The 555,628-nt window shown below is 44.2% G+C and overlaps 6 protein-coding genes and 2 non-coding genes across 13 annotated transcripts; 6 read left to right on the forward strand and 2 right to left on the reverse strand.

The window, feature by feature from the left end:
- The first annotated feature begins 34,389 nt into the window (after window positions 1-34,389).
- LOC127188685 (small nucleolar RNA SNORA48) lies at window positions 34,390-34,531 on the forward strand. The gene has a single exon (XR_007830544.1). It is a non-coding gene; the product is annotated as a small nucleolar RNA SNORA48 (small nucleolar RNA).
- A 6,300-nt stretch (window positions 34,532-40,831) lies between these two features.
- Window positions 40,832-72,780, forward strand: Fbxo3 (F-box protein 3). Its single transcript, XM_051144262.1, has 11 exons — window positions 40,832-40,977; window positions 43,497-43,586; window positions 46,622-46,785; window positions 54,977-55,091; window positions 57,850-58,054; window positions 59,288-59,333; window positions 62,266-62,350; window positions 63,183-63,305; window positions 65,681-65,796; window positions 67,055-67,245; window positions 72,419-72,780. The coding sequence occupies exons 1-11, from the start codon at window positions 40,874-40,876 to the stop codon at window positions 72,623-72,625; spliced, it is 1,446 nt and encodes a 481-aa protein (XP_051000219.1). The 5' UTR covers window positions 40,832-40,873; the 3' UTR covers window positions 72,626-72,780.
- LOC127188734 (small Cajal body-specific RNA 21) lies at window positions 51,516-51,654 on the forward strand. The gene has a single exon (XR_007830581.1). It is a non-coding gene; the product is annotated as a small Cajal body-specific RNA 21 (non-coding RNA).
- A 13,847-nt stretch (window positions 72,781-86,627) lies between the features above and the next one.
- On the forward strand, window positions 86,628-96,438 carry Cd59 (CD59 molecule (CD59 blood group)). Its single transcript, XM_051144263.1, has 3 exons — window positions 86,628-86,747; window positions 94,491-94,592; window positions 96,208-96,438. The coding sequence occupies exons 1-3, from the start codon at window positions 86,669-86,671 to the stop codon at window positions 96,435-96,437; spliced, it is 411 nt and encodes a 136-aa protein (XP_051000220.1). The 5' UTR covers window positions 86,628-86,668; the 3' UTR covers window position 96,438.
- Window positions 96,439-105,841: 9,403 nt separating this feature from the next.
- C4H11orf91 (chromosome 4 C11orf91 homolog) lies at window positions 105,842-107,863 on the forward strand. The gene is made up of 2 exons (XM_051145003.1): window positions 105,842-106,437; window positions 107,635-107,863. Exons 1-2 carry the CDS (start codon window positions 105,939-105,941, stop codon window positions 107,718-107,720), a joined length of 585 nt encoding a protein of 194 aa, XP_051000960.1. The 5' UTR covers window positions 105,842-105,938; the 3' UTR covers window positions 107,721-107,863.
- Window positions 107,864-131,082: 23,219 nt separating this feature from the next.
- Window positions 131,083-380,074, reverse strand: Kiaa1549l (KIAA1549 like). Its single transcript, XM_051144264.1, has 21 exons — window positions 379,336-380,074; window positions 235,235-237,757; window positions 234,175-234,789; window positions 231,723-231,838; window positions 228,612-228,831; window positions 227,706-227,839; window positions 221,489-221,651; window positions 219,418-219,477; window positions 214,728-214,879; window positions 211,252-211,423; window positions 202,471-202,634; window positions 195,724-195,908; window positions 188,116-188,243; window positions 184,437-184,618; window positions 180,325-180,542; window positions 172,105-172,234; window positions 150,547-150,897; window positions 141,294-141,391; window positions 139,517-139,665; window positions 137,397-137,548; window positions 131,083-132,122 (listed from the first exon to the last, which is right to left on the reverse strand). The coding sequence occupies exons 1-21, from the start codon at window positions 379,568-379,570 to the stop codon at window positions 131,841-131,843; spliced, it is 6,429 nt and encodes a 2,142-aa protein (XP_051000221.1). The 5' UTR covers window positions 379,571-380,074; the 3' UTR covers window positions 131,083-131,840.
- Window positions 380,075-397,503: 17,429 nt separating this feature from the next.
- Window positions 397,504-485,918, reverse strand: Hipk3 (homeodomain interacting protein kinase 3). Of its 6 annotated transcripts, none has more exons than XM_051144267.1 (17): window positions 485,895-485,918; window positions 443,460-444,558; window positions 416,701-416,824; window positions 412,093-412,212; window positions 410,638-410,724; window positions 409,493-409,677; window positions 408,050-408,206; window positions 407,546-407,669; window positions 404,764-404,885; window positions 404,409-404,533; window positions 404,159-404,320; window positions 403,951-404,013; window positions 403,388-403,681; window positions 402,992-403,132; window positions 401,209-401,444; window positions 400,761-400,900; window positions 397,504-400,335 (listed from the first exon to the last, which is right to left on the reverse strand). In XM_051144267.1, exons 2-17 carry the CDS (start codon window positions 444,554-444,556, stop codon window positions 399,859-399,861), a joined length of 3,654 nt encoding a protein of 1,217 aa, XP_051000224.1. In that variant the 5' UTR covers window positions 444,557-444,558; window positions 485,895-485,918; the 3' UTR covers window positions 397,504-399,858. The 6 variants fall into 6 exon arrangements, with proteins under 6 accessions (XP_051000224.1, XP_051000222.1, XP_051000226.1 ...); XM_051144265.1 differs by lacking the exon at window positions 485,895-485,918 and adding an exon at window positions 467,282-467,480; XM_051144269.1 differs by lacking the exon at window positions 485,895-485,918 and adding an exon at window positions 466,535-466,657.
- Window positions 474,944-476,205, forward strand: LOC127188406 (kelch domain-containing protein 3-like). Its single transcript, XM_051144873.1, is given in 3 exon segments — window positions 474,944-475,036; window positions 475,038-475,078; window positions 475,080-476,205. Coding segments are annotated over 3 exon segments (1,260 nt in total).
- Window positions 485,919-555,628: the final 69,710 nt, after the last annotated feature.

Here is a 555,628-nt window from a genome sequence, read left to right on the forward strand (position 1 = left end):
TGTATTGTGGGTGGGACCACTCTGGGCTGATGGTTTGGGGTTCTATACGAGAGTAGGCTGAACAAGCCATGAGGAGCAAGCCAGGAAGCAGCACTCCTCCATGGCCTCTGGGTCACCTCCTGCATCCTTTCTGACTTGAGTCCCTGCCTTGGCTACCCTCAGTGGACAGTGATTCAGGATATGTAAGCCAAGTTGGTTTTGGTTATGATGTTTTGTCACAGCAATAGTGACTCTAACTAGGATATCCAAGCTTCAGTCTTGGGCCTTGACATGCATGTGCATGTGTGACGCTCTTACATACATGGATTCCCCCTAAGACATCATCAGGTTAGTTGAGAAAGATGGAATATGAAGATGCATATTATTGAAAAGTGTCTCGTAAGTTACCTGCTGAATTTGATAGCTGTACTGTGGATTATATAAGAGCAAAAACATACAATAAAATATCTAGGAGTGAAGGGTCATGATATATCAAATTTATTTCCAAATGGTTGGGGCAAAAAAACCAGACATGTGCATGTGTGCATGAGAGAGAGAGAGAAAGAGAGAGAGAACTTAAATGTCTGTAGAGAGACAAAGAGGAAATGGGGGAAACATCAACAAAAAGATTAGTCTAGGCAGATGATAGGCAGGTGTGCTATTTTTATTCTTGAGATCGTTTTTTTTTTCTACCAGACAAAACGTTTTTCTTTGTTTTTCATGCAGGAACCTTAGCTTTTCCTTGTTTGGGCTTCTGGTCCAATTGAGGGAAGAACAGAGGCACCAGGAAGGAGGGAAAATAATCCCAGTTTGGAATCCAGTGATGCACAAGTGTTCATCTGTCACAATTCTCATGTGTAGTTGATGTTAGAAATAATCTGTGCCAGGAATGAGAGGCTGAGGCAGGAGGATTGCTGTGTGTCTGAAGCCAGTGTGGGCTACAATGAAACTTTGTCTTAAAACCCAAACACGTTTAGCGGGAACAGCGATGCTCCTGTCACACACAGTGACTACACTGCCTTTGGGACGATTCACTTAGAGCCAACTTCTGAAGTAGGTTACTTCTTAACCTTATAAGATGAACTTGCTAAAATTTTCATATCTCCTTTGTAATTAGGATGAGAATTTCATCATTAAGGCAAGATCATAAACCATCACCTTTGCTGGTATGTCTTAGAACTGACTTACAGGAAGTTCCAAAGCACTAGCCGAGGAGGCTGCTCTCTACCAGTGGCTGTGAGTTAATTCTCCTGGAGAAAAAAAAAATCATTTGTACAAGTTAATAGAATCTTTGAAGCTCAATCAAGCCAATTTTCATTGTGGAATTGTGTTGCCTTTGAACTTGGCTCATTGAATTAGCCTATTGGATGGCCACCTTGAAGGTGGTTTTGTTGGTGACCCCAGGCCTCAGCAGCCTCTGTAGCTCAGTGTCCCACATGGTCCCATTCATCTCAGCTGCTTAATGAACAGCTGCAGGCAAACACTCCATTTTCATTATATAGCAGCTAAAAGAGACTTGTAGCCAATGTGATAGAAACAACACTGAAATCAAGAATCCTGAAGTTAGTTGGGTAGTGGCAGCGGCAGCGGCACACGCCTTTAATCCCTGCACTTGGGTGGCAGAGGCAGGTAGATCTCTGTGAATTTGAGACCAGCCTGGTCTACAAAGGGAGTCTAAGACAGTCAAGGCTACACAAGAGAAACCCTGTCTCAAAAAACAAAACAAAACAAAAAGAATCCTCAGGTTACCAGTAATGAGGCCACCAAATCTGTTTTCTTATTTGCAAATAAAGTTTGGATCATCTCCAGGAATCTAGTATTCAGATCTTTTTTCCCATTGATTAATTAATTTATTTACTTTACATTCTGATTGCAGCCCCCTTCCTTTTTCTCCTCCCAGTTTTACCCTCAAACCCCCTCTCCCCAACCCCTTCTCTGAGGGGAGCCCCCTCCATGGGTATCTACTCATCCTGGACCATCAAGTCGCAGCAGGACTGCTCCCACTGAGGCGAAGACAAAGCTAGGGAAAAGGGATTCAAAAACAGGCAAGAGAGTCTGAGACAGCCCCACTCCAATTGTTAGGGGACCCACATGATGACCAAGCAGCACATCTGCTACATATGTGTAGGGGGTCTAGGTCCAGCGCATGCATGCTTTTTGGTTGGTGGTTCAGTCTCTGTGAGCCCCCATGGGCCCAAGTTAGTTTACTCTGTAGGTCTTCTTGTGGTGTCCTTTACCCCTCCTATTCCCTCAATCTTTCTCCTAACTCTTCCACAAGATGCCCCGAGCTCCACCTACTGTTTGGCTGTGGATCTCTGCATCCGTTTCCATCAGCTGCTGGAGGAAGCCTCTCAGAAGACAGTTTTGCTAGGTTCCTGTCTGCAAGCACAGCAGAGAATCATTAATAGTGACAAGGGGTCTCCCATGGGATGAGTCTCAAGTTGGGCCAGTCATTGGTTGGCTATTCCCTCAATCTCTGCTCTGTATATATCCCTACACTTCTTGTAGGCAGGACAATTTTTGTGTTGAAGGTTTTATGACTGGGGTAGTGTTATTTGGCTTGGTGGTGTTTAATTTCTTGAGTTCTTTATGTGTTTGGATGTTAGACCTTTGTTGGATGTTAGACTGGTGCAGATCATTTCCTATTCTGTAGGCTGCTGTTTTGTGCTATTGACAGTGTCCTTTGCCTTACAAATGCTTTTCACTTTTATAAGGTTCTGTTTATCAACTGTTGATCTTAGTGCCTGAGCTGCTGGTATTCCGTTCAGAGAGTTGTCTCCTTTACCAATGAGTTCAAGGCTATTCCTCACTTTCTATTCTATTAGATTTAGTGTATCTGGTTTTATGTTGAGTTCTCTGATCCACTTGCAGGGTGATAAATATGGATCTCTTTGCATTCTTCTACATGCAGACACTCAGTTACACTAGCACCATTTGTTGAAGATCTTTCTTTTTTCCATTGTATGGTTTTGACTTTGTTAAAAAAAAAAAAATCAAATATCTGTAGGTGTATGGGTTTATTTCTGGGTTTTCAATTCTATTCCTTTAACCAACCTGGTAGTGTTTATTACTATCGTTCTGTAGTATTTGAAATAGCTTGTAGAACTAGTACTTGTAGCAACTTGAAATCAGGGATGATGATACCTCCAGATGTTCTTTAAGTCTACAAGATTGTATTAACTATCCTGTTATTATTATTTTTTTCAATACGAAGTTGAGAATTGCCACCAGATCTGTGGATTCCCTTTGTAGACCAGGCTGGCCTCAAACTCACAGTGATCCATCTGCCTCTGCCTTCCCAGTGTTGGGATTAAAGGTGTGCACCACCACACCCAGCTGGTATTCATATTTTTAAAAGTATTTTATTTTATATGAACTGGTGTGTTGCTTTCATGTGTGTTTGTGCTCCGTGTTGGAGCCTGGTACCTGCGGAGCCCAGAGGAGGGCGATAGGTCTCCTTGAATTGGAGTTACAGATGTTGTAGCCATCATGTGGATGCTGGGAATCAAACCCACATCCTAGGGAAGAGCAGAAACACTCTTAGCCACTGAGACATGTGACCAGCCCCCAGCACTCAGAATTTGCTCTACAGGCACGTAAGTATTCAAATGAGGAGCAAGCATTTGCTGGCAGTTGGTCTGCAAGAAGCCCCAAAGATTTTTGTTTCCTGGGTATGAGTGGAATGTAGTTTCTGCCCACATCAAGTAAGGATGCTACGCTAAGGATATCGCAAAATTGATGAGCTATGATTTCTAAGACCAGTTCATAAAAGACTGTGCGACTTGAACACTGCTGTCATGTCATAGAGACCTTGTAAAGCTCCACAGGGAACTTCATGCGCGTGAAGAGGAACTGCATCTTCTTGCTCAGCCAACACTCATTTACCAAATTTCGCAAATGAGCTGCCTACAAAGTGGGTCCTCTCTGCCCAGACAAACTTTCAGATGACTGTAGTCCCAGTTGGTGTCTTGGACACAACCTCCCAGAATTTCCCGCATCCAGTGAATTAAGCTTCCCCTGAAGTTCTGAGTCACAGCAGTTACGTAAACTAGAGCATTATTACAAGGCACTGAGTCTTGTAGTGATTTGAAGTGTAGAAAGCTATGATGCTTAACCTCAACTGTTACCTTGACCTCTGGGTGTGTCTGTGAGATTGGATTAAAAAGGGGAAGACATGAATGTGGATGGCACCATTTCAGGGGCTGGGGTGGGGATGGGGAGGCAGCAAGCACTTACCTCTTTCTGCTTCCTGACTGTGGATACAAAGTATCCTGACTGTGGGTACAAAGTATCCTGGCTGTGGATACAAAGCACCAACTGTCTCATGTTCCTAACACCATGCCTTTCCCCATGATGGACTGCATCCTCAAATTGTAAGCCAAAATAAATTCTTCCTTCTGTCAGGTATTTTGCATAACAATGAGGAAAGCAACTAATATACAAGCTATAATTAAAACACATTTAGTAACTTTTATGGCAATTTGATGGAGCAATTTTACATCCAATGGCTCCAATGATAAAAATGTGGGGCTTTTATATTGCATGCTTTTTTGAAATTGTATGTTCCTTGTCATCGAATTTTTATGGTATTATACAAAAGCGTCAGTAAATGGTAGATTGAAGAATTAAAAAATAATTGGCCCCATTCCACAGTGAGTTTGAAAGCATTGATCAGAGTGTTACAACCTTTGTGGGAAGTTGAAAGGGTTTTTAAATTATCTGGTCTAACCTCCCACTCAGTGATAAATTGTCTCTTATCCTTTTTCAGCAATAAAGTTCTGATTCTTGGCAGTGTTGTTGCAATCAATGTTACTAAACATGCCTTTCTCTGAGTACTTGCCATGTAAGTGCCTATCCCACGTATTTATGGTCTGTGTAGCAACACTGCTCAGCAGGTATTTCTAGCCCAGTCTCACAGAAGAGGAAATTGAGGCTTGGGGTAAAGTAGATATTTTTAACTAACTCAGGCTGTCTGATTCCAACTCACTATCCATCATCTGGTTTCTTTAGTGTGTTTGTACCCAACAAACTTCATTTTATATAACAAAATGATATTTTTTTCTGACTGCCAAAAATTACTCTTATTTTAAGAAGAAAGAGGCAAAATTGAAATCGTAATAAAATCCATGAAAAACAGTGTTAAAGGGCTAGAGAGATGTTCAGTGGTTGAGAGCACTTGCTGTTCTTCCAGAGGATGCAAGGTCACTTCACTCTCTAGAACCCACGGCTTTGGTGCTGAAATGAAAAGAAGAGACAGGAGAGCGGGCTAGAAGCTAGCTTTGGTACCCTCAGCAGAAACAAGAGAAACCCTACCTCAAAAGCAAGGTAGAGAGAATAATTTCTAAAAAGTCACATGTGGGGGCTGGAGAGATGGCTCAGCAGTTAAGAGCACTGTCTGCTCTTCCAGAGGTCCTGAGTTCAATTCCCAGCAACCACATGGTGGCTCACAACCATCTATAGCCTCTAATCCCCTCTTCTGGCATGCAGATATACATGTAGATAGAGCACTCATATACATAAAAATAAATTTTAAAAAAGTCATGTGTGATGTACTCTCTCTCTTAAAAATGAATAAAAACAATAATCAGTTCTACCAACTCACATACCAAATACCAAAAGAGAGTCATTTGATAATAGCAAAAAAAAAAAAAAAAAAAAGAGTCTTAGAACATGCCTGCCACATAGCAAATGCTATGTTGTCAGTTCTCTGTATCCATGGTTTCCATATGCAAAGATTTGGCCAACCACAAACCAACAACCATCTTTTTAAAAACCTTTATCTATGTAGACGGGAGAGATGGCTCAGTAGTCAACAACATTTGCTATTCTTGCAGAGGACCTGGGTTCCGTTTCCCAGCACCCACATGATGGCTCACAAACATCAGTAACTCCAGTTCCAGGGCAGTCAACGCCCTCTTCTGGCCTCCAAGGGTACTACACACATACCACACACACGTAGGCAAAACACCCATATACATAAAAATAAATACAACATTAAAAATCTGTATTTATACTGAGCATGTACAAACTTTTCTGTCACTGTCTCTAATAGAGTATAATATTTATTCATGTAGTGTTCATGCTTTGTTACATATTGTAAGTAACCTAGAGATGATTTATACAGGAAAATGTGTGGAAGCTATGTGCAAATACTATGCCATCTTGTTGCATAAAGTGCTCGAACATCCATAGATTTTGGAGTGTGAGTGAAGCGCTAAAGCCAATCGCCTATGGATACCAAGGGATGGTTTATTATATAATGTTCACATTCTAAGAATTAACTATTCAGTTAAAGAAAAATCTAGTGCTGAATTTATTCAAATCATTTCAAAGGACAGTGGAGTTCTTTTGTAGGAAAGATAGACTAGAGACACCTGGGAGTTGGCTATGGCTATTGTCAGCACTAAGTTGTTACCTGAAATAACAGAAGCGAAGAATTGGGGAGCTGGAATGGGACCTGAAGAGTGGTTCTTTTCTTTTCTTTCTTTCTTTTTTTCTGTTTTTATTTTTTCTTTTTAAATATACTTTATTAATTTATTCATATTACATCTCAATTGTTATCCCATCCCTTGTATTCTCCCATTCCTTCCTCCCTCCCATTTTCCCCTTACTCTCTTCCCCTATGACTGTGACTGAGGGGGACCTCTTCCCTGTAAATGCTCATAGGGTATCCAGTCTCTTCTTGGTAGCCTGCTATCCCTCCTCTGAGTGCCACCAGGCCTCCCTATGCAGGGGATATGGTCAAATATGGGGCACCAGAGTTCGTGTGAAAGTCAAACCCCACTCTCCACTCAACTGTGAAGAATGTCCTGTCCATTGGGTAGATCTGGGTAGGGGTTCGAAGTTTACTGCATGTATTGTCCTTGGCTGGTGCCATAGTTTGAGCAGGACCCCTGGGCCCAGATCCGCCCATCATAATGTTCTTCTTGTAGGTTTCTAGGACCCTCTGGATCCTTCTATTTCCCCGTTATCCCATGCTTCTCTCACCTAGTGTCCCAATAGGATGTCCTCCCCTCTGTCCCACTTTCCTGATAAGTGAAGACATTCATGGGACATACCCCTTGGGCTAGTATGCAGATATAAGTGAGTATATACCATTTGAGTCTTTCTGCTTCTGGGTTAACTCACTCATTATGATCATTTCTAGTTCAATCCATTTGTCCACAAATTTCGGGAATTCCTTGTTTTTAATAGCTGAGTAGTATTCCATAGTGTATATGTACCACAGTTTCTTTATCCACTCTTCTACTGAGGGACACTTAGGCTGTTTCCATGTTCTGGCTATTATGAATAAGGCTGCTATGAACATGGTTGAGCAAATGTTCTTCTTGTGTGCTGGAGCATCTTCTGGGTTTATTCCAAGGAGTGGAATAGCTGGGTCTTGAGGAAACCCTATTCCCAAATTTCTGATATAGCACCAGATAGATTTCCAAAGTGGCTGTACTGGTTTGCATTCCCACCAGCAATGAAGGAGTGTTCCTCTTTCTCCATATCCTCGCCAGCATGTGGTGTCGCTTGAAGTTTTGATCTTAGCTATTCTGATGGGTGTAAGATGGAATCTCAGAGTTGTTTTGATTTGCATTTCCCTGATGACTAAGGAGGTTGAGCCTTTCTTTAAGTGCTTCTCAGCCATTCGATATTCCTCTGTTGAGAATTCTGTTTAGTTCTGAGCCCCATTTCTCAGTTGGGTTATTTGGTTTGGTGGTGGTTAATTTCTTGAGTTCCTTACTATATAAAGGAAGAGCGAGAAATCAGAGGGAATAAGCAGCACTCAATACCTGTCCGACGTTCCCCAGCTCACAGCCCTGGCTACAAAGGCTTAAAATAATAAAGTGCTTCAGAACCTCTCAACACTCCTGCGAGCCAGAGCTCTCTATTTGGGCAAATAATACCCTTAGAATCTGCTTATCAGCCCCACTAATGGAAATGACAACCAGCAAGCAAAATGCCTCTCGATTCTCAGGATAACAGAACCGGCTCACGGGATCTCCGGTTATTACTGATGGAACCCTCCCAGCCATTACACCTCGGAAGAATATTAACGCGGGCAGCCAGCGAAGACAGCTCTAACGGAGCGGGAGGTAAGGGCCGTGGCCCTGCAGAATGCCGCCGGTATTCAAATTGTGCTCTCCTGAGCTGTGTCTAATATCAGCATCATTTTTTTTTTTAAAGAGACATATCAGTTGCAGTCAAGGTTTTTATTTTACTTTCTCCATTCTTCACTGCCTGGATGAGGGGAATGGGGGGGGGGGCGGGAAAGAATCACCAGCTACATTACTTTTTAATTTAATGCCCTTGAGTAAGGGCAGTCGCAGCCGGGCGTGATGGAGACTGCCAGGAAAGCGGTGCGAAGGTCTTCACGTGTGAGTATGGGCCGCAGCAGCCATCCCCGCATCATTTTCTCCAGGTAAAGCCTTGCTTCCCATTGTCACGGCATCTCTGCATCAAATTATTTGAATTCCAGACACATCAACAGCACACTGAAGGGCCTCTGCCAATTTTTGCAGCTTGCTTGGAAAAGAGCATCACTAAGCCAGCGTTAGTCATTTATATGACTCCCAGGTCCCTGTTGTAAATTCTGCTGGCGGGCTTGCCTCCAGGTGAGGCCCTTTGGCTCCGCTCTCTAATCTGGTAACCCTTTGCGGCTAGGCTCTAACCGCAAACATGTGCTCCAAATTCTGGCTCAGGTTGTCGTCTCTGAACATCTTTGTTTTGGGGGGGTTTTTTGTTTGTTTTTTCTTTGTTATTGTTGTTTTGTTCTTTTGTTTGTTTTGTAGGGCTGGAATCCAGCTGCCAAGTGAGTACTGGACACAGAATTCAACTCTTGGTCCTTAACTAGCCTGAAGCTGTCGGCACAGCCATCTCTCCTGTTTTTTCATGCAGATGAAATCTGGTTAAATTTGACAATGGTCCTTCCACAGTGAAGAGGCAGAGGGTAGCCCACCTCATTAAAATAAGAGATTTTCAAGGTGCTTCCCCTCCATGTCTCTCTAGTTCTGTCTCCTCTCTCGGCTTCTTGTCTCCCTCCCACTCTCTCTTTCCTTCCTTTCTTCTTTCTTCCTCCCCCCCCCCTTTGTTTTGTCTTTGTGTTTTCTTTTGTTAGGGGCAGAGGCACAGGTCTCAAACTCACTATGTAGCTAAGGCTGGCCTTGAACTCTTGATCTTCCTGTATCCACCTTCAAAGTGCTGGAGACATTTTTGAAGAATTGTTTCTATGGCTTAGGAAATTTTTCACAAACATAAATAGGGAAAAATGCACGTGTCACACAATCCCAAACTTTAATATATTTTAGATATGCACAGAGACATGCACATACACATATTTAACTAGAAGAAAATGTAGCAAAGTGCATGGTGGTTATTCTGTTTCTTCTTTACCTCTTTATTTATTTTCTAAAAAAAAAAAAAAAACAATTGTTGCATTTGTATTCAGGAAAATAAACGCTACTTACAATGATAACGTCTACTAGAGGTGTTTTTAGATGAAAAGGATTGTTCTTTAAAAGGTTTATTATCTGGCCAACCCAGATTCCCATTGAATCATGGGGAAGGCTCCTACCACTGCCCCCCTCACCCCCGCCCCCAGCAGCAGAGCTGTTCCTAGAAACAGTCTCTGGAAACCTGGGTTCCGGCTTACAGAGCTTGGTCCTGCAGGAGCAGAAGCTTCATTCACCGGCGTGGATCCTCTTCTGTGAATCTAGTGGTCCAGAGAGCAGTCACAGGCGAGGAAAAGAAGGACAAGAAAGAAAAGAAGGAAAAAACTGATTTGTTAACTAGCTGAACTGTTATAGACCCTGGGTGAGCTTCCCGCCCGGTAATTTCATACCTCCAGAGCCAGGTCTTGGTGGGCGCTCTTCCTGAATCTGTGTAGCTCTCCTTGTTACTCTCTGGGGTTTAATAAAATCTCCTCCTGACTCAAGCCACATCTTGATTTTTTCTCCCCCACCCTTTTTTTTAGACAGCCTTGGCTGTCCTGAACTTGCTTTGTAGGCCCAGGCTGGCCTCGAACCCACAGAGATCTGCCCGCCTCTGCCTCCCAAGTGCTGGGATTAAAGGTGTGTGCCACCACCGCCTGGCTTATTATTTATTTCCTAAACTCACACACACAGTTACCAAAGACATCACTCTTAGTGATTGGAGAGTTGGCTCAGTTTTAAGAGCCTATCCTGCTTTTACAGAGGAAAGAAGTTTGGCTCCCTGCAGGCAAGTTTGACAACTTATAACCACCTGTGATTCTGGCTGAAGGAGATGCTCTGACCACTTCCAGCACCTGCATTCGTGTGCACATACCCCAGATATATATATAATTTAAGAATACAAAGATAGGGCTGGAGAGATAGATAGCCCAGTGGTTATGATCACGTGCTGCTCTCGTAGAGATGCAGGCTTTGATTACCAGCACCCAAATGTCAGCTCACAACTGTCTTCAACTCTAGCCACAGAGGATCAGACACCCTTCTGTAGCTTCCTTGCATACCAGGCATACACATGGTGCACATACATACATGCAGGCAAAAAATAAAAACCTTTAAAAAAGACAACACTTTAATATTAATTATACAAGTAGACTGTTCATTTTTAAATAACAAAAAATTTAAATTATTTACTATAATATTAAAATTTTGGAGTTATTTGTAGCTAATTGTTGTAGTACAACAATTGGGCATATACCCTCAAGAAAATAAAATCAGTTTTGATGTTTTTCTTGTGTTGTTTTTATTTATTTATTTATAATACATTTATTTATTTGTCTATGCATATGTGAGGTGCATGCATGGGGAAGTCAGGTGACAACTTACAGGAGTCAGCCTTGCGCGTGTTAGGCAAATGCTTCACCACTGAGATACAAACCACTTCCCTAAAGTGTGTGCTTTTACCTGCAGGCAAGCGGTCATTCTTTGGCTTATATGACGTATCTAGAACTTCATAGTGATCCAGCTGTTCAGCAGCAGGACCACCAGGCCCAGCGCTACCCAGTCACGTTTTGCATTTACTAGATCCCCAGTGCTTTTTATACACATGAGGATTTGATAAATCCTGATTAAAGATACCAGAAAAATATGTGTTGTTTCAGCAACAGAAACATGTTCTTTTCAAGTGAGGAGGTACTCACCTGCCCTCCTAGCTTCTCAGAAAATGGAGGCTGAAAAGACCACTGGAGAGCTTGGGTTCTAACGTGGGCAACACAGGATCTGTCTCAAAAAGTAAATAACAACCATTGCTTAAAAGATAACATCGTCTTGGGGAAAACCATCTTGACGTGGATCTGACTCCTAGATTTTGAAGGACCGAGTGTGAATATTTGAAAGGCTCCTCCCTCCATTCTCTCTGCAGATCTGTTGGTGGAGACGGTGGGGTTAAGAATCTATGCAGGTTTTTTTTTTTTTTTTTCATTTTAAAAACTATTTATTTTAATTAATTAAAAATTATGTGTACAAAAAAAATTATGTGTACGTGTGCGTGTCTATGTGGGGGTATGTACATGTACAAACAGGTGCCCATGGAGGTCAGAGGTGATGGGTCCCCCTGGAGCCAGAGTTACAGGCAGCTTGGTCCTGCCTGATGTGGGTGCTGGTAGCTAAACCCCGATTCTCTGAAAGAGCAGCAAGCTTGCTTAACCACTGGGCCATGTTTCCAGCTCCCAGTGCTCAGAATCTTAGCAATCTGCTCAGCAACTAATCTTTTGGTAGCTACCGTAAGTTAATTTTTCATGAGCTTCTAAACCATTATGTTTTCAAGGGAATGTTATGCATTCACTTTGTGTTTCCAATTTTGCTCAAAACATTAATTTTACAATCACTCTTCATGAGTGCTGAGCAATACATTTTAAAGAGTGTTTTTCAGAAGTGTGCCACTGACTTTCCATTTTGGAGGCTGTATTTTTCTGTCATCAACATGCATCACATACTCCCACTAATTAAGTTTTACCAGCAAGATGGCATCTACTCAATTCCCCCATCCTATGCTTAACAGTGACTTAAAATATTATGTCCCATAATGCCTTTCCAATATACTCCAACATTGGTTGCAGCAAAAAAAGAATCATTGTATAATTTCTTGGATGGTATAAAATATCCTTACTATCAAAAAAATATTGTTGCTACATCACTCAATACCAAATTTAAAGATCGAAACAAGAAGTGTAGAATAGCCTAGAATTTTCTTTAAAATTTTTTATTATCATTTTTATATCCCAACTACAGTTTCCCCTCCCTCATCTCCTCTCAGTAGACCCTTCCACAAGAATAGCCTAGAATCTTAAAAGCTCATCTACTGCAGGCTCTTACCTTGTTTGCCATATGTGTGGCATTGCTGTGCATAACTTTGGTTTTAGATCTATTTTATGCAAGTGGTGTTCTGAAAATGTGTCTACGCTTTCTTTTGTTACTTACCAGGAAGTCCCCCTTTCCCAGATACCCACAAATGAACTGTTTTCTTCTTGGAACTTCACAATTCTCTTAATGTTCTGTTTGTTTGCTTGCTTGCATTTTGTTTGGGGTGTTTTGTTTCTCTCTCTCTCTCTCTCTCTCTCTCTCTCTCTCTCTCTCTCTCTCTCTCTCTCTGTGTGTGTGTGTGTGTGTGCATGCGTGCATGCCTGTGTGCATGCGCGCACACTTGCACGCATGGCCATCAGAAGAGAATTTCAAGTGTCAGCCTTTGCCTTCTATCCTGTCTAAGGCAGAGTCAGGCTATCTGGTCCTTGAGTTTCCAAGGAGCCTCCTTTCTCCACCTTGATTTTGTCTTTGGAGCACCACAATTGCAGATGTGCCCCACCACACCCAGTTTCACATGGGTGCTGAGGATCAAACTCATGACCTCTCATTTATGCAGCAGGCGCTTTACCCTCTGTTTTAGTTACTTTTCCATTGCTGTGATAAAATACTATGACTGAGGTAACCTATAAAAGAAACCATTTAATTTGGGGCTTATGGTTTCAAAGGTCTAGGGTCTTTGTGGGGCATGGCAGCAGGCTGACAGTCATGGCACTAGACAGTAGCTGAGAGCTCATACCTTGATCCACAAACATGAGGCCAAGAGACAGCTGGTGTGGGCTTTTGAAGCCTCAGAACCCGCCCCCAATTACACTGCTCCTCCAGCAAAGTCATGCCCCCTAATCCTTTCCAAACAGTTCAAGCATTCAAACATAGAAGTGCATGGAGACCATTCTCATTGCTGTTTTGAGGCAGAGTCTTGTTATGTAGCTCTAGCTGGACTCAAACTCTCAATCCTTCTGCCCCAGCCTCCCAGGTGCTGGTCTTATAGTATACACTACTGTGTCCTGTTCACAAGTCTTAGAGTTTTATCCCTTTTACATAGGCAGGATATGGATCTACAGTCATCAAGGATAGTATACAACATGTCTTGCCCTTTTCAAAATTAGCTCATTTATTGCCTTTGCCATAATTTGGTTTTGTATTTCATTCCTTTAAAATGTATAGTATTGGGGCTGAGGAGATGGGTCAGTAGTTAAGAGCATTGACTGCTCTTTTAATGGACCCAAGTTTGATTCCCAGCACCCACATGGCAGCTTAAAAAATCTATAACTCCAATTCCAAAGAATATGATACCCTCTTCTGACCTCTGAGGGTGCCAGGCATGTACATGGTACACAGACATACAGGCAGGCAAAACCTCCATACACAAAAAATAAAATACTTTTTAAAATGTAGTACTCATTGGTGTCAATGTGCCATTATGTTATCAAATGTTGGATGGGTGTCATAAAAGAAGATGATGTGCATCACTGTCCTGCTTCCTGGATAAGCTTCTCCCTAGACATTGCCTTGTCAAAGCTGAACCATGTCTGATGTGCACACATTTCTCATTTCCACATCTATTTTGTTTGTCTCTCTCTATATATTATGTCGTATTTCAACCTTGATTTCTTAACATGCTATTGAAATGTGCTTTGCCTTCTGTTTATCTACTGTGTGATAAATACCGCCAAAGCCTTACTCTTATTTTCAGTCTTTAGTTGATACCATTTTCCATCCTGAAAGAGTTTAGAATATAGAGAACACATAGAGTAGTTATCAAAGGAAGATGATGGGGGGGGTTGTTCCACATTGATAAGAATTTATGAATTAAATTGTTTCTGAAAACCTCATACCTGTACTGAGAGTAGTTGCATTTGAAGAATATAAATGTGATGAAAAGTTAATTTCTTTCCTTTCTTCTTTCTTTCTTTCTTTCTTTTTTTTTTTTTTTTTCTTTCTCTCTTCCTGACACGATCTTAGTAGCCCAGAGTGGCCTTCAACTCCACACATTGTTAAACATGACCTCCGAGTTTTGCTATTCCTGCCTCCCCATCCTGAGTGCTGGAATAACAGGCATATCATTTTCAGTTATTAGCCCACCGCATCCGAGTTCCTTGGTGCTGAGGATCAAACCTAGGGCTTCATGCATGCTAACCGAACATCTGCCAACTGCACTGCAGCTCTGGCCTCAAAGGGTTACACTTCAGAGATAATGCGTTGTAGATAAGCTTCAGCTACGGATTCATGCTAAGTACTTGGACAGAAAGAAGTTCAGTTTCCTATTTGCTTTCCTGCTTGACATAAACACTAGCAGCCAATCTACCTCCTAACAGTATTCTTTGCCTTCCATCCTGCCCATTTTCTGCAAAATTGTAGTTCATTCTCTTTTATGTATTCCCCTCTTATCTGATTCTGAAATTAATTTAAAAAGACTGAGTTTCTAAACAAAAACCTCAGTAGATACTATTTTATCTGAGAACCTACGTGTATATAATATACAAAACATATAATTAATAATGTGTTCACTGTTACATTATTAATAAGTAGTAGACATTAATAACAGAATGGTCATAATAATGAGCATTTTATATTATGTAATTACATCATTAGTTGCTAATTTCTTGTTTATGCTTACTTAGTTTATTCTGTGAATTGCTTGATAATGATTCACAATAAAGCTTTTGTGGATTTCAATTGACAATTCAGCAATACCTTTGGATACAGCACACAGAGCATGCGGTAGAAGGTGTAGGAAACACTGAATTATTCAGTGCATGATGAACAGTGGGGGCGTGATTTTTTCTTTTAAAACATTTAATATGTCTTATATATTTGCCAGCCAGTAAGATGGGTCAGCAGGAAAAGAAGCTTTGCTGTGCAACCCTGAGAGCACGACACTGTTCCCAGAACCTGTACATGAGTGGGAAGTTTTCCTAAAGGAAAAAAAAAGCTTCCCCATTTTAGGGAGGAGAGGGAGCTTTACACATTGAACAAGTATCTATTCATTCCAAATAGGGAATCAATGACAAAGCAAAGTAAGAATACTATGAAAGTCCAACTTGAATCAATGAGTTTCATTAGGGTTAGTTACAGGAGTATAGAGTGCAAATGACTCAAAGGCAGATGCATTACCAAAAGTCCACTCCAGCATGTCTGATGGCTCATGGACTTCATTGTACAGCTGGAGAGAGTCTCTCCCTGGTAGCTCAGCTTGACCAAGCCTTTTCTAGACAGCTGGTGTAGTCTGAGAGTGTCTTTCAGCAGTCCTCACTGCCTGTATAAGGTTTAGGAGGAAGGGACCTAATGAGTCTGGTGAGTTTCAGGGACTTCCTGAAGCTATTGATTTGTTTGTTTCCTAAATCTTAAGGAGCTGTCCTGAAGGATGGAGTGTTTTACCTCCCTTTAGAATGGCCTGAGTCTTCATAAACATACCTTCACAATGGCATTTAAAAATTATATGCATGTTTTTTCTTTGTGTATGTATGTGCAATGCATGCATGTAGGGCTTACTGAGGTAAGTAGAAGGCATTGGAAACCCTGGAACTGGATTTACAGACCATCTGAGTACTGGGAATTGAATCCAGGTCTTCTGAAGAGCCACCAGTGCTCTCAACTGCTGAGCCATCTCTCTAGTCCTAAATGGAATGTTTTATCTCAGAGAAAATTACTACACACATCCACAGCTGATAACAGCCTCCTCAGAGGGTGTGTGATCTTTGCCAGCTGGAAAATACCCTTGTTGTGGACTCTAAGAGGGTATAAATAGGAGGAGGAGGAGGAGGAGGGAGGGAGAGAGGGAGAGAGGGAGAGAGGGAGAGAGAGAGAGAGAGAGAGAGAGAGAGAGAGAGAGAGAGAGAGAGAGAGAGAGAGAGAGAGAGAGAGAGAGACTTCAAGATGCTCCAGAGAAGGCTGCTGCTGGAGAAATGTGGAATGTTGCTTCAGTGGTTAGCTCAATGGAGGCGGCCTTGAGGGTAAGGAAGGTGTCTTTGCTGCTATTGCTGCAGCAAAACACAACAACAAAAAGAAGTTGGGGTGGAAAGGGTTCATTTGGCTTACACTTCTATATTGCTGTTCACAATCAAAGGAGGTCAGGACAGGAACTCAAACAGGACAGGAGCCTGGAGGCAGGAGCTGATGCAGAGGCCATGGAGGAGTCCTGTTTACTGGCTTGCTCCCCAGGGTTTGCGCAGCCTGCTTTCTTATTGAACTCAAAACCGCCAGCCCAGGAATGGCACCACCCACAGTGGGCTGGGCTCTCCTACGTCAATCACTAATTAAGTAAATGCCCTACAGCTGGATCTTGTGGAGGCATTTTTTTCTCAATTGCTGTTCCCTCCTTTCAGACAACTGTAGCTTGTGCCAAGTTGTCATAAGACTAACCAGGGCAGAAGGGGCTGTGGTTTGAATGAGAAAGCCCCCCCATAGCATCATGTACTCACAAGCTTAGTCCCTAGTTAACAAACGGTTTGGAAGGATTAGGAGGCGTGGCCTTGTTCAGTGGGTGTGGTCTTGCTGGGGGAGGTGTGCCTCTGGAGTAGGCTTTGAGGCTTCAAAGACCTATGCCAGGACCCAGGGTCTCTGCCTGCTGCCTGCAGATCAGGATGTAAAGCTCTCAGCCACACATCCAGCAGCATCCCCGTCTGCTTCCCACCGTGATGACAATGGACTAATGCTCTGAAACTGTAAGGAAGCCTCCAACTCAATGACTTCTTGAGTTGCCTTGGCTGTGGTGTCTTTTCACAGGTAAGATTTTATTTGTTTTGGCAAGTGGAACAAGCTGAGAGGAAGAGAGTGAACTTTTAAGAGGGAGGGAGGGAGGACCTGGAGAACTCACTCAGCATTTAAGAGCACATACTGTTTTTCCAGAGACTCCAAGTTTGGTTCCCAGCACACATGAGGCAGCTCATGGCCACCTGTAACTCCAGCTCTGACATGATCTAACTGCCTTTTCTGCCCTCCACAGGTGCCTGCACTTACATGCACACACAACCATCCAGTCACACACACATAGATATAATTAACAAAATATATTTTTTAAACATATAAGGGAAAAGGGAGAAATTGATGAAGCGTAAGGGTGTGCACGGAAGGAGCAGGTGTAAGGTCATGGCTGCAGTTGTTTTAAAATGACATTGGCTGGAGTGAAACTTGGTGGAACAGCACTTCACACACACACACACACACACACACACACACACACACACACACACACACGAGGCTCTGGATTTGATCCTCAGCACTGTGAAACAGCACGGCTTATATTAGTGTCGGCAGCACAGGACTACTAGGGGTATCAAGTGAGCTCATTTATATGGAACAGAAAGGTCAATATACAATGTGGCACACAGCTCATGACAGGTGCTAAGTGATGATGGTGGTGCTGATGCTGGTGAGAATGATGATGAAAGCCTTTAGAGACTAGAAAGATGAAGCTCACAGGTAGGGACATTAATGTGAGAATTCCTTCTTCTGAAAATGTAAACCAATTCTATTCTCTCTTTTTAAAGCTCCAAAATGACAAACCAGTTTTATTCCATCAAGTTCAACCTGGGGAAGCAGTCGGTTTACAAGGCATGGGCGAAGGAGTAATTACAAGCTGACAGGGAAGAACAAAAGCAGCCACACTGAGTCTTTGTTTTGTTTTTCGAGACAGGGTTTTTCTGTGTAGCCTTGGCTGTCCTGGACTCGCTTTATAGACTAAGCTGGCCTCGAACTCACAGAGATCTAAGAGAAGTCTTCAGCATGAGTGATGGTTTTCCTATAGAGACACAGATGAAGTCTCTCCCAGTTAGCTTTCCCAGCCTATGTACGTTAGCACTTCCATGAGCCCCAGACTACCATGTGCAAAGGGCAGAATTATATTCAGATGGTTGGAAGGTACAGAAGGGAGCCTTTGTAACCCCAGGAAAGGGACCAATGTCTTTTCCCACTCTTTCCCTCTCCAACGGATGGTCAACATCCATAATGTCTCGTCTCAGGGATCATTTGCAAGTAGCCAAATGTTTTGATGAAGCTAACAACTGTTTTACTTGGAGGATAGTGCACTTACAACTGGCAGGAATGAGATAGAGACAGGAGTAAATCACAGGAGTTGCCAGGCGTGGTGGCACAGGCCTTTAAACCCAGCATTCGGGAAGCAGAGGCAGGAGGATCGCTGTGAGTTCGAGGCCAGCCTGGTCTACAAAGCCAGTCCAGGACAGCTGAGGCTTACACAGAGAAACCCTGATTTGAAAAAAAAAAAAAAAACAAACCAAAACCAACAACCAATCAACCAACCAACAAAACAAAAACACAGGAGTTGACACACTCAGGGAGGCAGAGAAAAAAGAAAAATGCAGCATTGGGTAGAGTGGGGTGGGGTGGGGTGTAGTGTGGTATAGAAAATGTTCAAATAAATGAGACAAAGAAGAAGAGGCAGCACTGTCTATAGCCCACAGGCAGAGACCACTCTTTTGACTGTGCCTTTGCCTGGTCTTGAGCCCACCCTTCCTACTGGTTAAAAAATCCTAAGGACCACTGAGTATTGCACTTTCAGTCCCCTTTCCTCTTACTGGCTCATTAAATTGGAATCCGTGTCCCAGGAAGTCCACAGCCAGGAACAGTCCTATTCTGGCCATATTGACCCTCAACACCATCCCAAGAATTGGTGGGTACTCAGCTGTGTACACCCTAGTCTCTGAGTTGGTATGGTCCAAGCATTAATGTGGGAGCAGTGATGTCCATATGCGTGCTTTGTGGTTTCCTTACAACGATGGCAGGAGTTAGCTAGGCGAGATTTAGTCTGACAGGTGTTCTGAGAAAGGGACAGAGTGCCCAGGTGGCAGGAGGATATTTTTCCCCTTCCCTTAGGATCCTGTATGGGTAACTGCTGCCATGGTGGTGTTCCCTCCTTGTCAGTGTCTTTCTTGGACCCCAGACCCTGAAGTTTCTCAGTTAACCCAGTTGCACTGATATAAAAAAAGGGGGGGGGGGGGAGGAGAGGCAGTCCTCTGACCTCAACGTTCTGTGGTAGAACTGAAGGCCATGAATGGAATGGACGAGAAATCAATATCCACTTCATCGGATTCCCAAGGCACACTTCGATCTCTGAGCCTGGTTTCTGCCCCGCAGCCAGCACCTCAGGAGTGGGTGCCTCTGGAAGCTCTGGCATCAGCGCCCTGTCTATTTGGCCCTGAAAGCAAGTTTGCCCCACTAGCAAATCTTCCAGCCTTGGAGTTTCTTCCGGAGAGTCCCTTTCTGAGGGACTGCTGAGGTGACCTCTCCTGAAGTGGCCTCACCCAGATGCCAGGCATTCCAGGAAGCGTCCATGCAGGTTCAGCTACTGCTGCGCAGCATGAGTCTCCGTGCGCCTAGCGCCACCTTCCGGACATCGCCGGTTACTTCATCCATGCCAAAGGTGAGGAACCAAAGAGGAACAGGTAGTGTGGTCTGACTAGATGCCTAGGTGACACCCCTGAAAGGGGGTGGGGACATTAGGCGGTGACCCGGAGCAAGGAGGCAAGCCCCAAGGAGACTCCAGGCTAAATGCTGAGGCGCCTCTCTAGGACCTCCCCCAGTCACAGGGTGCGGGCTCCCCCCCCCCCCCCCCCCCCCCCGTGCTTCCCGAGCCTCCAAGCAAAGTGCCCTCCTACATCCATTCAAATAGCCCAGCTGCAGAGAACCGCTTCCAGCCGAATTGCATAGACTGGTTCTCTGCAAGTGGAGAGACTATATAACCTAGGTATTTTGAAACAAATGTATTACCTGCCAGCACAGAGATCAAGCGCAGTTTTATGTGGTCTACATTTAGCCTTTTGCCCATGTGAGAACAGTGTGGGTGCCAACAATAATGCACTGGGGTACCATGCATGCCAGAGGCCCTGGAGTCAACCCCAGCACCTAACACCAAAACACTCAACGAGAATCCTAGTGTGGCTTAGTGGAAAGATGACAGATGATACAGTTGGTAGCCCAGCGTTCCGGCTGCGACACCTTTTCATAGAAAGCATGAAGAGAATTATTTAATCAAGCTGTGTTGTTTCCTTCCCATCCTGCTACCGGGAGGGAGGGCCGAGTTACTGAATAGGTAGGTGTCTCTGCAAGCCTAGCGTGCCTTCCATGCAAGGATGGGGCGTGGACAGAGGAAGTGGGAAGGGCAGCTGGTAGAGGTGAGGAAAGAGGAGATAGAATCTGGAGGGATCACTGGGCAGTGCCGGTTGGCTTTGAACTGCACTGCTCCTCAGTGGCAAAAGACTTGTTGGTTTCCTGGCTTTGTTTTTGTTTTGTTTTTGAGACAACCTCACCCTATAGCTGAGGCTGACTTCGAACTCTGTGTAGTGTACCTTAGGCTCACCTTGAATAGGCAATGATCCTCCTGCCTCAGCCTCCCAAATGCCATGACTGCTTCATGGGGCAATCATAATTTCATGTTTTGTTGCCAGGACTCAGCAGCTTTAATACAGGGGAAGAACTAATAGGAAGTGGACGTTTGGCCACATACAAAGGAAAGGCCCATAGTTCTAAGGAGTGGGCAGAGGTAGGCCTGCAGGAAGGGTGGGCACCCTTGTGTCCTAGACAGAGAGTCTTGGCCGGAACTGTCTGTGGAAGCCTAAGGAGCCATCCAGGAGTTTGTCCTGCTGGGCTTTAAGACCAGCCTCTGCTGACTTTTGACTAGAGAAGCAGAAAAGTATCCACTTGGGTATCTGGTAGCAGCACCCTCCCTATCTCCCCCTCTGCCCCACCCCCATCCCCAAGCTCAGCCAGAAAGAATTTGCCTTTAAGAAAATGCAAGGTACGCATGGGGTCCCCTAGGTGAGAGGGTGACTCCAAGTGGCTTGGTGGGAACAGAAGTATAGTGACTGTAGTGGATTTTCTGGTCAGCCCTGGTGCACAAGAGCGATGTGAAGGTAGAGTGAGTTATCAACGCGAAAGATCTAGACTCACCTGGGGGATGGGGCTCTGAGCATGCCTGGAGGGGCATTTTGATTGCTAAGGAGGTGGAAAGACCTACCTACTGTAGATAGCGCCATTCTGTGGTGAGGAATCCTGGACTGTACAGAGTGGAGAAAGGCCGCTGAGCATGAGCAAACATAAATCCGTCAGTCTCTGCTTTTTAGCTACTGACACAGTGTGACCAGCGCCCTCAAGCTCAGCCATTCTGATGTCCCCACTACGATAGACTGGAACCTGGAGCTGTGAGCTAAATACACTCTTCCCTCTTATGTTGCTTCTATCAGAGTATTTTATCAGCTTGGCAGGAAAGGAGACGAAGACAAACCACCTTTAACACCATGTGCATGCCTAAGCACACACCTTTAACACCATGTGTACACCTAAGCACATCCCCTTGGTCGTGACAGAGGGGAGACTTCTCCGGCCACAAGGAGCCACGCCCCTGCAGCTGGAAGTAGTGGGCAAAGAGCTGATGTTGGCTGGCCTTGTGGTTTTCTGCATACATCCAAGGAAAGCTGTGGGTGTCTGGGCTACCAATGACAACCAAGAGCCATAGAACCTAAGCAGTGTTTGATAGGAAAAGCAGCAGTGAGGACACGTCAGAAAAACCATACCATGCGCCACTTGGACAAGGTGGGCATCAAAGCACACCCCTTGTGGGGTGCTGTGGGCGATAACAGTGTGAGCAGGCACTTCTGGTCTGTAAGCAGCACTAGGGGGAGTGGCTAGAGAAATCTCTCCACCGTTGTGACCAGTTTCATGACCTTTAACCTCTTGTAGGTCCGGGGGGGGGGGGGCCTCTATTCTCACACACCTTACGATAGGAGAAGGGTACTGAGACCCGAGGTATGGGCCCTAATCACTGTCCAGTTTGCAGGGATCTACCAAACATACATGTTCCCCAGGTCTGGCAGGGCTACTCTGATGCTAATTCACGTGTTGAATACCGTATTCTTCGGACCGTGAGATGCACCCAGTTTTTAGAGTAGTGAAACAAGAAAAACAGTAAAAACAGCAATGGGACCATAAGACACACCCTAAATCCCCACCCACACCACCACACACACACTTTTGGAGGAAAAAAGTGCATCTTATGGTCTGAAAAACGTGGGATGCTGTTTATGAGCAAGGGCGCTTTGAGAACACTCATGTCATGCTTTCTGTATGTGTAGGATTATGGAAACCAACTGTGGACACTGTCTTTCCCCATCCTGTCCTTCTGTCTGCCTCAGAGGGAAGATATAAAATCACATAAGGAGCTGAGGGCACCAGCCAGGTGCTTCTCCTGAGAGGGCTGAGAGACCTAAGTGGTACTTAAGTGGTCATTCACTGTGCCTCCAGCTTCTGGAATACTTTAGAAGGAGAGCTGCTGTCGGTCCCACCTCAGTGTTAATCATAGTCTCTCCATAAGAAGCACCTGGCACAGAGACCATGAACTAGGGATGGCCTTTGAGCCCGATATCAAACTCCTTCAAATCTCAAAGGCTTCCTTGTTGGGGCTGTGGAGCGGAGGAGTCTCCATACTCCAGAGCAGGGTCCTGCAGTTCAAAAGCATCAACTGAGCCAATAGGTGAACTTAATACAGATTAGACAACGGTTATTTAAAAGCACCAGCTTTGGGGCTGGAGAGATGGCTCAGAAGTGAAGAGCGCTGGCTGCTCTTCTCTTTGAAAGGTCCTGAGTTCAATTCCCAGCAACCATATGATGGCTCACAACCATCTATAATGAGATCTGGTGCCCTCTTCTGATGTACATGCAGGCAAAACATTGTGTATATATGATAAATAAGTAAATCTTTAAAAAAAGAAAAAGAGCCAGGTGTGGCGGCAGCATGCCTTTAATCCCAGCACTCAGGAGGCAGAGCCAGTAGGATTGATGTGAGTTCAAGGCCAGCCTGGTCTACAAGGCGAGTCCAGGACAGTCAAGGCTATACAGAGAAACCCTGTCTCAAAAACATAAAAACAAACAAACGAAAGCACCAGCTTTCACCAAGCAGTGGTTGCACACACCTGTAATCCCAGCATGCTGGAGGCAGAGGTAGGCAGATCTCTGTGAGATCGAAGCCAGCCTGAACTACAAAGTGAGGCCAGGAGAGTCAGAGCTGTTACATAGAGATACCTTGTCTACAACAGCAGCAGCAGCAGCAGCAGCAGCAGCAGCAGCAGCAGCAGCAGCAGCTTTCCCAGGGTGCTCCAGGCTGGTCACAGTGTAAATGGTAGGTGTGTCCTTAGTAGCTATGATGGTTAATATTGTCAACTTGACAATCTGGAGTCATGAGACAAGGGAGTTTTCACTATTGGGTTAACTGAAGTGAAAAGACAGATAGTAAATGTGTGTGGTACCATCTCATGAGCATAAAAAGGAGAAAGCCAGTTGTCACCAACAGTGACAACTTGCATCTCTCTGCTTCCTTACTGCAGACATAATGTAACCAGCTGGCTTACTCTCCTTCCTCCTCCGCTGTGCTGGCTGCTGTGTTTATGGTTCCGCTTTGCTGCTGCTACTGTTGTTTTATCAACTTGATATGGAGTCATCTGGGAAGAGGAAGCCTCAGCTGAAAAACCGCCTCCATCAGATAAGCCCGTGGGCAGGTTCATGGGACATCCTGATTGGTGTGGGAGCACCTGCTCGGCCACTGTTGGTAGTGCCATCCTTGGGCAGGTTCATGGGGCATCCTGATTGATGACTTGTGTGGGAGCGCTCGCTCGGCCACAGTTGGTAGTGCTATCCCTGAGAAGGTGGTTCTGGAGGAGATAAGGAAACTCGAGTGTATAGCTCTGTCCCACTGGAAGATTCCAGCTTGAGAGGTGTTGGGACTGGGTAGGTGAAGGGAGGATGGAAAGACAGAGGTCCAGCGGACAGGAGACCCATCTCCTAAGTGTTTCTGAGAACTCAGAAGTACAGTAATGGGCAAACCCCAGAATTACTGGGGAGGGGACCTGGAAAAAATGGTCAGAGAGAACAGAGGGACGGTGTCAGAGCACCAGTGAGTCCTCTCTGCAAGGCCCCGGGGGCAGTTAATGTTGGGGTTTATTATTGAACCCCACTGGAGGGATGCTGGACTTAATCTCTGCAGAATTCAGACAGAGTTGCAAAGTTAATCCAGGCCTTAGGATTGATGTGATGTTAGGATCCTGGAGGGTGCAGAGTCAAGATACAGGACCGCAGGACAAAGGAGGGCCAGGTACAGGAAGTCTCCAGCTGGATGAACAGGTGGACAGCTGGGGATTCACGTGTATTGTATCCACAGCTGTGGCTGAGCTGAGCCCTAGGGACAGCTGAGAGTTTCTGTTTGTCCTTCCTTAGATGCACAAGCCAGTGGGTCAGATGACAGGGCAGTTGTAACCTTTGCATTGCAGTGTTAGGTCTCCTCCTCCTCATGAAGTTTGGCAACAGCGTTGCATCCTTCTTTGGTTTGGTGTATTCAATAAGTTCACTGGCCTTGTTTTTCTCATTTGGTTTTACTATGACCATGAGTTCATATTTTCCCTCCGTAGCATACATGTAGAGATAGGAAGAGAACTTGTCCGAGACAGCTCTTCCTATGAATTCCAGGAATCAAACTCAGGTGATCAGGCTTGGTGGAAAAAACCTACTTGGTCATCTATTGGAGAATTTCTGCCCTTTGGGGAGAGTTGGGAAATGTCCAGCCCAGATAAGATCACAATGACAAACCAAAGTTCACTCTGGGGAACTTTGAGTTTATTAGGCTTGCTTACAGAGGGATGGATATGGGATTATGGGCAGGAACATAGCTGACCTTAAAACAGTCACCTTGGACAGTTTGCACCTAGCAGGTACAATGGCTTCCCTGTGATACATAGATTGAGCCCCCTCCTCTAGCCCTTCCCTGAGACCCCCAAGGCCAAGTACAATTAGGGCAGAATTGTCTATGTCTGCTTGGGAGAAGTGGCTTAATCATCAGGCAAAGGTTCCCTGATCCTTTCATCCCTTTCTTTTCTGAGGAAAAGTCAACAGTCAACAAACCCAGCTGTGATGATCTTTTGCAAGCAGGCCTGCTGAACTCCTGAAACTGGTGGCAGCTGGGCTTGGAAAATAGTCCTGTGCAACACCACCTCCCTGGCTGGATCTCTAGGATTTGAGTTCTCAGTCTTCTTAGGTTGCTAGATCTTTGAATGAAGCACAGTTTAAAGACTTTGCTCATTGGTGTTTGCAGTGACAGGCATCATGGCTCTGGGTGTGCAGCTTCTATTGATGTACTTACTAAAAAAAAAAAAAAAAAAACGAGCAAAGATGGGCTGGCAAGCATCACTGCTTTCCCCCTGAGCCTCCTTATATCTGGACCAATCAGTGGAAGGTACCATCCACTCTGACAGAAGGTCTTCTGATCTCAGTTGTTTCTGGACACAACCTGTCCTGGACTCAGCATCTCTCTCTCTCTCTCTCTCTCTCTCTCTCTCTCTCTCTCTCTCTCTCTCTCTCCTTCCATCCCTCCCTCCCTTCCTCCCTCTCTCTCATCACATCATATCAGCAACCAGGAAGCATAAATAAAATAAAGAGTCCTTGTGATGAACTGGCTTTCTCCTCATGTAGTCCAGACTCACCTCTACAGAGAAAGATCCTTCCCACAGTCAAGATGGGTCTTTTCACATCAATTAACCTCATCAAGATAATCCCTCATAAGCATGCCCAGAACTAACCCTAATTTAAACAACCCTTCCCAGGTGTGCCCAGAGGCTAGCCTCCTAGGTGATTCTATAGCCTGCCAAGTTGATTGCACTAATGACCACACTGTCTGAGGAAGTTATAACCCAAGCCTTTTGTGGAGGATTATGTTTTTAACTGGTGACTGAACCCAGGACCTTATGCATGATGCCAGGCTAACCAAAAGCTTACCTCCACAGCCCTTTTGATTTTGAGGTGTGGTCCCACATAATATAAACAATAAATTGAAATGTTTAAAATTAATTTTTATTTCATACATACATACAGATTATTTTGAGCTATTCAACTGCCCCACCTCCACTTCTTCCCCTAGCTCCCCTCAGATATATCTACATCACCTCATTTCCACCTACCCCTAAGTTTTTGTTTGTCTCACTATGTAGCTCTCTTTGTCCTGGAAGGTAGACAGGCTGGATTCACGGTCACAGAGCTCCATATGCCTCTGTCTCCCAAGTGCTGGGGATTAAAGTCATGTACCATCATGGCCAACACCGCCTTTTGAGAATCATCCACCAGTTGAGCTTGGTGGCGCAGGCCTTTAATCTCAGTATGAGAGATGCAGAGGTAGGCTGATGCATCTCTGAGTTTGAGCTAGCTTGGTTTACATAGTGAGTTCCTGAACAGCCAGACCTACATAGAGAAACCCTGTCTCAAATAAATAAGCAAATAAACAAATAACAAGTAAGTAAATACATTTATTTAACACCTAACAAATCCAATCTGTAGATGAGATTATCCAATGAAGTATAGTCATCCTGGGCCAGCTCCTTAAAGAAAACTGGATTCCCTCCCCAAGAAAACCTCAGCTGTCCTCTGTAGCTGGGATTGAGAGTGTCTGAGCCCCTCCTACCTTGCAGCTGGAAGGCTGAGTGCCTCTATCTTGTACAGGTTTTGTGTGGGTAATCACAGCTGCAGGGTTCCTGAGTGCAGGGATCCTGCCACGTCCAGAGGACACATTTTATTTCTGTCTTCCTCAGTTTCTGGATTTTTTTTTTCTGAGACAGGGTTTCTCTGTGTAGCCTTGGCTGTCCTGGACTCACTTTGTAGACTAGGCTGGCCTCAAACTCACAAAGATCCACCTGCCTCTGCCTCCTGAGTGCAGGGATTAAAGGCGTGCACCACCGTGCCTAGCCTCAATTTTTGGATTTTATAATCTTCCTGACTCCTTTTTCTTGACAATCTTGAGCCTTAGAGGTTTGCAACTTTTGACTCAGTAACTCTACATCTAAATCATACAAATTGAACATAATTCAAACAATCCAGAAAGCAAATGTATATAAGCATTTATCACAGTGTTGCTTATTATAAAACTTTGAGCCGGGTGTGGTGGTGCATGCCTTTACGCAGCACTTGGGAGGCAGAGGCAGGCATATAGCTGTGAGTTCAAAGCCAGTCTGGTCTACAAAGCCAGGACAGCCAAGGCTACAGAGAAACCCTGTCTCAAAAAAACCAAAAAGAAAACAAAACAAAACTTTGAAAAAATTATTTACTTTTTTTTTTTTTTTTTTTTTTGAGACAGGGCTTCTCTGTGTAATAGGCCTGCTGTCCTGGACTTGCTTTGTAGACCAGGCTAGCCTTGAACTCACAGTGATCCATCTGCTTCTGCCTCCCAAGTGCTGAGATTAAAGGCGTGCACCCAGCTAAATATGATTAATTTAAATATTAAGGAATAACCATGAAATCACTCTTAAGATATAGGTGAATATTTCCTAAGAGGGAGGTGCCCACATTTGTTAAGAAAAAAAGAAAATGGCCACAACAATATAAATATAGGCACTCCTTTAAAAAAAAAATAAAAAGGCATTTATACCTTTCCTAAATTCTGTTTATCTAAAGGTAATGTACAACTAAGATATGATAGGATTTGAGGGAGACACTTTGCAACATTTGGGTGGCCTGGTCTACATAGTGAGTTCTACACCTTCCAGGGCTGCATAGTGAGACCCTGCCTCAAGAACGACAAAGACAACAACAATAACAAATTTTATTTTGTGTGTGTGTGTACATGATATGTGGACGGGGTGGCCATATGCCATGGCAGGCGTGTGGGAGGCAGAGGACGCCTTTGTGGGTTGCTTCTCCTTCCACGTTTACATGGGTTCTGGGCATCCATCTGAAGTAGCCATGCTTGTGCAGCGAGTGATCTGCCTGCTGAGCCATGGTGATGGCCCTGTTTGCTTTAGACTCGCCCATGGATTGCTAATGTACTAAATATGTTTTTTTTTTAATGTATGGAAGTTTCTAGAAGACCTAAATTGCCAAGTTAAAAAACTGATAATGTATGATTGACAAAACATCATAACAGGATTTTTTTTTTTTTTTGAGATAGAGTCTCACTATGTAGATATGATCTGGATGTCTGGATGTCTGGATGTCGTGGATCTGGATGTCCACGTCTATCACTATGGTAACAATTTTTTTGTTCTGTTTTTTTAAAGCAAAGAACATAATTTAAAACATTGTATTAGACAGAATTATATGCTAAGCATGTACATAGTTTTTAAAATATAAAAATATAAGCCTATAATTGAGGGAAAGTAATTTGAAAGCTATTCTGACAGCATGAATAAAAGTAAGAGAAGTGTAGAGAAAGAGAGTGAGTCAAGGTGCAGTGTTTACTGCTTTAGCTGGCTGTGCGAGAGCAGAGCCTAACCGGGAGGTAGAGTAAAGCCTCATGCGATAGCCAACTTTATTCAGAGCCTCAGACAATTTACACTCAGGGTTAAGAAGTGTCACCTGAGTAAAGTGTACAGTCACAAGGACCCACGTGGCAAAAACATGTTTTTTTCATAGAGCCACATAAGTAACTACAGTTCCAGTAAACTTACTCCTATCCACTATACCCGGGAGAAAACACATTCCAAGAACAGTTCTCTGTTTTGAAGAAACTGAGGCCACAAGACTCTTGTTTTCTTGGAGTTCCTCACAAGCACTTAGACACTGCTTTATTCTTGGACTGTGCTCCAACAGTGCAGTAAAAGAGAATCCTTGATATTCCTAAAGGACACACTGAACATGTCATACTCAGTGATGACTTCTACTTTTCCCCAAACTTCTAGTAGTGACTGAATGAGGAATAGGGCATTCTGGGAGCCACCCAAAGCAAATTCAGTGTCCATAGTCACTGGGGTGTCCCAGTCATGAGAACTCTCTATTCTTCCAGTGATGTCAAAGTGAAGAGCATAGCAATTACCTTGTTTCTTGATCTTGTCCCATTTCTACATAATCTGCTCAGTGGTGGGAACCCAGAATCCTGAAAACTTTATTCCCATGATGTTGGTGTACACTGTGTGAAGGTGTGTCTCTGTCCTTTCTCACCTACCTGAGGCACTCTGATTGGCTTTAGTAAAAATCTGATGGACAATAATAGATGGGCAGGAAGTAGAAGGCGGGACTTCCTAGTAGGGAGAAAGGGACTCTGGGGAGGAGGAGGTTTTTTTCACCAGGAGATATGAGAGAAGACAGATATGACTATGGGCCTGGAAGGTATAGCTAGCCACATGCCAGGAGAGGGGTTAACTTAGATGAGCTAGTGGAGAGTCTGCCCAGCTAAGGCCTGAGCTTTAAAATATTAAAAGGTCTTGGTGTCTTTATTTTTGGCTGGTGGGTCACCAGAGTCTTACAACACCATGATGCTTTTAAGCTGAATTTCTCTTACATATCGACAACATACTCACAGAACAGCTGTTTTCCAGGCCTTGGAAAGGTTTTTAGAAAAAAAAAAAATGAACAGGGTCTTCTGAATCCCTGACTGGCCTGGAACTTGTAGCTGTCCTCCTGCTTCTGCCTTCAGAGTGCTGGGATTGTTGACGTGCACCCCATGCCTGCCTTTCCAAGGTGTTAAATTTCATGAATCCTAGCCCCGTTGTGATTTCAGGATCTAAGAGACCAGCTGTGATGTCCTAAGTAGAAGATTCAGGTACTGACCTGGAGGGGCCTCTAGTGTAACCTTCCTGGGGCTCAGTAGTAATCCAACGATAGAGGACATGTTCTAGGGTAACTGTCTGCATCCTTTATGGACTCCGTTAGGACACCTTAAATGCCTCTTTCTTTGACTGATTTCTTTTTAAAAATTTTTCTGCTAGAGCTATTTATTAAAAGTTAAATGCCACATAATAGTAGGAATTACAGGTGTTTGCATGTGCACCTTAACATATGGCAGTCCTCCATGCAGAGCTCTGAGCAGCTGCTGTGAGTTACCTGCTGTTATATCCAGGCACAGCGGTCACAGCACAAAGTTTAGGGGCTGCACCTCAGATGCTAGTTGAAGCCCTGTGTTATCTACCATCAGTTTGCTGGTGGCCCCTCCTTACAGAACTGAGGTCCCACAGCATTCTCTTTTCCTATCTGTTTCCACACCCTAGCTGTTACTCTGGTGCCCAGTCATAATCCCCAAACACGCAGCTGCAGCGCTGTAATCCTCAGGGATGAAACTCAGGAAGATCCAAACCCACAAGTCCAGAATTCTCAAAATTGCTTTCTCAAAAGATTAAAATTCTAACTGCCGAAACCCCGAGAAACAGAGTCTCCAAACCATAATTCTTATTAAAATAAAATGCTCTGTGATAGGAATGCTAGGCAGCTGTACTGTATCAGGTGGAACAAATACCTGAAAACCTAGTAAAGAATTAGCCTGGATGTCTGTGAGGAAATTTAACAGGTGCTTTAACAAGGAACTATAGCCCCTCTGATCTATCTGAGTCAGAGGTTGGGAGCTAAAGATGGGGAAACAGGAGATGTTTTCAACAGAAAACACAGCCAGCCCCCCACAGATGGAGAGTAAATGTTATGGTTTCTCTCTCCCTCCCCAGGATCCCCAGCATGTCCCATTGGCTGGGTCCAAGCATGCCAAATAAGAGAAGCCAGCAAAGGAGCTCAGAGATCAGCCTTTTAGGGCACAGAGAAAGGCAAAGACTACTTTTTTCTTTTTCCTGCAGTGTATGGAACAGGAAAATAAAAGCAAAGCACTAGCCATTCAAATTTGCATAGCAAGTGTTACTGATGACACCATTTTAACTTAGCCACTCTCATGACACAGGCCCTTGCTCACGGCAAGATTAACTATGGCCACCTACCTGTTTAGGTCTTGGCAGGACACATGAAGATTCCAGACGCTGGTGCACCCTAACTCTGCAGGACTTTTGAACAGGTGGGCACCAGTGTTCAGCATCCTGGCCCACTTCGCATGGAAATATTGCACCCCCGCCCCCATCTAATAAGAGGCACCATTTCAGTGATACAGTGTTGGCAGGCTTTGGGATCACAAGTCATTCTTGAGCACACTCTCAATCCACCACATTGGAAACAACCAATAGGGAACACCTAAGATGTATCCAACTGGCAAGACCACTCATCACCACCCGAACCAGGTGCCTGGCCAAGAAAGTTATATCCTTGGGCTGCAAGAAAACAAGAGGCTTGCCGCAGACATAAAACAAAATAACTCATTTGTTCAGTGAATTCAGAAATCCTTAAATCTCTGCCAAAGGGAGGGCAAGATGACCAAGTTCCAGGATTCAGTTTGAGTAGCTGTGATGACAAGGATGGCTCTGCCTATAATCCTCTTATGCCCTTCCATGCTTCTCTTTACCCATTAACTTGCTGTGTCCCACGAGAACAACTAAATCCACACCACAGTTTTGTATGACCTATCCACCTGGCTGCATTTTTACCATCAGTGGCAGCCCCTAATCCTTACTCACCGCCATAAACCATACATACACTCCTGGATTTTCTTGGGCTCTGCTGAGCAGGACCTATTCTGTACTATTCACCCAGCAGCCTTTTAGCCCAGGTTGTTCTCTTGATGATGTACAGCTTGCAATCCTCCCTTCTGTTTATTTTCTGGCCTCCTGCGCACACACGCGCGCACATGCGCGCACACACGGCTGCCTCATTACAATCAGGACGGTGCCAAAATCCCTCAGTTCTGAGACAAGACTGCAATTGATACACAACCTTCATATAACTTCAGTTCAGGGGCCAATGGCACACAGCTCCAGCACTGTGGAAATACAAATTGGGGGCTGGGAGCTAAAAATAGAGTCCAGTGCGCCTGACACCACTCCCCCAAGCTAACCCTAGCTCCCAGCTTTCTTCTTCCATTGAGAGGTGCCTGTGGGTTGGAAAGAGTAAGATATGATAAGTGCCAGAAAATGCTCATGGCCCCTAAAAGACCTCTAGAACTTCTCTTTAGAGGACCCTCTAGAGCTTGACATCAGTTACTGCCTGTCCCACCACCAATCAAGTCTTTCTAGGCCTTTTAGGGAGAGGAAATTAATCATTCAAAAATAAATAAAAGCATGTATTTAAAGGTACATTTCCCCCTTTGGCTTCAAGCTTCAGTATGGAACTGTGTGCTCCATATGTAAATAAAACCTTTTTTTAATTTAAAAATTGTCAACTCGACATAACCTATAGAGCTCTCTAGGGCTGTTTGGATTTGTCTCTCCCCAGCCAAATGTTGTAGAGTGACCTTCCACATTCTAAAGGGCAGAGCCAGTATTGTGTTCACGCCGGTACTCCCCAGTCTTCAGCAAGACACGTGTCCATGCTAAGATATGAACTGTGCATTAATGCCTGAGGGACTTACTAAAAGAGTCAATAAGAACCCCGAAGCCAGTGAAGCCAAGGGGTATCAATACCAAGTGGGATGTTATCTGCTAAGGCCTAATTGTCATATACAAGGTAGCACGGGAATCCTAAAGAAGACATATTTATTTCAAAAGCATTGAGGATAGACTATTCCAGAGAAAAGGAGGAACTTACAGATAAATTCTACACATGGGCCCTTCTTTCAGAAGCTCGTGCTTGCTGATTTGCCACGGCATCATAATAGCAAGAAGATGCTGGCATTCTTCTGTGCCCTTTAGAGAACAGCTTCCTAAATAATAAGCCAACCCGGATTCAGACCCAGTGCCCAAGGAATACCCCCGTCCTCTTTATACCAGGAGACCCAGACAGCTCAGTCCTAGGAACTCTTCCTGCTCCTTTGTTCAGCCATTATTGGGGGTAGTGGAGAGGGGCAATAGGGAGCCACATCCCAGGAAAAAAGTGTTCTTGTGGGTCTGCTCACCTATGTTGCTTCCCCAACCATCTCCAGGTCACTCACATTATGTTGGATAGAAAAACAGAGCCGAGGCCTGGGGGGAGGGGCTGGCAAGCTCAGGACACCTCCCATGAGACATGGCAGAGACTGAAAGTGCATGTTAGGACTTCTGAGCCTTGAGCCTATGTATCTGGGAGAAGCAAGCCCCTCATCTGACTGCCCCCTTGACTTTTCCAACAGGAGAGAAGAATCGTTCAAAAGTAAGCACACTTACACCTTTCTGCCTGGTGCTTCAATACGGCATCATGTGATCCTGTTTCCACTTACAATTTTGGCAGTTTTCTCCACTATAGATTTTTGGCACTAATTTTTTTTATTTCTAAATATACTGTATTAAAGTATTGTTTCTCTTAGTTACTCAGGGCATAGACAAAATAAATTATTCCATCCAAATATAGGTTAGTGAACCAATGAGCTTATTGGTCTTACTTACAGGAGTATGAATGAAATATTATTTCCAGAAGCAAGAAGAAGATGGAAGATGGCAGCTGTATTACCAAAAAAGCCAACCCTAGCCTGGGTGACAACTTGTGAAAGCTGTATTCTTTGGTGCTCACAGGATTATTTGCAGGCAGCTCAGCAGTTTGGACAGTCTCTTTTTTCTCCAGAGTTAGTTACTACCTTATAACCTTGGGGGGTGGGGAGAGTCTATAAATCTTGAAGATTTTAGGAATTTCCTAGGCATTGTTAGTGTCCTTTGTTTCCTTAGTCTAAGCAGTTTGCCTGTCCCTCTAGGAGGGAGTTTCACCTGGTGAGAAGAACTATGAAAACAGGCACTGTTCTTAAATTTTGTGCTTTAGACAAGTGCCCCTCCCCTGGCTCTGATGGTCAGATAACTTCATGCATTTGATATTCTGCATTTGATTATAGCTTAGACCAAGTCCAGGGAGGATGACAGGAGCAGGAGCAGCGCACCCAAAACCCCCATCAGATATTGTATTTCAAACAAGCAGCCCATCTGAGAGAGAAACTGAGACAAGTACAAATAAGGAATAATGCTGTTATAAGCGTTTGCCTATTTAAATGGACATAGTCCCTTTGCAACTAGAAATGATTGTTTTGAGCTGGGCAGAATGCTTGTACTTATAATTTTAGCAGGAGGTTGAGGCAGGAAGATGAATGTGAGCTTGAGTTCACCTTGGGGCTATACAGGGAGCCCGTGTGTGTGTGTGTGTGTGTGTGTGTGTGTGTGTGTGTGTGTGTATGAGAGAGAGAGAGAGAGAGAGAGAGAGAGAGAGAGAGAGAGAGAGAGAGAGAGAGAACTGTTATGTCTTTATGTCTTAATCAACCTGAATTTAAACTTCTACTTGTTAAATGATATATAGTGCCCTGAGTTACAAGGCCTAGTGTTAACATATTTTTAAAAAATAATACACATGCACACACACACACACACACACACACACACACACACACACAATTTACCCCCCCCCTTGTAATGGCCAAAGAGACACCTTGCTGGTGGTGGTGTTCTTATATCAGTCAGGGCAGAGCAGATGGCAGTCCTATGTTCATCCTAGCTTGATGCCTAGCTTGGCGGCCAAAGCTGTCTTATGCCTAGGACTCATAAAAATCAATTCATGGTGGTGCACACCTTTAATCCCAGTACTTGGGAGGCAGAGGCAGACAGAGCTCTGTCAGTTCAAGGCCAGGACAACCAAGACTATTATACAGAGAAACTCTGTCTTGGGGCGGGGTCGGGGGGAAGGCAAGTCAAATATAGGCAGTGCAGCACTGGAGGAGGAGGACAGAGCCTTGCAGACTGCCATGCCACGAATAGACCTGCCCTCCAGGTGAGTCATCGACTCCTGCTTGCTGTCATGCCACACAGCATGAGTAGAGAGCATCTAGGGGTTCACCAGCTGCATGCACAGTCTGTAATGAGAGCCACCACAACGTGTGAGTATGTGGTAGTCAACGGGAGAGAAAGAGAAGTGGAGCAGCTTGAACATCATGAAGAGAGATGCCACAGGAGACTGGAGGGTGCAGAGTAGCCGGTTGTGAGTGGCCAGCCCTGCTGCTTGGGGCCATGATGAAGTAACAGCCTGAGCTGCCACTGAGGACCATGTCTGGGCTTGTGGTTGTGCAGCAGCAGGGGTCAGATTGATGATGTCCATGACTCATATTATCACTAGAAAACATGGAGACTCCCAGGTTAGGAGCCACAGGGGGAAGGGTGGGAACCATATTGATGTTTTTTTGTTTTGTTTTGTTTTTGGCTGTGCATAGTTGGCCTGACCCCTCAAAGGATGTAGCACTCTGAAGAGCTGTCCCCCATCTCTCACCGATAATAGCAGCACTCCGCAGAGGAGACCCTGTACTTCTCCCAGTCAGCACAATGGAGCTGGCCCGGTGTGGAGATGATGCCTTCTCCTTGCCATCTCCAGCCATGAACTCAAGAGAGATATCCCTGCCCCTCACCAGTTGCAGCACTCAGGAGAGTTAGCCCTGTACCTCACCAGCTGCAGTACTCAGGAGGGATATCCCTGCCCCTCACCAGCTGTAGTACTCAGGAGAGCTAGCCCTGTCCCTCACCAGCTGCAGTACTCAGGAGAGTTAGCCCTGTCCCTCACCAGCTGCAGCACTCAGGAGAGTTAGTCCTGTCCCTCACCAGCTGCAGTACTCAGGAGGGATATCCCTGCCCTTCACCAGCTGCAGTACTCAGGAGAGCTAGCCCTGCCCCTCACCAGCTGCAGTACTCAGGAGAGCTAGTCCTGCCCCTCACCAGCTGCAGCACTCAGGAGAGCTAGTCCTGCCCCTCACCAGCTGCAGTACTCAGGAGGGATATCCCTGCCCCTCACCAGCTGCAGTACTCAGGAGAGCTATCCCTGTCCCTCACCAACTGCAGCACTCAGGAGAGCTAGTTCTGCCCCTCAGCTACAGCAGTACTCAGGAGAGCTAGTCCTGCCCCTCACCAGCTGCAGTACTCAAGAGAGCTAGCCCTGCCCCTCACCAGCTGCAGTACTCAGGAGAGTTAGTCCTGCCCTTCACCAGCTGCAGCACTCAGGAGAGCTAGTCCTGCTCCTCAGCTGCAGCACTCAGGAGAGCAGGCCCCGCACCTCTCCAGGACAGCACAGTAATGCTGACCCTGATGGTGAGGAAGCAGATGAGCCAGCCCCAGGGCAAGAGCCTGGGAGACCTGGCCCTAAGGGCAAGAGCACTGGAGAGCTGGTCTTGCCACTCATCTGGCATGAAGTGGTATGGGTGCAGGGGTGATGTTCCACCCTCCCATTCCCTTTGCCACCTGCAGTAGTGGGGAGCTGATCCTGGGGTCATAAAAGCCCCTTCACTGGCTGTAGCACTTGGGAGAGTGGGCACTGCACCTTGCCTGGGCAAAACAGTAGAGCTGGCCATGATGACAAAGGCAAGGGTGAGGGTTGGGGTCTGTGCAGGTGGAACAGCAAAACAGCTCTAAAACTCAAGGAATAAGGCCCACTGGTTAGCATACCAACAATGGGCATGTCTCAGTGAGGCATAACTATGTGTCCTGAGCACTTCATGCTGTTATGAAGCATAGCTCTGCTTGTTACACTTCCAGTCCTCATAATCCCCCTTAATATACAAATTGTGTGAGTACTATAAGGGGGGGCTTCCGGCCCCTTGCTGGGCAGTGTCACTGGCATAGGCAAGAGTAATGCTTGATCTCTTTCAGGCACTGCTGCTGGAGCAGATGAAAGATACAATCACCACCCTTGAAAAGAAGCTGCAGATGCAGATCACTAACAATGACCCTTAGAAAGAACTTGGGAAAATAGATTGCCCAACAAGGCTAGGTACAGAAATTTTTGCTAGTAGCTCTGACATAAAAAGTCTTAGGGAAAAATAGATTGTTTAGCAAAGTTAGGTAAAGATATTTTGGGTATTGGCTCTGATGCAGAAAATCTTAGGGGACAATTTGAAGTTTAAAAAAAGTACTCTGGTTTTGTTTTTGTTTTTGTTCTGTTTTGTTTTTAGTTTTTCGAGACAGGGTTTCTTTGTATTATCTTGGCTGTCCTGGACTCTCTTTGTAGACCAGGCTGGCCTCGAACTCATAGCAATCTACTTGTCCCAAGTGCTGGGATTAAAGGCATGAGCCACCATGCCCGACAAAAGTACACTCTTAATAGTAAAGCTAGGGACTGTTTGAGGTTGGTGAGCAAAGACAATACCCTAATTAGCACTAGCTGAGGAGACTCTCTCCCTGAAGCTGGATTTCAACATAACTAATTTCTTAAACTCCTTTTTGCACTCAGCTTCCTGATACGATTTAATATAAATTATTACTGAGTAGATGAGCACCTTTAAGATTTAAAGTAGAAATGGCTCATTGTTTTTTACATAAATGTTTAGAGTTGTTATTCTTTTAAGATCTTTATGAGATTACTTTTTAAGATAATTGATTCTTTCTTTGTAACCACAAATTGCAGCCTGTCAGTAAAGAAAAGCTGGCTGAGAAATTACCTTGCTTGTTTTATACTCTGTTAATATATAACAAGTTGCTTAGGTACAAATGTATGTGAGTTATTGGAAATAACTTGTTTTTTTCATGTTTGTTTCTCAGCCATAATACATAAAACATTTGATCATGTGACGGTATTGGGGAACATGTTTTTCTTGTGTGTGCTCATTGTAATCATTCACGTAAAGGAAAACAGAATGTAAACACATTGTGAATTTTGTACTGCTTGAAAGAGCTTGCTGAGATATATAAGCTGTGTGAGAAATAATAAAGCTGTTGGAATCTTTTTTCCATCCACAAAGATGTGTGTGCATGTACATGTATGTGTATAAGGTTGTTGGAACTCTTGGGGGCTACACCCTTCCCCAGTTTCCCCAGATGACATCAAATCTGCTCTTTGATATTTTGGTGGCCGAACAGCAGATCCTCGATAGGTACGCCAGCCCTGATTGAAGGTGTGAGAGCAGGAAATCTACCCCAGGATTGGGACTTGTGAAGGGGCCAGTCCTGCTGATCCAGGGCTTCAGAATCTCCATGACTCAGGGCAGCAACAGGATGGCCTGGAGGATCCCTGGTCAGGATACAATATTGATGGTGTCACAGATGCCAGAGATCTTGGGCCAGACTGATGACTCTTTGCAGTGAACATTTTCAAGTGAAGTGTGTGGACAGAGGGATATAGTGTGGGACATACACTATAGCTTCCATGATGAGATTTTTTTTTATGCTTTGGTTTTTGTTGTTGTTTGTTTGTTTAATTGTGTGTGTTTTATTTAGAAGGGGAAGTTGCAAAGGCAAAGGGCGAATATGAGGGGACAGGAGTTTGAGAAGGACTAGGGTGCACCATGTGAAGCTCATGAGTAATCAATAAAAAGTTAAACATATTTTATTTTATTTTATTTTATATGTAGGTATGTGTGCCTGAGTATATGTAAGCACATCACATTAAGTACAGACCTATGGAGGCGAGAAGAGGGCGTCAGTCTATGGAACTAGAATTGCAGGGGAGCGTGAGCCCCGTGTGAGTGCTGGAAACCTAACCATTCTTCTGCAAGAGCAGTAAACACCTTTAACCACTGAGCAATTCTCCGGACCCAGAGTTCACAGCTCTTTGAGAATCCAAGGCAATAAAGTATGTGCATTAACAAGTCTGGAAGTACAGGAATAGAGGCAGTGGATGTTTTGCTGTTCTGGGCAGAGGAAGAAGTTATAAAAGGCATTAATATGATGAATTGAGAAAATGCACTTTTATAGGGGAGTGGAGGGGACCATATTCACTTTTTCAAGTACGTGGGAGAAAATTTCTCCAGGATTAATATTACTCAAAAAATAAAAAAAGTAAATGGATAGATAAATAAATATGATTTTAAAAAAGGAAACTTTCTTTAGGATGTTTATAGTCACCAAGGAAATGTGACTGTTATATTTATAAGCTAACGAAATTAATGTTATAACAAAGGTTATTATCATTGACCCATGATGGGAGGGGTGGCTTTTGGAGATAAGGACCAAGTCACAGAAAGTAGATACAGATAACCAGTGCTCCATGGTATGTGAAGTCCTCGTCTTTTGGATTTCTCAAGCCTCTCTCGTCACACAGCCCCTGTGAAACTGACAGAAAAGAACTTACTCCTCCATCCATCATTCTTCACACCTCTCCATGGGCTGTGGTGGCATAAGCCTTTAATCTTAGCACTAGGGAAACAAAGGCAGGCAGACTTCTGTGAGTTCGAGGTCAGAGGCCAGTCAAGGCTACACAGAGAAATCCTGTCTCAAAAAACCAAAACCAGGGCTAGAGAAATGGCTCAGAGGTTAAGAGCACTGGCTGCTCCTCCAAAGGTCCTGAGTTCAATTCCAGCAACCACATGGTTGCCCCCAATCACCTATAATGAGATCTGGTGCCCTCTTCTGGAGTGCAGGCACAGGTGCAGGCAGAACATTGCATACTTAATAAATACATCTTAAAAACAGAACAAAACAGAGCTGAGGAATTGCACCTTCTCACCCTACAGTGATCTCTTTCAGTTCAGCCCCGTGTTTGTGGTATGAATCTGATTTTATGAAATAATTAAACAATTTTATTTTTTTAATAAAAAGATTCTATTTCCTAACATATTATTTGTAGGCTGAAAATTGGCAGTGCCAACCAAGTTAAGTGAAAGTAGCTGACAGAAACATCAGAGGCGCAGGAGAGATCATGTCCTCTGTCTTAATGTTAGAATGTTTGAGGTCCCAAAGAAAGAGACCACCATTCCAACACTAACTTGTCTGGACAAGAGAAATTTACTCTTGACCAAAAGGGTGTGCTTAGAGGAACCAACACCTCAAGTCAGGCAGTGAGTCTGGTTTTTATTTAAACTCTGGTAGTGACTGCGTCTTTCTCCATTGGTGGGGTCCAACCTCACAGTCTTAATTGGCTAGTCTGGAAAAAAAGATGGCGGATCAGGAAACAAAGAGGAAGGGGGAAAGCGTCACTGCTCCAGGCCATCAAATTACTGGAAGGTGTTTTTGTTTTGTTATTATTTTCTGAGACAGGGTTTCTCTGTGTAGCCTTAGCCCTCCTGGATCTCACACTCTAGACCAGGCTGGCCTTGAACTCCAGGATCACTTGCCTCTGCCTCATAGTTCCGGAATTAAAGGCATGCACCACCAACATCTAACTCAAATTATTGGTTTTACTTGGGGAGGGGATTAAAACATTTGTATAAAACTCTTACAAGTTTGGGGAGATAAAAAGAATCAAATCCCTTGTCCTAAACACAAGTTTTATGGTACTTGATGGAAAAGATTCAGCCACATTTGATTATTTCTTACGTTAAGTAGTCGGGAGAAACTTTCGCTGGGCTGCGGGCAGGTTTAGAAACCTGGTGGTTAAGGGCTGGGGAAATTAACATTTGTTGGGTAGCTAGACAAGGAATTTACCCAGAGGTTATTTTCATTTTTAGGACGATTTTGCTTTGTGGGCTGTGGTAGAATGATAACCTCCCCTGCTGTCTCTTTCCCCACCGTTTCGTCCTTACTAAAGTGGACAACGCTCAGAGCTGCGACGCAGAGTGCGGGTGGGGGCTGGGGTGGAGGAGTCTGAGTCGGGCCACGGAGATCACGAATTGGAAGTGAAGCAAGGAGTTTGGGACCGAAAGGTCAGGGAGGGTTAGTGTGAGGTTTAGGAAGAGACTTTTGAGGATATTAGATATAAGACGGCTGGAAGAAGAGAAAGAGGACTTGGAAACAGACTGCCAGGGGTCTGTCTGGCTAAGCTTAGGAGACGAAATGTGAAGGGAAATGCGATCAGCTGAGGATCCCAGGCAGAGCCAGACAGCAGCGCCCCCACAGGGCAGGCCGCGGGGTGGGCGGGGCATCCAGGGGGCGGGGCCGGGTGACAGTTACATAACTAACCTGTGCAAGCGGCCGTGGAGCGGTTCGGGCGGCGGGGGCGGGGCCGGGGTGGTGCCAGGCTGCAGCGGGCCGGGCAAGATGGCTGCCGTAGAGGCCGAGATGGGGCTGCTGACCCTGGAGTCGCTGCCCACCGACCCCCTGCTGCTCATCTTATCCTTCGTGGACTACAGGGACCTAATCAAGTAATGGAGCGGTTGCTCACGGCTCGGGTGGGAACGTGGGAAGAGGCGGCCGAGGAGGCAGGGGAAGGAGGCCCGGGGTCGCTGGCTGGACGCTGGCTGTGCTCCCTCCTCACTAGGGTCGCGGCAGGGCGGCCGTTATTCCGCAGAGCACCCCGGGGTGGGGGTGGGGGGCTGAAGGAGACTTTGGGGGAGCGGGCTGGCGAAGCCCTACTCCTGCTCAGGCCCAGGTCCCCCAGGGACTTAGCGCCCTCTCCCTCAAGCGTCGGGTAGGCCGGGTTGCGGAGCGGAGAGGTGGCTCCCGGGTGCCGCATGTCGCGGACCCTCGCTAGCCCTCTGGGGCCTGGTCTAGCGCTGTGGAAAGGCCGCTGTCCCGGCCCGTGCGCTTCCCTGTCGAGCCTAGGGTCCAGGATGGCCAGAGCCCGCGTGGGCAGGTAGAACGCGCGCGAGGAGGCCTGCGACCTTCTGACTCACTCCTGGTGCCGTGGTGATCACTGGCAGCATGCACTTACTCTCGTGTCTGCGACTTTTTTGGCTGTCAGTTTTCCTTTTTATGGTGGGTGGTTGGATTTTGTTTTTTGTCACCGACTTCCGGTGAGGCCTTACAGGTGACAGTAGTTACCTAAGGATTTCCCAAATGACCAGAATTTGCTCCAGAACTAAACACTGGGCATGCTAGTAAGTGTGGCCAAAAGCCCTTTTTTTTTTTCTTCAGAATTCAGGACTGTTTAAGCTGGAGGAAGAAATGGCGCAGCTGTGCACCCCTTTTTTGTCACTCTCACCCCTTGTGTCAGGGTTGTTTACATCCTTGACAGCATGGCCTGGGTTTCTTGTGCTTCCACGTCTCTTATGGGGAAGACACATTTTTGGTTTTTGATTGATTACTGTATCCTGGCCGTTTGATGATTGTGTCCTCTGTTTTTAGAGGCCATTTAGAGGTACAGATTTCTTGAAGTTACAGGTAGCAGTTGATTGGCAGAGGAATTTCCTGGGTTTTCTTTCGTGGCCTCCACTCCTACCTGCTAACACTTGTTAACACTTGTTTTTCCAGAAAACACATTTTTCCCTACTTGGGCTGGGCTGATACAGAGAAAGTTTTTCTGTAGGAAAGGCTGTCCAGCTCAAATTGATTTCATCTGAAACATCCTATTGCTCTAACTTCCTATATAGACAGCCCTCTTTGTTTGCTTGCTGGCCAGACCTATCTTCTGAAGACAGATGAGTCCATTATCCTTAGGGAGAGCCCATGCTCGCCCTGTGTGCCGACTGTAGCCTGGAGTTCTGCAGTGTTTAAGGCCATGGGCCTCCAGCTCGTTATCTAAGGCCCTTCAGGCGTCTCTCCACTGTCATATTCGCACAGTCCACTCTAGTGAACGCAGACAGAAGAGGGCACACCAGGCAGTTGCACAATGTGCGTGCTTCGCTCCTTGTCTGCAACACTTCACTCTGCTTAACTTGGCAACCTTACTCTCCCATATCTTCTTCAACTACAGCTTGTCATGACAGAGTGTGCGCTTCTAGGGTGTAAGGATTATGTATTTTTATATTCGTTTGTTCAGTCGATTATTTTTCCGAGTGCCTGCCATGGGCCAGTTAAATGTCAGATTACAATGGTGAATTAGAGAGATACGATCTTTTTAAATGTTGCTTGAGTACTATAGACAAGATGCAACGTCAAATAAGTGCAGAATTACAAGAGGGGCCGAGTTTTTAGGAAGGAATAAATATCTTGCACCCCTAAGGAATGTGGAGGCCAAGATGACCAACTCAGTGGAAGCCATGACGTGTAGCAGAGTGCAGCTCCGTCCTGGTGAAGGGAACAGTGTTGAAAGGCCAGTGAGTCTGTTAACAGTAGTGTAGCCTGTCCAACTAGAAGAACTAGAAAGTTTGTTTTTGCTAAAGGTAATAATGACTGACAGGCAGGCTGCATGAAGTGTGGCTGGTGAGATCATGTTCTCCAGTATTTATGTAGCCTCTGTGAGAAAGGGTTTTTAGTTCAAAGCTTTAGGAAGTAACCAGATTTTTTAAAGCTGAAGTGACATGGCCCCTCCATAAATGTTTATGGAAATGAGTGGAGTTGAACACTATTTTTGTCTGCAGACTCATCCAGCACACTGCAGCTTCTTTCTTGCCTAGTACAGTCTAATTTTGCCAAGTGTCCAACCTGTTGCCAAGCTCTAACGGTTTTGGTGCTTATTTGCTTAACTGTGTTAAGTTGAGCTGTATTAATCTATTAGGAGTTTGCTCTGAACCTGAGATGGTATGTTGCTTTTTCCTTATTAATCACAGGGCAGTTATACTAACTCACACATTAAATATATTTTAAGAGATACTGCAATAAAATAAAATAAAACAACAACAAAAAACCAACCAAACAAAAAAGATACTGCATTGCAGCTACATGGGTAGTAAGTAGAAATAAAAATAAAAATGAGTCAAAGAAAATTTAACAATGACTATTTTAATCTTTGTTTTTTCAATCTCCTCCCCCTTTTATACTAACTGAATCTGGTTACTGCCAGTTGTTGCTATGTCAGTCGAAGACTTAACCAGCTATCAACTCATGATCCACTGTGGAGAAGACATTGCAAAAAATACTGGCTGATATCTGAGTAAGTATTCTGTGGACATTTGTTCTTTTGTGAGTGTAGGACATGGTATGTGCTTTTTTCGTGTGTGTGTGTGGTTTTTTGTTTGTTTTGGGTTTTTTTTTTTTTTTTAGTAAAATTTTTCACTGTTGTTGGAGACAGGGACTGGTTCTCTAGTTGAGGCTGGCCTTGACCTCGTGGCAGTCCATCTGCTTCAGCCTCTTCTGGGCTGGGATTATAAGAGTGAACTACCACACTTGGCCCTAGAGCAATAGCTCCCAACCTTCCTAATGCTGTGACCCTTTGATACAGTTCCTCGTGTTGTGACCCCAACCATAAAATTATTTTTGTTGCTGCTTCATAATGTAATTTTGCTACTGTTATGAATCTTGATGTAAATATCTGATATTCAGGATTGTCTTAGGTAACTGCCGTGAAATGTTTTTTTGACCCTCAAAGGGGTCGTGACCTACAGATTGAGAACTACTACACTAGAGTAATTTTTAATTGACATACAATAATTGTTTATGTTTATGGATAAAGTATAATTCAGGCCACATATACAGTGTGTAATGTGACAGGCTAATTTACATTTCCATCTCCTGAAATGTATATTATTTCATTGTATTTGAAGCTTTCCAAAACTTTTCTTTTAGTTCTTTATAACATGTTATAAAACATACAGTAAATTTAAGTAAACCTAAGCCATTGCATGCTAATACTTCTCCCTTCTAGCTAAATTTCTTTCACTGCCCCTTGCTTTTTTTCCCCTTCCCAGCCTCTAATGCAGAGTAATATAGTTTTGAATCCTGACTTTTGGCTACCATAGTACTAGTATGTACTGGTTTTCCTTTCTAACCCTAGTTTCTGTTACTGGGTCCAGTCAAAGTTACCACGTTGCCAGAATAAAACTGTCGATGACAATGAGATTTAAGAGAAGTAGAAGGCAAGGCAGAGATGCCTCACATGTTTCTTCAGTTGTGGGAGTCAGGGCCGCCAAAGTTGGTGAGAACTATTGGGTCTAAGTATATTTTTTAAAGCCAAAAGTCTTTGTTCTACCAAAGGAAAAGTTAATTACAGTTATCAAGCATTGGGAGAAGGAACAAAGAAGAAAGGGGATTTTTTTTTTGACAGGGTTTTTCTGGGTAGCCTTGGCTGTCCTGAACTTGCTTTGTAGACAGGCTGGCCTTGAACTCACAGAGATCTGCCTGCCTCTGCCTCCCCGAGTGCTGGGATTACAGACATGCGCCACTGCGCCCCGCTGGAAGGGGGGCTTTTAAATGTTGTTATGTACTCAACTTTTACTTTGGGGCATCACCTGATACATGTAAAATTTATAAATCAAGAACCAGAGGTATAAGGATTTAGAAGTACAGAAACAATTTCCATAAATAACATCTAAAGGCTTAGAACTAAAGACTTTTTAAAAAATCAGAAGCTCAGATTTTACAGTGCTGGGGTGTACCCAGGACCTCACTCATCCTAAGCAAAGCATCTTGCAGTTTAGTTATATTCCCAGTTGTGTTGATAATAGCCGTATGTATTTATATTACTACTATATATTAATAAAAAGATGCTTTATTCTGTCTTTCCCCTTCCCCCAAACCAAACTGGAACCAAATAAAATGTACACCTAGTGTCAGTTGTGGTGGTACACATCTGTGGTCCAGCACTTGGGGGCACTGTGGTAGATGATGCTGAGTTTGAGGCTAACCTGAACTATAGATAGTCGTAAAAGAAACAAAATACCTCTGCTCTGATTTATTTGTTTTTTCTTTCATATCGAAACTTTTGATTCTACATTCCTACTCTTCATAATGGCACCCATCTGGGAACCCAAGTCAGAATTAGGAGTCATCCTAGGTCTTCACTCTTTCCTGGATTCACTTAACTCACCAGCCCTCTAGTTAGTGCTTCTGCACGGCCCCCATCTTCTCTCCCTTCACCTGGTTACCACAGCTTTCTTCAGTTCATTGCCCCTCACCAGGACTACTTCAGAACTTTCCTAAGTCTTCTGTAATGCTCCTAGTTTTCACCCTTAAATCTACTCCTGCCTCTCAAACCACAGCCGCACCTCCCTCCTTTCATCTTTCTCTTACGCCCTTCAGTGGCTCTGCATTTTCTGTAGGAAAAGTCTGAGCTCACTTAACAGGACTCTCAAGTACCCTTTGTGGTTGCTTATCCTCTATGTTAAGTTTATATTTCATTCTCTAAAGGGTCATGATTAGACTGTCTACTTTTTGAAGGGGGAAAAAGTACATTTTGTAATGTCCTCAGCGGCCAAGTGAACATTCAATAAATCTTTATGTAATTAAAGCAAGGAAAGGTGTTGAATCATCTATTTGTTTTGATTTATGATTCTCTGGCTGATCCAGTGTAGCTGTCCTAGGGCAATATTATGCCATTATGTTTTAAATATTCTCAAAAATGGGACAACTACATGTGCCTTTCGTATTTTTATAATTGAGGCCAGGTTTAGTAGCATATACACTGTAACGTCAGCATTTGGGAGGTAGAGGCAGGGGTCATAGGTCATGCCAGCCAGAACTGCATGAAACCCTGTCTCAAAAAAGTTTTTTTTCAACATATACATTTTTAAGAGTAAGTTGAAATTTGTACTGACATACTATTGATATGTTTTGTTAAGAACTGGGAAACTTGGAAAAAATTAAGTAGAAAGTAAGAAAATAAGTGACTAGAAACCCTATCATGACAGTAGTAACTGTAAAAGTTTCTGATATTATCACTTCTTGCTATTTGGTTACCTTTGTAGCCAAATAGGTTAAGAAAATAAGAGGCAGAGTTATCACAAACCCTCAATAATAATGTGTTGGGAAATATCAAAAATATATGCTAAGCTGGGTTTGTGGTCCACATTTCTAATTCTAGTACCTGGCAGGTGGAGGCATGAGAGTAAGAAGTTCAAGGCTTCCTTACCTGCACAGCTAGTTGAAGGCCAGCCTGTACTACACACGACCCTAGCTCAAGAGAAAAAGGAAAAGGAAAAGGTACGTTAATATCATTTCAAAAGATTTTTTAATTTTGTTTTTTAAATCTAGGGAAGAGAAAGTCCGGAAGAATCAATGCTGGAAATCTCTCTTCATAGATACTTACTTAGATATAGGAAGATACATTGACCATTATGCTGCTATTAAAAAGGCCTGGGATGACCTCAAGAAGTACTTGGAGCCCAGGTGTCCTCGGATGGTTTTATCTCTGAAAGGTACTGGAAACACGGGGTCCCCATGCATGTTTTAGTTAGTATAGAAAGACTGTTTAAATAGCTCTGGATTCACTGTGTGTCTGGGCTAATCCAGCCTCCTCTAGCTCACTGCTCACATTTGTTAGTAGCCAAGGAAGTATAATGCTGGTATTGTTCAAAGGATCTCGCCCTTTTTGGTTTGCCTGGGGACCAGTATGGTTATTAGAATAAAAAGCTGAACTACTTTATCTTTCCTATTTATTTATTTATTTAGGTTTTTCAAGACAGGGCTTCTCTGCGTAGTCTTGGCTGTCTTGGAACTCTCTTTATAGACCAGGCTGGCTTTGAACTCACAGAGACTCACCTGCCTCTGTCTCCTGAGTGCTGGCATTAAAGGTGTGCACCACCACACCCAGCTCTACTTCATCTTTTTTCTTTTTAAGATTTTATTTTTTTATGTATATAAGTGCTCTATCTGCATGTACACCATCATGCCAGAAGAGGGCATCAGATCACATTATAGGTGGTTGTGAGCCACCATGTGCTTGCTGGGAATTGAACTCAGGATCTCTAGAAGAGCAGCCAATGCTCTTAACCACTGAGCCATCTCTCCAACCTCTCTACCTTATCTTTATATTTGTTTTATATAAAGGCACAAATCTAAGATTGCTTGAGAATAGCCATTATGATTTATTTTTAATTTTTGGAGTGATGGGAGTTGAGCCCAAGCCTTATGCATTTCAGGCAAACATTTTACCATGGAACCATACTCTCAGTCCTAAAGGTGATTATTGCAGCTGGTCTTTGCTACTTTGTGGGTTCTTCTTTTTCCCACCCTTTATTCCCCCAGTTTCATCCTCTATCACTAGATAGGAGAGAAAGAAGGATAGAAGGGAAAGAGAGAGAGATACTCCTGAATCTAATTTCTTTTTTTTTTTTAGCACAGCTATTAACAAACCACAACCACCCCCCCCCCCCCCCCCCCCCCCCCCCGACCCCTTACAACCAGCAACCACCCACCCCACTTATCAGGGACTCTAGCATTTACATACCCTCTGAAAAATGCCCAGAATTGCATCTGCAATTTAGCTGGCAAAACCAAGCCTTTGCTACAGCATGAGGTGAAAACACAGTTAGCTGCTGTGGACAGTCCAAAACAGCTCCATATCCCCACACCTGGGATTAAAATGAAAACATTCTTATAATATGTCTGTGTTTTTAAAGAAACCAAGGTTAAACAGAGCATGGTGGCACACGCCTTTGATCTCAGCACTCAGGGAGACAGAGGCAGATGACTCTTTGTGAGTTCAAGACCAGCGTGGTCTACAAAGTGAGTCCAGGACAGTCAAGACTACACAGAGCAGCCCTGTCTTGAAAAACCAACCAACCAAACAAACAAACCCCACCAAAACTACAAAATTGTCACTACAGATTGTTGTTATTGTTTTGTGTTTATATTTATGTGCTATGCATTTGTGTATACATGTTCACATGTGTGCTCACATCTGTGTGGAGGCCACATGTCTTTTTGGATTGTTCTCCACTTATTTACTGAGGTTGAGACTCTTCCTGAGCTTGCTGTTGAGCTAGTCAAGCCATCCAGTTTACCAGGTGGTCATGTCTCCCTCCCAGTTGCTGGGTTCTTGAGGCTGCCACACCCACTCCTCTTGCATGGGCTGCTGGGGTCCAGACTTCGCTTCTCATGCTTATTTGACGAGTGCTTTCTCACTGAGCCATCTCTCTAGCCCAAGATGGTTTTTAATTGAAAACTTCTATCAGCACCTTTCCTTGTTTGTTGTCTGGCAGATGTTAGAAAAGAACATGGGTCATTAAGAATATAAGAGTGACAGAGTAAGAAAAAAGTTTTTATTTGGAATTTATAAAGTAATGAAACTAAGATTTGAACTGAGGTCTGCTTGACCCCAGAATCTGCTCTTTCTATTTTATTGTCTAATCATGGCTAGATATGTTAACAAGTCATTTCTGTTTGATTTGTTAATGCCTATAAAAATACATTTATAACAGCTCATCTGCTTTCCACTTTAAGTTTTTCAGACTTAATAAGTAAAACCATGTACATGCTGTGGTTTTGTTATACTAAAATTGGAATCTGTTCTTTTTGATTCTCTTTCATTAGAACCAGCCTTTTTAAAATAGCATTTTTTTTCTCTTTCAGATTTCCACTGTGCTTTCTCATGAAAATGTTACTTTCAGACAAAGCATGATTTCATGATGAAAGTGCTTAAATCTGGGTTTATTAGAAGGTAGAATAAGTGGTTTTAGTAGATGGAGTAGGGTGGAACACTAGGAGTCCGACATTAATATCTTAAATGAGTATCAACATTCACCTGGCATGGGGGTAAGCTACTTCAAGAGAGCATAATCTGAAAATAAGTATGCAGTGGTGATAAGTAAAATAGGTAATAGTTTATAATAGCTGTTAGTAAACACAAGGGTAGACACTAAACTAAATGTTTTATATCACTTCATTTACTTTCCAAAATCCCATAAGGAAGAGACTTATCCTCTCTTTGTATGGATCATATTTTCTTAGGGAGTAAAATACCAATTTTACCATCACACAGTAAAAGGCAAAGTCAGGAACTGACTAGGGCCTCATGTGGAAGTGCAATCTTCAGTTGTGGGCAAAGCTGGAGGGCTCAGCCCGTTCTGTTCAGAAGACCCTAAGGTCCCTTTAAAGGGTCACTCCGCAGTAGGGCATTTGGAGCGTGAGACTCAGTCTGATTGTTCTTTCAGGTAGACCTAGAGCTCCATTTTCTTTTGCCCTTTGCTATTCCTAGGCTCCTTGTGTCTATCTACATTTGGCTGTGGATTCCTTGGCCACGCCTGCTCCACTGCGAGGGGCCAGTTCTTAGGGCTTGTCATGAGTTTTGGAATAAGGTTAACCTAGAATGTCTACAGTGCTGGAGGTGTTAGAAGTTTCTGGCTTATGAGCTTCACAGCTAAGTTAAGAACCTCGCTGCTGACCTTAGGAGCCACAGCCCTCATTCGGTGTTAAGGTTCTAAGGTGTCAGATAGAAAGGGAAGTTAGCAGGCATTTGACTTGGGATAATCTTTATGGAGCATCTTGAGGTTGTGGTATATGAATGGTTTTTGGTGGTGGTGGTTGTGGCTTTGTTTTGGTTTGGTTTTGGTTTTTCAAGACAGGGTTTCTCTGTGTAGTCTTGGCTGTCCTGGACTCACTTTGTAGACCTGGCTGCCTCTGCCTCTGCCTCCCCAAGAAATACTGGGATCACCGGTGTGTGCCACTGTGCCTAGCTTTATATTGATGTTCTTAATTGTGTATTTTCAAATCGTATTTTCCTTGTGTTATTGGCTTAGAATTGAGTTGGGAGTTTAATAATCCTTCTTTAAAGGAACAAACAGTAAATATTTTAGAGTTGGTGGGACTCGTGTGTTTAACCCTGCTGTTAAGCCGTTGTTTCTGGAAAACAGCCATAGACAATACAGAAACAAATGGGGGGTGGCTGGATTTTAATGAAAAGGATTTACCTCTCAGCTATAATTTACTAAACCCTGATTAATTACTAGCACCTTTGTTTCATATTGGAGGAAGCATACAAAGAGAATTTGGTGGCCTGTTTGAGGTTAAGTAACTAGTAAGCAGCAGAGATACACTGTAATCTTGGCTTCTGGTAAGTTGTCATGGCTTCCTCTATGAGTGGGTAAAGGGAGAAAAGAGTAGATGAGTATTTATTGAAAGCAGTAGGTACTTTATAAATAAACACACACATAACCTTTCACTTAGTCCTTTCTGTAATTCCCTCAGGTGGGTTGTCTTGGGGTTTTTTTTTGTTTTTGTTTTGTTTTGTTTTTGAGGAGAAAACAAGGTCAAATGGATCTTTCAGAGAGAGCCATAGTAAGTAGTAGAGCCAAGATAAAAACAAATTTGGCTTATCATAGCAGAATATCTCTTCCAGTCTTATTTTGCTGTAATGTAAATATATATTTCCTTATGTCTCTCTTCTTGTTAACTATGGGTGTTTTTCTTAATCTTACACGTTAAATAGTCTAACATGTAGCACATAGCATGCATGTTATTTATCCAACATACTACTACTAGCTTCTATTCAGTTTGCTTTCTTTTCTTTCTTTCTTTCTTTCTTTTTCTTTTTTTCTTTTTTCTTTTTTTGTTTTTTTTGTTTTTTTGAGACAGGGTTTCTCTGTGTAGCCTTGGCTATCCTGGATTTTTAGCCGTGGTATACATTAATGGTATAGTTGTTTCTCCTTGAGTATAAGCAGTGATATAACAGATTACTTTCATTCCTGTTATTTAATCTATTCCAATTATTTAAAATAAATATTTTCTTTTTAAACAAAAGTTGAGAAGATTTTGCAGGTATAGTTAAGATTCCAAGTAATTGAATTTGAATTTGTTAATTAAAGGAAAATTAGCTTGAATGGGCCTGCCTTAATCAAGTAAGTTCCCAGAACTACCTGGGCTTTCTAGAAGGCAAAGAGATTCCCAATGTTCTTCCTATTGACTCTGAATAAGTAAACTGGTGTATTGAGGAGAACTGTCAGGTGCCTTCTAGGCACTGAAAGCCTCATTGGAAAAACTGCAGTTGCTGAGTTCTGCATACACTCAGGGAGCTTGGAAGAGCATTGGAAGCAAAAAATGTGTAAGATGAGCTAGCATCCCCAATTGACACCGTGATTTCAACATTGCGATCTAAACAGAGGATCCAGTTGTAGCTTTGATCTGCAGAAAGGAATAATAAGTGAATTCCTGGCTTGGTTTCCTAGGGGGTGGGCTCAGTGTAATCCACCTCCTCTCAGCTAAGCCTAGAGCAGAGGGGCCAGGTATGTGCCTGTCGGGGAGAGCTTCTTAAGCAGGAGCCTTGCCTGGACTGTCCTAGCCTCACATGTACTTGCAAAATAAACACATGAGTATTGTTTTAAGCTGCTAACACTGCATGCAGCAGTGGGAAGTTAATACATTCTATGCCTGCATAGTGATTTTAACCTTTTTCTATTATCATTATAAAACTTTTCTATTAGTTTTAATAAAGCTGTTTGACTTAAAATCTATCTTGAATGGATTGAACTAGAAATGATCATAATGGTGAGTTCACCCAGAAGCAGAAAGAATCAAATGTTCTATACTCACTTATATCTGGACACTCGCCCAAGGGGCATGTTCTATGAAAGTCTTCACTTACCAGGAAAGTGGGACAGAGGGGAGGACATCCTATTGGGACTCTGGGTGAGAGAAGCATGGGAGAATGGGGAAATAGAAGGATCCAGAGGGTCCTAGAAACCTATAAGAAGAACATTATGGTGGGCAGATCTGGGCCCAGGGGTCCTGCTCAAACTATGGCACCAGCCAAGGATAATACGTGCAATAAACTTCGAACCCCTACACAGATCTAGCCAACAGACAGGACATTCTCCACAATTGAGTGGAAAGTGGGGTCTGACTTTCACATGAACTCTGGTGCCTCATATTTGACCACGTCTTCTGGATGGGGAGGCCTGGTGGCACTCAGAGGAAGGATAGCAGGCTACCAAGAAGAGACTTGATTCCCTATGAGCATATACAGGGGGAGGAAGTCCCCCTCAGTCACAGTCATAGGGGAGGGAAGTAAGGGGGAAATGGGAGGGAGGGAGGAGTGGGAGGATACAAGGGATGGGATAACAATTGAGATGTAATATGAATAAACTAATAAAATATATTATAAATAAATAAACTAAATAAATAAATAAATAAATAAATAAATTTGGCCTGACAGAGGGTTTAAAGAACTGAGATTAAAAAAAACAAAAAAAAAAAAAAAAAAAAAAAAAAAAAAAAAAAAAAAAAAAAAAAAAAAAAAAAAAAAAAAAAAAAAAATTGCCAAATAAATATGCCTAAAGTCTAAAAAAAAAAACCAAAAAAACCAAAAAAACAAAACTATCTTGATTTAAAATATATCTTGTGTGATCTGAGTAGAGCCATCTTAGCTTTTTTCTGTGTCTACATTAAGATGACTCTCTTGGGTAGAATTTTTTTATTTCTTAGGTGCTGCCATTGAAACTGAGGCCTAACACATTCTAACTGCCCCCCCCATGCCCCCTCCGCACTGCACCCTTTACCTGTCTGCCTCTTCATTAGATTATTTGGCTTATTGATTTCAATTTATCTACCAGTGTATTTGAACTCAACCATGTCATTTAAATATATTCACTTTGCTTTTACAGTCTTTTTTTAAAAAAAGATTTATTTGTTATATATACAGTGCTCTGCTTGCATGTAACACCTGCAGGCCTGAAGAGGGCACCAGGTGTCATTATAGATGGTTGTGAGCCATCATGTGGTTGCTGGGAATTGAACTCTAGGTCTTTTGGAAGAGCCAATGCTCTTAACCTCTAAGCCATCTCTCTAACCCCTTTTTTATGTTGTTAATTATGTTTAATTCCTTTGTTTTCCCTTCTAGCGATCACAATATAGATTAAAAGAAGAATCTTTGCCAGATGTGCTGGTGTATGCTTGCAGTCCAGGCACTCAGGGAGGCAGAGGCAGGCGGATCTCTGAGTTCAAGGCTAGCTTGGTCTACAGAGTGAGTCCAGGACAGCCAAGGCTACACAGAGAAACCATGTCTCGAAAAACAAAACAAACAAGAAGCACGTTTACTTACTGAAATGAAATATTACTGAATTGAGTTACCGAAATTAAGACGAATAGAATTTAGTGTGTTTCCTACTTCCTAGACAGTTGTCATAATCTCCCTCTCCCTTTTATGGGAACGTATTTGGGCTCCAGCTCAGTCTCTGCATGTTAGTCCATCACTGAGTTCATCACTGTGTGCCTTTCACTGAGCCTTACTAGTTGAAAGTTTTTGTGATTTTTAATGTCTTATCCTGAAAACTTGTGGCTAGGATCACAGGCATGTGTCACCACATCTGGCTCTTGGACTACTCTTTAGTTGAACTTAGTTTTTTTTAGTGATTTCAAAGCACCAGTTGGGTGTTAGGGTAATTTTTCTTCTAGAGATTTCCTTCTGCTTTTGCAGCCCGTCATCAATGGGTTGATCACCTTAGTCTGGTTTTGGGTTGGTGAAACTGGAAAAGCTGAGCTTTTAGTCTGGAGGACTAGTTTGTTTCCAGTTCATTTTTCCCTAAGATTTGACTTCCTATAACCTGGCCAAGCCCATATTTGTTTCTTTATTTGAACAGATCCTTTTCTCCTTTTGGACTCTGAACCCAATTTTTATATCCATTGCCTAAAGCTGGGCTCAGCTTCTTGGCCATTTGTTTTAGAATTGCCAGTTGCTTAAAAACAAGGTGATTCTAGATACTTAATTGACCTCATGTTTTTGTTTGTTTGATTATTTGTTTCTGTCATTTCTTTTTTGAGTTCACTCAACTCCTAGGGCTACAGTCATGTCATATGCCACCACCTAGCTACTTTGTGGCTTGTTTTGGTCGTGGTGGTGGTGGTAGTTGATTGTTTAAAAAAAATTTTTATGTCTTCAATAGAAGTTTTGTCATACTCATTCAATATGAGAGGTTTGGACCAACAACCTAAGGGGCTGTTGCTTGGAAGTGGATCACTTCTCTTGGTATTTGTAGAGTTTTTCTTTGTTTTTGTTTTTCTATTTGTGGCAGCTTGAATGTTTCAAGTGTGCAATCAAGAATTCAACTTAGGGGCAAGAGAGATGGCTCAGAGGTTAAGAGCACTGTTTATTCTTCCAAAGGTCCTAAGTTCAAGTCTCAGCAACCATGTGGTGGCTCACAACCATCTATAGTGAAATCTGGTACCCTCTTCTTGCATGCAGGTATACATGCAGGCTAAACACTATATACATAATAAATAAATAAAAATAGTTTAAAAAAAAAGAATTCAGCTTAGTAATTCTCACAGCATGAACCTACATCTATCTCATGTCCTATATTTCTCAAAGCAGATTACATTGAAACTCTAGAATGACATCAGCTGAGAACTGCCAGAATTGTTTTTAAACAAAGTATGAATATATTAGGTTGGAAAAATTAATTGTTCGTTTCATTGGTGCCCCTCTCCATTTTACTTTGTGCCAGCGTTTTCCCTGTTAGAAGAAACTAAGGACTTTTTGTTCAGTGTTTAAAATTAATTTCCATTTCATGGCCCTATGTTTTGACAGTATATTCTGAACAGAATCTGCTGTAGTAAGACTGTTTTGTATCGAAGTCTGACTGTGCATACATACTTGTCTTTGGTGTACATTTGCAGAGGGTGCACGTGAGGAAGACCTGGATGCTGTGGAAGCTCAGATCGGTTGCAAGCTCCCTGATGACTATCGCTGTTCATACCGGATCCACAATGGGCAAAAGTTAGTGGTGCCAGGGTAAGGTGCTTGATGTTTAGTAATTTCCAGAAATGGACATTACTTTATAAGATGGAGGCACGCTTTATTTATAGTTTTCCTTTGTTATCTTTACTAAACATATAAGGAAACATTTTTATATAGTATATGTGTATATAGAGAGGGAGAATCCCCCTTTTTCCTTACCTACAGCTTAAGTTAAATTATAAAAAATAAACATGTCTCTTATAAACATTGTTTCTGCTAACACATTATTATGATTAAAGGAAGGTCTGGCTGGGGATAGAAGCTGTGGGACACATGAGAAATGTGTATGTGTGCATATTTGTGAGTATATCTAACTGAACTGTTAAGAACACTTGATATATTTGCTCTCTTACAAGCTAGGTAAAATGTTTGAGGAACACGATACAAGTTATATCTACTGTACATGTAAAAGAACATGATTTGTTCAGAGCTATATACACCAAACTAAGGAAAGTAGAGTTTTGTCATAAAAAACCTTTGTAAGTTGCATTCATTGAGGTGTTTAGTTGTTTTGTTGTTTGTTTTGGGTAAGAGAAGACTATCAAATTCATTCGCCGAGCCTGGTGTGGTGGCGCAAGACGGTAATCCCAATGCTCTGAAAGGCAGAGGTAGACCATTCATTGTGAGTTTGAGGCCAGCCTGCTCTACAAAGCCAAGAGTCCTGGACAGCCAAGGCTACACAGAGAAACACTGTCTTGAAAAACAAAATCAAAACAAAAAAATTGTTTACAGTTTTAAAAGCTGTAAACATTGAATGTGTCTATTCCTTTTGTGCTTTAATGGAATCAAACTTTCAAAGATACTGTGTTTATAAAATATTGAGTACAGTGCCAAGTGTGGTGACGTACACCTTTAATCCCAGCACTCGGGAGGCAGAGGTAGGGGGATCGTTGTGAGTTCAAGACCAGCCTGGTCTAGGAAGCTAGTCCAGGATAGCCAAGACTGTACAGAGAAACCCTGTCTCAAAAAAACAAAACAAAACAATAACAAAACAAAACACTGAGTACAAAAAGAATGCTGCACTGTTCTTGATGGAACCGGCTCTTCCTCTGTGTGTGAAAAATTACAGGAAACTGTTAATGATTTCAAATCTGGGTTGAGCATGCCCAGGGAACCTCCAAAGATATCCTATTAATAGTACAAAGTGTAGTACTCTGGGCAGGGTGGCACACAGCTTTAATCCCAGCACTCAGGGAGGCAAAAGTAGGCGGATCTCTGAGTTCTTGAGGCCAGCTTGGTCTGCAAAGTGAGTTCCAGGACAGCCAAGGCTACACGGAGAAACCCTGTCTTTTGAAAAACCAACTTGCTCAGAAATGAAGTATTGGGTGTGTCATCAATAGGCAGGTAGGGGCTGGAGAGATGGCTCAGTGGCCAAGAGTGAGCACTGCTCTTATAGAGGTCCAAGTTCCCAGCACCCACACTGGACAGCTCAGGACACACACACACACACACACACACACACACTCTCTCTCTCTCTCTCTCTCTCTCTCTCTCTCTCTTCTTTCTCCTCCTCCACCTCCTCTTCCTTCTCCCACACCCTGCCTCTCTCTCACACCTACAGTGTAAAATAATAAAAATTAAAAGCCTTTTAAAAAAAACAAGAAGAAAGAAAAATAGGCCAATTAGGTCTAGAGACACTTAAGTGACTGGTTCTGATTTTCTAGTCTGTTTTCCTATGAATTGAAACCTGAAAAAGCTGAAAAGTTTATAATATTTTAAGAGAAAAGAGGACAGAACTTTGTTAAGACTTGTCCAGAACTAACATGGTGAATAGCTCATGAATTTGAGCACAGGGTTGTTTATCTATCTCCCTATCCATACATCCCAAGACGTCAGATTTGGAGACGACTCTTTACCCGCAATCAGTATCTCGGGTTTCATGAGATAAGCTGAAAGTTAAATCAGGATAAAGTGTCAGAAAGTTTGCTCCTTTAACTATTACATTAGCTGTAATGTGCGTGTGCATGTATAAGTATATATACATACATAGATAGCAAATCACAGAAGTTCTGGAAGTTCAGTGTACAATAAAATAGATTTTTGTTTTAACGTTTTGGAGACAAAGTCTTACTTTGTAGTCCGTGTCGGTCTTGACCCTATTACCCTCCTCTCTCAGCCTTCTGAACAGCTGGGACTTTAGGTGTGAGCCATGTGCTGAGTTTTATATTTTGCTGTGTTTTTAGACAGGGCTACTGTAGCCCATGCTGGCAAAGAATCCACTCTGTAGCCCTACTTTCACTCTTTCATCCATCTTTCTGCCTTAGTCTTTCTAACTGGGATTACATGTGTGAGCCACCACACTAAGTCCCTTAAAAGCAATGAAGTTATGTTTCTTCTAAAAAGACTGGCATTTATACTTCAAACATTTTAGAAATTTAATTTTAAAATCTAAATTAGAATCTTTCTGATTAAAAGAGTGAATTTGACATATGAAAATTTTATTGGTTTTAATATTCTTGGTTTAGAATTTATATGCTAACCGGTGTGCAGCTGGTAACTTCTAGTGCCCATAATCTCAGTGCTCTGGAAGCCAAGATAGGAGAATTACCTCAAATTTGAAGCCAGAATCAACTATATAGCAAGTATCAGGCTGGCCAGGGCCGCATAACAAGACGCTGGTTCTGTTTGTTTTAAACAAAATGAAAAAGAAATTTTTCAGTGTGAAATTATTAATCAAAAAGATGAAACCCAGTTGTGTGGCACTGTTTGTTTCTGTTGTTCTGCTCCTGACTTGGGTCTGTGTTCTCCTCAGGTTGTTGGGAAGCATGGCACTGTCAAATCACTATCGCTCTGAAGATTTATTAGACGTTGATACGGCTGCCGGAGGATTTCAGCAGAGGCAGGGACTGAAGTACTGTCTCCCTTTAACTTTTTGCATACATACTGGCTTGAGTCAGTACATAGCTGTGGAAGCTGCAGAGGGCCGGAATAAAAATGAAGTATTCTACCAATGTCCAGTAAGTAGCAAGTGTGTTTGATTATGGCTTTAACATGTGTTCTGGTGATAATATAAATATATGCATCGGATGCTTTCAGGGATATAAAACAGGCTGGGCATTATACACTGTTTTAACTAGAGAACTAACGTCCTTACATGGTGATATGGTATACCAAAAGGAAGGCTTGCCACAAGACAAACAGTACAGACTACCACATGTTTGCATGGAAAGTTGTGAATCATGTTAAGGCATTTGAAGTACAAGAAAAGCTTAGGAACTCATCGTCAAAGTTTCTTATATAGCCCTTGACTGTAATATGTAACATATTTTCGAGACAGGGCTTCTCTGTGTAGCCTTGACTGTCCTGGACTTGTTTTGTAGACCAGGCTGGCCTCTGAACTCACAGTAATCCACCTGCCTCTGCCTCCCAAGTACTGGGATTACAGGCGTGAGCCACCGTGCTCAGGTGTAAAATTAATTTTTGAACATCCTAGAATTGTTCAGGTCTCTTGCCCTTGAACCCAAAGCCCTTTCTTCTACTTGCAAATTATGTTTTTGAAGGATTGTTTCTTAACTTGTCTTAAAAAGAGACTATATGTTTTCATTTTATTGAGAGGTGCCTCCAAACATTTTATAGAATAAGCCTAAACATAGAAATTATAATAGTTGGAATTGAAGGGTATTGCTAAAACTCCTTCTCAAAGTGAGACACAGTACTACCACCTCTCCTCTTAAGTTCCCAGTGGCAAACAGATGGACACGTCTGCCAGAGTTCCCTCTGGGGAACCAATGACTATATGTCATAGGTGAGGAACTACTCTATAGGCCTGTGGGTACCCCGCCAGCAGTTGGCCACAACTCAAAAGCTTTACCCAGCAGTTAGGAGGACTTCCTTATAGATGTATAGATGGAGCCCCAGCCCTAGTCTTTCCCTGCCTCTATATACACCAGGTGATAGGGAACAGCTGGACAATCAGGTAAGAATCTTGTACCCTCTGAGCTCCTCTATGGAGATGGGTTGTAAACCATCAACCAGAACAGCTGGAATGATCTTGGGGGTGGGGGTGGGGCTGGAGTGCTGCAGCTGGACTTTGCAAGGTGGTAGTTGCTTGGCTTGCAAGAGTTAAAACAAGACGGATTATCTGAGTGTTGATTAGAACACTGAATTTACTTTTATCTTTTTCTTTGTTCTCAGAGATATATAGTAAGGAACAAGAAGAAACTTATTTGTATCTTTTTTTCCCCACGTAGGACCAAATGGCTCGGAATCCTGCTGCTATTGACATGTTTATCATAGGTAAGAGAAACAGAAAAGTCTCTTCTTCTTGTCAGTTTAGAAAAGAAATTGAGTTGGTAAAACTTTGAGTTACTTGAACAGCTGACAATTTCGTACTTGGGTTTCTTAATACTTCCTGGCTAATGAAGTTCTATGTCTATGTTCTCTCACTGGACCAGCCCTTGTGCGTTCTTTGTATTCAGTTTAGAAGAAAAGCCATCTCCTGTACAGACATACGTTTTTAATTTTCTTTAGATAGTGAGATGCAGAATTGCTCTATGTTTATAGTTCCTGTAGTACCTTATTGTTGCTGTGATAGGAACCCTGACAGAGGGCAGCCTGGGGGAGGGAAAGGCCTTATTTCAGCTGACAGGCCACAGTCTATCACTGAGGGAAGTGACTGAGGGCAGGAATTCAATCAAGAGACAACTAGAAACCATGGAGAAATGCTACTTATAGTCTGGCTCACTCCCAGGCTTAGGCTTAGCATCTTTCTTACACAGCCAGAACCACCTGCCCAGGAAATGGTGCTGTGCACATGCCCACAGGCCCTGGGCAGTTGCTCATTTGAGACTCCCTTTTCCGGTGACTCTAGGCCGGTTCCCTATCTTCCTGATGCTTTGACCCTTTAACACAGTTCATGTTGTGGTAACTTCCAACTATACTATTATTTTCATTGCTACTTCATAACTGTTGTGAACCATATTGTAAATGTCTGGTGTGCAGGATGGTCTTAGGCCTTGTGACAGGGCCATTCACCCACAAAGTGATCAGGACCCACAGGTTGAGAACTGCTCTCAGCTGTGTCCAGTTGATAGCTACAGCTAACTAAGATAATTCCTAGAATGTATTCATGGACTTTCTGCTGAGCATACTAAAATATAATTGGAGGTACAATTATATAAAGTGATTATATTTTTTTCTCATTTAATGCTAATTAACAAGTCACAGTAGAGATGTAAAGGGGCATCATGCTTCATGATGGGTGTAAATTATATGCTTCATAAACTCCTTGGCACTAGTTTTTCTTGGCCATGAAGGTATTTCTTACTAATTTGGGGGAGCTCTTCAGTTTATATGTAAGTGCAGCTCACTTTTTGCTGTTCATTCAGTTTCCTCCTGCTGAGACTCTCTGCTCACTAGCAGAAGCTTCCTACATAATCTACTTTCTAAAGCGATTTCTGACGTAGACACACATTTCCCTATGTACTCATAATGTGGGGGCTGCTAAGGGATAGACTGTGTGCCTGGCATGTGCAAGACCCCAGTTTCCCTCTCCAGCACTAAGTAAACAAATAACTATTGGCATTTAATTTTATCTTCTAATTGGAACATTGAGGGGAAAATGAGGTTTGTTTTATTTGTTTGCTTTTTAGCTGTAACATGGTCTGGATTTGTGATGGACTTCACAGTATTTAAAAAGGTCTCACCCTTACCATGTGGTGCATGCTTCTATATTAGGCCTTAGCTTTCAGCTCATTCTGACTTAGACAGTGTCTTGGTTTTAATAAGCACCACCAGTATGTCAGTGTGTGCTCATGTCTTCATTGGCATCTTGGTATAGCATATTTCCAGAGATGACCATCAGAGCTCTAGCCCAGCAGAGCTGGTCAGCTTGTTCATTAAAGGCTTCCTGGTCAATAAGGAGAGTTACAGATAGGCTCTGAGTTTCTTTCTTTTTCATTTTTTCTGCTTTGAGACAGAATAAAGTCACCATTGCAACAAATACTAAGTTCTGGTAATTAAAAACATAATTAGTTGTATAAATTGAGCATCTGATACTCAGTAAAGAACTGGGCTAATTGAAACCAGGTTACAAAGAAATTCATTGAACAACGTGTGTGTGTGTGTGTGTGTGTGTGTGTGTGTGTGTGTGTGTGTATACATACATATATACATATATATAGCTGTACTATCAAAAATGATGAGGTTTAATAGTTATATTGTAATACCTAGAATGTTAAACCTACTTCATCTAAATAATTGTCAGGGATCCCTTTAGTACATCATGGGCAAGGTTGATGTAATAATAAATAATAAATAATTGTTTTGTGCTTTGCGTTGGTCACTGAGAATATGAAGGACCACTATGCAGCTGAGTCTGTATTTGGTATTGAACTGATGCTGAGAATTCCACAATGTCATGTGTCTAGAAGATGTCTAGACTGAGCCTGGCTTGTGCCAATGTTTTGAGTGTATGTCAGGATGTGTCTAAGATGAGTCCTGATCATTGACAGAGGTGCCTGGTTGGTTTTTTCCTAGATGTAACTGTTTCCTTTGTTCTGCAGGAAATCAATGGACAAATATTTTTTAAATCACTGTACAAAACCAATTATTTTGAATATAAAACAAACAGAAAGCAACATAGGTGGAAATAGCTTTAGAATTCCCTAACAAGATTTGGGCAAGGATCAGGGATAGTGGTGATAGGGAACACAAAAGAAGTAATGTGGATAGAATTGAGAACAGAAGAGCTGGAAAGTAGCTCATTTGGGTAAGGGTACTTACTGTGCAAGCATGAATATCTGAATTCAAGTCCCAGTATTCATTATAAGCTGAGTGTGGCTGTGCCCCTTCCTGTAATCCCAGCATTTTATGGGGCAGAGACAGAAGGGTTGCTAGGACTTGCTGGATGCCAATTTAGCTCAAGACTCAGTGACGGCCCTGTCTTAAAGGACTAAGGAGGAGAGTGATGGAACAGGGATGTGATGTCCTTTGGCTTCTGCATGTGTATATACAAGCACACACAGATTCATATACTTGAGCATACACCACACTCACAATAAATAAAAATTGGGGAAAGAGATTTGTCTAATAGAGTACTAGCGGAATTATACCTATACATATTTCTAGTTTTGGTATCATATCTTAAACATAGCAAAATTATAGTTGTTTGCTTTCTCTGTAGATTTTTTTTTTCCCTTTGCTTATTTTCCTTCTTCTTTGCTTATAGGTGCTACTTTCACTGACTGGTTTACATCCTATGTCAACAATGTTGTATCAGGTGGTTTCCCCATCATCAGAGACCAGATTTTCAGGTATTTCAGTTGGGACTTTTAAGATTGAAACAACTATTAGTCAGAAAAGATTAACTATTGCAGTTATCTGTTATGAGATGAGTTTTCCCCAAAAGGTTAAGAAGTGAACTCCCCTGTCCTATATCTCACTATCTCATTTTCACATCAAAGCCAAACCATCCATTTAATCAACCAGTGTTTCTCTTGTCTTGAAAATTTAAGAGAAAAAACTGTGATTTAGTAGCTTGATAGTAGCTACATAATTTCCCTTTGCAGAACAATTAAGTTTGCAGTTAATAGGTTTATTGTGAATAGCAAGTAAACAGCTAACACTGGTCAAACGTTTTTATCTTTAACTGGGACATTCAAATGTTGCAGTTAGTAGTAGAGCTGCAGGTGATGCTGGTTCATAGTAGACTTCATGGCAGAAACAGTAGGTCAAGTATATGTCACGGGCTCCTCTCTTAGGAAGGAACCATTCATTATGCATAAGAGGCTCAATAGGTTTACATTCTTACATATTTTCATTGTCCATAGTCACCATTTAATAAGAATAATCAAGTTTCAGAAGTCTCCCAAATTTTTGTAGCACTGAAACCAAGAGAAGTCCGTGTTGGCTTCTAGATTGTTTACTGATCCACAGTTTGAATCACTGACCATGGATCTTTGATTGCTGTTTATACTGAACCAGAGTCACCAAGGTTTTCCAATATTAGGAAATTCAAGTTTAATAGGATTGTATCAAATATGATGTTTGATTATAAAGTATAAGTAAGGCATTGTACATCACATCTTTAAACCTATACGAATTGAAGCCAGCTGATTGAAACATGTCTAATTTCCTTTTTTTTAGATATATTCATGACCCAGAATGTGTAGCAACAACTGGAGACATTACAGTGTCAGTGTCCACATCCTTTCTGCCCGAGCTCAGCTCTGTACACCCTCCACACTACTTCTTCACGTATCGGATCAGGTGGGAAGTCTAAAGGGCAGGGCTGTGGGTATCAGTTTGTTTCCATGACAAAACACCTAAGGATCAACTTCACAAGGGTTTATTTTGACTTAGAGTTTCAGAGGCTTAGTGCATGGCTACTTGGTTCTCTCATTTCTGCGCCTGAGTTTGTGATGATGCAGAGTATGGTGGAAGTGTAGAATAATGCCACAGGGCCACGCTGTTCACTTCGTGGTAGCCAGGAAGCAGAGAAATAGCCAAGCAAATCTTCAGCACATGAGCCTTTGGCACCATTTTATATTTGAACCATAAGACTCACTTTTCAATTACAGGACTGTGTTGTTCTTGCTCCGTTTGGACAAGATCTGTAAATGAATTTTATGGCTTTTGTTTTAGCTTTGTTTATGGTCCTATGGATCAGACCAAGAACCCTGTATATGTTTGGTGGGTGCTTTATCATTGAGCTACAATCCCCAGCTATAAAGTGCATTTAAGAGTTAATTTTATTTGATTTATTTAATGGGGGCAGGGGGAAGGACAGGCCAGCAATGGAGGCACACACCTTTAATCCCAGCACTTGGGAGGCAGAGGCAGGCAGGTCTCTGTGAGTTTGAGGCCAGCCTGGTCTGCAGAGTGAGTCCAGGACAGTGAGAACCTTGTCTCAAACAAAACAAAACAAAACGTTGTATTATTTCTTAGTGTATGTGTGTATGCTTGCACTTGGGTACATGGGTGTGCGGAGGCGTAAGGTTGATGTCAGCAGTCTTCCTCCATCACTCTCCACCTTAGTTCTTGAGCAGGCCTCGCAGTTAACCTAGAGCTTGTCAGTATGTCTGGACTAGCTGTCCATCTTGTGTTGGGAATCCTGTCTCTGCTTCTTGAGCAGGCAGCCACGTCCATCCAATATTTAAGTAGGTTGTGGGGCTCCAAACACCAGTACTTATGTCTGTGCCCACTGAGCCATCTCCCTAGCTCTAAAGTACACTTACAGTCTTCAAATTACATTTTTAATTCATTGTATGTGCATGTGTGAGTAGTCTCCAGAGGTCAGCCTATGGGAGTTGGTTCTCTCCTCTTATGGATCCTGGGATGGTTCTCAGCTTGTTAGATTTGGCGGAAATGCTTTATGCACTGAGCCGTCTCACCACCCTGCTAAGGCCCACTTTGTTCTTTGTTTTTGTTTTGAGATAGAGTTTCTCTGTGTAGCCTTGGCTGTCCTGGACTTGCTTTGTAGACCAGGCTGGCTTTGAACGCACTGAGACCTGCCTTCCTCTGCCTCCCAGAACACTGAGATTACAGGTATATGCTACTGTGCCTGGCTTAAGGTACATTTTGAAAAATAGTTTCTTGCTGAAGTTTGCAGAAAAGTTAATAAATTTTCAACCATACAGTGTTCACAAAGAAGTTTGAAAAGTTATGGGGGTTTTTTTGTATGTTTTGTTTTATTTTGTTTTTTGTTGCATGTGTCTAGAGTGTACATTATTGTTTCAGATACTGCAGGAACTGAGCCACTAGGTTATAATTATTAAAGCTCTATTTTCAATTTATAATGTAATTTAGGAGCTATTGCATTGCCAAACAGAAAACCATGCGTTTAAATTTTCATGTGGCCTATCTATCTCAATTTTAAAATGTAATAAATATGTATGGACCGTTTCATGTGTGTCATACATTGTATTAGATGTTTGACTTGATTGAATATAAAAACAAATGCTCTAAATTTACTGTATTTAGAAATGTTCTGTGCTTAGGCAGAAAGATAACCTGATGTTCCAAGCATAGTTTAGATATTTGTTTTTGTTTAGATCCTATCTAGAATTAAGATTTGTTTAAAATAGAAACACCTTCTGCATTTACCGGGTACTCAGGGTGAAAACAGAGACAGGTCCCTAGAGAAATAAGGGAATGAATGGTAGCATCTAGACACAGAGTTGAAGTGCGATCTCAGTAATTGGCTTCATTTTGCTTTTAGCTAAAATTAGCATGTTAGAAACTAATGGGAAAAAAAAAAAGAATTGTGTTGCATAGGCATGAATGAATGAATGAATGAATGAGTTCTTCAGAAGTTTTTCATCGCACTATATCCAGAAAGTGTCTGCCAAATGGATATTTATTTGTGTAGCCAAAGATAGTTGTTACTGCTATTTTGCATTCATTAATGAGGCCTTTCAATTGTTGGTTCTTACTGAATAATAGTTGCATAAATTGAGTGAAAGCATTTCCATGGGGGGGAATTAGCCCAATTAAAGCAATGTCTTTGAGAACTTATGGCTGACAAGGACTTTGGGTTAGATTCATTAATTTTCTCTGAAAGTCTTTCATAGTGTTAATTCAATGCTGTAGTACTTAAACAAACAAAAAGTAGACAAATACATATGCCCTGCTCTTTTTTCAAGGATTGAAATGTCAAGGGATGCACTTCCTGAGAAAGCCTGCCAGTTGGATAGTCGCTACTGGAGGATAACAAACGCTAAAGGGGATGTGGAAGAAGTTCAAGGGCCTGGAGTAGTTGGTATGTCACCAAGGCTTATAGTTCATGTCAGAGGCTTCAAAGGAAGTTTAGACTGTGTGCACATAAATGTAATTTGTGGAGGTCATTAACCTATCATTTTAGTCCCTGAAATGTCAGCTTTTCTAAAACCATAGCAAACTCAATTATTCAAGAATTGATTTCCCTTTCTGTGGATCACCAAGGGTTCTTTGATTGTTTTTCTTGTGTTCTCTTGTTTTGTTTTTTACTGTTATTATGTTCTGTGAGTTAGGTGGCACAGCATAGTAAGAAAATAAATTTCATATTAGTAATCTTTATAAATATTGGAGGTGCATGTTGAAGTTAACAGCACAGATTTGATTTTCCTTTGTTATTATTGATGCTGTCTTCCAGAAGACCCGAGTACAGTTCCTAGCACCCATATTAGGCCATTCATAATCACTTGTAACTCCAGCTGCAGGGATCCAATACCTTCTGGTCTTTGTGAGCACCTATATAGATAATTAAAATATAAACATTTATTTGTATGTTTATTATTGCTGGTCTGGCAGTCTTTATGTAGACTAAACTGGACTTGAATTCTGCCCCTGAGTGCTGGGACAAAAGATGTGTGTCACTACATCTGACTGAAATACAAAATAAATCTCAAAAAAGAGAATCTTATGCTAAGGAATTGCCTTAGAGCTGTAATTCTTTTCTGTCATTTGATTGTTGGTGTGAGGACCTGCCTCTGTAACTAACGTTTATCCAGACTGAATATTAGCCATGCATCTTGTAACCTTCTGTTTTAGTCTCTTACTGCTATAGGAATTAGGTTGCCTTTATGTTTGGTTGAACTACTGTCTCAGCTTTGACACTTTTCTATTATTTATGTTTTAAAGATTATGTCAACTTTGGAAAAAAAAGTGTGCCTCTTAAATTTTGTTTCACTATTCCCCACCTGCTACTTTGTAGAATTTGGGGAATAAAACCATGGGCTGGTGAGATGGCTCAGCAGGCAGAGGCGAGCGCCACAAACCTGCTAGTCTGAGGTCCATCCTTGGGACCCACATGATGGAAGGGAAACAGTTCCCACAAATTGCCCTCTGCCCTTCACACACAAAAGGTCTCCAGCCCCCCAAATCTGATTAATAAGTAAATATCAAGAGGAGTTAAACCATCATGAAATCAGCACTGTCAATGTTTTGTTGTATAACCTTTTAGAGTTTTGTTTCTATTTGTGCAATTTACTTTCACGCAACTTACATAGCATCTTGAGATGTTACTGTTTTCTCTGCAGGTGAATTTCCAATTATTAGCCCAGGTCGGATATATGAATACACAAGCTGCACCACATTTTCTACAACATCAGGCTATATGGAAGGGTATTATACCTTCCATTTTCTGTACTTTAAGGACAAGGTCTTTAATGTTGCCATCCCCCGATTCCATATGGCATGTCCAACATTCAGGGTGTCTATAGCCCGACTGGTAAGTTAACTTTTTTCTAATGCTGGATTATATGACTATAGAATTATCCTAAAGACCATCTTTCTTTTGGTAGATGAGTGGTTTATAAATGATGCCACCCCACCCCACTCCCCACCCAAAGTGGAAATTTTGAGGAAGTATCTTAGGGTTGTATTGATATATGAAGCCAGAAGAATAAGTTTATTTTAGATGAGACTGCTCTTACCTATTTTGCAGATTAAACTTTTCCACTGCTTCCAACAGTAGGTATGTGGCCTATTTATATTAGACGATGTGAAGACTTTTGTCATTAAGACTTAGAAAACAGTTTCTTACAGATTTACTAATTGCTAAGATTCCCAATTTAGTAAAATAAATAGTATCCTAGAGAAATCATCATATAGGGTTTATTTGATAGGAATATACTTTTAGGAGTCTTCTGTCATAATTTTTCAAGTCAACCAGGCATATTTTACAGATCTCTTTCTTAAGGTTACTCTGTGATAGGTGACTCTAATTTATGGACTGTAAAATAATTGCAGTGTGTGAAGTACTGTGTTACATATTGGGAATAATATATTCAGGATGCACCTGAGTTGTAGACTTAGAATGCTTGTAAAATGCCCTCCCAGCTCCTGGAATGGGTAGGTTTGAGGTAATTCTAGAACAGTGGACAAACCACTAGCATTACTGAAAGAGGACCCATTCTCAACTCTGGTTTGGAAGGGAAAGAATGATGATGAGCTTTTGGGCGCTTCCTTAGAACGTGGGGAAAGGACCAATACTAGTCCATACTTAAGTAAAGTTTGAGCTTTCTTCCCAGCAGGAGATGCTAGAAACTGTGTTCCCAGTATGGAGAATTTGTTACTCCCAGGAATAGACTTCCATTTTCTTTCTTGGGTGAAGAGGATGAGAAGGAGGGCTTGAGATAGGGCATCATTATGTAGCCCAGACTGGCCTCAAACTCACTGTTTTCTTACCTCAGCCTCCCAAGTGCTAGATGCGTGCCACCATGCCTACAACAGACCAGACTTCCATTCTCGGTTAGCCCAGAGTCTATATGAGCTTATCCTTAAATGGGTGACATTCGTCAGCGAAGCTGTCTGGAACTGGAGTTTACTTTATGGGGAAATTTTAAAATATGGACTTATTTCTTTAATATGTATATTTTCTATTTCTTCTTGTTTCAGTTTTGGTAATTTGTGCCTTTCAAGAAATTTGTTCATGTCATCTAAATGTTAGCTTTGTTAGCATAAAGTTACTCACAATATTCCCTTGATATCCTTTTTTTTTTTTAGTTCAAGACAGGGTTTCTCTGTGTAGACTTGGCTGTCCTGGACTCGCTTTGTAGACCAGGCCGGCTTCAAATTCACAGCAATCCACCTGCCTCTGCCTCCCGAGTGCTGGGATTATAGGCGTGCGCCACTATGCCCAACTCCCTTGATATCCGTTTAATGACTACAAGAGCTGTAGTCAAATAACTCTCTTTTATTCTTAGTACTGGTGATTATACCTTTTTTTAAAAAAATCATATCATTTTTTATTGACCATTCAAAAGAACATTAAGTTTTGATGGATTTTTTTTTTTTTTTTTTTTTTTTTTTTTTTTTTTTGGTACAGTTGTCTTTATTTCTCTCCTACTTAACTTGGATTTAATTCACTTTTGTTGTAATTTTAAAGGTAAAAGTTTAGATTATTGATTGTAGACCTTTCCTGTTTCTAAGCACTATTTTAGCTGTATTGTACAAATTTTTATATATTTTGTTAATATTTAGTTCAAAATACTCTCAGATTTTCCTTGTAACTTTGACTTATGACTGCATAGAAATGTTAATTTTTAAGTATTTGGAAATTTTTCAGTTATCTTTTGCTTATTGGTTTCTAATATTATTATGGTTAGAGAATTTACTGTGTGTTGCTAATATTTTTAATGTCTTATGGCCCCAAATTCTGTGAAGAATTTCTATATCTTGGTAAATGATCTTTGTGTATTTGAGAAGAATGTGTACCCTGCCATGTGAGAGCTTATTCCCGATGGCAGGCCAAGCTGGTGCATTGTTCTACGGCGTTTGTCAGTTACCTGTATATTTATTGCCCTCTTTTGTCCCTCACTTCAGACATTGAAGAGATTATTGTTGACATCTTTAGTTAATGTTATAGCTCTGTCTATTTCTCACTTCATTTTTGTCAGATTTGCCTCATGCATTTTTGAGGTTATATAATTTTGGGCCAGTGCTTAGGATTGTTGTCTTTTATGGAAGTAGTTCTTTATGATCATCATCTCGACTAACATTCCTTGTCCTAAAGGTAAGAGCATTGAGGTATGTTTGGGAGGCAGTTGAGTTGGTCAGCTTGGTCTTTTTGTTGCTTACTTTTAATATGCTTCAGTGGATGTATAAAGTATGGGTTTACTTAAGGACAGTGGGCCTCATCACCTCCTTAGATGTAGGAAATCATTGACAACTTGTTTACATGGTCATGCCAGTATTTACCCTATTAGAAATTAAAGCAGGACATTTTAAATAGTATCAATTCCTTTTAAAATCACAATAAACTTTTACATGTTCAAGCCTCTTAACTGTCTTTATTTATTAGAGTTTTAGTTTCAGTTTTGTTTTGTTTTTAACTACAAGAAAAAGTAGTCGACCTGTTTTACAGAAAATGTTTTTTTTCTTTTTTTCCCAATGATGGAGTCAATAGGAAAAAAGTGAGAATTGTGACTTATTTTAACCAACATAAAAGATAGTGGGATTGTATTTGTTGACCTTTCTTATTTCTATTCTCTTCCTTGATACAGAAGTTGAATTGTGTTTTGCTTCTTTTGTCTTCCACCAGTCTGATTATTTACTAGGCTTCATAATTTTTTTTTCCTTTACACTTGCCACTGTAAATACACTCTGCTTAGTTTAATGATGTCCCTGTGTTGGGTATTTATTGTGCTTGATTGAGGGCACTGTGAACATTCTTGATGCTTCTGTGGTCCATTCTCCTCTGTTCCTGTCTTATCTGCTGTTGGCATAGTACCCTTTCATCTAAGTATTTTTCTCTCTAACCACATTTGATTTCTTTTATAGTTCTTGTTTTCTTCATTAATATAATAATCATACTACCTGATGGCCATGTTTTAGGATCTTCAAAGCCTTCCCCATCCCTCCTTTTGTACCTTCTACAGAATTTTGAAGTCTTCATTCCTTAGATTTAAAAAATAATCTAAAATAAATAATAAATAAATAAAAATAAAAAATAATCTAAGGTTAAAATAATAAAATAACATGTAAGTCACATTTGTGTATATTTTTTGATTGTTATTGTTGTGTTATAATAAATTCTAAATGATACAATTTCTTTCTCCTACATTTTCATTTGCTCATTAAACAAGTGTCTGAGTATTGTAGTAAACAATATAATCAAAACCCCTGCCTTGGATTTTATATTCTATTTGGAAGAAACTAACATGTGCTCTTATGTCAAGTAACCAATGTGGTAGAGAAAAATCAGAGGATAGTACTCTGCTGGGTTCTACTATAAAGATGTGTCAGGAAAGATTTTGGTGCTATGTAAGTAGAGATACAACAGGAATGATGGGATTTGTGGAAGAATATTCAGCCAAAGAAGTACTTGGTGTGTGTGTTCTTAGGCAACTATGGGCTTATAGTGTGTTTGACCCAAGAAAGCTTGAGTGCAGGAACAAGGGGGAGAGAGAGACAGAGAGAGAGAGAGAGAGAGAGAGAGAGAGAGAGAGAGAGAGAGAGAGAGAGAGCGAGAGGAGGAGAGGAGAGGAGGGAGGGGCGAGAGAGGAGAGAGAGAGAGAGAGAGAGAGAGAGAGAGCGAGAGAGAGCAGTTAGAACTGAGATCAAAGTAGCCATTATAGACTATGTGAGAACCTGTCTTTAAAATAAAAATTGGGCATGGTGGCACACACCTTTAATCCCAGCACTTGGGAGACAGAGGCAGGCAGATTGCTGTGAGTTCAAGGCCAGCCTGGTCTACAAAGTGAGTCCAGAACAGCCAAGGCTACACAGAGAAACCCTGTCTCAAAAAACAAACAAAAAAGGGGGAATAGGCAGAGCAGTACCAATAATATTAAGAATGTTTGTTGACATCATGCACTAAATTTCTCAGGATTCAGATTACCAGCTGAGCCTTGGTTGTTCAAATTCTGGCCAATAAAACAACTCTTCATTGAGTCCTCAAACTTGTATAAGAGATTGGCAGCCAAGTTAAAGCCACGACCCAGTTAAGGATGTCTGCTTAAGCAGAATGGCATTCTGCCATTGCATGGTCATCATCACTCCTGTCCTCGAGCCTCCATGTCTCCTTTCAGTCTTGACAGATGTTGGGGAATCAGCAAAGTGACACTGTGGGTGAGGCAGCTAGGAAAGGGCACTGTGTTCTCCTGGAACATCTGCCTTTGGTGTCCTGAGACCTAGTGTGAGAAGCCCAGTCCCCATGAAGCTGCCATGCTGGAGAAGGCATGTAGAGAGCCAACTTCAAGGAACTGCCCACCAGGCTCCAGATATTTGGATCATCCCAGTCCAGGTACCAGACAAGTGTGTGAAGAAGCCCTTGAGGTGAAGCTTGGCTCCAGTCACCATTCAACTGTAGCATCATGAGAGACTTGAAGCCAGAAATACTCCACTGGGTACTTGCCAGATAACCAACCACAGGAGCCAGGAGAAGATAATTAATGATTGCTGTTGTTATAAGCAACTGAAAAAATAAAAATATTTTTTTCAAAAGTAGAGGCTACTGATGTTTAAATTTAGATAATGTATCTTTGTAACTCAATAAAAGATCTTTTAAGAATCATGCATTAAAATTACTAGTAGAGATCACATCTGACTAATATTTTCATATCTATTTGTAAGCAGATAGACTTAGAAGAATAATAAATATATTACCATAAGTTCATTAACTTTATTGTGGGTTATTGGTATACCTGCCTCCATGTATGAAGTACCTACAACTATGTGAAGAACAAGCAGTGTCTTAATGAACTGTGTTACCATTAAAACCATGTTGGGCGTTCTTTAACACATGGCACGGTGTGCAGCCTAGGACCTTACATCATGAGAGAGTGCTGTTCAGGTCTATGAAAACATGTGCCTAGCAAGTCTAGTTCTTTGTACTCTAGGCTATAAAATATTTTTCAAAAACTGATTATTTTTCTCATCAAAAGATTTTCTCTTTTAAGGAAATGGGTCCTGATGAATATGAAGAGATGGAAGAGGAAGCTGAGGAGGAGGAGGAGGAAGAAAATGATGATGACTCAGCAGACATGGGCGAATCAGATGAATCAGATGAGGATGAGAATGAATCAGATGAGGGTGAAGGGGAGGAGAGACGGAGGAGGGTCTTTGGTGTGCCCATTCGCAGACGCCGCTGCTCGCGTCTTTTTTAGCTGCCGCTGAAGGAAGCTCTGGGATGACTCTATTCTGTTAAATAGATTTGTCAATAATGTAAATAACTGAGCTCAGCATATAGCAGGAAACTAGCATGAAATGTTGTGCCAGACCTAGGCTGTACATGACACTACATTAGGAGTTGGATCGGTTTGGTTTGTGTTATAGTTAAAGAAAGAAATGGGGATCTTTTGTTTTCTTTTCTAGGAGTCAATGAAAGTAGTTCTCCAGCTAAAGATGTTTCTTTAAAATATTTTCTACTTAAAACACAACACAGACGTGAAGGGAAAATTGTTTTGGATGAGGATTTTTTACATGAAGCAGAAATAATCACACAAGGCTAGAAAGAAACTGTCTGATTAACTGAAAAGACGTTTTCAGTTGTTAAGAAACTAACCACATTTGTAGCTAGTTTAATCCTCTTTGTGGTTATTAGTATTTTATACTCATGGGGAACTAATTGACTAACTTGAATAGGAATAGTTTGCCCTTCCATAGACAATCTACCTTTGAATTTAGTCTTTGTCACACAAACCTTGAGTTGCAAATTTCATCATTACCTTTAATTTATAGTCTTCAACTTAATAACATTGGACTCTAAAGTTCTTACACTTTGACCTTTCTCACATTATTTACAGAGTCATCATTTTAAATGTAGTTTGTAAAAGTATGTAGAGTGTTGTTAAATATTCTTCACAGTGTCCCATGTAGTCGAAATTTGTAAATATGTATTTTGTTTTGTTTCTTTATACATTTGTCTAACTTTGTGGTAAGTGATCTGAATTTTATGTTAGGGTTAAGGATATTTTCCTGAAACATGACTTTTTTTTAACTCAATTATATAATTCAGAGTTTGGAATGAAATCCTTTAAGTGTCAAAAACTCCTATTTTAAAAACAATTTTGTGTAAGTGCCTATTTCCCATAAACTAGTATGAAGCCTGTGTTCCTCAGGCGGTGGCAATGGTACTCACTGCCTGAAGGTTCTGCTGGCTTTGATTATGCTCTTTGGTTCTCCATCAGTTTTCCTCTAAAACAGTTTTCTTGTGGAGAAAATTTAGGGAGAGCCATCTCAAGGCCAAGTGCCTGCTCTCAGGAACCATGAGCAAACTTGCTCTTTTACAGTGACAGATCAGGATATTCTGAGTCATTTTCCTACTTATTTTTCATAAAACAGTACAATCACATGGTGTTTCAACAACAGAAGCCAGCAGCAGCCTCGCCTTGTGTATACCACATCTGTTGAATGTCTCATTTCTCTTGTGCTTGATTAAATCTGATGTTTTGTTTGTTATGGCTCCAAAGCATACCAGATCCACTGCTGATGCTGATAGTAAGTTGTCATCAAGTGATTGATCCAGAAATGAAATTAAAAGTGATTAATGACCATGGGGTAGGGATCACTAGTGGCTGTTGCTTATTAAGTCAGCTGTTCCACCACAGCTGTATGCGCAAAGAATAAGAACAGATGTGGCACAGCTGTTGAGCATCTGCTTCATTGACAGCAGTCAGACAGAATAATTAAAGAAAGGTCAAAATCAGATCTGGAGCGCCTTGTAATGACCTGACTTGATACAAATGTGTCCTGAACACCATGATGACCACTGCCAAAGCAGGGTGTGTCTGCAGTGATGAAAGAGATGACTGGACCTGCCTAGGATATCAGAGTTACTGAGAGCTCTGGGTGGGTCTAAAAATGATTCAGTGGTTGTTAGAAAATGCAAACGAGTGGAGAATCTGAAAGCTTCTGTGTGGAGATAGGCCGATTAACTTTAAAGCTAAAAAACTGATTGTAGAAAGCAGTTACTTGCCAGAGTAAAACCTTCTTCCTCTATTCCATCTAGGTTTGTATAACATACATTCTCTGGTGTTTGCACAGTGATGAAGTCTCCTAGCAACACAGTCACCTAATGATTCATTTCTTGAACTATATACCCATTGTTAAATGGTAACATGACTATTATCAGACTGCTAAATACTATTCAAGCTACCCCCTTTTTGTCAACTGTTTTCACTTAGGCTGCTATAACAAAACACCTTTGATTGTGATTTACAATAGAAAAAGTAACCGGGCAATGGTGGCACATACCTGTAATCCCAATTTGAGAGGATGATTGAGACAGGAGGATTCCAGTGAGTTTAAGACCAGCCTGGGCTACAGAATAAAATCCTGTCTTAAAAAAAAAAAAAAAATTAAAAAGCTGAGAAGTTTTTAAGGGTACTAACACTACCAACCACCTCTCCAACCCTGTGACAGTATATCTTCCCCAAGCTGTGGGGCGCCCACTGCTCCACCCCACCCCCACCTGCCACCGCCTAACACCATCGTCATTCCCATAGAGCTATGTGGCCCTTATGCATCGGGCCACTAAAATTTAAAGTGGCTTGCTGTCAGTCGTCCTCCCTTCTTCCCGGCCTAGAGCTGTGGAGACAGGAGACAAAAAGGCCACCACTGCTGTCATCCCCAGTCCTCAGGTAAGGTTGAATGAACCAATTGCTCTCTCAAGTGATTATTAAACATTTTACTATTATTCTCCTTGCCCAACATTACCAACCCCCCTCCCTCAGTCCTTCAGCCTAGAGTGCCTAACACTATCACCACTCTCAAAACTTATGTATCCCTTAAGCATCGGGCACTAAAATTTAAAATGACTTGCTGGCAGTCCTTCCCAACTCAGGGCAGTCACCTCCTCCATTCCGCCCTGGAGCTGTGGAGATGGGAGACAAAATGGCTGCCACTCCTGTCAGTGCCCCAGCAGGCGCTGTCCAGGGTGACTATTCCTGCCTGAGCCTACTCTTGCCCTCGGCTTCCATGGGAGCTATCTATGGTGTCTATTCCTGCTTCAGCCGGCTGCTCAGTGAAAACCCGACACCTTTCCTGCCTCTGAATGCCTACTGCTCCAGTCACGGGAACTGTCTATGTTGACAGTTTTTTCTGCTTCAGCCTACTGCTTTCACAATGGACTCTGTAAATCTTTGATACATTGTAAACCTTATTACTCCTTAAGGCAGAAAAGTGGCCAGACCTCTGCCTGAGAAAGCTCTAGCAACCCAGCCACCCCCACCTTCCCTGTAACTGCCATCTCCAGCCCCTGAGTAGGACGCATCCCAGATTATGCTAATTTGGGATGAAAAGTCTGGACAAATCCACCAATCCCTGAGCATCACAAGGCTTAAAATCCCACCAATCCACACTCAGGAAATCCCTGCCCCAGAAAGCTCCGCCCCCTTAGAAACCCTATATAAAGGTTGTGTCTGTCTCGTTCTCTTCTGTCTCCTCCCTGGAGCGGAGCAGAGGCAGCTACTCCTGGCTTCCTTCATCTCTTTTAAGAGATTTACTGCCTGCTGCGACTCTCTCACTGGAGGAGGAAGAGGGAGAGAAGAAGAAGAAGAAGAAGAAGAAGAAGAAGAAGAAGAAGAAGAAGAAGAAGAAAGAAGAAGAAAGAAGAAGAAGAAGAAGCAAGAAGAGAAGAAGAAGAAGAAGAAGAGAAGAAAGAAAGAAGAAGAAGAAGAAGAAGAAGAAGAAGAAGAAGAAGAAGAAGAAGAAGAAGGGCGGCTCAGGTTCCAAGGCTCCTCAGTTACTCAGGGTTTAGGGGCAACGTTTCCCTGGGCAACGCTTCCCTGGGAGCTGTGTTGTCTTGTTGTCTCTATTGAGGAGGCTTCCTCTCAGACTGTGATGTTCCTGGGCTCTTGTGCCTCAGCATACCCTTGGGACACTGTCCCACCTCAGGGCTGGGATATTTTCCCAGTTCTCAGAATTGTGGACACCCTTCCACCCAAGTCCCGGAAGGCAGGCCACATCACCCACACAATGCACACAGCACACACCCATATCAATAGCAACATATACAAAAGTACACAAGAAGATGAAAGGGCACGGGAACCATTCTAGGATGCAGGCACACTTTAAATATCAAAGTAGTCCTGACTCAAAGGCAGGAAATCCAGGATCTAGGGAGTGCCGGTCCTGGGACTCATCAGAGGTTCACTGTAACAGGAAAATGCCAAAGACTGATTTTTCCTTCAGAGAGTATCTAAGGTTTCACTCCCTGCTTGTGATACTGGCTAGGAGGTGTTTGTCATCGACAGACAGACACACACGCACACACACGCGCACACGCACGCACACACACGTTGTATAGGACTATCCCCGGAGTCAAACTGCTTCCATCTGCAGTTCAGTTGAGCTTGCTTGCAAAAGATCATCCTAGTTGGCCTTGTTGACTATTTACATCGTCTCACAGAGGGCTCGGGAGAGTCACACAGCCTCCCTCACCTGACTATCCAGCTGCTCCTCTTAGGCAACGCTGCCCTTACAGCGCTTGGCTTCAGGGAGGAGCTAAACAATTTAAGCTTGGGAAGGCTAGAGCAGGGGCCCTCTGTGTCTGAGGGAAAGACATCATCTCTGCTAGGTAATGACTTTCCAGTGTGGCCTTGAGGGGGGCGGGCACTCCCAGGAAAAAAAACAATACAAACAACAAGAAAACGATGGCCTGTAAGAAAGCTGAATAAACACATGGGTTCCTCGTAGTGGATTTTAATGAAATGGTACCTTTCTTGTTTGTCATTGAGACTTTAGGAAGAAGGTGGATGTTGTTAGCCATCAACCCCGCCCCCAAGTGGGGATGGAATTTCAGCAATCCTCCATTGAAAAATGTCTTTATTGGTAAGCCTTACAAATTTCCAGAGTACAGACAGGGCCCCAGAACTGGGGGGATGACCTACTCTAAGGGGGATTGATTGGGCTTTTATATGTTTAGGGTGTCCTACTTGATGATACCGCCACTCTTCCTTTTTTTTTTTTTTTTTTTTTTTTTGTCTAAAGGTGTCTTGTGGACTTCTATAATAAGGATTGAAGCTCCATCTTTCTAATTGTTGATAGGTTAGGGGAAGAGTGGACATCCCAACCTTCTTTGCTATTTAGGACATGGCAGATACAGAGAGACCTGGCAATACGCCAGAGAAAATGGGTTATGTTTTGAGGAATAGATACAAGAGTGGATCGGGGGAGGCAGAAACAAATAAAACCACTCCACAACGAAATAAGCATCTACTTCCTATTGCTGAGGACCGAAAGACTTCAAAACAAAACAAAGCAAAGACATCTCTCACCGGGTCGTTGTTTCGTTTCCGCCGGCTTCTCTCGACAACTCAGCTCAAAGCAGGCCTGAGACCCTAAGGCGGTCCTGACTGGTGCTCAAAGACTGTCTCCTGTTCACCTAGGAGGCCAGCCTCTTGCAATGTTTATTCTCCTAAAATTATTGTTCTTGTTGCTTGCTTACTGAATGTGACTTTTTCCCAGTGATAAATGGCAACTTCGTATTACATCTTCAGGTGACGGTCTAAACGATAGTTTTAGTCACTGACCAGTCCACAAAAGTTTTCAAATGCACAGCAGAATTTCGTCTTGATAAAACACACACACACACACACACACACACACACACACACACACACACACACACACGCAGCAGTGTCTGAAGAGTATTTGGAGGTTGTCAGAACTTGAGATCAGGAGCAAGTCGCCACTGTACGGGCCTGGAAAGACACTCGTGATGGACCAAGAGAGAGCTCTGGGCACTAGCAAACATGGGTACAAGGTGTACTAGTTTAGGGTAAGGAATAAGAGGGAAACGCAAGCCTTTTCTGTTCCCTGGGTTTTGAGAGTCTAGTCCTGCCCCTACCACCCCCCCCCCCCCAGCTCTCTGCGCCTGAGGTAAAGGCTGTGACCCAGAATAGATGATGAGAGGGAGTGGTCATCAAATTCTTGGGAGTGGCCACTGGAGTTTGGCTGCGGTTCAGAGCTGCAGGAGACAGGCGGAGCTCCAGCGCTGGTGCTCGCGGTACAGAAAAGCCTCAGGGGCACAGGCCCCAGCTGACTGCAAGGTTGGAGGTAAGCAAGGGCTCAGAGTCCGTTCCCTGTAGCCGAGACTGGGGTGGGAGGTGGGGTGCTTAGGAGCGCAGGTCGGGGGCTCAAGGTGCTGGGTAAGGTGTCCTTGCTCCTCTCTCGGGAGGCCTCTCCCCGGCTTGTAGCTCTGCCGGCCTTGTTTATTATAGAGAAGATATCCAGTCGCAAGCCTGCTGCCGGAAACTCACTCGTCTTAACGGTCCTGGAGCTCCGCATTCCCTCGGCGGCTCCTGACTCCAGGGAAGGCCCTGCCTGTCAGAGAAGGCAGTCTTAGGGGAGCTTAGCCTCGATGTACTGGGCCAGGTTCAAATCTGGAACTGTTCTAGCAGGTACCTTGGGTGCAATGGCCAGGCTATCCTTCAGTCTGAGGGAGGACTTGGAAAAGAACCTTGGGCAATGAGTGCCCTTTGTTTTCGTTCTCGCTGCTTAACTTTGTTTTCTCGTTAGTAAAGGAAAAGGCCTTATTTCACAGAGCACTAAGGTGGCTCACGGAAAGCTCGAGTTGGCCTTCCAGAATGTGAAAAACAGCATTTACGAGGCACATCTTGGCGTGGGGGGGGGGGGGGGGGGGGGGGGGGGGGCGGTGGCGCACCTTTTCTCCCGTTCTCCAGAATGACAACTGAGGATGCTCACACTTGCTGTTAACATTCTAGGAAGGCTCTAGGGAGGCTAGGAGAAGTTACCTAATTATGAACCAAACATGCTGGAAAAAAATTTGGCATGTATTTTGTTATAAATGAAAAACAAAACAAAAAACCCCTTTCCATTTCACTGGGCAGGTTGAAAGGAAAAAGTAGGGTGGGAATACCGAGATGAGCCAGAGATCTGGGGTCTTGGAATAAGTTGGAAAGAGAGGGAGAGAGGGGGTATTGCAGGCGAAGCTTCGGACCTGTGGGATTTCAAGAGCTCTGGGATACTTCTCAGGGCCACCAGGAAGCTGGGAGGGGCTTTTCCATTGTGATGACGCTTTGCTCTTTGTCCCTAGCTGCTGATGTAATGAACTGAGTAAATGCTTTTTGGGTGGCTGTTGTGTGCTTATCTATAGCATGTCCAAGCGTCTAAGAACATACCAGCAGGGCCATGAGACTTCTAACGCTGGCTTGTATGAAGCCACTCAGTTCCCAGACCTCGATAAGAATGAGCAAGATGCATCCAAAGTGATTCTGTGACTATCCTGTTGTCTTGGGACAGGTCGTCCATCCCTCTGGCCCTCTCTGAACTTCTTAGAAGATGGTAATATTGCAGCTTTATTTTTTATGACATGCTCAGCCTTTAAAGTACGTCAGCCCCAAGTTCCCTAGAGTAGCAGTTATGCCCAGGAGCGGAGGTGTCTATGAATCCTATGGAAACTGCTGGCGTTAAAATCTCCAGTCTGGCTTCCAGTGTGGCTCAATGACAGTGCTGCGCAATGCTTAGGCTTCCATTCTTAGACTTGTAAGAGTTAAAAAAAGAAAAGCGGGGTGGGGGGGTGGGGGAGGGGGGTGGAGACTCTTCTGCAGTTTTCTGTTTGTTTGTTTGCTTGTTTCGTAGCTGTATTTTGGAAGCTGAATTACAATCTCCAGCTATGTTCATGGTTCTAGGCGCAATCAATCTATGCTTGAATGCTGTCCCACCATTTTCCAGTAACGAGGTTGCTGGTTATAGCGAGTTTGGGGCTTTTGTTCTCATTTATTTAGATTAGGGTTTAGCTTCATTCACCAAATGGGTCTAAAGCTCTTGGGTTCACATGATCTTCCCACCTTAGCCACTCAAATAGCTGGGACTTTTGGCTCACACCATAGTGCTTGTTTTTATATTAGCTTTTTAAAAATTGCTGCCAAATGAATAAAACAAATTATCTTAGAACACAAATTACCTTACAGTTCTTTCATCTACCTGCAGTCTGACTAGGGTCCACATACTGAGCTAAAAGGGACATGGAGGCCATGAGGGTCCCATGTTCTGACATCATTCAAGCACTGGCAGAATGAAGCCTTTGTGACTAAGAGCCCAGATCTAATTTCCTTGAGCTTGTCAGTTAAGGAGCGTTCTCAGCTTCTAGAGCCTGAGCATGCTATGGCCAATAGAGCTCGTCCTGTCCTCAAGGCCACAGTATTAAGACTGCATCATCTCTGTCTCCTGCCTTTGCTTCCGTTTTCTGACATCTGACAGGTTCTGCTTCCTTCCTCTCCTTTCCGAGCACCTTGTGATCACACTAGGACAACTGAATCGTTGACAATAATGTGCATATATTAGAGCCTGGAGTCACAGGTTTTAGACTGAGGGTCTGGATGTTTTTATGGAAAAGAGATGTTACTTTGCCTGCCTGCAGCAGCTGCCTTGTGACAAGCTCTCCTTCACTCTCAGCTGCTTAAGTGCAAGAAGCGATTATATTTACCTTAAACTATTATTGTCAGGATCAACAACACCATTATGTTAGGAATGCTAATGCTAGCATTGGACTGTAATATTTGCCTCCCCCCCCAAACAGAAGTTAACTAGCAATCAAGCTTAATGGTTTATGTTTGGTAACAAGCTGCGTCAAGTAGTGTAATCATATGAGCCCTGAAGAACAAAAGAGACTTCTAATTATTTAATTAACATAGCTCATTTTACAGTCCTGCTAGGAGAGTCACTTTCAACCCTTGGGCTAGGGCACTGAAACACACTGGTTCTCAGCCGTGGTCTCCAGGAGCATGCGCAGCACTTGGAAACTGAACAATGTTGTGCTATGGACTAGGCCTACCCAGACCTAAGGTGGAGTCCAGTGATTCTGCGCATAAATCCTCCACATGATCTATGGGGTCAAAGAAACGACGAACCAGTGTTCAAGCCCTCTTTTATGTAGCCCAGTACACCGCGCATCTGCTCATTGTGGGCTCCTAAGGTCCTGCCTTAGGGATGGCTGGGAAGGGGTAGTGTCTGACACCAGATCTACTTCCCAATAGCAAGTACAGCCTCAGGAAATTCCCTAAGCACTCCATCGGAAAGCATTACGGACTGTGACAAGTACTTTCTGCCTGATTCTTTGGATTTAGTTTTACATGTCCTTCTAAGTAAATGTATTATTTTAAACTTGTATTTGGAATGCTGGATTTTTCTTTCCCTTATTTCCTTCCTTCTTCTTTTTCTTTTTTTAATGGATTACCATATTATAGTCACACTGCATTTTTTTTTCTTTTTTAAAAAATTACATATATAGTGTTCTGCCTGCATGTATGTCTGCACACCAGAAGAGGGCACCAGACCTCATTAGAAATGGTTATGAGCCACCATGTGGTTGCTGGGAATTGAACTCAGGACCTCTGGAAGAGCAGCCAGTACTCTTAACCTCTGAGCTATCTCTCTAGCCGCCCACCCACCCCCAACACACACACACACACACACACACACACACACACACACACACACACACACACCATTTTCTATCTACCAATATAGCGAAAATATTTGCTACCCAAAACATCCAGCAACTTAGTCAGTCAGGCTTGTTGTCCCTTTTAAGTTTCTCTTGGGTGGCAATGAATAAGTAATTGTCAGGTTGGATTTATCATAGAATGCCTTTTTTTTTTTTTTTTTTTTTTTTTTTAAAAAAACTACAGCAATCTTTTGACTTTGTCTCTTTAAAAGTTTTAAAGTTACATATATTTCTTTATTTGTTGGTATTGATGTACCGTAGCACCTTTGTGGAGATTAGAAGACAGTTTACGGAAGCCGGATCTTCTTTTCAACCATGTGGACCCTGGGCATTGAACTCAGATCTTGAGGCTTGGCAGCAAGCACCTTTAACCTGTGGTTTGTTTTGCTTTTAACCTCTGTCTACTGTCTTGTAAAGGAATCTTGTGGCATCTCTGTCTGTATGACTTTCACTGTCGTAGAGAATAATAAGGAATTGCTTTCTGATGTGCTCAATCAGCAGCATCCCTGCATGTGGCAGGGCGGCTAAGGGATTGTGTCTGGAAAGTTCTGGATGAAGACTACGGATATAACTCAGTTGGTAAAGTGCTCACCTGGAGGATCCAAAGTGCTCCTAGGATCCTGTCTTAGGAAAGATGGAGAACAACTTCCTCTCTTTTTCTCTGCACCCCCTTCCTCTATTTGAAAACTGTCTATAGAACATCCCTGGTTCCTCTGGCATTTCCCCTGGCTCTAGAAGCTATTATTGGAAGAAATGCAGAGATGAAGTGCCATGACTCAGGGTCAGACAGGTATGAGCCCAGGGCAGGGTAAATTGCAGAACTGTGTATTAATCTACGTGTTTGTCTCTTGAAGTGCCACATGACACTCTAGTCTGTGCTGAATTTTTAAATCCCCCCCATCCCCACTGCCCCTGTGTATAGTGTGTGTGTGTGTGTGTGTGTGTGTGTGTGTGTGTGTGTGTGTGTATTTATTGGATTGAACCCAGGGCCTCCTGTCTCCAGTTTCATGTATGAAATGCCAGGCAAGCATATCCTTAGCCTTTAAAAAGAAAGTTTTTATTTGTTTTATGTTTTTTGGTGATAGTAGTGGTTTAATATTTTGAACTAAGGTCTTGCTAAGGTCTCATATTGTCTTTGAACTCACTCTAGTCCAGGAAGGCTTTGAACTTGTGACCTTCCTGTCTGAACCTCCCAAACAGCTGAGATCACAGGCCTATGGTAGCAGGCCTTGCTGAAGTCTTGTTTTTATGTCTTATTCTCATAGAAAATGATTATTAGCCATTTTACAAATTAAGAACTGAAATAAAGGATTTGGCTGTTTTCAGGTTATATAAATTGGAGACAAATTAGTATTAAAATGCAGTGTCACTTTTTAGGGTTAGTAGAACATCAGTCCTCATCTTTCGCAAATATAGGAGAATGATTAAAAAACTGTGTTCAGACCAGACACAGGAGCCTACACATACATCACACAGACACATACGTAAGCATGAAACACACACACACACACACACACACACACACACACACACACACACACACCACATCTATTTATATATACGACTTTTTCTTTAAGCTTATGATAACAAAATAAAACTGAAACACCATTAAATACATCATTTTGGAACCAAGCTAATGAGCTTCTCAGGAAAATATGTTCCTACTGCCTGAGGCTGACTTCAAGTGTGCTTTCTACAACCTCAAACACTGTTTCCCAACACACTTTCCATCCTTATTCTGGGGATTTTATTTAGAATGACTTTGGGCTGCTTCTGTCTTTTTTTTTTTTTTTTTTTTTTTTTTTTTTTTTTTTTTACAGGGTCTCACTATGTGAGAGCCCTTGCTGGCATAGAACTCACTCTTTGCATAGAACTCACTCTTTGGACCAGGCTGACTTCAAACTCAGAGATCCACCTGCCTCTGCCTCCCAAGCACTGGGACTAAAAGTGTGTGCCACCACGCCTGCCAAGAGCTGTTCCTGATGGTTAAGTCTGTGCACAGAGGAGAAAGCCTTGCCTTGATTACTGTCTTTGAAGATTAGTGTGTGCTTTGGAAGAACTAAATGTTTCTTGGACCATAGGGAATTGTTCATAGGAACAAACCTGCTACTGCTACAAGGCTGCAGGAGAGCAGGCTGTAGGGGAAGGGCATGCCTTGGGTAGAAAAGGCCAGTACTAACTAAATGTCTAAGAGTGGTAAGTCAGAATAGCCATTGGCTTGGAGGGGCCTTGTAAATGCCTTAAAAGCTAGACATTAACAGTTAAGCAAGCTATAAATCCTTTATTCTTCCTGATCCTCTACTTTTTGCCATCCCCCCAAGTGCATTCTAGAATGAACCAAATATTGTTTTAATAATCAGAAACCAGAGGAAAAATTTCACATTATACATTTCCTTTTTAATAGTCATCATTCATATTTTAGTAACTCTGTTTCAGAATTAAAAAAAAAAAAAAACCCAATTAAAAAACTTTATACAGTTAAACTGTAGAAAAGATCAGGGAAGTACTGCCAATCCATCTAAACCAAGCACCATTTCCAAGACCTGTCCAGAGGCTCAGAGACTCCCTTTTCTAAATATATCTTAACTACTGTTGTTGTTATTCAAAGAAACCACTGGTAGCAACAGGCAGGCTTAGGAAGCCTGGGGACTACTTTAGGCTAGGGGCCGAGATCTCTTCTGTTCATCCAGTCCCTAATGTTAAGGGTGGCTAACCTCACTCTTCCCACTGAAGCCCCTCTCTGCCTGGTTTCTTACTCTTGGGGACTGTGTGATTTCTTTGCCTCCGTGGTAGCGGCAACTCCTCCCCCTCTTCTTTTTTTTTTCTTTAGGGTGTTTTCTTTGGCTACAGAGTGTCCCTTGCAGTACATTGTAAGAGGCCCCACATTTACTAAGTAGTGGAGGTCAGAGGTAGCACACGACAAATAAGTATCCAGGACAGCACGAGAACTAGTCAAGACTTTGGGGAACTCTACCCTAGACTCAGAAGCCCCGCCCCTTACCAGATCTGTTTCATTCCTTCTGGTTCTTTCCACTATACCTTCTCACCTCCTCATCACAGAACAGATGTGGGGAAGGTATTATGTATGTTCCCACGGTGTTATTTATGTTGGGTACCTTTCCAAGGGAAGGTCTCTGGTGCTGGAAGCTCCTGCTGACCTGATACTCCCCAGTGTCTTTTAGGGTGCAGGAGCATATTCCCTAAGACCAATGCTCGACACAGCTGGTCCTCATTTTCAGAAGGCATCCGAGGTCCTCCTGTCTATTTGAGGACTTCTGGCTAACACTCTTCTTCCCTTTGCTCCCTTGCAGTAGTTTTCTGGACTCCTAGTTCTGCCTGACTTGAGTCTATAAATCATCCTTTGTTCTCAGAATCCTAGCTTGAGTACCAAGTGGGAAGCTGGCAGCACACTAGCACACTGAGTGACTAGATGGTACCCCACTTGTAAGGAGAGTGCCAGGCTCAATTTGTCCTTGAAATACACACACCTCATGGTGACTCAGCAGGACTCAAAGAACCATGTAGACTTTGCTTTTTTTTTCCCTTTCTCACTCTTTCCCTGACCTTGGTCAGCAGATGTCCTTCAAAGACCTGAGACTGATGGTACACACCCGCATTTCAACACTGACGACATAGGTAGCTTTCCCCATCACAAACTCCCTTTGTCTGCCAGGCCTGAGCCTTGGTCTGTGGTCTCAGAAAACCATGTAGAGCCTGTGGTTTAAGTGACTTGTCACTTCCCTGTTTCAGGATGGGTCCCAAGGTGTACAGTAGGGTTGGGACTTTAAAAATGTACTCCTGAAAGTTGGCATGTAGGAAAGTTTGAAAGCTTCTATGGCTTGGGTTGGTTTGTTTGTTTATTGAGTGAAAGGAAAGTTCCAGGCATTTCCACACTTGCCTTCTCACCTATTGCTTGTGGCTGGCCACTTTTCACTTATGTACTGAGGACTAATTACCATGTGAATCAATTGTCTCACATTTTCATTGGACTAAACAACTCTCATGGGGATGATAATAATTTTTTCAGTACTAAAGCCAGGGCCTTATGCATGCTGGATGAGCACCTCTGCCCAGGGGAAAATAGGTTTAATGCCTGTGTGGCCATGACCACTGCCTTGTATGGGCTATTTTGGTTTTTTTTTTTTTTTTTAGAAATAGGGTTTCTCTGTGTAGCCTTGGCTGTCCTGGACTCACTTTGTAGATGAGGCTGGCCTCCAACTCACAGAGATCTGCCTGCATCTGACTCCCAGAGTGCTGGGATTACAGGTGTGCACCAACTGTGCCTGGCTTGAACTAAGTTTCTTATGGGGTATGTGGCTATTAAGGGTTAGAGGTGGGTCGGGTGGAATTCCTGCCTGAGCCATGGACTCCTGTATAGCTGGGATTACAGGTGTGCACCAACTGTGCCTGGCTTGAACTAAGTTTCTTATGGGGTATGTGGCTATTAAGGGTTAGAGGTGGGTCGGGTGGAGTTCCTGCCTGAGCCATGGACTCCTGTATAGCTGCTCTTCTCCCCAAGATAAACATTTCCTACTGGCTGAGGTCTTGAAACAAGAGAAGACCATGACAGCCCTACTAAGAACTGCCCTTAGTTTAGGTGCCCTACCCCCCAGTGGAAGTTTCTTGCCTGTTCTGTTAGCCTTCTGTGCATTTCCCAAGACCTTCTTGGATTCTAGCTCACAGTTTTGCAAATGACTGGAAGGTGTCATCAGTCAGTGACATCTCTTGTTCATTCCAGATGTGGCGGATAGGCACAATGAGAGCTCAGAGGCAACTCATCTCCCTCCTGCTCCTTCTGGCTGCCCTCTGTTCCACAGGTGAGTCACCCGCACCTTCTAGACTACCTTTGGTCACGAGGCTACTTTCTCTCAGACCTCTGGGAATCTGAGGTGGTGCCACTGGCCTCTATTGTGCCATCAGGGCCTGGCTTTGAGTGTTCCATCTCCTGCTTGGGCAACATTTCTGGTGCTTTGTCTTCCATGCGGTGCCTGCCTAAACTAAAGCCCATCCTGGTTTACAAAACTGTTGTTTGAACAGTGGTGGAGGTCAAGTTTTTCTCTTGCTCCATCACATACCACTTTGGGATTCCAGCAGAGGTCATTCTTAGAACACAAACAAGTCCATTTTGAAAGATCTGAGGTGTGGGATATAATGGAGGCACTGGGTGGATTGTATTTTTGGGGTAAGAGTTTGTTAGAGTTATTAATGCCATGGATACACAGGCAGACAGCACATAGGAGGGACTATGATGAGGTCGGTAAAGTGGAGGTACCTTCTTACAGATCTCAAAGAGGGAAGGTTTCACTGCAGCCAAGCTGTCTCTGATAAGGAGGATATCACTTTTGTCACTTCAGAGTCTGGCAACCTGAGAGCTCTCAGCTTCCTTGGGGAGGTGAAGATGGAGCCTGCCATCCTATTGGAACTGTGGCTTCTGGGGTTAGGCATTCACATGCAGGCTGTCAGTGAGGACCGTGGTTACTTCCTTTCCAGAAGAAATTAGCATCAGCAGTCTAAAATTCTAACACCTTTGGGCCCTCTATGAGGTCAGCCCTCTGAACTCTGCTCTCCCACCCCACCTCTTTCCTGTGCCACCAAGATAAAGGACAGTCACATAGACTAAAGCTTACAGACATGCGAGGCTATCTTTAGTCTAAGCATTTTACACGCATTCACTTATCTAGCCCTCATGCACACGTAGCAGATTGTGTACCTATGTCCTTTTTACAAATGACAAAACCGAAGCCCAAAGGGATTATGAACTTATGAAATAATGCAAGCAACTTTGAATGCATGCAACAATACCCAGAAGTAGCATGTCAAAATGTGACCTCAGCCAGCTGCTTGAGTTCCTCTCATTTTCACCCTCTGTAGGCCACGCCCAGGCTACTGGGAAACCCTCCCTTCCTCTGACTTCTGAAGAAAGCTATTCTCGCTCTTCTGTAACCATGGGAATACCCACCTTGTGTTATTATCAAGATCAAGTGTTAGTTTTTCTGCCAAGTGTCATAGGCTTACAACATCCTAGCCATTACTGGCTTTTGGAGGCGGGGTAGGGAGGGGTTGGCATGGAAACAAACAACAACACAATGAGCAGACGAAAGTGGAAAGTTCCTGCAGTATTGGGGTGTCAGTAGCTGATATACCCTGACTGCTTATATGTCAGGGACTGTGCCAGGCCATCTCCTCTGTTCCTACCCAGACATTCTGTAAGAGATCAGTGAGACTGTGTCCACTGCACAGTGAGAGAATGGAAACAAAGTCACTGCCCAAAGGGGGCATCCACGCTCCGTCTCCTGACTTCCCTGCTTGCCTCTTGTCTGCTTTTGGTAAACCCTAGTTGTAGTGGGCTGGAAGGGGGGTCCACCTCTGTCAGATCACATTTCGTTCTTAATTCTTCTTCTTGTGGCATTTCCTGTCATTGTCGTAGCCCATCACAACCATCTGCCACTGTCTGGGGAGCAACCTTCAGTTTGAGATCACCAGCGGCCCTGTGACAAGGTTGGGATATACTCAGTCCCCTTCCTCAGAGAACCTGGGTGTGAAGCGAAAGGTAGAGAGGAAAGAAAGAAGGAACTAAAGCTTTTTGTTGTTTGTTGTTTTATTGCTTTTCTCTAAGACCCTAGGAAGCCTTCGGGAGATTTTTCCTGATCACAAGCCAGTGTGTCAAAGGCAAGAAATCACATTTGATCCTTTGTAACAAAGAAAATCAAGCAGTACAGGTTTTTCAGTTGTTACAGCAGTTCGGGTAGGATAAACATCTCCAGGAACTAGGGCAAGGAGTGGTCTAGAGAGTCAAGCCCCTCCCCTCCATCCTGGCTCAGCAGCAACCATATTGACTTATGACCTGACCTGTCCCCAACCACCACCCCGCCTCTCTCTTTGGTTTTTTTGAGACAGGGTTTTTCCATGTCACACCTCTGGTTGTCCTGGCACTTGCTTTGTAGACCAGGCTAGTCTCGAACTCAGAGATCTGCCTGTCCCTGTCTCTGCCTCCCAAGTGCTGTCTTCTCTTAAAATTTACATTGTTTACTTTTCCCAACCCAATGAACTTAGAAAATATCTTGGCTAAACCAGTCTTGAGTTTTAGAACTAATGGCTTGACTATGAGTCTCAGCTGTGTCACTGAGACATTTATCATGTAACATTTGTCATATTTGTTAATGTCTTAGCCTTGATTTTCCCTCCTAAATGGGGATGACACTACTTGAGGCTGCTACTCATGACAATTCAATGAAGGGCCTAGCATATAGGTACACAGACTTTGGAATGCTGATTGATGTGCTAGCGAGGGCTGTGTCTGCCCTACAGAAGTTCCCAAAGTTGACATTGGCCTTGACCTTTCCATCTAAAGTCTGAACCACATGAACTTTGGCTGTAGCTAGTACAGAAGTCACTTCTGTGGGCTATCTTATAAGCTGGCCCTCAAATAACCAGGCTAATCCTACCACTGTGTACCACCAAGACCTACCCCATGGAAGAGAGCCAACTCCTGACACTATTAACAGTACTCTGCTGTGCTTACAGACAGGAGCCTAGCAGAGCCGTCTTTGAGAGGTTGTACCCAGCAGTGGTTGGAAACAGATGCTGAGACTCACAGCCAAACACTGGGCAAAGCCTAGGGATTCTAGTGGAAAAGTGGGGGGAAGGATAAAAGGACCTGGTGGTGACAGGAACAAGAGGACCAACAGAGCCTACTAACCTGGGCCCAGAGGGCCCTGTGGAGTCTGAAACACCAACCAAAGACCATGCATGAGCTGGACATAGGTCCTCTGCGTAAAGAGAATGGGCAGCTCAGGCTGTGGGCCCATTAGTAAGGAGAACAGAGGTTGTCTCTGACATGGACTCTGTGGCCTGTCTTTTGATCACTTTTCCCTGGCGAGGCTGCCTTGCCAGGTCACAGGGAAGAGGATGTGCTCAGTCCTGATGTGACTTGATGAGCTTGGGTGGGTGAGTGGGTGGGGGCTCCCCTTTTCTGTGAAATAGGGGAGGAGGGAAGGGAGAGAGAGTGCGGCTGGGAGGAGAGGAGGGAGGGTGTTATGACCAGGATTAAAGTCAATAAAAATTTAATAAATAAATAAAAACAGCTAATGCAACACCTTTCCTCCCCCTACTCTTTGCTTCTCATATGTATGTATCTATAACTAGCAGAAGGAAGGGACTGTAGAGACACGGCATCCTTGGGGTTTTCATGCTGATTCTGGGGGAGATCAAGCAGAAATGTCTAGGGGGAGAGCCGCCTTCAGGCTTAGAGCCCCACTTTGACTCTGCCCCTTTCCAGTTGGGTGTCCTTCAGAGTTCACTCCACCTCTCAAGCACTGGTCTTGTCATCTGGAGACAAAGCAGAGAGAGGACAAGTTTTGTTTTGTTGTTACTGGTGTTTCAGGGGACTGAGTTGGAAGCTTTACAAATCAAAATGGCCACTGCATGAGATGCCACCTCTGTAAAGGCTTAGGTGTTAAGATTTGCTGGAGCACTTGTTCCGTCCTCAGAAGTGACCTCTCCACTCCTAGAAGCATTTCCTTCCCTCCTGGATAAACAGAGGCATCACTCTCAGAACTAAAGGTCATCGCTTGGGTTTAGTCATGACCTAGGCAGGGCTTCCTTCTATGAGACTGTACATATTTTATTTTTGGGAACATCTTTCTGTAGGTGAATGCTGCCAAATACTGCTGTCATGGTAGAAGCCCTGTGACAGGAAGGCCACTCACTCATTATCTCTGGCGTGGGGGTATATCTCCATACTCACATAAATTGTGAAGATTCTTTTCTGACTCTAGCCTTGGCTTCTCGATACATAGACTGACTATAATTCATATTTGCCTTGTGTTATAAAAAGGAAGAAGAAAACAATGTCAGTAAAAACCTGACTCTTAGTGTTCTACAGTGAATCGTAACTAGCTGTTTTTCTGGTTTTTTGTTTTGTTTTGTTTTTCGAGACAGGGTCTCTCTGTGTAGCCTTGGCTGTCCTGGACTTGCTTTGTAGACCAGGCTGGCCTCGAACTCACATCAATCTGCCTGCCTCTCCCTCCCGAGTACTGGGATTATAAGTGTGCACCACCATGCCCAGCTTTGTTTTTCTGTTTTATAGGGATCTAGACCTTAATGTTTCTGGTATGACTGGGTTGCCCAATCCACAAGAGTGTAGGGTCCACCTGCTGTCTTGTGTTGTCTGTGTGTACTCTGGCGCTGGCTCTGTCCTAGCAAGAAGCAGTTCAACGACAATATTCTATTCCGGTCTCATTAAACTTTTTCTCTAGAGGTCCAGAGAGCAAATACTCTAGGCTTCACATGGCAGGAGGCAAAAAATCAACTACACTCTGCCAGCCCATATAAATAACAACAACAACAACAACAAAAAAAAAACCAAATTTCTACAAGATTTTGATTGGCAAAATCCACACCGTAATATCTGCCTATCAATGTATAATGTCTATCTGCTAGTGAGTGGAATGATATTTTTCAGGAAGATAACATTTTACTTATGGTTTCAGAATTAATGTTCCCCATCATGGAATCAATTAGTTGTAAATGTTTATCTAAAAGTACTAATTGGTGAAGAGGTTTTTTTTTTTTTTTTTTTTTTTTAACCCTTGAAAGTGTTTTTTTCATACCAATAAGCACTATCAACCCAAAAATGTACAAGGTAGTAGAGTCTGGTTTTGCTTGTAAAGCTTTTATGGGGTTGTTAGCTCATTCTCTCAGTAATTTCCATTCAGTGTCATTCCATGGCAGATTATCACCTGCCAGTTGAAGGTAAGGAGGAAGCTTCCCAATTGCACAGTTATGTGGAGTTGTTGTTTAATTTTTTGGAGGGGGTATCATGTACTCCGGCAATCCTTGACATCAGTATGTGACAAGTGCTGGCCTTAACCTCTGTCTCCCAAACACTTGCATCCAGCTAGGTTGGATGGATTTGGAAGCATGGGGATTCTCTTTGCACTTACACATGGGTCCATCCTGCTCTTAAAACTGTTTTACAGATCATTAATTTATCCTCTCATTAAAAACCTACCTGCTGGCCAGGCATGATGGCACATACCTTTTCATCCCAGCACTCCAGAGGCAGAGGCAGGCAGAGAGCTCTGTGGGATAAGCCCAGCCTGGTCTACAGAGTGAGTTCCAGAACATCCAGAGCTATGTATAAAGACCCTGTCTCAAAAAACAAACAAACAACAACAACCCAAAACAAACAAACAAAACAAAGCACATATGCTGGTAAAGTCATTGAAGAACCTTCAGAACCACTCTTTGTAAGTGCCAACACAAGCCTTTGTAGTCCTCTGATGTTCCTCAGTCTCTAATTTCTTTTGTCAGTTTTATGAGGAATTAAAAAAAAAACTATACATGTTATGTCATACAGCTCTGCATTTGGGCTCATTTTTCTGCAGCTAATTCAAGGAATTCAATAAATCATGGTAAACAAAGTAAGTTGTCTTCCTACCACTAAAATAGATTATCAATCCAAATGCAAAGGAAAACAGCCCATTGTTGTTTTGAACACTTAAGCTAGCTTTTCTTGTAGTTTCTATCTTAGGTACTATCAAAGCAAAAACAGAGCTGTCATTTCAGAGAGGATACTAGGTATCTGGAGGCAAATATGAGTGACCATGGCTCAGGAACACATATTTATTTTATCCTAAATTCCATGTTCCAACATGAGAGCAATTTGATGAGCTTTTCTAGTAACTGAACCAAGAAAGTCATAAATCAAGCTGGGCGTGGTGGAGCACACCTTTAATCCCGAGCACTCAGGATGCAGAGGCAGGCGGATTGCTGTGAGCTTGAGGCCAGCTTGGTCTACAAAGGAAGTCCAGGACATCCAAGGCTATACAGAGAAACCCTGTCTCAAAAAACCAAAAAAAAAAAAAAAAAAAAAAAAGTCATAAATCAAGACACTACTGAAATACACTGGTGAAAACTTAGGTAGGTAGGGTTAAGTGAAGTGGGGGAGGGGCCACTCTCAGATGTTGCCTGGCTGTGTTTGTAGCCTTCTGGTTGGTTAGAAACCAGTGTTTAGCCTGTATGTCCCAATTTGGTCAAGTTCAGGGGAAAGCCATAAAATGGCTCAGAGGGCTAAAGATAGCTCAAAGGAATTTGGCTCTGGACTTCACATTCCAAACTCACCACAGTCCTTGAGGCTCTGATGGTTCATCGGCTTCAAACACGCTCACTTATAGCTTCAGTTTTTCCCTAGGAACTTTGGTTCACAGTATTGAGAGGTCTCAAATGTGATTTACTTAACATCAGAGAGTGTGGCAGAGTCTGAAGGAGAAGGGGAGACTTCAGAAGGCTTGGAGAAGCAAGGAACTTTGTTTTAATTAGGGTAAGGAAGTGAGGCATGGAGTGGGGAGTCTAGAAGGCGAGCGGGAAGTATGGAAGAATGCACCCCAGGCGCGTTCATTCGCTAGGTGAGCAGGAAATATGCCCTTGGACGGCTGAGCTCTTGGAAACTGTCATTCTTCTGGAATCCAGACACTTAGGGTGTCAGGCTCAGACAAGCTCTCTACCACTCCTTGGGGCAGCTGGGATTCCACAAGCAACTCAACTGAGAACCGAGGCTGCTGGAGATAGAAAGGCATATTCTGTTCCACCTGGATTTAATATTTCTTGCCCTGAAGACTGGGGGTGGGGAGCATGGCTGGGGTGCCTGTCACAGAATCACAGGGGTGGGGTGCCTGCTAGGACTGACAAGATCTGATAAGGCTGGATAGAAGCATGGTTTGAGTAGCCCCTAGTTCAACCCTAACAGGTATTTCCTTTCCAAGATGAAGGGCATCATTAGCCCCCATTTCCTCTGAAGTAGTTGGTTGGTTTTTATGAGGAATATCTTTGTTGTTGTTGTTGTTGTTGTTTTTCTAACAGCTGACAAGGGACCATATTTCCTGAACATCCCTCTTTCCCCTTTGTGCTGGATTAACCAATTGCATCACATTGTGAATTGAATTCCCACCAATGGGATGAAAGACAGTCACCACCTACATTGGAGTAGAAGACAGAGATGATTTTGGTGAGGCTGTTTGCTAGCCCATTTTTGCACACTCATTTGAATAAGAAGACGAGGAGGGGGAGGAGAAGGAAAGAAGAAGAAGGAAAGAAGAAGGAGGAGGAGGAGGAGGAGGAGGAGAAGAAGAAGAAGAAGAAGAAGAAGAAGAAGAAGAAGAAGAAGAAATAAACTTGCTGGGTTACTTTTGCCTTGTTCCCTTTCCTCAATAGTCATGAACTTCCTGTGTCAATCAATGGTGACTGAGTCTCAGGCAGCCCTGTAGGAAAAGAACTGACCTTCCCCTAACCCTAATTAAACTCAGTCACACCTGAAAGTAGGAAGGGGACCATTTGGAGAAAAGGGGTTCAACAGAAGGGGCAGGGAGTAAGGGAGGGCAAAGGGAGAATGTGCTCACAATACATTGTATAAATGTAGGAACTTGTTACCATTTTAACTCAAAGATAAAAATAAGAAAGCTGACTTGACCCTGTGCTCACTGATGGTGGCGAGGTCTGCCAGGGCCTACGTCACTGCTGGCTTAACAGAACCCAACAGTCTTTTTTTTTTCTGATTCTAGGTGTTAGCCTCAGATGCTACAGCTGTATAGACCCAGTTTCTTCATGCAAAGCAAATACCACTTGTTCACTTAACCTGGACTCCTGTCTCATCGCTGTGTCCGGTAAGAGCCTCTGGCTTTCCTGTCTAAGTGTGGTCATGGGTGTAAGAGCCTGGGAAGTGTGGGCCTCTCTAACTCCCTCTCAGTTTGCACTCACCAAGTAGTGGCTGTTATTTATTACCACCAGCTGGCCACAAAGTACTGGACACCAACATTTTCTGTATCCTTTTTTTTTTTTTTACACAAATGTAGCACTTCTCTCATAACCCTGGGTCAGTCTTCCTGTGTGACAGGTGAGAAAATGGAGGCTCAGATAACACAACAGGCAAAGGTCAGGTAACCAACATAGGACTTGAATTGGGAAATTCATCTGATTCCAAAACTCAGGCTTCTGAATAGTCCTAGTATGCCTACCTCCCAAACCTCTGGGGGCTTCCAGTGTACTAGGGCCCCGGCTAGGGGTGCAAAGATGAAGAGTGTTTGTCAAAACTTGGACCGTGGCCTTTTTGCCTGTGCCAAATGACTGTTTTATACTTTTGTTTGACTCTATGTATCTAATACATATGGAGTCCGAGGGGACCCGGGATGAACTCAGAGGATACTGAATGTCACGTGACTAATAAGGAAAATTATTCATTTGAGAAGCCACTGCAGGTGCCCAGGACAGTGGCCACAGAGGGCAGGATGCTGTGAGCAAGGGAAAGAGTGCAGTCTACACAAGTCTGCATCAGCTGCTTTTGCAAGTTGGCTGAACTTGAGAAATGATAGACAAGGAAGAAGCCAGCAGCCACGCCCTTTTTTCTTGATGGTTTATGGCTCTAAGACAGATAAACATTCTTGATTGATCATAGTAGGGAGCAATGACCATTTCATTATGGTCTGGCATATGAGATAAAGCCCTTTCTAAGAGCTAAGAATAAAAAACTGTCTTCAAAGGTATTTCCTCCCAGAAAGGAAAAACAAAACAAAGACAAACAAAAGAAACCTTTCAGTTAAGTCAGGACCAACCAGAAGTCCTTGTTTTAAAGGCAGGAGTAATTTTTATGTAAATTCCTAGAGTGTAGCTGAAAATCTAGGCCTTGTGTTCAAGTGTTGGATTCCACAGGAAGGGGAAGAGCACGTTAATTCACTGCTAAGGTAAGAAATGTAGTAAAGCCCCTTACCTTGGGTACTAAGATGACTCCATTTTTCTTTCTCTTCTTTCTTTCTTTTTTGTTGAACTTTTTTTTTTCTTTTGGTTTTTTGAGACAGGGTTTCTCTGTGTAGCCTTGGTTGTTCTGGACTCAGTTTGTAGACCAGGCTGACCTCGAACTCACAGTGATCCGCCTGTCTCTGCCTCCCAAGTTCTGGGATTAAAGGTGTGTGCTACCATACCCAGCCCTGAACTTTTTTTTTCATACATTGTTTTCATTTATTCCATTTTCTTGATATTAGCTTTCATAGGTATGACATAATCTTTATCTCTCCAGCTCTACCCTGCTGCCCAGGTGAGGTGCAGGGTCCACTCTCCCAAGTGTTGCAGCTAGTGAGGGACATGGCCAGTTCTCCCACTCTCATGATCCCTTGAGCCAGCTCTTCCACCTGCCTGCCATAGATGGGGAGGGATCTGGGAGGGAAGAGCATCTCTCTCTCCCTCAACTATTAGGTGGCTTCTTACCATAGGTGTCTCTCTCCATAGGAAGGAAAGCCTATCATCAGTGTTGGAAATTTTCGGATTGTAATACCATGTCCATTATGACCCGATTAGAACTGGAAAATGTACAATACAGATGTTGCCAGGTGGACATGTGTAACAAAAAGCTTGAAGAAGAAAAAGAGAAACCAAAAGATGAGGCAACTTCTTTATCCGGGAAGACGGCGTTGCTGGGGACCTGGGTTCTGGTGGCCATGTGCAAGCTTTGGTTGTAAGTCATCGCTAAGCTCCAGAGTGCCTCCTTTCGGTCTTTTTTTTTTTTTTTTTTTTTTTTTTTTTTCCTCCTGCTGATGCTGCAGCACGCTAAAGCCTTTATTATTTTCCAGCTATATCCTTTTAGGACAGAATAAAGTTCACTTGAACATTGAACACTGTGGCTAAAAAGAAGGGATCTAAGCAGCTGGGAAGGCCACCCTGCACTCAGGGAAGGCACATGTGAGATTTAAAGGTGAAGTACATGGATATACCAATAGTTTGTATAATCTTCCTCTGCCCTTGAGAGGACTGGCTTTCAGTTTCAGCTGAAGTGGGCTTTTGGCACCCCTCCCGGATGGCTCTCCAGTTCCTGCAATGTAGCTGCATAGTGAGATCAGTGCCTTTAGGACTGAGTGGGCCGGGGAGGTGGGGGTGTCGGGGGGGGTGGTTCTTTTCATCATCCTGTCACACTCATAAACTGCTTTCATAGTCTTCACAGATCCTGAATTGGTGTGTGAATATTCTACATGTGACCTGTCAGTCAGGAGCAGTGATGTTTGGTTATTTTTTTAAAATTTCTGGTAATGAAACCCAGGTCCTTGAGCATGTAGGCAAGGGCCCTACCCTAAAGCCACGCCCCAGCTCAAGCAGTGGTGGAGCGACTGTGTTCTCAGCTAGAACATGTAGGGCATTGAAACACAAGCTCTGAATCAGGTGTGATGATGCAAGCTTAGTGTCGCAGCACTCAGGAGGCAGGGACAGGAGGATTGCTCTGAGTTCAAGGCCAGCCTGACCTACATAGCGATTTCTAAGTCACCTAGTAAAACCTTGCCAGAAAAAAAAAAAAAAAAAGAAAGAAAGAAAAAGAAAAAAATTTAAAACAACAACCAAAAAAAGAAAAGAAAAGAAAGAAAGGAGGAAACACAAGAAAATTCCATCTGTTCTTTTTATAGAAGTACCAGAAGCTACAATTTGAGTTTTCTACATCTCTAAATATTGCATGGGCTTTGCTAGCTTTTATTAGAAAAATGTTTAAAAAAAAAAAAAGCTGGGCTTGGTGGCGCATGCCTGTAATCCCAGCACTCAGGAGGCAGAGGCAGGCAGATCTCTGTCAGATACAGGCCAGCCTGGTCTATAAAGTGAGTCCAGGACATCCAAGGCTACACAGAGAAACCCTATCTTGAAAAACAAAAACAAAACCAACCAAACAAAAAAGCAACTGCCTACAATAGTGTTGTATTGAAGTTATTCCCTCTTAGTTTTTTCTTAGAAAAGCAGAGTATCTTGTCTGTGCTGCACATAATGAACTGATAGACACTCTGCTATATGACAGAAGGCTTTAATGTGCTTACTTTAAACGTCATGGAGCAGGAAGACCCTTCATGTGTGCATGCACGTAGGATGAAACAGTGGGGCGAGACTATGGAGCTGCCATTTGAGATGTCCAGATGTTTTCATGAACAGCAGCAGGCCTGCATCCTGCCTGTATCCAGGTCATTGGCTTTCTGGTGATTCAGCACAGTTCATACACAGTATGTTCACTGGGGCTATTAGCACAGTGAGAAACACCCATGATGCTTTGAAAGCCTCTTTGCTAAGAAAGGAGAAGGCAGTTTCCCTGTGCACAGCGAAGAGTAGCTCACAAGATACACAGACTTAACCATATCCAATCTTGGGATCTTGGCTGTTCTCAGTGCCCTAGCCTGACCTTTGCACAAGAAGGAATTTATTAACTTCAAAAACTGGTTTTTTAAAATGATGTTAAATTAAAAGAAATTAAGCAAGAAACTCTTGATTATATAATCTGTTAGACAAATCATATGTAATTTAGACAGCTATGCAATAATGATGCTTTTCGGAAAGTAAAATCTCAGCTAATGGAAGACCGCGATGAAGCTCATACAGTGTGCTCAGTGTAACAGCAAAAATAAAGCAGTGCTGGGCACCTTCACTTCCTGTTGCCGTGGTTCTCAGTGTCTTCACCAGCTCAGCGGGGTGTTTGTTTGTTTGTTTGTTTGTTTTTACATCTTCATTTCATTCTCTCTGCCAAGTCAGACTGTCAGGTATGGCTGTTTCCTCAAAATGATTATTTTTTCCCCTTCAGCAACTGGTTGAGCCAAATAGCACATTCCACAAGAGTTCTGAGGAACAATAACTGACTTTAATTCATTTAAACAAAAATGAAATTTAAAATTTTATGGCTATGTATTTTGTGGGCAAGACACATCCAGGAGTCCAAAAAGCTGGGGATTTTGCTGCTTTGGAAATCCATCTCAAGATCCAGATTCCCGTATGACACTGACTGGCATCCTGTATCACGGATCTCCATTTAACGGGAAGAGTTCATCGTGGGTGGGCGGGGCATGGGGGATGTGAGGGAGGTAGGTTTTTTTGGGGGAGGGGGGTTGTTGTTGTTTTTAAAGCTACATTTGTAAGTTGGGTGTGGTGGCACGTACTTTAATCTCAGCCTGGTCTACAGAGAGAGTTCCAGGACAGCCAGAGCTATACAGAGAAACCCTGTCTCAAAGAAAATGTTACATTGTGTTTCTCTCCAGCCCCTGCCAGTGTATGTGTACATGTGTGTGTATACGTATGTGTGTGTTGCACAGCACACGTGGAGGGGGGTCAGAGGAGAATTTGGTCAAGTCAGTTCTCATGGGAGATCTGGGAGCTTTGGAGCCAAACCCTTTACCCTCTAAGCCATCTCACTGGCACCAAAAACGTAGTTTTTGAAAGCAGAACTTGGGTCCTGCTAGATAAGGAGAGGGAGGGCTACTGTTTCTTTCTGCAAGGTGAGATGGGAGTGCTGCTGAAGACAGACTTAAGGCCCAGAGCTGGCAAGGCCTGCAACCTGCTGCTGCCCTCACGACAGTGTCATGCAAGTGAGTACCTATTTGTCCTTATGGGTCGGGTGCCTGGACCCACAGTTTCATAGAAACTGTCAAAAACTGCTCAGTCCTGGGCAGTAACCACCCCCCTAGATTATCTTTAGGAGATGAGCCATCGGCTCAAAGGTATACCTTGTGGGTTTGTGAATAGGATTTATATATGTCCTGGAGGATGCTGACCAAAATCCCACTTAATCTTAGACGTACTAAGCATGTAGGGGAAATGCCTCTTGTATCCTGGCAATCAGTCCCTTGGTTTAACATGGTGTGTGTGTGTCCTGACAAAATAAGAGGCTGCCTGGCTCTGTTTTCTGTTTTGGATTTGAGACATCGTGAAAGAGTGAACCAAATGTCTAGGTGTATACACACCCTCATTCTTCATAGGGCCAGGTGACTTATCTTGCTCAAGGTAAGTCTTTTATCAGTCTTCAAAGTCGTTTAGCATGTCCTGGTTTCTGTTGCTTGCAAACAGATCTGAACTGGTGCAAGATGGCTCTCTCAGAGCTGCTTGTGCTGGGAAGACCATTGTCTACAGGTGGCACTCACCTGACACTGTGGTGAGGGCAGCTGCAGATGCAGGCCTTGGAACTCCGGGCCTTCAGTCTGTCTTCAGCAGCACTTCCATCTCCCCTTGCCTAAGAGTTGGACCTATAGGGGAGAAGGGTTGGCTCAGTCGTTAAGAGCACTTGATGCTCTTCCAGAGAGCTCAAGTTTGATTCCCACCACCCGCATGGTAGCTCACAACTGTTTGCAACTCCAGTTCCAGAGGATCAGATGTACTCTCCTTGCCTCCATAGGTACCAGGCACACACGTGGTACACAGATAGACCTGCGGGCAAACATATAAAATAATAACTAATGAGTTGGGTCTACATTTGGAGAAGTTAGTTGGATGCTCACGGTCACCAAAGGCAGTAAACTGACATACACTGAGCTCTGAGGTTACTCACCTTCAACCTTCCTTATGTGCACAGCCTTTGATGTACTACAGGGTAGCTTTGGAAGGAAACCTGGGATAGAGCCCTGATACTTTTTTTGCTTTGAAGAAATCAGTTCCTGTCTTTCTTTACAAAGAAAACCGTAAGCACTTGTTTTGTCCCTCAAAAGCTCCCCAACATAGCTGGGTATGGTGGCGCATGCCTTTAATCCCAGCACTTGGGAGGCAGAGGCAGGCAGATCGCCTGGTCTACAAAGCTACTCTAGGACACCCAAGGCTACACAGAGAAACTCTGTCTCGAAAAACAAAACAAAACAAAACAGCTCCCCAACAGTGTGAGTTTTACAGACCTCAGCAGGCTTTTCTAGAAACTTCATTTCCAAACACCATCATCACATCACATGATGTTTCTAAACGCCCATGGCAGGTGTTTTAATACAGCAGCAGTTACGTTTGTAGGTTTAGTATTTGGGAGCCATGTGCATCCTTGAGACCACCACTTGTGACCACCCCTCTACTTCTGCCTTCAAGTGCTGGGATGACAAGTGTGTGGCACCAAACCCAGCTTATGATGTGCTAGAGATGGAACCAAGAGCTTCATGCACAGCAGACAAGAACCTTATCAACTAGTCCTGTTTATTGGTTAAAAGAAAAACAAAACCCCAAAACCACCTATGTGGGCTTTCTGCATATACCTTGAAGGAACCTGAAAGGGAAAGCATTTGTGAAGTATCTAATAAGCAGCATGCATCCCATAATAGCTACATTATTGGGGTGCGAACATTTTAGTCTCCTGCTGATGGGGCTGTTGATTGGGCAGTGGTAGAACCTTTAGGAGGTGGTACCTGGCAGAGAGGCGTGCCCCTGAAGAGGATGCTGGCTCCTTGCCTCCCTCCTCTCTGCTTCCTGGATACTGTGAGGCAAACAGCTTTGCTCCACCACATATCTGTGCTCTGATGCTTTGCCTTGTCACAGATTGAAAAGCACTGGAGCCAGCTAGCCATGGAGCCTCCCAAGCTGGAAGCCACGGTAAACTTTGTTCTTTTTAGTTGTTTCTCTCAGGCATTTCATCACAGCCACAAAAGCTGCCTAACATACCAGAGATCAGGGCTGGAGGCCTCAGGCCTGCAGCAAATCACACCATATTTATCCCAGTGACTGACGCAAAGAGGACCGGACCAGACGTGTCCCTTTCGTGTTTCTTACGTAATTGAAATCAAATTCTTTGGTGAATAATCTTATCTCATGTAAGGCTTCCTGTGTAGGTTCCAGAACCTCCGAACAAAGTTAAGGACAGCTTATGCTCTACAGGGGATGCCCCTGCTGAAGCAGGAGCTGAAGCTTCCTTGTCTAAGGAGTGGACAATCACTCTCCTGAGCGGCTTCCTGTGGGGGAGGGGGGCATTACTGTTCCCAGCTTTGCTATTCTTGACTCCTTAAATCCCAGCTAATCTGGCTGTGGGGAAATCTATGTGTGGGTGTGGTAGATGGCAGCGGCTTATGTTGGGCCAGATCCAGAGGCTTGAGTTAGAACTTGTAAATTCTGCTACTATGAAATCAGTAAGACCTGGCAAACAATGACCTTTCAGCAGAGAGTGCAAATGGCTACATGCGAGCCCTCACAGTGTGAGGGATTGGACCCAGAGCCTTGTGCATTGCCAAGAGTTCTACAGTCAGCCACAACTCCAGCCCGTTTTATTTTGAGATAGGCTTTTTTTTTTTGGTCAAATAGCCCAAGCAGGTCTTGAAACTTTGTTCTTCCTGCCTTGGCCTCTGGAATAAGCTCTAATTTCAGGCCTATGCTGCTGGCATATAAATTTAAAAAAAAGTCCCAGTCATTCATTATTACTAGTAAAGACTCAGGAGCCAGATGCTGGGGTGAAAATCTGCTAGCTCAGAGAGGCAGAGAAAGCATCCAGCTGACCTTCCTACTCAGCTCACATCTCAGAGAAAAAAGCCTAAAAGCTCACTAGCTCGGCTGACAGCCCAGGAAGAGGAGGCAAAAAAAAAAAAAAAAAAAAAAAAAAAAAAAACACCCCAAGGCCAAAGGCTCCCTAGATCAAAGCTTGAAAGGCCCCTTCTTAGCCACACTGTCTTAAACACCCTTCAGCTCCAAATCCTTCCTATTCTTTAATCTCCATCAGCTGGTTTCTTGCTCTGCCTCTTGACCTAGGGTTAACTTTATTAAATCCTGTGTACAGAAAGCTCTTATATAAGGTGTGTACCTGGGCTGGTTGAACCATACCACAAACATCTGTTTACAATAAACAGAAAGTTCTTGGGTTAAAGGTGTGTGTCAGGGCTGAACCATGACAAACAAGAAACAGTTTTTTACACTTCACAATCTCAGGGTTCACAATGGGATTACATATCCTGCAACACTATGCCACAAGTCCTGGCTACAACCCAAGAGCTTTTGTGCCAGACGTTACTGTAAGCACGACTAATAAATATAGTGGCTCATGTAATTCTCCTGTTTTCAATATGAGTAGCATTGCCTATGTACCCGAATCCATCAAGCATTTACAGATCACAGATCACAGAGGGCAGCCTTTTTCCATGGTCAGGCTGTGGGGCTTTACGCAGCTCTGCCTCGGGATTCAGCAAGCCTTCCCTTTATTAATCCTTTCTCCAGGGTTCTGAGTTTTTAACTTATTTAACCAAGTTTCTATCTGCTGCGACCAAAACTACTTGACTGAGACAGTTACTAGTGATGAGAGTTAGTTAGCAGATGGGAACTAACCCATGCATGCACTGTGGGAGGCAGTGGAGAGAGCAAAAGAGCCTGGGCATTGTCCATTGTAATGAAGGGACCTACTGCAGTGGGAGATTTGGCTCAGAGTCACTTGGTCTCTGTTCCCTCCCTTCCAGTAACAGAAACTTCAATTACCTTTTGGGAAATTACGTCATTCCTTTCAGTCTTGGGAACCTATTAATTAAAGCTCCCACAACCAAAGCCCAGAGAACAGGCAGGTTTCCCTCTCGAGTGTCGCCCAAGTGAAGTCATGCAAGGGCTGGTGAAACAAAATACAGTCTGACTGTTTTGTCGTTGTTGCATGCACCACCCAGTGATAAGCGGCGGCTAGCTCTGTGTCAGTTGCTCAACACTGTCTGGGCTGCTATATTGGCAGCATTCTTGGTCTTTCCCTCACAAACACAAAGTCAATGCAGAGCTTCCTGCACTCCGTCCAGCTTCAAGGCAGAAAGAGATGATGAGAAAACTGGGTTTCAGTTTTCCTTCCTAGGAAATTAAAATCTTTCCCATAAGACCCCCAACTGTCTCCTTGCTCACATCTTCCAACTGGATCTGGGTCTTGTAACCATGGGAGCTGCAAGAGAGGTGGGGAGCGCAAGTATTTACTGTCTCCAGCCCCTGTGGGTGAAGGAAGCAAAGGAAAAGGACTGCAATTGGCATAGTCACTGGGACACGAAGAGGAAGTATCTTCTCTCCAGGGATGGCACTGAAGGCCACGCTGCTGAGCGGGCCCTACTCCTGAGTCTTTCTGCACCTCCCCAATGTAATCTCCAGCATTCAGTTCCATTAAGGTTTCAGCATGAAATGTCCCAACAGGCTGCTTGGTCTTCAGCTGGGGATGCTGTTTTAGGAGGTTCTGGGAGCTTCGGGAGGTGGAGCCTGGCTGGAGGAAGCACACCAAAGTTAGCATAGCTTGATGGTTCCGGTTGATGAGGTTTACTGGGATGTCTGTCCTTCCAGGCTTCTTTATACCCTACCCCACTGACCTAGCTCTCAGATTTCAGGTTCACTAACTTGTTGATAAATGTTTTAATTTTTTTTGCTGCTTCCACAAGCACACAGGAGCCCATGACTTAGGAAAACAAGCATAAAGGCTGGACTACATTTTTGAGGACTATTTTCTTTTTTTTTTTGAACTAGTAGGAATTGTGAAGGGGATGGGAATAACCAAGCCCACAAGTCCACACCAGCACAATGGTTAATTCAGATCGGTAATAAAGGGCTGTTTTGTGTTTCTTAGACTAGCATGACCCTTAGATTATGGCACAAACAGCCCCTAGCAAGAGTCAGCCTGCTGCCAGGAAGAGGGATTTGGTCTACTTCTGCGCCCATAGGCATACCTGCTATATATTTCTTTTCATTGTCTAGCTCTCTACGTAATAAGATAGCTTTTGCTTTTTGATGTAGGAGATGGAGGAGGAACTCTTAAAGGCAGTTCCCTCATGGTTCTCATATTTCTATTTTATAGACAACTAACTTATCAGCACTAATGAGACGGCTCATCCATTAAGGGCTCCTACCACTCTTCCAGGAGGCCCTGGTACAGTTCCCAGAACCCATATCTTCTTCTGACCTCTGTGGGCTTCTGTGTGCACATGTAACAGATACATACATTCATGCACACACATAATAAAATTTTAAAGAGGAAAGGAAAAACTGATTTACAAGTCAAGCAACATGTTAGGTTTAGTGATGCTTGCCTCTAATCCCACCAGGTAAGAGAGACAAGAAGATTGCTATAATGTGTGGCCAACCTGCTCTACTTAGGAAGTTCTAGGTCAGCTTGGGCTACCTTTTCTAAAACAAACAAAAAACAAAGCAAGCACACAACCTCTACCCCAAGTCAAACTACTTGCCCGAGAATACCAGTTTGGATATCAGACTCTAGTCTTTGCTGCCCCACCTCGTGTATGTGTGTGTGTATATATATATATATATATATACACATAGCATTCACGTGTGGAGCTGAGACTGGGAGAGCTTGCCTGACCTGTGCCTTCCCTGTTCATTCATGCTGGTGATCATTACGAGACCATCCTTAAGGAAGCTGACCTCCCCTTATTATTGGCTAATATTTCATAGAAATGAGCAGTACATGTGCCTTGAGCACAACTTCCAGTTCTTAGAAACGGATACGGTCTTTGAGGTGGGCCCATTTTCATTAAAAAAAAAAAAAAAGTTGGGCTGGAGAGATTGTGCAAAGGTTTAAGAACAGAGCTCCTGAGTTCAATTCCCAGCACCACATGGTGGCTCATAACCATCTATAATAAGATCTGGTGTCCTCTTCTAGCCTCCTGGCTCACATGCAAGCAGAATACTGTATAAATAATTAATTAATAAATAAAGTTTTAAAAAGCTGTTTGCTTCAGAGGCATTACAAATTTCCCTGCCTCCAGAATATTCCACAACATTGCTAAACGTATCAGAAAGATTTCCTCTTCTTCTGTAGAGGATGAAGTCAGCCACCCATTTTTTCAGTTCCTAAATAATGAGTCAAGTCCCCTAGGACAAAGGACCCGGTTGTTTGGAAATATTTTCTGCTCTCTGATAAAAGGAGAGAAAGGCTGAATTTCTCTCTCAGCTTTGGCCAATTCTGTATGCAGTATTACTGTGTGAGAGCAGTAGAAATAGAATTGAAGGACGCTGGGAGGAGCCTAGGGCCAAGACCAAAGTATGCCAGGCCAATTTGGAGGCGGGTGGAGGACAGTGGAGGAGGGCAGCAGAGGACTAAGCGGCCCAAATCGAAAGCTTTGCTCCTTGCCCGCTAGTAGGGCGGGGCCTACGCTCTCCTGAGCCCCGCCTTCTCAGGGTGGGGCCAGAGTAAAGGGTGGGGCCGCGCTCCGTCAGGGCGGGGCCTGTGGAATCTCCGAATTCCGAGACACGGGGCGTTGGCGCGTGTCTCCGGGCACGGGGTTCCTCTCAGGCAACCTCCCATTCAAAAGATGCCGAAGGGGCGGCGCGGCAGCCAGAACCCCAAGATGAGCCAGCGGCCGGCCCCGCCCCTCTACTTCCCGTCGCTCTACGACAGGGGGATCTCGTCGTCTCCGCTGAGCGACTTTAACATCTGGAAGAAGCTCTTTGTGCCGCTGAAGGCAGGCGGGACGCCGCCGGTCGGGGTGGCAGGAGTAGCGGGGGTCCGAGCCCTGCCTCTGGCACCCCCAGTCACGGTGCCGCCGCCGCCGCCTGGCCTGGGTCCCCCCAGCGAGCGCCCATGTCCTCCGCCCTGGCCATCTGGCCTGGCCTCTATCCCCTACGAGCCTCTGCGCTTCTTCTACTCGCAGCCGCCAGGGGCAGAAATGGCAACTTCGGCCCTGGTCCCCGGCTCCACGACCCCCTGGCTCGCCTCCGCCTCCCACCCGGAGGAGCTGTGCGAGCTAGAGATCCGGATTAAGGAGCTGGAGCTGCTCACAATTACTGGGGACGGCTTCGACTCCCAGCGCTGTGCGTGACCGCCAACCGAGCCCAACCCTAAGCTGCCCTAATTGCCCGCTAGATAGTCTGTCAGGCACCAGAATGTGACTCCAGATGGTCCCCAGCCCCAGGAGTCCCAACTCCCAAAAAAATCTGTCCACCAGAGGTCCAGACCCCCACGTGCTGAATTTTAACCGACCCCTGCCTCACCACACACCTAAGCTAATCAAGCCCTTTAGTTTTAAACTCCACCCCTCAGGGGCTTGCCCTGGCTGTGTTGTAGACTCTAGACTTCACACCTGAAGCACCCTTGCTAAACTTAACCTCCCTACACAGTAAGATCACACTTCTGTAATCTGGAGCTCCACCCACCTATCTCTAGAGACTTTAACCTTCAACATTCTATCTTAAACTGGGGTCTGGGGTGGAAGAAGATAGTAGGCATTGGCCAAACCTTAAAGGCCCACACTCACTCACTCACTGAGGAGCTTTGGTCTCTGTCCTTCCCTGGACCCCAAGCCCTCTGTCAGGATCCTGGACTCTGACATCTAATTTTAAGCCTGAGGTTTTAGGAATCTATACCAGAACAGACCAAGTGTGCTGATGTAAGCAGAAGTCCTCTGGTATATGAACGGATGGATGCCTCTCTATTGGACAGTAAGGCAGTTAAATCCAGCGGTGTTTCCAGAAGGACCAATTGCTCAGGAGTAGGTAGCCATAGTCTGCCCTTTTCCATCATCTGTTCTAAAGCTTGAGTTTGACTTACTGGAGAAGAGCAGAGGGCTCTGGGAAGATAATCTCACCAGTTCTGTACAACAGTTAACATTGGTCCCCTCTGCCCCACAGGGGGGGCAGTGTGTGTGTGTGTGTGTGTGTGTGTGTGTGTGTGTGTGTGTGTGTGTGTGTAAATGTATATACCTCTGTATGCATGGCCAAGGGAACGGTCTGCAATTCATCTTATACCCTGTAGGGTACACACATAGCCACAGGAGAAAAAAGTCATTATAAGAGATAGATCTTCGGGCTGTTACTTCTCAGAAGCTCACCCTGGAGATTAGAACATTCCTTCTTGGAGTGAAGGTGGTGCCCAGCTGGAGTCCCAGTAGTCTGGAGGCTGAGGCAGAGGGATCAAGAGTTCCAGAACAGCCTGGAACCAATTAAGAAGACCCTGAAAAACAAAACAAAGCCCTTCCCCACTACAGCTGAGTCTGTTTTGCTCTCCCACAGATAAGTTCCTGAAGGCGCTGAAAGATGAAAAATTACAAGGACTGAAGACGACCAGGCAAGCTGGAAAGTCGGCCTCCTTCTCCTGAGGAACTGCCCTCCAGAGCTGGGCAGCCGCCTCCTTAGGTGTTAGTGCTTAGATAACGTATCCCATTTGTTGTCATTTCAAAGATGGTTATTTTCTGTTCTGTATTTACTACTGTTATTGTTGCTCTCAGCACATACTAGACATACAGTGCATGATAGATTTCATGGCCTCTCTCCTTTGTGCTGATACTAGGGTATTGCCCTCATGGGATGTACAATTGCTGTCTGGCCTCCTGTTGAGAGTGTCCTGTGGCTCGAGGAGTGGACACAACACTACCACTGCCAGACATACCAGGAGAGACTCAAAGCACGGGCAATAGACCCTGGTCCTTATGTTGGCTGTCAGCCAGAAAGACCCTCTGAGGGGTAGAACTAAGATTAGAATTTGAGTAGCCCTCCATCTCAATATCTTTCGTTTTTAAGAAGTATTTGTTCTTCAAAAAATAGTTTTTTAACCATAAAACTCTGGTAATCTTTTTTAAAAACATGGCCCTTCTAAGAAATTCACATATGATAGTTAAGTATTTATCAAATGCTTATTATACACTTAGATGCCCCCCCCAACCCCATGTAAGTTGGTAATGGGGCAAAATAAAGTGGAAATAGAAATGAATGAGCTACAAGATGGCATCACAGAAAACGTCATGCCAAACAAGGCAAAGAGGAGTCCAGTGAGGATGGCCAGACTATCCTAAGGAAGGCAGTGGGGCTTCAAACAGGGTTTCCTTGAAGATGGGGTATATTTTGTTACTGTTTTGAGATTGAGACTATGTACCTCGGGCTGACCTTGAACTCCAAATCTTCCTTGCCTCCCAAGTTCTGGGATTACAAGTGAATGCTACCAGGCTTGTTCAAGAGGTAGCATTTAAACAATGCTGGGAAGTGATTGAAGATCAAGGCCCAGTGGAGGATGCCCTAGGCAAAGGGAGGGAGCATGCTAGCACCAATGAGTCCTAACAAACAGGTGGGATGGCAGAGCAGAAGGGGTGAGGGAAGAGAGGTAGGGGTGAATGCTGAGGAGCTCGTTCATGTAGGGTCTTATAGCTATGGCCAAGTCACAAAGTCTTTGTGAAAGGAGGAGAGTCCTCAGAGGTTATCAGCCAAGGTGTAACGTGCGGACTACAGGTTCTCCCTGGCACAGCAGTTAGCAATCAGTAGTAACCCAGCTGAAGAGAGAGTGATGACAATGGTGTTGAAACACTATCAGGAGTCACTGTGGGCTGAGCTGCAGCCACAGGTTGGACAGGCTCTGGGGGAGATGTGTGAAATGGAGGGTTGTGTAGCTGTGGGGTGTATGAGCCCAGAGATCTGGACAAGGCCCGTGCTGACGTATGAGTTAGGTAGTTACTGGCATGGAGATTAAGGCCACATGAAGCCGTCACAGGAGAGTGTACAGGGAAAAAGAGAACAAATCGCAGAACATCCCTGACCCAACAATCGCAAGTCCAAGATGCTCCAAAATCTAAAACTGTGACCACCAAGTCACCTAAAGTCACATCCTGAAACTTGTGTTCCATGCACAGAAGTACGTAACATACTGTCTAGACTTACTCCCAGGTTATGTATATAAGGCATAAACCAAACGTGAATGAGTTTCATCCTTAAACTTGGGCCTCATCCCCGAGATAATTAAGTATGCTTTGCACATTTTCAAAATCTGAAGGAAGAGGAGAAGAGCCAGGAAAAAAAAAAAAAAAAAAATCAGTGACACTTCTGGTCCCACTCACTTTGGCTATGGGATATGATAGCTCTGAGGCTGAAAGCACTTGAGATGAGGGAAAGATGCGGAACCCTGATAGAATAAGAAGCAAGCAGCCTTGAGTCAGTTGCGTGTGACACCAACTGAAGGAAGCATCTAGGAGGTGAGCGACCTGCTTTGACAAACAGTGATATCATGGGACTGGCGAGGAGGCTCAGTGGGTGAAAATACTTGCCGCCGAGTCTGAGAGCCTGAACTGGATCCCTGTGACCCACGTGATGGAAAGATCTCTCTGACCCGTGATAATTGTCACCTGACTTCCACACACATGATGTGGCACATGTGCACTGCACAGATTCACACACATAAATATTTTATATTTTTAAGCTTTAAAAGTTAAATATTTTTTCAATTAAAAAAAAAATACAATGCTGACATAGCAATAAGGTAAGCCAAAGAGTTCACCCTTAGATTTAGTAGCACACAGTTTGCACTAGTGATATCTTTAAGAACAATTTTGGTTGAGCAGTAGGACCAAGGCCTGAATGGGGTAATTTTAAGGGAGGCTGGGAACAGGTGAATTGGAGGTGATTGGCTCTAGGCACTCCTTGGGTTTGGTTGAGAAGGAAAACAGCTAGATCCAAAGCTAGCAGAGCAGGAAGTGGTAAGAGAAGACTGAAGGAGATGGAAAAAACCAGCTCTGTGTATGTGTGTGTGTGTGTGTGTGCACGTGCGCGCACGCGTACGCGTGCAATGTGATGGAAGTAGAGAGAGTGGAAACTTCTGTAACACCGTGCGTAAGTCTACAAGGAAGATGGTGTTTTCATCGGCCCCTAAAACATTACCACAGACCGAGTGAATTAGGAAAGACAGTTGTTTCTCACAGGAAGCCCAAAGTTCAAAGCACTGGCAGGTTAGGAGCCTGCCCTCAGGTGGCACTTTGAATGCTGCATCTGGAGGGAAGGAACACTGAGTTCGGCCTCATGTGGCAAAGATGCCCAGGAGGGAAGCGAACTCACTGATGCAAGCGGTTTCTACAGTGGCATTAATTTCATGACCTAACCAGCCCTGTAAGGACCTGCTTTCCGCCAAACGTATTTATGATGAAAGTTAAACTTCCAAGATAAAATTTGGAGGGGCAGAATTGCTCACAAGACAGCACAGGGCATCTAGTGCTCAGTAGGGAGACCGGCTTGAAGGGAACATAGAAGACTCATCTCAAATAATAGGGATTATCTCTGTAGTATGGAGTATAGATGCTGGGGTGGAGGTAAGTGGGGTGGAGGGAACCCTGGAAGTTGCCTACACATCCACACAGACTTGTGCAGCAATCTCCAGCTTGAGGATACAGATCTGCATGTCTATATGGCCTGGCCGGAAACCCTGGGGCTGAGGGTCAGGTGGGACTGGCAAACTGCAGGGCTTGATCCCAGTGTTAGGGGATCGAAGCGCTCCCCCACGGCAGCCAGCCATTTGTTGGCACAGCTGGAGTGCAAGCCCAGGGTCTGGTGCAAGTCCTTGGTTTCTCAATCTTAGCAACACATCCGATGGTCGCCAAACACCATGCAGGCCAAAAGGATGAAAGGTGAAGTTCAGAGGGCTGACAAACTTTGTTCTACTAGTAGGACCCTTGCTCCCTGGCTGTGACTCTGGATCGTTTCCTCCCCCTCCCCCCTACTCTTAGAAGATGATAGACTTGAGTCCAGGTGTGCTGGGTGCTTGTTTTCCTTGAGAACTTTGGGCTTCCAGGGCAGGGCCTGGAACAAGTGCTAATCAGCCAGGAAAAACCAGCACAGGGCTCAGATGGAGACAGAATGTCCCAGGGGACCTGGGCCCCATTACCTTCCCCAGAGTCCAGAGAGCCTCTCCCAGGCAAGTGGCTCCTGCTAAGTGCTCAGGTGTTGCAGTTGACAAATATCTCATTCAATCCTGTCACCGCATAGTGGGGCTAGGTCTCTCTCTCTCAGCAGGCTACTTCTCTATAGGCATAGGGCAGGGGGCCTGTAGAGCTGGGTTGGAACTCAGGTCTGCCAAGGCTGCCTTATATGCGTTTTCCTCAGTGAGCATGGCTGCAGAAGCCCCGGGAGAGCAGGGCGTGGTGGTCACAGTCACCTGACCTGGAAAGTCAGGCTGATAGTGCAGGACTGTTGAAAGGACTCTACCGTTTGAGGTTGCAGTCCTCCCAGTCCAGATAGCCTTTGTGAGCTCCGTGCTAGGTGGAGGACTCCCTCTCCCCAGCAGGGCTTCCCTGCTCTCTGCCTGACCTCATCTGCAGAGTGTCTTTAGACATAGATGCCCCTAACCACATTTGATAAGCTCCCTGCGCCTGTAGGATAATTAGGTTCTGTGTTCCTGTTCATATGATAGGAACCTGCTGCCAAACGCAAAGCAAGCATCCTTGGGGTGCCTCGCTCCAACCAATTATGTACAACTGTCTTGGGAACCCCATACCTACACCCCAAATAGTCTTTATTCTCCCTGACTGAAGTGGCTCCCTGAGTGGTCGTTCTCCATTGTGCTCATGGACTTCTGAGCCTTCAGCTTCACCTTCTGCTGCTCTTGCCTTCATGTCCTGGTGTCCAACAGCTTCCCGGGAAGAAGAGACCCACACAGGATGCCTGATATCTTCTTCCAGGTTCTGTACATATCAGCACACCTGAGCATATACCTCTTATACATACATAAATACACACACACAGACATAATGCATGCATACATGCACATACACACCCATACACACACACACACACACATCCCACACAAAACCCAACAAAACAAAACCCCCAAACTAGGAGCTATAGAAGTTGTGTGACACACACTGCAAGGACAGCTGGCATTTCTTCTGAGGAATTCTGACCCTGCCCCATTGTTTTCCTGGTGCTCTTGGACTGATAGATGACACACCAGGCTGTGGAGAATGGTAATCCTGGCACTGGCTTGGCCCCGACCCCTAAGTGACCTGCCCCCCACAGCAGCCAGTGCACTCATTACTGGGTGTAACCTCTTGCTCTGTATCCCTGAGATAGCCCGGACCCGCCCTCCTCAGACAGTTGCAGCAGGCGAACACAGCCTTCCTTCACACCCACTGAAGTGACCCCATTTCCTGAAGATTAGAAAACACCCGTAGGCTTTCATCTCAAGAACCAGCTTGTCTGTGCTTGGAGCTGTTGTGGAAAGCTAGACGCATTTAGTGGCTGGCTGGGAACCAAAGCCATCATGGAAGGGTGGCCCACTGTGTTATCCCCAGGGCACAGGTCCTTCCAACTCAGGCTTAGCTGTAGAGGAAAAAAATCTGGAAAAGCCCAAAGAAGAATCCACAACACAGGAAGGCCATGGTTCCAGACAGGGTTCATGATCTGGAGAGCCTTCACGCAAATAGTGAGTATAGCCAAACCCACGCACACTACACACTTTGAAGCAGTATATAATCAGAGCCTTTTGTATCTGCTGGCACTTTCTACACATCACACATTGTTTTAAGCTTTTTTGTTGTTTGTTTGTTTTAAGCTTCTTAAACGGGTCATCCCACTTTATCCTCACAATGATCTTATAAGGTAGAGATACTGGTTTTTGTAGGTCACCCAAAGGTGAGAAGCACAGAAGTAAACCAATACCACTCAGAGTACTGAAACTAGTAGACAAGCCAGGCTTATGGCTGACCCCCAGAGTCTAGGTTCTGGCTAGTGAGCCACAAAGACCCCTGGGAGGGATGTGGAAAGTACAAATGGATGTCAGCAGGAAACAGTGCCACACTTAAATTGGTGTGTGTGTGTGTGAGTGCACACATGTGTATGCCTTTATGTGCACAGAGGTACGTACAGATGCCCATAGCATGTCAATCTCAGATGTCAACTCTCAGTTGCATGTGCTTTAAACATTTTTTATTTAATTTTTGTTTTTAAAAAATTAATGTGGCGGCTAGAAAGATGGCTCAGTGGTTAAGAGCACTGTCTGCTTTTCCAGAGGTCCTGAGTTCAATTCCCAGCAGCCACATGGTGGCTCACAACCATCTATAATGAGATCTGGTGTCCTCTTCTGGGATATATGTGTACATGCACACAGAGCGCTCATATACATAAAGTAAATAAATACAATCTTTAAAAAATGTATGAGTATTCTGCCTGTATGTATCTATTTACACTGCTTTCCTGCCTTAGTGCTTTTAGAGGCCAGAAGAAGTATTAGATCCCCTAGGAGACACTCAGCGGGTACTGGTGTAGTGAGAATTTTTTGGAATTTTGGTTTCTTTCAAAACACAAAAATATTTAAAGACTATGTTTTAGTTTTAACCCCAGGTGTGGGGATCTGGAGCTGCTTCTCAGTAACTGACTATGACTTGCCTTATGGTTTTGCCAGCTGCAGATAGTTTCTGTGATTGTGGGACATTTGGAATCCTGGGGACTTTTTAGAGGGAATATAAACGCTAGTTTTAATTATCTTGTTACTGATCAAGGAACATCAAGGGGCAGATGCACCAAGAGTATCTTTGAATCATAAGGAGGTCTCTAGCACCTTGATTTGAGTCCCAACCTCCAGGGTGTAGGACGAACTTGAAGAAGAGCCAGGGGATAAGACACAATGGAAGATGCTGTTTCTCTAAAGAATAAGACACCTGGCAGATGAAAAGAGTTGTGATGGAAGTACCTCCCCAGGCTTGGAAAGGAGTAGAAAAATGTCAGCTTCAGGCTTAGGAGTGCCAACTGTCCACTCTTGAGGAGTTCTGTGAGCTGTTGGTCAAACGCAGGCATCATTAACAAACTTTTTGGGAGACTGACACAGAGGGTTAGGAATCGGAGGAGGCTTGTTTAGACTTCGTAATAAATTCAAATCCAACCTGAACCTCACAGCAAGAAGCTGTCTCCAGGTGTGGAGGGATGGCTCAGCGGTTAAGAGCACTGTCTGCTCTTCCAGAGGTCCTGAGTTCAATTCCCAGCAACCACATGGTGGCTCACAACTATCTATAATGAGATCTGGTGCCCTCTTCTGGCAGGCACACATGCAGGCAGATCATTGTATAAGCAATAAATCAGTAAATAAATCTTTTTTAAAAAGAGGCAGCTGTCTCCAAAATATAAAGTTAAGTTATATAGATTTATAACACAGTGGTAGCACAGCTCTGTGAACCCAGCCCAGGGAAGGTAAAGACAGGAGGGTCAGACTTTCAATGTCAGGTCAATCTAAGTTACCTGAGTCTCTGTTTCAAATAAAAACAACTTCCCAAACAATGTACAATTTAACTACACTTAAAACTCATGTAACACATAGGGCTGGATAGATAAGGTCAGTGGTTAATCTGCTCCACCTCCCCTCCCTTCAAGAGATCTGCCAGCCTCTGCTTCTGCCTCCTGAGTACTGGCATTAAAGGTGTGTGCCACCATGCCCGGCACACTTGCTGCTCTTAATTAAGGAGGACCCAGGTTCTGTTTCAAATATCAGTTTCTGGCTGCTCACAGCCATCTGTCACTCCAGTTCCAGTGGGTCTGATGCCCTCTTCTGGCCTCCTCGGGCACTGCATTCACATGGTGTACATGCGTAGATGCAGACACTCATAAATACACATAAAAATAAATAAAACTTTAAAAAATGCCAATATATATTAACAATTCTTCACTTCCTAGTTATTTTGCTATTGTCTATGCTCTTTAGATGATTACCCGCGTTGTGTCTGTAGGGTGGAAATATTGCATAAGTGCATCTCGTCTTAATGATGCAGAGGGAGAATATTTACACTGTGGAAATTGGCACAAGCACCAATGCAGGACTGTCTCCCCTTATCCCAAGAGTATGTTGTTAAACACTTACTAGCACACTGCCCCACCCCCCATCCCCCAGCTAAGTGGGGAACAGCCTTATTTGTAGCTGAGCTACAGGGACAGCTGCTTGGGAGCAATTAAGGTCAAGCTGAGGACATATATGAAGCTGTTTGCTGCCCCTGGCTTGATTTGGCCCCCAGTTATGGAGGAGACAGAGGCCTGAAAGAGGCAGCTGGTCCTGTCCACAGGGAAGGCCAGCTGACCTGGGACTGCCTAGCTACAGACACAGGAGATGAAGGACAGCACACAGCTACTGCCTGCTGACACGACAAACCTCGTAAGACAGGCGGAAGAATGCCCCGTGACCTGACTGGATTAACAAATTTTGCTTTAGGGAAAGCAATGTAAATGGTAAGGCGGAGACAGAAGCCTCTACATAGAGGTCAGATACCTTTGTCTCTCATTTGAACAAGACAGAATGTGAAACCTGCTAGGACTTGCAACCAGCTATTGCTACAGCGGCAGCAGAGTCCTCCAGTGGGAGGGGAAATCTCTCATTGCCTTATTATTTTAATCATTTGCGTGCTCCCCTGGTGCCAATGGAATCAGGTAGGATTTGGCTTTCTGGGAGAAGGGTGTTAAGAGAGCCTTTACAAAGTGCTCTAGCCGGGCATAGTGGCGCATGCCTTTAATCCCAGCACTCGGGAGGCAGAGGTAGTCAGATCACTGTGAGTTCAAGACCAGGCTGGTCTACAATGTGAGTCTAGGACAGCCAAGGCTACACAGAGAAACCCTGTCTTGAAACAACAACAAAAAACAAGCAAACCAAAATAAAACAACAAACAAACAAACAAACAAACAAACAAACAAAACTGCTCTAAGTTTTCAATTCCACTTCAGGTGAATGTGTTGTATACTTTGGCCTTTTTCCTTCAGTGGCTTCGGAGAGTAAATATGTAACCTTGGCCATGTTAACCTCTCTGAGCCTGCTTCCTCATCTGTCACAGGATGATTGCTGGCTGGGCAGAGATGGGCCACATATAAGGTGACAGCTGTGAAACTGCCCCATGTTGGGAGTGAAAACCTTGGGGTTTTCTAGTCCTTGTAGGCCATGGCTCTCAGTGTTGAGTCCTTGTAGGCCATGGCTCTCAGTGTTGAGTCCTTGTAGGCCATGGCTCTCAGTGTTGAGTCCTTGTAGGCCATGGCTCTCAGTGTTGAGTCCTTGTAGGCCATGGCTCTCAGTGTTGAGTCCTTGTAGGCCATGGCTCTCAGTGTTGAGTCCTTGTAGGCCATGGCTCTCAGTGTTGAGTCCTTGTAGGCCATGGCTCTCAGTGTTGAGTCCTTGTAGGCCATGGCTCTCAGTGTTGAGCCCTTGTAGGCCATGGCTCTCAGTGTTGAGTCCTTGTAGGCCATGGCTCTCAGTGTTGAGTCTTTGTAGGCCATGGCTCTCAGTGTTGAGTCCTTGTAGGCCATGGCTCTCAGTGTTGAGTCTTTGTAGGCCATGGCTCTCAGTGTTGAGTCGTTGCTGGTGCAGGGGAGTGATGTAGCCAAGAGCTCTGAGCTGCTAGGGTGCTGAGATACAGGGCAGAAAAAGCACTGGCCTGATGTAACCCAAGGGCTCCATCTCACAAATGGGGAGAAGATGGGTGTGACTAGGAGGCAGTTGGGGGAACTAATTCTTTCTTAATCCAGCCAACAGATAGGGCCCAGAGCTCTGTCTCTCTGTAGGTGGCACCTCAAAGGAAGGGCAAATGACTGTTGACCTTTTAATTCATCCAGACCAGGTGTCAGCACATCCAAGGTGATCCGACATTCCACCTGGAGGGGACGTGATCAGATAGGAATGCGGAGAATCTGTGGCACGATGCTGCATGGTCACCTGTTCTCGGCGCAGTTACGAATTCGCCTCCTTTGTTTAGTAGCATTATGGGTGACAGTACAGGTCTTCAGTCACAAGCCGTAGAAAGTAACTGAGAGAAAAACTTACAAAGGAGTCCTAGGAACACAGGAAAAGGAACGAAGAACCTGCCACTGCCATTTCTGTGGCATTTCCCAGCCTGGGCTGGGTCAACCTCCCTTCTCCTGGCTCTGTCCGTGTTGGAAAGAGAATGGTCAGGGTCTGTGGTTGCGGGCCCCCAGTGCTGCTTGGAGCAGAGGAGTCACCGGTTCCTAAAATAAGGAGTCCTGGGAGACAAAACACCTCATGCTCTTCTGGATCTCACTTGGACTTGCCTCTGCCCAGAAACCAGCAAGGATGCAGGCAGCTCATGTTGCTGCCGAACTCTGTTTCATTTCGCAACCAGCTTCCCCGCAGCTTAGCTGCAGGAGAGCCTTAAGAGTAGGGTGAGGTCCAGGAGCGTCAATTGTGAATTCTTGGCTCTTTAAAGGGGATGAAGGCCAGCATGTGTCCATATACGCCCAGCTTACCAATCTTCAAATTATGATCACGCAAGACCCTCTTCATCCCAGGGCACCGAGCAAGGAAAGAGGCAGGGAAGCCACGATAGCCGTGCTAATGTAACCCCTGCCCCCTCTCTCAGAAGCTGGCTGCCATTTCCTTCAGGAAGTGCCCCTCGATGCTTCTTCCCAGCCTAGCTTAGGTGTCCTTGCTCTGAGTTCCTTAGTGCCTAGAGGAGGATTGTCTGTCTGCCCTTCTCCCGGCTCTGTGGTTATCTTAGGGACAAGGGCTGTGTTACCATCAACACACCCTGAGCCCGAGGTTCTGCTCACACCACACACTCCTCAAGCGAACTCTGAGCACACTGCTGGTTACGAGCTCGAGAGGGAAAGCTGCCACTCCTGGTCTTATGGTCTGACTTCGGGTCCATCTTATTGAAACCACAAGAAAAATTGGTTTATCAGGGTGGCCACATGTGGCTGAGGATAACTGTGTATGCGGCCCAGTACAAAATCATAAGTGTATTTAAAAAAACTAAGAGATCTTTTTTGTTTGCATTTTTTTTTTTTTTTTTTTTTTTTAGCAACTAAATTGCATGGTTCTTGAACATGAATGTGAAAGACAACATTGGGGACGTTCCCTCTTTGAGAGCTGATTTGCAACAATGACTAAGACTGCCAGGTCTGGGCTCAACTGGGTCACAATCCCAGCACACACCAGCTGTGTGACACCAGGAAAACAGCTGCCCGTCCCCGGTCTTCTCATCTGAAGGGAGGAAGCCACAGGTGGTTCCAAGGTGAGTTAATGTATAGGAGACGCTCAGGCTATCACCTAGCACAAAGCAAGAGCTCTTCACCCCAGCTTCACCCAGGGCTGTGACTGTCATCTCAGAGTTTCAGCCCTGTGCAGACTTTCTGCAACTCTGAAAACAGGGGACATGAAGTAAGCCCGCATCCTCTCCCGCTTGCTTATTCACGTGTTATTCTTTCTGTCCTGTCATATGGAAAACATGCAGGATAACAGGCTGCTGCCAGTTAACTGAGGTAGTTGGTGCCTGCAAACTGCCTGAGTTCATCTTGTTATCTCGGTTTCCTGGGCAATGGAAACTCTTCACATGCTTTTTGCGAAGGGAGCCACTAGATGGCAGCATAGATTCAGAAGTGTGACACCAGCCCCCCCCTCCCGCCACAAACACACACACACACACCACACACACCCCACCATATACACACATACAAACACATACACACCACACACACACCACCACATCCACACACACACCACCACCACCACACATACACACCAGACACACACACACAAACACACACCACACACACACACACCACCATATACACACACACATCACCACCACCACACATGCACACCACACACACCACCACCACCACTAATACACACACATGTACATACAACCACCACACACATACACACACACACACACATAGACACACACACACACACACCACCACCACCACCACCACCACCACCACCAGTTCTTTCCCAGGCACAGGGTTGACATTTACCTGCCTGTTCATTATTATCTAGAAGATTCAGAAGAACTCTTTGGGGGGACACAGAGACACAGCAGCAGTTGAAAGCACGCAGTGCAAAAATACACACAGGTGTAGCACCTGGCCCCCCTCCTGGAGGCTGCAGGTGGACACCTGCTGAGGGACGTGTTCTACTTTCACCTGGAAAATATGCTCTTTTTAGATTTGGTTTCAAGGTGAATGTCCAGTTAGCGAAGAATGGAAGGAACTAGACTCTGGCTGGTATCACCTGCAGGGGTCTGCTCAGGCTGCTGCTGTAGAATGTGACAGAGCCAGAGCTGGTGGCACACACTCAGAATCCCAGCAGCATCAGAGGCTGATGCAGGAGGATCATCAATTCCAGGACAGCCTGGCTAAAGGGTTAGTTCAGGGCCGGCCTGAACAACTTAATAAGAGCCTGCTGGGGAAAAAAAAAAAAAAAAGCGAGGTGTATTGGCACACACCAGTAATCCTAGCACACTGGCAAGGCAGAGGCATGGAGTTTGCTATATTTTTAAGGTCAGTCTGGTATACACAAAGCTATCCAAGTCAGGTGGGGCTATATAGTGAGACTCTGTCCCTCCAAACTCCAAACAAGTCAAGAGTCAACTCATTCATATTTACCACCCCTACCTACCAGTAAAATATGTTCAAAGCCTAGGTTATATACACACCAAGAAGCATTCATCTGTGACATAGCCAAGCTCCCTAAATAAAGCCTTGGATCTTAAACCTTCAGTTAATTTTTTTCTTTTTCATTAATTAATTTACTTAATCAATTTATAGCTGATCAAAGCCCCTTTCCTTCTCCCCTTCCAGTCCCACCCTCGTATCTCCCTCCCCCAACTCTCACTTCCCCTTTTCTGAAGAGAAGAGGAGGCCACCCCATGGGTACTAACTCACCCTGGTGCATCAGATCTCTGCAGGACTAAGGGTGTTCTCTCTCACTGAGGCCAAAGAAGGGGACCCAGCAATGGGAAAGGAATCCAAAGGCAGGTAACAGAGTTAGAGACACCCCTGCCCAATTGTTAAAGGGCCCACAAGAAGAACAAGTTACATATCTGCTACATATGTATAGGGGGTCTATGTCCATGCATGCTCTTTGGTTGGTGGTTCAGTCTCTGTGAGCCCTCGTGGGCTGAGATTGGTTTACTCTGTAAGTCTTCTTGTGGCATCCTTGACCCCTCCAGCTCCCTCTCTCCTTTCTCTCCAGGCTCTGCCTGTGGGTGTCTGCATCTGTTTCCATCAGTTGTTGGGTGGAATCTCTCAGAGGACAGTTATGCTAGGCTCCTGTCTGCAAGCATAGCAGAGTATCATTAATAGTGTCAGGGGTTGGCTCTCTCCTATGGGGTGGGTCTTAAGTTGGGCCAGTCACTGGTTGGCCATTCCATCATTCTCTGCTCCATCTTTAACCCCTAAACTTCTTGTAGGCAGGACAAATTTTGGTCAAGGATTTTATGGGTGGGTTGGTGTCCCCCTCCCTCCACTGGAGGTCCCACCTGGCTATAGGAAGTGATGACTTCAGGTTCCATAGTAAGGCCTCTCCCAACCCAGTGATGCCCTGCTAACAATTTGCTTTCTCTCTCCCAGTACTCTCCAACTCCCACTCTCCCCATACCTGATCCTCACCCTAGATTCCCCTCCCCACACCTGATCCTCACCCTAGATCCCCTCCCCACCCCTCCTCCCTCCATCTACTTCAGATTACTTTATTTCCCCTTCTGAAGGAGATTCAAACATCCTCTCTTGGGCCCTCCTGGTCACTTAGCTTCTTTGGGTCTGTGGATTGTAGCATAGTTATCCTGTGTGCTAGGGCCAAAGGCTGTCTATAAGTGAGTACATAGTATAGATGTCTTTCTAGGTCTGAGTTATCTTGCTCAAGATGATTTTTTCTAGTTCCATCCATTTTCCTGCAAATTTCATGATGTCCTTGTTTTTCATAGCTGAGTGGTATTCTATTGTACAAATGAACCACCTTTCCTTTATCCATTCTTCAGTTGAGAGACATCTAGATTGTTTCCAGATTCTGGCATTTAACTTATTGGTAAGTGGTTTCAAACTATTACCCTCTCCAGTAGGTGACCCATGAGTGACATACGAGCTCCGGCAAGATGGAGATCCACACTAGTTTTGCAAGAGCTGTGTGAATAACAGCAACCACTATGCTTTCAGAGTGCCAAGCAGTTAGCTGTAAGCTTGCATTCTCCCTCCCCCTCTACAGTACCCTCTTCTGTAGAGAGGTTTTCAATGAAGACACAGAGATTTGACACAAGTTGCCCCAGAGTTACACAGATGGAATGTGGTAAAGGCAAAGTTCAAACCTGTATCTGGAAGGTCCCAGATCCTGACATGGGTGCTATGGTTCAGGTCTGGAATGTTCTCCATAGGCAGCATGTTAGTGGCAGAGCAAACTTTAAGAGGCAGGCTTAATGGTTTTAGGTCATTAGGGACATTTCAGGAAAGGGCAACTGTAGGATCCTGTCTCACCTGTTCATTTCACAGCTTGGTTCCACCATGGGGTCCCTGTCATGGTGTACGGCCTCACCGTAGGCCAAAGCAGTAGGGTCAATTGATTATAGTATGGAACCTCTGAAGCTAGGATTCAAAACAAACCTTTCCTCTTTTTAAATTGATTATATCAGGTATTTTGTTACAGTAATGGAAAACTGAGTAACACAGTAGGGATCCACTTCACATGTGGATCACATTGGCCATGAAATAGATTTAGAACTAGAATAAAATCTCTTTAGGACCCAACCTAAAAATATGTTGCTGTCATCTCACCTCATGTGTAATTTTAAACCAAAACAATGCTAAACTTTAAAACAAGTAGAAAAAAATTTTCAATAAAGTTGTAACCTTCTATTGCAACCACGGAGTACTGCTATTGATTTCCATCCAAATATTAAATTATATTAAAAGCCTCTCTATCCCTCCCAACCTCTTCACTCCATTTCATGTCCTCTCATTTTATTTATCTATTATCCATTTATATTTATATTTATGTGTATGTGTGTGTCTCTTTGTGTGTATGCCACATATATGTAGACACCTACCAAGGCTAAGAGAGGGCCTCGGATGCCCAGAGTTTCAGGCAGTTGTAAGCTGCCTTATATGGGTCCTGGGAACTGCACTTGAGTCCTCTGTAAGGGCGGAAAGTGCTCTTAACTGTTGTATCATCTGTCTAGCCTAATCCCCTCTCATTTGAGGTACTAGACTTTCAGAGGCTCTCTGTCTCTTTAACCTCTGACCAGGTGAGCATTTTCATTTACATAACCCAAGAGTCTTACCCTGTGGTGACTTTGGAATAGAAAGCTGAATAATATTTCACCTAATCCCCTCCCAAGCCTGGGTCTCTCTTCTTCTTCTTTATAAGGTTCATTTTTAATTTATGAGCATTTGCCTGAGATCCATGAGCATGCCTGGCTTTCTCAAGGTCAGAAGAGGGCTTTGGATGGCTGGAACCGGAGTTACAGACAGGTTGTGAGCTGCCATGTGGGTGCTGGGAATCGAATCCCCATCCTCTGGTAGAGCAGCCAGTGCTTTTAACCACGGAACCATCTCTCCAACCCCTGGATTCTATCATTTTAAAAACAGCTGGCTACACCAGTTCTTCCAAGCTACATCAGTGGCCGTGTCTAACAGTCTGAGCATAGTGTGAATGCTTGTTAAAATATTTCCTTGTGGAGACCGGAGAAACGCCAGAGAAGAAAAGCTGTATGCACAAATCTCTGCTGACACTTTGGAAGGAAAATGACCATTGAGAGGATGTGCTTTATTTCATATGTAAATTTGCCAAGAAACAACAAACACAATTTCCAGAAAGCTAAACAGACTGATGCAATAAAGAATGGTGTTATCACAAAGATCTAGCTGCTTACCTGCTTAGATTTGCTGTGCAGAGTGTATTTCAGAGGCTGAATAAAAAACCCGAACCCATATATCATAGTTATTGTTCTATTGCTGTGAAGACTACTTATAAAAGGAAGCATTCAACCGGGGGCTTACTTACAGTTTCAAAGGGTCAGTCTATGACCATCATCGAAGGGAGCATGGTGGCAAGCAGGCAGACATGATGCTGAGGCAGTAGCTAAGAGCATACATCTGATTTGCACGCTGTAGGCAGAAGAAAGAGATACTGGGCCTGGCATGAGATTTTGGAACCTCAAAACCTACCCCCAGTGATACAACTCCTCCAACAAGGCCACGCCTCCTAATCCTTCCCGCATAGTTCCACTAAGTGAGGACCAAGCATTCAAATATATGAACCTGGGCTGGAGAGACGGCTTGGAGGTTAAGAGCACTGGCTGCTCTTCCAGAGGATCCAGGTTCAATTCCCAGCAACCACATGGCAGCTCACAACTGTCTGTAACTCCAAGGTCTGACACCCACACACATTCATGCAGGCAAAACACCATTGGACATTAAAAAAAAAAAAAAAAAAAAAAAAAAAAAAATATATATATATATATATATATATATATATATATATATATATATATATATATATATTTGAATCTATGGGGGTCATCCTCATTCAAGCCACCACACCATACAACAATACCCGATGAGTTCTGATTGGCATATCACTAAGATGGGTAATCCAAAATGGCAGCTGTGTATGTGTCATGGATTCTGTCTTTCCTGAGGTCTTCCTGTAAGTTGTATAAGACAGTCCCCAAGAGGCTTTCCTCATTTCACCGGGTGTGACAGCTCCCAAATTTGGGTTTGTATATTCTTGGCAGTTGACAATTTGTTCTTTCTACCTGTGTGTGTGTTGGGGTGGGGTGGGTGGCGGGAGGTGTTCTCCTGGTGTCTTCCTAATTGGCTAAATATAATTTGGAGGGAGACCCATGTATCACCACGTAGCTTATACTACAGCAGTAAGAATCCTGTTCTAAACCTCGGTGTCTACAGAAAGAAGTAAAGGTTTGGGTTTGACTGCCTTTCATGGGGTAGAAAAGTGGCAAGCTCTTTTTATTTTAGGCTTTGTATTTCCAGGGCCAGTCTTCCTTGAGCATGAACTCTGAGAGGGGCAGAAGCTGTGACTTCCCCACCATGGAATCCCTGTCACCTGGGCACCAGTATTTGACATGGCACTCAGGAAATGTTTGCTCAACTGAGGGAGACCTAGAGGCCTGTCCACATGGAAGGTACCTCCTGGAGGGTTTTACTTAAGTAAAAGATTAGTGATCCATGGTTGGGGGATAGGCATAGCCAGACATGAATAACGGTGGTGTAAAGACAGCCCTGTTGCCCTCCTCCTAGGCTAATGCTGGCTCAGTTGTTGGCCTTGGTTTCTGCTATTAGATTTGCTCCTGCTTTACCGAAACCCACTCTAAAACACCAAGAAGACCAGTTTGGAACCTACTAGTGTGAGAAATAAAACCTTAAAGAGAAAGAAACTTTCAGTTCCCAAGTCCGCCAGACACAAACATACAAGGTGACACAGGCAACTTGGCAGAGTTAAGATTTAAGACAAGTTTTGAGACTACCCAAGTCTGTTCTCTGGAAGCTGCAAACTTAACCTACACAGTGGAGCTTACAACCAGCCTCTCGCTTCGTCTCCCTGAATCCTTGCAAATTAAGACCAAGTATAAGAAAACATTCAGCTGCTGGAAGGCCCCGGGATTCAGATCCAGCTGTTTCAAATGTCCTGTCAGCAAATCACCTGGGTATTGCTATCACAGGCATCACATAGCCTCAGGGGCTTGGCCTCTACAGATCCTGTGTGTCCTCTGAGGGCCTCCATCACACAGCTAAAGGGCTAGGTCATGGAGTGAGGAAGGGGCGCGAGCAAGCTGTCCCTACATGATCAGCAAAGGCGCTTCACGGTCCAGAGGCTTGGAGGACAGGGTGGCAGTAAACCTGTCACGCCGAGCAAACTATCTTGCAGCTCCAGTGAGTCGCTTGGTCTCTGTCCAAGTTTGGCTTTGTGCTTGCATATATATTAACACTAAGATGTTGACAACACAAATTGCCCAGCAGTGCAAACCAATACGGACCATAATCTCCCCTCCACATAGAAATGGACCGAGGCAGAGCCTTGCTTCCCACTGTCTGCTCTGTTTGGGCTGCTGTAACCCAAGCCATAAGTGGAGTGGCTTAGAGACGTCAAGAATTTCTTACAGATCATCTGAGAAGTCCAAGATTGCCTCATTAAAAGCTTTTTGTAAGGTCTCTACATTTATGACGACACATCCGTGGCTTTGGGCTCGGTCATGACAGCACGTCCTAGTCCTCTTTACAGCGTAGCAGGGGGAGGAGACAAAACTTGCTCCTTGAGTGCCTGAGTATTTTGTGAGGACCTGAAGAGGGTTTCAGGAAGTTGTGGGTGGGGCAGTGAAAAGCAGCCCCTGTCTGTTGTGTTACAGGAGGCAAGCTTCCTTTCTTCTATTCTAATCTTCTGGTCTCAAGGCTTTTTCTTACCCATTTTTCTCTTTCTTAGATCGTCCCTTTGAATTAGCCCATCGTGGCTCACGCTGGTCTTGACCTTCCAGTTTGGACACGTGCTGCCAACAGATTGTGTCTGGGCATTTCTAGCTGGAGAATACAGTTGGCCTTGTTCATGAACTGAGCCACACTCTTAGGGCTGGTCTCCCAGTTTACCCAAAAGCAGAGGGCAGAGCAGGCCGGAGCCCCTTGGTCTCTGGGTAAGGCTCACACAAGGCAGGCTTCATGACTGCTGTGTGTAGCATGGAGTGGGACAACAGGTTATTGGAAACCCATCTCCCGAAACCATTGCTGCCTTTGGACTCATCAGGAGCCCTGACCTCAATGGGACTTCTTTCTGTTCTAGAAAGCACACCCTAACAGACACTGGCTTCTGCTTGGAGCCCCAGGTGCTTCTGAGGATGTGGGGACCACACAAAAGTGAGAATTTATTTCTTACCCATGATCATAGGCCGAAGCAGGTTGGCTTCCGAGATCACACGGGGACTTTGAGGTTCGTCACTGCTCTGCAGTTAACACCCAATAGGCACTAGTGTGTGGATGGGTTGTAAAAAGACATGCCCTTACACCATCTGGAGGAGATGGAATGAAAAGCAGGCAGGTTTTGGGGTATGAAAGCCTTTGTCATTTTATTTTACAATAAAAAATTCTAATAGCACATGAACACTCTGTTCCCGGCAGAGGCAAAGGACGTACAAAGTTAATTAGAAAGCAAAGCATTAAAATAACAACAGCTACATTCAGAGCTCCTGTTCAGTACTCTGCCCAATGCATTTAAAGTGGTTTGAGAGAATCACAGTCTGGGTTTTTTCCACCCAGAGTCAAAGCACATGTGGAGACACTTATATACCCTCCAACCACAGGCGACAAACAACGATAACAGCAACTCCATGTGGCCTGACTTTTGTGGGCAATTAGAAACTGCAGAATTCCTTTGTTTTTCCTCGATAAGAAGTTGTGTCATTGAACACATGACAACACAAATTAATTCAATGGGTAGCAAGAGCTGGATCGAACTGAATCGTAAAACGAATGGCTTTAATAGCCAATTCTTCCACTATACTTTCCAAACCATGTTCAGACACATTGTACACATGCTCCTCGTGGAGGTAGGAGGTACAGGTGTTCGTATTTCCATCTGACCCACGAGGAGCCACAGGCTAGTTCAAAGCGAGTCGTTCAAGTTCTAGAATATTTACACATTCTCAAAATCCCCAGTCCAGTAGCACTCCTCTGATTTTGTTTCGTACATTTTTTCTTTTCTTCTCTTTCCTTAATTTATGTGAGGGTTGAGGTAAGTTTAGACCCAAAGAAGAGATGAAAGAGAGGAAGGTGAGGCCACGGTTAATTTATGTAAAGTACGTTGGATGGCCTCTTTCCATAATTTACAAAAGTCCGCTCAAGGCCAGCGGACAAAATAATTAGTTTCTAGATTTATCATAGGAGTGTTCTAGCCTTGTAATAGCATGGCTCTAACTCAAGCATGGATTTGACCTCTGAGGAAAATTCTACCTTCTCGAAATTTCCCTCTTCTTGAAACGTACAGAATCAAACCAACTCAGTATCTTCTAAGAGAATTTGTTTCTTGTACAATCACATTTTCTAATACCCCCTTTCAGAAATACCAACATCTCAGTATTTGCTGTCACCTAGGCGTCTATGACAGCTCACCTAAGCAGTGAGGAGACCCTTCCAGGTCTCAGGTCACTAACTTCTAGCCGGAAGCTCGGAGCCACAGTAGCATCGTTTTCACTTGAAACCAATTTTGTTTTAAAGAGACTCTATAGGGAGGCTCATCAGTTTTCTCATCCATGCAAATGTGTGGCCGGGAGCCACGTTAATAGCACCCGAGCTAAGATCATGCAATTCAATTTACAAGTATTTATTGTCTGCTGAGCTGAACAAGGCATAGTGTTATCCGGGCCTTGGTCAGAGATCTCTTCTGGAGGCCGGCAGCAGTATTCAGTAAGTAGTGTGGGTAGGGGTGGGGACTCTCTGGGGGCAGTCTGGCCAGTCTCCTAGAAGTTCAAGTGTGTGCACTCTCACCTGATGTATAAGTGAGAAATGCCTTTTCCTCAGGGTGAGGGCAGTATCAAGAGGACTGCCCTCTGAGTACTGGCTGCCAGGTGGTATCTTAGGGGTATGGTCAGTTCCAGTCTGTGGCAGGATCCTTTAAGGAGTCTAGCTGGTCATGCTCTTTCCTGGGGATACCAAGCCTTAACAAGAGCCCCTGCCCAATGGATCAATCCAGGGACCATGCTCGTACAACATAACCCTGCCTCTTTGCTTACAGATGACTGGATGGGCACCTGCCATGAGCTCATCTGTGGGCAGATATGAACTGGACCAATCAGATTCTCAAGCATTTGTATAAAGGGGCTCAAAGATACTAGTCCAAGAGTAGTCCGCACTGGGGAGAAAAGTGGCGTGAGTCTGGAGGTCAGTATTTGTCTTCATCTGCATTAGTGAGTAAGCTGGTTGGCCCAGGCAAGCAAGAGGGGGAAGCTGGTGTGCTGAGAGCGGTGTGCTGAGAGAAACACATGAAAGCTGGTGAGGAGAGAGAGTGCCAGAGACAGAGGCACCAGGAAGGTGGGCTGGCTGATGCCTCCCTTGCCCTTTGCCACATCTGTGTTCTGCTTCTGTAACTTGTCCCAGGGTCTTTCAGTCAGTCTTTGCGCTGGAGCAAGGCTACACAGGTTTCTGGTCCCTGAGACGGGAACTTCTTTGAGGTTGGACTAGATGGCGGCATGTAACATCTAATACTTGGACCCCAGTTGGTGACAAGCTAAATTATACCTAACACCTTAAGAGTCTTGGACTGTAGTTTGTAAGGGAAGTCCAAACTCTAAGTGTGGGTTTAAATTAAAATCTTTTCCTCAAAAACTTGAAAACTTGTGTTACATTCATTATTCACGGAACTTTGAGCACTGGGTGCTGTGCAGGGGGGAAAAAGAGGAACATTTATATGAAATCAATATTTTTGATCCATTTCAATTTTTTGCCTGGCAGGGAAGCATTTTCCTTAGATGTTAAGAACTTCACGCCTCTTCCAGTCTACCCACCCTCACAAGTTTTTATTTTAATCACAGATCTTATCATTTCCTTTCTTGACCCAAGATTATTCAGAAATTGCATGTTTTGTTTTGTTTGTTTGTCTGGGCTTTTTAAATAACAAGTGCACAGCATTAGTTCAGCCTGGGATTGCAAGTCATCCTGAAAACTTCAAGAGGCAAGGTCCCATTCCACAGCTTACAGCTGCCACCGTGTTCCACCATGTTCCTGCAGAAGGCTCAGATCACTGGTGCCAGGCCACACACAGTAGACCTTTATATTTTGGGTCCTACTGGGTCACCTGATGCAGTGACAGAGTGTTAGTGCATCCCTGTTTGCCTTTTTGACGCCTGGTGCTGACTGAGTAGGTTAGCCCCACAGGCTTCAGCAGCAACTAAAGGCATTGGTTTTTTTTCCCCCCAGTGGTACTCTGTGGAAAAAAGCCAGATTGCTCCCCATTGCCTCTGCTCCCCTACCCCCAGCCCCTTCGGCAAGAGTATTATGGAATCCTTCACATGACCCTTGCCTATTTTTTTAAACTTCTGGATATGGTTAAAGAAATGTGTCACCAACAAGTGGACAGGCAGCATGGTGAGATGGAGAGCAGGCTGGGCGGAATCTGCAGGCTTGGGCCCCAGCCTCTGCTTGTCTGAGCTTTGGCTTCTCTGTCTAGAAGATCATGATCCGAGCTCACTGCTGCCACCTCTGGGCTCTCATGGAACTCTGCTTTCACATCAGGTGATTTTTAACCATCTGAACTATCTTCTCTATAGGATTAGGAGACGCTTTAGGGAAGGAACAATATCTTAGTCCCAGATGCCTTTAACTATGATGGAAAAAAATAAACATATTAATTTTTCCCATTAATTTAAGGTTTTCTTTGCATAGACTTCTTGAATCCATGTTGTTTAATTTAAAAGAGTATCTGATTTATCATGCTATATTTTAGTTGTCTCAATGAACTAAATATTTTATGGGGTTCTGCAAAGACTCTAGTGAATGGTGGCTCCGTTTTCCTGGCAAACTGGATCCATACCACTGTTAACTCTAGATTCATAATCTGGAGGTTATTGGAACCCAAAGCTTAGACACTGTCTTTTTTAGGCATTCATATTCTACGATGTAGAAACTTCTTTCTCACTTTCCACGCATTTACCAAGCCCACACAGTACTGTGTTTATACCACTGCACTGATGAAATACTGATGCTTTTGATTAAGTGGAGCAATGTCGCTGGTTTTATCAGACTTACACCATTTGCATGAAAAGGCTGAGTTTCTTTGGCTCTTTGTTCATTCACGTGCATTGAATGAATGCCTGTTTGGATAGATTCAGGCACTGTGTTAATCTGTCAGTAAAATCTTGCACTGTCCACAGTGTTCTGCAAGCTGATTTCAGTTTTGGACTACAACTGGCCATTGGTAGAAATATACCATATATACACATGGAAATTACAAAAATACATTTTATTTATAGCTGATTTCTTATTAAGTAACAAAAAACTAACACTATGAAAGATCAACCAGCATACTAAAAGGACACTACCTAGCATCGTCCCCGTTAAGAGGCTTGTCTGGGGCATCCATGACATATCATTTCGGAACATCCCAGAAAGGACAATTTGCCAGAGGGAAATAAAAACAGCTTCCTGGGAAAGTCTGTGCTTTGACAGTTTGAATCTCCCATTCTGATCAGTTCCAATCCTATTCCTCTCTCAACCTTTAAATTTCCTCTCTCTTCTTTCAGTAAAGACCAAAGAAACTCGTGAGGACAATGAACAGATGGGGTCAGAGGGACATGGGTACAGCTGAAGCTAGATGGTCATGGGTGAAGGCAGGACAGGACCATGTTCTCCAGTACACACCAAGTAAGCCCCCTGACACCATGCATGGCTCCCAACATGGGGAAGGAAACTCAGGGGTCCCTTTTCCTCTGGTACCCCAAGTCAGTTTTATTTGCACAGAGGAGTAGTCAGTGGCTGGTACCCCAGAGCTGCAAGGCAGTGTTCCCACCAAGGACACTGTAGGTTGATGCTTCATGCCAGGGAGAATGACGTGGGGACATCATCGTCCCTTCCCTGCCATCTTAGCAAATGTTCTCCCACGTCCATCTGCCTATGGAGAACCGGTGAACTCTGGAGACTTTTAAGATGCCTTGCATTTAATCTCAGATCAGATTTTGTACATTCAGAAGTTTCTAGAAACAGAGGCTGCAGCTTGGGGTGACTGTGGATCTACCTTTCCCATCCCTAACGGCATCGGTGATGGTTTCCTTCCTACCACCCTAAAGCACGTGCTGGACTTCACCATGGAGGAGATAAATCTTGTTAAAGTTGACATGTCTGTTATTCCCCCCTGGATGGCCGGGTTCTCAGGCCACTGTCAACACAATCAAAGCCAAACCTCCACAAATAGCTGCTTCTCCTTTGTAGGCTCCCAAGCCTCTTAGCACCGATTCTCTCTCTCTTTTTTTTGGACCCCAATTTGCGGGAGACTCTATTTCCAAACAGACAACACCCTTTAAACAGCCTGTCAACCCAAGTCCACCATTCTGGCTCATCGTCTCTCTTTCTTGGCCATTAATTAACAGGTGGGGGAAGAAGGAGTCAGAACTATTTATAGGCACAGCCATTGGAACTGATTTCCATCCAACTCATTTGACTTTGAACATGAGCCTTTAAAAGCAAAGAGACTTGAGTTTCTTGGCTGGAGAGTCAGTATCTCCCTTACAGACTAGAGGTGATTTTTTAAAGCAACCACCGTCATGGCTCAATGAGAGAGTACAGTCTGGTTGTTAATCAGACTCCTGTGTTGCCTTTAACACAGAAAGAGAACATGCAGAGGTCACTGAAGACAGAGCAGCATTCTCTCTCTTCTGGTGATTTTATAAAAATGGACACTGGACAGGAACCTGCAGGCTAGGTGGTGCCTCTCAGGAGCAGGGCTCCTTAGGGAAACTCCACCCATGGTTCAAACATTCAGCCAAAGAGAATACCAAACACAGCGTCCCAGTTAGGGATTTGTTGACCCACACTTGGCTGCAGAAGGCAGAATTCAGTTGTTCACAAGCTTCTGTTTCCCAGCAGGCCCACTGTTGACTTTTTTTTTTTTTTTTTAGAATCTGGGGGTGAGAAAGATCCATACATTGTCTATTGTCTGGAGAACCCAAAGCCTGCTTGCCGCCTCACAGTCTCCAAGTACAGACTCCCTCAGGGTTGAGGTGTTAGACCTGGAACTCAAACATGTCTGTTTGCTTCTTGGCCAACTTGGCTACTTCTTCCCGGATGGCCTTCACGAGGGCTGCAGTGGAGATGTTAGTCAACGGAGCATCTGGAGGCTCGTTTTCTGTCAAGCTCTGCTGTGAGGCAGCTGCGGAGGGGCCAGGGGCCTGCTCTAGGCTGGGGTGGAGGTTGGTTGGCTGGCTATACTGGCGAGGGAGCCTGGAGGGTGAGCTTTGTGGATAACGTGACCGGGGGTAGGCCTCGATGTACCCAGGAAGAGGGACCTGCACAAGAGGTTGGAAGAGAGGAGAAGGAACTCAGGTTAGGGGGAAGCTCAAGGCACAGGACACACCCAATATTGGAAGCAGGAGGCGAGTGAGGTCAAGGAAAGAAGTTTAGAGGTGAATCGAACTCATGGGCTATCGCACAGCTGTAAGCCCCCAAACCTCAGTTTCTCTAGCAAATAGCTACCCTGTATTCATTAAGAATGCTGGCTGGGTACATTAAATAGGTGTTTTTCAACGTTGCTTGTATTAAGACTACACCCGAGCTCACAGGTGAATGACTCCCAGCTTTCTTTTTAACTTAAGCACAACCGAGTAAATAGAACTGTTGCATTTTTTATTAATAACAATAGCTGATATCTATTGAGCCCCAATGACCTTCACACAATATCTCATTTAATTCTTCAAGCAACAATCTACTGGTAGGTGACATCATCCTTGCTTCACCGATGAACACACTGAAGCCAAAGGGTTCTACCACCTAAAACTCATAGCCAATAAGACAGGCTCCCCACAGGTGTGTCCGGATTGAAGCATTGGCAATTCATCTGTGCACTAGAGTGTTTTGGATATGAGTACGCTATTCTTGAAAAAAACCTTTTCATTAAAAGTAGGAGACACATCATTCTCTACTTAAACATATAGAAGTCTCCAGGGATAATGATAAACAAAATATTTAGAATCTATGACTAATCTTGCCCACAGAAGCAGGACCCCTATGTGGAATCCTGTTTGGTCCACAAAGACCTTTAATATCTCAGGATGCTGGAGAAATGAGCATTGAGGATGCAGGTGCACAGTGCTGTGGGGGCAGACATAAAAATAGTGTGTTGGGAAAACACTTCCAGGTTCAAGGCAGGCCAGACAGCTGGGAAAACAAGAGTAAAGGGTCCAGAGGGGTGTACTGGGTGGGGATTATACTCCCAGGGTGTCCCATCTAAAAGCAACTGGGGCTAGGAAGATGGCTCAGTGGTTAAGAGCACTGCCTGCTCTTCCAAAGGTCCTGAGTTCAATGCCCAGCAACCACATGGTGGTTCACAACCATCTGTCATGTGATCTGATGCCCTCTTCTGGCCTGCAGGTGTACACACAGGAAGAATACTCTATACACAATAAATAAATATTTTTAAAAAATAAAAAATTAAAAAGTAACTGACTGCTGGCCCACAGAGCCTGTGCTTCTTCAGTGATCTGCTGCTGTCGTGGGCATACTTGTAAGCAGTAAGGGCCAAGTCTCTATAGTGGGCCTGGAACTCACTGTACACCATGCGGGCTTGGTGATCCTCCTAGCTCTGTCTCCTGTCTTCTGGGATTAGAGATACCCACTACCAACCCTGGCCTCCTTCCCGACTAACAGGCACGCTCATCTGGGGCCATTGGGAAGGACAGAGCAGGATAGCTGTCTTAATCTCTTCAGGCTGCTATAACAAAACATTGCTGACCAGGGAGCTTATAAAGAACAGAAGTTTCTTATGCTCACGATGGCTGGGTACTCTAGTGTCTGTTGATTGGGTCCTTCCTGGTTCTTGACAACTGCCTTTTCCTGTACCCACATGATAGAAGCAGCCAGGCATCATTATGGAGGTTTTCTTTATAAGAACATTAATCTTACATGTGTTTCACCCTCACCTCCCCAAGACCTACCTCCTAAAGCCATCACCTTAGCACTGTGGAACTCAGCACATAAATCACGTAGAGGGACACAAACATTCAGACATTTGGGATAGAGGAGTACACGGTAGGATATTGGGTGCTCTGACAGTTCCTCTCAAGAAGTCCCTCTGAGGTCATGGGATAGGAACCCTTCATGGGTGTCAGCAGAGAAGTCAACTTCAGCAAGGTCACTCTGGGTGGATCTGGCAGAAAGGAGCTCTGAGGAGGCTTACCTCAGTGGTCCAGGTGAGGCCAGAGGACTCACACAAGGAGAGTAATTGGGTTGATGTCTTAAGTTTGCAAATAAAAATAAAGTGGCAAAAAAAAAAAATCTGCTAATGCCTCTACACACAGGGGCTAGAAGGCTAGAAGGCTTTCCCTGGACCGTCCCACTTATCCAGCTGCCAGAGCTAGGAATGTATAGGTGACTAGAGTTGACCAAGAACCAAGGCTGGGATATAGGAAGCCTTTCAGATCACAGGTCAGAGTTCCATCCTTTCAGAGACCCTTCCTGGCCTGACAACAGCCAGGTGTTCCCATGCTGTTTCTCTAGTGTGGCAGGCATTCCTCTTGGGGCCATCAGCACCTGTCTCAGGCCATCAGTTCTGTGAAGGCAGGCCTCTCCCCACCCCCTCCCCAACCCCCCATTTTCTCACTGCCTTTGTCACCTGCCTAGCACATAGCAGGAAGTCTCTCAGAGTCTGGGGTTCTAGGCACAGTTAGGAAATCACTGAAGGATGGCCAGTAGGTGCCAAACGTGTGAGGAGGAAGCTGTTACATTTCAAACTTAGCTAACTCTATGAACCGGATTGGAGACTCAATACACACACCCCTCTCTCTTTGACATCAAGCCTTCATGCTAGTGGCTGGAATCAGAAAGGAACAGAAAACTAACCCAACTGGGGTAGTCTCAGGGTAGTGCTCGAAAGTGGGGGAGGTGAGGAAATAAACTCTTTGTAGGCAAGCACCATTATGCTTTGTTGGCTAGAATCCAGGGCTGCAAATATTACTTTCTATTCCTTGACAGACATCACCAATCAATCACAGCACAAACTCTTGATTAGTGTATGTTGTGATTCTGAATGTGAACTGCCTCTCACAGGCTCATGTAATTGAACTGATCCTCAGCTGGTGGTAATGTTTGGGAAGGCTCTGAAATCTTTTGGAGGTGAAGCCTTGAGGTTTTAAAGCTCAGCCTCACTTCTTGCTCAGTCTCTGCTTCTTGATTGCAGATGCAATATGCCCAGCAGCCTCCGGCTTCTGCTATCATACCCTCCTTGGCTGTAAGCCAAAGCAAAATCTTTCTCCCTCAAATTACTTCTTGTTAGATTATTATGTCACAATAATGAGAAAAGTAACGAATCTACCTTGAGGCCTCCTCCAGAAACTTATCCCTCTATCACAAAGGATAAAATCTATGTGGCACTCCAGATCTAGGTGATTTGGGGAACCAGGAAGGTAGGCAGACAAATGAAGGCAGGAGCCTTGTTTTGTTTTGTTTTTTCATAACAATGCATTGGGCATAGAATCTCTTTAGTCAGTCTTAATGGGGTGTCTTTCTCTAGCTGATTTTGTGAGCTTCCCGTAACATCTTTGGCATGCTATGAATCACCTATACAGCTCCATGCCTGGGGACACCTCTCAGAGAGCTACAGGGGATAACTAGGCTCTAAGAGAGACCCATTGAGTTGCAGCATTAAGAAGAGCTGGGGAACCAGCCAAGGAGAATATAGGCAGTAAACTTCGAACCCCTACCAAGACCTAGCCGACAAACATGATATTCTCCACCGTTGAGTGGAGAGTGAGATCTGACTCTCACACGAACTCTGGTGCCCCTTTTCTGACCACGTCCCCTGGATGGGGAGGCCTGGCGGCACTCAGAGGAAGGATAGCAAGTTACCAAGAAGAGACTTGATATTCTAAGAGCATATATAGGGGGAGGAGGTCTTCCTCAATCACAGACATAGGGGAGGGGAGAAGGGGGGAAGTAGGAGGGAGGGAGGAATAGGAGGATACAAGGGAAGGGCTAACAATTGAGATGTAATATGAATAAATGAATAAAAAAATGAAAGAGAGAGAAAAAAAAAAGAAGAGCCGGGGAACCTCTTTCATACTCTTGGGAATGACTCTGGAATGACTCAGTCACTCTCTCACGAAGGTTGGGTTTGCACCTGCTGGGGTCTTTTGCTGCGCTTCTCTAAGGTGTTGTGAACCCAAGGGCATCTGGATACAGCTGAAAGCCTAAGTGAGCTATGGGTGCTAAGCATCTTGAGGGTCAAGGATTTGGAAAATATTTCCTCTGAGTCCTATAGAAAACATGGCTGTCCAAGCTGCAGGCTTTTAGCCTGCCCAGTACAGGCTGCATGTCACCTCCTCTGAAAAACACAGACATTATTTCTACATTTTAAGACTTATAGAGTCAAACACACTCTGAATTAATCAGTTTCACCCAGTGATGCCAATTTTTTTAGAAACTCAGGCAATGGCAAAACCAACTGGGAATAAGATGGAGGGCTGAGAAAGGAGAGGGTTAGACATGGTGGCTGATGAATGCCATCCCAACGCTAGGGAGGCAGAAGGATCACCAGGAGTTTACAGCTGGCCTTGGCTTTGTGAATTCCAAAGTCACTAAATCCATTGTGAATTCAAAGCCAGTTTAAGCTTAGGAATCAAACCTTGTCTCAAAAATAAACAACTGAACAAATGAAAAAGCCAATAAAACCCTCCTCAGACTCCAAAACAAAACAAAACAAAAAGAATGAAAAAGAAAGAGAAAGAAAGGAAAGAAAAGAAAAAGAAAAAGGTAAAGATGAGCCTTCTCCCACAACCACCCAAACAGATGCTATGATGTCTCAGGTTAGACTCTCGTTCCTCTCCCAGAGCTACTTTACTCCAATTTTGCAAACAATTTAAGTGAGTTCAGGCATGTTTCATATGGAGAGAATAACACATGAGGAAAAACAACATGAAGGACATGGGGCTACTGACAGCATAAAGGACCAGCTGGGAGGAAGCTCATGCAAAGGAAAAAGAAAAACAACAACACATTAAGTTGTAGTAACAAGCTTATTAGTTTGCTATTATTAGTTTGGAAATACTTGACAAAAAGGAAGATCTTCAATGTGTTAAAGCCCCCATGCTTCCTGAGAACTGTGGACCTCACGAGGATGCTGAACTCTGGCTCTTTTCTAGATATGTGGCCTTAGACATATCATGTGACAGAGCCCCAGTTTCCTTATGTGCAAAATGGGAGTGGTCATGGGAATCATAAAATTCACCTGATCAAATGGTTGTGAAGATTAAATAAGACAGTGGAACATCTAACATGAGGTCTGGGGTTCAGAAGATATTACCCTGATGGTAGGCACTGCCATAGAACCTACTTAGTTAAGGTCTCCCTGCTAGGAAGGGTAGAATGTATGCTAGAAAACAAGTTTCAAACTCCTCCATCAAAGGTCACATGTTCACCACACCACTTCCTTTAAAATGGCTCACTTCATCCACCGGCATGGCGGGAGGGGTCTTCAGAGAACCCAACACTGGCCTCTGTGTTTCCTCTCACTTCTCCTAGAGGTATGCCTAGCAAGGGGAGTTTTATGAGAGCATCATCGAGGGTCTCACCGAATCAGCCCACTGGCTCGGGAGCTCATTCTCTCCTGCATAGGACATCCAGGCCTGACTCCTGTAGGATGAGGGAGGTGTTGGGATGAAGTAGCCAGTGAAGCCGGGTCTGTTGGCAGCTGGGATGGCAAACACCGCCGGCACCGTGTTACCTGCACAGAGGAAGTGGGTGGGAGATCAGAAGAGGCTGGACTCTGGATCAAGACCCCGGCCTGCAAGAGCCAAATAAACCCCAGTGCACAGACTACCTGGCTGCCGATGGGCCCGAGGTCTCAATGAATGAGGCCTGAGGTGATGGAGCATGTTCTTGGCTATAATATTGAAGCAGCTCCAAACAAGCCCGAGGAGACCCTGGCCACAGAGACTCCACCTAAGGCAGAGCAGACCCTGGCCACAGAGACTCCACCTAAGGCAGAGCAGACCCTGGCCACAGAGACTCCACCTAAGGCAAAGCAGACCCTGGCCACAGAGACTCCACCTAAGGCAGAGCAGACCCTGGCCACAGAGACTCCACCTGAGGCAGAGCAGACCCTGGCCACAGAGACTCCACCTGAGGCAGAGCAGACCCTCGCCACAGAGACTCCACCTGAGGCAGAGCAGACCCTGGCCACAGAGACTCCATCTAAGGCAGAGCAGACCCTGGCCACAGTGGCTGAGATTCTAGGTAATGCGTCAGCAAGGAGGGTGGCTGAGGTGGAGGGCACCTGGCTTTCCTTAGTGAAGCTCTTCCAAGGTTACTGTGACTGCCAAGGAGAGCAGGTGGTGCCCTACTCAGGGTGTCTGGTACAGTGGCCAAGTGGGGCTAAGATCCAGCCTGTGTTCTCATTACAGGGGTGGGGGGGCTGAATCCATTTTCTCTGTCTCTGTCTCTCTGTCTCTCTGTCTCTCTCTCTCTGTCTCTCTCTCTCTCTGTCTCTCTCTCTCTCTGTGTTTCTCTTTCTCTGTCTCTCTCTCTCATATTTCACGAGATGCTTCATCGGCTGGCAGTGCCTCACTTTCCCCACCCTCCCATGCCCTAAGAGGGAATGAAGAGTCCAGCTGGCACCATTCCCACTGAGCCTTCATGGACTCTAGCTCAGGAATCTGGAAACCCAGAGAGGCTTGACACCTGGCCCAGGCTAGGGGATGCAAGGGAAAAGGTCACTGGGAAGGAAATGGGCCTTATTCTGCGGCCCAGGCCCCATTACCTGTCTAGTCAATGTGGCAGGCATCGTCTGTTGTAGCTCAGAGCAGCTTTTTAGGCTTTGAAGGTCTAACTCCCTTTATAGAGCCCCTCTCCACTCCCTCATCCCACCCTAATAGCCTTGACCTTGTCTGGAGGAAAGCACACCCTGTGTGCAGGTGCTTTCTTCCCAGGAGGACATACGGTTTTAAAAATTCAACAAAAGCAACCGAAAGGAGTGGGTTTCACCAGAGGAATTCCTGGAAACCACAAACAGTTTAGTAAGTGTTGGCAACTGGTGCTGGCAGGTTTAACCATAAAGGTATGGCATGAATACAATAAAAATCCAACCAGGTCACGGACAAACTAGGGCATGTGCAAACCTCCAGTTCCATTTTGGCATTGCCTGCCAGTTAAAAAAAAAAAAAAGCCTGGAAATGACCCTTACTCCATCAGAAGAATGGACCGTGGCGGATCGTGTCACAGCGTGACTGAGTGGCTAGCCTGTGCTCATATAGCCACCTGAAGTCCTGCAAACAACGAGGAATAAAAAACAGTGCAAAAAGAAATGTGCAGCATATTATTTATGCAAATTTTAAATGCATATAGCGTTAGCATGGGTACACAACATACCACAGGTATAAAATTCATAACCTGAGGATGATGGTCACCTTGGGGGAAGATAGCTATATGTGTCGTACTGTGAAGGTAAAACAAACAAAAACCTGAAATATGACAAAACAGTAACTTTGACTTAAGCATACTAGCTATTTTGCCTGGTTTAAACTTTTTTTTTTTTTTTTTTTTTTTTAAAGAACTAAAGCCAGTAGCTCCTTTGGTCAACACTAGTGATGTCAGAGGAGCCGGATGTGTGGTGGTTCTGGTTCCTGCTAGTGGCAGTTTGTGTGGACTGGCCAGGGCTCAGCCCAGGGAACAGAGCTTTTCTCTTCTGGCTCACCTGAGTAGTTTAAAGCCGATTGATCCAACTGTGTTACTGACACGGGACCTCTGGACACCTGGGCGAATGAGGCACTCTCATGCAACTGGGAGGGCTCAGGTCCCGTGGACTCCGCCATCCGGGTCTTGCTGCCGATATCCGAGGTGGACCTGGGCAGGGCAGATGGACTGTGTGATGTGAGCATGCCTGAGGCATCAAACAGTCACATTGCATTTAGAAGTGGCCTGATGTCTTCAAGCCCTATCCTCATGAAGTCCTGGGACTGATTTGCCCCAATTAGCAAAAAGACTGCTGGTGGTGCCCAGCCCTGCAGCAGTGGGTTTGGGTGGTTTTTTGTTTTTTGTTTTTTTTGTTTTTTCCTTGTTTGAGGTTAGCTCTCTAAGGATGGTTCTGGGTAGTAGAATCTTTAATTTCCATGCAAAAGCAGCAAGGCAATTAGTTCTGGGTATTAGCTGGGGACGATGGATCTAGGAGGTGATGACATCAGCTGCAGCCAATGAGATGGACAGCTTTCCCTCTAAAGTGCATTCCTGGTCCAGTGCTCTGGGTTCTCATGAAGGGAAGTAACATCCTCGTCTTGGTGAGGATGGCGGATGGGGCAGAAGTTGGGGTGAGGCACTGGCAGAAGAAATGCTATAAAGGATTGAGGGGGTACCTCGCATCTGGAACTCACAAGAATAGCTCAGGCCTTCCCCCGGACACCTGTACGTCCTCAGGGAAGAACTGACAACACCATAGGGTGGGAGGTGAGGGGGGTGGCCAGGGTGGGGTCTCCCTTTCTCATCTGCTTGCTCCCACAGCTCTGCTTTCAGATGACGCTTCCCAGGGAATCTCCTGGCTCCTGCCTGCCCTGCACACTGTGCTGAAAGCCCTTCCTGAGGGCTCCTACAGCATTTACAAATAAGGGGTTACAATCAGGGTCCCAAGAGGCAAGGTGGTCTGCATGGAATCACATGGCAGACCTTTGGCAGCTTCTTACCGTCCACCCTGGTCACCACTGCCTTAAGGGGCATGTCAAGCCGGCAGGACACTGGACCATCAAAGCTGAAAACAGCGTCTTCTCTAGGGAAGCTCACTGTTAAAAATCTTCATAAAGTACATGCCCGTGGCCCACAGACGGGCTAACTAGTGTTGTGGGATGGGGCCATGACGGTGACCCATGCATTTCCCAGGGCAGGGTTCTCCCCTCCCTGGGTATCAGAATTAGTTTCCTTCCCTAGAGATCCTGTTTGTTTGTTTGTTTGTTTTCTTTTCTTGTACCACTTTATTAAAGACATGTGCTCGCTGCATCAGCAAAGAACAAACAGAAGGGGTAGCAAATGCCTCATACTGAGATGTAAGAGTTCATCCTCTCTCTCTGCAAAGTCAAGACTGAGAGTGGGTGCCCAGATGGACCTTCCTGGCCCCTGAGCCACTGTCCCAAGATTAACAAAGGGACTTCTGGGGGTGCAAACACAGCAGGAAGGAGCCACACTTGTCCTTTTTCTATCTTCAAGGTCAGGGTATGGGCAATGGAGGTACAGGGCAACCAACTTTGGGTAGTTTTTACCATGGGCCTCATAGACTTTCTATTTAGAAAGACATACAAATTGCTCAATGCGCTGTGGTCCTCGAGTCCTTCCTGGTACCCCTGTGTCCCAACCACAGGGGACACACCTTGAACACAGGCAGTGAATGAAGTGAGTTTACTGATGGAGCTGCCCATGGGACTGATCACCCTGGGGGCGTCAAATCTTTTCCAAATATCCCTAACAAATCCAAGAAAGGCATATGTTACCGCCTGAGGGAAGCCACAGCCACAGGGCCTGTCCGGGGAGGTACAGGTGGTGGGGGAGATCCCATGACCATTTCAGGAAGCTGGGAAAACCTGTAAGCCTGCGAAGAGACGAGCAAATTAGAGAGAGTTGTTAAAACCCAATTCTCTCAGCTCACAGCTTCTTATTTTAGGACAAAGTACACTTCCTAAGGCCAGGCTCGCCTCCGTCCTTCCTCAGGTGTGTTCCCCAGATCTTCCGTCACGCAGCCCCCAGTCCCACTTCTCCTGTCTCTCTGCTTCGCATTGATCCCTGCAGACTCAGAACCCTTCAGCATCCTTAGAAGACAGTATAAGACATGGTACTGGCGCACGCCTCTCCTTCTTCCCGGCATGGTTTTCTTCCGGTTCTGCCCATAGCTCGCTCCTTCACACCATTCATCCTGCCCCATAGTTCCTTCGAAGGCTCTTTTATCTATCTAAGGAAATGACTACTCTCTGGCTAAATTATATGGCTGCTTGCTTATTTATTATCTGCCACCAGCTAGATTGTAATCTGAGGTTCTAAGGGCAAGATTGTGTTGTCAGTAAAATCATGCCCGGAACAGTGCCTGGCAGCAGAAGATCAATAACCAGTGGAGTGAAAGAAGGAATGAATGAACCATTGGAGGGCGGTTTCCTTGCTCATGGAACATGGGCTTAGGGGCAGGAGGATCTGGAAAATGGACTTTAAACTCCTAGGTAAGTCTGGTGGCTTCTGTGGACTTTAATGTCCTCCACTTAAGTGGAGACATTGATGCTGTGATCAGAGGGCTACAGAGAAGACAGGCAAAGCTGTACATGTGCCTGTGCGTGTGTGTTTGTGTGTGCACGCGCGCACGCGCATGGACTTTGCAATGTACAAAGCACCTTTCAAAGATAAAGGATGGGCACTACCACCAAGGCAAAGACTTTAACATGTGAGGGGCTGAAAAAAAAAAATAAAGACAGACAGAATCAGAGAGGGTCAGGTCAGGGCATATTGTAGCAAGAGGAAATTTAAGATGCCCTTGGGGTGGACAAAGCTCAAATTTGTGTTTTTAGGGCAGTGTGCTTGCTGGTCAGACAGATCAAGATGGCAGGCCTTTAAACCCCCAAAGTATTGGGACAAAAATGCTGCAGCAAGGGGGACACCATAAACAGGATTTTTTTGAGCCAAAAGAGGTCACTTGTCCTACTCCAAACTATGGCAAACAACCTACCTGTCAGGCTAACCCATGTAATAGCAGCAAGGCCTTAGAGAAAACACACTTTTTAATGCACTATGAAAATTGTGAGCTGTAAGGGACATCTCTAAGGACAACCCTGGCATTCTTCCTCCCCTGCATCTCAGCAAACTAAAACAGAACTGCAAGCCGATGCCAGGCGTGGGAACAGACAGCAGGAAGCAAGTGCAAACTATGTGGCTGCCCAGAAGACAAACTCGGCAGCTGACGTCTGACTATGAGATCAGGCCTCAGCACAGAGCAAGTGGAGGCAGCTGTGCCTGACGTACACACATGCCGGGCAAGCCTTGGCCTCTCTTTGGGAGGGTGACTAGTGAGGCTCCAGAGCCCAGATGGCAACCCTTTTTAGAGTGGAATTTCCCTAACATAGGTTCACAGGATTAGGACAATTAAAAATTAAATAGGAACTTGTACTACAAACAAGAGCTTATGAAATATACCAGAAGGGGAGGTAAAAACCAGTACCAAAGACATAGACACAGTTTCAGCTGTCCAAAAAAAAAAAAAAAAAAAAAAAAAAAGTAACAAATGCTTTTAAAGAGTTAATTGACCTGGGCTGATGGCTCAGTGGATAAGGACACATAATATTCTCCCATAGGCCTCAAGTTCAATTCCTAGCATCCAAATCAGGCAGCTCACAACTGCCTGTAACTTCAGCTCTAACACCCTTTTCTGGTCATGTCGGAATTGCACTCACAAGTATAACAAACCCACATTCTCACATAACAAACATCACATAATTTAAAATAAAGCTACATTAAAAAAAAAAAGTATTAACTAGCCAGGTGTGGCAGTACATGGCCTGTAATCCCAGCACTTGGCGAGGCAGAAGCAGACAGATCTCTGTGAGTTTGAGGCTAGCCTGGTCTACAAAGGGAGTTCAGGACAGCCAAGGCGGCACAGGGAAACCCTGATTGAAACCCTCCTCCTCCTCCTCCAAAATATTAACTGACAAAATTGGGTTGTCATCAGGAGTGATCTAGCATACTCAAAACAACTTTCAAGTGTAAAACAGGGTCCCTTGAAGTAAAGCCCTCAGTGTTGGGGAATTAAAGTGTACATTAAGAATTAATGAAGAAGCCAGTTGAGGTGGCACACGCTTGTAATCCCAGTCCTCAGGGAAGCAGAGGCAAGTGGATCTCTGTGGGTTCAAGGCTAGCTTGGTCTACAAAGCAAATCTAGGAAAGCTAAGGCTACACAGGGGAAAAAAAAAAAAGAAAAGAAAAAGAAATCAATGAAGAGATAATTAAGAAACTTGGAAATATAACCGATGAACCTAATAAAAGTGAATTACAAAAAGGGGGTGGATTGAAAATACAAGGGAATATGCAGGCTTGGGGGATGAAGAGGCCTGACACTTGAATCTAGTGTGGAAGGGCAGAAGCGGGAGAGTGCTGTTGAGTGTCTTTGTACACTGCCCTCCACTTTCTCTTCTTAGGCAGGGTCTCCCACTGAACCCAGTACGTGCTTTATCCACGGAACCATCTTCACATACCTTTGAAATCGTTTTGACAGACCCTAAGAGGTACACAAGGGCAGTGTGTCTGATTGAAATTGGGGAGGGTAAATTTGACTTGGTAAATTTGACCCTTATTTCACGACGGTGTCCTGTGGAGCTCCCTGAACCCCGAGTGTATGGAGAGGTTACAAACCATTGTCCTGGATACCTTCCCAGCCATACTTTCCCCGGTCCTCAGCAATCCATCAAGTGAAGGACTCCCTTCCCCCAATAGAGGGGTTTACAAGCCTCTGTCTCCTCTCCTCTGGCCTCTGATGCTACCCAGCAAATGAGGCAGACATCTCTTTCAGTCTCTGGTTCTTGGGAGGCTTATTCTGTACTCAACATAGTTTGCCAGCCAAGAAAGAGCTCCCTATGCTCATCTGTCTAATAGTAAATCATTAAAGGATTGACAAAGAGTCCTGAACTTCTGTTGAGCGTTAAGAGTCCCCTTTATTACTAGGGGACTTTTAAGGCATAAAGCACACAGTTACACAGGAGAACAGACCCCCACACTCTTGGCCTATGGCCTTGGAACTTTGGTAGTCACTTTGGAACTTTGGCAGAGAGGTGGCCATTGCCATATGTGCGTGGGCTGAGAAAATCTTCCTGTGTTTCCTTCTGTGTAAATTCCAGAAGTTCTAAGTGCCCTTGCCTCCCACCCCAATTCCCTTTCTGGGTCCATGCATCCGGCACTTATTGGCTCTTGGGTGACAAAGATTCTGTCCCTCCTTCACCACTAGAAACTATTATTTAAAACTACCGATGGGCCCTAAGTTCCTAATTCCATAATTATTCTTGGTGTGCTCAGCTTGACACTGTCCTATCCACTGGAAGTGGTAAGAGTCAAGAAGCCGGCACAGCTGCTTGACACAGTTCCAGCAAAGCTGGGAGGATTGCTACAAGCGCTGCTCTTCTATCTGTAAATGGCACAGCCATAACTACTGGAAATGGTGAGAGTCATGAAGCCAGCACACAGTTCCAGCAAAACTGAACGGATTGATACAATCACTGTCTTTCCAGCTCTAAATTTTGGGTTTTAGTCTCTGTGTGTTGCATTATTGGGGGACTTTCTGTATTATGATTCAATTTATGTTTTCCTGAGGAAAATTATATCTGAGTCTTTTAAGGAAAATCTTAAGATTAACTTTACCTGGTTACTATTTGGAAGTCTTCCGTATGCCCTGGAGATCACTAAGCACAGATAAGCACATAGCTAGATGGGGTCATCACTTCAGGAATCTCCTTGGGGTATCTGCCCCTGAGCTAACTCAAACAGTATATTGGTGCAGGGTAAACAGGGACAGACAACTGACAAATTCTGACTGGCCAGGAGAATAGGTTACAGATTCAATACCTCTTTTTATTACTGGCTTAGAGCTCTCTGTGGGTTAGGCAGGCAGTGGTGGCCTACGCTTTTAATCCCAGCTCTTTGGAGGCAGAGACAGGTGGGTCCTCTGAGAACATCAGTCACTTGTAACCACTGAGCCATCTCTCCAGCTCCTCAGAGCTGTTCTAAAGACTAGTTTTCTAACGTAATCTGCGATAAGTAGGCACTCAGCGGCAAGTGTGGTGGCATTTGGGGGAGAGGTTATGGAAGCTGCAGGAGGTGGAGTTTAGCTGAAGGAAGCAGCTGACAGTGAGTCCTTGGGGGCTATCTCATCCCTAGTGCCCTCTTTCCTCAAAACATGGACCAAACTCTCTGAAGCCGCGAGCTAGATTCGGTTTTCCATCTTTAGGCTGTTCACGCAGGCCTTTGGTCAGTGACAAGGTGGTAGCTAATATAGTGGATAGGCAAGGCATGCTCTAGGTTTTTCTCTTCTCTTCCCATGCAGTAGCCCTCTGGTAGATCCCGTGACTAGTGACATTTCTAAGGTTAGTGGTGCATGCTTTGGCCACATAGTGAGAGCTCTGTGAGTTTTTGTGGGGAACGGGGCATTGCTCAGGGAAGAGCAAAGGCAGGGCTTTATATCTGTCCAGTCAGGCCAGTCCAGCACAGCAATCCTGCCTTCAAGGATGCTGAGAGCTCCACAAAGCATGACCAACAGTGACTGGTCGGGACCGCACCCACAATTCCTTACCCACCTCACCAGGTGGGAGCTCAGGACAGGTTCAAATTTTATTTGGAGAAATATGAGCAATGTGATATGTTGTGAATCCAGGCGCTCTGCTGACTATAAACATGCCTGATATGTTGGCATGGTTTATTATCGAAGGCTTGGGAGTGGACTCTTCTGTTTGTAAGGCAGAAGGTGAAACATAAGCTTTTCAATCCCTCTTAACAGGAATAGAAAAAGCTCCCCCAAACTGAGTTAGCTTCCTTATGAGAAGAGCTTATACCAATGGTGTAGATATTTGTATTTCCATTGGAGCTGGAAGGACATCCCTATTACTCATATTTAATCGGGGGATAGAAAATGTATGGGCGCCAGCGTTAGACAGCAATAGGTTTTCACCCTCTTCTTCCATAACGAGCTGTTCAGTTGGCCCCTGGATCCATGGATTCCACAACTGAAGATTCAAATGACTGCAGATGGAATGTCCTCAAAAAGTCTGCACTGAGTACACACAGACTTTTCTTTAATTGTTTCCCACACAAAAGAGATGACAACTGTTCATATAATACGTGGGTTATGTCATGCCAGGCCTTCTAAATAACCTAGAAGTGACATAGGAGCACATATGTAGGTTACATATGCAAATGAGGCCCATGAGGAGTTTTGTTGCCTTCTGAGGGATCTCCTGTCCCCTGTGGACATCAAGGGGTGACTGTTCAAAACTGGAAGACTTCTTTACTTCTCCAAACCTGTTTAATAACTGAGTACCTGAGGCTAATGACGTCATGGCAATATCATAGGAGGGTTAGTAGATTAGGAGAGATCACGTCTATATAGCGCTTATATCAGAATGCAACCAACAATAGGAACTCAGTAGATGGCAAGTGTTATTCTCATTATTACCGTTAATTCTTCTGTAAATAGTCTAGTGGGGGAAGATGTTTCAACCCTAATGCCTTTTTAAGAATCCTTACTCTCTCGCCAGCAGGAAAGTTGTAGGGGATTTTCATTCCATTTGGCATGGACCCATTATGGCCGCTAGCAAAATTGGATTGGTCATTATGTGTCGAGTCCAATTTCTTTATAGATTCAAGAGGTAAAATATGATCAAAAGCTTCCCAAATTGCACTGCAAAAATCCCAAGCTGCCGGCAATAACCTTTCCCATGATGTAAATGCCCCAAGGCTGGCCCTGGCACATTAAAACCACCAGCACTTTCTTTTTGTTTTTGCAAGACAAAAGTAATCATGGTTATCTTGCTAAATTCAAGGTCTTGAGTTAAACATCATCACCCCGTCGTGTATGGTTGGCTATTTTCCCCTTTTGTGGAGGCAGGAGTCTCCTGTGCACTTGGCAGAGAAGGAAACCTTGACAATGAAAGGATGTTCTTTAGTGTGTTCTGGCTTGATGGTTTGCCCTCAGGTTGGGTTATGCTTCAGTCCTTACCCCCACGAAACACCCTGATTTCTGATGAGTTTGCCCTGCTCATCACAACTGCCAATTCCCAATTACAACAAACAGCTGCCTGAATGTGTAGAGTCCCACAGTGTCTTTTAACTGGATTTACTGAGCTGAGGTGTAAGGACTACGGCAACATCTCACTTGTCGCTGGTTGGAAGTCTTGTCTGGGTCATCTAAGACTTTCTTTCTGAAACCCAGAGCTCTCACAGGTTCCTAGAATCAGCCTCCCTCCAGGGGAGCCCAGTGGCTCCTAAGACTTGCCATCAAACAAAAGCAAAGTTTCCTTGGGGAGGGGCGTCCCTGAGGTGGGGCATCAGGTGCTTGTTTTAAATGGACTTAACAGAGCAAGAAAAGAAGATGTGGTCTCAGAAAAGTTGAGAGGGGATATAGATGGTAGGCCCAACAAAGCAGAATAACTAGTCCAATAAGAATTAACACTGTCTGTCAAGTAATTTAATGGGCTGGCACCATGCCAAGCAGTCTGCTAATTATCAACCAACAGGTGTAGGGTGTTTGCTAGGTGTCAGGACTGTGCTAACCATTTTACAGGAACTAACAGCCCTCTTATCAGCACCATTTGCAGACTCAGAGACTCTGAACTGGTCCCTAAGATCATTTGGTTGGTAGGCACCATTCCACATTGGGCTAGGGGTCAAGTTCAGAGGCTGAAAATGAGTTATTGAGACAAGTTGGTAGCCATCAACATGGAATGGATATGAGTAGCCTTTTCCAGAGGGCAGCTTGCTAGGAGGGATACATCAATGTGTTAAGACACTGGGGTGTTTTATAGATCTCAGGACTGAAATTCTCTCCCCCAGTAGGGCACATGCTAACTTCGTGTGCATTCTCAGAACACTGTGATCTTGGAAGCTTTAATATGAATGATGATATGGGAAGGCATTTTATTATAGCAGATATATAATTCTGAGTGAGACTCCCCATCTTTTTAGATCCAGACCTTTGGGAATGTGACTGGGATGGTCTTAGAATTAGTGACATTTTCCAGGACCGGTCTGCAGGGCTTCTTGAATGTATCCACCAAGGTTCTCTAATGGCAGTGACAAATTTATATTCCTGAGACCTGGGCATTTCTCCAATGTATATTGTATCTTTTAAATTATCTTCAGGATACATATGAGGGGCTGGATAGATGGCTCAGCAGTTAAGAGCACTGTCTGCTCTTTGAAGGTCCTGAGTTCAATTCCCAGCACCTATATGGTGGCTCACAACCATCTATAATGTGATCTGATGCTGTCTCCTGGCCTGCAGGTCTACATGCAGGCAGAGCACTCATATACATAAAACAAATAAATATAAAAAAGAGGAAATACATGAGTGGCAAATGAAACCCTGGAAAGGTGCTCCACATCACTAGTCATTAGAGAAATGCAAAATCAAATAACAAACAAACAAACAAACAAACAAACAAACCATGAGCTTTATCTCAAACTCATTAGGATGCCTGCTCTCCAGAGACTAGTTGGCAACAAACATTGGTGAGATGGGAAGAAATCAGATATTTGTTGCCGGAGAGAATGAAAAAAATGGTACAGCCATTGCAGAAAAACAACATGTCAGTAGAAAACAAAATTCCATTTGGCTCAGCACTTCCATTCATGGGTAGGTACCCAGAAGAACAAGAGCAAGCTCTGGAGGAGACACTTTCATACCTGTGTGAGTAGCAGCACAAATTACTGCGGCCCAGAGGTGAAGAAGACAACTTTAAATTCAGACACGCCGGCAGACAAGCAGATATGATGTAGTATACACATTTGATTATCATTGGCCTTGAAATTTAGGAAAGGTCTTCTGATGCATGCTGCCTGGATCAAACTTGAACTCTATGCTAAGTGAAATGTGCCAATCATAGAAAGACAAATATTACGAATGAATTAAAGTAGCCAGCTTTATAGACAGAGGTGGAGCGGTGGTTTCCAGGACTACGGAGAGGGAAGACAAGGGAGTCATCTTTTTATTGTTGTTTTGGTTTTTTGAGACGGGGTTTCTCTGTGTAGCTCTGGCTGTCCTGGACTCGCGTTGTAGACCAGGCTGGCCTGAAACTCACAGAGATCAGCCTGCTTCTGCCTCCTGAGTGCTGAGATTAAAGGCGTGCACCACCACCACCTGGCTCAAGGGAGCCATCTTTTAATGAGTACAGAGTATCATGTCAGCAAGACCGAGAGTCCTAGAAATAGTTACACAAGAATGAGAATGTGTGTAATATCATCGAATTGTGTATCTTAAAATGGTTAGTGTGTTGAGTGTTGCGGGGCAGGAGAGGTGGCTCAGTGGTTAAGAGCCTGCTTTTTTGGAAGACCAGAGTTCCATTTCCGGTACCAACATGGCAACTCACTAATGTCTATATGGGAATGGAGCTCATATGGGATTGGAACCATTCTTCTGTAAAATGAAAATAACATTATACTTGTCTCGGAGGTTCATGATACAGACTGTGTAACATATAATTACAGCCCAGTTCAGTACAATGCATAATATCTAACTCAAGTATAGAGAGTGACTTCCTCCTTACTAGGCAGTAGGTTATTGTCATATTTATTTATTTTTACCAGCAGGAACTTAATGTGACTTCCTCAAGTTCCACAGCCAGAGAGTGGTCAAGGTGGGAGTCACAGTCAAGCCACAGCCTATGTTCTTAGCCACCAGCATTCACAGGGCCCTTCGGTACCTTTGACGCTTAAACTGGGGCTCATGTTTGAAAGTGGAGAAAACAACCAGTGAGTGGACAATGGGCCAACCCTTTCAGGAAGAATAGCAGAAAAGGAAATGCCTCTAAAATGTGTTAGCATTTCACATAAGGTTCCTTAGGGACCTGTCCCACGAGCACAAGGTTTGGCTGTGCATCATGAATGAAGTATGAAAAGAAACTCCAGGGCAGCTTGTCTCTAGATGCCCAAATCCTTGCTTTGGGCCCCCTGTTTGGAAACCATTGGGGAGAACACGCCCAAAGATGTAGGTGGGCAGGAGGTGTGACTTACCGGCCGGGGCAGACTGTACTGGTACATTTCTGGTCGGTAGGTGGGCACCCACTGCACTCCAGTTCTGGGCCTTGTCATGGTCCCTGGAGCACTGGTCACCACCTCTGAGTATGGCAGGTGCTGAGTAGAGCCGTAGGCCTCCTGGTGCCGGCTTTGGCCTGCGTGGCCAGCCGAGGCCAGGCTGAAAGCCTCTTCCAGAAGCATGTGCATCTGTTGCCGGACTTCGTCGATGGAAGGTTGCGAGCTCAGTGTGGAGGTCTCTGAATGGCCCTTCACCTGCCGGGCTCTGCCGTAGCCCCGGGGCTCATGGACTCTGTCAACATTGGTTTCCTCTATGATCTCAGGCTCAGTCTGCAGGATCAAACAAAGCCCAGCAGTTTGTTAATGCTCATTGTCATATCCTAAAATATTCACTGAGACTGATGAACCAACGAGTCTGTGCTAACTTAAATCATATCCAATGTGCTCCATCAAGGAACTCCCATAGCAGGAACTGCTGTCTAGGGTTTATGGAGCCATTGTAGCCTTCAAGTATCCACAGCTATACCAGTGCTGCCCTCTTGCTAATTAGCATAATAATGAGAAATGGCTTTCACTGATTAAATTAATGGCATTCTCAAAAATCTTTGATGCCTTTGGGTATAAGAATCTGGAGCAATCTGTAGGCTATACCCCAAAGGATGGCAAATCACTATAAATGAGCCTGAGTCCAGGATTGCTGGTTTCCTGATTCCATTTATCATGGAGAGCAACACATCTTCATTCTGCATACAGATGACTTACAAGGGTACTGTGACATGAGTGAGCCAGGAGATTCTGATGCCTGCTCAGGTTTGAGATCTGTTGATCTAGAACATTCTCTTTCATCTGTCCCCATCATTCAGGGAGTAGCTGCAGAACTGAGGCAGGCAAGGAGTGTGTGAGGGAGAGGTGGGGTGGAGGTGGACAACGGAAGTTCATTAGCTCCCAGAGAAATCTATATGGACTGACAGCTTGTGTCCCTATTAATGAAGGTATGTTTAGTACATTGTGTACACAGAATGCCTGTGAGTGTTCATTCTTTACCAGTTCTATGGGACACATATGTCACACTGACCAGGCACATATCTCAGAATGCAAAGAGCAGGAAGCAAGAGATGGCTCAGGTGATACAGTGACTACTATGGCCAGAGCCAGATATAAGATGTCCCAGGGTGGAAAGCTGCTTTGTAAAAGGATGATGTGCTACCTCAGAGGGCCGGACAAGGACTCAGGGAACGTCTTTGTGAAGATTTAGAGGAGTAGGAGGGGACAGACACGATAAAGGTAGTCACCACCATCGGCACTCATTATTATTGCTGTGACAAACACAAACGGTCGTGCATTTGAATTCGTATGTATGAGGCACCTCACTGCATAATATGGACAGTGCAGGAAGATGTCAGTAGGGAATTCATTCACACCGGCCAGTCCTGCTCTCAAAGATCACAGAAGTTAAGAGCTGTGACATATTCATGTCTGTGCTGAGTAGGTCTATGTCAACTTACACAAGCTAAAGTCATCTGAGAGGACAGAACCTCAATTAAGAAACTGCCTCTGTAAGATCAGGCTGTAGGCAAGCCTGTAGAGCATTTGCTTTTTGCTTTTTGGTTTTTCAAGACAGGGTTTCTCTGCGTAGCCTTGGCTATCCTAGACTCCTTTGTAGACCAGGCTGGACTCAGACTCACAGAGACCGTCCTGCCTCTGCCTCCCAGAGTGCTAAGATTACAGGCACGTGCCACCATGCCCGGCTTAGGGCATTTTCTTAACTAGTGACTGATGAGGGAGGGGCCAAGGCCATTGTGGGTGGTGCCATCCTGGGCTGCTGGTCCTGGGTTCTATAAGAGGGTAGGATGAACAAGCTGTGGGGGTCAAGTCTGTAAGCAGCACCCCCTCCGTGGCCTCTGCTTCAGTTCCAGGTTCCTATCTTGACTTCCTTCAACAACGAATTACGATACAGAAGTGTAAGCTTTTCCTCCCCAGTTTGCTTTTGGTCATGGTGTTTCCTCATAGCAATAGCAATCGTAACTAGGACGGTATTTTAAAAAGCACTTTTAATTTTCCTTGGTATTAAATTAGTACATACAGAAAAAATGCTGGGCATGGTGGAGCACACCTTTAATCCCAATACTCAGGAGGCAGAGGCAGGCGGAATCTCTGTGAGTTCGAGGCGAGCCTGGTCTACAAAGTGAATCCAGGACAGCCAAGGCTACACAGAGGAAACCCTGTCTCAAAAAAAAAATTAATAATTTTATAAAATTTTATAGCCAGGCTTGTTACAAAATAGAAGAAAAGAAAAAGAAGGAAATTAGTACATATACATTAGTGAATAAATTGAAAATACAGACAGCATAAAAGGGAAATTAAAGGTTTCTTCTATTCCCAGCACCTAGAGTTAGGGCTTGTCTTATGTAGTTCAAGAGCAAATATAAGGCTCTCCATGTAGCTTCAAGACTAGATTTATTAGCAAACAACTATAGTAAGCAATTTCAAGCAATAAAAAAACTAACTTATTTTTATTTTATGTGCATTTGGTATTTTACATGCATGTATGTCTGTGTGAGGGTGTCATATCCCCTGGAACTGGGGCTACAGGTAGGTGTGAGCTGTCATGTGGGTGCTGGGGATTGAACTCAGGTCCTCTAGAAGAGCAGCCAGTGTTCTTAACCACTGAACCATCTCTCCAGCCCCTCAAGTATTTTTTTTATCTTAACTTATGCAAAAGCAGATCATGGAATAGAACATAAAATTATCCCTTAATACAAGTACAGGCCATGCTGCTTAGACTATTTTAGAGAAAGGCTTTTGATCGTTGTCTGGGAAGTGGGGTTTCTAAGAGCCAGCAGACCTGACTGTTAAGATTTTGCCTGGAGATATCTTCTCGATAATGAATCCAATGTGTAGAAGAAAGTGTCTGTATAATCCAGAGAACGTTTGGAATTGAAGTTCAAAGCCTTAGGGTCTTCAATTCAAGCTCCATTGTAAAGGAGAGGAAGCTGAGGGGAAAGCAGTTACATGGTTTGCCTGGAGGTGGACGTGCCTGGGCACACCTCGCTGTGCCGTACTGCCTCCTCAGTGCTGGCTGCTACCCACACACAGCCTTCCTCCATACATCTTCAATTCTCCCTAGTACATAATGGATGTTTAGTGACAAATTACTCCCAGGTGGAGATGAATGGCACCAAGGTGAGCTGAGCTGTGATTTTCCCCCTTTCAATGCATCTGTAGTCAGAAGAGTGAGAATATTCTGTGTGGATTTATAGTTGTGTGCTGGGCAGGGCAAGACTGCACATCTTGGCAACACACCTTACTCTCCCTCTCCTCCTTAAGGGCCTAGGAGTGGTGCTGTGCAACGGGTTAGGGGCATGACACCTCTCTAAAATGCTAGGGGGAAGTGGACACATCTACTCCAGGCTCCCATTTGCCACCATACATGCTGCCCCAGGAGAAGGTGACTCTTGCATCTTACAACAGGGTTTTCATCTGGCGGTGTGTGTGTGTGGGGGGGGGGAGGGGCTTCTTTTAATCTGAGTGTCCAGGTCATGGCCCATGACCTTCAAAGCCTCCCAGTTCTGCCCAGTTGGTTTTCAGTCTTTCCTTATCCACAGATGGGAACAAGGCTAGCTTCTGCCCATTCCAGCCCTTTCTGGACACACTTGTATTTGTTTAACGCCCACCTTTCTCCACAACAGACACCCCCTGAAACTACTGCACTTCCATTTCCCAGGAGGCCACCATAAGGCACTTGGCTGGCCTTCAATAATACTTTGAGACTTGACCTGACTTTAAAATCCTGTCCAATTGCCCATGGGTGTGTTTGAAGTTAAGATAGAAGGTTCACTTTCCTTGTCACATTTCCTCCAGTGCTAATCAACTCTATGATATGTGTACATGAGCAAGCTGTATGGACTCTCTGGGATGCAGGGTGCTGCTCTCTGTAATGGCTGAGTTGAACTACTGTCTGACATTTACTATCTGTCCTGGCTAGTGTTAGGACACAAGCTAGAGTCATCTGCAGGGAGGGAGTCTCAACTGAGAAAATGTCCCCAGAATATCTAGCTGTAGGGCTCATTGTGAGTAGTGCCATCCATGGGCTGGTGGTCCTGGGTTCTTATTAATGCTGGCTGAGCAAGCTGTAAGGAGCAATCCAGTAAGCAGCACTCCTCCATGGCCTCTGTATCAGCTTCTTCTTCCAGGATCCTGCCCTGACTTCCTTCAGTGATGAACAGTGCTGTGAGAGTGTAAGCCAAACAAACCCTTTTCTCCCCAAGTTGCCTTGATCATGGTGTTTCATTGCAGCAACAGAAACCCCGACTGAGACACTGTCCCTTGAACACCGGCTGCCTAGGAAGGGACATATCCTTCCTAACACCACAGTTCTTTGGGTCATCTGATGTCCATTTAGGCAGGGAAACACCTTCCAAGCCCTCTGCGTATGGCATAGGTCATAAATTTGTCCTTTTTCTAACGGGACAATTACTGCTTTCAGAATACGGCAATTAATTAAATTGCTACCTGGCCCTGAAAGAGTATCCTATAGGAGAGCTAAATAACAACACTATGGATATCAACTGTCGGTGATGAGTAGCTTGTAAACTATGACTGTTCCCCGAACTTTGAATACATTGACTCTTTTCACTCTTACAAGAACCTACGTTGCAATACCATGAGCGTGTTTATTTCCATTGTACAGATGAGAAAACTAAGGCATTGAAAAGCCAAACAGAAACATCTTAACCACTGTACATATACAAACAGATCCTTTACCATCCCGTAGGTGTGTGCTCTGACCAAAGCAGGAATAGACTTCTGAGAGAAGGACCAAGACAGAACAATCACTAAAGTTATCTCAGAGGCCACAAGGATAAAAGCATCAGTGTAGAAACAAAAGTGCTTTGCAGCAAACCTGCCAGTGGGCAGTTAATGGGTACCACTGCTCCTCAGTGGACAGGCCACTCCTCTTGGGTTCCATCTATATCTAATGAGTTCTGGCATCCATACCCCACAGTTGAGGGCTGCATTTCTAAAGCCATTGATTAGCTGTTAAGTGAAAGAAATCCACATAGTGGGCACTCAAATTTGCTCAAGGATGTGAGTCCTGTGATATCCTGGCCCTGTAAGGAGTTTACCTCACGTGTTGCCTTGCTTGGCCTCACAGGTACATATAACAGATGTGTCTACTTTCAGATGATGGAGACCATGACCACTGGCTTACCTGGGCCTCGCTCTTTTCCTTCACTTACGTTCACTTACGATGCTTTATGGGTAGAGATATAAAACTAAAGTCTCCCTACACTGGCTAATGGTTGGCTTGAGTACAGTGTCTGTTTGGGGCCATATTGGCATAGAGAATGTATTTTTACGCCTATTTAACTTGGAAGTTAGCACATTTGCTTCTTAACTTCAAATTGAAAACTCCTGGGAAGCTATTTTTACAAATAATCAAGATATACTTCAATAGAAATTTTAAAAAAGGAAAAAAAAATCAAGGAATGCCTGCTGATAAAAACAAAAATAGAACACACAGATAAGCCAAACAAAGAAAATTAAAACCCACTGTAATCTGACTGCCAGAATACCTACAGCAAATGCTGTGACCTTCATACATGTCCTTCCATATATTCCTATACATATGAAAGAGGCGGTCATGAATGCTGAAACACTTTTGACATACTGCCCCTGCCCAACACCTCCAACCCCCAGTCCCAGACTGAATGGATAATGACATACTGGCCATGACAGCTGCTTCCCTTCTAAGAGAGCCCATAGCTTGGCACCCAGGTCTCAGGCTTTTGTGAGAGACAATAGGAAGTGGGGGCAGCAAACTTGAGAGAGAAGGGGGAGTAGATTATAAGTTTTTTTAAAGTAGAATTTTTTTCCTAGAGAAGAACAAAAGTAGTTGTGATATATAGAGGAGAGAAAATGACGGGGGGGGGGGCGCGGGGAAGGTGGCAAATTTAAAAAGGAACACGTTCTTAGTCTGGGTTTCCACTACTATACCAAAAGATCATTACCAAAATCAAACTGCAGAGGGAAGGGGTTGTTTGGCTTATACTGCATATTACAACCCACCATCAAAGGAAGTCAGGCCCTCACGGCAGGAACCTGGAGACAGGAACTGAAGCAGAGGAGGAATTCTCCTTGTTGGCTTGTTCTCCATGGCTGGTTCAGTCTGCTTTCTTATTCATCTCAGGGTCATCTGCCCAGAGCTGGCACCTTCCACAGTAAGCTGGGCTTTCCCACACCAATCTCTGATTAGGATCATGCTAAATAATAGGCTTGCTTATAGGCCACTCTCATGGAAGCATTTCTTCAGTTGAGAGTCCCTTTTCCCAGGTGACTAGTGTCTTAGTTAGGGTTTTATTGCTGTGAAGACACACCATGACCATGACAACTCTTATTTTTAAAAAAAAATTTAATTGGGGCTGGCTTACAGTTCAGAGGTTCAGTCCATTATCATCATGGCGGGAAGCATGGCAGCGTGCAGGCAAATATGGTGCTGGAGAGGGAGCTGAGAGCTCTACATATTGATCTGAAGGCAGCCAGAAGGACTGTCTTCCACAGGCAGCCAAGAAGAAGCTCTGATTTCACATTGGGTGGAGCTTGGGCATAGGAAACCTCAAAGCCCACTCCCACAGTGATGTATTTCCTCCAACAAAGCCACGCCTCCTAATAGTGCAACGCCTTGTGGCCAAGCATTCAAACACATGAATCTATGGGGGCCAAACATATTCAAACCACCACAACTAGTTTGTGTCAAGTTGACATAAAACCAACCAATATAACCGCTGACTATGATATCACATATATGAAAAATATGAGTAGAGGATTAGAGATATTTACCAATTATTGTTGTTACCATAGTTCCTTGGTTTAGATAAGGTTTCAGAATGTACTGTCTGTATAAGCATACACATATATGTAAATGGATATAAATATATGAGGTTTAAAAGTTTAACATTTATTTGTGTGTGTGTGTGTGTGTGTCTGTGTGTGTGTGTGTGTGTGTGTGTGTGTGTCTGTGTGTGTGACTGTGTAAGGATATTCCACATGCATGCAGTGCCCTCAAGGGCAGAAGAAGGTGTTGGATCCCTGGAGTGGAGTTCAGGTGGTTGTAAGTTAATCTCATGTAGGTGCTGGAAGAACAGCAAGGGCTCTTAACTGCAGAGCCATCTCTCCAGCGCCCATGTAAGGCTTAAAAAAACATTTATGTATCTATATATTATATAGAAGTACTATATATAATATCTATATCCATAAATATGTGCTCATAAGGAATAACTTATAGTTATTTCATAACTATATTATACGGAGTTATAAGATTACAATCCACAGTCTACTGTGTTAGGTGGTCTCCTGATATCTCACTATTTAAAGCAAGCTGTAAAAGCTATCCTTGGGATTAAACTTGTATACAGCCATGAATTTTAAACCTAGGTTAAATTTACACAAGTGGAATTATTGGTATAGAGAATATGCATATATTTAAGGTTTGGGGGGTAGTTATGGAATTTCTTATGATATATCACAGCCCACAGAAGAAATTGAAAGCATTCTTTCTTCCCTGGACACAGGCCGTGGTCTTGCACTTTGTAGCATTCCCACATGGACGTGTACCTACAGTTCTTGTCATGTTGTTTTCTTTCTTTAAAAAGACTTTTTAGATTTATTTGCTTTATTATTTTATATGTAGGAACATTTTGGCCACATGTATGTGTGTGCTGTGTTTGTGCCTGGTACCTACAGAGGTTAGAAGAAAGTTGGATCCTCTGGTACTGGAGTTACAGACAGTTGTGAGCTGTCACTTGGTGCTGGGAATTGAACCTGGGTCCTCTGGGAGAGCAAAAGTACTCCTTATCCCTGAGCCAGCTCACCAGGCCCCCATGTTGTTTTCCAAAGAGCAAGCCAGTCTCATACACCAAGGCTACCTACACAGTGGCTAAGAATACATGTGACCACGCTTTCTGAAATCCTATGGGAACAAATTTGAAGGACATAATACCTCTGCTGGGGACACCACCACAGAATTTCTGGAAACTATTTCACAAACTTAGTCCCATTGTTTGTCCTTGGGGGACATTTGCTAAAAACGTCCCCTAAAGTCTTCAACAAAACTAGGTAGTTTCGAAAAATAATACACTAATGAAAAGACAAGCTATTGACTAGCAGAGAATATTAGGGTCTGTCTGTATTCAGGGTGTACAAATAACTTCTACAAGTGAATAAGAGACACCCAACTTAAAAATGGTACAATCTGCTTGAAAAGAAACCTCAACAAGGGACATTATCATACTGTCCAATAGACACGTACATCAGCAGAGACTTCAAATTCAGTAGAATGTGTGAAATTTAAAAAGCCCAATAACAGCAAGTGCTGGTGAGGCAAAGAAGTAGAATTGACTAATCACTGCTGATGAAAGGGGAAAGTTTTCCATGCTTTATAAGCCTGACTGTGGTTCATAAAAAAGTCAGACCTATGTACTTATGATACAACCCAGAAGTGGGCCCTAAACCAACACCACCGGTGTCCTTCTAAGGGGGGACATTTGGACACAGTTATCTGCAGAGGGAAGGCAGCATGAGCACTGGGTAGGACTTCCATGTGCACGCCATGGAGAAAGGAGATCCTCCCTCCTGCTCTTCAGAGCAAAGTAAACCTGCCCTAAGATGTCTGGTCCCTAGGACTCCCCGGGGAAGCAAACTTCTAATGTTGACACCAGTTTGTATCTTAGCAACCAAGACATGACCTGGTGGCTAAAGTCCCAATTGTCAGGATTGGGACTGATCTCACAAGGGCCCAACAGTCCACAAAGAAGGTTGGACTGTTTTCAAGGGACAGTTGCCAATACCTAGAGATATCTAAGCAGGAGGAACATGTTGCAGGAATTTATTCGAAGTTACTTACGGGGCTTTTGCAATATTCCAGGCAAGGAGAGATGGCAGGCGTTTGATGAAGGGGGTCATGGGCAAAGACAATGCAGGTGAGTTCCAGACATATTTTGGCAAAGGACCAACAGGACTTGTCGATGGATTAGAAGTAGGGGAGACGAAGAGGAAAGCATGGAATCAGGCCGACTCCTTTCCTAAGATGAATCATGCTATATGTGTGCACTTGATGTTCCCTGAGCTCCCTGAGTCTGTGTCTTCCTCTGGGCCTTTCCATTACTGGGAACTCTCTTGCCTCGGGGCTAATGTATGTGGCTCTATGATTTGAGGTCCTTGCTCAGAAGCGACTTTCCCAGGGACCTTTACCCTTAGCTAAGACATTAAGATCCACCCCTGTTGTTCTCTACTGCCTCAACTGCTTCTTGGCTCCCCAGTGTCCCTCTGGCATTCTCCTCTCCATCTTTCTGCTTTTAATTCGGCCCCCCTACTGGACTACAAGGCCCTGGATTTGCCACACTCCCTGCTGAGTCGCCAGATGGCACATAGTGAGACCATAATAAACACTCATTGAGTTGAAATGGCGTAAAAATAGCTTTGAAATCCTAAAGAGCATCTGTTTCAAGGTCTTCAGCAGGAAAGGTATTGTCACAATTCTAGAATGAACTAGACAGTCACATTGCTAGTGGAACTGAAGGGCTTTGAGGAGCGTGCATTCTAGAATCCCAGTTATGAGACCCAATGTAGAGGAATGTCTTACAGGCCTCTGCTTTCACACTTGCCCTCTCCTTGTCTTTACATTTTAGAGTACAGGGCTTGAAAAGCCTTCTCCAAAATTTGCCACGAGGCTCTGCTTTCCTGCTTGGTGCTAATCGCAGCTCCATCCTGCCAGGAGAACAGTCTCCACAAACTCTACATCTGCTTGGCAAAGGCCCAAGAAAGAGTAGGCTGAGGGTGATGGTTAGTAAGATGGTCCCCAGGCATGATAAATAGATCTGGCTCTCTGTGATGGTTGGTAAGATGGGTCCCCAGGCATGATAAGTAGATCTGGCTCTCTGTGATGGTTGGTAAGATGGGTCCCCAGGCATGATAAATAGATCTGGCTCTCTATGATGGTTGGTAAGATGGTCCCCAGGCATGATAAGCAGATCTGGCTCTCTGTGATGGTTGGTAAGATGGGTCCCCAGGCATGATAAGTAGATCTGGCTCTGTTTTTCTTTTCACCAATCATGGTCCTGGAGCCCACATTCTCCCATTTAATGCCTGCTCTGGATCTCACAGGCCCACATGCTGCTTGCTTCACAGGAAGCAGGGATATATTTAGAAAACTACTTCCAGAAAATAAAGTCCAGGGGCTTTGCCTTTGTAGAATGCCGGCACAGGAGTGGAGAAGAGGCCTTTGCAGCCACTTCCTTCTGAGCCCACATCTCAAACGGGTCTCTACTAGCCATTAAAGAGAGGCAGGAACAGAAGCAGAGACTAGGGAGGAGAGCTGCTCACTGCTTTGCTCATCCTGCTTTCTTATAATAACCCATGCCCACCTGCTCAGGGACAGCACCTCCCACTGTGGGCTGGGTCTTCCCATATCAACCATTAATCAAGAAAATTGGTTAGACCTGGCGTCGGTAAATCAATCAGTGTTGGCTCCTACTGTCGCCACGGTTGACACAGAACTGGGCATTTACTTTATGGTGGCACAGCCAAAGTAAAACATACATTTGGCTTCATAATTTGGAAAAGACAATGTTCTGCTGTGCTGGTTAGCACAAGGTGCAGATACGAGGGCTGGGGATGCTACAGCCATTTGGTAGAGAGAAGCAAGCCTATAAGGGAACATAGTCCTATACAATAGAAGGATGAGCTGACATATCAGTCAAACCATCCCTGGACGTACTGTAACCAATGCATTTCCTATTGTTTTAAAACAGTTTGAGCTGGGTTGGTTTTTTCTGCTGCTTTTAGCCAAAGCATCTGAACTGATAACCACCACTCAGACTTACAAACAGCAGCACACACGAACACGTGTTTACAGCTTTGATGGTGCTTATGTGATTCAGAGGTGTACATGTGCCCACTTTATGTGTCTCAGCTCAGAAGTCACCTCTTCTGATTGACACCCTTGTTTGTCCATTTGCTCAACAAATAGAGACACTGCCTCTACTGTATGCCAGCTCCTATTCTGAGGGATGAGGTTTCAGGAATGAATAAAACATGATTTCTGCCCTTGAAGAGTCGAATGGAGAAATAATACAAATAAACCAAGAAGCAGAAGCCAGGGGAGTTAAGGACTGTGGGCTGAGAACTAGGTTATTACTGAAATAACAACAAAAAGGATGGGCATCTAAGCCACAGCCATAGATAGGCCTGGGAGTGGAGAGCCAGGAAAAGATTGTGGGCAAGATGGCATTTAAACCAAGTTCTGAAAGTCTTGCCCACACCAGTGTGTTTACCTTGAGGGCTATGTAGGACAATGTCTTGAGATATTTTTGGTTCTCACGACTGGGAGGAGCCACTGGCAACTACCAGGTAGAGCCAGGGATGCTGTCCTGCATCCCACAATGCACACGAGAATTACCCAGCCCCCAGTCTTAAGCTCAGATGAAGCAGGCAGGAAGACATGCTCCCTACAGAGTGATAAGCACAACCAAATTCAGAGAGCAAAGAAACCATGTGACACAAGATGCTTGGGCAAGGGCGTTTGGGTTGCAGCTAACGGGTTGGATGACGGAGTAGAAGCACCAGCTAGCAGAACACGGCTGGCTCAGCCACAGCACATACGTCTTGAACTGCTGGGAACTTAGACTTGAGATCCAGGCTCTGCAGCCAGGGTGTGTGGTATTGTAGGGGTCACTCAGTCACTGGTGGCAAGCAATGGTGACTAGTGTGGGCAGTGGATGTGGGACATCCAGGGGAGATCAGACCTCCTACAGGACCCTCTCCTCTCCAACCCAAGTTCATCATCATAGCAAACTTATACTTTTCTGTACCACTAACGACAACCTCGGACAGGCCCCAGTGTTGATTTAACATCTCTTCCCAGAGCCTCACCCAGGTAGGACAGGAGGACTGCATATAGGGGGCTTAGCTGCTCATGCCAGTGGAGAAAGCAAAACCATGCAGAGTTGAGCCTTTAAAAACCCTTAAATAACCCACGTAAGACTGCATACATGGCTTTGTGCGTAGTCTGATAGAAAGTAGTAAAAAAGAAGCGCGCACACACACACACACACACACACACACACGAACAGAATATACATAAAAGATTTTTTCTTCCGAGACAAGATATCTCTGTGTAAAAGATAATTTTGAGCAGCAGTCTAATTTTTTACTTTTCTTTGAGGCCATGCTATTGAATTCGAATCAGTTACATGCACACAGGCTGTGATACTCAGTAAGTGAGTATGACGGGTGCCGGACATAGTGGCCCATGCCTTCAGTCCCAGCACTTGCAATGCAGAAGCAGGCAGATCTCTGTGAGTTGGAGGGTAGCCTGGTCAGCACAATGAGTCCCAGGCTAGCCAGAGCTAAATCATTAGATCTTGATTCTCTCTCCTCCACAAAAGTGTGATGGGCAATGGAAAAGGCAGTGACAGACAGTGGTTCCCCAAAGGCTTAGTGATCCACAGGTAGGCCAAAGGGCACATAGGCATGAAATAAACTAGAGGATTTGGCTTGCTTCTTACTACAGGAGGGCCCGGGTGCTAGGCATATGTCCAGCTGCCAGCCTCAGAGATCAACTCCTCCTAGGAACATCCATCCGTGGCTGAAAATGGGACCTTTATCTAAAGATATCCAATGGCTGGTCTATAAAGCCAAGCTCCTTCATTCAAACCCAATACAGCTCTGCAGGGCCATCTATGCTCCAGTGAAGGTCATCTGAGACCGGACAGTATTTACACCATGGTCTGTCTCCTAACTCTGCCCAGTCCTGCTTTCATCCCTTCCACAGCAGGCATCTGTACAAAGATCATACTGTATTCAGGGGCTACGCTAAGGCCAATAGGCTGACAGGTCTGAGAGTCTGAGAGAAGCTACAATGGCAAGGCAGGAACCCAGGATAAGAGCAGGACCATCTAGACCTCAGGGAATCTGATGGGGTGAGCAGGTGGATAGCACCTGAGTGCTCCTAGCCGAGGGAAGGCTTGTCATTTGCCAGCGGGAAGCTGTCTTCATGGAAGAGAAGCCCTGGGCCTGCAGAGCCATAGTTATGAGAAAAGTTACTGGGCTATTCCAAAACTGCTGTTGCCTCACAACCACACTGTAAAGAATCCCATGTTCTACTCCCTTCCCCACACCTTGCTAAGTGACTTCCATCTTGGTAAAGTCAATGTCTTCCTGGAGAGCCACCAGCTTGATGAGATCAAGACTGTGCCTAAAGCTCCTTTGCCACTGAGTACCTCAACCTCTGTCTTGGGTTCTCCTAAAGAGACTTAGTTCATATTATCAGATATTTCCTTTGGACTGCAAGCCCCTAAAAAAATACAGTGAACTTAAGGTAATATATCAGTTAACTTAAGGTAATTATCACATTAATTAATATGGTAATATATCATATTAATTAAATAATCCATCAATATGACAATTAACACATCATATTAATTAATCTAGTATTAATCAATTAAGGTCATTACTGTGTAAATTAGCAGAACTGGGAGGAAGAAGTTAAATGCTGAGATGGGGACTATGTAGGAAAGCTTTAGGTGGGACAGGGGTCAACATAAAAGAAGCTAGTTAAGGGAGTAACATGCAGGTTGCTTCTAGAATAAAGAACAATATCACATAGAGGAAAGGGCAAAATCCCAATCTAGCTCTTCGCTTCTCAGTGAAGTCAAAAGCTGACTGGACCCTCAATAGGAGCCTCCCCAACACTGCAGAGCATGGCTGTGATCTGCCTTGGTCTCTATTAAAGCCAAAAGATTCTGGGGGAGAGGGAGGGAGCTGGGCCCAGAATGCTTTGCAGCCATAACAGGATGACTTAGAAGACCTCAGAGTTGCTGTGTCCTACTATATACAGTCACGGAAGCTTTCCATATTTTATCCCCATCATATTTTATCACTTTCTATGTGAAATCTATGAAAATAATTATTCCAATTATTTGGCCTTCTTTTAGAAGCCACTGCTTATCTGGGACAAGTGGGGGGTGGCAGTCCTGTCAGGATACGGTCATGTAAACACCCATCACACATGACAAAATGCATCCAGAGTTTATCAGCTGCTGGGGACTGAGCTCTGCACCATGGGTCACCACTCATCTGTGTGATAGTTAATTTTCATCGTCAAATTGTCCAGGTTTAGAATCATCATAGAAACATATGCTGTGTGTGTTTCTGAGGGTGTCTCCAGAAAGGCCTGAGTAGGGGAGACCTACCCTGTGTATGGATGGCACTGTTGCATGGGTTAGGGTCCCAGAAGACATAAAAAGGAGAAAGTGAGTTGAGCATTCGCCTTTCTCTGCTCTTGGCTGTGGACACAGTGTGCTCAGCTGCTATGACCTCCTGCCACCATGCTTTCATGGCTATTGTGAACTATACCCTCAAGGTGAAAGCCAAAACTAGTATCTTCTTCCTTGAGATGCTTTTGTTGGAGCAATGAGAAAAGTAGCTAGCCCAGAAAATTGGATAAAGTGGAGCCATTGCTGTGATAAGCCTGACCATGTGGTCCTCAGACCTCTGGAACTGGTTTGCAAGTGGGATGTGGAGGAGTTTGGAACTTTAAACTAGAAGAGCCTTAGAATGCTCTAAGCAGAACTAATGGGCCAGCCTGGTGGGGATGTGGGGGATCAGAAGCCCAGAGAAACATGAACACTCTAGAGTATGGCCTGTTCACTTCTGAGACCGAGAACTGTCTGAAAACCGTGGTTCGTTGCTGCTGCCCAGCATCATGGGGAACACTGGACCACACGTCATGAGCCCAGGGAAAGACCAACATTCAAAATCTGAACTATAAGATCTTCTGAATACATACTGTTTAATCAGTACTGTGAGGCAAAAATGTCACAAGAAAAACCCTCAGGCATCAGAGGCCACATAGTATTGCTCTGGTATATGGAACTTGAGAAGAACTGGAGAGAAATTTAAAGGAAGCAGCTTATAGCGAGGGGCTGGGAGTCAGACAGATCCCCAGCAGGCAGACAGATAAGCGAAGGGTTCCACGGACAGATAATGAAGATGGCAAACTTTCTGTTTCTTCTTTACCTTTCCTTATCTGAGGCAATAGCCTGGCAGCCTCTTCTGTCCCACCAACAGGACACATCTGCTAGCAGGTGGTTTTAGCAAGCTCAAGGCTGGACCAGGACATGGCTACCCAAAATTGTGGGCCTATCACCTTCCCTGTCTTTTTTTAAACTGACCAAATTAAGAGAAGAGCACCCCAATTCCATCCACCAAAGACTCTTAAAACCCCCTAGCCCTTGAGGAGGGATGGGACATTGGCTTAATGGGTTCCCTCCCCCTCTCTTTTGCAGGGGCTCTTTCTGTCTGTGCCTCATGGTTAACAGAAGTAGGGTTTCATCTGTTGAATCAGCCTGCTGTGTCTGAGATTTTCCCTGCTGCCACCTGTTGTGCTTGAGGTTTTTTCCCCTGCCCTTTAAGCCCTTAACTGGTAGAGAAAACAAACCTAATCCAGACCCCCAGATGGTAACAATGGCATTATTTCTGAAAGGTTAATATTTATCCTCAAAGCAGTAGTTCAAACAATCATTTCAGAGGCTCCCCTACTGTTAAGGCTTAGAGCTGTTTCCATTTCTGTCATATTTCTTTTCAACTCCCAGAAACACATCAGGTGGCTTCTGAGGTAAGAAAAGCCAGTTTTATTTAAGGGTTTAGGCCCTGGTATGCCAACCATATACCAGTGGATGGTTGCACACCCATGACTATATCAGTGGCATAAACTGGACTGGGACTAGAAGTTAGGCGGGGTTGGGGAATAGGAGGCAGACCTTGGAGGAGTTAGGGGGACAGGTGGGGGTTAATATGATCAAAAGAGACATGAGTCTGGTCTGGTGAAATACCTCAGTGGTAGAATGATTGTCTAGCCAGCATGCTGGAAGGTGTGGGTTACTTACCCAGCATTGCAAAGCAAAGAAACAAACATACCCCAAAAGGGATAAAATAACCAGCCACATGGGTGCACTTTTTAAACTCTGGGGATGATTTCAATGATCCTAGTTCCTGAGAAGCAAAGGCTGCTCTGTTTGCACACACCGGGGTGAGTGACTGGGCTGTGTGGAGAGAAGTCATTTCAGTGCCGATTCTGCCCAAGAATCATGGTTGGTGGGACATTTGTTTTATTCATGGATTCGTTATTTTGTAAGTAGTTTTCATTCAGAAAATAGTATTTTATTTTATTTTAAGATAACCTTTAAAAATGTTTAAAAAAAATTTTTAAAAATTCATATCTATGTGTGGCTATGTGTGGCACGTCATGGAGTGCAGCTGCCTCCGGAGGCCAGAAGATGGTGTCAGACGCTGTGGAGCTGGAGTCATGGTGCTGTGAGTCACCCGGTGTGGGTGATGGGGACCAGTCCTCATCCTCTGCAAAAGCAACACACACTCCCAACTGCTGGGCCATCTCCAGCACAGGGGGAAAAAAAATCAACATTTAAAGTAAAATTTATACATAGAAATCTAGAGAGATGGTCATCAGGTAAGAGTGCTTGATGCTCTTGCAGGAGATCAGAGTCCAGTCCCTGGTACCCACAGGGGATGGCTTGCAGTGGCCTGTGATTCGAGGTCCACTGACTCTGATACCTTCTTCTGGCTTCCATGGGCAGCAGCACACACACAAATACACATCAGCACATACAAATGAATAAACAACAAAAACATCACTTTTAAAAGGAATTGGGCATGGCCATATGTACCTGTAACCCCAGGGCAAGCAGTAGGGGTGTTGAGATTCCGGGATGACTGGGGCTTGCTGGTTAGCTGGCCTAATAGGAAAAGTGAGTTCCAAGGGAGAGACTTCATCTTGGGGGAAGGGTGGGTGCAGGATGGATAATGCTTTTGGAAGATACCCAAAGTTCTACTCTGGCCTCCACACAGGTAGACTGGGGTGCAAGGACCTAAACACAGAAGTGCATACACATATGCATGCACTCACACACACACACACATACACACTCACACACACACACATACACGCATGCACACACTATTCACAGCAAATGTGCAAATACACAAAAGACAAAAACATATATATGTATGTATATATACATATATATATACATACATATATATTTAAATTTTAGAGTTTTTTTTCCCCTTTCTACATTAGTTTGATACTCAGTTTTCTACCTACTGTATGCATTAGGAGGAATTAAGTTCAAAGCCAAAAAGGGTTTAGTGATCTACTCTGCCTATTAAGTGTGATTAGTTTAGGGAATCTTTTCAAACATAACTCATCCTTCTGTCATCAGTGTGTACTCTTAGAAAATGGCTACCACTTATGTCACAGCCACCCAGCATCCTGGAGGATGGACTGAACAGAACATTCAGAATTGTTGCTGCAAAACATGGCAGTGCCAAACTTCTGCAGTGCTCTCTCCTCTATAGAGCCAGCAGCTCTAGCTATATGGGAACTTTTTCCTTTAATATTTATTTATTATTAAATTGTCTTCATTTTTTTTGTTCATATTCTTCCCCCTGCAATTGCTCCCAGATCCTCCCTACCTCCCTATCCATCCAAATTCACATTCCCTCTCTCTCTCCCTCTCTCTCTGTCTTTGTCTCTCTCTGTCTCTCCCCCACCCCAACACAAGCAAATACCCCACCAAGAATTAAGATCAAAACAAACATACAAAAACCCCAATGCAACAAAAATTGCTAAAATAAAACAAAAAGCACACATAAAAAACCCCACAGCATCCGTTTTGTTCTGGCCAATTGTTCCCGGCATGAAGCCTGCCTGGAGTGTGGTTGATATAACCAGTGACACTCACTGGAGAAAACTGGTTTTCCCTTTCCAGGCAGTATCAAATTGCAAATAGCTCTTCCTGGCTAAGGGTGGGACCGTGTCTACTTCCCTTCCCAGTAGTGAGATTTCATCTGGCTTGAACCTATAGGTCTTATACATGCTGCTGTTGTCTCTGTGGGTTCCTATGTAGGAACTGTTGTGTCTGGAAGACACGGCTCCTAGGGATCATCTACCAATTCTGGCTCTTATATGCTTTCTGCCTCCTCTTCTGGATAGGTCCCTAAGCCTTGAGGAAGGGGAGTTGATAAAGACATTCTATTTAGGGCTGAGATCTCTGTACATTGTCCAGTTGTGGTCTCTGTAATAATTATCATTTACTGCAAGAAGAAACTTCTCTGACATGGGTTCAGGGATGCTGTGATCTGCATCCTAGTCTAGCATGGCTGCTGTCGGTCCCTAGCAGAGACCAGTTCTGTGGGTCAGAGGGAATCACAAATGAATGGCAATGCCCTAGAGAGAAAGGCTGAAGGGGCAGTGAGGAAGAACTGGGGTGGGGAGAGAGAGGACTGAGTCCAAACCAAGAGGCCCCTTGGGGTTGGAGATGGACTGGAAGAAGGCCATGGGAATTTTGAAAGAACCCAGGCTGCCTTCCACCCTGTGGCTAAGATTTGCTTGTGCAGCACAGTTCACCTGCTCATTTGTGTGTGTTTATTCATTTACTTTTACATGCAGACCTTTCCTTTGGGATTCTGAAGTAGTCAACGTTTGGTAAATTCAACATTAAATCAATCTCTCTGGTTTTTTGCTTCCACAGCATTGAGTTTTCTTAACCTGGTAGAAAGGACTGAATATGCTGGCCTAGTTTGAGAGCTCCAGACACAGGAGGCAGAATGGCGCATTTCCAGCCAAGTGACAGGTTCACTGATGGACTAGTGGATGCCTTTGCCAGGAATGCCTTGGCATTTTTGGGAAATAGATGCATTGTTTAAGACTATTACTCACTTCTTTCTCTTCTTAATTTGCTGGTCTTTTTATTTATATGTGAACTTTCCACATAAGGATTCCTCTGAGAAATGACATCTAGTCTCCACAGAGGCTCTGACATACAGGACATATCTTATGTGAGATTAGCTGTATAGCAAGGAAGGGTGTGTTAGGAAGTATGGTGCATGGGCTGGAAGCAGGCAAGGGAACTTTAGTGAACATAACAGGACTTGGTCTGTACCGTGTGGGCAAGAAAGACTAACTACTTTTCATGAATAACAAAAAGGTTCAATAAGAGACGAGAGAGAGAGAGAGAGAGAGAGAGAGAGAGAGAGAGAATCCTTAGTCCATAGCCTAAATTCTTACAATTATGTTCTATGTGAGCCTTTTCCCCTAAAGAAACTTATAATACTTTTTGAGATAACATATATTTCTCAAGAAAAAAATACACACGCGTGCGCACGCACACATACACACATGCACATGCATGCACATGTTCACACGCGGCTGTGAAATATGAGCAATCTATTATTCCAGGTAGTTTATTTGCCTGACCTTCTAAATAGGTAATGGATAGGTGCTAAAAGTTACGGCACATGGCTAAAAATATGCCGTGTTCTTGCATGACTATTGGGAACCGTCTGGCCTATTTCCTCATACCTGTAAAAGTGTCTCTGCCCAGACTCTTACAAGAAAGCTGTTAATGCTTATCTTGACTGAAGAGCCTATGGAGTCTTGGTGGTATAAGAGGAAGAAAATGTCCCCCAGACTATGCAAGCTTCTGGGAATGACTAGGTCTCCTGTTTATTTCATTTGTTTGTTTGTGTGTATATGTGAGGTGGTAGTTTGTGTGTGTGGTGTGTGTAGGTATGTGTGTGCATATGTGTGCTCCAATGTGTACGGGGATGCACACGTACCTGTAGAGGCCCAAGGTTGAGGTGGGGGAATTTTTCTCTGTTCCTCTCCACCTTACTCACCAAGGCAGAGTCTCTCACTGAAACCCAGAGCTCACTGACACAGTGAGACTTGCTAGCCAGCTCGCTTTGGGGATCCTTCCTCTGCCTTCCAGATCACAGTCAAGCTGCCATGCCTACCTGGCATGGAACACGGGTCCTGGGGCTTTTTAAGCCTGTCTTCCCATGTGTGTGGCAAGTACTTTAACTGCTGAGCCATTTCTCTAGTTACTTCACCTTATTTTTTAGGCAGGGTCTCTCACTGAACTTAAGGTGTATCTTTCCGGTTAGGCTTGCTGGCCAATGACCTCCGGGGCTGGGGTCACAGGCATTTGCAGCCATGCATGACGTTAACATATGTTTGAGGATCCAAACTCAGGTCCTTTTGTTTGCACAGCAGATGCGCTCTCTTAAGGAGAGAGTTTAACAGAAAAGCAAAGATGTAACATCAACATAGGTGGTCAGAGTGTCTAGAATTTTGTAAAATGAAAATCTCAAGATGTTTTATGAATAAGAAACAGGACTAGTATCATTGAAGAAAAAGGATGTGTGGGCCGGGGACATAGCTCAGCGATGAGTGCAAGGCCCTGGACTCAGGGCTCAGCACCTGAGCCGAGATGAACATCACTGTGCACACAACATTAGGCTTCCGTCGAGGAAGAGCATCAGAGATTTAAATGATCTGTTTTAAATTGGACCATTTTAAAAGCCCATTTTAAGCGCTTATGCTGAACAATGATTAATCTCAAGAGAACACTCTTCTTGCCTCCACATCAGCATGCTATATTAAAAAAAAAAAAAGCATCCTTTTCAAATCACTACTTCTCAAATTATAAGTTTTTCCAGTATTTGAATTATTACTCTTGTTAGAGAAAAATTAAATTGCAATTAAAGAAATATTTAGGGGAATGGGAAAGACGTTTTTTGTTTTTTGTTTTTTGTTTTTCGAGACAGGGTTTCTCTGTGTAGCACTGGCTGTCTTGGACTCACTTTGTAGACAGGCTGGCCTTGAACTCACAGCGATCCACTAGCCTCTGCCTCTCGAGTGCTGGGATTAAAGGCCTGTGCCACCATGCCTGGCTAAGAAGTATTTTTTTAAAAACTGCAATTACACCAAGATTCTTTGAAACTGTGAGGTAGGGAGAGGAGCAGTGGCCCCTCCTCCTCCAGAGTGGAATTATGGGTGTAAGGCGAGGTTCAGAATGTCTCCATCGTGAGGGCAGGCTGAGGATAGCTGCTCCTCATCTGGAGAAACCCTATGAAAGGACTAAATGGAGGAGTGTTTGCAGTCTAGTCTCACCACTAAGCCCAGGCCTACGCTCTGTCACGTGGCCCAGCCTCACTGGCGGACATCATATTGTTTCTATGGCTCACTAAGGAGTTATGAAGTCCGGAGAAAATTCAAATGTTCAAAACTGTTGTAGACCAAAAGCAGCCAGGGTTCCATGACCGCCAATGCATTGCTAGGTTCTAATCTTGTTTCTAAGGGGGTGGGGCTGGGGCGGGGCAATTAAGACCGTTCACAATCTCCCTTGAATTTCAGGCCAATAATACACTGTTTGCAGAATAGCACAGCTTAAAAATCACAATCACTCTCACATGTTCCAAGTAGCTTACTTTGCAAAAGAGGAAAATAAATAAACAAAACCCACCCCCCTACCACGTACACTCACCCCTCAGCATAGAAAACATTGCAAGGCATCTGGAGACTCCCCCAAAATGTGGTGATCCAGAATACTATGGAATGCTAAGTCTTAAGGCTTTCTGGAGAAAGCTTTCGTCCACCCGAGTCCACCAGACACTTACATCGTATCCGCTGTTTCGGATTCCACGCCGGGGTCGCTCCCGTGTGACCAGAAGGTCCATCTCTGTTTCTCCCGGACTCGGGCTATTCAGAGACTGCCGGCTTCGGTAGACAGAGTTCTTCATCTGTTGCCTGAAGAAAATCCAACAACTGTTATGATGCAGCAAATGTCCTGACAGATGGAATTCTCCACCGATCCAAAGCTACAGGCAACCAGTAGAGGGTTTGGATTGGCCTCAGAATCTCAGAACTGATGGTACTCGGTGCGGGGCCATCAGAAGAAGGGGGAAACAAGATACCCCACCCTCCTGCGCTGCCCCAAATGCTATAACTATTTGGCTGAATTATGTGTTCTTTCATATCAAATTAGGCAACTACAATCAATCGGAGCAGTGCAACCTCATCTAAAATTCTGCTGATGGCAAGGACAGGGGTTCTCTGTTGACCCTTGAGGACAGCTAACACTGCGGAACGAACTTGCCTTTGTTGACTCAGCAGCCTCCTGTTCCTTTTTCATCTTTTGCATTTCAGGCATGGACTCCTACAATGTGTTAATAAATGAAGCCTGTAGAGAGTGGGCCACGTTCACTGCTGTAATCCTTTGTACATTTCTTTTCTACAATTACCACGTAGATTGTCTCCTTAGCAAAGACCATAAGCCTGGAGGCTTCTTGGGGCCTCTTCAACCAGTCACCAATTTTTATTTATTTATTTTTTAAGTTTTATTTATTTTTACCAAGTGCCTAGTATGTGCTAAGTACCAGGAGCTGAGCATCCATGGCCCTGGTACTACCGCTGTCTGTATCCTGATGGGAGAGACAACTGGCATGCTAACTTCAGAGTGATTAGTGTTACTAAGGAAAACAAGGAAGGTTGGAAAGGTGGCTCACTCAGTGAAGTGTTTGTCTTGCAAATATGAGGACCTGTGTTCAAGTCCTACAATGTATACCATCACCATCACCACCACCACCACCATCACCACCATCACCATCACCACCACCACCATAATGCCAGGCATGGTGATGTTCACTTGTAATACCACACTGGGGAGGCAAAAACAGGAGGATCTCTGGGGTTCACAAGCTAGCCAGCCTAGCCTACTTGACAAGTTCCAGGGCAATGAGAGACCTTGTCTCAACACATGGTGGGTGAATACTGAAGGATGATACCCAGGGCACACAATGCACACAATGCACACACACACACACACACACACACACACACACACAAACATACACACCACAATAAGAATAAGAAGCTAAGACAGAGGGTAACTAGAATGGTGGGAACAGGACTCTCTAAGGAAGTGGCCCTATAGCTGAGTGTTCTTGTTTTTTTGTTTTCCCAGACAGGGTTTCTTTGTGTAGCCTTGACTCTCCTGGACTCATGTAGACCAAGCTGGCCTTGAACTCACAAAGATCTGCCTGCCTCTGCTTCCCTGAGTGCTGGGATAACAGATGTGAGCTACCACCCCTGGCTTCTATAGCTGAGTTTTAATAAATGCAGCCCCCGAGGTATGCACAAAGCCCACTTGTAGGCTTGTTCAAGTACAAAAAAACAAGAGTAGCTTGCTCAAGGTGTCAACTCAGCTACTTCTAAAAAATTCACACACTTGCCACATTCACTGGGGGATTCTCTACAGATGGGGACAGAAATCAGCCACATAAAGAGGATTCTAGCATGCTTCTTTTCCTCCCACAAGTGGCAACTTTTATCAGGGAGACTCATTAAAGACAGATGACTTCCATGGGATTCAGAATAACCAAGAAATTAAAATTCCCCTTCATCCAAGAGAAAAACAAGCTTATGCCTCCAGACCATCTTCAGAGAATGCCTAAGCATGATTTATCATATGTTTCAGTCCAAGCATTCTAGATATTTATGGCTGCTGGGGGTGAAAACCTGACACTATTTATTCCCAGTAGCTGTGGGAGGTCAGAGACCTGGCACATACACATATTATGTTATGAACACAGTACATTGGTTATAGCACTCAGTCACACACAGTCCAGCAAGAATTTCAAGGCAAGATTCCATCCTAGCACTTTAGCCACGAATACAACAGACGCGCTTAGATCTCAGCCATGACCACGAGGGACCACACCTATCCTTAAGAGAATCTGTTCTCTTTGCCTGCCTGGTCCCATGATATTTACCCTCTTGATAAGTAGAGCAGGATGCTTCTTAGGGGCTATCTTTCCTGCTGGAGTAAGCAACTGACTCAATCTGACCACCATAGAATCATGTCCCTACATCCACGTGATTGGTCAGGAAAGTGGACACACATCTTAAGTTGGGTCCAGTAAAACTGAGTCTCAGGGTTATGGCTAGGACAACTAGGAAAAAGGGACTCTTTTGGATTTGAGAGACACAAATCTGGGGTTTCTGACAGCTGGGTTGTGGCCATCACACACACACACACACACACACACACACACACACACACACACACACACATATATATCTCCTGCCTTCAAAAGAGGGTGTTAAAGACTGACAAGAAAGCAAGATCAAAATCAGTATGATTCCCTTGATCTAGCCAGACTAAAGCTTTGGCCTTGCATTAATGCTTGGCCATTTAGTCCCCTTTAGTTTAACCAGTTTGTGCTGGATTTTCAGTTTGCAACCAAAAGAATCCTGAATAACATGGAAGATTACAGCCTCCCATTATGAACCATACGCCCCAGCTATCTTCAACTAGAGGCTGCCTTTAGGAAAGGAGGCTGGGTGCTACAGGTTCGTGCGACTGTGTTCGGAGTGACTCATACTTTAAAGCAGATTTCAAAGGATTCTCATCCTTAATTATAACTGTGGTTTTGGGGGGGGGGGAACCCCCATACTTCCTAGCTACCCAGCCACTAGTCAATTAGCCCATTAAGAAAAGCTTTACTAATAAGAGTGGTGGTAGAACAATCAGGTAGACTGGCAATTGACAGTAGGCTATTTCACAAGTATTAGACATATACTAGTGAGGAACATGAATATGTTAAAAGCTTGGACACCGGAGCACCCTCTGTGTTTATTCTGCCTTCAGGGAAAACATTGCATTATAATGGCTAACTTTATTAGCAGTGCTGGGGGTAGAACCCAGGGCCTTGCGCATACTAGGCGGGTGCTACCCTGATGTTGCACTACCTCCTTACACATCCCAAAGACTTATTTCACACATTCCAATGACTCGACTCCCAGTGTGTGTGCCTGGTGTGTGACTATCTTCTAGGGGCTAAATCAGACTGTCTTGTGAATAGATGCTTACTTCAGTCAATCAATTCTACTAGGCATACTTGTTCTAATATTGCTATAATTTATAGCACATCAACCTGAGTCCTGCCTGCCCTCCCTCCCCCATGCCCCCCCCCCCCAGCAATATTGCTGGATGGGTCATGATGTGTTTCCCTTGCCATAAGAGCTTTTAATTGCAATAGAGTTTAAGAAGGCAGTTTTCATATTGCATTCTATGGAACCCTGGGGCTCTGAGAAAGAGGAGGATGTTGGGCTTCCGTCAGAGCAACTCTGGCAGGTGATGGCTGCCATTGAAAAGACAATTTATGACACCCACAGAGCCCAGAGAAAGATCCAGGCCATGACGAGGGAGAAGAGTCATGCAGACGTTGACTGGGTTGGTCAGAGGGCAGAGGGAGAGAGGAGGAAGCCAAAGAACAAACCTGTAAATTGTGGCTTCTGAGAGACACAGTGAGTCAGGCAGGGGAAGCAGGTGTGGGAGGAGCTGGTTTGAGTGCTTATGGCAGACTCCAGAAGCACACGGGTGGTCTTCATTTATCAAGCGCTTGGCTCTGGGGTGGCCCAGGCAGGTGGATACTGGCCTAGACCTACAGCCCGGGAGGCCATCTAAAGGACGTGGTGGTTGAGGTATGGGCTCTATGGTTGGTTTCATCTGGAATGTATGCTTGTGGGTCTTTGGCACTTGGCACTGGGTAATCCTGGGATGTCTCTGTGCGTGGTGATTCCTCCACCTGCTTTACGTACATGCAGCTCACACGAAAACTAGAAACTATGGCTATTATAACAGTTTCCAACACCCAGAATCCCCTGCCAGGGGTAGTGAGTGATCACTTCTAATCTGTCACTGGCTGAGGATAGCACGTCAGCTACACAACACTTTGGAGAAAAATCCCCAAAGAAGGGGTTACGGAGGCTACAGCCAGCAGGTGCAAAGTCATCTCAGCAGATAAACCCAACCACAGGCTGCCCAACAAGTGTACATAATGTGAAATAGGGCGTTTTAACTAACTTTAGAAAAGAAAAGAAAAAAAAAAAAAAAACTCTGAAAACTACTTTGAGAGATGTAGCGATCAGTTCACACGAGAGTCTCAGGTTTGCGTCTTCTGGCTGTTCCTCTGCTCTGAAGGGTAGTTAGATGTGCCTGCTCACCAGAGAATGGTTGCTTTGCGGTGCCCTGCTCACTACGATGGCCCAGAGCAGCGTCTCTGGGGTTTGTGCTGTGAACAGCAATGAACACCTAACTCCAACCTGTGACAACAGACACGCAGCAAGCAGCTGTGTGGAGCCAGCAGCAGCCGGGCAAGAGCCAGCACTGAGCTGTGAGGTCTAAGTTCTGTTGCTTTTCTCCGCCACCCCATCTCTTTCCTTTCTAGCTCTCATCCCTAGCTCCAACTGGTCGAGCTCACGGCTGTCTTCTTTCCTTAAGGAGTGAACATTTGAATGGTTCTTCAAGCCACTCTTACTTCTGTACAGACTGGACATCTGCCAAGAGTTAACTACGTGCGCACACAGCAGCGACAGTGTGTCACAGAACCATACGTGTCTGGCCTGAACTTAGGTTGAAGAATCTTGCACAGCTCCTAGGGAAAAGCTATGCTCAAAACCCAAAATCATTGAAAGGGTAATTTTTCCAGTAACTTCCAAGTCAAGGAAACCCAGGAAAAACAGCTCTCACCTCAGTCCATCAGAGACCCCTGAAGCAGCGTCCCCAAGAGCAAAGTGAAAATTAAAGTTGCTATCAGCCTCCCTGCCAAATCCATACCTTTTCCTACACCTGTTGATATGTGCATTGTGCACCATGTCATCCTGTGACCTTATGCCCTCATTTGTCATACCAGCCAACCAAGCCCCTGGCCAATTAAGCCCCAGCTTAGAATCCACTACCACCACCCCTGCTTTTTATTTTTTTAACTGTAAATAAATTATGTCAGTTCAGTTTATTCCCAGTCCCCAATTTGGTTTTTGTTTGTTTGTTTGTTTTTTGTTTTCATCCAATTCTGTTGAATGGTATTGTTTTACTATCTATTTTTATTTTTAAAGCAAAGGTCCATCCAGGCCAGGATCTGCCCAACAGCTACTAATAAGCCTTCAATGGCTTCTCCATGGCCAGAGTGTCAGCATGCCCAAAGCCAGGGGATCACCAAGGAGAATGTACCCTGCAGAGATGTGGTGTCAGATTGTGGAGGTGCTGGAGACAGGCAGGAAAGGAAGGGAGGTGGGCAGGGCACGCTTTGCTGTCTTTTATCTCTTTGCCCACTATGGGAGGCCACTGCCCCCATTATACAGTGCACTTGGAGACTACTGTCATGCTTTGAATGTTCTCCTATTCTAAAATCCATGTTAAAATTTAGCTGCTCCTGGAAACTTCATTCCTGCTGGCTAAACTTTCATAGTTCTAGAAGGTTCTATAGACACCGAGGGGGTGGTGGTTCATCATTAGTTTTATCCAGCTGTGAACCCTGCAAGCTACAATGATAACTGGCATGTCGAGAAATGTGCACTGGTGCAATACTGGCAGGAATGATATGAGAGGAATAAAACATTTTTTAAAAATTGGATTTATAGCCCACTCCATAAGATGGGCCCCATGCCTGGTATCATTAACTGTGGCAGAAACTCATGGCTGCCCAGTCTCAGCTCCTAGTACTAATCATTCTGCTAAACTGGCAAAGTAATAATTATTCCATGAATTCTTAAAAAAAAACTCATTTATTTTCATTTTATGTGTGTGAGTGTTGTACCTGTGTGTATGTGCCCCACATGCATGCCTGGTGCCCACAAAAGCCAGAGGACATTAGAACTCCTGAATGCGGAGTTACAGATGACTGTGAGCAGCTATGTCTCACAGGGACTGCGAACCAAGCCCCTGTCCTCTGAAAGAGCGGCAAGTGCTCTTAACTCCTAAGCCACCTTTCCGCCCCAGATCCGTGAGCTCTTATCTTGACACTCACACATCAGTGATTCACTCAGCCCTCATCAGAGAAGCTTCTCTCCAAAGACCAGCAAACAGCCAACATGCTGAGGATAAGAGACTGTGGAGTGCTCGCTCTAAACGGGACATCTACACTATACCGACTCCCCCCTCACTGAGTAGGAGGAAGGGGGCAGGAAGATTGTCAGAGCCAGAGGGAGCAGACATGTATAGCGAAACAGTGTTTACTAGATGTGACGGTGCAGGAACATGCATGAACTCACAGATGGCCGGGATGGCATACACAAGACCTGTACTAGATCAAACCAGCCAGAACCCCAGAAAGGGTGCAAGAGGGACTCATGAAGGCCCACCCCTAGATAGTGGAGAGGGAGAGTCGCGTCTCTTCAGGGATGCAGGCTACCCATGCTCCAGTAGATGGTCCCACACCCATGCACATCCAGGAGGCACTAAATGGATTCAGAAGATATGAAATTTTGAATAATAGAGAAGTAAAAGAGAGCACGTGCAGTTCAGAGGGGAAGGTGGGGGGATGGAAACAAACTGGAGGGAAATAAATGGCCGTGGTTTGGATTCAAATGGACTATATGCATGTATGAATATGAAATAAGACATTTAATTAAAAATCATTGTTGTTTTATCAGTGTTAGGAGGTGGAAACTTTGCCCGGTGATAGGGCCACAAAGTCTCATGGGGCACAGGAATGATGGGTGGCGTGGTTTGAATGAGAATGGTCCCATAAGCTCATATATTTGATGGTTTGGTCCCTAGTTAATGGAACTGTTGGGGAAGGATTAGGAGGTGTGGCCTTGTTGGAGGAAGGGTGTCACTAGGAGCAGGCTTTAAGGTTTGATCCCTCTCTCTGTCTCTCTCTGTCTCTCTCTCTGTCTCTCTGTCTCTGTCTCTGTCTGTCTGTCTGTCTGTCTGTCTGTCTGTCTCTCTCTCTCTCTCTCTCTCTCTCTCTCTCTCTGCCTGCTGCCTACAGACCAAGATGTAAAGCACCCCAGCTATTGTAGGCAAGTCCCCAATTAAATGTTTTCTTTTATAAGAGCTGCCTTGGTCATGGTGTTTCTTTGCAGCCATAGAACAGTGACTAAACAAATGACATTATAAAAGAATGAGATTGGCTTCCCTCTTGCTCAGTCCTCCTTCCACCATATGCTAACATAGCAAGAACACCTTTGCCACATTCTAGCACCTTGGTCTTGGACTTTCTAGCCAGCAGAATGGTTGGGAAATGAATTTCTGCCAATTATAAATTCCCCAATCTCAGGTGTTTTGTTACAGAAGCAAAGAACAGATGGAGAGAGAAACCAATTCAAAGCAGTTGGCCTAGCTCTGTCTCAGTGGGCCATGCCCCACTGGAGCTACAGCAGCTCACATTTCAAATGCTCATCAGGCTTGCTGCCACACTCTTTGGGGTGGACGGTATCTTTTTCTTTCATCAGCCCTTACGTTCCATAGGTTCAACCATTAGGCTGTCTTGTCCAACATAAAATATGGACGGAATGAGTAAGAAAAAAACCACATATGGCCATGGAAGCATACATCATCTTGACTGGTGTCTGATATACAACAGGTGACAATAAGTGTTGAATAACTGAACAGATCTACGATGGGCTAGCAAGGAACGCTGAGCCAAAGTGTGACAGGCACTTACTAAGGCTTGAATGAAAAAATGAGGCATGAAATTTGCCTTCTGTGCGAGAACCACTAGCGTAATTGAACAACACAATGCCCTTTGATCTGAGAGTTGCATAACTAGGTAGGTGATAATTATACTTTGCCCAGCTCTGAAATAGCTACAGGCTTGAAAAATATCATTAAGCTAAAGGACAATTGGGGTTGTTTGCCCTAGAATTCCTTAAAGGGCTTCAATTTGACTCTCTTTCAGACTCATTATTGAGTGTACGCTTGTGGGGACCCAGATCAAAAGCCTGAGAAGATCAAAGTCCCAAGGTAAGATCAAGGAACAATGCCCAAGGTGCCCTCCGCCCTCATCCCAGATGTGACACGGCGACATGAAGCACATCCACAGAGCATGTACCTGTTTTTAGATTCTGCAAAGGGAGCACACAGTTCTGGATCTGGGTCCAAAACATGCTCCATTTCCTTTGGGGCTTTCTCATACATCTTTTTCCTTTCTGTCAGGCCTTTGCTTGTTTCCACTGGGGGGAAGTCGTAATACCCCTTCCTCTTGGCTTTCAGGCGCAGCTTGTTCCGGTAGTGCTCAATGTCTGATTTCTGCTTCAGAGCCTTGTTCACCTTGGAAGAGAGAGAGAGAGAGAGAGAGAGAGAGAGAGAGAGAGAGAGAGAGAGAGGAGACTGAGGTCCACAGCCTGACTCAGCATGGCAACACACAAGAAGTGTTTTCTGCAAGGTTAGCTGACCAAACAGATCAGAGGTGAAGCATGGGAGAGCTTTTCTGTGACCTTATTGTGACCTTATACGATGTCTCCTGTCTGTCACCAACACCAGCCCTCATATACAGTGGGTCTGGCACTCATTGAACTATCTTACATCCTTGCCCCCACATCTGTCCTCACTGTGGAAGGTCTATGTCTGACTCACCACTCTTAGCTGAGAGACCTTACTGCGTGGTCTCTATTCTGCCTATGCTCTGGGGTTCCTCTGTGTGAGAGCCAGCAGCTTGCCTAGTTCTTGGTGCCCTGAGTCTAGCTTCAACTCTGAGTAACGTCTCTCATGGCTTTCTCTGTCCACTTAGCTGGGGCTCTTGGGATGAGTCTCAAAGTGGGTTGGGATGGATGTGGTGGGACAATGTGCCACTCCAGTGGGGCTTCTCATATGATCCACTTGCCCCAGAGACACATCTGTGTAAACCTATGATTCTCTTGAGAAAGACAGAGAGAGAGAAAGATCATTAGGAAATTTCATGTGGGCTGGACATCCTATGTTTTCTTTAAAACCACCTTTAAAAGAATTCCCTATAATTCACAAGGGAGAAATTTATGGCTTTATGGCTTCAGCTCATGAACCTCATCCCTCCCTACTTACACTTAAATCAGCCATCCCTAAGAGAAGAAGAATTGTAAAGCAGTCTGTGGCAAGCTCTGAGGGACAGCAGATTATAGAGAGAAAAGGGGTCAGGGCTTTTCCAATCTGAGTATCAGCAAGGTCTATTCCTTTAACTGCCTAAATGCAGCACGGATCCATTTCTGAATGAAGGAAATATTCATGTGTTCTCCCCAGGTGACAGACAGCTGGCCCTGAAGGAACAGGGATCTGTCCTAATATTGGAGTCTGTATGATGATCATATCATTAGGCTGGGACAAAGAGACCCAGGTATGGCGTCAAAAATGAGAGCCTTAACTAGGCAGACAGTCCTAATCAATGCAATTACCAGTGCATTAGTGCCAACTTCAGAGGCTTGTTTCTGTGTTTAGAGGCGGGGAATGGGGGGGGGGGGGACACAGAGCTGCGCCTCAGAAAAGATTACAGAGCTAAGGGGCAGAAAGGACACATTGTGACCAATTCTTCCTCACAGACAAATGAGCAATAATAAAAACAAAATGGTAGTAACGGTGACGATGTGTTCACATGCTAGTCACTGTGCTAAGTGCTTCATGTATAGTGGCCCATTTTGTGGATACAGGTGCTGACACACAAAGCACAGTTCTCACTTGGCTAGGCGAGTGGACAAGCTGAAGCACCAACTCTGGTGACAGAGCTTTCCAAGTACAACACTATTTCTCATGATGGCCTGGAGTATGTGCTAAGAGAAGAAAGGCACACTAGGCAGGAGTCAGGGTGTCTGAACTCATGCCATCAGCATGGCCTTGAGTCAGCACCTCACCCTTCAGGCTTTAGTTTCTTGACTTAAAATTTTTTTAAAAAGTTGGAATAGAAGGGTTGTTTATGTGTGTAATTGAACCTCAGTCCCTCATGGTTTAAGGCCAGTTCAGTCTTCCTGCTAAAAAAAAAAAAAAATGTCCCTCCTTTAGCGGGTACATACAACACTGTCGTACATATTCTGGGTGTGGGGAGGAAGGGTCTGGTGTGTATTTGTGATACCTAGTTGTACAGGTTGCAGCAGGTCCCTTGAGGGGTGACGAGAAAGCGGCTTTAGACTGTGCGAATCTCCCACCTGCTTTAGGCAGCAATAGTGCGGTAGAAATGAAATATACAAACCAACTCAACACATTAGCACCAGAGAGAACTGTGCATACATGTATAATGTAAATACACTCAAGAGGCCCCATGCAAACATTTGTAAAGGTTCATTCACATTTTTTTTTTTTATCTCATTGATAACTCTTCTGTGGAAGGAAGTTGGAGGTGATGGCATTTTCAACCCAGTTTCCTGTTCTTTGTCTGAGATAACTCTATTCTCTCTTACTTACTAATCAATCATCTATTGTCAATCATCTGTTTTCTTTATCTAATTTCCTTTGATATAAATCTCTCACAGATGTGACAGATGTTTTTAAGTCAACTAGACGGGTTGACCAATGAGCCCTGGGATCCACCTGTCTCTGTTCCCCAGCGCTTAAATTGCAGAAGTGCATGCATGCGCTCCATGGGTGCCCATCCCAGGTTTTCGTGGCAAGCACTTTACCAACTCAGCCACCTCCCCAGGAAAGTTGGTTGACATTGACATTGACACCACCTAGAAAGCAAGCAGGGGGTGATTTCAAGCTTCCTGTCAGAAATCAATGTCACTTCAGAGTCTCTAGTGGCCAGCTGCCTGCCCAAATGACAGCATGCTCTCCACTCTCCTCTCAGCCCACCCTCCTCTTGTTACCTAACAATATGGGTCCTAATGGAAGCTGAAATATGCCAGCATGCAGTATAGAAAGGCTAAAGGCTGTAATCATGAGAGATTGGGGAAGTGGGGGGGGGGGGTCTTCTGATGTTTGATTTTCTTTCTTTCTTTTTTTTTAATTTTTATTAATTTATTCTTGTTACATCTCAATGGTTATCCCATCCCTTGTATCCTCCCATTCCTCCTCCCCCCCATTTTCCCATTATTCCCCTCCCCTATGACTGTTCCTGAGGGGGATTTTCTCCCCCTGTATATACTCATAGGGTATCAAGTCTCTTCTTGGTAACCTGCTATCCTTCCTCTGAGTGCCACCAGGTCTCCTCCTCCAGGGAGTTCGTGTGAAAGTCATACCTCACTCTCCACTCAACTGTGGAGAATGTTCTGTCCATTAGCTAGATCTGGGTAGGAGTTTAAAGTTTACTGCCTATATTGTCCTTGGCTGGTGCCTTAGTTTGAGCAGCACCCCTGGGCCCAAATCTGCCTATCATAATGTTCTACTTGTAGGTTTCTAGGACCCTCTGGATCCTTCTACTTTGCTATTCTCCCATGCTTCTCTCATCTAGAGTCCCAGTAGGATGTCCTCCCCTCTGTCCCAGTTTTCTGGTAAGTGAAGGCTTTCATGGGACATGCTGATGTTTGATTTTCTAATCACAGGATTGTAGCGAGAGCTTTGGTTTCTTAAAACAAACAAACAAACAAACAAACCAGTAATGTTATGTGGATATGTTTTTGTTTTCATCCCAGGTGTGGAATATAGGGTTGCTCCAGATTGTCCACAGCAGCTGACTATGATTTGCCTTGTGCTCTAGGAGGGGCATGATTTTTTGCCAGTTGCAGGCAGTTTATGTTCAGGATTCTGGGGACTCTTGAGAGGGAATAAATTTGAGAGCCCTGAGAGAGCCTGTGGCAGCTGCTGCCCCCTCTGCCGCTGCTTTTTGCTGTTGCTGGATTGCTACGTTGCTGTTTTCAGGATTGCTGGATTGCTTGTATTCTGACCACAAAGACTGGACTTGCCCCAAGGAACTTGATGCCCCTAATCAGCAGGAAGTATATTAACCTTCTTTCTTGCCTATCTAGTATTGGAGGGTGGAAGCTGTTGGAGTGGAGAAGGTAGTAGATCTAGGGACCCGAATAAAGTAGCCAAGAGGCCCAGCTACACAGGGTTTTAAAGGCTTCATCGTAGGTGGAAAATGCTATGAACAGACTCACTCTGAGTGATTTGTATTTTATATCACTGAGGTCTAGCTTGTGCAGAGGTACAAATGGCCTCTGCAGCCTGAGGCTACTGGACACAAGCTGCACTCCACCTGCTGAGGGAGGATCACTGAATGCCTGTGTTCCAGCTGGACTTTCCACCCAGGCCAGGCGTGCTTACCTCCCCATTGAGTGCTGTTGAGGACTCCTGGCCCCTGTCTGAGGCAGGGTGCATGACTGGCAGAGCTGACGGTTTGATAGCGATGAGCTGCACGGATCCAGAAGATGTGTCAAAGGCGTCTGCTGCCACCTTGCCAGCACTGTCAAAGAGACCCGCTCCCTCCTCTTCATCACTTGCTGTCACTAAAGCCAGGCGTAAACACATGGGTTTTAATATAGGGAACTACAGGATTGAGATGCGAAGTATCTCAAAATGCACAGACAACAGTATGTTCCTCTGTGCACAGCTCACTTCTGCCCATGGCTTACCTTTAAGTTTAAGGTTTGTACTATTTATCCACTTACTGTGTTATCAGTAAGTAGGGAAGAATTCTAAAGGTTTCATTTAAGCAGAAAAAAAAAAATCTTTCAAAACAGGGCCAGAACACATTTGAAAACAGAAAAAAGTAAATTTGTCCTCTATGTTTATAGAAATGAGGAAAGTGAACCTGGCCAAACCTGCATCTAATCTTAAATCTGCCCCCTGCCAGAACAGCAACCTTCAGTGCAGTTTTTTGCTGATGAAGCTAGCACATTTTGCATAACATTAAGTGAGTGACAAGGTTTCCCGGGTCAATTAGCCGTACATACTGCTGCGGTTATTTTATTTTATTCTTTTCTGGAGGCTGATTCTCACATGACTCGGGTTTTTCATTCTCTTGTCTATAACAAAAGAAACCTACGAAATAAACACCAGAGATGCTAACTCTCAGCTACAGACACCTCCTCTGATCACACAGACTCACTGCCTCCTACGCTCTGGTAAATGAATTCTCCCATCTGACAGGCCGTTCTGCCGTGACGATGGCCGTTAAGACACAAGTTGGCTTTGTGATCCCATAGCTAAGCTGACAGAAGGTGCTTCAAGCCCAGCCATATCAAGCTGACTTACTTGTTTTTAAATCGTATTCTCACGAAGTAGGTAAAAGTGACAGCTTATTGAGCAGGCTCAGCAAGATAAATTAGGCTTGCTTAAGCAACTGAACTAGGAGGCTGCTTGGAAGCAAAATAGGTGTTACATAAAATATGAATGTAACCAAAGTGTGTTCATTTTTCCTCCTACCTGCTCAAGAGACTGGGGATGCTATTTAAATTATTGAGAAACATAGCATGTAGATATCACTCTGTCACAATCACAGAAGATCTGTTGAATTAAACCAAGGAAGCAGTTATTTTTATAACATAGCTAAGACAACTTACAGGCTGGCAATGGGTCATACTTGGATTTTCAAAAAGTTTCATGGACTGGTTTGCGAATACTAGGTCACCAAAGCAGCCAATGACAAAGGGAAATTTCTATCAGAAGTGTCACTAGATGTACATAGTGGGTAGAGGGTAGCTTTACTGCATAACGTATGCCTGGCCACCTTCATCACCTTCATCTTCCTGGTCAACTACTGCAAAAGCCTTCCATAGCAGCAGGTGTCCAAGATGGTCCCATTCTCAGTGCCTGATACTAACCCTCAGTGACGGCCCTGGCCTTTGTAACCAGAAGAGAAATGACAGTTACATTGACAGTGAGAGTGTTGCTTCTAAGCCTTGGTTATAAAATAGCATCAATGCCTTCTACCTTGTTCTCTCTTGAGCCACTTATTCTAGGAAAATCATTCTGAATGCAAGCGGTCCTATGGAAAGGTATGGTGGCCTCCAACCAGAAGACACGTGAGTGAGTCCTCTTTTCATGACTGTAGCTCAAGCCAATATGACTGTGACTTCCTGTCAGAACAACTTCACCAAGCCATTAGCAAGTTTCTGCCCCACAAACATTATGTAAAATGATAATGCATTTTAGGCCCCTAGTTAATGGTTGTTACCTGGCACTTAGCAGTTTCCTCTGAGGTTTAAAGACCCCATGCTACTTAAGCCAGAAGGCAAACAACTCAAAATAGCTTCAGGGAGTCCCTGAAACTGACCAGTTTCACTAGGCCCCTTTCCCAAGAGTAAATGATAAAGTCTACAGACGCTCAGACAAGCCAAGCTGCAGAGAAGGCTCTTGAGACCACACCAGCTACCTGGGAGAAGCAGAAACCAGCCAAACTGCCTAGAAATTTGAGTCTCTTGGAAGGCACATTCTGCAACCTGTTGAGATGCCTGCAAGCCGTGCAGCGTGCTCCAGGTTCCTTGCTTTTGTGAACTGTCTCCCATGCTGCAGTGGGCTTTGGTGATGCAGCTGTCTGCGAGTCATTTCTGCTCCTGTAAGCAACCCCTCAACCATAGTCCTGTAAATAAACCCCCTTTCCTGGAGGTAATGTTGCATTTGGCTTAGAAGTTCAAGTACCTGTACTTGTTAATTAATTAACATCTTATTTGTTTATTTTTATTTATTTATTTATTTATTGAGACAGGTGTTCTTGAACTCATGGTAATCTTCCTACCTCAAATCCTGAGTGCTGGGATTACAGGCATGAGTCACCACACTTGCCATCAAGCTGGTTTGGTTCTGTTTGTTTGTTTCAAATGCCTATCTGTTTCATCCATCCTCCTCACCTATATTTAAACATCTTCATGAAATGGGCTCTAATTGCCTGGAAGCTACGGTAATTAGTGAGGCCATGGAACCCCGAAGACCTACAGCAGACATTTTACTGGCAAAACCAGCATGTTTTCTTTTTCAAGTTCAAATTCACCAGAGAACAAGAGTAGAAGCTATAGCTGCAATAAACCTAGTGGAAAATAAGAATGGTCTGTATATTAACATGCATTAATTAACCTTAGTTACTCTGGCTTTAATTGGACACTAAGCCAGTAGGCGGTAGTATTTGAATACTCCACAGGGGCCATATTCACATACAAAGAGCTCAGTTCTTTTTGTAGCCTGGCCAGCTGATGAGGGATGCACTGCTGCTTTCCCCACCTTTCCATTCAGTGTTGATTTCTTCCTTCCTTTGTTCCAACCAAATATACATTATATTAACAACGTTTGTGTTTAACACTTACTTCCTGAGTGAGATGAAACATCAGTCATACAGCTTATTTAATTAATTAACTAGGGGTACTGGGGGTTGAACTTAGGGTGATGCAGGCATCCCCCCACTGTGATGTGTAATTTTGAAGTACGGTCTCACTAAGCTGTACAGATGAGCCTCAAACTTTTGATCCTTCTGCCTCAGGCTCCTAAGTAGCTGGGATTACAGCTGAATACAGCACCATGTCCAGCAAGGTTGATTTGCTTTTTTATTACAATACCTTTTTTTTTTTTTTTTTTTTTTTAATGACAGACCTGTTAGTTAGACTCTCTGGACTCATGAGTACACAATGAACCCCTGAAACTTGTTAAGTACAGGAAGTTGGGGGAAACCTTCAAGAGGAGCAGCATTTTGTAGATCTGTCAGTTGGTTGGACTTGGAGTTGGAAATCATGCCTAAGGCTCTAAACAAGCATCACTTTGTTCTGAAACATTCTCCCCCCTCAGGAAGTATATGTTTCTTTACAAATGGGGGCTGAGGAGGCAAGACAGACAGATTCAGAGAAGGATCCAGAAATCACTCCAAGTTCACAGCAGACTCCAGGCCTCATAGGGCATGAATAGAGAGGCCTGGGGTGAGCGCACACTGGGTGTAAGTGTGTGCATACGTGTGCAAGCATGTGCGTGTGCTTACATGGGAGAGGCGGGGAAGGTCCTGGGTAGGGAGGCTTCTCACCCGTTCTCTTCCTGGTCTCCTCCTTTGTCACTTTCTGCTGTGTCATTCCATTCTGAGGGGAGCGCCTCCCTGAGCTGGGCTTCCCTGATTCGTGGCTGATGACAGAGCCATTCTCACTGGGCGACCTGCTGGAGGTAACCATAGCAACAGGGTAGACAGTAAGTTTCGACCAGAACAGCCTCCTCTCAAGGTTATTTTATTTTCACAGTTTATGTCTGCAGCCTTTCATTCCAGTCTCAGTGGCAAAGAAGAAATGATACAAGAGACAAAAGAAACAAAAGCCACCCACACCTACGCTCGCTGGCTTAGAGGTGAGGCGGCAGGTGTTCTGGAGAGCCTTTGCTGCTCTAGCTTTCCTGACAAGCTCTGTGAGCCCAGCCCTAGTCTCATCTGGCTCATTAATCCATTACCTATCTCGGTGGCTTCAGAGGTCGTCGGAATGATCCTGTCTGGGCGGGCCCCCTCCCTTTACACGGCTCTCTGGATGTTGAGTGTTTGGGTCATAGGAACATCTTTAGCCATGCACAAGACACAGTTCTCTCTGGCTACATGCCACAGCACAGACCTACATGCCGATTTCAGGTTACGTCTCCCCACCACACAGAATCTTCACTTTGTCAGCTCTGCACGCCTGCACACTCTTGACTGGTAGCTACCCATATTTCAAAACATTAATTTCAGCCGCACATTCCTCCAGGAGAACCCTTTCCATTGGCTTTTTCTGTGCAAAGCATCGTGCCAGGTGTATGAGTCTATTGACATCTGACTGGGGCAGATGCTATTGACAAACTACTGGGGCACCTACTATGTGCCCGGGACTGTGTAGAGAGCCTCCAAACCTGGTTGTTCGTCATAATAATGGTCCCTGATCTGGAGATGGCCTGCCTTAGTCAGAGAGCTAGAAATGTGAAAGTCATGGAGGCCAAGGTAGTGAGTGATGACAAGTTACCCTCACCCCAGAACATCCTTGCTTCAGTGTCTCAGGCAGCAACCTCAGATAGGAGCAAGTCACAGGACCTTCACTCCTTCAGGATGGATTCTCACCTGCAGAACTCTGGGAAAATGAGCTCCTGAGACTCTGCTGCCTCTGGAGGTGTGCTCACCCTCATGCCTCACAACTCACCTGGGGGTAGACTAAGTAAAAAGACTGACCTCCAGGGCTGGGGGCGTGGTGGAGCAAATGCCTAGAGATTCCTTGTCCTACTGTCAGCTGTCCACGTTTAGGAAATACACTCAACTAGTGCTTCTAATGGGAAATGGAATGGAATCCATGCCCTTGGCCATTGGAGGGAACTGTGTATTCCATCGCACCCCTCCTCCTCCTTTCTTCCTCCTTTTCCTCCTCCTCCTCTTCTTCTTCCACCACCTGCGTGAGCTTAAAAATACTCGGTTCTGTGCATGTTGGCCCCTGTGCTGGCTAGTCTTTCAGTATGTGATACATAGACCAGCAAGGTGGAAGTACAAGTCAGATAAACCTTTTCCTCCCCAACTTGCTTTTTGGTCGTGGTGTTTCATCACAGCAATAGAAATCCTAACTAAGACAGCGCCCTAAAAGTCACCAAGAGTGATGGTTAGGATGTCTGAGGGATGAGTCAGCACCTGCCAAATATGTTCTGTAGGACCCAAGAACATCTGCACACAGGAAATGTTCATGGCATTCCTTCCCTGGGTGCCTCTAGTTGTGGTAGCATGGCAGAGGCTCTGATCACTTCTGTCATGGATTCATTTGGCTTCACTCCCAACTTCTGTGGCTGAAAAACCTTTAACATCCTGCCACATTAGGTTATAGGTGGGAAATATGGGTCAGGCATTAATTGATTGAATACAGTGTGTGTGTGTGTGTGTGTGTGTGTGTGTGTGTGTGTGTCCCCAACAGCTATTTGATCACTGAATGCAGGTTATATGTGTTGGGAGGACACACACATTGAGACAAAGAAAGAGACAGAAAGGAGACATACGCCCTTGAATTGTTTGCAGAATCTGAGAGCTAACAGCACCTACTCTCCAGCTGGCTTTATTGGATAACAAGATTGTCACTTAACTCTGGGGCAGAGGGAGCATTCTGTAATCTATTTTATATTTGTAAGCTGCTTAGTGATTTTTGTAACATTTTCATACCCTTTCCCCATTTGATCCTGAAAGAATTTTCTGATGTTTCATTCACCCCAAGGAAAGGTGTCAATGAGCACATTTCTGTAGAGAAAAAAAAAATCCAATCTGCCTTATTCTTTGCTCCCCTCTATGTGCCTCAAAGCTCCTGGTCAAAATAGATTATAGTGTATGCTCTCATGTGTGTGTATGTGTGTGTGTGTGTGTGTGTGTGTGTGTGTGTGTGTGTGTGCGCGCGCTTTATTATAGTGTGTGACGTACATGTTTGCATGGCAGGAGTATAAGTACCTTTGAAAGCTAATACACATCAGCTGTGAGCTTGAGATTTAAGGTTACGAAAGTCAATGGTCCCCTTCCTGGAGCTGTGGGTAGACGTGGAACTTGGATAAGGACTCACCAATTTCTAAACAGTGTGGCTCATCACTAATTTAAGAGTACGGTTCAAATGTCTGTTCCTATGAGGCTGATTATCCATCAGCCTTGACCTGGCCCATAAACCCCAGCCACAGATGAACACGACAGAATCGCCAAGACTCCAGACAGGAGGAAAGGGTCACAAACACCTATCAGGCAGCCTAGCAGTGACTAAATACTGAGACCCATTCTGGGAGAGCCTACAGTCAGTCCACAGGTAGCCGGAATGAGGAAACTCATGTGGCAAGATGGGGAAATCAGAAAGCTGATTCTTGACAGATTTGCTCTGAGTGGGCCTGGGAGATGGCTCAGTTGGTGAAGTGCCTGCTGTGAAAGCAGGAGGACCTGAGTTTGGTGGTGCACACCTATAACCTTGCCCTAGGAAAGGGCAGAGCCATGTGTATCCCTAGGGCTTAATGGTCAACTGATCTACCCAACTGATGAGCACAGGTTCAGTGGAGAAAAAAAAGGAGAGATCCATAAAACAAGACACTTTGGCCTCCATATGAATGTGGGCGCGCGCGCGCACACACACACACACACACACACACACACACACACACTCAAACACACATATATTGTATACGCACACATACATATTCAATCTCTACAGATAATCTTAGATTTCCATGATCAGATATACATGAACAGAGATGGCTCATATGACAACCTGGGCAATGCTATAGCCAGCCTGTAGTAAAATTATATTTTTATGATGAAATAATGAAGCAAATATAGAAATCATGCTGTAGTGTTGATATTGCTCCATTTCTATTTCATAAGCAAACATTTCGTTCCTTCTTTTCTTTTTTCTTTCTTTTTCTTTCTTTCTTTCTTTCTTTTTTTGTTGTTGTTTTTTTTTTTTTTCTTTAATGTAAAGTGTATTTATTTTTTAAAAAATACAAAATAAACTACAAGTCTGTCTTTGTTTATGCCCTTTCCTTGTTTTCTTTCACCCAAGTGGGGTTTCCCTCCTGTCTCCTCAGTTCTTCAGAGACCACGCATGACTTGTGAGGAAGGCAGAGCACTCCACAGTGAGAGAACACAGCCTTCCCACAGCACGTCCTCAGGGAAGACAGTGGTTGTCGCTTTTGCCTGGCCTGAAGTTGCTGGAGGCCTTGTGAGGATAACAATGGGGATGGAAGGGGTCGGGTGGCCTCCATCTCTGTCCACATGTGACCTTTAAGGAACATTCTGGCCACCCCTTGACTGGGATTAGGGGGACTTGAGCAGTTTTAGTGCTAAAAGTTGAGAGGTACTTGAGGCTTGGTCAGGCTGGACTTGCCAAGTATCAGGGGCTCATGTTTTGCTCATCCCACTTTTCTTTCCACAGCAAATAGAAAAGGCCAATCTCTGATTTTGCCCACATTCTGGCTCCTGTTTCTGTTACACAGCACTTCACAGCCTCAGACACACTTATCCCTTTTCTGTCAAGGTTGCACTGGTTATAAGGTAAAGAAACACAGAGCAGTGAAAACTCTGCAGGGGTAAGTAGTGCCTAACCTGACACACTGAAGTGGTTTGTACCAGAGGTGCAGCCTGGTCTTTTAAGAAAGCCTTGGCAAAAAATTGGCTTTCTGTTTTAGGTCCATTTAGGTCCTTACTTGCTTCATGCCATGGCATTAAATGGTTAACTGACACCAGCTGGTAGAAGGCTGATGCTGGTTCTGATTGCTGTTGTTGTTTTTCGAGACAGGTCTTCTCTGTGTAGCTCTGTCTGTCCAGGAACTCACTCTGTAGTCCAGGCTGGCCTCAAACTCAGAGATCTACCTACCTCTGCCTCCTGAGTGCTGGGATTAAATACATACACTACCATGCCCAGTTTAACATTTCTAATAAAAAATTGGAATAAATAATTGCATATAATTAGTAAGAGGGACTCCTTGGTGACTCAGGAAGTGCTTGTTTTCAAACAAATTTTAAAAAGTAATCCCTAGAGGACTTAAATCACTGAATTTTTATTCTCCCCAGAAGTGCTACAACAACATCTTAAATTAGTAAGTCTTCCCCTTCAGGTTCCTTTGAATGGGGGATAAGTTGTCAACATGGCTTTATTGTTCTTGGCAAGGATCATCACGAATAATACTCTAGGTAACACAGTGGGTGAGGCCTTCAGATAAACCGTCTGTTTTATGAGTTTCCATTCTGCTTTGCTCACTCTCCCATGCTGAAGAGACCACTGCTGTAACAGCCCCAACTTTTGTTCACACCTCCGGGCAACCAAAATTTGGGAGGTCTTCTACAGTGTCTCTGAACTTGACCAAGTGACTTGATTGGCCAACAGGAAGGAAATAAATACGACAGAAACAGAGACTTAAGAAATGCTTGTATTGGGGACTGTTTTTCTTTCTGCCCTTGGACCCTCGGAACCACCTTGTGAAAACATCTGGTGGAACTAGCCTGCTGGAGCACCAGCCCATGTGGCGAGGAGGCCAAGGGTTATGGGCCACCCTAGGCAAGGCTGTCGGCAGCAAGGTAGCCTCGCTGACTCAATTTCTACCAACTGATCCACGTGCTGGCGATTCCAGACAACGCCAGCCAGCTTGGAGCCAACCAGAACCATCCAGCAGAGCTCAGGCTACTGACCCACCCAGAATCATGATGGTTTGCTTTAAGCATCCAAGTTCTAGAGTGATCTGTTATGGGGAACCAGATAACGAATCTGTATGCCTTTACCTTATTTTCCATATAAGGTGAAATCCACCCCTCTGCTCCTTCTTACCTCATTTTAAGGCGCCAAGAGCTTCTAGAATAAAACAACTTTGTTGATTGATTTTAGTGCAGAGTTTATGTATTTGATATGAACAGCCCTTCTGCCTCAGTTATGTTATTGCCTGGCTTCTTGGCTTCTACTCTCAGCCTTGTTTATGGTTTCATTTTCCTGTGCCGACCCTTGCTCATCCTCTGCATCTCTCATCCCTGCCGTGCTCCCGGGACTTGGCTCTCAGAGTTCTTTGTTTTCTCTCTACCTTTCCCCTCCTGGATGACCCTCTTCAGTCTCATAGAAACACAGAACTCCACCAACTCTCATAACTGTATTCCTAGTCTGAGCCTCTCCTGCAGACTCTAGCCTGACACGGTTATTGATTCTCAGCACTTTCATTTGTGTACCTACAGGTGACAGACAAGCTGAGCTCCTTCCAGCCTTCGCTGACACAAATGCATGGCAAACGCACTTCCAAATCCTAGGGCAGCCTGTCACCAGCTTCCTTCACAGCATTCCTTAACAGTCAAACCACTCTCACACCATTCATGCTGCCGTTGTCTCTTACCTGGGCCTCCTGGGGCTACCTTCTTCTACCCTGACCCTACAATCTGTTTCCCCCACGGAGCCAGAGGGAACCTTTTCTATATCACAGCATGCCAGTCCTCTTTTCAAGCCTCCCATGACTTCTGATCTTTATTTACAACACAAATTCCAATCGACTCTAATACAGGACATGACCAGCTCCAGGCAGCTTCCTTGATTCATCTTCTGCTATTTCTTCCCTGGTACACACCAGCCTTCTTGGCCGGATTGCTCTGCTTCAGGCATGTCAAGAATTTCCCTCCTCTGAACTTTGCACGCCCTGCTCCATCTGATTGGAACATTCCTCCCCTGGCAGCTCTGTAGCTGACTTATCATGTCAGTCAATGGTATCTTTTCAAATGCCACTAATCAGAAGGGTCGTCCCTGATCCCTTATCTAAAGTAGCTCTCCCCCTCCCTCTCTCTCCATACCACATTCTAAGTTCCACAGAAATAGAAAGTTTGTCTTGTTCTCTGGGATAGCTGTAGTGTTTGGTAAACACCAAGCAAGCAGATCATACAAAGGGAAGGAGAGGAGAGGGAGGCAGGGCAGGGGAACTGTTTCCAGCATCCATTGTGTGTTTGAAGCTGGGGGGAATGGGTCACCCAGGAGTGTTGCTTCAGCTAACCAACGGGACCTGCCATTGGCTCCACTGCCTCTTTATGTGGCCATTCCAAAGTCTTTGCAATGAGTCTCCCAGCCCCTAGCCTAGTCTTTCCTATCTATCACCTATATTGCCTTGAGAATGGTTCTAAAGTACAGGCGAGATGTCACTGTTCCTTGGAGGAGTTTTCAGTAGCTAATTCTTATGGCCCATTGAGTCGGGTCAGCCTCCTGAGCCTGGCAGTCAAGGCAATCGATAATTTTAATCCATCTTCTGGTTTTCTATTTCACTATGTCCTAACCACTGTGAGGGCTGAATTCCAGGGAAATTCTGCATGCAGCTCACCTCAATTCTCTGACCACTTCAGATGACTCCAGCATCTTCACCCATGGAGGTTCAGTGCAATAGCACTGCTGTGTGACAAATGCCTGAATAGCACTGTGGGTCTTTGTTGTCTCTGCTCTCTGCCACTGTGCTTCCCTCGGACCCCACGTGGGTACCACACATTGTCCTGCTTGCTCTTCCACCACCAATCTCCATGTCTCCCCCATCACAAGATCCTTGGGGTCCAGAAATCAACCTGACACATTTTTACAGTCCTTCTAATGCCAAGGAGCTCTGGCTATCTTTCCTTTCTCTTTTCTCTCTTCCCATTTTCATGTGTATGTGGTGTGCAAGTGTGTGTGTGTGTGTGGTGTGCAATGTTTGCATGTAGGCACCTGTGTGTTGGGGTGTGTGTGTGTGTGTATGTGGAGGTCTGGAGTTAATGTCAGCCACCATCTTCAATGGCTTCAAAGAGCTTTGCTCATAGTAGAAACTCAGCATGTGACTCTGACTGAAAGCAGGAGCTTTACTGGGACAGTGCTGGGGGAAAAAAACCCCACTACTATCATGCATCAAAGGCATTGCTTTTAGAGGTGCTAACAGTGTGTGACAACAGAGCCGAGTTTGTTCCAGTAGATACAAAGTTACTTCTCCATTGTTGTGGCTGGTGAACCATGAGTCCTCACAAGGATAACGCCTGAAGGAAGCAGGCGTTATGATTTTCCTCTTCTCTCTTGCTCTCCTTTTTAATATTCAAATCAAGCACAAGGAAGTTTTAGAGAGAACAGTGGGATTCACTTGAGGGCCACAGTTCTGAGCATCAGTTATTTCTCTTGCTGACAAAAGGACAAATCTGGTCCATGCCTACCTCTTTCTGGTTTCCGTGGACTTAGCTGTCTTGATGGTGCTGCCATCCTGAGCCGTGTCTCTTTCCTGTGGAGTATCTCTGACAGGTATGGGGAGGACTACCGTTTCCTGAGTCACAGGGATGACCTCCTCATCCGCCCCTTGCTGGCCCAGATGCTGCTTGGCATAGTCAAAGCCTTGCACGGGCTGTGAGGAGGAAGAAAAGTTTGAAGTTAGACTTCTCCATGGAGAAGTTTCTCTTAACAATCGGCTTTGAAAAGAAACAGGCAGCAAAACACACGTGATGGGACCGAACCCAACTTTCTGGCCTATGAAAGTTAATTCAGATCAATAATATGCTTCGTCTTTAAAAATTAGCGTCGATGCTAAAGCTACTCACTTAAGAATCTCCACAGGTAAGATTTGTTCAGAAAAATGAAGAGAGGGAAGGAGATGTGATCTGGTGTTGGATAGGGAACCTCTTCCAAGGACCCTACACCACTCACTTTAAGTCAATAGATGCTGCTAATTTGAAACAACTCATTGTGGATATGTTGATTAAGATATCGCAGGCCCCACATCATGTGTGTGACTTTACCAAGTCAGCAGGACTAGAGAGGAAGGCTTTCTGCTTTGCTTTACACCCACCCCTCTGCACAGTAGAGCAGAGCAGCAGGAAAATGCCACCCAGCATGATGCTGCACAGTCATTAATAAAGACATGGAATTTAGGGCTTAAAAAAAAATCCAAACTTCTCCTGGAAGCATGCTGCCTCTGATATCATTCATCTCGGGAAATCAGCATGGCTTCATCGGTATCTAAAATTCTAAGCGGATGAGGCAGTTTCGAGCAAAATCCAACAGCCATCTGTTAATGGAGTGGTAAAAAGCAAGAAGTATGTGAGACCATCCCTGGGAGTGCCTCTGTGCTGCCTTCTACTGCAGGGTAGGGCCATGCAGGTGTGAGGTGGCCGGTATGGTGCCTGGGAGCTGCAGATATCAAAATACAATGCTGCCACTTCTCGGCTATATCGACCAGGGTGAGCGACTTCTGTTCTCTGACACCAGTTTCTTCATCTGCAAAGTACCAATTGTGAATAGGATGCAGCATAGAAGTAGGTTAGCTGTCCTCAAGGCAGTGCCATAGGGATAAGTCAGCAATGCGAGTCAGGGTCAAGTGCCTGGCATACACCAAACGCTCAGTCCGTGTTAGGACATAGCCATTTGCCTCCCTGCTAAGTCTCAGTCCATCTGATTATCATCAAGAAAACGTGTAGAGAAAACCCATCTGCTACCGTGCAGGCGTGTCCAACCATTAAGATGTCACCTTTCATCTATAAAGTTCACACTCAAGAAGTATGCAATCAAGTTACAAAAGTAAGTCTTAAAACAAGCAAGCAAGCAAACAAACGAACGAACTTGACAATGTTTTAAGTAAATCTACAATTTTGTGCTGGGCTGTATTGATAGCTGTCCTGGGGCACATATGACCTACAGGTTGCAGGTTGGACACACCTGTTAGGATCTATCAGACATACACCCGCCTCCGGCCCCCAGCAGGTAATGAAGCTAGGGTTACAACAGGAGTGTGCCTGCTTGGTTTGAGGTTTTGGCTTTTGTGGTACTGGGGAATTTAACCTTCAGCCTCATGTAAGCTAGGCAGGCACTCTGCCAACGAGCTATATCCCTGGCCTTGCTCTAACCAGATTTAAAACGCCACACTCTGGGATGGACGACAAACGTGTCACACCTCCCTTCTGTGCTGCAGAGCATGATGGGGTGTTTCACTGCTAGCCCAGCCGAGCTTCTTAACCAGAGCCACATGGGGCTTCACTGTGGACAGCTCTCCAGTTCCCTGTGAGGTTCAGCCTGGAAAGTGAGTTTACCCGAGACACTCTCCTGAGTACGACCAATTGCATTCTGAGGCCAGGACCTGGGACTGGGTTTCCTTAGTGACTGCTAAGGAAAGACATCTTTCATTTCCCTCTTCTTCATCAGTTCCACACGGAGCAGAATGGAGCCTGCAGAAGTCCCTAGAAGACAACGTTGTTGCTCCTCAAGCAGCTAGTTGGCCACACTAGGTTGAGCTTTTGGACTATTCCTGGAAGCTGCCTCTTTCTTTCCAGGTCCACTGTTTCTAGGCCCACCCCTGATGAGCCTTTGAACCCATGTCTGCCTGTGTCACTCCCTCTTGAGAACTGTCTTGTGGCATTCACAGTCTTTGCAAAGACATTCAAGGACTTTTACATTTGCTTGAGCCTTATTTCCTATGCACCCTCTTATTTCCTATGCACCCCCTTTTTTGGCCACACAACCCCACATCTCTATTATTCCATTTAGCTTTGTTCAAACAACACTCGTATATGCAAGGTACTGCGGTGGGTGCCGGAGTTACAGAAATGTATAATAACCGGTACTGACCCCCCAAGGACCTCAGTTTCCGATCCCCCACTCTGCTTATGAGGAGAAGCTGGGATTTGGGTGGGGGTGGGTCAAGCACTTTACTTCAGATCCCACAGGACTATGCTGATTGAATGACAAAACATCTAGCCACTGTTCACTGATTCATCCCACATCCCTCCTTCCCCTCGGGAGTCACCATCTCATCTGGGCATCACTTACTGTGCTTGGCCTGGTTTCTGCCCTGACACCAGGGGCTCATCTGTGAGGAATGAGAAGTCTCCAGCAGCCATGACTAAGTAACCCAGTAAAGGGACAAGATGGCTCGGCTGGCATCTGCACTCTCTGCTTGCTGCTCTCTCACCCTTCACACTTTTATCCAAGGGCTACTTCTGAAGTCCAGGTTACGTATGAGTGTATATAAGCAGAGACATTAAGAGATGGCCGCTTCCAAGGTGACCACTGTTAGCAAGTTCATCATTTAAAAAACCTTAGACATGTGTTTGGTTCAGCACATAAAACACTGATTTTTTTTTTCCTTTTATTCTCACAACAAGTCCATGTTGGAAGCAAGGTAAATATCGGTCTTCACTTTATAGGAAAAAAACATGAAAGCTCACAGAGGGCCCGTGAGTACACAGAGAACACAGTGAAGAGTTTAAACTGAAGCCTAGCTCCTCACTTTTCTGACTCTCAGGGCAATCCATGGGCTCAGCCTTTTACCTACGATCAATCAATTGCTCATCTGACACACATTTGTAACTTCTGACCCCAAAAATACAGTATTCCTCGTATCAGTTTCATACATTTACCAAATCAAAATAATAATTTGTACACTAGGGATAGATAATTTAGTGGTAGAGCACTTGCCTAGTGTGCACAGGGCACTAGGCTAAATCCCTAGTACCACTAGCACGAGAGCAGTAGTAATGGTCTTTAATAATCTTAAAGGCAGATGGTTATATTACTTTTTAAGACAAAAGTACACAACACAATACAGTCAATTAGGATGTGACATTTACTATAGACCAGGCATACCACAAGGCAACTTACATACCTTAATTCACTTAATCTTTACAACTATTTATGGACACACATAGTGCCACTATCCCCCATTTGACCGATGGGAAAGTTGAGGCACAAAGGTAACATAACTGTGCTGAAGTTATACAGCTAGTATGTGAGGAAAAGGAAAACAGTGACTGTTCTTAGGGGACGGACAACCTGTCCCAAGCAGTTTGTGCCAGCTACTGCAGGCCCTGCAAGGTCCACCCTGTAGGCTCTACCCAACCACTCTCTTCCTTCAAGATGCCTGTTCCCAGTGTGTTCTCTTCATATGTAGAAAGGCAAGGCTGCAAACTCATTGACAAAAAAATTAAGAGGAGTGACCTAGGAAGAAAGGAGGTAAAAAAAAAAAAAAAAAGCCACCAGCAGCATGCCCTCCACACTCTCCCTGCAGAAACCTAGCTGACAACAATAGCAACAGGGTGTGTCAGTGTACCTTGTCTCTGGAAAGGGTGTAGGCTCCTCACTCTGGCCTCATCTCCTAGAAAAACCTCACTCGCCTGCCCTGCTTGGCATGCTAAGTATATTACCGAGTCTTAGGAAGGGTCCCCGGGATCTCCTCTGGCTTGCAGGCTGCATTTTAAGGATGCAGAAAGTCCCGCGGGGGGGGGGGGGGGGGGGGGGGGGGGCGCGTCTGCCTTGGCTACTGATTGGTTGCCGTGGCTAACTTTCTTACTGTGCTTCTGCCCCTTGGCATTCGTTGAATTCTGCCCACACTTTCGATGCAGCAACTCTGTCTCTCAAACATTGCAGTGAACGTGACTCTCCCAAGTAGGACTGCAGTGCCAGGCAGTTCCACTCTGCTGGCTTCCTGCTACAAAGGGGCGTTGGGAGTTAAACCCCTCACTGCGGGGGAGACAACCAGCTGAGCCACACACTGGAGCACATGCAGTCAGCTCATGGAACATAGGTCAGCTTGATTTTCAGCACAGTGCCTGGAACAGGCACCCGGAAGGGGCTGTGCAGAGCCACCAACATTTCCTCTGTTCTAGCTCCAGAGGGCTCTCGGGCCAGAAGGAATGTCACTCATCTCAGCAGATGAATGAAGGTTTGGGGGTTAACTCAAAGCATCCCTTTCCAACTCCAGTATGGCGTGTTTTGCATTCCTGATTTGGCTGTGACTCTGGTAATTACTTGTTATGTCTAAAAAGGCTCACGTCTTAAGCAAGCTCAGATGGAAATGAAATATTGTGTCTTGGAGCAGTCTCATTTTTCACAGCTCGGCAATTCCCACTATGTCTGGAAAGCAGGTGCCTTATGTCAACAGACACAGAACAACGTTCTTTGTGTGTGGGGGGGTGTTGGTGCCTCAGGAGACAAGATGGTCTAATCAGGCTCCAGCTACCCCACAGATATATCCGCTTACTATGTAATAAAAGTACCTTTGATTTTTTATACTCAAGTGAGCTGCACTCATGCAGACAGACCCGAGGCCAGGGTGACCCTCCAAGGACAAGCTCCATGGCTGACACAAATTACAATGTGAGGGAAGTCAGAGGGAGTAGTAGCTTGCTGCCCCATGTCTACCCAGCCAGATGGAGTTTAGAGGTTCAGAGCTAGGAGCGGAAACCTTGCCAAGTCTGAGCGTGGGTGGGTATATTGTAGAGTAAGCGCCAAGAGGGCTGGGTGGATGGCTCGGTCGCTAAAGTGCCTGTTGTGGAAGAGTTTGGATCTCCAGAGCCCATGTAAAAGCTGGGTGTAGTGGCACATATGTGTAACCCTGGAGCTGACAGGGAAGGGCAGAGACAGGCCGGTCGTGAAGCTCACTGACCGGCCAGCCTGGGGCCATTCAGTGAGCTTCTGGCTCAGTCAGAGGCTGTCTGGAAGAATAAAGGTGGCAAGTGATTGAGGGTAACACCTCACCTCATATAAACTTCCGGTCCCCATATGCACATGGTGCATGTGCGCCCACATTAACAGGTACATACAACACACATGCACATTCACGTGCACACACACACATATGCATGCACACATATGCACATACACTCATATACATATGCATACATACACACACATGTACACACACACACTCATACACACACAGATGCAGGATTTAGTCACCGCTCTGTTGTTTGTGGTATGCCTGGACAAGTCCTGATATCTCTTTACTCCAGATTTCTTGGCAGTTAAGTGAGAATAATGAAGCCTGCCCTGACTGTGACCTACCTCCCAGGGCAGCTTGTGATGAACAAATGAGGTGATGGACCCAGAAGAGCCAGCAGATTGTAAGGCGTTACTTAAACACCGGGTATTACAGATTGGACATTTCCCGCAGGGACTATCACAAAGGCAGCTGTGTGACTGGAAAATTAGCCTTCGGACTGTCTTCAGTCCACCCTCCCTGCCACCAGAGCGCTTGGAGAAGAGACATGCAGGTGACAGAGGGAGGACAGGGCTCTCAGCCAGGCTTTCTTTGAGCGTCTGAATTGGTATTTGGTAGTTGCCAGCCTAACCCTATGTCATGACAGTGGCTGAAGCAGAGTCATTAGGGGATAAGAAACTTCTAGGAGTCTGTGTGCCTAAAGAGGTTTTGTGTAGGAGCCCAAAGACCTTGTCTTGATCAGTCTGGGCTACTACAACAAAATACCATCAATCAAGAGGTGTACAAAAGGCAGACATATTTCTGGAGGCTGGAAGGCAGAGGTTATGGTGCCGGTACATCTGGGATTTGGTGAGGGCTCACTGCTAGGCCGGACACTGCCCACTTCCTGTGTTGTCCATGTGGTGGGATAGGCCAAGGGTCTCCCCTAGGGCTTATTTCAAAAGGGCACTAATCTCATTCCTGGGAGCACCACCTTCATGGCCAGGATACCTCCTCAAAACAACCTCGTAACGCCTTCACGTCGGAGGCGAGGCTGCTCACACAGATGCAGGCTTAGTCTCACCATCAGTACTGCCGCCGGCTAACCACGCCCCGAGGAAGGAGCTGAAGGAGTTACTTCTCACTAGTACAGGAAGTGGATCCAATTATTAAATGATACTAAGGATCCAAGGTATTTACATGTCTTCCTTGCTGCCAGCTGTCCGTGCCTCGGTTTCCCTATCTGTATAATAACAGTCCTTCCTTGAGAGGGTATGGTGATGGCTAGAGGATGCTCTATGTGCCAACCACTTGGGAGTGTTTGTGGGAGAGAGTTACAGCACAGAAGCACGTGTTATGTGATGATTACGACAAAAGGGGTCTCCCTCGCATGAGGACTGTAGCAATGTTTCTGATGGTCTTTGATACGCTCGAAAGCCCTGGAGAACGGCAGTTGGGGCCTCTGGGCAGCGCTCCTGGCCCTCCCCATGCCTGTATGTACCTTTGCTCTCTGAGGCAGGTTTATCATGGTGTCCGGCTTGAAGTCGTTCTTGTTTTTCCTACAAAGCACAGCGGTGATGATGATGATGATGACAGTGACCACGGCGATGGGTGCCAGCACCGCGGCGATGATCCACAGGTTGTTGGGGGGATTCTTCACTACAGCTGTGGGAAAGAGCCAGGGAGAAGCACATGACAAGGAGCCCAGGTAGGGGAAGCCACCCAGACAATAACTCCCAACCCCAAGTCAGGAGGCAGGACAAGGTGGAACTCAAAGCCTCTGCTTCCACAGCTGTGTGGCCTTGGGCAAGTTGCTCCAGCTCTCTCTCTCGGTCTCGGTTTCCTTGTCTATAATATAAGAGTGCCACTTTATGGAGCTTTGGCGTGGCTCCTAGGAGAGCTCAGTTGACACTAGCCTCTACTGTTGCCAGGAGCAGAAAGAGGAAGACCAGTTAGTGTTGGGTTTTCTTGCTGGTGATAGTCAGGAGAGAAAAAGAGGGAAAAATGTGAGGATTAGAAATGCATGTTGGAATGGCCGGAGAGATGACTCAGCGAGTAAGTGCTTTTTCTTGCAAGCATGAAGACCTTAGTTCAAGTTCCCAGCACTTATATGGAAACCTCAGCATGGCCCTGTGTGCCTGCACTAAGCAGAGCGGGTCAGAAACAAGCAAATCTTAAGAGTTCACTGGCTAGCCAGGCAAGTTTACATACACACACACACACACACACACACACACACACACACACACACACACACACACGAAAGAGAGAGAGAGAGAGAGAGAGAGAGAGAGAGAGAGAGAGATATGTATGTTGGAGTCAGGAGGCAAGAGCCACCAAACGATGATTCAAACTGTAGTAGTAAAATCACCCTGTGAGTGAGCAGTGAATTAAATGCAACATGAGCAGACGGAGCTGCCTTAGACTGGTCTCTGGGAAGCTTAGAGATGCCTCAGACTAATCACAAGTATCAGGCTGTGCTCAAAACCAGAGTAAAGAAAAAGCAAAGTAGGAGGATAAGTGACAAGAACAGCCAGCGTCCTTAGGGGGCTGGGCAGGAATATAACCCCCAAACAGATGATGGGGAGCTGGCCACCCTCTGTGCCATGGTGATGATTTGGTTCATACAGCTATACGCATTTGTCAAAACTCACCGTATGACACATTTAAGATTTGTGCATCCCCACCGTGTGTACATTTTACTGCAGCACCACAAGCAGATAGAAAATTCTGGTCGATAATACGCATGCCAACGTGTTTAGAGTTGAGTTTGTGACTCACTTTGAAATACATGGGGCAGGGGATGGAGGGAAGAAAGATAAACCAACATGGGATTAAAAACAATAGTAAAGTGTTATCGGTGAGCCCTAGGGAGTGAGTACACGGGCGTTTACTGCACAAGTCTTTCCTCTTTTATTAGGTTGTGCTAGGAAAATGCGGGGAAAAGGGAAATTCCGTGATGTGAAGTGAGTGAGCCTCTCCCAGGATTACAAACAGGGAGTTTTAGGAAACATTTCAGCCAAATCTAAAGGACCACTTTCAGAAGTGGAATAAGAAAAACTGGAGCCTAGACCAATGCCTGCGGGACTCGCAACAGGAAAGAGGTGAAGTCTGCAGTGATCTTGAGAGAAGCCAAAGATGAAGAGGAACTCGCCCATGGGAGCGTGTCCTGGTTGCTAGTGTTGAGGCTTGGTGGCAGGCCACTGGGTTTCAGCTGACCGTCCCAGCTTGGTGACACTGTCACTAAAGCCAGAGGACAGAGGACAACTAATAGTTAGTTAGCTCTGTCTCTCCACCAGGTGGATCCTGGGGAATCAATCTCAGACCATCAGGCTGTGCAGCAAGTTCCATTGCCCACAAAGCCATCTCACTGGCCCCCAGAACACAACACTTCTTGGTTCTCTCCCTCCGTCATCTGCTCTTCCTGAGATGCATCCCTGTTCCTCTGCCGCAGCTAGGTGGACCCTCACCTCGCCAGCAGCGCTGACTGCTCATCCAGAATCCTGCACACGAATCCTGACACCATCATCAGGCCCTCCCAGGAGTCGGCCTTTCCTACAGGCTGCTGGTGATGTCTCTGTGCCAGGCCTCTGGTCACAGCAGCAAGGCTCTAAAACACATGTCACCATGGGCATTTGTTCATCTTCTGTCAGCGCTCCACTATAAGTGTGTGTGTGTGTGTGTGTGTGTGTGTGTGTGTGTGTGTGTGTGTGGTGTTCAGTGGGGCATCCTCAGGACCTATGACAGGGACTTACACATAATGGATACTTAACCAGAAGCTCAAGGGTTGAGAACGTAAACTGCTATTCTACCTGTCGCAATGAGACCAAGCTAGGAGGAAAAAAAAAATCTCATTTCTATAGTAATTCTAGTCTGTGTTTTTAAGTTAATTTACTTACAGTCTTATGTGTTTGGTTAGCATGAGTCTTTTTCCTTGGCTGCTTGGCTCTCCAAGCTGAGGACTTATACCCTGCAGCACAAAAGCCCCATGTTCCGCACCACATGGGGACAGTCTGTCTGAGGAGCCAGCTGGCCCTCCCCTGACTTCAACCACTTCAGCTGGTCCCTTGTTAGCCAGCTCCTCCTGCCTGCTATCTGGCTGCCCTCGGGCTCCTCCTATTAGTACAGAAGAGTTACTCTTTCCATGATTTGTATCAATCAGTGATTAATCACATTATTAACTTCTGAAAACAGCTCATTAGATAATGTGCCTCTGTTGACATTGCGTTTAATTGCCACTGCTCTTAGTAGCTTGTATTTATATGTGAGTCTGGGCCGTTAACGTTTTCTAAAGCTCAGAGCTTCTCTGGAAAGTCTCACCAGTGCCTTTTTCAGGTTAGGCTATTTCATCTTGATGGAGATCAAGGTATCAGATTCATCACGTGATGGAGATAGATGTGTGGTGCATCAGAGTATATTCTTCATGCATACATATTTACCAATATGTACAAACATAGCAAATTCTTACATATGTACATAAGTAGTGAGGATGGAACAGTTTCATGCTCTGATTTTATTTGGTTTTATTGTTTGGGTGAATGACTTTCCTTTTGGTACATTATGTAAAAATCCTTCTCTTCTACTTCAGTGAGGGAGAAAACAGATTTATCTTATGCACATTAATAAATTCCTTTAGTGGTGGAAATGATATTAAAATTAGGTCAACTGAAGTCATCCAAACCCAATGTATTCATTGGCATGGGACCTAAAATTACAAGGCCATGGGCAGTGTGAAATGGCATGAGTGGTCATTTAAATTGCAAGAGGGTCAGTAGAGGACACGGAAGGGGAGAAAATGATGTGTAAGCTTGGAGTGCCTCCTCGGCACCAGACGCAGTGACACAGCCTCTGCCTGCATACCGGGCTCATCCTGGCTCACAGGTGAGGAACTGGGAGCCAAGGTGATTGGGCAGGTTGTGAAAGTCAGGTCTTTAAAACCACTCTGGTCCCTTCTAAGCCATCACACATGAACGGAAGTGTGAGTCTACATCTGTCTGTGTGCTCAAGCTCGCACTTAACATAAGCATTTGCCAGGAGGATCCCAACAGTGTAAACACAGGCTAAAAGGATGCTAAAAGGAGAGGGAATCCACTCGACCGTGTTCCAAGCTTGTTTTCTCAAATGTTGCAGTCTATAGCTGGGTGAGTAGATAGAGGGTGATTCTGAGGAGTATGTGTTCAGTCTACACAGCTTTCCTGCCCAAGCCCTCCTGCGGCTTCTCCTCCACTCAGGGCCAGCCCATGAAGTCTGGTGAGGCCTCTGCTGTGCCTCAGGCCTCACCACTTCCACTCTTCCTTCCTGTGGACCCCCTTACTCAGCCTCATGCCGTACTCTGTTTGGACCCAGGTCCCAGATAGCTCCGGGAATCTCTCTGTCCCCTCCCACCTCACATTTAGCTGGCCATCCGCTGATCTTCTCCATATTCCACAGCAACTTAAACCACAGCTTCACCTCCTCCGTGTACACAGCCCTTCCCACAGCTTCACCTCCTCTGTGTACACAGCCCTTCCTGCCTATGCTCTCCATGGCACTTAGCACCATCTAGCGTATTTACTTGTCCTGTTTAACATGTCCACTCGGGACAAGGATGGCGAATAGTGAGCATGCTCTGGAGGCTGAAGCAGTAGACAGGAAGTGGAAAGCAGGCTGTGTGGCAGGAAGACTAGCCTGGTGTGCTCGTTTAGCTTTTTGTCAACTTGACACAAGCTATGGTCATCTGGGAAGAAGGAAATGCAATTGAGAAAAAGAAATGTCCCCACAGACTAGCAAGTAGGAATGTCTGTGGGTTATTTTCTTGACTGTGGGAGGGCCTAGTCAAATGTGGGTGGTGCCTCTTCTGCGCAGGTGGTCCTGGGTGGTATAAGAAAGAAAGCTGAACAAGCCATGAGGAGCAAGCTGTGTTCCTCTGCGATCTCTGCTTCACTTCCTGCCCCAACTTCCCTCAGTGATGGACTATGACATGGAAGTGTAAAATGAAATAAACCATTTTCCTCCCCGGGTAACTTTTGCTTGTAGTGTGGACCCCAGCAATAGAGAGCAAGCCAGGATCCCTGGAGACCAGGCTAGAAAGAGACCCGAGTTTGGGTTGAGCAGGAGCTACCGTGAAGAGCCACTTCGAGGAATCTCATTACAGTGATCCTAATGGTGGTGCAGAAGAGCTACTGACAAAGATGGAGAGAACAAAGAAATGAAGAATGGCATTTGATGTGCGGGTTATTGAAGAGACCCGAGAGAGCCAGGGAGTCGGAGACAAAGATGTGAGGGTGAAGGGTCAAAGTGATATGGCTTTGGGAGTGGGCAGCGGAGTCTGCATCCTTAGCCCAATCTCCCTGTCATCCTTCAACACCTGGACCTGTGTCCAGAAGGCTCCACCCATGTAATTTGATGTGAATCCCTCTTCTTTCCCTTTCTCTTATCACCTTCCATTGTCTCCACCAAGCACCATCAGCAAGGTCCGCCTCAGCCCCTTCCCTTGGTGCTTGTGTGGGAAGGAGTAAGCTTTGTCACAGGTGGGAGCAGTCTTGGTGGGCTTTACCCTTGGGCACCCCATGAATAGCTTGTGACAGACTGAGTGGAGCCATCCTGGGTTTGGAATTCTGGAAGCAGACCTGGGAACCCCACCTGGTCTATTGTCTTTCTAATGGACCCTCACCGGGAGAAGGAGCCGGTCCTTCCCACGTGACTGAGGGAGTTGGGGAAGGGAGGAAAACAAAGTCGGCTGCAGGGAGAGCGTGCAGGAGCAGCGGACAAGCTGGATCAGCACGCCGGCCAGAGAGACACCTAAGGATCCGTCCCGTGGAACGGCTACCGGAAGGTTCACTCTTTCGTCCCTTTAACCTTTTTCCTTCTTTTATAAGCTAGTTGGGTTGCATAATAAAGTTTAATTGCTAAGAAACAGAGTCAACATCTGGCGCCCAATGTGGGGCTCGAAAGCTTGTTTACTTCCTGCCCTCACTGAGGACAGGTCTCTTCATCCTTTCCCATGGACCACAGGTCTGGAGAAGAAAGGAAGTCCCAGAACAAACAGACCAAATGGAGCAGATAGCTGGGACCAGAAAAATGACAGAGAGAACGAGCCAGTGAGGCAGGTTACCCAATGCCCAGAGTATGGTGGAGTGTCCTTGGGTGTCTAGAGAGGACTGCAGGGGGATATAGGGTACTTGGGTATGGTATAGATGAGTACCCATGCTCCAGTATAGATGGAGGCTGGTGGAGGAGATTAGGTATCCTTCACGGTCACTCTCTGCCTTATTGCCTTGAGATGGGGTCTCTTACTAAACCTAGGGCTACACTGGGCCAAGAAAACCCCACTAATCCACTTGTTTCCACCCCTACTAAGTTTGGGTTATTGGTACACACAGTTACACAGCCACATTTTCATGTGGATATAGGGGATTTGAACTCAGATCCCCATTCTCTTACCCACTGAGCCATCTCCTCTGCACTGGGCCTGGGATTTCAAAAGAGGAGAAGGAATTACATGGACATTGCAGGGGAAAAAAGGATGAGGTTGCCTTGGCAACCCGCAATGCCCAAATCTGTCTCTAGCCTTAAGCTCAGCTGTCAACTTCATTTCATGATGCCCCGAGAGAACAGAACCAATTAGATCCCATCCTCAGACCTCAGTTACCAAATATACCCTGTACATACTGTTTTCTTTCTTCTTATAACAGGAAGGTCCATGTGGTATCTCCAATTGTGCGCTAGGTCCAACCCCCTTGCTCACTTGAGGACTCTGGCTTACAAATTTCCCCTCTCTCTTCCCTGTTTACCACCTACTCCCTCTTTTACAGCATCCCCATGAATAACCAAACTCACCCAATGTCTCAGTGCACCCCATACAACTGCCCTAGTCATCTTCCCTGTTGTCACTATTGCCCCATCACAAACCTCTTCTTACCAACCTTTCCATGAGTGCGCTCTCTCTCTCTCTCTCTCTCTCTCTCTCTCTCTCTCTCTGTGTGTGTGTGTGTGTGTGTGTGTGTGTGTGTGTGTGCGCGCGCATGTGCATGCACACTTCCTTTCTGGAGCTGAAGTTGCAGGCAGTTGTGAGTTTCCCTGTGTGGGTACCAGGAACTGAGCTTGAGTTCTCTGCAAGAGTAGTAAGTGCTCTTAACTTCTGGGCCATCTCTTCAGCCTCCCCACCGCCACACACACTTGTTTTCCAAGCCCTCCTGTCCCCTGCATCTCCTGCCAGCCCCTTGCCATTCCTCGGGACCCTCTGTTGACTCTCGCTCTTCCACACACAGACTTCCCAGGAAGTTTCATGGTCTTCCCTCTTGCTCAGTTGCTCTCTCATTCATTTTTACTTGTTCCCTCAGCTCTGAATGCTGATGTCACCTGACACTCTCTCTCTTGGCTCCCATGTGGTCCTCTAGCAGACATTCAAATTTAACATACACCTCCATCTCCCCGATTCCCATCCAAGCCATGAAATCCACACCTTCTGCATCTCAACAAATGACACCACAACCAGAGCTCAAGGCAACACCTACAAGTCTCCCCGATTTCCTCTGATCTCCTCCATCCCTTCTAGCCATAAAAATCTGTTGTTTGAACCCATTAGCCCTGTTCCACAAAGCACTCAGAATCCACCCAGTTCTCCAGGCCTAGCATTCCACCTCTTTCCTTTACCTGTGATTTGTTCTTCAGAGTGTGGGATGAGGGAGGAGGAAGAGACATGAACACTGAGGACAGAACTTCGGGGGAACTTATGTAGAAAAGACGACAGAACACAGGAAGTGGTGACCAGAAACTGACAAGAACAGAGGTCTTGAAGAGGGAAATGGAGAAAAGACTCACAGCTGAAAGCAACATTTCAAAAACAAGACTGCAGAGAAGGGCTGTCATCATTCCTTAGTACAGGTGTGTCTGTGATGATGTACCAGCCAAGCATGAGATATTTGTCACCCAATCATTCCCAGTGAAAGCAAGAGACAGGAGGAAGAGGAGAAGGGGGAGGAGGAGGAGGTAGTAGGTAAGGAAGAGGAGGAGAAGGAGGAAGAGAAAGTCATGAGTCAGCCATGAACCAACCTGATGCTCTTTGGGGGGAGTGGACACCATCAAGAAAGCCCATGGGAACTGCCCTTCCACCACACCCTTCCATGCTCGGCATGTTGCTGAATACTAAAATGCCACACACAACATCCCACTTTCATGTCCTGCCCTCTCTCTGTCCCACATTGGCTATAACTTTAGTTGGGTCCCCAATGCATGGGGCACCATAGAACGTCCTCACAGATCCTGTGATCACTTAACTACTTCCATCTGGGACAGCGCTGTCCACTTAGCTCCCCTTGGTAATGGGAACCTCTTATAGAACCAGTCTCCTGCTTAGAATCTTCTAGAGCCCCTCCACAGCCCGTTGTGTACTTCCATTCAACACTCCTTCCTACCTCCATTAAATATTCTACCTGATTTTGGTTTTGCCCTGGGCCACTCAAACTACTTGTGTCCCAGACACACCTGGTACATCTGCCCTGCATTTTAACTCAAGATGTTTTTCTGGAATACACACTTGCCCTCTTCCTTTAATGAGCTCTTAAAAGTATGACACAACTAAGAACATAGGTCTGAAGTTGGAAATATCCAGATTGATGTCTTGGCTAAGCGCTGGTTCTGTGTCGGGTAAGAAATAGGTTATTCTACTTTTTATGAACCTGTTTCCCCTCCTATGGTTTGGAGATGAATAAACAGAGCCTTAGTAGAATATAAGGTAAATAAGTGGAGCAAGTGGCACAATAGCAACCACAGAGAGAGCGTTGGTTTAATACCCTTCTTCTGTGCCTGGTTCCAGAGGCCCCTTCAAAGCAACCCTTCCCTCTGCAGGTCCCTCGGCCAGCCCTATGCATCAGCAACACTGCCCCTCAGAGCCGGAACCAGGAACCACTTTTGATGTTCTCCTGTACTAAACATAGTTCAAACAGAACTGAATGTTCACTGAGTCAAATCATCCTTAATTCCCTCAGCACATACATATGATCTCAGCTGCAGATACATTTTTTGTAGCTAGATTATCCTGGATTTGAGGGGGAAGAGCAGGAAGTACTTGGGGATAAAGTGATATTATTACCCACCATCTCCTAACTAGTGCAAGCCATATCCCTTTCCTAAAGCCAATTGCTTTAACGGGAAACACAGCCAATTGATTATTCAAACCTCACAGAACTGAACTACGCTCAGCTGTAAGACCATTGATATAGGCATACACAGAGAATAATCGTTATGTGATGCACAGAGAACATTTAATGACATTGAAGGAATGAATGAAAAGACTCCTTACGGTCAGCTTGTAGAAGCACAACGTGATGCAGGGTCAAGGCCATCCTCTGGGAGTCAATGGTGCTCAGGATCTTGGCTGCTGCAGTCCCCAGCAATGGCTTCCCATTGTACAGAGTGTAGTACGTCAGCTCTGCTGGGTCCTTTGGTCCTGGCACTCGCTGCATCTTTACCATCTTTCAGAAAAAGAGAGGGGGTGTCCTGCCAGAGCATCTTGGAGTGGCTCTGCAGGCCCCTGAGCCATCAGAAGGCTCATCTCAGGCCTGCTGAGGCCTGCTGTTCCCTAGTGGACCCACAGAGACAGGCTAGGCATTAGGCCTGTGATCCTCCCTAAAGACAGAGTCTCTGGAAGCTTGTTATCCCTGGAACGGGAAGCTGGGAGGAGAAAGGAGGCTTTGAAAAAAACGGCAACATCTGGAAAGCAGTTTGAAGCTGGGAAGAGGGCTGTTTCCCAGCCTCCACTGAGCTCTGGCCTCATTTGAAAATAGGCCTCCATGTTAATTCAGGACATGCTAGGCTATCCCCAAACAAGGTGCTTAATTTAAAAAATCTTCAATTGACTGAAAGGATGGTGGCGGGGGGGGGGGGGGCGGTGGGGAGGTGGGGGGTGTGGGAGGCCAACCTGTCTATATAATTGAGAAGATCTCTGATAAAAACAGTACTTGGAAACTGAAGTATTTTTTTCTAAAACAACTGTGTAAAGTCTGTTTGTTTACTTCAAAATTACATTCAGATGAAAAAGCATCAAGCAATTAAAAATTAAAATAATGTATAGCTCTCCCTCCAACAGCAAAGAACTATTACCATCTTGGAGCTTTTGTTTTTAATCTGTGGATTTTCTACACAAACCTTTTCTTTATTATCTTGTAAAATCACCATACTCTCTACATGACATCATACCTAATTTTCTTACATTTATGTGTGCATGTATACACACACATGTGACATGATGCATATGTGGTTAGAGGACAACTTGCAGGAATAGGTTCTCTACTTCTCTCATGTGGGTCCAAGGACTTGAACTCAGGTCCACAGGCTTGGTACCAGGGGCCTTTATCTGCTGAGCCATTTCAGAGGCCTGTAGCTCGCCATTTTTACTTGCATCTTTAAATGGCCTATTATGTTTCAAAAGCAGAAGCAGTCCTCTCCACATGACGTTCACTTATCTGCCTCAGAAGATTGCCTAACAGGCTCTATGTTGTTAGACTTTTAACATTTGGAATTACAAATTGACAATTATTAATAAAAAAGCACATATTTAGATATGGATATAGTGTTCTGTTGAATGGATGCAGAAACACTGAACAGTTGGGCTCCAACTTTTAGCTCTTAGAATTAGCAATTGATAAACATTACACTACTGTACTTTCAGAGTATATATTGTAGATGTTGAGTTTCATAGCACATAAAAAGATATTACAAAAATGTTTACAGTAAGATCATTCACCACCACCACAACCACAACACAACAAAAATCTCTGAAAAAATCTCTAAAAGTCATTAGTAATAAACTGAATAAATGAGTTATGGAAAGTCACATAATAGAATATAACGAACAAACTATTCCAGTTCATATGAATGTGGATCACAAATTATAGAATATAAAATTTGAGACAGGAAAAACAATATATCATATTTTTAAGGATCTGCACATGGGGGTAAAGTCTATGTAGAAAATTCATGACTGATTTAATACAAAATGCAGAACCATGGCCAACTTGGAAAGGAGTGTGTGTGTATGTGTGTGTGTGTGTGTGTGTGTGTGTGTGCGTGTGTGTGCGCACGCGTGCGTGCATGTGTGTGTTGCTCTTGCTTTAGGTGTCTTCCTCTATCACTACTCTCCCTGGTTTTTGAGGCAGAGTCTCTCACTGAACCTGGAGCTCACTAAGTTAGCTTGGCCAGCTGGTAGTGAACTCCCAGGATCCTCCTGTCTCTGCCCTTCCAGTCCTGGCATTACAGGTGTGTGCTGCCAAGCCCTGCTTCCTCTGTGTGGCCTGAGGATCCAAACTCAGGTGTTCCTGCTTGAGAGGCAAGAGCTTCATTCACAGAGCCATCTTCCCAGATACATCAACTGCAGAAATAACTTTAAATTCTAGCTACCAAAATCTCCATACTTATGAAGGGAAGTCATCTTCTATAATCATCTCAGCCCAGAAGAAAGACCTTTGGGTGGAAGGATAACGGAAGATCCATCGTGCGATTTTGGGAGGCGGCTTGGCCATGTTACTCCTTTCCCTAGTGGGGTAGGAGGTGGGCAGTATTTGAACAACCTGGCAGGGTGAGTGGTAATTTATATATTTGTTAACACCACTCATTTCCGACTTCTTACCAAGATTTACCCAGGTGTGATGCCAGAGGCAATTTATAGCTTCTATATGGAGAGACTTGCAGTAAGAAAGGAAAGAAACCCCACTTGCTTCACTCTGACTTTCTGGAGAGCTACAGTCTCTCTGGAATCTCTGAGAATGCGGAATTGTTAGGATTGCAAGTAGCACTGGGCATGTAAGATGATCCTTTCTCCCCTGGACTGATGCAAATCCCATTTCACAGTCAGGTGCTCACCAGTGACTTGCTTTCTGTCATTAGGAGAACCATGAATTGTAGGGCTTACCTGGAACAGACCTACAGAGGTGAAAACACAATCCTGTGACGTGGACCATCCTTTTCCCCAGGGATGGCCTGTCATGGAGCAGACATCCAACAGGACAATGAGCACAGAGCACCGTTGCTCATAAGGAGACAGAGTATCTACTGGGGTTGATGCAACTCATGCAGGGAGGGAAGATCTATGACCTTCAAGAAGTCATGGGGATGTGATCTTCAGACAGACTGTGCTAACGTCTGCGATTTCCACACAGGCAGCTTGACACTGTACAACTATGAAATACACAGCCGGCTGTCAATTAGCAGTTCATAGTGTGGCCGATGGAAGGCCACACTACCAGGAGGTCATCTATAGTGTGATACCAAGATCAACAGAGCTTTTTCAATTAGCATAACATGTTAGAGATGGGTTCTCAATGGTGAAGAGTGAAATTAATCATATTCAACCCTCTCTGGATTAGTTCAAATATGCTAAGGACATTCTCACTCTAGGAGGAACTGGGTCAGGTGTGTGGGGAAGGGGTGGGCAGCCCCTGCAGGGACAGCTGCTCTCCTGACGACTCAAGTCCCTTAAAACTAATTCAGAGAAGTTTGTGCTAGTAGTTTCTTTGGGAGGCACAAGGAATTGACAGGAGAGTGTGAGGAGACTTGGGAAACTCTGCTTCATGAATCCCTGAATGGATACAGACGCCTTCCTATAATCTAGTTACCGACAGCAAAGGATAAAGATACCGACTCAGCCTCAAAAGCTGCAGTGGAATGTTGATAGAGAAGCCTAAGTCAGTTGGCAGCATGGATGCACCTCTGGGCACATGTGGTTCTTTAGTCCCAGGAAACACCTCACGGTCATTAGAAAACCCCAGCACACACACTTACCTGCACAGTGTAGCTTCCCAAGGTGGTGGCCCGTTTAAACCGCCGACCCTGTTGCTGGGACATCATGAACAGCTGGGCCAGGCGCTGCTCCATGACTCGGGCAAAGCTCTGGTTGTGGAGCCCCACCAGCGAGTTGTCCACACCCTGCAGCACTGAGGATGCAGAAGGCAGAGGAGATGCTCAGAGCCCAGATTCCCTGCTGACTAGATAAATACACTACCGCTTGCCTTGCATGGCTGAGAAGGGCTACCGTGTCCTACCTTGCACTGGGCATTGGCCAATCTTACCAACTCCCTCTCCATACTCTGACGTCACTTCTCCTCCAAGGCATGCCATGTGTTAAGAATCCTTGCCTATGTGCTACATATGTTGGTAAAGTTAGCAACCAAGACAGCTGGTAAGTAGCAGAGTCAGGGTACGAACCCAAGCTCGTATACCTAAGCTTGTGCTTTTCTTCTGTGAGCTGTGGCATCAAGAACACTGCTGCATCAAACCTGAACTTGTAGGGATGATACATGGGGTAGAGTTCACAGGGACCACAGCCAGGCTGCAGATGTAGCTACTTAGGGTCTCACTTGCAAACCCTGACTCAGGGCTTGTCTTTCTCAACAGCTTTGTCGAGGGTTCATAGAGCCATCCTGGAACTGAGCACATGCATTTGGGCAAGCTATGCTGTTCAATGCCCTCCTAGGTAGGATCCTTCTGTTGTTTGTCCCTAAAGCTGCCCAGGGCCCCCTCAGGTCCTCGCCCGTTCAAGAATAAGACAACTTAGTGGATGGAGGGTGCTTTTCCTTCCTTCTTATCGATTATGGGGCCTTCAGCAGGTCACTGGAATCCAATCCTCTGTAGAAAGGCCAAGGAAGGGGACACGGCTAATGGGCTCTAAAGGTCAAAGGGAACAGGATGTATAAGGCAGTTTGGCCCTGTACGTGGAAGGCACATGTGATCTTTCCTTTCCTTGGCACTTTCCATCTCAGCAGCCATTACCTAGACTATCTGGGGGCACCAGGAGAGACACTGACAGTGGAGTTACAAGCCAATGCTAGTGCATGGAGGACAGTTGTAATGAGCGCTAGGGCTTCTCTGCAGCTTTCTACAGGGACAACTGCTCATCGATGTCCAGAGACCAACCCCTGTTCTATATCCCTCAGGAAGCAGCTTCACCCCAAGCATGCAAACAGTGCCCTCAGACACAGTCACACCCCAACTTTCAGGTGTTCAAGTTGATGATTTTTTTTAAGCAACGAGAACTCACAAGGGCTTGGGGGATAGAATGGAGGAGCCTTCATTTGGTAGAGTTGGTTCCAACACAGTCCAGCCAGTATCATGAACACCATCCAACCACCAAGATATGAAGACAACCTCTCCTAAAGAGCATGTTGTCTCTGTAGTGGCCAATCCAGCAGGGTGTTGCACTCAGCCAGCACCGATCACAGAATCCACACTGGGCCAGACCAAGCCATCAAAGACGGCACTCAAAGAATGATGTTCATATGAGGGTCAAGAGAGGAATAAAACCCACAGCTGGGTCTCTGAAATTATTTCTTTGAAGCCACACATGCCAGATGACCCCCCTGGAGGATATAAAGCATGGTTCTAGGGCCCCGGTGAGAGACTCTAGGTAGTTTTTTTTCAGCCAAGTCTCTGCAAACAGAGATAAACACTGCTGTGTTGCTCTCACTGTCAGAGCCACATAGTTTCCCGGGGACCTCAGTTTTCGACTGAACTACTGATTGGGAAGAAGAAATAATTCAGTAAAGAATGTTTAACAGTGGTGCTATAGGACACACTTGATAGAACACCATTACATAGGAGCTGTTGCTGGCATACCCACACCCCACCCTGCTTTGCTAGGTACATTCTTGACAGAGGAAGAAATGTCATGGAAGGACTGGATCTGTGTCCCTGCATGTGGTTCCCCTGCCTTCCCCCAAGGACCTCAGCACACTCTCCTCGACCTGTTGACCTCAGCACACTCTCCTTGACCTGTTGACCTCAGCACACTCTCCTTGACCTGTTGGCCTTTCTGGAAGGCCATGGAGGTGTGTGTGTGTGTGCCCACATCTCTCAGCACATCAGCCACGGCCTGCTTGCCACCCATTCTTGGTGGTCACTACAGACTCAGAATAGAGAGGGTCTTGCAATCTCTGCTGGGTTCAGAGAAGCGAGGTACAAAAGCCCAAGACTGTGATACTTCCCTTCTCATTGTATTTGTAATCACACTGGCCTCTAAGATCCATCGTCAGGCATGGGTCAGCCCCCTGCACTTGAGCTAAATTGCTTCATTTGTGGTTGAATCCCACACATTCAAACTCCAAGAGTCTTCGTGCTCAGCTAATACCCATCTCTCATTCTTCAGGTGAGCCTGTGGAACCCAGAGGGCCCAGGGGACTGCCTCTAGGACACACAGCAAGAAGCAGAAGTGAGAAAAGAAGAAAGTTAACTCATTCCTGGAGCTAGGACACTTTGTCCCTGGTGAGTGAAACAAGAGCAGGTGTATGCATCTGAGATGGGCTCTTACATCTATTAGTGGCCAATATCCTGTTGACTCAACGATAAGCTAGGCTGGCCAGTGAGCCCCAGGGATCTGCCTGCCTCTGCCTCTGCCTCTGACTCTGACTCTGACTCTGCCTCTGCCTCTGCCTCTGCCTCTGCCTCTGACTCTGACTCTGACTCTGACTCTTCTTTGATGTGAGTTCTGGGGAATCAGACCCAGACCCTCACAGCTGCATGACAAGCACTTAACTGACTGAGCTATCCTCCAGGCCCTAGTCACTAATATCTGGGTACCTCTATCTTGCTTCATTTCTCTAAAACCAATTGCAGGATCTGAAGATGGCAGAACAGCCCCTGAGTTCTCTGTAAAGTGAGACTGGGCCACTCATCGCTGGTGACATTCCATCAAAGAAAGACCCATCATCTGCAAGAGGGGGAAAGTGTACAATACTCCATCTAAGCCCAGTTGGTTTGCAATAGAAACTGCAGAAAGGGAAGTAGGCACAAATTGAAAAGGACAGAGCTTGCAGTGATGGTCTGGGGGACAAGGTTGAGCGACGACCCTCATCGCTGGCTCCCTGTCATGAGCCTTTATTTTGTGATAGAACAGATTGGCAGAGGCTTCTCAGGAGTTTGAAAGGAGTCACAGCTCCTCTGGAAGGCAAAAGAATCCTGCCAAAACACGACTCCTGTCCCTTACAAGTGCTAAGTGATTGATGCCACCACCAGAGAGACAGAATCACCAACTACAATGAGGAAAGAGGTTACATAAGTGAATGTGACGAGGGGCTAAGATCCAGGGGCTCCCAGAAGCAAGACTGAACGTGTGGCTTTCTCTTACAGTAATGGCACTAAAATGAAGGCGCAGCAAGGTATGGGGAGGTGAGGATGTGTGTGTGTCATCAGTGGCTGTCAAGGGCAGCCTGTGTGTAAGGATGGATTGTGATTACCAAACCTAAACTGTAAAGTTCAGAGAGAAGGGAATCCCTATGGAGGGAAAGGCACCATTGCTTGCGGAGGGTACACGATTGTGTATCGCTCTGTAACCCACAGGCTTATGTGTTGCTTGGTGAGCACTGTCTCTCTCAGGCTTGTATCCTAGTAGGGTGGTTTCTAATCTGCTAAAAATGTACTTCTTTAGTTACTCTGTTAGTAGTTAACTGAAGACGCTGCGATGAGCAGTGAGAGAACAATGGATGGATGAGGGAACGGGGCTCAGGGTGGCTGCTCACTCAAACACACATCCGTGTCTCGAAGGATCTCCCTGCCTCCTCACAGTAGGCGGCGCTATGTTCTCCCAGATTCACAGGGGGACAGTGTTTGGAAATAATAAAGGAATAATGAGAATTAAAAATCAGGTCATGAGCATGAGCCCTAATCCAGTGTGTCTGGTGTCCTTATAGGAAAAGGAAATCAGGACACAGACAGACTCAGAGGGACGAACAGGTGGGGACAGTGACCAACTTCAAGCCAAGGAGATGGGAGGAAGCCGCAAACCCATTGGCGCCTTGGTCTCAGAGTCCCAGAACACGGAGAAGGTAAGTTTCAGTTGTCAGTTTCAGTCAGATGGTTGAGCTGGCCACCTTTCCGCCTACGAACATCTGCCCTCTCTACTTGCTTCAACAATGTTGTTTCTCTCGTTTTAGAGCCACCGCGTGGCTTTGGAAAAACACAAACAGAATGCCTTTTGCTATTTCATAATGTTCAGCTGCAAAATGTCAAGAGAAAAGAAGAAAATGCCACCAGACCACTCTTGCTCTGCGGCTCCCACTTGACCTCATTATCAAGGTGCACGGGGACTGGTGTGTGGCGGCTCAGGTGCCCTGCCCGAGAAGGAGCAGTGCACATGTACCCTACTTTTGGCTTTGATTTGGGTTTCGCAGGGCAGTACAGAAAGGTCTGCTTCTGTTCAGATAGCCACTAACACAGGTGTGCCCCAGACGTCACCCACCAGTGCCATTGTGGGTGAATGGCTGAGGATGGGACCATTGAGGTAACAGCTTTGAATTATTTATCAGTAATTATCTTCAGGGCCCTTTCTTAGCTTCCCCATTCCCTTCCAGTGCTATAGAAGGAGCCCTTGACTTATAAGGCAGGGCCAAAGGTACCGATCCTGTCACCAAATGACACAACTTTAGAGAAACCAAACTGATGGTACAAGAGGGGATTAAAAAAAAAAAAAAAAAGAGGTTACCTGTGATGACCCAGTAGTCTCTCGTAGTCTCTGATGTATCGAGGTTAGGATATTCCAGGGCTAAAATAAATTTAAGGAATACATCAAATTTCTTCGATAGGTTTTATGAGTGAATACTATCATGGGAAACACAGAGCTGACAAGCTGGCAGGCAGTTAGGTCTTGCACTGCCGTTTCCGGGAACACTGTGGCACACAGGTCAAACTGTCTCATTGTGCAGAAAAGCGACTCATGAAGGGACAACCCGTACAAGGAGCTCATGTTCAAGAGTGTCTCTTTCTGAAGCTGTCCCTCCGAGCCTTCTTAAGTGGAGCAACTTTACTGTCAACATCCACAGTTGCAGCCTGCTTCAGCTGGGGCTTCCTCTGTACAGATTAGCTTATCCGGCACCATGGAGGTCAGAAGGAATGGTTACCTCTAAAAGGGATCTTTTCAACGATAACGGCTTACATGGGGTACTCCAGCGCTGGGAGCGGAAGTTAGCATTGCCTTAGCAGCACGGTGACTATGAGAAGTCACACACACGTAAAGGACTCTGCACAGTGCCTAACATAGTCAGTGCTCACTAAGTCCTGTGTGTGTGGGTGTGGGTGTGTGTGCATGTGTGCATGTGTGTGTGTGTGAGCCAGAGGATGATGGTAAGTGTCTTCCTCAACTGCTCTCCACCTTATTTTCTGAGACCAGATTCCTCACTGACCCTTGAGTTTGTTGGTTTGACCAGCCTGGCTGTGCAGGGCGTAGATCCTCTTGTGCCCAGGTCTTGTCTTATAATTGTGACACCTCATCATGCTTTCTTTTTTAAATGTGGGTACTGAGATCAAACCCAGATTCTTAGGCTTGCACAGCAAACACTTCACCAACTGAGCCACTCTCTCAACCCTTACCGCTCGGTTCAACTTAATTGATATTATGATCAGACTATCAAGCTGGTAAAAGAAAGTAACTCCTGCACCTGCTGCCCTGTGGCATTCTGCTATCTTCTATAACTTTTTTCTTTTGGGGGGTGGGAATGGGGGTGGGGGTTGAGACAGGTTTCCTGTGTAGCCTTGGCTGTTCTGAAACTCATTCTGTAGTCCAGGCTGGCCTCAGCCTCACCAGAGATCCACCTGCCTCTGCCTTCTGACTACTGGGATTGGAGGCGTGCACCACCACTGCCCAGCTGACGTAATCTTTTTAGAAAGTCCAGAGTCATCCTTGCTGCCTGAAAATTTATAAGATCTTTCCAGTAAACATATATTCCAAAAACTTCTCAGTGGTTGCTAAGTGACAAGTACACCTTTTTACACACACACACACACACACACACACACACACACACACACAACAATGACATTTATTTATAGTATCAAAACAACTACAGAAAGAAATTATGAAACATTTTGCTAATAGGTATATTTTTAAAGGAAACCTTTGCCAAAGACATTGTGAAACGCAATGATTAAATTTAGAGTACAGACCATCACTTCCTTTAGCTACCAGCAAGTGTCTAGTGACAAAACAGGGCTGCACTGTCCTCAAAGTCTATGTTGACTGTGCAGTAACAAGGATTACATAACAAACACTAGAGAGAGCCAAGGCCTCGGACTATGGGGACTCCAAGGGAAGTCACGACACAGATCGCAAAGTTTGCATTGTGCAGTCTGTAGCTAGCTGGACCTGAAGGTCTGGGAACATGTGGGGGAGGCAGGGAAGAAAACCATGGCAACCTGGGCTACCCCAAAGGACTGATGCCCTGGCAGGCGTTGCTCAGACCACGTGTCCACATCCCAATGCAACCTGCAGGAGAGTGGATACCCTGTGAAAATTTGGGGAAGGGAGGCCTTCAAGACTCTCTTTTCGTGTTACACCCACCTTGTAGGCTTATTGTAAGCATCAAGCACACATTTCTTGCAGTGTGCAATGTGCAATGAACTTCTTGTCAAGTCAACTCTCACTTTTGAGTATTTTCAAGTTGCTGAAGAGAATACACAGAGCATGTAGCATAGCACAACAGAGCTTCTGTTTTGTGAAGAAAGATCCCCAGGGGAAACCACGGGGCCCTTCTGCGTGAGGCTGAGGCGCACGTACTCACGTTCAGCGATGGTGAGTGGAGGGTAAGTGAGGTAGAATCCCACCAGCTCAGCTGAGAGCTGGCTAAGGAGGCTGCTGGCCACGGTGCCGTTGAGGAACGAGCTCTGATTGCCCACAGCATACACCAGTGTGACGGCTTGGGAGGCATTGGACGTGCTCACGATCTGAATGACACAGGAGCAAAGGGGAAGGAGACATGCCAGATAAGGTGAGGGTCTGTGAGAAGTCGTGGGGTGCAATGGAAGGGCAGTGGGGAGACAGCAAGGAGGAAAAAAGAACAGCAAGTCATTCTTTACAGACTGCAGGAGCATGCCAGAAACTGGGCTGTGGGCACATCATCTCCATCTTGAGCTAACCCTGGGAGAAGTGTCCATTTAGGACTGCCTTCCACAAAGGAGGAAACCAGGGCCTAGAGTTACAAGGGTTGATTTGCCCAGGGTAATACAGCTTCTTCATGATAGAGTCAGGATTTGAACCCAAGTAGTCTTGATTTCTGGCTCTTAACCACACGTGTGTCTTTTCTAGGGGATCAACTGACTCCAAGTGGTTCTTTAAACATCTGGAAATATAAAGCAGAGTGTATAGATATTAAAGGAGGGCCTGACTGTCAAATGATCACAGACCTTTTATATCAAAAGGAACATGAGCCTGGTGCTATGAGCAGGGTGGCTGAATATGCACAGAATGTGAATTCAGAAATACAAAATGAAACCCTTATAGAGCCATTGCTTTTCTTTGTGGACCATTAATTTGGTATGCATTATGAGGAAAAGTTCTATAAAGTAGCATGAATTTCTTCTCATACTTAGGCTTATTTCTCTTTCTTCCTTTTTAGCTGCTGGGGCTGGAAATGAGGTTTTCTAGGTCAATGTACAGATAAAAATATCTCAAACATTTGAAAAACATGAGCAGGAGAAAAATCACTGGGCTTGGCAAGATGCTTTTGTTGGCTTATGTGCAGTGTGTCTGCCCTTTCTCTGCAGATCTCCTTGTCACTGTCCTGTACATCATGAAGGGCATCCTGCAGGCTTAGTCCTCAAGGACTGCACAATGGTTTCTTTGCCCATTGGTGTTAGCTGAAAGAGGCTGAGTGTGCATGGGAGAGAAGAAGGAAGGTCAGAGCTTTGATGCCAGGTCGCCCTCCCTGTGGGCATCAGGGCTCAGGTACAGCCTGGGTACTGCACTGTCTCTGCCCACACGTTCAGCTGAGGCGCATTCAGTGCCTTTATGGAACTCGTGAGATCTCTTTGAGTTCTGTCTTTCCTAACTGGCTTGTTGGGACATTTTCACTCAGGCATCATCTCTGCAGCTTTGCTTAGTGTTGACGTTAAAGACAGCTGCTCAGAAGAGTTTCTCCATTTTGCTGTCTACTTTCCCCACATGAAGCAGTTGTCTCTCAATCAATCCTCTAGCCAAGAGCTAATCCCTTGATTAAGGATAACCCAGTCAACATTTCTGCTCAGCTCTTATTCTCCTCCCAGAAAGTATTTCTGGAATGTGTTTCAGCCACAGGTATTAAGACCTTGTGCCCAGGGGCACAGAAGAAAAGTTCTTTCTGATGATTCAAAAGAGTTCACTACGGACTAGAGAGATGGCTCAGTTCCTAAGAACTAAAGCCACTTGCTGCTCTTTCAGAGACCCCGAGTTTGGTCCACAGCATCTAGACCAGGTGACTCAGAAATGCCTGTAACTCCAGCTTCAGGGATCCAGAGCCTTCTTCTGGCCCCCTAGGGCACCCCCCCTCCCCCCCCCCACCCTACACCTACCCCCCACCCACACACACACCGAGAGAGAGAGAGAGAGAGAGAGAGAGAGAGAGAGAGAGAGAGAGACCCTACAACTAAATAATAAAAATAAATCTTAATAAAACTTTTTAACCTTTACCTTTATTGTGAACATTTGCTGAATACTTAGTCATCTTTCAATAGCACTAAATCTCCCTGGACCTCCAAGGAGCCCATAAAGCTAGTAATATATAAATATGTATATATGCATATCTGTAAATAGGTCATAGAATTTAATATTTTAACCACTTTTAAATTTTTTATACATATTTGTGTTTTTTAATTTTTAATGTTATTAATTTATTCAGATTACAACTCAGTTGTTATCCCATCACTTGTATCCTCCCATTCCTCCCTCCCTCCCACTTTCACCCTATTCCCTTCCCCTAGGTCTAAGACCGAGGGGAACCTCTTCCCTCACTATATGGTCATAAGCTATCAAGTCTCATCTTGGTAGCCTGCTTATTCTTTCTCTGAGTGCCATCAGGCCTCCCCATCAAGGGGAGGTGGACCACTTTTAAGCACATAGTTCAGTGGCATTAAGTAGACTGACATTTTTTGCCAACTACCGGCAACACTTATCTTCAGAACACCCCAACTGTAGCTCTGTACCCATCAAACAAACCCTGATTTCTCCAACCTCTTATCCTAGGTTGTTCTTGTAACTAAGATTACTCCACAACTCTAGGTTCCTGGCAGATAAGAAGCCATGCTGTGTTTTTCCTTCTGTGACTGTTTCTTCACTTAGCACAATGACCTCCATGCCACTCGCGCTGCAGTAGATACCAGAATGGCCTCCCCATTTGAAGGTTTAGCAACACCTCACATACATATAGACCACATTTGTCTTTCATGCATCAATTTTTATAGACACTTGGCTTGCTTTTAGCTTTTGGCCATTGTGAACAATGGTACAAATACCTATTTTAGTGTATCAATTCTTTTTGACATATAGATGGACATGGAGCTGTTTTCCCACAGTGGCTACCCATCACACATCCCTCTAGCTGTACACAAAAATCATAAACTCTCAGGATTCTTACTCTTTCCTAGGGCTTTGCTTTTGAGAATGAGCAGCCTAGTAAATGTGAAATGGTGTCTCTCGTGATTAAGTGTTGGGTCAAAGCCTCTGTATTCTCTATCTATCTATCTATCTATCTATCTATCTATCTATCTATCTATCTCTCCTGTGGTGACACAGATCAAACCACCCACGGCACTATGCATACTAAGCAACAACAACAACAACAACTGTCCTGGCCCTCCTTTCCATTCGTGGTCTTTTAGTGGATGCACGGCAGGGATTCTTTCTACGTCTTTAAGTTCTGGTTCTAGATACTAATCACTTATCAGATACATGATTCATAAATCTGCAGTCTCTTTCACTCTGTTATGAGTGTCTTTTGGTGGGCGGAGTTCTTGTTTCGAGGGTGGCCAATTGGTACACTTCCCTTGGCTGGGTGGCTTTCTGGTGATGTGCACCACACCCAGGCCTGTGGAATCTTTCCTTTATGCTCTAAGCCCTTTAGCTTTAGTTCTCACATGTAGGTCTTTGATTTACTTTGAGATGATTTTGGTTGATGGTATTAGGTACAGCTCCAGCTTCCTCCTTTTGTAATGTGGATGTCCACCATTAAAAATATTATTCTTTTCCCCATAGATCAGCCTTGATAAAACTCACTTGACCCTATATAAGAGTTTGTTGTTTTCTGGCCTCTCTAGACCATTGGTCTCTATGTCTGTCATAAAATTGAGACCACACTGTTTTGGTTAATATCATCTTTTAAAATAAGATTTGGAAACATGAAAGTGTGACACAAACTTTGTTCTTTGTTAAGATTGCTTTTGCTATTCAAGGCTCTATTTGAACTTCAGGATAGAGTTCTCTATTTCTGTCTTTGAAAACATCACTGAGAGTTTAAAAAAAAATCTTTCTTAAAAGATTTGGTCTGTGTGTGTGTATGTGTGTGTGTGTGTGCATGCACATGTGCACGCATACTCCAGTGTATTGGGCACTCATGGAGACCAAAACAGCGTGTCAGACCCCTGGAGCTGGAGTTACAGGTGGCTGTGAGCTGCCTCATGGGAGTACTCAGAACTAAACTTAGGTCTTCTGCAAGAGCAGGAAACATTCTCAAATGTTCATCTCTCTAGGCCCTGCCGCCCCCCCCCCCCTTCTCTGTTTTCTGAGACAGGACTATGTACCCTGGCTGGTCTTGAACTTGCCACGCAAGCTAGAGTGTCCTGGCATCTACAGCAATCCTCCTGTCTTTGCCCATCCAGAATGGGATTTTGGTAGAGATAAAATTCAGTTTACCTTTCCCATTGGTGACTATTGAGATCTTTATAGCTTAAGGTCTCCCAAGCAATGAACACAGCTGTTGCCATCTCTTTTTTAAAGTCACTTTTCCAATGACTCTGATATTTACATCTTTTTATTCCACAAAGTATTCAAAGTACCATACAAATTATATTTAATATAATAAAATGGAAAAGTGTTACAACAACATCAATTTGGAAGTCATATTATCATGACCCCAGGAAAGCATGAGTGAATGATACAGGGACCAAGAAAGGGGTGTTAAGTCCAGAGATGAGCCTGGTTCTGATACTTCATAATGGCCAAGGCCAAATGTGAAATGGGATTAATTAAGTAATTCATTCAGTTAATTTCAAAGGCTTCCAATGTGTCAGAGATCATCTCAAATCTAGTTGGATGCAATGGTCAAGTCGCCTGCGCTAAGTCTTTTCCAAGGAAGCTTTGTTGCTTATATCTCATCTGAGGACCCATAACCAGCTTTAAACAGATAGGCTAAAGGCGAAGGGCAACTTATTTATCTTGGTGTCTGATATCCCAGCCTCTGATAAACAGCAGGCACTCAGGAAAGCTCTAAAAGTGTATTCTGCTGCCAAGAACCACCTAAGTTCATATACCTGCTAAGACCATGGATCCAACCCTGAAGAAAAAGATTTCCCCCAAGAGCTGTGTCACACTGCCTACATAACTCTGACATCTGGGGCACATTTTTAGATCTTAGATTCATAAGAGCCGGGTTGTGGTGAGGCCCTATCCGCCATGTCATAATGCTATCCTCCCTGATCCGCTTAGCCTGAGTCTAGAAAAGGAAAGCTGTTCATTCTAATTAGATTGTGTGCTTTGTACATCGTATTGGCTTTGCTGCTAATTCACTTATGCTAAATGTCAAATTCAAAAGCCCTAGGTTTAATTGCAAAGGCTTTAGCTCAAGAGTCAAAACAGACAGAACAGCAGCATTAATTAGAGAAGTGGGCGGGCTGCACGAATATTAAGAAGTGTCTATCCTTATTGATACGTTATCTACATAACTGTGTGCATGTGCTCGCGCACACTCGCACACGCACACATGCACACACACACACACACACACACACACACACACACACACACACACGGTCTGAGACAGGCTTTTGGTGGTGTTCACACTTATCCAGGAATCCAAATATGTGGTGCATCAGGAGTTGGCTTTCCCTGGAAGTGCTTTTGTGCATTTGCTGAGGGCTCCGCGATGCCCTTTGCACACTGCATCAGTGCTGGCACATCTTGGTGGATAAGAAGAAAGAGTTTGTGCTCACGTCTTTACTCTGTTCTCTTCCAACCATGTGACCTTCTGCGAGTGCCGTGACCCTCTCAGCTCTCACTTGGACAGAATGGGGAGGATGTCTTGATCATTGCACAGGAAAAGGTTTGCAGAACACTAAGCACAGTTGCTGGCAGAGAGTGAGCCCACAGTATAAAAGAGGTGGGTGTGTTCTGTGGGTGTTTTTGTTTGCGTGTGATGATCATTTGTGTTGAAATTTGGAAACATCCCAATGAAAACCATACAACAGTCAATCACAGAAAATCACAACAGAGTTAGTAATTTGAGATCAATTCACAGGCCTCAAGATGCCTCAGGAGCTAAAGGCACCTGCCACCAAGCATGGCAACCTGAGTTTGATCCCTGGGACCCACATGTTACAAGGAAAGAACTCATTCTCTAGCCCCTGAACTCCACGTTTGCACCATAGCATGGACTCCCCCCAAACACACACACACACACACACACACACACACACACACACACACACACACACAATTGATTCATCTTATAAAGTATATTCAGGTTCAATTCTTTAATGATACACTCGTTAGAAAGGCCAGAGGAAACATTATACATTTTTTTAAAAACAAATTTAATGCCTGAACTGTGGTAGGTTCATAGTGCCATGGAATCCTAGCTGGCATAGCCAGATCTCAGCCACCCTCACCAACACCATGACTGTCTAGATCACCTGCCCAAAGGACAAATTTACATTTGCATGTGGCAGAGTTTAGATGTGGCCACTCACATCACTTCTGGCCAACATATGCACTATGGCTGTCTGTCTACTCAGCCCGAAGCCCCTGCTCCCTACCTGAACTGTCAGGTTGCTCCTGCTGTTGAGCACCTTCTTCTCTGCATCCTGGAATGCCTTCTGCAGCCTCTGCTCCATCGTCTGGGCAAACTTGCAAGACTGTATGTTGTCTGACTGGCTCACAAACTGCAACACTAGAAGGAAAACCACAGATCAGCACTTGCCAATGCTCTGTGTTAGCTCCTCAAATGTAATAACAGCCGTGATAGAAATCAGCATAGTTTTTAGATTACAGAAATTAGGCAATAAACAGAAAGACCGGCAAGCTTTAATTATAGTGTGAAAGTGTCTCTTAAGATGATTTATAGCAGAGAATAATTAAAACCATGATTGAATCCAAGGTTCTGTCCAACACAAAGGACACCATGACTTTATCCCATGAGACTATGCAGACATCTGCTCAAAGATGACAAACAGATGCCATCTACTTCTGTGGACGAGACCGTCAATTGTCCTCTATCACTAAGCTGATGGTTTCCACCGAAGTGGTTTCTCCACACCTGTGGTTTACAGACTTTGCAAATTGGAAATCACAAGGGAAATTGAAAGATGTCAAAGCACTTGTTGAGAGACCACTTCAACAACAACCAAAACCTGTTACCTCCAGTCTATAGGTTTTGTGGGTGCTCACAGCAGTAGCCATTGATAAGGGGGGGGACAGTATTCTGTGATGTGAAGCAATAAGCATTGAAGCAGTAAGCGTATAGATTGGGAAGAAAAAGTCTCTATGGTGGAATGTATCTAAGAAAGTCAGGATTACAAAGTTTAGGCAGGGGACTTTGACACCTGATGAGCAGGGAAGTTTGAAGGTTTAAGGAGTGACAAGCAGCCAGAAGTGGGACCTTCCAACAGCCATCTGCTTGTGTGGTCCTGAAATGATGAGACCTTTTCCTTTAGGTGACTTGCCTGTCTTCAGCTGGAAGGCACCTGCAGGCTGGGGCTTCCACGGGGAGGCGAGAACCGCCACAGACTGTAAGTTGGGAGTGTGCTGCTTCAGGTCGGCTGTGACGTTGCTGACGCCATACACACCCAGCAGGTCCATCACCACCACAGGCAGGTACACCAGCCTCCCTTTGGTCGCGTAATAGCCAACTGTGATGTTATGAGAGTATTCCAGGGTGTCCACCTACAAAACAAACGGGCCCCCAGGACCCGTTGTTTATCGTTCCCACAGCACTTTAAGTTCTTTGTGTTCTCAGAGCCTCAGCTGTTACTTAGTGAAACTGTAGATGAGGATGTTCTCGATGGACAAATGCCCTAACGGCCCCATAAGGTGCTCTCGTGAGTTCCAATGTATCACAATACACGAGGGTAAAACTCACACCAAAGCCACACGAGATAAAGCTGAGTGTGGTTTTTGGATCCCTTAGGTGTTTTGAGTTTAATCCAATGAGCACTATCACCAAAAAGTCAGAGAAGGGGCAGTAGGCAGAAGGGGTGTCTCAGGCACAGAACACTGGTTAGAGAAAAAGTTACACCTCACCATGCCTGGGAGGTAAAAGGCAGAGACGATAAATGAGGTAGGGCTCCTTCTGGGGATGGACCTCAAAGTAACCAGGGTGGAGTCTTCCCCCTTGAAGCAGAGAGGAGGCCTTCAGACTTGGCTCCCTCCTTGCCTTAGACATTGGTTCAAGGCCAAGGTAGGGATGAATCAGATGATTTCTCTCCCCTGTGAGTCTTAAGGGACACTGAGGGTCTGAGCACTCTCTGTCCCGCTGGAAAGACTTTGAAGCTTAGAACTTATTCTTGCTGCACTTTGCTTTGTAGCTGTTTAGAGTTTTAAAATGTGGGTTTTGTTTTTTCATGTATTGAGTGTGATGTTTAACATAGAATCAGAGTTTTAGAAAACGAAGAGAAGAATGACAACTGCCTCAGGTATTACCATGACTAGGTATATCTTCTTTCAATCATTTTTACCTAGGAATACATATTCTGTAGATATATATGTAAACAAATATATACATATATACATGTACATACAAATGTATGTATGCAGGGTAGATACTGCTTCATAATTTCTTCACTTCTCTCTACGCATGAGTGTGTGTGTCTGTGTGTATGTATGTATGTGTGTGTGTCTGTGTGTGTGTGTGTATGTGTGTGTGTGTGTGTGTGTTTTGCCAGAAGTGGAACCTACAGCTTTGTGCACAGTAGACAAAAGCTCTACTGCATGGCCCCCCCAGCCTCCCTGATGCTGCAACTACACAGATAACAGACATGACCAGCAGCACCACCCATGCCCCATGCACTTCATGCTGTGAAGCTGGTTCTCTATGTGAGGTTACTTTCCCTGACTCCTACTTCTGTGTGTATCGGGTAGGGCTGGGAAGAGAGGCTAGGGGGAAACCATTTCCCTAACATGCACATGGCCCCAGGGCACAAATATTTTTCAAAGAAGCCAAGAAAACTGACTTTGCCACATGATGGGTACAGTTTGGTCCTTCCAATGTGTGTTTTCCATCTGGTTCTTTTCTAAAAGTGACGAGCGAGGGAGCTTCAAGATGGCACGTGAACACGGCCCAAAGCACAACTTAACCAGTGAGCTAGCTGAGAACTATCTAGCCCTTCTAATTACTTCAAAGGGCAAGCCTTGGTTCAGAGACTGTTTGCTTTTAACACATTCATAACCCTTGTATATCTTAAAAAAAAAAAAAAAAAAAGAACCAATATTTAAATAAAGGAATTCCAGGCTTGGCCTCCCAGCTTTGTGCAGGCCTCGTCAGCTAACCGGAACTTAGTAGGCTAATTGTACTCACGATTCACATTTTTTCCCACTGCCTTTTACTCAGGGCAAATGATCCTGATTTACTAATTAATTGTATTGTGCTAATACAGAAATATCGAAAGAAATGTATTGTGTTTACAAAGTTCAGCGATTATTTTTTAAAGAATAATAACTGTCACGGAGGCGGTCTGCAGTGATGTACAGAAAAGGCCAAAGCCACAGAGGTCATCAGAAAATGCCTGTAGTTCAGTGGAGACTGGACCAGGCAACTGAAGGGGAGTAGTTGCGTGGTCACGCTCTGGGTTACGGTGTTTGATGCTCCCAGTGCAGGGACCACCCAGTGTAGAGTGCTTGTCTCTCCTGTTCCTTTCTTCCTCTCAATTTCCTTTTTTAGAATTATAAAAGAGAGATTGACAATGACCAATTGAAGATGTGCCAAAACCTTATCCCTGGTCCTCTCTGTGATGGGTGGGGTGGGACCACTAGGCTGAATGCAGCTGTCAGCCGGACCATCAAGAAAGGAAGCCAGATGATATGTTTAAGTGGCACAAAAGGGAGCCCACTGACTGCCAGTTGCACTTACTGCTCTAACATTTGGGATCAACCCAAGAGATGGTAGAACAATGCCTCCATTACTTGCCTGTGCCATTGAAACCAGCCAGCAGTTATTAAGCAGTACTTGGCATTAAAGTACTTGGAAGGAAAAATGTTTACTTCCCTGTCTGCCACTGGCACATCAAACAAAGTGGGACTCCTTTTACAGATCTGAGTAATTTGGGCTTTCATTGTTGTTAGTGGTAGTAGTGGTTTGGGATTTGGGTTTTTGAGACAGAGTCTGAATCTGTGATCCAAGGTAGTCAGAAATTTTGGTCAATCCTCCTGTCTCAGTCTCTCATGTTCTGGAATTATCTATAAGTACGCATTATCTTTATTATACCTATTACATGCCCAGATATAAATCACTGTTTATAACTGTGCAGAAGATAAAGAGAAAACAAAAACAAAACAACAATGGATGGCTTCTAGAGAATACTAGATGTTTCCCAAATGATGTAACAGTGAGACAATTTCTAAAAGTGCAGAAGTAATATAAGGTAATTAGTCTCAAGTTTTCTTCTTAAAGTGGCCTTTCTCTCCAGCCACAAGATGTAAGTTATATGCCCAAATGATGAAAGATTCCATTTCTGGCAAATGTGGGTGTGGATCCCACAAAGGAGGAAAACACCTACTTCTACTCTGGACGCAAGAATGGGGTGAGCTGCCCTGGGCAGCTTAGGGAGCACAGAGCTTACGTGAGCGGAGACATCACTCTGATGGAAAGCCTTCCGCAACGCCTGTGTGAGCCCTTTGGTTACACCAAGCTTCAAGGACTCGCTGCTCTGCAGTCTCCTCTGGGTTAGGAAGAAAACTGTGAGGTGAAACAGAAGCACGGTAAACAGAGTCAAGTGTGAACGAGCGAACAGCCCCTCCGCCACCCCCTATGCCCATCAAATCCAGAGCACAGCTGACTAAGCAAAGGCTCACCAATCAGGGAGCAGGCTGGGGAAGCAACTACTGGTCCTGATGAGAGCCCAGGCCATTTATGAGGTCCTAATGCCAAAGAGCTGGTGTGCTGATGGCACCTCATTCCTCACCCATGCTGCCTCTGACCTTGAGGACCAGCCTCTACGCCTGTTCCCGCAGTGGGTCAACATGCAACCACATTGCTCTAACAGCATCCACTGACAATGTACTTAGAGACAGGCCCTGAATTGGGTTCTACAGCTGTAATCGACCCTGAATCTAGAAGGGATAGGTCCACCTCACAGGTGAGGATGCAAACAGCATCTGGGACAGAATTGAATAGTCACTATTAGAGTTATGCCAGGGCTTCTAGAGATGGCTAGGATCAGGGAGGTAACAGCAGTCAGCTAGGTGAGGGGAAAAGACTACCGCCCCTCACCCCTCACCCCTGCCACCTCCCAGAGCCAGGCAGAGGGAAGGTGAATCTTGTAGGTGTACATGTTTAGCTAGGTTCTAAGGGAGAAGGAAAATAAGAGAATTAAAGCAAAGGAATGCATTCTCGAAGATTCCCTTGACTAGAGGCTGGTAAATCGGTTGAAGAAGACAGAGCTCTGATGATAGAAAGAAACGTGTATAGGGTTGCAGAAATTCAGGTAAGTGACGATGACAGGAGGTGCTAGGGAAGTAGAAGTGGGAGGCCGGATGGAGAGAAAGGATGCTCAGGAGTGAGGGTAGGAAGAATTGACTGGTCAGTGAGGCTAGTGCCAGAGGAGCAAATAAGAGAGGAACTGCTGCTTGGAGAGTGGCTGGGAGAAGGTGTGGATCTGGAGAGGAGAGAGGGGGGATAAAAGCCCAGATGGCATAATTTCGAGAAACAGAAAGAGATACTATATTTTTCTGCTATGCCTAGTTTCACAATTTCCCATTTTAGACTAAGCTATGTCTCAAGATATAATTTCCTCTCATTCTTTGTGGAGTGAGGAGGAAGGCGGGACGTGAGCACTGGCGTGCTCTTTCAAATAATTTGTGTAACGCTTTTTATAGAAAACACTACGGCACTATTAGAAGCACCCTAAGTCTTCTAGACTTGCTTGCTGCAACCAGGGAGCAAGGCAGAGAGGAGAGCAATCCCACTTTGCTCTTGGCTCCAGCATCACCTGCCCCAAGGAAATTACCTCACACCAAAAGAAATTCTAGCTCCCCACCAGTGTGGTTTAGCTGTCCACTTGGTATCTGCTGATTAGGAAAGCCTCTCGGGATGGTGCAGCACTTCCCAAGATTTCGTGTGAAATGAATCGCATCGTTTATTCATGCGAGACATGCCTGATGTAGTTCACAGAGAAAACACGCTGTGTTCTGGCATTTCCTGACCGGCTGGAGTAACTGTGGTTTTCCCGGGCACTTCTGATGTCAGAACCAACCCTAGGACTAGAATCCGTGTCATCTAGCATTCCTTTCTCTGACACGTGATGAGAGTCAAGGCTTCTCAACCTTCACATTCTAGTTAGTCTGTCTCTTTCTCTCCCCTGCCCCAGTGTGTGTGGGGGCAGGGGCAGGTGGGCGTGTGCAGAAAGCATTGCACACACTCACACCTGACTGGAGGTGCATGTATATATTCAGTTGTATTTCTATGTATGTCCTTATACGTGGAGGCCAGAGGACAACTCCAGGTTATTCCTCAGGTACCTACCCACCTTGATTTTTGAGACAGGGTCTCTCACTGCAGCTCATCTACCTGTGATTAATAGATAGAGAGATAGATAGACAGACAGAGAGAGAGAGAGAGAGAGAGAGAGAGAGAGAGAGAGAGAGAGGCTAGACTGACCAGTGAGCCCCAGGGATCTGCCTGTTTCTGCTTTCCTCTAGCTCTGGGATTATAAAATATCATACCTAGCCTTTTAAAAAAACATGGGTTCTAGGAAGTTAACTCAGGTTCTCATGTTAAGCACTTTACCAACTGAGTGTTATCTCCAGCTGCAGACAGTCCCTACAGCACAGACTGAGCACTGCGGAATGTTAAACGTAATCTCAGGTGCCTACAGATTCCAAGTGACACTCCGTTCCCAAAGTGTGTCAACCACTGTCTCCAGATATGGCTGAATGCCCTTTGGGAGGCGGGGGTGGGGTGGAGTGAGAGCACTCCTGATTGACAAGCACTGATCTAACGGAACTCATTCTAACCCGTCTCTGAGGTCAGGATTGCTCCATTATCCTCAGACCAATAAGACGGTGGCCTCTCACCTGTCTTCACAAGGAACCTGTGGGACAGCTGACACTCCAAGTTGGATGCCAATCTGCCAGTTGTGACCATTGCAGTAGACACAGCCGGAAAAGCAGCATCTGTGTTTCCTGTCTGCAGAGATGGCAGTCTCGTGGCCTTTACCGATGCTGTCATGGATGTCAGCGCAGCTGTGATTGTCAGTGGGCGGGGCGTGGATGCTCGGGGTGTGTCTGGCCTGGTGGGATTGGGGAGGCCAGTGTGCATGGCTTGTGGTCTCTTGGGGAGGTGTGTTGTAGACAACAGGCCTGACGCAGAGCCTGTGGTCCCTTGCATGGCTGTGTGTGTGCTCATGCTGTGTGCTGTCCGGGCAAGCATGTAGGTTGGTGTGAATGGAAAGGCTGTGTGGACTGTCCCTGCTGTCACCTTTGGGCCTGATGCTACCTTGTTGGTGACATTTTTAGCTAGAGCAGTGGTCAAGCTGCTCTTAGCTAAGCTGGTGCGGCCGCCATCAGTGCCCTTAGCAGTGAGGGCTGCAGACAATGGTTCTGGACTTGATTTCCTCAGAAACAAAATGGCGGTGGCGGCGGCTGCCGCTGTTGCTGTCAATTCTCCCTTGGATGACACTGAGGTTTCCGCTGCAAAGAGAGAGAAGGAAAAGTTTGTCATTGGCCCGGGATGCACACATCACTGTCTTGATGATGACTGAATGTCACTTATGGGCTTGCTAGTGTAAGAAGTCTCTATGCTCCAGGCTTGCAGTGGGGAAAGCTCAGGCGAAACAACCTTAGGGTCATTAAGTCAAGTAGCCATAATGAGAGTGCCACTTATAGCAAAGCCATGGTTGTTGATAAGAAGGACATACATTTTGAATACTTTCAAAAAAAAAAAAAATCAAGTAGGCAGGGAGGATCAGCGGCATGCCTAACTGGAGTTGTACCTCACTACTGAAGGAGGGGGAGGCAGGCTGCTTCAAAGCAAAGCTGAGCATCTGTGTTGAGCTTGAAGAGGCTTTGGCCGAAAAAGCAGTCATACCTGTTTTCTGGGTACCAGGAAACAAACTACCTGCATTAGTGGCTGCACCTGTCCATTTCTTGGGACGCCGAGAAGTTCGCGGCACTTTGGAGGGGGTCCTGGGAAAGGCACCAGTTGATATTGAAGGCGAGTCTGTGGATGGGTGATATTCCAGGACTTTCTGGAACTGTGGGGAGCCATTTTTCTCCAGTGATAGATAAATGTCACTGGAAATTTGAGAACCTGTGTCTACTCCATCCGAGAGCATTTGCTGCAAGCTAGCTGCAGAAGATACACTCGGCCAGGTTGGCCAAAAAGGATGGGCGGGCCGGATAGGCAGCTGCGACATAGGACGATGGCTTGTGGATGCGTAATAATCAACCACTGCTGTGTCAAAGTCTGTGACATGCTTGCTTGTGGGCCGGAGGTCTGTGTGGCTTTCAACTATGGCCTCTTCTGAGGACAGTTGGAGGGGCTGGTTGGCACTTTGACTAAGAACTAGATCCTGGGAGTTAAAGCTGCCTGCAGCCACCAACTGCCCAGCGATCTCTTTGAAATTCTGAGACTGCGGCACATTGGCTGCTGAAGTTGTAGCGCTGGGATGAGTTGCTGAGGCTGGATGAGGCTCCCAACGTGTGGAGTCGGTTGTGTGAGTGTTTATGTCATCATCCTCTTGCCGATGCCGCAAGCCAGATACCGTCATAGATTGTGTGGGGAGGGGTGCGGTTTCTGCTGGAAGAGAGCTCTGGAGAACATCTGTGGCTGCTGGCTTCCTCGCGCCTCCCATTGTTGGGAAATCATAGGCGGCATCGGTGGAGGAGAGAAACACTGTCACCTGTTTGGAAGCTGAAGCTGGCAACCCCGACAGGCTAGTGACAGCTGTGAGAGTCTGCAGCTTGGTTCTGGAAGAGGCAGGGGGAGGGGGAGGAGAAGGAGGAGGGCCTGCCTGAGGGGTTTGTGTGGTGAGCAGGGTTGATGGAGAAGACCCTGAAGGAGAGAGGTCTGCTCTTAGTGCTGCTGTGATGATAGGTGAACCTGTGTTAGCATCAGAGGTGAATCCACTCACTGCACGGAGACTGGGGTCCTCATTAGCTGGATGAGCCCACAGAGGAACTGTCCCATCTGCCTTTCCAGTTTTTCTGAAAGCGGCTGTGGCCCTGCCCTCCTCTTGCTCGGGAAATGTCCAAATTGTAGGAGGAAGATTTGGAAGTCTGCTTGAGAGGAGGTGCATGGCTACATCGGGACGGTACCCATTGTGTCCATCTTCCCAGGAAGCGAGTGCCTCTGGCACAGGGGCTGGAGAGGCACCATCTTTATTGGGCTGGAGGACAGTAAGTAGGGAGGGAGGGGCACCTGTCCCCTTCAGTGCTGACCCAGGAGCTGCCTCGGAAGGGACCATTTGCCTTTGACTGGGTGTGGTGAGAGGCAGAGGAGGAGGAGGCACCAAAGAGGAAGGGGCATTTGCAGGAAAGAGGGTAGGCTTTCTGGAATTCCCTGGAGCCTCTGACAAATGTGGCCGCTTGGCGGAGCTATTCGTAGGAGGAACAGGGGCTGGCTCTCTGATGGTGGTCATCGCTGACTCTACGGTCTGGAAACGTGGAGGCCAGGTCTCATAGCTTGCTGCCGCTGTGCGCAGATAAACCGGCAAGGAGACCCCACTGTGCCCTCTGACGGCCCCCGCTGTGTGGACTGGCTGGGTGGACGTAAGACTTGAAGCCTCTTCCAACGTGGACCATGAGGAGGTCCCATCTGGGAGGCCTCCTGGGGCTAGGGAAGGGACAGACAGGTGGTCCAGGTCTGCTATGGAGCTCAGAACCCCAGGAGCGGGGGAAGCTGCTGAGCGGGCACTCCCTGGTGGTGAAAACTTAGAGTACTGTTTTGTCAAAGGGGTGAGGGAGTTTAGAGGAGGGGTACCTATGACAGTCTGGGCATTTCTGGATGGAAAGAGGTTTGTTTTGTGAGTAAATGGGTTCAGGACATCAGCTGGGCTCTGAGCTGAAGAGGAATCAGCTGGTGTGATTTGGGGAAACAAAGGCACTTCGGGGCGCTGCCCTGTAGGCTTAGGAGGGGTGATGGAATGAGGTGAAGGAGGGGCCAATGAGGGTGATGACAATGGAGGGAGGAGTGGACGGCTCTCTGACCTCAAGGGATGCTTTGATAGGGAAGGAGGCTGTGATGGGGAGGTTGCACTCGAGGTGGCTGATGGGGCTGGAGGCAATGGGGAAAGCATGCTGGTGCGAGCCAAACCTGACATGTCCGCTGCTTCTCTTCCCCCTTCAGGCCTTGTTTGGACCAGAGTTTCAGTGGAGTCCTTGGCAAGATCCAGGGAGGCGCTATGTCCACTTCCTTGGTAAAGGGATGAAGAGAAGTCCACATGAGCCCTGGTTCTACGGTGTGCCTTGGGCAGAGGTGTCTGGGGCAACTGCAGCAAGCTTGTGTTGTCAGGAGGCTGTCCCAGCACATCCTTGATTTTGTCTGCTGCTGAGGAAGACTTGACTTCCAGGAAAGGCCATGTTGGTGAAATCGGTAACAATTTCCCGAGGGGAAAGGACTCTGAGGTCGGAGTGACGTGTATCTGTAGATTGTCTGTCCCTGTGAAGGAAAGCATCCACATGAGACATGGGATCAGGATGTGGCTACCACGGGCAGGTACTGGAGACAACGAGAGGCGAGACAGGCACTGCTTGGCCCCACATCCTTCCACTCATCACACGGCCTTCGAGAAACAATTTAAACTAGGAACCAAGTAAGTACAAGTGTATGTGTGCTGCAGAGAACCCACAGGGCAGTACTATAACAATTGGTCTTTGATAAAGGAATTTTCTTTGACACAGGGTCTCACTATATAACTCACAGAGACTCACCTGCTTCTGCCTGGCTGATGAAGGGATTTTTAAACAATGTTATGGAAGACACTCATGTATTTACATTTTTTTCTATTACTTACTAGGCTTAAAGCCTGAAAAAACGAGGAAGATGTGGCTACCTGCAGCTAGCAAATGACACCAAAATAGGCATGACCCAAGGACTCACGATGCACCATACTGACAAAGGACCATTCTCCACGAGGTCCCTAATGCGTCTCAAGAAAATATCTTCAAGGAAACACCTTGAGGGAAAATGACTTCAGTGAAGTGTAATTTCTCTGGGATTTAAAAGGATCCTTGGGTCTTTGTTCATGCTATGTCAAGGAGCAGAAGAGATTTCTTTCACATTGGGTTATTTCAAAAAGAAAAATTATTCCTACCTTGCCTAGGACAAGAGACACCTCTCAAAAGGCCTGGTGTCACTAGAAGCACCTGCTGAGACCAGAATTGTGTGGCACCCAGGCAGGGAGGTGAGGGATTGGCACACAGCAGGAGAGGAAGGTGGAGAGGATGAAAATCTGGGATGGCACACGTGTTGCTCTATGTTGCTTCTTCCTGGCTCCCCTGGCCTGATGCTATAAAGTGTTCTTAGCTAATCTTTCTTCTCATCCACCCCCCACCCCGAGTGTGTGTGTGTGTGTGTGTGTGTGTGTGAACACTGATGTCTGTAAGGATGTCCGTGCATGAGGAGGCCAGATGTTACCCTTGGGTGCCATGGATTCCTCAAGAGCTGTCTACAGTTTTCTGAGACAGATCTCTCACTGGGACCTGGAACTTGCCAAGTAAGCTAGGCTAGCGAGCCAGAGAGCCCCGGGGACCCATCCTCGTGTCTCCACCTCCCCCACGCTGGGATTCCAAGCACGCACCAGGGTGCTTAGCTTTTTAGTGGCCTCCGGAGATCAGACTCAGTCAGTTTCCTGTGCTTCAGGGCCATGGGCTTTGCCAATTGAGCAGTCTCCCAGGGCCCTAGTGCTTTAAGAGTTTTAAATGAAAGGAGTGATATTTGTACAACTGTCTACATTCTTAGCTGAAATATTAGAGCCATTTGGTAGAAACCACTTATTAGGAATTAGAGGTGACACTGATGTATCTCCTCAGCCACCCAGCGTTGAGCATGTGTCTACGGACTCTACTGCATATACAAGGACAACAGGCACAGCGGAACTACTCCACCCAGCTGCTGTGAGAGCAAAGGAACTCATGGAGGTGGACGGAGGAAACGGCTGTCTGTGCAGAAAAACCACGAAACAAATAAGCTCTGGTTACAGCCTGGACTTGTTTGTTTAAATCAGAGGAGCCCCGGGGCCGCAGAGGGGACGCCCTCTGCTGGAAGAGAACAGAAGCCAGTCGGTACAAGGGCTGGCTAGGCTGCATCTCCTGGAGAAAGTCTTAGGACACGAAAGCTTTGCAAATAAGCAGCAGCATCTCCATGACAAAAGCTAAGCTCCTGGTCTCCTGAAGTGGTCTTTCCAGTTTCCTCTCATGAGACTTGGAAAAGTAAAGGTAGATGGTGTCTTTCACTCTGAATAAGAACAGGTGGACAGTTTTCCTTTTGATCTTTTGTGCTCTTGTGGTGTCTTTTTTTTTTTTTTAATACAAAATTTAAATTATTTTGTTTTACATGTATGGGTATTTTGCCTGCATATATGCATGTGTACCACAATGCCTATCTGGTGCCCATAGAAGAAGGTATCAGATCCCCTGGAACTGTGAACCACCATGCGTGTGGGTACTAGGACTCAAACATTGGTCCTCAGGAAGAGCAGCAAGTGCTCTTAACCTCCGAGCCATCTCTCCAGCCCTGTATTCTTGTTTCAAAGACATAGCCTGGTAACTAACTAAGAAGGATGCTTAGACCAAGCAGCTTTTGCTTTTAACAAGGTGTTCTCACAAATGTATTGCAAACAAGGGGAGAAATGGGTGACAGGGAGTAACGTGAGGGTCACTGGCCACAACCAAACCAGGCTGATGAAAAACCCCAGGCAAGTCAAGAGCAATGACCTATAGGGATTTGGTTCTTCTGACTAGAATGCAGGGTTTCCCAAGGAAACCTTTATTCTCCCACACAATTCCCAATGCATAGACAAAGAGGGACCTATGAACAGTTTTGAGACATGCCATCTGCTGTGCTCCAGTGTGACACTCATTAATGCTATCTCTCCACCTTCTGAACACATGACATGAAGCTTCATGGATGAATCTCTTAAAATACCACAGTAATTGGCTGCATACCACGTGGCTAGCTCCCACTAATGAGTTATAAACCAACATGTCAAGTGTGGCTTCTTGCTAAGACACTCAATGCTGAAGGAAGACACACTTTCTGGGCCAGTGAGATGTCTCAGCAGATAACTTGAGATCACGTGTGTGATCTCTCTCACATGGGGGCCATGTAGAGGCCAAATGACTTTTAGGAGTTGTTTCTGTCCTACTATATGGGTCCTGGGGATCAGACTTGAGTCCCCAAGTTTGGTGGCAATCTCTTTTTTTGATCCCCTGAGCCATCTTGCTGTCTCCAAATGTTGACTATTTTAGTTCAATTTTATTTTTCAGTACTCAACCGTGGAATTTGTGTGGGATATTTCTCAAGCACTTTTGACATCAGAATATAGTAACTTTAAAAACTATCAATGGCATAAGGCTGAAGAAGAAGCCATATTCACCGATGAGCAGGGGATGAACATTTAGGAGATGATTTGTAGGAAGAACTGCAGAGAGCAGTGCTTCAAAGACATGCCAACAAACTGAAACAGACCAGGAGTAAACCTACAGGCTTGTCTGGGTTCAAAGCTTCCTTATGCAGAGGTAGGACTGGAAACTTGAAAAATAGTTTATGTTTTGTGTAGGAAGAGCTAGCTGGAGTTCACCATGAGCTTGAAGAAATTCAAGCCAGCAAGACAAAATCTTAGCCTGCATTAAAAATTCTGTTGTTCTTAAACTAGAAAGTATCTTATACATTGAAACTCATATCTATATGCAAGCTGTAGACCACAAGCACTGAAACAAACGTCCAGCTGCTGATTACACAAGAGAAGAACAGAGCCCATACTTCTGAGCCTTCTAAGCTCTCTTTCTCTCTCTCTTTCTCTCTCTCTCTTTCTCTCTCTCCTACTCATTTCCTCCTCCTCCTCCTCCTCCTCCTCGGCGATACCAGCATCATAGGTTGCATTTTAAGAAATGAGTGAGGAGGCTGGAGCGATGGCTCCTTAATTAAGAGCATGAGATGCTCTTTCAGAGAAGCCAAGTTCAGTTCCTCAGCACCCATAATGGGTAGCCCTCAACTGCCTGAACCTCCAGTTCCAAGAGATTCTGTGTGCTCTTCTTGTCTCTGTGGGTACTTGCATATGTGTACGTGTGTGTGTGTGTGTGTGTGTGTGTGTGTGTGTGTGTGAGAGAGAGAGAGAGAGAGAGAGAGAGAGAGAGAGAGAGAGAGAGAGAGAGAGAGAGAGAGAGAGGCAGACAGACAGAGAGACACAGAAAGAAAATAGTCGGGCAGTGGTGGCACATGCTTTTAATCCCAGCACTTGGAAGGCAGAAGCTGCAGGCAGATCTTTGTGAGTTTGAGGCCAGCCTGGTTTAGAGTGAGTTCCAAGACAGTCAAGGCTAAAAAGTGAAACCATGTCTCAAAAATAAAATAAAATAAATGAAAATAAATCTTAGGAAAAAACAAAGAAATGAATTAGATATAGGCAAGAACTTCCTGAATAGAACCCCAGCAGCACAGGAAGTAGTTTAAAAACTGGCAAACACTATTACGTGAGACTGAAAAGCTCTACCCAGCCAAGCAAAGTATCAGCAGAGTGGACGGACAGCCTACAGAATGAGAGGGAGGCAGCCCTGCATCAGACAATCTACATCTGGTAAATCTAGATAAAACATCCAGAATCCATGAAGAACTGCGAAGCTTAAACACCACAAAAATGAAACTGTCAGTCAATAAACAGGCCACTGAGCTAAACATGTCTCAAAAGAAGAAATACAAATATCCTATAAATAAGTTTTGGATACTAATTTTTTTAATCTAACACCTAACCATTAGGTAAATGTAAATTAGAACTACTTTGAAATTCTGTCTCACCACAGGCTGAGTGTTACTTTAAAATGTTGCAAAGATTTGAGGAAGAAGAAAAAACATATTCATTATTGGTAGGAACGTAGACTGGTGAAACCACTATATAAATCAGAATGGACTTTTTTGTTGTTGTTTGTTTTCTTGTTTTTTTGAGACAAGGTTTCTCTGTGTAGCCTTGGCTGTCCTGTACTCACTTTGTAGACCAGGTTGGCCTTGAACTCACAGTGATCCACCTGCCTCTGCCTCCCAAGTGCTGGGATTAAAGGCATGCGCCACCACCGCCCGGCTAGAATGGACATTTATAAAAAAAAAAAAAAATAGAACTACCATATGACCCGCCCACACCACTCCCGGACACATACCCACAGGACCCCTATATCCCGCTGATGAGATACTAGCTCATCCATATCTATTACTGCTCTGTTCACGGTAACGAGGAAACTGAATCGGCTTAGATGTCCATCAGCAGAGAATAGATCATGATTATTCAACTGTAAAGAAAAATGAGATATACAGAAAAAGATGTGGAACTGGAAAATGCATTGTAACCCTGGCAACAGGTAACCAGGTAACACAAGTACCACATGTCCTCTCCCATACTCAGGTTCTAGTTTCTAATCTGCTTATGTCTATATGTATGTGGGATGAGGGTGGGTGGAGGTCACGGAACTAGAAAGCGGGGAAAGAGGTTTTAGATAAGGGAGGTGAGAAGGATAATAGAAAACACGTGGCCTGGAGGCAGAAAGGAGAATAGTGCAGGCAGAAGAGTACAGAAGAAAGATGAGGAGAGAGGGGCAGGAAGACGAGGGCCAGCCACGCCTAGCACGTATCTTAACACATATGAAAAGTGTCGAAAGGGAACCTCTTATTTTGTATGGTGATTCAAAAATAAAACATCAGATTAACATTCTAAACACGAGTTAGGCCCCAACCCACTGTTCTCTCTACGGCTCCACCAAGATGACACCTGAGCGTCCCAGTAAGAAAGTGACATGGGGCTGGCAAGATGGCTGTCATAGGTCCTTTCTGTTGCTGTGATGACATACCATGACTGAGGAAACTGACAGAAGACAAGATTATTTGGGACTTACAGTTTCAAAGGGTTAGTTAAAGTGTATGAGCACCATGGCGAGAAGCAGACAGGTGGGCACCGGAGTGGTAGCTGAGACCCGACTTACATTGTAACACACAAGCGCAGGACAGAGAAAGCTCCCTGGGGAATAGTGTGGGCTTGGGCCTGTGAAGCCCACAGTACCTCCAGCATCATGCCTCCACTGACAAGCCATGTTCCCACATCCTTTCCAAGCAGTTCCACCACCTAGGGACCAAGTATCCAAATGTGCGAGCCCCTGGGGGCTGTTCCCATTCAAACCAACACGATGGCTCAGTACTTGCCTCCAAGCCTGACAACTTTGAGCTTGATCCCTATAATCCACATGGTAGAAGGAGAGAACCAACTCCCCAAATCTGCCCTCTGCCCTCCACACACATGCCACGCCATGCGTGGATCCCCTGCCACACACACAGTAAAACAAAAAGAAGGAGAGACATACTACAGAAGTTGAGATGAGAACAGTAGTTACAAGAGGCCAGGGAAGAAGAGTAGGTGTGTGGAGAGGTCAGTCAGTCGCACCAAGTCAGGGTTAGACAAAATCAAAATGTTCTGGGATACTGCTGTGTAGTTCACTAATGATAATGTGTTGTACATTTCACAAAAGCTACAAGAATAGACTTGGTGTGTTTCCCTATAAAGAGATGACAAAAGTTTAGGAGACGCGTTCAGCCCACTTTTAAAATTAGGCAATGTATCTGTGCATCATAACATGGTGTAGCATCTGGTTAACATGTACAACTTTCATGTTTTCATATATCCATTATATTGAAAACCATTATTACTTTCTCTTACATGCATATGTGTATGTGTTTTGCCTGGATGCCTATGTTGCGCCATGTGCATTGCAGTACCTGAGAGGGCCAGAAGAGGGCACCAAACCCCCTGGAACTGGAATTACAGGTTCCTGTGGTCTGCCATGTGGGTGCTGAGAGACCAACTCAGGTCCCCCGCAAGAGCAGCAAGTATTTTTCACTGGTGAGCCATAACTTTTGTCCCCTAAATTTACACTTAAGTTGAGGATACATTCTAGCAGATGATTTTGGTGGAGGTCTTACCTTCTAAAGAGGAAAGTATCTTGTAAAGAGAGGTCCCTGTCTGCCTGCACTCAGGTGATACTCAGAGCTTTACGAGTGTCAGACCACTCCCTGAAGTCTCAGTGTTGCTTAAAAGCTGCAGGCAAAGTGCTTATCTCTGAGGATGAAGATAGGATCTTGGGTAAAATACAAAATTTGCAGGACTAGAGCCTTCAAGAGGCATGTTGGTTAAGTGTTTGTACCTGCCATTGATTGACCTTAGGGACTCTTTAATCTTTCTCTGCTGTGGGAGTTGTTACAAACATTTGAAAAAACTCATTGATGAGGGTCAGAATCTCCCTAACACACATATGAAAGCCTCTCTTAAACAGTCGTGTGTGTGTGTGTGTGTGTGTGTGTGTGTGTGTGTGTGTGTGTGTCCACAGCACAGCACCCTGTGAGGTCAGAGGACAGCTTGCAGGACTGGTTTCTCTCCTGGGAATCAAACTCATGTCATCAGGCAAGGTGCTAAGTGCCTTTACCCATAAGCCATCCGACCAGGCCTGGGAAAGTTTTTTGGATGTGTTATTTAACCACAGAACCAGGACCAGTGGAAGAGAGATTATAGCTTAATAATAAAAGAGAGATGTCTCTAATTAATAAAACCACAGGGAGCCCAACACACTAGTGTAAGTTAATGAGCTTATCACTGCTACATGTACCTGAGTGTGCATCTTTCAGATTGACTCATCTCTTCCTCCTCCCCTCCCTTCATCGCTCCCCCTCTCCCCCTCCCTCCACTCTGTCTCCTGCAAATGTCTGCTGTATGCCACAGTCTGGAGAAAAGCATCTATGATGTCTGGCTTTATGGGACTTGCCGATCTATAGGAGATATGGGTGTAAAGTTAACATTCTCGCAAATGTAAACAGGAAGCTACTATGGACTGTAGATGCCCAGTGCTTAAGAGAATGCAGCAGGAAGGTGAGGGTTTGGTCTAGGAAGTGGGGAAGAACACCACTGGGAAAGTATCAAGATCCAAAAAACAAGAGAATGTGTGAAACGGTCCATGCTGAGGAACGTGTACACGCAAAGACTCTGTGGAAGGAAACAGAATTAAGAATACAAGGAATTGGGGCTGGACAGATGGCACAGTGGTTAAGAGCACACGTTGTCTCCACTGTGTGCTAACTAAATTCTCAAATCAGGGGCATGTTAAAGAGGGTGTCGTTCAGCACTGAGTGAAAGGGTGGGGTGCCAGGCAGAAATAATCACTGCCCTAGTATGAATGGGGTTGTGTCCTTCATTTCCAGGAATGGGGTCTCTAGAGCTTTTATTGAATTCTTGACAGGATCAAGGAACCAAAATCAAAACAAAACAAAACGAAAAAACCTTTCATGTCATTGAAAAATTGTTATAGGTTTTAGCACGATGTTTTTGCTAATTAAGCAGCTGCGTCTGCATTAATTAAAGTTGTTTCTTATAAAACCTTTTTTCCACTTTTTTATGGTATGGTGTGTGTGTGTATGTGTGTGTGTGTGTGTTGTATGTGTGCATATGCGTGTGAGGCCTATGTTGTTGTCAGAGATTATCTTTAATGGCTTTTACACCTTATTCACTGAGGCAGGGCTCACTGACATGGCTAGCCTCGTTCCCCAGCATGCTCTGGGAATCCTCTGTCTCTACCCTCTGAAGCTAGAACTGCAGGTTGTGGGCTACCACTCCCACCAGACATTTACGTCCAAACCCTGGTCCTCATACTTGTCTTCCATGCATGGAACTGCTGAACCATTTCTCCAGAGACGGTATTTATTAATAAGAGGAAACACCACATACCTGTGATTCTAGGACTTGGGAGGTGGATGCAGGAAAATCAGGAGTTCAAGACCAGCCTTGGTTACATACTGAGTCTGGGCTAAATGAGACACTGTCTCAAACATAAATAAATAAAAGGGGAGAAATGGATTTAGAAACAAATTGTCAAAAGCTTAAGACACACACAAAGGAAGGCAGTAAGATGAAAATCTGCCCTAGGTGATGTGTCTGGCCAGTTCTGGGGTGGCCATCTTGACGGTGGCCCTGGTGGTCACTCCTTTTGTGATAGCCTTCCTAGAGAAAAAGAGGCCAGGGACAGGATGTCACTATCTAGGTTGCCTTTGCCTAGCCGACTCATTCCCTTGCCATAGCTTCATGAGGTAAGCGGCTATATTGTGTGAGTATTTGTGAGAAAGGCCTGGGTGGCCTCCAGGCAGTGGTGAGGGATCATAAGTGGCTGGCCCCTGTGCCATAAGGAAGCCAAGCCCCCCAGTGTGGCAGCCATAGGAGAAAGCTCTGCCCACAGCCCCAAGTGAGTGTGCGTGTGGATTCTTCCCCAGTCATGCCTCCAGATGTCCGTGCAGCGAGTCAGCGCCAGAATTACAGGCAGGACCCTGTGCAGAAGACCCCGGTGAACTGAGCAGCGAGGCTTCCCTAGTCAGGTGACCTAGAGAGACTGTGAGATGAGCAGTTTGTGTTGAGCTATATAGTTTGTGGCAATTTGTTACATTACAATAGAAAACCAATACAGGAACGTGTGTGGTACCCATACCCACAATGCTTTCACTTGGAAAGCTGAGCATAAGATGTGGAAATAGTCTATCTTAAAATGGGAGGGAAGAAGTGGGGGGGGGGAGAGGGAGGAAAGAAGAGGGGGGAGAGGGACGGAGGGAGTATAGGAAGGGAGAAAAACAAAAAAAGAAAGAAAGAAAAAAAAAAAAACCTAAACCAGGTAGGAAGTAAGGGGCAGTGGAGGGCTGTGTGGTACAGCAGGAGTACAGGGAGGGTGAGATGGAGCCCAGGACCTTACGGTTGAAAGGTAGCATGAAGGACGGTAAAAGGTGGGGCTCGAGATAAGACAAAAAGCAGTTAATATATCTGCTGGAATATCACAGACAGTGAGCTGTGAAGTAACTAGTCTAACACAGCACCTGGGATTTTTGCAGAGGAAAAGCCACAGCAGCGAATGGTTCAGGATGTTACAATGAGACAGGCCCTCTTATGCCCGAATCCCATTTTTAAAGAAGGAAAATAGTGTGGGCCATTCTAGTAATACAACTTTATTGGTTTTCCCCAGTGAGGTCCCAAGATGGTGTGTGTGTGTGTGTGTGTGTGTGTGTGTGTGTGTGTGTGTGTGTTTTGATGGTCATAAGTGTGCACACACATGGGTATGTGTGTTTGTGTATGGATGCATGTGGAGGTGAAAAGTCACATTAGGTGTCTCCCTCTGTTGCTCTCTATCTGACTTTTTGAGCTAGGATCTGTCACTGAACCCAGGGCTCACTAGTTTGCATAGACTGTCTGGCCAATGGGCTCTAGGAATCAGCCTGTCTCTATCCACTTTTCCACAGTGCTGGGTACACAGGTACACACATACACACTCATACACATGCATGCACGCATGCACGCACGCACCGCGCACACACTTGCTACTTTGCCTGGGCTTGTCTTTACAGGAGTGCTGGGGATCTGAACTCAAGACCTCAAGTCTGCACTCCAAGCACTTTCCCATGGAGCCACCTCCACCTCCCCCACGCCGCCCCCCATTTTCACTCCCATTGACCACAGTCACGTCCCACCTCCACGACTTTTTTTTTTTTAGTGTAGAATGACACAGACTATCCTTTGAAAACAAATATGCCAGCGGTCTCTAAAATCCACAGAAAGCAAAGACAGGTCTCTTAAGCAAGAGGGGATACGAAGGGGGGCAAGGTTTTCTCACTTGACCCTTAACCACTCTCTGAATAGGAGCAAAGGTCTCCCTTCCAGGGACAGGCTAGCCATCCCTCCTGCTCTGACGGCGTTTCCTATTAAGGTGCTCAGAACCTAAGGCATTCATTCCGAAGGAGTAAAACACAAGTGTAAGAGCTACAGAGGTTATTGGTTTTTGTTTTTTGTTTTGTTTTTTTTATTATCTGTATTCCTTGTAGGCCCGGCTAGCAATCAATCAAGACACAGACACTTGTTATATTTTAAAATAGCCTTAGTTAACCTGGGGCAGGGCAGATATCAACCCTCTAAACTACCTCCCATAGTGGGGCAGGCATGGGATCCCTGCCTCAATCCCATGCCATCTGCTTCCAATAACTTCTATCAAGCTACCTCCCATCCATAATCCCAAATATTTGCTAATGTTCTTCATCTGGGCTGGATTCTCCATCCACACCACCGGCCATGTGCTTCTCCTCCAGCTAACCCATGGCGGCCTTCCTCTCCTCTCTTCAGGTCTCTCTTTTTCTCATGGCAGTCTTCCTTCTTCCCAGAATTCCTCTCTCTCCTAGTCCCACCTACCTCCTTTGCCTTGCCCAGGTGGGTTGGCTTTTTATTTAAGCAAATGGTGGGTCACACAGACAGCAAGCAGTAATTAGCATCAAAATACATCAGCCCATCCCCCAACAAGAGGTGTTGGCTGAGGAAAGGTAGGAGAGACCGTAGGAGAGATGGGGCATGAGAACGGAAGCAAGCGAGACTGAAGAGGCTCAGCTGACAAAAGGAGCCATCCTTTTCTGTCTCAAGGAAACAAGAATGAGCGGCCACGCAAGCCCTACTTCTGGACATGTATTTTAAGCTAAGTTTGTTCAAATGGGGCTCAGTGAAGTGAGACCATGCTCATGAAAGCTAATGCAAGCTTGGACTGAAAGTCTTGAGAAATAGTCTGTTAACATGGTGAAATCTGAAGGGGGAGAAAAAAAGAGCTAAGAGAGCACCAGGTCTGGATACACAGCCTGTCGCTGGCTAGTGACCAAAACACAAGGACTGCAGATGGGGGCGATGGCCCAGTTAGTGAAGTGTGTAGTGCACAGGCATGCAAGCCTGAGTTGGGGTCCCCGGCGCCTATGTAAAAGCTGGGCGTGGAAGTGTGTTCTGTAGCGCTTGAGGAGAAAGTCACAGGCAGGCACTGGCTGGCCAGATAGTGCAACCAGAGAGAAGAGTTCAAGGTTCATTGAGAGACCCTAGTTCAAAAGGCAAGGTGGGTGTCTGGAAAGGTGGCTCAGAGCTTAAAAGCACTTGTTCTTTGAAAGGACCCTGGGTTGGGTGTGGCAGCTCACAACCACCCGTTACTCCAGTTCCAGGGAATCTGACCTCTGTGGGCACCAGACATGTAAGTGGTACACAGACACACATGCAGGCAAACACTCATGTACATAAGATAATAATATGTAAACATATAATAGATAGATAAGAGTGGAACATATTTCATTTTTAAAATAAGATAGGGGCTAGAGAGGCAGTTCAGCTGTTAAGAGTGAACCGAAGTTTGATTCCCAGCATCCCTGTGAGGTGGCTTACAACCACCTATAACTCCAGCTCCAGGGACATTTTATGTCTCTGGCATCCTCTAGCACCAACATTCATGTTACATACATAGACACACAAACACACACACACCTCTGACCCTCAGGTCTTAGGTTTGAATCTGTGTCCTGATCCTGGCTGGTTTCGTCGCACAGACCCCCCCCCCCCCCCCAGAGCCCTGAGCCTGTACCTCAGACACATCCTTTCAGGTTCAGTACTGCCCTGGGCTGCTTCCTGATCTGGTCAGGATTACTAGACACAGTTGTGTGGCCCTCCCTCCCCCCCCCCCCACCCAACCTCCAGGGGGCTGCCTTTCTGTGACTGCTGGAAGCACTCAGAAGACAAAAGTCTTCCCTTGGCTAGCCCAGCTCAGATGCTAACCATGAGGCATTCCCCTAGCCCTGTCCAGCTTTCCTCAGTTACAGCCCCTGAGAAGCACCCCTGATCACCGGCACCTCCTGTGTGGGAAAGGAAGTCAACCGAAGAGTAAAGGGTCATAACACACTTGTACATTTCAGAGAAAATTGCCTGTAGCTTCCTATGAGCCCCACAGCTAGGATGCTGAACCTCAAGCCGTACCCTTCAATTTGCTAGCTGTGTGACTTTGAACAAGTTACTTAACTTCTCTGTGCCTTAATTGTCTCACCTGAGAAGTGAGAATAATTACAGTGCTTATCTCAGGAAGTACTGAGCTAAGCCACAAGATACCTGTAAAACCCTTAGAACAGTGCCTGGCACACAATGCCCTCACAACGCTCGTTATCTGGGACTCACAAGTGGCCAGACACAGAGAATGAAGCTGAGGTACGCTCAGCCCCAGATGGGACCTCTATAAAAGCTAAGAAACAGTATTTTCCAGACGTGGCAGGACCACAGCGCTAAGGACTCACAGTGACTGCTGGCTGCATATACACACACCTGCACAAGATAAGCCAGCAGAGGTTGCGGCAAGAATGTGGGAGGGGCCCCACAAAGCCCCACCCCTGGCTGAGAAGCTATTGGCAGTTGAAGGGGGAGGGAGAGCCAATTTTGTGTAGGGAAGTGGCTCTGGATTAATTGCTCAGGCTCCAAGGCATGGGCGCATTGACATCACTAAACAGACTGGATTAAATTAGGAGCACAGGACTCTGGGGGGTATCCGACTCTTTGGCCTACACTTGGGACCCTTTTCCTCCTGCTGGGTTGCCTTGCCCAGCCTCAGCATGAGAGTATGCGCTAGTCTTGTAACTTGCTATGCCATGCTTGGTTGATGTGCCTGAGAGGCCTGCTCTTTTCCCAAGGGAAACAGAGAAGGATTGGAGGTGTGTGTCGGGGTGTTGGGGAGGAGTACTAAGAGGAGAAGAGGGAGAGAAAACTTTGGTCAGGATGTAAATTATAAGAAAAATAAAATAAAATAAAAACAGCACATGGAGTTGGGAGAGATAGGCGGAGACAGGGTATGGGATAAGTTGGAGCAGAGGCAGCAGAAACACATGGTAGACACGTATGAAATCCTCAGACAATACATAAGCTATAAGATATATTGGATACCACTTTTAAAAGGCACTAGCTAGTATTACTAATGTTATTATTATCATCTTTATTAGGTAGGACCAAGATAGTCACGTGTGCACTCGGCAGCTTCTTCAGAGGACTCGGATGTCCTGCCAAACCCAGAAGAGCCTATGAACCATGTGCTATCAGAACCCCACGTGCCTGTGTTTCCCTTTTGCTTACATGCCCATCATCTCACCTCGTTCTCTCTGGTAGCGGTCTTATTTAGGGTTGCTACTGCTGACGGAAACATCACAACCAAAAGCAACTTGGAAAGGGTTGACTTTAGCTTACAGTAGCAGTCAGTCCTGTAGCACAGCCCGAGCAGGAACTCAAGGCAGCAACCGGGAGCAGCTGCGCTGAGAGGGGAAGGAGACACAGCCTCCATCCTAAGCCGGAAGCTCTCTCCCTTGATAACCATGCGCAAAGGAAAACTGAGTTCTCTCCCACGGACTCTCACTGGGTACACAAACCCATGCAAGGGCAGGCCCAATGCCCAGCAGCGGATGGCCAACACAAACTGAACTCAACATTATTTTTGAAGGTTTTTAAAATTTGTTTGTTTGGTTTTTGTCTTGTAATGCTTTGTCTGAGCTTTTTTGTTTTGTTTTGTTTTAACAGTACAGATCTTTTGCTTATATATTATGGTTTCTGTTTTTGTGTTTTTATGGGATTTCTTTGTATGAAAATGTGTGTATCTCTGTGTCGATATGTTTCTTATGCTTTTTCGTTGGCTCCTTTTTTCTTTTTCTTCTCTTTTTTTTTTCCTGTTTATTTTGTCCTATTCTAGTTTGTTTGCTTTTGTTTTATATCATCATCATCATCATTATTATTTTAGATGTATCTTTTTTAATGAGATAGAGAGAGCAAGAAAGAGCGTGGATTTCGGTGGGTGGGGATATCGGGAGGATCTGGGAGGAGTTGGGGGTGGGGAAACCATAATCAGAATATGTTGTCTGAAAAAAAATCTATTTTCAATTTTTAAAGAAGTAAAAATAAAAAATAAAGAAATTTGGAGATAAGAACTGAGGCAGAGGCCAAACAGAAGCACTGCTTCCTGGGTTGTCCCCTGTGTCCCTGTCAGCCCACTTACAAGGCCTGGGACTGCTGGCCCTGGGACGGCACTGTGCTCAATGAGCTAGCTGGCCCCTCCCACATCCATCACTAATCAAGACAATACCCCACAGACTCACAGTCAAGCCAACTGGACTGGGCCATTTTCTCAATTAAGATCCTTCTTCCCAGATCTGTCTCAGTCACTGTCAAGTTGACAAAACAAACTAGCATAGTACCCGGAAGGCAGATGACAAACACAGTCACCCCCACCTTACAGAACAGGAAGCCAAGACTCCAAAGAGTTCAAAGTGCTGGGTTGGCCGTGGTCACAGCATCACACTGTCACCCATGAAACTCACACACTCTGACCTGCTCCGGGGCCCTTGGCACCACGTGACAAAGAATGAACCCCAGGTCTGGGTGTGAGGAATGCTCTGAACTCCCAGAGCAACCTAACCAGATGGAGCCCACAGAGCAGGTGCCTCTCTTTTCCAAGTGTGATGCCATGTTGCCATGGTGCTGCTTCAGCAAGCACTACCCAGCACAGCTCTACATCACTGTGACCTCCATTCCCAGAAGGCCAGAAGAAATGGATTAAAAGCCATCACGACGCTGGAGCGTCCAGCCCACACCAAAAACTCACTTACGCGCTTTGCAAACCCCTGCGAGGAGCCTAAGTTCTAAAGTTTGGCGCCTGGAATCTGCCTGCCCAAGATGACTCCCCTTGGGGCTTTTTAAAACAAAAAAAAACGCACCAGTTAATAGGATCAGATGGCCATTGCTTGAAGGGATGCCAGCCAAAGAGGAGGCTCTGTTTACTGACTCAACAGAAGCATTTTAACTTTCAAAGCTCTTCCGCAGCTATTTTCTGTTTTTAAAAAACTTTATTGCTTGCAAATCATTTGTGAAATGGCTTTTAAAATAAAGCTGGCCCTTCCCCACAGACACCCCCCATCAGAAGAGTAATAGGATTACACTCTTCACTGGGCATATATATGATTGTTACGGTTTAAATGAGAAGCGACCCCACAGGCTCCTGTGTTTGAACACTTGGTCCCAGCTGGTGGCTGTGTTGGGAGGTTGTGGACCCTTTGGGATGGGACCTGGTTAGTAGAACCGAGGTCACCAGGAGTGGGCCTAGATCTTTCTACATACCCGTGTCCAGTTCCAAGCTGTTTCCTCTGTTTCTTGGCACCGTGTTTGTTATAGCTTGGCAGCCCACACCCCACACCAGCACGGTACACGCGACTACTCCTTTCCTTAAGTTGCCTTTGCCTATTATTTTGGTCACAGAGACAAGGAAGATAATTAGCTTGGTAACCATGACAGGAAACATAGAAGACATGCAGGTGGGGGAGGGGAAGGGTCCCATTCCCTGAATCGGACGCCAGGGATACTGATTCCTGGCTTCACTTCTCTCTCCAGACTGTGACCGCTGCGCATCCAGCTCCACACTGTCTTCTTCGCTTTGAGCACACTGAAAGCGTTGTTCCCAGTTGAAAGGGGCTGTTTATTAATAATCCCCAAAGGCCCAGAGTTAGAATTTGGTTAGCCACCCAGCTGTTGTCAGATAAGTCATGTATCAGCTCTCAGGGCTATGAATAAGCCTCTTCTCCTGAGGTTTCAGCATCACTCTAGGCAGTGGGTACACAGGGCACCAGTGACCTTTGGACCCCACCTCCATCCCCCCGGTTACCCCCCCCCCCCCCCGTTTCCAGTGAGACTCCACAATCATACCAAACAGTCCCCCAGTGAGTGTTCAAACTCACACGCCTATGGGAGAGATCTCACATTCAAACCACGGCATTGTTCTTTTGAGACAGTTACCATTGTGGAGCCCGGGCTGGTTAAACTCAGGGTCTCCCTGAGTGCTGGAATTACTAACCTCCCATTCTCAGCTTGTTCAATCATTTGTTATTATGTATTGAATGTGTTCTCTGACATGAAGTTCTCCATCCCAAAGATCAGTCAGCTATGAGCCTCACAGGAAGGCGGCCAAGTGTCACAGCTCAGGGTGTGGCGGTTGGAGTTTCCCAGTCCAACCACCTCATTCATCCGCGCTGTATAAACTGAGGCAGGTTCTGCACTGACTCTTTGGTGCTTATGCCTTCTCGAGGTGTGGCTGGTCATATCTGTCCTCCAAGGCTTAGAAACTTTAACCCATTAGCATAGCCTTGTATGTGGCTAATAGTCAATAAATATTATTATCATCAAAAAGAAAAAAAGCCCAATTAAGAGGTCTTGGGAACACATCTTTCCCAGACAATGACGGTGACTTCTTGCACTCACTTCTGCCGCCGCCGGCTTTTCCTATCCACTTGGAAACTTTCCCCTTTGTCACCATCGTCATCCTGCCTGTACCCTTCCAGTGAGCACCTGAGAAATTCACTCATTTAACATTTTTTTCTTTTTGAGCCATCATATGCCACGCTGGCCTTAAATTCTCTATGGAGCTTCTGAACGTTATGCCTCCACCTCCCAAGAACTGTGTTTACGGACCTTTACTACCATAGCTCATGTTATGTGATCCTGGGGACTAGACCCAGGGCACTCTGAGCTCCACCGCAGTCCTACCCAGCATCCTTCAGGTTCATGAGACTCCACGTGTGACTGCATTAGGTCTTTCCGCCTGAAGTCCTCTTATTTACACAAGCAAGCACCTGCCTGTGGAGACAAGGTACTTAGCAAAGTCATCAACTGCACACTTTCCCAAGCAAACATGCAACGTTGGGGGTAGAGTAGATTGTAGCCATAAACTGAAATCTATGCATGTCCATGCAATTACATGAATATTAATCAAAGAATAATAAATTAGTTAATAATAGTTAACTTCTCAAATAGCAAAATTTTTATAAAGTTCATGATAGCCAGCACAGGTACATACACAAATATATGCACACATGCACACACACACACACACACAGAGAGAGAGAGAGAGAGAGAGAGAGAGAGAGAGAGAGAGAGAGAGAGAGGCTTTCCCGTGTACTTAAGAACCAAATGATGTTCTAAACCACACTGTGACCCCTAATGTTCCCAGAGGCTGTGACATAGAATTCCAGCCCTGAGCCACTGACACTGGGACAGGGCATATAAGAACTTCTCATTCATTTTGTGTCTCTGAGAATTTTGTTGTGTTGAAAAGAAAACACGCCTCCTAGACTTGAGGCATCCCGACAACTGGGCACTCTCTACAGCTGACAATGAGCACAGTGGAGGGGAAGAAAGGCTTCTCTATCCGAAACAATTTAGGAACTCTCCAAGGGGAGATCCACAAAGTGCACTGGCACATAAAGGCTCAGAAAAGCCTGTAGTAAACAAAAATGCTGTTTAGCTCAGAGAAGCCCATAGAAGAGACCGTGGGACCCTGTGCTCTCTTCTTTTTATTTGGCGAGACCTACAACTATCTCAGGGAAGCAATGCTCTGAAGGTCACCTCGTGAGAATTCCAGCTCAGACCATTTCAGAGTCAGAGGCATTGCCCTTGAGTAATACTGGGCACTGGGGTGGGGGAGGGGACAAAGGAAGGTAAGCTAACCCGGTGGGTGGATTGAATGCATTGTGGAATCAAAAAGCATGTTCTTTCTTCCCGTTCCACCGCTGATAAATTCTACTGTTGGCTTGTTTCGCAGAGTGTGCCATCAGGCTTATTCACACACTAGTGACAGACCTCATCAACTCAAGGATAAAAGTGCTGTCACAAGCATGAAGAGCCAGCATCATCACCCTGGTGGGCCCTGCCACCGTCAGGCACAGTAAAGTGAGGGAAGATGGCAATCTAAGTCCTGGCGTGTCTTCCTGTCAGGCTGGCGAGGTTGCATGGGTGTTGATGGGTGTGTCTATTTGGAAGCCAAAGAAGCAAAAGTTGACTAATATTAATAGCAAACATGGTTCTTTCTTTTTTCTTCTGTTTCTTGAACTTTTGCTTTGTTTTGTTGACACAAGGTCTCACTATGTACCCAAGGCTGGCTTTGAACTCTCATCCTCCTGATTAAGTTATAGCCTTCTGAATGCTGAAACTGCTGGCATACATGGCCACACCCAGCTTTCTACGTTCCTCTGTCCTCAATGATGGAGTAAGTGTACATTTTACTACTGAAGTCTAACTCTATTAAGATGAACAGCACTATTTCAAGATGTGCTATTTCAGATTCTCTTTAAAAAAAAAAAAGCCCAGCTTTATTAGCACTGAACCATGATTGAACCGACTGCCTCTAAGATTAATATCAAGGAAAAGGAGATGTTATTTTAGGTGAATTAAGCCTTGATAGGTGTTTTTTTTCATCCCTAACTCTCCCCCACAAAATTTTTAATCTTGTTTGTTTTCATTTTCTGAGAAAGGGTTTCTCTGTGTAGCCATGGCTGTCCTGGAACTCACTCTGTAGACCAGGCTGGCCTCGAACTCAGAGATCCACCTGCCTCCTGAGCGCTGAGATTACAGGCATGCCCCACCACCTTTCTGTGTGCCAGTTACCTTGGTTTTTGTTTCCCACTCCCGGAGCTGAGGACTGAACTCAGGGCCTTGCACTTTGCTAGGCAAGTGCTCTACCACTGAGCTAAATCCCCAAGACCTTTAAAAGCACCCAAACTTAAAAGATAACCACGGGGGGGGGGGGGGCGGGGGGGGGGGTGAGGGACGTGGATGGGACAGGATCAACCAAAACAAAGTATGTATGAAAATGCTGTAAGGAAACCTGTTATTTTACAGGCTAATTTTAAAAATTAAAATTAAAAAACATAGAACCATCACATTTATAGTGGTTGATTTTCATTTATAGTTTATTTGTTTCAAAGTGTCACATACATAGTTGTATCAATATCACATTTACTTTTAAAATTCTGAAATTTAGGCATCTCGGTAGAGGGCTCCTTTGGTGTAAACTATACAAGATCTACTTCTAGTAAATTTACACATCAACAGAAAGCCACCTCCGTCTCCTAGTGCTTTGGCTTACCAAGCAATAATGAAAACCATCAGACACTGTGAGAAGACACTCCAGCCCACAACAGCCATGCATTTCTCTTTTCCTTCAGACGCCCCCCCACCCCCAGGCTAATCTGTGACTAGCAACTGAGTCTCAAGGGGTCTGGCTATGATGGGTGGGGGTGGTCATAGAGGAGAAACTGGGATCTCTTTATTCTTCTCCAGGAAAGGCCAGGCCAGCCTGTACACCACTGGTACAGTCAGGAAGAGACTCTCTGTCTGACTGCCATGTCCCCAGTCAGAGCATCGCCATGTATGTGAACCTATCCTTTCTGTACTTGTCATCAAGCCTGAAGAACGTCTACCTCTTGGCAGACACTAACACCGGCTATTAGTGCAGCTCAGCATCTCTCGAAGGCTCACAGATGCAAACACGTGAGACTTCTCTGAGACACTATCAGGAAGATGCTAATTTGGATTTTCATTTCTCACCAGCAGGTACAGAAAAAAAAAAAAATCTAGGGGCTAGAGTGATGGCGCAATGGATAAAGTGCTTGCTGTGCAAGCGTTAGGACACTCAGTGCCCATGAGAGTGCCAGGTAGCTGCGCTGGTCTATCTGTAATCTGAGTGAGCAGGAGGCAGAGACCAGGGACCCCCTAGAGCAAGCTGGCTAGCTAGGCTGGCTGACTTGATGAGCTCTGAGTTCAAATTAGCGACCTTGTTTCAGTATATAAAGTGAAGAGTGATCAAAGAAGACACCAGTCACCAATCTCTGACCACTATAGCATGCATGTCACGCACATATGCATACACATCTGTGCCCACATACAAGAGCATACACACACACACACACACACACACACACACACACACACACACGAGACAGAGAGAGAGAGAGAGAGAGAGAGAGAGAGAGAGAGAGAGAGAGAGAGAGAGAGAGAGAGAGAGAAACCATTTACATAAAGTCCTTCAGCTTGTATGTGGTACAGCTATAGCATTAACCCCAACAGTCTGGTCCTAACCTCAACCAAGCCCTGTCTCACTAGAGAGCAACTGAGCCTGCATCTCACCCCAGCTAACATTCTTTAAGGAATTTGAAAAGACCCTACCTTTAAAACGTTGCTTTAAAAAGCACATTGCTTAGCACACTGTTTCTACCTGCTAGTCCAAATACCAGACTTTAAGGTCATGCTTTCATATCCCTAAGACCAACAAACCTATCGTGTTGTGTGTACATGTGAACACAGACATGTGTGGTTGGTTATGTACCTATGTCCATTGACACACACTGCTTTCTATGGAGGCTTTAGAAAGGGAGCCTTGCTGGAGGAAGTGGGCTCTGAGAGTTTAAGTCCTCAGGCCCCTTCCCATTTGTGCTCTCTGCTTCCCGCTGTGGCTCAGGATGTAAACTCTCGGCATCCAGCCCCTGCCACCATGCCTGCTGCTTGCTACCACACTCCCCACCATTACAGACGCCATCTGGAACCACCAGCCAAAGAAAAGCCTCCCTGTAAGTTGCCTTGGTCATGGTGCTTTATCACAGCAACAGACAGGTAACCAACACATTCTCTCACCATGAAAGGTGGGGGAAAGGGGAGTTGGGAGATGGTTTTGGAGATGATGGGTACATTTAGGGCTCTGAAATGGTGATGCTTTGGTGGCCATGAGTGTGTGCTTATTTCCAAATGTATTCAGCTTCATAGGTGAAATAGCTTCAGTATTTGTACATTGATCTTATTGATAAAGTAGCTTTTTTTAAAAGATGGCTGGGCTAGAAAGATGGCTCAGTGGGTACCGTCTGAGTTTTAATCCCAAGAAACCACATAAAGCAGGGCATAGCTGTGGTCATCTATAGTCCCAGTGCTCCTCCAACAAGGTGGAGACAGAGACAGGATAATCCCAAGAAGCCCACAGGCCAGCCAGGAGAGACACCTTGTCCCAAACAACGTGAGAGACGAGGACCAACACCCTGAGGCTGTCCTCTAACCTATACAAGGTCATCACAACATACCTACACCCATGTTCACATGCATGTACATACATACATCATACACACAGCGGGGTAGCAATGATGCCCCGCCGTTGCACAGGGAAAGCACGGTCGAGAAAGTGCTTCGTATTTATTGTCACTGGACTAGAGGCGGTCAGGAGAAAAGGTGAGGAAAGGCCTGGCCCCAGGGGAGCGGCCTCTGCTGATCAAGGCCAAATATCATAAGTAAAAACGGCTAGGGAAAGTGACTGACATGCCCTCCTCTTCTAATGTCTTCCTGAGGTCGGGTTTTATCAGCTTTTGGTTTTTCCATCTCTTACACCAGTAGCTTTGTATGTGCACTGCTCCTTCAAGCTAAAAATGATCTGCTTCCCTCGGGATACATAACCTACAGTTCTACCTTCTACCCTGAAGTAATTGTTAACTATCATTTTCATAGTAAATAATGGTTAGAACCATTTGCCAGTGAAATGGGAGCAAGCATGTTTTGTTGATTTCTTACAAACATCAGGAGAAATTGAGTGCTTCTTGTGGCACACTGGCTTGGTTTTTTTTTTAACTGCATATAATTGAGCCTGAGATACTGACTCTTCACAAAATAAAAATAATTAATGCTAAACATATGTCACTATAATGTAGAAAATTCAACACTTTTATCATAATGGTTTCTTTACAATAGACTTTCTCTCTTAGGAAAAGTAAACAGGTTGAAACACAAATTTAATCCTGAATTTACTTCAAAAAAAAAAAAAGATGAATCTATTGGCTAAATTGCTCACACGGAAGCAACGAATGTGCCTTTCTTCAGAATTCTGGGAACTTAACCTGGTTCTTTTTCGCATAGGCATCTATCATCACTGCCACTGTTAAGCCACACAGCGTATTTAGGATTGGATTCCCCATGAAAAAAGCTCCACACTTGCAAAAATAAGTAATTTAATTCCAAAAGAACTGTTGGAGGGGGGGATGAAATTTAATAATAATGGTAAAAAAATATTTTATAACTTTAATTGAAACTCTAGAGCACTTTAATAATGGCGAGCAATGAGCCAAAGAAAGCCGAGAGCAACATAATGACTTTATTCTGTGAATCCAAAAGTCAGAGAATGTCACAGATCCCGGGCTTGCAGCCACAGCACACAGGCAGAGCCACAGCAAACCTGCTGGAAAAGTAATGAACAGGACAGAGTAATACAAAGCAGTTTCCACTTAGAAGTCAGTTCTGCAGTAATTTTACCTACCTTAGTGACCTCAATGATAAAGTTAACCTAAGAAAAAACAGTGAGTCAACACATCACTCTTGGGCCAGGAGATCTGTGTTGTGACTCCGGCCACTGCACTTGTCCCATTTTAAAGTACTGTTCCTCACTGAGACTTCAGGCCTTCCCCTATGACATAAAAGAGGAAAACTGAGTGATCTCTAAAAGGCTTCTAATTCTATTGTGACTGAAACCGAGAAATCTTTTCCTCCCCTGATGCTCAGGATTGAACCCACAGCCTTGTGCATGCTAAGCATTTGGCCTACAGCTGAGCTATTCCCCCAAACAAGGAATCATCTGTCGTTACTGTTATGTTGGGTTTTTTGTTTGCTTGTTTGAGACAACATTTTCTTACATAGCCTGGGCTGACCTTGAACTAAGCAACCTCCTGGCTCACCACATTTAGCAAGCAATTTTGTGAGGTGGTTTTATTATCTTCCACATAGATTAATCTCATCCAACAAGTTTTTTCTTTGCTGTGTCTTTCAAGTCTCTTTTGCTCTAAGAACTCTCCATGTTCTTTCCTCTCACGTGTACCTGATGAAGAAGTTGGGCTCCTACACTGGGGTTTCCTGCAACCCCAACCATGCAAGTGGCCGCTCATGACAGAGTCCCCCATATCCCACGTGCTCTCCCACAAAAGGGCATCTCCTTCTAGAATCAGGTGTGATTATCAACATGACACGTGAAGGTGGAAAGTACATAGCAACAGGTACTTCTCTTCAGATTGCTAGAGCCATGTCCCCACTTGCCTTCATTTTCCTGGGCACTGCCCCCTGCCCTGAGGGAAATAAGGCACAATGGCCTCAGTCTCTGCCTACCTCATAGAGTTCTTTTCAGTAGAAGGCCAGCTGGGCTCTGATGTATTAGAGATGTAGGTAACCCCGGGTCTGCTGCTTGCAAATTTTCCACCCTCATTTCTCTCTAGACCTATGGCTCGTCTCTCTACAGGGCCATTGCTTAAGGTGACCCTGCCGCATGGAAACTGCCATCGGTGAAGTGCCATGCAGCAGCACTGCTTCTTGAGTTTCAACCCAGTGATGTGGATGGAAACTTTAAGAACAGCTTCTAGTAGCTGGAACAGTTAACAGAAGGCTCAACAGTTAAGGACACTTTCTGCTCCTACAGAGGATCTGAGTTTCGTTCATAGCACCCACATCAGGCAGCTCACAGACATCTCTAAATCCAGTTCTGAGAGGAGGAGGGGTGGCGCGTCTAACAACCTCCTGCACACATGTGGTGTAATTGAACTCACACAAGCATACATGTAAGTCCAAATAATAAATAAATCCCATTTCTAAAACTTGAATCTAGAAAAATAATAAACAAAATTAAAACAACATATTGGGCTAGAGGGATGGCTCAGTTGGGAACCTGTTACACCAACAGGAAGACCTAAAACACAGGTGGTGACAGCCACCTGTAATCCTGGAACTGTGGCCCAACACGGATTGGGTTAGTGAGGGACCATATCAAAAAATAAAGGTGGGGGTGGATTGATAAAAGATACCTAATATTAACCTCTAGCCTCTACATACTGACATGCCGGGGACCACACGCGTGCATGCGCGCACGCGCGCGCACACACACACACACACACACACACACAGACATCCCAGCATCCACATCTTGCTGGAAAGGGGGCAAGAGAGTTGCTCCCCAGTATTTCACTGAGGAAAAAGCCCTGCCACTACCCCTTACATCTGCATCAGCTGCAACCATGGGTGCCATGTAGGCAGAGCAGGTGTCTCAAAGCTGTGTCATTTGCGAATCTAGCAGGGAACATGTGACTGAAGATGAGACCTCACTCAGTATCATATTTGAGCGTAACAGCAATTAGACACTTTGAATATAATTTGAGCTGAGCACTCAAGGCTCTTTCTCTAGTCTAAATATAGCTGCAGAAAACATATTTTCAAGAAGTAAAATAACACCCTCTGTTCATGAACACACAGTTGCAAAGGGAGCCTATCTACTTCTGGGAAACTCAGACGAATATGGCTGATTCCACATTGTGGGTTAAAAAATTCTTTATCCATGGGAGAAATCAAATGCTAGTTTGGGTGGAGGCTAGGAAGTAAATGATGCCTTAACTTTTTTTATCATCATCATCATCATCATTATTATATGTATGGGTGTTTTGCCTGCATGTATGTATGTGTACCACATGCATGCAGTGCCTGATGGGGACAGAAGAGGGCGTCAGATCCCATGAGGCTGGAGTTACAGAGAGTTGTGAGGCCTCATATGCATGCTGAGAATCAGCCTGAGTCCTCTGGATGATCAGCCAGTGCTCCTAACGGGGAAGCCATCTCTCCAATTCCATAAGTGGAGCTTTTAAAAAATAATTACTAATTTTAGGAAACTTGCTTAGGAATAATCGGGAAGAAAAGGGCAAATAACATTTGTTTTACTTCATCATTTCAAGAAATTTGGGGTGAAATGGCTCTACTTATCCCTATAAGGAAAGCACAAGGAAGAAAGGTGGTTACATACATGGGCCTTCGTTTCTTACTCAGAGACTGATCACATCTCAAGGGCCACTTCCTACTGATTGGTACTGGCTGCCTGAGCTGTTATTAAAGATTCTAAATCTTCATGAAAAGGTGCTGGCATTAATTAGCAATGCCTGCAAGGACGTTATAGGTGCAGACCAGCAGCAAGAATGGACAGGCATCTGCCATCCCTACACAAAGCAATCTCCGAGGTCTCTTCCAGCATCTAGTATCTTCCATATTTGAAAGCCCTATCCATAGTCCACACCCTTGAGATACCTTTCTCCACATGTTATCTACTTTATAAGCCACCAGGGGCTGGGGAGGTGGCTTAGCAGGTAAAGTACTTGCATGCAAGCCTGACATCCCGAGTTTGACTCCCAGGACCCACATAAAGGAAGGAGGAGAAAGCCATTTCCAGATAGTGTCCTCTGACCTCCACACACATGCCATGACATGTATGTGCCCCCCACATACACTAATTAATTCATAAAAAATAAAGAGCTGAAAGAAAATGCGTGTGCATGCACGCACACACACCTTTGTGTTTCAGTCATTTCAGATGGATTCTGTTCCTTGCAAGTAAGTAAGATCCTGACAGAGCCAAGGGAACTTGGTTGGTTTTCCCAGGGGATAGTGCTAAGGGAGAGGTGAGACTCAGTGGCCCATTAGCGATTTAATGTTTCCAGAAAGTCCAAATTAACATGCAAACTCTTTTCATAAAATATTTCTTTCTGTGAACCACATAAACATTATAGAAACAAAGCAAACGAGACAAGATTGGCTCCTTGAAATCCATCTTAATGATAGCTGCATAAACAAACAAGAAAGGGCTCTCCATCACAACCGTGCATCTCATGCATAGCCACCCTGGAGTCTGGGCTGCAAGATCCCTAAAACGTGGCTTCCATCTGCTTTTCACAGATCACTAAAACTCCCAGACGGGGAAAGTCTTTAAAATCAACTACAGGGGGGTGGGGTGGAGGGAATGCCAGTGTCTGTCTCCCAGGCACGACTCTAAGGCTGCAAAATTGTCTGCTTGGCGTATGAAGAGTTCATAAAACTGTAATTAAATAAAGGCACCAGGAAGTGCTCAGGGGAAGCCCACTGAAACCCTGCTCTGAGCCTCCTGGAATGAAAGCAAAGTGATATGGGAGTCAGGAGAAAGAATGCTTTGAAAAGACAAAGGGGTTTTGTAGGCCTTGGATTTTCATTGAAGCCCTCTAAATCTGGCATGGAAATGAGAGCACTGGGGCCAAGGCAGAAGAACTGAAAATTCAAGACCTGCCTGGGCTACAGAGTGAGTTCAAGGCCAGCCTGGACAACGCAGCTAGATTCTGTCTTAAAATAAAAAGTGTAATGAAGGGCTGGGAAATAGCTAAGTACAGTACTTGCCTGGCATGTGTATGGCTCTGGAGTTAATCCTAGTACCATAAAAGAAAGAAGAAAGAAAGGATAGGGGAGGAGGGAGAGACAGACGGGGGGGGGGGGGGGGAGACAGAGAGAGAGAGAGAGAGAGAGAGAGAGAGAGAGAGAGAGAAGGAGGAAGAGATGAGGAGGAGGGCAGAGGGCAACCAGACATCCCAGCTCACACCTGTAATCTTAGTACTTGGGAGGCAAAAAGATCGCTGCGTTTTTGGGGCAGTGGTGGCACAAGCCTTTGATCCCAGCACTTGGGAGGCAGAAGCAGGCAGATCTTTGAGTTTGAGGCCAGCCTGGTTTACAGAGCGAATTCCACACAGAGGAACCCTGTCTTGAAAAAAAAAATTGCTGAGTTCAAAGCCAGCCTAGTCTACATGGCAATTTCCAGACAAGCCATGGCTATAAAGTGAGCCCTGGTCTCAACAGAAACAGTGGCTGAGGATGGGGAACACTGAAGAGAAATACTTTTGAGATGGCTGCCCTTAAAGCCCCCCTCAGTACAAAGCCACGTGGTCAGATGTGGCTTGCAAGAGTCAGTGTCTGCGGCTCCATCATGGACTCACAAATCCTGGGAAAGACCTTGTCCTTTCTTTCATTGTCACAGGTTTTTCCAGTGGCTTCCGCACAAACCATCCTTTTAGTTTCGTTTGTTCCTCCCCTAGTCCGCTCCAAGACCACATCTAACGCTGCCTCTCCAAAGAGATAGCCTCTGGGGTTTTTCCAGGTTGTCAAGTTTTAAGCAGACCAGATGTCTCAAAAGAGATATATGGAGCTGGTGAGGTGGCTAAGCCGATCAAAAGCACTTGCTCTGCAAGCCTGGTGACTCATCAATCCCTGGAACCCACTTTTAAAAAAGCTGCATGTGGTAGTGTGGACCCCACCTCCCAGCTCTTGTATGGCAAGATAGGAAGCGAAGGCTGAGCTGCACAGAAGTTTACCGGCAGAAATAATGAGAGACCTTATCTCAAAAGCAAGGTGGAAGAAGAAAATTTACTTCCAAAGGTTGTCCCCTGATCTCCATGCTCTCCGTGGCACACACATGTACACATGCACACATGCACACACTACATACTTCAGCCTTCCAGCAAAATCCCTTGCAGAGCCAGCCTGACTGCTGCTAGCTGCTAAAGACTCCCTAGAGAACACCATCCATTGGAAGCTGAAACATTGGCAAGCCACGCCGCCCCACAGGGTTGCCTTTCATTTGTTTTACTTTCATTTTTCCCCCTATGTTGTGATGGGCTTGCTCAGTACAAGTTCAAATAGTCTATAACATAAAATGTAATGCTTTCTCCTGAAGATGGTAAGCGTGGTTCATTTCTGGTGGGCTGATGCTCCTGACCACTGTGGGGCAGCACTGGGAGAGGCACTGTCTGCTCTTTGTGCTGTGTCCTGAGGACAATGACATCACATAATAACCTAAGAGCCCCACGGGGTGGAGTGGACGTGACATTAACAAGAGTGCACAGGCTCGGATTTCTCTGTGTGCCATTTTCTTTTAGCTCTTTTCCCTCCTCAACATCAGTGTCTATGAAGCTGAGCCTAGGAAACAGACAGGATACAGGGTTGAACCTCAGCTCTCTCCATACTTAAAATGTGATCTTGGGCAAGTCAGTTTACCTGTCTGTGCCTCACATACATGCTTAGGTCAAAGAACAATTTGCATGCAGGAAGTCAGCTCTCTCTTTCCACTGCATGGGTTGCAACATCCAGCCCCAGCAAATGCCCTTGTCCACTGAGCCATCTCTCCTGCCGCAGTCCCACTTTTCATAATCATCTGGGAGAAATGGGAAAGTAGCTGTGAAAACTGCCTTAGGCAAGTTACTCAAACAAAACAAGCTTTAAATAAATGATTATCCCAGGCTAATAATAGCTTCATGGTTTAGCAGGGTAGTTTGAGCCTTACAGAAGTATCACCACATTCAAACCTCATAGTGACACCATGGAAAAGAGACCCTAAGGTTAAAGCTGAAACTGTGGGGCAAGAAGTTAGTCACTCAGGCTCAGGAGGGGAACATGGTGCCTGTATGGTCAGGTTGGAGGGCCAGGTACTAGACATTTGCCAACTGTGAGAAAGCTTTCTGCCCATGCACTCTGGATCATGCCAAATGCCAGTGCGAGCACAGACTTTCCCATCTTTTTTTCTGAGTGTTGACATTTTTGCATTTTGTGGCATACATGACCAGATAGCCTAGATTCACCTGGGCAACCATGGATTTCTGCTTTTGAGATCTGCACACAAGCATATGGTATCGTACTGCATGGCCGATGCCCTGATTAGCAGGGGCACTCCCATGGTCTTTCTTGGTGGCCTCTAGTAGAAAAACTAGTTATGTTCTGAAAGCTTACCAGTGTTACTGAGTACCAAGTGTTTGTTTCCAACCCTTTGATACATGTTATTGTGTCAATTCCCCAGTAACACCTTGAGAAAGATAATATTATCCCCGGGTATTAGTCAAAGTTGCATTGCTGACAAGCCAGAGTAAGCCTAAGTGGAAAGGGCTTACTAGCGATAGCACTTGGCTTAAGGACTTTGTTGAGAGGCTGAAAAAAATACCCTGCAGAGACCAAGTTGCAGGAACACCCCTAACAGCACACAGAAGATACCCCAGCAAGCAGACACACATGATCGAGTGGCGGGATCTAATAGGCTACAACAAGACTCTATGTCAAAAGCAAATAGAGAGGGGGAAGGAGGGGGAAAGAAGGAGAAGAGAAAGAGGATGGGGAGACGGGGAAGGCAGAGGGTAAGGAGAAGCTGCCACACAGCCATGCCATGGCTTGCTGGAGAGAGTGCAGGTGTGGAAGGCAGGCCTCCATCTCGGAGGTGCATCTCACTGGCACACTGTCACTCAGACCCAGACTTTGTTATACTGAAGTCACATAAATCGAACATTGGCGCTCTGGCTTCAGAGGCCAAGGAAGACACACAAAGTCTCCTCTAGTGGCTTGCCTCGGTGGCTTGCCATCAACGTGACTCCTCAGCCTGTGCCTTTTTTATAGCACCACACTAGTCCCATTTCCATTCCCTCCCTGGCTGTCTCCACGTTCAGGGTACTATCCTAGGCACCCCAGACTGCCTCTGCTCTTGCTGCACCCACTTCCTTAACCTGTCAGCTTCTCTAAACCTGTCTTCAGGGATGCCTCCGTACTTTCAGGAGCTTCTGGCCTTGTGATTAAGTATCCTTGAACCCTGAGGTCAATCTCCTACTCCCCCCAAGACATACAATGTCAAAGATAAATAGTACAAGGAACCTAGAACTAATAGCTTTCCCTGTTCTGTGGCACCGCTGGCAGCTCTCCTGGCGCGTGTGACTCAAGGCTATAATGGTATTTTCTTGGCCCGCCGTGATCATCCTGTGCTACTGCGTGCAGTCACTCACTCTCTCCAATCCACTCTCATCAGATGCCAAGTGTAGAATCCTCCCCAGCATAAATACATGGCATCAGTGGGGCAGTTGCTAAAGTAGGGAAATGAGTCTCCAAAGGCACTCGGAGGAGCATACAGAAGAGCCAGCTGGGGAGACATTTTCGAGGGCAGCCCGGGATGGCAGGGGTGGCTACAGCCATACTAAACACAAATCATACAGTGTCCTGGCTATAAATTTCCTCCAACAGCAGGTGTGCGCTTCGGAGGACTAGCTTCTGCAATTAAAAAAGTGACATTTTAATGGATTATGCAGATCAGCTAAGGTTCTAAATCATAAGCATCCTGCCTCGGAGAGAACAGAGGACGCAGGCCAAGCAAAGAGAGACCGCATAAACACCATGAGCGGTTTACTGCTCCTTCCGACCTTTTTATACCTCACTGTGAAACTGTACATTAACCTTTACATCTGTGGTGGCTCCTTGCTGCTGCTAACAAAGACAATAGTTCATCTTTGTAATAGCATGTGATCTGGATGGACTCTGTACTCCCTCAGCGTCTCCAATGGTACCTAATGTGGTCCCATTAGCATTGGAAACAAAGCACACAGTCTTTTTTAGTAACAGAGCAAGGAATGAGAAAATGAGGGCGCTCTCTGCATGTCAAGTGCATACATCAGAGCCAAAGTGGGGTCTATACCATTGCATTCTGAATGTACCTGCACTTGTCTGATCTCAGAATCCAAGCAGGCCAACCAATGGGTTTGGGGTTTTCCTATTTGCAAATCACAGACAAGAGGTTTGTTTTTTTGCAAAAACCAAAATGATAAGGCAAGAGGCCTGTCTTTAAATGCTGTGGAGAAGACAGAACTGCCAACAGGTCCTGCAAATACAATGCAGTGGGTGCAGAATGTTCCAGAAGACTGCAGAAACCAAATAGGTAGAAACTCTATCATAGAGTGGCAGGTGAGAAAGTAGGAAAGCAGCCCATTGGTCTCACTTCAAAACACAAGTCATTCCCTTTTAATTGACATTTTGGACTGGTCCCTTCCCACCAAAACAAAAGAATTGGAAGGAAGACATAGGGACCACATGCCCCAATCCTCTCATTTTATACAGAAATAAGTTGAAGTCATAGTTAAATGACTTGCCCAAGATCACAAAGGAAGAAAATGGGCTAGCCTGAGATAGAATCCCAGGCCTCCAACACCATGCTTTCGATTTTCATTTAGACAACAAGAAACCCTCAAAGATGTTTAAAGAGTTTATAAGAGATCTCTTGGATCTTCTACAGATATATGTTTTTTCCTGTAGTTATGCGGCATAGCATGGTCGATCAACAACAACAAAAAAAAGTAGGCTGAATGTAGGTGTGTTGGAAAAGCAAAGGGAGGTATGTCAGATATATCCGGGCTGTGAGGGAAAGCGTTTTCCACAAAGCCTGGGGTAGGTAGAAAGGATGATGACCCTGAGTAGACGCTCAAGTGTAATTTCTCAAGCCTGATGCTCAGTACATTATACCAGCAGCCATTAATGCTCACCTTTCCTCTCTGATCTATAAAGAGCAAAGTATGGCAATTCATTTCAGCTCTTCTTCCTGCCTCTGCTCCCTCTGAGGTTAGGAGTCTAATGGATGGTAAAATGATAAGGGGAAAGAAGAGCAGTCTGCGCTGGTGGCTCTCCACCCATGCAGCCACTGTGCCTGATGAGAAAATTTCAGTAGCATCTTGCAGTGAATTACGGGAATGGGCTTACCCCATACCGAGGGTGATTCCCTTCTAGCACGCAGGAACTGGAAACCCAAACTGGAGCCACCCAGTGCTGCTAGCAAGCCTGCGCAGTGGAAGTTTTGTGTACAAACTGAATTCTATCAATGGATACATGGACAAGATTTTGTTTCTGACTAGTGGAGTATAGAGATGCAGGATTCAATACCTTTGCCTTACTCCTGTGGGCGATTGCTGCAGCGGTGCATTCTGGGAGCCCCCACTATGGGAACAGCGCCATGATCATTGGACACAGCTATAGCTGGGGCAGCACAATTTTGCAAGACAGTTTTTAAAGATATTTCTGAAACTCCAGCTTCGAATCTGCTCCTCAGTTCTCTCGATAATTTAGTTACCAACTTCAGGACTAGTATTTTATAACACCTCAGTCCCATTCCTGTACAAACGCCCTACAGTAGACTCCACTACCTGCTGCCAAACCCTAACGGGGCCTTTTAACAATACAAAACAGTTTCATTTGTAGCAAGCTCTAGTTTGTGGAAACACATGAAGAAAAGAAACTAAGCATTCTAAACTCTCATTCTGTTCAAGGTATCAGATGACTGTAGGCTGGAAAAAATACCTGGGAAGGCAGGCATGAGTATTGTCTAGCTTACAAATAAATACTTGGGCTACACAGGTAGCAAGCCACTACCAAGATATCGCAGAAACTGTGTACACACACACACACACACACACACACACACACACACACACACACACACCTGCCTTCACCAACATAATCACTAAGCTGACTTTGAGGACAATACTTTCCTACTCCCAGGCAACAACTGTCTAAAAAAAAGAAAAGTTCCGGATATCTGTGGCACAATGATGTTTTGGCCAGTGCTGGACTTTTATGACTGTGGTCTCATAGTACTAACCTGAGTGGTGATTCTGTAGCCATCTCAGTTCAAGTTACGGATGTTCACACTACAGCAACCTTGCTTTTCTCAGACAGCACCCTCCTCTGAAAGGGCCATGAGGTTGTAGCTTTATTATTTATTTCAGGAAGGTCTCAACAGCCCATTTTAAATTGCTCAGGCTTCAACATAAAGTATCAAACTGAGACCTTCAGAATTCTCCCCTTGTCATTTCAGTTCATCTTAAATATTATGTCACGCTCCTCACCCACCCCCTCACACGCTCCTAGGCAGCCGCATTTGCTCTCCACTCTTTGAGATGCTCAGAGTCCATCACAGTGGTGCTCCCTGTGAGTGCTCCAAGCATGAGGTCCAACTTTGCCCCAGCAGATGGTGCTCTGCTGCTATCTGACTCAGTTTCCAGTGTTCTTCCTTCCACCTTGTTATTTCACACGTAGACTACTAGCATTTGATACAGCCCTGGAGGCAGCAGCTGAGGAGTGTGATGATAGAGAAAGCTAAGCAGGACCAGCCCCTGTTCTCTCCAAGGGCCTCCCAACCCCAGGCACATGGGCTCCATATTCACCTGCACCACTGCTGGGCCCCGGTTCAGGGGGTGAGGACTGCTGTGACAAGCCAAACTCTGACCTCACTCGGCTAAGTGCAGATTAAGGAAGGGATCCAATCTAAATCAGAGGCTAATCTTTGAGACCCTGAATACGTACATACGTGTGTGTGTGTGTGTGTGTGTGTGTGTGTGTGTGTGTGTGTGTGTGTTTGTGTGTGTTTGATTTTTTTTCAAGACAAGGTTTCTGTGTGTTACCATGTCTGTCCTGGACTCACTTTGTAGACCAGGCTGGCCTCGAACTCATGAAGATCTGCCTGCCTGTGCCTCCCAGAGTGCTGGGATTACAGGCATGTGCCACTGTGCCTGACAACCCTGCATATATTTTATGTCATTTTCAATGGAGCTTAACCTGAGTGTTTCTAGAATCTGTGTAGGTCAGAAGACAATTTTTGGGAGTCAGTCTCTCCTTCCACTGTGGCAGAAATGACAATGAAAACCCACATGCTGGGCAGAATGTCTCTAACTCCTGCGCCTTGCAGCCCCTTCCACCCTGCAAGTCAGATCTAGACTGAGGCTGTCTCAGGGAGAGGCATGCAAGAGGTGACACGGCAATGCTATACACAGCCAGCGTCTCACAGCCCACAAAGCACTCTGCACCTTCAGTCACTAGCATGGCAACTCAGCCTGGTCCCACTCTGCAGTGAAAGAAGGAACCCTTCGCTGTTACATGGCTGGCTGATGAAGAGAAAGGCGGGGTCTGTCCAACCTTCCCTAATTGCAGCTATGGAGCTCTTTCTGGAACCTTCTGCCACCACTGCATCCACTGCTAGGCAGGACAGCACAACAAGGAAGTCGAGTTAGATAACTTGAATGCCACCTTTAAGCTGACAGCTACGACTACCTTTACTGATTTTTTTTTTTTTTTGCCTCGATTTCCTCATTGGGAAGAGTACAGAATTCATAAGATTATTGTGTTCATAAACCGTGCCATATGTGGCTGGAAGGATGTCTCAGCGGATACAATCATCTGTGTGCAAGCCTGACAACCTGAGTTCAGTGGCAGAACTCACCGTGGAAGGAGAGGATGGACTCTGAAAAGTTGTCCTCTGGATGATGAGCATCAAAAATCCTCATTATGGAGATGGCTTCACATATGGCAAACCAGCCATGGGGCAAAATATCCTCGTTTCTGCCACAGACAGAATTCTGCCTAAAAACGAGCAAGCTTGGATGCAGGCAGAGTCGAAGGCCAAACTCTGGCAAGACAGGGTAAGCAAGTCCTCAGTAGTTCCTGCCTCACAAATATGTCTGTCAGATATATTGGGCCAGAAGGCTGAAGATGATGTTGCACCGTTAATGAGGGTTTTGGATGATTATTCAGGCAGCAAACTGTCTCTGTCATTTTCTCATTTTGGAAGCTGCTAACCTGCAGTTCCGGTTTACTCAGGTAATTAAGTTTTATTCCTTCTCAAGTCTCTGATGGGGCTGAAGATCAGATAGTATAATCTTACAACTAAGCTTAGTTGTTTAGAGGCTAAGATGCTTTTAGGTCTAGATAGTTGTTTTAAGTTGACTGAAATGAGATATGATAGATATTGATTTTCATTCAGAATTTCAGACTCACCAAGATAGGAAAGGTGCTTTCTTCAAGTTTGCCAAATACAAATAGCCAAATCACTATGAATGTAACATTTATATAATTCCTGATTGTTTTGTGGTTCTTCCTGCTGTATGTAGTTTATTTTATTTATGTGTAATAATATAAATGTATATGTAAAAACATATAATAAAAATTGTGGGAAAAGTTGTCTTCTGACCTCCACAGATTTACTATGGCTTGGAAAACCATATTCAATAACAACAAAACAACAACAACAATAATAATGTAAATTGAAAATATGGCATGTAGTTCTCTCTGAACAATTCCTAGCACATGGTAAGTATTCAATAAATTATTGTGGAGGATAATTTTGTAATCCTCAGATCCTGTTCCCAGATGCCAAAAATCTGGCCATAAGAAACAACTGGAGAACTGTACCCACTGGGAAAGAAGCAAGGCAAATGTGCCTTCTCACTAATCATTAGGAATATTGCTATATTGGCCTTTCAGAGAGCACGGTGTCCAGAGAAAGGAATCTCCTCTGTTGCTTTTCTCAGACCTGAGAAAATAACATGAGAAGCAGCAGATACAGTAAGTGAAGATTCGATTTAATGACTGAGAGGACATGAGTGATAATCAGAGAGAAATGAGGGAAGTCGTACAGGACCAGAAAATATCCTGGATTTCACACACACACACACACACACACACACACACACACACACACACACACACGATTTGGAATCTGCTGTAGTCATCAGCATAGAGGGTATCATGTAACAGGTCTGTTGGCAATAGAATTGTCAAGCTGGTTAGTGAGAAAGGAGGAGAGGCCAACCCACAGTTATAGAAGTTCAGCCATACCTGATTAAATGCATAGACAAGAGGCTTTCCCTGCAGGGTTTCCTGACAACTGACCCATGAGCTAACGGGCGCCCAGGACTTGCGTTAAGACCCCCTTTGCAGAAGAAAGATGCAATGCTGTGACAGTTTGTGACATGTGATTGAAGGAAGATGCTCTGACTTCAGGGCACTGGGTAACTCCTTTAGTGCCTCTTCCTACAGGATATAAGATTTGCAGAGAGTTACGTAACTCCTTTGCACCCTGGATTGAAAAGTTAAGTGACATCTTTACAGGGAGCTTGCTATGACAACCGAGGGAACTAATACACGTGAAGTAATGAAGTCACAGTGATTCACGCTGCCCTGCCCACAGGAGGCCATCAGGAAGGGACTGGAGAAATGGAAGATACTGAGTTAAGTCAGGAGGGTAAAATGATTAAGGTGACTCTAAAATTACAATTCCTTAGGCAGTTCTGAAGGGAAAACTGAAGAGGCTATGAAAGGCGACTCCTATGGCCTCTGCCGCCTGCATATCTGACTAGACGCCCAGGCTCTGTGAGAACAAGTAAATAGTTGAAGGGTTACAGGCACAGAAATGTATCCAGGAAAACTGGAAGTCAACATTGAAACTGTTGCTGGAATAAACAGTGTCAAACCTCCACCACATTTATAACTGTGAAGTGGCTTTTTGGTGGGCAAAACAGGAGTTCTCAGGTAAAGAAATCTCAGAAAAATAAAATTTCAAACATCCACATCATTTTAATGCCTGTTCATTCATTCATTCACTCATTCATTCGCTTGTATGTGTACCTGTGTATGCTTGTGGACCACGCGCATGCAGGACCCCATGGAGACCAGAAGAAGGCACCAAAACCCCTGGAATTAGAGTTACAGGCAGATGCGAGTCTTCATGTGTGTGTTGGGAATCAAATCCCAGGTCCTTTGCAAAAGCAGCGAGGTCCATCACAGAGCCATCTCTCCAGCCACACCTCACTTTATAGAGTGGGAATATTGCCAAGGGTGTAGACTATCGCCAAAATTTTAGCAAACATATTCTAAATCACTTTTGAACAGAATCTTGAGGTAAATTCCTTTGAGAAAAAGAAAAAGGAAGAAATAAATCACATGGCAAAAACTATTTGATTGCGTCTACCGAAGCCAACGAGATGCGTGATTTATGGCCCTAGCAACTCACTCTTAAAAATATGCTTAGAAAATGTACACATATGAATAGAAATGACTGACACATTCACCAAACAGGTTTACCAAACTAGTGATTAATCATAAAATGTATAATAGTTCTGAAGAGAACCATTCAGTTGTTAGCACTGATGAACTGATACAATGGATCAAATCTTAAAAGCTAAGTACTTCACATATATACATACATATACATACACACACATATATATATATACACACACACACATATATATATACACATATATATATCACGTGTTCTTTATGATATAAAATTAGAGATACCGCTATGCTCATCAAATTGTTATTCTTTTCAAGTTGTTATTTTGTGTTTGATATTTTGAATAAAATACTGAAGCTCCATAACAAATATCCCCCCACAAAATGGATCCTTGGTCAAGTTGAAAAACAGAAAAGGGCCATGAAGCGACTGTCCTGTTACTAAGTCTCCTTCACATAAAAGCCACATAAGCCAGAGAGCATAGAAAGCTTTCAATGCAAACCACTCCATAAAGCAAACTGACAGACTCGTTCCCATCTCTCAAAGTCCTCTGTAAGGTTGGAGGCAGTGAAGTAAAAATCTCCAATTAAAACTGACTTCCGAGTGATGGATATGGCTCTGTCCAGAGGCTGGGGTTCTGAATCTCATTAGAGAGCAGGCACAGTCGTGGAACCTCTGGTGCAACAAGAGGAAAAATGAAGATTGATACAAAAGACCAGACGTTCAACCGCTGTAAAAGCATATGCCAAGTTATCAAAGAATTTCCCTGAAACCCCACCCTGGGCCCCACAATCCCCCTGTGCCTGCATCTGAGGGGGCTGCAGCTGTTATTCTTCCATCCCATCCGGTCTTCATCCCCCCCTCACCACTCACTTCTGGCTGCCTGAGATTCTGGAGCAGCCTGTGAAACCAAACAGTCTGTGCTCTGCCACTAGAATATAACATGATCTTATGCAGCACCCAGCTTTTCCCTCAGCTGCCTCATCAACAAATCAGGGATCACAGCAGCAAGTCGCCTCAGAGTTGTATTGCGACATGAGTCAATGTAGGTAGACAGCCACAACAGTTAGTGCCTGGCACATAGCACTGACTGGAGGTTATCAGCTGCTGTTATTATTAATTACATATGATATTTTCTGTGCATATGGTTTCCAAGGGAAAACAAGTAATATTGTTTCTTGATAATTGCCATTAGTGCTTATTATTATTTCCAAGTACTTACATTTATTTATCTTCACTCTTCTGCCACAAAATGTCTCCATGACTTCATGGACCTTTGCATTCTTGCTCACTAGTCTGTCAGGTGAGAGTGATAACCACTACACTATGGAAGCCCACGCTCACTAGTCTGTATGTGACGGATGAGTAACATAACTCGAGTGGGTGAACTGCTGTTACCACCACCCTTTATCACCCAAATTGATGTGACTGAGCAGCAAGACTGGGTAGGGAGAGGCACTGTATTATCCAAATATGTATAACACCCCCCTCCCGTTCTGTGAAAGCACCAGGAGCCAGTTGGGAGAGCAGGGGAGCTATCTAAAAATGAGCTTGCGGCCTGCCGGCCCTCAGAGGAAGGATAGCAAGTTACCAAGAAGAGCATATATAGGGGGAGGAGGTCTCCCTCAATCACAGACATAGGGGAGGGGAGAAGGGGGGAAGTGGGAGGGAGGGAGGAATGGGAGAAAACAGGGGAAGGGCTAACAATCGAGATGTAATATGAATAAATTAATTTTTTAAAATGTAAAATAAAAAGAAATTCAAGAATGGAAAAAAAATAAAAATATAAAAATGAGCTTGCAGTCTTTGCTTTCTGGTTTTGAGTGACAAAGGATGAAGGGATGTCTCTATTTGAAAAAGCACTGATAAACAAAGGCTCTCACTATTCTCCCGAGAAATTTCTATAGGAAAATCGTTCTTTCCAGTGGCTTCCGCTCACTCTGTCCTCACATGCCTGACCCCTCTCTGTGCGCCCTGAGACTTAAATCAGGGCTTCAAGAGGAAAGTGGGCGGTCGGGTTTCAGCACCACGGACAGCGGTGTGACGGCTGGATGGGTTTGTGGTTTTTTCAGAATGGGGGGAGGGGTAGGGCAGGATACGCAGTTCTCAGAGTGAGCTGTGCAAATTCCTTTACTTGGTTAATGACCACACTGAATGTTAAAGGAAAATAATCCAGAAGTGTGTTTTGTCTACTTGCCTTATTACAGGGTAACGAATTAGATTTCTCTACCAGGAAACAATAGCTTTGAGTGGATTTATGTGCTAGGCGTTGTGTTTGTGTGTATTTGTGTGTGTGTGTTGTGTGTGTGTGTGCGAGCGTGCATGTGTGTATCATATATTTTATATTATAAAACACACACATACACAAACACACTTCAAAATCGACGTAACAAGAAGGAAAACAAGATGAGTATTGACTCACGAAAACCAGAAGCCTAAGCCCCAGCAAATGCAGGATGCCAGGTTCAAGCTGAGCTTCTCTGCCGAGGTTCTGGAATCCTTCCCTCTGACTAGGGGCTCCCTTCATCTTTTCTCACCATTCCACCTTCTATGGACACACCACCTATGCATCCATCATCTAGATCTACACGTATGCTTCACTTCAGGTAGCCTTGCACCGACACTGCAGTGGCATCGGATTTAAGCTCATAACACTCTAGATTCACATCCCAGACTCCCCTTTGGGAAATCTACTTAGCCTCTGCACAGTGTCATTTCCTCTCAGCCTGGGAAACCCAGACTAAAACTTCCCCAGACTAAAACAAGAAGTTCCAGCGTTTTATGTGTAAGACTCAGTTAACTTCTGCTTCCTGTAGGTTGAGTGGGAGGTAGGAGGTAACCGAGCACCAGGGAGAGAATGAGTGGGTAGACAATACTGGTACCAGTGAAAGGAGAGAGACAAGAGATGGGGGTGGGAGGTGGGAGTGGGGGGAGGGGAGTGGAACTGAATATGTCGACGGAGAAAAGCAAGAGCCAAATTCCAGAGGGCCAAGACAGCTAAACCAAACTACTCAAACATGCCAAGTTTGAAAAAACATTTCTCTAGTGGTCGGATGATTGTGTCCCTCTGTGTTTGTGGAGGAGAGGTGTGCGTGTCTCTGTGGGGTGCACATGTGTGCGCGTGCATGTGGCATATCATCCTCCATCACTTTCTACCTTGTTTTCTGACATCCTCTCACTGAATCTGGAGCACGCCAATTCAGCGAGACCGGCTGGCCAGAAAACCCTTGGGATCTTCCTGTCTCTGGCTCTCCAGCACCAGGATTGCAGACGTGTTGCCACATCCACCTTTTTTTTTTTTTTTTTTTTTTTTACATGCAGGCTGGGGATCTGAACTCAGGTCCTCATGCTTGCGCAGCAAGCCTTTTGCCAACTAAGCTATCTCCTCCCCTCCCCTGCACACAGGATGATGATTCCAGGCCCTCTTCCCACTCACATATAAACATAAGCTGCCATAGAACTAGCACGCAGTGAGTGCCTAATATGTGCACACGTATCAATGGATGGTTTTAACAAAGCCTGTGCGTGGTCTGAGCACCGTCACATAGCCTATGTGGTGTGATGACGGGCCACAGGAATGAGATTAGAGTCTCATGAGCAGTGCGCCAAGACGGAGATTTGGAGATAGTTATCCTAGCTCCTGGGGACAGTCTCTGAATCATCGTTGAGCACCTGCTGTTTGCCAGCCTTGTACTAAGCCACGGGACCAAGACAGATACAAACTCTGTCTCTAAGCGAGTTTACATTCTGATGTAGGAATACACATCTTTCCCCCAAAACCACTCAAATAGATAAGTTATCAACATAAACATGTAAGAGGCTGGGTGTGAGTATAGACAGAAAAGACGCTCCCCAGGGCAACGGCTGCTATTTGAGAATCATCCAAGGAAGAATCCAAGTTCTCCTGAGAATTTAAAGTCGGAAGCAGGGAGATGCTCAGTCGGTAAGAAGCTGCTCCGCCCCTGAGCTGGTGGAAGAGCTAACCTAAGCTGAAGAAAACAACCACGAGGTTAGCTGGAGTGGAGCACCTCCTTGTGCAGCAGGGTTCTGTCTTCCCATCCTGGAAGACGATGGCTCGGCAAAGGCTGCGAGCCACCTGCTGAGGTCCTTTGGGAGTTAAGAGGGTGAAGACTAACCCCGCTGCCCCTTTCTTGATCAGTTAAGAGGAGGATCATTAGTGTAGCGATGGCTCGGTGGGTCAAGTGCTTGTTGCTCAAGCATGATTCCCTCTGTCAGACCCCAGAATCCATGTGAAAGTGGGGCACAGTGGCACATGCACAAGTTCCAGCAGGGGGGCAGGGGAGGGGAGACAGAGACATGAAGTCCCTGGGTTTGACTGAGAGGTACAGGTTCAGTGAGAGATACCTCCCTCCCTCCACCCCCCCCCCCGTCTCCCTCCCCCCCCCTCTCACACACACACACACACACACACACACACACACACACACAGGCTTGCGTGCACATGCACTCTGTTCTTTATATACACCTGTTCTCGCTCCTTTCCCTTTAATTTGGGATAGGTTTGGTATAGCTCAAACAAGTAAAATATGGTGGGTGAGAGGTTCCAGGAATCCTGAGGAGCCCTGGCAACTTTCAAGAACTGTACCAAGCTTTCAGGGTCCTGGCAACTCCTGCCTTCTTGTTGGAAGAAAGCAATCTTCTACATAAAGAGCCCCATTACCTGAGACCCCCAAACTATGAGGATGCCTAGGCTGGTAGTGATGACAGACAGGTGAATAAGAATTGAGAAACTCAGCCGTGTGTGGTGCCACATGCCTTTAATGCCAGCAATGGGGAGGCAGAGGCAGATGGATCACTGTGAGTTTGAGGCCAGACTGGTCTACAAATCGAGTTTCACACCATCCAGGGCTACACAGGGAAACCCTGTCTTGAAATAAATATTTGAGTAACTCAGGTATATGACCTCACTTCTTTACTTGAGCCATCTAAGCTGGCCCTCGGCTGCTTAAACCATATAGGCATGATAGAACACATACTTGCCTTTTCTATGGTGCCCTGAGGAACTAAATACATCAGAAGGGTAAAAAGAGCCCAGCCAGCTGGATCTAAGTAAGCTAAATCACATATCATAGTCCAATGAGAACAGGAACAACTAACCATTCTGTCAGTGAGATGAAGAGAAAAAATGTTAGAAAGAAGGGAGACCATGAGTCCACACTCTGTAGAGGACTACAGAGGCCAGGGGTGTAGGAAGTCTCGGATAATACCAATATGCCTTGACATCAGTCCTAATCCCATTAACAAGGAATTTGTGTTAATATTAACCCTGATTGAGGACTTCCCAGAAACCAAGAATTGCATTAAGCCTGTTTCGGATAGACTCTTGGTTGAACCCAGAGTTCGCCAATACCTCTAGCTAAGCTGTTAGGAAGTTATGAGCTCGGTCGGCCAAGACGTGTGGTGATAACGTGATGGGTGGCAGAGGAGATGCTGACAGTGGGATGGATCTGGAAGCTATTCACACTGAGGCAGGAAGAGCATGCCGAGGCACAGAGTCCAGAGTTGTGCTACGGGTGCTAATTGGAGGCATGTGTTGGGTCTAGGAAGCATGTTTGCAGAAGGGATCGGCCCTGACCAAGCACCTGCTTAGATGTCCCTCTGGTGCCTTCCAACTGAGAGACTATGAGATCCCAAGGCCTCACATCACAGATCTCAGGAGAAAAGTCAGTGACTTCAGCGCCCCCGGGGGGCCATGCGTGTGTAGGTGGAGACAACCAACAGTTTTAAAGTGGCAATTGCCTTTCTAACTTCTGATCTCTAAAGTGGCATAAGAAGCAGGTTAACACACTTAACGTAAGTCCCCAAGGCCCGGACATGTGCGAATCATTTTTTTTCAGCAAGGTACAGCCGTCCCATCTTAGTGCTTAACGAGTAAATGTGTTTCTTCCCTATCGATATCACTCCGTTTCACATTTGACCATGATTAAAAGTGATGTGACTGTAAATGCAGATAAATTATTCACAGCATGGCCTACCAGATTACATTCTTTCTGCTCACAGGGACGCTGCATGAAGCTCCTCTGCACCCCTGCCCAGAGCCTGAAACTCAAACCAACACCCAGGAGGGAAGCAGCCAGCCAAAGAGCTCCCCCTCCCCACATCTGCAACACAATTGAGACAAAAAAAAAATCAGGTTTTCAGAAAACTTGGCATTTTTCACTGATCACTTCTCACACTCACTCTGTCAAATACCATTTTCCCTCCTGCGATGCCAACAGGGGAAATCTATGCCACTAGGAAGCTCCAGGAAGGCCCAGCAAGCCCTCCAGTCAGCTGCCTTCTCTGAGGCAGGCTGACTTACATGTGTCTGCTGCCTGGAAGCAGTCACTTGACTGCACATCCACTTACTCCTGGCACGGCTAGAAAAGCAAATGCTAGGGTTTTCCATTCTTTGGGTTAAGTCTTCCAAGGATTCTTATTCCCCCAAATTCCTAATATCATGTAAATCCCCTCTCTTTGTGTTAGTAGAATAATGGAGTTACCGTCCATGGGTGGATTTGACATTTCTATGAAGAAAGGAAGAATATCTGTTGGCTTTAAGCCTCCAAATCCATTCGTTTGGGTTTCCCTGGAAAGGCGGCTTACTCTCACTGGTTCAGAGAAAAATTGGGCCACACATTTTCTTTTCAATTCCAGGTCATTTGCTACAAGGAATAAACTGTCTCCTCTGGTTAATTTAAATAATCCAAACACTTCAAGGAAGAGTTTAAGGGAATCAAAGCCCAGTAGGAAGAGCAGAGAGTTAGGCATGGAAACCAGTGTTCTAGACTCTCTGGAAGTCGAGTTGTGGCTCGACACTAGGGGCACACTGGAAACATCAGGGCAGGGTTTAAAGTTTCTGGAGATTTCGAACCCCTACTCTGATCTACCCAATGGACAGGACATTCTCCACAGTTATGTGGAGAGCAGGGACTGACTTTGACATGAACTCTGCTGCTCCATATTTGACCACCTCTCCTTGGTGGGAAGGCCTGGTGGCATTCAAAGAAAGAATAAGCAGGCTATCAAGATGAGACTTGATAGCCTATGACCATATAGTGGGGGAGGAGATCCCCCTCAATCATAGGCCGAGGAGAAGGGAATAGGGTGAAAGCGGGAGGGATGGAGGAATGGGAGGATACAAGTGATGGGATAGCAATTAAGTTGTAATATGAATAAATTAATAAAATTAAATTAAAAAACAAAAAGAAAAAACTAATAATAATAATAACAACAACAACAACGTTCCTGGAGAATGTTAATGTGTTGCCCCCCTTCTTGGAGATCCTGCTACCTTAGCTAGTGTTCTATTGCTGTGAAGAGACACCATGACCACAGCTACTCTTACAAAAGAAGGCATTTAATTGGGGCTTGCTTGCAGATTCAGAGGTTTAGTCCATTTTCATCATGGCAGGGAGCATGGCTGCATGAAGGCAGGTATGTTGTTGAAGAAGGAGCTGAGAGTTCTCCTTTCAGATCCACAGGCAGCAGGAAGAAAAAGCCACTGAGCCTGGCCTGGACTTCTGAAACCTCAAAGACCACCCCCAGTGATGTACTTCCTCCAACAAGGCCACATCCCCTGATCCTTTCAAATAGTGCCAGTCACTGGTGGCCAAGCAAGCAAACCTATGAGTCTATGGGCCCATTCTTATTCAAATCACCACACCAGGTCTCACTGGCCCAGAATGTTCCTGCTCCTGTGGTCACTCCAATCATCCTCAGTCCTTGAGTCTGTTGACATTTCAGGGAAGTGGGGCCATCTTGTCTTAGTCTGCTTTACAAGGTTTCTCTGTCGCTAGAGCACCTCGCTCCAAGCCCTCCAGACTGGAGCATGGGGGAAGAGCTAAGCCCCCTAAAAGGAGAGAAACTGAATGCTCTTGGGAGGGAAAGCAGATGCCCAGTTGGCAAAACAATTCCCCTCCATTCAATGTAACAGTAATAATTTAACTCATGTGCAGAAAGGTGTTCTTTCCTCTTCACAGGAGACAGCTCTCAGGATCCAAGAACTCTGTTTTACCAAGACCACGCTATGCTTTCCAACTGACCAGGAACCCTGTCAATAGATGGGAAATGTCTGAACCTAGGATTAATGTACATAGTCAAGTTTTCCGTTGTCCCTGCTGAATTCAGATGAAGAGCTCACAATTGGCTGTGCAGAGCCAAGCCCTGGAAAGTCTCTAACATGGTGACCTAGACAGGTGACCTGTTGACATCACCAATTGTCCCTGAAATTCCCTCAGTGTTTGAGAAGAAGCAGTTTCCTCTGAGCTGCTTACAGAGCAACAAGTTAAGTCTGTGACAGGGACGTAACTTGTTGCCTAGCAAATGGCAAGAGACAGACAAGTAAAGTGTAGGCATAAGGTTATTGTGTAACTCAAATGCTGATTTCTGTACCATCAATCTCTGGCTATAAAGCTTAGTCTGAGAATCTCCTGTCTCAATGTTATGTAAATATTGCTCCCCAATTGTCCCCTGATATGCCAATAAAGCAGCTTACAACCAATCACTGAGCAGGGGAGAGAATAGGGCTGGACTTCCTGCCAGCCAGAGGAGAAGGAGTAAGAATAGGAAATGGGGAATTCAGACATGGCAGAGGTCCAGGAAGACATCAAACCAGAGGAGCTAGAGCAGGGAAAACTACCAAGTGCAAGTATCTCTGGGAGGAAACGAGGGTAGCTCAGTTAAGAATAGAGTAATAACTGCTCAGTTTTTATGTTATACTAAAAAATATAAAAGTCTCAATCATTTATGTGATAGCTAGGTGAAGAGAGAAACTAAGCGAAATACACACAGTTTTATAAAAATAACAGTAACAGTAAAACTCTCTAAATCATGTCCCATCTTACCCATACACTACTTTTCACTCCAAGGGTCCTTAGTCTAAGGATCAAAGACACCTTGTTAACCTTATGCAAAAGTTTGCATGCGTGTGTCTCTCTCATCAGAGGTGAGGTGCCATGAGTTGCAAGACATTGTGTGTGTGTGCATGTGTGTGTGTATGTGTGTACATAGTATATGGGCATGTATGTATGTATGTATGTGGTCAGGCCAGAAGAGGACATCAAATGTCCTGTTCAATTTAGCTTCTTATTCCTTTCTCTGAACTTACTGGTTGGCTAATGGCCAGCAAGTCCCAGTTATCCTCCTGTCCCCACCCCCAAAGCGCTGGAGCTACAGATACACAACTGTGCCTAGCTTCTTACATAGACCTAACAGGAGGTCACACTGCTGCTCGTTAGACAGTCCACCTTCTCCTTGCCGGTGCTGACCTTTCCCTGGACTTCACCCTGTCTAGATAGGTCTTGCCTCTAAGCCACTGGAAACCCCAACAGGAATCAGCTCTCTACTTCTGCACTTGACAGCTACATCATTTTTTTTTCTGACAATGGTTTGTCACTGGTCAGAATCAACATAATCTAAGGGAACAGCTGCCTGAAGCAAAGGGTATCTTTACAAAGCAGGGTGGCACCATACTCCTTTTAGACAGCTATAGCCTTCAGAGATCCAAAGTTATTATAGAAGGACACAGGCTGGGGAGATGTCTCCGTGGATAACATGCTTGTCGTGCAAATATGAGGACCTGAGTTCTTGTGCAAAGCCAGACACAGTAGCACATGCTATGGTGGTCATCCTTCTGCAAGTTCAAGACAGGAGAACCCATAGAAGCTCATGAGCAAGCTAGCCTGCTATATACAATGGAGACCAAGAAGAGATCCTACCCAAAACAAAAGGAAAGGCACAAGTGTGCCTGCACCCACACATATGAGCACACACATATACATACCTACATACATTCACATACACGAATAAAAAAATCAAAGCAGAGCTCTTTGTGTTGAGTACACAAACTGGATTTGTTGAAGGAAGTGTGTGCCTCAGCTCCTGTTTCCTTCAGCTGGGATGCAGATGTACCTCCACATTCAAAACTTGGTACACACACGGAAACAACCAAGCAGGAAATGTAACTCCTCGCTCTTGGCTGGTTGGAATGTTATGGGATGTGTAGGTCAACTTCTTCTTCCCACCCATTCCCAGGTTAACGTTAACCCCACACCTTCCTGTAAACCCCCCTACTGTTTGCTCTTACAACATATTGCAGGGCCACAGGACCCAAAAGAATCAGAAGCATCTGTCACTGTTGATGGCAGGGAATATAACACTCTATGCATGCCCTGCCCTTGGCAGCAAGTGGCTCAAAATTCTGCACTTGTGATCCTTGCTCATCTTTTCAGATCACATGAATTGAGTGTCTGTGATGAATCAGATGCCGAGCCAGACATCAAAGCTTTAAGTATAAGTGGTCGCAGTCCTCCATAATTTAAGATTCCAATTGAAGGGACAGGCACTTATTCCATTAGCTACTATGTGATACAATAAAAAGTATGATAGGAATAAAGTAAAAAAAAAAAACACACACACACAAAACAAAACAACCAAACCACCAAGAAAAAGCTGGCTGGTTCTATTTGATAGACAGTACCGGGTTCTTGCTATTTAAGTATGGCACTAACTGTGGGCACGAAGTGTAGGCCTATTAGAAATGCAGAATTCCAGGCCCCATCCTAGAAGGGCAGTCTGCATTTTAATGGAATTAAATGCTGGTGATTCATGGGCATATTAAGAGTTTGAAAATCATGCCATTAAATGAGAAGGGTAAGGCAAACACCTGAGTCTCCTGCTAACTCTCCTAATGGCAGCTGCCACTAACATATGCCAAGAATAGTTGGGGGAAGCCATTTTACATCTGTATGAGTGCTCATGGGATACAGAAATGTTGGATTTTTATAAGTAAAGTGAATAGTTCTACGAGCTCCCACAAGGATGCAACCCCTTCAGGGCCTAAGCTCTGGATGAAGAGAGACAAGGACAGTCAGTCCTCCCAACATTTCTTTTCAACCAATGTCTTGTAGCCTAGTTGAATGGTACTTGCCCAGCACACATGAGGCCCCAAGTCTCAGCCCCAGGACCCCGGCACAGCATAAACCGGGTGTGGTAGCACATGCCCTGTAATCCTAGCACTGGAGAGATGGAGGCCAGAGACACAGGAGCTCAAGGTCATCCATGAGTTTGATGCTGGCCTGGACTTTGTGAGACTCTGTCTCAAAACATAAAAATAGATAAATAAGTCAGAGTTTTGCTATATTGTCCAAGGTGGTATCCAACTCATAGGCTCTGCTGATTCTTCCATGTCAGCCTCTTAAGTAGCTGGGTTTACAGGCATGAGTTACCACACCTGCCTCCTCCGTCCCCATGGCATCTTAGCTGCCCAATCACCCAAGTCTTCTGTTAATGTTGGTGGCCAAGATATGAGGCTGGAACGCTGCTCTCCTGGCTTAACATGGATTGATAAGGGCTTATTGAGTAGCTAGGAGTATTGATCCAGGGTAATAGCCTTGACCTCAAGCTTTGGTACTTACCATCTGTCCCAAAACCCAGGGCAAGTCATACCCACCCTCAGGGTCCCTCAGTTTCTTTTTCTGGAAAGGAAGAGTCCATGGGAAACACTTAGAGTGAGATTGTGTCATAAGGGTAGGGCCCTCATGATAGGAAAGCAGCTTTAGAAGAAGCAAGAACGAGGTGCACCCCTCCCCTAAGCCTTTGCCTAGATCACTAACCTAATAATACCCACCAATGTTAAATGTTTCGCTGCTCTTTAACTGTTGTTGCGGAACCTGACCTGTCAGTCACCAGATCCACTTCCTTCCTAAGCACACAGAAGGACTTCATTTTCCAGGCTTCCATTCTATTTGGAGTGGCCATAGAAAGTCCTGACCACTGAAATACATTTAGAAGGCACAGTTGCCATATCCAGACCTGGCCTAGCTAACTCTCCTGCGTGAGCCTCTATTCTATTCTTCTCTCTTGCTGTCAGATGTCACTATCTAGGGCCACTCTGAGCACCATGGTATAAAGATGGCGGCACTCACATCAGCCTGGACCCTGAGTGACTATGTGGAGCAAAGCTGTGTCGCCTTCTTCGTTATCATCGTCACCATCATCACTGCTCCGGAAATGTCATTGCTGTAATGTGGGATTCAGCTCCTTGTGTGCTGTGAGGGAGCACATATTTGTGTCTCTCAAAAGTCATATGCTGAGCCCCTCCCAATGTGATAGCGTCAGGAGGTAGAGCCCATGGGAAACACTGCGTCCTGAGGGTAGGATCCTGGGGATAGGATTAGCAGCTTTGGAAGAAGCAAGAAAGAGATGTGCCCCACCCCTAAGCCATTGCCTGCTATGTACTGAGGAAAGCTCATATAACCCCAAAGTGAGAAGACCACTGCCAAAGGCAGAATCTTTTGCATCTGAATATGAACTGTCCCACCCCATGCTTGTGTTCTTCAACATGTTGTCCCGACTGGGGAGAAGCAGTAGCAGTGCTGTTTTGAGGAAGTGTAGAACTTTTGAGACAGAAGGCATGGCTCTGACAGTGGGTCACTGGTGGAAGGACCATTCACCTGCTGGTGAGCGTTATTGCCTAACTCCAGTTCTGGCTCAGCCTTTCTGTTTTCTCCTGAACATGGCGAGGTGACCAGCTGCAAGCTCCCACTGTCACAGCTAAGCCACTTAGGTCACCATCCTCTCCCTGCCCCCCTCCGCACCGCCATGATAGAACTGTGATGCCAAATGAATCTCCCCTCCTTTAAGATGCTTTTGTTGGGTGTTTGGCTACAAAAAAAAAAAAAAAAAAAAAAAATGAGAAAAGCGATACAGAGTTCTTAGCAGAAAACAACCAAGCCGGCTCCCTGACAGCCTGCAGACCTCTACAAAGTAAGTGCCTGCTGCTGAGCCACCCAGTCTATGATATTTTGTTATGGTAGCTCAAAGTGAGTGGTGAAGTCAGAAATTTCAGAATGCACCTGTTATAATGGCTAGCATCACATAACCCCAACTGGCCAGTACATGTTCAAATTACCCACAATTCACCTTTCAGGGTTCTTTTAAGGGCTTAACAATATCACTAATAGGAAAATGTAAACTTTTAAGTGTTGTGTAACTGTTTGGAGAAGCAGAAGAGAGCACCAGATTTAGGAGTCAGGACCCAATTTAAACTCAGACGGTGTGGCATATAAGCTGAGTGACCTTGTACAAGTCATCCACTCTCTGATTAGGTGTGGAAAATAAAGATGAGAACGGCCCAGTCCCTAAGACAGGCAAGACAGCTTTTTACAGATGAACATGTTTGAAAGGTGATGGATCTAAAAGCAGTGGGTATGACTTGGTGACTAGAAACCAGTCTTTCTGAGTTAAAATCTCAGATCTGTCCTGGTTAGTAACCTTGGACGAGTTAATTTGCCTTTTGGTTCCTCAACTTCCATACCCATCACACTGGGACACTGAAAGAACCTGCCTTGGATCCATGTTGTGAGTAAGGAATGAATAAATAAGCACAGGCTCCTAAAACAGCATTCAATACGAAGTAACTAAAAATGTTATTAACTATTCATATCTAGCAGGACACATTTATTCTTTTTATTTTTCTTTTCCCTTCTTCTCCTTCTTTCCCATTAAACACACAGTATTTGATGATTTTTTTTTTTAACAACTGAACTATCAGGTTTGATCTTTTTGCCATCCTAAATTAACTGTCTTTTCTTCAAGAAAATTCAGGGATGATGAGTTGTGCCACATTCTGGAATGTTCCGTGGAGTGAGGAAAGAGGGTAAGTGATTATAAATCCACTTCCCTTTCTCAGCACCATGTTTGATTTTGTTTGTTATAAACATCATAAACTCACACTTGTGAAAAAGGATCAGAATGAAAGCCCACACTTACCAAGCCACATCACACCAAAAACTTTCTAAAGGTCAAAGTCTTTGCTTTACCAATGAGAAAGTCAAGGTCCTAAGACGTTAAGTGGCATGGTCATGATCATAGCCCATCAGATCAGCAATCTAAGTTTCTCAGTACCCAGTGAGGATGACAATAAAGATGAGAGGCAAAAGGAAACACCAACAAAGAAAGGAGGAGGAGAGAGGAGGGGAAAAGAAAAAAGATTCTGGAAGATTATTGTAGGAGGCTCAATTTCAGGTCTTCTTCACACGTGTTTATCATCAAATCTCCCCATTCGATCCTAAAGTATATGTGGGTCGTCATACTGTGCCTTCCTTTTAGGCGGTCTCAATTCCGATAGTAAAAAGAGAAACTCATGAGAAGTAATGGCTACTTAACCCAAAATATAGGAGGATAAGACCCAATGGTTACTTTCTTGAGTGTTCCCAAGTGATTCTAAAAAGCATTCATGCTTTTAAACCAATGCTCAGCTCATTTATGAGGGCAGAATTGAGGGCAAAAAACAGCTGCCAACTTGGAAACTCTAGAGTGTTGCTAGAACAGCTCATTCTTCAAAATCTCCTTGTCATGCACTCCCTTGGAAGCACTCAAGGCCTCTCGGTACTAAGGTGCTAAGTGTGCAAAAGTGCTAGACTATGGCTCCCAGCCCCCAGGGCTTCTGTGTAGTGGACTAGACATCTTTTTCAGCACATTACACCTTCCCACGTGGCCCCGACTCCTGCAAAGTGTCAAACACCATCCGCAAGAGCGCTGCAGGTGGAGCGGGAGTGGTGGTAGGCTGATGAGCTTCTCAGATGCACCCACCCTTTCTGAAAGCTGAGTTCTACAGTTTGACACCTAGCAGAACAAGGAGCCTTCTTGTTGTCAGTTATCATCTTTCCCCCAGCAGCAGACCTCCTAAAGACCAAGGCAGAGTGAGGAAGTGCAATTTATTGTGGCTGAGTGAGCAATCAATCGCCATGGAGATCCGTGCAACAGTTCTTGATATTCATCATGCACGGGCCCTGTTGAAAATGCCCAAAGCCACTTGCTTTCATGGGTCCATAAAGCACCTGATGGTAATGTAGTGGTTCACATAAATGAGCCTGTTAAGAACTGATGGGCTAAAGGAAGTCTTGGCTCAAAGAAGGTTGAAAACACCTGCTCTGTCTTTCATAATCAGGTTTTACAATCTACCCACACACCATCAGAAACTGGGTTCAACAGGCAGCTCTTTAGCTGAGCTGTTCGGAGACTTATTTTTTTAAATCTGGGAAGACCTTGACATTTGAAATATGGTAGAAGACTTGCTAGGCATAGGCATTAATTCATATGATGATTTACCCTTCCTGAAGTGACAAATAAAAAGCTCTCATGGTGACACTACCATCAAAGGTCACTTAACAGACTTTAATAAAGCATTATTCTGAATATAGTTCTTTTACAAAGACAACTGCTTGTAAGTAGTGTAATTTAACATGTAAATTATTTGCATAAATAGTGTTATGTCACCAAGCAGTACTCACAGGGGATTTCTTCTGAACCTAATTTGCTAAACCAAAGCCCCCCACCTTCTCTGGCAAGTTAGAGGAATCATAGGGCCTCATACAAGCCAAGTGAGAACTTTTTCACTAAACTATACCACAGCCCCTCCAAAAATTCCCAAAACTTGAAACAATAATAAATCAAAAATAAACTATGACGCCAAAGCCAAGCTTAAAAGACAGAGATTCTAGGGAGGATACAAGGGATGGGATAAACATTGAGATGTAACAAGAATAAATTAATAAAAAAAAAAAAAAAAAGGAAAAAAAAAAGACAGAGATTCTAGTGAACCTCATGATCCACAGGGCAAGGTGACAAAGGACCAACACTCGCCCCCTCGTCCAACTTTTCAATGGACAGGTTGTGCAAAGACAGGAAGTCCTTGCCCATGAAAGCACCAAGTGTTCCTCAGCACAGATCCTATGGATTTAAGGTGCTAGACTGAGTGGCAACAGAAAAGAGGCTGCATCTGCACCAGGTCAGGGTAACACCCAAGTAAAGGGGCTAAAACAAGCCACCTGTCCTGGGAGACAGGAAAAGATGACAAGCATAGTAGAATCATAACAGCAAATGGAGATTGAAACAACGGCCTTGATAAAAATATAAGGCTGATGCTCTTCAAAGCCAGGAAGGACATGATACATAGCTACTTTTTTTTTTTAAGAGATATATTATTTATACAGTGTTTGGCCTGCATGTGTGTCTGCCCACCAGAAGTGGGCACCAGATCTGACTATAGATGGTTATGAGCCACCATGTGGTTGCTGGGAATTGAACTCAGGACCTTTGGAAGAGCAGCCATTGCTCTTAACCCCTGAGCCATCTTTCCAGCCCCATATCTACTTATTTTAAAGATGCAGGGAGAAATAAATTATCAAAGTGAGATGAGGCAACAAAGTGAAGAATGCACAATACAGTTATAATCCTACAGTAAGGCTGAAAGTGGAAAGACACAGTCATCGAAGCCCTTACTCATAACTTCACCACCAAAAAAGTCTCCAACAATACACTTGCAGCTAATATTTTTAAATATGTTAGTAGTTTGTGTTGGTTGTACAGAAAGATGGGTTTCATTGTGACCCTTTCTTATCTGTTTGATCATAAGCACCCTCTTCATATCCTCTCCACTCTCCTCCCTCCTCGTGGTCCCCTTCTTCTTTCCTAATAGGTCCCTCCCACTTTCAGGGCTTTTATTGTCTACACTCTGCATGTGAGAGAAAGCACGTGACCCATGTCTTTCTAAATCTGGCCTAGTTTAATATGATCTCCGGTTCCACCAATTTTCCTGTCAATGGCACAGCCTCACTCCTTACAGCAGAAGACCATTGGGCAGATCCATGCTACATTTTCTTTGTTCATTCATTTATTGCTGCAGCTGACATTTACGGGATGCTTGCCTCTGCCAAGCACTGCACAACATTCTCACAATGACTCCTCCAGGACAGACGACACCATCATCGTCTCGGCATTGGAGAAGCCAGGTTACACTGGAGAGCTGTAAATGGCTGGCCGAGGCCACTCTGATGAAGTGGTGGAGCTGGTTCTACACCTGCAGAGTGCTTACATATACATAACCACACCACACTGCCTTTGATAGAGAAGGCACAGCCACAACTCAGAAGAAGAAAGTCTACCCTGTGTGGCAGAGGGAAAGAGGGAAAGAGATGGACCAGTCCTGAGGGCAGTGGCCAATGAGGACACGTCCCATCTGAACTATCATCAACACTTGGGAGATGGGGCAGGTTCAGAACCAAGGGGTCGGGGGAAAGGATGGAAGGGCTTATACTTAACAGGTTTTGTTTTGTTTTGTTTTGAGGAAAAAACAAAAACAAAACCCAAAGTTATCGAGTGCACTGAATAGGAAGAAGATGGGGAGATAATGACAGTCCAGACTGTCCTCTTGTCAGGTTTCTTAATCCTAAATTCAAAAAAGAGATTCACCACCTGACCTCAATTTTAAATTTGAAATAATAATATCAAAACAATAGAAAATAATTATAGAAACACAAATAGGAATTCACCTTTCCTAAGAGCCATCAAAAAGTAAGTCAGATGTAACCCTCAAGGTATGGACAGTATTTGGCCAAAAAGAATCATTTCTAAGTTTAAAAGACCAAAACCAAATGGCCAAGCAAATCTCTTGGATGGAAAGACAACAGCAGAAGGCGGAGAGCCCAAAGCAGATCGTATCTGCCTCTCTCACTCCTGCTACAGTGTACTCCCTGGGCAGTGGAGGCACACGCCTTTAATCCCAGCACTTCGGAGGCAGAGGCTGGCAGGGCTCTGAGTTCAAGGCTACCCTGGTCTACAGAGTGAATTTGGGGGACAGTTAGGACTACACAAAGAAACCCTGTCTCAAAAAACCAAAAACCAAAGGAAATGGAAGAAAAGCACAGAAGGAAGGGAGGGAGAGAGGGAGGGAGGGGAAAGAACAATCACTTTCAAATGAGACATACAGACTTGCACACTGAGCATTATGTACATGTGGACTGAAGACACTTCCCCTAAATTTCTATCAGAGATAATACACAACATCCCAAACACAGAGTTAGCATATTACTCAGGAATTACACTTTTATGGATTCACCAAAGAGAGGAAGGATAGGGCAACCCAAATGTCCTCCAAATTGAAGAACAGGTAAATTCATAAGGCATATTCTTAATGGAATACTACTCGGCCATAAGAAGGCATGAAAAAAAAAAAAAAAAAAAAAGCCAGGCTCCAAGACATATGCCTGTAATCCCATCACTCTGGAGCCTGAAGCAGGAGGTGTCTAACAAGTTTGAGGTCAGCCTGGGCTACACAGCAAGTATCAGGCCAGCCTGGGCTATCCAGGGAGGCCTTACCTGAAAACAAAATAAGGAGCTGTACATGAAGTTGTACAGCATGCTATAACACAGATGAGGCGTGGAAGCAGCAATGTGTGGACTGAAGGTAGCTAATTGAAGAGACAACGCCACACAGATGGGAAATAGACTGGCAGGATTTTTAGGGAGCAGAGAGGAAGGGAATACAGTGGCTGATAAGGGGCATATAGTCTCTGTTAGGGTGATGAAAATATAACACTGGTCAAGGCAATGGCTTCACCACCCTGCAAATACACTAAAGGCCATTGAATTACGCACTTTAAATGGGTGAGCTCTATTCTGTGTGAATTATAAATCAATAAAGCTATTCTAGATGCATACACGCCATTCACACAAACCTCCCTCCAGTGCTCTTAAGTAGCTTGGAGGCAAGCTTAACTTGATTTAGGAAAATAAGCCAACAGTCTGTTTCTTGCAGCCCAGCTTTTTGGAACAGGATCTCGCCTATTAAACACACGCCGACTTTAAGTGGAGACTCTAGCGTCTCTGTCCTCCTCCCTTTGCTCCATCCTGAAAACTGTTCTTTTTTTTTCCCTCCCCCCCGCCCACCTTTGGAAGCTTTCAGTTCTCTATCAAAATGTGGTCAGCATTGGCTCCTGTTTTCTCTCCTGCTAAAAACAAAAACAAAAACAAAAACAAACCCACTCATCTCAAGTCCCTCTCCAGACCCAAGGTTATGGTCATCGCGATGGGAAGGTTTGAAAGCCATGTGCTCACTCCCTGCCATGCCAGCACAGCTGAGACATTTCTAATCTGCCAATGCTGTCTTCAGTTTGGACGTTCAAATTAGCTTTTAAATTTCCCACTGATACCTCGTTCCTGGCACTTCCAATCCTTTCTCTTTGGCTCAGCCACACCAAGGACCAGCTTGTCCTCTGTGCAGTCCAGACCCCCTGCCCAATGCTGCTCGGCCTTCTGCTTGAAGAGTCAGACCACCCTTGTCAGCCTCTCTCTGCCTAGATGTCCCCCAAGTGCCTTCTTCTACAAGGCCATTGTAAAGTCCACATTCTGGACTTTTCTTTCTAATCCTGGCCAATTGCTGATGAGGAAAGGCCAGGTGGTGGCTTCCAGGTGGTCTGTGTGCCACTTGGATACCCTCTGGCCTCTCCTCAGAACCTTCTTCCTGGTTACCATGCGTGCAGCTGAAGGTCTGTACCCAACTAGCCAAGCTCCACTTGGCAAATCCACTCCCATGCCCCTCACTCTGCCTCTTCGTCCAAACAAAGGCAAAAAAGACAGGCCCAGGCACAATGGCTAGTGAAAAGCCAAAGCTGAGCTATGCAGTTTTATAAGCACACTTAGGTCTTCACCTGCCTTGGGTTCAAATCCCCATCCTGTCACAAACTAACCAAGTAATTTCAGGGAACAACGTGCCTATGCGTCACTTATTTGTGAAAATACGACTCATAAGCTCCAAACTGCTGCTATTTTGAGAATTAACTGAGATAGCTCAAGTCCACATAAAACAAAACCATAGATTGCCCTTTACGAGAAGGACATAAAAATCAGATGAGGAAATGCCACTGCTGTCTGTGGCCAGCTCTTTAAGAGGACAGGATTGGAGGACTCCTCCCTTGTTGCTAGGCAGCCTTCTGCAGAGAGAGCGCTTAGCTCAGAAAGTGTGCTCCACGTGGTTCTGGCAGCCTTGCACAGCCTGAAAACCCTCCATCGCTGTGCCCCTCCCTTGCCTGGCTCAGGCCAATCTGATGTCCCCCACCCCGCCCGCCCCAAACCAAAATCCCTGCAAGACATGGCTCTGCGCAAACCTTTGCCCATTCTCAGGGCTACGCCTGAGAGGCTGAAACCAGACTCGCTCCTGGGGCGGGCAGCATGGGGTGGGGGACTGATGGCAGCAGCTGCTGCAGAATCGAAGGTGGTGGTACAATCAACACTGCCACCAGTGAGTGAGTTCAAGGTCAGGGGACTCTGCAGGTCATAGAAGTAACGATTTCCATGTTCCTGGTAGAAGCCCTGCTCCATAATTTTTTTTTACTGTAGGTCACTAAATCTCAGAGAAAACTTCTGCCTTGCCCCTCTTGTGATAAGCCAACACCATCCCAGATTGGACCATGACCTTCTGTACAAACACAGCCCACTTATCTTATGTATAGTTCACAGCTCTCACGCCAGACACCCTGAGAGAGAAGTGGGGGGGGGGGGAGGTCATCCTCAGGTGTTGATCTTTGGTCCATATTCATCTTGCTTTTTTAAAGACAGGATCTCTCATTGGCCTGGGACAGAGCCCAGAGATCCTCATCTCTATTGTGCCATACTGGCATTATAAGCATGCACCACCACACCTGGCTTTTTTTTTAATGTGGATTCTGGGATCCGACGTCAGATCTTCTTGTCTGTGTAACTAACATGCGTTTTACTGACTGACCCATCTCTCCAGCGCCCAGGTATCCTACAGCCTTGGGGCTGTTGGCTGGCTGTATGAACTTAGAAAGCTCCTGAATATTTCCCTCCAGTGATATGTACTGTGTGTGCATCCAGGGAGCAATTAGTAAGCACCTACTGTGTGTTGGATGACTGTGCGGAAGGAAGGGTGGGAGCTTATAAGTGATAACCCTAGAAGGGCAGATGTGTTCAGACATAGCTGCCTGAAGGGTTCACACTAGATAAACACACCATCCAGACCCCTGGTGGTTCCCAACAGCAAATGATGCTTTTAAGTGATGCTCAGAAAGTGAGACCCACATGCAAATGTGGGGGAGGGGTGTGCGTGCATGCACACAGGGGTGTGTGTGTGTGTGTGTGTGTCCATCACACCATACCCCCCCTACATACACAGCCATACCACCACCACCACCACCAACACCCCCGCTGCTGGTCATTCATCACTGTGCCTTTCGGAAAGCTTCCCATTAGATGTCTACATCTTAAAATTTATTGTGTTCCATCCCAGTGGGCAGAAGGTCAAAGAGAACATTTCTGTGAGTCATACCTCAGTGGATTTCTACATCTTGTTAACGGCACAGTCGGTTGCTCTTTCTGATGTATTAGAAACAGACTGGCTGGCTCCACTCCCCAGTGTGCCAAAAGTGGGTGGGTGGCATTCTTCTCCGGTGGACACATGTCCACCCCTTGGGCTCAGGTCCTCCTTCAGAGGCTGTCAGGGGACTCCTCCAGAGAAGGAGATGACTTAGCTCTCATCTTATGTGTGGCAGCCTAACTATTGCTTAGCAACAATCTCCTTGCCTGTATCTTGTGGGATTCCTGTCAACGGCCCTTGGTCACTAAAACTTCAGCCTGCGCTAGCACAGTAGCTAACACCTATAATCCCAGCACTTGGAAGGCTTAGGCAGGAAAATCACCATGAGTTCAAGATCACCATAGGCTACAGAGCGAATTCTTGGCAAGAGTAAGACCCCGTCTCAAAACAAAACATAATAAATAAATAAAGTAAGCAAACTCATAAACCAAAATCCACTCTGCTAGAGTCCTAGCTCTCTGGACTCCAGTTAGCTGGTTTGAGATTTGGACTCTACATTCATTCATTCATTCATTCATTCATTCATTCATTCACTACCTCGTTTGTTGGACTCCCACGCAGCACCTAGCACTTTTCTAGGCACCAGAGACACAGAATCAAAGCAGACCACAGTTCTGCTCTCACGCACTCTGCATGTCCCTGGAAGAGGCCTCTCATAGGCAAGTAACAATCAAGTCGACATGTGAGTGAATAGGTGAGAGGTGCCCTCAGAGTAACCAGTTCTATGGAAAAGCAAAGATAATCAGGTTATGTGTTTCTCCGTGCCACTGGGAGAAGCCCTTTCTTATAGGATGTATTAGCAAGGAAGCATTAAAATGACATCTGAGCTGAGACCCAAATGATAAGCAGGAGCCGTGAGGCATACGGTGAGGAAAGTGAGCCTAGAAGAGGGCATAGCAAGCTCCAAAGTGACGCCGAGAGTGGTAAGCCCCAGGGAAGGCAGCTAGAGAGGTGAGCAAGGCCAAGACAGAGAGGTGCCAGGAAGCCACTGCGTGGAGTCTGGGTGGCAATCCAAGTGCAATAAGAATCCCCTGGAAGTGACAAGTTAAAGGCAATGTGACTGGCTTTATGGGCTAACGGGGGGGGGGGGGGGGGGGCGCGGTAGGCTGCCTCTAAAGCTCTCTGCATCCCGGCCCCACAGCACCTCCTCCCCTCACTCTCGCTCTGGACTTGACCCCTTCGCTTATAAAATTGAGGTTCCTTTTAGTTCAGTGTCTCTCCCTAATTTCCCAGCAGCCCCAAAGAAACACAGACAGGAACCTTGACTGTGATGGCCCTCCCACTCCTCATCTAAATCTCCACTTCCTAACAGCGCAGCCCCTGAGCTCATTAGCCGCATCCCTGATTGCAGCGTGAACCTGTCTTTCCACACAACTGCAGTTTCTTTCCCTTCAAAGTGGCCGGCTTGGCAGCTTTCCCATTTCAGCCCAGTAACCAAGTGTCCTTCCCACTTGCCGTGCTTCCCATGGGCTGCCCCCAACTGGACCAGCCGTGTGGGGTTTCTAGTCTGTAAAAGATGGTGTGGGGACACTCTAGAGGTGAGCCCCTGGTACATCTGGGCACATCTGGACAGTTTTTGAAAGACATGGATAAATCACAGTGAGGGCAGAAGCAAGGAAATTATGTGTGTGTGAGGTGTGGTGTGGTGTGCATGTCTATGTGTGTTGTGCTGTGTAGTGTGGGGTGTGTGTGTATATATGTATGGTATATGTGTGGTGTATGTGTGTGTATGGTGTGTGAGAGTATGTGTGTATGTATATGTGGTGTGTGTCTGGTGTGTGTGGTGTGGTATGGTATGTGTGTATGTATGCATGGGGTATACTGTAGTTTATGAGTGTGTGTACATGTGTGTGGTATGTGAGTGTATGTATGTCTGTGTATCGTATGTCTGCCTGTATATGTTGAGGTGTGTGTGTGTGTGTGTCCAAATGTGTGGTGTGGTGTGTATCTGTGTATGCACTATGTGGTGTGATGTGTGTGTATATGTATGTTTGTGTAGTGTGTGTATATCTGTATGTGTGCTGTGTGTCTGTGTATCTCTGTGTGTGTGTGTGTGTGTGTGTGTGTGTGGTGTAGGTCAGAGGACAAACTAGTCAGCTAGGCTGGCCAGCAAGCCTCAGTGATCCACTTGTCTCCACCTCCTGAGTGATGAAATCACAAGTGCACACCACTATGGCCAGACTTTTAATGTGAGTTCTGGGATCCACCTCAGGTACTTATGTTTCCACGACAAGGAGCTATCTATCTCTCCATCCCCAAACTATATCTAAAAAAAAACAGAAATTACTTCAGCCAACACTGCTATGTACTTCTGTTTAAGAAATACCAAACTGGTAAGAAATGGGCCAGATGTATAGACTCATCACTGAAAACTCTTTGAGCAGGGATAAGTAAAACACACACACACACACACACACACACACACACACACACACACACACAGCCACAGAACCAGAAGGGTTGAAAATTCTCCCCCTTATGTGCATCTGGGACACCCAGGATGAAGTGAGAAGGTGAGGTGGCAGGGATATGTAACCCTGAGCAGCCTTAGTCAACCAGTCTTTGCAGGAGAAGGAGAAGTGCACCTCAAGTGCTCCCAGGTCCCCAGGTGCAGTCAGCAAACCGCTCAGCCCAGAGGTTCAACACCACACCCCCAACCACATATATTCTGCAAGGCTTTCCAGTCCCTCAGATAGTCTCCTGGATGCTCCAGATGCTGCAACCTTGCTTAATTGACAACAAAAATCACCCATAGCACCAAATAACTAGAATTTCTACATCCTCTCTCATTCTCCAGCAAGGATGGCAGGCTGTTGCCTGGGGGAAGGAGGTTACAGATAACCTGAGGAGCAGTAAGTTTGCAGACACCTCATCTGGCAGGCGTTTGCTGAATGACTGTTAGATACCAGTTTCTATGCAATAATGCTTTACTGGAACAATTTTAGTTGTTGTCAAAACCATCTCCAAAGCAGAGATCATTGTCTCTTTTATAATCGAGGGCTGTGGTGGGGAGGGACTTATTGGGTTGTAAGGGTCTTCTCAGAGGCGTAGTGTTAATAGCAAGGCTCAAGTCTTGTCTTTTCAAGTAGCTCTCTTAGAATCTCTGAGGTGACAGACAGTGTGTGGGATGTAAAGATGAGCTAGCCTTGCATCCACACCCTCAAGTTTCTCACAAAAGAGAACTGAGGAAAAACAGGTGTGTGACTAAAATTCGTGCTTGGCTCTGATGGATGCTTCGCAATGAGAGACATGAGCTCTGTGATCATGGAGGCTGGCAAAGCAAGTGCGATTCAGGATAAACCTGCGTGTCCGTGTGCATATTAGTTAGGACTTCACAAAGAGGACTTGAGAACACAAGGCTGGTTATTACATGTGGGTTATGCAATCGGCTGAGGTGATGGATAAGGAGCACACGCGCTCCATCGTGGCTAGAATGGGTGATGGGTAAATCCACTGGCAGATAGCTTCTGAATGCCACACTCAGAGACAGGAGGAACCCCATTTTCAGTCAGAAGGGATCACAAACTGCTGCCAGACTACGGAGTAAGAGGAATTAAAACAAGGGCTTTGAGAAGACAGCTAAACTCAGTCAGTGTGGAACCGTGCATTGGTGGTGACTGTCCGCCAATGAGTCTTACCTGACACCCAACGCCTTATACTTATGGCCAACATGGAAATTGTGCCCTTACTTCACGCCACATGCAAAAAATAATCCAAATTGCATCAGATAGCTAAATGTAAGAGTTAAAACAACAAAACTCTTCAGAGAAAATATATCATTAAATTTTCATGACTTTGGATTAGGCAATGGTTTTGTTTGCTTGTTTATTGTGTACTTGTGTGGGAATGGATGGGTATGTGCACCTGAGTACAGGTGCCTAAGGTGCCAGAAGAGAGGAAAGCAAGCTCTCTGACGTGGGTGCTGGGAACCGGTCTCAGATCCTCTTCATCCTTGAGCCATCTCCAGCCCCATAAATGTGTTTTTATCTCTTATTCTATTAGTATATGTTAATTACATGCAATGAGCTTTATTATAAAAATATTATACATCTATAGTGCAGCTTTATTACATTCACCCCACTGCCTTCTCTTGTCTCTCGCTACCTCCTTCCTCTTCTAATTTCACATTTTTGAAAAAAAAATTGGACAACCCAGTGAGTTTTATTAGTGTTTCTTACAGCAGGATGGATAGGCAATGATTTCTAAGGCCTGTCACCAAAATCACAAACAAAAATTTAAAAAAAATAGTAAACTGAACTTCAGTGAAATTTTAATGATTTTCTTCAAAGGACAGAATAAGAGAAAACATGGTCCCAGTGTATATCTGATAAAGAACTCGTGTCTGAAACAGAATATTTAAAAAGAACTTGGGTCACATGTTCAATGCTGTGGCTAAATATCTGAGGGAATAACTTAAAAGGAAGGAGGATGCAGTTTGCCTCACAGTTTTAGTCAGTGTCTCCTGGACCCGTTGCTATGGACCTATGCTAAGGCCGAGCACCATGACAGGAGGGTCACCTCATGAGCCACTTCCTACACTAAGCACCACAGCGCCCGCTGCGCTCCACAGCCTAGTCAAACCTTGAATCCACCAGTGGACTGTAACACACATCAGAGCCCTCGTGAGCCAGGCACCCCGGAAGCGCCCGCGCGCACAACCAGCGGCGTGCTTTAAGCGCGCGGGCTTTACTCAGACCGCTCAGGTGGACCGTCAGAATTAAATTACATCATACTTTCTCAACTATTCTTAATTTTAAGATGAGCTGAGAAAATTGGAGGCTCAATTCAGTATTACGGTGTGATCTCAGCATGGGCACGGCCCTGTGTTTAGTTCCTAGCACCAAAACTAAACAAACAAGAGTGGACAATGGAGCTGAAAAGGCATTTTTCCCAATGAAAACAGAAAAGTAACAAGCACAGGAAAAGACATTCTGTATCATCTGGTAGACTGAAACCAAAACCAGAACCAAACTTACTTCTCATCTACTAAACTGGATAAATTGAAAGTAACAAGTGTTGAAGAGACTGTGGAGGAACTAAAACCTTTGTGCATTGGTGGTGGGATTGAAAAAATGGCACACGCCTTTAATCCCAGCACTCGGGAGGCAGAGACAGGTGGATCGCTGAGAGTTGGAGGTCAGCCTGGTCTACAAGGAGAGTCTAGGACAGCTAAGGTTACACAGAAAAACACTGTCTCAAAAAACAAAGCAAACAAACAAACAAAAACCAAAGAAAAATGGTATAGCCATTGACAACAGGTTAGTGGGTCCCCAAATGGTTAAATACAGAATTACCATGTGACCAAGCAATCCCACTGTTAGAAATGTGTAAGAGAGCTGAAAGCATGTGTCTACACAACAACTTGCATATGAGCACTTGTGGAATAATAATAATAATAATAATAACAACAACAACAACAATAATAATAATAATAATAATATTATATTAGTAAAAATGTGTGGGGAACCTCAATCATGAACTGCCCGATGAATAGATGTGTCATATCCCTACAATAGACTAATCCTCAGGAAGAGAGTGAACTAAAGTCCTGATTCTTAATAAAAATATAGATGTATGAAGTCATATATTATGTGATTCTGTGTGTGTGTGTGTGTGTGTGTGTGTGTGTGTGTGTGTGTGTGTGTCCAGAACAGGCAAACCACAGATAAGAAGGTGGATTAATGGGGTTTACCTGGGGACTTGCAATGATATGTTAAGGTCAGACAGTGGTGATGGTTTACACAATAATGTGAGCACACTTAAAAACACTGAGTTGTATTCTTTAAGCAGGTAAATTTAATGCTACACTAGTCATATCTCATAAGGATTCTATAAGCAAAACAAAGCCTTCTCCTTAGCGCCCACTTCTGTCCAAGACCAACATAACCTTCTGGGTACCCTCTTCCAATGTTTGCTACTTCTACCATTCTGAAGACATTTTAAAAAGTGTTTGTTTCTCATCCCTCTGGCCAAAGGGACATATAGCTAGCGGTGACCAAATCTCATGCTTGCCTTCAGGCCTCCTCAGCATCACAAGTACCTGTTACACATTTCAGAGTCCATACTGGCAGCCTTCCTCTTCTCACCTCCTCCAGCCCACAGGCTACTCATGCCTGTTGTACCTGGCTAGTCTCACTATTCTCTTCCTTAGGCCCCTATTCTTTTCCATCACTTACGTACTTTATTTCCTGCTATGTACTCTCTCACTATGCTGTGTTCTCCATCTCTCGTTGTCTTGATAGCCCCACTATTCTCTCCTGCTCTCCTGATTCTCTAGCCTTGACCACGTCCAGTCTACTTCTCTCTTTCTGCTGCAGACTCTTCCAGATGCCTCTGGAGCTTGTTCTCCCTCTCTCTCTCTCTCTCTCTCTCTCTCTCTCTCACACACACACACACACACACACCTATAAGCATTAAAAACTATTTGTTGATGTTTCTACATTTTTTCACTATCTTCACGCTGCTCAGAACCAGAGAACAATAAAATATACTTACAGAAATTACAGTGGCACCCAAGCCAGACTTATGATTATGGAAAACTATATTTCAGTAGAGAAGGGTTTATTACAATATATATTTTTAAAGCAGTGCTGAGAATGCTAATCAACACTCACAAAATTTAATCTTCTCGCTGCATACATGATGTTTTCTACCCACGTTTTATAAATAACCAGCATCACTCACCAGGGAGAGCATGAAGGAGGATGGTTAGATGGAGAAAGAGGCAGGGTACTAGAAAACACCCGTGCTGACACAGCATCCTTCCAGATCCGGTGGCAGTGACGGAGTCTACAAGCATGTTCCAGGACTGGGACGAGACAGGCCTGACCTGGCCCATGCCACATGGACTGCTAGCCCAGTGACTCTGTAATGTTCCTTGCTGGAGCTTATTCTTTTGCACAACATTACATAGAGTGAAGTGAGGCTAATTCTCCTGTGATTTTTTTTTTAATTTCACAACCTCAAGACACCCTTAAAGATGACTGGAGCCGCTATGGAGCATCAACTGAAACACAAACACTTTGGTGCCATGGAAACTCCAGACAGGAGAGATATGTGAAAACATACACCTTCATGAAAGTTCCAAATGTGCTAAAATCAGCAGCTCTTGCAGTACAAGAGTGTAAGCTGAGCCAATCAATCTGTTTTATAATCCAAATGGCTTTGCCCAAGCTTCTATAGGCTCCACTGGGTGGGGGGCAGCAGGGGGAGAAATCTTTGGCAGTTAAAAAAAAATGATTTAAAACTCCCTGCTGTTTATAATGATGGAGAAACGTCGCTGAGAATCAAATGTTTTGTCAGTGGGGAAATGTGGCTGTCTAGGAAAGGCTGTAGACACACGCAGGGAGTTAACGACAGAGCGCTGCAAGCAATGCCCGACTCTGGCGAAGACAACAAGCAAGTGTTGAGGCGTTGTTTGTTGTGTTGTGTGTTTTAACTACAAGGTTTTCCGTCTCCTCGTTCACCAGACCTCCAGGATGAAATGAGACAAGTTAGCCTGCTTTTCAGAGTGCCACTTTTGTCGCTGCAGTGAGCCACCATTATGTTTTCCCTCCATTCTAAAACTCAAGCGAAGGCTGGGAGGACAGTTCCGTGGACAAGACACTTGCTATATAAACATGAGTGTGAGTGCCCATGACCCTCATAAAAGCTGGATACGGTGGTTTGCTCCCGTAACCCCAGCACCCCTACAGTGAGATGGGAGGCAGCGAGACGCTCACAGGCCAGCTTGTCTGGTGCAGGCAGCGGTATACAACAAAGAGAGCCTTTCTTTGTGCAAACAAGGTGCAAGACGCGAATGCACACCAGAGGTTGTCCCCTGCTCTCAGTGTGAGTGCTGTGGCATGTGTGCATCTATGTACACACATACGCACTAATTTTTTTAAATAGACACAAAGTGATGCACTGTCCCACCGTAGACTCTAATTTAAGATGATCTAGAAACAAGAGCTGGCTCTGCCACTGCCCAGACAGAGAAAGCAAAGAAGACAAAACACGCTGGCAATACCGCGTTGAGATCCGATGTTGTAGATTCTGTTGTGTATCCAGGAAGAACCACTCAAGCAGCAGGCAGGACTCCTCCCCGCTGGCCTCGACACTTCTCCAGGCACAACCTCTACAACTGCCAAGCCAATCTACTAACCTGTTGCAGCCTTTCCACTTTGTGCCCATATTAGACTTACCAACAGCATGGAGCACTCCAATTCCTTCTTTCACGCCGAACTTTCCTACAAGGAACCTTTGGCTTTGATGCTCTGTCATCCTCTGATGGGCTGTGCTTTTTCACAGAAGTGTCTGAGCTGTCTTATTAGAGTGAGTGTTGCAACATACTTTATTATAAAACAAAAGACACTGCATCTTAATAAATTCGAGGCTGCCTTTTCTACCCCCACTTCTTCCTCTGAATGCTGAAACTTCACAGATTTCTCACCTAGTACTCTTGCGTGCATTGATTGTTAGGAGTAGGACAATCAACAATTAAAAAGAAGTAGAAGACAAGGTTATCATTTTTCAGTTAATATTTATGCAAAAGTATAAAGAGTTCCTGGTTGCTCCATATTGGTATATGAAATTATGATCTATCCATCCTGTGATGTTTATCAAGCTCCTATTATGTGTGGGGTCAAGGAGCCAGCTGCTGAGAACTCAAATGCAGAAATAGGCCAAGCACCTGCTCATTAGGCATCTACAGAGACAAGTCCCTGAAAGGTTGGAAAAGTCTGTAAGAAATGCTCTACCTGAGACATTCATGCAGAGATAGATACTTACAACAAGACTTCTCTCAGGCTTGGCATCAGAGAACGCTTCTCATATGAAGAGATAGTAAAAAGAAGACAAGTGAGAGCTGAAAGGGAGCAGGGTGGGGGTTGGGGGAGTAGCTGTTTCAAGAAAAACTATGTGGAGCAAAGGAGCACAGCACAGAAACACGTGGAGTGTACTAGGGATGCTTGTTTGAGATTTGCAAGAGGTTCAATGGAGCTGGATCAAACACTTGGGAGCAGAGGAGATTCGGGATTAGGAAGGCTGGGCAGAAACATGACAGCAATGTGGAAATTCCATGCAGCAGAATTCAGCTCTCCAAAGTCGGAGAATTATGAGGACCCAGAAGAGACCCAAAAGCCTTGATAAGAAGTCCAGGCTTCATCATAAAGCTGTCAGAAGTCATCAGAAAAGTTGAGGCAGAAACTTATTCAGATGTGTATCTAAAAAAAAAAAAAAAAACCAGTCACTCAGCTCAGTGTAGAAAGTAACGCTAAAGAAAAATGTCAGGGACAAGGGGTTGGGGATGCTGATGTGAAGAGGTGAATGGCTCTCAGAGAAACAGTGCAGCTGAGCACAGAGAGGAAAAATGGGGGAGAGAGACAGAGAAGGAGAGAGACACACACAGGGACAAACAGAAAGAGAGCACTGTGCAGTCATTCATGTGGACATATCACCAATGTCTGTCTTCCGCTGGGATGTAAGGGGAGGCAGAATCTAACTCGTTCTTATATATTTGAGGGCCAGCATGATGCCTGGCACACGGTAGACAATGCTTGTTGGTTGAATGAATGAATGAATGAATGAATGCCCAAGGGCACAGATGGAAAAATGAATGAGCAATGGCAAAGGATATGGTCCAAATGTGAGCATATGTGTCTAGTGCCAGGTAAGAGACTGGGATGCGATGTGGTCGGCTGCTCCATGCTCCTGTACAGCTAGAGCTACTCTCACCACTTTGTCTTTCTCTCCAGCATGAACCTGTACCCTTAAGCTGTGAGTCAAAGTAATGCAAAGATTATGGTCTATGGAATCTGGATGGTCCTCACTTAAATCAGTGACCCGGAACTAGCTGGCAGCTGGCTGAATGACTTCCTGGGTAACTTGGTGATTGCTTGCTTTCTTACTTGTAAAGAAGACGTCTGCTCAAAAATGATCACAAGAATCAAATATGAGGGTGTATTGCAAGAGTCTGGCACAGGGTGGGGATGAAGTAGACATTTCTCTGCCCTTTCTATTGATGGAGCCTCTTCCCACATGGCACTAGCACAGAACTCCAGAAATACAGCACGCGGAGGGAAAATATACAGTGACTCTAACACTGTCCCTGGAGCAAACTGGAGACTTTTCCATTTTTCCTACTTATCACAATGGGCAGGGGCTGGACAGGCAGCTCAGTTGTCAGAGTGCTTCCCTGGCATGTACGAGGCTTTGGGTTCAAGCCTCAGCACCAAATAAACCAAGCATGGTGCTGTATGCCTGTGATCTCATTGCTCAGGAGGTGGAAGTAGGAGCATCAGGGTCCTCTGATACACATTACCCTGTCTAATGATGATGATACAAAGGTAGAATTGAATAATCACCCCCACGTGCAGCTACTGAGCCACTATGTAAGAAGAATAAAGTACTTGTTTAAAGAGAAAATTCACTGTTTAGGCCAGACGTCACAGCTAAAAGCTATCATGAGACAGTCTTCCTTTGCCATGCTTGTCTAGGGGGAAACGTGGTTAGGTTCCCTGTGATCTAGAGTCATCCACCAGAAAAATAATCCTTGATTTGAGCTGCGTCAGTTTTCTGGGGTAGCCCTTAGATTAACATGAAAGCAGGCAGTTGCTATTTCTCTTCTGTGCAACATAGGCGTATGGGGTGGGCTTGGTTGTCCCTTTTCAGTCCGGGTTGGTATTTAGCATTTCTATTACTTATGATTCCAGGGGGTGCACCTGACTACACCATCCGATTTTGGCTACAATTTACTTACCCTGGTTAAAACAAAATGGGTAAAGTTTAAATATAAAGGAGAGAATGGCTAAGAGGAAGAAAAATGAGTCAACAGCAAGGATGACTGTGGTTCCGGGGACTGGGTGTGAAAAAGGAAGGCAACAGCATTTCATGACACTCATGTGCCAAGTGATTTTTATATATGGTACCTCACATAGTTCTCAGAATAGCCCAAAGAGGGAGGTACTGCATTTAGATAAATGTTAGGCATCATTAAAAAGAAAAAGATGTGTTAGTTAAACCATGATGAACATTTGGATTTTGGAGATGTTGACTTTTTTAAGTAGGTTTGAGAATCAAGCAAACATAGTATTACTTCCATTATATATGGAAGAAAATTGCAAACCAGAGAAAGACCTTGCTGGAGGTCAGCAAAGGAAAGGACTGGGTGTGGAGTTTAATCTTCATTGTCAACACGGCTGTATTTAGAATCACCTGGGAGACACACCACTGGGCTCATAGGAATATGACCAGAGAGGTTGAACTGAGGAAGACCCATTTAGACCCACATTGTCAGCGCCATTCCATGGACCAGGGTCTCAGACCGGTTAAAAAGGAAAACTGAGAAAGTAACAAGGGCACCAGCACGCATCTCTCTCTGCATCCCGACATCCCGACTGCAACTGCAATGTGCTCAGCTGCATCACCACCATGCCTCCTCCCTTCCACTCAAACCTTGGGCCAAAATAGACCTTTCCTTCCTAGGGCTGCTTTTCCTAAGCATTTTGTTACAATAATGAGAACTGCAAGTACATTGGAACTACACCAGTCTAGTCCTCAGAGAGCTCAGGCCTCTGACTACTGAGCACACTGTCTCCCCAGTGCTGCTTCCTGGCAGTTATAGGAAGAATACGCACAGGGTGATGCTAAAGACAGACATAGGTTCATCATTATTTGAGGGGGAAAAACCTATTTTCTCAGGAAATTGAAAGCTTGCCCTAGTATAAAACTCGAGTTAATTTTCTTAGGGATGGTGCATAGGGATATATACAGATGATTTTACTGAGGCTTTCAAGGAGCGATTAGGAGGCTAATGGGTAAATATCAGCTAGTAAGGACAATTTTCCATGACTAAAGTCGGGGTCAAGAACTTATAGTCCAATCTGACCCATGGCGGAAGTAAACATACTCAACAAAGTGGATAATGTTACTTAAATCACCTTTCCTAAATAATATTGATAGCAATCTAGGGTTTTTTTTTTTTACTATAAATAGATTTATTAGATGGTTCAAGATACTTTCTAACAAATACTCAGCTGAGCAATGAACTATCTACACAGTCTTCTAATTGAACTAGGAAACAGCGGCATGCTAAGCAGTTCAGACATTCTCTGGAATTAAGCACAGACCATTCTGTCTTCCGGAAATGTCTCCCTGATTTTGGCCCCAGCTTGAGAGAGGCTCAGCCATATGAACGGGTAGGAGAGGATCAGATTTGCTTCAGCATTATAGACTAATGAAACACATTGCTTGGCCTAGGCCCTAAAGCCAGCTGGGAGACCCTCTAGCTGGGTGACCCTAGACAAGCTGAATTCTCTACATGCCTCAGTGGAAACATGTCTATAAAATGAGAGCTTTAATGATATCTACCTCCCAGGGATGTTATGAAATCATAAAAAGGAATTCACACAAAAGACTTAGCACATCTGGCATACGGTGATACTCTATAAATGTCAGTGGATTTTACTATTTAGTAAAATAGATTATTCTTACCCTGTAATTAATTTAAGAATAGTGACATTCAGCCCCTTTGGGAACAGAGGCTGCGCAGGTGTAAGCCATTCTGCTGTCCAGGCATGAGATAGAATGGAATGTCTGGGGATGAATAGCAATCTTCAGATTCGGAACATGCCTACAAATTCAGTGTTCCCAGATGCTTGTGTGCCACAGAAGACAGGCTGGTGTGGAAGAAAGGCCAACCTTTAGAGTCAGGTAATTTAATTGCTCAAATCCTGGCTTATCACTCACCTGCCTCGGTGCACCAAGTGTTTGGTCGAAGCTCTTTGTAGTCATTTATAAGTGGAGGTATGATGTCACTGTAACTGAGCCCGTCTGGAAAGCACCAGGCACACCATAGCTCCTCATTACATAATAGGCATCGTTATGCCAGCCTAGCCATTTTTTTTTAATAGACTTTCCTTTTATTAAAAAAGGTGACCTATACTTTTTCACTAAAATTCTGCATTTCTTATGGAAACATGAAGTAGAACTGATTATTCTCTAGAAATGAAGTTTTATGTATATAAACCAATCCTCCACATCAGCTTAATGCTATTCTGCTTATATTTAAGTATGCCCAACAAAGCAATTTCACTGCAGAAAAAAAAAAATCTAAAACTACAGATAAATAAGTGAAAAAAAGTTAGCGTCCAATAGCACTACTTTGCCAAGACAACCACATGTGACATGCTGGTGTCTACTCCTCCCAGAGTACTTTTCTCTGCATGTAAACATACATTCTTAACCATTGCACACAGCAAAAACCAAAGACCACATTTCCCTCACCCCTGCCAATCTCTGCAAAGGACTAAATATCAATGCTCAAAGGGAATTTTTGCTTGTGGTCTTGCGTAACAGAAGCACAGAGATGAGGAAAATCCTTTTAATTAGCTATCCTCTCCCAAAGCCAACAGCCCTCGTGCATGTATAAATCTTCCTGTAACCAACATCATGTAACAGGTACCATATTTACAGACAGATGTACATTCACAAATACATGCTCAAGTCTATCAACCAGTGGACATACACATCATCAAGCAAGCTTTGGGTGTGCCAGCACACGGATGTTTTTAAACAGCAGATGGCTCTGACACATTAACCCCACCCCTTTGCCCCGCCCCCATCTACAGGAACACGCCCATATAAGATCTTTTTCCCATCCACAACCCATCATCAGGACATCAAGCTTGGGCTACATTGCTGTGTAGCAATCTCCTCAAAATTAGGTATACTCCCTCACATGCTTACCGGTCCTCCTTTCCCCCCCACCTCAGCCTCAGGCTCCCACCCCCTCCTACCAAAAGACACCAATGAAGATCCAGTTTTCTGCTTCTACTCCTGCCTAGCCATGGCCCCTCTCCAAAGCCAGCAAGCATTTGGGACGGCCTGGTACCTGCCCTCTGGGTGATGCGTAAGCCCCACATGAGACAGCCATGAGCTGTTTTAATCACTTTCTTTGAAAGGAATTGTTCTGATGAGCAGAGGTCATAGTGAAGAGCACAGGAGATGTGCTATGAGGGAGAGACAAAACAAAGTTAAAAGGAGCGGGTGGGATGGAGGCTATTTCCACAAGCCAAAGGAGAGAAAGGGCTGATGGATGGTGCGGAGTCGGGGTAGGCCATGGATCCCAATCACTTTCCCGTATCCCCCAGGGCACTGCCACTTCAGGTCCTCATTCCTTTCACAGCTGTGACAAATAAGAAGCACTGTGTTATACTACTAACAGGATGTTGTTGTACCAAGCAAACCTCCTGGGCTGAGCATCATACACAGGCCTTGAGTGAGACAACGCACGAAGAAGTAGCCAAGGGCAATGCGACATCAGGGGGGCAGACCTGTCAAGTTACAGCATCAAATGTGTAAGCATTCCCAGAGTAGCTACCACAAACCACACTTCAGAAGGACCTGCCATGCCCTCTCAAAACAAACCCACGATAAAGGGGATGACTGAGAAGGAGCAGCAGTGTGTGTGTATGGGTGTGTGATATGTGTGATGTGTGTGTGTGTGTGATGTGTGTATGTGTGTGTGATGTATGTGTGTGATGTGTGTGTATGTGTGTGATGTGTGTGTACGTGTGATGTGTGTATGTGTGTGATATGTGTGATGTGTATGTACGTGTGATGTGTGTGTATGTGTGTAGTGTGTGTATGTGTGGTGTGTGATGTATGTGTAGTGTGTGTGGGGGTGTGTATGTGTGTGATGTGATGTATATGTGTGATGTGTGTATGTGTGATGTGTGTGTGTGTGTGTGTACGTGTGATGTGTGTATGTGTGTGTGTGTGTATGATGTGTGTGTGTGTTGTGTGTGTGATGTGGTGTGTGTGTGGTGGGGGTGTGTGGTGTGTTGTGTGTGTGTGTGTAGTGTGTGTGTGTGTGTGTAATGTGTGTATGTGTGGTGTGTGATGTATGTGTAGTGTGTGTATGTGTGGTGTGTGATGTATGTGTGGTGTGGGTGTGGGTGTGAGTGTGTAGACCCAAATGCATGCAGATGTGACACGATCACGGCACTGCCCCCACACAAAGGCAAAGCACAGTGTGAGGACTGGCCAGGGAAGCCTGACATCCTTCTTCATGATAATCAATTTCAGTTGCTGGACTGTTGAGACTCCCTCTACCCTAGCATCCAAATGCCCACATTTATACACTTAAAAAGCCCATCTCATGACATCTGGCAACTGCAATCAAAACTGGGGGATTCGGGATTATAAAAAGCAGTCTAAGTAATAAATGTGTTGTTAAAATCCTTATCTCACCATATTCCTACCATGCCAGCTGTCACTTCCAAGAGCCACTCTTTCCCCAATTCTCTGTCTTACATTCTCAGTACTAACACTTAATTCTATGCTTTTAGAGACACAAGTCATTTGGGAGAGTGCGTGTTTCACAAGGTCCTAGGTTCCGGCCTTAATATCACAGAAGAAACAAAAATTCTGGGGGTGTAACCCAATCCCTAAGTGCTTCCCTGACACACTTGGGTTTGATTGGGCACAAGACTTCCAGTGGAGGGTTTGGAACACCAACCCATCCACAAAACCTTCAACCTACAATTTGTCCTGCCAGGATCATCCTGCTAGGCAAAGGTGGCACAGAAATTGTGGGAGTGGCTAACCAATGTCTGGTCCAGCTTGAGACCCAAGCCATGAGAAGGAGCTCACCCTGACACTGCTTGACAGACCGGACACCAGAGGCTGGATGGCCCAGAGACCTAGGACAGAACCAAACATGACTGGAAAAAAAAGTCAATGAAATGATGCCCAGTGATATTCTGCTATAGTCAGATTGATGCCTAACCCAACTGTCATCATAGAGACTTCATCCAGCAACTGATGGAAACAGATAGAGACCTACAGTCAAACATTAAGTGGAATGCAGGGAAGCCTAATGAAGAGGAGGAGAAAGGGGTATAGGAACCAGAGAGGTCAAGAACACCACACACATACCAAAAAAAAAAAAAAAAAAAAAAAAAAAAGCCCACAGACTCAACTAACCTGGATTCACTGAACTGACAAATCAGGGAGCTTGCATGGGTCTAACCTAACCCTCTGTATGTATGTTATAGTTATGTAGGTTGGTGTTTTGTGGGACTCTTAACAGAGGAAATGGCGCTGTTTCTGGCGCCTTTGCCTGTTTTTGGGACCCTGGTCCTCCTACTGGGTTGCCTCATCCATCCTTAACAAGAGGGAGGTGCCCAATTTTATTTCAATTTGGTATGCCATGTTTAGTTGCTATCACTGGGAGGCCTGCCCTTTTCTGGAGAGAAATGGAGGAGGCATGGATGGGGAGGGAGGAGGAGGAGTTGAGGGAAGGAGGGAGGGAAGAAGATGTAATATATATGAGAGATAAATTAATTTTAGGGCACACACCTGTGATCCCAGCACTTTGGAGGTAGAAAGAAGGGAGAAAACGTAAGCACAAGGTCATCCCTGGCTGCACAATAAGTTCAAGGCTATGCTGAGTTGGATGAGACCCTTTTAGGGGAAAACAAACAAACAAACAAACAAACAAGCCAGAAGAGGAGCCTACCTGAAAAAAGAAAGATAATCAGCTGGAGAGAAGAAAGGGTGTGGGGGCTGGGATGTGCAGGAAGTGAACAAATGAGAGCAAATTACAATGGCACATTATGTATGAAGCCTATGTTGGTACGCTATGCCTTCCTTCAGTCTACAGAGAGCTTCTTATGGGAGACAAAGGTGGACCATCCCAATGGTCACCTGGCCTCTCATGCTGACACTAGACATTACAAGAATGCTGGCACCGTCACTGGGTTAATGCAGTCATCAGTGGAAAGCTCGCATGGGTAGATGAAAGTTATCCACTCTTTCTCCCTTCTTGGATATGCCTTTCTTCAGTTGCTCAGCCTTTCACTGCTACCGTCCCACAATGAGAAGGAACCATCAGACACCTGACAAGTGTTTATCCTCAAATCCTGCTCTGTGCAAGCCTCCAAGGGAGCCCAACCTGACACGGCTCTCCTCCTCCGATCACTTAGCCATAGGATTCTTGGATTCCTATCTAATTAATCCAGACCTAATTAATCTATGACCTGACGCCATACAATCATTTAAATAGATGTGTTTGCCTTTAGTGCCACTCCTAACGCTTGCAGAACCTGGATGGAAAAACTACAAATGGCAGCCTGTATACCATAAATGAAAGTTATGATGGATACAAATAATTAAAAATATGTTCTATTCTAGCTTGATGTTGATAACAGCCTAAAAGTCAGGTGTCAGATACAGCATTCACACTCTGGCACTTGTTCCTGTTCCTGTCCTGACCCTATCTTCTCATCTCACTCCCAGTTCTATCCGACACCACAAGGAATTATGGGAAGGGTTTGTATATGTAAACCCTTTTGGTGTCAGCCTTCTCAGACTGTGTTTTCCTACATCCCTCAAGGTTAGGAAGTACACGGTGATGCTGTGTCCTGCTATAAGGAGGAGAAAATAAGACCCACACAAGCTGTGAAGGGAGACATGCAGAGGCAATTCTAGGATTCCAGGTACCCAGAACATGACACAAGTTCTATACTCTAGAAAGGAAGGCATGGGCTTTAGATGAGAATTGGTCCATTAGCCCTGAACAATTCCTGCTCCCTGGAGACATACAAACCAAAGAGCATCAGGACCTATTGTCCAGGTCCGGGGATAGTACCGTTCACCTTCGTGGGCATAGATAGTCTTCTCTCAAAACCAAGGTTAAAGCCACCATCAACTCCAGGAAGTCTTCACAGGTCAACACTCTCTTCCATCAATATAGTAGGCTCAGCGAGTGCTTATTAAATGAATGCCATAGAGATAACCTGGTGAACATGGATGACCCCTGTACAGAAGGAACTTACATGCATCTGCCTGTTCTCGCAACAGACTTAGATCCTTATGGCAATGGCCATGATGAACTAAAATACCACAAAGTCCAAGTATGTGGGAAGTACAGCTCATTGCTGAGAAGCTGGCAGAGTAGGTAGATCTCCCCTTTATTGCGGGATCAAGAAGCTTTGGTAATTAAATGCTGACAGTTACTTGTTCTGTGGCCTCGGAGCTATTAAGAGGCCATGGGGCAAACCATTCAACAGGTGCCAGAACCCTTCAGTTTTACTGCACCTTTTCAGGACTGAATAGGTTTCTTACCCTTGACCTATGACCTTTCTCTCCCAGGTCTTTCCAGCACTCATACCACAGCAGCTAAGAAAGAACAAAACATAGCTGTCAAGCATGTCACACATGTTTCTTCTTCGGGGTCTATTTCCAAGACAAGAGGAAGCTGATGGAGAGATTTTTAGATCGGATGCATGAATTAAATTGATTTTGACATTACATTAAACTGATATGTCAAACCTGGGAAAGAGATGTGTTCATTTATTACCTGAAAGTACCAGGAAAAATAAAGGACTGAAAGGGAAGGACATAAACAGAGCGTAGGGGCTGCAGAGATGGCTCAGTGGCTAAAGTACTTGCCATGCAAGTATGAGGACCCAAGTTCAGATCCTCAGATCCCACATAAAGGTCAAGTAGATGTGGCAGGCCACCTATAATCCCAGACTCAGAAGGCAGAGAAAGGAGGTCTCTGGAGCAAACTGGATAGCAAGACTAGCTATGTCAGCGAGCTCGGGGTTTGGAGAGACTGTGTTTCAAAGAATAAGGTGAAAGAGAAGCCAAGGAAGATCCGGGACATGAACCCCAGGTCTCCACATGCATGCATACAGAGATGTGCGCACACACATGCAGGCACACATACCTACTCATGCACACCACACATACACAAATAGAAAAGGGGGACAAAAGAATGGCACCATAGCCTCCTTACATGAGCTCTACCAAGTTCAGCACATCCAATAAGCCAGTTACACTTTCACTAATGCGCATGCATGAAATAACCTAGGCAGCAGAAGATGCACACAGATCGTTATGAGAGTCTCACAACCCCCACCTCCAACACAGCTGCCTTTGGGGAGAGGTAAATTAGGCCATCAATATGAGTTTTGTAAAACTGAAAAAGTCATTTTGTTCCCAGCTCAAATTCTAAGTCACCTATTAAACTGAGTTTAGTTTCTCCTCTCTTCGTTTTCAATCCACATCCATTATGAAACCTATCAGCCAACTAAAGAGGGGTCCCCTTGGTCAGGAATTGAATGCCTTTATCTCCCCCATAACTCACATAATTCTCATCTTTCGTGAGAAATGACTTCTTTGTCCTGACCATCACTCACAGATCTGTCCACTGCTGAGCTGGTAATTCTTCCTCAGGTAATTTAAAACATGAGTTTCCTCTGGTTATGATTCTTCGAAAGACCTAGTTAAAAATTTCCCCTAAACATATATCTAATAAAATGAAGCCACAACAAAAACAAAACCCTGTAGCAAAGTAAGCCAGTTGCTTAGCACAGCATTAACACAGAACCTTGTGGCCTTTGAATATTCCAGAAACTTCTGTGCAATCTAAAGCCTCACATTTCGACTAGCTTTTCTAGCTGCCCCTAAACTATGAAGAAATATTCAGAAAAAAAATCACACATAGTATTTGTCTATAATTGTAAGAGAACCACACCATAAGCCAGACCAAAAAAAATACTGAAAGATATGTATGTGTGTACATATAGACAGACATGCACATTTTCTTTATTCTTGCATGAAGTCTTGCTGATCTACTCTAGCCTACAGGCGTCTTGTCCTTTCCTGACTTCCTAAAGATTATCCCCTCTCTCTGGAGTGGTGGGTGTTTTTATAATTGCATTATCCATTATTAGCCTTTATTAGTAGCCATTATTAGCCTTGAGTGGACAGTGAGCATTTGAATCATGGCTAGTGTATCTGAGGCACTGAGTCCTCCGTTTCATTTAAGTTCATATCATTTGTGACTATGGCTACTACCATTTTAGACAGAACCACTTGAAATCATTGTTATGGTGGGCAGCCAAGGGACCTGTCTTGGTGAATGAATCCTACAATTGGTCAAGCTTTCTGATAAACTAAGAGCCATAATTACATCCTTGCTTTGCAAATGGTTTTCAGGCCTCTTAAGGCATCAATTCTTTCTCACCTTACTTCTCTTGTCTTTTCAAAGCACATATCTTCTGTGGCAATGTCACTGCAACAGACATTAGCATGGGTGTCTCTCTAAAATATAATACACTCTTGTACTTTCTTAAATAGCATTCTCTGAGCATAATTGAATCTTTTCTGTAGGCCTCAGGGCCACTGTTATGAACAAAGGCTATCAGACTCAAGAAATACATCAATTACTATAATGCACCTTAATGCAATGAATCCTTCAGGGTCACTGAGCTGGGTGGGTCTATTTAGACCTACCCCAGGCACAGAGTTTTATAGCTTTCTGTCTCATCTGTCACCTAGCCATTAATGTCAAGCTCTATTACCATCAGGATATCTGTCTATATTTATTTATTGTCTACCTTGTTTCACAAAAGTGGCTGCTTGCAATCCTTGGTGTGGGGTTAGTTTGAAGTGTTTGTAAATAAAAGTAGGTTATAAAAAAGATAGAGCTATCAGCAAATTGCAAAGGCGCTTGTTTACTTGCTTGTTGCTTTGTTTTGCAGTGCCAAAAATCAAATCCAGGGCCTTGCATAGCTAGGCAGATTCTGTACCACTGAGCTACTCTTCAGCCCAATAAACTTCAGTTTAACCACCAGGATCATTTGTCATCTACTTCATGAGCTCAACGCCTCCTCTCTTCTTTAATCCACAGGCAGAGGACTTGCATAATAGCTGCTTGCATGTAGGTCTTGGTTTTCTGCTGGAGGGGAAGTTATTCTTGCCTTTAATTATTATATAACTTTTATTATTAGATATTACTTGTTTTCCCAAATAGAATATAGATATCTTGGTGGCAGAGAGATGAAAACCTAGGACAATAGAAGAAGAAAGAATTTACTATTCTTACTTCTATCGCCTACAATATTTTGCCTGCTACTATCCAGCTAGAAAAGATCAATGTTGGGTGAATTAATAATGTGTTTTACTTTTGGTTTTATTTTTATATAGCTTTTGCATAATAAAATAGTTTCCAAAGTGAAACATTACTCTAAGCAGAAACTGCAGACACTCAACAATGACTAAGCATCGATATTTCTTAGCTATTTTTATCTGATTTGATAGGAATTCAAATTGGCACTTAATTCCCTTGGCCATCTTCAATTATATTTACAATGTAATCAGATGCCACTCACTCACTGACAATCCTTGCTTTTGAACCCAGAAACATGATTCACAAAGATTCTAGAATTATCTAAGCGAAACAGAACTAGACTGGTAGCAGTCTAGGAATAAGCTCAGTATGCTTGCAGCCTCTTCCAGAACCCCAAAGTACAAGGAAGCGAGCAGCGCTCTGGAATTTAGGTGCTGCACTCTGATTAGTTCAATTAGCTTATTTAGGTGGCTGCATCATGCTGCTGTCTTATATTTAAACTTGCAATAATGCAATCCCTGATCTTGCTTTAATAAGCACCCTCCTCTCTTCTCTGTTCTTAGTAAGCACCCAGAGATTCAGAAAGAGCAGAAACAAATACTTAGAGCTGTCCCTTAAGCCCATCTTTCCAGAGTTCTTTCCAGCAAGAATGTGACACCATGAAGGCTTTAGTAGTCATAGCTCTGTGTGTAATTCATTGGCACTCTCAGTTTCTTGGTTGCTTTGTCCATTCTGCACATTTTTGGGGACCCCACTTTACCCTGAAAAAGCAGTGCTATCCTTTGTGAGCAACTCAGACCATGCACGCTCTTCCCAGGAAACGATCAGACTCGTAAATATATATGCATTATATATTTATTACATATTACAAATATTGCATGTATAATGTGTGTATGTGTTTTGTATGGATGGATGGATCACATGGAAACCCAGCTAGGAAGACTCCTATTTAATCTTTAGCATGAGTACATTCTAGTCATGTGTCAGTCATCGGTTTTAGGAAGCATGAAACTGAGAAGAAAAACCTTGCCTTCATAAAGTTAAAGGCACTGGCCCACAGTCTACACCCACTTACTCCAGCCTTCCTGTCCTAGTAAAGCAAAATGATCCACAGGGTAGTGGGAGAATGGACAAAACACAAAGAAGATGAGGTCACATTAAAAGGTTATTTAATGGGCTGAACTATGGGAGAGAGGCAAAGCTTGCTTACAAATAGCCAGAGTTTTTAGTGGAACTAAAACAGAACCACCTGTGAAGGTTGGTTTTAGTGTCAACTTGATACAATGCAGAGTCACCTAGAAGAGAGTCTCAGTGAGAACTTGTCTACATTAGATTGGTCTCTGAGCATGTCTGTGAGAAACTGTCTTTATGTTAATGCAGGTTGGAAGGCTCACGCACTGTGGATGGCACCATTCCCTAGGCAAGGGACCTCGCACTGTATAAGAGTATGGTTGAGAAGAGGGTAAACTCACATGCAGCTTACCTCTTCCCAGCTTTCACTTACCTCCTGAGTAGAGAAGAAAGAGAGAATGAAGGGATTAAGAGAGAAATGAGAAAACAGTGAATTTGTTTTTAAATCCTGTAATACCGGGAGATGAAGAGATGGCTCAGGGGTTGAGAGCAATGACTACTCTCCCAGAGGACCTGGGTTTGACTCCCAGAACCCACATGGTGACTCACAGCCATCTGTAACATCAGTCCCAAGGGATACAATGTCCTCTTCTGGTCTCTACACACAAGTGGTGAACAGACATACATTCAGGTAAAAAAAAAAAAAAAAATATAAATATATATATATATATATATATATACACATAAAACAAAAATAAATAAGTCTTTAAAAGAAAAAAAACTTTGATGTTAAGAGGCTCCTTGTGCTTTGCCTCAGTGTTGCCGTTGCTTATTTTGAAATGAAGCCTATCTCTCGCCAAGGATCTTTGACTTATAAGCAATATGATGCACAGGAAAAATTTTCATCTTTGAAATCATTCAGACTAGGACCCAAATGGAAGCTATGTGATCTAAGCAAAATAATTTGCCTTCTTGGTGTCAGTCCTTTAGCTGAGATTTTGGAAGATTTGAAGCAAACATATATGAAATGCCAGGGTCACGGTAGATGTTCAGCAAACGGGAGCTAACTGCTCTAGAACTCAAGAGGAACGCAGTGGAACTGAAGAGAATGAGAAGGGAGCAGAAGCTGGCTCCAAGGGGAGGAAGGTCCTTGCTTTTGAGGGTCTTTCTAGGACATTTGGTTCCGTTCCCTAAGTTGCGCGAGCAGCTCAGTCCACTCTGGCTATAACATGGCTGACAAAGGAGGGTGAAGAGTCATTACAAAGAGACGCTTCTGCTCCCTGTCTTCCAGACAAGATCCCAACAGCCCTTCAGCTACAAAGCAAACATGAACGCAAAGAGGAGAGTGAGCAGAATTTAATGACACTTTCTATGGTGATAAACTTGACACAGTGTGTAAAAAAAAAAAAAAGAAAAAGAAAAGAAAAGAAATAGTGCAGGGGAAATAGCCATATGTTAGAGAAATTCAGGAAAATAAACATGTAGCTTATGAGTGTATAGTTGCTTATAAATATATGCAGGTCGGCTGTTTATATCTCATCCTGTAAACAGCTGGGCCTCAAGTCCATAACATTTTTATGCTTTCCTGGAGACAATATCCATTTTCCACTCTGTAAAATCTACGTGTGTGAAAATTTCCTCTGTACCTCAGGGCTGTGAATCTCCTTGAGGGGGGAACCCACGCTGTCCACTCAAGGAGATGCACATAGTAGGCTTTTGTAGAGAGGGCTTCTAAAGGAATGGAGGAAAGGGAACCTATCGAAGAATCTACAGACACATATGTGCAGGTGTGTGCATACGCAAGTGCTTCAAGCTCACATCGTGTTTTTACCATAAGAAGTGGCTTGCACCGGGCGGCAGATGGGCGAGGTGTGGTTGAGAGCATAGTGTGTATCGACTGTGAAGAGTAGTGGACATTTGAGACAAACAGGGTGTGTTTGGAAGCCAGACTCAAGCGTCCCTTGGGTCCCATTGTAGGAATGGCCAGGTATGCTAGAAGCTACGTCACCAGTATCACTAGGGAATCCACCAAGAAACTTCTTCATAGTACGGTCCAGGGCACTGGGATCTTTCTGGCTCCTTGAGAAGACAGTAGCTCTGAATTCCTGATGCACGGACACTCCCTCCTAGAATCTGCAATTGTTATAATCTGCCCAGTGCCTCTGGAGAACAGCCGGGAGGGACCTGATGGGTGGCTCAGTCTATACACAGCTCTGTAAGTAACTCACTGGCACCCCCAGTTTCTTGGTTGCTTTGTCCATTTAGCCCATTTGTAGGGACCCCACTTTACCCTGAAAGAGCAGTGCATTCCTGGGTGAGCAACTCAGAGCATGTATGCTCTTCCTGGAAATGATCAGACTCATTTCTCTCTCTCTCTCTCTCTCTCTCTCTCTCTCTCTCTCTCTCTCTCTCTCTCTCTCTCTCTCTCTCTCTCTCTCTCACACACACACACACACACACACACACACACACACACACACACATGCATGCACATGCTCACATGCACACATACACATACCACATGAGAACCCAGCTTTAAAGACTGCTTTTTAATCTTTAGTGTGAGTATATTCTAGTCAGCAGGGACCTGATGGGCGGCTCAGTCTATACAGAGCTGGGGAGTTTTCCAGCGTTGGGGTAGAGAAAAGAGCATGTTCCTCTCTTTCAGACACTTCAGAGAATGCCCGAGTGTTCTACTATAGCATGGTCTGGTGCTTTGTGTTTGATTATTAATTATTTTTCTCCCCGAGGTCTGCTTGCCGTCTCTTAGGAGCAGACTATCATATACCCCAAGTAATGCTGTGTAACTTTGCCTCCAAAATTATCCTAGATGGGCTAAATAAAAAGCCTACACCTGGGCAGGGCAAAATAAGGTAGGCCTGGCCAAGGGTTGTAAGCTTGGCGGATGGAAGGCTCACAGGAAGGAGAGAGAGAGGTAAAAGAGAGGAGAAAGAAGCCAGACTGCCAAGGGTTAGCAAAGAAGAACCACGTGGCTGGGAGGAGTTTACTCTGAGGATTGGCATGGCTGGGGAGAAGTAGCCCAGGAGGAAAGAATGTGCAAGTATTTCTATCATTTTGGGTGGGAAGTGGCCCAGATAGGAATGATTAGAGCAAATGGCATGAGATGTGGGACTGGGAGACAGCCAGAAGGTTTAGGGGGTCAATATCTGCCCAGCCCCAGGTGAAATAAGGCTTATTAAAAATCTACCAGCTGTCTGTGTCTTTTCTTGATATTATAGTGGGGCAAAAAAACTCAAAATAATTATATGTAATTAATAATAGATATTAATAACCAATGTTCTACAACATTCTTCTATGGACAACTTGGTGGCAACCTGTACTGAATGCTTGCTCTGGCCCATTCTCCTCCCAAGTATTTAGGTGTCAGAAAGTTTTCTTTTTCTTTTCTTTTTTTTTTTTTTCATTTACAATTTTTATTATTTTGTGTAAAGGTGTTGTGTCTGCATGTATGTAACTGCATCATGCATATGCCTGGTACCCAAGAGGCCAGAAGAGGGCATAGGTTCCCCTGGCCTGGAGACATAGACAGTTCTGAGCTGCCATGTGGTATCGAGAGTCAAACCCAGGTCCTCTGGAGGAGCAGCCAGCGCTCTCAACCACTGAATCATCTCTCCAGCTCCAAAGGAGAGTAGGAGAAGACTTTTTTTAAATTTGTTGGTTTTTTTCTTTTTAAGGTAGTTGTGGGTATAACCTAAAAAGGGGTTCAGTCATGTGTGAGTATTGCCAGACTCACCTGATAAGCCTTCCTCTAAGGAAAAGCTACCGACCACTATTAAGCCATTCCACAGTCTTAAGCTACTGAAGCAATGTTCTCAGATGGCTTTTTGCTCAAGACAAATCCAGGTGTCTGGCTAGTGGGTTGGTTGGAGAGCTGATTTTACCCTCTTTGTCACCAGTACATGATTTCTACATGCACTGGAGCCTGGGAGTAGAAAGCTAGTATGCTGCTCAAACATGGAAGGCTGGCCCCCACCCAATGCCTCAGGCCTGCCTTCTTCTTCTTCCACATCTAATATTTTATCCAGCATGCCCTGTGGTCATCTTATTGTCTTGGGTCAGGCACAGACAGACAGTGTCACTACAAAGCACTTGACCTTTGTACTGTGGCGGTCAGAAGATTCTATTTCAAAAGTAACAGCTTGAAACCATATGACCATACAGACATACAGTAAGCAGGGTGTCACCAGGCTTCATAGGTTCACAACTTCTGACAGCAGAGAGTTCCAGGGAAAGGAGGAGGCGGCTTCTGGATTCCTTGCCAGAAGCTGAGAGGCAGGGGGTAGGGAACAAATGTCTCCTCTCTGAGAACCTGACCCTGTCCTAAATAGTCGAATTTTCCTGCCTCCAGATTTGCCATTCTAATTGTCTCCAGGCAAGTCTCAGCTAATATCAGGGTCTCATCCTCTGCTGCCTGAAGCTATGGCACAGCCCACCATTACTGACAACAAAAGGTGAGCTCCAAGGAGAAAAGGAAATGAAAAAGCAGCTCCATTCTGAAGCAACCAGCTCTATTGTCACAGACAATCCAGTTGAGAAGCAAATTTTCCTAAAAGTCTCTTACTTTAAATTTTGCACCATAGAACATTACATGCTTATTATTACTTTTAGAGGAAAATAAAAAAATTAAAAGAAAGGAAAAATATAGCCACCAAAGGATAGCCACACTTAAAAAACAAAAAACAAAAACAGGGTTTCATGATGTAGCCCTGGCTGGCCTAGAACTCACAGAGATCATCTACCTCTGCCTCTCACGTGCTATAATTAAAGGTGTGCCATGTCATACCTGGCAACACTAAACTCTTTATTACAATTTAAGATCAAATTTGAAGTCCTTTTTTTTTTTTGAGCAGAACTAAAAATTAATTGCCTCTGTAAAAATCTAAAAGTTTATTCTTTGCCCTAACCAACACATTGCTAACTATGAGCAAAGGTGGTTCACAAAGGAAAAACTCCACTGAGTTACTAAGAAAAAGTGGGAACTAGTGAAAACTCCCAGGGCAAATTGCTTCCTTTGAAATGGTTCCAAAGGTTTTGTTAATAATTTCAGATTGCCTGACCATGGCTGCTGTGGAGGAGGAAGTTTATACATTCAAGACTTGGACACTTATGAAGGTTTTATCTTTCCCTGAGCAGACATTCCCTGAAGTTCACAGAAAAGGTGCAAGCAGGGAGCCACAAAGAAGCACTTTCTTTCATGTGTTCCAACATTCCTGCACTGAGGAAGAACACTGGAAACCCTAAAAAGATCTTAGGCTGGCCTGGAGTCCAGCAAGGTAAACAACATCTGATTCAAACCATCTTCATCACAGATCTGAGCCTCCATCAATGAAAAAAAAAATCCAAGCTGTGGCTCTAACTAGTAGTAATATGGCATCAGAATAAAATCTGTAAGTTAAAAGAGATGCCATAAAAGCCAAGGTGGTGGTATGCACTTGGAACTTTAGCACCAGGGAGGGAAGAGGATCCCTGGGGCTTTCTGGGTAGCCAGTCTAGCCTAATGGGTAAGCTCCAGGCCAGTGAGAGACCCTATCTAAAAACAAATGGGTGGCAGTTCTGAGTAGAACACTCAAGATTGTCCTCTCACCTGCAAATACATACATACATACATACATACATACATACATACATATATATATATATCCATGCATACCACACGCATGCACATGCATGTACATGAACATACAAGAGAGAGAGGTCAAGACCTACATTTCACACCAACTCCATAGAGAAGGCCAAAAGAAGGCCTTGCAGCAAAGAACTGTATAACAAAAGATAAACACATTGCCGAGAATAAGCATCAACAGTGGGGGGAAAAAAACCTATGACACTAAGAGGCACATCCCTAAGTGTGCTATCGCAGCTGCAGCACACAGAACATCTATCAGCCAGTAGAGTTTTTATGTTCAGAAATACCTCCAAAAAAAACCTTCCCCAGATGCAGTTCTTTAATAATTTATTTTTAAAGAAAACCAGCTGTTAAAAGATGCTCTTTTAGTCTTGTGATTAAACTCTTGGCTTCATCCATAGCAGGGAGAGAGAGAGAAAAAAACAGACACAGACAGACAGACAGACACAGACAGACAGACAGGCAGGCAGACAGAGGCATCATCTAGAATGGTGGGCAAGCTCCTCATGTTTCCATCTTTTCTCAAAGAGCTCTGTCATGAATGTCCATCTCCAGGTCATCAGCCCATATTGTTCAATTAATATAGCAAGCACTCTGAAAAGCTTTCTCCAAGAACTGACTCCTTTCCCACCTCAGGAAGACTTGGCACTTCTTCTCCCTAGGTCCCACAGCATCTTCTGTACATCTCTAGCACCTTGCTCCACTCTTATTCAACCACATGCTTATTGAACTCGTTAATATGTGTTGAGCAAACAGAGCCCTATCATCCTGAAGTTTAAATCTAGAGAAAAACACATGTCGAATATTGATTAGTGCTATGAAGGAATAGTAAAACAATAGATGCTAAAATTACTCTGTGTGTCTGTGTGCGCGCGTGTGAGTGTGTGTGTGTGTGTGTGTGTGTGTGTTCATGCACATGCACATGCACATGGTGGGTGAATGAACTGAATTGTCTGAGGCATGGGCATCTATCTGTGTTAGCTGTGACAGATGCCTGAGATAATCAACCTAAAAGGAAGAAATATTTTGGCTCACAATTAAGGATGTTTTAGTCCATGGTTTCTTGGCCTTGTCACTTTGGGCCTGTGATGAAATGGTCCCTCATGGTGGAGTGCATAGGTGAAGGAGAAGAGCTGTTCATTGCATGGTGGCCAGGAAGTAGAAAGGGCATGGGTGTGAAAGAGACCAGGGTTCCAATATTCCCTCAAAAAGCATGTCCCTAAAAATCTAATTTCTTTCCACCAGGCCCCATCACGTCTCCATAGCACCACAAGTTACTGATCAATCCTTTAACATCTGGTCTCTGGAGGAGATTGATGATCCAAACCATAACAGGAACTCCAAATGCCATAAATACTATGTTGAATAACTCCTCAAAGAATGTGAAATCATTTCATTCATTTATGAGCAGAGTGCGGCTCTTCTGACCTGTCTTGCTCATCACCTCCTCGTTCTCACATTTGTAGGTCAGTACTAAAGTCAACATCCTATCAGTGTCTCCTGCCTCTCCAGATCCTGTTCTCCACACCAACAGATGCACTCCAAGCTTCCCTCTGCAGTGCTATCTAGAATGCTTTCTTCCTTCACACACTAGGCCAAACATCTAACCCTTTAAAATAAGCTGAATTTTGGCCCCTCCTGTTAAGTCTGGGCTACCATGGGAAGCTCGCACTTTTGGTTTACATCTTCCTCCCTAGCTGTGGTAGCAAGATCCAAGATAATTGCAATCATTAATCTTGCTTGTCCATGTGATTGGATTGAGAAACTACTGGAGAAGAGTAAAGCACTCTTCTGCATGTGTCTGTGAGAGTTTGTTCAGAGACAATTAAACCATATGGGCTCCACTCTATTTGATCCAGTGACATATTCAAAGTTTGAACAGACTTCTGAGAGAAGGTGGAACTACGGAAGGTGGGGCTTAGTTGGAGGAAATGGGTCTTCAGGGCAGTCCTTCAAAGTATATCATTGACCCTGGATCTTTCCTGGTGCTTTTGTTTCATCCTGGCTGTTGTGATGTGAACAGTTTCCCTGTGCCACACCCTTCCCCCATGTTTCTGCTTTTTCATGGGCCTAAAAGAAATGGAGCCCATTAGCCATGGAATAAAAACCTGAGTCAAAATAAAACTTTGATCTTAAGTTCCTTATCTTGGGCATTTGTCGTAGTGGTGAAAAGCCTGACTCACACATCACTTCACAAGGGTCCTCTCTTTCCAGTACCCATGCTCTCACATATTTTCCCTTCATATTGAATCAGTTGATCTATGAGACTAATCAAGTAAACCCAAAGTGAAGGCGTGTAGTTTCTAGGACTAAATACTGTAGTTTCTGGTCCAGGATGCTTGGAGCACTTGCTCTGAGGATAAGCCAGCTGCCATATTGTTAGGACACTTAATTAGTACCACGGAGGACACCACTCCTGTGAGTGAGCTGGCTTACAAAAGCATCCTTCTCCCTGGGATTCGTGTGAGTGAGATGGCTTGTAAATGCATCCTCCAGCTCCATCACAAGCCTCAGACACCTGCAGTCCTGGCCAACATTCTGTTGTAAGCTCACGAGAGATTGTGAACCGAACTGCTTGTCCATGAGAATCCTAGATTTCTGACCCACAGAAGCTGTAGAGCATAAGCCATGTCTGTTGTGTTTTTAAGGCACTAAGTGTTGAGGACTTTGTTACAAATGAAGACACAAATAGTACATCAACCAGCAGATGACATTCATGTGTGTAAGTGTGTTTCTGTGTGTTGGTGCACATGTTTGTGCATGTGTATGCAGGTGTGTGTGTACATATGTAATCATGTATGTGGAAACCAGAGGCCCAGTGTTAGATATCTTCCTCTATTACTCCCTACCTTATTTTTTGAGGCAGGGTCTCTCACTGAACCTGGAACTCCCTAATTTGGCTAGATTGTCTGGTCAGCAAGCTCTAGCGATCACCTGTTTCCACCTCCACTCCTATGTTGTGGCATTACCAGATGTGTAATACCACACCCTTCTGTTTGTGTCAGCTCTGGAGATCTGAACTCAGGTCTTCTCGCTTGAACAACAAGCATTTTACTGACTAAGCCATCTCCCCCGCCCTAGGTGGCTTCTTTTTGGAGAAGCTATTTCCCAATCTCTTCAGCCCCCAGGATCTGCAGCAGTCCTAGGATAAAGGCAGGAGCTCCAAACACATTCAATGGGAGTACTGCTTGGTTCTTGTCAATTTAACACAAACTACAGTCACCTGGGAAGAGGGAATGTTGCTTGAGAAGTTGCCTCCATCAGATTTGGACTGTTTTGGGGGTATTTTTAAAAAATGAATAATTGATACAGAAGGGCCCAGCCCACTGTGGGAGGTATCACCAAAGAAAACAAGTTGGGCAAGCTAGTAAACAGCATTCCTCCATGGTCTCTACTTCAGTTCCTGCCTCTAGGTTCCTGATTTCACATTCTTGCTCTGGCTTCCCTTGAGAATGAACTCTATAACCTATAAGCTGAATAAACCCTTTTCTCCCCAAGTTGCTTTTTTGGTCATGGTGTTTGTCACAGCAACAAACAAAAGCAAACAACAGTTAATCAATTAAGTTCGAAGACTGACGTTTGAGTTCTGATTATGTCGGGCACTATCTTTGTATCTGGTTCACCAACCAATCCTATGAGAAGGTGCTACCAGCCCCGGCCTCCCCTCCCCACATCAACAATGAGGAAACTAAGCTCCAATCGATTAAATAACCTTTTCAGTAGCAAGTAAGGGAACCCAGCTTTGAAAACAGAATTCTCAACCCAAGACATTCACAACCATTATGCCAAATTATTTTTTGCCTCCCTCATGGGCCCCCCCCAACGCCTTGACAATAAATGTGGAGTAAATGAGTGAATGAACAAATGAATAAGCATGATCAGACATCCCCTTCACGCTTGATTACAAATCGGCTCAGTAACTGACACAAACGCTTTCTTACTGTCTTGCTATTCACCAGCTTGTCTGTTCCTTCTGGATTCAAATCAAATTCTAAATATAAATTGGATTTCATTCTTGAAAGGCACTGTGAAATTTCACTGAACAACTGCTGCGATCCAACTCCTCTCTGCTTTGCTCCCACCTGCTGCGGCTCTCTCTGTTCTGCTGGTTTTGCCTCCTCCGTCAGCGACCACCTCCACAGCAGAGGTTTGGGAATAAAATTAGGCTGTCAAAGTATGCTGTCCTCATCAGACTTGGCTCTTCTTTTCATTCCTCACCCTGGCCTTTCCCTCACACCTTCGTCAACTGAGAACCGCCTGGATACAGGGCCAGCCAGGTTGTGCCACCTGCTCTACTGAAGGAACCTGCATCCCTAGGCCTCACACCTAGCAGGATCGAGCAAGCCTTGTGTTTTGACCGTTGATTGCAGGCTGCTGTGTGAGAGACACTTGTCTCCAGAATTTCACAGGCCAAGGACGGAGCAGGGAAGAGCACAGACAGCTGTTAGGCAGCGTATAAGCGAGGGTGTGGGTCCCAGGGAGCACTCAGGGCATGGGTAGCTCTTTTCCCTTGAACTCAAGTACCAGATGGCCTTATTTGTGGCACACCAAGCCACTGAGAATTTCCTCATGGCATATAGTGTGCTAGCGAAGTGTGTTATTTGACAGGCTTAATTAGTCCATATCCTGAATATGCTCTTGCTTCATTTCAATATCAATAGCTGCTAAAATTAAGGACAGCTCATTTCTAATGAATTAATTAGAACACTAATGCACACACATGGCAAAACATTCCAAAAATACGAAGAGACACATGATGACTAGTCGGTCTCTCCTGCTCCTTCCAGATCTCAGGCCCTGTTTGCAGAGGCCATCCCTATCACCCTCCCTCAGTGTCTCTCTGGAAATAGCAGCAACTTTATGAATGGATGGTGTGTGGGTCACCTGGAAATAAGAAACCTCAGCTGATGAACTGCCTCATCAGATTAGCCTGTGGGTGAATGTATGGGGCATTCTCTTAATGACTGACACTGGAGGGCCCAGCCCACTGTCGATAGGCTGTCCTGGCTGTGGTGCTCTACTCCATATAAGAAGGCTGCCTAAGCAAGCCTTGGTGAGTAAGCCAGTGAGCTTTCTCCACGGTCTCGGATTCAGTTCTTTTCTCCACGTTCAGAGGGGAACAATAACGACCAGAATATCATGAGTTATTTTGGCCAGGAATTTGGCTTCATTCTGCCTGTGTCCTTAGAACTTGAGTAACACTGAGTTCCAAGGTTAATGGGCTAATTTGTTTGGTGAAGGAAACCTCAAGACAATCGAGCCTCAGGCTGATGCTGAGAAAGCAGCTGTGCTTATTAAGGGATAGGTGTAATATCTAATGCTATATGCAAATCAGATAAAACTCTTCATGGTAAATACCAAAACTTGCATTTTTCAGGGAAATGGTCATGTCACCAAACATCATGACAGATTTTTATTAGCTCCTTTGTGTGTGTGTGTGTGTGTGTGTGTGTGTGTGTATGTATGTGTTTGTGTGTTTATTCACTGATTTCACATCTGTATTGTAGTGAACTTAAACATGTTTTTGTTTTGATCCCGAGTGTGGGATGTGAAACTGCATTGTGTGAGGGTGTGTAATGTTTGTCCAATAGAAAGGGAACTTCCTCGGGTGGGAACATGGTCTTCGCCAGCTGTAAAACATCCTGTACGGACTATGGGAGAGTGTATATAAGGCCCAAAACAAAGAGCGATCACTTTTGCATCACTTCACATCACTTGGCTGCTCATCGCCCTGCTTCTAGAGAGAAACACTCCAGAGACCGTATCAGGATTCCTGCTGCTGCTGCAGCTGTGGTCACTTTGGATGAATCGCTGGTTTGCTGTTTAAAGGGTCTGCTGGAATCCTGATGACGAAGAGTGGAACTGCCATAAGGAACTGAGTCTAACAAGATCTACCTCTGCTGTCTCTATTAACCTTCTTTCTCTCCTGTCTAGGTAAGTGGGTTGGAAGAGAGGTAGAGGCATTAAAAAAAAAAAAAACAAATAAAGCAGGTTTAAAAAGATCAAAGTGGGCTGGAGAGATGGCTCAGCGGTTAAAAGCACGTTCTGCTCTTCCAGAGGTCCTGAGCTCAATTCCCAGCAACCACATGGTGCCTCACATCTACCTTATAATGTGATCTGATGTCCTCTTCTGACATTCAGGTGAAACACTATATATACAATAATAAATTAATTAATTAAGAAGATCAAAGCCTACACTGTATAAAATATACATATCATCCTCTCTTATCCCTTTCCCCTCCAGCAAACTTGTCAACCAAGAACCACAGAGGAGGGCCCTTTGTCTAACTGAAGCACACACAGCTGGGTAAGAGGCACACACTTCTCCACCCGCACCTAGCTTGGTGTTCCAGAATGAGTTCCCAAATGACCCAGTGGTAGTCATGCCTGGTCATTACGAATGCAAAATATGGGTGGGTGGGAAGGACTGAGCAGATGAAAGTCTTCTGAAGATACACCTCAGGGCTAGTAGCTGGAAACCTCACAAGAGGGGCAAGAATTCATAACAGCTGTGATTTGGGCCATGAGTTGGATTACTTTTTCTCAGTCTCACAGCCTTCCTGAAGGTACAAAGCACAACTCCCACTTTACAGATGAAGAAATCTGCAGGAAAATGACCCGCATGCATCTCTGGTGTGTGGCAGAGTCAAGATACAACTGCACAGTGTTTAGTTTCTATGACAACACCTGCTGGATCAGGACCCTCTGGTCTCCATCAGAGCTGCCTCCCATCAACCACTTTGGTTGAATAACCACTCTTTCCTCTCCTGGCATCTTTGAGTAACTCATTTTTTTCTTTTCTAATCTTAGCTAAGAGGAGATAAAAGCCTTTTATTCCATTCATAGCCACAGAAGGTCACAAACCCCAGAGTAAATCCACTTTGTTGAACTAATCCATTTTAAGATAATGCATATATAGGAGAGTACTCTAAAAAGTTTGAAGCTAAAGTATCAAAATAATTAGCATACTTATACAATCAGGCTGACACGGCTGAGAGCATTTTGAGAGTGGGATGCACTGTAGAGACAGTTCTGATGCAGAGAAGGTGAGGCGGCAAGAAATGCTGCTTGGCCTCAGGTGCACAACCAAAGCTCCATGTGCCTTCTCATAGACAAAAATCCCCATTCCTGAGGACACCTCATCTTGGAGTTGAGGGACTCCTGGGGGCTGGGCCAGGTATCAGGAGACCTAGGGTCAAACCCCAGATCTCCTGCTAACTAATGTCAATACTCTGAGCACAACACGGGACTCCTTCACTTCACTTCCTTCCCCTCTTTCTTTCCCATCTTCACTTGAAAGTTTATTTGCTACTTCTGGTAAGAGTGAAGATTCAGGGAGCCAGGCTGCCTTGGGCTTTTTTTTTTTTTTTCCTATCTCCACTATTACTGACACATGAGCTTGGCCAAGATGCCTAAACATTCTGTAGCTGCATTTCCTCACATTTACAAAAGCATACAAATACTGTAATGGTTAATTTGATGTATCAAGTTGATTGAGCCACTGGGTCCTCAGATACAAGTTAAACATTATATTTGGCTGCATCTGTGAGGTTGTTTCTGGGTGGGATTAACATACGGCTAAGCAAGCCTGATGTGATATGTCCATCTAATCGATGGAAGACCAAACAAAAGGTTAGGTAAGGGAGAATTTTTTTCTGTCTCCAAGGTGGGAGACATCTTTGGTTACATAGCAACTTTGAAATCAGCCTGGGCTACACGAGGCTGGGTCTCAAAAAGGGGGTAGGGGGACTGGGGTAACAACTCAGTAAAGTGCTAGCTTTCAGGCATGAAGACTGAGTTCCAACCCCCAGAGTTCCCCCTTCCTTTTTTTTTTTTCTTTTCCCCCCTTTGAGACAGAGTTTCTTTGTGTAGCTTGGCTGTCCTGGACTTACTTTGTAGACCAGGCTGGCCTCGAACTCACAGAGATCCACCTGCCTCTGTCTCCCTGAGTGCTGGGATTATAGGTGTGCTCCACCTCATCTGGCTCAGAACCCATCATTTAAAGACTGGATGTAGTTTTATATATTGGATAACATTTGTAATCCTAGCACTAGAGGCAGCTACAGGTATATTCTTGGCGTTCAGCTGCCAGTTAGCCTAGCCTACATGGTAAGTACCAGACCAGTAAGACCAGTAATAGACCATGTTATAAAAACAAGATTCCAGTGCTTGAGCAACAACAAACAAAGCTGCCCTCTGGCCTCCACCTGCATGTGCACACACATGCACATGAATCTACATACATAGGTGCCCTGCACACATGAACACACACATGCAAATATACACCCACTTTTTAAGATTATAAAGAAAAAATTAAAAAAGAGAACAATAAAATGGGAAGAAACAAAAACATTTCTCTGAGCCATAAAATTAGGGCTGAGACAGTGTGCCACTGGATAAAGTGCTTGCCGTGCAGGCGTAAGAGCCTGAGCTGGGATCCCCACGAGTGTGGTCCTGTGAGTCTCAGCCTAGCCAACAAGTGCTAGGTTCAGTGAAGAAACTTTGTCTCAAAAAATAAGGTAGAGTGTGATTAAGGAAAACACCCCATGTCGACCTCTTGCCTCCACAGGCACACAGATGGGCACATGCACCTGCACACACATAAACACATAACTGTGAATAAAACACACCACACACACACACACACATACACAACATCAAAATTGTAATAATTTAGGTCACTGCATTTGCAACCATACGTTTCCTTTTTTCCCCCCACTATAATATCTGTGTGAGCTACAGAGACTGTAACTATGGTGACATCTAAGAAAAACTACCAAAACAGGGACTGATGCCAGCTCTGATTACAGTCCCACTTGCTTGTCCACCTTTGGTTTGCTGCCTCTCTCTAGAGCAGCTGTCCATCTTGTCCCTGGTCAGATGGCCTCTGAATTGGCCAACTTAATTGGAGCAAATGAAGGCACTAATAGCCAGACACTAGTACTTGAAGTTAATTAGCCATGTGCAGTCCAATTCTCTTTACTGTGCAAAACAAAGAAGCCCCCTTGGAAAACCTAAACGGTAAGGATGTGCGATTCTGAGCTGAAATATCAAAATCTTGGGCTTTTCTGGGTGACTTTTAATTTTTCCAGTTTCCAGAAATAGCATAGTTTTCCTTTTGAACATTTCTAAGAAATGAAATATCAAACCCCAGTTCACATTGTGGGCTGGTATCGTTCCTTCTGTCTTCCCAAATTCAACAGAATACACAGACATCACGGCAAACTTCCTTCTGGGAACACTGATGACATAACGTTGCTTCTGTGAGCTGTAGTTGTTTTCAAATTAGATAGCCAGCGGGGTCTTGTAATCTCTTTAAACTCCCTGAAGCATCTTTCCAGGAATGTCCATGTTACTGGGTTTTTTTTTTTTTTTGGGGGGGGGGGCAAATAATAGAAGCAGAAAGGAGAAGATCCTTTGAGTTCCATTCAAAATCTCAGCAGTTTAATGACATCATCACTGTGCCTAGATAGGGTAAACATAATATTTCTCATGTATGACCCCTATCTGGGACTGATCTTAAAGAAAATACACTGAGGCCGATGACAACGCAGCACAAGACAGAGTCAAGTCAAAGGAGATCCTCCTGGTGTGGCTTCCAAAGTTCACTTGATAGGCATTAATTGGCCACCCACTGGTCTAGCAGCATGGTGCTAGAGATTGGGTCTACAGTGGCCAAACTATCCCCTGCCTCAGAGTTGCTTCCAACGGAGTCAAGAACTGTCTGGTCCTATAATACAATAATGCCTCAGAAGGAATCTTGCAGTATGCTGACACCCCAGTGGAGAGATCAACTGAGAACTGATTAAAAAAAAAAAAAAAAAAAAAAATACAGACAAAGCAGTGAACTATTTCAACATCTCTAGGCAAAGGGGCCCTAAAACTTTCACAATACCTTGCAGGGAAGATGAACAGTGTGCAAAGGCACCCAAATGCAAGCACCTGTGTAAGTTCAAAGATGGAATAACTGGCCAGATCTTACTAACAAGTTACCAAAGAACCACCTCGGGCTGAGCACAGGCCTGCTGGATGCACACTTTCCCTTCGTGCTGGAAAGTTTTATTAGTCAAGGGAAAAGGCTCGGGTTATATAACATTGGCTCCACCTACCTCACCCCAAACGGGACTTACTGCAAATAAAGCTCTCGTCAGCATCTCCTAGAAATGTTACATGAAAAGCAGCAGCATGGGTGGAAGGAAGGAAAGAAGAAAGAAGAAAACAAGGGAGGGTGGGTGGAAGGCTGCGGGGGGGGGGGGGAGAACCCCACTCCTCAGCGATTCATAATGGACACTAGGCCACAGCAACCTAGAAACTTGGAGATCAGTGTTTTTGTACCGGGCATATAGCTGCCTGGTATTTGGGGCTAGAACAGTAACTAACAACAGGCAAACCCCGGAGTCTTCACTTCTGTGGCATTAAGTGGCATGCTAATGCAGGTAAACGGTCAGCAATACATGCTGCGGAAAAATAAATACAACTAAGAACGGGAGTGGGAGGAAGGTGGTGTTACTTTGTTTATGGTATCAGCAGAGTCCTAACTAACAAAGTGACGGTTAGGCCAAGACATGGAGCGGAGGGACACATCACGTGTTGTTGGGCAGACTCTCCAGATACAATAGTATATCCAAAGACCCTGGGGTAGGAGCATTTGGCAGGCGTAAGGTACAACAAAGAGGACAGCATGGCTGTTGCTGCTTGAGCAAAGAAATGATGGGAATACAAGATGGAAAAGGAGGCCAGAGGCCAAAGAGACACTTCAGCTCAAAAGTGAATAAAATTAAGTACAACTGAAGGCTTTAGAACAGAGCTCAGTAGCTAATAGAAAGCTCCCTGATGTGCTGTGAGACACTTTCAACACTTGGCGCTTACTGCAAACACAGGTAGCAAATCAACAGCCAATAAAAATGTGTGAGTAGTCACCGAGACCCAGAACAGCTGTAGGAAAGGCGGGCAGACCTCCTTGTGCTGGGACTAACAACACAAGGATACAGCCTTAGCTCAGCTCACTCATCCCTGCCACTCACAACCTTCCTGAGATGGAGCTCCATCACGCCTTAACACCCCGCCCTACATGAGGCATAGGAGACCTAAAGAGGTTAAGAAAAGGGACGGGGCTGGAGTTCAAAGTCAAGGTTTCGATCGTTCAATCATTTATTCGTTCCTTCACCTAACTGCCTTTCAGTCTAAGTGCTGGGGACACCTTCATACCGGAAACCGAGGCCTGTGGAGTGGAAGACTCCAGGCTCCCCCCATGACCTGCTCGCAGGCGTCTAGACAGGCAGCACTCCCTCAAGCTCATCCCCCACGCACAGCACAAGGACATCATCAGGCTTCCACAGAACAATTGCTCTGTAGTGAGAAGGGAGCCACACTGTGTAAAGCTTGAGTGAAGACCGTCGCTCTCTCGGTAGATTATCTTCTCTTTCCCCTCCTGTCAGTACTCGGGACAGAGCCTGGATTTCTAAGCGTAATAAGCACCAAGCCAGAAATAGCATCAAAGGAAAGCAGAAGGCGAGACTATTCAGGAGGAAGAAGAGGCCCAACAAGTGGTGAGAACAGAAAAGAGGGCAGAAAAGCCCTGCAGGATTGGCCTGGTGAGATGGCTCAGGGGGTAAAGGCGCTTGACACCAAGCCTCACACCCTGAGTTCGATCCTCAGGACCCAGATGGTAGATGAGGAGAACTGATCCCCATGACCTGTTCCCTGGCCTCTGCTGGTACTACAGCACAACATGTACAAATAAACCAAGTTTACAAATGAACACAGTATAATGAGATATGCATCTCACTAAAATCCATCCTTTTATATGCTTAGTAAAAAAAAAGTAGTATCAAACATTACCCACAGATAAATAAATCATATTTCTAGCATTCAACTAATAGTTCGTGAGCGCTCTGCTCTCAAGCAGGTATAAAAGGGCCTAAATGATGGACACAAGCTAACGTGAGCAGTGAGGAAGGACAGCTGGACAGGATCAGGTGCATTCAGGGTGGTATGGCTGTAGACCAGGAACTTCCTGTTGGTAGGGGCTCTTCTCACATGCTGAGAAGTGCAGGGTCAGCACTGCTTTGTGTGGTTTCCTGCGGGGATTTTAACACTTACAAATACAAAATTCTCAAGAGGGAGAAAAGGGACAGTCTCTCTCAGGAATGAGTGCCTTAATTGGTTGTTCAATGCAGAGCGGACAGCCCTAGGAACATAAACGCACACGCGACAGAAATTAACTCGTCAGTGTATTTATATGTTTTGCACATGTGGGGTGCGTGTGTGTGTGTGTGTGTGTGTGTGTGTGTGTGTGTGTGTGTGTATGAAAGAAAAAGAATGGGGAAAGTGAGGTAATTATATTCAAATTAAAAAATGTTAACACAAAATGTTCAGACACATATCCTGTTCTCATTTTTCATAGTAAAGCCCACCACCTCAAGATAAGCCACATGTATTCGCAGATTCAACCCAAAAGAAGAGGGGCCATCTTGATCAAAAGCTCAGGATTCACATCTCATTCTGAAAAGCTAATTTAAAAAGAAAACCACCGTGATCTACATAAAGGGTGATGTCCAGCTATGGAAATGAAGCAAAGTCTCACAGAGAAGGTGATTTGGAAGAGAAGGTCCTGCAGGTAAGCTGTGGCCCCAGAACTTGGGGTGCAGGACACCCAGCGAGGCATACACATGGCTACGGCTGTTCATCACATGTCCGGTTGCGACTGCACAGAGTGGCTGCAAATCATTGTGAATTTTAATGCCTTGCATGTCTGCTCTATAAGACACAAATGCTTGACCAAAGTTCTGCAAATGCATTGAAATGAACCATTAAGTTGGTGCTTCTCAACTCTACACGCATACAAAGCACACACAGATCTTGCTAAGGTGCATTTCTGAAGCTCCAAGTCTGAGGGCAGGCCTAGGATTATGCCTGTCTATCATGTTCTCGGGTGACGATGCTAGGCTGCTGGTCTGTGGCCCACACTGTTAGCAGTAAGACATGGAATTAAGTCTAAAAGCCTCAGTGACAGCAAACCGTCTCCCTAGCAGTAAGATGTTCCTCTCTGGCCTGGTCCTCCCACCCCACAGTTGCCACACTCATAGCATCAACTCCATCCCCCTTTCTCTAAGCCACAGAGTCAATACTTCTGTTCGTGCAGTCTCTTCATCCACCCAATGCATGAGAAGAGGGGCTGGCAGAGCTTTTACCCTCACAACATCAGCACAGAGAATTAATGGATGTCCCCAAGTGTTCTTCTTGTACCTCCAGAGGGACTTTTCCAGGCGGGAAGATCCATCTCATTTGTCTGAAGAGCTAACTATCCATTATTTAAGCCATACTTTATTAGCATTAGCTTCTTCTGAGGGTGCAAATCAACAGGCGATCCTCAGTGCTACAGGGACCTCTGTCACTCTCCCACGAGCTTCATCCAACAAGGGTAGTCAAACATCCCAGCTGGGACCTCCACATTAACTCAGTGAAAACTATGCGATGCTTGGAGAAAGCCCGTTCCCTAACGGGGCTGCGTTCAGTCGCTCTATGTGCCACGCTTGTCTCCTGCCCCATGCACTCATGAAATACTATGCAGTTATGAACGTTTATGGGAATACACCTGCAGGGCCACAGCCAGAGACTCAGTTGTAAATATTCACTAAATCAAGCCATCAAGACTTAGTCTTCCTCTTGACTTCAGGGTCTATTTCTGGGTTTTCCCTACAGAGTGATTTCTCTCTCTCTCTCTCTCTCTCTCTCTCTCTCTCTCTCTCTCTCTCTCTCTCTCTCTCTCTCTCTCTCTCCAGCTAGTTGTTATATAAAGCTGTTTAGAACACCTCTCAACTAAAATTATTAAAGGATTTCGAAGATAGAAATCCAGATTCTTAACATTTAAGTTTGACGTTCAAAGAGCAGCTTTGCGGATGTTCTGGCTGTTGGAGAGATCATAAAATAAGGATTTAATCACTGGGGAATATTTGTCACAAATAGTGTCAGATGAGGCACTGTAAAATTTATGCAGCTGAAATGCTCAAGTGTCCAATATAAAGAGACAGATTTGATGTCTTGGACATATTGGCCCAGTGCCACTGTTTGTCACTTGGAAGCTTATGTTCTCTTCGAAGATTTCCTGTTTGAAAAAATAACAGCCATTAAGCACGTTACTTTTAATATGCATACTTAACAAAGAAGGGGAAAAGATAGCACCATTATGACAACTCTCTAATGAAGGAAAAATCCAAGAAATAACCTCAAGTTAAGGAAAAGATGAGAGAAGAGAAGCTGAGAATAAACACCCTTTGGATGTTTCTAAAGACATCGGCATTTCTATAGTGTGAGCAGAAACTACTGGGCATGTAGGTGCAGAGACAGGCTGATACAAGTTTCAAGGTATAATTATAATTAAGTAGCTACGCACCAACTCATCATTTGATTCTCACAAAGTTTGCCGCTCCGCATGGAAGCCACACAACTTTTTAGGATGGCCTTTTTTTTTTTCTTTTTCTTTTTTTTAAACTCCTGTAAAAGCCAAGATAAAAGGCACCACCACCGTGCTAGTCCTTCCGTGTGAAATTCTGTTTGAGGCTATTTCCTGGGACTTGCAAATGGCTGATTTTCCTACACTTGCTGTTTGTGACTTTGGAAGATGTAAAATCCCCATAGGCTCCCTCACAGTCATACGGAACATCTCCCTGTGATCTCAGTCCGACTCATTTCCCCCACTTTCTCACATGTCATTCTCAAGAATAACTGCAGAAGGTGTTGGAGTTGGAACATCTTAAAGTAGGAAAGGGCTGGCCATAGCAGCCCAGGCATCCCCACCCCCAGCGGCCCCACCTGCGGAAATAAGATGGCCTACAATGCTTAAGCATCTTGAGTTGCATAGGCTCAGACATAAAGCCATGGGCAGGCTGTTTGTTAGGGTCCCTCAGCTGCAGTGCAAGTGAAGCACGTACAGAAGAGGCCCCACCCACCCTTGCCTGATCCTTGGGCCATCCTGCAGTGAGTCTCAGACTTCTGTTGTCCCTCACCTCCTCTCTGTAAGCAGTGAGTCAATTCACATAAAGTGTTGCACCTGGGTGGCCACTGGACTCAGCCATACTGGCGGCAGGTAAACCTGTTGTACATCAGTAGTGCAGCGTCCCTGGACCCAGATGGAGCAGAGATCTCAAAGCTATTTAAATGTCCTAAGACAACAAGGACTGTCTACCATCTACTCTAGCACACCCGTCCCCAGAGCCCAGAGGAATACAAAATCAGTGTCTCCAAGGGAACAAAGGAACACTTCCACAATTCTCTCAGTGCATAATGCCACGATGAGTTCATCATTAGGCTGTGTCTGCTCAATTATTCAACAAATATACACTAAATGCCTATTAAGGAAGCTGAGGCATAACAAAACACAGTCCCTACTCCCGCCCCCTGGGAGGCTGATGAAGTTGAGAAAGCATACAATAAACAAATATACCAAGAATAGAAACACTTTGTACCTTCAAAATGTATTTGACAGCATCTACTGGCTACACATGGCTGGTTAACAGTTACTCTGCGTCATTTTCCTTCTTCATAAAGGAACTATTAACAAATAACCACCTACTATTTATCTTGGATGAGAATAATTTATCAAAGGGGTGGGGTGGCGTGGGGAGTAAACTACAGAATGTATGAGATCCCCAAGAAGAGCACTAGAAGACTGAGAGGAGCTGCCTAACAGCATGGTATTTAAATTTTCATTTCCAGGCCATGCTCAAGAGCTGAAATCAATTCCAAAGAAGGTAGACTATACAGGACACCACTGATAATCAGCCGGCATCCCAGAAAACATCCTGCAGCAGGAGAAGGCAGTGAGCCACCGCGTGTACAGCTTCCTAGATGCTAGTTTTCAGGGGTGGTCACTCAGCCTCTTGGATCTGAGGCTGGCTGCTGCTTGAAAGGGGTCTTTTAAAAGACAGACATAGTCAGTGTCTGCCAGCTTCTCTCTGGCTCACTTCCATGGCAACAATGTAAAGAAAAGAAACTCATGGGCATCAGGGTCCTACCTCAGGCTTTGACTCGCCGTGTAGCTTAGAAAGACAAGATGGCCTTGCCAGCATGGACAGTGAGGGCCAGGAAGAGAAGACAGATGGGGACGTGGCTTTTCCACTGCAGTATCCCATAGAGAAGTCATTGGTCAAAAGCTGAAGGAGAACGCCACGTCATGGCACATACTACGTCATGCCCTCCACCTTCGTGGCACACTGGCCCCTTTCTAGCTCCAAGCCTGAATGATGCTCTTGCTTTGTGCATACAGGTGAGGGGAGGCAAGGAAAGACACACACACACACACACACAATAAATAAATAAATAAATAAATAAATAAATACAAAATAAAACTTCATTTTCTCTGCTTGCAATCTAAGAAATGCACCTGAGAACAAAATTACAATATTAGTTCAACTGTCAGACTGGCAAAGGCCTTTAGTTTGTCTGAGTAGCCAGAGTCCAGTTCTTTTATTAGTATATGTTAGTGATACACAGTAATGGGGTTTGTTACGATGCTTTCACACAGGTATATAATATTTTGATCGTGTTTTCCTCCTCGTTGTCCTCTGTTGCCCTCTTCACGACTCTGATCCCTGTCTCCTGCCAACCTGGCCCTCTTCTATTTCAATGCCTGGTATAGTTTGGTTTCCTTTGGTTCTTTGGTAACCCAGGGAATTCCACTGAGGTTGCAGACAGAGGCATGAGTAAGTCATCACCAGCTCAGTCACTGAAGGAAAGGTCCCTGCCTCCTTCAGCAAGCACTAACCGCCTGGAGATCCTCAGGGAGAGGCAGGCCTTGTGAGCTCCTCCCAGCTTGCACGAGGGCGCACGCGCACATGTGTGTATGTGTGTATGTGTGTTTAATTTTTTATTTTTTTAAATAATTTATTCGTATTACATCCTGATTGTCATCTCCTCACTTGTATCTTCCCGTTCCCCTCTCCCTCCCTCCTTCATCTTATTCCCCTCCCCTAGACCTGTGACAGAAGGGGACCCCTCCCCCACCATATGATCACAGCCTATCAGGTCTCATCCTAATAGCCTGCTTCCTCTTCCTCTGTGTGCCATCAGGCGTCCCCAGCAAGGGGAAGTGGTCAAATAGAGGGCACCAGAGTTCATGTCAGAGTCAGTCCCTGCTCTCCACACAACTGTGGAGAATGTGCTGTCCATTTGGGGAGAATGTGCTGTCCATTTGGCTAGATCAGGATAGGGGTTCTAGGTTTATTGCATGCATTGTCCTTGGTTGGTATAGCAGTTTGTGCAGGCCTCCCTGGGTCCAGATCTGCCAGCCTTGGTGGTCTTCTTATAGGGTTCCTGGACCCTCTGGGTCCCTCTGTCTCTCTATTCTCCCATACCATTCTCACCTGCTTGCTTTTTTAACAACAGGCAACATGTTAACTCCTGGAGAAATGCGTTCTCCTCTGCTTTGCTCATATAACATAGCCAATTACTTCATAGGTGTATCAGAAGCCTTAAGAAAGTGCTAACCAGCCCCCAATCCAACAATTCTCTTCCAGGAATTTACTCTGAAGAAATAGCCAGAAATAAAACTAGCAATTTATATGAAAGGCTTCCATCACGCATTTATTTATAGTAAGGGTAAAGAGAAGCCCTCTATAAAAATCCATCAATAAGAGGAAGGGTAAATGAACTACAAGGCCTGTGAGATATATGGTGTGTCATTGTTCTAAAAGTTCTTTTACAAGATTATTGATCATCCATGGAATATTCATTTCCTAAATTATCATATTATAGGATAATATAATTCTATATTAGATCCATATGGCATGCAGCTTAATTTTTTTACTCCAAAGGCACTTACGAACACTGCAGAAATAATCCATAATGATGGCCCACGTGGCTGGGGATTATGATTTAATAGACTCCTAAATTGGTAGCTAATTCAAAGTGGCAATTAATAAAAATACTCAGTGGTAGATTTGCTGAATTACGGAATGATGACATCACAAAGGCTTTACCAATGGCTCTCTCGGGTTTCTAGGGCATCTCAGGGGAATTTAAAAGAGTCTCCGTTTCCATAAGCATCCAGATCAAGAGATTTTGTTTTTGTGAATATGAACTTCCTACCTAGAAACACTGGATACTCAATACTCTCTTCCTCTACAACAAGACAGAATATAGGACAAGGCAGAGAGGTGCACAGTATCTGAGCCTCAGTGTGCTCAAGGTTCATGCCAACAGGGACCTCGAAAGACATTAAGATTTTCATTGTAAGGGTTACTTACTTTGTATCCAGGACTCAAAACAGAATCTGGCCTATTGATACAGGCAATCATTTAAGTGATAAGTAAACATAAATTTATAATTGACTTATATCTTTTTGTCCTAAAAATCAGAAATTTTAAAATTTGCATATTTGCTACATGAATACATGGCAGACCTTCTAGAGCTAATCATTATGAACCTAGCAAAAGTAGAAATCACTCCTTAAAGAATAGGGGTGTGTGTGTGTGTGCGCGCGTGCGTGCACTATCCCCATCCCCCCATCCCCCCACCCCCGTGCTGTGTATGACTGTGGTGTAAGAGTGCAAAGGCCAGAGGCTGACATCAGGTGTCCTCCTTGATCCTTCTCCACTTTACCTGTCCCGTGCTGTGTATGACTGTGGTGTAAGAGTGCAAAGGCCAGAGGCTGACATCAGGTGTCCTCCTTGATCCTTCTCCACTTTACCTGTCCCGTGCTGTGTATGACTGTGGTGTAAGAGTGCAAAGGCCAGAGGCTGACATCAGGTGTCCTCCTTGATCCTTCTCCACTTTACCTGTTGAGGTACGGCCTCTCACTTAAACCCAGAGCTGGAAACCCAGTTTGCCAGCTATATGGGGGATCCTTGTTTCTGCCTCCTGCACACTGTGATTACATACAGATACGCTGCCATTCCCACTCAGCATTTATGTGGGTTCTGTGGGATTAGAACTCCTGTCCTCATGATTGTATGGCAAGCTCTTTACCTGCTGAGCCATCTCACCAACCCCTAAACGATGGATTCTCCGTACAAAGCTTCTGTGCTGCAATAAGCTTTGGAAGGTCTGTAACAGGCTAAGTGAATGTGGTTTCTTAACTGCCAACCTCTGTGGGATTCAGGGGGAGAGGTGTTTCTCTTCAGCAAGTGGATAGCTGCTTCACGTTCCTTTTAACCTTCTCAAAAGAAAATGTTTCAAATAGGATGCTCGTTATAGTCCCCAGAGCTGACGCTGGGAAATCTTAATTTTATCATGACCCCTCTTTTGTTTTTTAAGACCCAGTCTCACCAAGTAGCTCAGGTTGACCTTGAACTCACCATTCTCCTTCCATGGGCTCCCGAGGGATTTCATAAGCAATGTGTTCAGTTTTCCCTGCATGTATGTCTGCATAACAAGTGCAGTCAGTGTCCATAGAGGCCAGAGAAGGTATCAAATCCCATGGAACTGGAGTTACAGACGGTTGTGAGCTTCCCATCTGAGTGCTGGGAATTGAACTCACGTCTTCTGGGTAGAGCCACTGGTGCTCTTAACCACTGAGCCATCTCTCCAGCCCCAAGTACTGGGGCTGCAAGCAGGCATCACCACATCCAGCAGTGTTGCCTCTTGGAAAGCCTTCAAATACACTAGGCTCATGTATCTCCCTGGTGGTGGAATTGATACACTGGTTAGGACTGTAGCCAGAATCAGATTTCCCAGTGTCAAATCCCAGCACAGCCACTTACTAGCTTGGGCCAGATGATTTGGTTCCTCTGCACCTCAGCTTCCTTGTTTGTAAAAAGACTAACTACAGCGTTGTTGACCTTGTGATGAATCGCTATGTGTTTCATGGTTGGACTAACATTTAATCAGTCTTCATTATATTTCAACCAATTAAGAAGTCACAATAACAAGTTACAGAGGTAGCTACCCTCATTTGGTAGGAAAAGTCACCACCTTCCTAACCATGGGTGACCAGCACCCCATGCCATCAATCCTGGTACAAATGGCCGGCACTTATTAACACAGACAGCTGGATAAGAGCAAATACATTGGACTACACTGAACTGCCACAGTGCCCTTCCACACCAACTCTAGAACTGCTCATAAACACCATTTCTTACCTCCCAGTAGCCAATGCATAGTCCAGCCCACACTGCCATGATTTATAAAAGTTCTGGTAAATCAGAGACTTAGCCAGGACACTTAGTTTGCAAAACAAGGCCCGAGAAAGTCAGCATATTTCTCACAATTTGTATACATATTATAGAAGTTATCCATTTAATAACCAAAAAAGACATGTTTCCAATAGCCAGTGGCCATAACACTGGATAAACATATAGTTTTTTTCTTCCTGTATACTTCATATAAAATATTCACATAAGAAAGAGAACATTAACCCATTTTAAACGTCACCAATTTTGTTGGTCGTAATGCGGGCTTAGAAACATTTAACTCTAATGGAAATTAAATGCTCTGCATTTCAAAAGTTACCTACTGTGACCTTTAAACATTAAAACAACTAGAAATGTTTCAGCATCCACAGCCCTACATTTCAGATCTTCAAGTGTCAAGTTAAAAAAAAAAAATTCACCCCTCAAGGTCAGAAAGTTCTAGACATCCTGTGATCAGCAAGACCAGAAGACATAGCTGACCACAAAAAGCCCCTCCCTCACAAGAGAGGCTCCAGGAAGCCCACGTGGAGGTCGTCCAGAGTACACGCCCCCTGGCTAGGTGCTCTGCAATCCTCAACGGGCACTTGGCCTGGGAACCCGGGGCGGGGGGGTGCCTTATAATTCTCCTTAATTTGTAAGTACACCTGAGTAATGGTGAGAAGGCACCTGAGAGCACATAGTGATAATTAACCTTAATTGTCAATCTAAAAAAGATTAGGAAATGCCCAGAACAGGAAAGCACACCTCTGGGTATGTCTGTGAGGGCATGTCCAGAGATGGTCAGATTAAGGGCTATGTGGACTAATTCCTCGATGGATTCATAGTATGATGGCATCACTGGGAGGCAGTGAAAGGCAGGAAGTGAAGGCTAGCTAGAGAAACTGGGACGGGGTGGGGCATGACCTTGGGAGCTGTGCCTTGCTGGGAACCCTTCCTGTGTCCTTCCTTTCGCACTTCCTGTCCGCCACGATGTGAGCAGCTCCCCTCCTCCACATGCCCCTACTACCATGATGTCTCCCACAGTTACACGAGGCCACACAAACATGGGCTGGATCCTCCAAAACCATGAGCTACATAAACCGCTCCTCCTCTAAGTAGTTACCCTGCCACGACCGGAGACGTAACTAATACAAATGTTATAAGGAGCTCTCCTTTGTCACTTAAAAGTCCCTGTCACTTGAGCTTCATAAAGCCATAAGATGAAAATTCAACGTGAAAAGTGACAAAGAGCAGAATAACCAAGCAAGGTTGAGCAATGAATCATGTTTCCAATTTGTGATTTTTGCCAAGGATGCTCCTTTAAAACAGTAAATCAAACCCAGCAATACTATCTTTTTTCAACTCCATTTTTTTTTTATCGGTTTTTAATTATGTGTTTGGGGGAGAGGTATGGGCACATGAATGCAGGTTCCCGCAGAGGCCAGAGGTGTGGGAGTTCCCCTAAAGCTAGAGTTACAAGTGGGTGCTGGGAATCTAAGCCCGGTCCTCTAGTCCTACGTCTCTTAAACATTAAGCTGTTTCTCTAGCCTGGCTCCACCATTGTAAACATCCTTCCATATATTAGCAGATAAGTACACAATCTAGGCAGGCAAGAAAGAAAGGCAGCTGCGGGCACCTGCCAGTAGCAAGCCTGCCCTAGGATTTTGATTCAGTTTGTTTCATTATTTCCAAAAGCTCACAAAGTATCCTAATGAGTGGCTAAGGCTGAGAACCACCACCAGCGTCTAAAAGGAAAAGGCCTCTTGAAACCAATAAAGTAAGGCTATAACCTCAGACTACAAGGCACTATTAAAGGTAAATAAAATTAGACTTATTAAAAATCACTATATTAACTTTGTGTTTCTTATGTCACCTCTATTAGCCTTGATAAAAAAAAGCCTGTGGGCCAGCATTTAGGGACATCTGGTCTACACCAGCTTCCTTATCACTCTCTTTGCAACGTTTCCCCGAGGAGGCTAAATCCAGCCTCCAGATGGTTTCCACTCCCACCCAAAGATTCTCCCACTCCTGGCGTTCCCTCTTCCCAGTAACCCCCTCTGCCCTGTGCACAGCCCCGCTCCCTGCCTCTGTTTCCAGGACAGAATCAAGAACTAGACATAACTACACCTATCTGTGTTCCACACATGGGCCCACGGGGAACAAGTGCAGTCTTCATTCTTAGGAGTGAGATGAGGTCATAACTGAACGGCCAACCTCAAGGTCAGATGCTATGAAGACTGGAAACACTAGAAAGCAAAGCATGAGATGGGTTGAGGTAGGTGAGCCAGAACTAAGATGCTTGACAGGGCCTTTGGTAAGAAATCTCTTATAAGAGCTAACCAGGAATGACCTCTAACAAAATTGTGATAGTATCTAGACATTTGAGTAATTTCCTAGGAATTTGACATTGATATCTTAATTGATAACCTCCTAGTCATTTGCCTAGGAATATGACATTGATGTGTCATTTAGCCCTCAATAACAATGGCATGAGAAATTGTTGAGTGTCCCCAGTTATCAATGCAATATAGATCAGCAATACAGAGTGGCCCAAGAATATGCAACACATAAGCGGTTGAGCCAGGATTACACACCCACCCCCTTGAGATTCCAAAGCCTAAGAGAAATCTCTTGGTGGGAAGCCACCATCTCCTCTAGCAACTCCTCTAACCCACTTAGCTTCCTTCTCCCAAGACGACTGTTTGCTTTCTGGATTCTCGTGCCCCACACTCCAATCTAGCGTCTCCCAGCTTCACCAAAATAGAAAAGAGAGACAGAAGTAAAGACACAACAGACGGTCACAAATAAAGAAAAGCAAAACAGCCAGAAAGGCAATAGCATTAGCCACAGAGACACATCAGAGAAGACAAAACGCTCTTTGTGGGGCTCTTCCCCACCAGCCCAGACTCCCCTGGGTTTTCTCCCTGGCTGTTTGGAGTGTTCTTTCCACTGATGGGTGTAAGGTAACTTTATATTGCATTGAGTTTTCCTTCCAAATCTCATCTCAAAATGCCCTGAGGACTCAGAGAAAACCACCATGGAAATAAAAGTATGGGGGTGGGGGTGAGGACACATCAGAAAAGAAAGCTTTGGGGTTTTTTATTTGAAATGGGAAAAAGGGAGTTCGGGTGATAATGTTCATATGAAGTCACCCAAACGGCTTTTCCCAAAGAAAGGGAGTAAGTCAGTGAGGAGACAAGAAAGAAAGCACAAGCAGAGTGACCTTGATTTAGCAAATGATCCTTACTGATTTTCTTTCACCTTCTTGCTTGGGTCTGGGCAATGTATGTCCCATCCACGGTGTGATTGTAGTCTCCTCTTATTTTTGTTTTTAAGTTGTGTATGTGTGCAAGTGTGTCTGCTCAGCTCTGCTTGTGTGCATGAGTGTGTGGAGAGTAGACCTCAGCCTCCAGTGTAGTGACTCAGGAACGGTCCGCTTTGTTTTCTCTAACATGCTGTCTCACCTACCTGAACTTCACCAAAGAGATTAGGCTAGACGACCAGGCAGCCCCAAGGAGCCAGTCTCAGCCCCTGCAGCCCTGGGATTCCAAGCACACAGCACCAAATCCAGCTTTTACACACAGGCTCTGGGAACCAAATCAGACCATCCTGCTTGCAAGGTAAGTGTTCTTTCTACTCACTGGGCAATCCCTCAGCTCCGGTGCCAATGAGATTAGCAAATTAAAACAAACGTGTTGTGCCAGCACTCAGGAGGCAGAGGCAAGGGGATCCCTGAGAGTTTGAGGCCAGCCTGGTCTACAGAGTGAGTTCCCAGCCATCCAGGGCTAGATAGGGAAACTATGCCTTAAATATGTATTTTTATTAAATATAATGTGACACACACATATATCATATATGTATATACGAGTGTATGTATATATCCCATGAAGTACAGCTATTTCAAAAGAAATGCTGCCTCTCTTTAATCACTTGGGAAAACCTGCAAGGAAAGCAAGAACTCAGGAACCTTCTAGGTTGGTGAATGTCACCCAGTCCCCTTTAGAGAACAATTATGAACCATCAACTCTCTGACATCTGATGAGAAGAGAAATTGGGCAAAGCCTTCAAACCAATCGCTTCATACCCTGGGACCTTAAGAAAGTCCAGTGCCACCAACACAATGCTATCTCCGACAATGGAGGCAGTGTTTGAGGCTCTCTTCGAAGTTCACAGACCCTTCCAGAAAATGCAAGCTAAATGCTATGCCACCCACCTCCTTCCCACCAGCATCTGCTTTACCCGACCTCTGTTGAAACGTTTTCTACACAAGCTAAAGGTGGGCCGTCTAATCAGAGGGACTGGCCAGGTGGATCAGTGGGTTAGGGTACCAGCCCCCAGACCTGACAACCTGAGTTCAATCCTAGGGGCACACAAGGTAGATTCCCTTTTGAAAAGCTGTCCTCTCACCCCCACATGTACCATAGCCTGTGTGAACCCTCTCACATACATACAAAATAAATAAAACGAAACTGTAATTTAAAAAAAAAATAATGATGGAGTCAGAAGTGAGGTGGCCAGAGCCCTCTCAGAGGAAAGTATGAACCACATTGGACAGGAGAACTGGCGCACAACATTGGAAAACAAAAAAGGAAAGAACCTTGGGCATGTGTGTACACAGTTCTCCTAGAGGTTTGGGAAGCTAAAGTTTAAACATATAAAACAATAGAGCTGGAAAACATTAGAGATCGCTGGATCCCATCTTGCCAATGGGGGGGGGGGGGGCGGCCACTGGCAAGGGATTGGTCTGCTATAATGCTCTTAAAACCACCAGGTGGCAACGTCCCCTGAGCCTCATCCCCATCTCAGCATGTAGGCTCTAAGGAGTTAGCTTTACTTCCCTTCTTCTGTTTCTTAGGCAGGGGCTCCTGAAAGCCAGGCTGGCCTCAAACTCTCTAGAGTAGGGGAGACAGACCTCGACCTCGAACTCCCAATCCTCCTGGCCCCACCTCCCAAGTGCTAGGACTACAGGTGTGTGTGTCGCCATAGGCAATAAAATTATTTCCCTTCCAAAACATAAAGTCAAATTACTTCTCTTCTAGCTCCAGATTTGGTAGCTCGGTTATTGTGTGTTTTAGAAAAGATGGTATGCCAATTTCCAATCTTTCAGCTTTATAAATAATAATAATAATAATTATTATTATTATTATTATTATTATCTTATTAATTATAATAAATTGTTGTTGTTATTATTATTTGTAGTGCTAGCTAGAACTCCATCCCAAGGTTTCATGCATCCAAGGCAAACTATCCCAAGTCTTGTTCTTTTAGAAGAGCAAAAGCTGTTGAATCTTTTTTCTTTTCTCTAGGAAATATGTAATTAAGTAACACAATAAAAATGGTCTTTCTTCCCTCTTATGGTACTGAAATTGAACCAGCGCCTAGGACAGGCAATTCAGGAGATCTACCAGAGAGCTGTGTCTCCAGGCCTCTCTTTTACTCTATTTTGAGACAGCATCTTTCTAAATTGCCCAAGCTAGCCTTGAACTTATTCTGCAACCCAGAGTGGCCTTAAACGTTCAACTCTCCTGCCTCAGCCTCCTGAGTAGCTGAGATTATAGGTCTATGCCACTAAGCCCAGCTTGCTTGAAAACACTATTGTCTTACAAGTTCTTAAAGAGACATTGGTATTATCCCGAAGGGGCAGGCTTGATGATCTCAGGCTTAGAAAGTGACCCTCAGGACACTGTTATTCAGAATAGGAAAATGACCAAAGAAAATTTGAGAGCTCTGAGCAAAGATTCATGAGGAATGTGGGGGCATGTCCAGCCTTTCGACATTGCAACGGGTCGATTGTGATGTTCACAGGAGAATCATGCCAATCCATCCACTTAAAGGAAGAATAAGGAAAAACAAACAAACAAACAAACATGGGTTGGGGAGACCAGAGATGGTAAAGTGCTTGCTTTGGAATCATGAGAACCTAAGTCCAATTTTCAGAATCCACATAAAAAGAAAGACAGGTGTGGTAGCACACACTTGCGGTCCCAGCCCTGGGGAGGCAGAGACAGGAGGATGCCTGAGCCTGGCTGACCACTCTAGCCTACTTGGATCGTCTCCAGGCAGTGGACAGCACCTTTGGTACAATCTCCGAGGGAGTGCTCTGGCCTCCACATGTACATGAGCATATGTGCACCTGCACACACATCAATCCCAAAAACAAACTTGAAAAATAGCCTCGGAATATTTCGAGTAAGTTTACAGTTCTGTGTTGGGCTGCATTCATAGATATCTTTAATTACGTGTGCCTATGAGATGTGAGTTGTACACCCCTTTGAGGCTTTTCAGCATTTAGAATTCTCCGGGAGTTTTCGGAAGAGCAATCCAGCACTAATTTTGCACTGTCGCTTTTGTTTCCCTAAACCTCCTTAGCATCCCCATGTGTTTGTAAAGGTGGGGGAGTTAAGATGAGAAATTTGAAGAAAATGACTTAAGAAGGGGCAAATTCCACATCTTTCTAGACAGGTGTAGAAAGAAAAGGAAAGCGAGCTTCGAAATGAGTGGAAACAACAGCTCAAAGGCAGAAATGAGCCTAAGAGACATCATCTCTCCATCAGCAAGCAGCAGGCAGCAGGGGCCGGAGCCATCTAAGTAGGGCTTATAGGGCAATAAGTCCTTACCCGACCCCTGGCTGTATGAAAGCTGAGGTTAACAAAAGAGTTGTCCAAAAATAAAGACTGCAAAGATACAGCAATCTGTGGAGAGGCTGGATCCTTTTTAATTCCATCTAGAAGAGGCAGCATGGAGCAGGAGGACCCAAAGAAAGAGGGGTGTGGAGCAAGAGCAAATATAAAACCTGCCCTGAGTTGCAGGGGCTCCAATCCTAGGCAGCTTTGCTCCTTTGCCCAGATTACAACCAGCATCAGTGGAGAGGCTAATCGTGTGCCCAGCTTCCCCACTTGGAGTTAGCTGTTAAGAGAATGAGGTCATATGATTTAGGCCAAAGACCCCAGGAAAACAGGCACCAAATGGAAAGCCCAGGGGTTGAGCCACCTACTCTCCTGTGCATATGCACATTTCGTGTTGCCATATGGCCTACGCAAGTGGGAGGGACACATTGCAGGCGGCAGGAGCCCCGACCCTCCCAGCAGAAAGGAGAACGGCAGGTGCATCAAGACCTCGGGATCCAGGATTAGCCCCTCTTCTCTGCATGACTGTTTTGGAAGACCAACATGGCTTTATTCTATTCAGTACATGCCCTGCCCTGCCCCACCACCACCACCACCAAAAATAATGAAATGTTTGCTGAGTTACTAAAGTGAGAAGGGAGGTCTTGTCTCCGTGGCCATTTTTCATTCTTTGACTGTTAGAGTAATGCTGCTAGAGTCATTCAAAAGAGGGACACACATGGCTGGTAATAAATGCCCTGCTTGGAGAAACCATCACCTTTCTGGTAGCAGGCTAAGTCTGTGAGCATGCTGACGTCATACCCTTTTCTGAAATGAGGCTAATGAGTTCCTGTTGTTACACACACACACCTGTGGAGAGACACACAGAAGCATGGCCCAGGGCGTGCTTCATCTTAAGATAGTTTGTTACTTGACTACATGCTTTTCGTTTGCATTCTCCCTTCCTTGAAACTGCTTAACAATTTTGTAGCTCAAAATAATGTTCCTCTTGTGACCTCTCTTTGTGAACACCCTACCCACACTTCTGAAAATTTTTTGTCTTGTTTTGTTTTATTTTATTTTATTTGGGAGAGGTATGCTTAATGGCATGCATGTGGAGCTCCGAGGACAATTTGTGGGGAATCCATTGTCTCCTTCCACCATGACGGTCCTGGGGACTGAACCCGGATCTTCGGGAGTTGTGATAAGTGCTTTACCCACTGAACCAATGACATTATGATGTCATTATCTCTGTGTCAGTGCTGTGGCAATCCTCTGGACTGTTTTCTTTGTATCGATGCTGAGGTGATCCTCTGGCTGTTTGCTTTTCTCTCAGTCTACTTTTCTGAGTTGGAAGAGCCATGGGGAACAGATCCATCCTGCTTACCACTGTTTGCCTGATTCCTATTACCAAGGATGGCTGTGGATATAAAGGAAGGAAGGAAAGAAGGGAGGGAGAGAGGAAAGGAGAGAGGGAGGAAGGGAGGGAGGGAGGGAGGGAGGGAGGGAGGGAGGGAGGGAGAAAGAGAAGGGCAGAAACTTTCTGTAGCTGTCACTTTATGACTTTACCTTTTGGAATAATTTACATTTTTATTTTTATTATAATTATAAATATCCAGTTGCAGTCTTTGTATTTCCTGTCCATGACTGCCATCTTCTCTTCCTTACATTATATTGTTTTTTTTTTTTTTTTCTGTGAATTGTCCAGACTTAACTGACTTAAAGGAAGGGGTTTTTCTATTAAAAGCCCTTCACCAAGAAAAAAAAAGTGTTTATGTGTCTCCTTCAGCTTTTCACCTCCTCATGATTTAAAGGATCCATTTCACTCTCCCTAAGGATCTGCAAATATTAACTTCATTTGACAACAGATGATACAGGACCCTTCAGGACCTGACATAAAGGCCCATATTCACATCATTACCACCAATCCTGTGCCTTGAGAACAGGAACTGAGAGATTAAAATCCTGTTAAAATAATGTCCTTAAATCAGTGGTTAGGAAATCTGTCCTCGCTCTGGGCCCCTTGGAAAGCGGTGAAAGTTCTTCCTACATAGAGAAATGCAGGAACAGCACGTGCTGAACTTAAACATAGAATGTCAGGGATTTACAGATACACAGGCTTTTCTCTAAGCTTGGATTGTGATCCATTAAGACCATAAAACTGATTTAGTCATGACTAGTTTGAAAGGAAAGAAAGAAAACGTAAAGAATGGGGGAGAAAAAAAGAGGGCGCTGAGTTGTACCTCCTGACCATGTTGTTTGCATTATCTACACATGTAGGCCCTATTTTTAAAACTATTTTATTTGCATTCCTCAACGTCTCCACTTCCCTTTCAATCCCCAGAACCTAGGTAGGAAAAAAAGAAGGCTAGAAGGGACAGGGGAAGTAGACCTCTTTAGTCTTAGTTCCGGCTGGTTAGGGTTGTCAGGTTCTTTAGGAAAACATCAATTTCAGGAGTCAGAATATCCAGCAGAACCAGCAACTTTCTTTCTCTGTTTCCTTAAAGTGCCCGTTTCTTTCTCCCAGAGAGTCCTTCCTCTCTCTAAGAGCATATCCTCAAAACATTCTCTCTCTGTGTCTGGCTCTCTTTCTGCCTCTCTGGCTCTGGCTCTGGCTCTGGCTCTCTGTCTCTGTCTCTGTCTCTCTGTCTCTCTGTCTCTGTCTCTGTCTCTCTGTCTCTCTGTCTCTCTCTCTCTCTCTCTCTCTCTCTCTCTTTCTCTCTCTCTCTCTCTCTCTCTCTCTCTGAGCTCTGATATTTATACCCTCTCAGACTCCTCAGAATTAAACTAACTGCAGCTGGCAAAAAACCCATACCCCTCTCTGAGCTGCACAAGGCGTTATCAGCTGTGGACAAACTAAAAGCATCTCCATATCCCACACTTGGGATTAAAACAAAAACCTGTTTATATAACATAACTTTGTTTCTAAAGAAACCAAAAGGTCCACTACACACAGAGGAACACACATGTTGACCAAAGTATAAAGTGTTCCACTTCTATTACATTGCCATCAAAATGATTTCAAAAAGACTAAACCCTACAGGCTCACAGCACATATGGTGAGAATAAATATGCCTGATCCAAGAGTAAGGAGAAAGCTGTCATGCTCTTTGGCTGCTCAGTCTCAGAAATAAGTACCAACTCATGTAAGTTGTAGCCAGAAGAGTTTGTGCCAAGATAGAGGTGTAAATAGAGTACCAGTGTGATGCTCTCCAAGAAATCAAGTTCTATTGGTTCTGGGAGTGTGGACTAGGGTGGGACCCTAGCACCTGAAGCAGACTCATGTCATGCCAATGACTCCAATGCCAAGGGAACCAGGTGAGTGACACAGTGAGGGAGGCACCATGAGAAGGTGGGACTCTGTGGTTACCTGGAAGGAGGTTGCCTAGCTAAAGGACCTGCCAGCTATTCCCACAGGAGAATCCAAGAGACAAGGACCAAGACTTCTTGTTTCCTAGGATAAGCCACCAATTGAATCTTGATGCAAAGGATGCTTTTTAATAGAGGCAAGTTAAGCCCAATGAAAATTGCTTCTAAATATAGCAAGAGCTAACACGAGTCAAAAAGAACACCTATAGTCTAAATAGAGAGCTCCCCTGAGGAAGATATTATTTGCTTTGAGATTTAGTGGAGGGGAAACAGGGAAGGCTGACAAGATGCTCAACAGTTAAAGAGTTTGCATGCAAGCAGGAGGACCTGAGTTCAGATACCCAGAACCCATATAAATGACAAGTGGGCATGGTGACCTGCCTGTGATCCAGCCTGGGAAGGAGGAGACTCTGTTCTTAGAGAAAGCTGGCTGGAAAGACTAGCTATATAGGGGAGTTCTTGTCTGAAGTAAGAGACTCCACCTCCAAGGATAAGGTAGAAAAGCAAGGAAGATTCCTAATACCAACCTCAGCCTCCACCTGCACCTGCATACATATGTACCTTCACCCACAGCTCAAGAATGCACATATAATCATAAACACATAATACACATCACACACACACACACACACACACACACACACACACACATATGGAAAGAAGAAATATCCATGGAGGGTGGACTGGAGTAGAATAAGAAGGAAATACTACTCAGCTTTTTAAAAACAAGGAATTCCCAAAATTTGTGGACAAATGGATTGATCTAGAAATTATCATAATGAGTGAGTTCACCCAGAAGCAAAAAGAGACAAACGGTATATACTCACTTATATCAAAACACTATCCCAAGGGATACGTACCATGAAAAACTTTACTTACCAAGAAAGTGGGTCAGAGGAGAGGACATCCTATTGAGACTTTAGGCGAGAGTAGCATGAAAGAATAGGGAAATAGTAGGACCCACAGGGTCCTGGAAACCTACAAGAAGAACTTTATGACAGGCAGATCTGGGTCCTGGGGTCCTCCTCAAACTAAGGCACCAGCCAAGGAGAATATAGACATTAAACTTTGAACCCCTACCAAGACCTAGCCGACAAACATGATATTCTCCACCGTTGGAGAGTGAGATCTGATTCTCACAATCTGGTGCCCCTTTTCTGACCATGTCCCCTGGATGGGGAGGCCTGGCGGCACTCAGAGGAAAGATAGCAAGTTACCAAGAAGAGACTCGATATTCTAAGAGCATATATAGGGGGAGGAGGTCTCCCTCAATCACAGACATAGGGGAGGGGAGAAGGGGGAACGTGAGAGGGAGGGAAGAATGGGAGGAAACAGGGGAAGGGCTAACAATCGAGATATAATATGAATAAAATAATAAAATGAGAAAAAAATAAAAAAAAAAAAAAAAGAAGGGAGATTGGAGGCTGGGTGACTGTTGGAAGACTACAGAAATTACTCATGTGACAGGTCTCACCCCTGAGAAAAGGATGGAGAAGGAGAATGTGCACACAGGAAATAAAGAGCCAGAAACAACAGGACAGAAAAAAAAGGAAGGATCTAAGGTGGCTCTTTGGTTTCTGACGTGGGTGGTCAAGCAGAGAGATTCTATTCACAGGGACTGGGCAAACATCAAGAAGTCCAGGACTGAGAAAGAGCTGCTTGTGAAGTAATTAGTAACTGGAACAGTGCTTTAAAGAAAATTCCTGGGGACAGTCCCAAATGACACTAAGTCAATGCAACACAGAGAAAGTTTCTCATCCATGTTTATTCACAGCCAACATATGGGATCAGCTGAGATGCCCATCATCAGATGAATGGCTAAAGAAAATGTGTTATCCTTCAGTAAAGTGGCTGGATACAAAACCAACTAAAAAAAAAAAAAAACAATAGCCTTTCTGTTTACAAATGACAAACAGGCAGAGACAGAAGCTAGGGAAACTACACCTTCACAATAGCCACAAATAATATAAAGTCTCTTGGTGTAACTCTAACCAAGAAAGTGAAAGACTTATATGAAAAAAAACTTCAAATCTCTCAAGAAAGAATTTGAAGAGGATTTCAGAAAATGGAAAGATCTCCCATGCTCATGGATTAGGAGAATCAACATAGTAAAAATGGCCATCTTACCAAAAGCAATCTACAGATTCAATGCAATTCCTATCAAAATGCCTATACAATTCTTTACCGACCTTGAAAGATGAATTCTCAACTTCATATGGAAAAAAAACCAGAATAGCTAAAACAATCCTGCACAATAAAAGATCTTGTGGAGGAATCTTCATCCTGGATCTCAAGCTATACTATTAAAGCAACAGTAATAAAACAGCATGGTAGTACTGGCATAGAAATAACCTGATTGACCAATGGAATTGAATTGAAGACCTAGAAATAAGCCCACACATCTATGGACACTTGATTTTTGACAAAGAAGCCAAATCCATACAATAGAAAAAAGATAGCATCTTCAACGAATGGTGCTGGTCTAACTGGATGGCTACATGTAGAAAACTGCAAATCAATCCATATCTATCACCCCGCACAAAACTGAAGTCCAAATGAATTAAAGACCTCAACATAAAACCAGACACACTAAATCTGTTAATAAGAAAAAAGTGGGGAAGAGCCTTGAGTTCATTGGTGCTGGAGACAACTATCATGTGTATTCTCTCAATTGCAGATTTTTATATGTGCTATTTAATATATGTTATGATGCAAATATGTTGATATAAATATATATTTATATAACACATATGAAATATGTTACATAAAAGTAGCAAGAAAACTATAGGAGGGAAAAAGAGAACAGGCAAATCTTGTATGTTCTCTCATATGTGAAGCCTAGATTTAAATACATACAGATTTAATGTATTATGAAATATATTTCCTTCTTCTTTGCCCAGACCTTGGGTACCCTTATGATGCACAAAGACCCTGATATAGGCAGAGTCTGTGGACAAGAAGACAGGACACTCAGGTTCTATCCAGCATGAGCGATCATGAGCAGCGCATCATCCATCCTTGTCTCTAAAGCTATCCTCCAAGAAAATGGGGCTAATGGTGAGTGGTGTCTCTGCCCTAGTTTGGAGTTCTTATAAAAGTACAAAACTCAAAACAAGACAATGACTTATAGGACATTTAAAATTTTATCAATTGTACTTAAAACTAAAGAAGTTTTAGCTAAAATGGAAAATAAAATAAAATTCAAACTGTTACTTAATTTGACTGTTTCTTCCTTGAGTCTCAGTATCTTATCTGCAGAATGGGGAGCTGGAATAAGATAGTGTTACTTGCCCAGCCAGCATTTACTTGATTGGTTGGTTGCCTGCCTGGTTAGTCTGTTAGTTGGCTGGTTAACTGGCTGGTTACCTAATTGCACATCGGCTTAGCTAGCTAGTTGCTACATTAGTTGGCTGCCTGGTTAGTTGGCTGGTTATTTGGTTGCCTGCCTGGCTAGTTGGTTAGTCTGGTTACTAAACTGGTTGATCATCTGTCTGGCTTGTTGGTTAGTTGTTTGGTTGGCTGGTTATTTGGTTAATTGGTTGGTTGGTTGGCTGCCTGTCAACTTTCCTGGTTAGTTGGTTGGTGGGTTAGTTGTCTGGTTAGTAAGTTTGCCTCTGAGGAATTCTCTCTGGCTTTAGTGCCAGGTAGCTTTTCTTTGACTGAGATTCCCCTAAATCAAGATGCAGCCTAGCCACCACAGATATTTACACCCACACCCTAACAATCACACTGGGTAACTGGCATCCATAGATGCTTGCAGAGCAGGTGAGTGCTTTGAGCCTCTTAGATGGGATAGTGGCTACTCCAGGAAACAGACTGGACAAAGGCAGCTCCACATCTTCAGATCAAGGGAGCACAGCCTTGGCACAGAGCAGACACTCAACAATGGCAAAGGGAAGAGATGAATGACATATGAAATTTATTGAGATTTTAAAATTGAGTATATAGGTGCAGGAACTGCTAACATCCATCTCAGATCTTATTTTCTGGCACAAATTCATGTGAGTTCTATAAAAAGTAGCTGAAAAACAAAACATTATTTTCAATATTGCTGGCATGAGAAATATTGCAGCCACAAAGGGCAGGGAAAATGATCAGTCCTCTGGACAAATTCATAACTCATCAAGCTCAAAGGGCAAGCTCATGACCATGTCCCACGGCCTCTAAATTTCACTGAGATGTGTCTACTGTGTGACTCAGGCCTGTGAGGCAAAGGCAAAGCACAGTTGACTCTATCAAAGTGGAAGTCTTGAAGAAGTCCGTAAAAATTCTTCAAAATTGTTCAGAGTATTTGAGTCTTAGCATGATGTTGGGAGGGGGGCAAAAAAAAAAAAATGCAGTCAGCTCTCATAGCCTCAAAGATAAGATGAAAATGTTGCCAGGCATGGTGGCACAGGCCTCCAATCCCAGCACTCTGAAGGCAGAGACAGAATTCCTAAGTTTGAGGCCAAGCTAGAATAGATATTAAGACTCTGTCTCAAAAGAGAAGAAAAGAAATATGATTAATGTATTTGAAGACTGAAATAAGGAGATGAGACAGAAACACAGAGGTCCCCATGGCCCCAGGATGCTCACACATTCTGTAGTGGTGCCGAATGGCAGGTATGAAGGGCAGATAGCATGTACCTATCAGACAGAACTACCCACCTCATCCTTAGTCTAGGATATACCTTTCCTGTCAGGGTAGGAACAAAGACAGTTACAGATACTTCTGTGCATAGACAGTAGTAGTGCCCTGGCCTTGGTTTTAGAGGGACAGACCCAACATCAGACTATATGGACATAGGCAACTTGCATCACCCCCTCAGCTTCCTCATCTATAAAATGCAAATAAGGGCAAGCTTGTTTCCTAAGATGATTGTGAAGATTAAACCCACCGTAAACATGCCAGGCACTCTGCACCGTGTCAGGAACAAAGCAAGTGTTGGCAGAAACTGTTCCTTCTATTTTACAGAGCTGTTTGGTAAAGACAGTCTCCTGCCCTAAAGCAATTTGCACAAGAGTGGCCTCATATCACTTCATTCCACAACTTCTACTGTGTGTTGTGGAGATAAAATTTTTCAGAGCGAAAATGCCACTTCTCTCTCAGAGATTCAGTTGCTGGTGCATGGTCTTCTAACACCTGCTCTGATAAAATCTGGAATTCCAGCCACCATCCAAAGCCCCTGTGTCCCAGACCACAGACACTGTGCATCTGTTGTTCCTTCCATCATGTGCTTAGCATAAGGAACTAAAGCGATCCATTCCATTGCAATGCAGAGTATGATGGATGCCGATTGACAGTCCCCTCCACAGGGAATAAAGAGAGATCAGTGGCCAGGCGTGGTGGCACATGCCTTTAAAGCCCAGCATTCAAGAGGCAAAGACAGGAGGCTGTCTGTGAGTCAGAAGCCAGCCTGGGCTACATTGTGATTATAGTCAGATGCTGTCTCAAAAGACACACACACACACACACACACACACACACACACACACACACACACACACACACGAGAGAGATGTAGTGCTAAGTCTCTGAACAGCGTATCTTATGCCTAAGTGACTTGCCTTCCACATTCAATCAGCTAATTCATGCAATCGTGACTTTGTGCATGTTCCTTAAAGGCGCTATCCGTACTATTTTGGAAACGTCACCTAGCACCAGTTCTTAAATGCACCTGACATTCTTCACTGGAGAGAAACTGGAAGTTGGTTTTCCTCTAACTTGTGTGGATTGAGTTCCTTTCCTATGATGCCTGGCTTTCTGTCACTGCTGGTCACAAGGCAGGGCCTGCAGGTAGATGAGCCATAACACAGATACTGGGTGCTGGAGAAATGCCACCCAAGCATGGCCAAATTCTTCCTCCTTCAGCTCTGCCATTCTGATTCACAACACCGAGTATAGCCTGGAGCCCTTTCCAAGGTGTATAAAGAGATTTTTCTTAAAAGACCAAGGTGGGCTCAGGTGACTCAGAAGAGATCTCATCCAGCCGGATGCAAAGCCAAAATGAGGTCTGGAAGACACAGGGAACAGATGGCCGGTGGGCGGTGGGCAAAGCCAGGGGGATTCTGGATAGCAGTCCACCATGAGAGATGGCTGATCATAAGAGATGATGTCCATTTCACCAGATGGCCTGCTCACCTCCCAGGGTCTCAACCACAGTAAGCTTGATGGCATATAGGAATTTTTTATCTTACCTGAACAGAGAAAAAAAACTAACAGAAAATTAAAAACTCATAGAGCACAACCCTAGAGGTAATGAGAAGAGAATCCGGGAAAGATAAAGGTGTTCGAGTGTTTTTCTAAAAGTTCTTGGATGGCTTGGCCACAAACCTGTAACTGGAAATGGAATGGACTAAAAATTTCTGGGAGAAAATACAACTAGGAAACAAAGCTGATCAGTAAATCTTTGGTTTTATTAGTTATTAGCTTATCACACATAGAAATGTGTGATACATATACAGTCACATTTTGTGGTTACTAATCTTTAACACAGATGGCATAGAAAACTCCAAAATTACCTCAATGTTTTAGCCAGGGAACTATAAAGATTCAGGGCAAAAGGAAGGGCATGGGCCCTGCAGGTGACCTATTAGGGTGCTGGAATGACTGGATGGTTTTGCTTTCTGATTAGGGCTATGAATGGAGAGTGAGTGGTCACAAACCAGCAAGCAGGGTAAAGTTCACACAGGGGGGATAAAACGGGGACTTGGTCCGTATGTTTGTTTTTTCTTTTTTCTTTTTTTTTTTTTTTTAAGCTTTCCAATCCATCACCTACCAGTTTGTTACCTGACAGCCCATGCCACCTGCCAATCACCATGTCAGCTCAGCCAAACTGTCCCTAGCACCTCTGCAGAGACTGTTATAAGCATTTCTAAACTTCACAGCTCCCGTGCTAAACTTGCCGCACTGATAAGAAGCAACCTGTAACTCCGGTGTACAGAGAATGCTGGCCTGCTGTAGCCTACTTCCTCCCTGTGTTAGGATCAAACCCAGCCTTGTCATTCACACTCAGAACGTGCTGTGCCACAGCTACCCACACCCCCAGCCCCTGAGGTAACCACTAAGTAGCCAATCTCTGAAGTGGAAGAAGTTTTATCACTCAAACCAACTCTGTATGGCTGAGATAGTAACACAATCTGTGAGTGATTTTTCTCCTTTCAAGCTTTTTTTTTTTTCTTTTTTTTTAAGACAGTGTCTCACTGTGCAGCCAAGGACAGCCTTGAATACCCAAGGGATTATAGTCATGAGCTACCACACCCTTCCCTCAAAACTTTATTATAATGAAAAGGTTGTCTTGGGCTACCATATTGGGTTAAATGGGTAAAATGTGTTCCCTGAGCAAGCCAGAGAACTGGAGTTCTGTTCCCAGGACGGAGACAAAAGTGGAAGGGAAAAACTGCCTCCACAGAGTTCTCCCTTGACTTCCACACAAACACCACAGCATCTTTACACCTGCACTTTACCACATACATAATAACAACAACACAAACACTTTTTAAATTAATAAAAGTTGTCAGGCATAGTGGTGCACGTATTTAATCCCAGCATTCAGGAGGCAGAGACTGGCTGATCTCTGTAATTTCAAGGCTATCCAGGGCTACATAGAAAGACCTTTATATTAATCAATTAATAGTCGTTTTAGTAATTAAGTTTATTTTGTTATTTCAAAAATAGAATATTTGTCTTGCTTTTTTTGTTTGTTTTGCTTTTGCTTTTCAAGACAGGATTTCTCTGTGTAACATCCCTGGCTGTCCTAGACTCACTTTGTACATCAGGCTGGCCTTAAACTCAGACATCCACCTGCCTTTGCCTCCCAAGTTCTGGGATTTAAGGCATGCACCACCATGCCCGGCTTTGTCTCCTTTTTGAAAAATGATGAAATTTGGACAGGGACACCTAAAGCAAACATGAATTCATGCAGAAGGCGGCACTGGATCCCCTGGAAGTTGAGTTACAGACAGTTGTGAGCCACCTTGTGGGTTCTGGGAATTGATTGTCTGGAAAAGCAACAAGGAGCCATCTATCCAACCCCTATCAGCAGCTTTTTTTTCATGTATACAGTCTTCTGCTTGCATGTACATCTGCATGCCAGAAGAAGACACCAGATCTCATAGATAGAGAAGAGCAGCCCAGTCAGTGTTCTCAACCTCTGAGCCATCTCTCCAGGCCCCTAAACAGAACTTTAAACAGAACAAAAATATAGTGCTTTAAATAAGGATGTGGGAAGTAAGTTAAAGAAAGAAAAGAATGAGTAAGTTTAACGTGGGCCCCTCCCTCATTCACTCCAGTTGACCTGCTTTAGTCTTTGTTGAGCTATGTAACTAGAATATTCTACTCAAAGCCAAACTTTTCCATTTCTCTCGCATCCACAGTCCTCCTTCAGACAACCCAACCTCATCAGAATGCTACCTGCACACCCCATTTTAGCCTTTCCTCTCACGGTGTTTTTATAATATTGTAATTATCGATTGCTATCTTTCTAGCCTGTGAGTACACTTCTCACTTACTGTTTTATCTTAGACACTTTCCTGGCAAAGGGGATTAAAAGCGAGTCTGAAAGCAACGAGGAGATGTGCATGCAGCTAAGCTGAGACACATCAACAGTGAGGAAGTGAGGCTGTGGCCGCATAGGATGCACTTCCTGCCAAGGGATTCACACTTCCTGCTGCCAGACATGAGTGTCATCTTCTTAAACAGCTCCAGGTGAGGGCTTCAAACTGTTTGACCCTACACAATAGCAGGCAAAGACACAGGAGTGTGGATCACAGGACATGCAGGAGGGGTCACTCCCTTCTGTGAGGGAGGAGAATAAGAAGGCCAGCGCCCTCTGTTTTGTCTCAGATTTGCCCCCAAAATAAGTGAGAGTCACAATAGCAACAAAACATAATTGCAAGCAACAGTTCAAACTCTAGGAAATGACCAGACTTCAGGCCCCCTGCCCTGGGTGTCACACACTGCTGAAAGACCTCAAGGTGACTTTGAGAAGTTACAGTAACTTTCCTGAGAGTGTGAACACAGCCGTTCATGATCCAGTTGAAGGGTAACTGGGTTCGAAGAAAAATGTTACCTTGAAATAGCAACCATTTGTCTACTGAAACTACAAAAGATTGAATACAAGGGTTTTTTTCCCCATCCTAGCCCTCAGCCAAGAAGAAAATGTGTTATATTTTCTCATCAATTTATCTGTGGAAGAAAGTACCAGAAAAATACTGAATGTGAGAGTGAGGAGGAGACAGAAACGATTTTCACGTTCACCTGCCTTCAAATCTTACAACCTACCCCTGTCCAAATCCGAGCACCTGTGTTGTGAGACAGCCCCCCCACAACCTCCTGCAGAGCTAAGCACCAAGCAAACATGAGCTGTTACTGCTGTTTAGGAGCAGACAGCCATTTATACAACATACCTCCTGAACACCTACTGTGTGCCAGGCACTGCTGTAGGCACTACGCGTTGAGCAGTAAACTGAACTGGCTAAACCCCTACCCTACTGCCAGAGCTGACATTTGAGTGATTTGAACCTCGGTTTCTGTAACTCCAAGACCTGTTTAAGTTAAACCAGGGGCCACAGCCCCAAGTGCATAAAGGCGCAAAGCAGAGGAAACCAACAAGTTGTGTCTAAAGCTAACTGGCAGACGACCAAACTGGCCCCAGCTGTCTGGGAGAACTCACAGATTCCGTTCTCAAGCTTTACAGGTGAGCATGACTAAGTGGAAAGGGCTGACAAACGTCGAGTGGGAGTAGATGGCATAATCTCCATTTCTTCTTCCTTCCATCTGATGGATGCACACAAGTCTGGAAGCCTTGGAACCACGTACTCTGGAAAAACCACAAAGGGAAAGGAGGACCTTGGGCTCCTGAATCACTGTTTGGAAGTGAGACCTTCCAGGCCAGAACTCCCACTTGGTGGATGGAAAAATGAACTTTGTACCACGGTTTTGCAGAGTTGGCTTGTTACATATATATATATGAGAGAGAGAGAGAGTCTATTGGCAGACTAAGCACAGGAAAGATAGAATAGGTTTTCATACAGTGAAAGCAAACCACTTACTTCCTTCTTTCCTTCCTTCCTTCCTTCCTTCCTTCCTTCACATAACTCCCATTATCCCATGCATGTTATGTATGCGCAGGAGCTTCTGATAAGATGAGTCAAGTGTGCCTCAGCCTCAGCCTTGACTGTGGCTCTCATGTTTGGTTGTCTGCTCACTTTCACACCCTGGAACATAAGCTGACTCCACAGTTCTCTCACCTGCGAACAGCCGCGGTAGCTGCTTCCTGACCACCTTTCCTGAGTGCTCTGGGATGCTCAGAAGGTCAAGCGTCTTGGTTTTCCTCAGTGCTGGATTGATCTCAGGGTATTCTTCCTTTCCTCCCTGAACAAGGTGTCTCACTCACTTGGCTCTTCATTACCAGTGGGCATGGTGGCAGCAGTGTGCTTCCTCAGTTCTAACGACAACAGCTTCCACAGACGGTTTACAGCTGTGGGAGGGCTGTTAGCCTCCCATGTACTTAGAGGACTGCCTTTTGAGAACTACTGTTTGTTGGAGTTCAGTCCGTTTGAGGAGACAGGACAGTGGCCACAGTGGGTGGCACAGAGGACTAGCAAACCACGTGGTATCCAATACCTCGTGGGGCAGAGCAGATGCCAAGGAAGACTTCTGTACTTGGATCTTGAGGAAGTGCAAATGCTACTCAGGCAGACGGAGCTGGGAAAGGCTTCTTGGGCAGGCAGAATAATATGTCAGGGGTATGCAAGGTCTGTAGTGAGAAGTTTGAGCTGAAGGCTGTTCATTCATGGAGGACCTGGACGGCTCAGCAATGCAGTCCATCTCAGCAATCAGGAGGAAGAGGTACAGGAAGGTCTGAGTATGTTCGGGTTTTACAAGCTCACTGGCTGGTGGATGAGCCTACTTTGAGCTCATGAGCTTTCCCTCTGTTTTAGGAACAAAATGCGCCTCTTCCCACTACTTTGAGCAGTGCCCTCCCCCCCCCCCCCCCCCCCCGCCCCGGTCAGTCACCCGGTTGCTTATCTGCTGGTCACCCTCCCTGGGGATAGCCTTCCCTAGCCATCCCCCTCACCTAGTGGGCCAGTCCCCTCCTCCAGCCTCCCCCAGCACCCTGGCCTTCCCTGGTAGGGTGCCCGGCTCCACTGCCAGTCATGGCTCTGGGTAGCTGATTGGTATCATGAGTGGATGCCATCCAAAGCGAGTGCTGGGGCAGGGAGGCCAGTGCCTTCCCATGCCTGGGGCTCCACAAACAGTGCCTCCTCGGTTAGCACTCATAAGGACAGTCACCATGGAAACAACAGGCGCTTCATTATTTAAGGTTGCATGAAGAGCTCTGGGTGGCAGCACACATCTGTAGTCTCAGTACTCAGGAGGATCAAGTAAGAGGATCAGGAATTGGAGCTGGCCTTGTGTACGCAGTGAAGACCTCTTTTAAAAAAAAAGAAGAAGAAGAAACCTCAGATACAGACAGACAGACAGAGACAGAGAGAGCTGGAGAGACAGACAGATCATTTACGCAATATGAAACCCCAGCCAATGGTGTATGTAATGAAATGTTTAGGAGTGAAATACACTGATGTTTGAAACTTACGGTGAATATATAAAAATAATATGAGAGGGTGAGTGTGTAGCTCAGTTGGTAGAGTCCTTGCCCAGCGTGCACAAAGGCCTGTGTCCGATTCCCCAGCCCATCCCCCCTCCATATAAAGTGGGCACAGTTAAACACATCTGCTCTCCCAGCACTCAGAAAGTGGAGCAGGAAGATCAAAAGTTCAAGGTGCCCATCCTGGACTACTTAAGACCATGTGCTGAGAAAGACGGAGAGACAGAAAGACAGACAGACAGACATGGATGCAGACAGAGAGAGGAGTGTGGCTGGGGTAGTAGAGTTCTTACCTAGTGTGTACACCTAGGTTTTTTATCCCTAGAACTCCAGAAAAGGAGAAAAAATTTAATGGGTGGGTGATAAGACAGGACAATGTTTTTTAATGTCAATCATACCCCTACACATGGTAGCTAGAGAGGTATTCTCTGTATAGTTCTTTCATGTCTTATTTTTAAAGTTCAATACAATGTTGAGTGGACTGTGTAGGGTCAGTGAAACTATATTTACACTCTAGACAGGTCTACCTTCAAGTTCCAGGCCTGCCATTTAACCCTTTAATGTCTTCCCTGCTCCACCTTCTTCCAAACACAATGAAGAAGAGCCATCTAATGGCACTGTCGTGGGGATTAAAAGAGATGAAACTCTTGACCCAGCACATAGCACAGCAGCAGTTCTTTCACAAGTGTTAGTCCCCCTGTTCAACAAGTCCACAAACTAGGACACATCTCCAATAAATCGTAAAAAGAAGGCTCTTGTAATTTTTTTTTCCTTTTGCTGTATCTCAAGGGAAATTAGAAGGATAAATTAATTACGCTATTTTTATAGGTAAGGATGATGACCTTCCAGTAGTAGGTCTCTGGGAGTTGTATGTGTGAAGAAAGTGCTACATGCATAGTGTTGTCACCTCCTTCCCTCCTCTCCTAGTGGCCAGCACTCTCAGGAGCTGGCCAGGATGAGCAACATAGTCATATAAGGATGATGGATGGGGAATTTGGGGAGAATTGCACGCAGCACATGGAAACCAGGGCTCCCTGTCAAACTCCCAGATGTACAAGAGGAAGGAGTTCCAAGATCTGCGATGGCAGGTGACATGCTTCCAGAGACGTTAGTCACGAGGCCGTCTGGGCTTTTAACATAATTACCTGATGGCCTCGGGATCATAAATACAAGCCTCCAATTGGGCTGATCGCATGTGTTCAGCTGAAAGATCTCTACTGGGCCACCACACACATTTCTCATCTCTGATCTGAAAGGTAGGAAAAAGGAACCTATCGGTGGCAACACTCCAAGAAGAGAAGGCAAGGACATCTAGACCCGAGGGGACATTTCGCTACACGACAAAGAAAGCCAATGCTCATTTGAAAAAAATTGGGTCCAATGTGTGAAAATCTGTGGAAGGGTTAATTATGTGCCCCAGATGAGATATGGCCATCAGTATAGATGCAATTTTGTCAAAAGGTGTTTCTGTGTGCCTGAGATCACACGCACACTTAAGATGACAAGGCACGCTCTCTGCCTGGAAATCTCATTCCCTTTGACATAATTATAAGCCTGCCTACATGATTGACCTATTAATCCAAGGCTCTGAGCTCCCTGGACACTTCACACACTACCTGTTACAAGCTGGTTACACGCCACCCATTTGTGGATAGAAATGTTGCTCAGCTGGGACCAATGACATCACTGCAGAGACAACACATCACTTCCCAACTCACTATGGCTTTGTTGGCCTTAAATCAGAAATGGTGAGAGTTTACACCGATAAACTAGCCCAATGCTGTGAGCCCAGCTGCTCACCATCGTTGCTTTTTACAGAGCTTGTCAATGCATGGCCTTGTGTTTTTTTGTTTTGTGCTGCTGCTGATGTTGTTGTTGCTGCTGCTGATGCTTCTGTCTTACTCTGAAACTCTGGCTGGCCTGGAATTTGATATATAGACCATGCTAGATTCTTACCTAGAGTGTTGCCTACCTCTGCCTCCCAAGTGCTGAAATAAAAGATATGTGCTATCACATGCAGTGGATCTGCATATTATTGTTATTTGGGAAGAGGCAAATTTAGGGGCATTTGCCTCACCCCACATACCTTATTTTCAGTTGAGTCTTGGCCTGGCTGAAGGAGGAATCAGGCTAAGAAGCTGTTTTTGAGCCACATGCCTCAGCTTATCATATTGAAAAGGATACCCCTAACTCCACAGGCCAGGCTCTCTCTCCCAGATTCTCCCTCCCAGGGATGTGGAGCCAGGACAGAAGCTAGGCAGGTACTCAGAAGAACAACCCTGTCACTTCTTGCTATGGAAAGCACCCTAGCAGGTGAAGTCCTGTACACAGAGCCAAGCTCTGTGAGGATTCAGCCAAAGCCAGTTTGCAGAGGCAAGTGGAGCTAGCTATGGGAAGCTGGAAGTCCAAAAGACAGAAAGCCAATACCCTCAGGCACTCACCTGTACAGTAAACAGTAAACCCGTGCTGCACAGTAAAACAGTGAGGGGATGAAAGAAACGTACTGGGTTTAAATCTTGCCTCTGACATTTGGCCATATAAAACCGGGGCCATCGTTCTGAGCCTTGATTTTATTTTTCAACTGAAGCCAGGGAATTAATAACAGAACTTACTTTATAGGGTTGTGAGAATTGTATGAAAACCCTCACAGTTGTGTCAGCTATTCTTTCTCTCAGTTATTTAGAGTTCACCTAGCCCCGCCATAACTCATTCCTGTCCTGAGGGTTGCCTTGGGGCCTGGAGGCCCATACTTGAGCTGCTTTGTGGAGCTAAGTAGATAATCTGTTCCTGAGTCAGAAAAAGGGTAGGGAAGGGTCCCAGACCATACTACAACCTTTAGCGAACGGTTTCCTGAATGTTCTTAGTACGCCATGAACTTCAAATAGGAAATATGCTAAAAACTTGAACAACTGGGAGGTGTCTCCCTGACTAACTGTGTGGTCTGTTATTCCTGTAGGAAAATTAGTGTCATATTAGCTATTTAAAAAAAAAAAAAAAAAAGGAAAACACATGGAGCTAGAGAGATGGCTCAGTGCAGAGGGCCTGGGTTCAATTCCCAGCCCTGCGTCAGGTGGAAACTCCAGCTCCAGGCCCTTTCCTGACCTCCATGGGTATCTTGCGTGCGTGCGTGCGTGCGTGCGGATGCATAGAAAAGCACTTGGGATATTGGTATTGCTGGATCAGAGACAAGAAATATTCCCCATCCCACTGAAGATTTGGTGTTTGTGAAACTCACAATAAGTTAACATGAGGAAACTGCCCCAGACATGGTCCTGATTTTTAATACATTCTCATCCATTTAATTACATTCAGAATAGCTCTCTTAATCCCGATCCTCCTATTCTTTTCAAAACAAAGACTCTTTATTTGATAATGAAGTGTGTAGGTTTCAAGATATTTTTGCTCAGCTCTTTTTGCCACGGGCTTGTAAGCTGAACTATTCATTTCAACACATTTTCTTCTCAGACTTCCCATTTTTCTTTGGCCTTGCTGAGTTTGCTGTTGACATTTGGTAAATAAAAAGACAAGTGACAGAGCAGCAGCATTCCCTACAAGGATGGAGGAGGGGGAGCTCTAGGGCGCTCATACGTCTCCAGGCATGTATTCCCTGAGTCATAGGAGTAAGTCAAATATGCCCTACTACTTACTGGTATGCTTAAACACCAAAGCCATTTTGTGTTTCGAACATCAGAAGCTGTGTGCTTGTTTGTTTTTCCAGCTAAGAATAGATTGAACATATATAAATCTAAATCTAAATCAAATCTCCCCGGAGCTTTGGGCACATTAGTCAAAGCCTCGCCTGAGTGGACTGAAGGCAGGTGCTGCAGTGACCTTGGCCTTCGCGGGCAGCAGCTATTTGGCTTCATTTACATCTGCATTAGTTGGTTTAAACAGAGAGCCAGAGGTGGTGGCATGGAGTTTTAATCCCAGCACTCAGGAAGCCTATTTTACTGCATAAACTTGAGACTGATGTGGACTTAATAAAGTAAATGTTACATTATAATTTTTAAGGATTTATTTTGCTTGTAATTATGGATCTGTGTGTGGGTATGTGCATATGAGTGTAGGTGCCTACAGAATCCAGAAGAGGGCGTCAGATACCCCGGAACTGGAGTTAAAGGAAGCTGGAGGATGATGATGATGATGAGGAGGAGGAGGAGGAGGAGGAGGATAAGCCAGAGTTTACCTGTGCTTCAGGATGAAACCAAAACAGAGAAATACGGGGAAATTCTTCCCTTTTCAGAATGAGAATCCTTGACTAGGGTTCCCATGACTGCACTTGGTGCTTGTTGGCATACAGCCAGGGGCTTTGGGAAAAGATAGGCATAAAGGCTTTTATTCCCAGAGAAGAAAATTAAGACCATGAAGGTGAAGTGAGTTGATAAGTGAGCACAAAGAGCAATATGGGTGGCTTCGGCTTCCTGAACTCATCCAATTTGATTTCCCTGTGTCCCTGCTGTTTTTCCTGGATGCTGAGCCTTTATAGTGCCTGCTGGCAAGCCAGAGGAGAGGGCAAATGCCAGAGGCACCCAATACTTCTTAACTCACATAAGTTAAGAAGTGATCATTTCATCTTTAAAAGGCCACAGATGTTTTGTTGGGGTTTTTCTTGGGGGGGGGCGGGGGCTGCATTTTGTCGTGGTTGTTGTTATTATTTGGTTTTGCTTTTTTTTTGTTTTTGTTTTATTTATTTATTTGTTTTGTTTTGTTTTGTTTTGAGGCAGGGTTACTCTGTGTGACCTTGGTTGTCCTGGACTCGCTTTGTAGACCAGGCTGGCCTCGAACTCATGAAGATTTGCCTGCCTCTGCTTCCTGAGTGCTGGGATTATAAGCATGTACCACCACACTGGGTTGTTTTTTGTTGTTGTTGTTTTTGTTTTTGTTTTGTTTTTAAATAAGGTCTCACTATCTGTCTCTGACTGGGTCTAGAACTCACTATGTAGACCAAACTGGTGTCTAACAGAGATTGGCCTGCCTCTGCCTCCCAAGTGCTAGGATAAAGGTATAGAGCCTCATACCTGGCTAAGACTATAGATCTTGGGCTGGAGAGATGGCTCAGGCATTAAAGGCGAGGCTCATAACCAAAAATATAAGACTATAGATCTTAGGGGAGAAGTACTACCAATACTATACAAACCTTTCCACAATACAGAGATGGACATGTTTCCCTGTCTTAGAAAGCAGAATTACCTTTACACTACAACCTACCTAAGTTTTCCTTGAATATAAGACAGCTGGATGTGGTAGCTTACACCTTCCATCCTAGAACTCCAGAGCCTAGAAAATACTGCTGTGAGTTCAAGGACAGCCTAGGCTACATGGTTAGTTTGAAGGCAACCTGAACTACAGAATATAACTCTGCCTCAAAAAGAAAAAAAATAGATTAATATCTTTCATAAGCCTAGCATTTCCTTTTATAACTGCTAGAAGGGTGTAGAGAGATGGCTCAGTGGTTAAGCATTCATTTCTCTTGCACATATACAATAAACACATACATATATGTATATATATATATATATAATAAAATAAACACACATACATATATTGTATGTCTATATAGATAATAAAATAAATACACACACATATCACACACACACACACACACACAAAAACCAGACCCAGAAGGAACTCACATTGTGACTAAGTTGAAGTTTATCCCAAGAAGCAAAGTTTAGCTCCTAGAGCTGTAAGCTCAGTTATTTTCCCGTGTTATGGGCTAATAAATTCAAGCTTTGTGATCATGTTAATATGGTCAGAGAAAGCATGGGACAAAATTCCACACCCATCCGTGATAAAAAGTCACAGCAAAATAGGCTAAGAAGGGAGCTTCTTCGCCCAGATAAAGGGCCTTGGCAAGACAGGAAAACTATACACAGCATCCTACATCACAGTGACAGACTGAACGTGAACCTCCAGAGAGGATCAACACAGGGATGTCCACACTTCCAGCCCCAGCTGAATAATGTTCTGGAAGGTCTAGTCTCTGTAATCAGGCGAGAAATAAATTCAAAACATACAGATTTAAAAGAAATAAAATTGCCTATAATCACAGATGGAGTGATTTTTCCATTTAGAAAAACCTCAGGGTTTTACAAAATGCTACTAAAACCAAAGTAAATTTAGAAGAATTATAAAGTTTATTTGGTTGGTTGTTGTGTGTGTGGGTATTTTGCCTGCACTTAAGCCTGCACACCATGCGTGTGCAGTACCCACAGAGGCCAGAAGAGAGCGCCATATACCCTGGAACTTGAGTTACAGATGGTTCTGAGGCTCCGTGTGGGTGCTAGGAATTAAACTTGGGTCCTCTGCAAGAGCATCCAGGGCTTTAAAACACTGAGCAAGCCCTCCTGACAAAGTTTATATTCTTGAATCATGCTTCTACATGCTAATAGAATATTTAAGTACTGTTTACCAAAGCCCTGAAAAACATAAAATACACAAATACAGACACACACAGATATAATGAAACACAGATGAAAGAGAAATCCGGATAGATGGAGGCACTCGTGCCAGGTATGGTGGCCCATGCCAGCAATCCCAGCATTCCAAATGCTAAGCAGAAGGATCACTGTTTGAGGCCAGCCTGGTCTCAGCAGTGAGTTCCCGGCCAGCCTAGCCTACCGAATGAGACCTCGTCTCAAAACCAAGTAAACAAGCAGTGTTCTCACTGTCCGACCCCCAAGACTGAAGCTGGCACAGTGGGACTCAGTTGAGGATGATTTCACTCCCCCGTAGACAGTTAGAAATGTCCGGAGACATTATTGTTGTCACAGTCGAAGAAGGAGCATCTACTAAACAAAGACAAGAGAAAGCGCCATACCATGCTCAGCACAGAGCCCTGCAACAACGAATGATTGATGACAGCACTACAATCCGGAAGCCTTGAGCTGGAGAAATCAAGATAGCTTTATGTTGGCATCAGGAGAGAAGCACAGACCCTAGAGTCCAGATATAAACCCCATACTGTGGGGTCAAGGTCAGGCACTGGGGCAACGAGAGTCCTTTCCAAACACGGTTCTGGGGCGATTAAACAGCCATACTTAAACTTCACCTTGACTCTTTCTACCTTTTACAATGCAGAAAAATTAACACGGACGGATCACAACTCTAAATGTAAAGATTGAAAAAAAAACAAAAACAAAAAGCATAAAACTGCCAGAAGTGTAACCTTGAGCTGGCAAAAACTTCTATCCTAGGAAACACACACACACACAGTCCTTAAATTTAAAATTTTTAAACTTCTGTTCTTTGAAAAATATTATTGGTAAGATATAAATGAAAATCCACAAACTAGGAAAAATACATTTTCAAAGCACATTTCTAATAAAGGCCTGTCTAGGGAAATTCAAATAACGAGAAAGCAAACAACCCAACTGTTCTAATTGACAAAAGATTTTTTGATTTTAACTTTTTTACATATACATTTATATTATTACACATATAAACAATAAATTACCTATAGCAAGAAGAACCATGACACAAATCAGGAATTATATGTTGACAAGAGATTTTAACAGATCCCCCCCCCCTCCAACTTAAGATACAGACAGGAAATGGAGTGTGTGAGTAGAAATGCAAGGATAGCATTAGTAATTACAGAAGTGTAAACTAAGCCCAAATCGAGAGATAACATTGGCTGATTAGAGCAGTTGAAATTAAAACTAAAGGGGGGAGGGGAGCAGAGAGTCCTAAGTGCCACGGGATGAAGAGGCTGGCTAGACTCACACATTGCTGCTGGGAAGCAAAACTGTGCATCCACTTTGGAAAAGATTTCAGCAGCTTTTGTAAACACAGGCGGAACACTGGACTCTGGATACTGACTGCCCTTATTGGCCCTAGTATTAAAAAATTGTCCAAGCAGAGCCTCCCAATTGGAGACAACCCAAATGTCCATCAACACGGATAAGCAAATGGTGGCGTGTCAGAGTACCATTCCCCCATTTAAGAAAAAAAAAAAAGGTAAAGAAATAGTTAGGATGCAGGCAATGACACGCAAGATGCTCAAGAATGTGAAAGAAGCTGGACACTGTAGGGCACACATGTTCGTCATTCCATTCGTGTGATCATCTAGAAAAATCAAAGTATGACTACCTTTGGGGGATGGGAGGAAACTTTTGGGGGATAATAGAAATGTTCTGTATCTATATGGTGGTGCAGGATCCAATGTATGCTTCTGTCAAAGCTTGTCTATAGTGCACCTTACCAGACATAAAGTATATCTTCATAAACTTGATTGAGGGGAGGAGGAGAAGGAGGAAGAGGAGGAGGAGGAGGAGGAGGAAAGTTTTGGAGATGTAGTGCTTTCCCAGCATGCACAAAGCCCTGGGTTGGATCCCAGCACCATACAAACAAGGCATGGTGGTGTGTGCCTGCAATCCCAGCGCTCAGGAGGTCCAGTGCATGCCTGTAAACCCACCACTTGAGAGGTCCAGTGCATGCCTGTAAACCCACCACTCAGGAGGCCCAGTGCATGCCTGTAATCCCACCACTCAGGAGGTCCAAATCAGGGTATTAGAAGTTCAAAGTCATCTTGGGCTACACAGTGAGTTTGAAGCCAACCTAAGCTATCCTGTCTGAAAAACAAAACTTTGTGGCCCCTCAGTGTTCTCTCTTTGTACAGAACAGCATTTCAAAAGTCTGAGTCAGTTAGTGACCTTTGCAAGGAAAGATACTGAGAAGTCAGAACAATGGGCCTTGCAGCCCCAGTGCCTCATAGGCTGTCTGCGCTGTGGCCTCCCTGGAGAGGAGAGAGACTTTCTGCCTTCCTACCTGATGTGATTCATGGGGGTACTTCACTGACCTGCCACTCCACCCACCTTAAAGGGCAAGGGCCAGGTTGGTTTGATCTCCCCTGAACCCCCACACAGTGAGATCCTGGTATGCTCCCCCAAGGGCTTGATAAATACTGCCCAAGAATGCAACTCAACACCCGCTCCCACCAGCTGCAGTAATGCTAGCTCCCAGCACCCAGGTGCTGACTGATCCTTTGGTCCTGAACTCCCCAAAGAGTCACCATCCATGGCAGCCATCCCATAACCTTGAATAATGTGTCCCTCTGTGTGCTTGGAAATCGTCTCTCATATGTTGTCAAGCAACAAAAATGTTTTAGGGTCAATCCAACCATTCATTTTTGTTTAGAGAAGAGTAGAGTTGTTTGTTTAAAGAGAGAGGGAACAGAAAGCACCACACGGGCGTAAATGTTAACGAAAGCGAAAGGCGTGCATGTGCACTTGGCGTGGCCCCAGGCCAGGTCCCAGTAAGGTAAGACTTGGGCTAGGTCAGATGCTACGAACGTCTCCATTTGTCGCCTGCACTTCAGAGATACGGAGCAGGAATGGAGAGCTAACTCCTGAACAACATCAGTATTCCAATGCAGTCCCCTGGTCAGGGGCAGGGTGGGAGAATGGGAAAGCCTGAGCTATCCTGTAAGTATCCTCAAAGCGCTAATAGCTGATATACACAGTTAAAACTTGAAATGGGTTTGTTTGGGCCACGTATTTGGGGAGGAAAAACCACCAAAGTTAGTATTTTATTATCTTTAATGCTAAGAAGAAAGAGAAAATGTGATTATATGTAATTATATCACATTTTTATTTTCACTTGCACTGGGGGGCGGGTGGAGATGGGGGTTCGTGGTCTGCTTAGCTAGCTTATATAGAATCTCACTGTGTACCACAGGCTGGCCTCAAATTGGTGATCTTCTGGTGTCAGCCCCTCCAATACTGGGATTACAGGTTTGTGCCTACACACCTGGCTTTATATTCTCATCTTAACCTTCCATGAACCAACTCTGCTATTACTAAACTTTACAGAAAAGCATAGTTGTGGTATACACCTGTAACTCCAGAGCTCAGGAGTCTGAGGGTAATAGAGAGCTCCTGTCTCAAATAAAGGAGAGAGTGGGGAAAAAGTGCTACCTCAACTGTCTTAATTTCTCCTCCTCTCTTGAGCCCATTGGAGATTTTTAACCCATTGAAGGCTTCTGCCGCTGCCACTGTCAAGACCACCAAACACCCCCACATCTGCAAACCAAGTGAGTGTTCATCGCTCATCGAGGCTAGACCAAATATCCCAGCAACTGACAGAGTCACATGGTCTCTTCTCTTCCCCTCTTCTCCTTATACTTCACCACGTGATTCTACCAGTTCTGTCGTCACATTCTCAACTCCTCGCCGCCGCCCTTTCCCGTTTGCACTGTCTACAGCCATCCTCAGCCTCACCCTGGATTTCAGCCACAGCCTCTAGGCTGACCTCCCTGCCTCCCTCCTAACCCACAGTCTCTTCTCCCACAACAGCCAAAGTGATTCTTTCAAAACTGGTTGTTCCTGTGCCTCGCCGTCTCACGCAGAAGAGAACACATCATGTCCTCGTCACAGCCAGTAAGTTCCTCCTGATCTACCTATATACATGGCTTCCTCCTGAGCATCACTTCTTGCTGCTTTCCTCTGGTCAGCAGGTTCCACACTGGTCTCCCTGCTGTTCTTCAGCCACGTCACGCTTTGCGTGTACCTTTCCCTCCACCTGGAAAATTTCCCTCACAGAGCCGGTGCGCAGCCTCCACTTCCTCCTCATGTCATCCCCAGCCCTTCCCTAGCCACCCAATAGAAATCAGCACAGGTGTAAAGGTGCCAGCCCCTACCCTGACTCACTCTCTCCACAGAACTTACCAATCATCCATAATCTTGGGCCTTGTCCCTGACCAGCTGAATCACAGCCTGAATTTTTAACAGAATCATCAAGTGGTTCGTAGCCTTGGTAAAATTTGGAGAGCCCTGGGCCACTTTCAAATGGCACAAAAATGTGACCTTGTTTGGATTACTATAACCCCAGGGTATTGAGGTACTCAAAACCCAGATTGAGTGACTAGGTGAACGAATGGGTGGACGGATGCATACGTAAAGGCATGCACGCATGAACAAAATGTAGAATCTATGGAATGGGACTCCAACTTGGTGACATGTACAAGGGGGTTGGAGAAAGGCAAGAAAGGCATGCGGGGTGAAGTTATCTCCCTTTTGTGACGTGCTAAATCAGAGAACTCCTGACCCCAGCGAGCCCTTCCTCAGAGAAAGCAGTCACTCTCGAATTACTGTGAGTCACTTAACATTCTAACATCTAACAGAATCAGCCAGATTGAAGGCAAAGGATGTAAGAAAGCTGAATTTTCACTAAGTTCCTATCTCATCCTGGGCATCACAGCGAGCAACGGGAAAGCAAAGCTGAAGGGAGAATGAATACACTGGTTGGAGACACCACCCCAGGAGAAGGGTTCATGGAAGCCTCGGAGCAAGGCTGGGGCCTCCTCCACGCTGTGTTCTGGGTACAAAGATCCCTTTACTTTTCCTTGACCTGGAATATGCCACCATGAACCCTGACGACCTACCCAGCCCCACCCCCAACCCTCCCTAAAATTAACTTCAGTCTGACTTTATTATCTCTGCTTATGCAGTGTTAAGAGTTCAAGTCCCTCTTTGGGAGAGACCTCTGCAAAATGGTGGCTCCGTATTCAAGTCCATAACCACTACCCCAGCACCTCGTCTGGCAAAGCAAACGTGCAGGCAATCTCTGCCATGTTTATAAGAACAGCCAGCACTCTGTCAGCTGTGACGTGTCAAGCGCCGTTTTATACTTTGGCACATTAGCTCAGTCACCTCATCAGTGCACCCTCCCAATAAGATTAGAGCTTTTATTGCCCCTATTTCACACCAGAGGGAGAATCAAGGGCCCCAGAAGCCAAGGTCACATTGAGCAGAGGCCCACAAGGGGATGAGCACTGTGCCTTCACACAGCCAATACATTAAATGTTTGCAGATGTGATCTAAACAGGGAGGCAGTTAGGAAGGTTGGGATGTCAGATTTGCACTCTACCATCGTTGCTTGGAACCCTGATGGCAGAAGAGACTGAAGGGCATAGGTCTTCCTAGAACAGAAGTGACTGCCCGTGAGCAACTGTTCCATGGGCCAGAGTTAGGAGAAGGCATCTTCAAGAGAGCACCAAGCATGACCGCAGACTTCCCTTTACATGAGAAGGAGAAGATCTAAGGCTAAGGCCAAAGGGGCCTGGAGTGTGGAGATGGGACCAGCTTGGAGCACACGGCAAAGGCCACGCAATGAAGATGCTAGGAATTGGTGCAGCATTTTCTAGAAGCAAACCTATTTTTGTCCTTTTTCCTCTCTTTTTTGTTTTTTTCAACCAAGACAGATGTCTGATTTTTAGCCTTGTTAAATATCAAGAAACACGATGATGCAGATGACAGGCTCAGAAGCAGTCAGGACTTCAAGCAGAATGGGACAGGTCACTGATTTGGCCTCCCGGATAACTCAGCAGCAGACACATGCTGCAGAGAACGGCGCAGAACTGCAGCTGCCAGTCAGAGCAAGGGCCTCACAAGGTGACTGGTGGAAAGTCAAAGGTCCCCAGCCACAGTCACCTCTTCTCCCACCTCCCTCCTGACAGATGCCTTTCTCCCACAAATGTCTCAAGATGTCCCATATGAGGCCCAGGCCTCTCCTAGGCTGGGAAGAGCTGAAATCAGAGACCACAGGAAAGAAGGGTTAAGATCAGACTGGATGCCCAGTGTTCAGCTTACCACAGGACACTGCAGAGCTCAGAGGCAAACAGAGGATCCACAGGTGGCCTTGCCCATGGATGCCTGAGCATCAAGGGTGACAGTAGAAAAGGCACCCCAAAAGCACAGAGAAACCAAGTCTAACTAGAAGGGAGAAAATAAAGGGCCTCAGAGACAATTTCTTTGATGGCATCCCCCCTCATCTGTCTCTCCTAGGCTTATGTCTCATGACCAGCACACTACAAGAAAAAAGAGGATGGGGCCCCAGACTAGGACCAAAAGATGAAGATGAGAAGTCCCCTGGATAAGGTTCTCTCTGACTGAAAGATAGACAAGAGGTTGAGAAGGAGCCAAATACAAAGGTTGGAAGGGAGATCAGAAATTCAAAACCCTGTCAGAGAAAACTGGCTGACATGGGGCTGAATGGGGCAATACAGGAAAGCCAAATTTCACATATCACAGATGGCTGAACAGTTTTCAATCTATGCACTCAAATGAACAACATCCAAAAGTGAAAAGCTCTCAAACGGTTACAAACTTATCAAGAACTGGATGCTTGTTGGGGGGGGGGGGGTGGCACTGGGATTCTGAGCCAATGATCACTAAGGGACTTCCATATGCCTTCCTCCTGACTTCTCTCCCAACATTGTGTCACATACATAAAACTAGGGGACCACAGTCCCTAGAAGGGCAACCACTGAACTTTGGAGCCATTAGAAAGAATCACAACAGAAATTCTGTGATGGTCACGTGACACATAGATACCCCCACACACACACACACCTTCATGTCAGTGGCTTTTAAGTGAATAAGGAAAATGGCTTTCACGTTTATATAGATACGGCCAACGGAGAACTGTGTTAAGCTCCTTCAAAACTGGGAATTTCGATCTGATGTGGGGAAAGAGCACACTTGGGCACAAGGGGGTGGAGGTGGGGAGTCCTCCTTGGTCCTCACTAAAAGCTGCAACACTACAGAAACCAATGACTAAAGTGAGAGTTCTGTGTTAGATTAACTGAATTCCACCCAGAATTCCACCACAAACACAAAAGCTCGCCCTTTACAGGCGCCATAGCTATCATTCTTAACTCAAAGACCATTGCTGACGGCGCAGTGTAAGTTTTGAAGCCCTTCGGCAGAACAATTCTGCCCAAATAGTTACAACAGATCCACAAAACTGTCCACGGAATTAGAGAAATCTGTTTCTGAAGGACCTTTGTAAGTCTGGGCGCCAAGCGTGACTGTTCTTTAACAAGCCTCTTACAAATAATAGGTATACACTTGATCAATGCCTGAACCTTTGCAAGATGCAATCAATTATTTTAAGTACCTCATTCCCAAAAGGAAAAACAAAAACTGCTATGAGCAAAGGGGGAAACGCTATTTCGGCGCGCACACACACACACACACACACACACACACACACACACACACACACACACACACACAAAACACTTCAAACTCTCAGGTCATTCTTTGCAGTTAAGACAAAGTGAATACTAGCAACAGGAAGCCCAAAACCCAGTAACGACTCCATTCCTAACATGTTCTACAAAACAGGTCCCATTTAGGCTGTCCTAACCACGCCATGTCTAGCTAAACGAAGCGTGTTTGTGGGACCACCAGGAGCACTTTGCAACTCGTCTAGGAAAAAAAGAAAAAGATAAGAACGTGCCTCTTTCTTCGCCGCCCACGATGCCTTTCCTGAGACAGATTTCTGACAGTTCGCCTGCTGTTGCAAGTGCTAAGGACAGAGAAAATCCCAACGGTGCTGCAAAGAGCCCACCACCCACCACCATCCGGTTAAACTGCTCCAAACCCGGCCGCAGGCGCAGAGCCGCCAAGTGCTTACCCGAGTCGGCTCGGCAGTGCCCGGGGAGGGCAGCCAGCAGCAAGAGTCCCAGCAGCAGCGGCGGTAGCGGCAGCACATCCTTGGACCCACCAGCCCCGGAGCTCCTCACGCCCTGGCAGCGCGCGGCGATCCCGCCTGCATGGCAAAGCCCTTGCTCCTGGGGCCGGTCCGTGGGCTCCCGCAACGCCGGCCCAGCTTTGCTCGGGCCCTGGGGCTTCGCCTCCTGCGGAGCCATAGGGACCGCTCACACATCCAGGCCGCTGCCTCGTTCCACACCGCGCCAGGGAGCCCAGCCCTCCGCGCACCGCTCCTCACCGGGCATCTCCGGCCATGGCCCGAGTGTAGGAGGGAGGCGGGAGGTGTGAGCTGCTCGCTCGTCCAGCCTCGGTCCGAGGCGGGCTTAACGGCGCCGCGGCTTCACGCGCGCAGAGACCGGGGCCGCATGGGGTTCCCACGGTGCGGCGAGGGTGGGACGGGCGGCGCCCAGGTCCCCTCCCCGGGGCGGGATGCTGCACCTCAAGAGTGAGGCTGCAAGGCGCGGAAACCCGCGGCCCTAGCTCGTACAGTGTGCCGCTCGCCGCCGCCCCTACGCCCAGGTCTAGGTCCCTGCCGGTTCACCGGATCGCTGTGCTCAGGCTACAGCCGCGAGTGTTACTGCAGCTCAGAGCGGCGCCTCATTGACAAAGAAAGCACGTAGCACCGGAGCGAGCGAGGGAGGCGAGGCAGGCGCGCGCGCGCGCATCCCCGCGCGAAGCTACAGCGCGCCCCCTGCTCCCGCGCGCGGGGCCAGAACCCTGCCCTACGCCTGCGAGGTCTTCGTTGGGGGTTGGGGGACGCTTCCTTCCGCCCAGGGTCCCCAGATCTTGAGGTGGAAAAGTCTAGGGCGGGGAGGTGGTATAGTCCTCTGACCAGGGAAGGGACTAAACACGGTGACCGCAACGTGCTAAGTCTCCAGCCTACATCTTGGAAACACTCTGAGGATGAGCAGGAGAGCTTTGTGCAGGTTGTTCACGACTTCTCTGAGGGACTGGCAGACACCTTCACGCCAGATTTACCCCCGAAGAACTAAAGCTGTTGTGGCCTATTTGCAATGAAACGCTGGAGCAAATAAACCACATTATAAACATTTGTTACAGCCATACTAGTAGAGAGACAGTGCACTGGGCTTTGGGACAACTACAGACATTTCCAAAAAGTCTCCCTCCACTTAGGAGCGCTGACTAGTCAGTCACTTCCCAGTGGGACAAACGGGCAGAGTCAGCTGAATAGCCATTATGCTTCTAGCCTTGTCCTGCTTCTGTGCCCTTGAGTAGGCTACCTAGCTCACACCCTTCAGTCACTAAGTTATTTGCCCACCATCCATGGCTTGCCTACATGGTTAGCCACTAGGCATATAAGCAGTGAGGGGGGGAAGCATTCACACTGACCAGGTGGAGCTCATCTGTTCGTCCAACAGTATTTATTCATCCAAAACGGCCTGTTATATGCCAGGCCCTATCCAGACGGTAGGACAACAGCCACAGGCATAATCCCTGTAGGTAATAAACTGACTACCAGACAATGCTAAAAAGCCTAAGAGAAAATATTAAGATAAAATAATGGAAAGTGGGGGTGGAGGTGTAGCAGCATTAAACAGGACGGAAAGAGGCTTCACTGTAAAGGTGACATTTGCGAGAAGACCAGAAGTAGGCCACAGGACAAGACAAGTTGAAGGAGCATTCTAGATAAAGCGATCTATGAGGGCAAAAACCCTGAGGCTGGCCTAGCCTGGCGTGTTCAAGGCACAGCAACTGGAGGATGCTGAAAGTTGGAAGCTGGCCACGCCACCCCACACCACCACCCCACCCCACCCCCACCGCCCCACGCACAACACAACACAGCACAGCACAGCGAGCTGGCCTGCAGTTCTGGAGAAGGCTTTACTCTCCTTCACCTGTATCTTTGGAAAACAGTAACTATACGTTTTGCAGACGTTGCATTTTTCACGTGCTAACCTTTCACAGAGCAGATATATCCCATCGTGCATCTGATTGGTTGAATGTAGTCTATAGGGTTTTTTTTTTTTTTAATCTGAAATGCTCAAAAATGCGAAACACTTCAGTACCATATCAATGCTCAAAAAGTCCCAGGGCTGGTGAGCTGATACACGGAGCAAAGGCTCCTGTCACCAAGCCTGACTGACAACCGGAGTTTGATTCCTAGGACCTACCTACATGTAAGAGCGAAGCAACTCCTGTGGGTTGTCCTCTGACCTTCCTCTGTATACACTAAATAAATAAAGTAATAGTTCAGATTCAATGACATGAACTATTTCAAATTTTCAGATTAGGCACACTCAGACCATAAAGTTTATAAAATGTAGCCAGACCCAACAACTCTGAGATGTGCAGCACTTCTGGTCCCAAAGCATCTTGGATAAGGAGTCTTTATCCTTCCCTGCTGGGCTGGGATTTACCCTTGCTCTCTGGTTAAATTAACTTTACTGTTTTGGGGATGTTTTAAGAAACTTACAAGCCAGGGTGTAAGAGATACATGCATTTAATCCCAACACTGTAGGAGGCAGAGGAAGGTAAATCTAAGTTTGAGGTCAGCCTGGTCTATAGAGTGAGTTCCAGGACAGCTAGGACTACACAGAGAAACCCTGTCTCAGGGGCGGAGGAGTGGGGGTGAGGGGGATGGGGAATAGGGGGTGGGGGTAGGAGGGTGGGGTGAAGGAGGTGGGTGGGGTGGGGTGGAGTAATGGCAAGTGGTGATAACCTGCAGAAGGAAATGGAGGCAGTGATGATGGCCGGCAGCCTAGGCAAGGTGTGACTGACAGATACAGAGAGCAAGTGTGCTCAGCAGGGCTGGAGAGAGAGGCAGGAGAACACAGGCTTAGAATAGTGAGGGGGCTTCAACATTTACAACTTAAGGAGAAATGGAGCAGAAGAAGGGGAGGGACATTCAGGCCTGTTCATGGAAGGTTCTGGATACATCTAGGCTTTTCCTTAAAGAACGGAGGAAGGGCCAAGGGAAGGTGATTCACCCTCAGGAGCACCAGGACACACCAGGAGCACCAGGGTGTGATAAGGGAGAACTCAAATCTTTCCAGCCACAGCTGTAGTCAGCTGTGATACCAGCCGTGGAAAGAAGACAGTATATAAAACAAGAGACACAAGACTCAGCCACAGCCATGGTCTCCATGGCAGTGAAGAGAGGAAACACAGGCTACTGCCAGAGGGCAGAGGTAAGCATATTCTGCCCTTTTGCTAGTTCTTGCCACACTTAGATATGACATGCATTGTTTTTCCGTTCCTGGCTGCTAGGTTAAGTGGCTCTGTCCTCTAACAGGCTAGATACCGTTCTATCCCTCAGGAAGCTCACAGTCTAGTAAGCAAGGCAGTCACACTGTGACCACTTTAGAACAACAAGATAAGCATGTGACAAAGATCTGTGGGGATCACCCATCCCCGTAGGAACAGAGATACAAGTGACTGCCCATCCCCCATGGAAACATGGGCTATTTCTGCCTGCAGTAGGGAGAAAGATGTAAGAGCCTAAAGTTGAAACGTTCCAGGCACAGCAAATGGCCAGGTAGGAAGTCCTAAAAATTTGTAGCATCATAGTGGGAAGGGGAGGGATCTAGTGAGGGTAGTATAGTGGTGCCTTGGGAAAGGGGGTACCATGCTTCAGGGCAAGGGAACCACTGTGGAGGCAGGTGTCATGAGCCTGAGATGCTGGGCTTCAGAGTTTATACCTTAGCCAGTAGAGGGGAAGCCCATTTCTGCATGAGCAGACATCTTGGTGAGGCTTTCAGGGAGTGAGAAAGATGAGACAGGGTCTTACTACATAGCATAGGCTGACTTGGAACACACTGTGAAACATACCCTGGGCTGGCCTCAAACTCATAGCAACTCTCCTGCCTCCCTTTCCAGGGTGGTAGGACTACTGATGTGAGTTACCGTGGCATTTTGTTTAGATTTTTGATGAGTCTTTGTTCGGAAAACAGACAAACCAAACCCTTGCATAGGTTTAAATTTAAGACCTGCCCTCTACTAGCTAATGACTGAAAAAATGTTGTCTCTGTAGACCCTATCTATCAAACAGAAGTGGTCCAAGGAACTCTCACATGGGATGAAGGACTGAGCTGATGCATGTCAGTCATTTAGATGCACACTTGACATGCAGTAAGTGCTCAATCAGTCTTATTATATATTATATGATAACCATGACCCTCTTAAACCATAAACCCTCGTGCTCACTTCAGTACGCTTAACTGGGGCTTTGGGACTTCCTTGTGTGCTGTCTATTGCTTAAAGAGTCAGGTACTATTTCAAGAAGCTTTCAATAGGTGGGCAGAAGACCACACCTCTGAGCAGTGATTTCAGGCCCTGGGCTTGAACTTTCTGCTATTATTCTGGGGCGCACATCTGGGCTTCTTCTTGCAACCCGTGGCTGTTGCATCCCACATCATCATTTCACACAGGCACACCTTTCAATTCTACGGGCAAATCCCCCTTTTTCTGTGGCCAGGTGAGTTCTAAATGCCAGGGTCTGCAGGGAGCTAAGCCTTGCCTTCACCCACCCAGACTGAGCTCAGCACTGACGGGGCAGTGAGGCAGATGAGTGACCACATGACAAGTGGCCCTGCTTGGAGCAGGTGGGGATGGAGGGTGCTGGGGAGCCCCAAAGAACAGAGTAACACGATAAGAGGCTGGAGAGAGATGAGTAAGGGATTTAGCCTGTCATGGGGAACTAAAACCTATACTTATAAACCATAGTGCCCTTTAGGGCCATAGGATGTGTCCAAGTAACTCATAAGAGTCCTTGCTTTTTAAGAGATGAAAGGGAGGTGGTAAGAGATATATCAGTGGGTAAGAGCACTTGCTGTTCTTGCAGAGGGCCTGGGTTTGGCTCCCAGGACCCACACTAGCAGGTCACAACCATCTGCAACTCCAGTTCCAGGGAATCTAATACCTTTTTCTGGCCTCCAGAGGAACCCAGCACACATATTGTATACATACATACATACAATAGGAGCAAAATATAAAATATTTGTTTAAAGTGAGGTTGTTTTGTAATATGGCTCAGTTTCTACAGAGGCCACGAGATCCAAGACCCCCGCCTAGATTGCCTGCTTTCTCCAAGAATGGGAGGAATTTAAACTAAAATTTATATGGCCATTGGGGAAGTACTAACTGTAATGAGAAGGTGCATTTTAGAGCTCCTCCCTCACCTCACTGTCCTGGCCCTGAGAAAAGCACTAAATATAGCTGTGTGGGTTCCTTGTAGAAGGAACTGCCTAGGAGGGCAAAATGATACAGTTGGATTAGCAACAACAGAGGGCAGTGACGAACTACGGGAGAATTCCAAGCAAAGAATTGTGGAGGGTCACTGCCTGCCCCACCCACAGTATAGAGTGGACTGAGGGAGGGTGAGCCCCGACGAGGCTGCTGCTGATGTGTAGGCCATGTTGGTTTCTCTTTCCTCTAATATCTCTACTGGTTTCTCTAAAAAGAGCTTCCCAGGTTTCACTCCCAAGGCCTGGGATGGCAGGCAGGCCCAGCCAGGCCTTCCTTACGCCCACCAGGAGCAGCTGCCTGCCTTCCAGTGGGTGAGGCTCCATTTAGTTCTCACAGAGGGCACACACACACACACACACACACACACACACACACACACACACACAAGCTTAGCAACTCAGTGTCTGCTGGCTTGAACTTAGCTTCCTGTTGACAACATTTCCACTACCCCAGGTCCTAGCTAATTATCCTTTAAGTCCTGTAGTGGTAGGAGGCAGCAAATTCTTTCTTTTTCTTTTTTCTTTTTTCCATTTATTTATTAATTTAATCTCTTTACAGCCAGATCCCAGACCCTCTCTCTTCCTCTCTTCTCCTCCCAGTCTCTCTCTCTCTCTCTCTCTCTCTCTCTCTCTCTCTCTCTCTCTCTCTCTCTCTCTCTCTCTCTCACGCACATACACACACACACACACACACACACACACACACACACACACCATCTCCTTTTTCTCAGAGAAGGGGAGGCCCCCAAGGGGTACCAACCCACACAGGTACCAGCAGAACTAAGCACATTCTCTCCCACTGGGCCCTGGCTGATAAGGCAGCCCAGCTTAGTGGAAAAGGGATCCAGTGGCAGGCAACGGAGTCAGAGACAGCCCCTACTCCCCTTGCTAGGAGACCCACATGTTGACCACACTGCACATCTGCCACATAGGCTTGAGGGGCTAGGTCCAGTCCATGTTCTTTGGCTGGTGGCTCAGGCTCTGTGAGCCCCCATGGGACCGAGGTTAGTTGGCTCTGGAGGTCTTGTGGTGTCCTTGACCCCTCCAGCTCCCTCCATCCTTCCTCCCACTCTTCTACAGAACTCCCCACTTCTCTTTATTTTAAGTCATTAAGGGACACTTTGTCTTGATATTTCTGGTACCTCTGGGATTTTCCAGTCAACGCAGGGACATGGTCAGTTCCCTCTCTCTGTTGACACTGAGCTTATTTTTACTGTATCTCTAGCTCCCTGGTTCTTTTGTGTGTTTTTTGTTTGTTTGTTGTTTGTCAAGTCCTATCAGGCAGGGATGAAGACTGTCCATGGGAAATGTCAATGATTTACAGCGAGCTTCCTGCCCGATTCCATCACCCCGTAAGTCTTTGCTTCAGCCCTCCTTCCAGGCATCAGAAGTCACCCAAGATGTCTACCAAAGATGTCAAGCTATCTACCCAGGACAAAAACACAGCACATTTTCATAAATATTTCCATTTAAATATTTATAGCACCATTATTCATAATAGCCAGAAGTGGAAACAGCCTTAATGTCTACCAGTTGGTGAAGAGATAAACAAGTTTGGTAAAACAGAATATTCTTCCCCAGCAAGAAAGCACAGGAGAATACTGTTGTGGGATCCCACACTGAGGAACCCTGAGGACACTGTGCCAAGTGAAGGAAACCAATTACAGAGGCTACATAGTCTATGATTCCATTTATACAAAGTGTCCAAAAAAGGCAAGTCCAGAGAGACCAAAAGGAGATTCCTGGCAGCAAGGGATTAAAAATGCTAAAAGTTTCTTTCTAGGGTGACAGAAACACCCTCAAATTAGATTGTGGTATACAGTATACCATTCTGTAATTATACTAAAATTTGTGTCATATAAAGCCTATTGGGCATACACTGGAGATTGAACCCAAGGCCTCGAAGGCACCAAATGAAGGCTTTACCAGCGCTGTACCTCTGGCTTCATAAACCATGTCTTAATAAAGCCATTCTAAAGCAAAAGTTGGACATGACACAAGAGGTTCAATAAATCTTAGCTGTTGTCACATAGTTTTCTTAAGCACATAAAAAAGAGATTTTGTACTTAAATTTTCACTTTAAAGTCCTATATTTTTTTTGAAAGGTCATTAAGAAGTATATTATAAAAATGCATACATATCCTAACAAGGATATTAGCACATCAGCAATAAATGTCATCACCTGAAACCACCAGTGCTCCCCTTTTATTTGCCAAAATGTCTGTTTTACAAGATCTGATTAAAGCATCTGGAACTAGAGGAGTCCAACGTCCACGTATAAGCAACAGGCGAATCTTTGGACCACTTTTCATCTAGCGTGCCAGTCAAGTGTCTGACAATAGATGCTTTTTATACTAAGCCAATTATGTTTATCATTTCTTCACAACAGCCACTTGAGTCATCATTTTTAAGTTTTTGGTTTTGGTTGTTGTTATTGTTGCTGTTTTGTTTTTGTTTTTTCGAGACAGGGTTTCTCTGTGTAGCCTTGGCTCTCTTGGACTCACTTTGTAGACCAGGCTGGCCTGAAATTCACAGAGATCATCTGCCTGCCTCTGCCTCCCCGAGTGCTGGGATTACAGGTGTGTGCCACTGTGCCCAGCTTGTTTTGATGTTCATGCCAACCATGAAGAAAATCTTGATTATATCTAGTATGTCCAGCGTGGTGTCCTATAGGCCTATGAAGATGAGTTAGGAAAAATCCCTATCCTTGGGTATCTCAGAATACAGCAAGGAGGGATAAAATTATAAAGTAATTACTTATGCTATAGGTGAAATGACAGATGAGTGTGATCTCTTCCAGTGTTGAGCAAGGCTCACAAAGGACCCTGGAGCTGAGCCTTGGCCAGCAGACAAGATGAGAGGGCAAGAAAGAGCATTTCCACCATGCACAGATGCACAAGCATAAATCCATCAGCTGGCAATGTAGCTATTCTATACAAGGAAGTACATGTTTTATTAAGGGAAGCCAAAGACCTCCTCAGAGTTGAGCAGTAACCCAAAAGTTGAATGTCAAATTTTTTGAGCTGTTGAAAGACTGGTCAGGACTCTTCTTTTCCTTTCTTTCTTTCTTTCTTTCTTTCTTTCTTTCTTTCCTTTTCTATTATAAAGATTTACTTGTGAATTTGTAGACATAAGCACTCTATTTGCATGTATGACTGCATGACTGCATGACAGAAGAAAGTATCAGACAGAAGACGGCATCAGATCTCATTATAGATGGTTGTGAGCCACCATGTGGTTGCTGGGAACTGAACTCAGGACTTCTGGATGAGCAGCCAATGCTCTTAATTCTTAATTGCTGAGCCATCTCTCCAGCCCTAGTCAGGACTTTTCTTGAGGCTGATTTTGATAGGCAGAGTTCTCTTTTGGCCTACATCCTCCTCCCCTGCTCCAAATTTCTTATCATCTCCACTGCCACTAAAGGGATAAAAACTGAATTCTAGAAAGACTACTTGGGCAGGTAATGAGGAGGTTGGAAGGCACGGGCAGATTAGGAGACAGAAAGGCAATCACATGACACAGGTCTCAGGTCAGAGTCAGGGCAAGATGTTGAGGGTAGAGGAGAGAGGAACTGTGTTGGTTTGAACAATGGCAATTAAGTGATGCCAGGGGGAGGGGTAAGAAAGGGAGAAGAGAGGAAAGGAGCCATATATCTGAGAATGCAGAAAAAGTAGAGAGGGAGGAAGAAAGAACAGGACCTTGAAGAGGGCACCTGAGTAGAGATGCCTGCTGGGTGAGTCCAAGTGTCCTAAGCATTAGAACATGTAGAAGTGACACAGGGAAGTCACCCATAGTCCGTTTCTAATAAGCTCCAAGTGACATCAATGCCGACTGATGAGCCACACATTCGCATTACACAAGGCATCTGCTTTAGCTAACCGAAGAATTTCTTTAAAATGAAGCTCCTGGGCTTCAGCAGCTTCCCAGAAGCTAAGTCTCCTCAAAGGACAAACAAACCAGAGAGTTTCTTCTCTCTGTAGGACAACGGAGTGTCCCACAATGACTACGTGCGCAGTGCTGATCTTCCCCTCCCCCAGTCTGTTGTTTTTAGCTAATGGCGTCACAGAAGCCACTATGTACAGTTCCATTCCTAAGAACAATGTTAAAGCCAGGTGTACACTGTTAATCCCAGCAGAGGCAAAGCAGATCTCTGAGGCCAGCCTGCTCTACACAGGGAATTCTAGACCAGCCAGAGGGAGGGAGGGAGGGAGGGAGGGAGGAAAGGAGGAAGGGAGGGAGGGAGGGAGGGAGGGAGGGAATGAAGGAAAGAAGGAAGGAAGGAAGGAAGGAAGGGTGGTGCCAGCCAACAGAATTGACCAGTACCTGGATATGGGACATGAGGATTAAGAAATAAAATAGATATAGGAAAAGACAGAAAAGATACAGCAAAAGAGACAAAAGAGAAACACAAGTATTCAGGAGGACTAACAATAAATATTGTACCCCAGAGTTTATTTTTCTTAGATCTTTTATACAGTATTCATCCCATCCGTGTGAACCAGAAGATTCTTGGAACAGAAACAAATGCTACCAATTAATTTATCTATATGCTTAGACTTCTTTCATCTTAAGGCAAAAGAAGTACATCAAGCTCCACATCCTGACCTGGAATTAATAATGAACTTTCTTAACCAACACAAGGATCTTGCCAAGTCCTCAAGGCTGTGGGAGAGTCTGCAAGCCAAGGTCATAAGTCCTCTGGCCTGCTTCTGTTAAGCACTCCAAAAAAATGGCTCCTGACAAGGAAGGAAAGAAAGAAAGGAGGAAGGAAGGAAGAGGGAGGGAGGGGCCATGTCAAGATCCAGCTCTGTACCTTTTCCTTTTTCCACTGGGGAAGCATGTCCAAGATTCCTCACTCCTTCAGCCAGCCCCTAAAAATGAACAAGACTGCACTGTGCACAGATCTGTGGCCACCAGCAGTTACTCCAAAGACGAAATCAAAATCAACCTCCAGATAAGCCCATTGTTGTCAGCTCCTGAAACTTTGGGGGTCATCTGTTACCACAGTACAATCAGCCAAAGCAAACTAATTGGTGAGAGAACAGAGTGTAGTCAAAGTGAAATTTTTTAATGAAAATTATTGAATTGTCAAACATTCTTTCTGTGGAAACCAAGGAGCTATACAGTAAGTTGGGGCATTATTACAATTGTCTGGTTAAGGAGTATCAACCTTGGCTTGCTAGCTCTGGCTACAGCATCCTTCCTGTGAACTGAAGTCACAGGTCCCTGCTTCCTAACATGAGTTAGAGACATCAGTGGGAAAGTGTTGAATGCAAGATGGGCTGGGTGTGGCTTATACCAACTTGTGAGAGCTGATTACTAAATTTTCAGGAATTTTGTGAGCTACTTGTTAAACACAGTCATTCCTTTTAAATTGAATTACAAAAGTTACAATTAAATGCCATTAAAAATCAATTGTTGACACAGGCAGTGCTCACATTCCGTGGTTCCAATGTGCATCCATTTCATTTACCACCATTTAATTAAATGACACTAATTTGCCTATAAGAGATTCATTTTTAGTTGTCACAGCATAGTGTCAACCGCTAGCTACATAAACTTTGTTAACCCTTCAGTCTACAAACCGCTAATACCCAGGCCTCATGATCAGTGGCCAGTCACACCTTTTCCAAAACTGTCAGTGACCAGTCATTGCTCATCTGTCATTCACCCCAGGCAGACAGAAAAATGTGTGGTTGGGTTTCAGTCTTCCAGACTATTAACCCTATATAACATTTAAAAAAAAAGAAAAAAGATAACCAGGAGCTGAGGCATTTTACAAAAGTGGAGAATCAGGGCCAGAGGAGTTGGCTCAGTGGTTAAGAGCACTTGTAAAAGCCAGAGGATATGAGTTCAAATCCCAAGCAACCATGTAATAGCTGGGCAAAGTTGTGTGTGCCCACAATTCCAGCACTTGGGGGTGAGGTGGGAGATGGAGAGAGGAGGAGCCGAAATGGTGAGTTTCAGGATCAGTGAGATGAGTTTCAGGAGGTGGAGAGATAGACAGACAGACACACACAGACACACACACACCTGGCATCCTCTTGTGGCCTCTGCCCTTACAAGGACCTGTGCACCCCCATCCCACCCCCACCCACAGAGAGGGGGGGGGTGTCTAGCAAAGATGAAGGAAGCAAAGAGGTAACAGAGGCAGACACTGGAATACAAGGTAGCCAAACTAGAGGCAGGTGGTGGGAACGCTGACGCATGTGCTATTTGGATTATTCAGATAAATCCAGGGGACTCAGGAAGGACAAATTCACCAATGCAACGTGGTTCTGACTAGAAACACCAAGGCAACGAGATCCTGAGGAGGAAGCAATACTGAAGAAACCTGCGCGAGAGGGACTCTCAGACAGCTGTGCTCACCAAAGCAACTAAGTACAAACTCCCAGAAACTCGGCCAAGCTCGGCCAAGAGCATCATCACAACTTGCCAGGAATAGAGAAGGCGCTGCAAAACAGAGGTGGGTTAAGGTAAACGGCTTCAGCACGGCCATGCTTTACATTATCACACCATGTAAGCTTCACTTTCCCCCTGTCACCTCACTAAACATCTCAACCCTGACAGGGGAGACTTTGTGATACCTTCCTAAAGGTCAGGGGACGATGTTAATGTTCTTCTACGGATAGCAACTGTGCAGGGGCTGGCTGCACTCACCACTCTGCACTTGCTTATCCCGTTCTCTCCATGTTCAGTGATAACCAGGTAAGGGGCTTGGAATCGTGCCTGATGGAAGTATGCACCTGATGGACTGGCCAACACTTGGCAGGCCGCTTCGTTGACAGTCTAGAATTAAAGACGTGTGAAAACCCAATCATTCCAGCTGCCTATAATTCCAGCCCTTAGAAGGCTGAAGCCGGAGTGTGAATCCAGGCTACATAGCAAGGACTTATCTCAGGTAGGTGGGTAGGTAGATGATAGATGGATCAATAGACAGAGAGATAGAAAGGAAGTGTTGGAGAATCCATTACTGCACACTGTGAACAGGGAGAACAGGGAGGAAAGTGAGGAAATCATGTTTTTAGCACTTTCCAGGCATCATCAGACGTAGCAAAGAATCCACTCACGCCATAAGCGAATGGGATGTTTTTATTTATTTATTTATTTATTGAATGGGATGTTCTAATACTCCTCCTCCCACCTCAACTTTGCCTGGATTGGTTGGGGGCACAAAAATCCATGCACCAGCTACACCTGCTCATCAGTAACGTGGAAATCTGATCTGCTGACGCAGCTAGTAACGAAACACTCGAAGCCTGACTTTGTTGTTGTTACTGTCAATTTATGGCCGGATTATAGTCTTAGGCTACACACACATACAAGAGTTTGGTAAAATGCAGCCAGCGACCTTTGACTTCATGCTGTGAGAACCAATATGGAATTATAAAACCCAAGTACTCGCTATGTGCTACTGCGTTCTCTGGATTCATTCCTTGCAACTCGCTCAGTACGCATGGCACATGCCCCCCTTTCCCAGTGGGTCAGGAAACATTGACTGGACACAGAAGACGTCGTCAGAAAATGTGTTTAAAGGGGCAAAACTACAAAGCTGCTTTTCCCCTGTGTTACCATTAATCAACTAGAGTGTCTAAGACTCTTCATTCTTAGAAACAAAGGAAAGCAAAGGGGGGGGGGGAGTGAAGAGAAAGAATCTAGGTTTTTGTCAATATGATTCATCTCTCATTCCAAAGCTGCCACATCCTAGGTCTTATTTCCTTTACTAGAGACAAAATTATATTTTTCTGACTCTGGCAAGTTTATATGGCGATAGAGGAGTGAATAAACACATGGACGTCTTTCTTCAATAGACTTGGGAGAACTGTCGCTTTTTAAACCTGTATCTGTAAAAGTGAAAAAACCCCTCACATTGTCCTGTAATGTCCATGGGAAATAAGATACACTGCCCTCAGTTCTGCTTTGTTTTAGATATCACGGGACAAACTTGTGGAGAACACTTTCTCCCCCTGCTGGCCAGTATGTAACATCACATTACACTGAGCAGAAGGACCAACCATCAGACCGGACGCTCAAACCCACTGCACCTTGGCTTTCTGTACCGCTCTGTATGTTTACTGAATTCGTTACCAACATTTGTCGTATTGAAAAATGATTAGCCGCTGCCCACTGCGTCTGCCACACCCAATGCACTCGCTGACTCTCAGGCATGGAGCCTGCTCTCCATACTGCTGTCTGCTGGCTTCATTTTCTTCATGCCAACATGCTGGTCTGCTCCACTGTTGGTGTTGCTCTGAGTTTGCAACAACCCCCCACGCCCACCCCAGCCCTTTCACTTAACAGAGTAAACGCAAGCCCAAATTTGTTCAAAATTATACTTAATAATCAAAATGGCTAGATAGATTAAATGTAAGCCATGGCAGCTCCCAACTGCTTGTAACTCCAGTTCCAGCTCTGATGCCTTCTTCCGGCTCCCAAGGACACAGGGACACTCTCTCTCTCTCTCTCTCTCTCTCTCTCTCTCTCTCTCTCTCTCTCTCTCTCTCTCTCTCTCTCTCTCATTTACTCTTAAGTTTTTGTTTTTCTATGTGTGTTTTGCCTGCATATTCATGTTATGAAATGCTCAAAAAACTTTTAAAGATTTACTTATTCATATATATGAATTTGCATGTGTGCCTACATGACAGAAGAGGGCATCAGATTCCAGTATAGACAGTTTTGAGCCACCATGTGGTTGCTGAGAATTGAACTCAGGACGTCTGGAAGAGCAGCCAGTGCTCTTAACCACTAAGCTATCTCTCCAGCCCCAGAAATGCTCAAAATTTTAATTGTATTTATAAAAGAAAAAGGTGCGGCTGGAGAGATGGCTCGATCAGTTAAGAGTCTTGTGGAAGAGCTGGGTTCACTTCCCTGCACCAGCATAGCAGCTCACAATCATCAGTAACTATAGTTCCAAGGGATATGTACAGACACCAGGCACACACATGGTGCACATACATGCATGCAGGCAAAATAACTAGACCAATGCAAAAAATATATATAAATCATTTTTAAGTAAAAAAAAAAATAATAAAAGCAAGTTGTATGTCTTTTTGGATGAGAATAAGACCACTAACTTTAAATTGGGAGTATTGGGCATTAAATGGTTGGAGGTTTGTAAACCATGCAAAACCTTGTTATAAATCCTGGGCCGGCAAGATAGCTCATTGGGTAAAAGTGCTTGCGATGCAAGCCCGGTGACCCAGTCTGGTTCCCAGAGCCAATATAAACATGGAAGGAGAAAATCCCCTCCACAAAGCTGACTCCCACATGTGCACTGTGGCACACATTTCTTTTGTGTGCACATGTATGCAGACAACTTGTACACGTACACACACACCAATAAAGGTTTTTTCCAAAAAAAATATAAAATTGCCTTCATGTATGTAACTTTTTGAAAACTCTAAATTTTTTAAAAACTTGTTTCTTTGAACTTCCCAGACATACTGCGACATATATTATTTTCTATGATGAAATACGTATTAATTTTTTACTTTCTGTGACTATACTTCTCCTATGTAAACGTAGGTTCAGTAAGTCAGGACAATGCCATCACAAACAGCACGCAAGCCCACGTGGACCAGAGACCTAATCTAAAAGCTGAGACTATGAAAGCCCTGGAATACAGGAGAGAGCATTCAAAGCTTCACAGTCAGAAATGTCTCAGCTTACAGAAAACAAAATCCACAACGGGAGAAAAAAATGGTGGTAAGCTGAGCTTTATCCAAATGCAAACTTCCACTCTTCCTCTTCCAAATACTGTGTTAAACTAAAAGGGTGTGATGGTACACGGCAGGGGGATGTGGAGTTCCAAGCCACTTGGACTGCAGAAAGTTCAAGGTCAGTCTGGCTAAGTACTGTCTCCAGAGAGGGAAAAGGATGCATTACTCATAATACAAACCTCAAAGTCAGGCACTGGTCCCTTCCTCTTGTGTGGGCTTCAATACCATCCTAGAGTCTTTAAGCCCGTGGCCTATTCTCCATAGCCCAAGCAGACTGAATTTAAAAACAAAACCAAAACAAAACAAAACACAGATTGGGTTGTGTTTGAGCACCTAAGGCTCTTGTATGGCTTCCCAGTGTCTGGGATTAAGTCTACAACCCTCTCTCTGGCAGAAGGCTGCATGCCCACCACACAGCGGCGATCTGGCTCTAGCATCCCTCCCATGCACTGAGCTCTGACAAACGGGCTGTCTTCCCTTTTTGTTCACATTAAAAGCTCATGCTTGAGCTAAATAAGCTTTTGTATTCTTCTCTCCCTTGTGTGGGTAGCAGTCTGTGCACTTCCAATGCCACCCTGTTGACACTAACTTGCTTAGTCTCCCCAGCATGGTATGGTAAGACAACAGGCCTCCTGTTTTGTCCACTGATAAATGACTGTGCACGGAACACATATATTTCCTAACTATTTTGAACAACTCATGGTGGACTTATGATGTGTCAGGCATGGTAGCGGGTACTGAGTTTGTTTTATTTTTGAGACATAGTTTTTTCTGTGTAGCCTTGGCTGTCCTGGGCTCACTCTCTGGAGACCATGCTGGCCTCAAACTCAGAGACCCACCTGCCTCTGCCTCCCCAAGTGCTGGGTTACAGGCGTGCGCCACCGTGCCTGGCATGGGCACTGGTTTAAGTATGCACTTAAAGACATTTCCCTTGTTACTCTCTGTCCCCTTCAGGAACAATTTCTATGGTCCTAGGTCCACTTAAATAGCTCAATACTCCTGGTATTCCCTGAAGGTTAGAATGCTTTCGGGCAAATTACAAACTCCAGATCTCATGTAAATCTAGGGCCAGTGTTGGAGCCTTAGTGAGTTTTTGTTGTTTTTTCAAGAATCCAACCTCCCAAGAATGACTAAAGCAAAAGAAAGTGTAAGGTTAGAAGACAGCTAGAATGCTCACACACTGGAAGTGTAAACTAATCCTAGTATCTTGGCATGTTGTGTGGTCGTATCTACAGAAGTGAACTATGTATGTGTATACAGATCTACAATTCTACACCTGCACACACACGTGTCCTCCAAAAGACAATAGCATTCACAGCAACACTACTCCAACTACGTAAAAAGGACAAACTTATTCAAATGACCACCAACAAAACCAGCATATGCACACAAAAGAATACTATAGAGCCACAAGTATAAATGTAATTACATATAATTTGGAAGACTCTCACTAGCAACACGTTGAAGAAGTAAACACTAAAAAAATTATCTATTTTATACTTCAGTTGGAAGCATATGGAGTGAGAAGTGTGTGTTCTAGCTTAGTTCTAGTTTGATTCTCAGCACCAAGACACAGGCCCTCCACCACCACTCTGCTCTAGTGGAATGCTTCCCCACACGCCTGCCTGCACACAGATCCTGCCTCAAGCCAAGGACTTGAGAATGAGGTGCCATTTGAGAACATTAACTGGAGCTGGCTCAGTTCTTTCAAAGTCTCATGTTGTGCTTTTCAAAAATCCTGTGACTTCCCTATTCTCCGTCCATCAATAGCAAACAGAACACTTCCCTCAAAAATATTTGAGAAAATCAAAATTTCAAGAAAAATGGGCGATGGTTATACTGTAGCTTGAGGCGTTTCTGGCACACTACGCCAGGCTACAGACTGAAAAGGAAGGTGGAAGGCTGGCTAGCTGTGGTCGGCTCTATCTCACACTCGCACCCACTAGCAGTCAGGACCTGGAGCAAGTTGCATAAACAAGCTGTACTCTGTCCTCACTGATCTAACAGAAGTCCTAACACAAGGTGGCTCTGCATCAAATGACCCGACAAAGATGAGGTAACTTGGTAGCATCAGTCTTTCCCGTCTCTGCCATTAAGTACTGGGTGGAAAAAAAGTCAGCAAGCTGTTTGCTGCAATATATATATTTTAATTCAAAGTGAATCAACAGTAATACACCATAAATTCTTATTTTGACACTCACCAAAATAGTCACCTGGAAAACCCGCTTTTTGTGACAAAGTACAGAAGGCTTGGTCACATTTAAATCACTGAGAACTAGAGAGAAATACTATCGCAAACTGTAATAGACATTACATCCATAAAAATTTCCCAGTCCTTATTGTAATATTGCACAGTGCAATTGCTACATGGCAAACTAGTGTAGCATAGAAGTAAAAGCAAAAACAAACCAAAGAAAGAAGCCACAAGAGTAAAACTGCTCAACAGTTAACAGTTCAAACTAAGTCATCAAATCTATCATTGGGATCATTAAAATGAATCTTCCTACACCTTGCAGTGTATGATTTAACTTTTATAGAACACAAGCCAAGTTTAAAATCAACAGTAGAAATATTAAAATGAAAAGGTTCTGCTAATAGAGCAACATATTTAATTAAATACCCTGAAGAAAAAAAACCTAAATATCAAAATAAATGATTGAAAATTCACTTGCAAATTAGCACACAAATATGCAACTTGGAAACCATGCAGTGTTTTATTTAAGAAAACATTAAAACAAAACTATTAAAATAGTTTTAGAAGGGGTAAAATCCAGATTCTCCTGCCAATATACTAAAATTAGACTTCAGGGAGATTTTGAAGTCTTACATTTTGAAACACAATAAAAAGCCCATGATTGCAATTAATTAAGAGCAGTGCATTTAACTGTGACATGCCTTTAAAGGGCATTACTGTGATATGAAAATGTCACTGTTACCATCTACCATCAATTTAACAAGGCTGCTCCCATCATCAACTTTAAATATAGAAAATGCATCGTTTTGGGGCAGTAAGCTGGCTTACTGGGCCACTTCTGTGCCTGCTGTGACACAATTAATCTGTGTACCTGATGTTTCTGAAACATCTGTCACCAGCAATGAATCTTTTCCAGGAAGTGAGCAAACACCTGTTGGACTGCATGACTCAAAGGGGAAGGCCGTGGAGGACAGAGGTTACATCAACAGTGACTCCACAACGTGTCGTCTGTAAATAGTCCTCAAGTTAATCTCAGTCTACTTCTTTTCGTAATGTGTGTTATATATCTTTCTATTTATATAAAATGCATAGAATCAATTACTAAAAACACTGAAACCTGTGGGAGAATCAAGTCCTTCATTTTCAGTGACTAAAAATGTGTTGCTGGTTTTTACTTTATGATCTAATACTGTAATTTAAAAAATCAACTTCAGGCACGTTTATGTCATGGATGATTATTAAATAAAACACTGCTCATGTCAATGGAGTAAAGAAAAACGTATCACTATTAGCTTATCATCAGCGCTGTACGAGAGCTGCACTTATGTGCAACTTGCTTAGTAAGGAAATGCTGTCAATCCAAAACACTTGGAGTTTTACACTCAAATGTTTTGTACTGTTTATTCCAGTAAATGCTGTAAGATTATATTCCAGACTTTTAAGGAAAAAAAGTTAAGTCAAGCCTGCAAGATACAGCTTTCTCAAGTGTCTACAATGCCAGTATGAAAATAAAAAATTAAGTTACATTGATACATCCAAGTTTTTATATGCAGTGATGAGCACAAACATTAATAGAGATAAAATACTGATGCAAATAACACACTCCAAAATAACATAGGCAATTGTTTCCATCATTTACAATACAGTAGTTACAATGACACTCCAAACAGAAAAGCAAAGAAAAAAAAAAATCAAAACCCCAGCTTCTATCTCGTGTAATTAGACTTATACAGAAATTAGAAAGCTAAATAACAACTAGTTAATCACCTAATTTCACAGCTATCTGAAGTGGCAATCGTTATGTAGCAGCTTATCTATGGTACATTCAAGATAAATGATACAATTTATTACTTGCCTGTAAGCTAAAACACAGCCTTGGTTTAATACCTTTCCTTAAATTCCACCTCTACACTACAATATACTTGAGGTCTATGCAAAAAGTAGCTACCTTTTATATAAGAAATGGATGATTAAGTCTTTGGTGCTGTAAAAGCAACTTCATTTAAACATCACCACCATCACCACCAAGGGGAGGGGGAGGGGAAAACCCAATACACACTTCCTAAGAGAAAAAGCATGTAATTTCTGTCCCTGACGGAATGTATTAAATAAGCAAACACCACCAACAAGCAGAAACGAGTACTACAATGTAAAAATACTTAAAAATAATCAAAAACCAAAAACCTTCTCACATGCATAACTGAAAAATTGCACACAAAGAACTCACATCTTTTCAAGCTTCGATAGTTAATATTCTGCGACTATGTGTTAAATACTGCGTGGTCTGCCCAAGCGAAGAAGAAACCACATCACGAGTCAATGAGCGTTTGCATTTTCTTTCATTATCTACTCGTCATGCCTACTGCACTCTAAACACTTTATGAAGTCCAATGATACAGCAAACACTCCCAAAATAAACGTAGGTTGTATTGCAGTCTCACTTAATAGGATATAAGATGCTGTGCTGTGACAGATATCAGCTGTCCATTAGTTACTGAATCAAGTTTTCTTAAGCACTACTAACTGCTTGCTTTTCTTGAAGCTAGATCATTCTGAAAAAAATCAGACAGCAGAATTCGGCTATAGCAAACATGCTGCCCTCTTAATAAGGAAAAAGCAGCTACTATCTGAAATCATACCACACGAAACCAAAAGGAACGTCACTCTACTGAAAGAAAACTAAAGAGTAGGTCTGAATTTTAAGTGCTGCAGTCCTCAACATTTACAGATAGGTAATAACTTCAACCTCAAATATTTAAGGCACTATGTGTGGAAACGGTTTACAATGCAGCTGAGATTATTAGAACAACATTAAGAGCCAAGTCTAGGCAACATTTTGCCCATGCAAAAGACACATGCAAATGTACAGAACAATAGCTCAGTTGCTTAGGTTAAGTGCCCCGACATGTACACACTAAGACACGGACGATACAATTCACTCGTATGCTGTAATTCTGACACATGTGCATCTGTTGCTCTAAGTCTAGACACAGAATGGCTTCCCAAATGTGGACGTGTCTTGCACTAGTTAGAAGGCAATTTTATAAAAAATAGCAGGAGCAAAACTGGACTTTTGCTCCCATAAGTCACCTGTCTAGAGTTACTACATTAAGAAGATACATGACCAAAGACAAGTTATACCAAATGTGCAAAACACATTAAAAGTGAGAGTTTTTTTTAAAGCTCAAAGTTGTTTAAATTGCACCCAAGTCTACATGATTCAAAAATAATTTTCTTGTGCCATGGCTAATATTTATTAAATACCATGTTTTTATTTTTAATTAAACGTTTGTATCATTGAGCTTCCTCAATATACTGTTTTTGAGTTTTCACATATATGGATACTGGCTGAGTTTTGTTGGACTCAATGGAAATCCAGTATACGCAGGTGACGCTGCAATGTAAGAATGTGGAGGGAAGATTGGCTTGTACTGAGTCTGATGAATGGTTGGGGATGGTAACAGACGGGGATTTATGCCCACAGGGACTTGGTGAACTATGCCACTGGGATGGGAGATATTGTAAGGTGGATGCTGTAACATAGGTCTTGAGGTACACGGAGAGGCTAGGAGGTGGGCCACTGGTGCAGCACTACTGAGGGCAGCTGACGACGGGTATGGAAGGAGAGTAGGCTGTCCTCCGAGGTGCGCACTTCCAGCCAGATGGGCATGTACTGCTGTGTGGTTAGGACTTCCGTGAGAAAGAGTGAACGGGTTACTGGTAACACTAGTAGGAATATAAGCTTGCTGTCTTCGATGTCCGAAGTTTCCATTCCACTCCTGATGCCCAGTTCCGAAATGCTGAACCTAATCACAAAGAAAAACGTGACTGAACAGCACATTTTGTAAGATCACAGCAAAGGCGAAAGGGACTGTGACTGCGGCTCCCACCGGATCTCGGAGTCTAGTTGATTAAGGAAAAGAAAGCACACTAACTTCTTTCTATTTCTTACAAATCGTTGCCACTGCCACTGCCCACTGGCACTGCTATCCCAGGTACCAATCCCTGCCATTTATATAGCACTTACATGTAAAGCTAACACTCATGCACACAGTTTTGTTAAATTCCAAAACAATCCCACAACATAATAATCCCCATTATCTCTGCTCAATATTCACACATCCCACAACACATCCCACACACATACACAAAATCGAAAACTAAAATAATACAAGAAAACAAACTGCTAGGCGTAAATCCCACATGCTCACAAGTCCACACAGGAACACACCTGGCTGAAGTTCAAATGCTGCTGCTGCTGCTGCTGCTGGAACGCTGATGTGGGCTTTTGCTGACGAGTACCCGGGGCAGAAGGCTGGTTCAGCTTTCCAGGGGCGGGCTGTCCTTTTATTAATGGCTGGCATGTAGAATCTGGCAACAGTAACCACCACGCATACAAAATTACAGTTGGGGTTTCTGCTTCTCTAATGAAAATTAGACATGTACCTACAGGTTTTATGCAATGGTGACTGAAGAACCTTAATTTAAACTTAAGAGAAAGTCATGGCTTCTAAAGAGAAAAAGTCATGGCTATTAAGAAGAGAAAGTCATGGCTTCTGAGCACTGGGGAATACTTGAAGAGATGTGGTAGGGTCAAGATGAGAGCTCAGAGATGACTTTTGATAATCCTGGTCTCCTGAGTTCAGACCTTTACAGGGCAACCTTAGAACTGAGTTTACCTGTGTTTGCCATGTGCGCATCCACATTCAATCTACTTTCTATTCCCACTGGTGGCTCCACAGCAGGGCCAACAGCTGGCTTGGCTTCTGTGCCAGCACAAGTCCCCAGCTCTGTGTTTTGATGAGTATCCTCCACAAAACTGCTCTCTGCAAATGGACTGTCATGGCCTGAGGAGTCTGATGTTGGAGAGCCATCCACTGTCTCACACCCACTTTCCTGTTCATCATCTGACATACTATAAGAAAACATTTTTACATAATTAGTTCTAATGTTACTTATAGTCTCCAGCACACTAATGAGATACTAAATTATTTTATATATTATTTTGTCTTTGTCCAATGTTATTTTTTTCACAGAATTTCCATATTCTATTCAGACCAATAAAAACCAAATTCCACTTCATAAATACCCTTTTTAAAACTATTTCTTCTTTCCTTCACATTTGCTCCATCATAATAGTTCATAAAATTCTTTATAATTCTTCAAGATAAGAAGTTCTGTCCTAGGGGCTAGCAAGCTAGCTCAACTGGCAAAATGCTTGCTGTGCAAGTCAAGAACTTGAGTTTAGATTCTAGCAACCACATAAAAGGCTGCGCACAGTGGTGTGTATCTGCAGTCCCAGCACTGGGAGGCGGACGGGAGGAGCCCTGGAGCTTGCTAGCCAGCTAGTCTAGCAAATGAGTGATCTCCAGATTCAGTAAGAGATCCAAGAATATGGTGGAGAGCAACTGAAGAGGCTCATGCACAAACGTGTATGCACACACAAACACATACACATAAACATCAAAGCAGAAACAAACAAAACAAAGTATTACTCTAGGCATCTCAACAAACATGTGAACTAGGGACTCGCGTATTTCAGATCCTAGTGATGGTCAGGGTCTGTGTCCTGCTGAGAGGGCTCCTGGTCAACCTGCAGCCATGTCAGAGTCCTGAATCCCATGCTCCCCACCGTCTCAGCCCTTGTGCACTGGTATTTCCACATCATTGCCTGTTTTAATCATTCATTTCAATCTTAACAAGTTTAGGCATCTCTTTTTATATGTATACTTTTTTACATGCATATATTCATGTTTAAAACCATTTTATATGTGCATTTTGAGGAGTGTTACATGTACATTTATGTATGCGTCAACTTCTAAGCAACTCATAAGGAGATGCAGTAGGGCTTATTTGTATCTTCTGCAGGGCTTCAGCTAGTAAGTACTCTAACCACAGTTCCTGACTAAAGGAAAAGGAAATTGGATAAAGCTAACTTTAAAATCCTTTTCAAATACTGTCGTCAATTTTTATAATGTTAAATCAAATGTATTTCCTAAAAATGGTTGCGGCTTATCTTTCAACATGTTAGCACTTGTGCTAGTTAGAAGACATTATTTCACGTACTCCATGTCCCCAGTAAGGCAATACCAAGGAGACTGACAAATCTCTAGGCAGTGGGCCACTGTATTAGGACTTTAACTTCTCAATTAAAGGTCTGGTTTGTGTGTTTGAGGTAAGTTCTCACAATGTAGCCCTGGAAGGTCTTGATCTCACAGAGATCCCCTGCCTCTGCCTCCCAAATTCTGGTATTAAAGGTATGCACCATCACAAATTGGAGCTATTTTAATAGAAAAAAATGACTATGAAAACCGCAAGCGTACAAAACGGATGTAGTTCAAAACCTGTGTGCAAAAGAACAATCGGTGTAGTAAAGGGCAGACACTACTTTACACACGACTGAAAAAAATCAGGCTTTTAGCAGACTCGCATTTATAAAAACCACCCATTAAATTCCTCTACCTGTTCGGTCTCTTGCAAGGGGACGGGCTGGACTGCCCTGAGGAGCTGGTGCTCAGAGTGCTATCAGGACTACTGAGTGAACACATCCGGTCAATGTTCAAAGTGCTTTGGCAAGCTTCACAATCTAGACTACCTTTGCACCTGGAGAGGGAGAGAGAGAAAACATGGGGCAAACTGAGAGGAGACTCTGAAACCAGCCAAATTTGTCTTAAAAGTTAGTTAACAAGAAAGAAAGAAAGAAAGAAAAAGAAAGAAAGAAAGAAAGAAAGGCAGGCAATAGCAGAACCAGCTACTCAGACCCAAATTTAAAGCTTACAAATTCAGATAAAGGCTACAACTATATTTATTCCAAGGGACACTGACAGTATGTCACAAACAGCTGGCTCTTGCACTTACTCTCTGAGTGAATGCCTGGGTGAGGTCTCCTCCTCGTCGTCGGTGTCACTGCTAATGGTGATCACACTCACGGCAGGGCTCGGGGAGTCGGCGATGATGATGGTTTGCCTCTGTTTGTCTGAAACTGAAGAATCCTGTCTGACAGACGCTTCATGGCAATTTCTTGCCTCTCCTTCTGAGGTATGATTGTCCTGGGTTTCTAAACAACTTACTTCCTCAACATCTTTCCCATTGATTATCTTTGGAGAAATAAATGCTGAATGTGGGATATTGGTATTCTGCAATGAATTACTCCTGCAACCAAAGGAATAATTTGTAATCTCTATCACCAAAATAAAAGTGATGCTTCTTAAAGATACTTAGTTAAACCAAACAACGCAAACGTTCACTTGTTCGTAGGTGTAACACATTGATACACCAAGCATTTTGCATTGTAAAATATCTCTGAAATGTTGCTGAACTTCGCATTTGCATACTTCTTTGTATATGCGCTATCCAAATGTCTACAGCTGCTGTATTAGTCATTTAATAATAAGTCAAAAGGTCAATAAAGACAATCTTACCAACTGAAAGCATTTATTTCCTCTCTTCCTGGCTCCCATTCCATTAGTTTTACCAAAATACCTCTGAGAAATTAAGAAGGGAGCCAGCTTAGTGTTTGTATCAAAGCTACGAAAGAGGTCATTTTTTTGAATACAATAGAGTGACCCTTTAGTGTACATGCAAACTTTAAAGTCTACCTTCAAAGCGCAGAACAAAGTTAATACCAACCTGTTCTGGCACAGCTTATTTTTCTTGGTAGCGGCAGGCTGAGGCCAGACAACATGTGCAATGCCCACGCTGATAGGCTGAGGGGCCGATAATGTTATCTGGTTGGCTAGGAGAGGTGGTGGCATCACCGAGTTGTAATGATTGCTGTGTGGAATCATTTTCCTATGAAGCAAGTTCAAAAAAGTGAACCTCCTTTTCATTGTGACCCGATTTGCATATCATTCGTAGAGAAGCTCTGCTGTGGACTTACCCCCAGTCTCCCAGCCTCTGTGAAGCAGCGATGCCTTCTGAAGTCAGTGTTGCAGCTGCCGGAGCCATGGGTGTCACCTGCTGCCAGGCAGGTATCAGCATCTGCTGTGTTCTACCAGACCATGTCTGCTGCATCAGAAAACAGCCCAAACAAAGTGACAAATAATGCCTCCCAAACCCAAACAGCTATGGCAACAACTAGTAATTACAAAAGCTAAAGGCCATGGCCTGCAGAAAAAACTGAATTCCCCACCAGACCCCTTCAGTACTTCCTAGAAGTCCAGGCTGACATGGGACTTGTATTTACATTAAGGACGACAGCACACATGGAAAAGAAAGAGAACACTGTGACCAACCTGTGAAAGAACTCCAGGTCGGATCTGCAGCGGTTGCACAGCTGGCGCCTGAGTTACAAGCGGAACTGTATTGTCTACCCTTATGGAGTAACTGCTGGGCTTGCCATGTGTGGCAGGAATACCTAGGAAACAGAACAGTCATCCAACAGGAGAAAAAAGCTGTGTAATTTATATAATTATTTTAAAGATAAAGGTTGAAATTCTGATCCACATTCTGTCCATTTCTACATGAGCATAATGAACAAAGAAACCTATTAGTAAAGATGGGTTGCTCCTATCTATTTTGTAGTATTTTGTCTCAAATTCCAAGGCTAAATTACTCCATCTTAAAAAAAAAAAAGTGCTACAAAGCTACAAAACAGAACCACTTATTCTTCCTGCAACTTCTCACCTCTCAGACAGTTTTCCCACCATCACAGGGGCCTGGGAAGACAGGATCAGGCCTAGATCTTCACAATAACCTAGGACAGAAACGTGCCTCCTCTACACACATACTTCGCTTTGCTTACGCCATGTCATCTTCAAAACTGTCAGGACCTCCCACGCCTGTCACCAAAAGAGGGCGCATATCTCACAGGTAACGGATAGATTCTGGGGGGAGGGTTCTGACCTGCCCAAACTTACATACATGCTATCATATTTCAGCCTCTTAAGGAGGTAGCGAAAACTGCCTGTCCTGCCTGATCTGATAATGCAGCCGTGCCTTGCCTAATATGACAAGCTACTAGGGCTACAGAAAAAATGCTACCACTTCTGTGAGAAGTGGGAAGGGGGGGGGGGGCACGGGACGGAGGGAGGGAGGGAGGGACAGACAGAAAGGCCTGATGGACATTTAATTCTGTTACTGTTTAAATTTTCTCTTCACTGTGTCGCAAACCACCTTGTAAATAACAACTCTTTCAATACAGAACTGAAATTAAGCAGGGTCACACCCAACTTAGAAGCTTTGAAAATAAAATTCTGGAATATCCCCAAAGATGAGGGAAAAAACGAACTATAATCAACCCTATCTATCATAATTCCAACCTTTGTAGCAGTCAACTTCATTATGGAGCACATCACTGGGCAAATCTGTCTGCTATGTGATAGGTCTGAAGTGTACTCACACAAACTAAGATGGGGGCCTGTCACTATGCAATGTAATCAAAACTGCAACAAATTCACCCCTTGTGTCAACAAAATACTGTGTAGTACAGGGTGGTGTAACTTAATCTTTTTTTTTTTTTAAATGGGAGTGATTTTAAGTATTTCTCTTTAGTCACAAGTAATAAAATACTACAGTTGTTAGTCTTTTTCTATTGGACAAAATCCTTTTTTTTTTTTTTTTTTTTTTTTTTTTTTTTTTTTTTGTAATCACAGAACTCTATTGTTAAGTGCTAGTCCTAAAGAAAACATTATTTTTTTCTGTTTATTTTTCTCAGGTTTACTGTCTATGTGCTCTATTTTCTGTGTCCACAAGTGCCCTCCAAAAGCAATGCTCACATAAATGTGAGCATTTCTGTCTCTTCTCTCTTCCCTTCACCTTTCTGATTAAATTCAATATTTGAATTTTTACAGTGAAGTTAACAAACTAATTGATTAGAACTGCTTTAATATTTGAACATCTAGATACAAAGGCTGCAGAAGAGTTGGGTGTGGTGGAGCACAGCTGCAGGATGATTTTAAGTTTAAGGCTGTCCTGGGCTACAAAGCTAGACAACGTCTCTAAATTGAAAGGCAAATCAAACAGACAAACAAGAGGAGCAATACTTAGGGTCTCTAGAGAGGCCAAGACCATGTCTACGGCAGACACTACAGTTATGCCATTAAAATATTTGCACAGCTATTCTTTAACAATTATAAACCAAATAAAAAGATAAAAAGATACCCAGGCACAAGTGGCACACGTCAGTAATCCCAGCACTCAGAGAAGTAGAGGCAGGCAGATCTCTGTGAGGTTGCAGCCAGCCTGGTCTACAAAGCAAGTCCAGGAAAGCCAAGGCTACACAGAGAAACCCTGTCTTGAAAAAAAAAACACCCAAAATAATAAGAGTAATAATAATAACAAATGATAAAAGATTTGTCTTATCACACTGAAATTTATCTTATGAGTCTCTTTACACATGGTGCTATTTATAAGAGATACACTCTGAAAAACACTGCTATTCCATATCTGCATAAAACACACCACAGTGCAGGAATGACCATATCACCTACCCAGTCTATTTTCCTTTATAAATGCTAAAAAAGCTTAACCAAGTGGCATTCTAAATAGAAAACTCACAAGTGTATTTCCAGGTCACCTGACTCAACATCAGTCACTTTCACTAAAACTGCACAGCACTGCCACTAAAGATGGACACTGGCATTTGGGACCTTATCTGTAAGGAGCCTGTTGCTTTAAGGTGGGAAAGCCAGAACTCCAGATGCAGAGGCAACTGGATGGTGAGGTGTGTACCAGGCCAGCCTGAGCTACATAGAAAGAACATATCTTTTAAAAAAGGAAGAAAAGCCAGGAGGTGGTGGCACATGCCTTTAATCCCAGCACTTGAGAGGTAGAGGCAGGTGGATCTCTGAGTTCAACGCCAGCCTGGTCTACATAGTGAGTTCCAGGACAGCCAGGGCTACACGGAGAAACCCTGTCTTGGAAAAGAAGAAGGAGGAGAGGAAAAAAGAAGAGAAGGAAGAGGAGGAAGAGGAGGAGGAGGAGAACGAGCAGGATGAGGACGAGGAGGAGAAGGAAGCAAGCGGAAGCAGAGGAGGAGACAGAAATGCCTACATTATATTCTAAATGAAAACATACCTTGAATAGCTGGAGGACAGATAATCAGGGCTTGATGAAAAGCATCCCCACACCCGAACTGTGCAGTTCCCGCCTGCAGAGGAATGCCACGGTGCACAACCGAGGGAGCGGATGTGGCTAACGCCTGAAAGAATCGATGTAGTTCACATTATGCAGGGCAGCCTTCCAACCGCCACAGAGACACTACAAATCCACACCTACTGACTAAGGTAACAATTCTGCAATAAAAAATGAAGCCAGAGAGTGAAACAAAAGGCAGGCTCATCAACTTCAAGTGGGTTCACTGAGCTCTGTTTTTGATGGAGCTGCAGTCCTGACAGCAGAGAAGGAGGATTTGAGAGGATGGCTGAAAAGATACACTCGCCTTAGCTTAGATGTAACAGAACAGCCATACTAATGTTCATCCTGTGCTGCACCTGCTACTGGCTTGATGCTTCTACACCTCAACGCAAACTGACCAATCAAAAGACTTTTCATAAAGTATTAACAACTGTAAAATCTTACCTGGCTTCTTAATGTTCCGAGTTTAGTAAAGTTTGCTGTTAGAGCAGCAGTGCTATTTGATGTAACTGGTCGTAAGAGTGACATTTTACTGTGATTATTTGTTTCAGATGAACTTGGACACTTACAAATATCCATGATATGAAAACAGGACTTTACACTGCACAATAAAAATAGGAGAATATTGAAACATTATTTAAAATGTTCAGTTTAAGGTTAATGTATACAACAAAATAAAAATTACTTAGAAAACAAATTCTATGATTTGTACTTTATTTCTTGTACTTTTTCTAACATAAATTTGTAGAAGAAAAATATAAAAGCAAATACATATTATGCTGGTAAAACTTTAAGAAACCAAAGTAGTATTATGCACTTTGATTAGCATACAATTTAATAATCTCTACTTTATATAATTTTTCTTAAATTTTAATATATGAATAACTAAATTAATGGTATCAAGAACATCATTATGATGTTATTTTCAAAGTGCTTATTTATGGAAATCCACAGAATATCATCAGTGTTTAAGAGAAGTATAGCTGGGTTTTATAAAAATACAAATACAGAGCATTTCACAGTAATGAATATTGATTCATTCACATAATAACTTTCTTTACTATTTTTAAAATAGTAACTAAGTTGTGTTAGGCAGGGGCGAGTGCTCCCTAATGTCTGAAGTGGTACGCTTCGATGCAGCAGCATTTCCACCCATACGGGTCTCTATGCATCTCTTCGTCCCTCTCATGGCCCTCCCATGGTCCTCCCTTTTATTCCCCTTGTGCTGGTCCACTCCTCCCCCAGAACAGCTCTCTCTTCTGCTCTGATGTACACGATTCTATTGCCTTTGCCAACCCAAAAACAACAGTCTGGGAGACGAAAATGTCTCAAGTTTTGCTTACATCAGCTGGCAAGGCTTTCAGGATGTGAGCATACCTTCTTCCTTACTAACCCATAAAACCCCTCCTTTCCTTCTAGAATTCAGAGGAGCAAAATAACAAGAAATCAAAAGATATATAAGGAAAACAGACAACAGACTCACAGGTCTCAAAAAGGACACAGCCTCAGAGGGCAGTGAAAATGGAAATGGATCTTCAGAGTGAGCCTCCACCATTCCTCGCCACCCCTCACTGTCTGGCCTTCCAGCTTGTGCTCTGACTCTGCTCTGCCCCTTACTAGTCTGCACAAACTCAGCCGTGTGAGCTCAATCTCATTTAATGAGGACACTGACTTTCTATATAGCTACCATTATTTTTAAAATACTATAAAAGATAATAGTGGGGGAGGAGGTCCCCCTCAGTCACAGACCTAGGGGAGGGGAATAGGGTGAAAGAGGTAGGGAGGAAGGAACAGGAGGATACAAGTGATGGGATAACAATTTAGATATAATCTGAATAAATTAATAAAATTAAAAATAATACTATAAAAGATTATAATGTGACATACTGGTTGCTGTGAGGGAAATCTAGAAGATGCTTCATATTAACAAATGGGTGGTTCAGAGTCTCAATTGGAGTAATTCTTAAATCTGCATCAATCAGCAACATTTTCTTCAAAAGACTAACAAATTCTCTTCTATCAGCTTTCTCAGCCAAAAGATCACTTCCTTCCAAGTCCATCACTGTGTTCACCTATAACGGCAAAGTTTCAAGCCATGAAATAAAAATAAGCCATAGAAAAAAGGACTTGCTAAATTTTCACAAACCGAAAAACAGTGAACTATGATTATTTGAAACAGAAAGAACTGGAATTCAGAAATCTACATAACAAACAAGATTCAAAGTGAGAAATTTAAAAAAACAAAACAAAACAAAAAACTCACTACTGCATAAGTGAGTGCACAGGTGGGCCTGTGTGTGCATCTTTGTGAATGCATGTCTGTCTGTATGACTGTATATGTATCTCTGTGAGTGCATGTGTGTAAATGTGTTGAGTGTATATATGTCCATGGGTGTCTATGCCTGTGTGTGTGTGTGTGTGTGTGTGTCTGTATATATCAACTCTATGTTGAGTGTGTATGTCCCTGAGTGAGTGTGTGTGTCTCAATGTATATGACTCTGTCTAGATGTATCTGTCTCTGTGTGTGTCTGTGTTGAGTGTTTGTGTGTGTGTGTGTGTGTGTGTGTGTTGAATGTCTACACCTGTGAGTGTGTTTGTATGCATGCACACATGAGGACATTCAGACATCTCTGTGGAGCAGCTTCTTTCCTTCCACCTTTAAATGTGTTCCAGGAACAGAACTCAAGTCACTAGGCTTAAATGGCCAGTGCTTTTTCCTGTTGAGCCATCTCACCGGCCCAAATGTTTACTACACACACACACCTATTACTAAGACAGGAAAAGAAGTCTTCCTGTTAGTTTGTCTCTTAAAGATCAAAGAAATTAATTAATTAACTAATTAAAATGTGATTTAAAACAAATGCAATTTAGTCCCTGGAAGTTTAAATTTTTTGAGTTAATTCTGTCTGAAACACTTAAAAAGTAAGCTTTTTTTAAAGTAAGCATTTAGAAAATGAGTAAGGTGTCTTCAGTCCTTAGCCCTCAAGGATCACCGTCAGCACACAAGATTTACATGTGACTTCAGTACTCACGTGCACTATATCATCCAGACTGCTGAATATGTACTTCCTGGCTTCCTTAGACTTCATTCCTGTCTCGGCCTCATGCTCTTCCAGTGTCTTATCATAAATATCAGAGAGAAATAACATAGTATTACTCACCATATCCCAATTTCTATTCCTGTAAGCCTGACACATTTAGCTTAATACCAGGTATAGTAGTTTCAGAATAGTAACAAGCAAATATATTTTATAATACAAATAAATGAATAAATATGAAGCCAGGAAGTATGCACTCAGGTAAGCCCAGTACTCAGGAGGCTGAGACAGAAGATCCAGTTGGAGGCTAGCCTGGACTACACAGTAAAGCTCTGTTGTACTGGTTAGTTTGTCAACGTGACATAAGCTACAATTATCTTGGAAAATGGAAACTCAGCTGAAAAAAAAATCTCTATCAGATGGCCTATGGGCAAGTCTGCGGGACATTTTCTTGATTAATGATCGATGTAGGAGGGTCCATCTCACTGTGAGAGGGCCCAGCTCACTGGTGCAGTGCCACACCTGGGCACATGCAGTCTCAGGCAGTATAAGGAAGCCAGTGGAGGAGCTGGAGAGCCAGCTCGGTGGTCAAGAACACTTGTTGCAAGGGGATGCAGCCATGGCTCTGTGGCTAAAAGCACTGATGCAATGGGCAGTGGTGGCACACATCTTTAATCCCAGCACTCGGGACACAGAGGCAGGCAGATTTCTTTGAATTCGAGGCCAGTCTGGTCTACAGAGTGATTCCAGGACAGCCAAGGCTGCATAGAAAAACCCTGTCTTGAAAACAAACAGAAAATAAAAAACAAACAAACAAACAAAAAAAAAACCTTGTTGTTGCTCTTGTGGAGGATGCAGGTCGTTTTCCTCAACCTGCAGGGTAGCTAACAAGCATCTATAACTGCAGTTCCAGAGGACCTGATGCCCTCTTCTGGTCTCTCAAGACACCAGGCACACATGTGGTGCCCATACATGCATGCAAGCAAAACACACATAAAAAGTAAAATAAATAAATCTGAAAGAATTTTTTAACTTAAGGGGTGGGGGCTAGAGCATGCCACTAAGCAGCATTCCTGCAGGGGATCTGTTGACTTCCCTCTGTGAGGGACTATGAGCAGGTTGTGAAAGCCAAATAAACCCTTTCCTCGCCAGGCTGTTTGTAATGGTGTTTATTATAGACAGTAAACCAAACTAGGATACCCATTCTCAACCCTATAAAAGAAACCAAAGCTGGTAAAGGTAGAAAGTAGATAGATTTAGACCCTGTCATATAGTGCTTATTAATATATATTAATATAAAATTGAACAGAAATGATAACTATATGTGCGTGTGTGCACATGAGCTTAAAAAGCTTTGAAGAATAAGCAATAAGATAAAGAGTATAGAAGGCATTATCCATACGAGGCATCTTTAAAAACTCTTTAATAAATATATTTTTAGTGAATTACCTTTAATCTCCAACCAGAATGAGACATATCTGCTTCTCTGCAAAAAAATCTTGTGGATTTTGTACCCACATTTAACAATTGTTCTCCTGGTAAACCTTGAGTCTGAGAAATGTATCGAATCTGGGGGAAAAAAAAAAACAATTTATTCTTTCATATGACAGGCATTAATTGAACATTTTATCAGCGACTACACTAGATCTCTGGTTAAGAAAAAGATACTGTCTACGTCCTCAACAACTCACATAAGGAAGGAAACTACAGCAGTTTAAGTACACAGTAAATGTAAGGACAGACAGGGAAGGATCCGTGAAATAAATGTAGTCAGAGTTCCTTGAGAAAAGCTTGGGTATATTATATGTAAATTATTAATATAATGTAAAATATTAAAGATCTATATAAGTCAAGAGAGGAAACCAACATGTCCAAAGCCTGGAAGTACAAAAGATTTACTAAAAGAGAAATAGTAAGAGATGAAATTACCTTTGCGGGTAAGGGGAGGCAATACGAGAGGCTTGAATCTATGGCTTCAAACATGCTAGGCAAGCACTCTACCAATGACCTATTCCCAGCCAATAACTCACTAGGAAGGAAGGAAGGGGAGGGATTTGGATAAACAGACTAGATGACTTATTCTAGGGGAGTGTAGACAGCCTCAGCGACCTGTGTGAGAAAGTGACATGGTTCCAGATGCATCCTCCCAGGGGACACATCGAAAACCCTACCCACAGGACCCCTGAGCTCCTTGTCTTCTGTCTGGAACACCTGTCCTGGGTGTCACACGGTCCTCTTCAGTTTGGGGCTCTAAGGTCACCTTATTCATTATGCCTTCCAAGCCAGTAAGCAAGAGTTAGCTCTGTCTTTCCCAGCAACCCCCACTCTTGCAGCTAGATTTTCCTCCATTGTGCTTTTCACCATCTGGTATACTACACTTTCCTTTCCATCCTATTACTCTACTCTGCAATTCCCAACATCCGGGACAGTGCCTGACACACATTACACCTTAGATAGTGGCTCTCACACTCCATGACTGGTCAGTACAAGAAAAAGCATGGGCTTTAAAGAGGTAAATATAACTCAGGACCAGAAAGGCCCTCTGCCTTCCTTCTTTCCAGTCTGACCTTAGACACTTCTTTATTCAGCAGTCCACCTCTCCTTCGTCTTCTTGTTCTTTCTTCTATCAACTCCTTCCTCTCAGATTAAGAAAAATCCCGTATCTGCTGTTAATGGCTTCTGAAAGCAGACTGTCTGTGTTAGGTTTTTTGTTTTATTTTTCCAACATGTGTCTCTGTGGGGTGTGATGCATGTATGCCTGTTTGCATGTATATGGGAGCATGTGTGGTGTGGAGCATGTTCATGTATGTTCGCAAGTGTGTAGCGACCAATGATAAGGCTAGGTGCTTTCTCAGTCGCTCTCCACTTTCTTCACTGAGGTAGCGTCTCTCAGTAGAAGCCAGACTTTGCAGATACAGCTCCTGTCCCTTTGTCATGAATTTGGGACTAGGCATATTCAACTTCATGGGATCTGGGGGTGCAAGTTCTGGTCCTCAAATACACCATGCAGCAAGCTATCTCTCCAGCCACTTATCTATAATCTATACTTCTCGCCTGAGAACAGAGACTACAAGGTTCCCAGGGATGCGATGAGAGGAATGTAAGGGAAGGGTAACAGGAGTTTCTGGGCCAGAAAGGAACTCGGTAAGCATTAATGAGAAATATTGCTATTGCCCACTGTCAGTGTATGGTAAAAATGGTAATGATGTGTTTTTAAAATAATGTACAAAGGCTAAGGCTATGATTTGGTGGTAGAACTCTTAGTTCAATCCTGAGCCTTGTGAGGGGGGAACCACAAGTTTTTAGTTGGGCACACAACTATAATCTTAGCACTTGTGAGATGGAACCAGGAAAATCACGAGTTCAAGGCCATCCTCAGTTACAAAGAGAGCTAGAAGCCATTCTAAGCTACCGAGACCCTGTTTTAAAGAAACGAAAAGGAACCCAGTACCTTATTTGGAGCATCTAAGTGCACAGAGGCACCTGAATACTGGGAAGAGAGAACAGATACGAGAGAGAAGTACATCCTACTAACCTTGAAGTGGGTGATCATAATCTTAGGAGATAGGTGCAAAGTCAAACAGTAACATTTGTAAAAAAGAAAAAGAAAAAAAATTAAAGAAAAGAAAAGAGAAAAAGAAAGAAAAGAAAAGAAAGAACAAAAAACAAAGCAAAATTCCTCTCCACTGGGTAGTCCAGCACTCAGGAGACTGAGGTAAGAGTATTTACATTGGAGGACAACTTGGGCCATCTAGTGAACTCTGGGCCGTCCTGGGCTATAGTGTGAAATCCTATCTCAAAACGGGGAAGACTTCCTAAGATTAAGAACAAAATAACTTATATGTGTATTTTTAATAACTGGATGAAAACTACAATTATTGTTGCATTGTGATAATGGCTTTCCTCAGCTCCTTTGGAAGAATACATATATACACATATACAGATATGTGTAATCTCTGGAAATATTGCTCATCCAAACCAGTAATACCTGTTCCAAGTGTGGTTTGGTTTCTCCTATTTCTCTGTCTCTAAAAACAAAAAACCAACCAACAAACCAACAAACCACAGGATTTAGAAAAACTGGGTTTCGGTCAGGCTTTTGTCTTTAAAATTACCATTGTGACTTAACAAGTCTATTCATTGGGGGGAGGGGGGCAGGGATACTGGAGGAGGAAGCATAGTAACTCACCTTTAAAGTTCTGATAAGGCTAACTTGACCTGCCGAAGACACTGTGGAGCCTAAATCTAGACTACAGCAGCAATTCAACTTGAAGTTGCCACTAGATGGCGCCCTGTTCCAAAGGACTGTGCAGCATGTCATAAACTAATCCATAAAGCCACAGTAACTTTCTAGCAGCTGATTGGTGGTTTGGTGTTTCAGCATCTTGGAATTATGAGACTCTAGTTAGACTGCCAAATCCTTCAGCACTGGCAATAGTTTATCAGCTACATCAAAGTTGACTAAAAACATAGCAGAAGAGAAGATGTACAGATACTGTTACATAAACTGTCTTTTAAAGAACTTCAGAATTATAAAGGAGACAAATCAGACAATCTAGAAACCTGACCTAAAAGAGAAGGTTCCCCAGTAGGACACGAATGCTGAGATCAGTGTCAATGACGTCATCTCATGCTAATAATAATTAATACTGAAACATTTAAGTCACCCAAATTACTTCTCACATCCTTTTTTTTTTTTAAGATTCATTTTATTTTGAACTATGTGGCTGTGTGTATATGCATGTGTGTACAGGTGCCCATGGAGGGCCGAGGTGGGTGTTGGATCCCCTGCAGCTGGAATTACAGACAGTTGTGAACTAACTCATGTGGGAGTTAGGAACAAAATTCAGGTCCTCTAGGAGAGCAGAACATGTCTAAACCACTAAGCCGTCATTTTAGCCCCTCACATCCTTTTTGATATAGAAAATCAACAATAAAAATCAGAATTAAGACCAGGCATAGTGGCGCACATCTTTAATCCCAGCACTTGGGAGGCAGAGGCAGGAGGATCGCTATGAGTTAATCCTATCCTGGTCTGTGTAATGAGTTCCAAGTCAATCAGGACAACAAAGAGAGACCCTGTCTCAAAAGATAAAAATGTTAAGACAGGCCTGGCAAGTGATGCACAACGCCCTAAGGATCACAAGGTGGAAGTGAGAGGGGACTACAGATGGACAACCTGCCTCAAACAAACAAAAGCTAAATACTATAGTGTTTAAATATCATATGCTATATAGGATGATGAATTATTTTACAAAACTGGTTTGAAGTCTTTAGATTGTAACTTAGCTTATAAAAATTTATCTGTGCTAGTTTGAATATGATGTCCCCAATAAGTGTCCAGCATTTTGAACACTTGGTCCCAGTTGGTGGCTGTCTGGGGAGGACTGGAAGGTGTGTGTCCTTGTTGGAGGCAGTATATAAATAGGGATGGGCTTTGACTCTCAGAAGTCTCTTGCTACTCTGCACTAGCTCTCTGCTTTCTGTTTGTGGCTTGAGATGTGAGCTGCAGGTACCCGCTGCTTCTGCCTCTGCTCACAGACTCTGACTTTCTGTAACTTACGTAAACCCAAAACAAGCTCTTCCTTCTGTAAATTGCCTTCATCATGCTTCATCACAGCACTAGAAAAGTAAGATATTACTAGAGTATTAGAAAAGGGCTTTTAGGGCTGGAGAGATGGCTCAGCGGTTAAGAGCACTGGCTGCTCTTCCAGAGGTCCTGAGTTCAATTCCCAACAACCACATGGTGGCTCACAACCATCTATGATGAAATCTGGTGTGCAGATGGACATGCAGATAGTGCATTCATATACATAAAATAAATAAATAAAAATCTAAAAAAAAAAAAAAAGAAGAAGAAGAAAAGAAAGAAAGAAAGAAAGGCGCTTTTAAGTCAAGATCTAATGTTAAGTGAATTTAAATTCCCTAAGAAAGATACTAAGTTTTGACACTTTATGGAGATTTTCACATCTTGCATATGAAGAATCGTGCACTGCTATAAAACTGAAAGTTACTCTTACTTTCTACCAATTCAAATCACGGTGACAGTTCTGTTACCTGATCATACTCCAAGGCTCCTGGGTAGAGTGGCCATCCAAGGAATAACTCTGCAATCACACATCCCAATGACCACATGTCTATGGCTTCACAAAATGGCAACCCCAATATAATCTCTGGAGCTCTGAAATTAAAAGTGATAATAAAAATAAATCAGGTTCCTTTTCATTTTAAATTATCTGATTTTATTTGACATCCTAAGAAAAGTTCCAAGATGACAGAGAAATCTTGTTTATAGTAATATCAAAGAACTCTTTAAACCGCAATCCTAACCCTAATCCAGATGAAAAGCCTATGCGCACAACAGCCTGTAATGATCTCTTCCCCACAGCCCTTTTCCTTTACAAGATCTCTGTGAACACTTGAAAAAGGAGAAAACAACATAGACCTTGCTTTTTAAGCTACAGCAGATTAGAAATAATACACAAAAAGAAACCTGCCCCCCCCCCAAAACTAGACATTTGTGATATCAAAAGAACTGGAAAATAGGCAGTGCAAGTTAAGACCAAATGGAAACAAAAAGTCCCGAAGATAAAGTTGATCTAGACCTGTGTTTCCTTCAGAGCAGACGGTAATGCGCACTCACATGGATGAGACGACTGCAGTATATTCAGTCAAAAGGTAAAAAGTGTAGTATGGGCTAGACAGACAGACGGCTCAGTGGTTAAGAATACTGCCTGAGCTGGCACACACATCTTTAATCCCAGCACTCAAGGAGGTAGAGGCAGGTGGATCGCTGTGAGTTCGAGGCCAGCCTGGTCTACAAAACGAGTCCAGGACAGCTGGTGCTACACAGAGAAAACTCTTGTCTCAGGGGGAAGAAAAAGAATACTGCCCGCTCTTCCACAGTTCAATTCCCAGCACCCACATGGCGGTTACAACTGTCCGTAACTCCAGTTCCAGGGGAGCCTAGGCCTTCTTCTGGCCTCCACCAGCACCAGTCACACATGTGCTGCATAGACTTACATGTAGGCAAAACACCAATAAACACAAAAAAATAATTAAATAAGTTTCTACACTAATTGTTAAGTACAGTATAAGACAAAATAATTAAAATACATCTTAGCACTTAAGATACTTCAGTTACTTGGAAAAAAATGTATCATTCTCAGATCAATTAACTATGCTGCTATATCATGTGGCTCTCTTACGAGGGGTCTAACTATGGTAGGAGCCCCCATCCACTTTCTTAAGGGAACTAACTATCACACGCACAGCTGTATAGCTGCAAAGGAACCATGCACACAGTTCTCCTAGGCGCATGGGCATACACGTGTTCAACTTTAAAACAGTCTTGTCTTAATAGTCCAAGACTTTCAAGCACAGAACAATGAATATTTCCCTTAAAAGATTTAAGAAGAATTGGCTATGTTGCCATATTTTCTTTTTCCCCTACAAACAGATTATTTTCCTGTGCAACTACAATGTAATCACAAACATCAGAAATCGAGCACAGAACATGTTACCATCTAAGCCTCAGACTCTATTCCAAGTTGGCCAGTTGTATTAACAATGTTGAGCCAAACAGCTCAGCAGGTAAACAGGCCACTAACCAGGCAAAGTAATCTCAGTCCCTAGACTCCACCTGGGAAGAAGAGAGAAGGAACTCAAGGGAGGACCCTCTGACCGCCATGCATGCACTGAGAAAGTACACGTGTGTACCAGAGCGCGCGCGCACACACACACGCACATACAACAAATGTAAGTAACATGTACTAATAATGTCCTTTCTGATGAAAGGAGCCAGATTCAGAATCATACCTCTTAAGTCTTTTTCCAGTGTGGAATGTCTGCTTGATTCCTGGCTCTGGCATAAAATACAACAGGTCTGTTACTTACAGAATTGTCCCTGCATGCGGATTTATCTGGTGGCTCCACAAAAGCCAATTAACGTTACAAATCTGCTATGGAAATGTTTTCTCACCAAGTTTATCAAATGGCACACAATTTTACTACATTACCATTACTAATTTCCACTCTTACTTATTGACTATTGTAATATGCTATGTTCTTCTTTTTCCATTGTAATTATTTGCAAAGTGTCCATTGAAAACCATGTAACTATCCTATTCCTTATTAGACATTAGAGCCAGGTGTGTTTGTGCACTCCTGTAAGACTGAGGCAGGAGCACTGGCTGAGCTATGTAGGCAAGACTCTGAAAAAAGAAAAAAAGCTTTTACATCTATTTGTGTATTTCCTTTTACAAATATAAATTCATGAATTCCTATTTTAGTCAGTGGGTTATAATCCAGTTTTACCACCTTCAACTCTTCCCAGTTCACACCCACATACCCAACTTCTCAATCAATATCTCTCTCTCCTCTCTCTCTCTCTGTGTCTGTCTGTCTGTCTGTCTCTCTCTCCCCCCCCAAAAAATAAACAAACCAAAATTTAAAAATAATTACCATGGAGTCCGTTTCATGTTGATCAACTACTCCTGGACAAGAGGCCTGCCATGGATTGTGGTTGGCACACCACTGTCACTCCAGAGAAGGAAACAGATTTTTCCCTCTTCCAGGTTTTACCAGTTATAAACAGCTTCTTGGTTGGGGATGGACTTTGTACCCATCATTTTCCTTTCTCCAAGCAGGGAGTTTTCCTGGCTTGGACTGTACAGATCTCGCTGGACCTTGCTATCCTGAGCACCAACCCTACTGTGTCCACCAGCAGCACGTGAAGGTGGGCAAGAACACGGCAAGGCACCTGCAGGCAAGACGGCCGTGATGCAGACACACAGTTTCCATAGCTGCTCTTCCAATAGAAAATAAACAGCTCACACCGTGACCCACTACTTGGGAGGCTGAAGTGAGGACTGTAAGGAGTTGAACGCCAGCCTTGATTACATAGTGAGCTCCAGCCACTCTGTCTCAAAAAAACAAACTTAAAGCTATGCATTATAAGAATAATGCATACTCTCTGTAGTGACAAAAAAACTGTTTCCAATTCCTTCACTAGCTGAGAAAATATACTTTTGTATAAGCAAACTTCTGTGTACACAGATATTACACATGGATAATGCACACATTAAATAAGCCTATTCAATGAGCAGTCCAACTTGCTTTATAAGGAATTACTCACAGTTAGGAGTCCAATGTGAAACCCACAGCTCCAAAGTTGAGGTTATACGGTTACAAAGCCTATCTAAATTGTTTCTTTTTCTGACATGTGTTTTTAGTCAAATCTATTGCTGTTCATTACAATCAAATACTTTTTCTCTTTCTAAGAACTTGAAACACTGATATGAAACACAGCTTAACACTGAAAACTGGTGAGTTGAAAAGGCATTTTCCTCGGTGAGTGCAGAACTGACTGGCCTGGCGGACTGTTGACAGAGCCCGGAAGGGAATGCGCGCAATTCTTCACATAAGAATGCAGTGAAGTAAGAGTCACGCAGAAAAGATGACTATTAATGGAACATCTCTCTCTCTCTCTCTCTTTTTTTTTTGGGGGGGGGGGTTTCCATTTTAACCTACTTGCGCAAGTCAAATGCTGAATTACTAGCAGAAGAAACCCAGCCCTGTTAGGGAGACAGTTGTCTTGGCTTAGGAAATCAGTATGCCCAATTCTGGAAACGACTATACTTATAGTAGGCAGGTATCATAGTTTATTAGAAATGGAACTAAGCTAGGAATTTGTGTTTGTGGCATACTCATCAAGAAAGTATGGAGCTATGGCTGTGTCTCAACCCTAGAAAGCTCTCCTAGCAAGCATGGGGTACTGGGGTGCAAGGGAGGAAGAGAGCAGGGAGAAAAACTGATCACAAAATGGCTCCTAATAGAGTGATCTTACAAGCAGAGATTATAAATATCTGATCTTCACTTCGTTGTATTAATAAACTATATGTAATGCTGATATAGTCAGCTCCTTCAGACGTAAGCGCTCCTAAGAACAAAAGCCAGGTCTGATCAAGCTTAAGGTAATAGTTTATTAAATATAAAAGTGATGATTCTGTTAGTAACATCACTAAGTAAAATTAAGACAGTACTGCTCTGTGCTGCTTCGTGATAATCCAAAAGTGCACACCTGCATGCAGCCCCTACTTTGAGATAATACAGACAACAGAGATACACAGTGCCAACTTAGAAAAAGTAAAGAAATGGTTAATCTTGGTAAAATGAAACTATTCAAACCAGAGATCTTCTCTAAGGCAGCTGATGGGAGAGGATTTAAAAAAAAAAAAAAAAAAAAAAAAAAAAACAGCAATGACAAAAACTAGGTAAGACAGGCACAGTAGAAGAAGCCTGCAATTCCTGCACTCAGGGTACTGAGGCAGGAAGACGGGAGTGGACGGTTCCAGACCAGCCTGGACTACATATACATAGCAAGCCCCAAGTCGGGCTATCTCAAAATGTTTAAAAATAAGAGATGTACTAAGCTATTTTCTATGCTACACACATGCCCTATTTAAATAGCACTGTTGGAGGACTGAGACAGTCATAGAATTGTGCTACCATTACAGAACTCAGTGTTTAGGACAGAGGCACAACATCTTCAATAACCAATCACCCCCTCCAACTCCAGGCAAATCTTTTTTTCCTCAATACTCCTATTTTCTACTCCATGTAAAGAACATATAATTACAAGAGTAACAAGAGCTGGGAATGCATTTAATGCACTCCTAACAAGGCCCTGGGTTTACTCTTTTGTAATCCCAGCACAAAGGAGGTGGGTGGAGGCAGTGGATCAGAAGGTCACGGTTACCCTCCACACCTAGGGACACTTCAAGCCAGCCCACACTGGAACATGAGGCTCTTGTCTCCAAAAAATAAAAATATAGATCCAGTAACAGAATAGAAGTTCTTAACATAACACTATGAATAAGTGTCCTATAGCCCTTCTAAGTATTTTAGAAAGCCACACAAGTCCTTTTAACAAATGAAGAAGCAAGCATTAGGGTGAGCTCCTTGGCAGGACCATGTAGCAGTTAGAAGCACAGGTGGAGCTCAGACATGTCTGTACTTTGAACCACTGCACATTAAGACACATAATTCCTAGAATTACTAAGACCGTGAGACTTTTGCTGGAAGTTAGGCCTCTCAGATCCTATATTCACTGTAGCAGAGTAGAGAAGCAGGAAAAATGAGAGAGACATGCAGGAAAGAAGCTTCCTACCTCAGAGCCCAGATGACGTCTCTCAAAGGCTGAGAAGACTTCAACACAAAATTTGCCACAGAAAGGGAATATTCTTTTTTTTTCCTTTTTCCTTACAGATAGATTTCAAATAATAATGCTAAGTAGGCCAGGTGTGTTGACTAACATCTTTAAGCCCAGCACTTGGAAAGCAGTAGCCTGGTCTACACAGTGAGTTCAGGAACAGCCAGCACTATACAGTGACTCTGCCTCAGCAAACACACAATCAAACAAAAAGTGTTAAAATGCTTAAAGCTAGATACATGTAACCACTGAATCCAACTTCACTCTCCCTGGCTCTAAGACTTTTTGGGAATGTCACAAGAAAGACCAAAAACACTGTTAACAGCCAAAAGTCTTGATTTTGCTGTAGCCTACACGCAGTGCGGATCCCTTCAATCCTTTGGACCCGTGTATAACTTAAAAGGCTTGAAATTCTGTCCAATGGATCCTCAAAACCATCTCAACATTTATTTGCTAAAAGTTTCTTATTAACCTCTTAAAAAGGTAAACTCGAGTCACCAAGATCATACATAAGGCTACTAAGACTACTGTAAAGACTGTGTGACTCTTGAGAAGCGAATACTAGTGTGGACTGTCCTGTTCCTAAGTGGCTCCCTTTCTCTCCACACTGAACACTTGTATCGATCTATTTTAAAACATTTTCTTTCTTTCCTCCCACCTCTGCCCCTCTCTTTTGGTTTGGTTGATTCCAGTCTTAGAACTCGCCACAATCCTCCTGCTCAGGCGCCTAAGTGCTATAATTATAGGCATGAGCCACCATGCCTGGCTCAAAACCTTTCAACTGGGGCTGGAGAGATGACTCAGTAGTTAAGAACATGTACTGTAATTGAAGAGGACAGAATTCGATTCCCAGCACCCACATCAGAAGCTCACAAGAATCTCTAACCCCAACTCTAGGGGATTCGACACTCCTCTGATCTTCTTAGACACAGACACATAAATCAATAATAACAAAATATTTTAGAAGTCTTTCAATTTACAGAAAGGTTATAAAAAGGCTACCAAGTATTCAGATAATGCGCTGGACCAAATTCCTCAAGCATCAACACATTATCCTATCGGTACTCTATGTCTCTCTCATTTACACACATAAAAATACTGTTTTTGAGACACTTGAGATTCAAGTTGTAGGTAACACAACTTTTAACTCCAAATGCATCACTTAGGTGTGCTTTCAAAAAACAAGGTCTCTTATAAATGTATATGTCAAAATCAGGAAAGTAACATTAACTCCAGGGCTCCACGGTGACTCTGTCTCAAAAAAGAAAGAAGGAGCCAGGCATAATGGCACACACCTTTAATCTTAGCACTCAGGAGGCAAGGCAAGTAGCTCTCTGTGAGCTCAAGGCCAACCTCATCTACATAGTGAGTTCCAGAACAGCCAGAGCTACATAGTAAGACTGTCTCAAAACAAACAAACAACAAAAAAAAAAAGCAAAACAAAAAGACAGACAGAAAGAAAGAAAGAAGGGAAGAGGAGAAGGGACAGGAAGGGGAAGGAAAGGACAGGGGGAAAAAAAAAAAAAGAAAGGAAATGTTTGCTCATCACACCAAATAATGTCTCTCTTTCTAGCAAACAAATTTTAAAAAGGGGCTGGAGACATGGCTCAGCATAAGAGCAATGGCTGCTTTTCCAGAGGACCTGGGTACCCACATGTTGGTTCACAACAATCTGTAATGCCAGTACCAGAGGATTTTATGCCCTCTTCTGGCCTATGCAAATACTAGGCATGGAAATGGTGAGCAGGCAAAACACTCATACACCTAAAAATAAAAGTTTAAAAAATATTAAAAGTAAACAAACTAGGGCCAGTAAGAAGGCTCAGCAGGTAAACACACTTCCATTCAAGCTGAGTTCCATCCCAGCATTCCTTTTGTCCCAGCAGAGGCAGAGACATTGAGGCCAGCCTGGTCTATACAGTGAATTCCAGAACAGCCAGGACTATACAGAGTGACTCTGTCTCAGAAAGAGAAAGAAAGAAAGAAAGAAGGAAGGAAGGAAGGAAGGAAGGAAGGAAGGAAGGAAGGAAGGAAGGAAGATATTCCTTAAAATTAAAAAAGCAGTTCTAGTTTCACATGACTAATAATACTAGCTACTCAGGTGGCTAAAGCAGCAAGAACCCAAGTTCAAGGCCTGTCTAAACTACAGAGTGAGTTCTAAGGCAGCATGGGCAATTTAGAGAGATCTTGTCTCAAAACTAAAAGATACAAAAAGGGCCTGGACCACATCTCAATGGTGTATGGGCTTGCTTGGTATGTGTGAGGCCCTGGATTCAATGCCCAACCCCGCAATAAAAATGAATAAACAAGTACATACTTAAATTATTTAGTTACTATGTCTAGGCTTAAGCAAGCAAGGCATTTCGTTAGCCTCAATTCATTTAAAAGGAGGGCTGCTTGATGCTGGGTATGCCTTGTACCCTATGGCTCATGCACTGCAAATGGGACTCCCAATGTACAGAGGCCAGCTGGAAGGTAGCCAGCTTCCACCTACAAAGACTCATACTGGTCTATGGGAGTGCATTAGTCTCACAGGAGAGAATCTGCTCTCACAGAAGGTTAAGGCTGGCCCTCCTCACGTCTTGCTGGCTTCCACATGAGGCTGGTTCCTCCCACTTTATCATGCTGTGCCACAGTCACACAAACCCTCTCCACAACCCTGCACCAATGATATTTAGATACCATCAGCTACTAGACTGAACAGATAAATAATTGTTCTAAAGAAGTGCCCGTCCTCTTCACAACAAATACATGCCAGGGTTACACCTGCCTTTCCAGACTGTAACAACAGAACCAGGTACACCAGTGGCATGTTATTACAACATATACCTGCCAGGGTTACACCTGCCTTTCCAGACTGTAACAACAGAACCAGGTACACCAGTAGCATATTATTAATTTCCTCAGCCAAAAATATATGAAAAATTAAGAGTACTACAGTGACTTCTCGGTGTTTATGAAACACAGTGACACAATAAAAACTTAAGCTAAAGTGTAAACCTGGCAAGGAATAAAGTGAACTCTCTACAGTCGAGACAATATACCAGTGTGCTTTGTCTCCTCTCTGAAGAAGACTGGAAGCTCCTCAAGACCCCTTAAAGAAAGACACTGGGTCAGCAGATGGCTCAGCTTGGAAAAGCACTTACAAGCCTGGTAAGCGGCCGAGGAAATAACCTACTCCTGAAGGCTGCCTACTGACCACATCTGTGCCATGGTACGCAGGCACAAATAGATACAATGCTCCTACAAAATAGCTAACTATATTAAGCAAGTCCTGAATCCAGACTACAGGGATTTAAGGAACCAATAAAAGCAAACGTCCTCTAAAACATGACCATATGATTTCCTACTAAAACCACTAATTCCATGAGATAATTGTTCTTTAAAAAAAAAAAAAAAAAAAAAAAAAAAAAAAAAAACAAAACACTGTCATCGATGTGAAGTATACTCTGAGTAAAGGTAAGAGGTGCCAACTACAAAAGCTAGATAATACACACACAGCTTGGTGTACAGACTTTTGAGTGGTAATATGTACGTAGGATCATTATTTGTACTGGTGGTACATAAAGCAACAGGAAGGGTAGGTATGTATGTGAGAAGGTAGGGGTGTGTGAAGGTAGGGGTGTGTGAAGGCAGGGTGTGTGAAGGTAGGGGTGTGTGAAGGCAGGGGTGTGTGAAGGCAGGGTGTGTGAAGGCAGGTGTACATAGGAACTCTGTTTCTTACATAGCTTGCTATGAAACTAAACTACTCTAAAAAAAATACAAAATCTACTTTAAAAGTCTATGGAAAGTAACTTAAAACAGACAAGACACGCACTGGAAGGAACAAATCCCAGCACAAAAAGCAACCATCACTGGATTGAAACTACATTTTCTGGAGATAATTGTTGAGTTTTAAGTTCAAAAGAGACACTAAGGTAGATTGTTCTTTTGGGTAAAAGGCTTAATTAGAAAAGTTATTGGTGGGCATGGTGGTATATACCTTTAATCCCAGCAACATTCAAGAGGCAGTGACAAGAGGATCTGAGTTCAAGGCTAGCCTGATCTACATAGTGAATTCCAAGAAAGCCAGGACTACACAGAGAGACTGCCAAAAACAAAACAAACACAAGCAAATAAACAAATTAATTAATAAATAAAAACATTTTAGACATTAAAAAAAAAAAAGAAAGAAAAATAGTAACATTAACAGTATGGACAAGAAGGCAGGCATGCAGCAACCAGCACGGTGAAGCTCTGATGAGAGTTCAGGCCAATGAGCAGAGTTGGCGATCCCTGCTTTAAATATACCGGAGGAAGGGGTAAAGTGTCACAGCAAGAACCTGCAGCTAGACAGTCTCTGATTCCTAGGTGGAAGGAAGGAGAAGAGGAAATTCCAGGGAAGGCATGTGCGCCTCTGAGGACTAGGGTGGGGAGAGGAAAGAGAAGCTCGCCTAATGAAGGCGCTCTCACCCCAAGGGTGGAGGATGTATTGCCACTGCATCCTTCTAATGTCACTTACCCTGGCATCCTGGCCTGGAAGCTTGTCTGGTAAAATGAGAATGGCACCTGTCCTTCTCCTGGAATCGGGCACCTGGAGTCTGTTTACAGGCACATAGACAGGATCTGATACAGTGCCTGTGTCTCGCTGTAGCAGCTGGGATCCCAGCACAAGAAAAGAGATGGAGATAGAGGTTTAACTTGAGCCGTGTCCCACCTCGCGTTCTAACAGTTGCTAACTAATAGCAAGCCACAGCAGTGGCCTAGAGCCTGCCTCTGTCTCTCCATGATTTGGAAACACAAAAACCACAATGCAGACCTGTTAGGGAAGTGGGGCCCTGGCCCAGGCTTCTCAAAAGCAATCGCAAAGAGTAAAGAAGGAGAGCAGCAGCCCATGAAATAACACCTCGCCATGCTCTATTCTAACCCTGAATTCACCCAAGGTACCAGTCACACAGCCTCTAGATAGCCCTGTCTGTACCATGCACCTGGTCATGTTGGCTGCTTCAGATGTGACTAACGTAGCTGAGGTGATGACTCAGTTTACGTCATTTCAAAAAATTTAATTACTTCATAACCTACTACACAGCATCAGAGACTACCGGCCACCTTACTAAATAAACAGCACAACTCAACAACTTTCATGTCCACAGTCCAGTGCTGACACACAACACTCTCAGCCAGGTACAAAATACAACCCAACGACAAAACCCAGAGGGAAGACATCAACAGAAGCCTCCTGCAGTCACTGAGCTACTCAAGTTAAAGATCGGGCACTTTAAAGGGTTTAAGAAAATAGATAAATTGATAAGACTTTCACCAGAAAATTCCAGTCTACTTTTTAAAAGACAAACAAACTCAAGGGGCTGGAGAAATGGGTCAATGGTCAAGAACACTTGTCACTCCTGCGTAAAACCTGGATTCAGTTCTCAGCACTCATCTGGTTGCTCACAAACATCTCCAGTTCCAGGATAGCTAAAGTCTCCTCTGACCCCCACATGGTACATATACATACAGGCAGGTAAAACACGATATACATAAAATAAGCACTCTAAAACCTTTTTTAAAATTCAAGTGTGTTGGGCATGGTGGCGCACACCTTTAATCCCAGCCCTCCAGAGGTAGAGGCAGGTGACTCTCTGAGAATTTGAGGCCAGTCTACAGAACTAAACAGTGGAAACCCCATCTTGAAAAGCAAAATAAAACAAAAACAAACGAAAGGCCCACAGATAAAAGTTACTTCATAAAGTAGAATATGCAGCTTATTAATAACTATGCATGTGTAGTTCTATGGGTGTGTTCACATTATGAACTTACCAAGATACATGCTTACTACCAGTATACCATGTATTAACTTCTGCTCCAAGAAAATGGAAAAAAGAAAAGAAAAAAGAGGTACAGAGTGCAGAGCTGGAGGGATGACTCTAATTAAGAGTATCTGTTACTCTTATAAAGGACCTAGGTTTCATTCCCTCCACCCACACTGCAGCAAACTGTCTGTAATTCTGGTTTTGGAGGATCTAACATCCTCTTCTGGCCTCCAAGGGCACTGCATGCACAAGGTACACAGACACACATGCAGGCAAAAGACATACACATAAAAATAAAACCAGAAAAGAAAAGAAAAAAACAAAAACAGTGGCTGCATTAATCCAGGAGAGATACTGTGTGCCTACATTCACGCACTTGGGAGGTGTCAAGGCACTTAAGACAAAGGACTGAGTTCAAGCCCTGCCTGGGCTACACAATGATTCCCAGACCAGATGAGGCTACCAAACAAGACCCTGTCTCAAGTAGATAGATAAATGGGCATTACTTCATACAAATTATACCAAGTGACTTGGCTCTCAAGAGTAGCAGCAGTACACATGCCAGAAGTAAGCCACCAAGAAATAACCATGGGGAGCCGGGCGTGGTGGTGCACGCCTTTAATCCCAGCACTCAGGGAGGCAGAAGCCAGCCTGGTCTACTAATCGAGTCCAGGACAGTCTTGGAAAAACAGGCAGGGGTGGGGGGTGAAGTGGGGAGGGAGAGGGAGAGGGAGGGAAGGGAGGGAGAGGGAAAGGGGAAGGGGTAGAGGGGCAGGGGAAGAGCCAACCAACATGGGCGAGTCCCTGTCACCACATCATTACCACTGTGCGCTGTTCTTGTAAACCACTTCTGTGTAGCTCCTACCTATAAAGTGCATGCACTGTCCCAACACATTAGTGCTTTACCTACATTATGAGTTCATCTTCACAACCTTTCAAGTAGCTACTAATATGGTCAAGATGAGTAAACTGAGACTCAGAAGGTTAGTAACTTGCTGCAGGTGACACAATAAGTAGAAAAACCAGAATCATAAGCATGTGAACTAATAATATAGTAACATAATTTCCTCTCCTTACTCAGCCCCATCAACCCTATGCTTTCATTCTGTTTCATGACTTAAATTCCACCCCGTGTGAAAACAGGATATTTAATTCTTCATGAATAAGACAATAAATTATTAGAACAGAGTATTCATACATTATTAGAATATAGCTACATGCCTTTATAACCTTAAATTTGACAAGTTTCTTAAAGTATAAGTCACAAGCATGGACAACAAAAGAAAAAGTAGAAACTACACTTTGTTAAAACAAAAAATTTTGTGTATTACCAAAGGCAGCTGGATAGGGACTGGAGAGAGGGCTCAGCAGTGAAGAGCCCTTTTTGCTCTTCCAGAGAACCTGAGTTCAGTTCTCAGCACACACAGAGTGGCTCACAACTGTAACTGCAACTACAGAGAAGTTACGTGCCCTCTTTTAGCCTCCATGAGCAAGCCATGAAGAACAAGCCAGTGAGCAGCACTCCTCCATAGCCTCACCATCAACTCCTGCCTCAGGTTCCTGCCTTGACTTCCTGCCCTGACTTCCCTCAGTGATAGAGTATGAATCGGAAACAGAAAACAAAATAAAGTGTTTCTTCCCCAAGATAGCTTTGGTAGTAGTGTTTTATCACAGTAATAGAAATGCTAAATAAGACACACATAGAAGAAAGTGTGTGTGTGTGTGTGTGTGTGTGTGTGTGTGTGTGTGTGTGTGTGTGTTAAAGGAAAATTATAGTGCAGAGGTCCAGACCAGAACAAAAAAACAAGACATAGAGAAAAGTGTGGCAAAATTACACATGGGAATATATCAAAGTTAAGTCAATAGGACCTGGTCACACCATGATGACATAAAAAGTAGGGAAAAGTGTAGTGATAATTTTGGAATGTTGGCTTCTTTAAAAACACAAAAATATTATTAAAAATGTGCTTTTGTTTTCATCCCAGGTGTAGGGACGTGGGACGCTTCAGACTGTCCACCGCAGTTGGCTATGATTTGCCTCGTGCTCCAACAGGAGCATAGTTTGCCAGCTCCAGATAGTTTGTGCAACTGTGTAATGTATGGAATTCTAGGAACTTTTCAGAGGGTATATAAATGCCAGAACCCCATAGGAGAGGGGCGATTGTCAGCCATTTTGGGAGTTGGTTGCAGTTTGCAGTAGGTGTAGTCAAAGAAGAAGCAAAAAGAAATTAGATTCAGGGATTTTCCTAATTCCTCTCTCCCCTCTAACCTTGTTTCTCTCCTATCTAGTATTAGGGGGTCAAACAAGGTGAGGGGATAAAGGATGGGAAAAAGAAGATAATACAAAGTGACACCAAAGAACACTTTCTAATACTGAATGACCAAGAAAACGGTTCCTAAATATTGACTTGTGATACCAGAGGATGAAAAGATGTGTTAACATTAGCTGTATCTGAGGTTGGTGACACCTCTATAAAGATTATTCAAGAACAGTCAAAGATAGGAAGAAGGTGTTCAAGAGGAGACACGGCTAGAAAAGAAGCTCACGTGTAAAGGCGTGGAGCTTTCAAAGGAGGAATGCAACCAACAGCCCTCCCCAGCCATGATGCCTATGAACGACAGCAGTGACATCAGAGCACACGGTAAAGGTGCAGTAGTGGCTCGTGTACCTTTAGAGGTAACCAACAGCTCTCTAATCAGACTTAAGTCGCATTCAACAAGGGGGGCGGGGGGAATCACACCTCATACCTAAAACCTAGTTAATGGCAGGCATGGTGGCACACGCCTTTAATCTCAGCACTAGGGAGGCAGAAGCAGGTGGATTGCTGTGAGTTCAAGGCCAGCCTGGTCTACAAAGTGAGTCTAGGACAACCAAGGCCATACAGAGAAGCCCTGTCTCGAAAAATCAAAACAAAACAAAACAAAACAAAAACCTAGATAACAAGCCAGACTAGTGAAGGTGTGGGTCCCGAGAACCTACAGCCACCACTTACTAAACCAGTATCATTCCTAACTACTCTCTAAATATCTGGGCTTATACCTCACACCTCACCAAGGAAACCTCTCTTTACCACAGAGACCATTACAGAAAGCCACAGCCAACCAAAATGCAGTACTGTGGAGCCTGGTCCCCACTGACACATCTACAAACAACTCCCAAACCTAAGGCTCAGGGAACACTGCTGAGGGGGGGTGTGGCAAGGTTTTAAGAGCCAGATGATCAGGGAGTTAGCTCTCAGACTATGTCTCCTAAGTGATGTCAGAAGCAATTCAGTAACATGACTGAGTTGGACAGGAACAATAGCTATGCTAAGGTGGATGAGAGGAAGATGATGAGGACCCAATCCTACACCAACTAAGAACTGCTGAGAGATGGAGAAATAGCCTTCCCCTGGGAAGAGCACAACAATTGGTTGTCCATACCAAATGGCCAAGCTTGAAAATATACATACAAGTAGCACTACATAGACAAACCAGGTTATATGCAGATATATATGTATAAAAATACACATACATGCAAGTAACAACAATTAATGAAAAATGAGACCATGAATTTAAAAGAAAGCAAGGGGGGGGCGTCTATGGAAGGGTTTGGTGGAAGGAAAGGGAAGGGGAGATGTTGCAATTATATATAATTTCAAAAAATAAAATAATTTTTTTCTGGTTTTTTTTCGAGACAGGGTTTCTCTGTGTAGCCTTGGCTGTCCTGGACTCAATCTGTAGACTAAGCTGTCCTTGAACTCACAATGATCGACCTGCCTCTGCTTCCCTGAGTGCTTAAAATAATTTTTTAAAAATCATAGGGAAGGCAAGAGCTCCATGAATGCATAGAGGAAGAGGGGAATGGAACAAGAAAGGCTGTTGAAGAAGGGAAAAGACAAACCTGAAGCTATAGTATCCGGAAGAAGTACAAATTCTTCCTTTTTAAAAAATATTTCTGGGCAAGGAAGACAAGAGGAGAAGATGAAAAGGTCTGGAGGCCCCAGAACTGAGTATGCAGCTGGGTGATGCTGAGCTCCTGATGCCCCTGCCTCCCCATACTGGATGCTAAGCACACCACCACAGCCAATACACACAATGCTGGGGACCAAACTCAAGGCTTCCTGGATGCCAGGCAAGCACTCTATAAACTAAGAGAATGACATCCCAGTCCCAAAAGGCCACATTCATGTTATGATTGCACACACCGGAACAGCATAGTATTTAGGAAGGGATATAACATCTTTCAGCAGAATACATATGCCCACTACCCTAAAAATCTTCCTCATAGAAATGTGCAAGTATACATGTAAAGATGCAGATCACACAAACAGGATCCCAATGAAATTATCTGAAAATTATATTCATGTAATAGAATTATTTTTAATAAAGAGCGAACATGTTCTGTAAGATTATAAAATAAAACCACAATGTAAAGGGAGAAAATGTTTTGCTATACATTCTTACTGTCACGTGGCTAGAGAGATGGCTTAGCAGCTCAGAGTACTTCCTGCTCTTATAGCACCCTAAGTTCAGTCCCCCATCTCCCAGCTCACAACTACCTATAATCGCTAGCTCCCAGATCTGATATCTCTGGCCTGTGCAAGCACCTGCATTCATATGCACATACCCAGACACAGTTACAGAATTTTTAAAAATAAAATATCTTTAAAACATTTCATAATTTAAAAATATTAAGTGAAATTATTTTTAACTTTAAGTATATACAATGTTATTAATTCAGTGCTTTTTCAGAAAAGAAACATTTTTTTCTATTTAATGTCAAAGTTTAGCACATTTTAGAGTCTGTCTCCTAAGTAATACAATCCCACCTCTCTAGCTGATACCTAAATTATTCACCAGCACGAAGCTGGCACTCTTCCATGGTAACACACTTGTTAATAACATTCAAGGTACTAAATTCCAGCCACAGGAAGATGCTGAAGACACAGAAATGATAGGTATATATGCTTTCAGGTGTGAAAGGTTGGCACCTAACCCATATCCTTGAGACAGTCCACTGTCACTGTACATTCATGAGGCTCGATAGACCTTTCCAACAGTGCTACAGACAGCCCATGGGAGATGCTGACAGCCCTTAAAATCAAAAGCCTTTATAGAATAGAATTAAAGGCCATCATAAAAGTCTTCTTTTAACCTACGAGTGACTGTAATAGGTACAAGCAGTTTTAGCATAGAGCTTTTCAAGCCTGAGCAAACATGACTAACCAACCTAGCTTACAGGGTATTATGTTTATTCTCTATTTTATAGCTACCATGTGCAAAATTAAACAACTGTGATGAAGCTTTAAAAAATGCTTTTGACATATGCCTGAATAGTATCATTGAGCACTTACACATTAAAGCTTTGTACACTAATCCACACCTATAAGACATGAGGGTGGCAGAGGTCCCTTGACCTGTTTATGTAGAAATGTAATGGTTAAGTATTCTCCTATTTACAAACTCAATAACAAAAATTAAAATTCAGAGTTTCCAGTGTCCAGCACCAATTCTACTATTTATTCATCTTACTATTTCTTCTGGTTACTCATCTTTTATTTTTAATTCTTTTTTAATCATATACAGAAAACTACCATTATATAAAAATAATCCAAGACTCATCATACAAAAGCTAAGTGTGAACAATGAAGCATGGACATACATGAGGGAAGATTACATGGAAAGGACATTCTTTTGTTTGTTTGTTTGTTTCATCTAAGGAAAAATTCAACACTCAATGTGTACATTAAACCCAATGTCCCTTTCAAATGAAGAGTATTTAGGACATAGCCAATTCATTCTCCTTTCTATGGCTTTTAGTCCCTTAGGTACAATACTAAAAGAGATACTGTCTGAAATATTTTCCACAGTACAGACCCCAAGGACAGTACTCTAAGTAGGCAAGGTACAAATAATGTACAAGGTTCTAACACATCAGTGTTTTAAAAAACAAATAATATATACACTGAATCTACCCACTAGCCAGCGAATGGACTCAGAATGTGTTCAATCTCTGCTCATTAGAAGAGACAATGTTAACAATCAAAGATGCCTAGAAGCAAAGAGCCCATAAGCATACAAAGGTGCTCAGCATCACTTTCCTCAGAAATACTGAGTCCAGCCCCAGTCAAATAGTAAGAGAGCTCATCACAGCCACCAGAAGAAAGGAGCTGGGGAGACGGCTCGGCAGACAAGAGCACCGCCTGTTCTTCTGGAAAACCCAGGTTCCACTCCCTGCACCCACATGCTGGCTCACAACCACCTCTAACTCCAGTTCCAGGCAATTCAATCCTCTTCTGACCTCCTTGGCACCAGGCATGTACCAAGTACACAGACACGTGTGCAAGCAAAACACCCATACACATAAAATTATTTTTTTTAAGACTTTTTAAAGATTGTAAAAAAACAAACAAAACCAAGAAGAGCAGGGATGTGGAAAAGCTGGATTCCTGAAACGGTACTGATTAAAACTGTAAAATGTTACAGAAACAACATAGAGGCTCCTCAAAAAAATTCAAAATAGAACCAAAATATGAACCCAGCAACTGAAGGAGGAATCTTGAAGAGACAGTTGCACAGCCATGTTCACAGCAGCCACCCAGAGGAGCTTTAGGGAGAGTCCAAGTAACGGGACGAGAAGGAAGAGTGCTCATGGGATAGGGATGATAGACGTGTTGTTCAAAGGACACATCTGAGATGCGCAAGACGAAAATGCTCTGGGTACGTGTTTCCCAACAACATGAATATGCTGTACACCGTGAACTGTATGCTTAAAGTTGGCTGGATGATAAATAAGTATTTTTACATCAGGCAAAAAATGAGAACTATTTCCCAGAATAAAATACTTCTTGGGGGCTCATGAGATGGCTCAGTGGGCAAAGGCACATAGCACCAAGGCTGACGATCCCCAAGACCCACACGATAGAAGAATAACCAGTGCTTACAAGTTGCCCTCTGACCTCCACACTCATACTGTGGCACCGCATGGCCCCAATAAACAAATAAATGTAATGAACACTAATAAAAAGTAATCATGATTTCTGTGCTGGGCATGCTAGTACATGTCTGTAATCACAGTGCTAGGGCACTAAGGCAAGACAATCACTGAGGGTTCAAGGCCAACTCTGGCTACATAGCAAAAACAAGCCTCAAAACAACAAACTAAATTTTTTAAGTGAATCATATTAAAATGCTGGCACAAAGGGACTGGAGAGATGGCTCAGTGGTAAAGAGCCCTTGTTCTTGCAAAGAATACAGGTTCAATTCCCATCACCCATATGGTAACACACGGTCATCTATAACCCTAGTTCCAAAGCATCCAACAAGCACCTTTGTGATACATGTACATGTATGCAGGCAAACCATTCATACACATAAAGTAAGATAAATAAAGATCTAAAAAAGAAATCACCATCGGCTCTGTTTAAAAAATAAAAGATGTGTGCCAGGTGTCACCTTTAATCCCAGCACTCAGGAGACAGAGAATTCAAAGCCAGCCTGGTCTACAGAGGTAGTTCTAGGACAGCCAGACTACAGAGAAAAATCCTCTCTCAAAAAGACAAGAAAATAAATAAAACAAAAAAATAAATGAATAAACAAGTAAATATTAAAAACACATGGTCAGGAGGGCAGTGGAGTTTACAAATGTAGTCTTCACGGTTTCCTAATACACAGGGACGGTGACCGAGTGTGTCCAAGGTAGAACAGTGACCGAGTGTGTCCAAGGTAGAACATATATAGAAAAGAATTAATGTAAAAAATAATTCCAAACTGTAGTTTATAGAAATATCACATCCAAGGCCTGCAAGAGGTACAGAAAGATGCCTACGCCACTGCGTAATACCATCCTCACAACAAGTATTATCAAGCAGAAGTCTGAAGTCAGCTGGGCATGGCGGAAGAGCATGTCTCTACTCTCAACCCCCAAGAGATGAAGACACGTGGACCATGAGTTCAAGTTTCAGTGACATAGTAAGGTAAAAACTGGCCTGGGCTATGTGAGTCTCTGTTTAAAGCCATCAAAATGGCTGCCCACTAGGTAGGTAGAAAATCCCTAACAAACGTTTTTATAAATGTGTCTTCTTGTAACTCTAATGCTATAAAACAGTAAGACAGCTGGGGGTAGTATCATGTTTTTAATCCCAGCATTACAGAGGCAGGGGCAGGAGGATCTCTGTGCATTCATAGTGAGATTCAGAGACAGCCAGAATTACATAGAGACTCTGTCTCCAAACAAACAAACAAAAAAGAATAAAACTCAAGGTGTCAGGACCTGATATACCAGCATGTATGTATCCATAGCGTTACTATATACGGGCATGATGGGTATGGTGGTGCATGCCTGTAATCCCAGCACTTGGGAAGGCAGAGGCAGGGGGACCTCTGTGAGTTCGAGGCCAGCCTGGTCTACAAAGCAAGTCCAGGACAGCCAGGGCTACAGAGAAACCATGTCTCTGGAAAAAGAAAGAAGAAAGCAAAAATAAAAAGTGAATTTTAAAAACCTATAGAAATGTAGAGCATAAATACATGCTATGTATTTTCTAGTTTTAGCAAGGGCCTAAGAAAGCACTGATATTCATATCAATAAGTGCATTTGCATTAGCATCCAGATCTTATTTGCAAATAACCATCCTCAAAAGAAATAAAGAAGTTGGAGGAGGCATAGGCATGCCTTTAATCCCAGCACTTGGGAGGCAGAGGCAGGTAGATCTCTGGGTTCAAGGCCAGCCTGGTCTACAAAAGTGAGTCCAGGACAGCCAGAGCTAACACAGAGAAATCTTACATCAAATAAGCAAACAAACAAATAAGTCCTACCAAGAAAGCCAATCCCAGGGCTGGGGCAACTCAAGTATAAGACAGGGCAGAACATCTTATGCCAGAAAGCATGCACTTAAGGATGGCTGAGCTCAGGTCACAGAAGCGGGGGTTAAGTTTAAAGGGGTTTTCTTTCACTGGGCAATCTTAAGTGATCTGCACAAAATGGGAGGCAGAGGCAGAGATGAGAGGCCAGCTGGGAAGCTCTGGGGCCAGCTAGCAAGAGAAGCAACAAAAGACCCTGCCTCAATTCAGTAGAAGGCAGTAACTAACTCCTGAAAGCTATCCTCTGACCATGTGCTCTGTATCATATATATGCATGCACAAACACAAAAAGCACTTAAAATTTTAAATCAGTAAACTAAGTTCATCAAATCTCTAACACTGAAGTTAACTAATTTTGAAAATCATAAGGTTATAAAAAGAATGTCTATAAATTATTGTTGTTGCTGTTATTGTGTGTATATGGTGTGTTGTGGACATGCATGTGCAGATCAAACAACAACTTTCAAAGGTGTAGTCTCTCCAGTTTTTACAGGGCTCAGGGTTTTGAACTCAGTCTGCCAAGGACCTACCTAAGCCATCTTGTTGACCCAAAAATGTTCTTGTATATTGCAGGATATTTGATCCCATTGTGAACCCGGAGATTTGTGAACTGTAAAAACCTGTTTCTAATTGTGATGTGGCTCAGCCTTTGATCCTAGACCTTTCTGTTTTTACTGTAAACAAGTGCTTGTGGTGTGGCTCAGCCCTAGCACACACCTTTAATTTGGGAACTTTCTGTAAACCAAATTAAATAAAGTTAACCCTAGGTCAAGAGGTGGAGCAACCAACCAGATTGACAGGAAGTGATCATGAGAAAAAAAACCTATCAAGAATGAGGGGAAGTCCAGAGGACAGATATAGAGATGCACAGGAAGTATAAAGGAGGGACATAAAGTTATAGAGTATTTAAGACAGCATGGAGGAGGAAGAAAGCCTTTAGGCTTTTTTCTTCTGGGACATGAGCTGAGTATAAGAAGATCAGCTAGGTATATTCCAAGAAGTGGAATAGCTGGGTCTTGAGGAAGCCCTATTCTCAATTTTCTGAGATAGCACCAGATAGATTTCCAAAGTGGTTGTACTAGTTTGCATTCCCACCAGCAATGAAGGAGTGTTCCTCTTTCTCCATATCCTTGTACCCAGAAGATGCTCCAGCACACAACAAGGACATATGCTCAACCATGTTCATAGCCGGAACATGGAAACAGCCTAAATGTCCCTCAGAAGAAGAATGGATAAAGAAACTGTGGTACATTTACACTATGGAATACTACTCAGCTATTAAAAACAAAGAATTCCTGAAATTTGTGGACAAATGGATTGAACTAGAAATGATCATAATGAGTGAGTTAAGCCAGAAGCAGAAAGAGTCAAATGGTATATACTCACTTATATCGAGACACTAGCCCAAGGGGCATGTCCCATGAAAGTCTTCACTCACCAGGAAAGTGGGACAGAGGAGAGGATATCCTACTGGGACTCTAGGTGAGAGAAGCATGGGAGAATGGGGAAATAGAAGGATCCAGAGGGGCCTAGAAACCTACAAGAAGAACATTATGATGGGCGGATCTGGGCCCAGGGGTCCTGCTCAAACTATGGTACCAGCCAAGGACAATATGTGCAGTAAACTTCGAATCCCTACCCAGATCTAGCCAATGGACAGGACATTCTCCACAGTTGAGTGGAGAGTGGGGTCTGACTTTCACATGAACTCAGGTGCCCCATATTTGACCACGTCCCCTGGATAGGGAGACCTGGTGGCACTCAGAGAAGGATAGCAGGCTACCAAGAAGAGACTTGATAGCCTATGATCATATACAGGGGGAGGAGGTCCCCCTGAGTCACAGTCATAGGGGAGGGGAATAGGGTGAAAGCGAGAGGGAGGGAGGAATGGGAGGATACAAGGGATGGGACAGCAATTGAGATGTAATATGAATATTATCAATAAAAAAAATCAGAGAAGGAAGGAAGGAAGGAAGAAGATCGGCTAGCTGGGTGCTTTCTCTAACTCTCTGAGCTAGCAGGTTTTCACCCCAGCATCTGGCTACTGAGTCTTTATTAGTAAAACCAAACAACTGGGATTTTTATTCATTTTAACAACACTTGTATCTAGGAAATATACACTGAACTATTTAGAGGTAAAGGAATTCTGTATCTGAAAGAGAGAGAGAGAGAGAGAGAGAGTGTACACACACACACACAAAAAAAAATATGTGTGGGAAAACTAAAGAGGCAAAATGTTACCATTTTATATGTTTAAAATTATTACAACTAAAAAATAAAAAGTTTTTAAAAAGTATAAAAGAACAAAATGACCTTTCTATTAGGTTCCCCCACTTTTCTCATACAGCTGCTCCATCACATTGCAAGTCAGGCTGGGCTAATTCCATGCTAGACAATGTACCCAGCACAATGCACCTCCTGCACCTCCACTTTACAGGCTCTAAGCGCTGACCATGTTACAATTTCTATTCTTTTCACTGGCAATATTGTTTTAGATCTCCAACCAGTCATGATTACAAATATACAACATTGTATATCTAAAACTCAATATAAAGAAATGAACTGCTGATACTTGCTTCTGATACATGCTACAACATGGATGGACCTTGGTTGGAGGTTGAATGGGGCAAGGGGACAGAAGGTTGGCGAATAGTGAATGGCTAAGGGAGTGTATTCTTTGGATAGTACATAAGCATTCTAAAACTGATTTATCAATTTAGAACTACAACTATAATCAAAGCCATAGAATTGTACACTTTAAATGAATTAAGCTCAAGGCCAGCCTGGGCTATAGAGTAAGCCCCAGGTCATCCTAGGCTTATGCATGTTAAGACTTTATCCTACTCCCCAACCCTCCAAAGAGAGAGCAAGAGGTGAGAAACAAAGTGGAATAGTTAAAAGTGCTTTGAAAACAAAACTGAAATGGTACAGAAGCATAGTAGTCTATTCTAAACTATCCTAGCTGGGCTTGGTGGTGCACACCCAGCACTCAGGAGGCAGAGGTAGGACAGCCGCACATTTATAAGGCCAGACAGAGTGCCCTCAGGCCTACAAAATAAGACCCCACTCAAAAAAAAAAAAAAAAATCAACAAATAAATAAAGTGACCCAATATAAAGTATCAATCATTATGGGCCTTCTATATGCCTAAATTTTGTTACAGGGACTTTCTCTTTGGTATTTCTGAGTCCAAAAAGAAATGAGCCGTCTTTAGTAGACCCTAAAGAACTGATGCCTAGTTGTTCGACGCTCCATCTTTCTGTCCTGTACCATCACAGGAATAACAATAAGCCTCCTGCCCCACCTCACACTGGGGACAGAACCACAATGAAGTGAGTGGTCTCACTGACTTACACCCTCATCCCTACAAAGCATGCTTTACTTCAATGGCAATTAACACCAAGAAGTAATATAGGAAAAAAAAAGTAAAAGTGTATACACACACACACACACACACATCCTGATAAGCAGGTTATTTTATAGCCCACTTTCCTGTCTCCACTCTGAAATAGCTTGAGACCCACAGGCTAAAATTCTATATTTAAAAAAAAGAAAAAAGAAAAAGGAACGGCATGACCTGAATATTGCCACCACACCTCATAAAAACAGCGCCTTCTGCTGCTAAACCTTTCCACATTCGAAAGCCCTACGTGTTCTTGACAGAAACCACACTCAGGCAGCTGAATTTAGAACATGCTGACCTTGAGCGAATCACTGCCCTTAGCATGTACTCCTGGCTTCCATCACTGCAGGAGCTAGACAGCCTCACCATCTATAGCAGTCAACGATCCCTGGCCGCTACCCCGTCTATTTTAAGACATCCCTACTACATTTGTGCTGCACAGTCCAAAGGGGTAACACATGAATCCGTGTCTAAAAACAAACCTTACCTTAAAAACTAGGATATACCTACCTATACTGTCCCTATCTTAAAATACTTTTTATACTGCCATTTAACCACACAGTCTCTTTTGAAAAGAGTGAAAATCCAGTATAATACAACTTCTAAGTAGCCTGTCATAAGCTAAGACAGAAACATCAGAGTTCCAAAAATGATGTACAAATTTTAAAACAAAGTAATAACTAACTGCCATTTTCACGCAAAAAAAATACCAGACATAGGATGGTCCCTAAGTAAGAACCACACTGCATTTCTACTGACCAGTCTTAGTACTGACTATCCTATCTCTAAAGCTAACTGCCATCAAGTCCGTTTTCAGTATTTCATCAAGGCAGAATCATCCAAAACATAAGCATAAGCTTTTATTTATTGAATACAAGCTGCTGCTGCTGCTTCTTCTTCTTCTTCTTTTTTTTTTTTTTTTTTTTTTTTTTTTAGCTCTAAGCACACAACCTGTGACTAATGTTAGCTCTGTAGAGCTTCTGAAAGTCAGGTAAATATTTACTTGAATTTATAAATAAGCAGAATAGAAGTTATACTTAGCAATTATTCAGAATTTTCTTTCATTCTCACAAAACATTCAGCATTTTAGGTTGCTTTTTAAAGGACTCACTTTGCTCTTTTGGAACATACAGTAAAGCAACAGAATTTCCCAGGTATAAATGTTTCTGTTGCTGTTCTCTCATGCAAACACCTCAGTCATGAAAGGGAAGCTGGGTATCACGAAGGACAGAATGTGACGTGGGAACAACGCAGGACCCACATATAAAAGTCATTACTAACAAGTGAACTAAATACGGGGCTCAAAGCTGCAGCAGTCTCTAGCATGCTAGCTGGCTATACAGCTCTGAGCCCCACAGCTTGTGACACATAAGGGATGGAGTAGGGAGAAGCACTAATCTTCTCATGCATTTGAGTAAGATTTCAAAAACCTTTTTTTCAGGGGGGAAAATTAGCTAAAATTGAATCTTACATGTCGATAAACTAGAACAAGAAAAAAAGAAAGAGTAGCGAGAAGGACAGAGGACCAAGTCAATCTAATTATATAAAATTAAGATCTGCTACACTACTGCAACTGCAAATCAACCCTCAGCTATTTGATAAGTGTTTTTATTGCCTTTTTGGTTCTTGCATGGGGGGGCTTGGTGTGTGTGTGTGTGTGTGTGTGTGTGTGTGTGTGTGTGTGTGTGTGTGTGTTTTGAGACAAGGTCTCACTGTGTAATCCTGACTGGCCTCTGGCCTCTAACTCAGAGAGACCTACTTCTGCCTCTCCAATATGGATTAAAGATGTGTACCTCCAAATCCCACATCTAAACAGCTTTAAAAATAGTATCAAGCACTCTAAAACTAAAAACAATACAATCTAAAATATACTAAGGATAAATCAAACTACATTCCTAATTCCTAATACTTATGTCAATAAACTTAATTATAACTAAATTACATGAACATGGGATTCCTTCTGATAACTTATGAGTAACAAGAAATACAGAGTTGGTTTTCAGAAGCTGACTAACTTATTTCTCCTTATTTGTGTAAAGTATGTGCATAGCATGTTTCTAAAAAGAAAAAAAAAATCAGGAAAATCAGAAGTAGTACAAAGGCAAATGTGACGCACAAAAACAACTACCTTCTTGTTGAGTCCAAGTGGATAACCCTGGTGGTGTAGCACCTCTGACCACGCACTGCATTTCCATCTATTTAGTGACTTGTGAATAACCACGCCTGCTGCCAGTTCTGCTCCTGTTTCCCCACCATGCTGGAGAGCACAGCACTCTAGACATCTCAGCATTCATGCCCAATTGTCAACAGCCTATTCCCAACTTATGAATTGGACATTCAAACTATGAATTCAATGAGATTCCACACTCACAAAGGAATGTCTGCTATTTTGAACCTTACTAAGCATTAGCTAGCCTCTGAAACTACAATACTTCAAGCTAGCATCACACTAAATCTTGACATTGTAGACCTGTCAGTAGCTGTACAGAAATTATTTCTGTCTTCTATTTTCTCACACATAGCACCATCACTAAGATAACATTACTCATAGCATATACATAGAAAATTTTATTGCAAGCCAGTGCAGTGGTGCACGCCTTTAATGCCAGAACTCTGGGAGGCAGAGGCAGGCAGATCTTTTTGAGTTCAAGGCCTGCCTGGTCTACAAAGTGAGTCCAGGTCAGCCAGGACTACACAGAGAAACTCTGTCTCAAAAAACCAACAGCAAAAAAGAAAGAAAGAAAATTTCATTACAGCAATGTAAACACATGTGAATCTTAGTCATTAATCAGAATAATTGTCTAAACTCCAAATTTTTCTAACTGTTGTTATTTCAGATTATTAAATTACTTCTTCAGAACTGGTAAGATGGCTCAGTAGGTAAAAGCATTTGTTTCCAAGCCTGACAACCTGGGTTCAATTCCAGGGACTCACGTGGTAGAGGGAAGAGACCTGACTCCCCCAAGTTGCCCTCAGACTTCCACATGTGCACCATGCCATGTGCACCATGGCATGAACACATACACGTATGCACATGTGTGCACATGCACACAGAAATAAATAAATGTAAACGACAAAACTTCAAAAATTAAAAATTACCTCTCCCAAGCACCAGAATGCTCCAAGAAATACACAGAAACTACTTTCAACAACACCTTGTATTTTTCATATTTTTTGTGCATCGTTCTTTCCTATCTTCTATTAATAATAAAAATAACCAGATATCACCGTGAGGTGGTGGTGCACACCTTTAATCCCAGCACTTGGGAGCAGAGACCAGCCTGGTCTACAGCACAAGTTCCAGGACAGCCAGAGCTGCACAGAGAAACTCTGTCTTGAAAACCCAAAACTTTATTATCTTTAGCGTGCAGCTAGTGGACATTTCTATTGTCCTTAAAGCAATTTTATGCCTTGATTTTTCATGTCTTTTTAAAGCCTCAAACCTAAATAGATCTTATTGATTTCCTTATTTAACTGAAGTGGCGGTCTCTCTCATCACATAAAAGTTACCAAATTTCACTTGGCAGAAACTCAGCATGTGTTAAAATAGCCAAAAAGTACTTGCTGCCTACCTGTAGTACCGAGACTGCAGATACGTTGAGCAAACAGTCTTTGATACGTGACTGGCAGACCCAAAGTCTATCACTTTAACCCTGTATGGCTGTCGAACAGGATCCACCAACATGATATTCTCTGGTTTGAGGTCAGCATGAATTAAACCAAGACTTTTTAACTTCTTCAGTGCAGTGGCCACTTGCTGAAGAACGGGCCTGATCACCTTCAGGGGCAGGGGACTGAATTTATTCTGTTTCAGGAAGTCGTACAGGTTCTGCTCCAGCATCTCAAAGACTAGGCAGGTGTGGCTGCGGTGCTGGAAGCACTCATAGGCTCTCACGAAGTTATACTCATCAGCGTCCTCAGTACTGAGCCTCGCTAGGATGCTCACTTCTATCTGCCCTTGGCGCGCGTACGAAGGGTGATTCTTCAAAATCTTGATGGCTACAATTTCATTTGTCCCTCTCTTCCAGCATTTAACAACCTGGCCGAAAGTGCCACGACCAAGAAAATCAAGGACTTCATATGTGTTTTTCAGAGAGCATAAGACTTCATGCTGCACTAACTGGTAATCGCCTTCTCCACTGGTACAGTTCTGTTTTGATCCTGTGGTCGTTGTCACAACTGTCACTGGATTTCCCATGTTGGTTTGCAACATTGCAGGAAGTATGGACAGCTCATCGACAATCTGCATCGCGCCGCTGTGATTATCCAACGCCTCACTCTTGCGCTTCAATCCACATCGCTGAGGACCTTCTAGGAAATACAAGCTGTTTCGCCACACCACAGCCCGAGGTACCTCCACTCCAGCTCGCGGCGCCTGAGCTGCTATGACCTTTGTAGCACCCGCAGTGTCTTTGACAACGACGGCACCTGCCTGCAATGAAAAGCTGTGTCCTCGAGGCTTGGTAAATGGTATCTTTGTCTGAAAAGCACTACCCTTCGTGGGAGGATGAGAATTCCCAAAGTTTCTACCATTCACATAGGTCTGTGGATAGCTTCTTTCCTGGAAAACACAACTGCTTGGCTCTACTTTGAGTTTCTTCACACTACAAAAGGCACTTGACTGAGTTTGATAAACATATGGTGGGTAGACCAAGACTTGTGAGGCCATACCTGCAAAAGAAGAAAGGAAATGTCAACCAAAACACCGAATTTTTTCCTCAGCTTTAAACTGTAGGAAGAAAACTTTTAGGGTCATATTCATAATGTGTAAAAAAAAATAATAATAACAACAACAACAATTCCATTAAGATTTTTCCCCGAGGAGATAAGATCTTCTGTATCTCCACGTTAGCTTTCCAGTATTCCAGGTATTTGGTGGAAACATTTACTGAACAGCCTTACTGGCCAGGATATGCCGTAGAAGCTTTACCAACCATTTTCCCCCGTGAAAGGAAAAGTACAACTCCCTAAACAAGTGGCACACGTGTGGCAAAAATAGTCTCTTGCCAAAATATAATTTATGCAGCAGCTGCTGGAGAGGCGGTTCAGCAGTTAGGAGCACTGGCTGCACAAGCACAGGGACCAGAGTTCAGAGCCCAGCGCTCTTGGAAATGCTGGGTGTGGCTCCATGCATGGCTGTAACTCCAGTACAGAGAACTGAGACAGGAGGATTGCTGGGGCTTGCGGGTTTCCCGCCCCTCTGGAAAATGGGAGCTCCCTGTTTCGCCTCAAAGGAACAAAGCCGAAGATGGTAAGAGATGCCTGACATCGTCCTCTGGACTCTATGTGTGCAATTCTTACATGCTTACATCTCACACACACAAAACGGTGAACCAGCCAACAGTTTATAATCGGAAGAAACAACTATGCATATTTTAAGTATATACATACATACAGGGATTAATTTAAAAGGGCCATCCTTTTCATGAGCAGCTCTAATCCTATATTCTACTTGCCAAATATAATATCCTTTGATCTTAAAAGGCATTCATTACACTACAAAGACAACTTAATGGCTTTCTAGCCAGTTCCCTTCGTGCTGCCTAAGTTCCCAGACATTAAAAGACTTTCTATGGATTTTATTCTTATTCCATCTACACAGCTATCAAATGCACAATGGTTTTGTAAATAGTATCTGACTCAGTGTAACAGAGATATAAAAGGGGATTCAACATATTATTGGCCCAGCTGACTTTCTCCCCTATGACCTTATTTCATGAACTTAAAATTCACATAATATACAATCCAGTAACTGCTAACCCATACACACACACACATACACACACATACACACACACACGCGCGCGCGCGCGCGCGCGCGCTCATGCACACATGCACATAAGCACGTACACACACCCTCAGTACTAAAGCTCACAACACATTAATTACATAGTTATTTAATTTACCTCCAACTATGTAGTCTATCATACAAAAATGTGCAACACAAGTCAAAACCATTACTTGAATAGACAATGTTCTTTCCTCACACAAAAAGCCCCACGTGTTCTCGTTAGTCACACCTTTCTTTGCTTCTACTCCTTTATATCTGACCGAAATAATGCAGTACTTTCTTGTTCGTGTTCTCATGAGACACACATATTCACCACACACCCTCCAAGAAGAACTAGGCATTCAGAAATTCAGAACAACTCCCCGTTCTTCTCCCTTAGGCTCACTATACTGTAAACTGTCAGTATGCACATATGTCTTCCACACAAGATCTGAACCCCACTGTCTAGGACATAAAGTTGGTGTTTAATAAATTTTAGATGGTTCTATTAACCTAAAATAGTTTTAGTAAGCTAAAAAGATGAGTCGTTGGGTGCAGGCATGAGAACCTGAGTTCAATCCAAACACTCATGTAAAAAGCTGGGCCTTCAGAGATAGAATGGCTAGGACTTACTGGCTGTGGCCAATCTAGCTGAAAGTGCAAGTCCCAAGGGTTCAATGAGAGGCCATGTCATGGAGTAAGGAGAAGAGTGATACATCACAGCACTTACATTCCCCTCCGACCTATGCATGAGCACACTCACACACACATACACCACACTGACACACACAAATTACCTTTATTCAACCCAATTTTAAACTCTGTACTGTATTAACTGTGTCTCCTATTTCAACATACCACAAGTATCAACTGTTTTATTTAATCTCAGAAACAATGAATTATTATCACAGTATACAATATCTACAATATTACAAACAACAAAGTTTAAAAAAATTAGAAAGAGCTATACCCAATGGAGGAATAACCATACAAGTGTTTACTACATGCTTTATAATAGTTGGCTTAATGATGCTGATATCTTTCCAATTTGCTGTTAAGATCACGTTAAGTACAGCTAGCTGAACACGGCTAGCAACCTGAGTTCAATCCCCAGACCGTACATGGGCTAGAGGGAGAGAACCAACTCCACAAAATGGTCTTAAGAACACACACACACACACACACACACACACACTCACACACCATGAGAGTACACACAAATCATTTTTCAAAAATTAAAACAAGGAAACATAGCTCATCTGGCGCATGCCTTTAATCCCAGCATTCACGGAGACAGGCAGATCATTGAGTTGGAGGCCAGCCTGGTTACAAAGCAAGTCAAGGGCAGCCAAGGCTACAGAGAAACCCTGTCTCAAAAAAATACAAAAAGAGGGGCTGGAGAGATGGCTCAGGGGTTACGAGCACTGGCTGTTCTTCCAAAGGACCCAGGTAATTTCCAGCACCCACATGGCAGCTCACAACTGTCTGTAACTCTAGCTAAAATAATCAAGTTAAAAAAAAAAAAAAGATGGAAAGAAAGAAAGAAAACCAAAGCTCAAAGGGACTAATTGACCAAAGATCTCAAAACTATGTTTAAAAAAAAAAAAAAATCAAGAAGTAAATACACAACACCTGAGATAAAAACTTCCTGAAGTTTCTTGTGCACTCACTACCTACCAGATTCCTAAACTGCTCTAGTATAAAGTCAGAGACAGACGTCACAGACACATCAAGACTTGATTTTTACTGAGTAAGAGAATACTGAAAACTGAAACTCTAGGGTTTAAACCGTTAAGGAAGTTCATCTGCTTCCTTAAAAACAGTCCCCAGCATCTCTCCTACACCTTTACCCAGGGGCGGTTCCAAAGCCACCCTAATTCACCACATTTCAAGGCAGGGTCTCATTATGCAGCTATGACTAACATGGAACTCCCTATTTAGTTGTTGCCTTATTAGCACCAGCTCCTATATACCCAACAGTTACTAAACACCACTATGCCTTATTATTTTTCCTTGTAATATAAACTATGTTGCACTCTGCAGCTATATTATCCACGTCTTTGCCACTTGTTCTTATCAGCAGACTTAGGAATGAGGTTTTGAAATACTACCTCATTGACAGCGGGGGCCACCTAAAACCATTACCTAGGAGTGTAGTGAAGGCTACTGATGAAGCATCCATTAAGCTTTTATTATTCAGACTTAGTCCAGAGTCTTTTTTGTTTGTAGCTGCGGCTAGCCAAAAAAGTCCACAGCCATCCTGCCTGAGGCGCAAGTGAAGAACTCCGGGTGTACACAAGGACACCGAGCTCTCAGATGCTTTGTTCTGAATGTTTACAGACTCAAATTCTGTACACTGAGGTGTGATGGCACACTGCCTTTAATCCCCACAGCTCAATAGGGGTGGGGAAGGCAGAGTCAAGTGGATCTCTGAGTTCCAAGCCAGCCTGGTCTACAAAGCAAGTTCCAGGACAGCCAGGGGTACACAGAGAAACCCTGTCTTGGGGGTTTGGGGGGGGGGGGTGGGCATTGAAACCCTCCCCATCAAGTATAATCTTAGAATCTGGGAAGCTGAAGCACATGAGTTCAAGGCCAGTGTGTGCTACAAAGTAAGATGCTATCTCAAAAATGCATAATGGGATTTGGGTTGACTAGGCCATGAGGGCTCCCTTTCACACACGGGACCTCAAGGAGCTCGACTGCCCCTCCACCATATTAAGTTACAGCTAGATGCTGTCTTTGGAGCAGAAAGCAAGCCTTCACAAAGCCTGCATCTACTGTACCCTTATCTTGGGACTCTCCAGGCTACAGAAGAATAAGCAATAAATCTATGTTCATTACAAATTTGTGTTAGCAGACCAAAATGGACAGGCATGGACTCTACCCTTCTAATGCTATAGTAAACTTGAAACCCTATCTGAACCCCACTGTGTAGAACAATCAAGCAGCAATATAAGCAACATGACTGTCCACAGACAGACCTGACCGTTGTCGACTCTTACTAAGACATGCTCCCCTGGCTTCTTCTTACTTATAACTCAGGGTCAATTGAACCAAACAGGAACCAAGACAGAAATATTAAATTTCTTAATAAAATTTCTAAAACATTTTCAGTCAAACTTGTCTATGCCTTATATGTAACAGGGATAATTAAATAAACAAATATAATTGAATCAAGTTTCTTAAAGTCTTCTCATTCAGTTTCCTTCCACTTGTCCAAATCATCATTTTTAAAAATATCTTGTCTCTTGAAAAGGTGTGTGTGTGTGTGTGTGTGTGTGTGTGTGTGTGTGTGTAACCATTCTGGCCATTTTTAAGTTTCCTATTTGGTGGCATTAAGTGCATTCCCAATGCTGTATTGATTACACCTCCCTCCTAACACTAGCCCTCTTTTTCCATTGACTCTTAAAACAGTAATTCCCTATCCTCTCATCGCATGCCTCTGGCAACTACCATTTACTTTCTGTTCTATGAATTTGACTTCAAATCATATTTGCCTTTTTATGACTTAGAATAATGTCAAGGTTTAACACGTAAGCAGATTTTCTTCCTTTGTAAGGTTAAATGGTATTTCCTGTGTGTATATGACAGTTTATCCATCCATGGCTGGCCACGAGAGTTGCTTCCACTTCACTTTTGGGGGCTATGTTGTTGTTGTTTGTTTGCTATGTATACCAAGTAGGCTTGAACCGTCAGAGAGCAGCCTACCTCTGCCCTCTACAACACTGAGATGAAAGACTTGAATCTTCAATCTTAATAGTCCAGGAGGTAGAGGCAGGAGGATCTTTGTGAGTTCAAGGCCAGCCTGGCCTACATATCAAGTTCCAGGACAACCAGAGCTACATAGAAAGACTCTGTCTTAGAAACAAAAAAGAAAGAAATCGCCTGCCAACTCTTTCAAATACATTAAAATAAGCACATATGGGTTCACTGATACTTTCAAAAATAAACTTATTGTCTCTTTAAGAGAAGAGAAGTAGCCGGACGTGGTAGTGCACACCTTTAGTCCCAGCCCTTGGCAGGCAGAGGCAGGCAGATCATTCATTGTGAGTTCTAGGCCAGCCTGATCTACAAAGAGAGTTCCAGGACAGTAAGGGCTAGTAATTACAGAGAAACCCTGTCTCGAAAACAAAAACTAAAACTAAAACAAAAAAGAGAAAAGCTGAAACAGGAAATTAAGCAAGTAATTCAAGGGGCTTATAAGGTAAATGTATGTTGTGTGACCTTTCCCAAGGAGACGCTATCCACACCTCTACTCACCCCAGACAGGGAACTCAAAACAGACCAAAGAATGGATACCACCAAAGTCCAATGAGTTTTCCTCAGGTAACTTACAGGGGTATAGGTGAAGGGCTGCTTACAGGAACAAAAATATCTCAAAGGCAGCTGCATTACAGAAGCCCATGCCAATTTGGGTGACCTGGAAACCTGGAGCACACTGCACAGCCGGCAGGCAGGTGCCCCAGTCTAACCATTTTCAGCCAACTCAGGCGGCTCCTGCTTCTTCCAGGCAGCTGGTCTGGCCCAAGGGTCTTCTTTACAGCTCAGCTCCCTTGTCTGAGAGGGAGTCTCAGCTTTCATCCATCACTCTGGCAGGAAGGAGTCTAGTGAATCCAGTCAGTTTCAGAGACAACCAGTGTCTTATCTACACCTACAGTGGTTATCAACTGTTGTAATATTAGTCTAATTCTACTGCCACCTCACCTATCTGAAGCAAGAATGCTTGGCCTAGTTATCAAAGTTACACGTGTATTTTGAAAGCTTTATCATTTGAGAGTCAGCAAGATGGCTCAGTGGGTGAAGGGAATAGCCACCAAGCCTGATGACAGAGGTTCAATCCCCAAGACTCACTTGGAAGAAGAGACCTAGGTGTCCCCTGACCCCCACAAGCATGCCCCACCATACAGACACCCAATAAATGTTACAAAGAGTATTATAAGCCGGGCAAACCCCTTTAATCTCAGCACTTGGGAAGCAGAAGCAGGTGGATCTATTATTACTTGAGGCAAGAACATCTTCACAGCAAGATTCAAGCTAGCCAAGTCTGTATGAGACCCATCTCAAAAAACGAGGAAACAAGAAGGTTCTAGCATTTTAAAAATAGGAGTTTTAAGCTCCTAAACTTTCATTTATGACCATAAAACCTATAGAAACTGCTGTTGCTTCTGATATCAACAGATACTTTAAAGAAGAAAATGAAGACTTGCTATTTTGGCTTTCATTTATAATTCTGTATACTATTTTTCAAATACTTAAAGTAGCATTCTTTTTTAATCATGTGATGGTAAATGCCCATGGTATCAGCCCTTAGGGAAGAGGAAACAGGAAATGGAAGAGTTCAGGACCATTCTCTGCTACCCAGCAAGTTTGAGACCAGCCTGGGATACAGGAGACACTTCAATTTTAAAACAAAAAGCTACTTGCTCCACTGTTCTGTACCTACTTTCTGTTCTCTACAGACCGAACCAGCCAACTATTTCAGTTCAGTTCAGTATAGTTATCCACCTCACCCCACACCATCTAAAAGAAACAGACACACAAACACACACACACACACACACACACACACACACACACACACACACACACTACAGGGAAGTTAGGGAGTTAGAAAGAGCATGATTTGTTATTTTGGTTAGTATGGTTTTGGGTTTCGAGGGCTCACAGATGCTGTCTTCCATGTTTGGGTTTTGAGACAGAATCTCACCATGTAGCTCAGGATGGCTTAACACATTTAAGAGGAGGTTCTTCATGAGGGGAGGAGAGACAGTCTAGCTGTCTGGTTAATGGTTGCCCGAATGTACTCCTAGAATAAACATCTGTGTTTGGCATGAGACTTTTATAACGCTGCATTTGTCTTTCATTGCATCTCACTCACATGTTCAAGTTATTCTCAAAATAAAGCATAGAATTTCCTTCAAGAGGACTAGTACAAATTTTATATAGTTCCACCTTTCCACTCCAAAGACTAAAGTCTTACTGCTTTGGGTACACATAAGGGCCCACACAGATTTACATTTTTATCCCTTTCAGCTTAAAGTGCATGCTACATTTTTAACAAATTAATCATCAATCTTTAAAAAGAAAAATCAAATATACAAAAAACATGTGCTATGAAGAGAAAAAGAATGCACTGTGAGCAGACACATTTGACTTTATTCAGCTGGTTGTGGTGGTACATGCTTATAAAGCCTGGAACTATCCAGGTAAAAGCAGGCAAACAGAGTTAAGGCCATCCAGGCTAGCCTAGGCTATATGAAAAACCCTGTCTCCAACTCCAAAATGAAACATGTCTTTTACTTTATTAAAATTTACCTTATTTTATATGTGTAATTTTATTAAAATTACAGCTTTTATTCAGTCAATAATATTAGAATAAAATAAGCCATCAACAAAAGATATTTACAAGACATTACAATATACATTATTGACAAAAAATATAATCATACTGTGACTGACAAAACTCAATAGAAAAATGGACAAATGACGCACAATAGGTAAGTCACAAAAAGAGATGCAAGCCAAAAGACTTTTTAAAAAATTTCCAACCTAATAATGAAAATATAAAACTCACAGTCAAATGCTATTTTATAGACATCAAACTGCCAAAAAGCAGCAGAAGAGCACCCGAAGAGAACAACAGTATTTGTAACTGCTGGTAAAAAGTCACCCACTGTGGACAGCAAAGCCAAACACAAGCACATTCCACAGTGCAGCAGTTAGCGCTCCAGCAGCATCCCCCACCTACACAGGTGCTCACAAGCAACCCAGGAAGCTAAATAGTGCTCTCTTCACTGCTGCATGCCGCAATGAATTTTGAAATACTCTAGTAATCAGGTGACTGGGCATTGTAGTTTATTCATAAAATAATACCAAGTAGTATGCAATACAAATGTGACTCTTAGGGCTGAGGGTCTGAGCTCAGTGCTTAGTGTTTGCCTGGGAAGTGCAAGGCCCTAGATTCGTTACCCAATGCTAGGGAGAAACAACTGTGGCTCATAATACAATTATCATATATTTGTGTACCACACATGCACACAAATCTGTAAGAGTTAAATTGCCAGGCACACTGGCGCGCACCTTTAATGCCAACACTCAGGAGACAGAGGCAGGCGGTTCTCTGAGTTTGAGGCCAGACTGGTCTACAAAGTGAGTCCAGGACAGCCAGGGCTACCCAGAAAAACCCTATCTCAGAGAGGGGGGGGGGGGGGGAAGCATGCCAATACCAAGTGTTAAAAATGGGAGACATTCATGTTATACTAAAGAATAGAATGAACCGAAATCGTCGATGATGATGTTGCAGATCATGCATCATTTATTATAAAGTATCATCTACTTAACTGAAACAAAGTTCTAACATCCTCAGGATCCAAAAGAGCTGGGTACAGAATACTAAGGAGACAATTTCAGTAAATATTCAAGTCCCTAATACAAAATGACATGGTACTGAAGCTGGAGAGATGGCTCAGCAGGTAAGAGCGTCTATTGCTCTTACTGAAGAACCAAGTTTGGTTTCCAGTACCCACATGGCAGCTCACATGCATCTGTAACTCCAGCGCCAGGAGATCTGGTGCCCTCTCTGGGACTCCATGGGCACTGCACACATGCAGTACACATACAGACACTCTGACACACACAAATGCATAACACATGCAAATATTTTTAAATTAGCTGGGCATGATGGCACAGGCCTTTAATCCCAGAACTCAGGAAGCAGAGGCAAGTGAATCTCTATGAGTTCAAGGCCAGCCCGGTCTACAAAGTGAGTACAGGACAGCCAGGGCTACACACAGAAACCCTGTCTCCAAAAACAAAAAATTAAATTGCTTTTAAAGGGGAAAAATGGATGTTACTACCTGAGGATTCTAGATGAAATAGACAGGAATTCTGCAATATTCATGTAACTAAGCAATTTCTTCTGTACAGGTCATTTACTGTGACTGAACTGAAAAGCACATAAAATTCCAAATTGTCAGTCAAGTCTGTGGGATCACTAGCCAGCCTCTGCTTTCTGACATAGTCTCCACTGTGTAGCCCAGTCTACTCAAATTCACAATCTACCTGGTAGCCTACTGAGTGCTGGCTACCTACCATGCCTATTTTGCTGGCCTATTTTGAAGTGTGTGTGTGTGTGTGTGTGTGTGTGTGTGTGTGTGTGTGTGTAAAGTAAGTATTCATAAGTAGTGAGTACGAATCACTTTAAGAGCATTAGGTTAAGTTTTAGATCTTTTCACTAGCATATTACTTTATTAATCAGTAAACTAAAGGCAGAATTTCATTATGTGATCCAATAAATGCTTTACAATATAAAAGGCCTTTTTCCTTTCCTCTCTTTTCACAGTTCTAATAACTGAATTCAAGGTGTCAAACCTGCTAGGCAAGCCTCTCCCAATAAGCTGTTTTCCTAGCATGTTGTTTTTTACTTTGAAACAGGGTCTCATCCAAGCAGGCCTGAATCTGCTGCTCTATAGCAAACGCAGGCCCTAAATTTGTGGGCCTCCTGCCTCTGCCTCCCAAGCAGGCAGGATTGCAGAGCTGTAATGTGACATCTCTCTCTTAAAGAGACTGTACTCTTTAAGTACAGGCATTGGAAGCAGAAATTGGAGGATGGGACTGCATGGCCTGGAATTTTCTGACAAAGCAGCACCTAGTCAGTTTATCACTGTTCCATTACTCTGTACATGTTTATAAAAGACAAAACTTGTCTTCTTTGAAATAGAAGGCAAGACACACTAGAAAATAAACTGTTGATGTGAACAGAACGGTTTCATCTTTCAATCATTACCTGTCACAACTTGAAATACCTGCACTATTCCATGTGTTCTTTTGACTACTATTTTATCCCATAAATTACACTGAACCACTTCACACAAACATTTGCTCAGAATTTGAACCACACAGACAAAGCTTCACAAACGAACCCCATTATCTGAGGTGCCTGCAAAACACTGTATTTGAAAATACTGAAGTCTTGGGTGTTTTCCAGCAGTATTGTAGAGAAGGCATCTAGAGAATGTGTTGACTATACACAATCTCCATGTTAAATAACAAGCCTGATCTGACTTAGCAAAACACTCCAACTTTTGGAACAGAAAACGACCTGCTGCACATTTCAAAGGTGCTAGAAAACACCCTATCAGTCCAAATCAGTCTATGCGGAGATTGGTCTTCCTAGAACAGGTTAATTTCCTAGTTTTCTCTTAAGCTATATAAGATAAACATCAGAAGTAGAAATACTAATTGGCTGAGAATACGGTTTATCTAGTACTTTCTTGAAGCAAGCTTAAAATTAAAATTAAAAAAAATTCAGTTCATAAAGCTGGGCATAGTGCCACACACCTTTAAACCCAGCACTCAGTAGACAGAGGCAGGTATTTCTCTTGTGAGTTTGAAGCCAGCCTGGTCTACACAGTGAGATCCAGGACAGACAAAGCTACATAGTGAGAGCTTGTCTCAAGGGGGAAAAAAATCAGTTCATAAAGCTTCAGTTCAAAAGATTGTTTTCAATAATGTCTACCGATAGACTGTTTCTAAAATAAGTAACCAAGGAAGTTTGATTTATGACCTTAACCCAAAGCCAAGTACATGGAATGGCTGTCCTACTTCCTAGTTGTGTCCCAAAAGAATTACTACAAACTTTATAAAAAAACAAATAACACTTACAAAACTGTGCTGTTTCTAAATTAATTTGCAGAGTAGTAGGTTTCTTTACAGCACATTCATTCATAATTACTTGTCTGACCCTCTCTCTCACCACCTCCTCTGCCCACTTAGACCCTGCGCTCCTCTTCAGACCACTTGTGTTCTATTCCCACCTCACTCTTCTCCCTTAGAGCTTTACCCCTCTCATGGGCCCCTTTCTGGATTCCTAGATTTATACTCCCTCAAAAATATACATATACAAAAATTAGAAGCTATGAGCCAGGCTTGGTGACCCATGCCTTTAATTCCAGCACTCAGGAGGCAGAAGCAGGCAGAGCTCTGTGAGTTCAACACTAGCCTAGTCTACAGGCCCGCCAGGGCTACATAGTGAGACCTCGTCTCAGAAAAATAAAAATAGAAGCTATGGAACTGAGTAAACAGCTCAATTCATGTTTGCTGAGGAAGCATGAAGACCTGAGCTTAGATTCCCCAGCACCCATGTAAGAGCCAGCAACACAGCGCATATCTGTAACCCATGTAAGAGCCAGCAACAGCGCATATCTGTAACCCATGTAAGAGCCAGCAACACAGCGCATATCTGTAACCCATGTAAGAGCCAGCAACAGCGCATATCTGTAACCCATGTAAAAGCCAGCAACACAGTACATATCTGTAACCCATGTAAGAGCCAGCAACACAGCACATAGCTGTAACCCATGTAAGAGCCAGCAACACAGTACATATCTGTAACCCATGTAAGAACCAGCAACACAGCACATAGGTGTAACCCATGTAAGAGCCAGCAACACAGTACATATCTGTAACCCATGTAAGAGCCAGCAACACAGCGCCTATCTGTAACCACAGCCTTTGTGAAAATGGGCACAGCTGTAAGCCTGGAGCTTGCTGGCGAGCCAGTCTAGCCAAAAGCCAAGACTCCAAGTTCTAAGAGCTAAGATTTTTATATATTTATATATAAGTAAATACACATACACTAAAATGTGTCTACTATATTTCATATATAAATAAATTAAAATGAAAACTTACTCAAATGTATGAGGGTGAAGAGATTTCTAAATAATACCAACAACAAACATAGTAAGACAAAAAAGCCAGGCAGGATGGTAAATGTCTTTGCATAATTCCAGCAACAGCACTGAGGAGACTAATACAAAAGTACTGGCCACAGTGTTGAGGCCAACCTGGCCTACACTATAAGTGCCAAGACAACCAGGGCTAGGGTGCAATCCTGCCTTTAAAAAAAATTTTAAAATTTAAAAATTAATTGAAAAGAAAAGTTATTTATTCATAAAAACTCTAAAAAATAGGTTAAACCACTAGTAAGGCAGTATCATGACCTAGAATCAAACTTCTACAACAGATACTAAGGCCAAGTTCAAAAATATTTTACTAGAGCTGGTTTTAAACTTGCAGAGAACCAACTTCTGCCTCCAGGAGGGCCACCGCCCTAGCCCTGACACGAGCATACCTATTACAGCACCTGGTCTACACAGTGAGTTCCGGGGCAATCAGGGCTCCATGCCTGGTGACAGAGGCATGTGGGGTTCTGTGAGTTCAACTCAGGGCTACACAGAAGAAACCCTATCTCAAAATCAATAAATGAACCAGAGCTGTGGGGATGGTCAGGAGACAGTAGGTTAAGTGCCTACAGCATAAACTGAAGTTTAGATCCTCAGAACTACAAGAAAAAGCCAGGCCCGGGGGCGTGTGTGTCCTCAATTCTGGGAGGTAAACAGGAGGATCCCAGGGTGTTGTGGCTAGCCACAAAACTTAGCCAATCAGTGTGTTTCATGTTCAGTAAGAAACCCCACCTCAAGACTAAGACAGAGCCGGGCGTGGTGGCGCACGCCTTTAATCCCAGCACTCAAGAGGCAGAGGCAGGTGGATCGCTGTGAGTTCGAGGCCAGCCTGGTCTACAAAGTGAGTCCAGGATGGCCAAGGCTACACAGAGAAACCCTGTCTCGAAAAACAAAAACAAAAAAGACTAAGGACAGAAGAACGTACCACCGCACATCAGCCTCTGGCCTCTGCACAGGCACACAAAATTTTACTATAAAGTCTGAAAAGACACATAACATTTATATTTTAGAGAGGCTAAACGTCAGTGCAGCACAACTCTTTAAGTTATTCAATTACTATAAAATTATAGAACAATAAGAAACCTATATCCTTAGTTGTTTTAACGTGCATTTATTTCATCAAAATACATGTAAAACCTGACATACCGATTTAGTTTTTTTACAGGACACCTTTCATTTTGTTTATTGGGACATATTCATAATAATGGGCCTCACTGTCACATTTTCATATATGTACATAACATTGTGATCATATTCAGACCTCACTCCCACTAATCCCCTTCTTCCCAAACTTGCCCCACTTCTTTTCCTGTCTAGTGTGTAGTGACCCACTGACTTTCTTTAGGTTTGTTTCTAGGAGCACATGAGAGCTTGTACAGAACACAGCCATCTTACCAGTGGCCACACAACTGATAAACAAACATGCCTCTCCCTCCCAATCAAACATTAACTGCATATATATCTTCAGGGAGCAGTAGAGCCCCATGAACCCCTTTCCTTCCCACTACAGGACACTGACGGGCCCGCTCTTGTACAAAGCATGTGAAAGCAATTGCAGCTGCTGAGAGTAGCCATGGAGCTGGAGAGATGGCTCAGCAGTTAAAAGTACAATTCCCAGCACCTACTTCAGACAGCTCTTAATTGCATCAGGGGATCTGACGCCCTCTTCTGGACCACACACACTTGTGGCAGACACATACATACACACGAATAATAATTCTTAATTAAAAAATTAATTTTAAAAGAATACAGGCCAGACGTCGGTGGTGCGTGCCTTTAGTCCCAACACTTGAGAGGCAGAGGCCAGCTTGATGTATAGCCAGGGCTGCAGAGAGGAATGCTGTCTGGGTGGGGGTGGGGGACACAACAACAGCCATGCCATGGCCAGAAGGAGTGTTCCACAAGTGACTCTTCCCATCCCTTTTCTAATGCTCCCTGAGCCTTAGTCTCATTATTTCAAGTAACAGGGTAACTAACAATCTACTTTATGCATGTATAACTTATTGGACTATTTTCCTCATTTGTTAAAAGTCTAATGAAGCTGATACTCTCTTCTTGGTATAGATTCACAAAAAGGAGACGTGATAATACTTTAAATACAACTACACAAATTTTACTAATACAGCCACCAAAAACAAGAGTTTGGATGGGTTTTCTTGTTTGTTTGTTTGTTTGTTTGTTTCAGACCTAAAGAGGTTTTTCTGCTGTTTTTTTTTTAAAGACTTATTATTTGTATGTACATTCACATTTTGCCTGTATGTATGTCTGTGGAAAGGTGTCAGATCTTCTAGAACTGGGATCAGTTATGAGCTGCCATTTGGGTGCTGGGAGCTGAACCAGGATTCTCCAAGGGAGCAACCAGTGGCTCTTAACCTCTGAGCCATCTCTCCAGTCCATATTTAAAGTTTTAACAACCCGAGTTCAATTCCCAGGACTCAAAAAAAAAAAAGTAAAATGAGAGGACTCCACAAAATTGTCCTCTAACCTCCACATATGAGCCTTGATTGCACATTTGCTTCCAACTACCACCCACAATAAGTAAGTAATTTTTGTTGTTGTTTTTTGTGTTTGTTTTGGTTTTTATTTTTATCTTTGAAGACAGGGTCACACTATGTAGACCTGGCTGGCCTAAAACTATGTAGTCCATACTGGCCTTGAACTTACAGAGATCCACCTGCCTCTGTCTCCCACATTCAGGTTTTAAAGATTCAGAGTACCATAACCCCAGCTGTAACTTTTAAAGCAGAAGAAATGAGTGATGATACCAAATGGGGAATTCAGTATCTTTGTAGACTACCAAACATGTAAAATATTTTGCCAGCTGTAATAACATTTCATCATTTATAGCCTAAGTCTATGAGCCAGCTACAAAAATAAATAAATAAATAAAGCAACTAAAGCACACAAAAGAGATTACTAACTCAATTATTTTGAGACTTAGAATAATTATCTAATTTTATATTTACAACTAATATAGCATAAAAATACTTATATTATTGCTACCAAAAATGACTAGAATTGGCACACAAATAGGATGGTTTGTTTTTTTTTTTTTTTTTTTTTTCATTTTGTTTTAAGAATATAATAGCCCACACTCAGGAATATATGGGCACCATCAGTTAGACTTGATGGGTTATTTAAGAAAAAAAAAAAAAGAAAGAAAAGAAACCAACAACAAAGGCATGAAGTTGGCAGGAGCAGGAAAGTGGGGGTGGATCTGGGAGTGCTTAAAGGAAGTACAAGGGATAAGCATCATCAAAATGCATGGTATGGCTAGACATGATGGCACTCATCTTTAGTACCAACACTGGGGGCCCTAAGCCAACCCAATCTAAACAGTAAGTTCCTCCAGATCATCCAGAATCAAATGGTGAGATGCTGTCTCAAAAAAGTATGAAATTCTCAAAGACTGTTAACAAAGCTAGGCATACTGGTACCTGCCTTTAATCCCAAAACTCTGGAGGCAGAGGCAGGTAGATATCTGAGTTAGAGGCCAGCCTGGTCTACAGAGTGAGTTTCAGGACAGGCAGGACCACATACAGACACTCAGTCTCAAAACACTAAATATATATATATATATATAAAGCCAAGCTCACAAGGTTGCACGTCTTTAATCCCAGCCCTCAGGAGGCAGAGGAGGCAGAGGCAAGTGGATCTTTTTGAGTTCTAGGCCAGCCTGATCTACATAGGGAGCTCCAGAATAGCCAGGACTACAAAGGGACGCCCTGTCAAGAAAGAAATACGGGAAGGGGAGTCGGGGGGGGGGGGGTGGAGTTCACATCAACCTGAGATATAAAAGAAGCAGTGATGAATATAGCTGCTTGCTCTACAGCAACATAACCTGTCATTTATAATGCAATTTTGTCATTATGCCCTATTTAATCTCAATTAATTATATATTTAAAGCCCTCAGATTTATTTTAAATTATACTTTGGAAGTAATATCTCTTGAAAACCATATCTAACTTTCAATGTTATCACTCTGGCTTATTAACTATTTAAAACTGTGGCATCATGTATCTAAAGCCGTGTCATTTACCAAGCCTTCCGATACTGTCTAATTAACAGTACATAATAGAAGCATACAAAAATATTTTCAGGCCCTCATGGGAGTTGTTTTCCAAAGTGGAAAACATTTTGTAAATAAGTAATTTCTAGCATGTGTTTCAAAGTTTACTATTTTGTTTATAAAAATTCTAAAATAGCCAGGCAGTGGTGGCGCACGCCTTTAATCCCAGCACTTGGGAGACAGAGGCAGGCGGATTGCTGTGAGTTCCAGGCCAGCCTGGTCTACAAAGTGAGTCCAGGACAGCCAAGGGTACACAGAGAAACCCTGGCTTGAAAAAACAAAAAACTCTAAAATAATTTGATAAAAATGTATAAACAAATCCAACAAAATATAGAAATATTAAAGAATTTGAAGTTAGCCGGGTGTGATAGCCCGTACCTAAAATAAGCACTTAAAAGCTGAGGACAGAGAATTACTGTAAGTTCAAAGCTAGTCTCAGTTACACACAGTAAATTTTAGGTTAGTCTGAACTACAGTTATATTCTGATGGGGGGGCGGCAGGAACAGAACAAGGAGACATGGGGAGGGGGGGTAAGACGTTATTAGTATTTTTAATGTAATAAGTTCTGTATTTTCTGTCAAACTTTCAGGTAATGTTTGGGTAATCCATATGTAATAAATTATAACTTATAATAAACTATATAAAAATAATAAAAGTAGCCAGGCAACAGCGGCTAATGCCTTTAATCCCAGCACTAGGGAGGCAGAGGCAGGTGGATCTCTGTGAGTTCCAGGCCAGCCTGCTCTACAAAGCAAGTCCAGAACAGCCAGGACTATAAGAGGAATCCTATCTCAAAAAACAAACAAACAAAAAAAAAAATTGGTCTTTGGGGCTGGAGAGATAGCTCAGCATCTAGAGTACTTGCCATTCTTGCAGCGTACCCACATGGCAACTCACAAACTCTAACTCCAGCTCAAGGTGATCCAACCCTGTCTTCTGCCTCTGCAGACACCCATGCACGCTGGCAAAAGCTTCACATACATAAAACAAATTTTTAAAAAAATTTTTTTTGAGACAGGGTCTCATTATGTAGCTCTCTGGGTGACCTGAAACTCACTAACTATGTAGACTAGTTTGGCCTCAAACTCACAGACAACCATCTGCCTCTACTTCCCAAATGCTGGGATTAAAGGTGTACACCACTACAAATGGCCAAAAATAATGGGGCCAACTTAAATCTGTACCCCCAAAGTTACAGCTCAAACGAGTAATACACTTCCTTTCATTATTCTTTCCTATACTAACCCCGCCTCCCCCAAAAGCAATAATGCTCTCGGCCTTGCTTCCTAAAGGGTGGGAGAAAAGAGCACGACTACCTGAGCTCGCTCACAGGATCTTGTGGTTGAAGAACCTCTTAAAATTGTCCTCTGACTGCCACACATGTGCTATGGGAAAACACATGCCCATACATGTATGCATATGCATAGACAGACAGACACATACACACACACACACATATTCATTCTCTCTCTCTCTTTCTCTTCTCTCTCTCTCTCTGTCTCTCTCTGTCTCTCTCTCTGTCTGTCTCTCTCTCTCTCCATTTTTTTTTAAGATAGGAGCAAAGGAAATGTAAAGTAAAGCCAGTGGTGGTGGTGTGTGCCTTTAACTCCAGGACTCTGTGAGGGGGAAGGGTGGAGGCAGGCAGGTGGACTGCAGTGACTTCCAGGCCAGCCTAGTCTAGGACAGCCAAGGCTATACAAAGAAACCCTGGGGGTGGGGGTGGGGGAAAATGCAAAGTAAAAATTAATCTGGAAATGTAGCCATTTAAACACAGGAGATGCTTAGTCCAATGGAGGCAGAGGAAGATGGCTCTCTTTGAGTCTGAGGTTAGCCTGGTCTACTTAGTGAGCTCCAGGCTAGCCAGTGCTATGCTACATAGTGAGACTCTGTCTCAAAAGAGGGCGAAAGAGAGAAATGCTTAAGCTAGGCATAGTAGTGAGATGGAAATAGAAGGAGCAGAAGTTTGCGGTCAGCCTGGACTATAGAAATCTGTTTCAAAGATCCGGGACTTTAGGGGTGGGGGGGGAGACACTGGATTGATTCTGAAGAGAGGTCAAGTATGCTAGCACTGGTAATCCCAGCACTGAGAAGACAGAAACCAGAGGATTAGAGAGTTCAAAGCCCACCTGAGCCATACATTAAGACCCAGTTAACTACAAAAATAGGAGGTGGGCTGAAGAGATGGTTCAGCAGCTAAAGAAAGCACTGGGTGATCTTCCGGAGGACCCAGGCACACTTCCTAGTAGCCATGAGTTGACTCACCACCCCTCCCTAACTCCAGTTCCAGAGGATTCCATGCCCTATCCTGGCCTCTATGAGCACCGGGCATAAAAGTGGTACAGATAAATATGCAGACAATACACCCAAACACATAAAACAAAATAATAAAATTCAAATAAACAAGTAAAAATGATTACGCTAAGGGTTTAAATCAGTTATAGAGAACATACTGAATGTGAGAGATCTTGGGCTCACTGCCAGCACAGATAGATATAAATAAATGCATGTCTGTAGCCTTGGGAAGTAGATTGCGTGACAGGTATCAGAAACATGGGTTTTAATTCAGTCTGAAAACACAAGTCCTATAGAGTTTGATATACACCTGAATTTACTTTTTAAGGATTTGGGGCGGGGGGGAGTTGTTTGGTTTTGGTTTTTTGAGACAGGGTTTCTCTGTGTAGTCTTGGCTGTCCTGGACTCACTTTGTAGACCAGGCTGGCCTCGAACTCACAGAGATCTGCTTGCCTCTGCCTCCCGAGTGCTGGGATTAAAGGCGTTTGCCACCACGCCCAGCTTAAGGATCTTTTAAAACAAAACAGAACTCCTGTAAGACAGACTCTAATTTATTACCAGTATTAAAATAAACCCATGCTCTTTGCCCTTCTGATTTCAGAGAAACCTGTAATCTGAAACCTTTTAAAGGGCCTACACACCTGTAATGCCAGAAGCAATTAACTTTTATACTGTTTTGTGCTGGTGTTGTTTTGGGTGTATGTACACACCTCCTCACTGTGTCTATAGTCTACCTGGGTCTTAGAGAATGACTAACAGCCACAAGAACAACAGAGCTGTATAGAAAAAGCACTCTAATGTTGTTTTCCCCAACCAAACCACTCTTAATTAGACCAAGCCACCCAAAAGAAATTAACTGCTTCCTTAAATTGACCACACAGTACACTGCTAAAAAAAAAAAAAAAAAAAAAAAAAAAAACTAGCAAATTAAACAGAGAAGTGGTGGCACACGCATTTAATCCCAGCACTCCAGGGGCAGAGACAGTCGGATCTCAGAATCTAAAGCTAGCCTGGTCTACAGAGCAAGTCCCAAAACAACTAGGACTACACACGAAAACCTGGGTGTAGAAAAAGCAAGGGGAGTGGGGCTCGGCCCACATCTTTAATCCTAGCACTTGGGAGGCAGAGGCAGGTGGATCTCTATGCATTCAAAAATCAACCTGGTCTACAGAGCAAGTTCTAGAACAGCCAAGGATGCACAGAGAATCCCTGTCTCGAGAAACCCCAAAAAAACCAAAGAACCTACCCTGATTCAAAACTTCTATTCCAAATACATATTCTTCTTCTGGTTCTAACCTTTTAAAGGTACTAGGGAAGGTTATAACTTTTAAGCAGATGGATCCAGAGCCAGGATAATTCCTTTCATCATAGAGTTACATCACATGCAAATGTTCCTGATAAGTGCTCTGAAAGTTCTTTTCCCACACAGAAAGAATGCTACATCCTAGTTAAAGTGGAGGAGGGGCAATACTTCTAAACAAACACCTATAAAATTCCTCCTTCTAACAAAGCTCTTGGAGTCCCTCTTCAGAAGCAGCTTCCAACTTAAATATCCAACACTAAACCTGAACTCTGGACATTAAGAAATCCGGACAGCTGCAACCCACAAATTTTACACCGGGAATGTTTACTTTGGCAGCAACAATATAATTGTGTATCACAATTAGCCTGTGTGCTCTAATAACTACAAGGCACAAGTAACAACTTGTGGAAACTAGAGAAATTCCAAGTTCTTGGAACATCCTTAGAGCATCGTCATGATATCTTTTCATGTCCAAGCTCAGATGAAGCTGCAATGGAAACAATGTTTCTATGCCTCTGAAACCAACCACCAATAAACAGGACAAGTCTCATCTACCTTATCATACTGGATGAACTGTTGCAATGAGAACTGTACAGTAGCAGGAACTAACTCCTCCACATCAAAAACAAAAAAGTTAACTTCAAAAGTCACTGCAACATAGATGCCAGCAATTCTTCTATTTAAATGGATGTGCATGAATTACACTTGATTAACAGTTCCACATTGTGAAGTTGATATTTTCTCCTTCCTCTTTTCCATATGCCTTTGGTGGTCATGCAGCAAATATTTAAAAACAAAAATTCAATCAGGAAGGTCGTTTGACAGCTATTGCTTTTTGAAGTTGCAAAAAAGCAAGCATTCAGCAGTGGCATTAAACAAACATCTATGTGACAAATGCTATACGTGCTACAGCAATCAACCTCTGTAATTTGCAACCCTACTTTATGGTATCCTATGACAGATCACCCAAAAAATTAACAGAGTATAATCTTCAGCTTCTTCTCAAGCACATTTACAAGAATTATCTCATAGAAACCATCTACTTTAATGAGACTCTAAAAACCCCATGCCCAGAAGCCAATGGCTGGTTTATAAACAAGATAATGACTAGTTCAATGGAAAAAGGCATTATGACAAAATGCTAAGACTGTCTCACCATGTTATGATCTGCTTGCCTAATATGTATGTTTAGCTACTGTAGTCAGCAATGTCCAAATATAAATTTAAAACATTTAATGGCCAGTTATGTTCTAGACTTCAAGCTCATCTTACCTGTTTAAAACACTGGTGCTATTTTGTTTTCATCTATCCTCCAAAATATTTTTTCTCTTTGCAAATATATCCCCTAGGGTAGAAAGGAGGAACTAAGAAATAAATTCTCCCCAAAATACAATGAAATATCCAAACACTGAAAAATTATACATTTCTGTATATCTCTACCATAATAAATTAAGAAGTAATCAAAATAATTCAAGAAAAATAAACTGACAGAGGTTAAGCACTAAATTTCACAAATGAAAGCTCCCTACACTTGATGAATACAGCCATAAATATAAGCATGAAATATCTTGTTAACTTAAAAAAAAAAAAATTCGGGTTGTTTGGTTAAATTTCAATTACTGTTAAGTGTCATGAAGACAGAAAAATCAATACAGCAAAACAATTTTTAAAGGTCAGTCGTATTTTGTTTACTTAAAATACTAAGCTTAATCATGACCTGTCTAAACCTTATCGTTGCTCATTGTATAAAATTAGCACTGCAGTTGCAAACCTAAGCAGAATCTAGACTTATCAAACATATGGTGAGACTTGCCCAGTTTTTGAAACAGTAAATGTAGATAAGCATTAAAATATTTCTCTTGGCAAACAATAACAACAACAACAACAACAACAACAACAAAAAGACCTAGAAACCTTTTCATAATCAGATCAGGAAACAAAAAAAAAAAAAAAACCTTTAAAATTTTTTCAAGCACCAAGCAATTAAAATCGTGAAATTGTTTGAAGTACCTCCACTTCAGAGGCTGTAGTTTACAGAAGAAACCTAAAACAGAAAACAGAAAAATAAAAACCAGCAGATCTCCAAAGAACTCAGAGGTACATAGAAACGAAGACTGGTTTTCCACCTAACTTTTCCAGCCCTGTACCAAAAAGACATCAAAATAAAGTTGACAGTAAAACCATGAGTTTTCCCTGTAAACTGGGCCATAATCTGAAACCTGAAAGAAGGAAGGAAAAAAAAAAAAAAAAAAAACCGCTGCTGCTGCGTCTAATAGAAGCTCCTTATAAGCAGCGAACTGACAGGTGGAAAAATGAATTCCCTAGCAGACCAGCCAGAGGTTGTGAAAACACGGTTCAAGGACCGAACATGTTGTGACTACTCTGTAACAGGTCCAAGGTAATTTACGCACACACCCTTCAGCGCAATCTCTCAAGCACAGATAAGACTGGGAAACAACAGGCTTCATACCATTTTACAACAGCCGTCTCCCCCTAAACAGGAAAACAGACATTCTGGTCCCGAGTCCTTTCCGCCGATCTCCCTCCCCAGCGCGAAGGGAAGAGGGCCGCCGCCGCCGCTGCCGCCGCCACCGTAACGAGAGAAGCCGGCAACAGCCCCGCCGCGCGGCCGCCACGCCTTCCTCCCGCCGCCGCTGGGGACGCGGAGCCGCGGATCACATTTCTCCTCCCCAACAATCACACGCACGCACGTCCCCAGAGTTGACACCCTCCAAACCCGCCGCCCGGCGACGCTGGTGACAGGGCCACCAAGCCTCCCAGGCGCAGCCACCGGGCTGGGCGCTCCTGCCGGCGCCTTGCGTGCACGTTAGGTGTTCGCTCCCATCAATGAAAGGAACGAGGTCTCCGTAGCGACGGCCTAGAGCCGCCGAGCCGAAACAGGGGGCCCCCCGTGGGACCAAACAAAACTTCGGTTGCTGGGAAGAGCCGTTGCGCAATCTTGGCTTGGGGGGGAAGGCCCGGACCGCCCGGCGCGGCCAGGGCGGCTTCCCGGAGGCTGCGCCAAGCGCGCGCGAAAAGCACGCGTGATCCCCGCGTCCGGCCGCCTCGGGCCTGGCGTGGCGCTGGCCTTCGGGAACCGCCCGGGGCCGGCTGCACTCGGCAGCGGGGCGGAAACGGAGCAGCGACGCTCCGAGGATTCCCCGACCCCGGGGCCCGCGACGCTGCCGAGCTCCCCACCCTTACCCGGCTCCCTTACCTTCCTAGAGGCCCGCGCTCTCCCCGCTTCGGGCGGCCGCAGCCCTGAGCATGTCCGGGGTGGGTCGCGGGGGCCGTGCGGGAATCCGGAGCCAAGCGCTTCAGCAGGCGGCGCCACCCAGCCGGGGCTCAGCCCCTCTCGGCGGCCGCTGCCATCTTGTCCTGGCGGCAGAGAGGAAACGGCGATACACCCTCCCCCGACCGCTGCTGCTGCTGCTGCTGCTGCTTCTCTGGCTGCCGATCGCCGGGCCCGTCTCCCTCATCTTCCTTCCCGGGGACCTGGGGTGGGGATGGCTCGACTGGGGAGAGGGGCAGTGACAAGCCGGCGGGCCACCGGGGCCTACGGGCAGCGTGGAATGCAGGGCCCGCGGCGGTGAGGGCCCATTTCCCCCAGCCCCCCGGGGTAGAGACAAGGACGAGGGCCGCCGCTCGCGAGGCCGCAACGCCGGGGCCTGCGGCTCGGACTCCTCGGGGCGCCGCGTTGCCGGCAGTCGTCACCCCGGCAGCTGCCGCGGGCCGCCCCGATCTTGGGCCCCTCCTCCGCGCCCGCCGGCCTCGGCCGCCGCCTCCGCAGCGCCACCGCCCGCTCGGCTGTTCTGCGCGCGGAGCCCGGGCAGCCCCGCTCGGCTAGGGCCCCGGCGCCTCCGCGAAGCCCCTCCCCGGGGTCCGCCCGCCCGCAGCCGCGCCCTTGACGCTCGCAGCCCGCCAGGCGGCCCGATCGGATCCAACCCTTAGCTCTCACGCCATCCCTCCAGCAGGAACGGCTTCCGTCAGCCCTCCTCTGCAGTTCGGAACCTGACTCCCGGCCCACTCAGCCAAAAATACACATTTAAAGGACGATCCTAAAACCCAAAGAAGGGGTTTCGATGCGGAAGCAGAATTTTACAGGCCTTTCCAGGTGGCCCATCCTAATTCTCCTTGCCCACCCGCTTTCGAATCTGTTTCTTGGCATCTTAGGAGTCTTTTAAAAACAAAGAAAAATGTTTGGCCAAATGAATAATCTCAGTCTAAAATAGGTCCTAATCGCTCCCCCATTCGAAACAACAGGAGACTTGTCACACCATGTCAAAGAACGAGGAAAGGACTTCCTTGGAAGTTTTCCAAGCGCACCTCCACAGTCATTGGGAAGCTGCCCACCTCTGCGTTGATAATTCTCCATCGAGTTAGTTCCACACCCAAGCTAGTTTCTTCGCTCCTAGAAACTAAGAAATCGACAGAATGGTCCATTTCCACCCACGTAATCATAGAACCATGGAATTTGAGATGAAAGAACCTTACTGATGCATAGTCCAAACTCTTATGCTAAGTGAGACAAGGGTTTAGACAAGTTTTGATGACGTGAGCAAGGTTATAGAGCAAAGCTTTAGTCTCCACCCCCATCTCTCCATCTATCTCCCCAGGAAGCAAGTAGCCCTCGAAGCAACCCTTCATTCCTGTAAACCTATTTTTACCACCTGTTTCGTCTGGGTCCTTTTGTTCTGGACAGATTTTAACGTTTCAGTAACCCAAGCACCTTTGTCTCTTATGGAAGTGTCTTTTGCTTTCTTCGTATCTTTACTAGGAGGATTGAGTTTGCTAGTGTATTTCTCCATACATTTTCTCTTGCAGCATCTGGGACAGGGTAAAGGGAGTGTCAGCTTGCTGCATACTTCTCCTTTCAAATCCGAAATACGTTTTTCAGTGATGGATGTTTTATTCAAGAGAGGATACTCAATGAAAAGTCTAAGTAGAAAAAAACAGTGACTGGTTTTTAGAAAAAGCATGTACATGAACCGGGCGTGGTGATGCATGCCTGTAATCCTAGCGCTGGGGAGATGGAGGCAAGAGGACCTGGCCTTCAAAATTGTCATCTACATTCAAAACGAAGGCAACACGGGAGTCATTCTTTTTTCCTTAGCATTTACTTTGGGTTTCTTTTAAGGCAATAATCTAAAAACCAGACAATGAAAATCAAATCTCTCGGGGAGAATACTCCTTTAAATGAACTAACTTCAGAACTTTTGCACCCATCTTTCTAGCCTTCTAATGGAAGACTTTCCCAGTCCTCTTTCTGCTGAGTAGTTCACCCCACCCCCTTCCTATGAATTCCAGGAAGGATTTCTGTCACCTTTCTTTTAACCATTGCCTTGCCAGTATCGAAATACAGTACCTAAATTAAAACTTCCCAGTAAAGCTTGCTAAATAACTAAACATTAATGCAGCCCTCTTCCTCAGTAAGCCTACTGTCTCCTTACCTAATCGCTTCTCTCTCAAATCCAACCTGTACTGGAACTCACAGATAACCTTTCAAAACCCTGAAGCGAAGCCAGGCATGGTGCCTCATGCCTGTAATCCCAGCACTCTGGAGGCTGAGGCAGGCGGATCTCTGAGTTCCAGGCCAGCCTGATCTACAAAGCGAGTCCAAGACTGCCAGGGCTGTTACATAGAGAAACCCTGTCTCAAAAAAGAAAACAAACACAAAAAACTGAAGTGGCCATATTTTGTTAAGTTCATTTAAAAAAAAAAAAGAGAGAGAGAGATGGTTCTAAAAAGGGTGTGGTGCCTCACTCCTGTAATAAGAGTAGTCCAGAAGAATCTTCCAGAATCCAAGACAGCTTGGCTACATTTGAGTTCCAAGCCATCTCAAAATACAGACTGGCTCTGTAGTCTCAAAAAAAAATGGAGTTCAGAAAGACAAATTGCCCTCTCATCATTCCAAATTATTTTTAAATGTAGGTTATAAAAACACGTTTTTTTCTATGCCTGCCCTAGCTCTGAATAATGACATGAAGACCTTTATATTTATTAAAAGCTTCAGGAACTATAGCTGGGCAGATCCTGAGCTAGTCTGATACAATATTGGACTGGCCTACTTCCCGGCCACGTGACCCATTACCTGCCATCTTAGTCTCGTCCTGGCTACTTTTTATTCTTTGGTCTTCTCTCTCTGGTCCCCACCTGAGACTTTCTGTGTGGGATTGGGTCTCACCTTACTTCTCCAGCCCAGCTCTTGTGCCTAAAGCTTTTAATAAGTATAAAGGTTGTTAGAAAACCAACCTTAAGCTTATCCAGTTACTATAAGACAAGCACCAGCAGATATAGACACCCCAAAGACTATGAAGAATTTGGATGGCATCCCATAGCTGTGCTAGATTTTTTTTTTTTAATTAAAGAAAGCATCACTTCATACAGTATGCATTCACTGCAGATACTAAATTCCTAGGTGATTCAAAATAGAATAATCCCCCAAGACTGAAAAGATATGACAAAAGCAATATTAGAACCTGGTCCCCAGTTACAATGGCAATCATGGTTGGGGGGGGCTAGGGGAAGGTTAGAAGATAGAACATAGAAATAGAGCCAGGGGTATGAATATTTCCCAAGATTAGTTACTAGGTAAAGGTCATTATGCTGAGGAACAGAAGCAAGTTGAAGCAAGTTAAATATGAGGAGGCGCCTTGGCATTATGTCGTACAGCAGATTTAAGTGCTTGGGAGAAGGCTGAAGAAACAGGAAAAAGGTCTGAACCATTTACTCAGATTATGCAAGGTCCAAAAGAAACATTCGCTGACTTTTCACAAAGATTGACTTCAGCTCTAAATAGAAGAGTATCAGACCCAGAAGTCAGGAAAGCACTGATAGAATCTTTGACTTTCAAAAATACTACTGCCAAGTGCAAAATGGCGATCAGGCCTCTAATGGCAAGATCGACACCAACAGACGAATGGATTAGAAATGCAGCTGGTATTGGATCTCATTCATATGGTGTAACTTTAATAGGAGATGTAATCTCTAAAGCTTTTTTGAAAAAATCCGAACTGTCAGATATCTTAATTGTGGTAAGCAAGATCATTTGAAAAGAAATTGTAGGTAGAGTCAAAAAGAAGACTTGAACCTCCAGAAATATACAGAAGATGTGTCAACGGCTAGCATGGGACTAACGACTACAAATCAGCAAGGGCCAAACAGGGTAACACCTTGTCAAGAAACACCCAAAGGGGGCTCTTGAAAGTCCAAATATCAAATTCAAACTCACGCACAGAATAATTAAACAAGACTGCACTGAAGATAGACATTAACAACCCAGATATCAAAGTTGGAGCAGCTTCCTACAGATAAAACAACCTAGAAGAGACTAAAAAAACAAACAAAACAAACAAACAAACAAAAAAAACTAGTATTTTGGCAAATTTCTATAAATTACCAGAGGCCAAAACTAAAGGTAATGAAATTGAAGGTACGCTAAACACAGAAGCTGTTGTAACAGTAATTTCACCAAAACCTTGGCCTTCAGATTGGGCTCTTCAGGAAGAAATATTCAATTTCTAAGGGTTGGAACTTTATCCCAGATAAAATGGCTTAAATGTATAGAACCAGAAGGTCAAATAGGAAAATTAAAACCCTATGTCACTGATATAGCCAATTATGGGGAAGAGAGCTATGGCAACAGTGGGAAACACAGACTAGTATTCCTCCCAACTTCAGGGACAAACTATAAAACAGGAGATGTTATCAAGAACAGTCACTGGCTATCCAAGTTACCTGTAAACAGGACACAAAGAGGTTGGCTCTGTCACTGCTGACAGACACCTGCAGTCCTACCACTAAGGTGTTTGACTGGCAGGGCTGTTCGGGCCCATAACATGAGCAATGAGCAATGGCCCATGACAAAAGAGAAGTTACAGCCACTAGAACCACTACTCAAAGAGCAGCTGGAGGCTCAACATATAGAAGAGTTCACCAGCCCTGGGAATTTTCCTCTGTTTGTCACTAAAAAGAAATCTGGAAAACGGAGGATGTTAGCGAATTTGAGAGCAATTGATGAAATCATTCAAACAATGGACTTTTTTCAGGCTGGAATCCCATTGCCTCCTTTATTACCTAGGTCATGGCATTTATAGTAATTGATTTAAAAGACTGCTTTTTAAATTATACCTTTACAAGAACACGATAGAGAGATTTGCCTGCACTGTGCCGACATTTAACCACTCCGTGCCAACTAGGAGATGCCAATGGAGAGTCTTGCCATAAGAAATGTTAAACGGTCCTACCTCGTGCCAGTATTATGTCCAACAGCTGCTAGAAATAATTCATAAACAGTGTCCTCAATCTATAATTTGCCATTATATGGGTGATATCTTGCTGGCTGCTTCAGAGAGAGATACCTTAGAAAAAAACATTTGATCAAATAAAGAAAATTTTGCCCTGCTGTCGATTACAAATTGCTCCTGAAAAAATACAAGAAAGAAAGTCTGTCCATTACCTAGGATATAAGATAGGTTTTCAGAAAATGTGGCCACAGAAAGTACAAATCAGTAGATCAATTACAAACGTTTAATGATTCTTAAAAATTGCTGGGCAATATTAACTGGTTACAACCCATAATTGAAACTACCCAAGAACCAAGTAATTTATTTCAAAGTTTACAAGGTAATAAGGACTTAAATAGACCAAGGAAACTATCAGCTGAGACTGAGAGAGAATTGGCTCTGGCAGAAATTACAAGATGCGCACGTGGCTCACTTGGATCCAAAGCTGGTTTGTATTTTAGTTATTTTGCCTTCTGTTCATTCTCCCACAGGAATTCTTATGAAAAGAGAAGATAATGTCTTAGAATGGACCTTCCCCCACCTGACCCCACCCCCCACCCATCCCGAGACAGAGTTTCTCTGTTGCACAGAGCCATGGCTGTAGACCATGCTGGCCTCAAACTCACAGGGATCGGCCTGCCTCTGCCTCCCCAGTGCTGGGATTAAAGGCATGTGCCATCATGCTCAGCTAGAATGGATATTTTTTAGCACACAAACAGTAAAAAATTAAAAACCTGAATAGAAAAGGCTTTTGATTTGATTGTGAAAGGGAGAATAAGACTTCATCAATTAGCCGGAACAGACCTAGCAAAGATGGTAGTTCCTTATACCAATGCTGAAATTACCTCATTACGGGTAATCAATGAAAACTGGCAAAGAGCTTGCAATAATCTTTTGGTAGAAATTAATAACAAATACCCCAAGAGCAAGTGACTTCAGTTTATAAAAAGAGCTAATTGGGTTCTTTCTTGTATAGTGAGAGAACCAATTTCTAAAGCTTCTGCCTTTTATACAGATGCCAATAAATCAAGTTATAAGTCAGAAAATATACATTATAAAGGTAGTTCTAGCCGGGCATCATGATCCCTGTGAGTTCGAGGTCAATCTGGTGTACAAAGCTACTCCAGGACAGCCAAGGCTACACAGGGAAACCTTGTCTCGAAAAAAAAAAAAAAAAAAAAGCTCTTCCGGTGCCCCATATTTGACCACTTCCCCTTTGTGGGGAGGCCTGGTGGCACTCAGAGAAAGGATAAGCAGGTTACCAGGATGAGACTTGATAGGCTGTGACCATATGGTGGGGGAGGAGGTCCCCTTCTGTCACAGACCTAGGGGAGGGGAATATGGTGAAAAAGGGAGGGAGGGAGGAACAGGAGGATACAAGTGAGGGGATAACAATTGAGAAGTAATCTAAATAAATCAATTAAATTTTTTTAAACGTAGTTCTAAGCCAACATGCTCCAGTTCAAAAATCAGAACTATATGCTATCACATAAACGGCATCGTGTAAATAGTAGAAGCTTAAAGAAAACTTTTTCTATAACCTAATGACAAGCCTGGGGACCTATTTTTAAAGTGTCCTGCTTGGGCTGGAGAGATGGCTCAGAGGTTAAGAGCACTGGCTGCTCTTCCGAAGATCCCGAGTTCAATTCCCAGCCACCCATATGGCGGCTTACAAGTACCTGTAATGAGATCTGGTGTCTTCTTGTGGTGGGCAGGCACATGTGTGGACAGAATACTGTATAAATAATAAATAAATCTTTTTTTTAAATGTCCTATTTGTTCTCTGTATAATCAAGACTTCATTACCTGCTGGAAACAACCCTAAAGTCGCCCAAAGGAATGAAATTTGACAAATGAATGTGTTCCTTTTTGTAGAAATTGGAAATGTAAAGTATGGACACCATACTATAGATACATTTTTTCAGGATTTCTGGTGTGTGTATGTTTGTGTGTGTGTGTGTGTGTGTGTGTGTGTGTGTGTGTGTGTGTGTGCGCGCGCGCGCGCGTGTTTGGTTTGTTTTTGGTTTGTTTTTGAGACAAGGTTTCTCTGTGTAGCCATGGCTGTCCTGGACTCACTTTGTAGACCAGGCTGGCCTCGAACTCACAGACCCACCTGCCTCTGCCTCCTGGGTGCTGATAGTAAAGATGTGCGCCACCACGCCCCGCACCATTTTCAGGATTTCAGTGGGGAACTGCTTCATGTTCTGGAAAGGCTGACTCTGTAATTACACATTTATTGGAAGTTATGCCTATTACAGGAATATCTGTACACACTAGGAGTGACAATTCTCCAGCAAAAGGTCGCAAGTAAAATGGAAGCTCTTTGCATATTACCGTATAAAGCATATTACAAGTGTACCACATAACCTACAGGACAAGCAATTATATAAAGATTTAATTGTCATTTCATTGGGGACAGAGGAATCGGTTGGCAAGCAACGGGTTCTAGGCTGCTGGCAGCGCGAGGACCCGCGGCCCCACCGGCCGGGCTTGGCAGGTAGCAGAGGCAGCAGGCCATGCGGGGTGTGCAGGGGGCCGGAGGTGGGCGGGGAGGGGGGGTAGGCAGCATGTTCCTGTAACCTGTGGTCAAGGGGATGTTACAGTGGACAGTGCATCTGGAGGGCGGGCCACGAAAGGTGAACCATGCTGCAATGGCCATTGGGTACCGAGTATACTCCGTCTTGGGATCACTGCTCTGGTGAAGACTACGAGACACTTCATCAGATAGATACACATTTTCAATGCTGTGTCCTTGCGTTGGACAAAGCTGCCCCCAGTGAGGCCTGCCGTCGGAGGGCAGGCTCCTGTTGTACCCTATATGCGGTATGGACACTCAGTCGTCCTCATCGATGACACAGTCTTCCTTTGGGGTGGTCGCAATGATGCTGAAGGGGCCTGCAATGTACTCTGTGCCTTTGATGTCAATACTTACAAGTGGTCTACACCCCGAGTGTCAAGAACAGTTCCTGGGGCCCGGGATGGACATTCAGTTTGTGTCCTGAGCAAGATCATGTACATTTTGGGGGGATATGAGCAGCGGGCAGACTGCTTTTCCAATGACATTCACAAGCTGGACACCAGCACCATGATATGGACCCTTGTTTGCACAAAGGGCAATCCTGCACGCTGGAGGGATTTCCGCTTAGCCACGATGCTGGACAATCACATATATGTTTTGTGTGGCCGTACTGACCTCTTTGGACCATTACATTCCAACAATGAGATTTACTGCAGTCACATTCGAGTCTTCGACACCAGAACTGAGGCCTGGCTCCACTGTCCACACACTCTGGTGCTACCTGAGAGAGGCAGGAGCCATTCAGCCTTTGGCTACAAAGGAGAGCTGTACATCTTTGGGGGCTATAATGCAAGGCTGAACCAGCATTTCCACGATCTATGGAAATTTAATCCTGGGTCCTTTACCTGGAAAAAGATTGAACCAAAGGGAAAAGGACGATGTCCCCGCCGGCGTTGGTGTTGCTGTATCGTTGGTGATAAGATTGTCCTCTTTGGGGGTATCAGCCCCTCTCCCGAGGAAGGCCTGGGAGATGAGTTTGACCTCATAGATCATTCTGACTTACACATCTTGGACTTTAGCCCTAGTCTGAAGACCCTGTGCAAACTGGCCGTGATTCAATATAACCTGGACCAGACCTGTTTGCCTCACGACATCAGGTGGGAGCTCAATGCCATGACCACCAACAGCACTATCAGCTGCTGCATTGTCTCCTCCCATGGATTGGAAGAAGTATCTGTTGCCTCCCCTCCTGAGCCTGCTCTAGTCTTCACTGGCCCTGCCCATCTCACCTGCCTGCCCCTTTGGACCCCTGGACTAGAGGTGTTTTCTGTGCTGTGAATTCAGTGGGGAGTTGCGGGAGCAGGGGGCCGGGCGGGGGGGAGGGCTGCGAGGGCCATTCCCCTCCTCCCTTGGGCCGAAGGTCCCATCCACCTCCCTCCAGGGCTCCTGGGCCTTTGCTGTGCAGCAAAGGGACAGGAGTCGGTAGAAGAACCCGGCAGTGTGGGAGCCTCAGGAGCTTCACTCTCCCGGTGACCACGCCTCTTCCTGCTTGAGCATCGCCTGGGAGCTGAGAGGCCTCAGCCTTCAAAGGCATGAAACCCCCAACCTTGACCCTGACCCGCGGGGCTGGGGACCAACAGACAGCTTCACCCTTCCTTGAGCTGTTATTGTACCCCTGAAGCTCAGCCAGCTCTGACTTTATAAAACATAAAACCTCAAAAAAAAAAAAAAAAAAAGATTTAATTGTACCCTAAAAGAAATGCTTAATAAATAAAAACGGGTAACAAAGACCCCCAGAGATAGATTACATAATCTTTATTAACTTAAAATTTTTTTAATGCTAATGAGCAAAAACCAACAACTGCTGAAAGACATTGGATGCTGGGCGAAAAAACTGTTGAACTAAATCAGCCAATTTATTTTAAGGATATCTTATCTTCACAATGGAAGGCAGGAAATATGTTGCATTGGGTTAGAGGTTTTGTCTTTGTTTCAAGAGGAAAAGAAAAGCTGTGGCTAGCTTCAAAATTAATAAAGATTAGATTTGACCCAGGGAAACCTCCTGAAAATCTTGGCTGAAGACATGAAGCATGAAACCAAGAACAAAACAGGTAACATGAAAGCTAATCCCTCTACATGGAAACAGCTCTGAGACTGGCTGAGACATGAAAATGTCTCTATGTAACCAATAAAAGACTTAATCATGTCATTCTTTCACATGGCATGGATGGATATTTATATTGCAACTTAGTTATACAGTCCAAACAAACTTATAAAACGTGATGCCTTTCGCCTGCTCGAACATAGAGCAGAGAATCATATTCAGCTGAATTGTGCACATTGCACATTCAATGCTTGTGTTGATGCAAACAGTGTATATTACCTTTAAAAGCATGTTTACAGAGCAAGGACCAGATACCAAGGAAGACAAAACAAGTAGCCCAGGTGATCCAACCTCACAGACTGCCTCAATGGCTGTTTCCTCAAAAATTTGCATCCAGGACAATTTTTAACAAGGCTAGGTAAGTTCCTCCAGCCTCAGCCAGCACGCAAGGTAGTATACACCTGTAATCCCAGCACTCAGTGAGGCAGAGGTAGGGGGAATCTCTGTGAGTTCAAGGCCAGCCTGGTCTACAAAGAGAGTTCCAGGACAGTCAAGGCTACACAGAGAACCCCTGTCTCCAAAAACAAAAACAAAAACAAAAACAAAAAACAAAAAAACAAAAAAGATCACCCAACCTCACAGACTGTTTCATCCAGTACTTCATTAACTCCTGGCACTTTCCTGTCACACAGAGAGACTGGACGACAAATGTTACAGGTAGCTAGTTAGTTAAGACTTCACCATTATCACATTTTTTATGGCCCCTAAAAGATGCCGTTGCACCTAGACAGCAGGAAGCAATTTTAAAAGAATGATGCCCCATTCCCAAAAAATGGAGTGGGTGAGTTTTGGTCATTCAGTAAGTAGTAGATGTTTGTTGTTGTTTTAAGTGGGGTTGGTTGCAAGTTGTTAATGGTCTTGGTCAGAGAGGAAACATAATATAGGAGATTAGACTCCGGGATCTCTGTTTCTTTTTCTTTCCTCTATCCTTCTTTCTCTCCTATCTAGTGCTAAAGGGAAAAGAGAAGGGATGAAAAGAAAAATGAGGATATAGCAATGACATGATAAAAGGGTATAGTATTGAATCTACTTTTAAACTAAAGAGCACAATCTACTATTCTCAAATATTTTACATTGGAATGGATTTTGTATACTGATACAAATTTAAGGTTCTATTTTGCTACAACATATTATATTTATTTTCCAAATCTTGTTTTAAGGAACTGTACCTATGCAATTCATTTACAAATGTAATGTAATGCTCTAGTCCTTGAAAGCTGATATTGCAAGCTGTTTAGGATAATTAAGAAATGCAAGTTAGGGCTGGAGAGATGGCTCAGAGGTTAAGAGCACTGACTATTCTGCTGTTCTTCCAAAGGTCCTGAGTTCAGTTCCCAGCAACCACATAGTGGCTCACAACCATCTATAATGTGATCTAATGCCCTCTTCTGGCCTGCAGGCATGCATGCAGGCAGAGCACTGTATACATAATAAATAAATAAATAAAATTTTTATTTAAAAAAAAAAAAAGAAATGCAAGTTAGTAGTCAGTCAGTCAAACTTAAAAACAGTCTTGTTAGGTACTAGTTTAGATAATTACAGAAAGAAGCTTTATTTAGCCTCCTGTATATGCTTTCATATAGTAAAATAGATAGATGGTGTTCAAAAACCTCAGAGATCTACAGAATATGGCATTTAACGATGTTTTATAAATAAAATTCCTTTTTGACAGTGAGAGGTAAGTTCCCCCAGCCTCTGTTCCTGGCAGCACCCCCATTCTACTTCAAAGAGGATGACGGAGTTTGCTTCACATTTGCTAAGCTAGCCACTGGGCAAGAAACTGCCGTTGCCTCAATGGCAAACAGCATGCTGTCCAAGCTGTGGACAAGCAGGACACAGAAGAAGTTAACTGCAGAGCTTTGCCAAGACAAAGTTCATAATTCCTGCTTCACAGAAAAGTCCGTCATATACTGGGTCAGAAGACCAAAGATGGTTGCTCCAATGTTGCAGAGGAACCTTGGGAAACTACTGTCTAGGCAGCCAGCTGTCTCTATCATTTCTATGGTTTTGGAAGCGGCTTGCTCCTCACTTCCTGTTTACTCAGATACTATTTATCATTCTCAGATCTCTGATGGGATTGAAGACTAGATAGTTACAGTCTCACAATTAAGCTTAAGTTGTTTCGGATTTAAGAAAATGTTTTAAGGTCTAAAAAATATGTTTTAGATTGATAAATGTAGATCATGATAGAAAATGAGTTAAGTACATAACTTTGAACTCACCAAGAAATGATAGCTAGTAGAGTACTTTCACCAAGGTCTCCAAATACAAATGGCTGGATGTTGTGAATCTAATTCTTACCTGATAGTTTTCATAATTATTCTTATTGCATATAATTTACTGATACTAGAGAATGAGCCTTTTATTGGACTAAAGGGGGGATATGTTGTAGGATGTTTTGTGGATTATATATTCAAATGCTGATTTCTGTACCCAGAGATCCGGTTGCTGTCCATATTTTGGCATTGTCAATATTATGAAGCAACTCTTGTCTTGGTATGTTGTTAACCTTATTTCCCATCACCCTCTGATTGGTCAAATAAAGAGCTGAAGAGCCAATAGCTGTGCTGGAGAGTTAAGGCAGAACTTCCAAATCCCAGATGGAAGGTCTCAGGTGGGGACCAAAAAGAAAAGAGTCATCATCCAGATACAGATGAAGACCGAGTAGCCACGGCAAGACCAAGATGGCAGGTCATGGGCTATGTGGCCGGGAAGTAGACCAAGCCAATATTGTCAGGTTAGCATAGTTCAGAATCTGCCCAGCTATAGTGCCTGAAGCTTTTAATAAATATAAAGGTCTTTGTATTATTCAGAACTCAGGCGGGCATTGAAAAAACGCGAACAGGCCTGTAATCTCAACTGCTCGGAAGACTGAAACAGAAAGACCACAAGTTCAAAACAGCCTGGGCTACAGAGTGAGTTCAAAGACAACCTGAGCAATTTCATGGGGCACTGTCTCAAAAAGTTTTAAAAGGTCTAGAAAGTTCTAAAGTTAAAGGCTTAAATTCAATCCACAGCAGCAATGTTCAAAGCCAGCTCCAGTAAGCCCCCAGCCCTGGGGAAGAAAAGAGAGTCCCTGGGGCCTTTGCCTAGCCTGTCTAGTCAAATCAGTGAGCCTGGAGCACATGTACATGCGCACACACATACACACACACATCCATGTACACACACACACACACACACACACACACACACACTGGAAGGGCGGAAGGGCTGTGGATATAGCTTAATGGACAGAGTGGTGGTTGCCCAGCATGCCCAAAACACTGGAGTCAATCCCAACTCTGCACAAAATAGGACACAAAGATACACAGTTGAAGTCTCAGAACTGGTGAGGTAGAAGCAGGAGGACGTGGCCAGGCGGTGGTGGCGGTGGTGGTGGTGGTGGCGCATGCCTTTAATCCCAGCACTTGGGAGGCAGAGGTAGGTGGATCCCTGTGAGTTCGAGGCCAGCCTGGTCTACAAAGTGAGTTCAGAATAGCCAAAGCTACACAGAGAAACCCTGTCTCGAAAAACAAAAACAAACAAACAAACAAAAAACCAGGAAGATAAGAAGTTTGTAGTCATCTGTGCATCTCTGGCCACACAACTAGGCCTGGGCTACATAAGACCTCGCCCTTTTGTTGCAGTAGTTGTTTTGGGTTGTTTTGTTTGTTTTTCAAGACACTGTTTTTCTGTGTACCCCCGGCTGTCCTGAAACTCACTTTGTAGACCAGGCTAGCCTTGAATTCATAGAGATCCACCTGCCTCTGGCTCCTGAGTGCTGGAATTAAAGGTGTGCGCCACCACTGTCAGCTTCCAGGAGACTTTGTTTCAAAAAATGAAAAGGAAGGAAGGGAAGAAGGAAGGAAGGGAGAAGGGAAGCGGAGGGAAGAAAGGGAAGAGAAGAACGAGGGGGAAACTCTGAGGCAGTAGATGTGCAAAAGGCATAAAGGAAAAAAAACAGTAGAGAAAAAAAACCTTGGGGAACTGAGTTTGGGGTAAAAGTAAGGTAAGTCAAAGCAGAGTAAGGTGGAGGCCCAGCTTGGGTGGGGCTCAAGACTCTATCCCAGGGCAAAGGAAGCCAGTGAAGTGTTTAGGGAGGAGCAAAGTAGTCTTTGGGTTAAAAAAAAAAAAAAAAAAATCCTCAGTGCAATCCATTTTGTTTTGTTTTTCTACTTATTCAAACTATTCTTGCAGTAACTGCCAGTCTCTATCATAGTAAAAAGCCAAAAGCCACACTGGCCTAAAGTAGTGCCTTAAGGACTGGAGCACCCATACTGTCTGCTGATTTCTTTCCTTCTGGTCCTTTCTCCCTCGGGTGCCTGGAGACACAACTTCCCTCCAAGCACTCCCTCACCTTTTCAAACATAGTCTTGATTTTGCCCCATCTCCCACCACCCCCAGCCCCCACCCCTGTACCAGACACTGAACCTAGTGCAAAGCACTGCTCTACCATACCCCAGGCCCCTTTTCTATGGTTTACTTTGTGACAGGGTCTTGCTAAGATGCCCAAGCTGATCTTGAACTCGCTCTTTAATTCGGGCGGGCCTTGAACTTGTAAGTGTCCTTCCTCAGCAGTCCAAGTAGCTGTAATCACAGGCCTGCACCAGGCCCAGCAGAACGCAACATCATTCTGTCTCTCCCAAGGGCCAGCCATCTTAGATACGCTCATGTGCATTTTCTGTCTTCTTCTGCAGGATGTGTGTGTGTGTGTGTGTGTGTGTGTGTGTGTGTGTGTGCACGAGCATACATGCGTGTGCATGTCATTTGTTAGTTGTTTGATCCCCCGCAGCCTAGAATAGGAACTCAATAAATATTTATAAATTGAAAGAATAGATTTTCTATGTATGCAGAAAGAAGCTGTCCACAAACCGAGCCTGCAAGCAGGCAGGCACAGTCCTCGGACATCACCCACACACATCGGAAACCTGGCCAATGGCACACCGCCCAGATGGGGCCAGTCTTCCTTGCACTGTCCTTGAGGCCACGTCTACTGTACCACACACAGGTGTCAGCTTTGAGAATGGCCCCCAGCACCGTGCCTTAGCACACCGTGTGCTAAGGCTTCTATTCAAAGCACTGCAGTTTCCAGAAAAACCTTGGAACTCTGTCATAGCCTGAGTCACCACCAACCCACCCACAGTGTTCTTCAAGGAAGTTTGGGTTTTGAGGAGGTTTGTGGTTGTGTTTTCTCCACTTCAGACCCTAGGTATTCTTTCTTGCCTTTGGTCCTTGTACCTCCAGGGCTGTGGAAGAAGCAGAGTTAACCACTGAGCTCCCTAACTACAAACCAAGGAGGAAGTTTATCTGGAGGCTTATTTCTCCTCCTCGCAGGAGGTCCTGGCTTCCTAATGCAAATAAGCTACCTTCTTCCTGGAGACCAACTTTGACTATCTAGGCCTCTGGGAGGGGCAGCTGGGAGAGAAAAAAACAACTTCAACACCAGCTGCTCCTGCCCATATTTGAATAAGTAAAAAGCCCACCAAGTAATTAACTCTTTGCAGCCCAAAGTTCTGCTTCTCTTAAAAAAAAAAAAGCAAACAAGATGCCTTAGAGGGTTAAGGAACTTGCTCCTATCTGAATTCTATACTAGGATCCACTTAGTGACAGGAGAGAACCAACTGCCAAGTTGTCCTCTGACCTCCACTGATCTCTGAGTTCGAGGCCAGCATGGTCTATAGAGCAAGTCCCAGAACAAACAGAAATACACAGAGAAACCCTGTCTTGGAAAAAAAAACAAAACAGACCAGGCCATGGCGGTGTACATCTTTAATCCCAGCACTCATGAGTCAGAGGCAAACTGATCTTTGAGTTCCAGGTTAGCCTGGTCTACAAAGAAAGTTCCAGGACAGCCAAAGCTACACAGAGAAACCCTGTCTCAAAAAACCTAAAAAACAAAAACAGAAAAACAAGCAGCCAACCCTTTAATACCAGAATTTGGGAGACAGAGGCTGGTGAGTTCCAGGCCAACCAGGGCTATTTAGTGAGATTCTGTCTCAAAATAAACAAAACCCAGTTTTACTAATTACCAAAGGTGAAAGTAATATGATATCAGGAAGCTGGTAAGAGGGCTCATCAGGTAAGGTGCTTGCCCAGGAGAGGCCCTGAGTGGGACCTTATCACCATGCAAATGCTGGGTAGGCCAGGAAGCCTGCCTGTAATCCCAGAACGAAGAAGTTAATGAACTCAGGACTGAACTCAGGTCTCCAGTTTACCAGCAAGCACCTTCACTGTATGCCGGCCCTTTCATCTTTTTGTTTGTTTGTTTGTTTTGTTTTTCAGGACAGGGTTTTTCTGTGTAGTCTTGGCTGTCCTGTACTCACTTTGTAAACCAGGCTGGCCTCAAACTCACAGTGATCCGCCTGCCTCTGCCTCCTGAGGGCTGTGATTAAAGGCTTGCACGCCGGCCCCCTCTCATTTTTTTTTTTTTAAGATGTATAATCACTCTTTGCCAAAGGTTTCCTAAAGCCCTGATTAACCCACCTCCCCCATTTCTTCTAAAATAGTGAAAACACTAACACTTTTTCCTATATGACAAAGATGTCGCCATTGGCAATGGATGCTTAGACTCCTCAGCACACTTTTCCTGTAGGTTTTGCTCAGATGTACCTTTCTTTTTGACCGACTCACCGGCCACCTGCATCAGTTCATCTAGATGAAAGGCCTGCCAGCACCCACATCTTCTGCGTTGTTCTCCATCCAGCCATTCTGTAGTGTTTCTTTTCTGTTTTGTACTGTGTTGGGTTTTTGAGACAAAGCTCTCTATGTAGTCCTAGCTCTCCTAGAGCTCTCTATGTAGACCAGGCTGGCCTTGAACTTGAAGAGATCCTCCTGCCTCTGCTTTGTCTTTTTCTTTTGTTTCCATGTTTGTTTGTTTTTGTAGTGCTGGGCACAGATCTCACTTCAAAGGGTGTTTTGGGTTTGTCAGTTGGTTGGTTGGTGGGTTGGTGGGTTGGTGGATTGGTTGGTGGGTTGGTGGGTTAGTTGGTGGGTTGGTTGGTGGGTTGGTAGATGGGTTGGTGGGTTGGTTGGCAGGTTGGTGGATTGGTTGGTGGGTTGGTGGGTTGGTTGGTGGGTTGGTTGATGGGTTGGTGGGTTGGTGGGTTGGTTGGTGGGTTGGTGGGTGGGTTGGTTGGTGGGTTGATTGGTTGGTTGGTTGGTTCTGAGCTAAGAGTGACTCAGGTCCAGGAATATGGACTCAGATTGTCTTGACAGATGTCCTTGAACTTGCAGTGATTCTCATGCCTTTGCCTCTGAGTGTTGTGATTACAGGTATGGTATCTGTGCCTCCTCTGCTGTGGGTATCAGAAGGTTTCATGGCATCTTAGCTTTTGTGATGGTGGAAGATAGTAGGCTACTAAAAACACATTCAAAAGAACTCTTTTCGGCCTACAAGTAGAACATTATGATAGGCAGATTTGGGCCCAGGGGTCCCACTCAAACTAAGGCACCAGCCAAGGACAATACAGATGGTAAACTTTAAGCCCCTACCCAGATCTAGCCAATGGTCAGAACATTCTCCACAGCTGAGTGGAGAGTGTGATATGACTTTCTCACGTACTCTGGTGCCTCACACTTGACCATGTCCCCTGGAGGGGGAGACCTGGTGGCACTCAGAGGAAGGACAGCAGGTTGCCAAGAAGAGACTTGATACCCTATGAGCATATACAGGGAGAGGTAATCCCCCTCAGGAACAGTCATAGGAGAGGGGAATAATGGGAAAATGGGGGGGAGGGAAGAATGGGAGGATACAAGGGATGGGATAATCATTGAGATGTAACAAGAATAAATTAATTTTTAAAAATTAAAAAAAAAAAGAACACTTTTCGGTAAGAGACCTTCATCTAAACCCACGAGTAAGAAAAACATCCTGAAAAGGACAATAGAGTTTAGAGTCCTCTCAAATAATAGTAGAAAGCACAGATGGTGACACATGGCTGCAATCTCCAGGCCTGGACAGCTGTCTTCTGACTTCCATATGTGCTCAGTGGCACTTGTGTGTACACACACACACACACACACACACACACACACACACACACAAATACAAGTACACACATAAAGTTGTTAGGTTTTGGGTTTTGTTTTTTTGTGAGGGTTTTTTTTTTTGGGGGGGGTGTTGTTGTTGTTGTTTGAGACAGGGTTTCTCTGTGTAGCCTTGGCTGTCCAGGACTCGCTTTATAGGCCAGCCTGGCTTCAAACTCACAGCGATCTGTCTGCCTCTGCCTCCCGAAGTGTTGGGATTACAGGCATGCACCAATGCATCCGGCCACAGACACAAAGTTTTGAAAAGACTTCTAAGACAGATTACAAGAAGGATCCAAATCTGTGAAGTTTAGGCCTGGAAAGAAGGCTCAGTGCATAAAATGCTTGCCTCATAAGCATGAGCATGTAAGTTCAGGTCCCCAGAAACTCATAGGAGTTACAGGCCAGCCTAGACTCCATAGATATTGTCTCAGATAGACAGATAAATATAAGACAGAAAGACAGACAGATAGATGATAGGTAGATAGATGATTGATAGATAGAAGATAGATAGATAGGCAGAAGACAGACAGATAAATGATAGATAGATAGATAGATAGATAGATAGATAGATAGATAGATTAGGCAGGCAGATGGATAGTTCCTGGTGGCAAAGCCTGTGATTCTAGCACTTTGGATGCTGATACAGAAGGATCAAGTCTAAGCTTACTCTGCACTGCATAGCAAGTTCGTGACACAGCAACTCATAAGCTAGGAACTAATGCTTGGTCAAGAGTTATCCATACTCCTGCCACCCTGTCTTTGTGCAAGGAAGAGAGAACAGGGATTCAGTGAGAGTAGGAACTCATATCATCTTCATCACTGACCGGAGACCACACAGATCAGACCCTCTTACCTCAGACATTCCACTGAGATATCATGACAATTTTCTGTATTTCCAAAGTAGGGACTCCTTGCTTTGTCCCCAGCTTTCTTCTGTCTCTTCACACCTAGTCCAGGGAAGCAGCCCCAGTCGCTCTATATTAGACACTGACAGCCCGTCTCCAGGTAAGTAACCGCCCCACTCTTTCCTTTGGAGTTCAGGAGCCATAGTGTAACACATGAGGAAGTACACTGGGACCGTTCAGGCCAAGCTGTGTTCACCAACAGGCGTGGCAAGTTCAGTCACGCACAACCTTGTAACAATGACAACAAGCCGCAACAGCAACAAAACCCGGCCTGCTAACGGATTCTTTGGGGATGGGAAAATGCCAGGTGCTTAGGAACGAGACCTTGGGTTTGAGTTTATTCTTATACTTCGTGGCCTGCACAGCTCTTCTAGGGCGCAGGAGACAGGGAGCTGGTTAGGTGACACTGAGGTTGGAGTGGGTGAACTGTAAAGCGAGCTGTGCCCTTAGGGCTTCTAGGACAGGGCCTGTGGTGTGGCTTTTAATGGGTAAAGGTGCTTTCTACAAACCTGACGACTTTGATGCCTGGGACACACATGGCGGAAGGAAAAAAACCAACTCCCACAAGCTGTCCTCTGAATTCCATATGTGTCATACACACACACACACACACACACACACACACATTTTGTGAGATTTGGATTGATCTTTCCTTTCTTTCTTTCCTTCCTTTCTTTCCTTCTTTCTCGGACAGGGTCTTACTATGTAGTCCTGGCTGGCCTGAGACTCCCTCTATAGACTAGACTGACCTCTGCTAGGATTAAAGGTATACGGCACCATTCCCAGTCTACGCATTTTCTGGTGACAGGCTCATACATATATTTATAGTCTTTACACATCTCATTTTATCCCTACTTTGGTTAAAGTCACTTCTCCGAATTATTTCAAGTTCTCTTCTAAATGCCAAAAGTGTCCTTAGACATCCTATTTACATCCGGCTATTTAGCAGCGAAATTTGATCTTTCACCAAAATACTCAATCTTTAAGTAAACTGAAGTTTAGTTTTAGAAAAAGTATACTATCTACTTATCTTGGGGCAGAGTCTCACGTAGTCCAGGCTTGCCTTGCACTCACTACATAGCTGAGGATGTCTTTGAACTCCTGGACCCTTGTGAGAGGTAGCTGAGATTTCAAGGTATCCACAATCATGCCTGGCATAAAATGTATGCTACTTAAAACAGTTTTTGTTTTGTGTTTTAAAATAGCCAGAATAACCAATAGCCTAGCAAAGCCTTCAACTGCATAAGAAAAAGACACTTTCCAAGAGACCTTACTTTCATTCCATCTGTCAAAAAAGTGCCTTAATACACAAAGCTTGTTAACACAACAAACTTTTCAGCCATCTGTCAAAAAATGTCATAATTAACATACTAATCTATGTGTCTGCAGCACGAATTGTTCCTGCCCTTGTGCAGCAGCTGGGCTGAAACAGACGTCCTTTCTTATCCTTGACCCTCCCAAGAAATGGAGGAAAAAAACAGCAGAATCCATCAGGAAAGTCCTCAGCTGGCCCTAGGTCTTGAGACAGATTGCACAGTCTCCAAAGCAAGATTCTTATGTCTAAAAATTGTTCTTATTAGCATATATTAGTTATACACAATAATGGGTTTCATTATGGCATTTTAATATATAATGCATTTCAACCATGCCCTCCTATTACTCTTTTTTATCCCTTCCCACGTATCCCCTACTTCTTGCCAACTGGTCCGCTTTCTGCTTTGTTTTGTTTTGTTTTTTGTTTTGTTTTGTTTTGTTTTTCCCCTTTTTCTTTTTCTGGTGCGAAGGACCCAATGATCTTTTCTAAAGTTGCTTACTGGAGCTTGAATGGGGGTTTATTTACAAGAGCACTGGTGTCTTATCAGTGGCTGCACCACTGGGGGAAAAATTGTCTTTCCCTCTCTCTCCCAGGAAGTGCCTGATCTTTAGGGAAAGGTAGATCTACTGAGTGTTTCCCATATTTAATCTTTCTTGGTTTCTTGTTTTGTTTTGTTTTTGAGATAAAGTTTCCTGCAGCTCAAGCTGGTCTCCTACTTGGTATCTAGCTCATGGCAACGTTGAACTTGTGATGCTCCTGGTTCCCCTACCCCAGGACTGGAAGGACAGGTACTGCCACCATGCCTAGTGTCAAATTGTTGTTTAATGCAGTGCTAGAGATTGAACTTGGGGCTTCTTTTTTTGTTTTGTTTTGTTTTGTTTTTAAGACAAGGTTTCTCTGGGTAGCCCTGTCTATACTGGAACTCACTCTGTAGACCTGGCTGGCCTCGAACTCCCAAAGATCCACTTGCCTCTGCCTTCTGAGTGCTGAGATTAAAGGCATGTGATCCCACAGCTGGCCACTTCCTAATTTGTTTATGTTGCTGGACCTCATGTATGCTAGACTGTGCACTACTGCTGCGTCATAATCCCATTTCCCTTCATCTCTGAGTTTGACAAAAGAACTTCCTCTATGCAATGGTGCTAAGAGCTTGCAAACCTGCTCTATGGCAGAAGCATGGTAGAACTTCACTCAGTCTATGTGTTAAAGAGTGTGTGTACTGAAAACTTGTGGTTTCTTTAAAAACACAAAAATGGAGCCGGGTGCAGTGGCACAAACTAATCCCAGCACTCGGAGGCAGAGGCAGGCAGATCGCTGTGAGTTTGAGGCTAGCCTGGTCTATGGAGCGAGTCCAGGAGAGCAAAGGCTACACAGAGAAACCCTGTCTTGAAAAAAACAAAAAACAAAAATAAAACTACAAACAAACAACCCCTCCCCCCAAAAAAGCCCCACAGAAATGTTATAGACATATGTTTTTGTTTTAATCCCAGGTGTGGGATATTGGGCTGCTTTATATTGGCCACAGCAGCTGACTATGATTTGTCTTGTGATCTAGCAGGGGCATGATTTTGCCAGATGAAGATAGTTTTTGCAAGTGTGTATGACATTTGGGATTCTGAGGACTTTTTTGTTTGTTTGGTTTGGTTTTGGTTTTGATTTTTGAAATAGGGTTTCTCTTGTAGTCCTGGCTGTCCTGGACTCGCTTTGTAGACCAGGCTGGCCTGGAACTCACTGAGTTCCTCTGGAGTGCTGGGATTAAAGGCCTGTGCCACCACGCCTGGCTTTCTCAGGACTCTTGAGAGGGTATAAAAAACGGGGAGCCCTGAGAGGGGCTGTGGCAGCTGCTGCTGCTGTTGCTGGTTGCTGTTGTTGCAGTTTGTCAAGTGGTAGTGCACAAAGAAAGGAAGAAATTGAGTATCCTAATGGCGATGAGCAAACTTGCCCCAAGGAACTCGATGCCCCTAATCCACAGGAAGTAGTCCAGCAATAATAACACCCTCTTTCCTCTCTTTCCTTTTTTCTTCCCTACCTAGTGTTGGGGAGGGGGGCAGTTGGAAGGAAGGAATAAGGGTGGAGAAGTGTGGAAGAAAGTAAGGAACCAACAGCATAGTTAAAATTCTGGCTACAAATGTGTCACCTCAGCATCATTGGAGAGGCTGGAGAGATGGCTCAGTGGTTAAGAGCACCCACATGACAGTTCACAGCTGTCAGCAGCTTCAGTTGTAGAGGATCTGGCACCTTCACACAGACATACCTGCAGGTATAACACCAATGTGCATAAAAATAAATACATATTTTTCTTTTCTTTCTTTTTTTTTTTTTTAATATGTTTTTCCAGACAGGGTTTCTCTGTGTAATAGCCCTGGATTTCCTAGACTCACTTTGTAGACCAGGCTGACCTTGAACTCATAGAGACCCACTCACCTCTGCCTTCCAAATTCTGGGATTAAAGGCATGTGCCACCATACCAACCCATAAATAAATAAATCTTAAAAAAAAAAAAAAAAAAAAAAAAAAAAAAAAAAAAAAAAAAAAAAAGAGGAACAATTTCTCTTTCACAGGACCCAGGCTCTGTTTCCAGCACCTGTATGGCAACTCAAACTGTCTGTAACTCCAGTTCCCTGGTATCCACCTGACACCATCTTCTGGCTTCTGTGAACACATATGTGTGTGTGTGTGTGTGTGTGTGTGTGTGTGTGTGTGTGTGTGTAATTTGTTTGGGCTTTTTGTTTGGTTTTTGACACAGGCTTTCTCCATGTAACAGTCCTGGCTGTCCTGGACTCACTTTGGTGACCAGGCTGGCCTCAGACTCATAGAGATCTGTCTGACTCTGCCTCCTGAGTGCTGGGATCAAAAGTGTGCATCACCACCCCTTTGCTAATGAATATTTTTTAAAAGATAATCTGTCCAGATTCCTAGTATGTGATCTGTGTCCTATTTGAGATCAGCTCCAGAAGTAGGGGAAGAAAGGGAAAGGCCTGAGGTAGAGAAAGACATATTTTGTTGCCTTTCTTTGACATTTCCCATCACACACCCACCTCCCCCCCTTCTCCTTTTGAAACAACCCGGTAGCTGGGGCTGAGCTGGAACTCAGGATATGGTCCAGGCTGACTCTGTACCTCCACAGAGCTTCTGCTGCACACGTCTTGGGATTGCAGACATAAGCCACCACCACTCTGCACTCCTCTTCTCTTTCCCAGAAAGGAAAAACTAGTAGTTCATAAGCGTAGTCCTTGCTTCTGGCATTTACTGCATTCCGTTTTGTAACAGGACTGTAGGTTTTGTTCAACTTTGAAAGGAACGATTTTGAGAAGAGAATTTCCATGTCGTAAATACAAAATTCCAAAGTCTATCCTAGGGTCATGTTAACCATAAAATGTAGTCCTGACTGTCCGGTTCTTCTGAATTAATAATCAAACACTATATGAAATGTCCTCAGGCCAAGTCCAGGTCTTCCCTACGCGCAATGACCCCAATACGCCTGGTTTGTCTTCAGTAAATGTAAGTGTAGTTATTCATCTCAAGTGCTCACGACCCGTACGTTTAAATTATGTGTAGCACTGTGATTATTGGCACTAATGATGGGTTTAGGTGTTTTGTTTTGCTGCGGATCCAACGCAGGGCCGCACACACGCTAAACAAGACTCTGCTGTGAGTCACACTCTGTCCCCCGTGCTTGTTTGGTAGAGACAGGGTCTAAGTATCTCAGGCTGGGATCGGACTCACCAATTAGCCAAGGAGGGCATTGAACTGCTCACCTCCCGCCCCAGCATCTTGAGTTCTGGAATTGTAGGTATGCATCGCCGTGCTTTGTTTAGGAAGCGTTGGGGAACAGAAACCCGAAACTTCTTGCACACTAGAGAAGCTCGCTATCAATTGTCCTTCATACTCAGTCCTCGCTGGGTTTGTTTTATATGGCACCTGCTCGCAGCTTCAAGAAAGCAGAAGGAGCATTAATTAATCCTAAAGTTGCTATTAGGATTAATGTAACAAAACATTTTTTTTCCTAATAGGAAAAGTATACATTTGCAAATGCTAAAAATAAAAAATTTAAAAAATAAAAAGGAAAATCCCATGTGATTGTTGGATAAGCAACCAAACACATGAACAAGAAGTTAAATGATGTGATTTCCTACAGAGAATGTGGTACAAGTTGGAACAGCAACACTGAGAGGAGCGTTCTACTTCTAATTGGCACACTGAAAATGACAGTGGGAAGGGCAGTTTTGGTCTGTTCTCAGATAAAGAAATTCCACTCAGAATGAGCACTGTGACAGATTCATTTCCTCATAAATTCAGTGTTATTAGAGTTATTATTACTATGATAAAATGCTTTGGCCAAAAGGATGTTGGGGACAAAAGGGTTAATTGGGCTTACACTTCTGTGTTGCTGTTTGAAGGAAGCCAGGACAGGATCTCAGACAGGGCAGGAACCTGGAGGCAGGAACTGATGCCCTGTGGGACTCTGATGGATAAGGTGCAAGTCTGACTTCTCTGGATAGCCAGTTCATGCTCGGTCTAAATACCTTGGACCCTATCACAAGAAGGAGAAAATAGTATTTAATTATCCTATATGTGAGGGAATGACTTCTAGGACTATGTGACACCTCTTACAAAATCTGGGATTACCAGATCAGGTAGAGTTGAGGAGCCCGCGAAAAGAAAGAAAATTAAAAAAGAAAAGAAAAGAAATTTGTTCAAAGGAAAACAACTCATGTCTACAGCAATTTTATTTAAAATGCAAGTTATGAGCAGGATGTAGAGGCGTATACCTGTAATCCCAGCACTGAGGAGGCAGAGGCAGGTTGGATCTCTGTGAGTGCAAAGTCAGCCTGGTCTATAAAGCAAGTCCAGGACAGTCAATACTACATAGAGAAACCCTGTCATGAAAAACCAAAACCAACCAACCAAACAAAACTCAAAAAACTAAACCAAACAAACAAATAACCCCCCCCCAAAGAAAAATAATAAAAAATAAACGTTGTAAAAAAAGAAAAAAGTCAGTTTACACCCTGGAATATGTAATTAGTAAAACCCAAGTTTAGTACACAGCACCCACCTTAGGTGTAAGCTTAGTACACAGCACCCACCTTAGGTGTAAGCTTAGTACACAGCACCCACCTTAGGTGTAAGTTCAGCTTGTAGGTTCAGGTTGAGGGGATTCAATGCCCTCTTCTTGCCTTCAAGGGACACATGTGACATATTTACTCTCTGTCTCTCTGTCTCTCTCTGTCTCTGTCTGTCTGTCTGTCTGTCTGTCTGTCTCTCTCTCTCTCTCACACACACACACACCTGCAAAAGGATCAATACTGCCACAAATGTCATGTTTATAAATTTCTTGTCTCTTGCCCCAGAAACACTTAAACTGTAAAAACCCCATAGTCCACCTTCATCATAACAATATCCTTTTATTATCAAAAACTAAGAAGAAAAAAAGAGATAGACTAATATAATACTGGAAGCAACTTAAAATATACAACATAAGTTTATGAGTCTATTTTTTTTTTATATCTAAGATTTTTTCCTCAGCTAATTAGGTTTTGTTTTCTTTTGATTCATTTTTTTTGGGGGGTGGTATGCGTCTGTGCACATACATGTGTGTGCAGGTGTGCTTGCCCATGCGTGTGCATGTAGAGGACAGAGGTAGACAGACGTTCCTCAATTGCTCCCTGCTCTACATAGTTTTTAAATGTTTTTATTCTATTTTAACTGTGTGTGTGCACATGTGCCCACGTGTGAGTGCTGTACCCACAGGGGCTAGTACATCAGTGTGTGTACACACACACACATGTGAGTGCTGTGCCCACAGAGGCTAGTACATCAGTGTGTGTACACGCACACACATGTGAGTGCTGTGCCCACAGGGGCTAGTGCAGCAGTGTGTGTACACGCACACACATGTGAGTGCTGTGCCCACAGAGGCTAGTGCAGCAGTGTGTGTACACGCACACACATGTGAGTGCTGTGCCCACAGGGGCTAGTGCAGCAGTGTGTGTACACGCACACACATGTGAGTGCTGTGCCCACAGAGGCTAGTGCAGCAGTGTGTGTACACGCACACACATGTGAGTGCTGTGCCCACAGAGGCTAGTGCAGCAGTGTGTGTACACGCACACACATGTGAGTGCTGTGCCCACAGAGGCTAGTGCAGCAGTGTGTGTACACGCACACACATGTGAGTGCTGTGCCCACAGAGGCTAGTGCAGCAGTGTGTGTACACGCACACACATGTGAGTGCTGTGCCCACAGAGGCTAGTGCAGCAGTGTGTGTACACGCACACACATGTGAGTGCTGTGCCCACAGAGGCTAGTGCAGCAGTGTGTGTACACGCACACACATGTGAGTGCTCTGCCCACAGAGGCTAGTGGCAGCAGAGCCTCTAGAGGTGGAACTACAGGAGGTTGTGAGCTAGCTCATGTGAGTACTGGACCGAACTTGTGTCCTCTGCGAACATAGTGAAGGTTCTGGAGCTGCCTGCCTCTGTCCACTCTAGCCTTGGATTAAGGTGCTCGAAGATGTTATGTAGGTGCTTAGGATCTGAACAGGCTTTTGGAACCTCCTGCTCCGAATTGGTGTCAACTGTAGCATCAGATCCACTTCACTGCATGCCACTTCTGAGTGTCTCAGTTGCTTAGTCCCCTTATCAACGAAAGGACACCTACCTTGCAAGGTTGCTCTAATGATTAAAAGAATTAAGGTCTGTGGAGTGTTTGGCACAAAAAGAAGTAGGGTTTGTTAACCGTAAAATATGCATACAACACACATGGTGTAAGATTTATTGTAGAAGCATGGGGGGTGGGGGCGGAGAAAGAAGGGAGACCCCAGGGGGGCACACCTAGTGGCAGGCAGATAATGATATCATAGGTTGCTAGGCAGACTTGGGGAAGTATGCTAACAGGGTTGGTTCCCTTTAATGTCACAATCTTGTTACTATTGTTATTTTCTTCCAACACATCATTCTCCACACAGATGGAGCATATAAAGATTTAATCAATCTGTGGGCATAGTGATTCACACCATAATACTAGCACTCAGAAGGCTAAGTCAGGATGATTTCCTTACATTTAGGGCTACGGAGTGAGCTCCTATCTCAACAAACTAAAATCAAACAAATGTAAAAACATATAGCCTAATTCCCTTCCTCAAATACCATTGATTGGGGCTGGAGAGATGGCTCAGAGGTTAAGAGCATTGGCTGCTCTTCCAAAGGTCCTGAGTTCAATTCCCAGCAACCCCATGGTGGCTCACAACCATCTGTAATGAGATCTGTCACCCTCTTCTGTGTAGGTGTACAAGCAGCCAGAGCACTGTATACATAATAAATAAATAAATCTACAAAAAAAAATACCATTGATCATTTAATGTTTTCATTCATTCACTTATTTATTTAAAACACACTCACAAACTAAGTATGGTGTGGTAGCACAAACCTGCAATCCTGGTACTTGGGAAGTGGAGGCAGGAGGATCAGGAGTTCAAGGCCAGCATCTGCTACTTAACAAATTCAAAGCTATACAGAGATTGCCTCTCAAAACAAAACAGTTCTAGAGGTAGAAGCAGGTGGCTCTCTGTAAATTTGAGGCCAGCCTGGTCTACATAGAGCGAATCTGTCTAAAGCAAACAAACTAAACAGCCCTTCAAGAACATCTGAGATGAGCTTCTCCAGTGTCTTTTATTTGTCCAGACCTGTCCCAGCTGCCTCAGCCTTTGGGTGCTGGAATTACAGACATGTGTCATTGCAATATGCCCTGTAGCTTATTTCTGATAAGTAGACGGAAGTGGGAAGATGGTGTGCAAATAGTCATAACAACTTCCATGGCTGCCACATTAATCTCTATTGCTTCTTTCCCCCACCAGTATCTCATCACTTTTCCAACCAATTTATTGACAGCAGCCCTAGGGAGAAACTCAGCAGCAAGGAGCCCAGGCCTCTGGTCAATAGCTTTAGGAGAAGCGGACAGATTCTGCAGTCGATGTCAGCCAGGCCTTCAGATGAGCAAGCTCTGACCAACACTGAGCGCAATGTTTTTTAAAACTCGAGTCATGGGCTAGAGAGACGGCTCACTGAATAATGGTGCTGTGCATGTGTGAATTCAAATCCCCAGTACCTATATAAAAGCTGAGTAGGCCTGGCATCTGCGCATAGCCCCAGGACTCAGAACGTAGATATAGCAGGTAGCTGACAGTGACCTTGGTTCAGTGAGAGACCCTGTCTCAGGAAATTAAGTGGAGAGCCTTGAAGGAAGCAACCCAGTGCCAACATCAGGCCTCACATGAACGCACATGTACCAAACACACCACGCCCCCATACACAAGGCACAACACAAGTCACAACCAGGCAGCTGAGCCTCCCAGAATTCTTGACCCATAGAAGAAGGAAAATAGGAAATGCTTGCTATGTTAATCCAGTAGGTTTCCATAGCAACAGATAAATGGACTCATTCTCCATGTGCTCAGTGACGCAGGAGCAGAGCAGACCCCATCTGCACCCTCACATGCCACTTAAATTCCAGTGGGATGGATACAGCATAAACAAGTAAAGCAGTAACGTCAAGTAGCAGTAACTGCTCTAGGGAAGACATAGCCACAGTCGGTGTATCTGGGGACTGGGGAGAGACACGGTGAGAATCGTGGGGGTAGAAACGGCATTTTAGGTGGAGCATACATTTTGTTTTCTGTTTGCATTTTTAAGATTACATTTGATTTTAAAACAGTTTTAGATTTATAGAAAATTTGAGAATATAGGAGAGAAAGTTCTCACACACCACTCTGATACAGTTTCCTCCATTATTTGTCTGTCCATCTATGAAGGTATATTTATTTATTGAGACAGGGTCTCACTGAATAGCTCTGGCTGGCTTAGAATCCACTGTGTAGACCAGGCTGGCCTCATTTCTGTTGGCCTTGACCTCCTGGGTAGGGCGGTATTTTAATTACTTTTCTGTTGCTGTGATAAGATTCCATGGCCAAGGCAACTCACAGAAGAGTTTATTGGGCCTACAGTTTCAGAGGGTGAGTCTGTGACCACCAGGGTGGGGAGCGTGGCAGCAGGCTGGCATGATGCTGAGCAGCAGCTGAGAGCTTGCGTCTGACCCACAGGTGGGAGGCAGATACATAGAGAAAAACACTGAGAATGAAGTGGCTTCTGGGACCTCAAAGCTCTAACAAGGCCACCCCCACCCCACCCCCGCGACCCCCCACCTAATTCTTCCTAGACAATTTTAAAATGTTGGGTGCTGGAAAGATGGCTCAGTGGTTAAGAGCTCTTGTTGCTCTTCCAAAGAAGTGGGTTCGATTCCCATCACCTACATGGCAGCTAAAAACCATCTGTAATTCAATTTCCAGGGGAAGCCAATGGCCTCTGGCCTCTGCAGGCACTAGGCATGTGCATGGCACACATACATTTGTGTAGGCAAAACACTCATACACACAAAATAATTAATAAATCAACAAAAGACACTGAGGCTGGAGAGATGGCTCAATAATCAAGAGCACTTCCTGTTTTTTCAGAGAACCTGGATTCGTTCCAAGCACCAACAGAGAGGCTCACAATTCTCTGCAACTCCAGTTCCAGGAAGGCAGACGCCCCCTTCTGGCCTCTGCAGACACTGCATGCACATCATACACTTAAATACGTACAGGCAAACATTCATGCACATATATACAAATAAATAAATTAGTTTTTTTTTTTTTTTAATGTCAGCCACAGGCGAGGGCTCAGCCAGTAAAGTTGCCTGGCACCAACCCTGAGGAGCCGAGCTAGACCCCTGGCACCTACTAATGGAAAGAGAGGATGTGCTAATCCCTTAAACTGTCCTCTGACCTCCGCACACATGCTGCCGCACTCTTACAGCCTTTCCCGCACTCCCAGCCCACACAAAAGAAATAAGGTGCAATAAAAGATGGCAGCCACAGGCAAGCCTGGTGGAACTCACCAAGCTACTCTGGAGCCCGAGACAACAGGCAACAGACATGCAAGTTCAAAGCCTCCTTGAACTTCAGAGTGAGGCCAAGACCAGCCTGGGCACAAAGAGGGCAGAGGGCGTAGTTCAACCTCACAGACCTGAACAGCATGTCCGAAGCCCTAGCTCCAAGTCCCAGTGACTGGCTTTTAAACAATAACCACAACAACAAAAACTCGACAACAACAACCACTCCCTAAGAAACAAACAAAACTCAAGGTATTTCCTAGAACAATGTTTGCTTGTTTTTATTATTTGTTTTGTTTGTTTGTTTGTTTGTTTTGGTTTTGGTTTTGGTTTTGGTTTTTGGTTTTGAAGACAGGATTTCTCCGTGTACTATTGGCTGTCCTGGACCTCTCTCTGTAGACCAGGATGTCCTGGAACTCAGACATCTGCCTGCCTTTGCCTCCTGAGTGCTGGGGTTATAAATGTGCACCGCCACACCCACCTCTGAGGTTTCTCTTTCTCTTTTTTTTTTTTTTAAATTACATTATCTCTGAATTTTTTTTTCTTTTTTCTTTTTGTTTTAAGACCAGGTCCCACTCTGTAGCTCAGTATGGCCTTGCCCTCATTATATAGACTAATACGGCCTAGTGTTTAAGGTAGTCCTCCTGCCTTGGGGTCCTGAATGCTAGAATTACAGGTGTGAGCCATAAAACCCCAATTCTTTCTCAGAGGGCAGAGGCAGGTGGATCGATATGAGTTCAAGGCCAGCCTGGTCTACAAAGCTAGTCCAGGACAGCCAAGGCTGCATAGAGAAACCCTGTCTCGAAAAACTTAAAAATGTTTTTCTTCTTTTTTTCATTTTATACATATTAATAATGACATTTCAATATACAGATATTATGAATGATTGTGTTCCTGTATGTGTGTGCATCTGCAAGTGTGTGTACACTCGCAGCCTGCTCTTTCGCATTGTTCCCTCAATGCCACCTGGACCTTATATCTCAACTTATGTGGATACTAATCTAAGCAAATTAGGACATGTTGCTTTTCCTGTATTTGCAAAGCAAATTCAACATTTGAAAACACAGCCTAAATTTTATATTCAATACATATAACATATAAGGCAATAAGATAATAAGGTACCAGACAGCAGATATTATGTTATAGAGGAGTTTATTAAATGAGCATGGGGAGAGAAGGAAAGGAGGCAGGATACCTCAGAGAGAGACAGAGACAGAGGAAGAAGAGGAAGAGAGAGGAAGAGGAAGAGAAAGAGGAAGAGGTAGAGAGAGGGGGGCCACAAGCAGGGTCTGTCCTTTTATATAGCCCTGGGCAGGGCCACGCCCCCATGGCAGGTAGGCAATGACATCACAGGTAGGCGGACCGAAGCAGAATCCTAACACTAACGCCTTTTATCTTTTGAACTGAGGAAACAGATGACTGACCAGAGGAAATCCTAGGTTAGATATTTATACATTCTGAGGACACTATAGTTACGCTGCTTTTGAAAACAAGCCTTTTGTAAAGAAGGTTGTGATAAGAGAGTGTGTGCACAGGCAGAAGCAGGGCAGGGCAGGGCAGGGCAGGGCTCAATCCAGGAAAGTTTATAGGAGATGTCTTCCTTTCCAGGCACTACTTTATAGAGATAGCCAAGGACTGGTGTAAAATTCAGGGCCTGCCTGGGTTACATAATCAGACCTAGGATAGCCTGAGCTACAGAGTGAGCCCTTGTTTCAAAACAAACAAACAAACAGACAGGTCTTCAAAACTGACATTACAGGACAATGATACCATTTCCTGTGTGACGTGTTTTGTTTTGTTTTGTTTTGTTTTTAGTAGGAAAACAACAACAACAATAGAGCCTGCGGAGATGGCTCTGTGGTAAAACGTATTTGCTCATCTCAAACATACAATTTTCAAATTTTAATTAATTGTGGTGATTTCAATAGGAATGGCCCCCTTAGACTCATGGGTTTAAATGCTTGGCCCACAGGGAGCAGCAGGAGTTGTGGCCTTGTTGGAGAAAGTATATCACTGTGGAGGCGGGCTTTGAGGTCTCCTATGCTCAAGTTACACCCAGTGTGACACATAGTCTCTCCTCGCTGCCTGTGGATCACAATACAGACCTCTCAGCTCTTCTCCAGCACCATCCTGGTCTGCATGCCGCCCTACTTCCCATTAGGCTAATGGACAAAACTTCTGAAACCGTAAGCCAACACTTCAATGAAATGTTTTCTTTTTTCTTTTTAAAGATTTATTTATTATTACGTATACAGTGTTCTGCCTGCATATACACCTGTACGCCAGAAAAGGGCATTAGATCACATTACAGATGGTTGTGAACCACCATGTGGTTGCTGGGACTTGAACTCGTGACTTTTGGAAGAGCAGGCAGCACTCTTAACCACTGAGCCATCTCTCCAGCCCGAAATGTTTTTATATAAGAGTTGTCATGGTCATGGTGTCTCCTTGAAGGAATAAAACCTAAGTCATTAATTGATTAGTAATTAATTAATGGAACTCACTATGTAGACTAAGCTGGTCTAGAACTCAAAGAGATCCACCTGCCTCTGTCTCTCCTGAAATTAAAGGCATTCACTACCACTCCTGGCATCACTCACATATTTTTAAATAAGATTTATTTTAATTAATTTATTTAGTGTGTGTGGGTGTATGGTGTGTTTGTGTGTGTGTCCAAATACATGAACATAGTTGTCCATAGAGGCTGGAATAGGGTATCTAATCTCCTAGAGTTGCAGGTACAGGCGGCTGTGAGCTGCACCATTTGGGTGCTGGGAACTGAGCCTGGGTCCTCTAGAAGGGCAGGTAAACTGTCTATTTGTTTCTACAGGTTTGTTTGTTTCTTATTTATTTATTTCATATACAGTGTTCTGCCTACAGGTGCACCTGCACACCGAAGAGGGTATTAGATCTCTTTATAGATGGTTATAAGCCATCATGTGGCTGCTGGGAATTGAACTCAGGACCTCTGGAAGAGCAGACAGTGCTCTTAACCGCTGAGTCATCTCTCCAGGCCCAGTTTCTACAATTTTCTTGTTTGGATCTTGCAAGTTCTGCAACGTAGACTGTGACAATCACACATTAAATTTTTTTTTTTTTGTTTTTTTTGTTTTTTGTCATTTCATGGAAAGTACTCATAAGCGTTTGCAGCTCTGAGAGCTTGTTCATCAAACGTCCTTTTCATCTTGCCCTACTCTAGCATCTCTCTACAAAAAATGCCTAAAGCACTCCACACAGTTTCATCCTAAAAGCAATAATGCCAGGCCATCCAATTAGCAACATCCTCTTCCCAGAGGCCCAGTTCGCTGGAAGAAGCACTTAATGTATACTCAAAATGTTCACTATTGTCTTTAAAATTTTTTGCAAACACTTGCTAAGAAGACTTTTGCATACGCTCGTTTTGAATTCAACAGTCAGTCAAATGCTTACTATCAAACCCAAAAGCAAAATACAAAAAACAAAAAAGAAAAAGGAAAAAAAAAAAAACCAACAATATTATTTAAACTTATTTGGTAAACAATTTGTCAGGCCACCACTTAAAAACAGAAACTTGCAGCCGGACCAGGAGCTGAGCTGTTCAGACACTGCGGCATCCTGTGAGAGCTGCTGCGGGTCACGTGCACCACGGGTGAGCTCCACATCTGGAAACTGGCCTCACAGAGCTCTCGAAGCTCAAAAAGGGAAAGTGACATCACCCACTCAGCCACACCTTACCAAAACCTCAGAGATAAGTTTTATTTGAGTTTGTTTTTCTGGCTGTTGCCAATAGGATGATTGCAACAGAGGCTTCAGATGGCTTCTCTCTGTGTCAACTTCAAGTTCAAATATAGGAAGCTGTTCTTTTTCCTTCAGAACATGTTGTACAAATTAACAATAAACTTCTAGGCCATAAGCACACTTGAACAGATCTAAATTTTACTTCGGTTGTTCCTTTTCTCACCTCATTCCCAGGGACCTGGCAGATGTCGCTGTGACTACTGTGACCCATTGGAAGTAAAATAACTTCTTAGAGCTGGCAATTGAGAGAGACTTTCCCAAGAAGAGACATGACTCTTTTGGTTTTGTGTGTGAATGTGTGCATGTGTGTGTGAGTGTGTGTTTACATATGCACCTGTGTGCATGGAGGCCAGAGGTTAGGAGCAATGGACCTTGTGACTTTTTTTGATGTTTTGGGTTGCTTTCTGGCGTCTCTCACTAGAATCCCATGACTGATAAGGCGGGGCTGGCTAGCCAATAAACCCACAGTATTTGTCTAGCTTTCCCTCCTCAGGGCAGGAATTACCAGCATACATGGAAATACTTGTCTTTTTATGTGAGTGCTGGGCCTCAAACTCAGTTCTTCATGCTTGTGTAGTAAGGCTTTAGCGACTGAGCTATCCACAGCCCCACTCTCTCGGCTTTGAGTATTCTAAGCACTGAACAGTCTTTTCAGTAATGTATTGTATTACTTACTTTTCTCATTGCTGGGACAAAAATATCTGACAAAAAGCAATTTAAAAGAAGGAAGAGTTAGGAGGAGGAGGAGGAGGAGGAGGAGGAGGAGGAGGGAGAGTTTTAGCATGGTGGTCGGGCATGCCTTTAATCCCAGGACTCGGGAGGCAAAGGCAGCCAGGTGGTCTATGTGAGTTTGAGGCCAGGCTGGTCTACACCGTGAGTTCCAGGAGAGCCAGGGCCACACAGAGAAACCTTGTCTCAAAAACAAGCAAGCAAGTAAACCAACAAAAAGAAAAAAAGAAGAGTTTAATCTAGGTTACAATTAATGGGTACAGTCTGTCACCTAGGGAAGTCAAGGCAGCATGAGCTGGTGAAGGTGTTTATACTGATTACAGTCTGGGAGCAGAGAGCAGTGGCTGCTAGTTCTCTGCTTGCTTTCTCCTTTTGATTCAGTCCAGGACCCTAGGACCTGGGAAAAGTACAACCCACACTTAGGGTGAGTCTCCCCACCCCCGTCACCCTAATCTAAAATGTTCTGCAGGCATAACTGGAGACTCATTTCCATGGTGATTGTAAACCTACCAAATCGACAAGCACGATGACCCATTCCGTGCACTAACAGAAAGCAATGTGCGGTCTTATTTTAAGTATTTTATTAAAGTATGTTACTTTGCCGAGCAAATTCCTAAAGGAAGTTTTGATGACAAACAAGCATGAGGTTGGGGTCTGGGTATGTAGCCCAGTTGGCAGGGTGCTTGCCTGGCATGCAGAGAGATCTGGATTAGATTTCTAGCACCACATAAAAACAGGGCATGGACACGGAATTCCACTCTCGTAATAACAGAAGTGAGAGGTGAAGGAAGCAAGATCAGAAACCCAAGGTCATCTTGGCTATAGAGTTTGAGGCCAGCCTGACCTATGCGAAACTCTGTCCCCCAAAAAACCAAAGAAATCTGGCATGGGGTAAAGTGAAAGGAACAGTAGAAATACTCGTGGGGATGAATGGCTATAGAGGAGGTAGAAAGCCAGTGGAAGAGCTTAAAAGGGAAATCCCTGTTTTTAATAAAGCTGGAGCTAGCCAGGCATGGTGGCACACACCTGTAATCCCAGCACTCGGGAGGCTGAGGCAGAAGAATCGCTGTGAGTTCAAGGCCAGCCTGGTCTACAAAGCGAGTCCAGGACAGCCAAGGCTATGTGGAGAGACCCTGTCTCGAAAAACCAAAAAGAGAGAAAAAGCAACAAAAACAAAAATACTAGGTCTTGGTATGAAAAAATGGCCCACTAGTTAGTAGTATGTATGATGCTTGCAGAGGACCCAAGTTCTAACACCACCACCAGGCATCTCACAGCTATAGGGGATTTGACACTTGTTCTTCCTGAGGCACACACACACACACACACACACACACACACACACACACACACACACGGAACGTACCTACATACAAACAAACAGACACAGACAAAAAAGTAAATCTTAAAAAAAAAAAAAAAAAAAAAAAAAAAAGAGCTGGAGAAATGGCCCAGCTGTTAAAGGCTAGGCTTACAACCAAAAATATTTAAAAAAAAAAAAAGAAGAAGAAGAAAAAAGAAAAAGAAAAAAAAAAAAAAAAGAAAGAAAGAAAGAAAAGGCTAGATTTTTTTTTGACAGGAAATCTGTTTACCCTGTCTCTCAATTTGTGTAGGCCCAATTCTAGGAGTCACACGTGAACAAGGGCCTTGAGTTAGGAAACTAAGGCACAGTTTGAAATGAGGTGACCTGAAGCCAGAGGCTAGTCTTTTAGCTGCTTCCTGTGGAAATATAAATACTGATGGGGAGGCGGGGGCGGAATACTGTGCTTTGCTCTATTTTAAACGAAAATCAAGATCACTCAGACCTGAAGTCTTTAAAGAATCACATCTGTAATCCCCAGTCAGTCAAAAAGGAGGGACAAGAGATCTCTGTGAGCTTGAGGCAGATCTAGTCTACCTAGTGAGTTCTAGGCTCTCCAGGACTACCTAGTGAGACCCTGTCTCAACACAAAATAAAAAAGAGTCACATCTATGAATAATCTATACAAATGCAAATATATATTTTTCTATACCCGGACACAATTATTTCTTTGAAATCTATGCCTAAATATATCTTCTCAAAACTTTTATTTACCAACTCCTGTGCTCTATGAAATAATATGTATGTTGTTGTTGTTATTATTATCATATTATATAAGAGATGGATAAATTTAATTGTGAGGGTCTTGCTTTATAACCAGGTTAGCCTTGAACTTGCTTTCAGCCCAGGTTGGCTTTATATGCAAGACTCCTCTGGAGTGTTGGGATTACAGGTCAATGCTACCACACCTGGCTCAAGAAATAACTCTTATTTTCAAACACTATAACAATACAAGCCTAACCTGATTCTTTGTGAATTAGAGTGCTAGTGAGAACTTAAGGTGAATTAGCCTTCCGTGTGTGTGTGTGTGTGTGTGTGTGTGTGTGTGTGTGTGTGTGTGTGTAGTTTTTCTATAGCTATCAGTAAAAGAAAGAGTAAAAAGTAAAAAGTCATGATCCAGTCTTTTCAGAAGTTTGGGTTTGTTTCTGTAACACAGTTTAGTCCTGGTCTATTTTTATAAAAACCATAGGGAGTAAGAACTGGGAAATGTGTCTCTAAGGACACATGTTGGAGTAAGGATTTCTTTTTTCTTTTTGAGTCAACAATGTTTTTAATTTTTGTGAGCCAAACATTGTACTAGGTACTTAGAACATGCAAAAGAAGCCAAAACCCTAACCATGTGTGTTGTTTTAAAAAAATAAAGAAAGAAAAAGTAAATTTAACCATCTTCTAAATACAAGTTCTTTTGTAATCAAGCACCTTGAAGGTGGTAAGTCTTTTTCGTAAATGTATAAATGCATGGCTGTGTTTGTGTTTGTGTTTTGTTTTGTTTTCCTCTTCTTTAATATGGCTTTGCCCTTTAGTCCAAATTGGCCTCAAACCTGTCCTCTTTTCAGCCTCCTGAGCACTGGGACTGTGGGCATGTACCATCGTGCCCTGAGGAGTTGCTATATCTATTAATGTTGAGTGGTCTGTGGTCTCAGGTGGCAGCTATTATTGTCCAGAGATGGGGAAGTGGGGCCAGGAGTCAACTCCTGTGATGGCTATGTTGATAGGATTCTCACTAAAATGTAAATAGTTACGGTGTGTGACTTAAAAACACTTCACATCGCAAATGCCACTAAATGCCACTCACTCAAAAGCCTTAAGTGGCCCTGCCTACATACTATTCTCAAGGTCTTAAAACTTCTCTTAAGAAAAAGGGGATGACACCTGGCGTGGTGGCGCACACCTTTAATCCCAGCACTCAGGAGCCAGAGGCAGACGAATTGCTGTGAATTTGAGGCCAGCCTGGTCTACAAAGTGAGTCCAGGACAGCCAAGGCTACACAGAGAAACCCTGTCTCGAAAAACAAAACAAAACAAAACAAAACCAGAAAAAGGTTCCCTGCAAGGTGGCGCATGCCTTTAATCCCCACACTCAGGGAGGCAGAGGCAGGCAGATCTCAGAGTTCAAAGCCAGCCTGGTCTACAAGGGGAGTCCAGGCAGCCAAGGCTACATAGAGAAACCCTGTCTCAAAAAAAGGTAATAACATAAGTCTGATTAGTTTTAAAATTATTTCTTATTGTTTTTTTCTTTCTCTTTTGTGTGCCCGTGGTGTGTGTGTGTGTGTGTGTGTGTGTGTGTGTGTGTGTGTGTGTGTGTGTGTGTGTGTGTGTGTGCGCACGCGCACACACACTACTTTATAGAGTTTGATGTTGGGCCATCTTCTTCAATTGCATTCTTTTTTTTTTTTCAGACAGAGTCTCATTATGTAGCTCTGCCCGAGGTTGTCCTGGGACTGGATTCGATTGCCTGTGCCTCCCAACTGCTGGGATTAAAAGTGTGTACCACCACCTTCTCCTTCTCCTTCTCCTTCTCCTTCTCCTTCTCCTTCTCCTTCTCCTTCTCCTTCTCCTTCTCCTTCTCCTTCTCCTTCTCCTTCTCCTTCTCCTTCTTCTTCTTCTTCTTCTTCTTCTTCTTCTTCTTCTTCTTCTTCTTTGAGATAGGATCTCTCACTGAACCGGGAACTCACCATCTGAGTCATACTAGCCGGTCAGCCAGCCCCTGGGACCCAGCTGTCCTAGCTTCCCCAGCACTGGGGTCACAGCAGCGTGTCACTGTGCCCTTGGGGGCTGGGACTAAACCCAGGCCTTCCAGCTTTTGAGCAAGGTCTTCACCCACTGAGCATCCATCCCAGCCCTGTTTCTTCTCTACACTTGCACCCGTTGAGGAAGGCCAAAAGTGAGTTAAGTTATAGTCTAGCATGAATGTAGAATTGAGTGTGGAACTCTCTCCAAAGAATTACCAGGGACTGGAGAGATGGCTCAGTGGTTAAGAGCACACTGGCAGCTCTTCCAAAGGATCTGGGTTTAATTCCCAGCACCCACATGGCAGCTCACAACTGTCTGTAACTCCAGTTCCAGGGGATATGACACCCTCACTCACACATACAAGCTAACAGAACACCAATATACATAAAAATAAATAAATAAATAAATACTTTTAATAAATTATTAAATTCTTGAGCAGAGTTGTAAGAAAATCTCAAACTTTTGGACTGAGGGTCCACACACAGCTCAGTGGCAGAGCACTTAGCCGGCATACACATGTCTAGACCCTGGCACCTCAGACTTATGGGAACAGTAAGCCCTGAGTTAGTGAAACTCCGAGGGGTAGGGAAGCCTTCCTGGAGTCAGAGTTTCAATACTGACAGTGTGTGAGCATACATGTGTTTATGAACAATTAACTAGTGTGTGACAAACCCAGCAACTGCACCTTTCTCTTCCTGCAGGGGTACAGCTGGAAACTGTTGACTGACAGAGACCTCCTTTTGAGACTCATCAACCCTTTCCTTGCTGCTCATAAAGTAAACACGCTGAGGTTACTGCACTAGTAAATATGGCTCCATAAAAGCCTGCACAGACTACCCAACCCCAGCTTTTCTGTCGTTTTCCAGTCTCTAGTCATGTCAAGGGCCATGCTGATCAAGGCCAGTCTGATTCCCAGTACCATCAGCAAATACCAAAAGTATTCAGTTATTTCAAGTTAGATCCTTTCTCTTTTGAAGCATATCTTTTCTGTGACAATAAATAAGTTTGTAGAAGAACATTTTAATCTCTCTTTGCTCCTACTCTGCTCGCTCTGTTATTGTCTTTTCTGAAATACCACTGTGAGTAGCTTTCTCTCTAATATGTGTGTGTGTGTAATATATATGTGTATGTAAAATTTTATTTTTCCAGTTTTTAAATAACTTGAAACTTGTAGGAAATGAGTAAATATAGTACAAAAAAATTTTTCCCTTCAAAAATCATTAAAAGTAAGATGTTGGGGCTAAAGACTCAGTGGGTGGGAGTTTGCTGCACAAACATAAGGGCCCAAGCTGGAATCCCCAGCACCCAAGCAAAAAGCTGAGCATAGCCATCCTGACCTGTCACTCCAGCACTGTGAGGTTGGAGACAGGAGGACTGCTGGGCTCGATTGTCACCTAGTTCCAGGCCAATGAGGGACCTTGAGAGAACAAAACAGAGAGTAATAGAGTAAACTATCTGAGGGTCTCTGGCCCTCTCACATTCAAGCACACATGTGCACATATCATACACACCACATTCAAGCACAAATGTACATATCACACACACACACACACACACACACACACACACACACACACACACAGCGGAGTAAGATGCTAACATAATGACCTGTTACCAGCCACTCCAATGCTTAGGTATATATTTCTACAAACAAGGATGTTCTATGTAGCCTTAAACCATCAAATGAAGGCCAGCAAGATGGCTCAGCAGCAAAGACACTTGGCAGCAAGCCGAGACCTGAGTTCTATCCCTGGGGTCCTTGTGAGAGAGAGTGCTAACTCCCACAAGTAGTCCTTTGGCCTCCACATGCTACCACACACAACATACAGACACATAGATGGATCAAATGCAGTACAAACTATTATAAAAAAAAAATTCAAGGGCTGGAGAGATGGCTCAGAGGTTAAGAGTACTGTCTACTTTTCCAAAGGTCATGAGTTCAATTCCCAGCAACCACATGGTGGCTCAGAACCATCTATAATGAGATCTGGTGCCCTTTTCTAGCATGCAGGTGTTACATGTAGGCAGAACACTGTCTACATAATAAATAAATCTTTAGAAAAAAATATTTTTTTTTTAATCAAATGAGGAGGTTGTTATTGCTTCATTGCCACCATCTAATCCTTGGGTCTCATCAGTTGTCTTGACAACGAGCTTCACTTCCAGAGGATCCATTTCCACTGTGTGATTCTATCTAGCTGTCCTGTTGGGTGAGGTTTCTGACTCCCCACATAGTGAACGGGGGGGTGTTCTGTAACCAGATTAACTGCTTTATGGGGTTCTTCTTTCTTCAACCCTTCTCCATCGTTCTCTACCCTTTCAACCCTTTAACACTAGAAATTAGAGGGAAAAGGACAGATAGGAAAGAAAAGAGATCCCTAAATAAAGTCAGGGATCAGAAAGGGGGAGACACTATCATTATATTACTTCCTGCTGATTGGGGGCATCAAGCTCCTTGGGGCAAGCTTGATCTTTGCTGTCAGGATATCTAATTTCCTCTCCTCCTCCTTCTCCTCCTCCTCTTCTTCTTTTTTCTTTGCTTATGACTACTTAACAAATTGAGACCAATAGCAACCAACAACCAACAACAACCCACGGACAACCCACCTATCAGAGCCCTAGCATTTATATATCCTCCGACAAAGCTCCAGAATTCCAAATGTCACACAATCGCAGAAACTACCTGCAGCTGACAAAATCATGTCCCCACTACAGCATGAGGCAAATCATAGTCACCTGCTCTGAAGCAGTCCCATGCCCCACACCTGGGATTAAGACAAAAACATATTCTTATAATACTTCTGTGTTTTTAAAGGAACATCAAAACATCAAAATTCTCATTAAGTGCTCTTTTCACAGGCTCCAGGAGCCACCGTCCCCGAGCCCATTCTACAGTCTGTGACATCCCTCAAGCCCATCTAGGCATAAATCCTGGTCTGAGGGGGGTGGAGGCACAGTCTGTACTCCCAGCTAGGGAAATGGAAGCAGAAACGAGCCGACTACAGGGCTTGCCTGGGCAACACAGTAGCATGGTCTCAACACAAGAAGGAAAACAGAGCTTGGAATCAGGGTCTGGGGAAGGGGCTGAAGATGACATGTTGGGCATCAAAGGTGGCAGGAAGCAGTTCCAGAGATAGCCCCAAGAAGCAGACCAAAGTGACAGATTAGGAAGAAAAGGCTTTCAAACAGAAGCAAAACACTCTTAGAAAATAGTAAGTGCCACCACAACAAGTCCCCTGAATGGGGAGGCCTGGTGGCACTCAGAGGAAGGATAGCAGGCTACCAAGAAGAGACTTGATACCCTATGATCATATACAGGGGGAGGACGTCCCCCTCAGTCACAATCATAGGGGAGGGGAGTAAGGGGAAAATTAGAGGGAGGGAGGAATGGGAGGATACAAGGGAGAGGATAACCATTGAGATGTAATATGAATAAATTAATTTTAAAAACTTAAAAAAAAAATAGTAAGTGCTTAGAAAAACAGCAAGTGCTCATGTGAATCACAGTGACCGTGATAATTTTAGCCACTCACCTCTGAAGGTACCCTGCTTTCCACTGTAACATAGGAGGTAGTTATTCTTCCAAACCTTTTATTTTCATTCATTCATTCATTCATTCATTCATTATGTATATAGTGTTCTAACTACACGTACACCTGCACACCAGAAGAGGGCATCAGATCACATTATAGATGGTTGTGAGCCACCATGTGGTTGCTGGGAATTGAACTTGGGACCTTTGGAAGAGCAGCCAGTGAAATTAACCACTGAGCCATCTCTCCAGCCCCCTTCCAAATCCTTTAAACTCTCAAAAACAAGAGTTGAATTTCTAGGATGCCACCTCATTTTTTTTTTTAAATAAGACAAACAATAATAGTATAAGAGTAGAGTAAATTTTAAAAGAAACAAAACCTCCACAACCTCACTGTCTAACCACACTCTTTCTATTTTCCCTTGTGTTTTCCTTTTGTCTCCTCATTTTGAAAGTGCAAATTGAAATAGTTGAATCCCGAGGCATGTATACATGTGTCTCCTGGTTACCTCAAGTAACATGATCTCAGGAGCTATTTTTCAAGTTACCACATAGTTTGCCTAATTATAAATTTTAGCAGTTGCAAAATAATCCATATTTACTTGTCCTTTTTGCTATTCTTGTTGTTTAGTTAGGCTGTTTTTTGTTTTGTTTTTTAAGTAGGCTGTTTTTAACATGGAACTGTTAAACTAAGGCTGCAGCCTCATGTATTCACAATATTTTTCTTAGAATGTGTTGCCAAGAGCCAGGATTGCTGGGTCAAAGGCTATGAACATTTTAAAACTTTAATGCCAAATTGTGGAAAGGTTTTCAAAAGTTTATAGTGTTAAAGGTTGAATTTTTTTTTTTCATTGGAAAAGAAAAGGAAGAGTAAGTCTGGACAATGTGTTTTGATCAGAGTTCTCCAGAGTAACAGAACTTATATGGAATTATATACACATATATATGGGAGATGTGTGTCTGTCTGTCTGTCTGTCTGTCTACCTATGGGGATTTATTAGAATGATTCACAGGCTACAGTTCAGCTAAACCAACTATGGCTGGCTGGGAACAGAAAGTCCAAGAATATAGTAGTTGTTCAGTTGACGAGGATATCTTGGCTGGTCTTCAGTATATGCTGGAATCATAAAGAAGTGGACTCCAATGCCATTGAAGGAATAGATGTGCCACCAAGGTGTGGGCAAGCAAGAAAAGAGCAGAAGCTTCCTCCTTCCTTATACAGACTTTCAATAGAAGATTAAAGACCCAGATCAAAGATGTGTCTCTTCCTATCTCAAAGATGCAGACTAGAAGTGGACTTACCGACTTCAAGCCAAGCCAAAAAAAGACAAAGAAAAAAAAAATCTCCCATAGGTGTACCCTCAAATTCTGGATTATTGTTCGTTCCAGATGTAGTCAAGTTGACAACCAAGTATAGCCATCACAGGCTGGTCCCTGCCTTTAATCCCAGAACTCTTAAAATGGAGGCAGGAGAATCAAAAGGTCAGGGTCATCGTTGGCTATCCAGAAACTTCAGGTCAGGATGGGATACAATGAGACCCTATTTCAATCACAGTGACCTACCACCCACCAAAAGAAGCAAAGAATAAATTCCAAGGCATCATATTATAAAAATAGGGCTCTCAAAACAGTTTTAATGAAACTCTGTCCATAGAGGTTTTATACAAAGCTTCATAGATCATTTTTCTACTCTACTTAGGCTTCATGCTGTCCTTGAATTTTTGCCCAACCTAGAACTTGCTTATTGCTAGGCACGGTGAATACTTTGATATAAACTTTATATATATATATTTGTGCATGTGTGTGTGTGTGTTCAATATATATATTGAAGTTGATTTTTAAATAGTTTTTCAGTACTTCACAGTGGCATACACCTATAATCTCACTAGTTGGGGTGCTATGGGATCATAGATTTGAGGCCAGCCTTATGGCTTACTTTCTTATCAACACTCTATCCCAGAAAGACACCTGCAAAATGGAGAACTCTGACCTGATTTCTGAGAGATGGAGAGACAGCAAAACGGTGTGTACCTAAACTTCATTTCCAGCATCATTGGACATCTTCACAGACCTGTGGTACCAGTTAAGAAAGTCTTTGCATTGTAATAGGAAAAGTAGGAAATATTCATGACTTACTGTTTCTTATTCTCTTTATCAAATCTCACACACACACACCCTTTTTCCCCCAGAAAGAGCAGCTGAATTCAACAAGAATTTCAGAAGGCCACTAGCACAGCAACAAAATGACTAAGCCTCCAGGAGACCAAGAAGAATTAATGTAGGCAGCTCATGCTTATTGCATTTGCCCTAGCTTTGCTTTTCCTCCCAGGGGGTCTGAGCTGGACTTATCAAGTATAACATAATGGCTCTGGAACAGACCTTCTGGAATATTCCTAGCTCCAGCAAATGCAAACACAGAGTTATAAAAACCTATGCCTTCACAGAGCGTAGGTGCACTTTTGAAAGCTACTTTATTGGGTTCTTATATCTACCACCCTAGTCCCTTTACCCCCCAATACTAGGTAGTAGAGAAAGAAGATTAGAAGGAAAAGGGGGTATAGACTACTTCCTTTGAGAAGTAGATTAGGGATGTCGGGTTCCTAGGGGTAAATCCAATTTTTGGCATCAGAATATCCAGCAATCCAGCAAACCAATCTAGCAATCCATCAATAGCAAACATAACAGCAGCAGCAGGGACCAAGAGCAACAGGGCCAGCAGCAGGGGGAGCAGCAGCCACCACAGACCCTCTCAGGGCTCTCTCATTTATACCTTCTCCAGAGTCCCCAGAACTAAACAATCTGCAGCTGGCAAAAATCATGTCCCTCTTAGAGCATGAGATAATTATAGCCAATGGTGTGGACAAACTGAAGCAGTCCCATATCCCTTATGTCACACTAGATTAAAACAAAAACATATTCAGATAATGTAAAAGCTATTGATTAATTAATTAATTTAGCTATTTATTATTTTGATTTTGTTTTTTAAATATATTTTTAAAATTAATTCATTCATATTACATCTCAGTTGTTATCCCATCCCTTGTATCCTCCCATTCCTCCCTCCCTCCCGCTTACCCCCTACTCCCCTCCCTTATGACTGTGATTTGGGGGGACCTCCTCTCCCTGTATATGCTCATAGGGTATCAAGTCTCTTCTTGGTAGCCTGCTATCCTTCCTTTGAGTGCCACCAGGTCTCCCCATCAAGGTCAAATAGGGTGCACCCAAGTTCGCATGAAAGTCAGTCCCCACTCTCCACTCTCTACTCAACTTTAGAGAATGTCCTGTCCATTGGTTAGATCTGGTTCGAGGTTTGAAGTTTACTGCATGTATTTCCCTTGGCTGGTGCCATAGTTTGAGCAGAACCCCTGGGCCCAAATCCGCCCATCATAATGTTCTTCTTGTAAGTTTCTAGACAGTGTCTCACTATGTAACCTTGGCTGTTCTAGAACTCTGTAGACCAGGCTGGCTTCAAACTCACAGAGATCCTCTTGCTTCTGCCTTCCCAGTGCTGAGATTAAAAACATGTACCACCACTACCCACTCTAAACCTACATTTTTGTTTTTGTTTTTGTTTTTTGAGATAGGATTTCTCTGTATAGCCCTGGCTGTCCTGAACTCACTTTGTAGACCAGGCTGGTGTCAAACTCACAGGGATCCATCTGCCTCTGCCTCCCAAGTACTGGGATTACAGGCAAGTGCCACCATGCCCAGCTGCCTAAATTTTTTTAATTAAAAAAAATTAATGTACTAGGTGGTGTTGGCACATGCCTTTGATCCCAGCATTTGGGAGGCAGAGGCACATGAATTTTGAGTTTGAGGCCAGCCTAGTCTACAGAGTGAGTTCAAGTATGTATAGCCAGGGCTATCCAGAGAAACCTTGTCTCAAAAAAAAAAAAAAAATGTTTGTACGTGTCTATCAGTATATGCCATGTGTGCCTATGGAAGCCAGCGAAGGGCGCGTTAGATCCCCTGTTGCTAGAGTTGCAAATGGTTGTAGGACACCCAGTGTGGGTGGGAACCAAACATGGGTGCTGGGATCCAAACATGGGTTCACCAGACGAGCACAAGTATCCCCAACTGCTGATCCATCTCTCCAGTTCCAAATTCTAATTCTGGAAACAAAAATGCTGTTGGAATTTTCCGAGTGTCTATGTTAAGTCTGTATGTTGCTTTGAGTGGCATTGACATAAGAACAATAAAAAGTCTTCCAATCCGTGAGCACAAGTGCCATTCCATTTTTTTTTGTGACTTTTAAAATCTCTTCAGTATTTTGTTGTCATTTTAATTGATATCTTTTTTAAAAAAAAAAAAGATTCATTATTTATACAGTGTTCTGCTTGCATGTACACCTGCACACCAGAAGAGGGCACCAGATCTCACTATAGATGGTCATGAGCCACCTTGTGGTCATTGGGAATTGAACTCAGGACCTTTGGAAGAGCAGGCAGTGCTCCTAACCCCTGAGCCATCTCTCCAGCCCCATTAATTCATATCTTATGGCAGTGGTTCGCAACCTGTGGGTCTTGACACCTTTGGGGATTAAATGACCCTGTTACAGGGATAGCTTAAGACCATTGGAAAACAAGCGTATTTACGTTATGATTCGTAACAGCAGGAAAATCACAATTATGAAGTAGCAACAAAAGTAATTTTATAGTTAGGGGTCACCACAATGTGAGGATCGGTATTAATGGGTCAAAGTGCTAGGAAGGCTGAGAACAACTGCCCTAGGGAAATGTCTAAAGTGCTAGTTCAGCTTTTAATTCAAGTCAAGGAAAACTACATATCTCCATTGGCCAACCGGGAGCTAGGAATTTAAATCAAGGCTTCATTGTAAATGTCCCTGAATAGTTCATACTGTATTCCATGCTGCCCTTGCATCTGTTATGAAGTTAAGATATTTTAATCGTTTACTCTTTATAAAAAGAACGGCTTCCAGAAGACGGGCCTTGTTTCCCCTGTCATTTCTCCAGCCACTGCCTGCTTTGAGGGGGGTATGGCTGTTAAGTGGCCTGCCAACTGCAGGATCAGAAACACGAAGCTAACATAGTGACCAGGGCTGAGATTACCCCTACCCCGACCCTCACACTCCCTCACCGCCCACCTCCGCAAGGAGCTAGAGAATGACACTGTAATTGTAAATTCCCATGGATTGGCTGGATTTTGGAAGAAAGACTTCACTGAGTGAAGGATGACACAGGCTACCCGGCCAGCCCTTGTGCCCATGTCAGGCTCCTACAGAGGAAGAGTTCTAGGATAAAAACCAATACAACCAGTCAGAAAAGAACATGTCTCTAAAAGGAACTTTTATTTTCCTGATGTAATTGTCATCTCCAAGGCTTACAGCCTCTGTCTGCTAACTTAGCCTTAGTCCTAGAAGCTTCTAGCCTTCAGACAATCTAATCTAGGCCTAGAATGTTCTGAGCCTCTGAAACTTACTGCTTAATAAGCTCACTCTTTCTCGTTCTTACTGAGCTCTGGGCTGGCTGGTTCAACTCAGCTGTTCTGCCTCAAACTCCTCTCCCAGCTGATTTATTCAATCTGGCTTCTCTCTCGGCCTCAAACTAAGACCAGCAATCTGCCCTAATCTCCCAGCTCCTTCTCCTTCTCTAGCTCATCCAGGTATTCTCACCTGAGTTCTCTCTTTGCAACCTGAATCTCTATTACTGTCCGGTAAAACCTCCCACTCTCCCTGTATTGCTCTTTAAGTGCCTTCCCTTTCCTCCCTGTTCTTGTAAGAATTGGGAATATCTTATTTTGTCAAATCTTTCTCTGATTTGTCACTTTTTCCTCCACTCAAGTAGACATCACTTTCAAACATGGGTGCTTCCTTCTACAAACTAACTTTACCTTCATTATTTGGGATTAAAGGATCATACCACTATACCTGGACCTAAGTGTTTCTTTACTTGATACTTGCTCTATACCAGGCTGGCCTTGAACTCAGATCTGTTGGCCTCTGTCTATACTGAAGGTATGTTTGTATTCCAGCCAGATCACACAGACCTGAGCAGCCATGTTCTGAATTAAAATTCCTCTAGACACATCTATCCTTTTTGTTACTCTACAGGAAATCAAGCAGAGGTAAGTTTTCCTAAAGAGCAACTGTGTCCATGGAAACAGGGCAGGCAGAAGGGCAGGAACCAGAGCATAGGCAATTGTGTTCCCCAGGGACTGCAGTGAGAGAAAATGCCAAGACTTCAGCAATTTCACCATTGGACCCTCAACCAGAGACACATCATTTTTCTTTTCTTCTTTCTTTCTTTGTTTCTTTTTTTGTTTTGTTTTCTTTTGTTTAAGATAAGCTTTCTCTGTGTAGTCCTGGCTGTCCTGAAACTCAATCTGTAGACGAGGCTGGCCTCGAACTGACAGCTGCCTCTGCCTCCCTGAGTGCTGGGATTCCTATGCCATCTCAGTCGGAGGTATAATGAGCTGGGTAGGGTAAGGCGGAGATCTGTAACTAACTCCTCACTCTGAGACTCAGTACAAGTGGCCTGCTCTCTCTGAGTCTGTCTCCCTATTTGTAAAAATGCTATTGAGGCAAACAATTATCTGCCAAGACTTGCAGGAACCATTTACGGAAAAATTCTATGGCCCTTCCTTGACACCATAAAAAGAATACACAATAACTAATTTATTTTAATCATTCACAATAATGCTTTTTTTGAGCTGTGATTCTCAAAGCAGAGGCATTTTGTTTTCCATGGGAGTGTCCTTGGATCAGGATGTAATGGACCGAGGTCTGGGAGGCTGTCCACTGCAGAGTTAATTATCCTGGATCCCTCACAACTTTTGATGTCTCTTGTAGTTACCAGTGAAAGTCCGGTTTATACATACCTAACCATAGCTATTTCTCTATCACATAAAGTCAGAGTTTCCTCTCAGCTTTTGTTTTGATAAAGGCTTTGAAAATGTATTGTGTGCACACCATGGGGGGCACAGTTCGCAGTGGGAGGTGAGAGGGAAACTTTGTGGGGGTGCCTCCGTCCTTTCATCTTTATGTGTGTTCTAGAGATTAAAAATGTGTTACCAGGTGTGTATGGCAAGCATCTTTACCTGATGAGCTTTCCCTCCACTCCCTCCCCTTTAAAATGTATCTATTCATTTATTTTGTGTTTGTGCCTGTTTTGCATGTATGTATGTATGTATGTATGTATGTACACCATATGTGTGTCATGCCCAATAAAGTCAGAAGGGGTGTTAGGTCCCCTGGAACTGGAGTAACAAACGGTTCTGAACCACCATGTGGGTGCTGGGAATCAAGCCCAGGCCCTCTGCAAGAATAACAAGTGCTTTAAACTGATGAGCCATCTCTTCACCCTCCTTGGTTTTTTTGGTTTGGGGGTTTTGGGGTTTGTTTTTGTTTGGTTTGGTTTTGGTTTGGTTTTTCAACACAAGGTTTCTCTTGTAGACCTGGCAGTCCTAGACTCACTCTGTAGACCAGCCTAGCCTCGAACTCACAGCTATCCGCCTGCCTCTGCCTCCAGGTGCTGGGATTAAAGGCATGTGCCACTGAACCTGGCTGTTTGTTTTGTTTTTGAGACAGGATTTCACTTAGCCCAGGCTGGTCTTGAGCTTGTTGTATAACTGAAGATGGCCTTAAACCTCCTACCTCCCAGATGTTAGGATTACAAGTGTATACCATAGCCAGTTTGTGTGGTGCTGGGGAGCCGTCCCGGAGCTTGTCCATGGTAAGCAAGCACTCTATCAACTGAGCTACATCCTTACCCTCACCTCCCAGGCGGTTTGGGGTTTTTTGTTTGTTTGTTTGTTTTGGGTTTTTTTGTTTGTTTGTTTGTTTTAGATAGGCTCTCTCTTCTTGCTCTGGCTGGCCTGGAACTCACTACAAAGATCAGGTTGGCCTGAGAAAGACAGAGATAGAAACAGAGACACACACACAAAGAGAGGGGCAAAGAGAGACAGACAGACAGACACACACACACACAGAGACGAGCACAAAGTGGAGGGGAGAGAGAGCCTCATCTTATTGAAGCAATTTTTTCAACTGAGGCTCCCCCCTCTCCAGTGACTCTAGCTTGTGTGAAGTTGACTTAAAACTAGGCAGTGTGTGTGTGTGTGTGTGTGTATTTTTTTTTAACTATAATGTGATAACATCAAGCTTGTCTTTCTTCCCACCAATCAGGGTTTCTCTGTGTAGCCCTGCTGTCCTGGATCTCACTCTCTAGACCAGGCTGGCCTCGAACTCTGTGTTTGTTATTTTGTGGCACTCTACTACTAAGCTCCATTGGAGACTGTGTTTAAGAATAAAAGAGAAGCTGGGTGGTGGTGGTGCACGCCTTTAACCCCAGCACTTGGGAGGCTGAGGCAGGTGGATCACTGTGAGTTCAAGGCCAGCCTGGTCTACAAAGTGAGTCCAGGATAGCCAAGGATACACAGAGAAACCCTGTCTTGAAAAACAAAACAAAACAAAACAAAAAAAATGAAAGAAAAGAAAAAGGGGATGGAGAGCTGACTCAACAGTTAAGGACACTTGCTCTTGCAGGGGACCCATGTCTAGTTCCCTGCACCTCCTATTCCAGTTCTAAAGGGTCCAGCGCCCTCTTCTGGCCTCCACAAACACCAGGCACACACGAGGCACACGCGTGTGCACATACACACACACACACACACACACACACACACACATATACAGGCAGGCAAAAGAAATCAGGCATATAAAATACAAAATGAATCTTAAAACCAAATTAAAAAGAATGGAGCCAGGAGGTGGTGGCGCAAGCTTTTAAACCCAGAACTCTGGAGGCAGAGGCAGATGGATTTCTGTGAGTTCGAGGCCAGCCTGGTCTAGAGAGTGAGATCCAGGACAGCCAGGGCTACACAGAGAAACCCTGATTGGTGGGGAATGGAAAAAAGACAGGCTTGATGTTATCACATCATAGTTTTAAATATATATAGTTGTACTGGCTAGTTTTAAGTCAAGTTCACACAAGCTAGAGTCACTGGAGAGGAGGGAGCCTCAGTTGGAGAAATTGCCTCAATAAGATGAAGCTGTAGATAGACCGTAAGGCATCTTCTTAGTGATCAGTGTGGGAGGGCCCAGCCATCGTGGGTGGGACCTCCTCTGGCTTCTATAAGAAAGCAGGCTGAGCGAGCTATGAGGAACAAGCCAGCAAGTAGCTACCTCCGTGGTCTCTGTTTCATCACAGTCCTAGTAACCCTAACAAAGACAATGACTGCTAACTCAGAAGAAGTGCCAAGTTGGAATGGTCCTTTGGAGCAGGGCTTATGAGATTTTCCCCTGTTGTCCCTTTTGCTCCATGGACATTTGTCTGCAGCCTAGCATGGGCACATTATAAGTCTACAAGTCAAACCTATTTATTTATTTGTTTGTCTATTTATTTATTGGTTTTTCGAGACAGGGTCTCTCTGTGTAGCCTGTACTCGCTTTGAAGACCAGGCTGGCCTCGAACTCATAGCAATCTGCCTGCCTCTCTCTCCCGAGTGCACTCCTTTATTTTTACATAAATATTAAGACAGAGGGGAATGGTGGTATGGGCCTTTAATTCTGCATTCAGGAGCACAGGCAAGAAGCTTTCTGTCTACATAGTAAGTTCCAGGACAGCCAAAGCTACATAGAGAGACTTTGTCTCAAATAGCACCATCACCACCAACAAAGGGGTAAGTCTCTACTGAGTTGGTTTTTTTTTTTTTTTTTTTTTTTTTATTGGCATGTGTGTGTGTGTGCATGTGGAGACCAGAGGTTGTCTTCCTCAACCCTTCTCTACTTTATTTACTGAGGCACAGTCTCCCACTGAACCTGAATGGAATTTATCTAGCCTAGCTAGCCAGCTTGCCCAAAAGATCCACTGTTTTTGCCATTTGAGTGACACGGTTACTGGTGGGCTGTTATGTCTACTCAAGTTTCATGTAGGTCTGGTGTTCTGAACTCTGGACCTCATGCAATTACTTTAGCCAACGAGTAACTCTCCAGCCCTATGGCTACATAATTTATGTTTCCTGATGCAAAGAATCTTTCCTCCTCCTCTTCCTCCTCCTCCTTTTTGTGAGTCAGTCTCTTGTAGACCAGCCTGGCTTCAAATCTGCTGTGTTTCAGAGGATGACCTTGAACTTCTGAGCCTCCTGCCTCTACCTCCCAAGTGCTGGGACTTCAGTTGCCTACCACTGCCTTGCTCATGTGGTACTGAGGGTTGAACTCAGAACTTTGTGTATGGGAGAGAAGCACATGGCGAATTGAGCCACCTCCCCAGAGTTGATTGATATCTTTTTTTATTAATTTATTAATATTACATCTCAATGGTTATCCCCTCCCTTGTATTGATTGATATATTGATTTTATAGTCATTGATTTGAAGAATATATCCTCACATAAATACACAGTTAAAAAAAAAAAAAAAAAAGACAGACGTGTGTTTACAAATTCTGTCCCATTCCCAAATGAAAAACATCAGAACTTATAAAGCCAAATATTCTCACACAATAAAAAGCCTACATATATACTCAACTGATACATACATGCTGAGGAACCATGATGAGAAAATATTTAAAATATTTGTTTCCCATAATAAAATCACTATGTTTCAATAAGAGCAGAAGAATTTGTGTGTGCGATAAAAGCACTGCAATTCATAACATGCAATAGTCTTGAGTCTGAGTAGGGGTGTTCTAGTCAGCCATCACTGGCACGTGTGATGGCATTGCACATTTTGGACCAAGGCTGGAGTGAAGACACACCATGTAGCATAGGTAGAGGCTGCTGCCAGAGACACTGTGGGAATCCTGCATTTGTAGTTAAATTGTTGTTGTTGTTGTTGCTGTTGTTATTTTTTTTTTCAAGACAGGGTCTCTCTGTGTAGCCTTGGCTGTCCTAGACTCACTTTGTAGACCAGGCTGGCCTTGAACTCACAGAGATCCACCTGCCTCTGCCTCCAGAGTGCTGGGATTAAAGGCACGTGCCACCACGCCCGGCATGTTGAATTAATTTTTAAAGACCACTCATGCATTCAGAAACATTTTACTAACCAATATTTTTGCAACCCCCATGTTCAGTTATTCAACCCCCTTGGGTCACATAGTTTAAAAAGTGAGGCTTTAGAGCAGCAGTTCGCAACTTGTGGGTCGAGAACCCTTTGGGGGGTCAAACAATTCTTTCACAGGGATCGCCTAAGACCATCCTATATATCAGATATTTACATTACAATTTATAATAGTAATAAAATTATAGTTATTAAGTAACAATGAAAATAATTTGTGGCTAGTGGGTCACCACATCATGAGGTCACAGCACTAAAAAGGTTAAGAACCACTGCTCCGGAGCTACTCCAACTTAGGAACATGGCATTGCCAGCCTCCATCTTTTGGATGTGAACTTGCTGACCCTAGAAAGACATTGGTGAGTTCTGTTCATTCTAGAGGGCCTGGACCAACACCAAGCAGCTGAGGAAATCAATTCTTTTGTCCTACAAGAGGGAATCTGAGCAGTAGATAACTTAGAGATTTGTTTCTCTTTCCTAACCATCCCAAAGTAAAATTCTGGCTGCGGGGTCTGTTGGGGTGGGGCATAACAAACAGGGCAGTTGCTGTGTGATAGGTGTAGAGTTTCAAGAGCCACTTTTATAGGATGTAAAGAGCCCTAGAGACGGTTGGTGGTGAGGGTTTCACAGCACCGTGTGTGTACTTAATACCAGCGCATTATTGTCAAACAAGATTGCCGTGGGACTGAGGGAGTGCACACTTAGGGATGCACACATAGACATACGCGCACACACACCCCACACAACAGTTGTGTGTGTGTTGAACTTAGGGTCTCATACACGCTTCACCACTGAGCTCTAACCCAGCTCATCATAAAGTTTTATGTTATGTATATTTTACCAAAATTAAAAGAAAATTAGAAGGAATCAAAGGTAGGTAGGTATAGGGGTTTGGCAGTTGACAATCAGGATTCCATCCACCATGGGGCTCCAGTGTTCCTCGTAAACACATGGGCATCTCGTTAGACTGCAGACTATGATTTAGCACGTCTGGAAAGGGGCTCAGGATTCTGCCTTACTCACAGACTCACGGGAGGCACTGCAGGTACTGGGCCAAGGCTCACACTAGGAGTAGCAAGGTGCTATGAGGGCGTTGTCTTTGTTAGACTGACCCAAGCTGTGTGGCTGTCTGGTCTGATTTTTCCGCTCCAGTAAATTAGGAAAAGGAAGAAATCAACACACAGCTTCCTTCCTTTTAATCAAATGACTTTGTTTCATTTTTGTTTTGAAGCAGACTCTCATTCTGTAGACCAAGCTGGCCTGATTCACTGTTTATCTCAGGCCAGCCTCAAATGTGCAGCAGTCCTCCTGCCTCAATCTCCCAAGTGCTGGGACTGTAGGTATGAACCACCGTGCTTGGCTCTAAGCCACTCCATTGGCCATGATTTTAGTCATCTGGCCACACCAAACTACAACCCATCTACCTTAAGAAGGGAAATGGGGCCCTGGAGAAATGTCTCAGTGAGTTAAGAGCACTGGCTGCTCCTCCAGAGTTCTGGGGTTCAATTCCCAGCACCTATGTGGCAGCTCACGGCAGTCTGCAACTCCAGTTCCAGGGAATCTAACACCCCCTACCACCAGACAAACATGCAGGCAAAACACAAATGCCCATAAAATTAAAATTGCTTGGTAAACTAGGCTGGCCATGAACTTGGATCAAGCATGCTGCTTCTGCCTCCCAAGTGATGGGATTACAGGCTCACATCTCCCTGCCAAGGTTGTGTTAAGATTTATTTGTATAGTATGTGGATGAGCATGTGCCTACATGTTTATAACTGCACCACATGTGTACCCTGCCCTTGGAGGCCATCAGATCCCCCCCAAAAAGAACCAGAATTACAGACATTGTGAGTGGCTGAGTGGGTGCTGGGAACTGAAGCCCAGTCCACTGGAAGAACAGCCTCTTACCTACTGACCCACCTCTCTAGCCCCCTACCCCCTGCCTGCCTTCCACCACCCCCACCCCCACCCCATGGTTTTGTTTTGTTTTATTTGTTTGTTTGTTTTGAGACAAGGTTTCTCTGTTTTAGCCCTGGCTGTCCTGGCCTTGCTTTGTAGACCAGGCTGGTCTTAAACTCACAATGATCCACCTGCCTCTGCTGGGATTAAAGAAGAGCACCACCACCCGGCATGGTTTTGTTTTTTAAGACAGTGTCTCTCTCTGTGTCACAAGGCTGGCCTCTGGTGTGCACCTCCACATTAAGCTCCCCGCACCCCAGCCCACACCCCCACACCCCCATCCAGGGTTAAGAATATAATCAAGCCAGACCTTCATATCTACCATTCAAGCACTTTACAGCTGAGCTAAATACACAGCTCTATAGCTAAAATTCTGGGAGTTTGTAATCCCTAATGCTCTCAGTTACACATACCTAGAATCTTCACTTTATTGTGGCTTTCTCATCATGTGACTGAAAAGAATATTTTCAAACAAAGAAAATTCTCCATTGTTTACTTGTTTGTCATGTGCTGGGGATTGGACCCAGGGCCTCATGAATGCTAAGGATGTATTTCATCACAAAGCTGCACTCTAGCCCCGGGAAGTTTTTTGTGGAGTGTTGTTGTTATTTGTTTGTTTGTTTGTTTGTTTTATTTCTTACTTTCTATAACAGGGGTTAAGATGAAAAACTGAGGAAACCAAGAGAAACAAAAAACATTCTGCAAGAGAAAAACAGATTTAGGAGTTTGGATGGAAGCTCTTAGGAACTGGGAGGCTGCCTGTGAGCAGGCGTAGCTGGTACATCAGATGAACTTAAGGGGACCACAGAACAGCTTAGTGGGGGGTTTATTAAATTTCATTTTGCGATGTATGACGTAACCCATCAGCCTGCTTTCTCTGCAAAGCTTTCCTCCAGAGTCCAGTGCCTCCCAGAATGGATTTTCTTTCTTAGAATGAATAAAGAGGAGCATTGAGTTTTACCCTGAGGGCCAGACCAGGCAGAAACAAAGGCTGTCACCAGGTTGCATAATATTACGGATACACCCCTTTATCTCCTTTGCTTGGGGGTGGGGAGAAGAAAACAAAACGTACACCTTAACTGTGAGAGGTGGAGGAAGCAGACTTTACGCTTGCAAGAGCATTTGTCAGCCATGACAACTGACCACAAAGCTGTGGTCACCAGCTGTGACCTGAGCAGCTACACCCAACAACAGTTTTCTTTCCTCCCCCTCTCACCACCGCGCGGCACCCCCCTTCCCTGCCCCCATAGCCCTTTTAAACTCTCCTTCCATTTTTGGACCTTCATGATTAAAGTCATGTTGAATGGAGTTTAAGTAAATTGAATCAAACATAGTTGATTGGTTTAATAGAAAGCACAAAGCTGAAAAAAGCACTGAAAATTTCAGATAATATACTTTAGTCAGCAACAAACAAGAAACCTGATAACTAAGCCATATGGTGATTTAAAGTAAAAGACCTTTCTCAAGGAGAAATTGTGCTTGATTCTAGGCAGTAATTCTTGACTGGGAAAATTTATTGCCATGAGCCAGGCGCAGTGGCACACGCCTATAATCCCAGCACTTGGGAGGCAGAGGCAGGTGGATCTCTGTGAATTTGAAGCCAGCCTGGTCTACAAAGTAAGTCCAGGACAGCCTAGGCTACACAGAGAAACCCTGTCTCAGAAAAATAAAAATCTTGCCATGCAGTTCTAATGACCAACATTCAAGCCTTGAGCCTGCATATACGTCTGAATGCAGAGTACACATCTGTGATCCCAGCCAGCGCATCTTCTGCAAGGTGTGAGCAAGCCTGAGTACAGAGCACAGCAGCAGAAACAGCAGGAGGGATCTAGCCTCAAAGCACACTGCAGCACAGCAGTGCTACCATCATCTGTGCACATGTATGCATGCACATACACAGATAATAATTTTTAGAAACAAAACAAAACAAAACAAAAACAAAACAGGTGGAAGGAGAGAACTTGTCTGCTGATCTTCACATCCACACTGTGAATTATATGAATCTATTCTCTCTCTATTCTCTCTCTCTCTCTCTCTCTCTCTCTCTCTCTCTCTCTCTCTCTCTCACCCACCCACACACACACACACACACACACACGCGCACACACACACATAAAGACAAACACTAAGTAAATAAAATTTTAGAAAGAAAAAGGAAACATATAATTCCATTAGTTCATCACTGTTCTTCCTAAATTATAATTTTGCTTTCAGACTGATCATCTGGAGGCTGAGGATGTAGCTCAGGTGATAAAATACATCCATAAAGCTCATGTACAATGCCAGCATGGTACAAACAAGGCAAGATGGCACATTTATGTTATCTATTAAAGATGCATTTCTCTATTTTTCTATATATTATAAAAATAGATACATTACATATATTATTTCTAATATATAATATCTATTATATTATCACTTAGGAAGTAGAGACAGGAAGTCGGGAGTTTAAAGTCATCCTTGGGGGCTGGAGAGATGGCTCAGTGGTTAAGAGCACCTGATGCTCTTCCAAAGGACCTGGGTTCAATTCCCAGCACCCACATGGCAGCTCACAACTGCCTATGACCCCAGTTCCAGTGGACCAGACTCCTCCACACAGACATACATGCAGGGTAAAACATCCATACACTAAATAAAAATAAATACATTAAAGTCATCCTTGGCTACATACAGAGTCCAAGGCCAGCCTAGGCTACAAGAGACCCTATATCAGTCAATCAACCAATCAGTCATCAATCAATTATGAGGCCTGGAGAGATGGCTCAGAGGTTAAGGGTACTTGCTACTCTCTAGAGAATCCGCATTTGGTTTTCAGAACACACATTGAGTAGCTCACAACCACTCTAGCTGCGGGCTATTTAGTTCTCTCTTCTGACCTCTAACAAGATGGTTTCAGCACAGAATTCTACCAGACTTTCAAAGAAGAGTTAATGCCAATACTCTAAAAATATTCTACAAAACAGAATTGGAAAGGACATTGTTGAATTCGTTCTATGAAGCTACAGTTAACTCTGATACCCAAACCACATAAAGATCAAACTAAGAAAGAGAATTAAAGCCGCAGTCCCCCACCAGCCAGGGAGAATAACAGACCAATTTCCCTAATGAACATAATGCAGAAATTCTCAAAACAAAAAACAAAAAACAAAAAAACTACAAACTGAATCCATGAACACAATGAGTCAAAAAGGTCATCGACCTCGACCGTGATCAATCAACTGTGATCAAACAGGCTTCACCTCAGAGACGCAGAGATGGTTCAACATATGTAAATTCAACACCCCTTCATGATAAAAGGCCTGGAGGGATGAGAAATACCAGAGGCATAACTCAACATAATAAAGACAGTTTACAGGGCTGCAGAGTTGGTTCCGCAGTTAAGAACACTGTCTTCCCTTTCAGAGGTCCTGAGTTCAATTCCCAGCAACCGCCTTGTGGCTCCTAAAGGCAGTGTACAAGTCAGTAGCCAATATCAACTTAAGTGGAGAAACTCTAAGCCATCCTCCTAAAATCAGGAACAAAACAAGGTTGTCCACCCTTTCCATAGCTATTCAATACAGTACTTGAAGTCTTAGCTAGAGCAACGAGACAACTGAAGGAGGTCAGGGGGATACAATTTGGAAAGAGAAAGTCATAGCATCATTATTTGTAGATAATATGATAATATGCATACGTCACCCTAAAAATTTCATCAGGCAACTCTTACAGCTGCTATTTCAGCAAAGTAGCTGAATGTTGTTATAAAGGAAGAAAATTCCAATCATTCGATTTTACTACTAAAGACTCAGGAGCCAGATGCTGGGGTGAAAACCTGCTAGCTCATAGAGGCAGAGAAAGCACCCACCTGACGTTCCTGCTCAGCTGATGTCACAGGAGAAAAAAGCCCTTTCTCTGGGCTTCCTCTCCCTCACTATGGTCTTTTTTTCTCATGTTCACTTCTTGTCAGTCTGGTTGCTTCCTCCACCTCTTGATCTAGGGTTAACTTTATTTAATCCAGAAAGCTCTTGGGTTAAAGGTGTGTGCTAGGGCTGAGCCAAAACACAAGCACTTGTTTACAGTAAACAGAACATTCTCAGATCAAAGATTGAACCACACCACAGTTAAAAACAGGTTTTTACAGTTCGTGATCTCAGGTTTCACAATGGGATCCAATATCCTGCAACAGCTAGATAAAAAATTAACACAAAAAAATGGGTAGCCCTCCTGTATACAAATGACAAACAGACTGAGAGAAAAATCAGGGAAACAACACCTTTCACAATAGCCTCAAATAATATAAAATATCTTGGGGGTGACTCTAACCAAGCAAATAAAAAACTTGTATGCTAAAAAAAACTTTTAAGACACTGAAGAAGAGAAGATGGAACGATCTTCCATGTTCATGGATCAGTATGATTAATATAGTAAAAATTGCTATCTGACCAAAAGCAATCTATAGATTAAATGAAATCCCCATTTAAAAAATCCTAATACAATTCTTCACAGATCCTAAAAAGACAATTTTTAGCTTCATATGGAAACACACACACAGGATAGCTAAGATAATTCTGAATAATAAAAGAACTGCTGGAGGCATCACCACCCCTGATTTCAAGTTGTACTATGGAGCTATTGCAATAAAAACAACAAGGTATTGGTACAGAAACAGACAGGTTGATCAATGGAATCAACTGAAGACTCAGACTCTGTCATTTGAGACAGGGTTTCTCTGTGTAGCCTTGGCTGTCCTGGATTCATTTTGTAGACCAGGCTGGCCTCGAACTCACAGCATGCCTCTGCCTCCTGAGTGCTGGGATTAAAGGCATGTGCCACCACGCCTGGCCTCAAAACATTTTTGGGGGTGGGGGCGTTTAGATCTAAACAGAGAAGTCTTTAAAAAGAAAAAAAGAAAAAAGAAAAAAGAACCTCAAATGGCTGAGAAACAGAGAAATGTTCAACATCTTGGCCATCAGGGAAATGCAAGTCAAAACTACTTTGAGATCTCATTTTACACCCATCAGATTAGCCAAGATCAATAAAACAAGTGACAGCTCTTGCGGACAAGGACATAGAGTAAGGTGAACACGCACCCACTACTGTTGGGCATACAAACGTATACAGTCACTATGGAAACCAGTTTGGTTGTTCCTCAGGAAGATGAAAATTGATTTACTCAAGATCCAGCTGTATTACTCTTGGGTATCTACCCAGAGGATGCTTCATTCTACTACAGAGACCCTTGCTCCACCATGTTCTTGCTGCTCTATTCACAATGGCCAGAAACTGGAAACAGCCTACATGTCCCGCAATAGAAGAATGGATACAGAAAGCATGGTACATTTATACAATGGAGTATTAGCCATTTAAAAAAATGAAATCACAGCCAGGTGTGGTAGCACTCACCTTTAATCCCAGCACTCAGGGAGGCCGAGGTAGGCAGATCACTGTGAGTTTGAGGCCAACCTGGTCTACAAAGTGAGTCTAGTACAGCCAAGGCTACACAGAGAAACTCTGTACTGAACAACTACAAACAACAACAAAAAAAATGAAATTATGAACTTTGCAGGTAAATGTATGGAATTAGTATGTATTCACTTATATAGAAATATCAGATGTTAAATCAATGATAACCGAGCTACAATGCATAGAACCACAGAAGTCAGATACAGAGTAAGGGACTGGGGCGTGTGTGTGTTGGGGAGTAAATAGATCTCCCTTGGAAAGGAGAATATAACATATAGTTATAGATCGATGGGGGGAGCCGGGTTGGGAGAACCAAGTGGGGAAGGGGAGAGGGAAAGAGGGAGACAAAGGAGGCAATGTGTCAAGAGACAGATAACTTAAGGGCCATTTGAGGGGGTAGAATAGAAACCTAATAAATGGTAGCAAAGCCTCATTGCTAAAGACAATACACAACTCATAGAATATGGAAAAGTTGAACTGGTGCCTACATAGAGCCTTTACTCCTACACATTAGGTTTGTTTGTTTGTTTGTTTGTTTGTTACAGGAAAGTTCTCTGCACGCTACCAACGGAGAGAGATGTAAACACCAAGCTAGCTACACTACAATGGTGTCCTGGCTGCAAGATATGCTAGTGCAGTGGTGGCACAAAACTTGTGGGAGCAACCAACCAATATCTGACTTGACTTAGGGTCCACTCCTTGAGTTGGCACCCATACTCGACAGCGCTTAGGTGAACAAGAACCTGAGAGTAGACGGCCTAGGGACAGTAAAACCAAATTCGACTGTAGGCACTCTACTATAGCCATAGATCGGTGCCTTGCTCAGCCATCGTGAGAGAAGCCTCCTCCTGTAGAAGGTGGGAACAAATACAGAAACATTATGCAGAGAGTGAGAGACCCTGAACACTCAGCCCTCTATCAAATCCCTCCCCACAGGGCTCAGGGAATCCTGCAGAAGAAGGAGAAAGAGTGTAAAAGCCAGAGCAGATGGAGGATGCCAAGAAAGCAAGGCCCTCTTAATCAACCTGACCATGCAACTAATGATCCCGAGTTCATGCACACATAAACTCATGGAGACGGAGTTGGCATGCACGGGGTCTGGACCAGATGGAGTCCTATAGCTGAAAGGAGAAGTGGACACATACCGCCATGCCCAACTGAGAAGCAATCTCCAGTTGATAACTAATTGCAAATGAAATTTGAGTTTTCTCCATGGGAGTCTCACTGAGGGAAATGCACTTTAAACTATTCTTAAAGGTAAGTTGCATTGCCCAGAAGCACGTGGCCAAAAGAAAATGAACTAAAAGATATCTTCCGAGGTCCCTTGTCTTATAATGTCTTGTCAGGGCTTTGCGTTTCCTTTTTTCTTTTTCTTTAGATTTATTTATTTATTAAGTATACAGTGTTCTTCCTACATATATACTCGCATGACAGAAGAGGGCACTAGATCTCATTATAGATGGTTGTGAGCCACCATGTCGTTGCTGGGAATTGAATTCAGGATCTTTGGAAGAATAGCCAGTGCTCTTAACCTCTGAGCCATCTCTCTAGCCCTCTTTTTTCTTTTCTTTCTCTTTTTTTTTTTTTTTAGTTTTTATTTTAATTTTACTTTACTTATGCCTTCCAGATTAGTGTTTTATGGGATTCACAAGTAGGCAAACCAGTAAGTCACGTTTCTTGTGCCCTTTCTTGTATTTATTTCCTGTTTGGTTGTTTTGCCCAATTCTTATATATTAGGTTTTCTTAATCATATTATATTATATTATATTATATTATATTATATTATATAATTATCCCTTCAATGCCTGTTTGTTTTCTAATGAGGCACAGAAATGGGTTGGATCCAGGTACTAGGAGAGTTGAAGAGGAATTGAGAGGAGTAGAGAGAAGGGAAACTGTTAAAAAAAAAAAATATATATATATATATATACATGCATATATACATTAAGATTTATTTATTTTGTGTATATGGGTGTTTTGTCTCCAGGTACATCAGTGCAGCAGAAGAGGGCATTGGATCTCACAGGACTAAAGTTATAGATGGTTGTGAGTTGCCATGTGGGTGCTGGGAATTGAACTCAGGACCTCTGGGAGAGCAGCCAGTGCTCTTAACTGATGAGCTGTCTCTCCAACTCCCAGTCATCGGATATATTATGTGTGAGAGGAAAAAATCTATTTTAATAAAAGGAAAAACAAACAAATAAATAAGAAAGCCTTTCTTTTGTAAGTTGTCTTGGTCGTGGTGTTTTATAGCAGCAATTAAACAGTCACTAACGCAGACGTCTTAATGGAGTTTGTGGTTTTAAAAGGCTTGACATCAAAGTGGCCCAAAGAGGGGATTTGTCTGCCGAGATGACTCAGTCATCCTTTTGTGTTTTCCTTGTGCTGTTGGGGTGTTTTCCCTCAGTTTAAACCAAAAGAAATCTTCAAAACATCACAACCAAGACAACTTAAAAAAGAAAGGGTTTTTTTGGCTGCTTTTTTTTTTTTTTTTTTTTAAATTAAAATAGGGGTTTTTTTTCCTCACATAATATATCCTGATTACGGTTTCCCCTCCCTCAACTCCTCCCAGCTCCTCTCCACCTGACTTTCAGGTTAACTAACTGTGACTCTCAGATTAAATGGCAGATTTCAAGCTGTTTCTGTGTGCCCAAGTGAAGGAGAAGACTGAGTCTGAAGGGAAACACACTCTCTTCCAAAGATGAAAGACGGAAGAACTCCACAGTTTCACAAAGGTGATGACTGGATTCCCGAAAATCTGGAGGAAAAAAACAGGTGTCCCACGGCGGGGGGTGGGGGGGGGAGGGGAGGGGGCGGGAGTTAGGTTGGGGAGTAAACCAGGCCAATCACATCTCCAGAAATTATGACACGCCCACCCTGGTGGAGGTGACCTCATCTGAAAGACAAGCCAGCCTGGGTAGAGAGAGATGGGCAGGCCTCCCCACAGGACACGCCCACAGCCCCCCCGCCGCCACCCCCCTCCCAGTTGCAGGTTTTTGTTTTTTCTCCAATAGATGAGTCAGCAATGGAGAGGAATCCTATTTTGTCAGTTTCTATGGCTTGGAGAGCGATGGTTGGATGTAGGTTGAAAGCAGGGAATAAACACAAATCAGGAACCTGACAGGAAGAGAGACAGCCCTGGAAGGTGGTTGTGGAGAGCAAGAGGGCCAAATGTTGACTAACCCAAAAGTGCAGGCAATGGGAGGCTTGACTCAGTGACGAACATAGGGAAAGAAAGCTCTGCGACCAGGAACAGATTTATTCTGTCAACTGAGAATAGCCTTGAGTTTGAGAGTCTAAATCTGAGTTCAGCAGGTAAATCAACCTTTAGAACCAGTTGTCTCCCGTTCACTAGAATAGAAACAGCAAATCTACAGCTTTATCATTGGTGCTTAAGAGACTGAGAAAGTATGAGGACAGACCTTCTGCCTGTTTAATACTCCTCAGCTGCATTAGCTATCCCAGAAGCTACAGGAGCAGGAAACTGAGGAGACTGAGAGAACCTGTGGGTGCTGGGAATCGAACCCAGGTGTCCTGGCCTGCGGGGTCTTAAATGGGTACCTGTGGAGGGGGCAGACAAGTGAGGGGACAGAAGACACAAAGAAATGAGGACAAGTCTGGATTCTGATCAAGCCCTGTTTATTGACAATTTTCACAGAGTTTTTATAGGCACTGGGGTATGGGTATTTGTATAAGCGAGGATTGCTATGGATACCTAACTCTAGAATGCTCCAGCAGGTGTCTACCTTTACAGCTGCTATAATCACAGAAGAGGGAGAAATTCCAGAGAAAAAGGGAAGTTGTAAAAGATCTGGTTACTCAGGAAAAAGTTCCCAGAACTGCTGCTCACAGGCAGCTGGCCTTTAATCTGATTTTACCAGTAGTCTTACTGGAAAAGCTAGTTTATAGCCAGAAAGGAGTAGCTCTTACTATGAGCTCGGGCTTCTTAGAATGACCATCCCCCACAATAAACTACAACAGGTGTTTAACTGCTGAATCACAACAGGGTCAGCTGGTTTCTGGCAAATGACAGACTGCTGAAGAAATAGTAGCCTAAAGGTGTAGGCTCTGACAAGATGGCTGAACATTGGCCATATGGCCTACCGTCCCCAACACCCAGGTCCATTGTGAGAGCAAATTCTCTGAAAAATTACTGAGCTTTCTCTCCAGACCCCCTTCCTTCTTTTTTAAAAATGTCTGGTTATTTGTTTTGATACAGGGTCTTGTGTAGCCTAGGCTAGCCTCCAACTTGATACATAGACAAGCCTGGCCTTAAGCCTTTGGTCTTTCTGCCTCCACCTCAGTGCTGGGGTTACTGACTTGTCAACTCTCCTCGGATTTCCTCCTTTTCTTTTTCTTCCCATGTCCCCTTTCTGCTTTTTTTTTCTCTCAATCATACTTCAAGTCATATTCTGACTTCATCTTAGTTCTGTGCACTAAGCCTAGTTTCTAGTTCTGTAATCAAGTCTAGGCTAGCCTGAAGCTCCTGGTCCTCCTGCCTCACCTCCTGCGTGCTGGGATTGTAGGCATGCACCACCACACCCAGTTTCGTGCAGTGAGGGAGGACTTTTGGGAGGAGGGGCTCAGTAGGGGTATAAAAAGGACAAAAAGGGGCAAGTATGACCAAAGTATGTTATGTGTGTAAAATTGTGAAAGAACAGATCATTTTTACACTGGGCATGGTGACGTATGCCTTTAATCTCTGCACTCCGAAGGTAGGGGCCAGAAAGAGGCCAGGCTTCTCTAGAGTCATCTGAGTGGCTCGCTTAAACTTGGCATGAGCACCAAGTGTACCCAAGGGCAAATAGGAGCCTGAAATGAGGTTTAAAATGGCAGGAAAGCTTTGTACACTGCTTGTAGGAATGTAATTAGTACAGCCAGTATAGAAATCAATATGGAGGATTCTAAAAAAAAAAAAAAAAAAAAAAAAAACCAAAAACTTATATAAGAGATCTATGCCATACAAACCAGCTACACCACTTGCATGTATTTACCTGACAGACTCCAAGCCAACACATGACAGAGATACTTTCACATCAGTATTTATTGCAGCATTATTCAGGACAGCCAAGTTATGGATTCAATATAACTGTCCAGCAACTGAAGAATGAATTTATACACAATGCTCTATGTACACAATGGAATTTTTCTGAGCCTTATTGAAGATCTTTTTGTCATTTGTATGGAAACGGATGCAACTGGAGACAGTTATATTAAGCAAATTAAACCAGTCTCAGAAAGACAAATATCACGTTTTATTTTAAATTATATTGTGTGTGTGTGTGTGTGTGTGTGTGTGTGCCTGCCTACTATGGCTCAGGTACCATAGGAAGCACGTGAAGGTCAGAGAACAACTAGCAAGAGTCAGTTCTTTCTTTCTACCACGTGGTCCTGATGATGAGACTCAGGTCATCAGGCTTGGAGCAAGTTTCTTTACCACTAAGCCACTTTGATGATCTGGTTTCCAGATTTTATGTAGATACCTAAAAATAATGCATGCATATGTGACATCAAAGAGAAGTAAGGCTGTCTGGGGCAACAAAGGGGGACAAGGAGGAGAAGCTGGGAGAACACACTCCAGTGTATGTGTACAATGCGTGCTTACTGTGTCTGTGGCAGTGTTTCCACAGTGGTTTGACTGAGGACAGGAGATACAACCTGAATGTGGGCACACCATCCAATAGGCAGCGGTCCCCAGCTGAACAAATAGGGCAAAGTACCAGCATCCTGTCTTCCTGCTTCCTGACTGCAGATGCAGACCAGCTGCATCAGGCTCCTGCTGCCCTAGCTTCTGGGAGTGATGAACTGTTATCCCCTGAACTGTGAGACAAAGCAAACCCTTTCCTCTCTTAAGGTGCTTCTGCAGGAGGTGTCTGGTCACAGTAAGAAAAGTAACTAATTCTCCACAGGATGCCCAATGAAGGTTAGGAATGTAAGTAGCCTGCTGCGGAGAGAGGCATCAGGCACATCACAGGGCAGTGCATCTGGAAGCTCTTAGCTGGGGTGTCTCTGAGAAAGCCATAGAAGGGAGGAAGAGGACCTGGAGAGATGGCTCAGGGGTTAAGAACACAGGCTGCTTTTTCAGGGGATCCAAGTTTGACTCCCAGCACTCACACGTTGATTCATTACCATCTGTTAACCCCAACTGGCCTCTGACAGTGCACATGGTACAGTTATACATGCAGGCGAAACATCCATGCACATATTTTTTTTTTCTAAATAGAAAAAGAAGAGACAAAGGATAAAAACCCGCTGCTCTTAGAAGTCCCAACAAGGGATGCCTGATTGCCAATCAAATAAGACCTTTCTCTTCTGTTTTTTTTTAACCCCCAAGGAGCCAGAGTTACCTAGGTAACAGATGGTGGGCAGTGGAAAATAAAGCCATGACCTGTGGTCATGGCCGGAGCAAGACTAGAAGCAAATGCTCATTCCTATGTGGGTCTAGGGCTTCCATTATTTGCTGGACTGGACAATGTAATTACAGAAATGAAACTATTATTGGAAACACATGTTCTGGGGACTTTTTTTGCTACCCAAATGATGGCCAAAAATGTTACAAGGCACCTACAGAAAATTTCCTCTGGGGTTTTCATGAGTCATTGAGAGGAAAATAAAGCTGCTTATACTATTTTTCTTTCTCTTCTTTTGTTGTTGTTTGTGTGTTTGTTTTTGAGTCCGGGTCTTTGTATTGCCCAGGCTGACCTTGACTGCCTGCCTGGGCTCCAGGGATTTTCCTGCCTCAGCTCCCTCTCCTGGCCCAGCATGAGTTGTACTATATTTTGAGTATGACTCATTTAATGGAATTGTCCAGAAGGCATAGATGTTCATACCACACATCCTGTTCTTTCCTCTCTGCCTTTCTTTATCGTAGTACAGCTGTGTGAGCTCTTCCTCATCGATATCCATGTGGGGCTGGAAAGTCAGTCAACAGTTAGAAGCACCTGTTGCTCTCGAAGAGTACCTAGGTTTGTTGGCTCTGTTTCTTAACAACTAGACTTTATTATACAATCCAACAATCCTATACAAGAGGGAAAAAGGGTTAAAGGGAAACAAGAGTAAACATTCTGCTATCTGTTCCACATCACGGATCCCCAGGTGTCTCTGGCCTGCAAACTGGTCCAGCCTGGTAAGCTGGTCCTTTCCACCAATCCGCGTGCTGATCCTGCTCCAAAAACTGTAGCCTCCTCCTCTCTCCTCCGCCTGCCTCTCCCGCAGGCAATGCGCAGTCTGGGTCAGGATCCCTCACCCTCACCCCACCCCACCCCCACCCCCATCGATGTTCGATTAGAAACACAGTAGCCCGGCTGGAGTCCCCAGGTCCGCTTCCTGAATTTCAGACCCAGGATGGCTCCATCCAGTCTATCACAATGTATCCGTGGTGTTTCCAAGGGGCAAAATCCGCCAAGACTGCTTTCACCTGGGACAATACAATCCTTCCTACATAGGTTCAATTCTCGGTCCCCACCCGGTAGCTCACAACCATCTGTAACTCTAGATCCAGGGATCCAACAACTAAAGGTATTTTTCTAGTTTGCTTTCTGTTTCTATGATAAACATCATGGCCAAAGCAAATTGGGGGAGAAAGGGCTTGTTTTGATTTATAGCTTATGGGATTTACAGTCCCTCATGAAGGGAAGTGAGGGCAAGAATTCTGGGCGGGGAATCTGGAGGCATGAGCTGAAGGAGAGGCCAGCCTGGGCTACAGAGTGAGTTCCAGGTCTATATAGTGAGATCCCTGTCTTGAAAAAAACATTACCTCTTCATCTGTTTAACATTTTTGTGTTTTTATGTGTCACACACTGCTCTAAATGCATTAGTAATGCTAGCACATTTAATCTCCATTACAGCTCTAGGAAGCAGAGGCTTGATCCAATTTCTCTGCTGGATCCAAAGAAATTACCAGAGGCAGCATTCTAGGGAATCGCTAAGTTTGTGCGAAGAAAAAATAAAATAAAAGAGTCTTGTTAATTAAATACAGATGTAGAAAAATAAAAGAAACACAACACACAAAATCCATCAGCTTGGAACTGGAGAGTTAGTATGTGAGATGGTTCCAAGCCGACTACAGGAAAGAGCTCCCCTCCCCCTCACCTGGTCAGAGTTTAGGGGTTGGCTGTAGACAGCTGTCAACAGTCTCTGTAAGAAATTTCTCCAGCACTCAGGAGGCAGAGGCAGGCGGATCGCTGTGAGTTCGAGGCCAGCCTGGTCTACAAAGTGAGTCCAGGACAGCCAAGGCTACACAGAGAAACCCTGTCTCGAAAAACCAAAAAAAAAAAAAAAAAAAAAAAAAAAGAAATTTCTTGGGTCAGGCAGTAGTGGCCCACATTTTTAATCCCAGCACTTAGGAGGCAGAAGCAGGGAAGATCTCTGGGAGTTCGACGCCAGCCTGGTCAACAGAGGGAGTTTCAGGACAGCCAGGGCTACACGGACAGTCTCAAAGAAATTAGTTGCAAAAAGATAGAACTCATTTGTAAGGCCACGCACCTGACCTACTAATCCATAGGAAATCCAAGGCTCAAATGGGCTACTTTTGACTGTAGATAAAAAAAAAGTTGGTTTTTTTTTTTTTTTTTTTTTTTTTTTGAGATAGGGTTTCTCTGTGTAGCCTTAGCTGTCCTGGACTTGCTTTGTAGACCAAGCTGGCCTCAAACTCACAGAGATCAGCCTGCCTCTGCCTTCTGAGTGCTGGGATTAAAGGTGGGCACTACCAGCACCCAGTAGGTGATATTTTTTAAAGCAAGCATGAAATGTATAGACTCCTGGCATTTATTTTATTTTATTTTATTTTATTTTATTTTATTTTATTTTGAGACTGTGGCCTGGCCCTCACTCCCTGTGCTGACCAGGCTGACCTTGAACTTACACCTCTCTTGCTGGACTCAGCAGATGTACACCACCATGCCTGCCTAACTGATCTTGATAAACATCAATCCAAGGGATGCCAAGCCAGAAAGAGAAAACTCAAGTGCCTGCAGGTCAGCCTGGGCACTCTAGATGAGTACAGCAGTTGAAGTGGCTAAGTGGAGACTGCTTATTTGTGTTTGTTGTTGTTGTTTTGTTTTGATATTCAGCATAGCTGAAGATAACCTTGAACACTAGACTTCCTATTCGCACGTATTTGAATCACAGGTATGCGCCATCATATTTGTTAAATATATAACATTTTTGTGGTTTTTGAGGCAGGATCTTCGTAGCCCAGGTTGGCCAGGAACTAAGTTGAAGTCAAGGATAACCCTGAAGGCCTGGTCTCCTGCTTCCAGCTCAGAGCCTCCAGCATGGTAGGCAAGCTAATTGAGTAATGTTCCCTTTTGTTTTTCCATTTTTTAAAAATTATGTTTCTTTTTTTTTAACCGATACATTCATGTTATTACACACAAATAATTAAACTACATACAGCAGGAAGAACCACGAAACAATCAGGAATCATGTAACTGTTACATTCATAGTGTTTTGGCTATTTGTATTTGGCAAACATGAAGTAAACATCTTTCCTATCTTGTTGAGCCTAAGATTCTGAATGAAAATCAATATCTATCATATCTCATCTCTATCAACTTAAAACATCTATCTTGATCTAAAAACATCTTAACCCCTAAACAACTAAGTTTAATTGTAAGACTAAACTATCTGGTCTTCAACCCTATCAGAGACTTGAGAAGGAATAAAAATAATTACCTGAGTGCAGGTTAACAGCTTCCAAAATGAAAAAATGACAGAGACAGTTTGCTGCCTGAACAGTCACCCAAAACTATAGCATTGGAGCCCCATCTTCAGCCTTCTGACCCAGTATATCTGACAGACATATTTGTGAGACAGGAACTATTGAGGACTTGCTTACCCTGTCTTAGCAGCCCTTTTGTTTTTGAGATATCATGTTATCTTATTAGTAATGTGTGTTTGTGGGCACCCATGTCACTGCATGCTTACAGCCATCAGAAGACAATTATGTGGAGTCTGTTCTGCCTTTAGGGGGATTCTAGGGATCAAACTTTCATCAGACTTGCACACACAGCAAGAGTCTTTACCCAGCCACCTCACTATCCCCTTTGGACACTATTCATGGCCTGTTGGTTGTTCCATTTTTGTGCCATAAGTTTGTGTGTATATGTATGCATGTACGCACATGCAGGTAACACCCACTCTAAGGAAAAGAAGAACTATCTAAAGAAGACACCTACTTGAAGAAAAATAGAGAAACATAATGAAGTTTTGTTGTGTTGATGTCATTTTTAAGACTCACTTTGCAGCCAAGGCTGGCCACAGACTCTCGCTCCTCCTACTTCTGACTGCCTGGTGCTGATATTACGGGCTTGTGCCGCCACATCTGGCCACACTGGTTTGATCCCTTATAGATTCTAAGGGGAAGTCAGGCACACAGACAAAGGACGCCTTTGTGACACTGGAAATGCCCATCCTGTGGATTCCTCCAGGTCTCTGCTTCCTCAGTCTGGAAATAGCCTTCTTGTTTATTTTCAATGACAGAAAGGAAGGTGGGGGGTCATTCAGGCAGACTGAACCAGACCATAGCCAGACTTGGATTGGATGAGGTGGAGGAGGAATCCCAGGAAATAGAGCAGGCGGGTGACAGCTGTGAGGAACAGAAAAGTGTGTGTGTTGATCCCTCAGGAGCCAGTGTAGTGCTTAGAAAGTGACTCTGAGGGAGGTGGCCCCAAAGTGGGAATGGAGTGGGGTGTCTCAGCTTTGCTGAGATAGTTCTGGGATAATGAATGCCCATGGACAAAGATTTGTTCAATTATCTCTTTTATTTTTTGAGATTATAACATAATCATATCATTTCCCTTTTCCTTTCCTCCTTCCAAGTCCTCCTATATATCCCTCCTTGTGCTTTTTATTTATTTATTCATTTTTATATTTTTATTTTTTATTTTTTTTCGAGACAGGGTCTCTCTGTGTTAGCCTTGGCTGTCCTGGATTTGCTTTGTAGACCTGGCTGGCCTCGAACTCACAGTGATCCCCCGCCTCTGCCTCCCAAGTGCTGGGATTAAAGGCGTGTGCCACCACGCCTGGCTCTCCTTGTGCTTTTTAAAATCATGGCTCTCTCTCTCATATATATATTAATATAATATTCTAAATATGTAAGTACAACTTCCCAGTCTGTATAATGCTATTTGTATGTATGTTTGCAGGGCTAACCGTTGGTATCAAGTAACCAGTTGGTGTGCTCTTCCCTGGGGAAGACTATTTCTCCTGCTCTCCTCAGTTGCCTGTAGTTCTTGGTGTAAGGTTGAGGCCTCCTGAGATCTTTTTGGCTGCCCTCCAGAGGTGGAAGGTAAGTCCCTATTGCTAAAAGCACCATGTGCTTCAGACACAGGCCCCAGAGGACCCAGACTGGAACTGACCTAAATGCCTCCTCCCTGAGGACTAGCTTTCATGGTGCCAGAAAGTGTCTTGAAAGCTTGCAAAGGAGGGAAGCAATTAACAGTCCTACCTAGCTATGACACCTATGAACCACAGCAGTCACTGGCATGACACGGTAAGCCTAAAGATGCAATAGTGGCGTCCGTGTTTTGGCGGTGATCAACGGGTCTCTAATTGGAATTAAGACCTGTGGAACATGAGGGAAATCATATCTGGTCCCAGAAACCTGGCCAACTACTCAGGAATAGTGAAGTCGGGATCTGAGAGGCGAACACGTCATCGCCATTATACTAAGCAAGCATAATTGCTAACTACTCATGGATAAGAGGGGTCCTCAGCCTACCTCAAGGAATCTTCTCTTTGCAACAAGCGGAGACCATTACAGAAAGCCACAACCAATCAAACTGCAGAGCTAAACACTTTAAAATTTAATTTTATGTCTTGTGTATGGGTGTTTTGATGACATTTATGTGTCATGTGTGTGCCATCAGAGCCCAGAAGAAGGTGTTAAATCCTCTGGAAGTGGAGTTTTGGATGATTGTGAGACATGCTGTGGATGCTGGGAATTGAACCCAGGGCCTCTTAAAGAGCAGTCAATGCTGAACCATCTCTCCAGCCCCAAGAGTTTAATACTTTTTAACAACTTAAAATTGTTTTTATGTATATGGGAATGTTGTCTGCACATATGTCTGTGCCTGGTGTCCACAGAGGCCAGAAGAGGATGTCAGATCCTCTGGAAGAGCAAGCAGCCAGTGCTCTTAATGCTGAGCCATTTTCCTAGCAATCAAACTGAGAAATGGTGGCACTGTCTCAGGTTGGAATAGAGTTAAATACAAACCACAGTCATTGCCAGGCATGGTGGCATAAGCCTTTAATCCCAGCACTTGGGAGGCAGAGGCAGGAAGGTCTTTATGAATTCAAGGATAGCTTGGTCTAAATATCAAGTTCCAGGACAACCAGGACTACATAGCAAGACCTTGTCTCAGAAAAAGATAAGTAATTAATTAATAATAAGGTAATAAAAAGTCTTAAGAAAAAAGAAGATAAACTATATTGCTAGTGTTTCAAATAATAGATCTTGTTACCTGCAATAGGGAAAGGTTAGAATCTTACCCCTCAATATTTCATATGTATTTTATACCATTGTGTTTATTTCTCTCCAAAACTCTACATATAGGTTGTAGGAAAACAAGAATATAGTGATATCATATTTCATTTCATCTCTAAAAAATTGCAAAAATGCTTTATTCTTCTATTTTTAGAGCCTTACACGAAAAGGTCAGCCAGTGAGTGACGTCAGCAGCTACTTTGCAGATGTAGTTGAGCCTGTTGTTCATCTAATACATTCTAAGGGATGTGAGGTAGGAGGCTAGAGTCCACATTTCTGGCAGGAAAGCCATCCCTCATATAGTTTTCATCAGCGAAAACAACATCCTGGGCCTCTGGGTAACAGTTAATTACAAGTAAGAGGATTTACCTAATAAATCCTCTGCACCAGACTTCTCCAGTCGCCTCATCCAACTCCGTTGTCAGGTCACTCGAAGGCACAGTAAGGCTGATTAGGTAGCTCTTGTGTTCTAAAACGAAATGAAATAAACTGCAATGTACAGCCGAACGACTTGACATATGTAGAACTACCTTTTCAAAAATGCCTCTCTTTGAAAGGACCCAGACAACATTACAGAAAGCCTTCTCGCTCTAATCAAAAGGCAAAACTTATGAGGGAGAGCCCTGTGGAAATAAGGAAAGTCTCCCCCAACCTTTTTTTTTTTTTTTTTAGATGCTTAGCAAATTCTGATTTATGTATTAGAAATGGATTTCGCTCAAAAAATAAGTGCATCGAGTTAAAAATATAAACATTCCTTAAAGCTCTCTCTCTCTCAGATAAATTTAAAAGATTCCAGAACGTGGCAGGTGGGTGGTGCATGTAGCCCTTCCAGCAGAAGCAAAGCAAACTTAGGAACAGATTTAAAAAAAAATAGATTAAGTGTTTTCTAAGCTACTGCTTGCCTACACTAGCCAGCTGAAAGCTTTAAATAATTTAATCCCTACGACAACTGCCAGCTCCAACTGGAAGCCTTAAACAAGGGCTGTGTTCACGCTGGGCACTGACAGGTGCGCTCTATAAACACGATCCCCAAGGCAGCGGCTGCTCTGTGTTTGTACAGCGTAGGGCACTACACTCTCTAACTCAGCAGGGCACTGTTTCAGTTCACGCGAGGACCATTTTGCATCATTCCACCTTCCACCCTCTGTTACTTGAGACATTGTGCTTTGTTTTGTTTCTGGAAGGACTCAGCGAAGTGAGAGCATACAAGACGGTCATCAACTTCAGCTTTGGAATTTATGTATTTATTTAAAAGCTTATTAAATTATTTTCTATTTACTTACTAATTATTATTATCATCATCATCATTATCATCATCATTATGGGGGGGTGGGCACGAATGCGCCACAGTGTATGTGTGGAGGTCAGAGGACAACTTCCTGTTTGAACCTGGGTAATCAGGCTTGTGAGACAAGCACATTTACCCATAAAGCCATCTTGCTGGCCCTAATGAATTACTTTTCTCCTATTATTATTGCTATTTTTATCCAACTACTTTTTACATACTACTTTTAATCCCAGCACTTAGGAGGCAGAGGCAGGTGGATCTCTGTGAGTTTGAGGCCAGCATGGTTTACAAAACAAGTCTAGGACAGCCAGGGATATATTACACAGAGAAACCCTGTCTCAAAAAACCTAAAAAAGAAAGAAAGAAAGAAAGAAAAAACAAAAAGAGGTAAGACAGAGTTTCTGTGTGCAGCCCTGGCTGTCCTGAACTCACTTTTGTAGACGAGACTGGTGGCCTCAAACTCACAGAGATCTGCCTGCCTCTGCTTCCCGAGTGCTGGGATTAAAGGTGTATGCCACCACTGTGCAGCAAAAAGTAGTTTTTAAACAAAAGAGTAGACTTGCCCAGTATGTCCAGGTCTCTGGATACAATCTTCCAGTAATCTCTGCCTCTTTCCTGAAAAAAACAAAAGCAAGTATGGAAAAGCATAAGCATAAGCCCTTTTGTGCTGTTATGCATGTAAGGTTGCTTGTGCGACCATTATGGGGGAAAGCATGGAAATTCTTCACAAAAATAAAAAGAGCATGTACCATATGATTCTCCATGTCTACTTCTGGGTATACATCCCAAACCACTGAAAACAGGGGCTAGGGAAGTAGTCGCACATCCATGTTTGCCCTCAATGATTCAAAACAGCCAAGGGACGAGAGTAAACCAAAGGGTTATCAACAGAGGGATGGAAAAAGAAACACGGTAGAAGTCAGGTGTGCCAGCTCAAGGTGGCAATCCCGGCATGAAGGAATTGGTACAGAAAGAATTGGAGCCCAAGGGACAATCTGGGCCACCTAGAGAGACTGTGCTTTAAAAAAAAAAAAGTGATACACACATAATACAGAATCCCATCCTATTAAGGTCCACATATATGAAACATACAAAAATATGAGGCACTGTTCTCAACTACAGACCACCCTGTTGGACATGCATGAACCTTGAGAACGTTTACTAATAAACCAGCCACAAAGCTGGCAAGGTGACATGTGCCTTTAGTCCCAGCAACAGAGGCAAGAGGATCTCTGTGAGTTCTAGACCATCCAGGGACACATAGGAAGACCCTGTCTCCAAAAAAAAAAAATTAACGAGTACAATAAAAAGCAAACCACTTACAAAAGGGCAAATACTTCATGAGTCTACTCATATGATGTGTCTAAAGCAAAGCAAATCCATAGAAACAAAGCTAGGCATGGTGGTGCCAGCCTGTAATCTTAGCACTAGGGAGAGGGAGGCAGGAGGATCGTGGATTCAAGTTCCTTTTCTAATAGGTAGTGAGTTCAAGGTCAAGCGGGCTACAAAAAAAAAAAAAAAGTGGGCGCAAAAAAAAAAAAAAAAAAAAAAGAAAGAAAGAAAGAAAGAAAGAAAGAAAACAAACAAGCAAACAAATAAAAACCGTGGAGTCATAAAGTAGGAAGGTAGAATATGGAAACCTTTCATGCAGAATGGTTCCTGACTTGTTTGTTTGTTTGTTTGTTTAATATTTTTTTTGGTTTTTGGTTTTTTTATTTTTTATTTTTATTTATTTATTTATTTTTAGACTTTAAAAATTTCACAACATTGGCATATCTTAAGAGGAAAGACATTTTTTTTTTTTTTTTGGTTTTTTTGCTAACTATCAATCAAATATTCTAACTCTTGCTTAGATGTAGCTGGAAACATTTTGGCAATATACCACAGGGTTATTTTGAGGTATGAGGTCTAATAACTAGATGCAGATGCTCAAATAAGAGCTCAACTTCAACCTGCTCCTGGGGAACAGCCTCCTAGCCCCTGGAATATGTTAGCTGATTACATCAAGTCACGTGTGTCCTCATATAACTGACCCCAACACAACCTGGACCCTAAGGCTTTAGTCCGCTTCTTTCTGTTTGTGTACACCTTCTAGTCTGGAGCTCACACAGCAGCTTTGCTGGAATGCTTAGGCTAGCAAATCCACTTGTGAACCTTTATCTTTTAGGTGAATCTTTGTGTGACGCTAAGTATCTGACACTAATGGCTTTGCACATGGTAGACAAGCCCTCTATGACTGAGCTACACCTCCTGCCCAGCCTGTCTTTAGATGTCTGAGGTCCCATTCATGGCACATCAGTTTGATCTATGGAGGTCCTGTAGCTTGAGTAGCTAAGGTCACACGTGGCCTCATGTCGCTGGCCCTCAGCACAAGGCCGGATCCTAGGGCTTGAGTCAGTTCCTTTGGCTGTCAGTAGGTCACGCCTGTTGTCAGCATAGTTGCCAGGAGAATAAAACATTGTCCATGTGACTCTACTGAGGGAGGACAATGAGATCCCTGTGCTCCCGGTTTCTCCTGTGCCTGATTCCACCACCTTTGAAGTTGCTTGTTTTGGTCTGCGTCATCTCTCTGTAATCTGCTGTCCCTGTGGGTAAAGCAAGGGTTTGCTTTGTTTTTTTTTTTTTTTACAAGTTCTTTTTAAAAAGTTGTGTATAGACCAGGCTGGCCTCAAACTCTCGTAGATCCAGACTCCAGAGGGCTGGGACTAAAGGCGTGTGCTACCACACCTGGCTCTAGCAGTAGTTTGCTTGGTCTTTGGTGAATCCACGCAGTGAGAAGGTAACTTTGTGGTGTCCCCGCACATAGGGTGTTTTTGTCCGTTTGCTTCAGGATTGGCTCTGTCCTTGTCCTTGTTAATGTCCTTCAGACGTTCTCTCATATCCAGGTGTCTTTTCCCTTTGTAACTCAAAAGCATTCTTTTTGTTTTAGTTTGTTTTGTTTTCCGAGACAGGGTCTCTCTGTGTGGCCCTGGCTGTCCTGGACTCACTTTGTAGACCAGGCTGGCCTCAAACTCACAGTGATCTGTCTACCTCTGCTTCCCGAGTCCTGAGATCACAGGTGTGCGACACCACGCCCAGCTTAAAAGCATTCTGTGAGGTGATACTTAGAGACCCTGTGAATGTCTTGTTTGAGAACTGTTTTACACATACTAATAGCTTTAGGATTTATATATGACATTATATGCTCAATTACTACCTCATTTATTTTATTTATTTTTTCGGTGTTTTGAGACAAGGTTTCTCTGTGTAGCCCTGGCTGTCCTGGAACTCACTGTATTGACCAGGCTGGTCTCGAACTCAGAGATCCGCCTGCCTCTGCCATCTGAGTGCCAGGATTACATGTGTAGGATACCCACTTCTAGCTCAAAGAAATGATTTTTATTTGAAATTCAAGTGTTAAGATTTTTACATAAAATCTTTCGGTTTCGTGTGTGTGTGTGTGTGTGTGTGTGTGTGTGTGTGTGTGTGTGTGTATTGTATGTGCTGGGTTTTGAACATAGGGCCTTACTCACTGAGCTATAGCCCCAGCCATAGATCTTAAGAAGGCTACACTTGAACACTGACCCAGACATCATTAAATAAATTTGGGGAATTACAAGCATTAAGGCAGATTAATTGTTCATCTAGAATCACTTAGGAGTTGATTTGCCTGTATAATATGGGATATATATGTATATATATTCCTAACCAACTTCTAGATGAAAATACTAACTTGCAAGGTATGGTGGTACCTATCTTTAATCTCAGTATCCAGGAGGCAGAAGCCAGTCTGGTCTATATAATTAATTCCAGGCCAGTCCTGTCAGGGGAACATAATGAGACTTGTCTTTAAAGGAAGAAAGAAAAAGAAAAAACAAACAAACAAACAAACAAACAAAAAACTCTTCTGGTTCATTATCAATGAAATAATTGGATTTTTGGTGGTGGTGGTGGTGGTGTGTCTGTAGTTTTTATTCCCAATTATAGTGATGGATTTGTTGTTGTTGTTTGTTTACTTAGATTCTCATACAAGTCAAGCTGGCCTTAAATTCTCTAGGTAGCTCAGAATGACCTTGAACTTTCGACGTTCTCGCCTCTACCTCCCCAGTGCTAGGGGAGTACACCTGGTCAGTTTAAGTAGTACTAGAGATCACGCCAGGGCTTCATGCACGCCCTCTTCCAAGGGAACCTTCCCTCAGCCCCAGGAAATTCTTTTTTTAGGTTCCCTTTTGCTCGAGAAAAGACACTTGTTAAACAGCGGGCCATAGTTGGGGGTGCATGCTATAATTAAGGAAGCTGGGAGAGATAAATGATCTCCAACTGGGACAAAACATATGACCTCACTGACAAAGAGTTCCAAGCAATCGGCACAGAGATATAAGGATATACTTCTTGGAACTTGCTCCTCCCCTTTCCACAGTGTTTTCTCCTTAGTCACTGAAGTAGGAAGACACTTTATTCTCTCTAGATTTCCAGTAGGACTCTTTGTGCCAGGAGAACACATTCCAGCCTCTGTGTGCTATAACTAGTAAATACTGAAATGACCATCAGGGAGTTGAAGTGTTTGGGGCCTCATACCAGGAATGTGTCTTTGGACGAAAGTCACATAAGCAGTACAATAATGGGGTGCGGGTGGGGGCCTGGGGGGCCCGCACGGGGTGGGGGCTGGGGGGCCCGCAGTGCCAAGTATCATCACACTAAGATTAGGAGGCACACATCCTCATCTGAGAGCCCTCTGTGGGTCAAATGCGTGTATTGAAACCAGACACGCACTTTAAATAATGTGAATTTATGGAGATTGTAGATAATCTTTTTTCTTTCCTCCCAGAAAATGAACGCATCCTTTGTATAGTTCTCATGACACAGGGCAACAATAAAGCTCATCAATGGAAAAGTCCGAAAATGCTCCTTATTTTTAAAAACCACCAAGTAGTTTTCAAAGTTAGTAAAGTCTGTTTTTAAAATTACTTCTAAGTTCTGTGTGTATGTGTGTGTGTGTGTGGGGGGGGTGCCCAACTTTAACCTCAGCATTCAGGGCTGAGTGTGGTGTTGCACACCCAGAGGCAGAGGCACACAGATCTCCATAAGTTCCATGCCAGCCTGGCCTACGGAGTGAGCCCAGGACAGCCAGGCAGCCCTGTCTTGGAAAACAAGAACTGGAACAAAAAGACTATTTCAGCACTCAGGAGGTGGAGACAGGGGGATTGGGAGTTCAAAGTCAGTGTCAGCTATGTATCTCGTTTAAGGTTTGAGATCATCCTGGACTAAATGAGACCCCTGTCTCAAAATATCAAAAAAGCCAGCAAGACTGCCAGCAGGTAAAGACTCTGGCCACCAAGCCCAGTGACTTCTACATAGCAGAAGGAGAGAACTCACTCTCAGTAGCGTGCGCGTGTACACGCGCGCGCGTGCGCACACACACACACACACACACACACACACACACACACACACACACACCACACACCACCACCACCAAACTTACTTCTATTGTAAATGAGTCATTAAGTGAGCTAGCTCATAAAAAGTGACGAAACAGAGAAAACAGAACACAGTTGCAGTTTGTAGGATTCACAGCTGCCTAAGGTTGTTGACGCCATTTTTTTTCTCCCCCAGCAACCAGCATAGCACGTCCTTGAACTATGAAAACTAGCCAGCAGGGAGGGAGCTTCCAGCTGCGTCCCAGCCTCCTTGTTTCTGTACATCCTGCAACAAAGGCGTGTAATGTTTTCAGCACAGGGACCTCACATCTTTTAAAACTACAAAGAACTCCCCACGTAATCATTTGTATCTAACGTGTGCCACAAAGAAGGGTATGCATATGATTAAATATGAAAAAACTGTAGCAACTAAAAATGTCCTCCCTCCCTTTCTTCCCTAGTCTTTGCTCTATGAGCCATGGTAACTTAAAACTAGGTGTTTTTGTTTGTTTGGCCGGTTGATTGGTTTCTCGTGTTTATTTATGACAAACATTCCCCAATTTCCTCTGGCCAGAAGTTGAGAGATGTTGACAGGCCCTCTTATAGGCCCAAGCATTGCGAATATGGGGCTGGAAGGTCTTGCCTTCCTCCTTCAATTACATTCCTAAGCCAGCCCCCAAGGTCTGTTGCCTTATTTGGCCACTGCCTTACGCCTGACTAAAACTCTAAGATCCAACTATCACAACACCAAGGTCCAGAGATGAAAATTCATTATTTGGCTACACTGGCTGACCTGTCTATCAGGACTTTAGCATAGGCTTCCTCATTTTCTCCTTGAAAGCACACTCCTGCAAAATCACCTGCTGCTGTCCTTGGCTGATCCAGAGGTCCCCTTCTCCCCCTCACCAACATCCTGCTTGCCCCTCTAGGGTAATAAGTCTTCTTTGTGCTCAGAATTTGGTATCTGGGTGTGTTCTAAGCAGACTCCAAGGCCCCTTCATCTGCCATCAGCCTTAGCCAGCCGGAGAATAGACATATCTAGGATTAAAGGCTTGTGCCACTACACCCAGGGATGGCACAGGTTTTAATCTACCATTAAACCTTCCTGTGACATTGTCAGTCTTGGCCACATTCATCTGGATAGATGTATGGTCCTTGGCACCAATCATAGGGTTGGTTGCCACCTGTAGAGGTCCCGGAATTTGCTGGTGTCATTCTTCATGTCAAGGCTGTGCCTGCTTCCTCGAGGTCCAGGGTGAATAAAAACAGTTTCTTGAAGTAGTAAACTGATGATTTTTGTTTTCTTGTACAGAGTGCTATAATCTTCTAGGGTGTTGAATCCCCTGCCCCGCCAGCAATTGAGCCCAGAACCTCTCATGTGCTAGACAAGAATGCAGCTCTGAGTTGCACCCCAGGAATGATTTTTTTCTTTGTGTGTGTGGGGGGGGGGGGGTAATTGAGACAATATCTTTCTATGTTCTTCAGGCAGCATCAATCTCTCTTTTATTTTATCCTCAACCTCTCTATTCTCCTACATCAATATCTAATACTTTGATTACAGGCTTGTACCCTTATAGCTGGCCCAAATTGTAGAGGATTGGGGGTTCAGTTCCCAGCACCCCCACAACAGCTCATAATCCTTAATAACTGTAGTTGGATCCAATGCCCTCTTCTGGCTTCCTCGAGTACCAAAACACATACGGTGCATGCACACACACACACATGTATGTATGTATGTATGTATGTAAGTATGTATGTATGTATATACATGCAAGCCAAATAGCCATACACATTTAAAAAAAAATAGAAATACAGCTGGGAAATAGCACATGCCTTTAATCTCAGCACTTGAGAGACAGAGGCAGGCGGATCTAGTCCTGGACAGCCAGGGTACCTAGAGAAACCCTGTCTTGGGGAAGAAACATAACTCTTGCTGGTATAGTCGCCCATACCTTTAATTACAGTACTCAGGAGGCAAACACAGGTAGATTGCTGTGAATTCTAGGCTATCCTGGTCTACATAGGGAGTTCCAGGCTAGCCAGCGTGACTCAGGGTGAGACTACATAGTGCAACTCATAGTCTAAATAAATAAATAGATCTCTTATAAATAAATATAACTGAATACTTTGGTGCTTTTAAACTGATTATCCAGACTTAGTTTAATTTTAAAATACTTTACATTCAAGCAAGAGAGTCAGATTAAATTTCAGGTGTGAAAAATGCGTTCAGTCAGCGTTCTAAATCAAGACAAGTCGGCAGTCATTCTACTCGGTTCTACGAGCATACTGAGAATTTGTCTTGAAAGTGCTACACATACTTTAAAAATAAAGTCCCAGATATATCTGTGTCCCTCTTGCACAGGCTTTTGAAATATTCACCCATCCCTCTACATCACTGAAGTCATGTGCCTGTCACCCTTTCCTCTAAAATAAATCAAAGTATAAAAAGATGACAGAAATGGAAGAATACAGCTGCATGGGTACAGAGCTTGACCATACTTGATATATTTAGCACAAGAATGTGTAGCAAATGTGATTTATACCCAGCTGAGGTGATCAAGTTTAACTCATGTGTTTTGGTTTGCTTGCTTGTTTTTGTTTCTTTTCTTTTTTTCTTTTTGGTTTTGTAGTTGTTGTTTTTGCATAGGTCTGTCTATGTAGCACTGACTGTCCTAGACTTTTTGATGTAGACCAGGCTGGCTACAAACTCATGCCACCCAGCACTGGGAATAAAGATGTATCCCACCTACCACCTCCAGTTAACCAGGCATTTTAACTCAGAGATAACACTTACGTCTTTGCTGCCTCACCAGGTCACCATGTTTATCACCAAGCCCAGCTATAATTTAGAACTCTGACAAAAAAATTTTAATAGATAGATTTTTCTTTTCTTCATTTTTTTCTTGTTTTTTCAGAGACATAATCTCATATATCCCATACTGGCCTCACCTGTACCCTCCTATACCTTCTTGTACTGGGATGCTAGTACCCAGTTGAATTTGGAACAGATAGATAGATAGATAGATATGTACGTACATACATTCATACATACATACATGATAGATAGATACTTAGATAGATGATAAATACATAGATACATAGATAGATGATAGATACATAGGTAGATGATAGATACATACATATACACATGATAGATACATAAATACATAGACATCTGTGGGTTTACCACCGTTGTTTAAGCATTGGCTAAAAGTTGTATTTGCTGCCATCTGGTGGATTCACAGAACTATTGCATGTACCTTTTTCTTTCCTTGTTATTCTGTTGATTTTTGATTGCCTTGGTGATTGTAAAAGATGGAAAAAAAATCATGATGTAATCTGCAATGAAAAAAATTGAACTTCATTTCAATAAAATACTGGGGTTTGCCCAAGGAGAACAGAAAAACAAGTAACAGACATGAGAGAGTAAGCTAGAGTGAGATGGGGAACAGAAAGGAGATAGAAAGATGGGTAATGCAAGCAAGAGGAGAGTTAGATAGAAAGACAGCAAGCAAGTAAGCAAGCAAGGAGCAAGGAGTCAGACAAACAGTAAGCAAGACAGAGATGGAGAAGATAGAGAGCCAGGAGAAAAGCTGTCCTGGGCCTCAAGACCTTCAGCTTGTATCGCATATGCCTCCATTCTTCAACCTGTCCTCAACAACTGCTTCCTCTAGCTAGTTGTTCAACCAACAGCTGGTTTCCCTTAACCAGCCGTTCACTGCCTGCTCAGTTCTCTCTACCGCAGATACACCTCTCTTCTCTCCTTTTCGTGGTGCGCAGAGCTGGTCTTGGGGAGCAGACAGGCATTCTGTCTTGTTTAGTGGGTCTCTCTCTCTCTCTCTCTCTCTCTCTCTCTCTCTCTCTCTCTCTCTCTCTCTCTCTCTCTCTCTCTCTCCATGTGTGTGTGTGGGGCGAGCTCTGGCTGTCCTGGACTCCCTTTGTAGACCAGGCTGGCCTCGAGCTCACAGAGATCCACCTGACTTTGCCTCCCAAGCCCTGCAATCAGAGGTGTGCACCACCACGCTTGGCCTGTTTAGTGGGTCTTAAGACCAATTATAGAGCTGTTGGTTACCTCCAAGATATCTGTCTCTGTAAAAGTATCTTTCATTGGCCTGTTTCAATTGCTGCCTCTGAGGATTGCTGTCTTTGGTATCTTAGACCTACTCCTGGAAGCTTCTAGCTTTTGTACAGTCTAATTTAGGCCTCGAATGTTTTAGCTTCTGAGACTTACTGCTTAATAAGATCATCCTTGTTCTTTCTGAGCTCTGGGCTGGCTGGTTCAACTCAGCTGTTCTGGCTCAAACTACTCTCCTCGCTGACTTATTTAATCTGGCTTCCCTCTTGGCCCTGATTGCTCTGCTTGGCCACAAACTAACTCAACAACCTGCTCTAAAAACCTTCTGGCTTCTTCTCATTCTCTGGCTTGTTCTGTCTTCACCTGAGTTCTCTCTCTGCAACCCATCTCTCTATTACTGTCCTGGTGAAAACTGTCTCCTCTCTCTGTAAAACTGCCTCTTAAGTAGCTTCCTTTTCCTCTTCGGTCTTGTGATAGTTGTGTGTATCCTATTCTGTCAAATCTTCTCTGATTTGTCACCTTTTATGCCACTTAATCAGACATCACTTTCCAACATGAGTGCTTCCTTCTACAAATTAACTTTACCTTTGTTTGGGATTAAAGGCACATACCACCGTTCCTGGACCTAAGCTTTTCTTTACTCCATACTTGCTCTATACCAGGCTGGCCTTGAACTCAGATCTGTTTGTCTCTGTCTCCTGGATCAAAGGTGTGTTTGTATTCCAGCCTGATCACCCAGCCCTAGAAGATCTTTGGATGTGATCTCTTGCCAGCCGGGTCACATAGACCTAGAAGGTTTTTTGGACATGTTCTCTTGCCGTAACATCCATGTTCTGAGTTAACATTCTTCTACACGTGCCATTATTGCATCCTTAGGGTTTTCATGCCACGGTGGTCATTGTGGTTCATGGTGTCATAACTGGGTAGAAGTTTTATTTGCTTTCCTCCTTTGGAAACTTGCACGGTGTCTTCTGGTACCATGAAAGGTAGTCTTCGGGGAGGACACATTCAGGCCAGTTCCAGCTCAGGGGCCTCTGGACTCTGTGCCTGAAGAGCATGGTGTCTTCAGCAAGAGGGACTTACCTTCCACCCCTGGAGTCAATCAAGGGTATTGCAATTATTTTAATAAAACTGTGTTTCTTTTAGCTTATTTCTTAACTCGGCTATCTTTTATAATACAAGGCTTCACAACACAATCTGAGCAGTTTAAGTCTGTTCTTAACCCTCTGTGCTATTTTGTCTCAGTCCCAGCAAACATCCCAGCGATACTTGCGCTTTGTAGCTTTCTTCGGCTCCAGCTCCTTCCTCCTCATCTTCCATGGACCTCTCCTGGTGGCCTACTCCTCTGGCTTCTCCCTCTGACTCCTCCTCCCCTGGCTGGCAGGAAGTCCAGCCCTATTCTTTTCCCTGCACATTGATTGACTGTAAACTGCTCTACTGACATAACAGAAGGATAATTGGGGGACAGAGTTTACACAACATTTAGACAGAAAATCAGAATTTAAACCATATGCCTACACAAGAGCAATAGCAATATTCTGTAATGTTTGGGGGGGGGGCGGTGTCTCTCAGACAACTCTGATTAACAACTAAAAAGAGAGCTTCTCATGCCCGGTGTTGGGGATATTGTTAGTTGGCCTTTGCCTCTTGGAGGGGGCATTGTTGGCCCAGATGGGAAAATTTTATTTAAGCTATGTATGTGTGTGAATGTATGTATGTATGCATGTATGTATATATTGGGTTTTTTGAGACACTGTGTAGCCGTTGGCTGTCATAGGCTTGCTTTGTAGACCAGGCTGGCCTGCCTCTGCCTCCCTGAGTGCTGGGATTACAGGCTTGCACCACTGCATATTTTTACACCAATTTACGTGTGCTATAGATGTTTTTAGGTAAGAAGTTAATAGTATGCTTTCTTATGATTTTCCCAGACATCCTTACTGTTATCTTACCCTTTCCTCCTCCTTCTGTATTTATTTCCTTCTTCTCTAATTAAAGCTCCCCCATCAGATCCCTCATACCCCAATATTTCCCTCCCTAGTGCTTTTCCACTCCATCAGGCCCAGCACTGGGTCCCTTTTTTACTCTCCTAGTTTCTGCAGTTACTCCAGGATATATACGCAATCAATTCTGAAGATTTGGAGCTAGGAGCTTCAAATAAGAGAGAACACAGTTATCTTTCTGAGTCTGGATTATCTCCCTCAATAAGATGTTATTTTAGTTCCACCCATTCACTGGGCTAAATCCCGGGGAAGAATGTGTAGCAGAATTCTTTATCTTATGTGTGCAGTTGCTTTGCCTGCATGTATGTCTATACAATGCCTGTGTGCAGTGCTGATGGTGTCAAGAAGAGGGCACTGGGTCTTTTGGAATTGGAGTTGCAGACAGTTGTTTGCTGCAGTGTATGTGTGCTGAGAATCAAACCCAGGCCATCTGTAAGAGTAACAAGTGTTCTTATCTGCTGAGCCAGCTCTCTGGTCTCTAAAGACAAATTCTATGTTGTGGTTTCGTTTTGTTTTGTTTTTTGTTTTTTTTTAGACAAGGGTTTCTCTGTGTAGCCCTGGCTGACCTGGAACTCGCTCTGTTGACCAGACTGGCCTTGAACTCAGAGATCCATCTGCCTCTACCTCCTGAGTACTGAGATCAAAGGTGTGATCCACTATGACTGGTAAGACAAATCTTTAAAACAGGTGAAAAAGCCGGGCGTGGTGGCCCACGCCTTTAATCCCAGCACTTGGGAGCCAGAGGCAGGCGGATTGCTGTGAGTTTGAGGCTAGCCTGGACTACAAAAGCGAGTCTAGGACAGCCAATGCTACACAGAGAAACCCTGTCTCGAAAAACAAAAAAACAAAAAACAAAACAAAACAAAAAACAGGTGAAAAAAGATATAAGCCACGTATGATAGCTCATGTTTATAGTCCCTACACTGGGGAGATAGGTTGATCCAGAGTTCAAAGTCAGCCTCAGCTACACACTGAGATCTTGTTTTGTAAGAACCAGACAAACTCCATTTTGAAAAAGAAACTCCATTTCGTGTTAAATCTAGCCAAGGGCTGAACCCAGATTCCAGGAAAAACCACAAAGTAGACTAAACAGAAAAATGTTCCCCTAGCAACACAATCAGCTCACCTGGGGAAAGTCCAAGTATACTCTCTGCTGGTCAAGCTGACCAGCAGGTGGTCTGGCACATAGCAACAACCAATTAGGAGAAGCCAGGCCAAAGTTCCTAAAGCCTCCATGACTGCTTCAACCAATCTTTTCTATAGGCCAACTTGCCCCTCGCCTATTACCCAACCATGAAATGCCAAGGCTTGTAATTCCATGTTTACAGCTTTTCTGTCCAAATGCCATCCAATCATATACTGTAAAATCCATTTCTTTGTCTAAAACCTATAAAAACTCCTCTGAATTGAGACTCGGGGCCACTTCCTTACATCTGCTGTGTCAGTGCATTGGAAGTGTGCCCCGGGTTTGAACTTGCAATAAAGGCTTCTTTGCTATTGCATTTGGACTCGGCTCTTGGGTGGTCTGTTTGAGGAGTCTCTCAAACTTTGGGCATAACAGTTTCAGTTAAAATACCAAAAAAGCCGAGCTTATTTACATATTTAGTGCATTTTTTAAATTTAATGTATTTTGCTTGTGTGTGCATCTGTGGAGACCAGAGAAGGACATCAGGTCCTCTGGAACTGTGGTCCGAGGGGTTAGGGACACTACTGCTGTCATGAAACACCATGACCAAAAGGCAAGTTGGGGAGGAAAGTGGTTATTTGGCTTCCAGTTCCACAGCGCTGTTCATCACTGAAGGAAGTCAGGACAGGAACTCAAACAGGAAAGGTCCTGAAGACAGAAGCTGATGCAGAAGCCATGGAGGGGTGTTGCTTACTGTCTAGCCCCCCCCACCCCACATGTCTTGTTCAGCCTACTTTCCTATGGAACCCATGACCACCAGCCCAGACCCTCACCCACGACTGGCTGGGCTGTCCTCATCAGTCACTAATTATAAGAATGCTGTACAGCTGGATGTTACGGAGACCTTTCCCTAATTTAGATTCTCTTCTGTCCGATAACTTGTTTGTGTGTCAAACTGACATAAGACAGCACAGATGGTAACTAAGCAACCCTCTCTAGCACCACCACCCCAAATCTGAGATAGGGTCTCCCTATGTAGCTTTGGCTGGCCTGGAACTCACTATGTAGACAAAATTGCCCTGCATTTGCACAGTTCTGTCTGAGTCTGACTTCCCCAGCCCCCACCCCCCACCTCTATTCCCTGTGTGTATCTCTGGCTGTCTTGACCTCAAACTCACAGAGATCCACCCACCTCTGCCTCCAGAGTGCTGGGATTAAAGGCGTGCACCACCACCAGGATTTAACTCTGCCTCTTAACAGTAAGTAACCTCTTTAAATGTCTTGATGATTTTATACACACACACACACACACACACACACACACACACACACACATACACACACTTATATACATACATACACACATAGACTATTTTATATTCTACACTTTTTTGGCTTAATTTTGTGGATATCTTTAGAATTATATATTTATCTTATTTGTCTAGGAGCATGTGAGTGCCATAGTGCATGTGTGGAGGTCAAGGGACAGCACTTTGGAGTCAGTTCTCTTCTGTCAACT

This window comes from Acomys russatus, chromosome 4 (assembly GCF_903995435.1).
Source record: "Acomys russatus chromosome 4, mAcoRus1.1, whole genome shotgun sequence".
NCBI lineage: Eukaryota > Metazoa > Chordata > Mammalia > Rodentia > Muridae > Acomys > Acomys russatus.

Coding starts and splice junctions, on each gene's coding strand:
- Fbxo3 (XM_051144262.1), top strand. CDS start 40,874: ATGGCTGCCGTAGAGGCCGAGATGGGGCTGCTGACCCTGGAGTCGCTG. Junction 46,786..54,976: donor GATGGTTTTATCTCTGAAAG/GTACTGGAAACA, acceptor GTACATTTGCAG/AGGGTGCACGTGAGGAAGAC. Junction 58,055..59,287: donor AAGTATTCTACCAATGTCCA/GTAAGTAGCAAG, acceptor TTCCCCACGTAG/GACCAAATGGCTCGGAATCC.
- Cd59 (XM_051144263.1), top strand. CDS start 86,669: ATGTGGCGGATAGGCACAATGAGAGCTCAGAGGCAACTCATCTCCCTC. Junction 86,748..94,490: donor GGCTGCCCTCTGTTCCACAG/GTGAGTCACCCG, acceptor TTCTGATTCTAG/GTGTTAGCCTCAGATGCTAC. Junction 94,593..96,207: donor CTGTCTCATCGCTGTGTCCG/GTAAGAGCCTCT, acceptor CTCTCTCCATAG/GAAGGAAAGCCTATCATCAG.
- C4H11orf91 (XM_051145003.1), top strand. CDS start 105,939: ATGCCGAAGGGGCGGCGCGGCAGCCAGAACCCCAAGATGAGCCAGCGG. Junction 106,438..107,634: donor CGGCTTCGACTCCCAGCGCT/GTGCGTGACCGC, acceptor GCTCTCCCACAG/ATAAGTTCCTGAAGGCGCTG.
- Kiaa1549l (XM_051144264.1), bottom strand. CDS start 379,570: ATGGCTCCGCAGGAGGCGAAGCCCCAGGGCCCGAGCAAAGCTGGGCCG. Junction 231,839..234,174: donor CAGGTTCCTTGTGAAGACAG/GTGAGAGGCCAC, acceptor TTCACCTCACAG/TTTTCTTCCTAACCCAGAGG. Junction 132,123..137,396: donor CGAGCCAGTGGGCTGATTCG/GTGAGACCCTCG, acceptor CCTCTTGTGCAG/GTCCCTCTTCCTGGGTACAT.
- Hipk3 (XM_051144267.1), bottom strand. CDS start 444,556: ATGGCCTCACAAGTCTTGGTCTACCCACCATATGTTTATCAAACTCAG. Junction 403,682..403,950: donor GAAATAAATGCTTTCAGTTG/GTAAGATTGTCT, acceptor CTTTGGTTGCAG/GAGTAATTCATTGCAGAATA. Junction 401,445..402,991: donor CCTTGCAAGAGACCGAACAG/GTAGAGGAATTT, acceptor GTTTTCTTATAG/TATGTCAGATGATGAACAGG.